The sequence below is a fragment of the Spea bombifrons genome, chromosome 2, assembly GCF_027358695.1.
Source record: "Spea bombifrons isolate aSpeBom1 chromosome 2, aSpeBom1.2.pri, whole genome shotgun sequence".
Classification (NCBI taxonomy): domain Eukaryota; kingdom Metazoa; phylum Chordata; class Amphibia; order Anura; family Pelobatidae; genus Spea; species Spea bombifrons.
This window is the reverse complement of record NC_071088.1, coordinates 20,494,509-21,071,224: the sequence shown is the minus strand read 5'-3', so window position 1 is coordinate 21,071,224 and position 576,716 is coordinate 20,494,509. Positions and strand designations below refer to the sequence as shown.

General features: G+C 39.3%; 7 protein-coding genes, 2 long non-coding RNA genes and 1 other non-coding gene across 13 annotated transcripts; 2 read left to right on the top strand and 8 right to left on the bottom strand.

Moving 5' to 3' along the window:
- Positions 1-635: 635 nt before the first annotated feature.
- Positions 636-707, bottom strand: TRNAC-GCA (transfer RNA cysteine (anticodon GCA)). Its single transcript has one exon. It is a non-coding gene; the product is annotated as a tRNA-Cys (tRNA).
- Positions 708-44,532: 43,825 nt separating this feature from the next.
- FAM222B (family with sequence similarity 222 member B) lies at positions 44,533-72,951 on the bottom strand. 2 transcript variants are annotated; one of them, XM_053457060.1, is made up of 3 exons: positions 72,833-72,951; positions 49,074-49,201; positions 44,533-46,651 (listed from the first exon to the last, which is right to left on the bottom strand). In XM_053457060.1, exons 2-3 carry the CDS (start codon positions 49,153-49,155, stop codon positions 44,766-44,768), a joined length of 1,968 nt encoding a protein of 655 aa, XP_053313035.1. In that variant the 5' UTR covers positions 49,156-49,201; positions 72,833-72,951; the 3' UTR covers positions 44,533-44,765. The 2 variants fall into 2 exon arrangements, with proteins under 2 accessions (XP_053313035.1, XP_053313034.1); XM_053457059.1 differs by lacking the exon at positions 72,833-72,951 and adding an exon at positions 65,826-66,463.
- An 8,077-nt stretch (positions 72,952-81,028) lies between these two features.
- On the top strand, positions 81,029-90,652 carry ERAL1 (Era like 12S mitochondrial rRNA chaperone 1). The gene is made up of 11 exons (XM_053457062.1): positions 81,029-81,157; positions 82,439-82,606; positions 84,741-84,868; positions 86,239-86,316; positions 86,648-86,694; positions 87,357-87,418; positions 88,185-88,297; positions 88,821-89,159; positions 89,718-89,867; positions 90,094-90,174; positions 90,278-90,652. The coding sequence occupies exons 1-11, from the start codon at positions 81,091-81,093 to the stop codon at positions 90,398-90,400; spliced, it is 1,356 nt and encodes a 451-aa protein (XP_053313037.1). The 5' UTR covers positions 81,029-81,090; the 3' UTR covers positions 90,401-90,652.
- Positions 90,653-91,625: 973 nt separating this feature from the next.
- On the bottom strand, positions 91,626-92,845 carry LOC128474679 (uncharacterized). The gene is made up of 2 exons (XR_008346386.1): positions 92,774-92,845; positions 91,626-92,478 (listed from the first exon to the last, which is right to left on the bottom strand). It is a non-coding gene; the product is annotated as an uncharacterized LOC128474679 (long non-coding RNA).
- A 16,133-nt stretch (positions 92,846-108,978) lies between these two features.
- On the bottom strand, positions 108,979-132,356 carry FLOT2 (flotillin 2). 2 transcript variants are annotated; one of them, XM_053457064.1, is made up of 11 exons: positions 132,181-132,356; positions 125,961-126,042; positions 121,051-121,141; positions 114,530-114,653; positions 113,670-113,788; positions 113,046-113,159; positions 112,832-112,951; positions 111,524-111,738; positions 109,850-110,033; positions 109,576-109,725; positions 108,979-109,333 (listed from the first exon to the last, which is right to left on the bottom strand). In XM_053457064.1, the coding sequence occupies exons 1-11, from the start codon at positions 132,227-132,229 to the stop codon at positions 109,295-109,297; spliced, it is 1,287 nt and encodes a 428-aa protein (XP_053313039.1). In that variant the 5' UTR covers positions 132,230-132,356; the 3' UTR covers positions 108,979-109,294. The 2 variants fall into 2 exon arrangements, with proteins under 2 accessions (XP_053313039.1, XP_053313038.1); XM_053457063.1 differs by lacking the exon at positions 121,051-121,141 and adding an exon at positions 117,312-117,402 and having other exon boundaries at positions 132,181-132,355.
- Positions 132,357-143,552: 11,196 nt separating this feature from the next.
- On the bottom strand, positions 143,553-149,357 carry DHRS13 (dehydrogenase/reductase 13). The gene is made up of 6 exons (XM_053457065.1): positions 149,300-149,357; positions 149,014-149,154; positions 147,339-147,457; positions 146,396-146,519; positions 145,875-146,186; positions 143,553-143,982 (listed from the first exon to the last, which is right to left on the bottom strand). The coding sequence occupies exons 2-6, from the start codon at positions 149,138-149,140 to the stop codon at positions 143,720-143,722; spliced, it is 945 nt and encodes a 314-aa protein (XP_053313040.1). The 5' UTR covers positions 149,141-149,154; positions 149,300-149,357; the 3' UTR covers positions 143,553-143,719.
- Positions 149,358-156,747: 7,390 nt separating this feature from the next.
- PHF12 (PHD finger protein 12) lies at positions 156,748-178,587 on the bottom strand. The gene is made up of 15 exons (XM_053457057.1): positions 177,904-178,587; positions 176,749-176,930; positions 168,985-169,057; positions 167,409-167,796; positions 166,248-166,368; positions 165,971-166,103; positions 165,347-165,511; positions 165,082-165,240; positions 163,990-164,740; positions 161,637-161,759; positions 160,999-161,142; positions 159,190-159,291; positions 158,563-158,645; positions 158,054-158,192; positions 156,748-157,576 (listed from the first exon to the last, which is right to left on the bottom strand). The coding sequence occupies exons 1-15, from the start codon at positions 177,955-177,957 to the stop codon at positions 157,236-157,238; spliced, it is 2,958 nt and encodes a 985-aa protein (XP_053313032.1). The 5' UTR covers positions 177,958-178,587; the 3' UTR covers positions 156,748-157,235.
- Positions 178,588-183,533: 4,946 nt separating this feature from the next.
- SEZ6 (seizure related 6 homolog) lies at positions 183,534-417,558 on the bottom strand. 2 transcript variants are annotated; one of them, XM_053457055.1, is made up of 17 exons: positions 417,448-417,558; positions 286,069-286,875; positions 285,620-285,753; positions 242,244-242,436; positions 216,229-216,414; positions 214,460-214,628; positions 214,006-214,172; positions 213,701-213,895; positions 213,128-213,266; positions 207,716-207,912; positions 206,984-207,178; positions 190,835-191,026; positions 190,117-190,311; positions 189,083-189,121; positions 187,012-187,132; positions 185,842-185,956; positions 183,534-184,779 (listed from the first exon to the last, which is right to left on the bottom strand). In XM_053457055.1, exons 1-17 carry the CDS (start codon positions 417,497-417,499, stop codon positions 184,750-184,752), a joined length of 3,126 nt encoding a protein of 1,041 aa, XP_053313030.1. In that variant the 5' UTR covers positions 417,500-417,558; the 3' UTR covers positions 183,534-184,749. The 2 variants fall into 2 exon arrangements, with proteins under 2 accessions (XP_053313030.1, XP_053313031.1); XM_053457056.1 differs by having other exon boundaries at positions 185,854-185,956.
- Positions 384,808-385,610, bottom strand: LOC128474680 (uncharacterized). The gene is made up of 2 exons (XR_008346387.1): positions 385,079-385,610; positions 384,808-385,040 (listed from the first exon to the last, which is right to left on the bottom strand). It is a non-coding gene; the product is annotated as an uncharacterized LOC128474680 (long non-coding RNA).
- A 115,740-nt stretch (positions 417,559-533,298) lies between the features above and the next one.
- Positions 533,299-551,851, top strand: PIPOX (pipecolic acid and sarcosine oxidase). The gene is made up of 8 exons (XM_053457054.1): positions 533,299-533,452; positions 537,841-537,989; positions 546,583-546,796; positions 547,256-547,438; positions 548,245-548,397; positions 548,999-549,157; positions 551,252-551,327; positions 551,411-551,851. Exons 1-8 carry the CDS (start codon positions 533,336-533,338, stop codon positions 551,524-551,526), a joined length of 1,167 nt encoding a protein of 388 aa, XP_053313029.1. The 5' UTR covers positions 533,299-533,335; the 3' UTR covers positions 551,527-551,851.
- Positions 551,852-576,716: the final 24,865 nt, after the last annotated feature.

The following is a 576,716-nucleotide window of genomic DNA, read 5'->3' as shown; positions in this document are numbered from 1 at the left end:
ATGATTGTTTCATTGACAAACTAACTCTTGAAATTAGAAAATATTGTGCATCACAACGTGGAACAAAGTCACTATTGTTGGTTAATGTATGTCACCCTCCCCCACTTTCCTGCCAGTCCATCCTGCCTCCGGCAAGCTGTTTAGTTTGCATACACAGTGACAGAGGAATAGTGCTGTTCTATGTGCTTGCCAGATAAAACACAATGACAAGCAATAATAAAGTCCTTTAAGACATTCTGACGCTATTCTTGGAACCATCCTGGCACCCGGATTTGCTTTACTTTATTAAGTTTGCAAAGTAATTTCAGAATGTGCTCATTCACAAGGGGATTTAATAATGTAAATGTTAATAGTAATAAATATTATAATGGAGTGAGAGTGTTATTCATTGTCTAGTAAAATCAATCAATGGTTTTGGGTGGAAAAATAAATAAATGAACATTTTTTGCAAAGAGTAAGTGGAACTTTTTAGCACACCTGCAACACAACCAAAATGAGAGAGAGATGTATGCAAGTATGTTTTTTTTTTTTTTTTTTATTTAGTGCCAACAGATGACTTGGTGCTTTACTTGTTCAACTTGCTCGATAAGTGTGGTTGTATAAGTACGGCTATTTAATTTATTTAAAAAACTGGAAGGGGGCACCCGGATTTGAACCAGGGACCTCTCGATCTGCAGTCGAATGCTCTACCACTGAGCTATACCCCCAGCACATATGGAAAGGAAATCTACTATGGACTATCCATAGGTCATGTCCCCTATATGGACAGATGTGTGGCTGATCTAGAGGATGGTGGGTGTCGGGAGGTTTTATTGTGAGACAATGTAAAATAATTACCAGGGCTAGTGACTGCAGGCAGAGGATAAGGTTAGTGGATCATTATTTCAAAATCCTTAGAACGGATTATGCGCTTCTTATTTTTTGTGTGAGGTGTCAGATTTCTTTACTGACTAATCTGGGAAGATTATTCTTGGTTTTTTTCCGCCTGGCTGCCGAGTTATAATTTAGCAGCAATATGATTACAATGCATTGGTCAAAATCAGACTGCCATTCATTAAATAACTACAAATCAGAGACACATTATCACTAAGAATAATGTAACATTAAAGAGACTTGCCAGCTGAGACATGTTTTTGGGAGAGGGTTAAACACCAGGCTGATTTTTATGACATATTAAACACTAATGAGTCCGTATTAAAAGATATTCCTTGATTCTTTGTCGATTAACTGTTTTCTAGGAATGCGGAGGACAGCAGGGTTTTCACGGTGCACATTTTACTGCAAGGATTCTAAAAATATAGGTATGTAAGCCATCATGTTCGTACCTGGGGACTAGTGACTTAAAAAAGCCCATATAGATGGTTATAAGTCATATTGTTTTATTAAAAGCATAAATATAACTTGCTTATGATTCATACAATTGACCTTGGGCAAAGAACGTGGGGATTTTCAAAGCCTAAATAAAAGACACACAATTTCTTTCTTTCTTTCTTTCTTTCTTTCTTTCGGCCATATACTGCACAAGAGGTCTAGAACCTCTTATATGCTCCAAATGGTAGTTTAAGGGTTTTTCTTTACCTATACTATTAAAATGCTTTGTCTTCTTTAGTATAAACGCCTTGAACAGAGAGACATGAGCAATAAATTCAGTAGTGGCTTAGCCATGAATATATCGAGAAAACCTCTAAGCTAAGAGAGTATTACAGAAGAGTTACAATGCATGAAATACAGTCTCCCGTTCAAACTCCTACAATCTGTCAGCGTAGTAGAGTGCTACCCTCATCAGTAGAGTGGTAGAGGCTAATACAGTGAATCCACAGGATTCCACGGGATTCGCATGTGGCTATATATATATATATATAATTTTACGGTGTGCAGCTGCATCCTAAAACATCAAAACGTTCACACAAGTGAAGAAAATAAGTGAGACGTGCTATTGATTGGTAGTCCAAGTGTGAATAAGACCCCACCAGCCATAACTGGTGCATATTGCAGAGACTGGAGGGTCAGTATGCTGCAGGCTTCAGGCTTTAGCAGATAAGTAGAGGATCAGGAAAATAATTCACATTTAAGTACCTATTAAGAACTTTAATTAGTATTAATCATTGGTGGGGCAATTTGGGAAAGCCCTTTAAAAAAACCCAGCATTTACACTCTGACTGCTCCTTTTGTGTGCTCCGTTCATTTGTTTCTTCTGCGGTCTCTTCCGCGGTCTCTTTTGGTGGCTGTGTACTGGGCAGGGCATGGAGCACATTTCATCCGCTATATTACTGGGTTGTAGGTGGCTAGACCTCCCCTGCCAGTTAAACTGGAATTCTGAGTTTGGTGGAATGATATGACGGAGACTGCTCACCATCCAGAGAGTTCATTGAAAAACTCATATTCCCCCACAGTGCACAATACACAATGATCAATATCGCAAAACCACCATATCTCAACGGGACCTGTATTTGCCAGTTAGATATATGGGGTATTTGCTAGGATTTCTTTTTGATTGTGGTGGTACAGCTGTCCAGGCGTATTAGAACCGGTGATGGAGTCGGGGAAAGGATTTTCCTTGTTTTTCTACACATTCCATGTGCGGTGGAAGAATAAAACAGCTTTATTCAGAATAGTTTTGTCACTTTAGAACCTCTACGTCTGACTGTGTGACCGTCCCTCTCACAATGGAATGTGCCGTAGGCTGGAAGACAATGGGTTAAACTGCAGCAGCAAAATGATGAGGACAGATCATATTTATACTGAAAGGAAAGCGGGGGCAGTTTAGGGGGAGGAGGAATCTGTGTCCTGGGGGATTCCATGTTTAACGCACTTCAGCTGGGCGGGGGGTCTTACCCAATGCTGAACCAAACTGCTGTGTTTTATTTTCAAATGCACTAATTGGGACTGGCCTTGGGGGTTTCGAGGCAAAGCATTTTGAGCATAGAATATTTAAAATATTGGTACTAATGAACAATCCAGGTCGCTATGCCACAAACTATCACTCCCATGAAGCTCAGCCTGCCGTGAAACATAGCTTGTCACAGATGGCATGCCAAAGCTCGTCTAACCGTGTACCAATATTTGTAAAAAAAATCTCTGCTGTAAGCATGACAAGTGATGGCTGATAGCAAGTGACAGCTCCATGACCCATGCTCCATACCAGACATTGTTGGTCCCTGATGGGGAAGCACAGCTCAAGTAAAACAGATTTTTTATTCAGATTTGCCATTCTGTCCCCGGTTGTCTCACTATAACAATTCATAGAAATATATATAATAGCACAGTCTCTGCAAGCATCACTGATATATGATGTCACATCGTAAGAAGCAGCACTGTCTCTACATAGGGCTACATGATCTGGAGTCCTATTGGGACAGTAGGTCAGTACACGGCACATTAATCTCTTCACTCATTCAATGTCATACCTCCCAAGTGTCCCTCTTTAGGCAAGCGAATCCCGCTTTAGAACTCAGAACCGCTAACCCTCTTTTTTTCATCCAATGGCCTGTATTCTAGGAGCTCATAGTGTTTAGTTAATATGACACAATGTTCTACAACTCTAAAAGTAACAATTATATGTAAGTAAACAACACAGAATTATTATAATATTTTATTTAGAATTTACGCAGCACTTCTTACAAAGTCTTGGTAAAGCCATGTCCCTGCCATCCCATAAAACATGGGCCCCTCTGTGGCTATTTGAAATGTTGGGTTGTATGATGGCAGAACCTATTGCCCTTCTGTACCTCCTATACCTGTCCCCATGTCAGAAGAGACAAGTAAGGGGCATATTGCCCATGAGAACACGCGGTTCATGCACTGTGGGGGTCCTAAAGCAGTCTGTCCCCTCTCAGCTCTGGATACTGTCACAGTTTCCACACATGTAGCACAGTTACATCACTGGTATTTCCAAACACGCTTAAAATGTGTCAACTGTTTTCTAAAACAACTCGCGAGCAAGACTTTTTTTTAAAATGTATAAATGGCATCCTTTGTTCAGCGCCAATAATTGGCCTTAGGAACTTCCACTGTCACATGACATCTGTTCACGGGACGTCATCATAAAGATGCCAGAGTCTCACCTTACATATACGTCTATGGTTGGGATTTTGTGTAAAAGAGAAACAAAAAGGGGAAAGTTCTGGAGACTACACACATAGCAAAGAATAATGTGTTCCTTTGATTAATGAATGCATCAGCCGAATTCAATTGGTGCTTTCAGATAAATGAACAGCTGAATAAGAGAACAGATTGATGACCTAAACAGGAATGCGTACACTCATTATATTGCAATAATGTTTCCTTTTCACTATTGTGTGCAGTTGATGATATCGATATAACAACTGACATGCAGACAGGCCCGGCGGGCCGCTTGGGACAGCACCACACGCTCACCTGATCTGCTGCTGCAGAGGCAGATTGGGTGCCGCAGCATGTGGTCGGATATGTCTGGCCGCACGCTATGTGAGCATAAAAATGTAGCGTTTAGCTGCGTATATCCAACCATTGGCCACGCTTATGTCATCGGGTGGCTGCTGGCCTTACAGTGCCAGGGCTGCCTCTTCATCGGCAGTCTGGAACTGCCTCCAGGCAAAGGTGACCAAATCATGCTTATTCTGCTGTACAGAGCACTGATGAGACCTCACTTGGAGTATTGTGTACAGCACTGGAGGCCGTATCTCGAGAAGGATATAGATATGTTGGAGAAAGTTCAGAGAAGGGCTACGAAAATGGTTCATGGATTACAGGATAAAAGGGTCTTAACCTATATAGCCTGGAAGAAAGACGTGACAGGGGGGATATGATAGAAACATTCAAATACTTAAAGGGAGTCAACATGATAAAGGAATAAAGTTTATATAAAATAAGCAATACTACCTTTACAAGAGGACATAGTCTTAAGCAAGAGGGACAAAGGTTTAAAAGTAACATCAAGAAAATATTACTTTACTGAAAGGGTAGTGGATGCATGGAATAGCCTTCCAGCAGAAGTCGGAGAGATTAATACAGTGAACACATTTAAGCAAGCATGGGGTAGGTATAAGGCTAAGCTTGATATAAGATAAAGCCAGAGACCAAAGAAAGTATTCAGCAGTATTGGGCAGACTAGACGGACTGAATGTTCGGCTCTATGTGCGACTGCCGGTTGAATACTCGCATGTTATGGTCACACACTCTTGCAGCCTGCACACTAGAAAACAGGACCTGCCACAAGAGCGGCAAGCAGCATATATGAAAGGCACAGTTTGCCACATGGCCAATCCAGGCCTTACTGAAATCCAGGATATAGGCCTTTTAAGTTTAGAAATGAAATTGTCAAATGTGGTAAATCAAACAAATGAATAAAAATATAATTCAGATAAAAGGGGCATCAATAAACGACAGATAATTGACACTGATTCCAAGTAACGAGAAAAGGCAACTCGGTGTACATGTACATTGGCATCTATAAACTCACAAAAGGGAATATATTGTTAATTCATACATCCTATAACCAGCAGGGTATCTGATGAATAAATAATTATCCCCCAAACAAAATGGCCAATATGTCAACACTAGATAGGCCTACCAGTGGACATGAGAGCAGGAAAGACCATGGGTCACATTGCACCAGTTTGGCTAACGCATGGGATGGCCACTAATCTCTAAAACCAGTGGCCTACAATCTTTCCTAAAGCTGGCTCACTTGGCTGGTCAACCATCATCAGGAGACAGCCAGCCGCAGAGAGCTATCCTTGATAATGCCTGCTCTAGCCCACCAATTCCCCCCTCTCTCTGCTAGTCATGGCTCATTTGCACCCTACTCTGTTTGTAATCCTAATTTCCTCTGTTTCTTTGCTATTTCCTTTACTGCTGTTTATAAAAGATAAGGCAAGATATTTTTTTAGCAATTTAAAAGTAAATTGTGTCTGCATTTCCGACATCCTATGTTAAATTGCTTTCCTCCGCTCATTGCTTCAGTTGAAGTTATCGTATAGATAGGGAAACTCATAAACTGGCACATTTGTGATAGTTAAGGAAACTCTAAAGCTTATACAAATACATAGAAAGTGACGGTTACCCTAAACAAACCCACTATATATTTTAGATAATGTTGGTGCATTAAGAGAGTCAGATTCAGGGTAACTTTGATCACCATTTCCTGTACATAAAAAGTCCTGGTCACAATGTTCAGATATCACATGCTGTTTACCACAGTCTATCTTAACAGAAGGCCAGTAAAGCAGTACGAAATAGGGTAGATGCCACTGAAACGTGTTTCCACAAAATGTAAATTAAAATAAATAGCAGGCCCAGCAAAAACATTAAGTGAGATGATTTTCCAGACATTTTCCCGCTTTAGCTACGCATTATACGAGCCTAAGTGGGCTGGCACCTTCTCGCACAGGGGCATGTAGAGCAAATGGCCCCCAGTCCCTTCCCCATTATAACTAACACACACAACACTACCACACATACAAATTAAGCCAATCAATCCAACACACAGTCTAACTTTGTACACTTCTAGCCAGCTTGCACATGGTGCTGCTACCATCATAACTGTGTGTTATGTGACACCACTCAGCCTCACCTCTGTGAGCGGGCCAGCCTGAACTGGGTGTTTTGGACAACTAGGACCGGCCAGGAGATGTAATTACCCCCTCTGCCCTCGGGCCAAACTGCCCCTGAGCTCAGCCCTTGTTAATGAATCGTGCCAAGCTGGTGCTTCATAACACATGATGACAAGTTGATGACTTGAATAAAATCTAAAGTATCCAGTCATTAGCATTTATACCATTAATAAGTAATGACATTTCAGAAGAAACATTTATAAATATTGTACCCACAGGCATATCTATATATATATATATATATATGAGCATTGTTTACTCATTTCCTCTCTTTCTGGCTCTCAGATACACTGTTGCATTAGGTGTTATTAAGAAATACTTTGAAAGGGCTCTGCCTCCCTATCACACCTCAGGGTAAGGAGTGCCTGTGTGTTGTGCCAGTGACTTGGTGTTCCTAATGGACACAGGTGGAGAGGAGGCAATTATAATATTGCAGGGTGGATCTAACCACAGGTACCTACACCTAAACTTTGTCCCCACTCTGCACTTACGGTATATGCATTGTGTGACATTCCAACGGAAGGTATTTTAACCCCTCACGTTCTCGGTCTATTTTATTAATATTAAACCAACAGGTGTACTGTAAATGTTTGAATTATCCACAACATTGTCAAAATGCTGGGCTGATGCAGTTTCTATTGGGTGTTTAAATATCATAGAAACGTATTCTTAACTTTTTTAAAGACATTGCCATTTTAAATGAGGCCAGATATTCAGTATCTTTTCCCATCAGTACGGTCAGTTCAAACAATCAATTCTGTAATAATAACAAGGCAACGTGAGCATTTCTGAAGACTGAAGTTGGGGGCCATTTGGATTGCCATGTTGGCGATTTGATTCCTGGATACATCTCATTTTTACATGATCACCACCCATAGTGTTGTGTTGAAGTGTGTGACTATCTTAATGCATATACTGATTGAGTGTTACTTTATATCTAAGGTGTTTTTTTCAGAATCCTCTCAATGCATTTGAACCCCTCCTGCTTCCACATTAGGCTCTCCCGTTGATTTCAATGGGTGCACTTTCCTGTCAGTGATTGGCTGCTCCGCGGATGGTAACGGTAGACAGTGGAGGGGCAATAAGCTGCAATTCCTAAGCTCTAATATTTCAACAAGATAAGTGGCCTTTTCCCCCCAAGTTCAGAAATGCATTCTAAAGTACCTACTGAGTACGTTTGTTTGGATTAATTGCTGATGAGGCTGTTTGGGGTAATAATAATATTGTTCATAATATTGTTAATAATATTTTGTTCATATTTATTATAATTGTATACAATCATTGCAGTAATAATAACCATTGGTTGAAACATCATAACACACTTGTGTTCAGAGTTGGTTAATGTTTTCACCCAAGGCATTTTGCAACTGACACCCCACCCAAGGAAGGTATGAAGTGCAATATGTTTAATAGAGGAAAGAAATATCATAGCCAGCTGGAAATGTATCCATGCGAGTGGATGCTAACCTGTGAATTCAATGCATTTTTTATCATGAATTCTAATTAATCAAATGAGAAGTAAAAATGTAAATGACTGCATATGTGATGTAAATAAACACCTGCGTCTCAAAGCCTTCCCCTCTGTTTGCAGTTTTGCGCCAGACTGAACATAAATGCGGCATTTGTCTTATGCCTGTTCTGTGCAGTATACGTATAACATTTTTATAAATGACAGTGAAATAAAAATGATGAATTCTCTCGGATTATATGACTTGCTTTTCTGAAAAGTCATCAGATTGTACTTAAATAGCAGGTAGCTGGGTTCGCAGAGGAAGGGTGATAAGGGAGGTGGGATAGGGCAATTGACCCTGGTTCTGGTTTAAAGGGGAACACTTACTATTTTTTTATTACTAAATTATTTTTAAATAGCTTCAGGTTTTTTGCATAATATAATATTTTAAAACAGCTGCTCAGACTAAGGAAAGGATTTATGTGTGTAAAAGGGACTTAATTAGCATTTCCATAAACAATCAGCTCAGTGTGGTGTTTGAGCAGAGAAAGTCACCCAAAATATCACAATGACTGACACTAATGGCAGCCTCTAGATGAATTGAGCAAAATAAAATAAAACTAAGTTGTTGTCAATGCTTACTTAAATTTTTGTATAATGCAGTGTTTTATTTCTCCCCTTTAAAGATTTTTGTTTTCCCTGTAATTCCACATACAGCCACCAGGGTGTCTAGAGCATTATGGGCATTTTGAAGAATGTATCCATTGGCTGAATCCTTTCTGTGTTCCTTTAATGGGTATTTATGAATTTCATTGTCTGTTAATTCATTTTGGATGAGACTGGAGACATGTATTTGGCACGTTGTACTCTAAATTTGTTTTGAGCTGCTTTATTACTGGGCCACCTAGCTGGAATTGCAGCCCAGGTTGAATGTTGCCAGCCCTGCCCTGAGGGTTAGCAAGTTGCTGTTGAAAGGAGGTTGGGATTCTAGCTTTCTTCTTTAGGAATTTCTACCAACCTTTTATAACAATTTGGATAAACAGTTGTGTATCCATAGCCCGGGGCAGCTCTAAGCAATATAAGATCTAAAGGAGCCCCATCTCTAAAATACGTGACAAAAATGAAAAAACTAAAGGTACTAAGGAGCAGAATATTTAAGTATGTTAAAGGAAATGATTACAGAGATTAAATTTAATTTAGGAATCTCTCTCTTCTTCCTCACTCTTCTTTTCAGCGATCCTTTAGCCCAATGGGGGGCCTAAGCTGCTGGTTAATCTGCTGATGACAGGGCCACCCTTAAATATGTATTTGATATATGCACACTGCAAGACTTTGGAACTTCATTTTAAGGCAAATCACTTAAAGCATCACACAAAAAGGAAAGTTCTGATTTGATAGAATCCATATAACACCATATATACCATATATTAGCTATAACAGCCAAAATGGTTTACCTAACCTTAGATCAGCAGCAATAAAAAGTGCTAAAAAGCCAATAATAAAAACAGAGATGCAGGTACAGCATGTTGTAAATAAAAAGTTTAATGGATAAGAAGGTAGCTTAGGTGCCAATGGTATGCTATGGACTGCTGAGTATTCATGACCACATTGTTGAAAAAGCTTCAACCCATTGATACGTGGGGCCAGAACTGGATTTACGGTATATTCTATGTGCTCCAAGGCTCAAAGAATGATGGTACCCCACATGGTTACAAATAAACAAGCAAACAAACATTGGAAGCGTGGAACAGACTTGTTGTACTTTCTGCCTGTAGGTTTCACTGTTGTATACGCCACACTAGTCGTATCATCAGAGTACCACTCACATCTTTTTTATGAGTATCATGTGTTTCGCTAAACCTGTTTCATTGCTGTTTATGGATGTGGGAAAGCTTTGTTAGAAGAGGACTGGAGCCCAAAGCCAAGAAGTTAAAAGAGGTCAGTATGCAGAGGGTGTTGAATCTAAATGTAACAGTTTTAGTACACTGAATCCCCCACGCCACCCCCGTCCTGTTAAGTGCCCAGTTTGGGGACGGTGCATGCATAGTTGCCAGCATCTTATGAATCAGGACACTGACCGCTTGAGGACAGTTGGCAGACAGGCGTAAGGTGCTCGACATTTTTAATAGATCCCCCACAGACTCATACTCATAAAGCAAGCATCTGACTGATTTAATTATGTGTCGGATAGACAGCTCTATTCAATATTTGAGATGTCTGGCTCCAGCAATGCTTTTAAAACAAAAGACATTTTATAATGGCCTCATAGAAGGGGCTTGGGTAGAGAATGGATGAAATACATATTTCCTTACATTTATCCACTTTTTTAGGTTTTGTGAAGTCACCAGCGTGATTAATTATTTTTTTCTTTTCTACGATCATAATGGCGCTCCTTACTGCCTCGCAAAACAAAGGGAAATGTATGTATGACCTTGGGAAAAAAATTGCAAAAGTCACTTTTGCCCCAGCTGGTGGAACAAGCTCCTCTGTCTGTAATCTTCAGTAATGTTCAACAACATTACATTAATATATCTTTGGAATAGTGCCAGGAAGCACTTATAGAAGCACTGGGGCTTTAATCCCTTCTTCCCAGCTGTTGCGGCTGTGAGTATTACACATAATTGTCCAGTAACGGGTTAGCCAAAATCTGATAGTGTTCTTGTTTGTGAAGAAGGTGTTAAGGAGAAAACTGTATTGTGTTAGTTTTCAGCAACAACTGTACTTGTAGACAAGACTACATACGCAGTGTTATTATAGGTTTGCAGCGTTATTTATAGATGAAGATGTGTACTGTACTGTGTTATTATAGGGTTATGGTTATTTGTAGAGTTAGCTCTATTACGCTTCTGTGTTGCGTTAGCGTTAGCGTTGCCATTTTGCTAGCTGTATTTAGTGACATGACTTTGGGAACTGCATCTCTTTAGTTTCTCAACTCAAAGCCCAGAGATCAGGCTACTTTCACAACCATCAAAATTGGACAGATGCTATCAGGAAGGAAAGTGAGAGGAACATCTTAATCCTCAATGGACATGACTAGGACAAGGAATGTTTCTTCCGAAAGACAGAACCCTGATGAATACAAAGTCTCGTTGCCATCATGCGTATTGTGTGCATGAATGAAGCTGTACAACAGAAAAGGTCTTTTATATTTCCCACCATTACAGTTTTTTTTATTGTGTGCCAAGTATCTACTGTTTTATACAGTAATGACTGAAACGTAGAATGCCCTTACAGCTGTATCAAGAAGAGTACAAAAAGCAAATGTGCCCCTGTTAGGGCAAATTTATAGGATGTGCAACTCCTGCTATAGAGGCAGGGGATGGCTGGTGCCTTCTGGCTCATGGAGCAGGGAAGCCAAGTGTCCCCCGCCCCATGAACCCCTCCTGTTGTAACATATATATGAACTAGCACACCCATTTGCACGCTCACAGTAATATACATGTACAAATATAGACTGACATACATAATTACACACTTATGCTTATACAAACACACACTCGCTCTGCCTTGCTTTTACCACGTAGACACATGTATTATGAGTCCCCACTGTGCTTAGCAGGCAATAGCCCACCCCTAACTTACTGATAGTTACATATGTAGAAGAGTAAGTAAGCAAGAGTAAAAAAAAGAATAATGGCTCTTATTTAAACCATTAGAAAACTTTATTTCATTTCTACAAACATTATTGTGACTTTTAGGGCTGTAGAGTGGGAAAAAAACATTCTGAGCTCCTAGAAAAAAAGAGACATCATGGGAGGAAAAGGGGACATATGGAATACTTAATACTTAATAATGTGTAAAGAGGTGTATTAAACGTTTGATGATGTGGGACTGGTCACGGTGAGCCCTATGGAGGAAAAAAAGAGAAAAACATTAGTAACAAAACAATAGAATACAACAAAAGAAACGGTGAACGTACCCAGAGCACTGGAAATTATACTAATGGTCCTAAGACTACCCTTTACAGTAAATATAAACACATGGCTGCAATAACCACAGAAGCTTATAAAAATACATTGTGCATTGATATACAGGTAGGGATACACACTATTACACACACTTACACATGTATGCTAACACAAATACGCATAGTAGCACACATTCATGCTAACACACACTTACACATTCACACCAACAAATATACAGACATGCAAGCACAGATACATTTACATATAAACACTACATATAAAATCTACCAACACAAACCTCGAGTTGCAAAACATAAAAAAAAAATCAGTGTCTATTTACGCCTCTCTGGGACAAAAAGCAAACCTTTCAAGCCCAATAAAGACCAAATTACACTAAATTGTAGCCTTTTTTGTCCCACAGAGACATGTTAAATAGACATCTGTGCTATTTAGAGGTGTTGTGTCTCTCTTTTTTGCTTGGTAAATGGTGTGGTGGAGCCAAGAGATAGCTGCACCCTCCTTGGTGATTGGATGGTTTAATTGTGAGTGTTATATATATATATATATATATCAGGGTCTCCTTTTTAGTAATTCTCTGCATAAGTAATACTTTTAATTCATACTCTAAAATGTATTATTTGTATATGGATAGAACTTACGATGTGTCTTGTCCAAAGCAACAAATAGGTTAGAGGTTAAAAAAAGGAGCACATTTCACTGGCTGTGTGCTCTGATGAAGAAGCCACAATAAAGCAATCAATGCCATTAGCATCTATACACTACTAGCAGCAAGCCTAATAAATACTTTTCTTTGTTTTACAGTTGCAGGACTGTCTCTTGAAGGACAACTTCTGAAATCAGACTAGAGGTTAGCGAGTTTCTCTCTTCATGCCCTGCTAATTCAATATAAATAACGATCCTTCTCGATAAGGTTGTGTAAATATTTACCTTAGCTTAAATTTAGAATATCAGCAAATAAAATATAAAAGTGCACATTATTTAAATGTCAAATGCGGTTCACTGTTTAGCAAGAAAGACCAGAATCCTGTCAACAGTGCAGTCTTAAGCACTCTGTGGCAAGGTAGTATAATTCATCCATATCCGGCAAATATCCCCAGGTACAAGTTTCCAGACAGCAATAAAACAGTCTTTGTGAATGTAACCCGGATCTGGATCCTTATCTAGTGACAAATGATTAATTTATCCTACGCTAGAGGAAAAAAAAAATATTAAGACAGTATGAGCTACGGGGTCAAGTTCAATACCAAAGCCTTATATCTATCTCCATCATCTTTTAAAATCAGCCATACACTAAACCTTCTGTTCTTTTAATTTGGGGTGAGTAATCTATGGGACTTGAAAGGGGGGGGGATATAATCTTTAATTATGGGGAAACAGCTTATTGATCCAAGAAGAAATCTGACTGCCATTTTGGGGTCAAGAAGGAATTTTTTCCCTGGTTAGTGCAAAATTGGAAAGAGCCAAACTGGGGGGTTTAGCCTTCTTTTGGATCAACAGCAACAAATGAACAGATATAGGAAAGGCTGAGCTTGATGGACGCATGTCTTTTTTCAGCCTATGTAACTATGTAACTATGAATAAAGCTGGAATTTGCATTTTAAAATCAACTTAAATCTGAAATTACTCTGAAAAAAAGAGGGTAACCCAAAAATACATGTATGAATTAAAAAGAAGAAATGTAAAGAAGAGGCTAAAACGTAACCATTAACTATTGTTATTTAACAAAAAGAGACAGAAAAACGAATATAATAATTATTTTTTACTAGGATTACTGAATGCACATTGGAACATTTTTTTAAAGGTAATGACAATTATTTTATTGAAGGACCCACATTGTATTTCACTTCTAGGGTGTATAGTCACTCAATACTTCATGGTGGTTAAAAGAGATGCACTCGCCTCTTGGCAGCAAACCAGTCCAACCAGAAGCGTGTAAATAATACTCTTCCCCTGGAGATTAACGGTTTTGTTGCCAAAGGGCCATTTTGATGCAAATCAATGTATACCGCACCCATGTGCACAAAGGGATTCAATGTGCATTATAAATCATACTGTATGTTTATAAAACGGCGGAGTGTGGCTTCTTTCAGCTACTGACGGATATTCTCTAATATAAAGAGAGATAAAGAAGAATAATCAAGTATCTCAGAATATAGAACTTGTGGGCTACATGGCATTAAGTTCTGGGTTGCAGCAAGGATGCCAAGTCACTATTAGGAAAGAGTGAGCTCAATTAATAAGGGACACAAATACAGCATTAATATGCTGCAGTGTTGATTTCCCATATGTATCCATTAATTCACCAAGATAATGGAATAATCTTGGAATAATAAGGCTAACTGGATCTTCATTGTAATAGCTGCCCAGAAACTATGATGGCAGACACTGAACTACAGCCACCACCATGCTTTTTATTAAAAAAACATAAACCATGTCAATTAACTGCATGCACGTTGTTTATTTCATGTAAATATTTAATATACAACATCATTAATTTAAATTGAGCAAACATAAAATTGTTCACATTACATGCAAGTAATCACCGGTATTAAACATAGATGGGATACACAAAAGCCATCAATCAGTTACCTAGCAAAGATTTAAAATGCTAGACACGGACAAAACAACTTTGTGAATTACCAGAATCAAAGAAAAAATTATAAAGTGAGGTAAACCACAAATACTCCACATTTTGTTATGTATTTGTACACATCATTGTATTCATTCATACAGTGATTACGGTACTTGTCGCTTGCATGTTCTGTAGTGAACCTCTTCTGGGTTTCCATAAAAAAAAAGGAAACCAAAAGTTGTTAATAATGTAAGTGTTCAATTGGTTTGATAAGGATCTATTGAGTTAGCTGTGGGCAGGTATCCGTGTGTTGCAAAGCACTGAATAGAAATTAGTTCTAGTTTAGTCTAAGAGCTATGTTAGGGTCCCAAGCAAGTCTAAGCAAGCCAACTGATAGAAAAGGGAGCACTTACTCGACATATCTCGAAGCTGATCCTACAGGCTGCTAAGTGCTAAATTGATTAGACAGACTGACTCTGCTTTACAATATGACTATTAAATTACCTTGGCAATTAAGATAAGAAGTTAGTAATTATAATTGTGTTAAAGCAGTCTGAATGAGTTTGGCTTGGCCATTAATAGTGTGTAATAAACACACTAAAGGGGAACTTATTTTAAGGGGGAGTCACTAGGCACAGGGCTGTACAAAGGATTATGTAATTTTGTGACCCATTGAGAGATATTTCTATAAATCAATATTTACAAGTAAAAAAAAAATATTGTGTTTACATAATACAATACATAACCACATGCACGGTTCATATACACATTATTTTGACACATGATGGTGTTAAAAACACTGTTACACATTCATATCCAACAGGAGGGACATCAGAGGAGTAAAGGAGGACGCTTAGGAGGGAAACTGGTCCCTACCAGCCATGCAGGGCTAGAGGATACTGAGATATGACATAATTTCCTAGCTCATTCAGACAGGGTAAAATCAGTAGCAGAAGCATTCCTTTTTTCTTGTACTAGACAACCAGGGACTTTCCTTTAAGTCCCCATTGTATTAAAAAAGTATGCAGTGGGTTTGTAAATTGTTCAGGCAGTATAAATAGCTTAAACCCTTAATGACCAAAGACGTGTCTGGCATGTCATGGCATTAAATAAGCTTAGAAAGCAATTAAAGGTTGCTTGATCTTGAGACACTCAGCAACACCGACATCTGCTCAAGGGACCCTGCGTATACAATATGGCGGCGGATGCCTGATTTAAAAGAGCTTAGGAGGCAATCAAAAATAGCGAGGCATTCAGCGACCCAAAAACCAACCCCAGGATGCACATGTGACCAGAGAGTGGTCACAAGTGCGAAAACCTCCCCACAAAATAAATGACTAGAAAAAGGTTGGTAGTAGAATTAGTGCATGGAAAGTGTTAAAATAACAGCACTTGAGATACTCAGGGGTGTCCGTGTTTCAAAAATATACCGTTTGATGGGGGTAAATTGAACTGATTGGCTTCAAATATGTCATATAGGACATGAGGACAGGGTTTTAAAGTGCTACTTGTACTTATTGCCCTATAATTTGCAAAAAAAACCATTGGGTATTTCTACACTTTTCTAATAAAAGTGAGAAAAGGTGCTTTATTTTATTTTTTAATAGGAAATTAGATGACCTGATCAAAACATTGCTAAACATCTAAATAAAACAATATATAGCTTGTGTGGGTACACTAAATAAGAAGAAACTTACAGCTAAACAGGAGCACAGCAAGAATGTTTAAACAGCCTTGGTCATGAAGGGTACAAAAAAGCTCGGTCCTTAATGAGTTAAATCTCCGGAAATATTTATTATCATGCACTTTGCTTGCTGGCATATTACAGAAATGAATGATACTGGCAACAGTTAGTATTTATAGCTTTTGAAACCTTAATCACAAGGTCATTGGTCATTATATTCTACAATAAAATTTTGCATACCTCCAAACAGTCCTGTTTTTTAAAAGAACAGTTTCAACTTTTGAGCACTGTCCTACTTTTGCAGGCTGTAGGGGTCAGAGGTCCGCTGGAGGATCCTCTGATCTACCCCGATTGGCCCAGGGAGCAGTGAAACACCCTAAAAATTTTAGCACAGACCTCCATTATAGCTCCCACATGGCCACAAGTTGGCTATTTGGGTAAAGCCACTTCTAGGGGTTGTCCCACCCAGACTACTTCTGGGGTCAGCCTTGCCCCCCAACCTCTTGTCACACACCCCGACACAGGTATCACCTGAAATGTTGGGGGTATGAGCTTTGATTTCCATTTCATTCAATCACAGACAAATTACAAGGAAAACACCTACTTATAGCAATTATCTGTGTGCTCTGTTACACCCATTAAAAGGGACACTCCGGCTTCACATGCACTTAATGCGAATGATAACTGATCATTGAACTGATATCAGCAGATCTGCAATTCAGTGGCAGTTCATAAGAAGTAACCTGTATTTAACAGAGCAAATTCCTGGGCGATTAGCCGTTTCCTGGTGTGTTTATCTCTTTATTGTGGGCGTAATTTATTAACCTTTCAATATGGTTTTTCTACTTACAAGTAACTAAGTACTTTGGCATGTTAAAGAAAAACATGTGCAGATCTGGCGTTTTTATCTTTTCATCAAAATTTTAAACACAAAAGCATCTATGAACTTTTTCTGTTGTTATGGCAACATGATTAGTACCCTCTTTGTTTTAAATGGGAAAGTCCAGCACTCATAGCAGATCATCCCTGAAAGGAATGACTGGTAGCCTCCAAACTGACGAGCATAGTCCTCAAAAGCTAAAAATAAAAACTAAAATTAATTTTTCAAAAACCTCTGTGCTATTCTTGAGGGCACCTTAGAAAATAACTGCCTTGGTGCATAAAAGCCAACCATGAAACCACAATGATAGGTATATAAATACATACAAATGTATGAAACATGTTTCAATGATTGGTTAAGCACACATCTCTATATTTGGAAAGTTTCGGGGGAGGGGGGTGATTAAACAGCCTTAATCTATGCCCCTTTGCTGTATTAAAATCAGAACTCTCCTCATTTCCTGTCTCTTCTTCGCACATGCAGCTTCTTTCTTTATCTGCAGAGGATGTGCAGGGGAGGAGGAGAGGAAGCCTCTGTTTATTCAGGGTCTCTTGTGAAGGATTAGCAGTGGGAGAAAGTGATTGGTCTGTGAAACATTTGCCACATTTTCTGGAGTCTTTGGGAAATTGTCCTTCTTCTAGAACCAAATTCCCAGGATGTGGCTTGTTTTGAAAAAAAAATTATAATCTGTTTCCAAATCCAGCTACAGTTTATATTAGTAGGCCAGTCAGCACCAGGCATCCCAGATAGGAGCCTCCATCAAGGGGGCACCAGGCAGCGGCGTATTCTTCTCAAGGGAGACAGGCCGTAAGTGGTGGTGGTTCTTGGTTACTAGGGGCAGATCTCCCTACTGGGATCCATAATACCGCACCCCTCTTTCCTCCAGTGTTTTACAACACAGGCCTGAACTGGCCATCTGGCACACCGGGCAAATGCAAACAGAGCCACACACTCATCTGCTGATCCATTGGCAAATCGGGTCCTGCATCGTGCGGCCAGCGTCTGGATATGCCTGGTTATATGCCACGTGAGCATAAAAACGTAGTGTGCAGCCATCTGATGCACTTACATCATCAGTCAGCCACTGGCCTTAATGTGCAATAGCCACATCTTCATTTTCAGTCTGGCTCTGCTTTGGCCCAAGAAATAGTGTTTAGATAAACCAGCAAGAAAAAGCAGGATATTTTTTTGTAAATTAAATTGTGTAAAATCGTGATGACATAATAATATAAATTAAAAACAAATATGGGGGTACAGAAGAGTATTTTTGCCTGGGGTGCTATGTGGCATAGGTCCAGTCCTGCACATACATTACTGCACTAGTTCTGCACCTCCAAGTACACTAAAGGCAATGATGTGCGAGGTTTGATGTTAGGGACAAAGTATTGCATGTATTATTCCTGTAATTTGATAAAAAGATACATGGTAGAGTAAAAGGGAGCATTTGCATCTCACCCCTCCCCTGCATTTACATTGTACCCAGTAATCTTAATTATCAGATGAACAAGCCTACTCATATTATAGTTAACTTTCTTGACTAGTCATGTAAATGACACATTGTTGCAATTCATATACATATAGTTTATATAATGTATCATATAAACTAAAATGTCATTACAAACTAAAGATTTGATCTCACATTTTTTTGTTGAACCAATTACTGCTAAAATATCTTTTGATCAAATCAAAAGGATTTATCTTTTCCTTCATACATTAGCAGGGCAATTAGAAATGGATGATGTAATGACAAACTAGGAGGCTGAATAATGAGGGTTAATATTCCCACAGCTGGTAACTTAATAATGTTTGACCTCTTTGAGTTTAACCTTGTAACCAATACCTCCATTTGTTGCACTGCTGTAACCGCTTGCAGTATACAATATCATATGTCCTAAATGCATTTTACATACTTCCTTTCTGCTGCTCCCACTTTATTCAACCACAACCGGTTATGTGCTATGCCATAAGATTGAGACACTAAAACAAACAAATAAGGGTTATATTGAGACTTTGGAACATTGCAACCGGCAAAGAACTGTTTTGTCATTTTGTGGAGAAGGCTGTGCCTCTAGGTGTCATCTAACAGTCTTCATGCTCTGCAGATTTCTCTGTAAAGATAAAAACATTTACCAAACTGGTAATTCTATTGACCAAGATCTGCAGTAATTGATTTTAACATTATTTAAGTAAGTTAACCAAGTGTCTTCTTTCAGGCCTTAAGTGATATCTACTGTGACCATAATTGTCAACTATCCTGTTTTTCCTGGGACAGTGCCAGGGATTTGGGCCCTTCGCCCTGCGTCTTCTTTCTTCATTTACCAGGCCTCCCAGAACACTTCTGTAAAATAGCAGAGCCACAGCATGCACCCTGTAGACAGCCTCTCACCTGTTCCCCTATATGGAACAGGGGAGCGGCTGTCCATGGTTGCACCATGGTGCTGCCCTTTTGCCAAAGTTCTCAGAGAACCCAGAATATTGCATATTGTACTGTACACCAAAAGGGCAGAGCTCCGGTCAAAGGGACGACTGAAGAAGAACCAAGAGAAGTAGCAGAACTGTGGAAAAGGAGTGAGTGAGTGAGATTGAAAAAGCAGCGAAATGCAAATGATGACGATGGGAGTTATGCTGTACTGTACCACCCTCAGTGTCTGGCTCAGTATATAGTGATGGGGGTTATCGTGAACCACTCTCAGTGCCTGGCTTATAGGAGTTAAACTGTACCACGTCTTTGTCTGCCTTATTATATAACGATAGGAGTCATGGTTTGTCTGGATTACTATGTAATGGAAGGAGTCATGGTATAAAACCCTCTTTGAATGGATCACTATATAATGATGGGATTCATGCTGTACCACCTTCTGTGTCTGGATCATTATCTAATGATAGTACCCCTTTAGGCTCAGTACATATTGATGGTACTTATACTATACCACCTAAAGGCTCAGTATATAATGATGGTAGTTATGCTGTACCAGTTTCTGGCTTACTATAAAACTATGGTAGTTATGCCCGTTGGACAGAGTGGGTGGAGCTTTGGAGCAGTGGGTGTGGTAAATTGTCAAGTAAGTAATTGGTAGATATGCTTCAAAGTGCATAGTGGCAACTATGGCTAGCATTTACTTTTAAATTTTGGGTAGACTGGTGCACTATAATAACCATATCAAATCTTTGTGGCAAGTCTATCTCAGCTACAGTCTACACCAGATTTTAGTCTCCTCGTGACTTAATTTAAGGAAAAAAATAATAATCTTTCCCGATTACTCAAAAGCATATAGCATAAATCTCGCTGGGAGGAATTCTTCTGTGTTTCGTTTCCACAACACATGTATACAGATCACAGTTTATTCCTCAATCAGCATCTATACAAAAAGCTGCCTGTCAGACTAATATTGTAATTACCTGAGAGGTGTGAGTTTATATGACAGATCAAATACACATGGGCCTCACGACGATCCTTTCTATTAAATACAGTGACAGACAGATGAGAAGAAGCGACAAGGAGATGAAAGCACACAAGGAAAAGAAAAGGATAGACTATGGAGCTTAGAAATGGAATGTGGAACAAAAGGAGGGTTAAGAGCAGTGGAAAATACAGAGAATGCATCATATAAAATTAAGAAAAAAGCGATTAAGACATTATGGAAATCAAAATAAACAGGTGAGATCTGTTTCTCACACATTGTTATATAGAATATATATGAATACACTACCCCTAGGGTGCTCAACCAACAAACATTATATAGATTTTAGACCAACTGCTAGCGACCCATCTTAAACACATTGATATGATAAGCAACCTCTGGGTGTTCCAGACTATCATCCTCAAAAGAATCATGAATCTTTCATATTGCTCTTCACAAGTTTTTTTGTTTAGTTCCACTTTCGGCGGTATTTCATAATTTGTTATCAAATATATTGCTTGACTGGGTCTAGAAGATTAATTTGACTCTTAGTCAAGTCACTGCTGCCTCATGGAATAATAAATAGAGCTGATTATTCCACATGGCACTCTTTGTTCATATCTTTCATGTCTTGGAATTGATTCCTAGAAAGCCAGCGGTATCCTTCCCAGTGAAGAAAGTCTCTGTGACATCATACAGCCTGAAGCCCCCGTTACTGACGTGCTTGTCCGTGACACTGAAGGTCAGTGGGTCAGGGCAAGAAATGAAAGGGCCATTGATGTACAATGGAAAGTGGGTATCTCATTAAATAGCCAAGAGACTGATCAAAGAGAACTATGAATGAAACTAATATTTTTTCTTATATAAACATTACAGCCTTAAGACATTAAACATATAACAAAACTAGAAGTTTGGCGTTTCTAAGTTCTACCGTAAAGAATAAAAAAAAGTGTCACACTTTTTAAAAAAATATATATAGTGAATAAATAAGGTGACAGAAATAAACACAGCTTTTTTTGTCAATAGGTCTTTCGAACTGAACTACCTTGTATCCTGCTGATCAAATCTTATTTTCATCCTTCAGAGAGAAGACTGTGGGGAGGTGAATTTATTTATATGCTTTTATGGCAATAGTTCTCCCGTCATTACTTATTTCTTCGTTGGCCTAGTAGTTATGTTGTCAGTAGATCACCTAGTAATGTGTGCTTAATAGACAGGTGTTGGGTAAATCAGTGCATTGGAACAGTTACCTGAAGTTTTCCATAGGCGTCCTTACTTCCCCAGTTAGCCCAATGTGCACAGAACTGCTATGATTTCCACTGCAACGTGACGTAAAATCTGTTTAAGATGACTTTTAGGAAGAATCAAGTTTTATTAATTTAAACCAACATCATCAAGTTGCCCTCAGCAAGTGAATTTCCAAGTCAATTGACCATAAACCCCAACTGCTCTATTCGTAGGTAAAAATGTGGTTTGGTGTGGCTTGCGATTGTCACTTTTTCCAACCCTATTGGCGTGAAGACTCAAGGAAGGGAATGTATTAATATAATGTTTTCAACATGACCCCAAAATCTTCTATTCCTAAAAAAAATTTTAAGCATGAAATAACAGATTTATATTCAACGTAATCCTTAATAGGGTTTAAAGTTAAAGTGAGTTTACGTAATATCATAAAGTTCCACCTATACGTCTGTTTACCTTTTGATATTCTCTGCTATTGATTCATGACTCAGGACTTATATTCCCTCTGGTTTTGCCGTCACTCTTTAAGGCTTCATAAAACAGGGTTGTGTCAGAGGCACAGCAGGTTCTCTGTTCAATGAGCCTCTTCATGAAAAGAAGCTTTTACTGTTCCTTCATGGGTGTATCACGGAAAATATGTCACCTAACCTCTAATGGTAGTCGACCGGCGGGTTCTCAACCGATGGCTTGTCTTTAGAGAGTAGCTAGCGGTGCACAGTATAGCAACAGTTTGCCCCCAAGAGATTGTAGCTAACAACTCCTGGGGCATTCAAAAATTATACATTCCAGCACCAGCAGCTCCTTACCACCTAGACTTTACCAAAACAATGCTGTGGTATAAAACTGGCGGTGTGATTCACTTTCTAGTTATATATTATTATCTCCTTGTCTCCTTACATTGTCCCCTAGGCACATGTCTTACCCTTGTAGGGGGCATTTTGTTCTAGGGTATATATACATTTCACATGTTGCCAGACAGCTTGTAAAGTGCTGCCCCCTGCAGTGTGTGGGATGTATAACGGAGCAACCGATTCCCTGGGGTGAGGTTATACATCCCAATTTACAAGAACAGGTCAGGATCAAATGAAAGCTATAAGTCTCCTGGAAAATATGGACAATATGGTCACCCTAGATGGCATGTGGCCCCCTGCAGCTTGGTACTTTTAGCCGAGATGTATACCTACCTCTTATTTCACCAGCTGGGTTTTAATGGTTTTACAGATGGCCAGTGATATTCCAATGAAAGCAATCCATTGGTAGTATTTAAATGGTAGTACAAACCTTCTAGGGACACTCCAAACAAGGCATCTTGGATCTTTATGTGTATTTCCCATAATGATCTGGTCATCAGATAAAGCAGAATATGAGCAGACTGGTCCATTTAGAGGGACACTGGAGCCATCAGATGGACCTTCAGCTATATACCATGTAGGAAATGTGTGAGGGAAACATCTCCCTACGGTTCTACTTACCTCCAGTTAGCTCCTCCATTTGCGTGGTTAACACTGTAGGTGCATGCGCAGGAAAGCGCTCCAATTAAAGCAATTTCCTGCCATTGATTGGCTGCTCTAAGCATTCAATCAGCGGCAAGATTTATTTGACCGCAGAGGAGGAGGGCTGCTGCAGATTCGTGCAAATATAGGTACTTCTTCCCCCAAAGCATATGAAGGTACTTACAAAGTATTTTTTTATATGCAAATTTTGGTTAGGGGGCTCCCTGGGGCACGAGAGCGGCTCTTTAGGATTTTGGAGACAGACTAGCTGTCAACAAAAATGTTTGAGATATACCCCAGCTATAGATGTCTACTAGAATAGGGCCTCATACACCGGGCAGAGGAGGACAAAAGGACTGATGACCTTCCTTGTGTGATGTTAACCTGTAAGTGGCAAACAATAGGAATGCCATCCTTTCACTAGTTGGGGGACCAGGGAAGCACAGAAAAAAATCTATAACTGGTTTTTCAGACGGCCAGAGCAGCTGTAGAGCTGTCCTAGTAACCAATTACCGATACACTTTAACCTTTCACCCTTACTCCAAACCCCTTCAACCAAAGCCAATTAAAGCACATGAAGCTGATCAAATCCCTCTGCTATGTCTTCTGCTCTTCCAGGTTGTTTATGCAGCCGTATTAAATGCATGAGCTGTTACTGAAAAAATAAATTGTTTTCATATATTGTGCTGTGGTTTTCTGGCAAGACATTAGCAGCAGATCCTTTAAGTTGCGAGGTGGATGCATCCTGGTGCCATGTGTTCTCCAGGTAAGCAACACACAGGCACCGGCCATCCACGTGATATAAAAGCAAACGTGAATCATCAGACCAGGCAACCATCTTCCATTGCTCCATGGCCCAGTTCATATGCTCACGTGCCCATTGTAGGCGCTTTCAGCAGTGGACAGGGGTCAGCATGGGCACCCTAACTGGTCTGCGGCTACACAGCAACTGTGATGCACTGTGTGTTCTGACACCTTTCTACCAGAACCAGCATTGACTTTTTCAGCCATTTGAGCTACAGTAGCACGTCTGTTGGATTTGACCACATGGGCCATCCTTTGCACCCCCCAACACACACGTGAATCAATGCGCCTTGGCCGCCCACGACCCTGTCGCCCGTTCACCGCTTTCCCTTCGTTGGACCACTTTTGATAAGTACTGTCCACTTCAGACCGGGAACACCCAACAATAGCTGACGTTTTACAGATGGTCTGGCCCAGTCGCCCAGTCTAGCCATCACAATTTTGTAATTGTCAAAGTGGCTCAGATCATTTTTCCTGCTTCTAACATACTTGCAGCCTATTGACAGGCGCCATGATAACAAGATTATTGCTGTTATTCACTTCCCCCCTCAGTGGTCATAATGCTATGGCCGTTATATATGACATGTTTTGACATTTAGATACATATGGATACACACAAGTAGAGCAGGGCACCTCAACACCAGCTTGTTGGGGACACAATTTGTGTTATGTCTGTTTAGAAGCACTCCGTGATCAAGTAGTCAGACCTGCGCTGATGCGGATTCCAAATCCAGTCATATAAGAATTGTAGTTCATGGTTGCTAGAGGAATATATTCTATATATATATATATATATTCTATATATATATTCTATATATATATATATATATATATATATATATATATATATATATATATATATATATATATATATATATATATATATATATATATATATATATCTTTTTTGTGGACAAGGGAGCATTTGCAAAAAGAGTAAATGGGACAAAATTATACAAAATAATACACTCAAAACTCCTATCACTGGCAGCTGTTGATAGACAGTACAAATAAAGCCAGCGGTAATATTACATGGTATGGGACATGTACGCTGATATTTTTATGTGTTTATATAATTTGTGGCGAAGGCTCTCATATATTATCTGTGAATTATACACAGAAGTTAGTTTTGTGAAAAGCCCTTCTATGGGTAGCTTTCAATCCACTTAGGAAGCCTGTTCAAAAAATGTAAAGTATTTTCCATTGAAAAATATCATGTCTGAATAATCCAAAGATATTTGAAATATCTTTTTCATGTCTTAAAACTGTCTACTGTCTTAGTTTAGGCAGTTTATGGGGTTTTGATTTATGGGGTATAGGACAATGGCTCATGAAGAAGTGTGCGTCTTTGGACTTTAAGGTTGGAGCTTTTGCATATACAGAGGTGAATCCCTTTTATAATATTAAATGAGATCTCTGCTTGAATACAGGTGATATTGTATGTCAGGAGATGCGGGAAATATTAAGTCACCACAATGGACTATTTCTAATGGACTGTTAAAGGAGAATTATTTAAAGATTATTGAGTTCTCAGAAATATAAGCTATACAGCAGGGAATTAAAGAAATCAAGGATGTGTTGTGTTAAAGGACTATGAATGAAGTTCTTTTAAGCACCTATTTATAACTATATCTTTCAACAGATCTTTGAAAGTTAATATATGTAAAACTCCAAAAGTACAAAGAAAGAAAGTAAACTTCCAATTAGTTGCTGTGACTAATACTGTAGGGGTCCATCTCCAGGCATCTGATACACAGTGAGTGTGGGGATATGATGCATAAAAGCCAATGAAGGTATGAGGAGCCCTGCATATAATCTAATATCAGCATGAGTCACAAATGGTATTAATCAGTATTCCTCCAGCTAGCGAAATGTCGCAACTCACACATTCCACCCACTCTCACACCTTATATTTAAGTTACACTCCTACTTCGCCCTTTGTGCTTAAGACTGATTGTGCATTCTAAGAAACTTTGTTTGTTCAACTGATCCAACCCACCGTACATACATGGAAGCAGAAACATCCATATTATGCAAGGTTAAACAATATTTCGAACAGGGCACAACAGTAACATCCATCTGTATGCTATGAGATAGTTTCTGATTTAAACTGTCTTTTTTGGATATCACTACAGATGGAGTTAAGGATAATATCTTTCAGGTCTATTCAGTGCAATCTACAGAGATGGAAAAAATATTCACAGCACCAGTACAAGCAGGGCCCGTCTGGGAATGAAAAGCAGCCCCGTAAATACTTGGATACCTGCCCCGTATAATTTATTGCGTGGTTGAGCTCATGTGCCCACATGCCACATCAGGGGCATAACTAGAAACCACAGGGCTCCAGGGCATTCCAACTTCCCAAGAATGTCCCACCTTTGTCCCTAAACATCTTGCCATCTTTGCCCCCAAAGCAGCTTGTCAGTGCCCCCAAGCAGCTTGTCTGTGCCATCTGTACCCCCTAAACAGCCTGCCTGTGCCATATCTGCCCCTCCTATCTGTGCCCCCTAAACAACCTGCCTATACTACCTCTGCCCCCTTAAGCAGCCTGTCTGTGCCATTTCTAACCCTCAAACAACCTGCCTGTGCCACCACTGACCCTAAAACAGCCTGTCCGTGCCACCTCTGACCCTAAAACAGCCTGCCTATGCCACCTCTGCCCCGAAACAGCCTGCATGTGCCACTTCTGCCTCTAAAACAGCCTGTCTGCCACATTTACCCTTTAGCATACAAAGTGCCTTAAGTAATGCAGTCCCTTAGGATGGATATATCTGTGTTACATATTGAAAATATGAACTGGTACCGGTAGTGTAAGTAACCCTTTCACCAACAGGGGGGTGTGTGAACTGCTTAATTGATAATACATTGGCGCCCCCCTCTGGTGCAAAAAAGGCTTTAAATGCTTTCAGAGCATGTTTAACATTTTACTTTACAATATATTCTCTGATATGCTTCAATGCACCACATAGCAATAACGAACACTAATAAGTCTTAATTACCTATTAAAACATTTTGATGGGTCTAACTGGTTGAATTTATTGTAAAATTATGTGTTGTCTTCTTCAACTATATTTAATGAAATCGCCAATAAAGCAGAATAAGAAAATCAGGGCCCTGTAACCCATACAACCACAGCTTTCCCAGGATTGTGTTTGATGTTCAGAAAATCCCTGATTGCTTCTTATACTGCAACATTTATTCATGAAGAATTAATCAAGAAACGGTCTCCTTAAAAGATTTGAAATATTGCTCTATAAAATTAAATTTTCAATAGTAGCTGAGCCTGTAAATGATGTAACTCTCTGCTGGAGTATGGAATATGAGACCTAAGAGGTGGGCTTACTAAAGCTTTTTCTTTGGTGTTTAGTTGCAATTCCATACTTTGCCATCAGGGTGCTTAAACTTACAAGGACACAGAGCAGCACTTACACTCAGATTGGATTGAATGCGTGGTTAATGTGGGCACTTCCCATACAGCCATACGTGAATGCATGCAGAACTTTCACCTGTTCAATAAAGATTCCAGCATCATGCTGTTGCAAAACAAAAAACGGCCACTAGGTGGCAGTAAATATAAAAAGATATATAAAACCAGGTTATACTGCTCATATAATGCTCAAAATAATTTTCTGGAACAGCAAAGCCAACGTCATAGTTATCACTACAATTTTGACATGAAATATAATTATAATAAAAATAATAATAATGTAGCGACTCATAGGTTTCTTCTTCACATGACATCTAAAGAAGTACCTCTTAAGACAAGATCTCAGAGGTCCCAAAGCTTCTGCGACTTTACATCTTTCCTTGTGTTGAGCCAATTAAAATGTATCATTTGAAATTTTTAAAAATTTGGTCTCCTTGGATGAAATATGCACATTCACGGTAAAAATAATATTTATATTTAAAAATAAGTAGATGCCTTAAAAACTATAAACGATACCATTTCTAATTATTTGAGTTGAATGGTAATAAATGTGATGTGTAAAATATTGATATCTTAATGAATTTAACACCTTTGAAAGTATAATATGCTCTTAAGTAATGATATAATATAAATGAAATAAGGAGCATTATTAATATAATGTATTAAGTTTTATATTTTATACTTTGTATGGAATATTTATATGTATGTATGTATGTATGTATGTATTTTGTACGTCTTTATAATAAAATAAAAAAAAAATGTATCATTTGACTACAATAGACCACTATTACATATATAGTGTATTTCTGAGGCTTTGATCCATTTTAAAGTTTCCAAGAAGGCAAATTAACACATATTAATAGTAATATTATGTATATAGATACATTAATAAGAAGGAGAAATGGTTGATTATAGGAAGGAGAGAATAGTGAGGTAGGAAGCTTGTAGATTTTGATGACATTTTCATTAAGTTTTTGCCGTGTTCATTTTCGGGCAACAAATTTCAGTTTCCATCTGTTCGGTTTGGATGAAACTCAGAGACCTTTTTTGATTTAAAATAGACATTCAGAGGACGTTCCCATGCACAAATGGATACACACATTTTTTTTTAAAAAGAAGATCCTTCAGCGTAAGGAAGTAGACAGAGGAGCAGCAGCAGATGTAAGGTATGTGGCCTGGGCAGCTGGCAGATGATGGGCACACACAGCACCTTGGTGCAGGACTGAGTTTCCCCAATATAAGAAAAATCAAAAGAAGTGATCCCGTAGAGTAAGGCAGAAGATAGAGCAGAAGCACTACTTATTATTTCCGTATTTACCCGAATATAGGCCACACTTCCCCCCCCCTATAATTGGGGTTTAGCGCAGGGAATGCGCATGTCCCGGGTGTTTTTTTTTTTTTTTTTCTTTCTCATTTAGCCCTGCTCCGGGCAGCACTGCAGGGGACCTGGATCAACCTCTCCGGCAGCCATGGACGTCGGCGTGATGCGCATATAGACAATCTCTGCTGCCAGCACTTCCCCCAGGCCTTCTCTGTCATAGAAACCCCAGCAGCAGCGGTTATCTAAGCGCAGTGGCGACTCTAGAAACAGTATATAGGGGGGGCACACAAGATACCACAGTCAAACTGGGGGGGCATTAATAATTTCCACCATTAAATCATACCACTGAAAAAACATATATATACATATATATATATATATATATATATATATATATATATATATATATATATATATATATATATATATATATATATATATATATATATATATAGCCAAAAGTAAGGTGCTATGGAATTATACTTTTGTTATTGGACAATACAATACTTGATCATTCAACATGGGAAGCCTGAAGCCACAATTATTAGATCCTGGTGCTGATATATATATATATATATATTAGCCCCTGCTGCCCATATATATTATTAGCCTCAGTTGCCGATATATATAAATATTAGACCCTGCTGCCGATAGCAGGTATAGATCAATACGTTAACACACAAACCAAGCTTTGCATGTATAGCTCAATTGAAATTCACTTGTGATCTCAGCACTGAAGGTATATATCAAATAAACAGAATCAGACATACAAATCCTGTATTTGCAGGTATACAATGGTATATGAAACGTAGCACTGCAGGTATAGATCAAATAAATACATGGAAACAGCATTGCAGGTATTAATCAACTGAACAAGACATACAAACCCTGTATTTGCAGGTACACATAAATAATGTATGGAAACATAGCATAGCACATATGGATCTACAGAATAACACAGAAACCCAGGTTTGCAGGTACAGATCAATTGGAATTCACATAAAAACACAGCATTAAAGGTATAGATAAAACCCCTAAATTACAGGCATAGATCACAGGATGCACACCCCAAAGCCAGCCCTGGCGTCCACACTGCCAGCATAGAACCAGAACAGCACCCAGATAACACACATACGATTTGCCATCTTTGTCCCATATACACCCTGCCTGTGCCATCTCGGTCCCCAAGGCTCAAACATCCTGCTAGTGCCATCTTTGCCCTTCCACAATTATACATCTATGATACACACAAACACATTAACTCATGCTCTCCCTCATTCAGACAATTCATCCATTTTAAGAAACTACGCCCCTTGGAGCTTCAAATGAGGGGCTACATGTATTTCTAGGACAAAAGTTGAGTGCACAAATAATGATGGAATATGTCCCTTTGGCTAGAAAATATGTTTTTTCTATCCATAGCGACATGTTCATTTGTGTCTAGCGCACTCCAGGTTTGTACTAGAAACACATACAGACCCTCATTTGATGCGCCAAGGGGTGTAGTTCTTGCAAATGTGTACTTTTTGTGCCATAATTTAACTTCCTACGTGAGCAGTAATGCCACGTCAAGGCTTCAACCCTAATTACTGATCATTCACTCGCCTTTCATATCTCCATTCACTCGCAGAAGCACACACCATACTTTCCATACATTCACTCACAGAAGCACACACCATTCTTTCCCCTTACTATCCCAAAGAAATGATGGTAAAGGGAGAAAATAAGTTTTGCAGTAAAAATGCAAGGCGCTCCAGCGATGAGATGGTTACTCACGTACCGCACAGGCTAAATGGCTGATTTTATTAATATTTGCAGTTCATCAGGATTTCAAAAATTGCCTCCCTCTACCGTTGGCTAAATTTAACCCCATGATCAAAGGGATCATGGGATTAAAAATTAGTATCGGCCATTTTTAAAAAGGGAATGTGACTTTTTATAGCTATATGATCACTGTGGTAACATTGGCTACCACAGTGATTATTTAGCTAGAATACGTAAACTTAAAGTTAAACTAGTTTATGTATAGATAATTTAATTAGGGGGTCTCTAGGCAATTTTGATCTTTATTTATCTGCCTTTAGAGACCCCCAAATCATTTTTTTTACTTTTTTGGTACATTTTTATTTGTTTTACTTAATATTTTTTATTCTTTTTTCACAATCATTATACCATTGGAAAGGTGAGGCGATTACCTTTCCAATGGTATATGTTGGGGGTCTGTAGCTGCTTAGGTGCCTGAGATACAGGCATCTAAGCAGCATGCCCCCATACCGCTTTAACTGACAATTGTCAGTTATTAATAAAGTTGCGCGGTGACGTCATCGCGTCATTGCGCGTGCCGTCACCGGCCGGATCGGGTGGCCCCGGTGATGCCCTTCAGTGTGAGGGGCAGTTCGCCGGGGTAGGTGGTGATGGGGGTCCACAGACCTCCATCAAGGTAAGATAGTGCTAGTGACGGCATGGTGCCGTCGTTAGCACCTGACTGGGACTGCTAGCGACGGCACCATGCCGTCGTTAGCAGTTAAGGGGACTGTCCTGGGTGGCTCCAAATTCGGCGGGGGGGCAACAGGGGGGGCAAGGAATATCCTAGGGGGGGCAATTGCCCCCCCTTGCCCCCCTGTAGCGACGCCACTGTCTAAGCGTATCGCACAGACGTCCACGGGCTGGCCACGATAGACACCAGAGGGTCTGGGGGTGCATTGGTAAATCTGGGGTGGGAGTGGAAATTCTAGGGGACATAAAGCATTTCAGGGGGGGCAGAGTGGCATATCTGGGAAGCAGAGGGGAATATCTATAAGTAAGATGCATTATGAATTAATTTTTGAATAACATTTTTTAATGTCTTTAAAATAGCACCAAACTTTTTGGCTGCGGCCTATAATCAAGCCAATACGGTATTTATTGTTTTACATAGCACCATTATATTACATAGCGCTGTACAATGGATAGTCAGGACACAACAAGTAGCATATAACATAATGATTTGACTTACAGAGACAACAGGTGAGGAGGGCCCTGCTCAAGCATGCTTACAACCTAAAGGGAGAACCACACTCACTTTGAACATTGAGTGCTTGGTAACCTAATTTGGGCAGAGTGCCTTACAAGAAAGCCATCTGCTCCACCAGGTGTAGGGAGGGCTGTGTTCTCTGGGGGTTGAGTACGTTGCCTGTCACAGAGAAAACCCTCTCGCTTTGGACACTGGAGGGAGAGGCCTGGCCACATAACAGCTTTCTGGTCCCAATAATGTAGAGGGACAGTATTCGATAGTAGCAGTTGCTCATCATAGGTTGACCACCAAGTATCAAGGGCCTCTACCCAAGCGTCTAATGTTTTGGTGGACCTAGTGCTGTTGCTCTGCATCAGTGCACAGTATTAGGAATTGGACACGTGGGTGGTGTATACTGCCACTGTGCTGGGAATTTCCATTTCCAACTCAGGCATCTCTCCTTTGCTTAACTAATATACTCCTATTGTGCTGCATCTCACACACTCCAAGTTTTAAGATTATTTTTAAAGGGCCAACTTGCCTTAGCCCTTGGTTCGCAGACGGTGGCCAGTATGTATCGTAGGAGTGTTCTAATGGCTTCCATGCGACCTATCAGCTCTTCTATCAGTGTTTCAACGTCAATGTATAATCTGTTGCCCGGGAAGCTATCATTTTGTTCCAGAAATCATGCATTTCTTTTATTTAAGGTAGACGAGTAGGAGGTGACCTGGTCCAAAGAGACAGTGCTCCAACTCATTCCTTTAAGACCACCACCACCTGCCCCATTAATGCCCATTCCCCTCTGCCCAATGGGCTGGACACTCCAATGTTCTGCTCAGAGGACATGGAGCTCACGGATCAACTCCATCATGTCCAGGGTGGAGTTGCAGCAGGTGACTATACCCTGATGTCAACAGCGGTGGAGTAGGCCTGCCTTCTCCTGCTCCTCCCTCAGCTGCTTGCTTGCCTTCACAGTCCAGTGAAAAAGTGCCTGGCAGTGCCTGCACTTTTTAATCAGTTTTGACAGGCTATACTGCCTGCCGATCACTACCACTCCCATTTCTACAGCTGTCTGCCTCTAATCCATTACCCTGCACCAGTATCTTCCTAAGAGCTACAAGAATGAGAGATGATGTGTGCTGCTCATCTGAAACCTCAGCATGGAGTAGGAAGGATCTATAACTCTGCTGCCCTTCTGCCCAGGTCTGCCCATCCTGTGACGTCACTTGCCTAAACCAGCTACAGTGGCACTGTCCTCTAAATAGTTGTGCAGCCACTAGTGTGCAATCACACTGGTGGCTGCACAAGGCATGCTGTGCACTAGTGGAGGATAAGTGGATTGTTTGTCACGCAACATCGGATATCTCAGCCTTCGCCTTCAACAATGATGAGACGTAAGACCTGTAATGGGCACTAAGTCCTGCTGAAGGTGATGGGACAGGGGACGCGGTAATGGCGAGCGAGACCCTCTAGCAGCTGCTAGAAGGGCTCCCCCGCAATCTTGGAAAAGGAAGCACTTCCGACAGCTATAAGGTGACCAGTCATGTCAATTGTTTCGACCGCTGCTTTGACATGCCCCTCGGAGCTATCGGAGGCAAATTCCTTTCAAAATAAACTTCATAAGAATCCAGAATCTCAAGTCTAATAACCTGTCCTAAGCTTCTGACTGGGAATATAAAATCCATTTACAGATGTAAACCAGACAATGAAATATCAGAGATGGTTAGCCAGCACATATTTTGCCTTGGCCATGACAAAAACAATGCACCTGGGCCCTGCCAATTATATCTTCCTTCCCCAGATGCTCTTCAAATGTCAGATGTGTCTTTAAGCACCTCTTAACCTTTCCATACAATAATGAGCTCATAAAAAAAACTGTCTCAGCAGCGAAAGTGCAGGAAACCAGATTAATACATTTGGGTTGCAGAAGGGCAAGCATTGTATTTGCAAAACATTTCTGATTCTTCCCTCCTGTCAGAGGATTAATCAAGGCAATCAGGGTTAATGGGGACAGAAGAAATGTCCTGTTTCAGATGACTGTTCCAGGAAAAGCTAGTTACAAAAATATGCTTCTCTGAGTAACATTTACTGTAGTTGCCATAGGCTGCAAAATAGGATAAAAAACATGTCTGCTTGTTATAGCCTCTTTATCGTTAGTTAGCATCCTCACTTTGTACGTATTCTCTCTCTTGTTGCATATCATGTCTTCGCTTCTGCAACAGTTACCACAGCTACTGGGTGACAAACACCATACGATTTATCAAATTGCCCACCTAACTAGCACTACTGATTAAGGCACATTATGGCAGAGGGGCGCAAATCCCAGAAGAATGCACTAATTGAGTATTTTGTATTATTACATCTATAAAAGGTAGTTATTCAAGGACATGCCTTCAGTTTCAGCTAAACGGCTTGCGTGTGGCTCTCATGGACTACTTTGTGTGTTCCTGAGGCTTGTTATTTGTAGCTAGCTAAAGATTAATGGAAAATCATGCATCTGCAACATTTTCATTAGATTAGAGTAATAACACACCCTAACTCAGAACTTTTTAACCACAAAGTACTTTAGAATTCTAGATAATATGTTAGCCCTAAGGTGATATGAATTGTAAACTCAGCCAAATGTGGTGTTTTATTGCAGGAAAACAGCTGTCGTTAACAGAGTTGTATACAAACTGGCCTCTACACCCAACACAATCTAATCACGCTATAACAGTTTAAACTGTTTGCATCGTGCACCTTGAAATAAACATTCTTAACATGTCCTGTATTCTTGAAAATTGTAAACAGAAAAATTGAGGTTAGGGACCAATTTGACATGAAAATTGCCACTTGTCTTTAGTGATACTAAATGTAAGTGGTGTCCAAGAAAATTGCTTCCAAAAAGTAGAGAAACGTTACCAAAAAATCCCTTATTCGATATTTACTGTTATTTTTCAAGATAAAGGCTTAAACGAAAATGTATTTTGCAGTACGATTCGGTTTTGTAATTTGCACGTTTACAGTCTTTAGTCAAAGTTGATACCTCGTAGTGGGGCAAGATAAAAAGAAAAGAAAAAAAAAAAGCATTTTGACCACTTAAGTCCCAAAACCTTTTGTTGCCCCAATAAAAAGGGTATTAATGTCAACTAAAGACTATATGTTCATCATGTGCTACTATGGCTAAAACCATTTTTCTTTTCATTCCTTCAGCAATGCATTTCCAAGTACACAAATCTTATCCCTTTCTCTTCTCCAACCACAACCCTTGCTCCTTAATCCCTGTCTTTTCTTAGAGATCATAACAGGAGCCCAGAAAAGGCTACCGCTGGGCCCTGTCTGCCTTTTTTGAAGAATTTGGTCCAGCCCGCTATAGGTGGTGTTAATGCAGCTGGGTCAGGCAGTTACAAATAGCTGGAGGAAAGCACTTAGATCTATAATTTTTAAAAAAGCATTATTATTAAGAATCAGCTCAGTAGGCTGAACATGGAAGGTCACCTCAAATATCACATGACCAAAAACAATGGCAGCCCCCAGGGCTGCAGATAAAGTAAGTTTATTATCACCAATTCGAGAGTCAGCAGATGATAAAAGGAATGGAGCACTTTAGTTTTGAAGAAAGGCTTATTAATTTAAATCTGTTTAGTTTAGAAACACGGTGCCTCAGAAAGGATATGATAACGTTATATAAATATATTCGGGGCCAATACAAACCATTGTGTGGAAATCTGTTCATAAACAGGACTATGCATAGGACACGTGGTCACGCGTTTAGACTGGAAGAAAGGAGATTTAGACTAAAGCAGAGGAAAGGGTTTTTTACAGTAAGGACCATAAGCATGTGGAATTCTCTGCCTGCAGAGGTAGTTTTATCAGAGTCTGTACAGACGTTTAAACTGCGACTGGATGGATACCTGGATAAACATAATATTCGGGGATATAATCTTTAATTATGGGGAAACAGCTTATTGATCCAAGGAGAAATCTGACTGCCATTTTGGGGTCAAGAAGGAGTTTTTTTCCCTGGTTAGTACAAAATTGGAAAGAGCGAAACCGGGGGTTTTTTTTTGCCTTCTTTTGGATCAACAGCAACAAATTAACAGATATAGGAAAGGCTGAACTTGATGGATGCATGTCTTTTTTCAGCCTATGTAACTATGAGCTGAACATTTCACCTCCCTGATCTTATTATTCTTGAGCAGAGATAACCATAGTGAGTTTTGCCTGGAAATAGGGTTGAAGCTGCTTTGAGAAACACTTATTAAAGGGGGGGGAATCATGGATTTATACATGGTGCGCTTTGACCTCCTTGCAGGAACTCATGGAGATAGTGATAGCAAAGAGCTGAAACAAACACCACCAGTTTACTGAACAACTTATATTAAGAGATGGGTGGACAGGTTAATGCCTATAAGAACAGGCTTTATCAGTGCACCAGCAAAGCAACTTTTGCAGATGAAACTGTAGCTGAGTTGCAGGGGCAAGCGAGAAGGAGCTGGCAGTGCCCAAATCCACCAACACATGTATATCCCTTTAAATGCAAACTGCGTAAATCTGTACCCCAAAAGGCAGCACTCCCAGATGTACAGCACTACAATACCCAAGTCGTAGACCAGAGGGGTAATACTCCAGAGGCTTACATACATTAAGACTGTTAGCTCACGGGTTTTGTTTTTTTACCAACTGGTTTTATACTCTCATATTAATCAAAATTACCGCCAGCCATGTGGTATTATAATTAAGGTTTTGCTCAATGGCTCAATCAGATCTCATACTCTGTATGCTTTTTCTTGTAGTTTAATCAATATTAACCATTCCGATTCAGCTGCTAGCTGGGATACCTGGAATTCCTGGCCTGTTTTTAACCCCCAAACCCAACCACAACGTATTGCATGGTAATTGACAAATGCAATGATACTTTTTAGCATTGAAAGAATAATAGTTACAGTATGTGCACATGGCACACTTGCAGTTATTCAGCAGCTGTAAGAATGTTATTTTGGCATTTATAGATCTCTTTGTTGCTTTCATATTATGAACCAGCAGGTAAACAAATGCAACAATGCCAACATTACACATGTATGGCCTCAAACGCAGGCATAGTATCTATTTTGCTCCAGATGAGACACGGGTCTATGGGCTTTATTTATTAATGGGAGAACATCCTTCATTTCACTAATCATTATGAAGAACCAACCCCAATGAGCTTCTGCTGCAGTAGAACCTTGGTCAGCCCTCTATAATGCATACATTTGCATGATTTCACCAAGGTCTCCTCAGCGGTCATACCAGGGTACTTTTTAAATGAGCCGACTCAAATGACCTGAGATTCTTGAAATATTAACCCTTTATTTGCCCATTGCGAAGATTCTACACAGTGACTTCCCAAATGTCTTAACAGAATGGGTCTAATACAAGTCCTCACGGAAACCTAAAGTTGCCATTATTAAAAGATACACTTAATTCATGCAGGGATATCAGCAATAATATGCTGGTAGTCAAAGCACCAATTATAATTCTTGTATATTATAACAGCGTAGTCCCAGACTGTGCGATCCAGAGAAGCTGCCCCTTCACCCTGATATCCTAGAGAGTTTCCAGGTATGATGCATTATCCATGACCAGCTCACAGACACGTGAACATCTATACCATACATGAGTGTCTAAATTTCAGGGACTTATACAAAATATATAGAGAACCATGTAACTATGCAAAGCTGGAGAGCATTCCCATACTCCATTACAGAACATATTCAGAAATTAAATGTTGCACTTTACAGGGTATTAACCCTATATCACAACTGCGGTGGCATCAGAAGTAAATGAGGCAGTTGGTTAGGGCCTTACCTCACTGCTCTGTGTTAAGAAGAAAACATTGATGCCTGTGTGACCCAACTAATGATATTGTAGAACCATTACACAATTAAGAAACCATGAACAGAAGTCACATATGAATATACTGTTTTTTCATCTTGTAAATAGAAATCTTAGAGCTGCACACTGACCTGACTTAGCAACATTAGAACATTCCCTGATAGCAGTTAATGGCTATAGAACAATGAGAACATGTCAATTGTAAGTATATATTGGTGGCTACCAAATATAATCTATCTAGATATGGTGTCAATACCTTGCCGTTTTAGAGGCCAGACACATGTAATCAATACCCCCAATTTATAAAAGTTTTTTGATAAGGTGTTGGGCACAGGCAGGCATCTCGTCACCTTTGTGTAGGATCAGCTTTCTGTTCCATACCGTATATTAAGACTAACAAATGAAAATGGAACACTGCTAAAAGTCATCCTTCTTACCGACATCCTTCCGTGCTCTATCCAAGGATTTTCTTGTTGGGTAGTTTAACTCCCTCAGATGCTTTTCACTTTGTTTATTAATTGTTTTTATTCATTTGGATACAAGGTGTTTATATGTACGTTGGATCTGGATCAGTGGTAAATTTGAATAGTACCGTATTTGCTCGATTATAAGATGACCCCCCCAAAATCTAAATATTAATTTAGGAAAAAAACAAAACCTGAATATAAGACTACCCTATAGGAAAAAAAGTTTTACTAGTAAATATTAATTCAGGTAAACAATATTTTCATATTTAATAAAAGCTATGATTGAGAAAAATATATATATTTTTTTTATTTCCTTTTTTTTGCCAACCTGCCCCCCCAGTTATGCACATCTGCCCCCAGAAATGCCTTATACCCCCTATTTGCCATTCTGCCCCATGATATGCCTTTTAATCCCCTATATGCCAGTGGCAGAGTGGTATATAGGGGGTTAAAAGGCATTTCTGGAGGATATATTATATATATATATATATATATATATATATATATATATATATATATATATAGCTAACAGCAATCACACTCCTATTAAGCCAAGGCAGCCAGTACATGCTGGAACCTGGGGATGATAGGAGTCTGAGTACAGCCTCCCTATGCCATGCTACCCCCCCCTTACACATGCATACTAACACACACACACACACTCATTCACAAACATTTAAATACTCATTCATTCCATTAATCACACATACATCACAAAAACCCTCCCCCACCCCCTTACCTGAACTGCAGATCTCTCACTCGAAGACTTCTGCAGGGGCCCGGCTGTGCGAGCAACTTCTCTAGCCCCGCCCTCAGAGGAAGGAGGGGGAGGCAGAGTTATGTGACACTCTACTAGCTTCCTGTTGCACGCGACCAAAGCCCGGTAAGCAGCATGGCCCCAGCGGGCATTTTGAGGTCTGATTAGAAGACGACCTCGATTATAAGACGAGGGGTATTTTTCAGAGCATTTGCTCCTAAAAAACCCTGTCTTATAATCGAGCAAATACGGTAATATAAATCATGGTATGAAATGATTTCTTGCAGAATACTGCATGCAACTCATTGTAAACTACAAAACAGTTACCAGATTACATAAAACCATAGAAAAGAGTTAGGCTACCATTTGTAAGTGAGAGGGCAACATTAAACAAAAGAAAATTTAAAAAATTGCACACAAGCCACGTTCACCCCAGCAGCAGGTCAACAAGACGAGAGGCAAGGAGTCCAATGTTTTATTAGAGGAGGCAAATTGTATTTGGATGGTAAAATACAGCTTACAGGATCCAACATAGCAGGATATCACTTTAAAAGTCAGGGCCCAGGCAAGGAATGGAATGAAGAAGAGAAGAATCTGGCTTCTAGGAGGTAACAAGTTTAGGAAATATTGCATGACATGAAAAGCCTCAGGCTCATGTCTGTTATCCAGCGTTGGAAACAGTGGCTACTTATGACACAAGTTAGAAATAATAAATTAGAACTTCATCTTGCTGTTATTTGGCAGAATATAGGCATGTTTACAATTCTTGTGTTTTATTTAAATAAGGCAACACCAGCCAGCACAATGCTTTCAGTCCAAAATATCCTATTGTGCTATGGATGTTCCAATATCACCAGAGTCCACGACAGAGACCAATTAATGTAGAAGATCTCTGACATGGAGAAGCTCACTCAGAACACCTTGGAATAGGCTAAGACAATTAAATAAGGTAACAGCGTTGCTCTATGCAACACAAACATCAGTAAAGAAAATAAAAATGCTAATCATTAAAAAGCACAAATCATTTTAAATTTTCCAGATATGCAGCTTTACAAATAGATATTCTAGACTTGTTTCTCCAACCGTTAATGAATTTACCTATCCACCTAGGACGTCACTTCAAAACTTCTTGTTTAATAAATTTTAGCTTTTTTCCCCTCTAAAGGAAGTTTCTTAAAAATAAAATAAAATAAAAAAGTAGTAGTTTGGGGACTGGCCTTCATTTTCCATTCTTCTTCACTGCACGTGTTACTAAGTTTATATCGTTTATTTTCACATAGTAATGGGGATTGGTGGGTAAAACAGCTGAAAGAAAATGTTAATTGTGAGGCTTCACAAAATAAAAATACATGAGTGAATAAGAGGTTAGGTCCTGTGTACATTGAAGGAAGCTTAATGACTAAATGCAATAACACAGAACAAAGCGGCAATACTAGATTTCAGATTATAAAGTTTCCCACTGTCCGTTTGGTCCAGAAGATTCTAGTTTTCATGGCTGTTGGGTTTACATGCTGATACTCATGTCAGCTGCAGACTGTTTAGATTAGACTTTATAATGTTCCAATGTGTCTAGTCTACACAAGTCTAATATGACTAGACTTATGTTTGGTGACCAACTGAAAATATTCCAACAAAACTGGGAACAGAATGTGGTTGTTAAAATGGTTTCTCCTACTAATCCTATGAGCCAAAAACATGATCTAGTAATGGTGCTTCCATTCCTCTATTAGACATGAAGGTCCACCAAGGACTCAAGGAGTAGCTGGAATTATTCTTTCCATGCGTGCTACTGGAATCAATTAGAAAATATTGAACTTAAGATGATAAATCTGCAAAACAGAAAACCCAAAAACAAACTCTATAGAGGCAAATACTTAAGGCTTTGTCTTTTTCAGAAGGTTGGTGAAGGGCGCAGCCAGTGACGTGGTGGGTTCACTCATACATGTCTACTCAAACCCACACTAACAAGCAACATTCGTACAGAAATATTACACTTAGTTACAGTAGTATAGCATTAACTTTTAGCCAGTGTACATTGAAAGAATTACATTTTCATTTAGAACATTCAACCTCAAACTTCGTTGTGATCATTATATCCAAGTTTCACGAGTAGTAATCAGAATTCATAACGCCGTGCATCAAATGAGATGGAGAACTTCACAGTGCCGGAAAGTCCACAGGGAGTAGTATGCCTTGGAAATAATTAAGGAAGAAAAAAAGAACCCTGAAAAAACTACAGGGCACTCCAGCAGCTAACAAACCGTTAATATGAGGCATTGATCTATATATTAAGGTCCAGAAGGATAACAGCTCTAAAAGCGACATTAAACTGTTATGTCATAGGAGCCCAAACCTTGGAAAGGGCACAAAAAAAATGTCACTATGAGTAGAAAATATTGCATGCTTTAAAAATATAATACGTGAATTAGCGAGAATGGCTTAGAAACGGACGCACCGAGTACGTTCTCCTTAACAAAATACAGTTTAAAATGCCTCTACACACGAACTAGTTTTTTTCACAGTTGACATACTAGCAGCTTTTTTTGTTTGTTTTATTTTCTTTTTTGAAATTATAGCCCCACTTGTTTTCATTAGCATGTTAACCCTTTGGTTCCTGCGGGGCAGAAGCTATAACAGTGCTTCACAGTGTACTTCATGCTCATTTAACTTTTTTCATGAGCTTGGGATTGTGACAAATTAGTAGTTTAGACAAAACAGTTATTTGATCTACAAGAGGGCATGTGGTTTGTGTGAAATAAAAAAAAAAATAAAAAAAAAAAACTACTGAAGGGGAGCCAAGGAATGAGGCCAGCGTTTAATATAAACAAGGGCCATACCACCTTCCATACAAGCGCCAGCAGAGAGAGCTTACACTGGATACACAACATCCAGCGCTGCTGGTGGAATTCTGCATGTATCTGAATATTCTTCTGCGAAGACAGACAGAGTCTGACTGCTTTTAATTGATCCCCAAATCCAGCAAATCAGTAGTCAATTGATTAACACACTGCTGTAAAATACAATGTCAGTTGCACACTAACCACATCAAATGTGTTGAAAAATCCTAACACTGTCTTTGCGGGATATTGGTTTTATACAATGCTTCATATCAATTGGACCTTTCAGTTATGGATGCCTGCATATTTAAAAGATGGTAGGATTTAAGAGAAATGTATGTTGATACGTAGTCTGCACTGTCCCGTTAAGCAGTGCGATGATTAAAAAAAACTGATGACTCCCTGGGATTAATTTGTATGCATCAAGCAACTTTTGGCCTCAACACACAATATGTTCTGTACACAGAGCAATTCTGGAGGGAAAAAAAAAAGTTTGTCACCATAGCAACCAAGGAAGTGGCCAATCAGCAGAATAGCTCTTTAGAGATGATCTTCAAAAATTCTAAATACAGTACTTGGCATTTGGGCCCCTACATGTTTAAACCGGAGCAAGTTCAATATCTTGAGAATAGTCACAGTGTTCAGTTGCATACTTCTACAGAAAAAAAAAGTTCAGAAGTTAAGGAAATACCTAATCTCCTTTCCTATTTCGCGCTACATAAGTAAATAAATTTGGTAAATGATGCCAATGACGGATGTTGATAATGTTAAGAATTTGCAAGAATTACGCACATTTTGCTATTATGTTTATAGCAGAGGGAAGTTATTTTTTCCCAGCCGTTAAATGGGAACTTCCTTGTACCGCTAAGCTTTTGGTAGACAGAACTATTATATTACTGGGACAAGAGAAGAGTTCCTGATTCCATCAGAAAAAATTCTTCAATACTACCAAAGGGGCAGGTCTTCACATTTGTTAAGATGATATATATGCGTTTCAGATGGTGAGGGATCCACTTTAGTACATGAAGACTTGAACTGCTCAATCAATTACAATGTGAAACCAGAAACTTCAAGAAACAATCTTTGGTACCATATTTAAAATGTGTTATCACTGCCTGCTTTGAACAGTAACAACCTATTGATGGAGGAATTCAGTCAAGCCATAAGCGCTACAGAAACTGGAGCACCGACAGGTCCCTGGGAGAAGTCCGACAAAAATAAATTTGGAAAGTGGAGCATAGACTTCAAAAACAAATATATTATATATGTAATGTATGTCCCCTTTAAGAATGCTATTGCCCATTCAGTCATAGTCATATAATTCACTGCAAACTTTCATAAGGGCTGAGAGAGAATAATTTGGAAAAAAGAGGGGACGTGCTAATCTCATCTTTATGTTTAAAATATTTTACCAATGTGGGCGAGTAGACAAGGGGTACGCCACATGGAAATATCTACTCAGTAACAAATAATTTTTTTGGAGGGGGTCAATGAGTATTGGTTAAGTAAGCATTTAACTGCTACGACGGCCCAACTCGGAGTTCAAAACACCCTAAATCAGTTTTCTGGTAGCTTTGAGAGATTTTCAGACAGGTCTTCGGTAAATTAAGATGTGGCCCATAAACGCATGATAATCTTCAGCGACATTTATGGTTAGTTTTGTAGTTCTAAAGCAAGGCTACAAAGCAGGTTGGGAGAAAGCTTGGAGGCTCCAAACAACTAATTGGTCATTGTCAAAAATCTAGTATAAAATAGGAATGAGAGATGCACTGGTCTCATAAAGAAGCAAGGGTTGGTTATATGTCAATATATTCACCTTTAAACATATTGCTACGTCCGCCACTTTTATGTATCAGGGCTAAAAAGTCTCAGGCAGGAAGGAATTCTAGTTAATGATGGCGTACAAAGTTCACCATGTTGTTTGAGGAACAAATAAGTTATCCTCAGCTATGTTCATTCATATATGTGGACAATGTCTCAAAAGACAATAAGCTAATAAACGAAACAAAATCAACAGAACCCCTCGACGGGTAATATGCTTAGGTCTTCGGCACTCGGACAGACAAAGGACACGTATTAAGAAAGAAAAACAAAAGGGGGGTGCGAATGACCATGGCCTGCACAAGAAAGGCTTGGGAATTTCAGAACAAGCATTGCGCAAGGATTTTTGGTCAACCAGAACTTGTATCAGAGAAAAGCAGCAGCATGCAGGCTAATAAATCTCAGACAGCATGCTTTAACAGCAGGTAGCTTCCCTTACAAACCCCATCTAAGGCGGTAACATTTAGGAGCACCTAAAGTTTCTGTAATACCGCATGCAAACTTGTTTTGCTAAAATGTTGTGTATGACCATCCACTGATTTATACAAAATAACATTAAAAAAAAAAACAAAAAAAAACAGCAAGCTTCAGAAATTTCACCAACTTGAGTTCAAGGCATTCAAAGTGTGCCACTTTGGGGGTACAAGTGGGGGTACTATTAACTGCTTGTGTCCTAGACATTCTTGTACACTCAAAGCAAACCGGTATATTTAAGGTGTGCATCTAGTGATAGTCGGTATAAATCAATGCAACTGTTAGTTATTTGATTAAACAGTCTGTCAACAGCAGTATAAAGATACAATCTATAGAACAAAACTCATTGCTTCAGGAAACAGGATGGGTCACGGCCTCGGGTATCTGAATTTTGACTCGTCACTAGCCACCAACAGAATATTAAAGGTGGGCACGTGGGGGGGGCACACACACAAACCACATGGATGAAAAGAGTAACACTTGGGGGTTTAGTGTTCCCATTATAAAAACAAAGCAGCATGTTGAAGCCTTTCAGTGCAGGCAGACCAGTAATCAATTGGATTGCAACCTATTAGAGACACTGATAAGGTTTAACAGGATAAAATAAATTAAATTATAAAGGGACTTGCATAAACTACTCTGAAATATAGCACTGTGTCGCTAGATTTGCATACAATGATCACAACAAGTTAGCCAATTGAGGAGGACACAAGATCCTTGCTAACCATTTAAGACTAAACCCTCTTTTCTGCAAAAAGTGACTGTAGCCTATCTATACCCTGGATGCTGAACATGAATACTTCGACTATCTGCTGATTCAGGGGCTCTGCTCATTTGGGGTCTGTGAATTTTCGCTAGAGGGGCCAAGCCCTGATCTCTGAAGCAGGATTGCTGAAATTCTCCTCCGCTCAGGTAATCCATCGTCTGCATCATGTTGCTCTGGTTAGAAGATCCACCCCCCATAGCTCTATAGTGAGTCCCCCCTGCACAATCCAAGGGTGCACCAGCTGCCTGTGCCCCATGAAAAGGCATAGCAAGGTCTTGGGATCCAGAGCTGTCGCTGTTTGGAGTAGGCAGAATGTTATTCCATAGGGGCTGAAAATAGTGCCCATTTGTGTATGGCAAAGGACCCGGTAATCCGTTCACAGGAGGGGAAGGAGTGGGCTTATCAATAGGGGGCTTTAAGCCAAAAGGCTGGCTCATACACAGTTCCTGTGGATAGGATGCCTGCTTAGCTGAAAATCCTTGGGCAGCCATCTCCCTCTGAGTGAGTTTGCCAACACCAGTTTCTCCACACATCTGCTGTAGATGAGCCAACTGGTGCTGGTTCCATGCCATTGGCTTCATTTCAGCAGGGTATGAAGTAGGCACTCTGCTCATGTTTACCATAGGGACATTACCGGTGGCAGCAGAGGAAATAGCAGCATGGTCTACAGATGTTCCAATACAGGAAGGCATAGGTATGCTGTGAGTGGAGACCCTGGTGCTTGCATTGATAAGCAGGTTGCGACTAATCGGGCTGGGGTTGGCTATCTGTCCCTCACATACTGAGGTAGTGCCTATGCCAGCCCTGGCCTGACAGAACTGGTTTATCTGGTGAACAATGCTTCCCAGGTCTGGTGGTCTGTTCTGCTGCAGAGTGGCAGCCATAGAGAGGGGGATGGTTGAGGTAGACACTGTCACATTCGGAGGGGCGTCTGCATCTGGCATCTTTCTAGCTCCGTGTAAACCTGACTGCAAGAGGTTATTGGCAGGGTGCGGTACAGCCTGATGTGCCACACCAGGAGCATGTTGTAAAGTCGGCTGCTGGGGCATGCTTTGGGAATGCTGTTGCTGCCCCATGTTTTGAGGGTGCTGCAATCCCTGTGTGTGCTGCAGCGCTTGAGACATATTCTGAGAGTGCGGCATGGCCTGCGGAAGGCTCTGTTGGTGCTGCAGAGTCTGTGACATGCTCTGCTGGCGCTGCATTGTCTGTGGAAGGCCCTGGGCATGATGCAGTGCCTGCGGCTGCGGTATGCTCTGGGTATGCTGTGCACCCTGTGTGTGCTGAACACCTTGTGGGTGCTGCAAGGTCTGTGGTTGGGGGATACTCTGCGTGTTTTGCAGACCCTGAGAGTGCTGCAACCCCTGTGGCATGCCCTGAGGGTGCTGCAATGTCTGAGGGTGCTGCAGACCTTGCGGGTGTTGCAGACCAGGCTGCATGCTCTGACTGTGTGCCAAAGTCTGCTGCTGCTGCATACTCTGAGCGTGCTGCATGGCCTGAGCGTGCTGCAGCACTTGCTGGGGGCGAGATAGCCCCTGAGGGTGGTTTAAAGTGCTAGGTGCAACGTATGGAGCTGAGGGGGGATTCATAATAGACTCTGGCAAAAGGCGAGAGCGTGTGCCGTCAAAGTCCTTCAAGACACCTTTGGCTGGAGACTTAACAATGGCCAGAAGTCCTGTCTTTGTGCTGACTTGCAAAGGGTACGGACTGTACCTCTGACCAGACGTATCTAATCCGTTCACGGTGCGGCGAATATGCTTCCGCTGGGGGACCTTAACGCTGTTTGGGAAAATTTTTATTGTCAAGGGATTGTTGGCAACTTTCTTAGCATAAGCATCCAATTCTGCTGGAGTAGGATGCTGGGCAGATCTCATCTTCTGTGTAGTATCCCCTGCCAAAAAATAAAAGGAACACAAATTAGTTAAGCAAGTGGTTGACACGTGAACCCATCACCGCCAACAATATTTTCACGTTTTACATATACAGCACAGATTAGGGGACTAATGCTCGTTCTTTGCATACTCCGTGAGCGTTCTTACATTTTAGTTTGTTGCGTCTATTAGATCCTACTTTATTTCACAAGAAATCTTAGGTAATGTTTATCAAAATGAGTGATGGCTAATGGCCATTACACAATCATTTGATGCTAATAGAGCAACCCATGGTCAATAGAGGTAATGTTACCAGTCAAGAACCTCACTATATAAAAACTGTACAGCTTAACTCACACAACTACATTGGTTCATGGCTTTGCAAAAATGCATAAGAAAATTTAGCTCAATGTATAGCCACAAGGGAAAGGCATGGAACAGCAAAAGGTGGCAAGATAACTGGGAAAAACACCTAAATGAAGGGCTATTTTGAAAAAATATCCATGCAGAAAGTGTCTATTAGAAGCCTACAACTAAATCTTATTTTCAATTCAGCTACCTTGTAAACATACAAAGATGTCCAACACCCTGCAATGTACCAGAGAGATGCTCCAAGTGATTATATATCAGTAGAAAGTAATGAGTGCAGGTATTCAGATAAAACACAATTTCTTAACACTATGAAATGTAAGTTTTGGGCTGCAGCAGCGCATGGACTGATGCACAGAAACCCAAAGAATGTTTCAGGAACTACCATGCATCTAAAATCTCTGCTCAGCCTAATTAGCATATCTCTGCGTAAGCACCACTAACTAAAGACTTAAAAACCCTATTGTCAGCACTCTGTCTTTTCTTTAAGAAGACAATAGTCTTGATAAAACTGTAATTAAGCGAGCCGTTTGGAGAGAATTGGTAATCCTTTCAATGCTGATTAAATGGGGGGGGGGGAGCAAATGTTATCACAGGCTGTATCATGCTCCAAACCACTAGGACAAAAACTCAATCTAAGAAACTAAAATAAAGGACAATAAAGGAAGAGAATTCTCATCCCACTCACTCAGGAAAGGTCAGCCCAATATTCTATATTTAACATAGATCATAGAAAAGGGTCTCTGTATCAAGCATGACAAGTAAAAGAAGGAACGTTTCAGGAAGCATTAAAAAAGGGATTCACATAAACAAACAAAAAAATGCATTGGCTCCCATATACACACAGTGAATATGACTCTACTCCTAACTAATAAATGCCCTCCTCTGACAAAGGCGAAAAAAGCAAAGTGGAAAAAAGCATCCCCAATGAAGTCAATGAGAGAGCTTGCCATGCACGCACACAGGGGTCCGAACAAGCCTGCACCCACCGCTTCCGCCACCTGTTGGTAAGAATATCACATACAGAGAGAAATGTTTGGAAGAATGCGTCGCCGGCACGCAATATGGTACCTCCAAAGTATGCAAGTTAATGTCCGTAGGGCTAGTGGGAAAGCACAAGCATCTCGGGAATGTTCTGAGGCACGCTGTGTGTGCAGAAATCGGGTTATTCCAAAATAACTACAATGCTAAACACAGAAGGCAGTTTTGGGGAGATCATCCTCCTAGATTGTAAACTTGCAACCAGTGCCTCTATTTAATGCTGGGGTTCTCAACCTTCCTAATGCCGCGACCCTTTAATACAGTTCATGTTGTGGTGACCCCCAGCCATAAAATTATGTGATTATATATTGTGAAATGCGTCTTCCAATGGTCTTAGGTGAATCGCTGATCTAATGCATCAGTTTGTCCAAGTCTATCTGTTCTAGTTTTGTCAGACTGAATATATGTATTGTAAAAAGCGCTGTGGGAATTGTTGGCGCTATTTAAATAAAAGTGAATAATCCAACTGTTCATTAAAACTTACCCTTAGGCAATCATTTTTCTTTGCATGAACATTAAAAAAGCCCTTTCTGAAGCAAATAAACTTAGACAAAACCTGTAACACAGATGCACATTTCTGTAAACCGATTCCCACCGACAAAGTATCCACATGTCTTTTACTTTCAATTATAGAATAAGCAAATCTTCCATCTTCTAGTAGGTGGGTAAAAATGCAAACTGCACATTGCGTGGGACACGACTCCAATGATCATTTACTTGACTATTTCTAAGAAAATGATGAATGGCTTCACTAGCCCTTAAAAAAAAAAGTGTATATGTTAAATTAAGGATCCAATAAATCTACCCTGGAAAGGAACAGCACAGCACTAAATTCACACTGTGACAAATGACTGTCATAATTAATGAGCTTGTTGTTTTCATTGAAGCCGTATTTTTGAGACGACAGTCTGTTCTGTTACGCACGTTATACATAAAGATTGAAGCTTGCAATGCCATCTTCGTTCCCCAGTTAATGCTCTACAGCCTTCTCTGAAGAACGTAACGATCTGAGAGCCTCCGGGTTATACTTACATTTCTGAAGTCCAGTGTTCATCTGCGAGTGAGAGAGAAGCTGGAAAGAGAGGTCACCTGGTCCTGGTAGACAGGCCAGCATGGCAAACCGGCACTAACACCGCATGGGGATCCCAGTCCTCCTTGCACTGCACAGGAAAGAGGGAAGACAAAGCGAATGGTGAGATAAGAGGCATCGCAATGCTGCCATAAAGCTTACTAATAGACCTATGTGACTAAATACTGGGTGCCACATATTTGTGAAAGGACATGAATACCAATGGACCATTCATGAAGAACCAATAAAACTAAGAAGTTTCTAGTCAAATAGTAAGACACTTAACAGTCCATAAATCAAGTTTTAAAGGAAATGTAAGTAGAAGAAAAATATAATCAGTTCGGTCAAAGGACACAGAAATAGCAAGGCTAGATAAAAAAAAAAATTATCAGGGGCTGCAAAGTTTTCATGAAACCCAAGGAAGCAGGACTAACTTTTCCAGCTAGTTTTACCTGACCAGGATATGCGGTTTCTATATAAAATCATGTTATTAGGAGTATCCTTATTAGGCCAGTAATATAGATATTAAGTAACATGTTGCAGAATCTTGAAATCTTTTTATTGGACTAACAGTATTTGGACAAGCTTTGGGGAGTCTTCCCTTTATCAAGTCAAACATTTCCAGCCAGCAAAGTAAAAACACAAAAGGTTAAATTCCACAAGTACATGTCGTGCGTTTTTACTTCGCTGGTCAGAAATGCTTTTGACTTGATAAAGGGAAGATTAGTATCCTGGCCATGCCATTGAAACGTCTCTATTTTTACCCTTCTGACAATCTGACAATTGTCTGTTATATTGTTTGCTTATTTTCATACTTTGAAATCTAAACTTACAATTTCCCAAAATAACTACACAACTGCCTCCCCAAATCATCTTGCAAACATAAAATAGTCAAATGGGCATTTGGCTTAATTTCATTTAGTGTTTAGAGAGCTTGATGACCTCTCAACCTTGACACATTGCGGTTGTGTAGCACAGATTGACACTAAGTAAACGGCCGAATGCTTCCTTTTGCCTTCACAAGAAAGAAACGTCTAACACTTCAAGAGGTTTGAAATGAAAGATAAATTGTTTAAACCAAGATCTGCCAAAAAAAAAAAAAAAAAAAAAAAACTGGTCATACATACCGGCATTTGAGGAAAAGCACGTTGTGTCATCAGAAGTAAAAAGGTAATCTACATTACATGTCGGAAGGAAGCGCTTGAGTTTCGGACTGAAAGTAAGAACTACAATTCTTCACAGCCTGCAATAAGCAGTGTTTTCAAAGCCCTCTAAAAAAGGAGCAAAGTCACAATACCAGCTTCCAACCTTCAAAGCTTATCTGAAATACATTAGGAAAGACGTCCTGTGACCTCACCATTTACAATTCAAACAGGCCTTTCAAAAGCCTATGAATACAAATGAAGGGAAAGAATTCCACACGCAAATTTTCCCAGCATCCGCCTATTGGAAATGGCAACTAACACAATTCAGGTCTCTGCTCAAACCCGGTCGCCGCCAGGGAAGCCGAGCCCTGCCGTCATCTGGAGCCACAATCGCTTCAAGCAACATATCAAAGCCTTTAAATAGAAGCAAATAAAGTGCAGAGTAATAACAGGCATCCAAATCAGCGGTTTTTCTGGTTGCTTCATAAAATATAACCAGGTAATGCGTGGCCACCGCAATTATTTTTAACCATATAGCCCTTGGTGCACATGGCTTGGCAAGAGCATCAAATGCATTTCTACCATCAATACAAGTAATCTGCAGAGTAAAAAAGCACCCTTACATAATTCTATGTTTTCCTCAAGAATTATTCCAGTAAACTGTGATATCCCACACAACATACATCCAGACTAAACATTTAAAAACATTTTTTGTTTTTGAAGGAATGATGTATTTTAAGAGAAATTCAACACTAGTGAAAAAATAAAAGACACCACACAGCCTCCCTGCAGGAGATACTGGCAGGGAAAGCGAGCTAGTAGCCCTTTTAGAAGTTTTACTGAAATCCATAGACTGAAGTCACTTCGGCCACTCCGCTGACATTTCGATGAGAAAGCAGCTTTAACGGCTGCTTTATGAGCTTATTAAATATATTTAAAGAGTATAGAACCTGTCGTTAAGAAATAAAAGCTGACAAAATGAAAATATGGTCAAATTGTCATGTCCATTCTAGAGAACTTGTTGGCATCACCTTCTTCGCTGGGCAAGACTTTGGAGAGCTCAAGAACTCCAAATTAAAACGCTTAAGGTGGGAAGCCTTTAAATATTAAACCTGCTATGAAAATGGTGGTTTACAGAGACTAGCCACAAGTTTAAGATACGGATAGAGTTCATAAAATCGCACAACATCAAAGACATCACGCAGCTCTGTAGTAGCGGGTTACTAGCGAACGCAAAGAGATTCAAGAGGGGAGGACAACAAAAACACATGCCTCACAGACATCCCACACAGACTGTCTGGAAGCTTTGCATGCTGATGACAATTGTACACTTCCCTTCACAAAGTGTTCAGAGGCTAATTACGGAGGCACATCAGGTAAGCATAACACCGGCTTCTCCAATTATTTCCAAGATCAAAAAGAATTGCTGTCATTAGCAGCTGTTTCCTCACAGCCTCAAATAAAATAGTCATTCAGTATGATGTATAAAACGTACAGTAAGATCAGAGGAGTCAGACTGTATACAGTATTTTAATATTTCCTTAAAACCCAAATCAAATTTCTCTATTTACAAGGGTCAAGAAATGCACTTTACTGATAAAGAAGCCAGAAAGAGGCGATTATAAGAGGATCAGACTCCCGCACCGCTACAAAAGTGCTGTACATGACACAGAGCACCGAGTATGCAGCAGGATGTTATACACCGACCAAAATCTAAACCCAAGGGTGAATTTACACCGATATCCAATTAAAGTCTGAGGAAGACACCAGAGGTCCCAAAATATTATGCAACTTAAAACGGGTTCCTACGCAGTCCCCGATAAAACAACGCCAACTAAACACTCAACAAACATTAACAAAAGGGAAAAAAATAAACAGATACCTAAAAGAAACAATCATTTTCTCACTAGACTAAAAACAGACAGGACTCCTGCTGCATTGCCAAAATTCCTACGTTACATTCTAGTGCACTACCACCAAGGGCCAAAGGAACATTTTTAATCTTTTCCTTAAATTTTAGTAATTCTCTTTATCCTGTTTATCACCCTCCTCTTCATTCTTCTCACAGGGACCTAATTTACTGCTATAATCGATTACTGTGATCTTTATCTTAGCAGTCTGTTTTTCCTGAACCATACCTTGCCATAGACGTCCGGCTTGGAGTTCTGTTTAGTATTGCGTTTGACTCGGTAGACGTTTCTACTGTTGAAAGCGTGTGCTAAAAAGGACACCCCAGCCACCAAATACACTTTAATGCGAAGAATAACTACATTGTCCCTTTATCTTTTCATGGCGTCCCTTTTTGCAAATGCATGGGGATTCTGTTCCCGCATCATCATCATCATCATCATCATGAGTCCCCTGTGACTTGGCACTCTCCGTATACGCTGTCCAGGAGAAGCGTTTGGCTGAACACTCCTGCTTGCACGAGATATAGCACCACCAGTCAGCTCCAGCAAACTAAACCCTTTGTGCTTCAAGCAGCTAAACACTGACAAGAATCGGACCATGGGGGAGGGCAGCTGCAGAAACAGGGCTGCTGTTTCTTTATCAGGTAAATGCTTTCTATGAATTCTTTCTTCCAAAAAAACAGACAAATACAAGCACTCTGATGTGCATTATTCAGCAGGGCTGTCAGAAACAGTCAACTGTCCCTTTTAATCAAATAATAATAAAAAAAAAAGTTATTTCCATTAACTGCAATACTCATTTTTTAAATTTAACAGTCAACCAGAACTTGAAGAAACTTTACCATATTAGCTATTTAACCCCTTTGTTTTTAAACCAGGCATGAAATCATCCCTGATCAGTGACGACTCTCCAGCCCAAACAGCTCACCTGTTATCGTCCTTGCACCATAATGACCTCTCAAATAAGATGACCCAAATAGGGGTTTGCAAAGCCGATGCTGGAAGAACACAAATCACAGGCGAACAGTTTCGAGAGGTCATTACACAAGCTGATAATTGAAAACCATTTTTAAAATAGGTTTTGGAAGTAGTTCACAAAAGCCTAAAAAAGGAACCAACAATTTTACTGTCTGCTGCATTACAAACCATAATCTCTTCTAAATTGATCTGGCAATAAAAAAATGATTGCACAAAGCTTACAAACATGAAGGATTTGTATTCAAGAGGTAGCTGGTATTTACAGATACTGCAGAATAACCTTCAAAAATATTTAGAGAAAAACCTTGCAGAATTTCACCGGTTTTCCGCCAGGTGGACTAAGGCAGAGGTTTCTGCGCGACAACAAAAACGGGTGATCAGGAAGGGTTAGTGTAAGGATTACCGTCTTCCACTTACAGCACCTTATCTATTGTCTAGATACCAATTCATGATAGTCGTCCAAATAGTCTGCAAAGCAAAAAGTAGGTAGATCTGGGGCCCAAGGGTTCACGTCTTTAAATTGTCAATCTAAATAACCACAAATCAAACAGTCTAGTCATTGGCCATATCATCTTGAACTGAGGTAAACCAAGAAGAGATTAACCCCTTAAGGACAATGAGCAGTCTCTAAACCCATTGAAAACAATGCATTTTGAGCCTGTACATGTACAGGCTTTGTCATTACGGGGTAAAAATAAGGCTGTAAAACTCCAATCCTAGAGGGGCATTAACAGGCCAGGAACAGTTTAATGAAATGTCTATGCTCAAACCGGGAGTTCCAAAAATTGTAGCCCGTCTACTGCTCTTGAGGACAGAAGTTGTGCAACCGTGGGTGAGAAGGTCTGTCATAATTCATTAAAACCAGACATGTAATTATAAAGAGATGCTATCATTCTGGGTGAGCAAACTACATATCAAGGCCTTGTGAGTTTGCGCGTTTTAGAGCAGTCACACTGCAGCCACACACAAAGTAATGCCCCTGACAAGGACCTAAGATAAATAAAAATTATACATCAATTGAAAAAATTGCTAGCTCATTATGGGGGTCGCCGTCATGGCCATCAAGGTGCCAAATCGATGACAGGTGATCTTTCTGGGCTTTACACTTAACAACGACTAAGAAAGAAAGTGAGGAAATCTGCGTTATCTAAGGGTTGTATTCATTTAGGAAGAGCACAATACGCTAACAAGGAGAAAAGCACTATACCACAAAGTCATTTTACATCATTTCCAAAAACCTATTCAAAAGGGTAAAAAAAAGTTTAATTATACACTGCCGAGAGTTTATTGTCCCTAGCATCGTCACATGTTACCAATCAACTGTTATTAAATTCAGTATCCAGTATTACAGGGCCTATGGCACTTTGGGAGGTGGATCAAAGATAAAACTGTCAAGAATGATATTAGGAGGATGACACATGGAACAAAGCTACTCGACAGAATGCTGGCAAATAATTGGAAGTCATGGGCAGTCTAACCAACAGATTCCTTTAAGCACAGAATCCCCTTTCCGCAGGCAAGTTGTAACAATAAGAATGCCAACCCCACACATGCAGCCGTGTCAGTGATGTTTAATTAGCGCACGCTCCACTTTAATTAGATACAAGCTGCTTTACCAAAAGAGCTCCCAACTTCTAGATTCCAATTTGTATCAATGGTCTAAAGAAATCAACCATAGAAAAGATGTCCATCACACAAACAGAAATCCCAGTAAATGCAGGAGAAAATGAAACAAATACATAAATGGTGGCCACAAAGGGAATTATAAAGATTGTCACTTGGTCTCTACCCCCACCTTTTGTAAACGGGCACAGCAGGAGTATAAAAAAAAAATGCAGCAAGATCTTTGTTTTCTGGGTGGTCTCCAAAAACAGCAGTAAGCCCACTCTGGATAGAACCCTACTGACTTAAGACTCTCAAAGGAATGCCGTCAAAACCCAACCCGGTAGGTTACTGCAGGGCACTCTGCAAGAAAAGCACAATGGCTGCTCCCAGTAAAACCAATAGCTAGCCAATGCGTGCAGCAGTTTAACATAACCCACTGAAATGCCTAAGAAATAAATGAATAGCATGTGATAAAAATATATACCTATACTAACGTAAACATCGAAAGCAGAGCTGAAGAACGGAAAAGGAAACTGCAAAAAGCTAAAATCGTACAAGTACAATAATAAAATGCATTATATTATATATATATACACACACATATATAAATATATATATACACATATATATATACACATATATATATATATATATATATATATATATACATACATACATACATACACACACACACCTAGTAAACTCACTGTTCAACTTCAGAGGAACACACAAGGTTGTTGCAAAGGAGACACCAATAATTCAGGAAATACTTTTCTTTGCAGAATCCTAAAAGTTGAGCTGTATCGTGTGCAGCAGATCAGGGACATCACTGTCTTATGCTGGCTAAAGCACATCAATCTTTAATCCAACACGCAGACCGCTTAAAGTTGGAACGGAGTGCTTAAAGTCATCTATAAGGATTTACATCAGTGTGTTTTCCTGTACCTACCGGCTCAGTCATAAAATAGATTATAGGAAGAGCTGGGATCTTTAACCTAAATGTTCACTACATGAATGCATCCTGACCTTGTCACATTGGAGGGCTGGGGGGGAGGGGGAGGCAGGCCAGCAGTGCGTCATTTCATCTTATTAAAACCTATCAAGCTAATATTTTAGCCCAGGGATAACCACAGGCAAGTCAATTTTTTGGAAGTAATTATCGCTGCTATCTGCAATAAAAGTTAATTGGACATAATTGAACTGAAGCCCTAATCTGAACAAAGCACTTGCTGGCAAGAAGCCTTTGCCAGCACTTGAAACTGCTCCCAATAATTTGCAGAGACAAACAAGAACAGATTTGTGTGCTTCTCTCTCACCGCTAACCACGGAGAGTGAGACTGGGTGCTTCACAACTACTTAGCTATCAGCATTCAAAAACAGTCAGTCACGGGGCCCCAACTGGTCCGTAAAACACAAGGGGAAGGTTGCTTCACAGTTGGCTACAAGTCAGAATTAAGTCTTATCAAACCTGCCTGGTAACAAATGGTATAATTAGGAGACTTGTGCAAATGGACCCAAAAAAGCTTGACTAATTTTTGTGTTACAGGTGCATTTGTTTTTGTACTATGAATTTAATTCCCTGCCAATTCAGAAACACCTCATTTACCCTCATGCTTTCTCTCTCTCAGCAGCTTTCTAAATTCTTCCCCAGCTGCTTCTGCGTCCCCGTCTCCTTGCCCTCTGCTTCTACCCATTTGCTGCATTACTCAGGGCACCTGGAGCAGTTCTGTAAAAGGGCGGAGCCTCCACTAATACCCTCCCCCAATTGGAGAAATGGATCTACCCCATTCCTCCAATCAGGAAGGCACAGAGGCACAGTCCTGTTGCAGAAGGACTTCACCAGGCCAGAATAATGGATCCACGGAGAAAGAAGCGTTTATTCCATCCCATGTGGAGAGCCTCTGCCCCATTCTTAGAATCAGGGGAGAGGGTGTACGCAGCGGCTCTGCGCTTTCACAGAAGAACCCGGGAGGGCCGTTTAACAGAGCGGATAGCAGACAAGAAGCAGAGCTGCGAAAAAGGACACAGGGACACAGAGCAGTTGAAGACGGTAGGGAGACATTGAGAGAGTCAATGAAATGCTTACATACAGCACGTAAAATAAGCAAGATAAATGCCTCCCTGGCTCCATCAAGCCCTGATTTACAGTTACTTTGAAAACATCCATTTCAGTTTTGATTCAGACCAAACATTATATGCCCAAGATACTCACATATCCCGAGTGGAAAGAACTAATTTTATAGGTGCTGAAGAATAAAAGCTCACAGAAGCCGTATGTGATTTACAGGAGTAATCAAAATGTTAATTTAAACAGAAATTAGGTTTCACTCGGTTGAATGTGTCTAAACAAAATTCAGGATGCCAGACCCTATATAAATAATGGCTACAAAGAATTTACAGAGGCAAAACAATTGATTGCGCTCCCATGAAGTCCTATTGCGTCAATAACACACTATTTAGACACATCTATAGGTTAGCACAGCACAGAATGCTGCCAAGCATTTCCTGCTCCCAAGAGGGGCCAAAATAGATTTTTTTTCCAGGTGTCAAGATGAAATCAAAACAAATGCGTATTCTTGACAGAAAACTACCGCACTACGGTATTAAAGTTCTATCAGGACTGTCATGTGCTAGATCAGAGGACACAAAGCCATGTTAAATCGTGTGGCAGGAAGGATTGGGGAAGGGGTTCGCATTAATGTTGGCAGACAAACCAGTTCATGTACACGTGTAATAGCATGAGTCTAGAATGAGAGAGAGAGAAATATATTTAAAAGAAAACAAAAAAAACAAGGCAAGCATTTGCTCTGTAAAATTCTGCACTATTGCAGTTATTCATTCAAGGTGCTTTAACATACATCAGCTACTAAAGCAGGAATGGAAGGCAGAATAGAAGAGGTAATACTGCTGTAGGCTACTGTAACCTAAATTACCTTCAAGGCATTACTGTGACTGGCATTTACATTCTAGCTGGTAATGTTTAAAGTTTAGTGGGGGACTGAAGTTATAAAAAGCAGCTCAGCAGTACAGAAAATGCCTAGTACTTACCTGCCGACGCTCACAATTTTAATCATTCAAGAATATACAGAGACCAATAGATTGCAACACCCATATCACTGAACGCTGAAAAAAGTCCCTATTATTTAAGAAACTGAAGCACAGGCACATTTCACGTTGCTAAACAGCACACTCATGGAACAACTGCATTTACAATAAAACTCAAATGGTCTCAATAGAAATTAAACTGTTGTGGCCATGAGACAGCTCAACATTATAGTAAGCATTTTAAGAACGACTGCATGAGTTGTACAGACAACCCAATAACTGCACTGCACTGCACATGGCCAGCTCTTCTGTTAAGGGAGAAGGAACTAGGGTTGGCCCTTCACAGCATTTTCCATCACCCCATAGACAACTCTGGGAGCTCTTGTCTCTGGGGCTCATCGACAGCGAGAGTGGGTGAGCAGTGGCAAGCAGGAGATGTGTTAAACCAAACACTCATGCTCAGAAAGCATTCATTGATATATACACACACACAAACACCAGGGGTTACTGGGTTACATAAGGAAATTACATGTGTGATTATATATTTATTATATATAGACCATCTATAAAAGTACTCAATTCAAATTGGTTGTTGTTGGTGAGGCTGGGACATTACTTCCCCTTTAAGTAAAACCAAGAAAAGAGCTGAAAATACATCTAAAGCAAACAGTTACTAAAATGACACGTCCATATACCCAGACATGGGCTACACATTGACTCACTTTGAATGCCCTGTAACCGGGAAGGCGCATCCACACCAACTGAGTAAATTCATTTACAGTATTCAGTCAGAACAATCAGTAGTCAATTTATTCTCCGAAATACCTTAATCAACCTTGTGTGCTAGGACTGTAAAATCCTACTTTAATCTTAATAAAACAGCATTAAACTGCGCAATGGATTTCCTGTGTTTTGAAGAATATGGATCTCGGATCAATAGTTCACGCTAGAAAAGCTTATAGCTGTTAAGGTTTATTATTATGCGCTACAGAAATGCACAGCTTTGATAAGTCTCATACTAGCAGCATTTTTAATAATAAAAGGCTGACACTGAAATAAGTGTGATTTTTTTTTATTCTCTTCAAGTGTCAATTTAGCACTAAAAATATTACGCCCCATAGAATTAAGGCAACTGCTGCCTCCCGAAACTGCTGGGCAACAGAAGTGGGCAAGCAGACCAAACGCAAAGACAGACGCCACACGAACCCTGATTGAGTAATCACATCAAGACAATAGTATAGGACAGTGATAGCAAATGTTTTTGTGCCCAATTTTCAAAATGAAACCAAGTTGCAGGCCCCAAAGTGCCAACACTGCATGTTGGTGCCAATCCCTGGGGTAGTGTAGCGTTTTCACCGTCCAGAAACAAAGTATTCATATCATACACAGATTCTGTTGATCAATGCAGTAATCTGAATAATCTACGTTATGTAGAACCCTTATTTTCTAGTATTTTAAGAAAAGAGCCGGGAAAAATAAAATAAAACCTTTTTTCTTGCTTAAGCATGATCAGTGTCAATATATGAAACATGACCAAGTATTATTACCTATAGGGTTTTAAGTGCATTTGAAAAGCGATGTGTTTACGGTATTGGGCTTAATACATATTTTGAAGAATAGACAGTTATATCAAGCCATTCACAAGCTATGCTTACTATTTTTTCACTATATAACTACAGACTTCATCTATGTTTATTTATACTTTCATGCATACATTTTTATAGTATACAAGTATAAAATGCAGTCATTGCCCCCCACGGTCCCAACATATAAAGTTTGAGAGCAAACGTGAAATAATCCAAAATCATGTATACATTTTTGCCATCTTCAAATATTAGCATACAAGATTCATTAATGAGTAAAGGTGACAGATTCATACCTAGGACGGCAAAGGAAATTAGTCAAAGCACTCTGTACTCTGCGTACGGTTTCTTTTACAGCTGGCTGAAGATATGAGTGGCTGTAATGGCTAATTTTGACTCAAGATGGCCTTGGGTACCAACTCCTTAAATTGGTATAGAAGCTCTAAATTAAGTTTAGTAAAAAGGCTGAAGTGGTTATTAGGTCAGGTAGGCATAGATGGCAATGTCGTTTTTGTACTGGCGCATGGAAATAGCGCCCAACTTGGATGCGATTTTTAATGAGCCAAGAAACGCCACACAACGTATTTTAGGAAGAAGGGCAAAGGCGCATCACGATGCAAGAACCAAGACTAAATCCAGCGCGGTGACAATTAGGGTGTATTTTTTCTTTGTGACACATTAAATACAATGCTGTCACTTAGTTGGCTAAAACATGTCTTTATAATTAAGAATCTTGTAAATGTTCACACAAGCAAGTTAACAACTACCTTACATTCCACGGTAACATCAAAAATAAAGATAAACTGTCTGTGGCTGCAATAGAATTAGGTTTAAGACGTGCCTTTGGTTTGGGGCAATTCATCAAGGTTACCATCGTTTGCACGGTCATCGCTGTGGATAGCGATTTAGGTAAAACCCAAGGGCAAAACCATCAGAAAGGTTTTTAAAATCTTTAAGTGACGGAAACGTAACTGTGCTTTTATTTTTAAATAAAGTTCCCGATGCTGGCCCTGTATCCTTAACATAAACCGAATTTACTTAAGGGTAAGCCCCACAATAGTTAATGTTCCAATTGTTTAAAATGCTTTTAATTTTCAAACCACCAGCAGAGGTAATAATCCACAAAAAAAAAATCCTTCTGTAGCCATAGACAAATTAAGCAAAAGAAAACTGTGTGATGCACAGAAGTGGAGACGCACTGTAGGTCAGCCTATGAAGCAGCTGTCCGTTCTTGGTTGAGCGCTTCATTCATTTGGGGATTTCTTGGGTTACCAAATGTAAAGGTGAATCCATAGATGGATCGCCTTACTCCCTTGTGCCTGCAGGGATACCAACTGTGCCTCAACGATGAGGCCAAAACATGTCTGGGGTTTGTTTGCTCCCACATGAAGGGGACATTTTTGATTCTGGACTGCCTTCTGGGTAGCATCAGACTCATACGATTGAGATTCTTCCTCCGTAACAGAACAAGACAGCCAAACCTGAGATACTCCCAAGCAGGGTCACACCATAGAACATGCTATGAAGTGGCTGCCCGTTCTTGGTTGAGTGCCTCACGTTTGTTTTGCATAAGTGGGAAAGTAAAGACTATCTTAATAAAAAGAAAAAACTGTTCTTGAGTGTAAATATTGGAGTTACTAGCCACAGTCAGGAGGAATAGCTTACCTTTTAGAGCCTTGTCTCCTTGAACAGAGAGACACTGGGCGCTGCAAAGCCAGGATGGCACCACAATACAAATAAAAATCGGTGCAAATTGTCAAACCCTACAGAAACTGTCCTTTAGCCAGACCTGAACATGTTGTAAAACTCCCCTGTTAGGAGTGCAATCACCTGCACACAGGCTGGGGGCTTTCACATGCTCTTCACCTACTTTCCCCTTGAGGCTGGGCACAGCAAAGCTACACAAACCTCAGAAAGGTATTATACATAAAATTTTACTTTGGCGCTTGAACAAATAAGTTACACACATATATAGATATGCATTTATAATATTGACCTTCCAGAGCCTTGTATAGATGAGCAACCTTACAAAACAAGAAGCTCAAGTGGCAGCGCAATCATGAAAAAAAAATTCCCCAAACCTGAAATGACCAGGATACTTTGTAAAGTAACCATTTACAGATACTTATTCTGAGCTAACCTGTTGTCTGCTTGACCTGAGCTGATTTAGTTAACAAACAGACCTGTACATGACATCCAGAGGATTAAACTGATTGAGATGCAATTTGCTTAGCAACCATTCATTAGACTGGGTTCAGAAACAGGCCAGCAATCATATCCACCTCCTTATCTGCCCTTCGAGGAGATAAGTCACCAACAAGGCCTTTAGCTTCTAGTTCAGCCATAAAAGTAACAACTACCTTCAGGTCTAAAATTTTGTATTACCCACAAACGTGCGTTTGTAGCAAACTACCTTTGGGGGATCAAGGAAACGCAATGGGTTATTACTTAAAAGTAAGGAACTGTGCATGCAATCTGATCCTTGCCATAAAACAGTTTTGGGATGTCTTGGATAGTCTCAGGGTTAACATACAGTTATTAAGGGTTGATGTTCTCCACTCCTAAATCAGTACCTCAGAAAGGCCAGCTATGTCAGTGAACTGAATAAACTGGGTATATGTAGATGCTTGGCATTAGAGGAAAATAAATTAATAATTTGTCAGAAGGCCTTATTCAACTAAGTGTTCTTATTAGAGGTGGGAATACAAATTTAACTCCCTCTTTAATATGGTCCGTCAAGTGGAGCTAGTACTCTTAACACTTCCACTCCCATATATTTCAAGCAACTGGTCAAGCAGTTAAAGAAGCCAACACACACAATGCTAATTTCCATTTCAATGTCATTACAGGGGCCATCTTAAACACAACACATGCATTCAACTATCACCGCTTTGAGCTCTAGATGGGTTAAAAGGTTAAGAAAGCCTTTCTTCTTAACAGACTTCTATGACCAAGCACTGCTCCTTTAAAATGCAAAATATAAGATCGATGGACCAATCTACTAGTAACCTGGTTATCAAACAGCCACCTGCCACCAAAATTTAAGTTCCCGCTGTATTAACAGTTCTGTATTTCGCACACCGTATGCAAGGTAAACCAGAAACCGGTCAACTGCTTCTCAGTTTCTACTGGGACTTTGCAGTCTTAAAGTAGATCTTGAAATGATTTTATATATAAACATTGTTTTAACATTTCCTACGGACGTGGCGTACAGAAGTGACAGCTTTAATGTTATATGCAAGTGTTTCTACATGTTTATGAAAAGACAATGGATTTCAGAACTTACTGAACATCCACACCAGCCACTTCATGTATACATCCTATAGCCCATAAAACACATAGAAGTTAACACCTATTTTACCCAGACACAGCTTTATTGTATATTTCCTTTTTGTCTGTAAAACCAAAGCACATCCAGGCCACTTGACTAATGAGGACTGGAACTCGCCATGCTACAATGTAGATAACGGCTAGGAATTTGCGTGATAAAATCTGGTAGTATCAAGTCAAACAAATACACAATATGGCTGCGGCATCTGGAATCAAGACACATGAACCAACCCCACAGACCATAGAGCGTCTGGTGCCCTAGTACAAGGCTGTTGTGATTAGGAAACCCCTCTTTCTAGAAGATTTAAAATTGGTTTATTCTCTCAAGAGCTCAAAGGAGACTTGTGGTTTCTGCTACCTAACTTCACCATTCATTATAAAGGGTCAACAACAGCAACTTTCTCCAGCAAGAAATGGCTGAGCTGGCCCTGTATAATAATGGGAGAGAAGAACAAAAAAAAACTATGGCTTAATCATATATTATAGAGGGCCAGCCAGACGGCCTTCATAATGGATAGCGAAGAAAAGGGTTTGAAACAACGGTCCCTTTAGAGAACAGACATTGGAGTGGAGGCGCAAGAACATATCCTAAACATTCTTAGTGGTAAAAGTCACTCATGTAAACAGCTGCAATCTTTTATAAATGATAGATTGGAGATGGAAGACATGAGGCAGCTTGAGGAAAAATGGTCTAGTTATATGACGGCATGGCAATCCTCAACTGTAACAAAATGAATGACTCGCCAAAGGAAACTTGGTATAACACAATTAAGTTCACCGTTATTGCCCTATCGCAACAAATTCGTTCATTAGGCATTTTATTTTCTCCAACAGTGCACTCCTGTCACCGGGATCAATGAATCACTCATTAGCAGTCTAAAAGTTCACTAACACAGGAAACCACACAAAAAAAGTGTAAATATATATATATATATATATATATATATATATATATATATATATATATATATATATATATATATATATTCTGAAACAAACACCTGGAAAACAGACAGTTTCTAAACAAGCTACTACTTACTGCAAATATGTGGTTTATCTGTAAATTCTAGAAAAACAACTCAGGTAACGCTAAAAACAGAACAAAAGACTGCACCAGCATATTGATTTTATTGCCATAATTAGCCTCCAGTTACAACGGCCTCAGAGGGATACATCCGACTTGCCGAGTAACCTTAAAATTCCTTTTAATATCCTCCAAAAAGGTCTCCTAATAATTGACATTCAGCCTTTCTGCAGTGCGCGGGGTGAATTAGCAATGCTATTTGCTAATCACCGGAAGATAAACTTCTTCCACATATCTAGTTAGCTAAAAGTTGCTGCAACTGGGCATTTCTATCATAGCAACCCAATTAGCATGCAAGCACCAGCTGGCTGAGAGATGCCAATTTTAGATCTTTATGTTTAAAAGCTAATTAGCTTTCTACCCTCCATTTATATAAAAAAAAACTGGCACTGACCTAATTTAAGAGTAGAAATACAAATAGCTGGATCTATGGTTATTAAAAATATATATAATGGTAATTAGCTGGGAATGTATTGTGAGAACATGAGCAGCAAAGCAAAAAAGTGGTTTGGGAGACATTTATAGTTTAATGGCACCAAAATCAGATATTAAATTTGCAACTTTGTCATAAACTTAGCAATGTATTAATCATGCGGCAGTTTCCGTGGAAACCAAAGAACTGGCATTGCTGATTGCCTTACATGAAGAACTATGCGCCAGAATTGCACACTAAACACCTGGATAGGGTGCAAACTGCTGTATGCATGAACAGGCCTTACAGACAGCACAATTTGGGGTTTAATCAACAGATAAAAGGAATTAGACAATAAATGGGGCAGTTCACAGAACTCATTGCTGCAGCAAGAATCACAGGGGATTATTTGGAGAATTTCGTGGAATCGTACCGACCCAAATAAATCCACAAGCCAAAGAATAACTCAACTGATGCCGGTTAGCGGATACTAAAAATGTGCATTAGTGTTAATAGTACACCCCTGACGTTTGGAGCTCAAAAATATTATTAGACCGAGTGGATTTGTATGTACGCCAGTAGGATAAATTGTATCAATTACTACTGGCAGCTACCCAACAGTTAATTACATGATATATGCCATGAATCAGCCTTTTAAGTACACAAACCGAAGCTAAAGTTTGTTGTGAGCAGTGCGGTTCTAAAGCAGCACACGGTTTATGGTATTTCACAGGCTAGAGTCACAGGTTTTATAAATCCTAGTCACCCTTCAAGCGAAGACAACCTAAATATATGAAAAGAGAAGCCACGGGATAAACTCTTCGTGAAAATGCTCGCTGAGTCCCCAGGCATAGACACCTTCCCACAGAGCCTTAACAGAGAAACCATTTGCACTCTGTACGCATCAATCAGCGGCGGCTCAGGCCCCATCTTTCAGCACATGGCAGAGAACGCGCCGCACAAGCTTTGCCATGGGGGTCCCACTTACATGCGTCAGGCATTTGGCACAAAAACCTGTCTGAATCTCCTCGACCCAGGCTGAAATGTCTACAACTGCATGAAGACTTGGGAGAAAAAATAAAGAAATTGATTTGCTGCCAAGAATAACTGTCGAATATGACAAATTTTACAATTTTCTTCTATGAAGTGGTTCTCAAACTGCACATATGTCTGCCACTATGTTTTGCTTTGAAGACAGCACTACTAAACACTATCAGTGAATTAAGCAGAGGGAGGAAGGGGCACTAACAGCAAACTCATCCATGCTAGAGGGCAATCATTACAATACCCTCAAGGAGCAGATGATGTCTGGTGATAACAGGGTGGTTGCTCCACAAGGAAGTCATGCGATGAGAGGCAAGGAGTACAGGGCCCCTGCTGCAATGTGAAGCCGCTTGGGCCAGGTCTTCCTTCCAGCAGAGGTGAGGTCAGATGACCGGGTTGGGTCTGAAATTCCATCTCAACAGTAATGGATCAGATTCACATCAGCAAAAAAAAATTCACGGCATCAGATCGGTGTCGGAGCCACCCATAGATTAACGGGGAATAATCAAGTCACGACCTCAACGAGATGACCGATTTCTAACTACAATCCGCACCCCTGCAGCCCCCACCAGCCCTTACCAAACAATTCCTATGGTGAGAACACGATTAATGGATGCACCACCGATCACCAGAAACGGAGCTGCAGCTGCCGGTCAACGGGATGCGGGCGCCCGCATATTATGTGCGGCGGCCCGGCCCTGCCCGTCCTCCCCGGCTGTTCGATCTCTAAGCCCCGTCGTGGTGCTGACGGCTGCTGCATGGGGGCTCAGCTCAGCATCCAGGTTCTTTCTTATCCTCTTTGCAAACTCAGCTAGCAGCAGCCTGAGCCTCCCCCTATGCCAGCAGCCGGAAGTAGGGCCCTCCCTCCCCTCCATGATAGACACGCACAGTTAGCCAATCCTCAGTCACCAGGCCACCGGGGCAACCAACCGCCACCACTAGACGCGACCCGAGATGCACAGGATTGGCCCCCTGTGGCAGCGGATGCGGGTCGTGACGTCACCTCTTTGTTACCCGCTACACCAGGCTGGCCATTTAAAGCCTGCGGATGGAGCTCGGGAGGGCCTTGCGGCTAGATACAGTAAGCGTGCTGGGCCCCTGCACCTTGCCCTGCACACACGGCACCCCCCACGCGAATTAACCTCACTGCGACTGAATAAAGGTCACCAGGCTGGCTTCTCTTATGGGGATATCATACGGCAGCACTGTGTCCAAACGGAATGCACAGATTGCCGAACCGCCTGCGAACTCATCACAACTATTTCATGTACCAGAATAGCAAGCGATCACCAGAGGACTAAGCGCAGGACAGACAGCTTCTGGCAAACCCCCGGGCCACGCCCCCTCAAGGATGGCCGAGCATCATGTGAGTCCGTCTACAGCAGGTGGATTTCAATCATCGTGCTCTGCGGGCCAGCGAGGCGGCCTTTATAAATACTTTACACGCGCGATAAATAAAGCCATTTGTTACCCTGGCAAAAGGAGATCTTCACCCACGAACGAAGTGACAAACACTGGGGTCTATTCATTAAAGGGGCATTATGTTTCGGCTCCTTGACATCACTATAGTCAGCAAGGTCCAATGCCAGTGCGCTTCTGCTGCAGGAAGGCTTGGCTGGCCCTGTGTAAAGTATAGTTAGTGGGATTTCTTGGTTATTGAATCATACATTATACCGGGCCAGCTCAGCCCTTTAGGTAGAAGCTTGCAATAATCATAGTGTATAAACCCCAAAGAGTGGCTTGAGGTTTGTTCACACAAATACATCATAAACATGGCGCAGCTATCACAAAGAGCCAACAGATGAACGAATCAAGCCAAGGAAAGCCTGCATTCACATTTAAAAAATGATGTATTCTGAACCAGCAGAAACATTTCTACAAAGAACCGTATCAAGGAAACGCCCCCGTCACAGTTTACATCCATGTAATAAAGGGGGTGCTTCACCTACTGTTTGGCGATTCCCAAACCCATTCCAGAAATATTTTAATCAAGTCAAATTGCTGCATTCATAATTTGTCCTGGGAACATTTGTCATGTGACACAATAACAGGCACTGATAGGGTGTTGCCACAGAAACTGCAAATGCTTCTTAAAATGTCCTGTTTTTAATGGTATTAAACCTTCAGAGGAGAACATAACAACATGATAGATCTGGGGATAAAACCATCAATATTCTGCCCTGAAATCCTCTCCCCATTATAAAAGCTACCAAAACTAGATGGCGACCAAAGGAAAAGTCATCTAACAAAAGAGAAGAACTAGCGTCATCAGGAGGAATAAGAACACAAGGGACAAGAAGACAGCTGTACCTAGTAGCATTCAAGGGGTATTCCTCAAAGTTACATCTGTTCTACAAACACCATTTGGCCTATTTTGTATCGTAAAAGCTAAAACGTGACATTTGGGAAAGAAACAGCCCCATATAAGTTGTTTTCAATAAAAGTAGAGGGTGGATGTTACCATTTGCCCGTTTAGACGGACTGGCCCTTAGTTCCCGGGAGTTTGGTTATTCTCTGTGTCTCCATTGTGGAGAACGAATGTGGGGAATAAGCCACATGCCAGTAAAAACCCAACTGCTTCTTCAGTTAAATTTGCATTTGTACAACACTTCCCCCGACACAGTGGTTAATACAGGACACGGGGGTCCCCATTCCCTAAATACATCACTGCGTTGGACACTCATCTACATTTTGGGTTTGAGGACACTCAAACGAATGTCTACTCATCATAAGGGGGTATTTGCTGAAGGCTGTATACAGACTTTTAGTTTCTCCAATCCTAACTGAAACCACAGCAATCTTTGGTTGTCTAACACAGCGCTGTCCGGCTATATATTAAGGAAGCTTCCATATAACAGAAAATCAATGATGTTATGCCATAGAGCACAGGAGAGTTAAGATCATAAAATATATACATAGATGTACACACTGTATGTAAATGTCTGGTTATAGTCCATGGTCATACCATAAAAAGAGATGTCCTTTTTAGATCTAAAATGGTAACATACGTGGCAATTAATCCTTTGAATTATGTAGCCAACAGGCCATCAGGTGTTTCTTAGAGCAACAGTCCTGCCAAAGATGTGTTCCCAAATTCACGAAAATATAGTATACAACATTTTTCAATAATTTGGAGTTTGTTATAGATTTGCTACCTTCTGTGTTGCAGGGCTTGTCTTGCTACGTCATGTGCCTTAAAAGGTAACATTTCTATTTGAGTACAGAGGTGGTTAAAGAAAATCTCTACTCATGTGAGATTAAGTAAATAAGCAGCCCCATCGGTATTCCTGGATGAAACAGACGTTGGAGAGATCACAACCTATGCGAGGCGGTCCCAGTTTGTTGTAGAATTGGGAGATTTTGCTGCTATTTTTAAACTGCACACATGATTTAATTATCGGCCGATATTCTCATTCATTAGTAATGCAGGGGGTAATTATTTTTAAACTTCACCTATATGAGAAGTGTTACAGAAAATCCATCAATTGGGAACAGATGAGAGAAATAGAGCCCCCCCACCGCGTGAGGAGTAAGAAGGCCCCGGGTACACCATTGCAAGGTTCAGCAAGCGCACACGAGACTGACCTGCCCCTAAAACTGCATGTTTACACAGACATTAATGGAGTTCTTGAAAGGCCTTCACAGACAATCCCTTAATATAGTGTGGCTTTGTTTAGTTGCAAGAAAAATGATTTTCGGGAAAAGTGACCAGCCCATTTCTAAAATACAGATAAATAGAAGCCTCAAAACTCCGTTTTCTAGCATCTATTTATACAGCCGTTTGTTTACAAGAGGGCTGTATACTAAAAGCTCCTAGGAAAGATGGCAGACTTTACAGGCCATATTTATATATTTATTTACATATAACTTAGCTGCGCAGGTTTTAAGAGCCCCAGAATTACAGAAATTGGGTCAGATACATGATGCTGCTCAGAGATTTTATAATCACAAGAAATATTCTCATATCAGTAATTTTATAACCAAATACTGTTTAACTTAAGGGCAATTTTTTTATTATTATTTATTTTTAAATGTGCCACTTGGAAATGACATTCGACAAGCGATGTATTCGGTTAATCCGGCGCAGGACGCAGAATACGCAGCCCATAAAATGAGGCAAGGGGTAGCAAAATACCGTGATTGATCTCCATTTGCAGCAAGAACTGCAGGCTTACAAGGACAATGGGGCAGCCATTTAACATCATAACGCACATTACTTGTCATTAACCGATTAGCTGCGCAAGTATTTCAGATTTAAAGGGGATTGCATTTGTAAACGCATTGCCACCAAGCTTTATACATGTTGAAATAAAAATATACATCTAAAACGCCACTGTAAAGGATTTGAAGGGATCTCATTCAATATATACCGGTACATCCATACAATGATTATACTATATTATGAAGTGGTAAGGGGGAAGAAAATCCCTATGGTAATTGGATACAATAGGTCACAAGCTGCTGTGAAATTCACACACACACCACAGCTGGGAAGTACAGTAGCCCTTTCACATTCCAAATCACTGCGCCATTCAGGACTACAATAGCGAGCAAGAAATTGTATGACAGCCACAGCTGGCAGAGGCAAAAAAGTATATGCGTTTCAGACTGAAAAAACAGCTGACACAGATAAGGAAATATGTTATTAAACATCTGCCAGAGCAAAGCGATCGGAAAATACAAGGAGGAAAAGACTCCTACATCCCTTACACTGGTTCAGAGAAACAATTACCATAGAGAAGGAATTCAGGAACAATCGCTGAAAATAGTTTAACGTCTTAGTACAAAAGTGAGTAAAACAGGTGTATAATTGAAGGTGCTGTTCCACTGAAGGTGCAAAACATCCATAGCACTCTCTTGTAAGTTAAGAAAATAAACCTTAGCATGTTTGTCACTGCACTCATATAAATGGGGGTTCATACAACAAAATGACCCTCCGCTTGTATAGTTTCATTGCTTTATGATTTGCCACTCTCCAAATCCTAAATTTTTCTGTATAGTACAAACATATATAATGATGTTTAAGGAGCACAATGGGCCATTTACGTATTCGAAGCCCACTCAGTGAGTGTATCACGGAGGCCGTTCTCTTTCTATGACTATCCCTATACACCCATGGAGTTACCCTTCCTATTTCTTTAGTTACCGCTGCTCTTTGAAAGCCAAGTAGTTCTGGCTGCCTTTGTAATTGTGGAAGAAGAAAGGAGAGGATTTCAGGACAGCGTTTTGAATAACATGCTACTTACGCCACAGATCCCCGTGGGAACAATTTTCCTTATTTTTAACCCAAATTTCTCGACAATTATACTGACTGTAAAAACACAACCATGAGTAGTTAACTCCCTGTTTTCATACATCGATAGGTGCAATTTGGGGAATGTCTGCAGCCCTGGGCTCTAGTATTAAGTTTAAATCTCTGTAGGTGACGCTGTGCCTTTAAAATGAAAAAAGTGCCACTTTACGATTACAGAGCAGGAATGCATATGAATTAGTACAAAATAAATAAAAAGGGCTTGTATTTTCTCATGAAGCTTCTTGTTCAAAGCCATCGTTATATTTAAACAGAGACTTAATTGTTTCATTAAATCAACATCTTTAGACTTCACGTCTTAGATATGTTGCATCTAGTGTTTACATTCCGGAGGCAAGCCAAATAAAGTTTAGCCCTTTCTTTAGAACACCTTCAATAACTGGGGTTTTACAAGTGATGGGTGCAACTCAAGGACCCCGTCAGTCAGTTCCTGACTTTGGGTCTCAAGCAGCCTGAGATCCAGAACGTAATACAGGTCTACCCTTTACAAAGAGCCGTCCACCAACTCCCAATAAAATAAGCAGATCGACAAACATCTGTTCTATTGGCTAGTCAAAAAACATTACATGCATTCATGACAATAAGGTTCCTCCATGCAATGTGTAACCTATGCCGAAAGTTATCTTACCCTCTAACTCCGTACAGCTTGGATGTAGAATTTTATTCATGCAAACTCACACGTTTTAATCATGTTCAATAAATATTCAGATTGAGCCAGTTAAATACTTCTCTGTAAATGAATAATTGAAACATGATATCCATGGAACTCTGACACTACATTGTAAACGCACTCCAGATCATAAATTCACATAACCATGCTTTAATTATAGGTGACCTGCAGTTACAGTTACAGTTTATGAATTTTGTTTATCAGTCGAAATGCTTTAGAGATCGCTAGTTTAGAAGTTAATCTTATGGATCCACTGTAACAAAGGTTGCCTGAATCTATATACGTCTCTATTCTATAAAGCTATGTAATAGCGTTTACAGAACTAAGTACGTAATATACGGTAATAGTCTATTAGAATTCTATATTCTATTGTTATTATCGAGTTATATATTCTGTGATGGCCAAAATTCCAGGAGTCGACCGCAGCTCTTAATATTTTACTGCCGTCACCTATTTTTAATGAATATACTCATTCCCATCTCTTAATTTCTAAATGTGTAAGGTGCATTGCTATTCATTGCACCATCATATGCTGAACGCTTAGGCACTTAAATCATAAGCCAAAAAACTGGTAGCGTAATTTGGGGGATTGTAAAGTCTCAAACCCAGTGCTATAAAACAGAGGGATTACCTATTGTCAGTAAATAGTTTTCTTGCATGAAACGCAGGACATGCTCAGACCTACACAATGCATCATGCTAACACGAAAAGATGGAGTATTTTCACTTCTCTGTATACCCGTGTTTGGAGAACGTACCCGGGTGACTTGGCACACCTTGGATACACTACAGACCACACAATTAAACTACATGGTCTGATTGAGAATCTCATGCACAAGCTACAGTTACCAGGCAGTATACTCGAGGGGACCCATTCTGTTGCCACTACACAGAAAGACCTATTTTATCTCCAATTTCTCATTAGTATTTTCAGAGCGTCACAAAGGCTACTTGATCCTTTGACCTCCCAAACGAATGACTATGAAACGTCGTAACCCCCTTTACAATATAATAGTCATGTGACTATTTCTAGTCACAAGGTCAGTATTACGGCTGGTTAAGGTGGCCACAAGATTTTTTTCCGCCAGATTGCCAGGAAGATTATAAACTGGTTTGAGCAGCGCTCTCCTTACACTTGTTTGTGGTGAGACCAAGTTGTTAAGTGATGCACTACTCCTGTTCACCCATTGTACAGCGCTACAGAATATGATGGCGCTATATAAATCAATAGCTAACCACAGGTGGACTCTGCTACTTCACAATACTGTCTGTTGGACACGTCCTCGCCAAATTATCTTTATTTAAACCTTTAGGCCCGACCCTACTCAGGGGAAGCCAGGGCTCTGTCTCCATTATATGTCACAAATACCCGGCACTCCAGCCGTGGTATCCTGTATCGTTAAGGGTTCTAACGCGAATTCCGTAAAACCCGAGAATCTCGCTGACTAATTTCACACCCACTGGTATAGGCCTTTTATTTGTGAATAAACGGACCTTACAAGCAATGGAGGTCTCTGGTAAAACGTGGCCGGTCTTTATCTAAAACAGCTGCCTCGCTACCCCGCGTTGATATGAGAATAACCCCGGCCCCCAGCACAGTACTTACTGTCGCTGGAAGAAAACCATGTCTCCAGACCACCGACTCTCCCCTCCTTCCCTTCTGTTGAACGTTTCACCGAAAGTGCGGACCTCTAGCCGCCTACATCCGGGAACTGCCCGAGCGAGGGGTCCTTCCTCCAGGACAGAGCTGTTCGTAGCGCTGCCTGAACTCACAGCGGCGTACGGGAGCTGCAGCCAATGTGATGCTAGATGTGGAGTGGGCGTGGCTCTGCTACCGCTCTCTATAAGATTTAAAGGGAAGAAAGCGACCTCTGAGGTTTAAAAGTGTTTACCTCTCTGCATCCAAATATGCTGCTCTAACACGGATCTAAATGTATGCAGCTGATCCTGGCTCCATATTGTTTTTCTATTTGCTAAGTTTATCAAATATGTCCCCATCACTCCCCAGAACAAGTTCATTTTCTGAAACTATGATGTCACATGTCAAGAGGCAGCCTTTGGGCTGGTAACTAACAGTTGATTACCATTACTGCTGCAGCTTGGACTGCAGAGTTTACTTTATGGATCCCTGGGAAAACACTAAACGGAACAATAGTTACCTCTCCATATAACGCAAATGAAAGTCTCTTGGAAACAGTGGCAACCTTAGGGGAGGGTGGTCTGCCCTGGGGTGCCACTCATCAAAGGGTGTGCCACAATTCCCCCCCAGGAACGGTCCAAAATTGTTCACAAACTGCCAGTCCATGTCGGAAAAGCTGTTTGTTAACAATTTTAGACCAGCCCAGGGAAGCAGGAATGCAGCAGAGTCACATAATGTAAGGTTACGTGACCCTGCGGTAAAACATGTGGCTGTCAGTGCCAGAGAGAAAGCTGTCACCAGTGAGGAAGCTATAAAGTATTTTTGTGTGAACAAGTATGTATGTATGTGTTTATGTGTCAGCATGAATGTGCATGTGTAAATGTTGTGAGCACAGATGTGTATGTGTAATTGTGTGTGTCAGCATGCATGAGTATGTATAATTGTGTGTGAGCATAGATGTTCATGTGTAAGTGTGTGAACATGAGCATGTATGTGTGAGCATGAATGTGTAGGTAAAAAACTATGGGTGAGTCTTTCAATGTCTACAGCTTCTGTCAAAGAAGGACAAACGAAAAATGTATGCATTATATAAATCATATATATATATATATATATATATATATATATATTTACTCACAAAGTCCATTGCATACCATTCCAAATTTCCCAAGCCTGGTGCTAGTAACCAGCAGTTTCCATATACAGCACTTTCATATATATATCCGGCACCAAGACGTTAGCCGCAGATCCTTTAAGTTCTGTAAGTTGTGAGGTGGGGCCTTCGTGGATGCATCCTGGTGCCACCTGTTCTCCAGGTAAGTGACCAGCACGCACCCAGCTATCCACATGTTGTAAAAGAAAACGTGATTCATCAGACCAGGCCACCTTCTTCCATCGCTCCGTGGTGTATTTCTTATGCGCATGTGCCCATTGTAGGAGCTTTTGGCAGTGGGCAGGGGTCAGCATGGGCATCCTGACTGGTCTGCAGCTATGCAGCCCCATATGCAACAAAATGCATTAACTTTTTCATCTGTTGAATTTGACCACACAGGCCAGCCTTCACCCCCACCACGTGCATTACCTGCTCGCCGGTAAGTACACACACATTCACTATATGGACAGAAGTATTGGGACACCTGACCATTACACCAACAGGGACTTTTATGACATCGCATTCTGTATAAATAGACATTGGTATGTAGCTGGTTTCCCCCTCTGCAGCTATAACAACTTCCACTCTTCTGGGAAGGCTTTCCACAAGATTTTGGAGTGTTTCTGTGGCTGTGCCCAGGCATCTAATAGAGTATTTTTGAGGTCAGGCACTGATGTTGGACGAGAAAGCCTGGCTCGTAATCTCCGTTCCAGTTCATCCCAAAAGGGCTCTGTGCGGGTTAGTCAAGTTCTTCCACACCAAACTCATCCAACCGTGTATTTTTGAAGCATTAAGATTTCCCTTCACTTGAAGGGGCCCAACCCCTGAAAAACAGCCACATACATTATTTCTCCTCCACCAAACTTTACAGTTGGCACAATGCAGTCAGGCAGGTAATGTTCTTCCTCTTCCCTTTTGATTCATTATCCTTCTGAGTACGTTATTGATATTTACAATATTGTGAAAACATGTCTTTAAGTTAATATACCTTGTCATGAAAAATATGAAACATGTATTATATTCTATATATTATATTAATGTATATTAAACTCTTCCTCTTTTGTAGTGATGCCAATTCATTTAACCCTATGTAATATGTTTTACAGTATAGATGGATCTGCCTGCCCAGCCTGGCAAACTGCCACCAGTTTAGGTGCTGGTATTTCATAACAATATCAATTACTTGCTTAGATTGACAGACCATCTACATGTTGACAGTGCCATACCCTAATGAGGAACATGTCAAATAGTAGGAGGGGCTATTAAGGAAACTGTACTATGTACTATGAGGGGTCAACCCCAATGAGCTTCTCCTGCTGAGCTGGTTCTGCTTAAAACAGTGGATATGGGGAAGGTTCTCGAAAGTCACCAGCTTTGAAGTTCCTCGGCATTAGCTCGGTTGCTAATTCCTCCTATATCACCATGCAGCCATTTAATCAAATCAGTCCTTGAACACAGTGATTCATTGTATTGGATATGCTTATACTGCAAGACATTCATTACTGCAGTGGTTATTTCAGGTTTTGAGTTTGACATTGCCTTCTATTATTTTTTTCTACTTTGACTTTGGATTCCTATATGGAATGATGATAAAGCCCAGAGATTTCAGTTATAGCTGTAACAATGAACTCTATAATACAAACCAATGTCATGGGCTCCGCCTAAAGAGTGTGGTGTGATTTCTGACATGGGCTGAGTAAATGTTCCTATGAGAACGCTCACACGCATATATTACATAAAAAAGAACTTAAAACCACATAAAAGATTAACAAAAAAAAACAGGGAGCCAGGAATGAACACTTTCAGAAGACGTAGAGTGGTTTTTTTGACATTTCAACACCTTACGCCTCTTTTTTGGCGCAATATAGAAGTATGTAAGGGATCTTGGTGTCTGGGGCAGAGTCAGAGGTCCTGCCCCGTGTTGATATCGCATCCACTTTTGGAAGCTGCACGTAGCGCAGAGGCATAGCCATAAGGCAGCTCAAGCAGGCCCCTCGACTTGCAGCATTGGGAGCAGCTCCCCCTTTTGCCCCATGGTAGTTACAATACTGGCTTATTTAAAGGTGCTGTTCCACTTTGACATTTTTTCCCAACTTTCCAAAATAGTGTATATATATATATATATATATATATATATATATATATATATGTTAAATAAATTTAGTACTTTTTTAAAATAATATAAAAATAATATATAATAATGTCTTGTTCAAAACCTTTTAGTGAGGCCTTCTTAATGTGTTCCCTCTGCACTCCTCTGTTCCACCTGACACTTTCTGACATCACAGAAGGGGTGTTCCCATGAAGGTCTTAACGGGGACTGGGAGTGGCTGTATGAAGTCAGACTGCTGTGATGTTATACATGGAGAAGAGCTTTGGAAGATTGATAGGACTTAACTCCAATAAACCTTTTAATGCAGTTTTTAAGTGACACGGAGGATTGAGAAGTAAAATAAAATGGCAGATTGACTTCTTTTAACTCTCTACATGATGCGGCACTTATCTGTAGATATTTTATGAGACACCCCAGGTGGAACAGCACCTTTAATAGCTGTGCCCTAGCTAATTTAGAAAACTTTACTGGATAATACAATGTACGCAGCAGGCTTTACTTTGTCCTGGGATGAGTCTGAATCCATGGTCTTTTTATAAAAATAAAAGATATATGGATGTAATGATGAATTGTGACCATTCACATAATACAAAACAAAAGCTACAAGAGTGAGCAATACAAAAATCAATTTGCCTTTATGCTTTATTCTTCAACTAAACCTAAGCCTTTTGGCTGTTTCTATCTAATTAATCTTCAATGCCTGACTCATGCTTTGTATTTATCTTAGAATTTAATATGCTGGGGTTTTTAACCCTAAATTTTATAAAGATTGACATAGCCCCCTCAGCTAACATTTGTTTTTCATCAATTAAAAAAAATACAATCACTTCAGTATACAAATTTATGTGTACACTCCTACAGGCACCACCTAATGCACACAAAGGGTCCTATTCACTAAAATGTGTGTTTGGAGGAGAGTTGATCCTACTCATTATGAAGTGCAAACCCAAATGAGTTTCTGACACCCTCACTAAAGAATGCATATGAAATTATTTATATGTTAATAAGCATTCTTCCAAAAAAAAAACATATAATAAAAAAACTAAATACAGGACTTAACTGAGGTACAAGCTGCAGCCCTGCAGCTGCCCTCCATCTCGTGCTTAAAGCGGCCAATCAGTGACAGGAAAGTATTCCCATTGAAATCAATGTGGGTGGTATCCTATCCGCACATGCTTCTACAGACACCTACCTGCAATGTTAGTCATGCCAACGTTAGAGCTAACTGAAGGTAAGTATTTCACATGCATGATGTTGAGGAACACATCTCTGGCACAGAACATTGGCTTACTTACAGGGGCTGCAGCAGTCACAACTGTGTGGGGCCCATCTCTCTAGGTAGCCCAGGACACCCCTGCGACCACTTGTTCCTGTCTCCTTGTGCTGCCTCAACAGTGTATGTGAGCATTAATGTTTATGTATAAGTGTATGTGAGCATGGATGTCTATGTTTGAGTATGTGAGCACGGATGTGGATGTATAAGCGTGTGTGAGCATGGATGTGTGTGTGTGTGTGTTAGTGAGTATGAGGAAGTGTGTTTACATATGTGTCTATTGGAGGGGGCAAGGGGCAATGCGGGCACTGACAAGCTGGAGCCAAGATGGCACAGGCAGGTTGTTTGAGGGCAATGAAAAGCTGCTTGTGGGCACAGGAGGCACTCACAAGCTGTTGGGGCAAAGGAGGTTCTTACAAGCTGTCTGGGGGGGGCACTGTGGGACATGTTGCTTGGTGAAGTTGGGTGGCTATGAGGCAATTTTCTTTATCTGCTTAAACACAATGAATTGATTATTCTTAGAAATGCTATGGAAGTCATCAATCTATTATTATGAGGCGGAAGGTGCTACTAACTTGAGGCGTGCTTGTCTAGTCTATTGGCCTTAAATAACACAGTTAGGATACATCCATGTGGCAAATATGCAGCTGCCTAAAAACATATTATATGAACACTAGAACTTATTTACAATAGAAAACACAATATTTGAAACTTTGGTGTTATAATAATAATAAATGGTGGAAGTCCCATTTAAGCTTTTTTTACTATGTTTTTTTTTAATAATTCAATAAAAATATGCTGGTAGGGTGGTTAACATCATCACTATATTTAAAGCATTTCTTAAAGGGACACTCAAGACACTTAATGCTATTGATAGCTGAGCGGTCCCTTTATATTATAACAGATTCCTTGCAAAATCATGGGGTGATTCCTGTTCAGCAAGTGTTCTATGGGGGGTATTAACGACACCCCTAATGCTTAGAAAGTGTCGCCATTGCATCAAGCAGCAACCGTGTTGCCAAGAAAGGTTCATTTGTTTCTATTATTTTTTCCAGGTTTAATTAATGCATATTAAGGTAATTATAGAGTAATTTAATATGCATTAATTGTTCAGGAGGCTGTTCCAAATTACTAGAACATCAGAAATGTCTGTGAGAAATGCTATGGTAACTGACATTTAATATGCAGCCTGTAATCCTTCATAGGATAGACTTTTGTTTGTACAAACTCTGGCATCTATAGATTTGTGCTTCAGCCCCAGCTGGATGGCAGTTGCTTGGCTACTTCTGTTTGAGACATCCAGCGCTGCTATACTTCTTTTATGCCAATAGAAGGGTTATAACGGTTTGTCTTTAAATGAGATTACCCGATGAAGCTCAATATTTTCAAACCATAATGGCTTTACACTACCCTTCAGCGCGGCTTGAAGGTAGATGCCAGGGAAACCTTGCAAATAGATACTATTGTCCCTTTAATGTTTTCTGATTCCTAAAAGCTGATTAGAAGGACAGTGTTTTGGAGCCGGTATATCTGCAAATTATCTTTCTGTTGGTCTAATCAATTACAGCCTTGATGGGTTGAAGAGAAAAGCTCTGAATGGTGACTATTATTAACAAAGAGTTCTAGCCATTATCTTAGAAGTGAAAGAACAGGGTCACTCCATTTAAATCCACGGCGGTGGCTGCGGGATATAGAACAGGATGAGATGAAAATTATTGTGGAAAATGGATTAGATTAACATTAACCCAGCATGGCAAAAACCCATAGAATTACCATTATTATTAGAGCTAGATGATTCGTACCCTTCACCTTACTGTATGAAATGATTTTAATGTACTTAACAAGAATCATTTAGCAAACAAAATGTTTAATCATATCTAAGTACTTCTCTTAAATCACTTATATATATATATATATAAATATATATATACAGTATGTAAAATCAACAAATACAGTATTGCTTTAGGAATGTCATTGAAATGCAGTCTCCATTTTCTATTAACCATCAGAAAATAAATCCTTAAAAAAAATAAATCCTTTAAAAAAAATTGTGACAGCTTTTTAGGCATTTGCAATATTAAATGTTAGACCACCTGCAGCCAAACTCACTTTCCTTATTCACACCATTTCTTGTTTTTTTGTCCATCAGCCATTGTTATTATAATTTAACAATTTATATAGCTGCATCATATTAACATCGTCTGATTGTCCGTCTTGGTGATTAGGAGTATTTTTTGTTGCACTCAGGGCCGGCCCGACAATGGAGCCGAGTGGGGCAACCGCTCCAGGCTTGTTTTTTTTTTTAAAGCGAAAGAGAGAGAAAGGGGCGCCGAGTGGTTTTCGCTTACCAAGCTGTCAGTAGCCGCCCGGCGCCCCTCTCTCTCTCCTCTGCGGCGAGTCTCCCTATTCGGTCTCGGTGCCGGCTTGTAATGCTGAGTGCCGGAAGATTACCTCATTACAAGCCAGCACCGAGACCGAACAGGGAGACTCGCCGCAGGACTGCTGAAAGGTAAGTACAAGGGGGGGGGTAAGGGTAGATAATGGGGGGGTAGGGGTAGATAATGGGGGGGTAAGGGTAGATAATGGGGGGGTAAGGGTAGATAATGGGGGGTAAGGGTAGATAATGGGGGGGGGTAAGGGTAGATAATGGGGGGGTAAGGGTAGATAATGGGGGGGTAAGGGTAGATAATGGGGGGGTAAGGGTAGATAATGGGGGGGGGCGGGGGGAGAGGAAGGGTAGATAAGGGGGGGGCGGCATTTTAAAATTCGCCCCAGGGGGCATTTTGTCTTGGGCCAGCCCTGGTTGCACTTCATGTAACAGTTAATATTTAAAACTGCATAACAAACGAAGGAAGTCAAGTAAGGGGTTGTTTGATTAGTATTATTGTTCTTACAATCTTATGTAAGAACTCTGAGGATCCCGACGTTATCCGGGACACTTTTGGGTCTGACTTTGTCTCATAAAAATCTCAGATTAAGTTTTTGATTGTAAACTCGTTTCTGTTATTCAAATTGTTATGTTACATACTACTTGTTATGTCCTCTCTACCCATTGTACAGCGCTACGTAATATGATGACACTATATAAAACAAAAACATATAATATTTATATACAAATGATAAGTACATTGTTCAGGGCCACACATGTTGTCCGTAATGAATCAGCGAAGAGAGACAATTTGGACATTTACATACAACTAAATCAAAGCACACCATAAAAGAGTCAGCTTCAGAATAGTGACCCTGAGGGTCTCCCCACCCCCCATGATATTGGTTTAAAAATATATACCTTTTTATGTCAAAACTGAAAACTGCTATTTCTTCAGAAATAAATATTGATATATCAAAAAAATGAGTTTGTTGGGTATCTGACTACTATGTCAGCTACACCCAAACCTTAATATGGGTCATTTTACTATTATTATTTTCTTGAATTTGTGTGGTTTTGCATGGCGAATAGCAGCCCTCCTATTATAAAATATTACCCCTGTTATAAGAACGCATTGCTTACACCTTATGCGGGAAGAGCTGCTTCCTCACACACCGCCAAGTGTCAGCGGAAGCGCTGTCTCTATTGGACCAGTGGGTGGAGCTGAAGGAAGCTCCGTGTAACCTGGCATGCGCTTGGTCTCCGGCAAGATGGCGGCGCCCTTGTAGAGAGGCGTGAGTTGAGAAGTGTTCCGGGAATGTGGTCTGCGGTATCCGTGGCTCTGCGGGCCGGTTCGGTCCAGATACTCGCCAGGCGGCAGCCAGGTTAGTCTGCACTGCCGGGTCTGGTACTAGTATTCAAATTGTGTTAAATTAATGTTGCCTTTCGTTTCTGATGACGATCGGCTTTTGTGTACTAGAACTTTATATTAATTTATTGCTCAGTTAGCATTGGTATAGGGACGCCGACTTAACTCTTTAATCAAGGATATATTCTCTATTAAACTGGTTGCCCAATGCTAGGTGTCATTGTGTGCCGTGCACTTGTCCTGTGTTGCTCCTTAAGCAGGCTAATTATATATCACCATACACTGTCAGATTCAATGCTATTATTATTTATTTTATATAGTGCCATCATATTCTGTAGCGCTGTACAATGGGATATTGTACAGCGCTACAGGTATATGATGGCGCTATATAAAATAAATAGCACTGAATCTGGCAGTGTACCTATGGAAACCTATATATATATATATGTGTGTGTGTATATATATGTGTATATATATATATATATATGTATATATATATGTATATATATGTGTGTGTTTTTTTTAGACTGAGTTAATATTCATAGCTGCCTAGTTTAATACAAGCTGTTCTTCAGTATAGCGTTTCTCTATTATACATATTGTAACCTGACTAGGTAACAGAAATTACATTTGTTTTCTGAAAGGCCCTCACCCCCTCGGTATATTTAAACCGGTATATGGTGTTGTACATACATGTTGATTGCTGACAGAGCCCATCTTGTTGACATTACATAACATATTGATGCGAGGTAGGCGAGCCTCGAATATATGCCATAATTACACAAAAGACGCATTTTCCTTAATTACACCGCTCGTTTTGTGCCGCTAGGGCACCTACGTGCAACTGCAGCGACTCCATCAATGTTCTGACTGAAGGTCATATGAGTTGCGGTCAACAAGAGCTCATCTTCTCTTCCTTTTACTTAAAAATAACTAAAATATGAATGTCTGAATTTCTTTTTAATAAAGTGTGGTTTTACTGACAATATCTGATCCCTGCATGTAAGCAGGGATCAGACAATTCCTACTGCATGGTGTCGTCTGCGTGCGCATAAAGGACTCAAGGTGTTTTTTCTTTTTTTATACACAGATTGATAAATGCATAATAAGTAGTTTCAATGCGTTCTTTATTGATGGGCTGCGCAGGACACTAGAGTGTCTGTTTTATTTCTGGTTTAATGATCTATTTTAGTGAGGCGAAGCTTCCTTTTTAAATCCTAACAAATATTTGTAGCTGTGCTCCTGTATTTCCTCGTACAAAATGCAATACTTTTTCCTGTACCGTCTTCTTTTGCAGTGATTTCCACTCTGCTGAGGAAACAAGCGCTACAAAGAATCAATGTGTTTGTTGCATGTTCATACAGTAAGGACTCTGCCATTGGGCGATTGTTGGGGATAAGTCAAGAACAATCATCGAATGAAAATGTAATCCACAAATATGCACCGCCTGTCCCGTTTGATAAGGGTAAATCCGACGTTCTTTACCAAATATTTAAGTTTTATATGAACAGCCTTAGTATAACATAGATGTGTTAATCTCAGACTTTAGTTGAGCAATGCTTTCATTTTTTCATAATGTAATTTGACTCGAATTCTAATGGGCAATTTTTATATATTTTATATTTAATTACCATTAATTGTTACAGGTGATGGCAAAGGAAAGAAACAGAGTAGCAGGCATGTATAGAAAAGAAGGTGTTTTTTTTTTTTGTTTTTTTTTTCTTTTAACTCACAGCTACTGTAATTCTCTATTTAAAAAAAAAAAAGAAAATTAAAAAAAAAAAATACCTTTTAATCCCTTAAATACCTTTCATGACTTAACGGTAATAACAGTCTAGGTCTTAAAGCAGATGTCTTAAAAAACATGCCTTACATAAAATCCTCATAATATTATATCATCCCTGTTTAAAGAGGAATTTACACCGTAATTTTATTATTGTCCTATGGTTGTGAAGTGTGTGTGTGTGTGTGTGTGTGTGTGTGTGTGTGTGTGTGTGTATATATATATATATACCTGGCCATGATATTCTGCTATTTATGAAGCTAGTTTTCACAGATTGGCCTCATCCAGGAGATAGGAACGTGGCACCTGATTGAGTCACATGTGATGCAGCCTGCAACATAATCATGTTAATACACTGCCCCTATTATTATTTATTGCTGCAAAAAGCATTTTTATTTGCGATTTATACTCTCGATCCACATGTGGCACTTCTAAAATCAGCTGGACTAAACGCAAAACGCTTAACTTGTAGGTAGTTTAAATTTTGTATGCTGTGGCAGTTTCCCTTTAAACACTCTATACTAGTTTAGAACATGCTAGTTATTTTCATTCAGAAGCTTAATAGAATTTGAGTGGGAATGTGGTCTTCTAAGGCCCAGGTTTTGTTGTATTTCATGCTAACTTATGACACTAATTGGAATCTCATGCTGTCTCGAGAGATCCTCAGGATCTGTCACCTTAAAGATTCACCGCAGCCGTCGTACGCACTTTAATGCATATGAACAGGTACTGAAAGAAGAGTGAAAAACCACCAATTACGCACAGGTTATATGTGGCTGAATTTATTAAAAATATGGAAGGGCTGATTCATATCTCTTGAGGCCACAGCACCCAGCATGAAACTAGATGATTCTATTGGTCTACATTAATGCAATCTGATGCGTTGAGATTCTTATCACAGTATTTACACAATATTTTGCCTTTCCATTGTGTACCTTGTATTGAGCAGAGAGTTTTTACATATTGAGATCACCACTGGGATGTTGCAACGTTGGCTACATGGTCTCACAAGACCATAGCCAGCTCACTACTGGTACTATCCCCCCCTTTGTTTTTCCCTTCCTTCTTGCTCGTCTTGCTTTCACCTTTTTCTTGTTCCTCTACCAGTTCTGGAAAGTGACCATTATGTATTTGATTTGAAGGCTGGACAGTTGGTAAAATGGTCAATTTTTCTAATGCGAAAAAAACATGAGATTTAAAAAAATAAATAAAAAAATATATGAACAGGAACACACTAGGGGTGATCATCCCCGGCCTGCTGGGTACATGTGGCTGGACTCTATAATCTTATATCTTCACGAGTATTTGTACTGTGTGTTTGATGGCCGTGAGTGTTGCTTAAGGATTATGTTATTTTTTGGAATGCAAAAGAGGAACTCTTCAGAATAGACTCTAAACACAATGACCCCCCCCCCTCCAGCTCTAGTCCCTTGCCCAAGGCGTTTTGTCCAAACACTGTAAATACTGGTAAATGTGTAATAAATCATTGTTTCCATGCCGGATGCATCTTTGCAGTGTTCGTGTGTCCTTTAGGGCTCTTCTATTGCTATTACTCATTCATTTTGATACTTAACATGTTTCAGAAATCTCGTCATGGGATGCACCTGGAGATTTAGGAAGCTAAATTAAAAATAAGGGAACAGCCCAGTTTTTCCATGTAAAATATTAACACATTGGCTTACTCGTATATATATTTTTTTTATCAGATTAGGTTAAAATCAGATGGAATTCCTATAGAATTAGCAAAAGTTGAATCCTACGTGTTGCCACTTAGATACAAATAGCCTGCTTGTTTTTCCTCTTCCTCTCTCTGCAGCTGAAAGTGAAAGTTTGCTAATACACAAACCAGACCAACCAGAGAACGCAAAAGTCCTAAAAGTTGCAATTTTAGGAGCACCGAATGCGGGAAAATCAACTTTATCCAACAAGCTTCTGGGTAGAAAGGTAGAGCATGGCCTCCCACAATATCAGTCTCTTTACACAACGCAATAGGATTTTTTAAAAATGTTTTGCAGACTGTATAGGAAATGCCATTGCCGTGGATAAGTGAGCTCTTAATTTTTGCTTGCATGGTTTACAGTAGTTTACGTTGAGAAAAGACTTGCGTCCGTCAAGCTGAACCCTTTTACTATTTCTTGTAAACCCGCTTGAGCAGAGTACCCCCCACCTTTTGTTTCTGAGTCCAAATAGTTATGTGATGACTACTAAGTCATGTAAAAAGAAAGTACCCCCTCTTTGAATTCTCTTTTACATATCACGACATAACAATCATCTGCTACGTAGCAGATCTAAAAAATAAGGTAAATGCAACCTCAGACGAACAACACATGACATATTACAATGTGTCATGATTAATTTTTTTTACAAAAATGAAGCCCAGATGGAGAAGCCATGTGTGAAAAACTAAGTTCACCTTATCATTCAATAGCTTGTAGAACCACATTTAGCAGCAATAATTTGAAGTAATCGTTTTGTGTATGACTTTACCACTCTCTCACATCAGAGTTTTGTCCCACTACTCTTCACGATGTTGCTTCAGTTCATTGAGGTTTGCTGGCATTTGTTTACACACAGGTGTGTTAAGGTCCCGCCACAGCATTTCAATTGGGTTGAGGTCTGGAGTTATAGTGAGCTATTGCAACACCTTGATTCTTTTCTCTTTCAGCCATTCTGTTGTAGATTTGCCAGTGTGCTTCAGATCACTGTCCTGTTACATAACCCAGTTGCGGCCAAGCTTTAGCTGTCCTTGCATTTGACTCCAAAATACTTTGGTATACAGAGGAGCTCATGGTCCACTAAATAACTGCAAGGTTCCCAGTTCATGTGGCTGCAAAACAAGCCGAAATCATCACTCCTCCACCAATTTGCTTGACTGCTTGTATGAGGTGTTTGGTTTTCTCCAAACATGGTGCTGTGAATTACGACCAAACCTCTCCACTTTGGCTTTATTTTTGTTGAATAAATCATGATACAGTGTAATTTACCTAATTTTTAGACCTGCTAAGGAACAGATGATTATGTCCTGATATATAAAACAGAATTCAAAGAGGGGGTATGTTTTCACAGAACTCTGTCTTCTTTACCCATTACACTGCACTGCTTAATATATAAATCAGTATGTAATAATCCACTAGCAATCAGTAAATTAATGCGGTGTCCGCACAAATACTGGTGGGTGAATGTCTACCTGAGAGTTTCGGAGTCTGGATTCTCAATGCATACGTTTTTTTTGTTTTTTTTTGGATCGACCTTTCGTATTATCGCATATCTACGGTTAAAGAATTCATCTGTATGTTTGTTTGTATTTACTGCAGGTTTTTCCTGTATCCAAGAAAGTGCACACAACCCGCAGCCAAGCGTTGGGCGTTCTTACAGATGGAGAAACTCAGTTGGTAGGGTTTGTCTGTACCAAGCAAAACAAATACCTTTTATGCATCAATGCAGCTTGTTGCTTGAGCTTTGAGCAGCGTATTTGCACCAACTACATGAAAGAAACCTATACTTATTCACAAAATCTCTTCACATGCAAATTTTTCTGCACGTTCTTTTTGTTATCATGTCTCTTGTACGTTGAGCTCTACAGTTGCTCGCTGGCATTTAGATGTATTCTGTTACCTTCTGATGTATGTCATACTGTCACTTAATTTTTATTCTATTAAATATTACTTCTCGTTTTTTTTTATTCATTACTTGTATGTAATTTCGTTTGTTTTCCAAATGCAGGTAATTCTTGATACGCCCGGCATGGTCAACAATAGGAAAGTAAAAAGGTATGTTCTCTGTTGTCTGACGTGAGTTCATTAATGTGATTTTATGAGCAGTTATTTTCCTAGAGTGCTGACGTGATGACATTTGTACTTCATTTTGGCTCTTGGCAACCTTTGTGTTCCTTGTTGGGGTTAAGCTGTGGTCTTTGTCACCGATCTTGAGAATAATGTCAGTTTTATGACTAATAGAACTTTGCCAAGTTTCTCAGTAAAGTAAATTGAAAGTATAGCGTTCTTTGGTTGCGTTTTACATCCGGAACACTGGTTTGGCTGTTTTTTGTATCTTAAATGATTACCCTTGGTAAAAGCTGAAGCTCCTCCGTGGTGGTAAAACTGTTAAACGATAGCACCTATTTAAACCTAATGTTCATAATCTTTTGCCACTTATTGACTGCTTTGGCCAAACACTTCTTCTGCATGGGAAATGGCTGTGGTGCGGAAAAAGGGGCAAATTCTTCAGAACCCCCTATGCAGTTGCAAGGGGAACACCACGTAAATTGAAAGGCATTTATCATATGCATTAAAGTGCATACGATAGCGGAGTGTCCCTTTTAATGTTTCAAACTCGCCTACGTAATGGTATGAATCATTTAACCAAAGTGTAAAAAGACATGAAGGCTACACTGCAGAAGATAGTTTCTTGATGTTGTACCTTTTTCTTGAAGGCATAATTTGGAGAAGTCCCTACAGAATGACCCCTGGGATTCTATGAAGTCTGCTGATGTTGGTGAGCGTTGCATTCTATTCTATTCTCATGTGTCTTAAAAGGTCTGGAGTCTCTAGAATTGTATCAACACCTAAACAGGGGGCTTCTCTGGAGGCATACAACATCTTTTGGGGGGTTGGCATCATTACCTGTGCGTGGTGGAGAGCTAAAACACATAATAGCATATAATGTCTGGGCACAAGCCAAGACCACCATAAATTTATATTTAAAAAAAAATAAATAAATAATAATAATCGGTTTGATGGGTTAATGCAAGAGGATAACTTGTCAGTATTTCTTTTGTCTGAAAAAACTAGATTAACATTGACTGCCGCTATACTTTTCAGACAGAGACTGGCCTGTTTCTCCTAGGAGCAATACTTTAATCCACTTCATGTACTCCCAGAGATTTCTTTTATACTCAAAGGGACGGTTTACTAGGACTTAATGCATATTAGTGTTCTCTGTGAGGCCATAGCCAGACAGAGGTAGTAAAAAAACCTATGACTACCGGTACCTTGATCTTCAACTTTCCTTCGACTGGCTGCAAATCTTGTGGGTTTTTACTCGGTCCCTGAAGTTGTATTGTTATTATTATCTTAAGACGCTAAATACTCCCATGAGTACAGCTCCTGTTACAATGGCTAGAAGTTGAATGTTTGGCCTTTCCCTGGAAGCAAGAAAGCAAAATAACTACCAGCCCCCGTACTGGAATGGGTGCAGAGATATAAGGCACAAAGCTTTACAGTGTCCCATTTTTACAGCTGTAGTTGCTTTCTTGTTTCAGTGTTGGTTATGGTAGATGTTTCGGATCACTGGACCAGGACGTCTCTTCACTCTGAGGTCCTAAAGTGTTTGTCTCAATATTCTAATATCCCCAGTGTTTTGGTGATGAACAAGGTGAGTTCACGTTCCGCATGTTTCATCAGTCTGGTTGTTAAATTTACATTTGAATCTTAGATCCCTGCTGTATTGGGCCTCGACAGTTTGTAACACAAGCTGAAAGGCGATGGGATGATTTCCATTTTGTGTGTGTGTGTATATGTAATGTATGTATGTGTATATGTAATGTGTGTGTGTGTGTGTGTGTGTGTATATATATATATATATATATATATATATATATATATATATTCTATATCTATCACACCAAATATAAATCATCCAATCGCTTTCTCAGCTTGTCAGTGATATTCACATTATCCATATTCTGTCTGGGTGGCCAAATTCTGCAGAAACCACCCTCCAATGAACAATTGGGGGGGGGGAAACATTACGTCTTATTCTATATCGCATAACACCCTTTTACCTAGAGACAGCGTTGATTGACATGAGAGAGGGAGATGCCTAGCAGTCTTAATGCACGTTTAACTATATTTCCTTTCTCTGGTTAAAACACTTTATTTTCTTCTTTTTTGCACAGGTAGACCTGGTGAAGAAGAAAAGCCTTTTGCTTGATATTACCAACGTATTGACTGAGGGTGTAGTACACAAAAAGAAGGCTGTTGTAAAGCCCTTAGTAAAACCTTCATCACGCCAAGGTCCCAAACCTATGGAGGAGGAAACTTCCACATCTCGGTATGAAGAGCCAGGGATGACTGTGCAGCAGCTGGAGGTGGATAAATCCTCTGATAATGTCATAAATCCAGAGGCTATAAAACAAGCCGCACTCACAGACTGGAAAAGCCGGAAAGGCTGGCCTCATTTTCAAGAGGTTTTTATGCTCTCTGCTATTGATGGCGATGAGGTGGAGACATTGAAGGTAAATTAATTCGGCAACAAGTTGTGCATAAGATGAATTCAGTTTAGATTTTCTGTTTAAAGTATGCAGAGTGAAGTTTATAGCCACTTACCAGTTCATTCAATTTGCTATACATCTTCAGAGCTTTAAGAGGTTTTGATACCATATTTTGCCAATGACTTTTTGGGCACTTGTCATTTATTTGCTTCATAATCCCGGGTGTAACAAAGAACACAAGGGAAGTGTAAAGACCATGTCACAATCACTAGACAATTAGAGGCTTAGATGTAATGTATTTTACCTGGAGGGTTGTAGACAAGTGGAAGGCCAATACAGTGAAAGATGTATGGAATATGCATATGGCTATTGAATCTAAGAGAAGGCCAATGACTGTTAAAGGTCTGAATCTTTAGAACAGGAAAACAAGTAGGGTAAATTGGCTCAAATTCTGTGTTTCTATACCCAAAACTCCAAATTGATCTAATGCCTCTTTTAGGTCTGTTGTAAAGAGCGGGAAATGTCTCTTCTTTACCGTGTACCATGGCGTAGAATACAAATGTTTTCATTGTTTGCTTTCAGAAGTACCTGCTCAGCCTGGCTAAGCCTGGAGAGTGGGAATATCACAGCGATGTAGTTACTACTCAACCCCCCCAAGAAATATGTAACAATATAATAAGGGAAAAATTACTGGAATATTTGCCCCAAGAGATACCATATAACGTGACCCAGGTAAGATCCATGTTTCTTTTTATGGCTCAAATATGACCCATTTCGGAGATTTTGGTAAACATCAACTTTTAAATCTAGGCTGCAATGCTAACTTTGTAACTCACTTGATTTTTTACAAGCCTGACGCACGAGTAATACCTGTCCTGATGATCCTCTATGTTATTAATGGATTCATATAGCGCCATAATATTCTGCATCTATGCTTATTTTAATATTGCAACTACAGGTAACGGATATATGGGAGGAAGGCTCTGGAGGAGAGTTGGTCATCGTACAGACATTGCTTGTTTCAAAAGAGAATCACGTGGTATGTACTTCCTCTCTACTGCTGCTAAGAGTTGTTACCCCTGAACGGGTGAAATGGATGGTATTCTGCATTCTAGGTACATTTTTATTTGTTTTTTGCACAGAAACTTCTTATTGGCCGTGGAGGTCAGCTGATCAGCAAGATCGCCCAGGAAGCTGGACAGGACCTTATGAATATATTTCTCTGTGATGTTCGGTTGCGACTTGCGGTGAAGTTTAAGAAGTGATTTCGTACTTACTCTGTCCTTCCCATGGTAAGGGCAAAAGAAGAACCTGCGTTTCTGAGTTGGCTAAATGATCACAATTACTGTGATTTAGTCAGCAAAGGGACTTTTATTACCTTCAGCAACACCCATCAACCAAGCATCAGCATCCTGCCCTGACACATTGACTGTGTGAGCGTCATACCCTATATGCTAATATACCATTCTTCTGAACTGTCGCCTTTACAAGTTGTACTTTGTTTTATTATGGGTTGTTTTTTTTTTTTTTTTTTTTGTGATCCGCAAAGCAAATAACAAGAACGCTTTATGATTTCCTTACTGTAGCAGATACAATGGGCCAAGTAAAGTACAACTAATGCTGTAGTTACACAGCAAAAATATTCTGTTCGGCTCAGTAATGGATATAAAAAGCAATTGTGTATACGTCGGCAGAATGTCTGAATGCAAAGAGCCATTTTTTTGATACAGTACTGGCAGACGGCAAGGGAAATAATAACCGTAGATTCTTCATTACAAATGCTTTTTTTTTTTTTTATATAGTTTCTTATAGATGCATTTATAATTTGAACTCCCTTCCTAAAATTCCCCTCAGTGTAAGTATTATCTGACAAAGCATAATAAATTGTGTGTTAATATGACAGTTTTGTGTACCTTTTAGATGTCTATAAAAGTTTTCATACATTTAGTTGACAGACGGGGAGTTGTGGGAGCATTGCTTTAAAAAGGATACCTCTTTAATTCATGGACAACCATCCACAGATGCTGCCCGACTAAGCAAGATGGGAATAATCAGCCACAATGCTTAATATGATATGCAAGGTTTTTACAAAGTTTACCTCCCATCATGCTCTTACTGTAGCTTGCTGTGTATGCTTGGATGAATAAGTGGGCAATGTGTCTGTAGTATGGCTTATGTACTAAGGCATAAAAAGTCAGGTAGCACCCCAATATCAAATCCGCTCTGCCCTGTAATGTATATGTTAATCTATAGCGCTATTATTGATTTAAATTGCAGTGTATTATCCATAAAACAATATGTAAAACTAATATATGAAGTTAAAGTACTGAAGCAAGCGCTGTGCTTATTTCAATGAACCCCCTTTGCCTCGTCCCATGTTCATCAAATGTTAATGACAAAAGCACAATACAGGTTTCATAAAACATAATTCAGTAAACGAAAAACATACTTTAGTGCATAGCACTAAGAGTCTATATGATCACTAATAAATATCAGCAATAAATACTTTATTAGTACAACAGTAAATCGTATATAAAGGAAGAGACAGGTTTTTTTTGCATTTGTTACACCCAGCATTGCAAGATGTTCCTCAGGAGGTCTTTTTGGAGAATGTAGAAGCAGCAGTAGAACCCTTACCATTACTAAACTCAGTAATGGTAACGGTTTCACCGCCACTCCACGAGAGATGTCTTGGTGCAGAGGATGCCAAAGATGTTCTGAAGATTTTCTGAATATATACCAATATAACAGGCATTTCCTTTCTTCCATGTAATCCACTATACAATAACAATAATCTGTATTTTTTCATAGCCAGGGATGTGCTCCAGATCTTGGATCTTCATGTGTTTTGAGCTTAAACTTTCCTGAGACTTTCATTTACTGGGAGTTATGTATAAAAGGTAATTCCGGTGCAGAATTTGGGAAGTGGGGCAATCGGCAGGAATATCCTATTGGTTGTTACGATGATAAAACCACAATTTGAATGTTTCACTAGAATTGCTTTGTATACATAAACCTCCAATGTAGTTCTACACTAACCTGCAGCAGCTCTACAATTGAATGCTATGCACATGAAAGGTTAAATAAGAGCATGAATCTGAATAGCTAATGTAAAAGAAATTCAGTCCAAAATACGGTACATGTCCTATTCTGACCAAAAAACGATAGGAGTTATTTGTTCTTCTTATGCGTTTTGTGGATCCTGATGTACATCTGGGTTTGGAATAGTACATCATCTATACTGTAGTGCCTTATAACAAACTTACAGTATATGATGATATCCCACACACAACCCTGACAGTGATGTATGTCTCCATCATAATCCTAATTCCCCATAAGAGACCTATAAATAAAAAGAGTAAATTAAGTCAGACGAACTTAGTGTTCATTGTAAGACATTATAATTCTTGATGCAGGAGTTGGGAACTTCCAGTACCCTCAACCAGTCAACTACCACTTGAGTGTACTGGGAGTTGCAGATAAACTGAATTTGCAGACCCCGCTTCATCAATAAGGCATAACATGTAACAGAAAAATAAAATCATTGTTTTGTAGTTCTTTTCTGCACCCATCCATACATCAGGAAATAAGTTCATATCCTGGAAGAGTTGCAACAGTAGTCCTTCAACATTTCTTACCTTCCAGAGGCTGAGTCCAGCAGGTTCCTATCATCCTACGTTGGTCTCAAAGGAGAAGCTCACGAAACCACATAATCACAAGCTGGTCTCCAAGCTTCTCATTTATAAGGAGCCCGCCTCATTTAAATATTAAGTAACTGCTCCTGTGTACACCGCCCTTTTAGCGATGTCAGCATAGTATGTTATCATTCATCAAGAAATGTGCATGCAGAGGAAACCCAAATGCGGATACTTGGGGCTTACTAACATTTGTTTTAATGTAATATATAACTCTTTGTTTTATGAAGCCCACGGTATCATGTCTTAGTGATTATTCTCAACTTACCCCAGCCCCAAGTATTAGAACAAATTATATCTAGACTGAAACTTATATCACCAAATATAATTGGGAGACTGTACTTCTATTTACAATATTTAAATGGACGACATACACCTGTGAGCTCCGTGTCCTGGAAGCAGCTAAATATTTCATGTGGTTTTCAATGTAGAGATCATGAGTACATGTTACCTGTCCAGTGTAATGATTCTCTGGTTTATGGCTGTTGAACTCCAGTCAAAACAATTCTAGATAAATGCAGTTATCGAGGTAATATTACAAAAAGGTTGCTCAATGTCCACTGATAAAACCACTGAATAACAATTAGGGCTAAGGTAAAAGTCTAGTGATTGAATCCACTGATCAATCCCAAAATGTACAAAATAATACAATAACAATGCTAGTTTTTAGTCTTGATGAGGGCCTTCTATGGCCAAAGCATTAACCTAATGAACATATTTTCTTATGCTACCAAAGTGTGCAAAGGCAGACTATGCATTTATTTACTATATTTCAAGTGATTCTCTTATTATTCACTATTTTACTTAAAATGAGACTCCTCTCAAGGGCTGACAGGCAGAATCCATAACGATACCACCAATATCAAATGCGGGGCTTTGTAAGATGTGTATGACAATACTATTAATATCAATACTGTTCTGAAGTGTTGCTTATATATTACGATTTAATAGCTCATTTATGAGGGGTAGGTTTATTTTCCTTTGCTTGATTCATGTAATTCCTGATGTATATGGAATACATCTAGGGATATCCAGGAGCATTCTTGTCCTCCTGGGTCTTGTCTTGAGGGTTTTGCCTGTGAAAAAAATTGACGGCACAAACAAGAACTAGAAATGCACCGAGGCGTTAAAAAAACATTATAGGTGAGATTTGGATGTTTTAGCGCGTAACGGTAGCAGCTACTTAAACATTGAGTACCTCTTATCCTGCGGGCTTCGGACAAAAATAGTGGAAGGAGTTTTAAACGTTATTATGGGTGCTCTGATACCTCTTTGATGCATTGGGTTTCAAATGAAGAAATTCACAGAAAATCAATGGCTTAACCAGGCTTTTAAATTAGTTAAAAATACTGGAAATGTAAAATTCATAATAGGACCCTAAATAGTGTTTGCTATGAAAACTAATATCTATAACTAGTGAATTGTTTGTGTTTCTTCTTGGATGTGAAAGTGGCTTATCGGCATGATGGTTCATACTTTACAATCCATAAATCCAATGTTTTTTTCTTTCAATGATCGATACGGACATAGATTTTTGTTAATAAATAAATATTTTACAGAAACGGCCGATACGAGACGTTAAAAGCCGAGCAAATGCCCTGCTAGGCTGTCTGACTCTACACTTGGCAGCCGGTGCTTGGTCATCGTGTCTTGCTCAGGGTGGATCTTGCAGACACACCTCACCCGGGGACGTGACTTGAGATAGAGAATGTTGCTGATGTTTTCGTGGCTTATCTGTACGCTCCAGAGAACTTCATTACAGCCCCAGATAATTTAGGCAATGGCATTTTACATTACGGTTTTCACACTAACCCACCATTACATATTAGTTGAAGCATCATTGCAATATTTTTAAAGACAAAACACTTTAAAGTTGCCCCCAAACAAGTACAATATCAATTATTAAGCCGTTGTTCGTGGATACATTTGATATCAGCGTTTACTTAATTTTCCAAGGCTTTAGAACCTCAGGTGTAGCAGTGATATTTTCACCTGCCCCTCCCCCGCCCACTAGACTGTTTTTCCTACCAAAAAGCCAGCTGGATCCAAACCAACTTGATTTTAGAGGCAGAATGTTAGGACCCCAAAATCCTACTAACTAAGATTTATGGGACCCATTAACTTTTACACAAGTATATATGTTTAACTATAAACAAACCAATGAATGCAACACAAGTTTATTTCTTTTATTAGGAAAGATATGGGGGTTTATTGATTAAAGTGGATGTTGGTAGTAGCGCTTGCAGTAGAGCTATGGTTTAACCCTTTCTCAACCACTGACGTATCAGCTTCGTCATGAAAAGCTGTCCATGGAGGACCAATGACATACCGAAATGTCAGCCGGTAATGTGATCACAGGGTCAGGCCACTGCGGATCCCCTGCACATCTGGCTGTAGCAGTGATCACTGCTACAGCCAATCACATGCATGGATACAGTTCTTTGTCGCTGCTCTCGGCCCCTCTGTGATCTTAAGCTGGAGAGAGAAAAAAAACAATAGGAAACAGTGATTCCCTGGGTGTCAACTCCCCATATAACAACTATATAGGAATATAGGGTGGTCATTAAATCAAGTTAATAAATGTATACTTGTTTGGACTCGCTGTGAATAATTTATATACCTTTAAAACTGAATGAATATTTGAAATCCATTTTTTTAATTGTATTTATAAAAAAAAATAACGTGTTGCATATGTGAATATGGTTTTAAAAAAAGCCCTACTTGTCCCCAAAAATATGTAATTTGTGTGGGTAACTAAATGAGAAAGAGGGAAATAACGGTTGACGAAAGACTGCAAATCCACGCAAATTGTGTGTAGAGTAAAAACGCCCTGATCCTTAAAGGGTTAAACTCACTATGCACTATAAATGGGCTACCCTAGTAAGCTTCTACTGGTGGATCCTGTAGCATATAGTTAATCAGAGATTTCACTGATTCAACTACACATTATGCAGGGCCAGCTCTGTTCTTAATGCTGTGGAAACCTGCTAGGATCAGCCCTGCTTAATGCATGCTGAAGTTAGTCGACTGAAACCACGACTGCAAAGTCCCGCTTTATTAAATAAAACTATGGTACTATATATCATACATGAATAGACCCCTAGCCTCGGTTGCCTGGTCCTCCGGCGTACATTCTCCAGCTATGCGAGGATTGTCTCTTGTAAGTAAAAAAATTATTTTTACATGACGAGTAATATTTTAAAAAACCTTTACATATTTGAAGATAAATGTAGGGTGTTAAATTACCTGGAAATCCACTTCTCTCACCTGTATGGGTATAATATATCATTAATTTTGTTTATTTGCAGTGAGCTGAGTGCCGTATTGTACAATGGGGAGCAATGTATACACAAGATACTTCGTCCCTTGTGACTGTCGGGAAGAAATCACGCTATAAACGCATCAACAGATCATAAAACCAAGCTCGATTTCCCCAGAGTAGCAGGTGAAAATGTGGTCAATTTCTTTTGTTTGTTCACGAGCGTCACAATACTGTAGGATGAGTTATTAAACCCCCGGGGATATGTTATCAAGGAGCTTGTGAGGCATCATGTGTGGTTAAAATGATGCTGCCAACAGTTTGCATAAATCGTCAGTTTTTTGAAACACTGCAATATGTTTATCTGCAGCTTGTCTCAAGAGTGGAGCGTCATAAAAATATATTTTCCTCCTTAAGCATAAAATACAGGTTATAACCAACATATAGGCTAGCGATGACAAGAATTTGTTTAATTTTGCATTAATAAATGCAGACCTGGGGGCAGCCATTGTTGTCAGTCATGTGATATTTCAGGTGACTTTCCCTGCTTAAATACCACACTGAGCTGATTCTTTATGGCAATGCTAATGTTCATTCATCAATACAATAGTCAGGCTGGGTAATGGAGGCTGAGCCATTCTATTGTTTACCCCAAAACAGTATGATAAGGATTCAGGGCATTTGTCTAGCAGATTGGCTAGATAACACATAGACATGACTAACACGGAGCTGTCTGGGAAAATCACATTATGCAAAAAATCAGGACAACTTTTTATTTAACAAGACATTACTTTTGACAATGTGTTTTAATCATCCACTGGTAATATATTTTTTTGGTGAGAGCTCTCATTTAATACACTTTTTAGGGAGCTGTTCTAAAAAAAAAAATGTGTTTTTCCTCCATGGCTTTTTTTCTGTGTAAACCAATTCTCGGATAATATTTTGAGGCCAAATATACCGCTGCACCAGAATGGTCAGATGCAACCAGAGCACTGCTTAGGCAGAACTTTGAGGAGTTGCCTTGGCTGATGCCCATTTGAAACTGGCCTGTGGGCTATAGGCGACCACTGTGGCTGCACTTGAGAGCACTGATTGAATTTTTTTAATTAATAGCCTTTGGAACATGGCTACTGTAGCCTGTTGTGGTTTTCCTAGAAGGTGATAATACATTGATGTTGCTGTCACACCATGTCTTGCTGCCATCTCCACAGTGCATGTGCTTGACATATTACATTTTACTTATTGAACTTATTGAAATTCAGTAGCGGTAGAAGATTAACAATAATCATAGTTGACAATATACAAACTTGACAATTTTAAGACATATCAGAACAGAAAGGGGAGGAGGGTCCTGTTCTTGGAAACTTACAATCTATTAGGACATTTAGGGGAATGAGACGAGAAGAGAGGCTGATTAGACAAGGGTGATTTGATTGCAGCGAGGGTCACCTGGAGAGCTCGAAGCTGAGATGTTATGGAGAGATGACCTGTGCCTGACCATTGACCTCAACCTGTCATTAAAATTAGACCAGTTGGTATTCCAGCAAACTAGAGTCTTCTGTAAGAAGCAAACACTCATCTACTGTCATCCCACTCTTCTGTGTTCTGGATTTTTCTTGCATAGGGTGCCCTTGTTTTCAGAAACGTTGACAGTGACTTCTGTTTGATGCTAGAATAGTTCTCTGCAACTGGATTCAATATAAAGGCAAGTTATTATTCAAAAGCAAAATTATAACAATAGCCAAAGTTAATAGGAAAAAAACAACACCCTTTATTATATTGATAACGGAGCTAAAACATTAGTAATAACAATGATCTAATCTGTGCTTATATCTCAAACAAAGCAAGTTTATTTCTGATTTTACCCCATTTATTTTTAAATTTCAAGTACATATAGCCTTTATCTTGGACCCAATAATAAGCATTAATAGTGTCATGATTTAATTTAGAAGTCTGCTCATCTTATTCTTGTGTCTATTGGTCACTGCACAGGCCCTCAGGTGTACAGCTTAGTCACGCATGACTCCAATAACCCTGATTCTGGGATATGGCCACCCCTTGAAGGCAGAGACCGGAGATGCAAAAGTAACTCAGCCTGACATTGCATGGAGCACGGGAGCTGGTAGCACCTATATATGTTTTGGGGTAGCTCCAGGGTGAACTATGTCTCCATGCTCATTCCAGTCTCCACAGGTGGTACCCCATGTCCTCACGTACGTAACCTGGTGCTGGACTACTTCCACGCTCAGCTAAGCCCTGCTCATCGTGTGTGATGTTTTATGAAGATTCACTGCTCTCTCATAACTGCCTCTACACCAGCTCAGTACCGTGGAGGCCACCTTGGATATCTATTCAGAGGGCTGGTTTTGTTCGTCTTGTGGGTTAGAAGACCATTCTAACTTCTTCAAATTATTATGAAAACCACTTTACAGACATATTTCAATAAAAAATCAGAGTCTGATAGCCTTCACTGAGAAGTTGAGTAAAACCAATGAAAGTGTATTTTAAACTACAAACCGTAAACCATGGTTCCATGTCCATGTCACTTTAGAACTTGTTTTCTTTGTCCACAGGCAAGAGTGCTACTCTATGTTTGCATTATATATTACTGACGCCCTGAGACTTTCTGTAAACAGATTTTTGTCATGTTTATGAGGACACGGGCTTCTGGACCATTGGGTGTGTGCTGTATCTGTAGGAGTTCTGATAAGGGAGATGAAGCCTTTATACCAGCCTGATCCTGCCCTGGGACAAGTTCCCAAACTCTTATCAGTCAACAGACAACGATCCTAGAGCTGAACTAGCACATGGGTTCCTTAAAAGGGACAATATTTCTAAATTGCAAATACTGTTTCACTGTATATTATTTACTGAGTATTATCACCTCTATCAGGCCATTTGGCCCATCTAGTTTTCCCCCCCCCATGTTTTTCTATGTTTTTCTACTGGCTGTAAGGCCTCAAACGTTACTAACCCCTCTGGTCTTATCTGAAAAGCCCTAAATACACTCATTGCGTTAACCTCTACTTTTTTTTGATGGAGGGATAGTTCTAGTCTGATACTATATGCAAATATATAAATTTTGCAATAAAACCCACAACCACGTGTATAAATAATAAAATAAACAGGGCAGGTATATGCAGAATAAGTTTTGTAAGAAAGTACTATATGGATATTGGCTGTTATATAAAGGCATGATAAAGTGAAATAAGCCTGTATCTTAAAGGAAAAACCTTCTCTATCATATATTTGAGATAATTGAGGTCATACACTGTATTGAATTTGTATCAATTTATACATTCCTCGCGACTTCTTATAAAATGTAGGTTTCAAACACTAGAATCAAATCAATGTGAGTGGCAGGTCATGCTATTCACAAACCATTATTAATACATGCCAGCCCTCTTCCCTCTTTCAGTGCAGACCAGCATGGGAATAGATAGAGAGCGGCGCAATAAAAAGCACACGTCTCTGCTCCCCTTATATACAACACAATAAAGAGTGACACATTGTGTACACAGGGCATTCACTGCTATACCACGTGTGTTTCTATTAGTTATAGCCCAAAAATATAGTACGCTTCATTTATACCTGTAACCAGCAGCCAGTCTCCATTATTATACCATGCCAGGTGCTGCTTGTCAGGGAAAGCGCAGGGACTCTTCCTAAGATTAGGCTGTTATTAAGCATGAAGCCTTTTAGATGATGTTGGAATCGGGAATAATTGTTAGTAAAAAGAGACACTGACCCAGATGCGTACAATATTCAGGTATTCTGTTGAGTTATAGACTACAAAAATGGAATTAAGGCAAATAACAATGTAGCCTGCACCCCAGACACCACCATCACCCAGGGATTGTATGGTTATTGGGAATATGTGTTGTAAAGCAGGATCTCAAGGCTATGCATAAGAAATCAGACATCGGTTCAGCAAATTGCCTGTACAGCTTACTGGTTATTTGATGAAAGTGTCTATTAATGAGACAGTATACCCAGAAGCTGCAGGTAAACTCTGCAAAGACCATGGCTGCTGGGTTGGCAGAAGCCAGAGCTGGATTTGAATCCCCAATATATATACCATAGACCCAAGTAGAGGTAGAGGTGGATAACTGGAAGAGCCTCCCAGCAGAAGTGGTAAAGGCTAACACAGTGATGGAATTTAAACATGTAAGGGATAGGCTGGGTGAGTTTTGGAAAGAGCAGGAGAATGCTGAATGCTTAGCCGCTGTCAAATGCCATGTTTCTGTGTGTTTGAGAGACGTGTTGCCGCATGTTGTTACACACACTATGCAGCATTTAGGCCATTAAAGTAGCAGAGGTTCAGGAAATTGCCTTTCATGCCACATAAAAAATACTAATATTTTACTATAATCAACATTATAGCCATCTCCAATTCTGAATAATTCACTAAATGTGTGTTGCCTTTCAGTCTCCCCTAAGGCAATATGAAACCAAGAGATGATAAAGGTCGCATTTAATTAGGTCAGGTTTGTGCATGGACTGCAGATGATGAACTAATGAGTAAATGAGAAAACAAAGTGGACAACCTGACAATGTGACCCAAGCTGGATACTAACTTGACTGACGCACATTGCCACCTGCTGGCCCATCATAATAATGCACCTATGTGTTTCAACTAATAGTATGAGTAATATGTCCTATTGTGTGCATTGCTGGACTGGTCGGGATACCGGGAAAGGTACTCAGGTACTCCGCCTCACCTGGGGCCATGCGGATGGCTGGTCTGGGTAGCAGGCGCGCCCACTGACCGATGAGCAGGGCTGGGTAGATCTCCCTCTAACCGGCCCAGCTTTAATGGAGTGCGAAGTCTGTCTGTATGGATGAAAGGATGTATGGACAGATGTGTATACATGTAGTGTATATGTGTGTATATAGGCAGGTGTGTGTATGCTCAGTGTATATGTGTATGTATGGGCAGGGTGTAGGCAGGCAGGAAAGGCGTGCGTAGGAGTAGTGTATATGTGTGTCTGTAGGGACAGTGTATGCTCCACTATTGAGGCACAGAGCTCCCTTTCATAAAACTTTGAAAGGATGTGTGATTTGTGATGGTGTGAACATCCAAAGTTTGCGAAAGTCGTGTGTTGCTTTTCTAAACTCTGGAAAAAAGAGACAGTACTAGGTTTAGCAGACATCAGAAACAGTGTACACAAATCCAGAGAATGTTCACAAATACAGACGCATTTTGCTGTATTTGCAAAAATACATGGCTTGCCTTTTTCAACAAGTATTATGTACATGTTCCTTACAACTATAGCGGGATTTGTGGTTAAAGAGTTTAGAGCAATCTGGTTTTACTTCAATAAACTGCACAGACATGGATCATTGTTATTATAGCGCCATCATATTCCGCAGAGCTGTCCAATGGGATAATCTGATACATCAGGGTTCATCATCAACATCTATATCGGATGACTAGGATTCTTCTGGAATCTCTTTATACTGATTGCTTGTTGCTATTCAGTCTTATCACCCGTCCCTTCGAAAAGGTTAGTGGGGAATCTCCAACAATACTTGATATTATATTTTCTCAATATGAGTTTTGCGGGCATCAAGGATTTTCTTTGCTTCCTCGTCTGAAATTACAGGTCTGGGAGTATTCTAATGCCTGCATATTTCCTTTCTTTTATCGGATCTTGTCTTGCTGCTCTAATAACTTTGTCTCTCAACACATATGAGTGGCAACAGATAATAATGTCTCTGGGGGCATCCACTGGAAAATTTCCCTGGCTTTGACAGTCTATTGTACCTCTCAAAAAATGTTACATTCCTATCCAGTTTGATTTCAAATTCTTTAATAAAATCTGTCAAGTAGGCCTCCACGTTGTCTTGAGTTATGTCCTCATGGACGTTCCTAATTCTCAGGTTATTCCGTCTATGTCTGTCCAATCTTAGACTACAGTTCCTATATCTGTCTCTGTTGTTTTTCCCATGTCCCCCTCTGAGATGCAACCATAAATTCCAGATTTTCTGTCTTTTCTTCATTTGTTTTTAATCTTTGACCCACAGCCATTAGGTCCTTTTGAAAAGCCACCATATTATCCTGACTTCCTGCTGAAACTGGTGTTCGAAACATGCCTTAATATATTTTGCATCTCTTCAGACCTTTATCTTTCTAATTGTGCCTCTAAATCACCCATTACTTGTACTCCTATCTGGAGTCGAACATCTAGTTGTTTCACTTGAGGACCTGTCTGCCTGCGGAGAGAAGAAATTAGACTCGTCTTGTTTTTCCCTCTTTTCTCTCTCCTTCTTATAGGGTACTTTGCCTGATCTCACAGCATGGAGTCGACAGCTAAAGGGGCTGTAGCATTGGTTAAATTCAGACTACATACAAGGAGGTTTTCCTCTTCTATATAAGGTAGCAGACATCTGATCCATGTATCCAGCCTGTCGTATACACAGTGGAGCCAGATAGTGGTGCTGCGACCTTTCACTCAGGGCCCAGCTTCCTCTCAAACTGCTCAGGGCACAAAAGTACCAGCCAACCTCACAGCCATCCCAGACGTCTGCTAGTCCACTTCTGCACCATCTCCTCAGCAGACAAACCCTCGACGCCCTTGCACCAGCCACTCCTGCAGGTCTCCGTTAAGGCACTGCCGCGGATCAGTCAGGAGAGCACTCGCTCATCCCGGCAGGGGGGTTAGCTCAGCTTGATACTCAGGCACGGCGTGCAACATCACGTCCCCATCCCCCCACCTCCTGTATTGGGGTAATGCTTGACAGTGACAAATACCAGGAGTGGTAAGTTCATACCTGAAGTACAATGTGCGTGGGAAAAAAAGACAAAAATACTACTACAAACTCTGATGAAGGCTGGTGACAAAATGTGTACATGGAAAGAGTTAAAATACCAGCATCTGAAATACCCTGGGGTATCAAAAATATATGGTTTAATTGAGTACATTAAATTGGCCAGGCTCAAAGATGTTTGGATCAACAGCAAGAAATAAACAGATATGGGAAAGGCTGAACTTGATGGATGCATGTCTTTTTTCAGCCTATGTAACTATGTCCCAAATAGGGCATGGGCATAGATCACCAAAAGTCAACATAGAAAAATTCTCATGCCCCAAATGTGGCCCTTTTGCCCCAAAACAGTCAAGCAAACCCATAAAATTATATTCATATCAAAATACAATGTGTGTGGCAGGAAAAGAAACCACAAAAGAATGACAAATTTTGACTATGGCTGGTAGTAGAATTAGTGCCTCAAGAGTTAAAATACCAGTATTTGTAATGCCCCCGAGTGTCTAGTTTTTAAACATATATGGTTTGATGGGGTGAATTGAATTGGTTGGCTTCAAAGATATCCCAAATAGGACAATTTTCAACATGTCAAAATTCCAAGTTGAAAAACTGAAATGTGCATGCCCCACATTTGAATTTTTACCCCCCAAACAACCTGACAAACCTATGCATGGGGGGGGGTATTCCTGTACTTAGGAGATGTTGCTGAACACATATTGGGGTGTTTGACAGTGACATATACCAGGAGCTGTAAATTCATACCTGAAGTAAAATGTGTGTGGGGGAATTTAAAAAAAAAAAAAAAAATGCTACTTCAAAGTTTGACAAAAGATTGGTGGTAGAATTAGTACATGGAAATAGTTAAAATGCTAGCATTTGAAATACCCTGGGATGTCTAGTTATATATATATATGGGGTTTGATGGGGTAAATTGCATTGGCCGGCTTCAAAGATGTCCCAAGTAGCACATGGGGAAGAATGACCAGATTTAGAAAAAATGGTTTTGAAATAGCAAAACACTACCACCCCCCCAAAAAAAACATTGGGTATTTATAAACTAAGGACAAATAGTGGAATCTAAAAGCAAGTTTTTTCATTAGCTTTTATAGAGTAAAAGATTGTTCAGGTAAAAGTCAGAAAAATCCATTTTTCCCCCTCCAGTTTCCACCATATTTTATACTTTATAGTAAATTAAAATACAATCGAAATAATGACACATAAAGAAAGCCCTTCTTGTCCTAACAAAACCCCACAACTTGTGTGGGTTCAGTAAATGGGAAAGAAGAAAATTACAGCTAAACACGAGCACCGCAGAAATGTTAAAAACAGCCATTTGTCACGAAGGGTGCAAAAAACAAAATCAACCTTTGTCACGAATAAGTTAATATATATTTAATAATTACATTTGTGATGTGTGCAAGCTGCAAGTTAAAATTTGTTTTTAAATTACTACAAATACAGAAAAATAGATATGGGGGTGTGTGGCTAAGGGAGGGGCATCACCACAAGGAACCTATTTTGTTGCCCGGGGCCCTAGGTAGCAGGGCCGGCCCTGCCATGGAGCAGAGTGGGGCAATTGCCTCAGGCGGCACTTTTGAAGAGGCGGCACATTGCGGCCCCAATAGAGGGGCACCGAGTGGTTTTCACTTATCAAGTTTTCAGTACCCGCTCGGCGCCCCACTCTCTCCCCTCCTCAAGCCCTCTAGCTCGGTCTCGGTGCCGGCCGGCTTGTAATGCTGAGCACTGGAATATGATGTCATTTCCGGCACTCAGCAGTGAAGCAGCGCATACCGCGGCAGAGCAGGGAGACTCTTGCCGCAAGACTGCTGGAAGGTAAGTGAAGTACAAAGGGGGGGGAGAGATTGGGTAGGTTATGAGAAGGTAGGGAGAGGAAGGGTAGATAATGAGCAGTGGCACCAGCCCTGCTAGGTAGCCTCTGCACTCTTCTTAAAGACCACACTCTCTGGCTGCAGTCAGAATAAAATATACACTCGAGATACCCCGTCACACTATTACAGTGGGAGGTAAAGACCCTCTAAAGGTATTTTAGCAAAAAAGTCAGTACTTTCCAAATTAATATTCTAGACTAGCCACTAGCATTCCAAACAGCATTTAATGTGGAACTTAGAGCCACACCACCCTGTATATACACCTTTCATGCCATTGTAACATCACAAAGAATGGCTGCATGTGTGACCTAAACCTTTGTATGCAAAGGCTTGGTCAACAGGACGATTTTAACAGTTTAGTTCTGGTTGCATTTAGGTTACAACCTTACAGTTTCAGTATGTTCTAAAGAGATATATGGTTTATGCCGGCACCACAATAAATGGACAAAAATATGTGGTTATAACTCACTGGGATCTTTATTACACGTATTTGAAAAACTTGCATAGGGTCACAGGAAAAACAAAAACAGCACAAGTCACATGGTGAATGGCGTGCACATTTCTTCACATGCAGATATTGTGAAATTACATAACAGTCATTGTTACAAAGGATATTGGATCTTTTATGTTATACAAGTCTTTCGATATATTTCTGGACAATTCAGGATCCCTGAATATTTTTTTTTTAGGTCGTATACCAGATCACACACTTAATACAGCACACTATTATGTGTCCCAGATAAGGACAGATAATGAGCAGGTAACCGGGAAAAAAACACCTTATAAAATGGTATATAAATATATATAAGATGGAAATATAAAAAATACATTAAATGAAAAAAAGCGTCAGTGTGTTTTGGGGTAGACCATTCACAATAATGCTGTGACATTCTGTTTGGAAGTTAATAGGTCTTCCCAGATTTTCAACATTTATAATGTAACAGTTGCTACATAGTCTTTAATTACAAAATATATTTTGGAACAGAACACAAAATGCTGGAAAATGTTAAGGCACAGCAATATTTGTCTGCAATGAAATGGGTTAAAATAAGCAATAGATATGAGAGAGTCACTATTTTTTCTGCAGAATCCACAACCATTTTGAAATGAGTCAGATTTTATTAATCAATTAACATAGCAAAGTTATGTTATTCAGTATTGCCCCCGCTTCATGGACTGAACACCCTAGAAAGACAATTCATAGCTTTCTACTGACTAGTGAGGGCTAGTCTACCATATTGCTGTCCAGGACTGGCACCGAAGTGTTGTGACCAGTAGCATGCAATAAGAAAGGGGTTGGACAAAATGAACTTAGTGTTGCATGTTTTTTTTGTTTTTTTAATATTGATTAGCTACACATACATTAAAAATATAGCATGAATACAAGTACTATAGCAATATAGTTTATAGGTATATTCACTTTACACAGAACTAATTCTTTATAAACGTTCTAGAATCAGTGGGATTTGTAGGATTAATATATATATATATATATATATATAAAAAGGCATGTTTCCTGCAATATTATCAAGAACGTAACAGTCTGTCTTGGTATTTTTAGTAGTCCACCTTTGTATGGTTACTGCTGGACTGTACTTTGGCACAGACCCAACAAGTTCATGACAAAATTAGTGACTGTATAATCAATGTATTTTCGCTTGTAGTTTCCAAAACATGCAGAACAGATGTTATGCAAAAGAGGCCATCAAACCACAAAAAAGACCACAGAGGCAAAACTTCATGAAGAACGATGAACAGAATGGTTATTATTAAAGTAATAATATATATATATTATATATTTTGAGGGGTATATAGAAACGCTCCACAGTCAGAGGTACTGTCTAGGTCATGACGTCTACGAAAGGCTAGTTACAGAACATCATTACCTATAAATATGATGTCATTAATATTAACTGCAACTTAGTAGTTCATTTTAGTTAACTGCATTTAAACGAAACTCCAAGTAGAATGGAAACCTGTTCATTTAAAATATTCCTTCAAAAAATGAACATAGTATAAAGTTAATCACTAGGGAAGGATTAAGTAATTCATGGTGCTTGCTATGACTGCTATTACCGAAGAAACGCCACACTAGCAGATCTCAACATGTATTACCTTCCTCTAGCTTTGTAACAAAAACAAAATACATACAAGAAATCATAGGTTTCCATGGCTTTATTTTTTTTTTGTTACCTCAACTGACAAAATTGCACATCTTCTGAAATGTAACATTTTTAAAGACTCTACAGTAATAAATCACAAAATAAAATATTTAAAAAGAAAATAAGTTCTCTGCCCCTCTGCTTTGACGCTGCCCTTCAAAGCACGTAGCCTAATTCAGTAGAACACAGGCCATGGCGACAGGAAAGAGTACACAGAGTAAGCGTACTAGTAAGATCACGCGTTACTCTGCAATTAAAGTCGTCACAGTTTAAAATAAAATTCACATATTTCCCAGATACAGGGATGAGCTTAAATGAAAAAACACATGAATCCAAACAATGGGGTTTTGGGCATATAAAAAGCGATTCTGAAGCAAAGCCTGAAAAAAATTATTTTATCATAGTAGACATTGTTGTGCTCCTGCCGATTGTTCATTCCATTGGTTGCTAAGGTTACAGGACAACTTAAACTGCTCCAGAATTACTTCTTATGCAAAGCCACCAATGTGTCCTAGTGCTATACTCCAAATAAAATACACAAGGAATACATGATATGTATTATTGTCGTTCAAACCAGTAAACAATGCCCAAACAAACTAAGCTCATCCAACAGAAAAAACACACACTAACAATCAGCGTTGTAGCGGACCATTTCTTTATGGAGATCCTTTTTTAGCAGTATAAGATTTATATCTATCAGATTTTCACCCAGAGTTGTGATTTCTGTAGTGTACGGAACACACATTTCCTTCATGGGACATCACCTTCCCATAACTTTGCAACAAACAGCAGACGAGTATTTATCTGGCATACTGGACTCGGATTACAACGGCTATAACATATACAGATTCCATGCTGCATAAGTAAAACAAACCATTTACTCTACGGGGGAGACTCTTAAGGCAAGAGACTGTTATAAAGCCATGAAAGCTGTACTGTACTTTTTTTTTATATGTCGGGGGGAGTGCTTGCTAGTAGATCTCTTGCTGCCGTGAAACTAATTATAAGTCATAAGTTAGCTCAGGATCACAAGAAGAGTTGTCTATGGTCCCGGAAATTAGTTATTAGTTGCATTCCTATCAATTCTAAATAAATCTGCCAAAATATTGGTAATGACCTAATAAAAGGAAATGTGTATAAAAAAAAGAAGAAATGGAGACACCATAGAAGTAAATTGTATGGGGGGATTAAGCACCATGTCCATAAAATCTCTGCAGTTTGTAAATCAAAAGCATATTTTTTAAGCATTGGTGCTTAACGTTGGTTTCTTTAATTATAATTGGTGTAGACCCCCCCCCCTCCAAAAAAACAAAAAAATCATGTTTGGGGCACTCAAGGTCGTACATTAAGAAACGAAATAGGGGAAGCACATTTTCCTATTTGTCTATTTACTCAACTAGCAAAGGGCTGACTAACACATCGAATTAGAATGTATATGGTGCTTCTTCCTAACATACTTAAAAACTAAAACAGTAAGAAAAATGATAGGAAATACAATATAACCACAATAATGCCAACCTGACCCAGATGTATCTGAAACAGGAAACCAAGCAGTCCTTCAGCAACGAGGCAGGTGTGCGTAGTAAGGAAAGACCGTCATCACCATAACATTGTCAGAGAGGTTAGGAATGCTTTGCAATTTGTTTTTCACTCCTCAAGTGCGTATCAGATTAAGCCAAAGATAGAAATAAAACACAGTATAAAAATGTGATGTATGAGGGGCATGTTCACACCTGGAAGCTTTGGTGGCAGGACCAGCGCTGGAGAACAAGCTGAAGGCAAAGCGTGTCTTCAGGATACAAGCGTTTTTTAAAGGGTCAGCCATGGACCTACAAGACAGCTAGTAAATTGTAATCTAAGCAACATGAGAAAAACAAAGTCACAAGCACATGCAATTATGTCCTGCACCGTACCCCAAGCCAAGTTCTGGTGGTTAATATTTGGCAATGCACAAGTGTGATTAATGAACATGGAGCTTCCAAACACAACAGCAAACACACTTGAGCTCTCAGGTCAAGTCCAGTGTAGGAACACGTTGGGGACTTTTGCATTTCAAAGTTAAAAGCAGCATTTTGGCAGCTATGACAGCATAAGGAAGGCAGATCAGCTGAAGGCACAGAGGCTGTAACTCCGGCCAAACCAAAATTCTGCCTCACAAATAGATTCCTACCGTGTGAAAAAATGAAATCACAAGAAAATAAAAAAAATGCAGTACATTAGAATTTCTAAATATAAAATTAAAAAAACAAGTGATATGGTGAGTTGTGTGTCTGGTCCTAACATAAGGCACCAGATATTTTAACAGAAATGATTGTATTCTGTATAAAACAGAGTCCCAAAGGCAATTGACTCCAGAGTGCATATGAGGCGAGTGTTGTCCTACTCGTTATGAACAGAGTCCCGTGGCTTTCTGGATCAGTGGTATCTGCAAGAAAACACAAGTGAAAATCTGATTTAATAATACAGAATTATTAAGCAGCACAGAGTTGAACTGAATTCTAAATAATGTCACTTTACATATTGCATACAAATAGTTCCAGATAAATAGAAGATCAAACTCAAGCATTAGTGTAAATCATCATTCTCTCACCAATATAGCAACGTAAGACAGCTATGTACACATCTATGCAAGCCCTGGAACCAAACATGTACCAGACAGAAACTAACCTTGGTCAGATCCACCCCGGTGAGTGCTTGCACAGAAGCCGGGACCTCAGCCAGCAATCGGTTCATTTCCCCAGTAATCTTACTGTTGTCTCCGCTTAGAATAACAATTTCATCCACTTTTGCAAGAGGTGCTGATACTTTGGCAGCAATCTGGAGAATTATATAAGGGGTATGTGAAAATTACAGTACAGTGACAAAACAGAATGAAGTGAGGCGCATATACACCTTTAATTCCAAAAAGGTGGTTTAATTATTATTAATAATGAAACACTACCTGAGGCAGACAATCCAAGACCAGCGCCATTTTGGCAGCTTCCCCGTACTGTTGATAGGCAGCTGCTTTTAACTTCATTTTCTCAGCTTCAGCTTTTCCTATGGCTTCAATCACAGATGCTTCGGCTTCACCTACTTTGCGAATTTTTTCTCCCTCAGCTTGAGCTATGAGCACTTGTTGCACCCTGGAAAAAAAGGAAAAGTCAATGTTTATATATTTAGTGATAAAGTCTCTTTCCCATGTATTCACTATACAAAATGAATTTGCCAAATACACAACTGACAGTTATAAGCAAGTTCCTGTTTCCGAGATTGGCCAGTGGTAACAATACTGGCACGGCTCCAGTTTATCAAACCACAAGCTGGAAACCCTAATCTAGAAGCATGGTCTCCCAGACTGCTGAAATGATCGGCTTGCGCCATAATATAACCACAAAGCAAAAGCACACTTCAAACTCAGATGTGCAGTATGTTCTGAAACACAGCCATTTTAGACTGAGAAGGAATGCTCTTCTTGTAAATATAGGAGATTGCGTAAACTATATTATTACTATGGGGATGCCAGCCATGCTGTGTAATTACAACCAGAATACACAACAGTAAACCGTGAAATTACAGCTAAACGACCCATCTGGTAGTAAAAATGTTGCACAAGGATAGTGAATTTTGAACAGCAGGGAGATAATGAAATGCAACAAATGATTACAATGCCGGATAATGGCGTCATAAAAGCAAAAGTCTTGCAATTAAGCATTACTCCAGGAAGTGGGCACTCAGTAGGGACACACAACAAGTCCTCACATTAACTCGCTCAACTAAAACAGAAGCTTGAACCATGCATGCTGCTGCGTCCAAGAATCATGTTTGAGTGGTTGAGTAATATTGTATGCATTCAGGGTGAGAAAGAGAGGCATGGGTATGGTTGTGTGGTTGAGAGAGGTCAATCTCATACAATGGTTTCCTCTTTGGGAACAATCTAGAGAATGTCCAGAGCTTGGATTAGTTTATTGGCCAATCTAAATCTAAAGGCTTTAGTATTTGACATAAAGAGACAGACATTTCCGTGTTTCTAACACAATAAAGAAAAGCACTACTACAACAAGCAGAAGTGGCAGAGGTTAACACGGTGAAGGAGTTTAAGCATGCATGGGGCAAGGCTATCCTAGATGAGAAAAGGCCAGGGACTAAGGAAAGTATTCAGAATATGGGCAGACTAGATGGGCCGCATGGTTCTTATCTGCCAACACTTTCTGTGTTTCTCTTTTGGAATAAAGAGGATATAGAAACACACAACAGGATACAAATCAGTAACAGTAAGAGTGGCGGCTGATTTGATGAATCAGTCTTTTACTTTCTATATCCCTGCAGCATTATGCAAGGAATAAATGCCACAGGGCACACGTATATGGGAAGCGTATTCCCTCCTGCCAAGACAAGCATCAAGCTGCTATGCCCGAGCAAACATTAGCTAGAATTCACTAGCCAATAAAAGTCAGATGCATTATACATCCAGTTAAATACTTTAGTTAATATGCAACCCACTGCTGTAAAGAACACCTTAAAAAGCAAGCAAACGGGCAACAAATGGTTGCTCACACAGGGCATCTGGATTTTTCATATTGGATTGGTGTTCCAATAAGCCTCAGAAATGTGTTCTGTTATCTGTAAGGCTTACTTCTGTCCCTCAGCAATCTGTTGCATCCTGTAGGCCTCGGCTTCAGCTGGTCTACGGACGGTAGCAATCAGCTCCTTATCTGTACGGACAACCTCCTTCTCCTCGATGTCGATCTGCTTCTTACGCTGCACCACTTCAATCTCAATCTCCTCCTGACGAATCTTCTGCTGTTCTTTAGCTGCTTGCAGTTCGTAAGCCAGCTGGGCCTCTGCTTTCTAAACAAGGGGGAAATAGGTAAAAGCCAATTTTAAGAACCAAAGCCTACCTTAACCAAGAATCATGCAGTTAATCACATACACATCATATAGTATTAAATTCTATATGAGGTGTGCAGATATATGCCCTGCAAGGCTTTGAGTTTCTAATCAAATATGAACCTTTAACAAAGATTCATATTTGATTTCCCATATTGGCCCGAATATAGACCGCACTCCCCCTTAAAGTGGACTTAAGGACTTAAAGTGGGGGCACGGCCTATATTCAGGGTTTAGCGCAGGGATGCGCAATTCATATCGCCCAACGCCCGGGACATGCGGTTGTTGGTTGGTGTTTTTTTTTTTTTTTTCATTTAGCAGGGTTAGGATCCAGATCCCCCACAGCGCTTCGGGGTACCTGGATCCTTCTCTCCGGCAGCTGGTGGATGTCTGGGCGATGCGCTCAGACAACCTCCGCTGCCGGCACTTTCACCGGTGCTTCTCCGTCATAGAAGCCCCGGTGGAAGTACTGGCAGCGTATCTAGGGAGCAGTGGCATTTCTAGGGGGCATAAAGCATATCTTGGGGGCAGAGGGGCATATCTATAAGTAAGGTGCATTATGAATTAAGGGGGACCTTAAAATGTCTATTGGTTTTCTGTTTGTATATAACATATGCTGACTACATAATAGATATCAAAAATATTAAAAATCAAAAATATTAAAATACATGTATTCTTGTGTATTAGATACAATACTGTTTTACCATTCCACTCGTGTATTTTTTCTTTAAAAAATGGCACCAAACTTTTAGGGTGCGGCCTATATTCAAGCCAATACCGTACTTTGATGCAGCTAATTCAACGCTTTTCAGGTGGCAATCAGCACCATCAGGCCGCTATATCTCTGCAGCGCAGTGAAGTATGTAATGCCCCCCCCCACCTGCTTCTTTAGATGTACAGCGAAGGCTGCCTTTCCAGGGCTGCTGTAGGGTAAACGGATGTACATACTATAGCGGCTCCCCACTGCCTTCAACAAAATGCTCAGATCAAATGTGCATAATATGATTTTCAGACTACCTGAAGCAAAACATGTTCCCAGTCAGAGAGCGTTTACCTTTGTGTTTACTTCCTGGCTGAACGCTGCCTTTTGCAGTTCATAGGCCCTCTTGGAGTCAGCCATTTTAGTGTCAGCAAGATATTTCACATCAAGCATTTCTCTCTTGCACAATGCTTCCTGTACGATGAAGGAAAAGATATGATAACACCTCCGTACCTAACATATGCGATCACCATAGCATATTATACAGATTCTGTACTCTATTACATACCCGTATGCCCGCGTCACGCTCTGCTTCAGCCACACCAATGTCAGCATCTCTCTGAACAACAGCCGTTTGCGTCTTCCCGAGGGAGCTCAGATATTCCACCTTGTCGTACACATCCTATGTGAGAACAAACAAAAATAAAAAGTTCAGTACATCTTGATGGTGGTTACCAGTAAGACTCGCATCAGGCTGAAAGTAAATGCTTATTGTATACGATCTTTTACATCTGCCTGTTCTCATTTCTACAGCTGGTTGGCAGACATTATCGAAGCTGCTTCCTATGCTGTAAACGTTTGTGGTTTTCGTAATAAACAGCAAATCCTAAAACAAATCAAGGTGTCCTCTGGTTTAAATTTACTTTTTTTTTTCCTGTGCAGTCTGTCACTTTTTAGGTTACCTTGTGGGGACTCCATGGCTTCTTTTACCTCTTTCACTACATTTTCATACCCTTCAGTCTAAGAAACTCATCTGTAGGATGGCTTATAGAGAAAGGCCATATTTCTGCATAATATGGAAACACCCTCTAAATATATACTTGTGGTCATACTTTTTCTATACAGTTCTTATAGCTGGTAAGGTAGAAGTCAGTCATAATTTCAACTAGTTCTAAAGTATGTTACATTTTACCTTTATGGTAAAGCTTAGGATCTCTATTCCCATCCGACCAACATCAGGAGCTGCCACCTCCCGCACCAGCTTGGCAAACTGATCCCGGTCCTGATAAATCTGCTCCACTGTCAGGGTACCTGCATAAAAGATTTTCAACATTCACATAATATAAAAGGTCTGTACACAAAAAAAAAAAAAACAACTATGTAAATGATCAAAATACATTTTTTTGGTTTGTTTTAAGTGTAAAGAAAATCACAAGGACCTCTCAAAATAAAACGTATTCAAAGCTGTGGATCCACCGAAAACAACAAGAGCCAACATATAGAGCGGATGTTCACATTATGTGCTGCCCTTGGATTGAAATATAGTTTGACTACGTAAGAAGATCTGATAACAAGGACATTTTTTTTTTTTTTTTTTTTAACAAAAACTATAAGCTTGACTCGCGTTTCCTGGTGACGGTTACGAAGGCTGTCAGGGGTAGTAAGGTCAGAGGAAATACTGCACTCACAAAATAAGGTTACATTGCACCAGAGTAAACAACATATAACTCACACATTTGTGAATAAAGCTGCAAACAAACGCGGAATAGGTTTCAAAATGTGTACCGTTCACCTTGTTACTTAACGCAAAGAACATTATTAAAACAAAGTAAAAAGGACCTCTCACATAGTATAGAAGTATAGAAGTATGTTGTATGCTAGAGGATTTCCATCGTATTGAAAGGATTGAGTGTCGTGGTAGATATAATACCCCTTTAAAGCTGCTAAACAATGTGTTAACTGCTTGGTAGGTAAAATCTGATCTGGTGTACAGTTCTAGTAACAGTTTTAAATTTGAGCTCATACAAATATACTATATAATATACTATATACCTAGAATAGACCGCAAATGGCCCTCCAGGGTCTGGAGAACAACATTCTTTATTTCATGGGCATTTTTCCCCAAAAACTGCTCGCAAGCCACAGCCAGGAGTTCTCTCTCTGTCATGATTTTCACCTTGAAAGAAAAAAATTGATTATCGATTAGCTATATCGCAAGATACATCATATTGTAGAGCAAGCATGACAGGACAGCAAGATCATAAATACAGTCAAGCTCACTTATTATTTAAGCAGATATATCACTTTTCCAGACCGTAGTTTACAGGGAAGTGTAATAAACTTAACGGTGCTCACAGGTCAAAAAATATGCAATAAATGTGTATTAGTGAACCACACAGTTTTATTGCATGAATGGGAGCTATACGTTTAACCGGTCAAAGGTTTTGTGCGGTTATTTCTTCCCCTTTGGTGGGGAAAAAAGCTGAAGTTATTTTAATATATGAATAAAACACAAAACATTGCATTCCCAATATATATAACATCATCTCTACAGGAAATTCAAACTTCTAGTCATGGGAATAAATAAAGGAAGATGAGAACTTCCAGTAATCTTACATTTTACCAAAACTGCAGCACTAGAAGCAGAGTATAGACCTGTATAAGGTATAAACCTCTTCAATCATTACGAGGCAATATTGGTCAATTTGTTTGTCTCAATGCATTGGGTTTTCAGTACAAGACACCAGATCCCACTGGTCTCGTTAAGTGGATGCTGGTGAGTGTGGCAGATTAGGAACTGAGCCCCAGGCACCTGGCCATTCTACATCTCCAGGGAACACAGAAGAAACCTAGCTTGTTCCTCCAAACTCTTCCCCACCTATACAGACAGTTGGGTATAACATGATAACTAGACAAAAACAGGCCAGTCAGTAAAGATCTCCCACCAGACTACCAGGGATTGTAAACCCAGACACCTGCCTCCCCTATTAATCAAGTAGACAACATGTGGGTTAACTTTGATCAACACAAAATATCAGCTGCGTACAATAGCCTCCATCATCTGTCACACTCACAGGACCGGCTGTAATAAAACTTTGCATTAACAGAGCACTACATGGACTGGACTTAATTCAACAAGGTCTTCCAAACATACTGTAACTTGTCCTGTATTAAACATTCAGAGACAAGACCATAAATCAGGAAAAAAAAAAAAATGTAAAACAGGTGTACATTTTTTTTTCTTTTTAAGCGGTTTCCATAGTTTTTCAACACCACATTATCCGGAATGCGCTTCCAACTTAATGTTTTTAAAAATGCACATATGGTTATAAGAAAACGGGTCACAATTAGATTTTGTTAATATGTTACTAACTGCACTGAACACAGAGACTTTACAGTGCCATGCAATACTCATCTGTCACATGTAACTTTTTTTTTTTTTTTTTTTTTTTTACATGAAGACATCTCCGTCATTTGGTAATAACTGCTTTCATACAAGCATGCTATCATATAACGTCTGTTACTGCACAAGTCAAGATACACCGATCAGCCATAACATTATGACCACTGATGGGTGAGGTGAATAACACAGATTATCTTGTTATCGTGGCACCTGTCAGTGGGTGGGATATATTAGGCAGCAAGCGAACATTTCGCCCTCAAAGTTGATGTGTTAGAAAAAAAAAAAAAAAAAAAAAAAAAAAAAGGGCAAGCGTAAGGATCTGAGCGACGTGGACAAGAGCCAAATTGTGACGGCTAGAGCATCTCCAAAAATTCAGCTCTTGTTGGGCGTTCCTGGTCTGCAGTGATCAGTACCTATCAAAAGCTGTCAAAGGAAGGAAAAGTGGTGAAGCGGGGTCAGGGTCATGGGCAGCCAAGCCAAGAGGGGGTGGGGGTGAAGGCTTGCCCGTATGGTCAAATCCAACAGACAACCTACTGTAGCTCAAATTGGTGAAAAAAGTTAATACTGGTTCTGATACAAAAGGTGTCAGAACACGCAACGTATCGCAGTTTGTTGCGTATGGGGCTGCGTAGCCGCAGACCAGTAAAGGTGCCCATGCTGACCCCTGTCCACTGCCGAAAGTGCCCACAATGGGCAAATGAGCATAAGAACTGGACCATGGAGCAGTGGAAGAAAGTGGCCTGGCCTGATGAATCACGTTCTTTTACATCACGTGGATGGCCGGCTTATGAGAAGGTAAGCTGGTGGAGGCAGCATGATGCTTTGGGCAATGTTCTGATGGGAAAACACGGGTCCTGCCATTCATGTGGATGTTACTTTGACACATACCACCTAAGCATTGTCACAGACCATGTACACCCTTTAATGGACACAGTATTCCCTGAAGGCATTGGTCTCTTTCAGCAGGATAATGTGCTCTGCCACAAAGCAAAAATGGTTCAGGAATGGTTTGAGGAACATAACAAGTTCAAGGTGTTGACCTGGCCTCCAAATTCCCCAAGTCTCAATCCAATCGAGCATCTGTAAAATGTGCTGGACAAACAAGTCCAATCCATGGAGGCCTCACCTTGCAAGTTACAGGACTTAAAGGATCTGCTGCTAACGTTGTCGTGCCAGATACCATAGCACACCTTCAGAGGTCTAGTGGAGTCCATGCCTCAATGGGCCAGGGCTGTTTTGGCTGCAAAGAGGGAGACCTACCCAATATTAGGCAGGTGGTCATAATGTTATGGCTAATCTGTGTATATTTAGGGCCGCAGCATTCGTGAGCTTGGTGCAGCATTCGTGAGCTTGGTGCAGACCGCCTAGGGATCATGATTACCGTTTCCATGGATACGCATTCCGAAAATGATGTGCTGCAAGTTACTATACCTGTGCCACACCCGTGACAGTTAAAGCTACCCCCTCAGCCGTCTCAACGTCCTCGCACTTGGGTTGTAACGTCATTATTTCTAGGGAAATCCTGCCAAAAAAGGTAACATATTTGCACATTTCCAGGTTTCAAGTACCAGCTTTAAAACATCCCACATACCCCAGGTCAGACCAGAAGTCACATTTCATGCAATGATCAGCTCAGGTCAGTGCTTTTTTTTTTTTTTTTTTTTAATTATTATTAATTAGCAACAAACATTTTCTTCAACGCAGAACTTAAGAATTGAGTATTTCATGTAAAACAGGATCAGTTGGCAATTTATTGTATATACTATACTAACAAACATAAGTTTTATTATTAGTAACCTACAGTTCAAGTAGTGCCTTTGAGGTGAGCGTATATTTTCTGTCTTATCACAAATACATTTCATGAGGTTTACGGAAAGAACCCATCCAAATTGTTTGCATAGGTCATGTTATTTTTTGAAATGCCAATTACGCACTGCCTGGATGATTATTGATGATTAATTATTTCTAAGAGAACGTTGGACATTCAATAGTACTAGGATCTACGCTGCACTAAAATTAGCAAAGGAGGTGGAACGGACTTTCACATTTTTTGTTCAGATTAATTCCAGTTTGCATATAAAATCGGTGATCATTATATCTGCATGGGCCTATGCAAATTCGAGTTGGAAACAACTGAAGAACTCAAAGATATGGGTCCCCAATGCATAGGAGGGTGAATCAGTTTGGCTCCTATGCAGGCTCTCAAAGCCCTCATGAGGAGCATCTTTTGATTCTCTGTGGCCCTCTACCAACTTTTAATGACCAGTGCACAATTAATGGCCAGTACACTACATCTTGTGTATATAAACTATGGACAAAGAATTTATGGATGAGTTTAAGTATTTGATGTGCATTACACTGGTTTATTTAACAATGCTTCTCCCCCTATAAACACACAGAGTTCTTCCTAGCTCCTCCTGAGACTTGGGTGTTAATGCTTGTTAAACAGTCCCCATACTTTATCCAACAGAAGCTAAGCCTTGTATAGCCATAATCATAAACCCAGCTCACGTGCTGACAAAAGGTACATAACCCCCCCCCATCAAAAAAACCCACTTGTTTACGGGATGATTAATACATAAAAAAAACAAACATAGGGGCTATGGATTCAGGATAATGTATAGCTCTAAAACCAACAAGATTTCTTTATGGACATCACTATGCTGTGCCACATTTACCGTATTTGCTCGATTATAAGACGAGGTTTTTTCCAGAGCAAATGCTCTGAAAAATACCCCTCGTCTTATAATCGGGGTCGTCTTCTAATCAGACCCCAAAAAAATGGCTGGGGCCATGCTGCTTACCGGTCGCGAGCATGGTCTCTTCCGTTAGAAGCAGGAGGACAGGAAGCTTGTAGCTTTCTCACAGAACTCTATCTCCCCCTCCCTCCTCTGGGGGCGGGGCCAGAGAAGTTGCTGGTACAGCCGGTCCCCTGCAGAAGTCTTCGAGTGAGAGATCTGCAGTTCAGGTAAGGGGGTGGGGGAGGGTTTTTGGGTAAGTATGTGTGATTAATGTGTGAAGTATGTGTGATTAATGGAATGAATGAGTATTTAAATGTTTGTGAATGTGTGTTTGTGTGTGATAGCATGGATGTGTAAGGGGGGTGGGGGTTGTAGCATGGCATAGGGAGGCTGTAATCCCACTACTATCATCCCCAGTTTCCAGCATGGCCAAGGCAGCCAGTACATGCTGGGTTAAAAGGCATATCATGGGGCTGAGTGGCATATAGGGGGTTAAAATGCATTTCTGGACCTCCAGAAATGCATTTTAACCCCCTATATGCCACTCAGCCCCATGATATGCCTTTTAACCCCCTATATGCCAGAGTGGCATATAGGGGTATAAGGCATATCATGGGGCAGAGTGGCAAATAGGGGGGGTATAAAGCATTTCTGGGGGCAGAGTGGCATAACTGGGGGGGGGCAGGTTGGCAAATAAAAGGAAATTTAAAAAATATATTTACATGAATTAATATTTACTGGTAAAACTTTTTTTCCTATAGGGTCGTCTTATATTCAGGCTTTTTGTTTTTTTCCTAAATTAATATTTTGATTTTGGGGGGTCGTCTTATAATCGGGGTCGTCTTATAATCGAGCAAATACGGTAATTGCAGCTTTTTGGTCAACTTGAAGTCACCTTACCAGATATTTTAAAACCAGTTACAGGAGATTTATATAAACACATATATACACACACACACACACACACACACACACACACACACACACACACACACACACACACACTATCATTTAAATGCTTTTCATTCAAGAACGAGGACATTTGTAAGTTACCCCCAAACCCCTTAACAAGTGTGTGTATTTAACAAGCGTCCAGGATTATATAGATGACTGTGCATCATGCACAGTAAAGATGCACATTATAATGTAATGCGCTGAAAGTATAGCAGCAGGCATGTGTAAACATAAGGGACCTACAAGTTTACATTGCTTGCGTTCTTGTTTACATTCCCTGCTGTTAAAACACATTCATTCATCTTACACATTCTGGACTAAAAGCAGCACGTTGAGTGCAGGCATATTTTTGTGTTTAAATGTATGCCAGTGAGTCTGAGAGTGGCATGTGTTTGAATTTAAGCATTTATCAGCGCGGCCTGGGTGGTTAAGAGGGTTCAGTGTGTTTGTGCCATTTTGGTCAGTTTTCTATTCATTAGAGAAGCACAGAAAGCTGTTGCACAAACATGCGCTATATCACTTCTTCCCTCCAACTGTAGTTCTACATTAATGTGTAATTAATGTTCATTATAAAAGAAAATTACTGCTGCATAAAATCAGATGTCGATGTATCTATAAAGTTTACAGGTATAAAAATACAAAGAAGTCATAACTGAAGAGGAATGGATGTAATTGGAACTAAATTCTAAAAAAGACCAAACAAATAAAATGGCACAACAAAAATACTAACCAGGACTCCAATGAAAAGAGTTATGAATTCTATGTATATTACAATAACTTTTTTTTTTTTTTTTTTTTTTAAAACAAAGGTTGCATTAATTAAAAAGGGAAAAAAAACAAATAAATAAAAAAATACAAGGAAAATAAATCCAGGGCACACCAGAAGTGTATTTGGGAATAACTGGTATATAGTTGCACTGTGTTAGCCAGGGAAAAAATGTCATTCAAAAATGCCTTTAAAGTAATTTTCTTATCTCCTAACTGTAATGCAATCGTTAAAAAGTAGTCAGATCATGTTTTTGCACAATGTTTTAATACAACTAAGGGGGTAAATATGTAAAAATACCACAGATGTTTTGGGAGAACACAGCAGATGAAAATACACCATCATATGCAAACTGGCACCAATATGAAACAATCATTGCTTAAAAATGACTGTTACATTTTTGTAAAGATACACATGATTACAAATCTACTATTGCCATCAGGAAAGACCGTCCCCATAGGTCGCTACTCAGAGAGCTCATGTGTATTACTGATTTATAAAAGCTTCACATTACATTCAAATGTGACTCCTGGTTGAACTGAAGAGAAGGAGTAAAATGGAAGAAAGCCGAAACGAGTTAAACATTGGGTCAAAGATTGTTAAAGAAAAAAGTGTTAGTGAAGATTCCTCTTGCCACTCTAGCTGTAGATACCAGAACAAGGGAAGAAGGAATGGGAAGAGCGGTGTTAGGAAGCTGGTAGTTTATTACCTGTGCAACCCCCGTCACGTACAGAGGTACGCCCTCCGCCGTCTCAATATTCTCGCAGCGACAGAGGATGGTCATAATCTCAAGTGACAGGCTGAGCAGCGTTAGAAAGGGGAAGGGGGACATCAAACACACAAAGTTAAACAGAATCACCATGGAAAATAGCCATGTGTGTAAAGATTCACATTTTAGAGTGTTAGACGTGCAGGATATTCACAAACAGAGAAGGATAGGTACAGCAACCGGGTGAACTGCTCATATATGCTTAGATGATCCCTAGCGTAAGCATAAAGCTGGAAGGACGCATTTGTTTTGCATATTTAAGAGAAGATTGTATTCTTTTGACATTTTGCATTTATTTCTGTCAAATGTTCAAATCCAAGCTGAAAACTGTATTGTGGTTAAATAGAGTTCAAAAGAATAATAAAGCAGAGATAGGGAAAATGTGTCTTTTTACATTTACCAGTTATATGTGAAGTTACATGTGATGCTAAACCATTCACAGAAAACGTGAAAAGAAATTTCTTCCACTGCAGGGATAAACTTCATGAACTGTAGTCAATGTTAATCGACATATTGATTAAAGCCTCAAGGTTGTACGTTTGCGAGGAGGGCTCTCTACACCTAATGTATCAGCTTGTCTTAGTCTGTCAACTCTAGTCTTGTCAGACACCTTGAATTTATGTATTGTATTAAGCGCTGCGTAAATTGTTGGCGCTATATAAATAAAAGATAATAATAATAAAGCTTATCTAGTACGCTGGCGTCCTAAGCTTGTTTCACAGGATTGCATGCCGTTGGCCAAGCGGGATCACTTTGCGAACCAAACAAGGTATAATTAAAAGAGGTATAATTATGAGCTCCCAGGAAAATGAACACAAGATCAGGAGACAGCCGACGAGGGGATTATTTACAGGGTCTCATTTCCAATTGGGTTCAACAAAATTAAATAAAATCATAATAAAAATCAAATTGCAAAAATAATGTTTAAAAGTAAAGAGGCAGGCATGTTTAACAATGTTGTGAAGAGGAAGCCACACTATGCATCAAAGTTAAGTGCTCTGTAAAGACAAAGGGGTGAAAAAAATACAATATCATTGCAGAACCTCTACTATCAGACTTGAAAGGAGTACAATGACAGATTAGACTAGATAACAGAACGATACCAAAACAATAAATTGCTACTCTATTCAGATTGCTATAGATTATTAAAGGGATCAAACATTGCTATAACAACCATGAAACCATAATGTTAGAACAAGTAGGACAGTGGTTCGAAGTAGTCAAGGCCTGTCTTTGTGTCACCTGAGGTGCCTGCAGTCAATATAGAAATGCCAGTGTGTGACAGATGGGCAAAATAGACACTGGCCTGATGAGGTACGTAAATGTGTGGGGGAGTCAAAGGGGCTTTTTGCCTGATGGTCTTCTTGTGTACTCATTTAACTATGCCAGGAAAATTAAAATATTATTATACAGATTTACCAGAGCTGGTCAAAGTGTACCTGTCAATATTTAATTGGACTGTCACGTCTACTTATTTTCCAGTTAGTTATCAGCTGCACTGTCCTTTTGTCTCCAGGCGAAGCAAGTTGTTTACCTCCTGACAGCTACGAGACCGCAGCACCTAGCATCCACATCCCAATCATATACTCATTAGGCTACTCCTGGCACTCTAACCCTATGAGAAAGTTAGGGATGTCAGGAGGAGCAAGGGGTAAGGTCAAGGTAAATAACAATGTCCCTTGTAAAAATGCTAAGCTTAGCTAAGGAAAGGTTTAAACGTTAGTAAATAATTTTCTACTATACCAACAGTTCCTTTAATGCTAAAACATACTGGAGCTTAATCTGACAAGAGATTCTAAAGAATTCAATACTTAACAGACATGAAGTGCAATGTTTCATATAGGTGCCAGCTTGCATAAAATGCTATGAAATAAAATTCCCAGGGGGGGGTTATTTTATGACCCCCCCAACTTTGCTCAATACAGCTTACTAGGGAAGGGAGATAGATCACACTACTTACTTAATGTTGATTCCTTAATTCCTCACATGTAACAGACAGGATTAAGTCAGGGATATCAAGAAAGACAGAAAAAATAAAAGTACGGATATCAGAGATAAAGACAGAAAAAAAGTTCATTGTGAAGACTCCTTTTATTTAATGAAGAGAACACAGCAATGGCCATAAAATCTCTGGCCTCTAGGGGAAAAAAAAATATCCATCCATCATATGTACTTTAATCCCATCAAGACCAGTGCTTTTAAGCTATGGTACCAGGGCAATTTGTGTCTTTGTGGTTTCTTTCTTTAACTGCTATTCCCTCTCTCATTTAGTGTACACACACATACACTCCCTGGACACTTTATTAGGTACACATGTTCAATTGCTTGTTAACACAAATAGCTAATCATCCAATCACATGGCTGCAACTTTAAACGTGACATGGTTGTTGGTGCCAGACAGGCTGGTCTGAGTATTTCAGAAACTGCTGATCTACTGGGATTTTCACGCACAACCATCTCTGGGGTTTACACAGAATGGTCTGAAGAAAATATCCAGCGAGCGGCAGTTGTGTGGAAGAAAACGCCGACTATTGTTGCTGACCATGTCCACCCCAGTGTATGACCACCGCGTAGCCATCTTCTGATGGCTACTTCCAGCGGTATAATGCACCATGGTCATATGGTCTCAAACTGGTTTCTTGAACATGACAATGAGTTCACTTTACTCCAATGGCCTCCACAGTCACCAGATCTCAATTAAATAGAGCACCTTTCGGATGTGGTGGAACAGGAGATTCGCATCATGGGTGTGCAGCAAATAGGTGATGCCATCATGTCCATATGGACCAAAATCTCTGAGGAATGTCTCCAGCAGCTTGTAGAAAGTATGCCACAAAGAATGAAGGCAGTTCTGAAGGCAAACGGGGGGTCCAACACTGTACTAGCAAGGTGTACCTAATAAAGTGGCCAGTGTGTGTATATATTTTATTTTTTCCAGGACAGATAGGTCCTTTCAATCTCAGAGACAGAGTGCAGAGACACATATGCACTACCTTTGTCATCTGACTGTAGCTGTGCCTATGATTGGCTGTGGCATCGATCACATGCACAGAAGCACAGGGGATCAGCTGTAGGTTGACTGCTTTGGTCACGGAGCAGTCTGCTACTGCAGTAACTCTACGACTACAGCGAAGTGAGTCTGTTTTTTGATCACGTATCAGGTACATCATTGATTATCTACAGACATCTTTTTGGTAGAGGTGGGGTGAATGCATCTGACTCCCCCCCGGAATTCCCTCTACGCATTTGCCCTCCTGCATGTGGAAGAATACTGGTATTCTATATATGAGTCATGTTATTGACCTTAGGTCCTTACACTACTATCGGATATAGATGTTTATAAATAAAGTATGGACTGTCTATGTGCGAGTTTCCATATAGCAAAACAGGAACCTATGATGTAAGACAGAACTTGTGGTTTAACCTGTTTATGCTTCAGTAAGGGATATGTTAAATACGCCCCTATAATAATAACTGCTGACTATTAAGAAATGTTTGTTATGTATCAACCCCTTTTTAGATGGGTATAAATATATGTGCTTGTATGCAATAAAAATCAGATCTTATTATACATACACTCCTGTGTGATTTCTCTCTAGCTGCTCGATAAAGATATCTATATAATTTGGAACCCCAAGGTACAGAAGTACTCGGAAATTCTCCAACATCCCAAACCCCAACTTTCAGCATTACAGGAGATGCTAGCTTTCATGAGAGTTTCAGGGGAATGAGACCACCGGCTCGCAAATAAACCAATCCCATTTATTTCTTGGGACCCTGTGGCATGCTGCAGTTTTATAACCAGTAAAGAATTCATACTGAATTACTTTAGCATGCAATATTTGCTGATATAGCGTTGTTAAGGGATACCAACTTGAAAAGTAGCAAATTTGGCAAATATGACACATTTATTGGCAGAGTTGAAAGATATTAAAATGACCAAAACAAAAATTAGTATTCCCTTTTAACAACTAACTTTCCCTGTTTTTAAACGTTATCGTATACATTTAAAATTGAATTCTGCAGTGGAAGAATATTCACAAGTGAAGTTGTTGTTGTGACAAAACTGAGCAGATCATAAAGCTTAGAAGAGAAGTAAACTATTAGAAGTGAAGCAATATGCTGAGCATGCAAAGTTATGTATCATGACCCCTCAGAAGACCTTGGCTTTACTCTTGGTTTTATTATCCACCTTTCTTCCCAAAGCTAAATGTGGAACAGGCCATCGGCTGTAGGATGGCACTACAAAGGTGAATAAAACGCAGGAAAGCAAACATCTGCTGCATTAGATGGAAATGTAGTTTACTTGTGGTGATTAAATCCAATAGAACCCATGTTTAGGTATAATTTTTTACATGCTGTGTTCACTGGCCCTGTCCACACAACGCCTTACCATGCCCACCACAGGTCAGGTGCGTATCTATGACCAGCACATATGGTGCGTTGATGTAAGGGTTAAAGTAACAGAAAGGAATCAATGACTCCGATTTATTTCAAGGTGCCACCTTGCACCGTGAAATCAATGTGTGTAATGACCAGAAGACAATATTCTCACCCTAAATGAAGCAGAAGTGGAAGCTGTACTGAAACAGCCTAAACAAATTAAAAGGTGACAATATGGACAAATCTGCTTCCTGGTTATAGGGATACTTATATTACCACTGACTGGTATGATCTGTATATAAAACAATTATGAAATTGCAATGCTATGTATTTGTGTTAAAACTCATAATACGCTTATGTTTTGTGTTGGATTGTAGCTTTAAAGAGATGTATAGGTCAAACATGCAAAAGGAATGTCCACTATACCTAGTTCTAAAACTAAAAGGTGACTCATACATTTTACTTACCTCTGGGTGTCTGAAATGCACCACCATGCCCAAGCCCATCCTCCATACACATATTGCTTTGTATCAGAGCCACAGCAGCCACCTAAAATTGGAAAGAAAAAATAGACTATTCGTACTGTACAGAAATACTTCCCTAAACCTACAGTACAATGTACCTGAAATCACAAAAATGAAAAAATAAAAACACTCATTTTATTTGAAAAACATTTTACTTACCTATAAAACTAATTTTAAAAAACTGTTAAATAGATTCTACTATTTGTCCTGAGTTTAGAAATACCCAATGTTTTTATGTTTTTTCGCCGAGTTATTGGGCAATAAGTACAAATAGAGTTTCTGCTATTTCAAAACCATTTTTTTTCTCCAAATCTTGTCATTCTGTTCCATGTGTTATTTCGGGTATCTTTGAATCCAGCCAATGCAGTTTATGTTTTGCATTTTTGAAAACCAGACACCCCAAGGTATTTCAAATGATGGTATTTTTACCATTTTTATGGTATGGATTTACAGCTCCCGGTATCCATCACCATCAAACAAGACCCCAATATGTGTTCAGCAATATCTCCCGAGTACAGGAATACCCCAATGCATGGGTTTGTCAGGTTGTTCAGGAGGTAAAATACCACATTTGGGAAGTGCGCACTTTTTACTTTGGAACTTTGACATCCGATCCTACTGCCCCCATGTCCTAAGCGGGCAATCTTTGAAGCCGGCTAATTAAATTTACCCCATTAAAACATGTATTTTTCTTTTTAAACTAGACACCCCAATGTATTTCAAATGCTAGTATTTGCATGCATGAGTTTCTACCACCAACCTTTGCCAAAATGAGTGGTAGTAATTTATTAAACTTCAGGTATTATTTATTGTTTTATATAGCGCCATCAAATTCCATAGCGCTGTACAATAGGTATGGATTCCTGATATATGTCACTGTCACACAACACCCCAACATGTGTTCGGCAACATCTCTTGAGTACAGAGATCTCACCCGTGCCTGTGTTTGGCTGCTTGGGGGCCAAGACGCCACATTTGGTCAGTCTGTGCCTATGCCCTATATTTGGACCCGGCCACTCCAATTTACCCCATCAAACCATTCCTTGGGTATTTGAAATTCTGTTATTTTAACTCTTTCCACATAAGGTTCTGTGGGAAGCGTAGCATTGTCCAAAACGTCTTGTGAAATCTTAATGCTTCAGAATACCTTCACTGGAAGTAAGGGGTCCAACCCCTGAAAAACAGCCCCATACCATTATCTGCCCCTTACAGTCAAGCAGGTAACATTCTCCTGCAATCCACCAGACTGTGATTCTCCCTTCAGACTGCCAAACAGAGAAGCGCGATTCCTCACGCCACAGAACACCTTTCCCCTGCTCCAGAGCGCCGTGGTGGCGGCACTCCACCCGACATTGTACTTGGTGATGTGAGGCTTGTATGCTGCTGCTCGGCCGTGGAAACCCATTCCATGAAGCTTCCGCTGCACTGTTTATATGTTGCTATAAAATGCCAGTGGAAGTTTGGAACGTCCCAGCTATGGAATCAGCAGAGCGTTGGCGTCTTACACACCATGCACCTCAACACTCAGTGACCCCACTCTGACTTATTGCAAAGGTGGCATCATATCGCAGTACCATGCCTGAATTCACGCAGCTCTTCAAGAAGACTCACTTTTTTCACAAATGTTTGTAAATCCAGAGTGCTTGGCTAGGTGCTTCATTTTATACACCTGTGGCAACGAGCCTGCTTAAGACATCTGAAAGCAATAATTAAGCGGTGGGTATATATATACATAGACATTCATGTTAACAATAGGCGCACTCGCAGGACTTCATATTAAACGTACAAAAATATTAATTTAGGTCATATCAACGTTTCGGTCTCCTACACAGAACCTTCACCAGGACGTACCATGAGGTAGGAGACCGAAAAGTCGATATGACACAAATTAATAAACATTTTTGTACTTTAATATGAAGTCCTGCAAGCGCTCCTGTTTACTTTATGGATGTCTAATTGTGGTCGAGTATCAGCATATATATTCTGTTACCAATATCCATTAATTTCATTAATTATCCAAGGTCAAATGTAAAATATTTAAAAATGTCTTGCTTCCATTATATCAGTTCACAATAGGGAAGTACGACCAGATAAACAAGGGGGATTTTCCAAAGCGTACAGGTTTATTACACATGACATTTAGCTCACCAACAGTTATGCAACTGCATTCCTCATAGTCAACAGTAATGTAAGTTAGTAGTGACAAAAAAGAAAATGTTTCATCTCATTTTGTTCCAATAAACTTATTTTACCTCAGGGCTTGACAAATTTGTTTTAAATCTAGGACCCAGCTAAAAAAAGTTAAGAGCCAGGACTTTTTTTGCCCTACACTCACACTTTGCCCCAGCACCTTGCCCTGCACCCACACTCTCACACTTTGCCCCAGCACTCAATCTCGAGTTATTGATTGCTAACACCAATCACAGTCCTGCCCAGACATACCCAGGTTCCAGCATGTACTGGCCGACTTGGCATGATAGGAGTACATGCTGAAACTTGGCTTGCTGCTGACCCCCCCCCCCTTGTGTATTGATGCTGCACATCACTTAGAGCCCCATGTACCATGCCCCTCCCCCCACTTACACAACCATGCTATCACACACACACACACTCATTCATACACCCTCCTTCACACCCTTACCTGCACTGCAGTTCTCTCACACGCAGACTTCCATAGGGGCCCTGCTGCTTCTAACTCTCTGCACTGGGAGGAGGAACAGAGCAGTCATGTCACTCCTCTGGTTTCCTGCTTCCTGTGGCCAGCACAAGAGACGCTGCTTGCACATTGAGAACAACTCACAGCTGAGTAGTGCGGCCCCTGTGGGCATTTTGCCGAATGTGTTTTTCGGCCACCGGTTTGGCTCACAAACACCTAGGCGCCAGGACAAAATTATCATGGCGACCTGGGATTTGTCGAGCCCTGTTTTACCTGCAGACCTGGAGGCGGCCCTTGTTGTCAATTTCCACACACTGAGCGGGTTCTTTTTTGGCATTGCCAATGAGGTCTGTTCATCCACAAACTCTCATTACTCACAATGTCTCATTACGTGGTTTAGACTGAGCCCTTCTAACTCTTTACCATAGGCAGTGTGATACAGAGTTAGGGTGTAAATCGGGCTAAGACTACAACTTTAAGACATTTTTATTTTGATATCAGTAATATTAAAATGGTGGGAGTTCCCCTTTGACTTCTACAAACTCAACAAGTCTGCCGACACACCGCGTTGACACATATATTCTGTCCCGGTTACCACAATGCCTTTCCACACGATTTCCCTCCAACATACCGTATATTCCGGCATATAAGACGACTTTCTAACCCGAGAAAATCTTCTCAAAAGTCGGGGGTCGTCTTATACGCCGGGTATACTTACTTACCGAGCCGGGGATCCCGCACGAAGCCACGAATCTCTAGGGGAGGGGCGAGTGGAGAAGCCGCCTCCCCTGGGCCGGTCTTCAGGGCCACGCCGAGGTAGGTGCAAGATCACGACCTCCCTCTAACTAGCCCAACATTAGGGAGCTCGAGGTCTGGCACTTTAGACCTTGGCTTCCCTGCTCCCTAATCACTACGCGACGGCTATTGATGCTGAGCGCGGGGATGACGTCATGTCCCGGCGCTCGGCATCAATTGCCGGCGCGTAGTGATGAGGGAGCAGTAAAGCAGAGGTCTGAAATGACAGACCTCGCGCTCCCACAACTGGATGGAAGAAAGAAGATAGAAGATGAGAAAGGTAAGAGATGGGGAGAAAGGGGTGTGAGTGCAGTGTATGTATATATGTTGGTGTGAGATGGTCAGTGTATGTGTATATGTGTGTGTGTGTGTAAGAGCAGTGTAGGTATATGGTGTATATACACACACACACCATATATATGTGTGTGTGTGTAAAGGCAGGGGTGTATGGTGAGGGCAGTGTATAAATGTGTATGTATGGACAGGCGTATGTTAGTATGTGTAGATGTGTGTGTGTGTGTGTGTGTAAGGGCAGTGTATGTATGTATATGTCTGTATAACAACCAGCCAATCACCGGTAAAGTACATCGCTTGCCGTGATTGGCTGGTTGTTGTATGCTGGGTAGAGGGGTAGTCTTATTTGGCGAGTATAGCCCAAACTCTATATTTTAACTGGAGAAGTTGGGGGTCGTCTTATGCGCCCAGTCGTCTTATACGCCGGGATAGAAGGTATTTCTCACTGGGGCAATCCATTATGAACATCATCAGCAGCATAGGTTTTAAATGCTAATACCATCAACAGATAAATGGAAACAGAATTCTTGTAATGTGTTTAAATAACAATAATGCAATACTGAGTGGGTACGAGGATAGAAATATTATAAACTAAGGTTTTACTTGGAATTGGAGTAACGGACTTTCTCTAACTTTATGAACATATAATCTCACCCATTTGAATGTCTCTAAAATGCTTTATAAAATGTCTTTCAGCAAGACAAAAAAATAGAGTAGTTCTAAAAAAGTCCGTGAAATATCTATTCATATGACATCTTCAAAAAGACATCAGGTGGTACCTTCATTTACATACAAATCTGTTAAAAGGAAGGCATAGAGAGCGTAACATGTTAGTCAGGTATAAAAGATCTTACGTGAGGACATCCTACAACCCTTCATCATCACCTCCCAGATGCTCCAACACAGGTAACACAATCATCCTTATTTCCACAACTTTGATTCTCCTATGTTTTATTTTTTATTTTTGTGCCTGTATCTTTTATGATGAAGGGTGAGGCTAAAGCGGAAGGTAGCTCTGAAGTTCTACACATGATACTGTGGTAAAACTACATTAAAACGAAAATGACAGCTGTCAAAACCATAATGTGTTATCCAAGCACAGACCAACCTCTCTCTTCTAGACTCATCACACGCACACGTCCATAGGTTTCTTGGAGGGCACAAGCTTCATAAAAAGAGTACCGAGGAGGATGATCATGGTGCATCATGCCCAGGGTCACTAGGTGGCTTGCAGCAGACTGAAACCAGAGGTCTCCCTACAACCCAATACTATTAAACTGCAGTCCCAGCAATCACCTTCCCTCTTGTGAAGTAGTGGGACCTAAAATATATTTTTTATGATAAGTGGGTTACAGGTTTCCTACACAGATACACTATGAATACATCTAAATCAGTATGTGTATTTAGATGTCTCTATAGGGTTTTCAATTTGAGAATGATGAGCAGCTTGTGTATGTATGTTATATATAGACATTTTACTATCTTTGATCTATTAAAAGGCCAATTATGCAGCGCATCTTACAATACCCACAGTGAAACAGTATGACAAAACTAGAACGGTACATTAGGCAAGGGGGGCCCTACTCACATACATGTATAATAATATATTATATATATATTATACATACATACAAACACACACAAACTTACATTGTCCAAGGCTCACCCCTTTTGCTTTGATTTAGTATGAGAAAGAGTTAAATCTATATGCCATGTTGTGTACACAAACCTGCCATTGCATGAGTTTTGTATCCACTGTCCATTAGACCACACCTAACACACATCAGAAGGCTGTCATCTATCGGTGCTACCACAATGCTGTATTACAGCGCTTGCAAAGCGGCACTTAAAGGGTCTTCAAGTATATTTTCCAGATAATAAATATGATTAGTGAACACTGAGCCAGCCCTGCCACTCCCTGCAGATCCTCACTGCTCAGCCTGCACAGCCAGCTGCTAGGGAGCTCCCAAAAATAACTGATGCCCACACACATTTATACATTACATACATATATATACACATACGTTATATATTCTCATTTACAGAACTCGTGATGCAGAAAGCAACACCATGAAACACAAACACACCCCACAAGGATGGCAAACACACACATACGAGTATGTAAACAACCATGATTACAATACACACATAACCATTAACTCTCCATGCAGAATAGGGAAGGTTAATAGATAACACTGCGCAAGGCACGGACCTATAGGCCCTCAATGAGTTAAACGAGCCATTTTCTGCCTGCAGGCATATAGAATTAAAAGTTTCAGTATGTGTTTGCGGGAAACACCATTTACCGCATTACTTGGCGCAACCTGTTTCATAGGGTCAAGAAATAACCGTTTCCGGGAACCCTCACATCCCCTCATGGTGGGCAATGACCCGGAGCCCCCGGTTACCACTCCTCACCTGACACTACCAGGGCTTCGTTGGGCCCTACTGTATGACAGTTCCCCATGCTCGTTGCCGTGGCCTGCTTCAGTGCTTGCTTGCTGTAATAAGTCCGCCACCACCCTCCAGCTCCCCTTCCCCCAAAAAACAATAACAAGCAATCCGGAGACAACGTAGATACAACCAGCACCAGGCGGAGTCCGAATCCTCAATAACCGACCTCCTTCCCCCCAACTGTCTCCACAAACGGGGCGTGTCCTTGATATCAGTTACTACTGGCTGGCTAACGGGGATGGGATAATGAGCGCCATGCAAAGATGAAGTTCAGTGTGGGCGTGGCTTCCAGGATTAACCAATAGAATAAAAAAGGACTGACGCGCTTCAGTTTCTCTCACTGTACCAATGTGTCGTTGGAGAGATTAACCTTTTTCTTGCTGAGAGTACGGTGACCAGATAAAGGTCCCAGCAAACGGTGGCGGGAAGCTCCACACGGTAGTAACCGAGCTTGTGTTTAGGCGGAAACGTGAGGTTTAGGTACGGGGTCGAGGTCGGGAGCAATTATGTTGTGGTTGTCTATCAACAACCACTGGGAGGAGATGCTTGGGGCCAGCCATTTCGTTGAGTACATTTCACGTCATCACCGACGTTGCAATCTCTTTGCCTAATATAATACGAATTCTGGGCGCCTATTGGAGCCTTTAGTTGATTTTGATACTTTTTATTGCGCCATTAAAAAACATGTAACGTTGCAAAAGGACTGTGCAAAAGTTTTAGGCAAGTGTGAAAAATGGACATGTTAATAGTTTATTTATAGCATTTCACAAAATGCAAAGTGAGTGGAAAATCTAAATCAGTGTTTGGTGTCCACCATTTGCCTTCAGAACAGCAGGTCGGTTCTAAACATCAGATGTTGAGATGTGGGGACCATACCATCATTTGATGTCACCCTCCCATAAGTGACAGCTGTCAGAGAGAGTGTCATCCGGAGTTTAAATTATCAATAAAAACGTTTAATTTTTTTAAAAATATTACAACCTGATCACTTATTTGTGACACGATGAGTCACTGATTATTAATTGGTCTCACCGATCAATGCCAGTCGTCTGAATCTGTCACAAGTGATCTACATGGTGATTTTCTTTTTAACCCCTTAAGGACCCATTGAAAACCATGCATTTTGAGCTCGTAGATGTACAGGCTTTGTCATTAAGGGGTTAATTTAATAATATAGATTTCATTTATATATTTTTTTAACCTAGTAAATGCAATGTGACCACTGATTATTGACCCCTTAGGTCACCGATTAATAGCCAGTGACGAAATCAAATAGTCATCCCTATCACAACACTATACAGTAACTGCAACCTTACCCTAACATCTAACCATACCTAACACTATACGCTAACAGGACCCCGGTGCTACCCATTGCAGTCTCCCCTATGCCCTAACCTAAGTGCTAGCAATATTCAGTAAGCTGCTAGGTAAGGTATTTGCATTCTAGTTATTTCTGAGACACTAAAAACACATTTGAAGAATTAGCACCAAACCCAGGGAAGGATCGACTCCAAACATTTTTTTTAAATGCTACAAACCCAGGGAAGGAACTTTAACAAAAACAGTGCCATGTGTAACTTGTTAGATTTAGGTACACTAAATAAGTTAGTGGGAAATCACAGTTGAATAAACTCATAGCAAAAACAAGAACATTGGTCTAGTTGTTTTTGGAAAATATTGTAAAATAAACCTGGACTTTAAGAGGTTAATTTTACATAACAATCCTTGTAATCTAACATCAAAACCAGCCCCCTGATAGCCTTCTATCATATGAATGCTCTCCTGGAAGAGCAGCTGCACTTTAGATATGTCAGAATTAAATAAAATATCATTTAACGCTCAACTTTCAGTGCCAGTGATTGTCAAGTCTGGAGGATAACCTTTTGTTGTTTGAAGATGGAACCCAATGGCAAGGACCCAAAAAGTTGTTCAGGTAGTACCGAAGCGTCACAACAGGAGGAGTAGACATCACAACAAGAGGAGTAGACAAGTCGTAGTTGAGGACAGAACCTAGGTCGAGGCTGGTAGCAGGTAGAGTAGTCAAAAGGATAGCTAAGGTGAGATACCGAGTAATCCGTAATTGGGGAGCAGGAACCAGGAACCTGGGACAGGTGTAATAACGCTAGGATATCTCTGCACAAAGGCTCAATAACCTAGCACTGAATGTAGTGTGCTGAGGGTTCAAATACTTCCTCGTTTCCAGGGCATGCCTCCATCTCCATTGGGGGATAGGAGAAGGAGCCGTGATCTAAAGGCTCCTATAGGATCAGGTGATACTGGAGCGCAGGTGTCGGTATCCCTTTAATAAGATTAAGCGTCTGCCATCTTGGATGGTGTAATGCATGAATCCGCTGGTGGAATGCATGCGTCCACCATCTTGGATAGTGGAACGCATACACTCGCCATCTTGGATGGTGGAACGCACGCGTGTACAGTTCCAGGCTCATCAGGGACCGGCATTGACACAGAGGAGAGGACCCCTGCGTGGGACCTTGAGACAGGTAGAATCCGGTTATGGGGGTCGCAGACCCGAAGACCGCGAAAGTGATGATATACACACACACTTTTGCAATTTTTATTAGGGCTGCTTTCACAGGATGGGTGCTGCTGCCAGAAAAAAATTCAGATTATGTTCTGCAAAGTCTGTAACACACTTCACCATACAATATTTTATTGTATTGGGTTGCAGTGCTGGGGATTTCAAAAAAGAGTTTTTTATTTCTATTAATAGAAGCATGGATTATTTGGAAGCTTGTTAAGATTTGTTATGTTTAAACATGTTTTTTTTCTTCTTTTTCATAGAAACGCCAGACATCACCCATGTTAATATTTCAGTTTACAGCATGATCTAGTACATTATCCTTCAATAAGCAAAAATGTTTCCATATTTTGTGTTTTCCCAAGGGTAGTCATCATCATCGTTAGCACAGTAGAAATGTCCTCAGATTATGTATCATAGGATTGATGGGGTAGGTTTATTCTCTTCTCCAAGGAGCCATATTTACTTCTGCGAAGGTCATCTAAGGAAGGGAGTGTTGTTGTGATGCTCCCTCAAGATTGACAGCTTGCGAGCAGGGCTCTCTCCACCTAATGTATCGGTTTGTCTTAGTCTGTCAATTCTCGTCTTGTTATACCCCTTATATATTGTAAGAAGTGCTGCTTTAATTGCTGGCACTATATAAATAAAAGATAATAATAATAATGCTCTGATTTGACGTGTTTGGCCCAGTGCCTAAAGCTTTTTGTGAGTTTGTTGTCCTTGTCAGTAAATGTGTGTTGGACAGGGCCGGATACAGAATGAAGAATGTAGGCTGCTAATTGTATTTTTAACAGTTCTCCCTTGGTAATGTTTGTAAAATTGTAAAAAATAAATAGGGCAAAAAGACTGCATTGCTCTGCGTGACGAGATGTCCCTGGCTCAGGAGACGCCGAATCTGTTATAAAGGTTTAGAATTAACTGGTATTTTCACTCCAGGAAATAAATGGCTCTGGAATAACCATAGCTATACAGATTAAAATAGCACTCATTCCTTACATTCCATTGGTCCTTGTTTCTTTAAATCCTAATTTGCCTTCTGATATTAATTCCTATAGGAAAATTCTGATTTGTTATTTATTTTGACATATCTGTAATTACTATATAGTTTAATACTCTCAGTCCTGTTGGATTCTTTAAACATTAACCCTTTAATGCCCCATCATGAAGATTCAAGGGTCCAACCCTGAGAGTCCCTAGGTGTGCCCATATGTTTGGCAGATTATTGTAAAACCCGCTTCTGAGACTAATAGCAAATAATTGTAGTAGCGTAATACACACAACCTATTATTCTTTTGCGAACTACACACATATAAAAGCCTTCTATTCAGCATAGTCCTGCTGCTTCTGGCTTAGCTTGGCTAATTATTTAGAAAACAGCAGGACTCGGTGTAAATTGTATAATATTATATAATACAATATTAATGTATAATTCATCATACGCACAGGCGGCTCGTCTCTGGTTATATTCTAAGCTGGAATGTTATTTTCTCTGTACTATTGTGTCTCAAACTGGTTTTCCTAGTTTTTTTGTTGCCTTTTTAGAGAGCTCACAAACAAAGCCACTTGCCCAGTGAGTTTTGGACACTGTTCTTTACGCCTCAGTTATATGTATTTTTTCTGCAGTTCCTGGTTTAGATAAAACAAATATCTATGGTAATCCTTTGAAATATACTGAAATCTATTTGATGGTCACGTGACTCGCACCTTTCATTTCGAAAAAATGAAGTGGCTGGGAAATGGCCAAGAAATAAATGAATAAGAAAAAAACAGATTACTGTTCCTTTAAAGAGATGGCAATTTAAATTGTGATTCTGTTCCGAAAGCACAATATTACACTAAAAGGACATTTGCTTGGCAACCAGGAATTTTATAAACCTTGCTTTCTTTTGTCAGGAATATCTTGACTTGTTTGAGGTTGCCTTAAAATTGGCAACGGCAACTACCGTATATTCCGGCGTATAAGACGACTTTTTAACCCGAGAAAATCTTCTCAAAAGTCGGGGGTCGTCTTATACGCCGGGTATACTTACCGTACTTACCAAGCCGGACTGGAGAATCACGTATCTCTAGGGTAGGGGCGAGCGGAGAAGCTGCCTCCCCTGGGCCGGTCTTCAGGGCCGCGCCGAGGTAGGTGCAAGATCGTGATCTCCCCAACTAGCCCTGATCAGCGGGCGCCCGATGTACAGGGCTGGTTGGGGAGATCACGACCTCCCTCTAACTAGCCCAACATCAGAAGCTCGAGGTCTGGCACTTCAGACCTCGGCTTCCGTGCTCCCTAATCACTACGCGACGGCTATTGATGCCGAGCGCGGGGATGACGTCATGTCCCGGCGCTCGGCATCAATTGCCGGCGCGTAGTGATGAGGGAGCAGTAAAGCAGAGGTCTGAAATGACAGACCTCACGCTCCCCACAACTGGATGGAAGAAAGAAGATGAGAAAGGTAAAAGATGGGGAGAAAGGGGTGTAAGTGTATGTGTCTATATGTTGGTGTGAGATGGTCAGTGTATGTGTATGGTCAGGTGTGTGTTTGTAAGCTGGTGTGTGTGTGTGTATATATATATATATATATATAAAAAAAAATCTCTGCCTGTGTTACAAGAAAAGATGATGATGTATTTCCCCTGTGACCCTTGTCAAGCTATTCCAGGGAGTTTGTATAGACAGCTTGCAAATACCTGGCTACCACCTTTCTGTTAGAGTTTTGATTTCCATGTATCCCTTTTCCCTTACGCTAGTTTGTTAAGTGCGTCCTTTTTTGTATTTTTGAAACGTCATCCCATTTGCTGTATATTGTAAGCATTCCTCTTAGGTCCAACAGCCACACTACTAGCATAGATATAAGATACCCCCAGCCTCTGCAGTGTCTGACACTAATTTCCTGACCTTATCCATTCTTTTCTGTAACAGATCTGTACAGATTCAATTTCTGGTGATTGAAGAAACATATTGTAGCGTAAGCTTCCTATTGCAACACTGACTAGTTTACAAGATTGTAGGATGCATGTTCTTCTGAAACATTTCTGAATTTTACAGTTATAAAGCATTCACTGATTATGCAAGATCCGTTTACGATTTTTATTTTACAATACCTGCAATGAAATGCAATAAGATGGAGGAAATATAGAATAAAACGTGGTGGGAAAGCTCTCTGTTACAAGTTTAGTGTATCATTATCATTATGACCAGGTTTTATGGGAGTGCAACTGGTGTCATGAGAATGGGGGGGCTGCTTAGTCATTATGAACTTGTAGCACCTCCTCAGATAAGATGGAGTAGGGGATCCTGTGCCACAACCTGCCCCATTGAGCTACAGGACTTCACCGTGCTCCGCTGCTCAGTGGGCTGATGAGAGATCAAAGACCTCCCTTGTACACAACCCATTTCCACTACGGAGATCTGAGACACTACACCAGGCCGTGATGCATGTTAGGAAGGTTCGAGGTATGCCTGGGTTGTCAGGGGGCCTGGAACATTAAAGAGCAACAACGATGCTTTAGGTTTAATGTTGCCCTCCTTATAATGGTACTTCACAAATTGGCAAAAAGGTAAAACCAAACAATTTTGAACAAACATAAATTGTCACCCAAGCCTTCTTGCTTGCTTCCTAAATCACGGGAAGACTTGATTTCACAGTTCTTTTCATTTGGTTGGAATAACCGGAAATTCTCAGCTTTGAACCCAGATGCACGTTTTTCTTTGCAGGAGATAAAAGTGGGAGAAAACATCCTTTTCCAAAAGAAAGGCCTGTTTCACCCACATTAAAGACAACTTTAGGAAGATAGCTGCCTCATCCAACGATGGTTTTCAGAGTTGCAGGAAATTCCTGGGTTGTCTATATCAACAATAGCTGCTTCACCAAAAATATGTGTGCTATTATTATCTTTTATTTTTATAGCACCAACAATTTACACAGCGCTTCTTACAATACATACATTCATGACAGAACTAGAACTAACGGACTAAGACAAGCCAATACATTAGGTAGAGTGAAGGATTGTGTGTTTTTCTAAAACCTCAAGCCAACTTTTGCTGGTTGTAAATGTTTTTTTTTTGTATGCCTTTTTCTTCCTGAATACACGTGTGAAGATGCATCTTGCCTTTTACATTATCTATTCGTTTAAGGCCATGCTCTATTGCGCTTGATTATCCACCCGAATACTAAGCCTACAGGTGCTTCTTTCTTTACAGCTATCAGTCGATGATGTCTCTGACTGTGCTCTTTACCTTTAATCAGTTAACTCTAATGCCGGCACTCATCATAAACTGACTTTGGTTTCAGATCTTTACAGTTGTTATTTGCATAGGTTTCAAAGATCTTATTGTATAGTGCTGCAGAATATGATGGCACTATATAAAAACAACAATCCTATCCAACAGCACACATCCTTAGCCACTGCATCTCACAGCCAAGATTTGTTGCTGCCTTGCCAATTTAGTGTTTTCGTTCATACAGTAACCCACTCAGATTCTCTCGGATCAGCAGGAACTACTTCCTATTTCTAAAAACTCCTTTTAGAATTCTCAGTCTCTGATTGCAAGCAATGGCCGGGCTCGGAGAAAAAGCAGCACCTTAAGGGTGGTGGCCACTAAATTACATGCGGGCCACATTATGTTTTTATACTCTGGCAGCATGGTGCCGAAATAACATACATTGTACTATGCCCGTGCGCATATAAAATGACCACATGAAAAATGATCTGATCAATAGCAATGAATGAAATTGGACCTTTCCACTGGTTGCTAGGTGTGACGGCTCAGGGTTAATAAGTGCCGTCTGTGTTTATTGTTGTGTTTTTTTCCCTCTCATGTACTGCCCTTCCCACGGACTTTAACCCTGTACAGCCTGGACACCATCAACCCCACCGGAGCACCTCTTTCATGGAGTTAACCCACGGGGGGGTGGGGTACGAACCAGGGGTGGTTCGGAGAGGGAGCCTCCTACGGATCCCCGGTCGCTGGGGCTGCCAGGAGAGCGGAGATCAGCCGGCGTGGTTGTCGTACGCACGCCGGCTACCTCGCGGTCCGTCCCAGGGAAACTTTGAACCGTTGGCGCTCGGGGTCCCTTCGACCAATCGCGTCGCTTTTTGGATAGGATACCCTCAGAACGCCGAGCTATCCATTGGTACACCAGGATCACCACCGCCCCCTCAGGATCACCCTGAGAACGACAGCTAAAGTTATACTGGCATTGCGGGGGCTCGGTGGCCTAAGCGTGGAGCCGGACTGTCTGAGCAGGGCGGGAAGATGTGGACATGATTTATGGTTTGTTTCTCACCTAACCTATATATAAACCAGTGTGTTTCCCAAATAAAGAGTTCCTGTTTCACCTCAATACGAGTCTCGTCTTGTTATTGAGGTAAGCCTCTGTGCTGCCCTTATCAGGGCGGTAGATCACTGTATTGCTATACTTCCGTATACTACAGTGCCGCCAAGGTTCCCGAAGATCTGTGGTTTCTGCTATCATCACTTATTGCCACCCTGTGTAGCTCAGCTTCGGTTAGCCGCAGAGGCAGAGCAGCTCTGTTGCAGCGCGTCCTCTCTTCTCGCTGTAACGCTGGTTCTGTCTGGCAGTGAAGGGGTTAATCGCTGGTGGCCATGGGGAGGAGGAAGCAACTTTTTGCAGGGTGTACCTAGTCGGGTACAGGTTTTGTCTGTCACACTAGGGTGATCGTCTTTGTACCATAATCACTTTTTATATGTAAGCCCCAAAAGGTATATTTTTGTGTAGCGCTAGTACATAGATTGAACCTAGGCTAGGCAATGTAAGGTTTTTACTATGAACAGCTGGAGGGGCACATGTTATCCAGCCCCAAGGAAATTAACGGTATCAGCTGTTTCTCAACTACATATCAATCTAAGATGCTGAAAAGGCTCAAGGAAAATCATGGAAGAAAAAGTTTGAAGCAGCTGTTGGCCTACACCTGAGCAGCTCTGGGTTTCACTAAACAGTCAAGAATGTTGCAGCCTTGTCCTTATCTGAATCTGCTTTTATTTACATTGCCTGCTAATAAGGTGGCCACACTTCGAGTATTGCAATTATTCTACATATATATAATAAAGTTGGGCTAAGTGTTAAGACTGGTACACTCATTGACTATTAAAGTGTATTATCAGTCTACTAAGTTAATTAACTTTGCTATTTTACAAGACTCCTCTTAACGTTCAGTGTCACCCATACCAGCGAGGTCTCCAGCACATGCATCGGCAAGTTTTCTAAAATCCCACCAATCTTTAACTAGTGTATAGTATGGCAGAGACAAAAAAAAAACCACATTGGTAGTCAGTCATATTAATCTTTAATAAGTCTAAAAACAAGAAGATGATTTTGATAGGTAGGGACTATGCATAAGAAATGGTGTGATTCATTTTTACGTAGGGAAAACAGTACAAAAAAACAAAAAACATTTTTTGAGGAGAAACGGCAAAACCTTTGTAAACTTCCAAACCTACTCTTCAAATGTACATTAAACATGGAGCGAGGGAGTATGGTTACTTGTTTAATATGCTGGGTTTGGAGAGAACACACAGGCACCAGTTAGCCTTTACTCAAGTTAACATTGCCAGTTGTAAAGTGTAAGATAAATCATACTTTCCTCTTTAAAGGGACACAATGGAAAGCACCTGTATAACACTGCACGTATACCATCTTTGTGTGTTCCTTTTTAACGCATTCAAATATCATCCATGCAAGCATTAATTCCAAATTGTTACTAAATATTACAAACACAGTCATAGTATAGAGGTGGGAGAGAGAGGCAGCATGCTACCACGAGGAGTGAAACACCCCAAGGTTAGGGATGTGAAAAATATGGAGAAGTGGTCTGGATGCATCCTCAACCTCTATTAGTGGTAGCAATGGTAGATCATTTTTAGGGGGCAATAAATTTAAATAATAAATAATTTAAAACATATGCAACGCACAATAGCTAGTCACTTTAAAATGAACTAATAGTCCTTTTAATGATTGTATACCCTGAAACATACTCTAATAATTTGATCACATGGCTCTCTTTAGCCTAGATTTGTGTAATGGATTCTGTTTCCAAGATATTCCTGGTTACCTAAAGCCAAGTAACCATTGTACAGTACTTTTTTGTATCCACCATATTTACGCAGCAAAACCCCACTACATACCCAGCTGCCTATCTTTACAGTACACCCGTGATTTTTTTTATCCACCCAAAACTGGAATGATTTGGTAAGCATGTGAAAAAAAAAAACATATTTTAACTTGTTCCCCTGGATAGAAAGGTTCCTGAATATGCTTTACATTTCCTGACAAATAGTAGAAAGCAGAAAGGTAGTGTATTTTGGTGTAGGTGCAAATAGCCGTGACTATTATTGTAGTCATTAGAGGTAGTTATAGTAATTCATGCCCCAGGCTGGTTGAAAAGTGATGTGACATAATTTGCTAAGGGATCTTGTTTAGACAAACAGGTTCTAGCAAACAGTAATGTTTTTGGCAATGCATTTACTTCACTAGTACCTTATAAGCAGTCTAAAAATGATGCCTGAACTTTGGAGAATTTCCAACTTTCTTTTTTTTCTTTTAAAACGGAGGCAGGGCATAATAAGATTAGGCGTTTGGATGATAAAACGTGGAGTGTTTAGTCAAAGGAGAAATCTTTTATTGGATGCAGTGTCACAGAACAGTCCACTGCGGCATATGTGACTTTACATATGTTTTCTGCGTTGGCCCATTAAAAGTATCACCTTCAACTAAATACCCCACTTTTTTTTGGACCAATACCAATGCTGTTATACTGTTTAAAATGAAAGGTCCTCTCCATCAACAAAATGGTTTAGCATCAACTGAAAACAAAGGTAAAAGCATACAGGCCAATACAGCCATAAACTAAAACACATTTCTACGTGTCTTGGTGGTTGGTATCTTTTCAAAAACAGAACCAGCTAAGTTCTTGCTTGCATAGACTGCAGAGAAACATTTGTACTGACCCAACACTAAAAAATACTGGTTCTGGTTCTATGGTCATTTAAAAATAGTATGTGCTAAGCATCCTGTTCTACAACACCTGTTGGCCCACCCAAAACTAATGGCTGAGATGACCATATAGTTGGTGAAGGGATATACAGACAAATTATAACCTGATCTCCTTCACCTAGCACAGGGGCACACTTAGTTCCTACCGCATGTATCGTTACAGTTTTAACTCATTCCACCCACCGATTATGTTTGCAGTGAATCTAATGAGGAATATTTAAGAGTAAATCCAGAGCACTGCATCCTTATGCTGCAGTCTAGAGGACTGCATTGGGAGGCGGGTCCCGTGGGTCTTGCTGGTGTTGCGGGCGGGAGCGGGCGGTCAGGCATTGTACCTGCGGGTCCCGGTAATCCCGCGCAGTCCCGCAAGGCTGCCTTCTCGCTGTCTCTTCTCTTGCTCCGCCCAGGAACAAGGTGGAGTAATGGGAAGTGATGTCACATCACGTGACTCCATTTTGTTCCTGGGCGGAGCAAGACAGGAGACACTGTGAGGGAGCAACTCGAGGGCAGCCTTGTGGGACTGCGTGGGAAATCTGCAATTCAGGTAAGGAGGTGGGCTTGATTGGCCACAAATGTGGCGGGAGCAGGCAGGATTGGCCACAAATGTGATGGGAGCGGGCGGGAGTGGAACACCCACATTGTGGGAGCAGACGGGATTGGGCAAAAAATCAGCGGGAGCGGGATTGAAAAAGCGGTCCCGCGCAGGGCTTTACTGCAGTCCTCTGAAAGAATGTGATTTGCATAGGAAGTTGTATCACTGTACAGGCATTACTTTAAGGAACATAAATTCTCACCCCAGAAAACTCTATTAGCCTTGGTAAAAAATTGATATACTGACAAATAAAGTGATATAAGAAGTTGAATTAGCCCTTGATCTTCAATGAATCGTGCTGAATTGATGGACTGCAACACAAAGACTTCTCATTAACGTTGTTGGATGAAGTCATGTGTGGTCTAACTCTCAGTTGGCTAATCCGGTCAATTCTTCACTGACTTCCCACAGCTTCTTGGCTCTGGCATCATCTCGAGCATGAGGCAGCACCTTCTGCACCCTGCAGTTGTTAAAGTAGCGGCCACTGTACATTTCTATCTCTTCTTGCACGGCACAATAGATGGACGTCTGTGCTCCATCCGTAGGTGTTCTGAGGAAGAGCCAGGCTACTGGAAACAGCAATACTTTTAACCAATGTGGAAGATTGCGTCCCAGATTAGTGAGCACCACTCCTGCAAAATGACATAATCAGAAAAGGAGAGATTCATTGAAAGCCAGCATTCACTCTTACACTTATGAAATCTAGTCACAAGTAGGGTATAAGTCTAAAGCAATACACTGGATATGACTGGAATAACACGGAAGCATATGCTCAGACTGGCCATCACTCTATACTCTATATAAATGTCTGGTCGCAAGCTGCGCGAGAATAACGACCTCTCATTTCCAGCTGCACCTACTTCAATAGCAGTGCCAGGGCCACCTCACCATCCCTAGTCCAATCCAACATGAAGCACATATGTCCACATATATATAATATTATTCCTAAACATGGGCTAGGATTAATACAAAAATGTAAAGTTGGATGAACATGATGGAAATACCCAATGATTATTTGAAGTGAAAGAGAAATTATATTATTTTATATTATTATACGTACTGCAGATGGCTGGGGAATGCACTTAAATATTTCATCATTGATCTATACAACTCACAACAGATTCAGTGTGAAAATAATAATCTTGGAAAGACAAGTGTTCCTTTTAGCTCATTAGAAATTATTTTACTAGTAGTGAATAAATCCTGAATTCATTTAGTGTTAAAGTTTAATGGCAATTTCTGAAATGAAATGGAGTGATCGGGACAGAATCAAGTTCAGAAGTTCAAGAGGGCGCCTCATTTGTCTAACTGGCACAAAATGGAAATAACACAACAAAAGGAACCAACGTTATATTTTGTACTAGTACTCAAAGTGTTAATGTTGAATAATATTACTTTTATTCGTCAACCATAATGTTAAAATATAATTGAAGAAATACATGTTGAGACAATGCAACAAGCAATATTTCTTAAACTGAGAAAATAAATGTAAAAATCTGCATATGTTCCAAAGTTACATGTTTCAATGTTATATTTAACTATATACTACTAACTATATAAAACTTACAAAACTGGTGGCTGACTCGGTTTCCATAACATACTTATACTAACATACATACACACTGAGTGTGTGTGTTAGTATGTGTGTAAGTATGTTAGCATGTGTGCATGTATATGTTACTTTCTGTGTCTATGTTACTAACTATGCGGCCAGTGGGAGCTCTTCTGCTCCCTTGAGGTTGTCACACGATGCCTATGTCTGAGAAATGACATTATATCCCTATATATCAGACTTGGTGTGCAGGGACAGAGGGAGCGCAGCACAGCCAAGAGTGGCAACGGGTTTAGAAGGGCTGCACTGGCATTATCCCCCACAATGTCCACTCCAGCCCACCAGTCGTGATCAATGTGATGAAAAGAAGTCACTCTCAGTATGCCTCAGTGGGACAATTGGTGTTGCAGTGTAACTCTGGAGCTGTAGCTTCTTCTAATTGCAGGTAATTTATTTTATTTTAATTACAATGCACTTAAATTTACATTATTTGTTGGTGAGGTTGCATGGGACACTAATGTCCCAATAAGTGTGGTCCTGCACACGTGCTTTAGTGCTCCAGTTGAAGTTACTTGGAGCTGGGCTGCCACTGAAATCAATGGGAATAGTGACAACCTATTGCTAGCCGAACTATGAAAGGTACCAAGGTGCATCAGCATTGTAAGTAGTGGTTGTCAGAAATGGGATATATTTGGGAAAAGGGGATACCATGTGCCGAAACACCTTTGTCTAGGGGTAAATAGCTTAAATCCACATGCATTTCCATGAGGTTAGGCTAAGTGTGTGTCTCATGAAATCATCTGGGGAGAAATTCCTGCCCATCTGTATTCCTAAAGTGGGGTGGGGGTTCTTTCTTGTACAGGACAATGCATTACAGAACTTGATCTGATAATCTTCTACTAGACTTTTTTGAAAATACACAAAACAGGCAATGAGCAATCGCACGTTCATTCAGTGTATTGGAAGGTTTACCTGGATGGACGGAATAGCACGTGACATCGGTCCCCAGTAATTTGTTAGCTAGCTCCCGGGCAAACAGAACGTTAGCCAGCTTGCTGTCGCAGTACGATTGCAGTGTTTCTTTCCAGCTTTCCGCAGGTGGGTTCAGGTTCTTGAAATCAATTTTTCCGTACTTATACGCTTCTGATGCCAAGACGACAATCCGACTGGGGCTGCTTTGCTTGAGACGGTCCAGAAGCAAGTTGGTCAAGAGGAAGTGGCCCAAGTGATTGACCCCAATCATCAAGTTGAATCCATCTTTAGTTTTTCCTTTGCCTTCGATACCTATAAAAAATAAGCCAATGTTGTGTTATAACAAATAGGTATTTCAAGCAAACTAAAGGTTTAATGCAGGCAGTGCGTCTTTTAATTTATTAGACAGGTCAAATAATTGTTAGCTGCTAAGAATGTAATAGATTGTCCTACTCCACCTTTGTATCCTGCGGTGAAAAGACTGGATTGACCTTTAACTGCAAGCAATCATTGTGCCTTACCTGCATTGTTGATAAGAATATCTAGTCGGGGTTCAGAACTGAGGAAGTTTTTGCAGAATGCTCTAACCGACTCAAGACTGGCCAGGTCAAGTTTCATAAAGAGCACCTCATTGTTCCCAGATATCTAAATCAAAAACATAATCCAATTTAACAGTTTCATAAATCTCCCTGCTGGTATTTATTCCATGACACAGCCACATATCAAAGAGATTCCAAATAGGGGAGGTATGAGTGTAAACGTATGCTGGTGTCACATTTCATTTACAAATGTTTTCTTCCCATAAACATGTACAAGCTATGTATGATCTTTTAACTACCTCCTGATTAAGCACACACACACACATACACACACACATATTAAATGGTTAACCACACCACTTCTTGTTAAATTCCTCCAATAGCGGAGAGGTCCCTTTAGATTTTCATGTGCCCTCTCCTTCCAAATGCATGGAGGGATTCTGGAGTATTTGCCCCTTTCCATGTCCAGAGCTCGTAGGCTTCGGATGGAACACATCTCCAATGTGCTTTATCTACCGCCAGCTACCTCCAGCATTGGCCCAGCAAGGGTCTAATGACACCCCCATGTGCATGCTCAGAAAGCGCTCCCACTTATTTCAAAAGGAGCGCCTTCGTGCGAAGGCTTGCCTGCTATAACCCCCAAAAATTGGTAGATAGAGCTGCAGCTTCTCCTAAAGGCAAATATATATAACAGGTTGCAGAATGCATATTTAAGTATGTCGTTGGTGAGGCTGCATCGGATACCGGAATGTCCCTTTTAAAAATCTTCTCCGAGAGTGATCATATATGTAAACTGCAGCGATTTATTACAAAATTAAGAAAATTGCTAGCTCTTTTAGTGCTTTATAAGGATATGGACTTTATATGCATGACACAATGATAGACATCCAAATATCTGAAAACCATATAGACCATATAAACTTGCCCTTCTTATATCGTATACGGCTGCCTCTGCGGTTTCCTTAACGCGACAAGCCAAGATGACACGGGCTCCGCGTTTGGCCATGTCCAGAGCTGTCATTTTTCCAATTCCTACATTGGCTCCTGTAACACACAAATGGCATAGGGGGAATAAGGCCATAGTCTTCCTCACATTAGAAGGCACAGCACAAGCTCAAAGCCAAATAAATGTTACTTATCTGGGTAACAAAATAATAATATGGTACAAGATACCAGGTTAAATGCTATATTTTAACCAAGGAACTCCCTACTAACTTTAGGAAGCTACTAAACTTATTGGGCAACGCTATGGGGAGAATATACTTTTTCAATGGACTAATGTGTTTTTTTTATACCATACTCATCTTAATAAAGTGCAAAGACACAAGCCTCCTTTATGAAAAATGTATGCTTCTTTACGTCTGCTTGTTGCATTGTTCCAATAGCCCATCTTGCATTATGTACATACACTCATATTGCTGCACATTGTCCACTTTATCTATATACTGTTGGTGGTGAGTATACGTGGAGGGCAGCAGTCATCATCTATAACTCTTAAAAGGCCAATGACAATGTTTTTTTTTAAAAGAATTACCTTTTTGACATTTGACTACCACAATGCATTGATCAAATCCAATTTAAAGAATAATATAATAATATTATCTAAAATAAATATGTGTAAAATGTGACTGTTAAAGGTGTGTATTGAATACTTCTATGCATTGCTGGTACTGGTATACGGTACCATTACAAACAAAGGCATTTTTATAAATTTTACTATTTTTGGAGATTAAATGAAATATGAAATGTCGTAAATATTTGCATAAACTATGCATTGATTAAAATTTCCGGTGATTAGATTGTTTTAATCTACAGCAAAAAATATCTAAAAAATAAATAAAAAATAAGATTTTTCAACTTACAAAACTATTTTAAGATCTTTTGATTCATGCAACGGTTTTAGTGAAAGTGGATATTATATAGAATTAACTACATCTGTATGCAAAATAAAGTACAGTTCTTGTTTACAGACATATCAATTCTCGTCTTGTATATATGTATTGTATTAAGCGCTGCGTAGATTGTTGGCGCTATATAAATAAAAGATAATTATAATATAAATTACTTTTCTAATACAATACAGAGTCTAGACATTTCATAATGGCGCATGCGTGACACAACTACTACTAGAATACTTGTCATAGTCCATAACATCTTATCGTCTAATCTCAATATCCTAGGAGTTACCGTCTATATTATTTTAGTTACTAATCCCAACCTCGATGGCGAACAGAATATCTTGCAAATATCTTGAAGCAAGTTCAACTTAAATGTTCCGATTTATCTCCACTGGGTAAAAAGGCAGGTCATCTTACTTCTTATGTTCTCAGGGGCCAAAGGGCCAGATGACTGACACAGAATGACACAGATGGGTGGAAGGTATTGTGACTTAGTATTAGTATTAGATAGATTGCAAGTCTTCTGGAGCAGTAAAATCTGGTTTAGATCAAAGAGCTTGCAATCTGTTATACAAAAGACCTCCAGAAAATGAATCAAAGCAATAAAAACACTCCTTCTGAAGAAATAAAGTTTAAAATAAAGCTACATAGAGTGTATGTAGAAGAAAGATGTTCATCCCAAATCCAGAGTGCGCCTCTTACCCGTGACTATGACAGTCTTCCCCTTGAGGCTGGTGTCACTCGTGCATCTTCTCCCCCGGATCCAGTTGTAGTAGACCAACACATACACCCCTACCGAGATGCCAAATGCCAGCAGGTAAGTCGCCATGGCTTCTCCCGCCTCTGAAATGTGATCAAAAACCCAGACAGAAGGTGACTGCAAGTTCGGGGCAAACGGGACTCATTATCTAAATGCGGCATGCAAGACTAAAAGGCAAATTCCGTAGGGTTAAATGTCAGTGTAACGCCATATATACATAGCTCTCACACTCAATTCCAGCTCCTGAGCGCCGAGCGATACGCCACCGTCTGCACAGAGCAACTCTCTCTTCCTACTTCTACAGGCACAAGAATCACTATGTGAGAACAGCTACAGAGCATGTACGGCGGCCGGGAGGGGACAAACCTGCTGCTTTTTCATTTTGCTCGGGAGTCGGATTTTTTTAAAACCCCCATCTGTTCTCCGTAATCCAGATCTCTGTAATCTTGTTGCGATTATGTAACTGCTTTTTGTCAGATAACTGATTAAGGTCTTTCAGTAATTCATTATGCATATAGCACTGTTTGCAGTTAAAGGGAAAGTAAATACTTTCTAACACATCTTTATATGGGCTGTGTGTGGCAGCCGAACACATATAGTATATTTTTATCTTCATATAGTAAAGATTAAGATGGCCCAGCACAGTTTTTGCAGGGAGACATGGCGAGGCTGATGTACAGGGTAATATGATATCACATAACGGGGGACTGGGTCAAGCTGAAGTGGAAGAACTCTGAGGGGTATAAATGTATGAGTGTTCTTTTGCTTAACTGAGAGTGATAGTTGAATGGAACAGTCTCCCAACAGAAGTGTTAGAGGTTAACGCAAGGAATTTAAACATGAGAGACCAAGGGCTGATTAAGGTCTGAGTCTTTAAAGTAGGAAAAGCAGACAGACTAAATGGGCCTAATGGTTCTTATCCGCTGTCAAATTCTGTTTCTATAATCATGAAATGTATAATAATATGTATAGCAGGAATAGACAATGTTGTGTAAATAATAGGTCACACTTAAAGGTTTTGGAGGCGTGCTGGTGTCTTTGCTCTTCCTTAAAGACAGGCCTGACTAGTTCTCTTTTATGTAACCTACTCCCCCCCCCCGCTCCTATTTCGTTAAATGTGATCGCTCAGGAGTTATCAGGGATCAGAGAAAGGATAGATAACATTTAGACATTATGCTCTTCCAAAACCTCTGGAAGTTAATGAAGGGGGGTCTGTCACAACTAGTGATGTCCGGATCATGAACGAATCGTTCATTTGATCCGGTTCTTTTTAGTGATCCGGATGAGTCGGTTCACTAGACTGAACGATTCGTTTGTAGCGGTTCAGTCTGTGAATCATCATGCAGCTGTAACCTGATCCTAGAGCTGTGAGTCATCTGCAGAGCACTCTGGGGTCAGGTTACAGCTCATTAATTCTCATAGGAACGATGACTCATAGAGTCAGAGAGTCGTTCAAAGAGTCGAATGATCCGAAGAGTCAAATGAACCGAAGAGTCAAATGAACCGAAGAGTCGAATGAACCGAAGAGTCGAATGAACCGAAGAGTCGAATGAACCGAAGAGTCGAATGAACCGAAGAGTCGAATGATTCGAATCTTACAGGGATCCGGATCTTACAAGGATCCGAATCTTACAGAGATTCGAATCATTCAGAGAATATTACTGATACCATACTTTTATAAATAAATACATTAATAATGTTCACACTGCCCCCAGGATTTAGATTCCCCTGAGTTTGCCCCCTTTACCTATAACTGCACCTACAGTTAACTTTATTAAATTAATTAAATTAACCCTCAGTCATCAGCATAAAATTAACCCTTATACCCCATCAACCATAACTGCCCCTGAAATTAACCGTAAAGATCCCATTAACCATAACGGCCCCTGAAATTAACCCTAAAGACCCCATTAACCATAACGGCCCCTGAAATTAACCCTAAATACTCCATTAACCATAACTACCCCTAAATTAATTGCATGTACTCCAGATAAATTACCTAATAAATTGGTATGGTTGATGGGGTCTTTAGTGTTAATTTGGGGGCAGTTATGCTTAATGGGGTGTTTAAGGATAATTTAGGGGCAGTTATGCTTAATGGGGTCTTTAGTGTTAATTTGGGGGCAGTTATGCTTAATGGGGTGTTTAGGGTTAATTTGGGGGCAGTTATGCTTAACGGGGTGTTTAGGGTTAATTTGGGGGCAGTTATTCTTAACGGGGTGTTTAGGGTTAATTTAGGGGCAGTTATGCTTAATGGGGTGTTTAGGGTTAATTTGGGGCAGTTATGCTTAATGGGGTGTTAAGGGTTAATTTTAGGGGCAGTCATGGTTGATGGTGTGTTAAGGGTTAATTTTAGGGCAGTCATGGTTGATGGGGTGTTTAGGGTTAATTTAATGGTGAGGGTTAATTTAATTAATTTAATAAAGTTAGCTTAAGGTGCAGTTGCAGGTAAAGGGGAATGTAAATCCTGGGGGCAGTGATTATTAATATATTTATTTATAACAGTATGGTGACATTCTCTTAATGATTAGAATGCCAATGAAGGCAGAGAGTCGTTCAAAGATCCGGATCTTACAATGATCCGGATCTTACAATGATCCGGATCTTACAGTGATCCGGATCACTGTAAGATTCGGATCCCTGTAAGATCCGAATCTTTGAACGACTCTCTGTCTTCATTGACATCACTGGAGGCAGGGGGGAGGATTCATAATAAAAGGGGCGGGGCCAATCGTTAGTGTGCCTGCACGGAGTTACTGGAAAACAGTAACTCCGTGCAGACACACTGAGTGATCCGAAGATCCGGATCATGAATCGGATCATTTCAGTGAACGAATCGAAATGATCCGATTCACTTTAATGATCCGAACTTCCCATCACTAGTCACAACAGGGAAGCCACATATACATTATACAGATTTGTACGTATCCGGAATTCAGATTTGTACCTATTTCAATGAAACTTGACAATTTTGTTAATTCATACAAATGTGAAAAACTAACGAAAATGAAGTAAAGAGCTCTGAATTTTTGTTTGCATTTCGTTGATTTTTTTTACTCTCACTCTTATTCGTGTTCTCTCGCGCGCACTCCCTCACTTATAATCTCTCAAGCTCCCTCTCACTGTCTCCCATCTCCTTTCCCACAGCCACCATCATCCTTCTTAGGGTGCTTTTCTCTACTATCTTCCCTTTTAAATGGGCCTCCCGGAGCACCTCTTCAAAAGGGCAGAAGAATCTCCATGAGTTGGGGGGGGGGGTGGCCACATGAGCCTGTTGACTGCCTTATTGTCACACAAAGAACGGCAAGGTGCAGGTTAACTATGAGAATTTAGATACTGGCGGGCTTGGTCAGCTAAAACCAGTTTAGTATTGTCAGGCAGGGAAAATCAGGTGTCTCAGGTGATTGGCTAATCACCTGTGCTTCAGCCCGAGTGCCTTTGCGGCGGGAAAATTTGCGTTGCTGAGACGTTTTAATTTTAAACAAATAGCTGCGTGCAAAGTTTTTTCTTACCTCAGTTTTTAAAATCAAGAAAGCTGTGCTGCACGAGCCTCCCCCCTTTAATATATTCAATTTTGTTGTAGTCCTTAGAAGGGTAAAGGTCGCCTCTGGTTTGAGGTGGACAGAGGCTTGGTGGTAATACAATCTGGCAGATTGTAGCTGGTTATATGTTAAAACAAAAAAAATGTTGGTTGTTATTTGAATTGGTTATTTGTTAATGCCTCTTAAACCCTTTAATAAAGCTATGGCTATTTATTACCAATTATATACAGTGTTTGTGTTTCTTTATTAAGGTGTATTAAGTGTATGTACATGCAATGAACAAAGAAAAAGTACTCAAGAGTGCTAGATCTACCACAGCAGATCAATGCAATGTCAGGTGTTGTATGCCTACATGGAACAGATGAAGCCAGCTCGGTCTAGTTGTGCTACGGTAGTTGATACAAGTAAAGTTTCAGAGAGAGTTGCTCCCTCACAGCGTCTCTTCTCTTGCTCCGCCCAGGAACAAGGCGGAGTCACGGGAAGTGATGTCACATCACATGACTCCATTTTGTTCCTGGGCGGAGCAAGAGAGAGAGAGCAAGAAACAACAGACTCCAAGACTCTTAGATACCGAACTTGGCATCATCCAGACTGGCAGGCTGCAGATGATAATGCTTGACAAAGGTATGAACACTCTTCCAAACAACAGCTTTGCAAATTTGCTCAATAGGAACTCCACCAGCCTCAGCACAAGATGTTGCGACTGCCCCGGGTGGAATGAGCCTTGAGACCAGAGAGAGGTTCTTTATCAGCAACTTTGTAGGCTTCAGAGATAGCGGAGATCAATCATCTAGCAATAGAGGCCCTTGTAACGCTAAGACCCTTTCTTGCTCTGGAAAAGGAAACAAATTCGAAGACCTTCTCCATGGAGCAGTCTTCTGTAGGTAAAAGTTCAAACACCTGCGCACATCCAAGCAATGGAGCCAGCGTTCCTTATCATTCGTAGGGTAAGGACAAAAGACCGGAAGGACAATGTCTTGATGGAGATGAAAAGGCAACACAACCTTAGGAAGAAACTCTGGAGGAGTACGGAGATTGACCCTATCCTCAAAGATCTGGAGATAAGGAGTTAAAATGGAGAGAGACTGGATCTCGGCTGAAGTTAAAGCTATTAACAGAACCAACTTCCAGGTGAGAAACTTGATCGGGATGTCTTTGAGGGGCTCAAAAGGAGAAGTTAGGCTAGATAAAACCAAATTCAGTTCCCAGGAGGGCACCAGAGGCCTCTTGAATGGACAAAGTCTAGAGATGGCTTTCATGAAATGAGAGATCCAAGGGTGCACAGCGAACTGTTCACTTGATAGAGCGCTAAGAGCTGCCACATGGACCTTCAGGGTGGCTAGAGACAGACCTTTATGAGAACCAGCTTGGAGGAAATCTAGGACGTTGCTGATGGAGACATTATCCTGCTGGAGCTGTCTGTTAGCACACCAGAAGAAGGACTTACAGAACTTCTCATACCGGAGGTTGGTAACTTGCTTCCGGCTCTTCATCAGAGCCTCAGCCACCTCTTCGGAGAGACCAGCCTGAATTAATCTCTCCCTCTCAGGAGCCACACTGACAACTTGAAGCGGGATTCGGATGGAGTACAGGCCCTTGATGGAGCAGGTCCGGCTTGTTCCCCAAATTCTTTGGAGGCTCTATAGACAGATGGGTACCAAATCCTTTTGCGCCAGTAGGAAGCTATCAGGATCACCTGGCATCTGCCTATTTTGATCTTCCGGAGAACCCTGGTGACTAGAGGAAGAGGGGGAAAGATGTAAGCCAAATTGAAGTCCCACGCTTGGGAAAAGGCATCCAGAGCTAACGGACGGCCCGCCGATGACAGGGAATAAAACAGTCAGTTTCCTGTTAGCTGCCATAGCCATGAGGTCGATCTGTGGAGTACCTAAGTCTCTCGTGACCTGCAGAAATGTTGCAGTGTTGAAGCTCCATTCTTCTTGAAGGACAGATGTTCTGCTGAGAAAATCTTTAGTAATGTTCTCCTTTCCATGAATGAAAAAGGCCAAAAGGTGGGGGAGATGGAACTCGGCCCACTTCCCGATCTTCTGAAGAAGAGCGCCCAATTTAAGACTCCTCGTGCCGCCTTGCTTGTTCCGGAAAGCCACCACCGTGAGATCGTCCGAAAGAACTCTCACTGATTTTCCCCGTAACCTGGATTTCCAAGAAAAGAGCGCCTTCCAGACTGCACATTGATATGAAGATGACTTTCCTGGTTTGACCAAAAACCTTGTCTGAATTCTTTTTCCAATGTGGCTCCCCAACCGGATAAGCTGGCCTCCGTAGACACTACTGTCCAAACAGGTTCGGTCCAAACCTGTACCAGTATCTGAAACACTGTAGTGGACAGATATGAAGAAGGGCCCCATGCCAGGGCAGGCCTCGTAAACACCTTCATTTCCAGAAGGGGCAAAGAATTTCCTGCCCTATTCGGATAGGCGGAGCCATCTCCTGTGCTACCGGGAGTGACAGGGGAAAATAAAGTACTCACACAGCGAAATGAAACATGTTTGGGTAGCTTGTGATAGCCTTCCTGGTGGTCCTACCTATTCATGCTACATTTAGATATAAGATAATGCCTAGAGAGCATGCAGACTGGGCCACATGGAGGCTTTGGAAGGCCTGTGTCTATTCATCGCAAGAGGTAATCACAGTTTTTGTAGTGGGTACGTAAATGTCTTCTGGGATGTCAATGTTTGGCAATTTATAGGTACTACAACTAGTCAATTTAATCTGATGATGGTTCTCCAGGTTCTCTCAGCTGATCCACTTTTCAGAATGATACAAACAAGATGCCAGTCTTTCTAAAATCTGTAGTTCTGGCCAAAAAAGGTAAAAAAAAAAACCAACACATTAACAGATATCTGAACAACACAACCCTTTCTCTTTCTTGGTGGCAGGATGAGGACAATGGTAGGAAGTACCACTTCCTGAAGTGTATAGACGTTTGGCATAAACTCTGGAAAGACTCTTAGTCGTTCAAATGATGCATTAACAAAACGTTTCAAGACTACAGTAAGCTACAGGTCAGGAGCTATGTGAAGTACTGAAAAAGCCAAGATGAAGCATGATCAAATTATTTCATGACAGTAAGAGTTGCTGCAGAGCTTTGCTCAAAATCTTTCTGAAACTCAGAATACCAGGAAACAGAGCAGTTTAAGGATCCAACAGATGCAAATAACACTGTGTAGAGAATTATTGCCAGCGCTCTGGTGAAACCCAAGTTCTTCAAGATTCTCCTCTCAGATTCCTATAGCAGTTACCTCAGTGATACACTAGCACAGCTTCTAACAGCTCTCACTTTCCCAGAAGGCAATAGAACCTGGCCCAGCATTTTAATCCAATCTCAGAATTAATCTTTGTTCAGAGTCTGGATCAGAATCCTCCTCTCAAATTCTCTAACTAGTATACTACAGTTGAAATGACTGCTCAAGTACTGCTAAACTTTACTTATAATACCTTTACTAAAACATTTAATAATGCTGTCAACTAAGGCTGTTACACCATCCGGTTGCCTTCACTACAATAGATATTTGAATCAAGTTAATATTGGAACAGAGGGTTAGCTCATTAATAAAGTCCCAATACCTGGGACTTTTAATACTTGCCATTTTTTCCGTGACTAATGTGACAGTATCATATCAGAAATGTTTGATCTGTAGGAACTTGAGAAAGTAGAAATAAAACACAAAAAGCTATAGCACACAATCTCAGAAAGAATCATTTTTTATATATATACAGAATACAGGAAAAAAAGTTTTGTAAAATCTAAAACAATACAATTATTTACAATGAAATCTAGCTTGTCCAACCTCCACAAGAAGTGGCAGTGTTACAATAATTAAAAAAAAATATATATATAAAAATAAAAAAAGGAAAAACAAAATAACAGTGACAGACAAGTACGACAAAAGATGTTTTGTTACAACAGACAGGAGCCAAAGGCATCACACGCAGCACTGTACACATTTAAAAATATTAGGAAAGAAAAACAAAGGCAGCCTTCTGTTGTGTATGTACAAAATTATCAATGCTGTTCCTGCTGTCTGGGTGAAGCTAATTTTATTGCAAACATAGTTAAAATGAGAAAGGTTTTTGGGAACCGGTGTTTTTTTATTTCCATTGAAACTGTTTTTTTCAGTTAAATGTTGCAAATTAAGAAGAAATACAATTCTGAGGAAAATAGTTCTATATAGAATGGTCACTGGCACAAAACAGAACAAGTTTGTTGTTGTCTTTATTAATTTACAATGGCATGAAGAAAAAAAAAATTCTAAATGTACTTTTCACGGTCTGCAGAAAGTCTTCCAACTCTTTGATCGTGTCCGGGTAAATCTGCTCTGGGGAGGACTGTGAGTCTTACAATAAAAAAAATATATATTTATATATATTTATAATATATGAAATGTATGATAGAAATATATGTGCAAATGCCCCTAAAAGTTGAGCAAAGGAGAGGGGGGAAAAATTAAAATGTGATGTTTCTTCATATCATGCAAATGTGCAAACTCTTTCTGGCCAAAACAGGGATCCCAGGAGGCCACTGGACATGTTTGCTCTGACGAGTAAAGTTTTAGTTCAGGAAGAGTTTTTTGTCTCGTAAGAGTTCTAGTGTTTGGCTCCTAAGGAACAGAGTTAGATCTTAAGACTGGCACCTGATGAGGTGACTTCACAGACACCTTGTCTTCTAATACCAGGTCTTGTGCCAAGGCATCACTCTCAGCTTTAGGTTGCCTTGTTGCAAAATCTGTGATTGAGAAGAGGAATTGAATGCACCCCAGTTTGATGTAGCTGCCATGATGCAGAAGGGCAGTTCCCTCCCAGCCTGCTCCACTTCCCCCAATGAGGCTAGAACTGCTAGCTTTGCAATTGCACGGTTGCTGATGAGGACCTTGTGCCTTAGAACGCATAACCTCCTCTTCCTTGACAGCCTCTGGCTCTGGGTTTTGGCTTTTACTGCGCTCTAGGGAAAGAAAGAAAAAAATACACTCGTTATAAAAAGGTAGTGAGCGTAAACATGCAACACTAAATGCATCAACCCATCAATGTATGGAATGCTCCTTTAACACTTAAGAACCACATATTTAACACACTGCTAGTCCATCTGCTGACAAATACATATAGCCAGCATAAAGAAAAGAAAGCCAGAGTTTGACTCAATAAAACATTTCTTTCAACGTGACAAGCATCATTTCACCTTGGCAACCTTGCTAGGTGTAAGAAGCATGTGTAATACTACTTAAGCATGCACAGGCTTTTTTATGCTCAATGCATTCCTCCCTAGCCCCAGGGTACATTTGAAAACAACCCGGAAAGGATTTCATGAATTGATGACCACGTTTTCTGTGAATTTCTTACTGGTGCCACGGACCATCGGAGAAATGACAATGTTTTCACAAATATGAAATTAAACTTGAACAAAACTAAGCAAATGACTTACTTATTACGCTTTGAACTTTGGCAACAATACTGCTGGGAGGGGTAGGGGGGACCTTCTCTGAAAAGTCACAGGAATAGAGCACATTGTCAACAGTTGTTCCATGTTCACTGTAATTCAACAGCTCATAATGCTTTGTGTTCTAAAAGGGAGGAGAGAAGAACAATATATAGAACATGAAATACACTGTTACTGTCCAAGTGGCTTCCTTTAATTTTTAAAAAGTAGGAGTGTTTTTAGGGAGGAACAAATTAGATGACCTCATGAGATGTGGTCCGGTCAAGGGCACTAATTACTGATCCAAAGCAGCATCTTATTCCTGGGGGTGTGTCAGAACACATTGTATAGAAGCAGCCCTTCAAGGTTTTCCTGCAATGGGGTGACCAGACACCGTACTCATCCACTTGGTAATTTTTACATCACAGTGTCCCTTTAATATTAAAGTCACTCTTTAACGTCACACTTAAAGCCTCACACTTAGTATAGTAAGGACGATGTGGACATACACTTACTTCATCATAAAAAATACAGGCGTGCTTGCCAGACACATAGTTACAGTGACCGTAGTTTGTAAGGCACACGTCCATGTCTGCTCCTGCAAAGAAAGAGGGGAGAAATATCTGAGCGCATAGGCTTTACTATTTATACTTTTTAGACATCATCCTGATAGGTACAAAGCTATCATCAGATAAATTAGGAAGTTATTTTTATATGACGGGTCCTCCCAAAGCTTTGCAAAGGCTCGGGGAAATAAACATTCCATAAAACATTTTAGAGCCTAGGGGGCTGGATGGACTTCTAACGTCGGCCAGAAGGAAAACAAAAATTACATGACTATTCCTTTAAACATGAATCTCATTAAAACCGTTTATATATATATATTATATATATAATATATAAAGTTCTATTAAGTGACTCACTTATTGTATAAGAAATACAACCTTTGCATTTATATTTGCTATGGGACGAAACATTATGTTCTTGCTTGACTCAAGTTCAATCCAAGGGATCACATTTGTATTAAGATAGTATCTTTTACACAAGATGCACAACTAAAGCCCCACACCAATAACATTGGTCTAGGTACAGACTAGAAGCAAACCCATTTACACTCGAAGAACCTCACCACAAACACCAACCTGTGCCAATATAGAGCGTCCGGTAGCACATATTGACAGGCGCCCCCACACCCATCATTAGAGGGTAGAAAACAGCCCGGGCCTGTACTTCTTTTTTCTGGGCTGTAATAAGATGAAATAGAAAGGTGTTAATAGATGACAGGAAATTATGGACTATTTTAACCCCTTCAATCCCCTATGGACGTACCGGTACATCCAAAAAAAAGCATCCCAAGAATCCCCTATGGACGTACCGGTACGTCCAGCCCTTCTTGCAGCAACAGGGACACATCCCTGCCGCTGCACGGGAGATCAGGCTGTCGTTTGAAACCCGGAAAGCTGTTACATTTTAAACTTTTTACAAGTTTAAAATGCCAGATCGCGCATTCCCTTCCGGGTTGCGTCACAGTTGACGTAACCTGGAAGTTCATCGAGGGACTGGATACCCCCCTGCAGGGGATATCCTGTCCTCCGATGAGGCACAGACGCTGCGATCTCTATGCACGTCTGTGAGGATCTGCATAGAGATCAAAGTGTGATCGGTGCAGGGGGATCGCAGGGAGGGGAGTGAGAAACCATGTCTCTCACCCCCCTCCCGTCCTGAAACGAAAAAAAAAAAAAAAAAAGGTCATTTAAAAAAAATCATTAAAACATAAATAATTAAAAAAATAATAATAAAGTGAGGTAAGTCATGTCATTGTGACATCACTGGCATTAACAACATGTTCAGGAGGTCCCTAAGAGGACCTCTTACCATTTAAAAAAAAATATAGATATATATAAAAAAAAAAAATATAATAAAAAAATCTTACATACCATTGCTCTAGCATAACATCTACCCAGTATAACCCTCCTGCCCCCGTTCACAACCCCCAAACCCGTTAAGCATAAAAATTCTTCAAAAAATGTACACCTTATAGTATGTTCCCAGGTGCTGGGAAAGTATGGAAATTCTATATAAATTAGGTATTTCTGAAATCAGGACACCTGAATTGATAAACTTGGAGGGGATTTTCCTTCACTTTACCTAATTTTGTGAGGATTCAGAGGGAAAATGTAAAAAAAGTTTTTTTTTTTTTCTAATTTTCATTAGTTTTTATTAAATTTCTCATTCTAAATTTTCAGCTAATCATCTAACTATGGTATCAAAAGAAAGCTCCATCTCTCCTTGAAAAAACAATATATAGGTTACATGGGTACACTATTCACAGGAAAAGAGAATAATCGCTGAACCGACATGGGACTTGAGGTACCAAAAGGGATTGAAAGGGTTAAAACTGTGTATAGTGGAAAACAGTTGCTTGCAAATAAAAGTGTTTATCTGCAAACATTCGATTCATCTAGTCTGCCCATTTTTTTCTGATGTAAAGACTGAGCATAATCAGTCCTTGGTCTTGAGCCAGAATAGCTTTATGCCTATAGCATATATACATACTCCCTTACCGTATTAACCTCTACCATTACAGCTGGCAGGCTGTTGGCATTTAAATAAATATGCAATAGGTGAATAAACAATAACCGAAATGTGCACAACAGAACACAGAGGATGACAGAAAGTAATACGAAGGGGCCACAATCCACTGTGGGAAGACGCACAAACATGTATCCAACAAAGATACAAAATTTGAAAGCAGAAATGCAAGCATGCCCATTTTTTCCAGATGTACCCTAATCAGTGGTCTTGTCGTATAATTATGGTAGCATTAAAACTACTCCATACATGTTTCAATGGTGGAAGACTGTTCCTCTTATCTACCTCCTACACAGAGAAGGAAAGCCACCTCACATTACATCTAATCTGCTGACCATCTAGTTTTCTACTCAACTCACCTTCCAAGTGATTGCTTAGGGACGGAGCTGGCTGAGGACGGGCTGCACTTGCTACAGGATGATCTTTGGCTGAAAAGATCTCCTGGATTCTCTGCATGGCCAGGAACTTTACCAGCTTCTCATCCAACAAGTTTATTTGGATTTCTGAAATTAGAACAAAGTGTTGATGGAAACAAAAAGAAGCAAACCCAGATGGTCAGATCACTGTTCTGAACCACTGAAATGAAGCAAGGAGAAACTTTTTGGAAGCTATTTTTTAAGCCACAAAATTACTGTGAGCCCTGTCCAGAACCTCTGCTTTCTTGATGGTCACATCCTAAAACAAAGTTTGATCTACTGATGGTCTGGGTACAGATGTTCGATAAACTGTACTGGAAGTCAATACAATTCCATTCAAAACAGACCAAATCTGGTTAACATATACCATGTACTTTAAGCATATCATTTTTATTCAAAGGGCATTACTAAAAAAGTGAGTTCTGAATTGGTTAGCACTTTTCATCTGCAAATATTTACAAATCAGAAATGCCGTTATATAGTTCCACCCTAAATAATAAAGCTCTTGTATCAGACGTATATGCAAAGCAAATGAGACAGGCGAATGTCCTATGCATTAAAAGATCACAAGCATCACTCACCTCCATTTCCATCCATCAATGTTCTGAGTGAGTTGGTCAGCTCCATCATAGCTGAAGAGTTAACTGTTGAAGGACCAGTTGAAGCACAATCAATAAGTAATGTGCTAGGCCGGACTTTACCATCTATTTAAAAAAAACAAACATAATAAAAACAAATTAGTTCACATGTCAGCAGAAGAAAAGCTATTGAAACTGCGCTGGCATGTCTCTCTTCCATCCAGAAGCAACTAAATTCCAGGAAAGTTCAGTAAACGACCATAAGAGTTTTCAATAGGGTTGAAGAACCAAATCCGAGCAGATGTCAGCAGATCAAATCTAAACACACGTTACATCAGGAGAACTTGACACACAGGACAAACTTTCAGCAAACACTTGTATACATGTAGTGTTGAGTGTATTACAGAAAAACAACTCCATTACTTTATTTTTCATACTAAATGATGGGTCAAATATATAAATATGGTATCCATTGTGTCCCGAAAAAAGCCGGGAGCATTAAATAATAGAATAGATTGATCATCGAGCAAGTTTTTTTTTTTAGACGACATGTCTGAAATCTCGTGACACAAATGGGTTAATAAAGTTACCGGCAGCAATAGAAATGTGGCCAAGACTTGTGGAATTCATTCTGAAAGTCAGACGGTAAGGACTCTCGCCATAGGCTAACCTCTAAAATGGAAGCGTGAGCCTGACACTGTTAACAGAAAGAAATTTGCTCTTGAAATCTAGTTTTCTTCATCCGTAAGGCTGGCAGATCGCAGGGAGAAAGTCTGTCGCTCGGATCTAACAGGTTGCTAACGATTAGCATCACAGTTTAGTCCTGCTAACAATATAATCTAAAGATGGAGGGTAGGCTATAGCTATTATATTCTGGGATACACTGCAAACACCACATGGCTGGAAGGTCTGTTTGATTAACAAAAACATACTATCGGATACATTAATACAGAACAAAGCTAAAATTGCACCATCTGCTGGGGCGTATATGAACCACACAGAGTTTCTCAGAGGGTGGATCTCAGAACGATGGCCAATGTAATAGCCAATTCTTAATTTGTGTGATTGTGAAGTGCCGATGCTTTTTAACACACTTGTTTAGTTGTGTTTCCCTTTGGTAGTGCAATCTTTATTTTATTTGAGTCAGATGACTGTAGGAACTGGGTTTTGTTCCAAGCCGGTCGGTCCTATGATGCCAAACAAACACTACAAGTTGTCAAAACAAATGACAGAAGCTGCGGGTGGAAGAGATGTATCTAAATACAAACACAGATATTGCAGCGGAGTATCTGCCTGCAGAGACAATCTGCTCATACACCAACGGGGAAGGAAAGGATCACGCAAGTACGAGATAAATCCATCTACACTAGTAATAACATTGATGGCTCTTTAAACTCTGAAGCAGAGCCAGACGTGCCATTATTCCATAAACAAGCTGCAGTCTTTTATAGGGTGGGTCGGATATCCTTTAAAGCGAGCCTGTGACTACGTAACAGGTTGGACTTTAAGTCCCATAACTTTTATATTATGCCTTCCAAAGCGTAGAGTAAAAGTTTTCAGCGTTTTATTTTCCAAGATGGTGCTATGGTGAATTGATAGTACCCACAAAAATGTTTTTTGGGCTTTCTTTTGAAACCATATATATTAATGCAAGACATTTTGTATGAGTAAAATTTAATTTTTTTTTACATATCTACAGCCAATTGGACAAAAATAGCCAAGACCTATGAAATTGCTCTGCTTTAGAAACGACCTCATATGCCGGGGATTTACCTCTATTTTGTCAGCATAAAAAGTATATGTATTCCCCAAAAAAGTATACGTTAGTGAAAAGAAGGCAATCCTGGGTATTTTACTAGGGCTATTTTGACACTTCTCAGGCAGTCATTTTACCTCTGTTCTCTTCCTAAATTTGTGACAACTTTTTTTGTGTTTTTTTTTCACACAAATACTGCATGTTGCTTTTTATTTCTTGCCCAGAAAATGTGACTGCAGAAAATAAATAGTATTTTATATTCAGCAGTATCCCAGTTTTTCATGACATATCCCCTACGTCACCGGTCGTTAAGGTATTAAAGATTGTTAGGCAAAAATAAAAATATGTAGAATCTGCTGACTCTCCTTGATTCTTTCAATCCCACCATGTTAAAAAGCTAACTTTCTTCAGTTATGGTATATATTCACCAACTGTTGTGAGTTTTGAAGGAAACCGAGACCCTAAAAGCTCATAAATGCTAAAGACTCCAAAATGTCCCACTCCTGTTACACACAGATCTCTGTGACTAAAACCTGAAACTAGAATACATTTAGTGAATAACCCTCTGACGTCAGCATTTTACCAAGTCACGTCACTCACCTGCAGGTGGCGTTGCTGCGCAAAGCCTGGAGGTACAAGAAGCAGCCGAGGTCACTATGTCTGCTACAGCCTGGGGAGGTGTAAGTGCCCTGGTACCGGATAGAGGGGATCCCACTGGCCTGGCGTCAAGTTGGTTAAGCGAAGGGCCAAATTGTGCTTGAGCAGGTTTCCGTAACAAAGTGCTAGAGAAATCAGGGCTGGTGCAAGAGCTAGGGGGGGTGACAGCAGGCACTGGTAGCCGCTGTGTACATATTGTAGACCCCAATGTATTCTCTGTCTTCACCGCATGGTTCGGGAGTATGGAGGATGTTGGAGGAGTGCCCGATCGAGGGCGTGCTTGTCGCTGAGTCTGTACCGATATAACACTACCTGTTCCTGTCAGACGTTGAGGGTCAGTCAACTGCTCTGTAGCATTAGGGCTAACACTGTAAGCGTGAGGGCCATTTGATTTGGACTCAGTGGCAGCAGGTCCATTTGAGGTGCCACTTGTAGTTGAGAGGCGCGGTTTTCCCACATAAGTAGTTTCTTCCTGTAAAGATGTTGACTGACTGCTATGACATAGCTCTAAAGATGTAGACAAAAGGGGTTTGCCATCAGTGTGCTGGTGAGAATTGGAAACGGAACCATCGGGTGCAATAACCGGTTTGACATCCAACGTGTTAACGTCGTCCGAGATCCAGGACGGAGGCATCTGCTTAGCAGACAAATGTTTCAATATGCTGCACTGGAGTGCAACCACACTACGGAGCCACTGAAAAAGATAAAACTTGGTTAGAGTTAAATGTAATTATGTGTATGTCTCTAACACTACAACATTTCTGTGGGGAAAGCAGGTCTTCTGGCTTGTCTGGTGGATGTAGATAAGTGTTTGATAATGCCTCAGATATATATATATAAATCTACACATATATACCCAATGGTTACAATAAATGAAATTTAGCAAAATTCCTAGTGTTCCTAGTCAGATTTCGTTCTTATTTTTTCTATATTGTGCATAAATGCAAATGTAATTGCCCATTAACATTACTTTGGTTAAGCAAACTATACTTGACGTATCGGGAAGCTTACTTAAAACACTTAAAACCAACTTACCTCTTGTTGCTCTGCTTGGTTAGCTAAGTGCTCAGAGTGCAATAGGTGCTTCTGGGATTCATCTGGGACACCATTACAAATCAATTCCCCATCACGTATTCCTGCAGGAGCCAGTAGCTGCGGAGGGGCCTGGTACTGCGCTTTAATAGCATCAGGAACCTAGAGAGAATTAAAGGGGCAAAGGTTACTTCCAGAGAGAACATACATGTAATAATATATATCTAATAAATAATATTTTCTAATGGCATTAGGATTATCTGCATACCTTAACCGTATGTTTTCTGGCCTGCGGAAGCACCCTTCGGTTGGGTGGGTGTGTTTTGTGGATGCGGTTCAGGAAGTCCAGCTTCACCGCATGTTGCGAAATGCTGTCCTGAAATCGGTCAAACACCTGGCACCGATTACTCAGGGTCATACTCTTCTGGTTCAGCTGCAGTGGGTGAAATATATATATATATACTATTTATGACATATACAATCACACACAAACCCAACATGACATAACTGTAGAAATGTAAAAAAAAAACAATAATAAGCAAAATGTTTACTCCAACAGTTACTTGACACTTTTGGCTCTATTCACTACAGGGAGAGTTCAACTACTTGACTTCGCTTTACATTATGAAGGCCCAATCCCAGTGAGCTTCTGTTGCAGGAAGGAATCACTTTGCAGGCCCTGTATAATGTATAGATAAGTCAGTAAGATTTGTTCTCATGAGTCATCCTTACTGCAGACTTTTGCAAGTCCTGCCCCTTTATAATGAACCATGTCAATCACAACTCTCCAAACAACTGTCCCTTCAGTGAATAGACTCCAAAATCCCTTGCTTACAGACAAATTAAAGTCTAGGCACTGTTCTAAAGAGAAGGCGAGGGAAACACTACTCACCACAATGTGCTCAATATGATTGGGACACATCCAGCGGCCCGCGGGCATGGCAGTGAGGGGTGGATCCAAGCAGTCCATATGAAATAAGAGAGGACAGTAATCACACTGAATAAGAGGTGCCACACGACAGCTCCTAGGAAGAAAGAGGCTACAATGAATCTCACACACACCAATATATATATATATAAAATAAAACATTTGGGGCTATTTGTTTTCATGTCAAGCTAGTATGTGTTTTATGAACACGAAACAAGGCGTCAGATTTTAGTGTTCGTACCGGCTGCAAGTGAAACAGACTTTAGCTGGCAAAGGTACCAAGCCATTGTGGTCCAACTCGTGCTGTGCTTTCTTTACATTCTTTCCGGTCATCTCCTCTTTCCTACGCCGTTTGCTGGTGCCTGTGGAAAAGAAACATCAGGCGAAGGGATTTTTAACTATAAACTTCTCTGCAGACACTAAGGGGGAACATCCATCTTTTTTTTTATCATTACTAGTATCACATTTTCATTAAACAGTTATAGTTTTTGCATAATATGTTTTCAGGCAGCTGTATAGTTAGCCATTTCTTTGGGTTCTAGCTAAGTTATCTTAACCAAATATACCAAACACACTCACTCATCAGTAAACTGCAAACAGTAGAATCGTCAGCCTTTACTACATTAAGGACAGTATGTTTAAAGTCTACAGAGGAACAAACTTCATTAGCATGAGCAGAAAAAGTCACCCAAAACATCACATGACTGATAACAATGGCAGCCTCCATGTGTGCTGATAAACATCATCTATATGCTATGCAACACACCTCTATAGCACGCTGTATTTTACACTCAGAGAAAAATCATTTTTATCCACAGACAACTTTAAACTGCCTTTGAAAATAGCTTAGAAGCCATGACAATCATTTTGAATCTACCCTGTTTGAGGAGGTAAGAGGAGTGGAAGTGGGGTACCCAATAACAGCTTATATTGAGAATATGGCCAAGCTGATGCTAGAATGGATAACAAAACATATACAATTCATCTCAATGTGTTAAGGTAAGCTTATATAAAAGTACCCTATTTATCCATTTGGTGTTCAGACTCAAAGCCTTTCCCCAGTTACAAGTAACATAATTGTATTCAAAGCAACTGTAAATATTTTTCCTCCCGGTATAATGGAGGTTATGCCTAATAAAGGTCTACGGGACACAGCTGAGAAGGTGGTTTTATCATAGCCACCAATTGAATGTTTCTGCCAACTGGATCATTTGGTTGATTGCCATAAGTATAAAAGTTATCCTTTTTACTCTTAACCTGATATGAACAGCCTATCCACACGTCCAAGAACCCATTTAAACACTTTTCCCGGTCAAGAAGGAAAATTTAAAGCAGACTGCCTTAATTCTGGCACTGTCCTCTATTGTGAGGCATATTCGTCACACAGATTCCCGGGACTGACCTGGAAGTGCTGTGGTGCAGGTAAGTTCGTTGGGCAGCTGAAACTGGGTAGGATTCCTCTCCATGGCAGCAGCAATGAGGAGCTGAAAGGGTCTTTTGAGCTGAGAATGTCCATACTCTGCTTCCAGAGAAGGGGGCTCATCGTCTACATCGATCATGTCCTCATCCACATCATTCTGCTCGGAAATGGGAGTATCGGTGCTGGCACTAGATGTAGGGGTGCCAGGACGGCTCACTCTTCTCTCCAGCATCCTGGCTTGTGCAAGAGCCCGGAAGCTGCCAGCAGCACGTTCCGAGAAATCCAAGTCACTGGTTGGCGACACCGTCCTCCTTCCATACTTATCAAACAGGCCATTTACTTGGCCCAGCTCCTTCTTACGCTCTCGTTTCTACAAGAAATAAAAATCCAGCGCTTAGTGTTTGTGTAAATATCAAACTGTATGCTGGGTTACTGCATTAACAAATATGTTACCGTCAACAGGATTGTACCTTCAATATCAAAAGACTGCAAATCTTCAAAATATTTAGGCCAATTAATTGTCACAAAGGAAAAATTGTGTCTTCTGAAAAGAAATTATTTTTCAGCCCTGGAGGACACGTCTTATGCGATACTTGCTCTCAATTGAAAATTTATTTTCAGAAAATCAACATATGAAATAATAAATTGGTATATCTGAAACGTGCAACTCTAAAAAGGAATATCAAGTTTATCGCTAAAGCCAAGCAGGGGTTTCACAAAGGGTAAAAAAACAAAACAACACAGCTTGGGACCTTTAAAGAATAAATCAGAAATTCTCCCTTATGGTATAACCACAACATAACACATTTGCCCAATTATAAGATGACCCTATTATTATACGATTACTTTGAATCTTATCAAAAGGAAGAAAAAGTCAAAAATATAGGATGACCGAATGGGGAAAAACATTTTATACATTATGTACAGTAGTGTGTGGAGGTGGTAATTGAATTCATATAACATGTGTACAAAATCTTGTATACACATCTGCCTGTCAGTTGCTTAGAGAGGAGGGAAACATGTCCCACGATCCTCAGTCAACCTTAAGAGAATCATGGGATATGTAGTATAAAGATGCCCTTATTTAAAGCGGCTCCTCTCCACAACTTGTTAAGAGGAGCAGAGTGATGGGCAGGACTGGGGGAGATTATTACTATGCGTGTCGCATGCCTGCTCGCAGCTCAGCGTTGCAAGTCTTTGAATGCACGTGAGTGCGTATACACGTCCTGGGGCTTATAGTAGGGTTCTGATTCGGCAGAAGTGCTATATCGGAGCGTCTATCCGAGGTTTGAGTAAAAGACAAGGTTGATTTTTCAGAAAAAAGTCTTATAATCAAGCTGATGGGCAACAACTAAGCGCTCCATGCATGGCAGAGTTATTATAGCACACAATATGTAACTTAACGCATTTCATTGCCCTTCTTCATAAAAGCTCCAAGCACGTGCTTTGGATATTCCAGAGAGGGCAAAAGCTAAGATATGCAAGGCATGTATATATTAAAAAAAAAAAATGAAGGATTAATAAAAGGTTTAATAACTTTGCTAGTACAATGACTTACCTTCCTGCGAATGGTGCAGCGGTGACACATCCACTCCCCCGGGGGCAGCATCTCCTCGCTTAAAGGGGGGTTGCTGTAAGAGAAAAGTATATACATGTGAACACAACGTAACAGATAAGGGGAGCAACATTACATTTCTGTCCTTTTCACCAAGGAAGACACATACTACACAGAAAGTTGGAACGAATAATAATCATTACATGCTAAACAAAAGTGAAATGCTTAGTGTTGTTCTAGCAGATTTTAGCTCAGGTTATCAACTTTTCACTGTTATTTTAAACATGGGAAAAGGGTGGGGGACTAATACTCTAATCCCGTTAGGTGACTAATCACTTCAAATAAATGGCACCCCTGATGGCAAACACACATTAAAAACATTGCTTCCTAAAGCCATAAATTGCCATAGAATTATAACAAGTAAGCCTGCAAGTGATTAAAGTTTAGTAGAAAACATTGCTATCCATGTTAGAGAAAACCATTTCCCCCCCAAATACGACTGTTTTCACGTTCTGCATCTGTCGGTGCAAACTTGGCATGTCGTTCAGTGAAGCACAAAAGCCGCACAGCTGAGCCGCGTCCATACCGGCCCGACATCTGTCACAAGTGAATATTTGCATTTCCCCCAAACCAATACAAGTTGCAAATCCATAACCCATGCGCAAGCGTCCTCCAGCCAGTTTGTTTATCACTGGAAACAAAGGCCGCAAAGGCTACGTAACGCTGTGCGCCAAACGTAAGAGGGGGAGCTGCGCAATATATATAATACAGAGAAGCCTTTTCATTGGCTGTGAAAGTAGTTAACCCCTTAAGGACAATGGGCGGTCCCTAAACCCATTGAAAACAATGCATTTTGTCATTAAGGGGTTAATTTTTTTTTTTTTTTTTAATGAAAGGACGTTCCAGAGAAAACATTACTGGTAGTCTAGCATATTCAGAAAACAAACCTTTAAACATTTTAAACCATTCTGGGCTCCACCTATAAGTGCCTGTTTTTTTTTTTTTTTCGTCACATGACAGAGGTTCCTGGCTTATTCTCTTCAATGTTCTTTGGATTTTCTTTTAATGTTAAAGGAAAATATTTATATTTCCACGGGACCTGCCTTTTAATTTTGTTGTGTGTTGTGTTCGAGAACGCACATTAGTTTGGCCACCAAGTGGTTACTTTTCCAGATGACCTTTTTCATAAGCCTTCTAGCCCAGTATTTTTCTCAGATCAAAAAGTAAACAGCAGGGGAATCGTACACGGTCTAAACGCTAGATATTACTGACACCTAAATAAATGTAGTTGATATTTTTCTTTGGACTTATCGACCCCATTTATTAGAGCGTAACCAATACATGAATATTCAAGACACGGTTAGCATTTTGGAAGTGCTTAACATACCCACTAATATCCCCGGAGCCGCATGGCCCGCTGCCAGCCCACGGCCTCCAAACTCAAGTCTATACATGCAACAGAATTCATGAGACGGAGACAATGGCTTCCTTAGTCTACAGAACACAGCCGGGTAGATGGGGACGTGATGGTTGGCCCTGTAGAGCCAGACGACAAGCTGACTGCAACGATAACACTTCCTTGGACCACAGCATTTCCAGGTCATTGCGATTACACAATGCGGACACGAAACCATATAATCCAATATAACCAGAAGACTATTAAAGCTGTAAACTTGAAGCACTGCTAGGACTTAATGGTAATATAAAGGCCTTGGTATGGGATGCACTATTTGTTATACCCTGTTTACAGAGTATGGTGGAATATGTAAGCATCAGATTTAGCCGCACAGTGTCTTATTTGGACATTTAAAATTGCAAATTAGCAAAATGAAAATACAAGTTATGTACAAAAGTGGTGAAATCAACATATCAATCATATGGCTTTATTGCATGATATTTTAGGTAACTTTCCCACATAAAGACTCAGCATGGTGACCAGCCAGCAACAGAGCTAAAAAAATCTGCTAAATTGCCCAAATTTGAATCAGAAGTGCCAGCATTAGCAAGAGAAATACGGCTTTCTGGCCCCCAGTCACCAGTAAGCGGCATTTCATCAAGCTGCTGGGTCCTCAAGCGCAACGGAAACGAAAACTCGCATCCTAATCTCACAGAAGGTCTGAGCGCGGTGCCAAGCATGAAAAGGCAGAGAAAATGTTTCCCAGCTCGATGAATGATTTCGCCTTCTTCGTCTTCTACACAACGTAGACAAGAAACGACGACGAGCAAGTAACAAAATAAATCCAGCATTGGGCAGGACCACCTATACAGCCCTTTTCATTCCGCAGACACGTAAAGAGCCTAAACTAACCCAAAGATTTCCTGCAGAACCGGCAAAAAGTTTCAGTGTTAGAAACTCCATTTTGAATTCTGGCATTCACAGTCCTATCTTACTTGTTTTGAGACATGTTATAAACTTTCTGTCAAGAAAAACTGCAAACATGTCAAAATTAGTAGTAGCATGTGGCACAACACAAGAGATCATAAAAGGCACAGAACGTGTATGAGAATTACCCCCATCCACCCTAAACAGCAAAGACATCAGAACGTTTCGCTTCTGTTAGGATGGGGGAAACCTGGTCTGCACTCAAGGTGCCTGGAAAGTACAAACAAAATGTTCCCGATGTAGAATGTAGTAACCTGGTTTAATGCCACAGAAAACTGATCAGTTGGGTACTTACTAGGTCAGTGAATGAGGAGCTGATGCGACAATGACACCCGCATGACATCATCCGTGTGACAGCACACCATGCCTTCGCTGCGTATTTGTACAGTGAAGCAATTTTGGCAGCAGCTTTGTCTTTACAAAGATGTCCATTAGGTTGCAATATGGAATAACTTGCAAGAGCCATCAGCATGAACACAGAGCCATCACTACATGACTGGGCCCCAATACTCCCTAGAACAACCTGGACAGGGGTGTTCTCATGCACAGAAGCAGTCCGACACGGATGTTCTCATGTTCGACTGTCAAATTAAAAGAAAACAGAAACCGAGGGCCTTGACATTCACTATAAACCAATTGCTACGTAAACGGTTGCTAAGGGCCAATCAACATTATTTCCCAGATCCTACGTGACAACGGACCTTGTAACCATACCAACCAATGTTTATTGGGTATTTCCAAAACCTGTCGAATAGTGAACTGTATATCCATTGAAGCCTACGCAGGATAGACAGATGAGGTTACAAGCAATGTCTATAGTATTGCTATAGCGTGATCCTCACGGAGTTCTCAGCTTGTCGTACGGCCTCCATTCCACCTACAGAGCCATCCTGTTTAGATGGATTAGCTCCTTTGTGTCTGAAGTGATCACTATGATACTTCTACAATACAGGTGCTTTGCGTGTCACTAGAAAACATTTTCAGATAGAAAGCCTGAAAATCAGTATATTTTGTCTGCGTTTTGAGGAGACATGGAACCAACAGGCTTACACATAGTAATTTAGGTTGAAAAAGTTCAGGTTTTGACAAACCTTTGTACATATACTTCCTGCTTTAATTCACAATAAGGCAAAAAAAAAAAAAAAAAAAAAAAGGGAGTCAAGAAGGGGGGGCCCTTCTTGACTCCAAGTAGGAATAATTTGTGTTTTTTTTCCCCAGGAAAAGAAGAAGTGGACAGCAGTTACTTAGAACACGATAGGATAGAAATGATCACTTTAAGATGCAGATGTTAAATTGGTAAGACTAAGACAAACCAATACATTCAGTAAATAACTAGTTCATGGAATTTTTTTCTCTAGATGTTCAGTAAGCACGCTTCATACGCAATATGCCATCAAATGATTAATACAGTAACATACCCCAACATTCTTACAAGATGACATTGTTACTATGGAGCTGCTGAAGATCATCCAGTTGTGATTTAGAATAATCAATTGCTTAGGACGGCCATCTGGGACTCGCTGAGCTGAACATCATTAGAACAGAACGTTTAAAGCTTGTTAGAAGAAACAGGTAGATTCCCGGCGTACCGCACTGATGGGGCAGCCATCACGGTACAAGAGCGACAATTCTCCCTCACATCTCACAAAACAAACTATGCCGAGAGATTTACGCATGCATGTGATTTTTCATAAATAGCAATAAATACGTCTACATTTTGACTTGCTGCAGATGCCTTTGAAAATAATGCACTATGGAAATCTCATATTATTGTGGTGACGATGACATGCAGATCACGGAATGAAGTTAAAGGTCTGCAGCGCTAGCTACAATATGTACACCATCCGCAAAATGGAATCACGTTTACATGAAGCGTATGAAGCAATACAAAGCCAATAATACACAAGACAAGTGAATAGGTAAACTGACTGGATAATGGAGAACGGCAATTTCCTGTATGGAGGGTAATCTTGGCTCTATCCCAAGGAGAGACTCACTGGTGACTCCTGCATTGTCAGGGAGTTTGGTCTCTCGTAGAGAGGCAGGATCTCCACTAATTTTAAGTATTTACCAAGCCAGGGGTCAACAAATATGGTTTGGATCTTACAACCTGGCACCAGGGTTTGTCGAGCCATACACTAACATACATTTACACACTCTAACACCATACAGTAACAGACACACAAACACCTTTTGCTCGAACGCTAGCTTTCTACGCTCAAACAGTATATGCTGACATACAGTATGGCATTAGCATGAGTGTGTAGGAAACAATACATGCTAGCGCCACACCCATACACACGCACAAGCCACCACTATAAATATATAAAAATAGACACCAACACTATGGACACACTGAATTTGGCACCACAATACAGTAGATATACTGACTGGCAAAATAATTTACACACACAACTAGCACTATACATACAGGTATACAACACGGACACGCATACTACATACACACTCACTGAATCCATCACTATATACACACACACACACTACTACCCTGCTCACCTGCCACGTCGCTGCCTATTTGCTGCCATCACAAATCCTGCACACTATGCTTTCTGGATTCATGATGGCAGCCCTCAATTTTAATTCATAACCCCCAAGGAGCTTCAGTGAGAGCCACCAGGGTCTGAGGACGTATGCAGTGTCTCCTGTAAGAAAGGACATGTGAGGATTTATTTTATTCCACATTATTGCAGTGCCTAACAAGGAGAGAAAACGCAGCAAGATAGTACTGCAGACATGACAATAGTGTCATTACAAAAAAAATGTGCATAACTGCTACAACAAAATATGTTTGAGTGATATTTGTAGCAAGTGACCTAACTTTATGCAAAAGCTACTTTATCGACACGTTATGGTACACTGCGGCTTTCTGCCCCAGTTGGGTGCAAAAAAAAAAAAAGAGGCAAACAATTGCAAGGAGCAGAAAACAATAATTTAAAGGGGATACCAAGTTATTACTGGTATTAAATTACATTTGCAGTTTAATTTTTAGAAATATATCCCTTGTACACAAAAGATGTGATAAACATCATAGGAATACCACTAGAGAAACTCCCTCTATTAACCTTGCTCAAAGAAATGGTATGGCCCAGTAAATCTGAAAGGGAAGGCACAGTGCTCGGGATAGGCGAGAACCTGCTGCGTCTCTCATCAGTTCTTTATTTAACAGAACTTTTCAGCAGAAGAGAATATGATCGCATTAGAAGCCACTATGTAGGCTGGGGGAGAAAGTAAAAGAAGCTCAACAGTGATGGAAGAGTATAATAGAGGAGCAAATGGTAGAAATCAAAACTTTTAAAAAAATGTATGCCTTTAAGTTGCTTAGAGGTGGATTAGTAGGTTTCCCAGGAAGGAATACAATGTAATATAAAATACAACATCTTGTTAGCACATCAGAGTGCAGCCATATTTTGTAAAACGTGGATTCTGTGTATACATTTTTATACGTAAATACATAAAAGTCAAACAATAAAGCTACACTAAACCACTTCATGTAAAAGCTGACGGTGAAGTACAAATTAACACATGCTACCGAAGGGCATAAATAACCATATTAAGAACATTAAAAGCAGCCTTGTTACTCTGATAACACTCATGCTTCCAAAAAGGCTGTTGACATCTATAGATCTGTGCAATAATGCTTCCAAAACAGTAAGGTTACAGAAAATTACTCTAATCAGGATTCAAAGCTTTGGCTTCATAGCATTCCAAAATTAGAAAAGACAGCCCTAACCAAATAATAATAAGAAGAGTAAACCTCCGAATGCCCTTCTTACTGGCCGACAGTGACTGTGCTGACTGTGATAATATCTCTATATAACTGCCCTGGAACCAAGAAGCTTCCAGAGGTCAAATGGGGTAACCAGAGTCTCTCTCTGCAGAGATAAATGCAGACTCACCACAATTCTTCCTGCACAAACTACCAGAGTATATTTAGAATATGGTAGACGGTCAACAAAGTTGTAATTCACATAGTATTGTACATTTCCCTAAAATGAAAGCCGTCTTATATACTCCACGATAAGTCACAATATGAACCGGTATCCAGAACACACTGTATACACTGCTATTCCTAACACATTTTAGCAGATTGAGCACAGATCAGTGAAAAACTACATGACTGGACTAAATTGGGCTATCCAACCAGAGCGTAAAGACAATTTAAATAAATGCGGCTTTTATTTACAAAAACGGGAGAATTTAAAACAAAAACTAGGTCCATCAGTAAAGCTAATAATGGAGACCCCAACAATGTTGGCTTTTCCCTCCACTACTCAATCTGTCCCCCAGTGGTATGGTTGCTCCCTACTGAAAACATTAACATATCTGGACTAGAAAACACAAGGCTTTTAATGTGCAAAGTGAGCCAAGTAGCAAACAATCAGCCTTTTACACCGCAGTAAAAGTCTCCCTGCCTTATTTAGCAAGCAGCACCAGCTTTAGCCCAAACCCAAGAGAAAGGGAAAGCTGGGCTTAGTGATTAGGTCCCTACAGCTGGACGCGCAGTTTAAAGAGAGCAAGAAAAACACTGCAAGCCTTGTCCTGATCTGTGTACCAACAGCACATGCGCCTCCATCACTGGCTGATCGGAAACAAACCCGCTTCCGGTGAACTTCCACGGCGTAACAAAGTAACCCAACAGAACGGCAATCATCGCGCCAAGTGCGATCATCAACTGATACATTGTTACATTCACGTACGAGCCGGTCAGGGGCAGAATAAAAGCCGCGGTTACATTAACCCTCAGTGAGGTGTCGGACGGCATCATGCTGCTGTATATCATATTTTGGACAGCATTAAATATACGTTTAGGCAGCTATAAGGGAACACCCCTTTAGCTTATTCACGCAGATCATGTGACCGCAAGCTAAACAAATTCACTGGAGCGGCGACAGGCGATGCATATTTCCCCGAACAAATCACAGGACACCATGAACACGGCCGCCGTGCCCCCTCCCACCGTGCAGCAGCCGATCGAAAGCCCAGGCGCGTCTGACAGTGTTTACAGATAACATGCTTCTTAACGTAAACAATGCCCATCGTACCGAGCAAGCAGTGTTCGCGGGGCTTATATTACACATCGTGTACTAAGGGAGAGGTAAAGGAGGAGTGTTTTTCACATAACTGGCCTTGGTGTAAAGAATGAAGTAGGCACTCCAGTGTGCGGAGAACTGCAGAGAACCATAACCGCTCATACGAAATGCTACGAAAACATAGCCAAACACACGTAGAGGATTCAGCGACATAATGCATCAAGACACAGGGGGAGGTGGGGGACAGACCCTAGTTCTAGGAGTACCTAGAACGTCTGTCTGCAACAGTGAGCAGCAGCGCCCCCCACCGCATGTTACGTGTGTTACACTCACCAGCACTGGAGATGGAAGGCAGCCGGGCAGTGGTCGCAGCACAACAGATCCCCTCCTTCTTTGCAGCTATCACAGCTGTCATGGTTGGTGGCTCTTCCGCTTCTCCGTGGCTCTTTCTCCGGCTTTCTGCTTTTCTTTTCGCCTTCCTCACTTTTTGGGGGTGCCAACAGGGCTTGGATTTGCTGGATGAGGCAAGGGAGGAGGGGGAGAGCATTTAGGATAATGAAAAGCACTGCCCCCGGATCCCTTTCTATACCCTCCTGACATGGACGGCATGACAGACTGTATACACGGTGCCCTCGCACCCTTCTCCCTTACTAGCATTGACACAAGACAGGGGTGACATGCAAAGAAATGCACCGAGCTAAAGCGCCCCCTCCAAGTTACTGTACGGTCTTACTGCGCATGTCAGCGCCGACCCTGTGTTCAGCCCCATCCTTGCCATGTCTGCATAAAGGGATAAGATGGTAACCAACGCTTAATACCGACTGAAGGAATGCGTGTATATTAGCAATACAAAAGCGACCCAGCATTAATCCATTATAGGATCGGACAGATGCATCATTTACATTCACATGCACGACTTAAGCAACAACTCTGATCTCTAGACCCCCCCCCCCATCACCCTGAGCACATTAAAAGACACCATCCTGCATAAGCTTGGTTTCCACGCAGAAAACTCTCAATATGCATTTTAAGGTTTGGTGGAGGATAAACTGACGCTGGAAGGAAACGATATTGAAGCCAGAGCTGTAAAGCTGTGGCCTCCTCCCACCTTTATTGTATCTCCTGGAGGCGAGGACTGCACAACCTTGCCATACACTGACTATGCAGACACACCAAAACATACATATATATCCACACATTCTCTATACTGTATACCACTAGCAAATGTTACCCGCTGGGTACGTGCAGAGGAATGCTTTTCATTAGTGTTCCGGAGGCGTATGTATGACACTGCACACATTCATCTGGCGCAGAAACGGTTAAAACAAAACTTGGTCTTTGTGATTCACATGGGGAGGAACGCACCGTTCACACAGACTGAACGGCAGCGATCTGTGTACACAATGCCTGTCACCCATTTAAAGTTCACATTACAACGATAAAGTGATCTTCCAAAGAACCCGTATTATTCCGGAAACCGCTCCTTACCTCCATTAAACCCCCAGAGGTGTCCAGATCGTACACGATCGTCTTGGTCTCCATGATGGTGCCCCACAGACAATCCAGACAGGAGCAGAGGAACCACCCCGCCCGCGGTATTTAACGTGTTATAGACAACAAATAAAAGATCCTAGGAGGGCAGCTGGACCCTGGGAGGAAATCCGAGGGAATGGAGGTTGACTTCACCTTCCTGGGGATTTACCCCCACTGAGAGGACGTGGGAGTCCAGGGACAGCGGCAACAGCAGAGGAGGCCGAGTAACGGAGACTAAGAGAAGGGGAAAGGAGGGAAATGGTGTCCTAGTGATGCACTGTCTGGCGGCCTCGGGGTCTCCTGCACTCAAACAGAAGAAATCCACGTTCGGCGGGGATAAAAGGACGAAACGTTCCCTGCTCCGAGTATGTGGCGAGGCCTATTACGGGCCTAGCCAACCTGCCGCCGGTTCCTTCTTCTATGATTGCTTCGGACGGCGGATAGCATTAGGGCTCCGGCCATGTCGGGCCCGTTGCTTGCGTGAATGAGGACAGGCCGTGGGGGTGGGAGGGAATGTCGGTGTCTAATTGTGGGGGTTGCTGTTGAGGTCCAGCTCCTTCCGCGGCTGCTTACGTGAGTCTCCCCCTCCCCCAGCGGCGGCCGCGCACTTGGCGCAAAGTGACTGCGCGGGAGACAGCCCTGTGCGCATGCGCACATTGATGAGGCGGGACATCGCGCCGCTACACGGGAGGAGGGAGTTTGGAATGGCTGATTACGTCACAAGCTATGCGCTGCCTATCTTCTTACTAGGGGTATGCAGTGCGTATTCTTAACCTGTCAAAATATCGACGACATAGTGGATGTGGCAAAGAAGACATCAATACTTTTTTTTGGGGGGGTCGAGCCGTTTATCAATGTCTTGTGTCGTATACAATACGTCATTACACACTCTCCTCTTATCATTATACACGCTTTTAAAGTGTGCCTAGTATTTTCTGACTCTATGTTTTGTCTTATTAATGTGCGTTTTTACTTTGTGTTACTGTCAATTGTTATGATATTTTGAAATGGTGATTTACCAACAAATTATCATGCATTTCGTTTTACAGTCTTTTCTTTTCAATTTTAACCTATGGCGCGTATGATATGTGGCGTGTTCGTGGACTAGTCAATAAAGCTGATTGTAAAAAAAAATGTTTTTCTCTGTGCAAGGCCTCAGGCTCTCCTCTCCGGAAGCCTGCGGTGGCACTTCCGCCTAAACCGTTTGTTTTCCTGTGGAGAAATTGTATTTGCTTTGTGGTTTACCTTTGTACCAACATGTAGAAAAAAGTGTTATATAGATGCAATCTAAATTGTAAGTTGATCTGAACGGGGCCCTCCTTACATTTTGTTTATATTGTTATGTCCTGCTTACCATTGTACAGCGCTGCAGTATATGTTGGTGCTGTATAATTAATGAAAAATCTATTTCTTAGAAGTGTGATCACTCTGTTTATGGTCCTGCAAAAAGCCAGAAGGCTTTTTTTATCCGAGCTCAAATTAAATCTCACCAATAAAAGAATAGAAACTTTGTCTTATAAATGATGCTGTTTTGCTGTGTTCCACCGTTCATCATACTGGGACTGTGACAAGCAACTTTGTTATGTAAATGTGGAGTAATCCATGAGTTTACTCAATTCTGCCAGATGGGATAGTTACTTTAATATGAAGTGTTCATAGTTGTGCCTCTCTGGCATCACTCTATGGCCTGTGTTAAGTTGCAGAAATCCTTTTTTTTGTGGGCATTAAATCTTCAAGAATGGCGACGTTGGCCTGTATATTTCATACAAAGCAATTGTTTTTTTCACGGTGGAACAGTGATTCTTGCCTCACAAATACTATGAAACAATACACAGCTATTGTTGCCAAATGTTCTGTTTGTATTCTATGTAACAAAAACAAATGTTGTAGTAAAAGCTACAGTTTCAAGTAAAGCACACTGGGCTTTACAGAGACACCCAGTGGTTAATTGTGGCTATTGCATAATTGAAACAATTACATGGTAATATAGCCCCACTGTACCATAAGAAGATGGTCTTTAATCAAACATGACGAGTCAGCATAGAAAAAAAGATGTACAATAACACAAGCTTTCAGGACTTCAGATGCCTTTTATTCAGATTTGTAAATATAAACTAAAGTGTTTATAAACTGGTAAAAAGTTTCAGTTATAACCCTCCTCACCTGTTGTTTCTGTAAGTCAAATTGTTATGCTATATATGCTACTTGTTATGTCCTGTCTTCCCATTCTACAGCGCTACAGAATATGATGGCGCTATTTAAAACAATAAATAATAATAATCTAGTGTAAGCAGATGGTTCACGAACATTTTGAGTTTGATCATTTTAAATGGCTTTAGACACCTAGCCCTTAATAAATAAAAAGAACTGGGATATGATAATATGAAGACAGACATTAATAGCAATTTTTATTGTCAGCCCACGTTTGTATTGCTGAAAATCTTCAGACATTTTTTGGTCCTTGGCCTTGTCTTAAGTTCAAAGTTAGTCTTGTTTAGCTTCTTTAAATTCCCTCCATCAGCAGATCGGGTTGGCAATTGCCCCCCCCCCCAAGATAGATGGAGGCATGCTCCGGGAGTAGGAATAAAGAGGTAAGTCATGACACCTGGGTATGTTACTGTTTCTGGGCATGTTAGTGTATGTTATTATGTAAATGTGTCTTTGGGTATGTTAGTGGAAGTGTTTCTGGGTATGTATGTGTGTATTTTAGCATGTTAACACATGTCTTATGGGTATGTTAGTGAACACGTGTCTGTCTGGGTATGTTAGTGTGTGTATATGGGTATTTTAGTGTATGAACATGTGTTCTGGGTATTTTAGTGAACATGTGTCTGGGTATGTTTGTGTGTGGGTATTCTATTGTGTGAACATATCTTTGGCTTTGTTAGTATGTATGTGTGTCTGGGTATGTTAGTATGTGTCTTTGGGTATGTATGGTTGTGTTGGTTTGAGTATCTGGGTGCATTTGTGCGGGTGTCTTGGTGTGTGTGTGTGTTAGTAGTGAGTGTGTGTAGCTGAGTGTGTAGCTGTGTTGGTGTGAGTGTCTGGATGTCTGTATCAGGGTGTGTCTTAGTATGAGTGCCCCTCCCAAGGTCAGGCTTTTGATTCCCTCACTCTATTAACCTGTACCACTTCCGCTAGTAGGCTGTTCTGTAATATCCTCTCTCTCTCCGGAGTGTGAGTGTATATGTGTAAGTGCATTCGAGTGTGCATGTAAATGTGTGTATGCTGGTTATGGTGGGGGAGGTTTGGTGGCAAGGTACTGAGGGGGCCACTGTGGTTTATATGCCCCCTGGGTAAGAAAGTGCCAGCCCCCCCAGTCCTGACTTGGCAGCAGGTTTTGCAGGAAAGTTGCAGTTTCCCTACCTACATCACTATGAATTTTGAAGTATCAACACTGGCAGGTTTTTTTTTTCAGGAAGATATAACCTAACAAGTTTACTGGGGTTGCACCTATATAATGTACATTCCTAATGCTGTTTATAGCAATTGGTATAAAATCATCTCTGTGAGGTAGTGTGGCTGTCCATCAGCTGCTAAGCCATCATGCCACGAGTCTCATCCTGCTAAACTGGCTAGGGGACTCCCCATAGCGAATTTGGTACACAGGTCTGGAACTGCTGTTATTTTTATTGTTACTGGCATTCAGATTAAGTTACGTGAAATAAAAGCCTAGTTGGCTTTATGCAGCCCTAAAGTATTACAGTTAGAACGTGTATTTGTCCACCTCATTTATATGCTCTTCACTGTAGAGATTGTGATATTTTTCTGCCGTTCATATTTTGCAAAATCAGTCACCTGTAAGAATGCGTTTAGGTTATTTATAAAAAGTTTGAAAAGTGGTGTTATTACCATGGCAACGAGTGGAGTGGTCCAGTGAGCATCCAAACTGTTTTTTTTCTTAGAGTCAAGAACAGGCATGTCTCTTACGTTCCAGCACCCATTCTTTACAGATAGGCCACTTGTCAAGGGGCTTTAATTTAAATCTTTAAATGTTTCTAAATGTCTTGGTGCACCATATGCCTGCGAATTCATACAGTTTAGGAAATACAAGGCCTAGTGATCGTTTGTTTCAAAATTATGTAAACGTTAAAGCATTCAAACAATCTTTACTCATTAACACTTATAAAAGTTCACAAAGGACACATAATCAACAAAAATAATTTAATTGGCCACCCATCACAAAATCAATTTGTACAACACTTTGTTGTCTGCTTTGTAAGATTTGATGTTTATAAGGAAATATACTCTTCCTCCATGTCACTGTGCTTCTGTCAATTGCCTGGCATACGCGATCTAGGGGCAGTAATAACATTACATTATGCCAACAAAATGTAGAATGGGAAATCACACATTTTTCCAAAGTGAGTTAAAAAACACAGATTAGCTCTCTGTCGGCGTATATTTGAGTTGCGTAGAATTTTCTATGGTTCCATGTGATTTTAAGTATGCATGTATGTATGTATGTATGTATGTATGTAATATTTGCACTTTTGTCATGACACTTACTACAAGGATAAATCAAACCATACAAATTGCAAGACAGTAATGAAGAATAAATGTCCACGTTCCTAATTTTCATACATATATACAAATATTCCTCCTTTTATAAGTAAAAACCTATTACACATCATTTTTATACATTAGATTTATACACGTAGTAAGATTGTCTTCACTAAACAACGTCCCTCACTAATGATACTGTAGACTGATGGTTTGGTCTAAATAGAAGATGATGATTGTATAGGGTTAATGTTCCCCCTGTGGACGGAGGCATCAAGTGAAAACACTGCATTGTAGCAATAAACTTTTAGTCAGAAGCTGGATGAGAAGTGCTTGGACGCTGCAGGTTTTCCCAAAAACTGAATGCTAAAGCATTCATAAATTTGATATAGTACTCCGTTGGGAAAACCAAGTCCTGTGCATTTGCTTTGATACTCGTTAGAAGCCACGTGCAATTTTGAAGTATGGTAAAACCTGCTGTACTGGTGTTAGCAGCGTGTATTTCTTTCGTAGGTTGCAAGGCTATGCATGTACATTAGTTGTGGCACATTTTCTCTTAAGTAAATACGTTAGTGGCAATCAGATTTACATCTCTTTGGATGTTTTAGAATCTGTGGTTTATTTTTATGGGAAACTGCACATTCTTCTGGATTTACCAGTAACTCAGCCCCAAGCATCGATTCATCTAAGACTTTAAAGAGCCATCGCCATCGCTGTACAATATTACTTTTCGTTTAGTGGTTCTATATAATGCACAACACTATATTTTAGTGTTTAAGATCAGTTTGCAGCCTAAGTGCCTTGTGTAGACCATATATTATATAATTTCCTAATAGTATCCAATCTCCCAAACAATGCTACTGAATGTAAAGTTGTACTTTAGTAGAATATCAACAAGGATATAGAATAGTGTTATTTTTCATCCAAATGATATTTAAGGGCATGTTTAGCTAATCTTATATCCCTAACCTCACATAGGCAATATGGATGACTTCAAGCTGAAGGTTAATCATAGAAAATTCAGTATTTTGTTATTTCCCCTTAGGGTATAATAGAAATGCAATGGTAAGTAAAGTGTACCATTGATCAGTACCTGTCTAATACTATGGGCAAGACAAAGAGTAATGATGAATGTGAGTTTCATCTGGATGGGGATTGATTTAGTGTACATTTTATTTTGTACATTTCAAAATGTAGTCAACTATGACCACTCAGGTTCCTAAGAACTATGAATTGCCCCACAATACATCCTTACTTTGGCTATTAAGTAAAACATGCGCTGTCTCCAATAAGGTTTGGGTATATATAGTAAGGATTAAATAATAAGCACTCAGGTATGAATAAAATAAATAAGAGGTCCACTCAACAAACACAGGATTCCAACTTCCATAAACTCATGATCCATTAATTGAGGCTAAATCAGGGGACACTTACAGGGTTGGTGAATTTGAAGGATGTTATTCCACTCAGTCTATGTACCAGTTTCATAATTAATATAGTAAAATGTGCTAATCAGAGGTTCTGATGGCCAGTCTGCAGCTACAAGACTGTTTTTAGAATTCAACTCTGGAGGAAGATAATGGGAGGCGTAGGCCAACAATACTTTAATGCATGGCTAGCCGCCTATGGTTTATATGAATGCACCATCTGCACAGGGTATAAACAAAGATATAAATTCATAGCTACATGTTAACCATAAGAAATACACCTCTAGGGATGCATGAATGTGCATCAGTATCACTAACACACAATGAAAGTTTCTTTTTAATATGTCATAATCTCAAGGTATTAGTTTAATAATGATCCCAATGCGCTATTAAGCTTAACTTCCTTATACTTACCCATACTTTCTGCATGATGTCTGCTGCAGTGTTACACTATTATTCTATTTGTTAATTTACCATAGTTATATCTCATTAATCCCTTTAACATGTGCCCCATAAGTCTCTATACTTCTTAGGAAATAGGATCAGTCTCTTTTTGGAATATACAAGAAGAATCCAGGTTTTGCACAGAATTAGACCATATGACAAAGAATAAAAGAACAGCAGCAGGTACTGGACAAGAGATGGGGATTTCATGTCAAGTCAGTAAGCTCCAGTGCAAGTGAATGTTCTGCCAGCACTGAAAAGTGTCTGTGGCCTTCCTGGGGTAATATGTTCAGATCAGCCACCTGAAGAAGCAAAATGTGTCAGAAGTTGATGATCTTCTTTCTCACACCTTGGAATGAGACGAAGCGGGTCCTTCCCAGTTGTCTCCTACCAAGGCTGAAGCCGACTTTCAAGCTGTACCATCCAGCTAAATGGACACTTCATACTCTCGTGTGTCCTGGAATGAAAATATCAATTTTATCTGACACAAATCCACTTTTTTCCTATGGTATTTTCTTTGTCACTATTATGTTAAATCTGTATTATTTTCACAAAAAAATAAATAAAATGGGTTATTGGAAATTACAGAACAACTTTTGTTTTCAGAACTACTTAAAATGTGACTAAAATATACTTTTGGAATAAGGTTTAAAGTTAGGGGATGTGTTGAGTTTGAGTACTATAAATTATGTAACACACTTAACTTGTTATCAACTCGGACGGACAGTCTCTGGTCATGGAACAACTCTGAACAACTCTGTAACATTGTCCACCTATTTACCTCCCACCCGTATACTTTTTCACATTTAATTTTACAGGAGCATTTGTTCTGTAAAGCCAATATCTGGTAATTTAAAGCTGTTGATATATATATATATATATATATATATATATATATATAACTACATTGCACAAGACCTTGAAGCTTTGGCTAGATTTCCTAGAAAATTAAGAGTATACAGGGTTTTATTATTGTAAAATCAGTCCTGCAGAACAAAGGGGATTATACACTATGTTCAATTGGATTACACAAGCAATTACTTGCTTTGTTCCTTTTTATACGGATTTCGCTTAGCAGTAACTATAGCAAGCGCTTTCAATAAATTTACTGCTGTGAGTAGGTGAGCTTTAGGATGGCCAAATAATTGGAATGGGCGAATACGCTTCTATAATAATATATGCACACTTGCACAGCATACCAGCCAGCTCCCTTCAAGGACAATACAAAGTCCTGGAAAACATACCTTGGCTATGACATGTCGTCATTGATGTCTTGTGACATGAGAGCAGGAGTTTGGGACCTGCCACTAAATGGCAGAAGAAAGTAAGAGGAGTTATTGGTTCTGTTCTAACAGTTCAGGCTAATTCAACAAGCCATAGTATTGCTTTTTACTACTAACGTCAAATACTAAAAAAGTGGATCATTTCCAGGTTTCTTGCTCAGACTGAGGTACCTGAGCTGCAAAGTAATGGATGGCACAATATGTCCAACATACCATAAATATAGTTTGAAACTTACTTGGTCACTTACCCCCGTTTCAAATGTGGGGTTGTCAAATGCTGATTCAACAGTGACTTGATCATAAGGGAGCGAGGATGAAAGAGGAAGACGGAGGGATGATTTTCCTTGAAGTCTGTATAAAATAAGATAAAGAAAGTCTAAGATCACTTGTGGAGGATATCCCCGTGCTAATAAGGTTAAAGCTTAAATAGTTTCTCCGTCAGTGAAATTGACCTCACTGATTTAGCTAAGCTTTATGTGGGGACAGGGTGGATTGGCTCTTGCCCCCTGGTCCAATCTAAAATTCCTCACAAAGAGCCAGTCAGACTTGGACCAGGCCACTCAAGAAGAGTGGGGTCATGTAATATGACCCGACAGCAACAAGGAGGCTGCTCACACAGTGAAAGATAGCTGCTTGTGAAGGGAGGGAGAGTGAGTAAGGGAAAAAGAAGGAGTGAGTATGTTTCAATGGATGTTCACACGAGAATTTGTGTGTTAGCATGAAAATGTGTTTGTAAGTGTTAGAATGAATGTGTTTATATGGGCATGATTGAGTTAGCATGAATGTTTATGTGCAATTGTGTATGTGTGAGAGAGTGTGTGTTAGCATGAATGTGGAAGTGTGTGCGAGAGGGAGTATGTGTTAACATGAGTGCATAAGTGAGTATGTGAATGCATGAGTATCTGCATGAGAGTGTGTGTAAAAATGTACACCAGTCCATATGTTTGTTACTGGAGAGGCAAGCCAGTCTTGATCTTTCCCCTAGACCAGATGGTGCCAAGGCCCACTTATCCCTTTTTAGAAAAGACACCGATGTGCAACTGTAGCCATGACGTACTGCTCTGTGGCTGTAGTTAGTGCTAAAATTTGGGGGTTATTCACTAAAGCAGGCTTTGCAGGAGACTTGCAGTTTGAACTCTTTGACTTCACTGAGCATTATAAATGACAAGCTCCAGGAAGCTTCTCCTGCTATGGCTTCATAATAAATCTGGTGATATTTCTTGAGCGTGACCTCATTACTCAAGGCTTTGTTTCTTCAGACCACCAGTGTTTATGGTACTATGTCAGGTATCAAAGCTTGAGCGTCTACATTAGCAAACAATATTACTGTTTCTTTGTCAACAGTGAGTTTTCTGTGTCAGTAATCAATGTTAATGTATCTGTGTCAGTAGTTAGCATACACTTACTTGGAGAAATATAGGTAAATAGCTGTGATAACGAGAGCCACCATAATAACAGGAACAAAGACAGCCAGCAAGATGTGAGTACCCTCTAGAGGGATGCTTGAAGCAGCCGCCTTTTCCACAGCTGTAAAGATTCAGTGAAAATAAAACAAGTTGTAATCTGTACTTCATTATAAAGTATCATCCTGATTTAATGGAACAACAAAGTCTTAATCCAGGTGGTTTAACTGTAGCCTACAGGTAGTGTATACACAGATGTAAAATATACTATGTTAAACAATAGAACTAAAAGTGATTTTGGTTCAACATTTAAAGAAAATGGTCTTTCTGCGATAAAATTAGTAGCGTTTACCCATTGATTGAATCACTGCGCTGGTTCCAAGTGAGAAGACCACTTTTCCAAGTCACTTCTCTTCTTATACATTACTCGCAATAGAATAGTAGAATATTGTAACAAGCTATTTTATGTAGTTCCATACAATATACAGTATATGGAAAATAGTATTGGTACGTTAGATTGCATTTTAAATACATAGACATCAATATGTAGTTGGCCCCCCTTTGCCTATAATAGCTTCCACTCTTCTGGGAAGGCTTTTCACAAGATTTTGGGGTGTTTCTGTGGGAATTTGTTTCCATTCTTCCAGTGGAGCATTTGTGAGATCAGGCACTGATGTTGGACGAGAAGGCCTGGCTTGCAATGTCTCTTCCAGCTCATCCCAAAGGTGTTCGATGGGTTGAGGTCAGGACTCTGTCAAGTTCTTCTACAATATTTTGGAGAATTTCTGTGGGTATTTTTGCCCATTCATCCAGTGGAGCATTTGTGAGGTTGAGCACTGATGTAGGATGAGAAGGCCTGTTCCAGTTCATCCCAAAGGTGTTCGATGGGGTGGAGGTCAGGGTACTGTGCGGGGCCAGTCAAGTTCTTCCACACCAAACTTATCCAACCATGTCTTTATGGACTTTGCTCTGTGTGCTGGGTCGCATTCATACTAGAAAAGAAAAGGTTCTTGGAAGCATAGCATTGTCTTGGTACACTGAAGGGGACATACCTTTGAGCTTTTTGAACAATGGTATGCTTCAAACTTTGTAGGAACAGTTTGTTAAACGCCCTTTTCTATTGCAGCATGACTGTGCCCAAGAGCACAAAGCAAGGTCTATAAAGCATGGTTGGTACAGAAGAACTTGACTGGCCCTGCACAGTACCCTGACCTCCACCCCATCGAATACCGTTGGGATGAACTGGAACAGGCCTTCTCATCCTACATCAGTGCCCGACCTCACAAATGCTCCCCTGGATGAATGGGCAAAAATACCCACAGAAATTCTCAAAAATCTTGTGGAAAGCCTTCCCAGAAGAGTGGAAGCTGTTATAGCTGCAAACAGAGGCATAACTAGAAACCACAGTGTCCTGTTGCAAAAATTGTCAGGAGGCCCCCAACTTCACTAAGCAACACCGTGCCACATTTGTCCTAAACAGTTTGTGAGTGCCACCTTTGACTCAAACAGCCTGTGGGTGCCTTTGCCCCAATCAGCTTATAAGTGCCATCCTAACCCCCGAACAGCCTGCCTGTGCCATCTTCGCCCACAGCTTTTCAGTGCTGAACAGCTTATCCGTGCTTTCTTTGCCCCAAACACCTGGTCTGTGCCATCACTGCCCCCAGACAACCTGTCTATGCCTTATTTGTCCCTTGCTTCCCCTCCAACATACACTCTGGCACACATATGCCAACTCATGCTAACACACACTCCATCTCACACCAGTTACACAAACATGCTGACACACAAACACAGGTGGGGACCAGATACAAGGCAGAAAGAGCGGGCAAAGGCACAGACAGGGGAATGCATAGAAGGATGTTCAGAACGGGTAGAGGGAGGTCTAGGGGGATAAGGGCAGGGTGAAGAGAGAGAGAGGACTAGGGGGAGAGAGCAGGAGGCACAGAGAGACAGAGAGACTTATTTTTGGCCAACAGATTTTGCTTCCAAAGTCTACTTTGTGCTGAGCACATGTATTACAAACAGTTAAGATACAGAGAGAGTGTCTTCATTCTACCCTAGGCCACTTACTTACCTTCAACACTCTGATCACTATAAAATTCTTTATATGAGGCTGGGGAAAGAGAATAAGAATAGAGAGGTTGTTGAGTATGTTCTTATGACACTGTTTATTTTATTGTGATTACATCATTACTTTTATATATACAACATTATCCCAACACTGAGGTTAAAAGAAAATCAATTGCTCATTCTTCAGCCTCATTCTGGTGATTCTGATCTGATCATTTTGTCATGGAGATGTGTTTTATATGTTAATGAAACCTTTGGGCTTTAGTTTCTCTGTAGTGGATTCCAATGTCACTATACCATTGATCTGTAATGGCTTTTATAAAAGAGATTACTTATATGCACCCAAAATTGTAGTTAATAAATAAATAACAGTGAGTTTTTACCTATGATATGTAATAGTTTTAACCTAGGTTTTGTCAGTAGAATGCATTAGGATTGTTTCTGGCCTCTAACCCTGCTGAGTTCAAGCAAATACAATCCCAGGGACCAATGAACATTTGGAATGCTGATAACCCCTCATTAGGCTGGTATATTATGCTTTAGAAGAACAATTGGAAAGTGACTCTTTTAACTTAATTAACTTTATTTAACTAATATTTTATGTGAGGTATCAACTACCAAATTTAGTCAGAAGGCATATTTTATATGTATAAAAAATAGGTTAAAGAACTTTTGCCATGGTGCAACAGACTAGTAACATGGATTCAACAAAACAAAATAAATTCACTCTCTTGGAAATATATATAGAGAGTTACTCCTGGATTATATAATTTAGCCCGTTATATCGGTTTCAGTTGCAAGTCTTTCTAGACTAGGGATTCTATTTAGCTTAGTATAGTCTTTTTCCTTCTAAATGTCCCCCAGGCATCAAAGACTTCCACAAGCCTTGTCAGGGACACTCATGTACTTATACATACACTGTGCTGAAATTTGGAACAGTATATATCGTTATCACATTATACATTCTGTGTTGTTTTTTGAGTATTGCATAATACTGTATTGCTTCTGTAGCTAACCCTTCATTGTTTTTATGTTTACCTTTGCAGGTGGGTGATGCACTACTCCATTGTGATGGATGTCCTGGTATACATTTTATGCTGTGCTCCCCCATTAACATATATCCGGTCACGCATGAAAACCGTAGAGCCTCCCCGGGCTGGTACATTCTTTTCTCCGGTTCCTGGTGCCCATTTTCTGGTATCCCTGGGTTGACACATGGTTCATATTTCTCTGCTAAACACACAAAGAGTACTATTGTTGGATAATGCCTACTCAATAGCAATATCAGCAAACTCAAAGGGAGGCCATCAATATGGGTTAATTGTTGAAGATCATGTAGATATATCAGCTGCACATAATAATAAACAGGCAATTTATTGAAAGGCAGCCATTCTCTAAAACATTACTAAAATACCGTACATGAAAAATAAAATATACACTACAGCAATGTAGATGGACCATATTTCCTGAAGGTTCCTCAAATGAAGAATCATATAAGAAAGCTGGCGTTTCCTCTACACGTATGTACCATGCAGTTACTCTATGTATCAGATAACCAGATGGTGCCCTGTTTGGCACAACAACAAGCCAGTGATAGGATAACAAACTTGCACACATCTAATAATCAGACACCATCAAGATAGGGGGTACAGCCAGTTCGGGTTGTGTACCAAAAAGCCTTGAGGGCCTCCTAATACATGGGGCCCCCTTGCATGGGCTTTAGAGTTAGACTGGGCACTAAAGCCATCTCACTTACGGACACACTTAGGTGCACGGTCGCTCCATTTCGGTACTCCGGCCTGGCGGTCGTAGCAGGTGATTGTGCTGCTCCCTGTGAGTATGTATCCCTTGTCACAGACATAGCGCACCGTGCTGCCCACCAAGAATTTCGAGTTAGAGAGGATCCTCCGACTGTGAGTCGCGTCACCGGGGTCTGTACATGTAGTCACTAAAGAAAGCACCCATACAAACAAATATTATAAACAAATATAATATACACACTTCTAATTTATGCAATGGCCATATTCAAATCCATCAATATTGCATCTAATGTAGGGTACCTCGATGGGCCACTGTTGACCACTACTTATCAGAGCAATTTGTGGATAAAAGGTGTCTTATTTTTTTCATAAAAAAAGTATATTATTTATATTTGTATCTATTGCTATCTGAGCAGCCATTTTATCATAATGTCTTCAGGATTTGCATGATCCATTAAGGTATTTCTTTTGTTCTGTTTAGTTACTGTCCCTCCTAAATCCATGCTGAAAGGTTCTGCCTCCTTAACAAGGTAGAGGAAGAAATGGGAAATGGAGATCATATGAGAATTTGGACATTAAAAGGCTACTCCTGCCATTATACATACTTTCATGCATATCATAGCTAACTGTCACCTTTACATTAACATTTTTATGTGCAAATACATGGAGGGATTCATCATTATCTCCTCTATGCATCTATCCCCATCCCTTAGCTTCTATTACTTCAGGAGCTGCATTCAGTGCATTCATGCTATAACCAATACCACTCAGTGCTCGGTCACGTGAGGGTTCAGAAAGCATATGGTCAGAAAGCACTTCATTCATTTCCTGATGGTGCTATATAAAACAATAAATAATAATAATAAGTTAAGTTTTTAATATCTATTCTTCATTGGTGGGGCACCAAAAGTACATGCATGCCTATAATTCAGCCCCTGGGTCAAGCAAGTCCCTCGCGTGTCCTGCATGGGGCCAGACCTTTGGGACAGGAAAACATGCTAAAGGCAAAAAAAGGCATTAGGTTTGGAGAGTATCTTTGAGCACAATTCCTCCAAAACAATTACACTAAAACAAAAAACACAGATTAATATAAAGATCTGACAAATACAGGTAACGGGGGGGGGGGTTGATGGACACTGGTACAATATGCAGCTTTGAAATATTAAGACTTGGTCATTCAAAAATATAATGCTGTTGTTCATACAGAATTTTATTTTCAGCGATTTGCCATTGTCTGTTTTAATTTATTCATGAAGTTCTCAGAATATTCAGCAGGGGGCGCTGTCCCCACAGAATCAACATTATCTAGATTAAAGGATTAAAGGTAACGTAACGCAATGAAATACTTAAAAAAAAAAGTATTCTTTTAAATCAGATTGAATGCTTGTTGCCCCCAGCTATATCTTATATATGGTAGGATCTCTTTGTAAAATCAGGACCTTGGGGTCTATTGTATGCTATAACCTGGAATTAAACATTCATTTGGACAGGGGTCTAAATTCTGTATGCTACAACTTGGATGCTACCTCTGTGTGCCATAAATTGGGAGAAGGAGAAAGTCTGTATACAGGGATGATATTTTCAATATATGATTGAAAAGTTGTATGTTTTTGCTGATACCACAACTTTTAAAACTTTTTACACCTGGAATTTAGGGGTATGGTTGTAGCTGTTGGGGTGCGTCCGGTAATCCCAGTCCATGTTTTGGGCTATAAAAGATGAGCCACTGACATGTTAGAGGTGGGTGTATGGGAGGCAGGGTTAGAAGGTCACTTTGTATCGATGATTTCTTTGTAATGAAGAGTCTATCCAATGGTATATTTATCTCAGGTGCTTTGCTAGTCCTGACTCGGGCCTTCAGCCTGCACGGCCTTTTTCCACAGGCACAAAGCATATTTGATTGCATTCTATGGAGGCTGTCCAGACAGATAGTCATTCATGGTGTAAATGGGCCTATTGGGGGGATCAGAGATTTCATTTGTAACTGGCCCATTGAGCAACAGCACACCGGGGGTCCTAATCACACAAGAGGTCAATCTAACTCTCTAGTCAGCCTATGCCATAATACTCACTTATAATCACTAGTTCTATCTATCACCACCCGTGACTTCCAGAATACGAAGCCCAGCTTTGACTACATTCACCAAGGGACCACCCCAGCATCATTGTTTAAGTGTCACCATATTGATGTCAAAAGCTGGACCACTCTTGTGTTTTTCTTTGATGCTAATGAACATTTATTGACACCTAATATGTTTGCTTTATTAACATATTTTTTTGGGCATTTCTTTGACATGTAATGAAGGGTAAGGTTATAGTGAGCGAGCAGAAAGAAGAGTCTCGGCATTATGTATCACACTGAATCTTCAGAGCCAAGTACAGGGAAACAGCAGAGAGACTCATACATCCGGACTTGAGATCAATAATATTTCACTGTATTTGTCTCCGGTGTGCTGTGAACGCTGCTGTTTCATAAGGGTGAAAATTAGGTTTTGTTTGGCAGGATGTCTGAAAGCTACTGAGGTGCAGACGTGTAAGTTTTAAAATAAACAGATTTTTCCAATAAATCTATTATTTTTGGTTAGTCGTCCACCCTTGATACTTATTTCAACGTATGGCATATGATGGCAGACAACATTTTCATGTTCTCTTTTGTTTGTCATTAAAAAAACTAATTGATTAAATTAGTATACAAGTGTTTGTCTACTTGGGAAAAAACAGCATTTCAATTACCATTAATTATCGCAGAATATTTTCCACCATGGACTTTCAGAACGGAGCTGAAGCAAGATAGATGATTAATAAACATCACAGTGCCACTAAAACCTATTACTAAAGTCTGTTGTTAATTACATTGTGTTTTTGTTCAAAATCAATAAAATGTTATTTACAAAAAGCTATTACTGTAAAAACAATGGAGTCGGCAAAAAAATGGGCTAAAGAGCTGAGTTTCTTTACAAAAACGTAACAAATTAATGTTCCTGCTATAGCAAAAACTGAAGAGTTAAAACCTGCAGTTTTCAGAAAATGTATGTGTGAGAAATGTACCATTTTGTACATCAATTAATAATAATAGTAATAATAATAATATACTAACATTTCTCAAACATAAATTATTATACATATGAATAGATGATTCCAATTCTCACAATGAGTTTGTGTGCTCTCAATTGTCATTGTCTATTTTATTTTTTTAGCCACTTTAGTTCAGAAAAATATCTACTTAACTGCTGAGTGCATCTAAAAAAACTCAATTGGACATGAGCTGTACCCAAGCTACCACTAGTGATATAACTGAGTTAAAAACTTTACTCCCTGATGGTATTGCATGATGGATAAGTATCTGGCTGATAAGTATCAGCATTGAAGAGACCATTAACTCTGACCAAATCCCCAAATCAGTTTGCAGACATGCAGCCCCGAACCTCCACCATAATTCACTGTTGCCTGCAAACATAGTTACATAGTTACATAGGCTGAAAAAAGACACGCGTCCATCAAGTTCAGCCTTTCCTATATCTGTTAATTTGTTGCTGTTTGATCCAAAAGAAGGCAAAAACCCCCGGCTTCGCTCTTTCCAATTTTACAGCAAGACAGGAGGCTTCATATTTTGCATAACCTTCTTTACTGAATAACCTCCAGCAGCAAGGGAGTTAACAACCATCATAAAAGACATGACTCTATATCAGTCCCAACATCTAGCAACTCCTCCTCTTTCTTTGCTGCTTGACCTCCAGGTGAGCAATTTCCAATTACAGTCCTTATCTTATTTTAAGATATTCATTGATTTATTATTGTTTTCACATATATAGGTTATTTTCTTTGGGTTAGGCCTTTTCATTTGGTTTCTTTCTATTCTGACCGCTTGTTTTTCAGTTTAGCCTTTTGTTTCATTTCTAATGGTACTGTTTTCTTCGGCTAGGCCTTTTTCCCGTATTTAATTTCCTTATTTATTTTGTTTCCGCTATTTTTATTACCTTTGTGGGTTTTTCCGTTCACCGCGCGGTTGTATTCTCTGCCGCGTAGCTCTCTGCAGTGGCTGCAGAGAGCAGCGGCGGTTTCGCGCGCTTTTTTATTTTAGCTGCGTACCTCGCGGCTCTCCGCTCCTGCTGCGTCACGCGGCGGTTTTCCCTTCTTGGGAGACCCGCCGCGTGTCTTTTCTATTGCGGTGCGGTGCAGTGCACCGCCCGTGAATAGATCTCGGCTGGGTGACGGCTCGCGGAGAGATCAATTAGATTTCTCCGCGGGCGCGTCTCCTGCTCACGGTGTGGTGCCGTTTTCACCGCCTTCGTGTAGCGGCCATCTTCTCTGTCCTGCATTTGGATGCTTACGGCATCCATTTTGTAGGCTTCTGGGCCCTGCTGCACTTGTTATTCTTTATTGCAGGGCCTGTAGGTCGCATTTCACGGCGGTTTTGTGCCGTTTATGTTGATTTTTATTTGCCTTTTTCATTATTTATGTTTTAATTAAAATTGTTAAAAAAAAAAAAAAAAAAAAAAAAAAAAAAATTCTTTTCTATGCAGCCCTGACCTTTGAGTCCTGCCTGAGCACAGTGTGTATCCCTGCTTTATTTGAGGGTAACCCCCTCTATATATATATTGAGGGTAGCCCCCTCTACATTGATTGGCCCTACCCGGGCCCCATGGTTGGTGGTTCCTGAGGGATTCCCTCTCCACCTTTATATTGCCTCTGCTTTCGCCTCAGGGTGAACCCCTGAGCCATTACACGGTGTGGCTGCCTTGTGGGCGAACCCCACTTTTCCCTATTTGTTCATCACTGCCACTCTATCTCACCAAATCCCTTACTTTGTGTTTTCCAGACTACAACTAATATACCTGGAAACATGGCAGATGATTTTGAGACGCCACTACCGGCGGCCCTTCAAGCTTGGCTTCGCTCAGCCCTGACTGCGGCTCTACCAACTGCCTTAGCAGAGACACAATCAGCCCGTCAGACACAGACTGTGTCATCTCTACCGAGGGGCGAGGACTCGGATGCTGAAGACTCTCCAGAACAGGGAGTCTCTCGCAAACGCTCCAGGGGTGATGTCCCCTTATCATCAGGCAAGGGGAAAGCCCCGCTTCAGAAATCCACTGTTGCTCCTTTGTCCATGGCTCCTGATCCTGCCGATTCTCCTACCAGGGACCCGGCGAATGATTTTGAGGTTCTGGACGAATACCAGGCTGGTTCCTCCAGCTTTGAGTCTCCATTTTTTGATTTTGGCCGGGATCCGTCTCCTGACCGCCCTAAAGCTTCCACCTCAGGACCGGACGCACCTTTTGACGTATCAGACGCGCTGGGTTGCCCGCTTTTTGACCCACGGGCTCTTCGTCATCCACGTTCGGCCGAGTGGACTCCGTCCGCCCATATAGCGGAATTTATGCGTTTCTGGCTTAGACGCCCCTTGGATAAGGAGGTTCGCCAGCGTTTACGGTCTGAATGCCCAAGACCCACTTTGCCTGAGAAGGTGTCGAACACCCCAGAGTTCGATCAGTCGTTTATAACATTCCTCTCTGGCACTGGACGTGACCCCAGAAAGGGCATCGAGCAAGGCTTACGGGCGGCACAGGATAAATTGCTGGACACTACCGGCCCAATGGCTCAGGTCTTTCAGATGGCCGACGAGGCCTTGACAGCGGGCACCCCTCCAGGACCTCGGATTTATAATCAACGAGGCCAAGTCGGTCCTCGTCCCTACACAGTCCATCCAGTTCCTTGGATTCACCGTGGATTCTGTTGCGGCAATGCTTCGCTTGCCACGGGACAAGGTTCTGGCTATCAAAAAGGAGATTCGAAAAATTCTTCGATCTCCTTCTGTCTCCCTCAGGTCACTGGCGCGCGTCATAGGTCTTTTATCGGCCTCCATTCAGGCCATATTTCCCGGTCCCTTGCACTATCGGGCTCTTCAGAGGTTGAAGACTCGGCACCTTCGGACGTCGGGTTCCTACGACCTTTTCGTTCCCCTTTCCGACGAAGCGCGGCTGGAGCTTCGCTGGTGGCTCTCCCACATGGACGCCTGGAATGGCCGGGCCATTTTTGGCTCGGCTCCAGATCTCGTCCTAGAATCGGACGCCAGCCTGCTTGGCTGGGGTGCGGTTTGCGACGACACGGCGACAGGGGGTCTCTGGTCAGACGACGAACGCGGTCTTCACATAAATTGTTTAGAACTCATAGCGGGTTCTTTTGCCGTCCGCAGTTTCACCAAGGCGGTCACCCATTGTTCACTTGTCCTCCGTATGGACAATGTGTCCGCGGTCCGGTACATCAACCGGCTTGGGGGCACAAGGTCTCGACTCCTGACGGAGCTCACCAAAGAGCTCTATCAGTATTGTCTGGACAATCACCTGTCCATTCGGGCGGAGTACCTCCCCGGCAAGGACAATTTGGTGGCGGATTGGTTTTCGCGCCATTGGAGGGATGCCAGCGACTGGCGTCTTCTTCGGGGGGTATTTCTGTCCCTGGATCACTCCCGGGGTCCTTTTCACCTGGACCTCTTTGCCTCCAGGATGAACCGCCAGACGGAAGATTTCTTCAGCTGGCTTCCGGACCCTCTCTCCCTGGCGGCGGACGCCTTCCTCCAGACCTGGCCCCCTCTGGGCGCCTATGCATTTCCCCCATTCTCCATGATTCTGCGCACGCTCCACTACCTCTCCAGGCAGGGTGTTACGGTTCTTGTGATCACTCCGTTTTGGAGGACTCAGCCGTGGTTCCCGTTGCTTCTGGAGTTGTCCTGCGAGGACCCTCTTCTCCTCCCCTCCTCTCCGGACCTGATCCTGGACCCGGAGGGGAACCCTCATCCCCTGATTCTTCAGGACCACCTGGCACTTGTGGCTTGGCTGGTTTCAGGGGATCCTGGAATGTGCCGGGCCTATCGGCAGCGGCTAGGGAATTGCTTTGGGGCTCTTGGGCCCCTGGAACTCGGAAGTCCTATCTCCTGGCCTGGGGTGTGTGGTGTCGCTGGTGTTTGGAACACAATTTCGATCCCGTTACGGCTCCTGTTGTAGCTGTACTTAACTTTTTTGCGCACCTTTATTCTCAGGGAAAGTCTTACCGGTCCATTAATTTGTTCCGGTCGGCTATCTCTGCAGCCCACGTTCCCGTTGCTGGTCTCGGCGTCGGTAAGGATCCCTCTGTGTGTCGCCTCCTCCGAGGGATCCGTATTTCTCGCCCCCCTTCGGCGCGCTATTCCGCCTTTTGGGATGTCTCGAGTGTCCTGGACTTCCTTGAGACATGGCCGGATAATTCCTGTTTGTCTTTACGTCAGACGGCTCTGTTGTTATGTCTGGTTTCCTTTCGTCGGGTTTCCGATATCCGGGCTTTTGACGTTGACTCTTTTTCCTTTTCGCCAGTCGGTGTTTCCGTCTCTGTTTCGCGTCGGACTAAGTCTAATTCGGTCTCTGTTTCGTACCCTTACTTCCCCGATAGACCTAGACTTTGCGTTGCTCAGTCTGTTAAGGCTTACCTTTGCGCGTCTCGACCCTTTCGTAGCTCTTCCTCGGGTCCGCTTTTTATTTCCTATGTCCGTCCGTTTCGTCCTGTATCTGCTCCGACTTTGGCCAGGTGGATTAGATGGATCCTTGGCCTGGCTGGAGTTGAGCCTTCGTTTGGGGCTCATTCGGTTCGGGGCGCAGCCGCCTCGGCGGCTTTGTCTCTCGGGAGTTCTCTGGCCGATGTCCTTTCGGCTGCAGATTGGTCCCGGGAGTCCACTTTTCGTACCTTTTATTTTCGCCCTCAACCGCATGCTTCCTGCGCTCTGTTGCGGCGTTAAAATTGCAAAATATGAAGCCTCCTGTCTTGCTGTAAAATTGGGGATTAATCTAGCCTTGGTGCAGTATTAATCTAAATTTTATTAAAGACAGGAGGCGAGTATTTTCCCCCCCTTTCTATGCCCTCCCTATTTGTTTTGGGGGGATATGTCTAGAGTTGTCCCTGCTCCGCTATGTTTTACAGTTCTGTTGGGGATGTCTCTTTTGTGCCTGGTATTGTCACTTTGCTTCTATTTTTCAGGCCGTTCTGCTACTCTTTGAGTATCCCGGATCCAAGGTCCTGTTTACCGGCGGATTTCCTGTTGGTTCTGCGGTTTCTGTTCCTATCTCCGGCTGTTCGGTGGTTTGCCCTTCCTGTTCGGCATCACCGCAAAGAAAGAGGAGGAGTTGCTAGATGTTGGGACTGATATAGAGTCATGTCTGTTTTGATTGGTTCTTTTATGATGGTTGTTAACTCCTTTGCTGCTGGAGGTTATTCAGTAAAGAAGGTTATGCAAAATACTCGCCTCCTGTCTTTAATAAAATTTAGATTAATACTGCACCAAGGCTAGATTAATCCCCAATTTTGCACTAACCAGGGAAAAAAATTCCTTCTTGACCCCAAAATGGCAGTCAGATTTCTCCTTGGATCAATAAGCTGTTTCCCCATAATTAAAGATTATATCCCCGAATATTATGTTTTTCCAGGTATCCATCCAGTTGCAGTTTAAACGTCTGTACAGACTCCGATAAAACTACCTCTGCAGGCAGAGAATTCCACATCCTTACTGTCCTTACTGTAAAAAACCCTTTCCTCTGCTTTAGTCTAAATCTCCTTTCTTCCAGTCTAAATGCATGACCACGTGTCCAATGCATAGTCCTGTTTATGAACAGATTTCCACACAATGGTTTGTATTGGCCCCGAATATATTTATATAATGTTATCATATCCCCTCTGAGGCGACGTTTTTCTAAACTAAACAGATTTAAATTAGTTAACCTTTCTTCATAACTATAGTGCTCACTAACACTTTTTCTTGTACCGCTTTTCAGCCCTTCTGCGAACTTCTGTTACAGCCAAATAGTTCAAAGTTTGACTCATTAGTCCAGAGCACATGCTGCCATTTTCTGCACCCCAGTTCCTATGTTTTTGTGAATCGTTGAGTCGTTTGGCCTTGTTTCCAGGTCGGAGGTATGGCTTTTTGGCTGCAGGTCTTCCATTAAGACCACTTGTGATCAGACATGTCCGAACAGTAGATGGGTGTACCAGGATTCTGCTGTTTTCTGCCAATGCTGAGCTGATGGCACTGCTGGACATCTTCTGATTGCGAAGGGAAGTAAGTATATGTTTTTCACATATTCACAAGTTTCCTTGGCCGACCACTATGGTCTTCAACAATGTCTGTTTCTTTGTGCTTCTTTAAAAGAGCTTGGACAGAACATCTGGAAACCCCTTGAAATTTCTGCCTGGAAGATCCCTGCTGAATCCTTGTGTCTTGTTGCTGTGCTCAGTCTTGATATGGCGTATATCTTTTGACAAACTTGTTAGTGAGTTTGGCTGTTCCTCACCCAGTTTTATTCTTCCTACACAGCTGTTTCTGTTTCAGTTACTCCTATGTGTGCACTCTGGGTGCCAGGGCTGGCCTTTGCGGTGTGAGACCTGTGATCTATGCCTGCATAGTTTCCATTCATAATTTATTTGAGCTATACCTTCAATGCTTAGTTTGCATATCATTTTCAGTTGATCTGTACCTGCAATGTTATGTTTCAATGTGTTATTTTGTATTCTACACTTGTAAACAAAGGGTTTGTATGTCTTATTCAGTTGATCTATACCTGCAACCTGTAACTGTGTGTATGTATGTGACCGTGTGTGTGATAATGTATGTGTGTGTATATGTTACTATGTGTATGAGGTTGTGTGTAAGTAACTGTGTATGTGGTCTGGTATGGGAGGAGATCCATGCACTGGGTGACACCAACCCTAGTGACGCCACTGGTTGCACCCACATTATTTACTGTTTGGCTATTTGTGTTTATAATCAAGTATACTAATTACATGCAAGGGACTTACACAAAAATGAGACATACAATTACATACCCTGCAACGCTCTGGCGTAGAGCTGAGTGAAAAGTTAGATTTTTTTCTGTGAATTTTGTGCAATTTTGCCTTTTTGGTTTTAATAACCGTGGAAAACATTTGCGTCTCTGAAAGTAGTGTGAATATCTGCTTTCTGAGATCATGACGACTTTATTTACTTCCTAAAAAGCTGCATGCATCAGACTAAGATGCCATGGTGTAAATGATGTAACTGGCTGGGGAAACTCAGCGTAAAAACAATTTCCATAAAAGTTTCCAAAAAGTGATATTTTTACCAATGTTTTACTTCAGCCGTGTAGGGGATAAATAGAGTTGACATGAACAAGGCACATAAAAGAACTGTTAAGTTACTAACAGGTAAAAACAAGGGGGGATAATTAATCTGTCTTTAAGAGACGTCTTGATTTGGATCAATCAGCGTCTCCTGATTTCTATAAATAAGCATGAGCGGGAGTCCGTGTTTCGGCAAGCTTGACATCAGTTACACAATGAGATACTGATTTCATCTCAATGTGATGAGAAGGTGACAATAACTAAGGAAGAAAACAGGAAATTGTTTGTGGCTGATGTAAAGACAGTTTGCTCCCCACAACTAGCTGAAAATAGAACATTTAAACAAGGAGTAGCCAGAAAATGCAGACCTCCCACACTGAGCTAAACAGCTTGCTGAGTGTAATGAGAGTTTCTGCCCAACAGCAACAGATATTTTCATTTGATTGTGTACTTAATATAGGTACGAAGGCCCATTTTCATTAAATGGCTCATTACAACTAAAGTTGGACAGAAGCATAATCATTTGAAAGAGCTGGTTCATTAAACCACCATCACAATGGGCTAGAAGGTCTGTGTGTCCTCAAAACAAATATTTTAAGACATAAACCGTGGCACCTGCTCCTTTATGGAGACTATTCTTGCACTAATGTGTGGTTAAGCTGTAAAGATATGTACTCCATTCTCCAATTTAGTGACTGTACTTAATTCTACTTCTTGACTGTTTCCAATATCTCCTTATAGTACAATAAAACTATGATGGTCCCAAACAAGGCAACATAATGCCCCTACGGGTGAATGTTCTTTTGGCATGACTGGGTTTTTTGAGAAATGGGTTTTTAATTGTGCAGATCTTGATAATATTTCTGTTTAATTCACAGATGCTTCTTTATACCCCAATGAATGCAACTCTGCATATATGAACAAAGACATTAAAATCAGAGCTAATGTTAAGGAGGGACACGGTAAGCAAACGGTTCACTTTTTTTTCCCAACGTCATAGACATCTTTGCTAACTTTTCGAAATTGAAATCTTTCTTGCAAAGCTTGGCAAGATATAATCAAGATGGTCAACAGATAATAAGACACAAAACATATTCAAATGATTATACATACCTTTATTACAGTCTGAAAAAATCAAGCAGGGTTTTAAGAATAATCATAGGCTGGTGAGTGGAATGTATGCTAATCTGTAGATCACTAAAATAGACAATGCCACTAGTTACCCTGACAACAGTTTATTATATATATGCAAATATTCTCCAGAGATGAAAGGATACACTGAAAATACTGTTCCAATCAGAGACTGGGGGGACTCTGAACTATATGAATTAATCAGAAAGAGAGCAGAGTTCTCCTTTAGGGACCCAATTAAAATTGGTCCATGCTACCAAGAATAGATATGGCTTTGTGTGCGATTAGGGAGGACAGGAACCCCCAGTTTCATGGGGTGGTTGGCATATATGGGACAACAACTGAACAAAAGCAACTAGGAGTATATAAAAAAGAAAATAATTACAGTCTCTACTGTTCCTATCCTTGCAGTGTTACTCTGCTGTAAATACCTAGGTGCATCAAACGAGAACAGTAATAAGCGCTCATGGATGATTGGGAACTGGCAAAGCACACCATGCGGTGAGGTCCAAAGCACCTTATGATGGGTGCAGGTGGGGCAAATCTGAACAAATGACTTTATGTCATGTTTGAAAGTAGGCCATCAGAAGAGCCTTGATGTTCTTGGTTCCTGGCCCATAGGTAAATTAAATTGAGAAAATAATAAGGTCCATCTGGCTTGATGGAGAAATTTCATTTTCTTTAGGTACTAAAGATGTTTGTGGTCTGTAAATATAATCTGGGGTGCGTCCCTTCCTTCAAGTAAATGGCTCCATTCTTTGAGAATCCAAGGAGTTCCCAATTTCCAACCTAATTTCTCTCATGGGGAACCTGGTTAGTTTTAGAACCACTTCCGTCCCATGCTCCGAGTCATCCACTTCAGTAATACATTTTCGGATAGATATTAAGTCAGGATGGGAAGACAGAGGTGAAAATGACATTTTTAGTTGGGTAAAAGCGTGACTAAGTCCTTTATGGGTTAAAGCAGTGATTGATATCATAGCTTTGATGAAGTCCTTCATTAACCTACAGTATTAATTAGTGAAGCTCCAGAAATTCTATACAGTTTCTATATCATGAGGCAGATGCCAATCAACAACTGTAGACACCTCCATACAGTCCATACACAGACAAGAAACTGATATGACATTGCCCGTTATATTTAGTTTTTCAAATTTACAAAATGTAACTTATGTTACAAATACTTTATCACGGTTTGCTCAATTGGAGCATTATTAAGATCGCAAATGGGAATATGAATATAATTTACTTAATCACAAACAAAAACTTTCACCACTTCTTGCTCCAATAACACAGATTCTCTCCCCTTGATCTTGTCGCCACGGTAATGCTTTACAATGGGATTTAACAATGCCATTTCCTTCTATCAATCTGCTTTTTATTATCTTCTCGCCTTTGTTCTACTTATAAAGTAATTATGATGCTGTCATTAGCCACAGCGTAGAAACTGACAATTAGCAAAGATTGCTGCAAAAACTGCAAATTGAATAAAAGCCTTCTTCAAATAAAAATGGTTATTTTCACTCAATGTAAATCTATTGATGCGTCTGTCTAATTCCACTAAATTGAGCTGTTTATAAGGGACTGTACAACTTTATAAAACGTTATATTTAAAACCTACATATTAAAACCAGTTGAGACACTGTGCCCTAATGTCCCAACTTTAAAATGTAAGCCTTTTTGCAAATATCATGCTGATTTTTCCAATACTTTTACCAATACTTGTTCTAGACCTCCTAGTTACATATGAGACCTAAACTTCTTAAAATCTTGGATCAAATGTTGAATGAGTATGTACATGAACAAAAATCAGTTATTTGAAGTGACAAGACCAATAGTGCTATGTTTGGAGAGGGGTCAACAAGGGCTTTAGTGAAAAGAATATCTTCCCCACTGTGAAGCATGGTGGTGGTTCACTGATGTTTTGGGGGTTGGTGAGCTCTAAAGGCAAAGGGAATCTTGTGAATATTGATGGCAAGATGAATGCAGCGTGTTATCAGAAAATACCGGCAGACAATTTGCATTCTTCGGTATGAAAGCTGCGCATGGGACGTTCCTGGACTTTCCAGCATGGCAGAAGAAGTTGAAGGTTCTGGAGTGGCCATCACAGTCTCCTGACCTTAATATCACCGAGCCACTCTGGGGAGATCTCAAACGTGCGGTTTCATGCAAGACAACCAAAGACTTTGCATGACCTGGAGGCATTTTGCCATGGTGAATGGGCAGCTATAACACCTGCCAGAATTTGGGTCCTCAACTATTACAAAAGACTGCACTTTGTCATTGATGCTAAAGGGGGTAACACACAGTATTAAGAACTAAGGACTTGCGGACTTGTGAACAGGGGCCATTTCATTTTTTTCTTTGTTGCCATGTTTTGTTTTATGATCGTACCGTTCTGTTATAACCTACAAGTTGAATATGAATCCCATAAGAAATAAAAGAAATGTGTTTTGCCTGTTCACTCATGTTTTCTTTAAAAATGGTACGTATATTACTAATTCTCCAAGGGTATGCACAACTGTATATATATATATATATTTTTCAATAATTTGCTTGGATAGATTTTACATCTATCCAAGCCAATAACTGCTGCGCCAATTCCATATATCTCAACAGGCCACTTTTTATAGGGTGTGATTTAAGGCATGGTTGGTAGAGCTTTCACGGAGACTTTGTATGTGACATTGCCAGGATTTATAAAATAATGTATGTATTTGTACAATTTAATGTATAAACAAGTTTTCTGCAGTTTATATATTGTTACTATAAGGCCTGTAAAACACTGATACACTCCTACCCAGCGAACATTATAAGCATGAGGGACATTAAGGGACGAAATAGACTTTTAGCAGAAGGTGTGTGGAGGCCAAAACATTTTAAGAAAATAAAATCAATAAAAAGTTACTATATATTTGTACATGGGATCCTGCTAGGGTAGGCTACACAGTGTGTGGGGTTACATGTGCATTGGGGGCAAACAGACAGCTTTTAGTAAGCAGGAGGGTACGTGGGTGGGGAGAAAGAAGAAATAAAGAAGAAGAAAGAAGAAACTGATCTTAAAGGAAGCAGGGAGAGTTCCTAGGTAGGCCCTCTTTGTATATGGCACAGACTTTGTAAAATGCACAAAAGAATCTCAGTAAAAAAAAAAAGAACTAATTATTATTCCACATGTCCAGACCTTATCTATAAGCAGATAATCTCAGGCAATCAGTTTAATTTATCTGCTGAAAGATTATTAGAGATCTAAATGTAACCTCCTCTGGGTTTTCTAATTGGGATTTTGCTCGTGATGTTCGTTGGTAATTTGGGGGTCCGTGTTCCCCTCCTTGTACAATGTAGCTTTGCGGTACATGCAGACAGAACATGTATACCGAAGTGGAGATGTCTGAGCGAAGAGGAGTGAATGGGGAGTATAATGAAGGCTTAGGTGGGAGGAAGCCACATTTCTAGTTTGATGAGCCCAATTACAGCACTCAGGCAAGCCAATTAGCTAGTAGATTTGTCTTTCATCCCAGCTTTCATTCAAGTCTTGTTTTATCCACAGATGTGTTTATTAAAGATGCTGTTAACTCTTACACGCCAGGTGTCTGTACTACATGTTTTCATGTTCTCGTTAAGGAAGAAAGTGTACCCGTTTCCTGTGATAATTTACACTATTTCTATTTTTAGAATTGGCAGGATTTTGCAGGCTGAGTCCTTGTCCTGCAGATCCTACAATTTAATGCTGGTGCAAGAAACACAAAGAAAGATTAAAGCCAGGTGCTCCTGCGTAACAGTAAGTATTCACGAATACATTTTGGCTACAGCTGAAAATAGGTTCGTAAATTAGACCTTCGAGGAGACCCTTCCATATGGAGCCAGTTATCTCTGCTTGAGTACAGGTGTGTCAATCATTGTGACTAGGCGGTTAACTAGTCGAATTGGGCTTAAATAGTGATATTTTCATTTAAAACTCTGGTATAAGTTACAGTCTGATTGGTTTATGCAATTTTACTTAACATATTAAGAAAGACACAGAATATACTACTATGTTTATTGGTATTTTTTAAATTGTATTATTTGATGTCAAAGCTGCAGATTAAACCTGACCTAAAGGGAAGCATACTTTCTATCAGAATCATGATTGAAGCACTCTTAAAAAAGAAATAGTAGTTTTTTTATATAAAAAAAATGGCGGATGATATTAGAAAAAATTAAGTCAGAGGTCTTCAGACGTTATTACTCTATGTGTGGTTTACCAAGCTTAATGCAATTATATACTACTGAGGGTACCTTTTTCCTGTATCCCCTGCCATTGCTGAGGCATGGAATTGCTATTCCTTTGCTTGGGAAGTAACGTTTTGATCATTAACGTTGGTATTACGGTTCCCTAGGTCATGGCTAGGTAGCCAGCAGTATACTTTTTGAAAGTCTACATTTTGTTGACTAGTGACAGCCTGCAGAGACTCTCTTGGCTGCACTACTGGGATTTTCGCCCTTGATGGGGGATACGTACCAGTAAAAAAACACTTAAGAAGGTGACATCTTGTCCAAAAATACTGTCTGTGCTGTTCTTCCCGTAAAGTGTTAACGGGCCATCAGCAGTGTCTGCTTTATTAGAACACTTACTGCTATTACTAAGTGCTACTTGTAGTGATTTGCACTATACAGTCAGAATTTCAAATGGGGTAAAAGTGATACAATCACCATAGTGACCAGTAGAATGCTCCCGATGATTGCTTCACTTTTACTTCTTTGAACTTGTAGATTTTTTTCTAGTAAAGTATCACAATATCTGTTTGTATGATACCTTTTCATATTTGACAAGTTGGCATTGCTGACAATAATCCCACGTCCAGTGTTTGAAGCAATAACCACACCAAGACCCAAAAATGTACTTATTTATGTCTTACCCCTTTCACAGGCAGGCAGGTCTCCACTCCATGTTAGATCCCACTGACACATGAGGAGCTCTGTGCCTGTAATTTCATATCCGGGATAGCACTGGTAAGTCACCACAGTCCCATGAACAAGCTCAGATTGTGATGTGGTTTTCCAGCCATTGGGGATTTCGGGTAGCTCAGGACATGTGTCATTTCTTGGGACCTCTGTAGACAGAACAAATGCATGTGGGCTATCACTGTGCATACAGATTGATATGGACATAGTTTATGATGACCTTTTGAATAGTTCTACCTGTAACAGATTGTTCTTCGTGGAAACCCAGTGGTTGTTTCACAGGGAGTAATGTTCTAAATTACTATATATTAAACTGTTAATTATATTAAACGATTAAATGCTAAATAACTCATTACATAATAAAACGTAGTTAATTCTCTTTAGTTCGCCTACAGCATTGAAGAAGTGTGCTTTTCTTTATAAGCACTTTAAAGGATTAAATTAAACCTGGACAAATGGAATACTTGATTATGGATGGGGCTGAAGGACTGTAGGTACAGGTAGGTTGCAGACTAGATATACCGATGCTACATTACAGTGATTTACAACCTTTGTATAGTATAAGGACTATTTCATGGACTTAAAAACATGCGGTGATCCACACTGGGAAGGGCTGCGATCATACGTATATCACTCATAAGACCATTGCCCTTGTTTTATATTTATTTTTGAAATTGCACACTTACCAAAAAAGTGGATGATGAAGCCTTGTTGGTAGCCAAAGACGCTGCTGCCAGGGTCTGTTTGGAACTGTATGATGACATCTGCCATGGATGTATAGAGTTTGAAATGACTGTGTGTTCCTGTGTACCGACCCAAGACACGAGCTGTCAAATCATCACCATCATAGAAAGTCAGAACATCGCTCTTGCCAATGTTCAGGCTGTAGGGTATGGGGGAAAAAAAGGGAAAACAAAGAAAGAAACAGAAAACAAAGATGAAGGATCTGGTCTAGGAAGATAAGACAGATCAAAACGAGGGGAACATGAATAAAGAAAACAATACATTGAGATAATCCTGAATTAATTGTGGGTTTGAAGACTTAGGCAATTAACAGCAAACTACTAGAGACAAAACCAATAATTCCCAGAATTTCTCAGAACTAGATAAAAAGAAAGATATACAAAGGAATCAACGGTCAGAGAGTATTCCAGGCAGGGGACATTAAGCTTAGTGTAAAATGTTTTTTTTTGTGTTACCACAAACGATTATCATACATTAGAGAAGATTAATTTGGGGCTTAATTTCCATAAAAAGCTCAGGAACTCTAATAATGTCTGCAAATATTTTTAATGTCTTATTTATTGATATTAATAACTCTCACAAATAATAGATTACAAAAATAGTGATTAAATAACATTTTTACTACATATATGTTAAAAAAAAAAATTTCCACCTTTGACAGCATGTTTAAATACAAAGTAAGTTAATTATTTTAATGTTCTATCTGAAGTATATGAAGGAGAAGACACTCTTTCTTCTAACCCATCATATAAGACATTATAGTGTTACCAATTTTGCTTCTGTAAATGGGGAGAATACTGTAGATTAGTTGCTGATGGAAACTTGATGAAGCTATCAATATAAACATTTGTCAATGTTTAGCAAGTAATCGTTAATTGTGAAAAATGGTGAAAATGCACCTGCGTCAGCAAATTAGCTTGGAATTAAAGACGTGATGTATATTAGGCAGCAGATAAATGATTAGACATCTAGAAATATGATGCTGTAGCAATGCTGACTCAACAGAAGGAAGATTAGAAAGTCTTAAGACTGTCCTGACCCTGGATCAGCAGCAGTCGTTTCATAGTTTTAAATATTATTGCTTACAGGATAGGATAAATATCCCAGAAGGGCAAGTATATATCCCTAATTTCACAAATAAAAGGTGTTTTACAGAATAAAGTGTAGAATCTATGTGAGTAGCTCTCTCCCCCCTGAACTCAAGGCCATTTGAATATTTCCTAAGAGAAACTCATGTGGTACAAAACACCATTAGGCGTTACCAAGAGAAAGTGTCACTGGTGCAATGTCTTAATGCAGCCAATGACATGTTCCCACAGACTGGACAATCCCAATGATCACAATGTACTTTTATACATAACTACCAAACAAACCGATGAGACTGTTTCTAGTGAGATGTCTCCTCGTTGTAGGCCAATGCTTGTCAGCTACGTACCCTGAGATGTTACTGGACTACATTTACCGCAAACTGGTCTTCAGCTGTTATCTTTGTTTGTAGTCATGAGAGTGTGAGATTTAACCCCATATTAATGAATTATCTGCCCCTATAGTCACATGTGTAACAATAACATTTAGGTAGGTTCAAGTTATGGGTCTAAATTGAGTCCAGCGATCTGTCTGAACGCCAGCATCTCTAGTGCTGTAAGAGAGAACCGCAGGGAGATGTATACCACAGTTAAGCCAATTGATCGTTGTGCGTTGTCACTATTTATATCATTTTGCCATGTGTTTTCCAGCTGTCGTCAGTTAAGCATTCTCTTTAGAAGAAACAACACATATTTATTTATATATCCACAGCATTTATTCATATGTAGCGCCCTCATAATGTTACCCACTCAATATTTTTCATTGGGTGCACAATAATTATTGAATGATGGTAAAACTAACAATATTTGTTGGTTTATGCTGTGTTATCTTCAAAGCTTTCAGCGGAAGTAAAATATAATTGGCCTGTTGTATGAGAAATGTAATTAAAAGAATTTTGCTGTGGCAACCCTTGTTTTGCTCTTGTGCACAATGTACAAAGCTGCTATCTAGCCCCTTAAAACCGGCACAGCACATGGAGCATGTCACTATTTGGGATCGGAGCTTTCTGTGCGAGCTGCGATATGGAAGCTGAACATTGGTTTCCGAGTGTGCAGAGCAGAAGATTAATTCCACTGACAGACACTAGTGGAAAAACAGAGCGGGATCGTTTATCACGATCATATGTTTAGAAATGACAACTTCAGGCAGGAGAGAGAAATAGGGAGGTATGCAAATGAAGGAATATTAATTAACCAGCAGAGCAAGAAAGTATATTAATAGTCTCCCATAATCCTTTATTCACAAGCCTCTCTCTTTGGAACACACAGAGTTGCGGAAAGGGAACGTGTGATGAAAATGGTATACAAGTGTATTCAGCCGCTTCCCAAAGTTTAACTCAGCGGCCCCTGTCCTCTACGCTGATATACATCATGTCCCGGCGCTCGGAGCCTGGTAAGGTTGCTATGGAATCTATAGCGTCCTGGGGAGCAGAGAGGTACGGGGGGCCTGATCAACAAATCTTGCATGTCAGCCTCATAAATGTATAATTCTTAGGACTGGTGATTAATTTGTATTATAGTTACACAATATTTCCAAGTGATATTATACAGCATAACTACCTTTTCAGATTATGGGAATTAATATTATACTTTCCATGGCAGGTAACGGGTGGATATAGGGTCACTTTACTACAGGGCACATGGTCCTCTTTAGGATGATGGCCACTCATTGGGACACAAGTTTTTCCGTTTCCCTTTCCTCCCCTAATCCAAGTTTTACCGGGAGCTCAGATTGAGTTTATCACTCATATATAACGGTATTTTACAGCCCTAAATACATAGCTGCAAACTTCCCAGGGTAGGTTACATGGCGCTTTCCCGGGGGAGTAACGTGGTGTGAAAGTGAGTGGAGCACAGATAGCCATGCATGGAGTAGAGCCAGCCACATACAGAAGAGCAAAACGCCACTCTGCTGCTGAAGAAAGAAGAAACTGAAACGGAAAGGGAAGAAATGAAGAAGTCAGTAAGCGATATTGAGGGAAAGCAATGGATGTGGAGCAAGGGAAATAATTAGCTCTTTTGGTTCATTATTTAGGTTTATTGAAATTGCACTTACAGGTACTCAAAACAAAGATAATTTCCTAAATAAATAAGAATTAAAAATAATGCAAATGGGTAAAAAAAGAATTGGTGGTTTCCATTAGCTTAATGTGTATCACAGTCATATATTTCCCTTTATAAATAGGATAAGATAATTGCATCTTTTTCTTCTCTCTGCTGCATTTGTAATTGATGAATCAATTAGTGTTTGGTTGATACACTTTTCTCCTCTCGTATTTTTTAGTTTGAAGTTGTAATTAGCAGGTGTGAAGTTAACAAGGAAAAACTATTTAAAAAACAATGTTACTTAGGTTTTTATGATCGGCCACATAAGCTACGATAATGGCCAGTGGTGTGCCTAAAGGCCAGTCCCGGCCTGGGCCAAATATTATTTACTGCATAATAATAATCCTTTAAAGTTAAAGTAACTTTGTTCCTATTTCTATATATTATTGCCCAAATTTGACAAAGGAACAGGAGTGAAGGTAAACTATAGAAGCAAAGAGGGAAAAAGTGAATGTGGTCTATGAGCAGTTTCTGTATGCATTATGCATTTTGCCCTAAACTTATATGATCTACACAAAAAAGACCGCGGCAGTAGTTATTTCAGCTTTTTTTTGTCTATGAATGCTTTCGTTACCAAAATGTAAGTAACCACTAATAGCATTTTCATCTCCCAATAAGGGTTAGTTAAATTTCTGCAGAATGGATGCATATTTGGGGTTCCTCTCTGGTCCGCAAAAAACCCCCCCAAAACATCATTCATCATCATAACATCAAGTTATAGAAATCATATCTTTTGGTACTGGAGTTTGGAAAGATCATGATGGGTTTATTATTTTTCAGACCAGACGACATCCTGCCAGCATGTAAAATATTGTAGGTGCCCCTTTCAAAAAGCTGATGTGTGGATCTTATTTGCCAAAGAGAGTGCGAGTTTGAGAATGGAGTGACTACATGGCCCAGCCTCCAAATAATTTGTTTTACACGAATGGGGTGAGAGCAGTTACAGAAGTACCAAGAGTTGAGGGGTAATTGCCTTAGCCCTTTGACTAGGAAGCGTAATCCTGCACCTAGTTACTGGTGCAATGGTCAGTATAGTGATATCATTTACAGTATCTAGATCATGGCAGACTGAAGCTGTTGGGGAAGACTAGACAAATACTTGCCCCCAGGCAGGTCCGGATGGAGATTTTTTTTGTTTTATATGGCTTTTTAGCATATCATTTTATGTCATTTATTGCAGTGAGTAGAATCATTTTTTTGCATTAAACTTTTTCTGTTTATGTGTTTGTTGCTGTTCTAAAGTCTGGCTTCTCAGAATTATTGCCGCTTGTTAAGTTGTGTTGATGCGACAGTCTTCATGCTTCATGGCTGTTTAGAATGTTAAACGAGTGATAATTATATAGTTTATGTATTCTCTGTATAATTGTAAAAGGTAAAACATAAATGTAGCAAATCATTACATTTGGATCTCAAAATAAATTTAACATCTATTTTGCTTACCCATCGATGCCAAGGACAGGACTGACAGCTATTGAATGGGCGTAATGAAACTTCTAAGCATGGAACACACAGAAAAATTATGATGGTTCAAATTAGAGTCTCGGGGGCAGACTGGCAGTGAAAAATGTGTTTTTGCCCCGTGTTACTTTAGATTTAGGGCATGTGTTTCTGAAATCACAACTTACGGTTGCACCATGTTTTATTTTTGTGGAAAAGGGGGAACTACTTGTCAAAAAAATATTAGTCACAAGAACATGAATACATTTTACTTTAACTAGGTCTATTTAAAAAAAATAGTATTTAATAAAATAGATAGATATAAAGCAAATGTAATAGTTTTATATGAAAACAGTAGTGATAAACCAAAAAAAGGAATAAATGTACTTAAGTGGGCTAAATTTAAATTCAAAATTATCCTTAATTTTTCTTGAAATGGAAGATGCCTCTTGCAAATCGTTATTCAGCATAATGGAATAGAAAAAAAAGCAGAGAAATACACCATTGTACTTTTCTGTTTTGTTTTTAATTCCATACTGCTGAATACCAATTTCTAAGAGGCATCTTTCATCTCAAGAAATTTTTTGGGTAAATGTAATTTTTGTTTTAAATTTTGCACTGAAGCACACTTTAGTACATGTTTCCCCCCCCCCTAATATATGAAAATGCCTTTGGTTGATTAATAAAAGTATTGGTAAAGATATGTAATAATCTTTCATGACTTACACTTGTATATCAAGTAAGATTCTCTTTTCTTCTTCAACATGAATCCCCCAAATGCAGTCCTGTCCTTTTCCATAAGCTTCAGGCCAGTTGGGTGACAGCACAACTCCTGCTGAGTCTGTGATTTCCCCACTACAAACAGCTGAGAAGATGAGAGTACATTATATCTAAATTACATATGTGCTGGTGCGATCTAGGCTTATATGGCTGCTTTCTTTGGAGAAACCTGGTGGTCATTTCTTCCCATTAACGCTATAGCTCCACAATAATGAGAATCATACGTTGAGGTCTGTATGGAAACTATATGGTATATGATGACACTGGTCAATGGTTTTGTAATTAAAATTTATAGTTAAAAAAATATTTTATGTAAAATTCACCGTTTAACAAATACAGCGGAATAACTAGAATCTACCAGTTGAGATAAAAATGTGTATTTTTTTGGTTATTTGTTACAATTCAGAAAATAAAATGACAAAGCAAGTATGCCATTTTGTCTAGACTGCTAGATATGTATAACTGCTCACCATGCATACATGCTCCCCTTTTGTCTCTTGTTTTTTTATTGTTTCTTACCTCGGCATGCTGGCTCTGTCTCATTCCACTGGGGGTCTGCAGAATCTTGACACTCAATGATAGTAGAACCTTGTTCTAAAGTGTATCCAGCATCACATGTGAACTCCACGACCGTCCCCACAGCAAAGGAAAGGTCACTGCTTGTGAAGTTTCCATACTTCACAAAGGGCTCAAAACAATGTCCTTGTTCATAAGCTGAAGAGATAAAAGCAATCCATTGAAAACGTTGGCTATTTTCAGGAGCTATGTGAAATAAAAAAAAACAGTACAAAGAATATTGGGGCACAAAGACATTTGTCTGTTACCTTGATATCGAAGGGCTACTCCAGTAGAACCCCCACTACTGTCTGTAGTAAACTCAATAAAAAAATGTCGCCCACTGCTGAGCAGGCCCTCAATAGGAAGATATTCCACTTCATATGAGTCGTAGATCGGTGGAGAATCAATGTTATTTCCATCACGGATGATAAGCCTGAAAGTATATGTCATAGATTAAAAATGATGGTCCCAAATACCAAAACTTCACAATACCAAAAAACAGATTTGTTCTCCCTTAACTTTTGCAACAGACATGTTTATATTAAATAGCATTACTGTTCACAACATCAGGTTATTTACATTGTAGCGCTAATAATAATCATAAAATCCATACTCATACCCCTGTGCTCTTACTCTAAGTAAACCTCCCTAAAAATGTCCATACATATTTGTATATGCGTGGAAGAGGGTGAGTAAAGATTTGCTAACGCACATGTTTACCTGTCATCATCCTCTGCCAGGGAAACTTTCTCAAAGTGGAGGTGGAGACGCTGTAGAGGGGAAGCCTCCAACACCCAGTGACAAGTCAGGTTATTGCTGTAATTTCCGGGGAAGTTGGGTGAGACAAGTCGTCCAGTAGTAATGTTTCTGATGAGTCCTCCACAGGCAGCTATATACAATAAGTATTAAATGAAATAATGTAACTGTATGAGTACTTCACATTTAGGAAAATGATTGGATATTATCTGTATTTCTGTTCCTGGTCTTCATACTAAGCTTTAACTAATGCCCCAAATTTACCGTCTTAACCATTAGAGGGTAGTAAAACAAAATGTCAGGTCTCCTCTGCATGTTCAGTTATTGGACTTCCATTCCTTTCCAGCGCTATTATGGAGATCTTTTTTATTAAGAATGGCCAGAACAACCACTTACCCCATTCATGTTATTCACCTCTGGATTCTATATCCACATGGGCTTTTAGAAACAACATGCTTGCAGCCATGCAAAATATTCTGTAACATTCTATTTACTGTGTAGCAGGTCCCCTCAACAAGTCCCCAAATCCCCAGAGGACCAAGTTTTGGAGACCAACTCACATAGTAAAAATCAAGACTCAGGTTCTTCTGTCCTCAAATTGGTGGGAGATTGACTGTAAAAATATACACACTTGAGGAGACTTGAGTACTGGAGCTAGGTAACCATGCTCATTCAGCACTTAAATGGGTTAAAATCCATCTCAAAGGGGACAGCTGAATGGTCAACAGGGGGCTTGGTAAAACGTAGTTGAGGCCAGCTAGTCACAACTTTCTGCTTAGGCCAACTAGAGATGCTTGCAGCTTTGGGATAATTATGAAATAGTGACCCTATATAATATACTGCATTTTCAAGGCAAAATACCTAAATCCATAAAGAACAGAACATTGATGAAGTACAGACATAACATATATTTTAGGGTTGTATAGATTCCCATATATAGTGGCAATTGCACATGATTACAACTTGCCCTATAGAAACATAGAATTTGACAGCAGATAAGAACCATTCAGCCCGTCTAGTCTGCCCATTCGTCCTGACGTAAATGTATAGCAGATTTGCTCTGCCATGCAATACCCGATTAATGTTAGATCTTTTAAAAAGTACATTGTTTTTAAAGCTTGTTATTGAGGATACAGGGTTGGAAAAATCTGTCATCACCAGGAACAATTTTAAAAAATCCAGCTGGTTCTATTAGCAATTCACGTTTTTTGTTCACCTTTGCCAAATACCTTTTATGTGTTATACTAATGATAGAGCGAGCTAAGAACTCCAACGTCGTACTATTCAATATCGCTTAAACATTTCAGAAAAGTATATTGATACGTTTCTTTTAAATAGTTGTCAAGTTTTTCTAAAGGTAAAAAAATGATTTAATAATTTCAAATAAATGTTAAGGACTATAATTTTTTGCTTCGAAATTCAAATGTAAATGACTAAAAGTAACAGGTGAACGAATAGACAGGCACTAGTAGAGCACAGCTAGTAATGCACTATAAAACAATGAGCAGGATCGACGGATTGTTTTAAAAACAGTGCTACATTGCATAGACCATACAAAATAAACGAAACAGATTAATCTGACCCGATACTGCATGTTTTTACTATAAATTTATATCTTTACATACATTTGCATCATTACAATTACCTAAAAGTTATTTTACCCGATTTAATACACTCTAATGACTTGAGTGCGGCCTCTGTATGATTTGGGTCATAATAAACATTGGACTTACGTTCACATTGTGGAGCTCTGTTGTTCCAGAATGGCCTTGTTGCATTGAGACATGTTAGTACATGGGCACCACGAAGCTTGTAGCCTGTATTGCAGTAAAAATATGCCTCTCCTCCTGGATGCAGGCTGGTTACCGACACATCCCCATATACTGGTCTTTGAGGGAACCCACAGCTGAGCAGGTAAGCTGCAAGAACAGAAACAAAACTCAAATCAATTAACTATAGTTTGAGCAGAACTACAATAGATAATAACAACAATGGAAAAGAGGAAATTGATCAGGTCGGTGGTGGTGAAATATAAAGATCGTTATATGGGCCCATGTGACATACATAAAAAATATTCAAATTAAATGTAAAGCATATATATTCAGCTGTAAAATGGGAAAACAAAAAAGTAATCAAAAAGATTATCCTCTCATAATCTAATGCATGTTACTTATACTACAAAAGTATACATACATACATACATGTATACATATTACATTTAGGAAAATATTACCGTATTTGCTCGATTATAAGACGAGGTTTTTTTCAGAGCAAATGCTCTGAAAAATACCCCTCGTCTTCTAATCGGGGTCGTCTTCTAATCAGACCTCAAATAGAGGTCTGATTAGGAGACTAAGATCCAGATCCCCCACACCGCTGCAGGGGACCTGGATCCTCCTGCCCCCCCATCATACACACACTTACCGGTGCTTCCTGCTGTGTTGCCGGGGCAGCGGCTTGACGTCTACGCGATCTGCGTAGACAACGTCCGCTGCAGCCGGAAGGAGGTGTGGCTAGCAGCGGGGGTTGTCTGCGTCCGTCGCGTAGACCTTCCCCGACTGTCAGAGATCAGAGCTCCCCGCACCGGTGCGGGGAACTCTGATCTCTGACAGCCGGGGAAAGTATACGGCGACGGACGCATACAAACCCCCGCTGCCAACTCCACCTCCTTCCGGCTGCAGCAGAAGGCGACGTCAACCTGCTGCCCCGGCTGGAAGCACCGGTAAGAGAGGGCTGAGAGGGGAGAGAGGGGGGAGAGAGGGGTGAGAGAGGGGGGGAGAGAGAGAGAGTGTGTGTGTGTGTGTGTGTGTGTTAGTGAAATGGGGGTATAGGGTGTGTGTGTGTGTGTTAAATGGGGGCATAGGGCATTTCTGGAGTGGCGTTAAGGGGGCATTTAATAGAGCACTCTGCCTCCTGAAATGCCTTATACCTCCCTATATGGCACTCTGCCCCATAATATGCCTTTTAACCCCCTTAATGCCAGAGTGGCATATAGGGGTATAAGGCATTTCTGGAGGCAGAGTGTTCTATACAATGCCTTTTAACTCCCTTAATGCCACTCTGCCTCCTGGAATGCCTTATACCTCCCTATATGCCACTCTGCCCCATAATATGCATTTTAACCCCCTAAATGCCAGAATGGGATATAGGGGTATAAGGCATTTCTGGAGGCAGAGTGGCACATAGGGGGTCAAAAGGCATACCATGGGGCACAGTGGCATATAGAGGGTTAAAAGGCATATCATGGGCCACAGTGCCATATTGGAGTGGCAAGCCTGGGGGCAGATGTGCGTAACTGGGGGACAGGTTGGAAAATACAAGAAATAAAAACAAAAAAATTTTTTTTCTCAATCATAGCTTTTATTAAAAAAAATAGTTTACATGAATTAACATTTACTGGTAAAACTTTTTTCCTTTGGGGTCGTCTTATATTCAGGCTTTTTCTTTTTTTCCTAAGTTAATATTCAGATTTTGGGGGGTCGTCTTATAATCAGGGTCGTCTTATAATCGAGCAAATACGGTATATAATGAAATATTTGGTAATGAGGGTCTTGCTAAGAATGGTTTGTATACATCAGTATATTTGGGAGAAGGTTCCAAAATAAAAAATACATATACATTTATAATTTTACTATCACTCAATGGTGTAGTGATGCCTATTTTGGGGGATCAGCTCCCAATGCATACGTCCCTAGGGTAGGTTTTGGTTTTGAACACCAATGCACACTAGCTGGCTAAGGGAGAAATGCTTAGCTGCCTAAGGGAGAAACATAGAAACACTCTGCAGGAGAAACATTTTCAAAATTGTTTCTATGGTGTTGCTAATACGCTTCCGGCACCCTGTACTAGATAATGTAACAATTAATACATTTTCCAAAACATATCAACAGTGAGTTTGGCAGATATCCAAAATTGCTGCAATTATAATTACACATAGAAGTTTGCTTAGAATTATGTAGTAACAATAGAATACAATGTGCATCGATATTCAGGAAGGAGGATGCCAGTCCATAGGGGCCCTGGTAAGAGAGGATTTAAGTTTATTTAAGCCAGAACAACACTTTGTACACGGTTTCATACATGTGAATACCAGCAGTGTGCGGCATTACAACAATCCAGTGCTAAGGGACAGGAGCTTATTTATAAAAATGAAGGCCTTTCAGAATTTGGCCAACCTGGGGACATTCCTTAATCATACAATATAAACAAAGTTTAAGTGAATAATCCTTGCATTTGCATGAATCCTCTGCAATGAAGTTGCAGCTATATGCTTAATATATTAACTTGTGAATTTACATACACATAGGGGCACATCAATATGCAAAGTAAGATGTATGAGATATGTATCCTGTTCTTCCCTAAAGGGTTAATAATACTACAGCTGTACAATATGGCATCAGGTCTATTTCATCCCTGCTGAACAGTGACAAGAAACAAAAAACCCCAGAAATGAGTATGCTCTTTAAATACCACCCTAGGGTGCCCTGTAATCATTGAACTGTAACTGTTTGGACTGCTTCTGCTGCCACATTTCCTGCCCTCTCTTAAGACACCCCGGTGTGGTTAAGGCATACGGTGGAGCGACGTGATGGGACGCAGCCTGCATGGATTATAACAAGGTGTATATGGCTGCCAGAGGTTCCTGTGCATGAGCTAGAGTGATGAATTAGCTGAAATAAAGTTATAATGCCCCATCTCGATCTTGCGATGGATTTCCTGGGATGAGAGTTTGGCACCACTCATTAACTCACAGCTTGATAAATTAGCCGTGCTGCTTGCCTAATGGGACCCATAAAATATTTCCTCCGGTGTCTGTGCCACTTGTCTCCGAAGCACAACAGATAGCTGTGCGAGAGGGGAGAAAGCTTCCCAGGGAGACGGAGAGGGGTGACGAGTAATTGTGAGATCATTCGTTCACCTGCTTGGCTGTTTATAAGTGATATATCTGTAATTATCATTACTGCCGCTGCAGAGCATGGAGGAGAAGGCTTGTATGAAAATCTGATTACTGTACACGTCCTTCTTGTGGGGGAGACAGGGAGGTGAGGTGTATTATCCCATTACACATGCAATGCTCTGCTCTCCTTCCTTCCCTCATAATAAAAGCAAATTACTTACATTATAAAAGATATCAACTAAACAGCCAGCAGAACTCTTTTTTTTTTTAAAAGGTTGTTCTGAAAATTTGATAATGGGAGTACCTGGTTGGAAAAAAATCATTAATGATTGGATACGGCTTGAGAAGCAGAATTACATTAGGGAAAATATATTTTGTTTTAATTGCTGCAACAGACAAAACATTGGCAGTCTAATTTTTCTACTTGCTAATTAGCATCCACAATTCTTGAATTTTGTGAAGAAGTGGCATCTACGTTTATTATAACATCTAAGTGTATATTATGACATATATTATGACATATATTATGACATCTAAGTGTATATTATGACATATTATGACATCTAAGTGTATATTATGGCATCTAAGTGGTTTCAATGTCAACACACATGGCTCATTCACTTTCCCCAGTCCACCGTAGTGTCCATTCTGTTAGGGATCCTACAGGAGGAGTCACCTTTGGAACAGTTTGATAACATACTATTGGCTACTAGAAGTTCCCTTATTGGATTGTCTTCCCCTACATTGTGTCTTCCATCTCAGGAGGATACCCCTGAGGTCCCAAAAGCTTACGTAACTTTTTTTTTTTATGTTGGCTTGATAAAATGTATCAACTTCAACTAGGCTCAATTCTCTCTTGGGCTACTACTGCTACTTGTGTTGCCTTAAGAAAAAAATTCCTTTAGTGGAACAATATTTGATTCAAATAGGGGAGCTATTTCATTTGAAGATGGTTCTATTTTTTTTAACCACATGGAAAGAAGTAAGCTGTGTATTGTATTGTATTTTACTACAAGCCCTACAGGTAGTACTGCTAGTGCTCTAGAATTCTAGATCTATCTATGACCTGCCTAGCTAAGACCATCATAGCAAAACCTATAGTCATCAGATCTTGTTTGCCACAAGAACAGCGATTGACTTCATATGTGTAGCGAGTAAAACAGGTATGAGGGAGACCATCTAAAACTGAAATGCAGTAGTCAAGACAAAAGATAATGCATGATATGCAACTAAGTGTGTGACTAATTCATGCATATTTATTGTACCTGTGGGGTTTAATTAAGATAACTGTCTTAACTGCTTCTTTAAATAGGTGTAGATCTGGGCAAAAATGATCTGTTCTTTTGCAGGCAAAGTAGAACCAGCAACATGACAACAATTAGTTATATACATGTTGTTGTTTAGCAATTAATCTCTTTTGCACTACAAAAACTGCAATGAATTAATGGCTAACTTAGAAATGCAGAAGTAATTGCTATAATAACTTCTACTATTAAGGAACTCTATCTATGACTATAAATCAGGCATTACTTAGTTCTGCACATTTTCTTTTCTGTTGCAATTATACATGAGACAGTTTGCTTCCTTAATCACAGTTTATCTGACATCACTAGGTCTAGAACGACCATAAAAATGGAAACACATCCAACACAAATATACGCCACAAAACCAGACAATTTCTACCTCACTCTGGTCTTCGTCAAGCCAGGAGCCGGCAAGACCCAGCATTTTGGCCACTGTGTGCTTTATTTATATTGGCGCCATGTACAATAGCTATTTGAAATGATTCGAACCATCCTCTACTTGTAGGGAGTTAACCTATTCGGGAAGGCAATAGAAATAATGTAGGAGACATGGCTCTGCAAAGAGGAACAGTTAATCCATTGGGCAGTAGAAGGTCTGTGCTGTGGACTGGCCCATCAAGCTGCAGCTCATCCACCTTATGGCGTACGTCAGAATTTGCTGCTTCTGAAAATTCTGCCACTAGTTAAAATATTCCAAGCACAATATCATCAGAGACACTTCTGTAAGATAGATACAATTCTTTTGCTTAAAATCTAATTTTGACAATAATGCCACACAATTCAGCGGAGCTGGAGAACAGAGAATACCCACGCAGTAGGTTGCTGTCTTCTTGGGCATCATCACTAATGAGTACCTGATCTCATCATGCACCAGGGGTCCACATGGATTATGCCCCTTAGTAGAACAAGGCCCAAGATAATGCCATATTAATAGGCACAGGTAATGCTGTAAATGCTGTGTAAAATAAATTTTGTTCAAATATCCATCAGCTACAAACCGTATGAATTTTTTTGAACGTTAAATATGCACTGACGTGCAAGCTCTTGACTCAGCTTTTAAGAATCCTTCAAACATCTCAGTGTAGATCACATGCAGGTGTCCTAGATCTGCTTATTATAATAAGTTTCCAGATCCATCCTGCAGACAAAATATGACATTTTTGTCCCTCTATGCACACACAATATACTCAGATGAACCTTGTGCAATTCCACGGATTTGATGAAATGACATATTCAATTCATTTAGTTGTACGGGGATTTTCTGCGGATAAGGATTGTATCGAGGAATCATCCAGATCTGCCATGGGCCGAGAATCAAAAGGATAATTCACACATCTCTGATCATCAGTGACAAATGTGGATTTGTGAGCTTCTGCTTTGCAAACATAACACATTCACGTTTGCTGTATGAACTAGCTGAATGTGTCATATTTACTGATGGTGAAAGTAATGATTAGCCAGTGATGCGAACATCCAAACAGGAATAGCTTGATAACCTTTGCATATGCATACAATAATTCTTGATAACACCCTTTAATATCATACCATTTGTGCATGTACTATTATTGTTTTGTATCTCTCTTTACATTTCAATGTATAAACTCATTTCTGGTCTATAAACAAATATATATATATATATATACTGTGAATTTTATGGGTGTAGAACACTGTGATACACTCATACCCAGCAAACATTTAGAATTTGGGGAAATAAGAGGAAAATCCAGTGACATTGGAGAAACAGAAGGATTTGGAACCAAAAGAGGGACTGTCTCTTCCAAAGAGTGGCGTGTATGAAGATTTTGCGTCAGGTAGGTAGCTTGTTTAAGGCACCATCTCTGGTCAGGAGATGGCAGTAGAGCACAGTGTGCACGGACAATGCCAATGTGTGAAGAAGCTCAGGATAGCTCATTTATTTGGCGGTACTACTTGACCCATGAATCAGTATTAAATTCTTTTACACTTATGCTAAAATCTATTGCGGCAATAATAAATGTGTAACCTATTATTGCGAATGCTTACTACTTCACTATTGTGGTTACTAAAGAAACAGAGTCCTAACGCATTTTAATTGCATGTTTTGATGAAAGAGTCTGCTTAAAATGAATATGTTATACAAATTGGTTGTACCTTTGAAACAGTAAATTAAGCAAATATATACTTAGCCATATATATATATATATATATATATAATTAGCTTCAACAGACCCAAAATATTTTCCAAAGTTATACAATTAGCTTATACGCAAAAGACTAACTTTTATATACGGATATACGGACTTAAAGTATCAATTAGCATACTAACAGTGGATTTTTTTAATAAAATTATCCAATGTAGTCTAACAACGTCATTTTACATTACAGCCCAGGATATATCTTAGCTTTACTTTCAAACATTAGTGTTCAATGACTGAAATGCTGCAGTACATAGTCCACAGTGAATAGAAATGATATATATATATATATATATATATATATATATATATATATATATATATATATATATATATATATAGTAACCATAGTAGAATCCCTTTAGTAAGGCAAACAGGTGGCCTTTCCAGTGTCACAGAGGATAAAGACTAAACTTGTGCACAGCTGCAAAATTTATTTAGACAATATTTCCTTTACATTTTTTTCTGCGTTTGTTGTGGAAAACGCATTTCATTTTCAAAACTTTCAGTTCTGATGAAATTAGGAGTCCTTTTTTGATTCAGAAACTACATTCAGGGACATTCCCAAAGGGAGAGATCCTTGACACCTTATGGACTCACCTTCCACCTACAGCAGCAGCATATCATGAATGGGCCAGAGTGGGCCCTTGACTGGGTTCCAAGCAGGGCTAAGCCTTGTCAGCATTTTTTTAATAAGGCAGGGGAGGGGTTCATCGAGGGTTATTTAAGGGGTGGGCGCCACTAGGTTAGGCGCCATTGTGTTGTCACCTTACCACTCGCTGAAGATCAGCAGCAGCAGTTGTAAGGCATGTGGCCTGGGCAGCCACTGGCAGATGATGGGCACATGCATTTCCTCAATATTTGAAAACGAAAAAGAACCGATCTTCCAGAGTAAGGGAGAAGATAGTAGGAGGACAGTATAAGAGTACTCTTATAGAGTAATACTAACGTAAAACAGAACAAAAATCCTGGTCTCTTAATGGACATGCAGTTATATGATTTGTTGTAGCTCCTTTTATATCCCTTGTATTGTCTACATTTCTGACCTACAGCCTGCCGAAGACAACATTCAGCTTGGATGGGATAAGTCCAGCTAAATGATTAATTAACACAGCAGCTCAAATAATGTGTGGTTGATTGTAGACTCTGCATGCACTACTTAGTAAGGGCTAACATATATTTACATCACATAAATGATCAAGTCACTGGGAAAATGATGTCTAAATTCACTGTTACCCTAGGTGACCTACTGTCAACATGTGTTATTTGGAAACACAAAAAGCATCTTCTAATTAAAGAAGCCCAGGGGCATTAGCATCATCACCTTTGCCGGCCCTCCCTGTCTAGTTCTAGCAGCCACATTTTTACAGATAGATTGATCTATCTTTCTTCACCATGATGGAGTTAATTCACCCAGATAGAAAGCGACCGAGTGGCAGTGCCACACCAAGTGATCAATGATCCTCTTAAACCTTCCTTGTTGGAAGATGCAAGCTAAAAGCTAGGATGTCTCTGCATGTCAATGTGATATATTGATATTTATCCAACCAGGTTAAACACTCAATTGAAAGCAGCCTACGGCTCAATAAACACCATTAGGCGGAAATATCCTTACAAATGCTGTAACAAGGGAACAAGTGGGAACAATCTGTGTGTTTTGTGTGTGTATGTATATATATATATATGTATATATACACACACCGTATTTGCCAGAATATAGGCCGCACCCCCCCACACTTTAAGTCTTAAAAGTGGGGGTGCGGCCTATAATTGGGTGCCGCCTATATTCAAGCCAATACGGTATATATATATATATATATATATATATATATATATATATATATATATACACCTTTAAGAAGCCTGTACAGAGCTCACCAGTCCCTCTTTGGGACTTTTATCAAGGGATAAAATAATCAATGTGTATCTACTGTAAGCACATCTTATCTGTATATCATGGAGAAAATCCTAAATAAAAAAAACAGACTACGTGGGTAGTTTTCATTAAATAATTTAGTTATGGTTAAAGCTGTGACATCTTTATGCCTAATGACGAGACAGCTTCCCACATATGTGGCTATAAATGCCTATGCACCGACATAGCTGGCTTCTTGATCATTCATTTGTCTTTACTGATTGTAATGCGCCCCACTAGCTGATCATTGCCCCATGCTTAAAACATTTCCAAACCAATTTTTACATTTTGAATTTAAAAGAATAAGGAGACAAAATAAACCATCATTAATTGGTAGATATTTGTAACATGGGAGATCCTGGTGATTACAGCTATTGCTGTCCAGGCGTTGATGAATAAAATATAAGCAAGTGCTATTTTTAATTACTCACAATCAGAAAAATGAAGCCAAAGATGGGCCTTATGGAATGTCAACAGATTTAACTGTGGAAGAAGCCTAAAATCTCAAATTTCACAAAATATTTAGGAACTCAATAGTGAGTTAAATGTCGGGTCCAAGAGAAGGAGAAAATGTCAAGTACCACAGCTGGAGAATGTAGTATACAACTTGTGTTGTGGAGTGTTATTAGGAACATGGAAACTAAAGTTGAGGCTAACATAAGAAAGCATTTTGTTCTACACAATTTATTATCGTTTCCTGTAGATATATTGTACATACCTGGTTATTGGGGTGTTTTGTTGCCTTCACAGATATGTGGTCGTATTAGTATTGCTCATGCATCCACTGAATATATGAAATGTTAATGTATAACATTAATATACCTGTCTCTACTTATTGGTGTGTGATAAGGGCAATAATATCCCTGCCTTATAGTGTAATACATTGTGTAGCTAGGGGAGTTAGCTAGTGTTTTAAAAAGTGGCACATAACTCCTCTAACCACCTGAGACAGTAACATGTGCCCTGGTTATGTTACTATGGTCTAAACCAGTATAATCACCAATAGAGATGCAAAAGGCATTGTTCTACTGTATCGACCAGGCACAGGTAATGTTCACATAACAGGAAACAATGTTACCGGGGCTGGTCCAAGACATTGTGATGCCTGGATCCAAGCTAAAGAAGCCTATAATCACAAACCAAGGAGTGCAGCTGATTCAGCTCTCTATCTGTGAGATGGATGAAGGAGATAAGTTTGATCTGGCAATTTTACAAGATCATCAGAGCTGCAGCAGCCAAACCAGTGACAAGAGAATGGCAGATATACACACAAATGGCACAAGAGCAAAAAAGTTCCCAAGAGTCATGCAGCGCAAAGCATGTGAGGTATAAAAGGTTAAATATGTTGATGGATTTAATACATGACCAAGAAATTATCGGATTAAACTTTATGCTGCATCGTGTATTAGTACAGACCTGCAAATAGAAATAGACAGATGTACCTAGGTACAAAGACCATTGCTGTCCAACTGGAAATCATATATATATGGGTTTGTAAAATGGGCCTAGCTTTCAATAGTCCCACACTAGATCAGCCCAGAAGAAGACATTCGTTAATACACAATACTATAATGGCTTGACATTTTAATGCAATACATGATATTTCCTATACCTGTTGGTGGCAGCCCTACCAACCTGACTGGGCACATTTTGTCTGTTGATGACAGCCCTTACATATATCTCCATCATCCATGGATTCCATCACACACGGCAGTATGACTTTGCCGTTCTTAGCAATCTAAGAACACGTAGCAAGCCTCCTGGTCTATCGTATCTATACGATATTTAATAACCAAGTAGAGAAACTGAATAATATGCTGTTGACTCATAATGTATAGTGGCATTTTTTAATCTAAGCCTGGGGCATTGCAGCACCTGGGCCATTTCACCAAGGGCCGATCACCACTTTTGAGCTTGCAGCAGTTCCTATCGGCTGGTTGGGTAGATCAAAGATTTCCCTTGAAACTGGACCAGCTGAACGACGGAGGTCTTTGCAGTCCTATGAGTATCATTTCTGTTAATGCAGAGCATTGGAATAGAAAGTCAAATCCCAGCATCTGCAGAAGGAAGACGTCTGAGTGATGCATCTGGGGGCCTGCCCTGGGTGAGGAGCAGGGCATCAACCTCCATATATAAAATACTTATAACGTGTATGGACTAATAAATCTAAGAACAATTATTAATTGTAACAGACATTTTTATAGGTAAAGGATATCTTTAATGCTACTTGGAAAGAGTGATAAAATGTTCTTTACAAATGCTTACAGGTATATGACATTAGCCCTTTAAAAAGTAAGAGTCACTGGAATGCTTAATGGACAATGTAACTTGGAATGATTCGGTGATAAAGATGTTTTACCCTATTAACCTTTACACACAGCTTCAGTAAAGTAGTGTAATGTTATGTTACATACTGGTGCCAGACACCATAAATTTTCATTTTTTAATGTTGCATTCTGTCAATCAGGTTTACTATACTTTAAAAGTGTTGCCTAACTACAAGTCCATGCACAAATTTGTCCCCCTGGTGCGATTTATATCAGTTGATGCAGCATGCTTTAAAGGAACTTTTAATAAACAGGAAAAATAAAGTAAGTGTAATAAATAACAAGTAGTGGTAAAAAATAATTTTAGTCTAACAAAGCTGGAGACATCAGTACCATAATTTACTTTAGAGATCAGACCAACTGTCACAAAGATTTATGTTTTTATTGTTGTCTTTTAATGAGAAATTATTTACAAAGTGCAAATAAACAATGATAGAAACCCATGGAAACTATATTTGCTGTAGTTAGACCCCAATCTGCTTTCACCCACCTGATGTGCTTGGGCTCGGATGGCCATTTATCAATGTCCTTAGCACCTTTAGGTCTGTGACAAGTATTTTGAATGGTGGTCTATTCGAAGAAGTTTAATAATTTGTCAGTTTAATGAAGGAGTGTGAAGCTGCCAATTCTTGACTGATTTAAAGCATTAATGCTATGTTTTACTGTGCCTGTCGCTCAGACATAGAAGAAATATGTGATAATGATTTCTTAATGTCTAATTTGATGGCCTGTACCTCCTTCTTAATACACCTGTACTTTGTCTATAATATATTGCTCAACTGAAAACTAATTGCATTATTTCTGGGCACCACATGGAGAGGTGGATTTCTAAAACCCTTGAAGCACTCACCCATTGCTTTTGTCTTCTGGGTGGACACTGGGTATCTGCATAGAGTAACAACACCCAAGTGCCAACCACATTTGGACCAGATTGGCTCTAAGACAAGACTTTGTTGCCCTGGTTTGATTTGCCATCCTTTGTTGCTGAACATGCAACATTTCCACTGGGGACATATGTAATAAGACACGGACTTCTAGTTTACCAATTATAGAGATACAAAATGCATTGTTCTACTGCATAAACCAGACACGGGTAATGTTCACATAAAAGGAAACTCACAGCTAGGAGGACTCATTTACTGCTCGTCACAGGACACATCTTGTATCCTTTAACATACTTTTACTGCAATAAAGTTTGTATTTTTTAGAAATTGTTTTTGGGTTATCTGCCATGGTCCATTGACTTGAGGCTGAATGGATACCTCCAAAAAGCTGGAGGAATGGCTACCTGGGGCCCTCTTTTTTCTGGGGAGGTGGCTTTGTGGGGGTATGGTTAGTCAGATGTGCAGGTGGGGCTAGTCCTCCATGGGGCAGGCGTAACTGATGGGGTAGTCGGGGCTAGAGCACATAGGGGTGAGGGAAATGAGCAGGGAGTGGGCAAACACTGCTCACCCTACCAGAAGAAAGAGGAACGTGACCTGTAGACCTAGGAAAGCAGCGTTTCACCCGGAGACTCCGAGTCACACCTGGAGAGTTCCCAGCTACGCTATACATATATACAGTGTACATTGCACAAAAGACGCTCTAAGGGCCACATGGAATAATACGTATATTGCCAATAGACTGACAGGGCTTTCTGAGAAACATTGTTCAGTGCGTGTTAAGTGTTTCCTTGTTAGGCGCTTCAGCGTATTTCAAGTATAACACAAAACAACTTAGTTTTTGGCATATTTTGATTAAATAGCATATTTATTTGACTGTGAGATAAAAATGAAAAATGCATCAATTTTCTATGAAATTGTAAAAGCTGGGTGCAAAATGCAAGTGACTAAATTCTGAATTCAAGCATACATCGTATTTTTTTCTTCAATGCATTTGTAAATATTTAATATATTGCCATAGGTGGTTCATTAATAAATTAGATGTTTTTCTTAAATCAAGGCCTTGTCTAAATATACCGTATTTGTAAACTGTTTTTATTTTCCTGTTTGTATACAATAGACATTTGTGCAATATTGGACCATGACTTGAGTGTTATGAGAAACCAATAAAACGCACCCACAGAAATATATGTAGTAAGACATGGTGTGGACACATGAGGACAGGGCTGTTCTTGGCATTAGTCATTCCAGACAAGGCCTTGGGGTGCCTAAATCACTGGGCAGTTGTTGGACAGTGAGACCCTGTCTAAAGTGACAGCTCCTGGGCCACTCTATAGGGACCCAAAATTGCAGTCCACTCCCATTGTTCCTAATTTCTAGGACTTCTGGATCTTTGCTGGGTGTGAGTTTATCACAATATTCTACAGCCCTAAAAGACACAGTAATATTTAACTAAAACGGCAAGTCAAAGCAGGAAAATAAACAATAATTTTGTAAGTATATGGTGCCATCAAGAATGAGTAATAATAATACGGTAATTTAAATGAGGTGAACCAAAGGTTATTCATACCTGGGATGCCATTTGGCCTATGATCGGCCTTGCTTGAGGACTGAAAGGTGCTGTGCCAAATTGAAAAAACATGTTTAGGTTATAGCACGATGCACTGCTATCTACTCATATACTTTGTTATTTAAATACCACCTGCCCACCATACCTGAAGAGCCACTGTGTGGTTCTCAGCTGTAGAGTCTGTCGTCTTTGGGACAGTCAGGGTGTGTGTAGAGGTAAGGACTGGGCATGGTCTAGGGACGGGACCACCAGGCCACCATACCCAAAGAGCCTCTTTGCAGTGCACAGGTGCTGGGAGGAGGTCACGTGGCAGCTACAATGGGGGTCTGTGCAATAGCACAGTTGTCTGGGACTGTCTTGGAGCTCCCGAGGATCTCCTCAGCTGGCCCATGATCTCCACTGACCGAAAAGACAGGACAGCGGGGCGAGTCAGTGGAACTGTGACCAAAAATCTATACTATCCTGCAAAAACTGGTGCACTTAGTATGCATAAAACATATGAATAAACCCTAATCAACAACCAGAAAGAACACCAATGAATATTGCAAGTGAAAAACCAAGAAGAGTCTAATGAGAGCTTCACGTATGAGTTTAACCCTCACCGGGTAAAAAAAAATAAATTCAGCAGCCAGCTTTCATTCTGGAAACACAATCAAAATGTAACCAGGGACGAGAACCCAGCGCATAAGCACTCAGTGTTCTACACACCGAACAGCTGGAAATGGCCTTACCATGTGCAGCTGCTGTTACTAATGTGAGTATACTGCCAGCTTCAAAGATGCATGCGATGCTTAACCCAATCTATATACAGCGATTTGCTATGTGCCGGGATCCAATGACAAATCTCCCAACTTTGTAGGTAATTATAGTAAATAATCACCTAATTGCTCAGGCCAATTTTATTTCCATTAGCGTCTGCATGCAGAGTGTGCGCATTTAACCTGAGATGGCACATATTAACTTCAGCAGGATTACATTGCTTTCATTTATTTAATTGCCCACAGGTTAGCAGTCTGGAGTTGCAGGTGGGATCTTTGGATCTGATGTCCCGTGAGGTATTCAGATGTCGCCTGGTGTGGCACCCCCGTCTGCTGTCTCATATTTACAGTCAACATAACATTTTCTCTGTAAAAATCAAATCGAGATTACCTGTATCTAATGATGAATCTGCACATAAAACCAGAAAGGATTGCACCCTAAAGGAAAAAGTTCAGGGCAACTATCCTACAGCTTGAAAACTGAATAACAGTGAAAATATATATAGATATGGGTACACAATATGAATACTTAAGTAGCTACTTATGAACTGCTGAAGAAGTACGTGTTTTATGCTTTTAGCTGGCCACAGAGATTTAAAGGTCAACAATATTTTTCTATGTTTTTTTTCTAAGGTCTTAACTTCAACTAAACTTACAGTTTCCAATATCAAAACAAAATCTGTGTTCAAAACAATATATAGTAAAAAATGTTGTGGGGCAATTCTTTGATAAGAGTGTACAGAGAAAGGACACAGCACAGGAATGGTTTATAAATGTTGCATAAATATAGGTTAAAATATTTTACTTGAGAAACAGAGAATTTGAGAGCAGATAAGAACCCTTCAGCCCATCTCGTCTGCTCAGAGATGTAGAGACTCAGACCTTAATAAGTCCTTGGTCTTGTGCTGGATTCAGGATAGCTTTATGTCTATACCATGCATGTTTACATTTCCTTACTGTGTTAGCTTCTACCATTTCTGATAGGAAGCCGTTTCATTGTCGTGGTTGGGTCAGTGGAGCGTAGCGACAGAATGACAAAAAGAAGAGCCTGGGGTTCAAAAGCAGGCAGTGGTTTAATGAAGCAAATGACACCAAGGTAGGACAGGTAACGTAAAAAGCAGAGTCCAGGTGGTAGCCGAGGTCAGGGTAAAAGACAACAAAGTCCAGGAACAAGCCAAGGTCAGAAGACAGGAGGTCAAATGATAAATAGGGACACAAAAGGGACTGTAGCTTCAAGGGAACAACTGGTAGGAGTACACAAGGTAAACCACACAGCATGCAACAAGCAAGCACTGAAGGCATGGTGTTTGGGGCTTTTATAGGAGGTGAAGGAACTACTCCAACTCCTACTCCCCTAGATTGCCGCGGACCCAGGCGGCGACAGAGGGGATGGTGCTGTGCGAGGGGTAGCCGGACGATTCCCGTGAAAGGTAGGAGTATTTAAATGTCATTTGCAGACATATAGGGCTGCAACAACTAATCGATAAAATCGATAATAATCGATAATGAAATTCGTTGGCAACGAATTTCATTATCGATTAGTTGAATCGATTATTATCGATTATAAAATGAGGGTTTTTTCAGAGCAAACGCTCTGAAAAATCCCCCTCATTATATAATCCGTTTAGTCTGACTCACCGTCTCACAGCAGCAGCTCCTACTTACTCCCCCTCCCTGTAATCACTGTGACAACTGGCCCCGCCCCTTCCTTCTCCAGGCCAGAACCACATGGCTGTGACACTCATCTAACTGTAAGTATATGTGTATATATATATATATATATATATATATATATATATATATATATATATATATATATATAATGTGTATGTGTGTGTATATATATATATATATATAAAATGTGTATGTGTGTGTGTATATATATATATATATTATATATATATATATATATATATATATATATATATAATGTGTATATATGTATGTAATATATATATATATTTGGGCTACTGAAAGTTAGGGGAGGTGGGGGTTAATTTAGGGGCAGTTATGGTTAGTGGGGTGTTTAGGGTTAATTTAGGGGCAGTTATGGTTAATTGGGTGTTTAGGGTTAATTTAGGGGCAGTTATGTTAATAGGGTGTTTAGGGTTAATTTAGGAGCAGCTATGGTTAATGGGGTGTTTGGGGTTAATTTGAGGCAGTTGTGGTTAATGGTGTGTTTAGGGTTAATTTAGGGGATGCTGTGGTTGATGGGGTCTTTAGGGTTAATTTAGGGGATGCTGTGGTTAAGGGGGTGTTAAGGGTTAATTTAGGGGCAGTTATGGTTAATGGGGAGTTTAGGGTTAATTTAGGGGAATCTAAATCCTGGGGCAGTGAAGTGACATATCTGGGGGTATAAGGCATATACAGTATATAAGGCATATGTGGGGAGGGCAGTGTGGCATGTCTGGGGAGGACCTAGTGGTGTATCAGGGTGTATAAGGCATATCTGGGGGTAGAGTGGCATATCTGGGGGTAGAGAAGTGGCATGTCTGGGAGGCAGGGTGGCATGTCTGGGGAGGATGGAGTGGGGTATCAGGGGATATAAGGCGTATCAGGCACAGTGGCAGATGTGGGAGGCAGCGTGGAGTGGCATATATGGGAGGCATTGTGGAGTGGCAGATGTGGGAGGCAGCATGGCGTGGCATATGTGGGGAGGGCAGGGTGGCATGTCTGGGGAGGATGGAGTGGTGTTTCAGGGGGTATAAGGCGTATCAGGCACAGTGGCATGTGGGGGGTAGAGTGGCGTGGCAGATGTGGGAGGCAGCGTGGCGTGGCAGATGTGGGAGGCAGCGTGGCGTGGCAGATGTGGGAGGCAGCGTGGAGTGGCAGATGTGGGAGGCAGCGTGGAGTGGCATATGTGGGAGGCAGCGTGGAGTGGCAGATGTGGGAGGCAGCGTGGTGTGGTATATGTGGGAGGCAGCGTGGAGTGCTGTGGTAGGCAGCGTGGCATATGTGGGGGGGCAGCATGGCATGTCTGGGAGGCAGCGTAGCAAGCCTGGGCTCAAATGTGCATATATTGGGGGGCTGGTAGGGAAATAAAGACAAGAAATGTATTATCAAAGTTTTTTTATTCTGCTGTTTGTATTTAACATCATTTGTTTAGTAAATTATTTTAAATGAAAAATTTACATTTTTTTTTATCCGATTAATCGATTAATCGAAAAAATAATCGGCCAACTAATCGATTATTAAAATAATCGTTAGTTGCAGCCCTACAGACATACATAGCACTGTAGTGACCTCACCTAATGAAACATCAGCGTCACCAAACCCCTCATCCTCAGGCCATGCTCCCTCAGTACCCACACACTGACTGGGTCTGAGCACAGGGATATAACATAAATGGGACTGATGGTAAGTGTAAGGGAACAGAAGGGCTAGTGACTAAGAGTGAGCAGAAGCAAATGAAAGCAGAGTTACAAAATTACACATGCACGCTCACACACAATTACACATCCATGCTCACACACACACACACATACATACAGAGATCCATGCTCTCACACACAATTACACATCCATGATCACACACACACACATACATACAGACAGGCCCGGACTGGGACAAAAAATAGGCCCGGGCATTTAAGCCTGAGCAGCCCATATTTATTTATTTATTTATTTATTTATTGTTAAAGCCCACCCTTCATGTACCATCTTTGCATTTAATCATTCAGACAAATCATTAACACATTCATTAATGCAGTCTCACAAATCAAGCAATTCATCCTCACATGAATTCATTAATTGTCATACGCATTCACACAATTCATCCACACATTCATTCATTCTCATACGCATTCACACTACCCTCTCATCATCTTATCTGCCCCTTCTCACTATGTTCCCCCTTTTCACTATGTAACCCCCTTCCCCACTTCTCAATATGTACCGCCTCTATCTATCCCCTCTCCCCCTTTCTCACTATCTAACCCCCCTCTGCCCCTTTTCACTGCACCCCCCTCCCTCACCCTACTTACCTTGTTGCCGGAGCAAGCAGCAACTGCGACCGCGCCTGTGGCAGGGCAGGATTGACTTAGGGGCTGATGGAGCTGCAGCTCCAGGCCCCCACCTTAAAATAGGCCCAGTCAGGACCGGACTGACTGGTCCTATATGGCCGCATTAACGCAGAGCCCCTTAAGCCCGCCGCAACTACCCCCTCCTAACTATCTACCCTCTCCCTCTTTGAAGTTCACTTACCTTTCAGAAGTCCTGTGGTGGGGGTGCAAGGCCTCTGCCTCCCAGCTCTGCCACTGTATGGAACAGTATAGAGTGATGGGAGTTATGATGTACTTTTAGAGCAAAATTAGATCATGAAAAAGACATTGGAAATGGTACAGCATAACACCCATCACTCTCACGCATTTACCAATCCACACATATACCAATCCACACACATACCAATCCACACATATATACACCAATCCACACATATATACACCAATCCACACACATATACCAATCCACACACATATACCAATCCACACACATACACCAATCCACACACATACACCAATCCACTCCACACATATATACCAATCCACACACATACCAATCCACACATATATACACCAATCCACACACATATACCAATCCACACACATATACCAATCCACACACATATACCAATCCACACACATACACCAATCCACACACATACACCAATCCACACACATACCAATCCACACACATATACCAATCCACACACACATACCAATCCACACATATATACCAATCCACACATATATACCAATCCACACACATATACCAATCCACACACACACTAATCCACACACTAATCCACACACACACTAATCCACACACACACTAATCCACACACACACACTAATCCACACACACACACCAATCCACACGTATACCAATCCACACACACATACCAATCCACACACACATACCAATCCACACACATACCAATCCACACACACACACCAATCCACACATATACACCAATCCACACACATATACCAATCCACACACATATACCAATCCACACACATATACCAATCCACACACACACACCAATCCACACACATACACCAATCCACACGTACACCAATCCACACGTATACCAATCCACACACATATACCAATTCACACATATACCAATCCACACACACATACCAATCCACACATATATACCAATCCACACACATACCAATCCACACACATACACCAATCCACACATATACACCAATCCACACACATATACCAATCCACACACATATACCAATCCACACACATATACCAATCCACACACATATACACCAATCCACACACATATACCAATCCACACACACACACCAATCCACACACATACACCAATCCACACGTATACCAATCCACACACATATACCAATTCACACATATACCAATCCACACACACATACCAATCCACACATATATACTAATCCACACATATATACCAATCCACACACATACACCAATCCACACATATACACCAATCTAGGGCTGAAACAACTAATCGATAAAATCGATAATAATCGATTATGAAAATCGTTGGCAACGAATTTCATCATCGATTAATCGGATCGATTTTTATCGATTACAAAAAGAGGTTTTTTTCAGAGCAAATGCTCTGAAAAACCCCTCTCCTTATATAATCCGACCTCAAACAGAGATCGGATTATAACACCGGAATCCAGATCTCCCGCTACGCTGCAGGGGACCTGGATTCCCCTCACTGTCGGCCGGTCTCTCACTTCCGTCTCTCTCCCCCTCCCATCTGCCTCCTCCCCCCTCCCATACATCACTCTGCCTCTCTACCCGGCACCGTTACTGAAGGCACTTTCACTGCAGCTTCATAGAAGCCTCAGTGTAAGTGAAGGTGAGTAACGGAGTCTGTCTGTGCGATGCAAACCCCCACCGGCTGACAGAGAATCATCCTCTCTGATAGCCGGTGAGGGTCTGCATCGCACAGACAGCCTCCGTTACTGCCCTTCACTTACACTGTGGCTTCTACGAAGCTGCAGTGAAAGTGCCTTCAGTAACGGAGCCGGGTAGAGAGGCAGAACGGTGTATGGGAGGGGGGAGGAGTCAGAGGAGTGTATGGGAGCCACTCTCCAATACACCACCTTGGCTCCTCCCCCTCTCATACGCCACTCTGCCTCTCTACCCGGCTCCCTGGTGTCTTGTCAGAAACGGAGGTTCACAGGAGGCAGAGTGGAGTATGGGAGGGGGGAGGAGGCAAAGTGATGTATGGGAGGGGGAGGAGGCAAAGTGATGTATGGGAGGGGGAGGAGCCAAAGTGATGTATGGGAGGGGGAGGAGGCAGAGTGGAGTATGGGAGGAGGCAGAGTAGCGTATGGGAGGGGGAGGAGCCAAAGTGATGTATGGGAGGGGAGGAGGCAGAGTGGTATATGGGAGGGGGAGGAGGCAAAGTGATGTATGGGAGGGGAGGAGGCAGAGTGGTGTATGGGAGGGGGAGGAGGCAGAGTGGAGTATGAGAGGGGGAGGAGCCAGAGTGGTGTATGAGAGGGGGAGGAGCCAGAGTGGTGTATGGGAGGGGGAGGAGCCAGAGTGGTGTATGGGTGAGTTATAGTGGTGTATGGGGGGTATTATGAATTTTTAGGGCATATAGGGGGTATAAGGCATATGGATATTAGGCATATCAGGGGGGCATAAACATATCTGGGGGTAAAAGGTATATCAGGGGGCTCAGTGGCATATAGGGGGTATAAGACATATCGATATTAGGCATATCAGGGGGGCATAAAACAAATCTGGGGGTAAAAGATATATCAGGGGGCTCAGTTGCATATCACTGGCATATAAGGAGTATAAGGCATATCAGGGGGCACAGTGGCATATCAGGGGGCACAGTGGAATCTGGCATATAAGAGGTATAAGGCATATATGGGGCAGAGTGGCAAGCTGGGGGTCAGATGTGCATAACTGGGGGCAGTTTGGTAAATAAAAAATTTAAACAAGGCTTTTTTCTCAGTTTTTATTAAATATGAAAAATAGTTAACATATGAATTAATATTTACTAATAACTTTGTATTAAAACCTAGTTTGAGAAACACCTTGTTTGGGTTCTTGTAGCTTTTATTATTATGTCAGTAAAATAAGAAGGTGAATAGAGAGGCCATTGCAATAAAGAGATGAAAGTGTAAATTGTACGTTTTTTATTGCAATTTTTCTTCAATTTAAAATAATGTATTTTTTTATCCGATTAATCGATTAATCGACAAAATAATCGGCCAACTAATCGATTATTAAAATAATCGTTAGTTGCAGCCCTACACCAATCCACACATATACACCAATCCACACACATATACCAATCCACACACACATACCAATCCACACACATACACCAATCCACACACATACACCAATCCACACATATACACCAATCCACACACACATACCAATCCACATATATACTGATCCACACATATATACTGATCCACACACATACCAATCCACTCTCACTTAATGCTTTCCTACCTTTCCTTTCTTCTTTCAGCTTCTTTTCCTCTTCTTCAGTTCTTCTGTCTTCTTCCTGGTTCAGAGGGCACGGACAGCGGTGGGCGCGGCTTCAGTGTTGTGCGCCGGGATCTGAAAACAAACCCCGGCGCACAACAGCTGTTGCCACGCGGATCACAAGGGAGCGGTATCGGAGGTCTTTAACAGACCTCCGGCTCCCTTGAGTGATTTTAAGCCGGGTTGAACCCGGCTTAAAATCACTCAAGGGAACCGGAGGTCTGTTAAAGACCTCCGATACCGCTCCCTTGAGAGCCTGCTCCTCCAGCGGCGGACATTACTGTCCGTCTCTGGAGGGGTGCCGGGTGCCGCAAGTTGGCACCCCCTGATGAGCGGCCGCCCCCTGGAGTGTGGCGGCCGCCCCCTGGAGTGTGGCGCCCTGTGCGGTCGCACACCCCAAAGGTCGGCCCTGCCTTAAGGGGCCGGGAAGCCCCCACCAGGGCCGTCCTTAGGGGTCTGCGGCCGCACAGGGTTTAAATTAAAACATCGGGGTTTTTTTTTCAACTTTATTTAACATCCTCCATGTTAAATAAAGTAAAAAAAAAAAACCCTGATGTTTTAATTTAAGCCCTGTGCGGCCGCAGACCCGTAAGGCCGGCCTTGGTGGGGACTTCCCGGCCCCTTAGAGTGGCGGACCCGGTCGCAGTTGGTAGGGTAGGGGCCTGGAGCTGCAGCTCCATCAGCCCCTAAGTCAATGCGGCCCTGCCGTGGCCCGGCCCACCGGGCAAGTGCCCGGTGTGCCCGATGGCCAGTCCGGGCCTGCATACAGAGATCCATGCTCACACACACACACACAATTACACATCCATGCTCACACACACACACACACACACATACATACAGAGATCCATGATCACACACACACATACATACAGAGATCCATGCTCACACACACAATTACACATCCATGATCACACACACATACATACAGAGATCCATGCTCACACACACACACACACACACACACATACATACAGAGATCCATGCTCACACACACAATTACACATCCATGATCACACACACATACATACAGAGATCCATGCTCACACACACACACACACACAATTACACATCTATGCACACACACACACACAACTATGTATCCATGCACACACACTTATACATACACATCTATGCGCACATATATATATCCATACAAACCGGACTGGTGCGCTACAAGGAGACAGGAACAAAAGGGTCGCAGGAGTCGCCCGTCGCAATTGGCTACATTGTTCTAGCATTCTCTAAAAATGTGGACAGCTGAGTTACACATTCTTTGTGGGATGCTGCATATGCAGCCTTGTTATGGACCTATCAGGGAACCTTATCTACAACAGATTTGAAAAAAGTTGTTCCCTGGTATTATTACAGAATTTATTCTGCAAACACAAGAAAATGTCTCAAAATGTTTTGCAATTTCTGTTTATGGTTTGCTCTAATGCCAGTTGGAATCGTAGAGTACACTTTTCACAGCAAGAAATTGTATTACTCTATCAATAACTGTAAAATATCTTGTGAACTACATTGTAAGATTGCATTACATATATTACATTTGTTTTTTGTTATTGAATGAAAGTGTATAGGATGCACAGGAGAGTCTAGTCTTGTCAAATAGCTGATTATATCATTAGAAAACATTTTCAACCAGTGAAATAGCCACTGACCACCAAAATCCTAATATGTGTCTATAACTGTCTCCAGCTACTGTCTGTGGTCTCTTTTTTCTCTCTATGCCTTTCTCCCACTCCCACTGACTTTTCTAAATCTAGTACAGATGTGTGTAAATTTAATATATTTATGCAGTATTCAAGGAACATTTGGGGAAGAAATCAATGGGGATTCAAAGCTCCCTAAGCCTTATGAGTTAATCCACTAAGAATTTTTATGTTGGCTGATTTAATTGTCTTACAGTCATGAATGATTCTCTTGACACCTATTACCATAATTGAAGTGAGTGGCAAGGCAGTGTATTTTAGAGTGCATAGTTAGCCAATACATCCAACAAAATAACTACTTTTTAGGCAGCCAGCCGCCTCAAGCTCATTTTTAAAATATATACAAAAATTCATTTTGTGGTTGAAAACAGAGAAAATAATTTTCCAACATCAAAAAAGAAAGAATCAGAATTGTGCTAGAGGCAATGCCAATACTTCTATTCCTAAACACTGTGCATAGAACAAATAGAACAAATGTACAATAGACTCTAATGTCTACTGTTCTAGAGACATCATCCATGAGAGGAGGCATCTAGAACCTGGATCTACATCTTGAAAGTCATATCTTTTGAAGGCCAGTGAGGTGGCAATCTATGGAATTAAGCATCACCAGACTTCATATATTTCCACCTTATGGTGCCAGGGCTGTTAATAACTGCCCTGTTGGTTTATTTGTTTTCACTGAAGAACAAATATACTAACTGTCACTGAGATTACAAACTTCTTTCATAGCCTTCTGTTTCAGGTTAACTCTACCCACGTCTGTGTACACCACTTATCCAGTATTTAGAGGAACGTTCTTTTTTGAGGCTGTGCAAAGTTGGCCGTATCCACATACACTTCATCACCTTCCTCATTGTATAGAAACATATGCTTTTATATCCTTGTATTTTTCCAGAAGCTTGATCATCAATACTTATTGTGGAATTTATTATCAACTCCTTGTGTAGTGTTATTGATTAATATTTCAAATGCATAAAAAAAAGTATTCCAAAGGAAAACATCAGAAAAAAAATAAAAAAAAATAAACAAACCTTACAATCTAATTAATTTCTCTTTAAGTGGTTGTGTATTTACTCTTTAACCTCAACGGTGAGTTATACATGGAGGATATACAGCTACCTTGGTATATTGACATATATGCAAAAAAACTATATATAAAGAATAGTTAATTAGGCTTTCTGGTAAATAGTTTTGACTGTCAGACATTTCAGATAAAAAAAGCTCATTAAATTTGCACACAACCCAACAAAGTGCATCACATAAACACAAACAAAAACTTATTTTCCGTTTAATCTCTCCAAGCAGATGGTAGTTACGAAAGGCTTAATTTGTCTTTGTTTGCAAATATTTCCGTCGTGGGTATTATTTTGGTGGCGCTGCACAAACCCACATGTTCCCTGCAAGATGGCCTGCGAGTTTCACTAGAAGAAGTCATCACCATTATCACCTTCCAGAATTAAATCACACATGGATATCAACAGAAGCAGTTTGCCAGCTTTACAAAAATAGTATAGTGAAACTGTATATATATATTTCTATATTATTTGTGGGTTTTAAATGTATTTTTCAGCTGGAGCACAATAAGATCTGTTTCACAGAAAAGATAATAAAACATTTAATCCCAAGATATTTTAATGTCTTTAAAAGCTTTCTGGTGTAAAAACTAATTCAGATTTGGTCAGGGCATTTACAGTATTTGTTCCTACATGTTTATATGGAAATTGCTCATGTAATAGGGTGTGATGTTGGTGGCATCGGGACACATTGGGAATGTTAGACCAATGAACGTTCCTGATTCTTTCCTGTTCTTGTTTGCACATTTTAGCATGAATAAAAATCCTTTGCTACTTCCTGAATCAGCATGGTCTGGTTGTCCCTTGGGGGCTTTGCCAAATGTGAAGAACCATTTCAGTTGCACTTGCCTTATAGAGATTGAATTGCATTATTGAGATTGAATTTAATTTGGTTTTACCTACGTGCTCCCTGTAGGGAATACCATGACCTTGAGCTCTTTATAAAGAAGGTAAAAGTGTCACAATGCCAGAACCCAGGAGCACACACACCACATGAGTGATTTGTCCTGGTTTAACCTACCCAAGGGTTGAGCCCCAAGATAGGTGACCAGGATGGGTGATCCCCAACATTGTGAAAGCTCTGGTAGAGGCAAATACGTATGGAACTGAGTTGTAGCTAGCAAAACTGGATACCTGCAGATAGCAGATGCCACAGGTTGATGCAGAGAACAGGTAGCCCCAGGATCCCAAGTCAGTTATATGGGACAGGTAGTCATACAGAATTCAGATTTGCCAGAAAACAGTAATGCCAAAACTTCAAGACAATCATAGGACCGCACCAGGGTGTCTGTATGCTACAACTATGGCCATTTCAATTCTGGCAATGAGCCTGACCCATCCCTGTGCGCATCACAAGAGCGTCTCTGATCTGTTCACAACGTAAAGTGACCTCGCAGGAGACGGCTGTTGGGTAAGCGAGCTGTTTACCAGTTAGCCCTTGCTTGGCTGCTGCGAGTGGGTCTCCTGGATGTGACAAAGAGGAGCACAACATTTTTTTAACCCTTTAAACTAATGCATTGAATAGGGGCACATCTCAATTAGAAAGACCTCATTTACAGTCAGTGATCCTTTATTGGAGCAAGCTCTACATAAACTGTTACCTTGAAAATGGAACCGAAAGCTGCCTGGGTTGGTTTGATGCAAACTCTGGTAGTGGATCATGACTTGGTTTGTTGGGCTGCGAATCACCTGACCTCTCATAAGGAATGATTCGTTAGCCAGAATCACAGGCTCCACCCCTTCCAGGTTCTCCACGGTTACCATCTCGCCTTCTGACAAACTGATATTTTGCACCTGTTGAAAGAGTAAATTTGATATTATAACGCCTTGTATTCTCTTTTGAAGTATTCTGTAGAAAACATTTAGCAGCAAGGAAAGGGATACATTATTTGCCACTTCTCATAAAACATTTTTTCCCAAAGAATTTTAATTCTAGTAAATGGTTGGATTAGACCTGACTATATGTTACCGATATGGTTATCATATGGTTCATGGTTACATCTAATTTTCACACGTTGCTATCCACCACTTATTCAGTTGCTCGTATGTGGGATGTATAAACTCACAGAAGGAAATCAATTACTTAATCAAGCTTATACCATAATGCAGGGAAGCGCATGCAAAAAATAGACGTGTTCAAGAAATAATGGCTGGTATGGCAACTATAACCCATCAACAAAGGCAATTATTGGCACTAAATGTAACAGTTTTCCATGTGAATCCTGCGCTATATCATTATTTCACTATTGCCAACCTGAAAAATGTTAAATAAAGTGAAGCAATGCTATATACACTATATAAGTGTGTTGATACTATTTTATATGAGTCAAAAAAGGTATGCTCTATAAAACAACACTTTGGGCAACACAATTACAGGTCACAACAGTGTACATGTATGGTACTCTTAACGGTATACAGGATGACGGGGATTACCATATGCCCCCAAACTGTATGAGGGTGATCAGTCGCAGCACTAAAAATGTGCTGATGATATTATGAGCGAATGGACATAGACATATATCCAATATACACACTTCACATAGATATCCCTTAGATACGTACACTATCCATACAGCACTAAACTACATCATTGATTTGTGATGGATCAGCTTCTCTGTCTATGACTCTGAGTAATGTACAGCTAACCACATCATAACGCTGGACCGCACCAGCTCCCGACTGAAAAATAATCAATCATTTTTTACAACCTCTAAGCCAGTGTCTAAATCAAAAAGTTATACAGTTTAGTAGTAGTGGTAGTTTCCAAATATCTTTTTTTTCACACAATGAAAAGTATGTCGCATATTGATAACATGGATTAGAAAATGCTCAGTTATTGTAGCAGAAGGTTCTGTAGTACACAGTGGCTTCTAGAATGTCTGTTTTATGTCAAAAAAAGGACTGCCTGAAAATGTTATTTCAATGCGATACGTTACAGTTTGCACTTCTTTCAATAATTTCTTATTGAAAAGAAATAAACCCCTTTTCTTCTACCCATATTGTTCCCGTCCAGCAATAGACACAAGAGGTTTTGCTGAAAGCAGTCAGTGCCCCTGGCTTACATCAGCCTCCACTCACTAATGATGGCAGGAATGTGTTTATGCTTTGGCTGTTGTACGTTGTACAGTCTGTATGATGAATGTTTAGCTGACTGCGATCAATATGGGCCTCTGGCTTTCACTATCTTACTGGGCCCTGTGTAGATCAATAACAGACAACCTTTAAAGGGCACATTCCCACCCGGTCTCCTTCAAGTCAAAACGGAGGCCTCCCATGAAGGAAAGGTTGGCCGCTGTGTTTTGCATGGATGTCATCAAATCATTCAAAGTATAATGACAAGACAGGTCTCAAAGATGAGCAAACCAAACATTCGAAGAAGCAACAAAATAGCATGTAAAAGATTTTTAAAGATTTTGTTGCTCTTACTTTGGGTGATATTGATCTTTGTCAGTGAGTGGTTTGTTTCACAAAGACTAACAAAACTTTCAAAGGTTCTAAGGATGAGTCAGGTAAAACAGAGTGTATATTTCTGGAGGAAACAGATGCACAGCTACAGTGTAGAGAGAGAGAGAGATCTGGTTCGTTGGGCTGTGTATATTAAAAGTTAAATGAACGAAGTCACAATTATTACAAACTGTTATATGTTTTAGCTTAAATATATTTATTAAAAGTACCCAGGGCCGGACTGGCAATGGCGAGGCGGCCCTGGCACTTTAAGGCCAGCAGGTGTCTGGAGGAGTAAGTGTGGCCGATGCCTGGGCTTTGTTTTTTTGACCACATAGCGTATATATGTGGGCATATCCAACTGGCGGCTGTACACTACAGTATACCATCTGCCGCTAAAGTCAAATGTCTCGATTTCTGTGCATTGCATATGTTTTGGATATAATATGTTTTAACCCCTTAATGACAAAGCCAGTACATGTACGGGCTCAAAATGCATTGTTTTCAATGGGTTTAGGGACCGCCCATTGTCCTTAAGGGGTTAAATATAGGAGACTATTTTGCTTGGAAGCTGCAATCTGTGTGACACAATAGTAGGAATAGCAAATGAATTAATATACTGTCCTCGTGTTATCCTCTTACAAACATGGCCAGAACAAATTAAATGCCAATAATCCCCAATAATTTAATGCAGAGTAATCATCTAAAGTCTCTGAAAATTAAGTTAAGATTAATGCTCCTGTTAGTACACATATAAAGTATATATACTTTTTTTTCTAATGGGTATTCAATATTGAATTTTATTACATGTTTATTTATAGTGTACTGAACTGCAAAATATTAATATTCAGGCAAAGAAACTTATTTGGTCCTTGGTCATGTCTAAATTAAATAGTCATGTGGCTATACTGTATATATATATATATATATATATATATATATATATATATATATATATATATATAATGCGTCTTCATTTATACAACATGTACTCAGTGCAAAGAGGACGCACAATGGAAGAGATCCCCCTCGTCAGGGTAGGTTAGGGGGGCAGGTGGGGTGCTCTCCAGTCTCTGGCCGAGGGCAGCAACTTCTAAAAATGTACAGCTGTCTTTAAAATGTTAAGTCAACTCTCCAAAACAGGAATCACAACTAACCTTCATTGGAATTTTCCAATTGTAATAGCTACAAAACTTCTCAAACTTGTCAAAACTACCTTTTCTAACCTACAAAACCTCTCATGGTAATAATGAAAATAATAATGCATATTACAGAAGAAAAAAACTATAAAACATAATTGACACATTAGGATTAAATAGATACCAAACTCATCTGAATCCTATTTGAAAATGTCAGTTGCAATAATGGCTTGTCTTTGAGACATAAAATAGATGCTTTTCTCCTAATACCTTTTCAACTATTTTGCAGATTTGTTAAACTTTCTAAAATATTCACGATACATGAAGACATGTTTAAGACTAATTTCAAATAACTAATCTATGTGCACCAAACAAATTAATACTAAACACGCTGTGGTTTTTAATGAACTTCTCCCATTTTGTTTATGCTTCTAAGATAATTTTAATCGGCTTGTGGTGAAAGCAGTACTCTTGGAACTTAGGACCATCTTTCTTGTAATCCAAGGTCTACACAACCCTGTAAGGACTAGGTCTTATAGGTTGTTTTTAATAGGTCCTATAGGTTGTTTGTAATATATGGGCAATAAATCACTCAGTGGATTAATACATTTATAAAGCATTATCCAGGAATGCAGTCAGGAAAAGCCATCCTAGTCCTCCTGCTCACTTCTCTTTTTTCAGTCTTTAACTTGCCTCTTGCAGTGTTTCTTGCACTCATCATAATTGTAATAATAATAACACATGCCACTTATAAAACGCCCCATGTAGAGGTCTACAAAATGTCTCAGTTTACCAATCCTTAGAATGTAAGAGCTCTAATCAGTTGATAGTTAATAATGCCCATACTGAATGGATCCGTCGTTAAGCTCTACAGCAGCTTCTATATGGAACATAGGACAGGAAACTGAGAACATTTTTGCTCAGAGGCATTCGAGTTCTTTTAGATAGTAATTTAGGAAATTCTGAGTTATATCACACCGTTACAACACAATTTCCACAAACACTCCACCCACTTTTTATACATGAGTAGTACAGTAGTATCCCCCTTGCAAATGCATACAGAATCCTCCAGAATCCATTTGCCCATTTACTCACCACCCACCCCAACACATCTCCTGATTGCATTCTGTCAGCAACGTGTTCCGAGTGAAGTAGAAAATCAGAAAGTAGCCGATCGGTGGACAAAACATCAGACCACCAAGAAGGTATTCCGCTGCAGCTTCTACCTAAGGTGAGTATTTTATTCCGTCTTTTCAGGGTAAATGAATGAATATGAAGGAATTTACAAAGTACTTTCATATGCACTTATTGTTCAGAGGGCTGCCTAGGACACTTGAGTTTCCCTTTAATATGAGATTGTTTTTTATGAGAATTTACCACCATTTTAATGTGTAGTAAATATGTGTTTAATCAGTAGTAAATATGTGTTTAAAATGTCTTAATATAACTGTTTGCCAGTTATGTAGGTTAAAGGCACTAAATACTGGATTGAAATCTGAGCTTTTGGAAACTGCAGAAAGCATTGTGGACAACTTTACATGTGCCCTCTGCCGGGCATTTCTACAGTTCATATCTCTCTAGGAATTTGTCAAACTTTGTGAAGAACACCCTGGGAATTGTTGTTCAGAATACATAAATAACTTTGTGTGTTGGCTACTGTGATTGCAAATATGGAAAGCTATGCCAGAAAATGGAATGACCTTGGAGTCTGACAAAATCCCACCAATAATTGTATTTTTCCCCTTCATATAGTGCAAGGAACAAATAGAAAATGACACTGCTGGTATTATTGTTACTTCAAACATTATTTGTAACTTTATGTGTGAAGGAAATGAAAGACAGGGGCTATGGTCCAGTGAAAGAAATCCAGAATTTCAATTCACTTTATTGAACAATGAAAAAATATGACTGTTATCTCATACAAACGATGCAGACGGATATTATTGTGTTCATTCTTATAGATTGAAAAAACCTTGCAGGACTTAACAGACACCAGGTCTGGAATCCTCGCTTTACCGGTACTGAAAAGTCAGAAAGGTATTACAGTTGCTACCTTGCTTGATGCATTTTATCTCCTGCTTTATACTAAATGGAGCTATCCGTAGTGTTGTCCCTAGGTAGCCTATGGTAATGTTTCACTCTTTCCGTATAAATGAGGCCAGCATGGGGTCCCTGGGTATGGTTGAGTTCTGAATAGCTGCCCCTCACTTCCCTGGGAAATGACAGCCCTAATTGTGAAATCATTATGGAGGGCCAGTTTAGCACCTCTCAGAGGAAAGGTTTTACAATTTAGTGAACCCAAATAAGTTTTGCAGGCTAGACCTATCTGTAGACAGTGTAGATGTACTTTATTATAGATCGTAGCTAGAAAGTGTCATAGTCTGTCCCTGTCTTGGCATTCAAACTCCTTTTCTGTTAGAGAACATACTGTCTGACCGCAGTCAATAGCCGTCGTACTTTTTATGGCAGCTGACTGTCGTCAACTCTTACAAATGAGGCAGGCCATGCATTTTTTGCAATGTAGACTGGAAAAGAATACAGATGGTCTGATTTTTGTATCAGGCCCCAAGCCAATTCCTATTGCGTGCCCTAGAATATAAAGCATTGTCCTCTGATCAGCTTTCCCTCATCTCTGATCATTCTAGCCACACTGACAGATCGGCTGCCCTTCGGACAGATGAGTGGTTTATGATGTCACCGGACCACTTCAGGGGAATTATAGCCATGTGAATCACAGCTGCAGCTTCCATAATTTAGCTGATACTTTCTGCCTGTGCAGCCCTCAATGTCAGAAGGTGAAATGCTCTTGATCGATCCTCGTAGCCTCCCATAAAACATACTGAGATGATGCGGGGACAGCACTGACAATTCGTCAGCCTATGGACATGCTATACTTGGAGCTACGCAAAGCTTAACACATATTTTTAGCAAAGGCTCTTCAGCCGGAAGCTTATTCGGGAAAGCTCATGCTGTGAGTCAGTATAATCGGCTTGGGGTAAACAGTGGTACATTCTTCTTGTTTAACTGACAGCTGGTTAAACATCAAGGATTTAGAGTTATTTGTTTGACTGCTGGACAAACAAGAACATGAAACGATTATGTGTCCCAAAACATGGGCAGCTGAAAGACATTAGTTAAGCTTTTGAAGTATAATCTGGAGTTGTGTGAAGTTATAATGTATGTCACCAAAAATATCACCCAATTTAGTGGCGTTCAGTCAGTGACATTAGCAAGCTCAGATATTCAGATATTCAGGTGTGCCCTTATCCAGAGTCCTGAATTTCTAATGCTCCAAGGCTACTGGTCTCCCCTTCTGCATTCACCTAACTAAGCAAGAAATCAGTGAACTTAGAAAACATTGCACAGCGCTGAGGAGTATTATGGATTTATATAAATCAATAAATAATAATCATTTTGTGGAGTTCCCTCTGCCAAGTGAAGCTTCCTTTACAATTGTTGATCTGTATACTAAGTTATGAGCAAGATGTTCAATATTTAGCAATATTTACCATTCCAGGTGTGTGAACTATTATCAAATAATGGTCAACGGGGTTACTTTTGTATACTCAACAAACAAGCAAAACAAGAAGGACAGAGATCCTAGCTCTCTAGAGCTTACATTCTAATGTAAACAAAGAGGTTCAGCTGATACAAAAGGGAATATATTTATCCCATATACATATATATATATATATATATATGTGTGTTTGACATGTGTGTGTGGGGACAGGGCTTGGGGCTAATGATGCTGCACCACCCAGTCATATATTCAACGGGGTGTTCAGGGAGTCGGGTCTGCGGCATCATGCATGGGTTCAAGCCCAGCAGCCCCAAAAAAGCCTCCAGGCTCTCTGGCAATCCCACTGATTTAGCTCCTTGTTAAGCAATATAGTCATGAAACTTGGGGTACTTTGTCGTAGTGGGGGCTAAGCAATATATGGCCATATAGTGTGACAGAATCCCCAATATTTGGATTTATGTTTGCCTGCCCTATTGATCGTTGTACTGTCTCTGGATTATCCTTTTGTCTGTGTCCTTTTTTATTGCATTGCTGGATTTCTGGCCGTTGCCTACCTTGGATTTATTGTTGCCTGGTGCTTGCCATATTGAGCTCTAGACTGACTTTGGCTTATCCTTGGGTAACACTGTGCATCTGTTCACTACCCGCATGGCCTGTCTACTCTACTAGTCACTAGGGTTAGTGGATCTCCTCTATGCGTATATGTCTGCATTTGTTGCGATACCAATCTGGTGCCTGACATAAACTAGGCTTACTATATTGTTAGTTTCACAAGTGCAAAGCCTGGGTATCTTGCATTAATATTCACAAAATGGTCAAATGCAAGTAAACAGAAAAAATATAAAAAACTCAATCTTTAGAATGCTAGTGACTGAAAGTTATTTTGTTTCCCTTTCACTGTGTTTCCCATGGGTCTTAAATTCTCATTTCTCACAATCTCTGTGTTTACAATGTGTGCACTCGAAGCATATTCATTTTCCAGTTGTAAGAAAGGAAACGGCTTTTTGACAATAGGGATCTGGCCTTTAGACGTCTGTCAGTTTTATTTCCCAAACACTGAACCATGCTATCAATTTGCCCTTATTTTGCTTCTTGCTCGATATTAAGAACTTTGGAGGTATAGTTTAACATATGGGGTAAATTGGAAACTTTACAATCACTTTGCTATCGCTGACCATTGACAATGATTGTCTAAATAGTGTCGGGGAAGTTTGATGTGGCCTCCAAGGGAGTTTTTATGGCCTTGAAGAAGTATAAAAATGTTGCTAAGCTTATCACCAATACAAATTTCCTCTTGAAAAGTTTTACAACAATTGTTACAAAAACATCAAGGGTTAGAGTTAGACTTCTGGGTTAAGTAATGCAATAAAATAATAAATGTTAGGATTAGATAAGACTCACCAAGATTGGGATACTTTGCAGTGTGAGTGGGTGAAGAATTAAATGACCATATAGTGTAATGGAATCCCCAATATTCATGCGGGAGATACATGTTTTTTATATCAATCACAATTCACAAGAGATGCTAGCCATAGTATATTATTGCTCTGTACATATTTTAATGCAACTATAACTGAAATGGTATGGTTTGCTCTACTAAGTACCGTATATTCCGGGGTATAAGACGACTGGGCGTATAAGACGACCCCCAACTTTTACAGTCCAAATATAGAGTTTGGACTATACTCGCCGTATAAGACTACCCCTCTACCCAGCGTACAACAACCAGCCAATCACGGCAAGCGATGTACCTTACCGGTGATTTGCTGGTTGATTTGCTGATTTGCTGACATATACATACATGCACTGCCCTTACACACACACATACACACACACACACACACACACACACACACACATATATAATATATATCTATATATATATCTACACATATGCCTGTCCATACATACACATTTATACACTGCCCTCACCACACACCCCTGCCTTTACACACACATGTATATGTATATATATATATATATACACACACACGTATGTATATATATATATACACACACACGTGTGTGTGTGTGTGTATATATATGTATATATATATCTATATATATATATATATATATATATATATATATATATATAGATATATATATACATACATACATATATATATATATATATATATACACACGTGTGTGTGTGTGTGTATGTATATATATTTCTCCCCCCTTTCTCCCCATCTCTTACCTTATCTTCTGTCTTCTGTCTTCCATCCAGTTGTGGGAGCCCGAGGTCTGGCACTTCAGACCTCGGCTTCCCTGCTCCCTCATCACTACGCGCCGGCAATTGATGCCGGGCGCCGGGACATGACGGCATCCCTGCGCTCGGCATCAATAGCCGGCGCATAGTGATTAGAGAGATTGGTGGCTTCGTGGGAACCTCCGGCTTGGTAAGTACCCGGCGTATAAGACGACCCCCCACTTTTAAGAAGATTTTTTGGGGTTAAAAAGTCGTTTTATACGCCGGAATATACGGTAATTATTAGACTTGTGCATTCGTATTCGGGCGAACATGAAAACGAACACGAAGGGTGCGTTTTCGTTGTTCAGCCCGAATACCGAACATACGAACACGGCGGTGGCAAAACGTATACGAAGACGAAGACACACAACATGAAGAATCTTCATGTTCATCTTTGTTTACTAATCTCCCTGGTCCCTTCCCTGTCTAGCCTACCTTATGTACGCAGCATCGCAGGGGTTAACGGGCGCGGAAATCCATAGGTTCGCCGTCAGGAGTTAAAGGACCATGCAAGCGACTCCATTGGTTGCCGGCAGGGGCCTCCTCTGGTATCAACCAATTGTGAATTATTAAATGTGCAAGTGAAGCACCATATATAGCTGTATCTATTTATTATTTGTGCTTTCAGTTAGGCCGTTTATTTCTGCATTAGCTGTTTGAATGAAAGTGTGATTTGTCCTGCAATTCTTACTAATTGAAATTAATGATTACCTTGATGGCTGATACAAATAGTGACCACTGATATAGCCCTAAGTGCATTATTTTGCACCTCAACATTGAACTGTAGTTAACATGCTCTTGACCATTTTTCTAATTTACTTAAATCATTAGCCATTTGGCTTGTTCCCCACCAGGAATGTCTACTCTATCTCAGACCTTTGCATTGGCTGCAAAAAGACATAGCTTACCTTTAATATTAGGCTAGTAAAAACTTTAAACATTAAGACACCCTTTCTTGTGTAAACAAACTTGACTTTTATAACCTTTCATCATAATCAAGTTGATGGATTCCCCTTATTCATTTTGTAGCCCATCTCTATAATTTTTCCAATTTTATAAACCAGTGCCAAGAATTGCAATGCATATTTAAGGTGGTGTTGTATCATTCGCTAACAGAGGCAAAATTAAAATTCCTCCTGTGAGCCAAGAATACATTTTTTAATGCATGACAATATCTTGCTGGCTCTTGCAACAGGTGACTGATATGGAACACTGCTGCCAGAATTATTTTCTATGCTTATTTCTAAGTCATTTAAAGATTTACCCTATTTAAGGTCTGATTTGGACATGTATTTTCCCCAAAATGCACACATTAGCATTTTTCAATGTTAAATCTCATCTGCCACTTGGCTGCCCAGTCTACCAATTTGACCAGCGACCCCTGCAAATATCGAAGTTTGAGACAAGGCTTTCAGAGATATGGTGCCTTCTCTACAAGATGACTTATTACTTTTGTCCAATTGCAGAATTTTCTTAACTTTAACAACTCTCCGAACAATATTTTTAAACCAGTGTTCAGGTACAAGCAATATAGCCCATGCCTATTTCATTCCGTTTCTACCGTAATCTTTTATGTAGAACATAAAAAATGCCTTTTGCAAAATCCAAATAAGTCTCATCCACTCAAACACTCCAATCAATATTTGTGCTCACCTGTTCATAGAATGCAATTTAAAGTCAGTGACACTACCTGCCCTTCACAAAACTGTGCTGACTCCTACTAATTATATTGTTGAACAAAATGTTCATTATGTCCAATAAAGGTACTTGACCTCCCTTGGTTCCAACTTGCATTTGTAATGAGCAAGACACTCAGGGCCTTATTGTGGGTTTTCTCAACTCGCATCAGCATCTATCTTGTAGTCTAGTTGATGTGAATAAATTATTATTTATTGGGAGTGCAAGATTGTGTAAATATACCCCAAATACCGGTTTTCTCATACCTACAGTTTTGAGAATAACCAATTATTACTAATAACTAATGAGAGTAATATGCTGAGATCCTTTACTTAATTGAAAAATTCCCCTTAATTTCCTATTGTACTGTATACGAGTTTTTGTGTACATTTATATGGATTGCTTTAAATATTCAATACATCGTCAGCTCACTTACCCCAATCTACATAGATTCGTGCAGTAGGAGGATTGAAACAATGCTCAAAATGTAAGGTTGTCATGACAACCATGGTAATATGAATATGGTCTATTTGTTAAATCAATGCACTTTTCATTTTAGTAAACTGTCACATAATAAATACTCAAATTTCCAAATGAAGCAGTTTTGTTAAAAAAATAAAAACTTGTATTAAATCAAGCCAAAAACAGTATGAATATGAACTAAATATCGATCCAGAGTGGAGGATGAACCTTTATTATTTACTTTAAACCTTATTATTTGCATCTCGTTGATACTTGGCTTGTGATTTTCAGGGTTTAACAAACTTCAGCTGCATTTGGCGACTGGCGAGGGTGCGTAGGACCATGTCAAAGGTAAAGAGCGCGATATCGCTCTGGATTTCACAGAATGTTTGTAACAGTAAAATCAGAACAATATAAATAAATCATACGTATCCAAACATTGTTCTCTCATCTGTCTTCATCTATATGAGTTTTCTGTCACCGTTCTCTAGCTCTGCATTTTTATCTTTGTACATTAGCCACTTTTATACTTTATCTGTTCTTCGATCGGCCTGTCAATCTTCATTGTAGGAACCATTCATTCTGTAATGTGGTATCTCGAACTGGTCTATTTATTTTCCTCATTCCGTTGCCTACCCTGCATCATCTCTTCATCTATCTTTGTCGTTTACATCTTTCCATTTCTTCCCTCGATATTTTTTTGCATTTCTCACTTTTGTTACAAAAATATTTTTTTATATATATAGCTATCTGTATTTATTTATTGTCACCTACAGAGTGACCTTTTTGACAATGAGCACAGGAGAAGATGGGAGGGGGAGAGGACAATACCATCCCTCCTTTCTTCATTATGGGGAGGTAAAAAAGTGAAGGGCAAATACTCCTGAAAAAGATCAACGTCAGGGGAGCAAGTGACGCTTACAATGCAAGAAATTGGATCAAACTCCACAACACAAAACATTGTATGTACGTAGCTTACGTTTCAACACTTCTTACGGGACAGCAAAATGGTTTGTTAATTACAATTTATGGGCAAAAGGATATTGTACACCTTATATACACACTGTATATACTGTATATATATTGTTTTGTGTAATTCTAAATTCATTTCCTGTGCTGTGTACATTATTGCGAAGTTTGTATTTGTTATGCTCTGTAAATCACTTATACATACCATACATTCTGACCAACATTCTAAAATGAGAGACACCATTGAAACAAGTCTGTCCGACCAGTGAAAGGGACATGAAGCAGGGATAGGTAAAGTTTAAGTACATGGACACTAGTGTCCAGACATTGCCTATGACAAGGCTTGGGAAAGTGATGAGTACCTTTAGTCACATGTCCGTGAAAAAGCCTGAAGGGGGCACCATATGTGTTGAAAAAGTTAATTACTCACTTTGTGTACATTCAATGTAACCTACTACTTTAATAGGTTTACAAGTAAAATATAACATTCAGTGTCTGCTAGCAATAAAACCAAGTAAGCGTTGATACAGATTGTGGTATATATACCCTGAGCGCTGCACTAGGCCTTGCCCCAACTGCCCCATGTCCTCTTCTCTGAGGTGAGAAGATGGTGGTGAGCACCAGGATATGACATCATGTTTGGTCACGGGTACTGCATACTTTTGGAGCCTGTGCCCGCAGCGCACCGGAGAACCCGATCATCCAATAGGCAATCTGCCCTGGGTTTTGTGGCAGAGAGGCTACTGACCCCTTGGACCTGCGGCTTTGGTTCTAGGCCTAGTAAGCCTGTGCCAGAACACACTCAATCCCTATTGCTGCATAAAAATGCTCTACTCTCTGAAGTCATGATCTGTGAACTTTATTAGTTAGTAAATGCTGATGATTCATCTAGCAGATTATAGTCTAATATTAAAACAGCTGCCTAGCCGAAATTATATTTATAGACTTAGATTCCTCATTGGACCATATTTCCCACAGAAATGTGGCGATCTAAGTTTTAAACATATATTCACTCATATCTTTAATAATGGTACAGCTTCCAAAATGTGAAAAAGAAACTGATCAAAGTAAAGAAAAAAATGCAGTATAAAGAATGTGATTTATAAGTGATTTATAAGAGGAAAGAGGATAGGATGAGAAGTACCGATTCTCTTTTTAATGTGCTAGCAGCAGTAAATCATATTTCTGCTAGGAATCATTTAATTTTAGTGCATTTAAAAGGGGTTTAAATCTTCTTGTCCATTTAAGACAGCATCCCACTTACTAAGCAGCCAGCGGCCAAATTTATTTGTGTATTTGTGCTATTTACATAAATTAGAGAGGTAGGGGTGGGAAGGGGTGTTAATGGAGGTGTATAGGAAATTAGAAACGTAACAAATAGATGCACCGGTCAGACGACACGCACTGATTTTATTGGCCATTACATGATAATGGCTCTATAAATGTGACAACCTTTTGAAGTCTGAGTGGCATACTAAGAAGCTATACATTGTGATTTCATGTCCTGTCAATAAGGGCTGATTACTTGTCTCTGCTGCAACAAAGGGTTGTTATTTTTATGGACTAAAATCCCTGAAGACATTGATACAAAGTTCTGCCAGCTTGAATGACCTATAACCAGAAATGAATATTTATATCTGAAGGTGCCATACTGAAAAGCAAGAAAAGATAATGGCATCATTCATTCATAACCATGTAGAAGGCGTTACAAACAACTTTGTATGTGCCGCAAGCCTGGTGGCCTAACTTGGAAAGGGAATAAGCAAATAGCTGCTGAATAAATGTTGTCGACTTAGGGTATAGTAGGACTGCATATTTACTAAATAGTTGAAAAAGTTAGCTGCCTGATGCATGAATGCTGTTGCATTCACACTCCTATCATGCCAAGTCATATGCTGTTAGCAATCACACTCCTATCATGCCAAGTCATATTGCTAATTTTGTTCAATTGTGCGTTACCTACTTTTATTAAAAATGTGAGTTTTTATTATTATTTTTAAAGGTGGGGGTCATTTTCGGCTTTGGCTAAGTGAACCCTGAATGTTTTAATCCTGAATTTGTAGTCGCAAAACTTTCTAGGCCCAGAAATCAGTGAGAGGAAGAGTAAAGGTTTTGTGTCATTTTACTTTATTTTAATCTGCATATTTTATTAAAGGCCATATTTTTTGTCACAGTGAAAAATGAGTGCGGCCCGCGCACGTATACAATTCTGATGAAGTGGCCCACTGCAGAAAAAACTTGGACACCCCTGGCATAGGCCTTGTTTGTTGGAGGTACACATTATCTATTTGAATGGAATCTGAGAATGGTTTTAGGATGGAGCTCTGGCCACAGTAGCCCACAGAATGACCTCCTATTCTGCATTTAGCACTTTGCCCCAAAACTGGTCTTTATAAACCTGGTCCTGTATGCTTTTGGTAAGATTAAGTAAGAATATCTGGAATCCTATTTCGAATATGAATAGCATAGTATATATTTTAACAGTTTTACATTACAAGTTCTCTTAGAATTATAAAGAATGCATATGGAACCCTCTGCAAATATGTAAATGGATTATAGTATGAAAACAACCAATGCTCCAAGTGCTTTATAACCACGATAAAACAGAGCCTTTTTTTGCAAATTGATTTGAAGCTCTCGTGCAAGGCAGGCTAGGTAAATGGGAAGAAAATAATAGTAAATCCTTTGAAGTACATTAAATTAAAGGAAATACAGATAATGTAATTTTAAACAAAGCTAGTAAGTATGAAATAATAATAATACAACATCAATGTACAGATTGTTGAGAGTAATGCACTTATATAGTCAGAGATAGACATAGTTTGTCTATCTGCTTGTCAATAAATGAAAGATTTTTCTTCTCTTTTTCCCAAATTAAAAGAAGTATGCAAACACATTTTAGCATTAGTATTGGTTTTCTATCGGTACCTTACACATAGTTGTTTAGCTGTTGAACTATAACGTCCATGTTTCTCAGCAACACTACGTCCAGCCAAGTGGAGGCTGAGGATAATGAGAGTTATAGTTTAACAGTAGATTCTCCTGGTTTTGGAGGATATGGCAGTACACAAAATTGATATAATATATCTGTATTCATGATAAATAATGGGCTCTATTAAAACGGTAGCTTGATCAGTCCATAAATAGCAACAATATTTCGGTATCACTTGATTCTTAATTTCTGTGTCCAATGTGACAATGATTATTCACCGAAATACAAACTATCATACGCAATATTTTGCTGCCATTTATGTAACAATCTCGTTACATAACGTGCATAAATTGATTTTAGACTTCTTGTAACATTGTTTTTCAGCCATAGAATTACAGCGATAAACATGAATGTGTGTAATAAACATCTGAAAAAACAATTAAGCAATTATAGTAGTGGGTGAGGTGAAGGCAATTTGTTAAAATGCATTTGGTAAATAGAATTGTGGCCTTTATTTCATTATTCTACAGTATAAAGCATCAGCCGAAGCATTAACCTCTATGCTCTTCTCTGCCTGAGAATAGTGGCTCATGTTCGTTTCCACCTCTACAGATGTTTTCTTTCACACGTACCTATGTTCTGCGAAATCCAGAGCCACATTCCTGGATCTCTCTATACGGCAAGTCACAAACAGAGATGTGTAATTAAATGGGTCACTGGCTTAAAAGGAGTGCGCACAGGAATGGCGTGTGTCTGGGAGATGAAGTTTTGACTGCTAATTAAAGGGTGTAATTAAGTAGGAACAAAATAAATTATGTAGCATGGGTAACATCTGTTCTTCCAAAAGGGTTGCCCAGAGACACAGCGTGATAGCAAGGAAGTATAGAGGACAGACTAAGAGGAATAAAGGTAAAATGGAGTGAGGTTACCATACGTTATTCACTCAAATGCTTGTATTTGTATCAAGGAAAGATTGCCTCCTAACGTATGTAGTCTATAAATATATAGGGTTTATACTTATATGTGTCTATCTATCTATCTATCTATCTATCTATCTATCTATCTATCACTGCTTCACTATTAATGGAACCCACAAGAATGATGACGATTTTTTTCCTGCTCTTTCAGTTCGCATGAAATTTGGAAGGCTTGTCACATTCGGAAATTACCGTATTTGCTCGATTAAAGGACGAGGTTTTTTCCAGAGCAAATGCTCTGAAAAATACCCCTCGTCTTATAATCGAGGTCGTCTTCTAATCAGACCTCATTCTGCTTCGGCCGTGCTGCTTACCGCGTCGTGCTGCTTACCGCTATTAGCAGCACGAGAACAGGAAGCTAGCACAGTCCTCACATAACTCTACCTCCCCCCTCCTTCCTCTGGGGGCGGGGCCAGAGAAGTTGCTCGCACAGCCGGCCCCTGCAGAAGTCTGCGAGTGGGAGATCTGCAGTTCAGGTAAGGGGGTGGGGGGTGGGGGGTTTGAGCGTGTTTGTGTATGTGTGATTAATGGAATGAATGAGTATTTAAATGTTTGTGAATGAGTGTGTGTGTGTGTGATAGCATGGATGTGTAAGGGGGGTGGTGGTGGTAGCATGGCATAGGGAGGCTGTAATCACACTACTATCATCCCCAGGTTCCAGCATGTACTGGCTGCCTTGGCTTGATAGGAGTGTGATTGCTGTTAGCAGTATATATATATATATATATATATATATATATATATATATATATATATATATATATATATATATATAAATGCATTTTAACCCCCTATATGCCACTCAGCCCCATGATATGCCTTTTAACCCCCTATATGCCAGAGTGGCATATAGGGGTATAAGGCATATCATGGGGCAGAGGGGCATATAGGGGTTAAAAGGCATATCATGGAGCACAGTGGCATATAGGAGGGTATAAGGCATTTCTGGAGGCAGAGTGGCATATAGAGGGTTAAAAGGCACATCATGGGGCAGAGTGGCAAATAGGGGGGTATAAGGCATTTCTGGGGGCAGAGTGGCAAACCTGGGGGCAGATGTGCATAACTGGGGGGGGCAGGTTGGCAAATAAAAGGAAATAAAAAATATATTTTTCTCAATCATAGCTTTTATTAAATATGAAAATTAGTTTACATGAATTAATATTTACTGGTAAAACTTTTTTCCTATAGGGTAGTCTTATATTCAGGCTTTTTGTTTTTTTTCCTAAATTAATATTTTGATTTGGGGGGGTCGTCTTATAATCAGGGTCGTCTTATAATCGAGCAAATACGGTAATCATGATTTCACAACCTCATTTACTTTCCCATGCTCTCTCATACTCTTACTCATGTACTCTCTCACTCACACTCTCATTCACGTTCTCTCACACTCTCACTCTCTCAGTGTCTCAGTGTCTCCTTCTCCACCGACTGCTTTTGTGTTCCTGTCTCCTCGTCCCACTTCTTCTATTGCCTCTTCATGTTCTTCTGTCTTCTTTCTTTGTCTACGAGGTCTCCTGGGGCAATTCCACAAAAGGACAGAGCCTCCAGGCACACCCTCTTCCTCGATTAGAAGAACAGGGTAAAGGCTGTTCATGTGGCTTCGCCCTTTTGCGGAAGTACTCCGAGAGGCCACAATAATGAAGACGGATTTGCGGAGAAAGACAAGCGCTTCTGCACAATAAAAGACAAGAGAAGGAGCTAAGGGAACGAAGACAGGGGGGCAGAAGCGGTCGGCAGAGAAGGTAGGCAGGCATTAAGAGAGAGTGTGAGTGTATAAATGACAGTGTGAGAGAATGTGAGAGAGCGTGAGTGTGAGTGAAAAAAAAATAACAAATTACAAAATTAAAATTTCAATCTCTCAGCTTTGTATTCATTTGTTTCTCCTTATTTTCAGACATTTGTACAAATTGACATTTCAGTAAAAGTTACATTTCTACGAATCTGAATGCACCAATCTACTGCTTTATCATACTGCCTGTTATGAACAATACAATAGCTAATTGTTAATCACCCAGCCTGAAAGTCTAGGGAAGAATGGACTGCATTATCATTTCCATTAAGAGTCATTTTAGCGTGGTGTTTAAGCAGGGAAAGTCATCCAAAATATCACATGACTGACAACAATGAAAGCTTCCAGGTCTGCATAAAAGAGAGTTTATTGGAGCAAACTGCTTTTTTGTAAATGCTTGAGACTTTTTATCTATGGACCCTGTAATACTATTACAATAGTCCTCCAAACACATTTTCAAGTTACTGTTTTTCTCTTACCAAACTGTATTTCAGCTGGCACCACTGATGAGAAGCCTACTGATCACCTGCTTTAGGTAATGTATTTTGAAATGTAGCCTCTCGTATGTAGTCTTTATATTATTATTAAATATATTGACCCCAGAGAGACACAGTGTATGGATTTCTAAATCATGATTAATAATATATTGATCTTTGTGATTTCGAACTCCATATATTATGAATCATGATTCTAGATCTACTGCATGTAACAAGTGTGGGTGAAGAACTACAAAGAACTTTGCTTCACTCTGGCACCCAATGCCTTTTATGCGGTATATAATGTGTTCATACGGTATTTCATTAAAATAAAGATCTTGGTAATGTCCAGCTGAGAAGTTAAATCAACAGTTTTAATATAATGAAATTTACCAACTTCTGCTGCTGAGTTGTTATTATGTTCCCTCTTTTATCTGTGTAGTAAGTATTGAGGTAAGACTGAGAAGACACAAACGGCTCTGCGTGAAACCTCAAGGAAACTTCATCAAAGGGTTTTATGTTGTATGCGGCAACAATGAGGAAAAACACAAATCTAACTGCATGCTATAAATAAAGCATGATACACGCCAAGTAATTGGAAACACATATACTAGGAATGCATTTGGCTAGTATGTTATAAAGGTATACAATATTGATGTCTGCGTATCCAGTATGTAACTGAGTGGATCCATGTAGTTTTGATCGCACTGTGTAGTAAAAAAAAATAGCAGTTGTTCTCACGTATTCCTTTCCCGCTCAGAAGGGTTAACGGTAGAGTATTTAAGAGAAGAATTGTGACAGTAATTTTGACAATATGAATCTAAGTATCGGATCCTAATTTATTCAAAAAAGAAAATCTGTTGTTGAACTCATCTGCATTTTGGTAATGTCACATTATGTCAGAAGAACATTTCTGTGTTGACTTAACTCAGCATGACCTAATTAGATTCTTCCATCCTCCTTTTTTTTCCCCATATCCACTTCAAGCTCCAGACGGGATGTATTAATATAACCCTTATAGGGATTGATGCTGAGATGTAAGGAGAGGCTATAAAGCAGCGGTACAAATCTACAGACAATTGCATGGTTACAGGTTAATCAAAGAAAATGTAAATATCTAGCAGGACTGCAGCTCTGAAGGACAAGCAAGAAAGAGAGCTCATTCTATTTAAAAGTACGTTGAATTTGCATATGCCACTACACAAAAGGTGTGTTTCTTAAAGGATTGGGTGTTATCCCACATTAGGAAAATGGGGTTAGAACCACATGACTATCTTGGCAATTAGGTTCCACCGAAAACCAAGATCAGCTAGACACAGTAGGCATTTCATACCTGGGAACTCTCCAGGTTTGACCCGGATCTCATTCACATGATTGCAGGGTGAAGCAACGCTTCTCCAGGTTCTCCTGGTCAAGACCCAAATCCTCCTGGTCGTGGGACCGGGGGCCTTGACACGACCTGCTCCCCGGTTTGAAGTGTCCAAAAGAATGGGAGCTATCTCTTAAAAATATATATATACTAACATACCTGGGAACTTCTGGGATTCGGCTACCCGGAGAATTCCCTTGCGGGACACGGCCAGGACTGCCCAGGACCCATCTGAAAGGATGGGGGGCAACACCCATATTTAAGAGATAGCTCCCACTCTTTTGTGCACTTAAAACCCTAGAGCTCACCATCATTAATCCTTCCAATAAACCAGAACAGAGGTCCATCCTCCATTATGTGTAACCACGTTATACTATTTATACTGAATAAAACTAAAAGAAGAAAAAAAAAAGACTAAAAGGAGGCACAGGGAACATTTTTTTGTTATTTTTTTAAGCATTAGTGCTGAGGAATAAAATGACAGGATTGAATACGTAAGTGTTGCCGCTGAGACAGAAGAAAGCAGCCGCTTAACCTTTAATCATAAGCCGTGGGAGAGCTTCGCTCTGTCAAAAAACAAAGCACACATCAGCTTCAACACCTTTCTGTTCCTCCTTTGAAAATTAATTCTACTCTTTCTCCTTGCAACAGACCTGCTTGGTATATTTAATTCGGCAGCTACTAAACTAATCGAGAAGCAAAGTATGACAGCTCAATGCATCACTCTGAACACCTCTGGCTTGTCTTTAGGATTCTTTATAGGGGTAGGAAACGATCTTTGGTGCCGCTTGTTATATATTGTCATTATTCACCGCAAGCAGACTGATACAAGAGGTGAGATCATGGAATGAATCAACCCAAGTCAACCCAGGGCTATATACTGGTCCACCAAAGGAAACAGGAAAGCTGCAACAGACATTTCCATTATCTTTTCACTTTATTCCTGCGCAGAATTACTAGGAGCCTTATTGCCTAGTAGTGAAAATACAAAATCAATGGGGCAAATTTAAGGAATCTAAGGAAACTAGAGAAATATTCTGAAGCGTTGGGACCTAACGTTTATTGTGGGCAGGTATAAAAGTATTTAGGACACTAAAATCCAAAAGATGGAATCCAGACATAATAGCATCATTGTGATGATGTGATTCTGCATGAGAAGAAAGCCACTTGGGAGTTACTGTTTTAAATGATTTAAAGGTTAGCATTCTGTGCAGTGAAGCAGCAGGTTAAGCCAGGAGGATGCCAAGTTATACAGTAAGATGTATCCGAAGATGTGTGAATGCTGCTTTATAGATCACCGGAAAGACCTTATTTGACGTACCATGGCTTTGGAAAGACAGAGACTATTCAACGAGTGGCCTCTAAAATAGGGTGACCGCATTTTATTTCTGCCATTCAGGCACACACTATGAAGCGAATAAGATTACACACGCAGGTATATATATATATATATATATATATATATATATATATACACACACACACACTGATTCACGTATGCAGACCATCACATACACATAAAATACATTTTATATTATGTACCTTATTGGCTCGATTATAGGCCGCACCCTTAAAGTTTGGTGGAATCTCAAGAACTTGGTTAAACTACTGGCTGTCAAGCATGGCCTAATTTGCCGTGGCCCCTACATCTGTTTACCTAAATGTATTGCTAAAACGTCACTGGTTTGTTTCTTACATGCAGATGGAGGTCACAGTAATCATATCCTCAGTATAGACAGAGTATGATATTGAAACACTAATAGCTGTGACATTAAGGATTTTCTGTGGTGTGTAGGACAAGTCATTTTTGTTGAAATCATAGTCATTCTTTGACCCTAGGGAACAAAGAATTCCTTCTAAGGAAGTATAGACGATTACAATTTCATTCTTGCACTGAAATTTCTATTTTATAGTTTTAAATTGAAAAATCTTTTCCAGAACTCCATAATGTTTTTTGAAGCCTTAAACAAAGAGGATCGAGGCAGTGAACTCAAAGCTTTCACACCTATTTAGCTTTTCCATAAATCTCCGGAGCCTTGGAGAGAGATGCCGGGTGCTTTGGTTTGTGCTGCTGAATGTGGTTTTAACCCTTTGATCCACCAGGTCTGGACACCTTATCTTGGTTGGAGTACTGCTTCTCATCCAGGATAAGCTGTGCTCACCTCATCACTTAAGAAAAGCATTCCTACATTATTACAAGAGAAGACTCAAAAGTAAATTATGTCTGTGTTCGTGATCTGCTATACTCAGACTACTGAATCAGACACAATAACTTCATAAACAGACAGAATGGGCTGTATCAGGGAAAGAGAATCTGCTGTTTTCATACAAATTCCAAAATTCACAGCCAGTTTGGGGATCCAACGAAGACTGTACTGTTGTTGCACCTTTTCAAAGGATTGTGTACAGACATTTATTATGGTCTAAGGATGATGGGAATTGTGATCTAACATTATTTGGAATATTTTAGGTGATGGGAGCTACATTCTACTAAGAGTGGAATTTGTAATAGAATGTTTTAGTTCATTCATTCATAATTGGTAATAGGGTCTTTGTCATTTGGAGAAATTGAGGTTTGCTGAAATAAGTCTTTTTGCAAGTCAATATCCCCCCAAGGGACTAGGATTAATCTGCTTTACTAGCCAAGAGGTTCTGTTTCGAAGCTCGGCACTCCAATTCCAAATCATGCTATTGGTGGGCTAAGGTATTCCCTGCTTATTTGTAATGACACTGCTGCCTATGCGTTCAATCTCATTCATTTATGGTGCACTTACTCCATTACAATCTCATTTTCCAACATCCCATCTATCTAATGGGTCGGTTTTCTAGAACAAATGGAGTGGTCAATGTTTTTGAAAGTGTGTCAGCTTAGCATGTACTGTGAATTCACATCTGGCAAGGTGGCTGTATACTGTATGTCAGAATTTTTCATGGGTTATACACAGCCGTAGAACCCCCAGAAAGGAATTCCTACGTGTCTGACAGATGCCCGTACAAATTATTATGTGATCTCCATCTCTACATTAAATTTAAAAAAAAATTACATTGTCAATGCTCATAATATTTTCGAGCACAATTGGGAAAAATATCCCAAAATGGGTATGGTTACAGGTATTTTTGTTGTGTGCAGTTTCAATGTCCCCGAAAAAAAAGATTTACTGCAAGCCTCTATACTCTATTAGTGTATGTCTGAGATGACTGTCATTAAAAAGCTGCTATGTAAATAGAGTAACAAATATCAAAATGGGTGCACTTTAGAGCTTTAGTGGATGAACATGGGTGCACAACCTGCATCACATCGAGAAGAATGGAAAGTAAAAAAGAGATTACGAAGAAGAGGAGATAGGGGTTTTGGAACTAAATATTGAAAGCAGATTGAGCATATGGCTTCTTTTACCAGGGACACATGCAAAAAATGCATAGAGCAATCCAACAATGCTTTTAACACAGTCCTTCGGTACATATTTTCCACATGTATCTCTCAAAATCTTTCCTGCCTAATTTGAAGGCTAGTTTTACACCTAATACATGGGTCCAATTTACAAAAGCTCTTGGTTGAGTAAATGGTTTGTGGGCATCAGAGTCTTGTAACGATATTTTCTTTAGTGGGGCACAGAAACAGAGGAGCGTGGAAAATACAAATGTATTTGTAGGTTTGTATATATCTGAATATTTACAGGTATATATACATTTAAAGTGATTGCAATCTGGAATTTGGGGGGGGGGGGGTATGCAGCCAGTACTGCCCTGGGATGGGAGAGGGTTATAACTATTTGTGAGGGGTCTGGGGGAAGAGGGAGTGGATTTTTTTAACATGAAGACAAACTAAGGAAAGTATTCAGAGGTTGGGCAGACTAGATGGGCCGAATCGTTCTTATCTGCCGTCACTTTCTATGTTTCTAACTTGTCTGGTAGACACTGTCTGTAAAAATCATCAGTCATCAGTGTATATGGGATATTTGGCACCCCAATCCCCCAATTCCTTTATTCAAGTAGCTATGATTGTTTGGATCACAGTTTTCTTTAACTGTACATTTCATAATATAGAGTATATAAACAGCAGAAAATGCATTGACATGAAATTGTGTAAATTAAATACCGGTATATATTTTTTCTTCTAAAAGTCCAACTCTATTACAAAGATAGTGAGTAATTGGTCACAAAGTCACACAGAAAATGAATATTTTCCCTCTTTGGCAATTCAAAATATCGAGACATATGGGGCACAGAAAAGTGACCTGAATTAACATTTTGCCAGCATGCAGAGAGAGATTAAAAAAATATTAAGAGAATCATCTGTGTGTGATATAAAATGATTTAAAATATAAAGTGCTATTTAATGTTCCTAGTAAAACAAATATACATTTTTTGATATTTAATAAAACCATGGTTACGATGTTGTAGAGAATAATTATGTACTCCATACCATAAATGTGTTTTTTTGACTAGAGTGCAGTACTAAATAAATATATTCTATGGTTTCCATTGCGTACGGTGGATGTTCATCTATTTCTGCAGCTCTGAATTCAGTCTGCTTATGTATTACAGTAAGCAAAAGTATTTTGGAGAATATGTATATTTTTCCTCTCCCATTAAATACTATGTAGTAGACAATAAACCTAAAAAATGAACTCTGACCTCTTTATTGTTCAAATGCCAGCAGAATTTTCCAAAAACACAGTGTATCTGAGCTATAGATCTCAAACCAACTGACTGAAGCATTACGTCCAGTCTTTTTCATTGTAGTGAAAAATGCTTATTCTTATCCCAAATCAGTAGAGGGCATATCAGTGTGATACCATTAACGGAACTAGGGTAAAAGGTTCAACCTCAGACACGGTGAGTTACTGTCACAGACTGGATCTATAACACACTTACAGTGCCGGATGCAAAAAGAGAGCAGAATCCTGGAGGTCTCTGTTTTACTTTTTCTTCCTAAGGATGTTTAAATATATTAATTTAGTTATGCTAAAAGCTCTGATGGTTTTTCCCCTGTAAGACCTCAATTAGTCCTCCAGAAAACTTCTACTCTTTATAACAAGTAATAATGTGAGATGGACTTGGTTTATAGACTGCTTTACAAAAGCAATATATGTTAATGTGTTTTTTTAATATAAAACAATAAGAATACATATATTTTTTAATTAGGATGGTATATATTTGCAATATACTGGTATATGATGAACTTAATTCTAGAGACCTCCAGGATGCACAACAATATCAATATTCTGAGTGGTCAAAGAGGGTCATTTTTTGATGGTGTAATTAGAGGCATAGCTGGTGGGCAAATCATTATTGAAGCTTTTTTGTGACTTTGGGGACTATTTCTATAACTAAGTAAAGCGTTTTGAAGAAGAATAGTGTGTTTCGTGCAATATTTTTACTTTTAGTGCTTTTATACACAGATATCCTCAAAATACCTCAAAACAGGGACATCAAGGGTGGAAAGATGAGTTTAATCCTCAGAGAGACTGACCCTCCTAAAAATACACATTTGGAATTATATACCTGCACTGATATATTAAAAAATGGACACCTCATCACACATTGCTGTCTAGAGTTTTGGGGTAGCCTTCTAGTTATTGTAAAACATACTCTCATTATGTTTTTTATATGTGTGAATATTTCATTATTACATTTTATTATGAAATGTAATGTATATTTGTATATATATATATATATATATATATATATATATATATATATATATATATATATATTATGCATTAACAGATTTGACATAAACTGTATTTCTTATAAAATACTCCAAACAATTTAGACATGTTAAACGTATCACTAGAAAGATTTGGCAGTTGTAGACATAAGTACATTTAGATGCTCATCAATGGTAAAAAAAGATATTATAAAACCCTGGACTGGTGGAGCAAGAAGGGGTAATGAGGCAAAAGGAATTATGGATGTACTTAATTTCTAATTTGTAATAACGGTTTACATATAAGTAGGTGAAGTGTAATAGGCAAATGTGTAGACAGGATCAAAGGTGGATGATTGAATTAATTATTCAATCATTGCAAAGAACAGATTTAAAGACATGGTTTATTCAATCGCAGCCTAAGTATACAAATAGGTATACAGGCCTTATGGTCAATTAATATATTTTCACTTGTGAGCTCAATATTTAGATCGCACACCAGACTGCCATTACAAGAATCTTGTTTACTACAACATACTGGATGGAAGAAGATGATTGTATAGATTGGACATGACATAAATTATGTGCAAGATTTGTAAAATGTCCCTACGTTCAATCGCCGGTGCTTAATGCTTAAAAACATACACTTAAAGCATCGTTGTTATGTTCCATCTAGAAAAAAAAACAGGAAGCTGTAACAAATTCTTGTAGGTAAACAAGCCTAAATATAGCCCATTATTCCACTACAGCTGGTCGCCTCATAAAAGCGAGGAGATAAATCCTTAACTCTTGCAGCATGCTCACTCTGTTTGGTAGGCCTCGTATTATACATTTGTATTGTAGGTTCTCAACCTATTGAGAGTGTGCCTTGACGTGGCGGGTGAGCTTAATTATGCTTTGGCCAATTCATATAACCAAAACCTCTCATTTATATTATGTTTATATATTTGTTGCCAACTTTATTAGGGTGAGAAGCGCAGACAGTTTTTTGTATAGATGGGGAAGGCACCAGAGAGATTAGTTGGAGGTATTAATGAAGACGAACACGAAGATTCTTCGTGTTGTATGTCTTTGTGTACATTTTGCCGTCGCCATCTTTGTTTCTTCGGTGTTTGAGCTGAACAACGAAAATGCACACTTCCTGTTCGTTTTCATGTTCGCCCGAATACGAATGCACAAGCCTAGTATAAACACACGGCATATAGATAGAATATATAGAATATTCCCCTGCTGCTTGTCTCTTCTGGAAAATGTAAAAAAAAGTGTGGATGGAAGGTCTTGATCCGCCATAGAAAGATATGGCTTCAGTGCATTATCGGGCTGTCATTCATTACTTTTATTCCAAGTCTAGCCTGGTATTGATTAAACTGCAAATGTGTATTCAGACATCCATGAAAGCTGCTTGTGTCTGCAGTGGGCATTTTTCAATACACATTTCTGAACTTCATTCCATGTGGTTTAGCTATCATTCTTTTATTAATGATGTTATGAACATACAGTATGCCTTACACATAGTGTGATATATGTTTTAAAATGAATGCGAAATGCCCCTGGGAAGTTGCTCAATAGAGTGGCAAAGCCAATATGACAAAACATTGAATGATTAAGAACGGTACAATTTCCTCCTAGCCTTAAAATCAGAGTATGCAAACAAATTCCCAAATAAACGTTAGTTAGTTACCAACGTGCATTTGGCGGAAAAAAACACTAACCGTGCGTATAAAAATACACAGAGGAAATTAAAGGTCCATCATTTTATCATTTAATTTCTATAGTTTTTCCGTTTGACAAATTACTTTGATGTTGTACATGTTGAACTGGATGAACATGTACTCATGGCTTTTAATAGTTCAAAATATGCAGAGTGATTTTAGGTAAAAAAAAAAACATTTTAATGCATATTTTAGACTTCTTTGTATATAATTAATAACTGCTGAATGGTCAGGCTACAATTAATTTGAGCTGTCAAACAAATTATTATTGAATTGTTGAATACAATTTTAGTATGCTGAATATAAGACACCTTTATTTGTGTTCTGAAATCTACACGTGCTATGGTAAAAGTAAGAATAAGTAAGTAAGAAGCATGGGAGCTAGTGGCATAAAACACGAATCAAAGACCAAAGCAGCAAAATCTTCCGCAGCTCAGAGCTGCGTAGAAGGTCAAATAGCACCAAGGACAGGGTCTGTCTTTAAAGTACCGTGGGTCACTTTCTCAGGCTTTCGCTGTTCCTGGCTCCAACGCTGAGTATAATAATCCATTTCTTCACACTCATGTGTGACGGAGAGAGAGCTGACCTAGCACTAATACTTGCTGACAAGAAGGGAAAGCAGGGTTAAACACTGATTCCACCATCTGTACCGCTCAGCCAGCCTGAGATATGAATTATTCGTTTAAAGCTGCAGGTTACAGTCTATTAGTATGCTTCGTAATAAATACAGGCAAAGGTAAGTTTTGCATAAAGATAGCAAAATTAATGGAAATCCTAATTCACGGCCATGTGCAGTAGCAAAAGCGTTACAATAATTATTAGACATGTGCAAATGAAAAAAATTCGACCACATTTTTGGCCTATTCACTTTCAGCAAGAAATTAAATTCCCTGCTCATTCTATTATGGCGGAAAATTTTGGCCCATTTTTAATTTGGAAACAAAATGAATTGCCCTGTGCCTACATTTACTCGCATTCACTCTCTCACACTGTCACTCACTCGAAAAAGATGCAGAAGAAGATGTCTCTGTCCAATGGTCTGGTCTGGTTTATAAGGATTACTAAGGTCTGTCTCCTCTGTTATGTTTTCGGACCATCTTCCCTCCCTCCAATGCTAGCAATTTCCCTCAACATCAGTGGTGCAGTCATCTCCCCGTCCCCTCATTTCCGTCTTGGTGTCACCCTTGACTCATACCTCTCATTCACCTACCATATCGAGTCTGTCTCAAAAAACTGCTGTCTCATCATGGCGCTCCCATTTAATACCCAATGTGTGGGTTCCTGGAGGAGTCACAAAGTGGAGGGCTCGAGTCTCTATTGATAATAAACCCCACTACCTGACCCTACCTATCCAAAAACACAAGAACTCTTCCCAATAATGTATGCGAGTTGGAAACATAAAGTGAAATTTCATCCGCAAAAACAGAAAGCAGACACCCTAACCTCTGTAAATCATAACGCTTTTAATGATCAGGGGATCATCACAGCAACGCACTCCGATTTAGACACATGGACCTTAATTCCACCAGTACACTGCTGATTAAGAAATTAACACATGTTCAATATTTTAATGTGACTTCAATAATGAGATATGTCATTACTTCCCAGCATCTTAAATATGACTTATTAGATTGGACGCTCTGCAGGACCAAAACCCATTGGACCTAGCTAATTCTTCACAGTATGCAAACAGAATATATAAGAATAAAGAATAAATAATTGAATGAATAATTGTCCCTTAGTATTAATTCGTATTAATTGCACACAGTGTTTTAAAAGATTCGCTCAGCATGGAATGGCAAATGTATTGTGTACAGCTAAATCTAAATGCAGCTTTCCCATTTAGCCAACAAAGATGATTTAACAATGGAATGGACTCGAGATGGATGCGGTACGGCATATATTGAAGAGGAATGCATGTACCGTAGGCTAATAGTCAGTGGCGTCGCTACAGGGGGCAAGGGGGGGCAATTGCCCCCCCCTGGGATATTCCTTGCCCCCCCTGTTGCACCCCCCTCGAATTTGGAGTCACCCAGGACAGTCCCGCAATGGGACTTTAACCCCTTGACTGCTAACGACGGCATGGTGCCATCGCTAGCAGTCCCAGTCAGGTGCTAATGACGGCACCATGCCGTCACTAGCACTACCCTACCTTGATGGAGGTCTGTGGACCTCCATCACCACCTACCCCGGCGATCTGCCCCTCAAACTGAAGCGCATCACCGGGGCCGCCCGATCCGGCCGGTGACGTCTCGCGCAATGACGCGATGACGTCACCGCGCAACTTTATTAACAACTGACAATTATCAGTTAAAGAGGTATGGGGGGGGGCATGCTGCTTAGATGCCTGTATCTCAGGCATCTAAGCAGCTACAGACCTCCAACATATACCGTTGGAAAGGTAATTACATCACCTTTCCAACGGTATATAGATTGTAAAAGAATAAAAATATTAAGTAAAAAAAATAAAAATGTAAAAAAAAGTTACAAAAATTATTTAAACATAAAGTAGTTTAACTTAAAAAAATAAAAAAAAAAGTTTAAGTATTCTAGCTAAATGATCACTGTGGTAGCCAATGTTACCACAGTGATCATATAGCTATAAAAAGTCACGTTCCCTTTTTAAAAATGGCCGATACTCATTTTTAATCCCATGATCCCTTTGATCATGGGGTTAAATTTAGGGAGGCAATTTTGGAAATCCTGATGAACTGCAAATATTATTAAAATCAGCCATTTAGCCTGTGCGGTACGTGAGTAACCATCTCATCCCTGGAGCGCCTTGCATTTTTACTGCAAAACTTATTTTTGCTGTAAAAGTGATTTTTTTTCTCCCTTTACCATCATTTCTTTGGGATTGTAAGGGGAAAGAATGGTGTGTGCTTCTGCGAGTGAATGTATGGAAAGTATGATGTGTGCTTCTGTGAATGAATGTTTAAAGTATGGTGTGTGCTTCTGCGAGTGAATGGAGATATGAAAGGCGTGTGAATGATCAGTAATTAGGGTTGAAGCCTTGACGTGGCATTACTGCTCACGTAGGAAGTTAAATTATGGTACAAAAAGTACACATTTGCAAAAACTACACCCCTTGGCGCATCAAATGAGGGGCTGCATGTGTTTCTAGTACAAACCTGGAGTGCGCAGGACACAAATGAACATGTCGCTATGGTTAGAAAAAACATATTTTCTAGCCAAAGCGACATATTCCATCATTATTTGTGCACTCAACTTTTGTCCTAGAAATACATGTAGCCCCTCATTTGAAGCTCCAAGGGGCGTAGTTTCTTAAAATGGATGAATTGTCGGAATGAGGGAGAGCATGAGTTAATGTGTGGATGAATTGTCTGAATGAGGGAGAGCATGAGTTAATATGTGGATGAATTGTCGGAATGAGGGAGAGCATGAGTTAATATGTGGATAAATATGAGTTAATATGAGTTAAATTATTGTGATTAAAGGATTTCAAGGAGTAGTCGTACTAAATTGTGGCTTCAGGCTTCCCATGTTGAATCATCAAGTATTGGCAATATATATATATATACGTGTGTGTGTGTGTGTGTGTTTGTGTGTGTGTGTGTGTGTGTTTTCAGTGGTATGATTTAATGGTGGAAATTATTAATGCCCCCCCAGTTTGACTGTGGTAGCTTGTGTGCCCCCCCTATATATTGTTTCTAGAATCGCCACTGCTAATAGTTCCAATGGCTGCCAATTATAAGCAAAACCGCAGTTCTCACCCTGCTCCGCAAAAAGGGCAAGTAGAAATATCTGCATTATCCTTGGATATTCCACGGATATAGACACGGACAGAGTAATATGTAGAATGGGATGAAGAGCACCGGATCTAATAAACTAAAGCCACTCAAATACAGAGTATTCTGTACATAAACAAAAGCGTATAAAAGATTGCAAAAATATCAGCAGGGTCACCATTAAAAAAGTTTCTAATATACACATGAGCGGGAAGTAGGAAAACCTGAGGACAAATTGGACTGGAAGAGGTAAGTGCCCACATCAACCTTTTCGATGTTATTATTGACTGTATATTTTTCAAATTGTTTCTGTGACCTCATATTGGCAACTTATAGACAATATATATATAGCAAAACAAAACGTGGATACATTATTCACAATTAAAACAATGGGTGATGGTGGGCAGTAAACTATTCATACAGTTTCTTGTTTGGAAATGATAGTCCTCCCTAGTTCTCTAATTAGCAGAATGCATAAATGAACTTGTACATATAGAATAGACTAAAGTCGAGTGCAAATAAATTACTATTATGGGATATATATATATATATATATATATATATATCCAAATGCATGCAAGTACAGTACCCCATTTTCCCCACTTCTTCCGCCGACTGTGTAAGCTGTGGCATGGTAAGGGCTACATATCAATGAAACATGCGCAGTGTTGTTACTCCTATGATAATGGTGTGATGTCCCCTGAACACAGTGTAAAGTGTGTACTGATGCTCTTGTAAAACACAATTATGATGACAGTCTGATCCCCAGAGAAGTGTCAGTGAAGTCAGATAGATTTGTCTACAAGCTCCTAGTCTCCAAATTACAGCATGGTAATAAGCAAAGTGAAAGGGATAGCACCAACGTTTCATTCCTTGGTACAATATACTGGAAGAATCTTAAATTCTAGCTCTGCCTTTACTGCCGGTTACGAGAAAGAAGGTGCAGATAATCTGGAGAAAAAAATAAATGAAAAGTGCCAAAAGTAAAGCTCAAATAAGAATTTAGCACAGATGGGAACATGATTGAGGAGATAGAGAGCAATGTGATTTTCATAAAGGCAGTCTGAAAAATGAGAAAATTGACTAAAAAATATTACCAACCAACACGAGGAATAACAATGTGTTATACGGATAAAACCCTTCCGTGTGTGAAGGAAGAAATGTATTTTGATTTTTGAAAATATATAATTATATATATTTTTTAAATAATATATTGTGAGATATACTTGCTCAGGTATGTTTATCAACTATATATCAAGAATGTGCAAAATAGCATTAGCGGCCCACGTGGACTAGAATTTGGTCATCAAGATGCTGCATTGTTAGCTCCAATGCACTAGTTTTTTGGTAGGAACAGAGATATATGCCTGGTACAAGTGGATTGCATTTTACAGTAGCATGCCCCCACAACTGTCCCAAGCGGGATGTAAAGCCTTTTCCGGCCGCCGGCGCCTACTGAAATAAAAGGGGCTGGCGTGCACGCACTGCGCCGCCCAATGGCCGTGCCTCAGCTCTTCGTCCCACCCCTTTCGTGGGACGAAGTGCTGAGGCACGGCCATCGGGTGGTCCGGTGCGTGCACGCCAGCCCCTTTTATTTCATGAACCCCGGCCTCCACCCTCTGCCCCCACCAGACACCAGGGAGTCAGAAGCAGCGGTAAGTCAGGGAGGGAGTGTCATATTGGGGGCTTTAGGCTTTCTGCCTCCAGAAATGCCTTTTAACCCCCTATATGTCACTCTGCCTCCAGAAATGCCTTTTAACCCCCTATATGCCACTCTGCCTCTAGAAATGCCTTTTAACCCTCTATATGCCACTCTGTCCCATGATATGCCTTTTAACCTCCTATATGCCACAGTAGCTTATAGGGGTATAAGGCATTTCTGGAGGCAGAGTGGCATATAGCGGGTATACTGCTGTGGACTACTCTTTCAATGATGCTCAGCCAACATTATGGTGGACACCTGGCTGGCTGAGAGTCATGGGAATTTTAGTTCACAGCTAGTATCTGCAGCTTTACTGTTGCTGCAGCTCCCATGACGCTCAGCCAGCATCATGGAAGTAGTTTGTCTGGCTGAGCCTTATGGGAATTCAATTCATTGTGTTGGTTATTTTTATTATGCATGACTGTGCTGACAAAAATGAAGCGTGTTATAAGTGGTGATGCAAGCGTGACATTTTAAAGTGCAATGCCTCACCAACGTGTACTTTACTCCCAGGATATAATGTCTTGTATTCCACATTATTTTGTTTTCTTATTGTTCTTAGTTTTGTACTATTACTTGGTTTACGGATTTATTTATTTCTGAATTTATTATTTATTTTTGCTCTCCAGTACACAGCTACCTCATAATGTCCAATGTGCAAGCAGTGTACACGGACCCTAACGATTGTCATCATTTTGTCAGCAATGCTGTATGAAACGTGTGCTAATTTATATATCTATAACTTCTAATCTGTGTCATATGTTATGATGCAATGTTCTTCTAATGTTGTATGGCAATTTTCCAACAATGCTATGCTACAATCTCGAATCTCAATAACATTTTATTTGAAAAAAAAAACTAAAAGTGTCCCTCTTTCACATTTTGAAATGTTGGGAGGTATGCAATAGTAGTATTTGGAAACTGATGCTAAAATGTATGCCTTGGTTGACCTCCTCACCTGAAACCCACACTTTTGATTTACTGACCATTTAGCAGGACCAGATGGAGTTATGGACCCGATTGCCTCCTAACTTAATCATTCATGCTCACCCCCTGTCTTTTTTCTCTTGCGCCTACTTTCTCCTGCTGTCTCTTTTCAGTCTTGAGGTCTACAAAACCTAATTTGAAACAAAGAAAGTATTCCGGTGATGCACAGTGCTACATCAAACCTCTATTTTGCTCTCTCTGCAGGGTCTCCTGTGTGTATTACCCCCTTTCTCTACATGTGGCTGGCTAAAAAATGCTCGTGGAAACCCATGATATTTATGCAAACCATTATATTGTTACCGTTGTATTTTTCTTTTATTACTTATCATTGCACCAATGAAAGGATCCATAGAGATGAATAAAAGTGCACAAGCTGTAAGTCATCTTTAAACGTATGTAATAGGCAACCATTTCACAGCATAATATAGTGTTGAAATTCCAGCTACCTGCCGAATGTGCAGAACCAGCCAGTCATCTCATAATGCAATTAAATCCATCACGGTAAATCAAGAAACATCACTCATGTCTTCTGTAACTAGCAGCAACTCCCTTCTCGCCCATCAGAAAGAACATGCAGAAACAAAGCAACCATAAAACCGGAATAAATAAACTGCTTGGATCTTGATTTTTCATTATTTATGGCATCTTAGCAGGTGCTCAGGGTTAAGAGAAAGGGGTTGTGCCAGGTGGGTTTCACACGTAGAGATGAGTTAGTGCTATCTGAGGCTTTTTACGTGTCCACAGGAGTATTGAACTTTGGATAATCTTGCTCATGGTGCCAAAGACAGTTTCCAGTTATTAACAGCGGACAGATTGGTATTAACACCCAGATTTCAAGGATATTACTCTGACTTTGTATTCTTGTAAAACCCCACAATACGTCATGTATTGTGGGGTTTCACAAGAATGCTAGTGGGAAAAAAAGAGTTTAATCAATTGACTTGCTGGATAATCCCTTCGCCTGCAGCCTGTATCAGCTGCTATCATGGCACACAGCTTAAGGTTCCCCCTCCTTCCTATTCCTGTGTGCTGAACCTGCTTCTTCTTTCTGTTCCTTACACCCACTCAGCTTTCTTTGTCTTCATTCTTTCCATTTTACGCTTGTTCTTTCTTTTTGACTTGGTTCTTTACTTCAATTTGTAAGTATCATCCCCGCGCTGTCATTGTCCTCGTCCTCCTCCCTCCACTAGCGCAGCTGTCTCAGGCTGTCAGGATGTGTTCTGTGCATCCTCGTATTCAGAGATGTTACTTCTCACCTTAGCAAAGGTGCCATGAATACCGAATGAGGCCTCCTTGTGTCTCTTGCTGCCTTCCCTGAGGGAAAATGCTTGCCTGCCTCTTTCACGCCAACATTCAATTCAAGTTCCCATTATGTCGTACATGTAACTGGTAGAGGCTGAGACCTTTTTTATCTTCTGACAAACTGCTGAATTTCTGAAGCTTCATGCAAAGGGACATTTCTTGTCTATTGACATTGGTTGAACATTCTTAAATCTACAACACCATAAACTAAAAAAAAAGTATAGGGTGGATTTCTTTCAACAATGCAATAGGCTCACATATCTGAGAAATCAGCCATATAGAATAAATGTATAAAAGAAATGTGAGAATTTGTCTAATGACAATTAGCCCATATATTTGGTTCTGTATTTGAAAATCCACAGTTTCAGGCAGCAACAGTTAATAAACCTATGTAACTAAATATAAAATAATAAAATAGCATTAATTGATAAGATATAAAATTTGTCTGTGAAAGGCACACACAAATAAAGAAAATGAACAGTACAGCCACACAAATACGTATACAAGGGACGTTCGAAAAGTTTCCACACTTTTTTAGACCCTATTTGTTTCAAAAAGTGCTGTACCTTTTTTCGAACGTCCGTCATACATGTATGAACATCATGACCTGCATGTGTGCTTCTTACTGTTCCAACATCTAGAAGAGGGTGTCTTCCCTAATAGTGAATATACAGGTACAGCTGTTAACCTGTATGTGTCGAGCTATATAATTATAGAGTTTTCCTTCTCTCGCCAGCATTGTTCCTTTCTGCTCAAAGGTACACTGTCAAGAACGCTACGGAACAAGAAGGGGAAAAGATACGCATTGTTGATTAGAACAACACACGACAGCGAGTCTGGCGCCTGCCTAATGCCTGCCTGTCTCTCATTATACATCAAACAAGTTCTTGGGCTGCCAGGTCTAACACTGGTTAAAAACCACTCTTGTGGTTGTCAGAAATCATTAGCACCTTCTAAGATCCTGCAGGACCTCAGCACCAAATTTCTCTTTACATAAAGATCACAGAATTGATAGTTAAGGTTTGCATTGCACTTTTTACAGCATAGAATAAGTGAGTTTTGGTCCTCTCTTTAATAGCCGTATGTTTGTAAAGCTTCGGATAGCATTAGTCACTGGGTCACCCAGCCTTTTAAAGAGTCCACTAGTGACTATAGCTCTGGGCAAACCGCTTTATCTCGCTATTGCCTTCTGGATAAAAAAATGACTTGTGTCCATCTAGCATACATCAGCTCCTCTTTTTCTCTGGACTTTTCATGGGGAAATATCTTGAGGCAAAGTAAATTTGACTTGACTGCAGTTTGTGATGGTATAATCTTCTTCATGGTAATTCATTCACCTGGAGGGTATGAAGCTCTGAAAAGCACAGCAGAGAATTTGTTTTGTATATGAGCAGCTCAACTACGTTATACCGCATTTTTAACTCGGAATCTTTGCCTACAGGTGTAGTGGCTCTTATTTTAAACATCTTTATCTGCCATGGTTGATGGTGAGATCTATAGAATTAAAGGGTTCCTGTTAGTTATGGTAAGTATACTTTCTTACGTCTAATTTTAGGTATTTGCTTTAAGAACAAATAAATGTGTCCTAAAAAGTGATTATTCTAATAAGAAAGTAAACTATGCGGCGGTGCAGGAGGTCAGGGCTGTAAATTCCATGAAGAAGAGAAGCTGTCCAATATGTTAAGCATCCCCTCCCATGTACTGTTATTTTATACTTAAAATTATGCGTTTTTCAAGGTTTCATTTTATACAAAGCAGACCTGAACTCTGAAGCTGAAACAAAACAATTTGCCTTCATAATACTGATCGTAATACATTACTTTACAAAAAAAAGTGCTAGCCTTTTTTTATTACAGAAAATCCATTAGCGAGTGATAGAGTGGTATGTGCTGGGAAAAGCCCAGACCATTCATAAGCACAATTCGCAGAATTCTAACATCGATTTCATTTTAATGAAAGCACAACAGTCAGTACACATCTATCCTCAGGACCGGTGTCTCCAGCTGGAGATTTCAAAACACAAGAACACCAATATGTGATTGAAGAACAGCCAGAGGAATAGCTACACAAATATGGCAGGCTGAGTCTAGATTTGGAACAAACTATCTGGGCACAGGGAATAATGATTTACAAGCAGACGCAATGGAGGCCATGAATTCAGTGGAGAGATTCAATACTTTGCATTAATTTCTTAAAGCGTGTATGTTTTGTTATTTATTTGTTGTATCTGAGTTAATGAAGATATTTGGTAGGACTGCTTCCCCCGAGGGAAGGTAAAATATCTGGCAAAAAGGTATCAAAACGTGGATACCAATTGGATTTCTGTCCTAAAGCTCTCTCCCTTCTCCTCCTCTTTCCTTACAATGGCTACCTGAATCAATCAGCTACAGTCATAATATCTGAAAGAGAACCTAATGGGGGAGAGCTTCATATTGCAGATCCTTAGTACATGAAGTTAACGTGGCTGTTCTCATAGTATACACAAATATTGCATATTGTAACATGTAAGCACCATTACATAGGTTTATTCAGTGTAACAAATTGTAAAAATGGGATTTGGGGAGGAAAAAATATCGTTTAACATGCTTACAGGACAGCAAGGAATAACAATAGTAGATAAGCATGTAAAGCAGTTTAGGGATAAGCTGACTGTTGGTAGTGAGCAATTTTAGATGAGCGTGTTACGGCTACTGTCCATGGTACTGAACAGAAAGTCAGCAATACAGACTCTCATCTACTGTAAATTGGGAAAACGGATGAATTTGAGTAACAAAGATTGGATTTTGAATGTTCCGTTACAGACTAAGCGCTCGCCTCTACTCTTTAGCGGCAAACTGAGTGTTCAGACCTGACAGTTTTCTGTTCTGCCAACTTTTTATCTTTATTATTATTATTACTATTATTATTAATTTAAAGGTAATTAGGGGAGTCTTGAATTATGATAAAATTATACATGTGTTTCAAGATTTGTACAGATTTTTTATGGATGCTTGATAAACCATCTGTTGTAATCAGAAATCCCTTTTTTATGGCAATTTAGGGGTTTGGGGCAGGTAATGCACTTGATATTCACTTAATGTTCATATAAAATATTTGTTAAAAATCTATCTCAGTAGCAGTGTAGGATGTGGTAATTAATTATTGTCTAGCAAGCGACGTGCACATCCCAGGCAATAGTCTGTTATTTGAATCGGGGTATACATAATTAGTTCATGCGGCTGTTTTCTTCTGGTATTGCATTCCTTATTTTATTATTATTATCAAGTGGCAGGTAAAGTTCATGAGGCCTTCCGAAGACGGACTTTTTGTGTTTCTGGACGTTTAGAAATGGGGATTATTGCAGCATAGTTGGTTTTTATGAATGAGCAGGTCTTGGGACATCATACTGACTACGCTTTATTCGTAACACCTATTACCTGGCTTATAATTGTGCTGACCATTCTTGTTTCTTTAGCTAATTTAGCCGGGATTCTTGATAAATGTATAATTATGCTCTAACTGCAATGGGAGTTAGAAGATGTTGAACACTGAAGAGGAGCTACATTTCTACCATAATACATTTCCATTTTTGTTCTTCTGTATGAGACCCCACGGGACAGATTGTAGGTTCTCAAAGGACCCAGAAATGAAGCCAAATTTTAAGGACATGTTTAACAAAAGGGAAATAAAGGATCAGAATCCTATTTCACGTTAGTTTTGTCAGAGGGAATAGAAAGACACTGTTACACAGTTGTAATTATATTATTGCCAACTTGATGATTAGAATGCATGATGATTTGGGTTCTCTTGGTTCTCAACCTACTTAAACTGCTATGCGATGCCAGCCTCTAATCTGCAACATAACTTCATAAATATAACATGGCTACAACATAATGAATTGTAAAAACATTAAACTAAATGAGAAGGTGTGATATATACTGTTAATCTTTCCAAGTTTGAATGTTAATTTGGAATCTGATTGAAACGCACATTTCTTTAGGGTATGAGTAAGTTCTGCAGTTGATGCAATTCAATAATAATGTAGCGGTACGGTGCATATCTCTAGCGGACGGGCATTTACCTCTCCTGTTACAGGGTAGCTGATGCACACGAGAGTACAACAGGAGAACAAAACCAGTATCTATTAATATGGCTGTTCATATTGCATCATGTGATATATCTTTGATAACATAACAGATTTGCTAATTAGACATTTCCATAGGGGAGGACGGACAATAATACTCCAATTATGTCAACAAATGAAACAAAAATATATATTTTGATAAGTGCATGTCCAGAACACCCTCTGATATATATCTATATCAATCTCTTTATCATTTTTTTCAGTGAACATACCTGACCTATTTAAGTACAAGCTTAATTCCTGACTTGATATTGGATCTTCAAATTCTAGTTTAAGATCACATGAATTAAAACGAAATCAACCTATTGGAGGTTATTTATAAATAGCATTTTTGTGCAAAGTTTGAAAAGTGGGTTTACCACCATAGCAGCCAATAGAATGTTCCTGCTCGTGTAAGCCTTCTATTGGTTGATACAGTAGTAAGAGAGATTTTAAAACATATTTAAAAATATATTTAAAAATATTCTTTATAAATAACTCCAAATGTATTGTAATTGTGTATTAGCCAACAGAAGACTTACTGCAGAAGTCCTTACCTAATAGTGAAGTGCTATTATATGCATTTATACCTGGCATGAGTAATAACAAATGTTGTCAATCTAGTACACATTCCTGCCTTTTCGTTTGATCCAAAAGAAAGGAATAAAGTATAAAACAAGGTATTATTTTTGTTGGACAGACAATTTAGCACCAGACAATAAATGCCTGGGTTTCACTCTGGATTTTGTAGTTGCTTTGCGCATGGAGAATAATAGAGTTCTCTTATCTCCCAACTCGAATTATGTTCAACGTTTTATTTGTTGCCTTTAATACACAATAGGAGCTAGGCTAATGTTCATTTGGCACTTGGATGGTTAGACATCGAAGAGGGGGGCAATAATTGTCTCCTATGTACAGGATGAATCGGAGAGTCAGCAACTTAATAAAAGTTAATGTCCTGTGTTACTAACCTGAGAACAAAACAAATGTGTTAATTGAAAGCTTCCAATCAGAAAACGATCCATGTGGCTGGTACTCCCTCCTGCTTAACGTTGCTTTGTTACAAGCTAGAAAAGGCAACAGCTCACTTCCTCTGATTTGGCACATTAAAATTATGGAGATATTTAGGAAGAAAATGTTTTAGATAAACAAAACAACAAAAAAAACTAACAAAACAATCCTCACAGTGGTAGGTTTAACATCAGTTCTGGTGGTTATCCAGTCTTCATTCTCTGGCCCATAATTATAAACCAATTCTATTATAGATACACCTTATGGTGCATACGTCACGCAGAGTGATTCATCAGTGAGACAGCACAAACTATAATTGAAGTTCGAATCAATCAGTATTACTGTGTGAATTGGTGATGAATCACACGTAATGCTTGAGAAACATAAGCGGTTTTGAAGCTCAGAGCCATGGATAAGGAAAAAAAAAACAATCTACTTATAGATTTTAATATAGAAGGGACTTGAAAAGCAAGTTCATATAGGGCCACAATCATGCAAGGGTTTTAGGGTTTTGGTGACTAAACGGGGAACTGGCTAAACAGGGATAGGCTGTTGGAATGGAGCATAGCGGGGGCAACTTTAACAGGTGGCAAATGCCCAGGCTTATCTTAGGGGCCCGGGGCACCTTTCCCTTGGGGCCATTAACAGTGACCATTTCCTGAAGGTCTGTGGAGCTGCCAGCTCATGACTGCCTCGCCTGCTGCTGCGGAGTGTGAAAACCTGGTACCCAGCAGCAGATGGCAAATAAGGAGGCATTTGTGTAGAGGTCTGTGCGGAAGGCTGTTCAGAACTCCACTTTGCAGCTACAGAGGGGTATCATGGGAGAAGCCTGTCTGGGGCTCCTTTGGATATAAAGATGACACTAGAAGCTGAGTGCCGAAAGGACTGAAGCCCATTGGGGTCAGAATGAACTAGAGTGGGCCCTGACAGAGTGCTGAGCAGGGCTAGACTAAGGAGGGAATTGTGGTATTTAGAGCAGGAGTTTTGGTAGGAGGATATTTAAGGTTGGTGGTCACAGGGGTAAGGAGCTATTTTAGTTTAACCTTACCTGGTGCTGTTTGTCCCACCCTCCATCCCCTTATGTGGTTGAGTTTGTGGGGTGGCGTTGCTGCATTAGTCAGTCATGGTCGATAGTGCCAGGTATCCAAGGGGTTAATGTGGTGGTATGATCATTGGTGGTCAGAACCGGTGGGAGGTTCCTTGCAGGGAGTGGTGCATGGAACCTCAGGTCTGGGTTGGAGCATCCGGTTATGTCCCCTCCCAAAATTTGTGTGTGTGGTTAACTTGGCAAGCTAGTTTGGTGGTGATGAAGTCATTGTCTCTGTTAACGCATCTATGTTTATTATTTCAGATTTTACGGGACAATGACTGTTAAATTAAAAAGCTGTGGCCTTTTTTCAAACCCATCTTGTGTGTTGGTGTTTTATTTAATTGAGTAACTGAGCTGAGCCTGGCCCGTGGGTCGAAACTACGTCTGTCATAGGATCATTGCAAGGGTATAGTCAGATTGCTCTGATTTGTTCTAACCTGCTTTCTCACTTGTTTTTGCACATACACGCAGCTCAGCAGTGGGCTAAGGCAAGCGGAAGGAGAACAAAGTTAATCAAATCGTTGCATTGTGGTCCAAAAACCAGACTGAACTGAGGAAAAGATAAATTTAACCAACTTTTCCGTACTGGGAGAAAAAAAGAGAAAACAAAACCCACCAACAAATATTTTCTTTTCTCCAGAGATTATGCTTGACCTGATTTTCGCCCCTTATATAACCCATAATCTTATTCTATTTTTTTCAATAGCGCAATACATACCCACATTTACTTTATTGGAGCCCTGACGTAATAAACGGCATAATTGTATGTTTTCTGTATGTGTGTACCAGTAGACTTCTTGTTTTGAACCTGTCAAGCTTTAATTAAGCTGCTGGGTAGGAACACCTGTTGTATGGAGGTAGGTGCGATGGATTGTTACAGTGACGGCCTAATCCTATCACATGGAGATCTGACACTGAAGGCATTATTCAATGTGACAGAATGTCGGCGGTGCCAACATAAGCCTCTAATTATAAGCTTGCCGTCACAAATGCGCAGTACCAGTTCATTCCCGAGGCTTAATAAAAGATTTTTGTTCACCTAAATGTGTTTTCTTGACGTAAGACTTATATATATTTTTTTTAAAACTAACTCGGAAATAAAAATGTTTGAATTATTTGAATCCACATGAAATCTTCAGCATTACATTGTGCGAATAAGTATAAGTACTCAGTAAAACATTAAAATCATGCATTTTCTATCAATTTGTTTTGTGCTATGCATAGGCAGACTTATTTTTCAAGGGCCAATCAAGGAAACAACATTTGGTTAACTGTCCCCATTTCCCTGCTAATTTAAGTGGTAGATAGCATTTGTTATAGTCACTGGGAGGCATCATGTGCATGCCTGGAAACTTCTGGGCTCCGGCTACCCGGAGCTTTTCATTGTGGGACGCAGCCAGGACTGCACACTGACGTCAGCCGGCGGTCCAGTGACGTCGGTGGGAGTTCCAACTGACGTCAGTGGGAGGTCCTCCTGACATCAGTGGTAGTTTAAAGGTAAAATGGGCGGGGAGTTGGGCGTGTCCGGACCCGGAGGATTCAGGTCTTGAACCGGAGAAGCGGTGCTTCACCCGACAATCTCTGGGTCAAACCCGGAGAGTTCCCAGGTATGATTGATCAGGTGGTAATCATGGGGTGGATGTAAAAGGCCAGATTTACCTTTAAGCAGGTCCCTTATTGTGAAAAACAGTGCCTAGTGGTCTAAGCACACTTGGCTGATTTTAATCACTTTGCAAACTGTATATGCAAGATATAGCTTGAAATCACATTTATAGGGTATGTTGTATGTAATACACCTTTTTATGTATTTTGCTTAAGTATTTGGTTCCAATGGTGTTCTGTCCCCTTACAAATTAAGTTAGACCCCTCTGCTTTACCGATTACAGAACGTGACCATTCCAGTGTCACTAACACTAATACATGCCTCTTATTAATACTATTTAATATCATATTAATTTATCTGTGAAAAAAGTATATTAAAGACAAACCTCTGTTTAACTACATTTTCTTTACCTAACCACGTGCAAACTTTAATCAGAGTCGCACAAGGTTGTTGATCTGATTCCTTTGAGGGCTGGGTGTGCAGGAGGAACACTTGAAGTATCCTTCTGCACCTTTGTCGCCATGGGACATCAGAGAGATCTTCTTGCTTAGAACAGCAGAAATATATTCCATGCTAGAACATTGAAATGTTGATAGGTACAAATAACTCAATAAGGACTGAGTACTGTCTTAGCAGCTGAACTGCCATTCATTGAAACATAGAATTTGACAGTAGATAAGAACCATTTGGCTCATCTAGTTCCATTTTTCTTGATGTTGACCTTGGCCTTGCCTTAAATATAGATTTATCTAATTTTAAATTTAGGTCTATCCCATGCATGTTTAAATTCCCTCACTGTATAAACCTCTGTTGGGAGGCTGTTCCACTTTTCAACCACCCTCTCAGTAAAATAAAACTTACTTACACTACATCTGCAAGCCTCTGACCCTCCAGTTTAAGACCATGACCTCTATGTTCTAACATTTCTCTTCTGAAATAAACTTCCCACCTGTAATTTGATATTTTTGTAAGAGATTTCCCAGTACAGCATGTTTCTCTAAAAACACTTTGCAAATATGATTTCATCAGTGATCTCATCTCAACATACCACTCACCTTAATTTCTACTCCATACCCAGAATATACATGGATAATGTAACTGCAGTCCAAGCCAGAGTTATATAGAGAACCTCTGTGAGATGGTGAAAGGATGGTGCCTTCAGGAACTGTAAAGTTCTTGTTGCAAGGTTCTGTAAAATAAAGAATTATGCCTTCATTAATGTACAACTTTTATTTTTTAAGACTACTCTAAGGTGAGTGGCCCAACATAACAAACATTAGGCTAACTTTATCTGGTGGCAGCTTTTTGCCAGGGTGTAGGGTACGTGTGGTATATCTTTGTAACTGAATATAATCATACACAAACCATTTAGGATATGTTGTTTATCAAACCGTAATTAATACTTCACTTCATCATTTCACTATATATTAAAGGGCTGCATGCATTTATCGCAATGTTTCATCTATAGAGTTTATCTACTTAGAACCCCCTTCCCTTTAGTCACCTGGTGCTAACTCTGTCATAGTCACAGTAGTAGTGATGATGGTGCTGGTTGTAGTTTCCTCTTCCTCCTCATAAGGTGTCACCGATAAGGGCGTATTGGGGTCAGTTATCGTTTTTGTATCTGATCTGTTTTGGTCTAATGGGATGCTGGTTGTGCTCCCACGCAGAACAGAAGTAGCCAAAGTAATTTCATTTTCCCTATACTGTGAAGAACTTGAATGAGCTACAGTTGTGTCGTGGACTGAGGAGGTTTCATCATGGCTCAGTGTTCGGTGGGAATCAGAAAAGGCTTTACTGCTTTCTGTCTGTTGCACACCATGAGAGACAGAGGAGCTGAGAGAGTCTGGGATAGGGGCTGACGTTCCAGTATCTTGTGGGTCACTCATTTCTTTTCCCTTTTCAGTGACCACAGATGTGGTACCCATGATAATCGTGGATGGCGTTAATGACATTGTCGGTGTGGAGGCATCACCATGAAATGTAGGAACATGATCAGGGTGTGCCAGGTTAACCAACGTATCTGAATTTTTTGTTGTGGACATTGTCTTTCTCAAGTCACTGTTATCCTCTGGGATGGTTCTGGTAAAAAAGGGGGGTAGATATCGGAAGTCTTTTTTCATTATAGTCTCATGAAGAATCCCTTCCAAAAGTGGATGATGGTTCAGTAATGTCATTGTTGGTGCAGTGGTGAAAAAGGGCACCTCTCCTTCTCGATCTTCTATAATGGTAGTCGATGTGGGATCCATTTTTGTGTCCCATCTCCTTGTTGCCTTGTTGCCAATGCCATTTGTTTCTGCAGAGAGCAGACCTATAAAAGAAAAGGGGATATAACGGCTTAATTCATTACAATATTAAGTGTTTACTATATACATTTCAACAGACCACAGTGCAAATAACGGTGGTTAAAAAACTATTGTTTAACAGAGCACCTTGCTTACATGAGATATGAAAACATATCAATAGAAAAAAAGACAAAACAGAATGTTCTGATTTACTAAATCCTTACAGGTTTTATGTCAGATTTTGGATTGATCTTTATTTACTTTTACATTAGCTATTGTAACAGTTATGCCCTTTCTGTGCTTCTACTTCTGGCAACTTGGCAAGCCAGAGATCTTTCTGGTCCAATATTTCCTATAAACACCCACTAAAAAAATCTTCTAACCTCATTGAAGCCTAACATAAATGTTTTTTGAATTAGCATGCCCACAAGGGAACTCAAGTCCTAAAGTTTAATATATATATATATATATATATATATATATATATATATATATATATATATATATATATATATATATATAAATATATTTTTTTAATTTATTTTTTTACAGGAAATAGATGTCTAGATAATTACTGGCACAAAAACTTGTAACACAAATGGTACATACAATACATAAAATAAACAGAAAACATAGCTTCCATAGCTTTCCAATGGAAACTTGTGTTATAATATTTTAATAATGTAATGGGAGCTTACGTATTTATTGCGTTAGTAGAATATTTTCCTGCATGCATCTGACAGAAAACACAAAAAACTATTTTTTATATGTGAACTGTTGGTGAACTGTTGATTAATGTCATTTAGTTACCATTTACAATTTTTGGTATCAAGTTTAGTATAACAAAATAATACCAAACGTGATTAACTAATATTATCCTATTTATTTAGCTATTTAGCCAGCTGAAGCTGTAGAAGGATAGGAAAGTTCATCTAGATTTGACCTCAATCAAAGCAAAATGCGAAAAATCTATTTCCAGTGACTGCAAATTAGACAAATAAAAAAACCGACAGAATCAATGTTCTTTCCGTTGCATCTTAGCCAAGTTATATAGTCATCTGAAATTGGCATTTCATTTAATTATTGGAAGATTTGAAGAGATAAGTTCAAGCATTTAATAAGATATTTAGAAGTATAGTACTAAAATTCATAACACACCTAACACACAAACTGCAGAGGGCTCTAACTCCAAACGCTCATAGCAACCTTTTGTAGTGAGTTCTACAAATCCAGGTATGCTGTTGAAACATACGGGCAACTGTAGTCAACAGCAACTGGAAGCAGTGGTACAACCATACACATTACACAACCCTTTGCCTAATGTTTTTTAATAAAGTAGGGAGACCTGTGCCTTCCATTTCCCCTTCCCTACTAGTGTCAGAAAGCATCAGAGAATGATGGAATTGAGACAGCACATGAAGAAAGACTTTTGACGTACGCAGTATACATGGGTTACAATTTCCCCTCAAAGACCACATGTGTTACACGTGTGTTGGTCTCCAGTCTCCACCACTATGACAGTTTTGAAAACAAATGGATAAAATGAATTCATTGGGTGTACTAGTCCTTCTTCTGGACATATTGTGTTCAACTAAATTAAGCATTGTTCTTTGATCAAAAATGCACGTCACATCTGCCCAGTAGGAATTAGATAACTGGGATTACAGAAATAAACTTCATATGGAATGCGCAAATGGGGTCTCCCCTGGACTACTTTAATGTTGACTTGGAGCTGACAAGTAAAATGGGATATTGTGTGGTTGGACAGTAGTAGGGGAAGGAACAAAAGCCTTATCACTAGAACATCATGTGATGTTCAATGTCCTGCTCTCCCACCTTGCAATTCCATATGTGGTTTTGGCAGTTATGTTTCTTTGTTCCCTCTTTCTGTGGTTTCAGAAGGAATTATCAGCCAATGCTTCCCAACTCTGCCGACTAAAGGATCACCCAGAAGAGGATTTATAGTTTGTATTCGTTAAGAACCTAAGCAGTCATGAGTCATTCTCCTACATAAATTTCTAAATATGTTAACATGGAGCAGTCAAGATACATTGATTATTGCTGGAGAGAAAAAAAAAAACAGTTTGCCCATCTAGCCTGACCTTTAACCATTATTTTTACTTATTCATTCTTCAGGAAAAAGTTTGTACATTTGGATACACCACTGTAAATCCAAGCCCGAGCTGCTGTTCACAAGCACAATATGCCAAGTGTCGCTGTACTCTGAAGCAGTCGAAACGTGTTCTTTGGAGGCATAAATCACCCTTCACTGTCTGGAAGTCTGATGCTCTTGGTTTGGCGGATGCCAGGAGAACACTACCTACCAGAATGCATAGGGTCTAATGTAAAGTTTGGTGGAGGAGGGATAATGGTCTGGGGATTTTTTTCAGTTAGTTCCAGTGAAGGGTAATGTTGATGCTACAACATACAAAGACAGTTTAGACAATTGTATGCTTCCAACTTTGTGGCACCAATTCGGGGAAGACCCTTTCCTGTTCCAGACATGGTTTGATGAGTTTGGTGTGGAGAAGCTCTAGTGGCTGCACAGTGGCCTTACCCCAATGAATTGGGATGAATTGAACACCGATAATAATATATTGTTGAACATCACCACAGCTCTGCGAATTCAACAAATTTGGTTTTAAAAATAATGATGTTAATACAACATTGGCTTAGTTATTCTTGGGCAATGGTCCCTGTGCCTCATTGGGTCTGATAAAGCCACACATGTTGGCAGGCGGCAACAATCCCTTTGTATTTCTTAGTCTATAAGTGGCTAGTGCGGACAGTCCACCAACAGCTGCTAGTTTTACCTCCTCTGCAGCAAAATAACAAGAAGTCCCAGTTAACATTTTGCCCAATGGTCAATCCATGATTTGCCCAAGTTGTAATATGTTGGTCTTCATTAGTTGCTCTCTAATTCACTTATCCTCTTTCCTCAAAGCTCCCCAAAAGTTTTTTCCCCAGGATCTTTTATATCAGCATTGCATGGTTTAATCCTAAAGCATCTGAAATTTGCTTTATACTTCCTCCATTATTTCCTATTTCTGCTTTTAATTTTTCAGCTGAGAACAAAAAATGTTTTCTCAGAGATTTTGGAACTCACGGCCTAAACAATGCCATCCTATTGTTCTTTAGCACTCTGGACATATGTTACTTCTGTGCTTGTTCCCCCTCCCTCATGGTTGGGAGTTATATCTGGAATCCTGATTTATATGATGTTGATAATCCTTTAGTTTCAAATGCTTTCACGGCTTAAGATCCAACCACTTTTTCTCTCTTTTTTTAATCTCCTTTGCTAATCACCTGTCTATCATATGTATTATTCTGTTTTTATTTATTTATTATTATATTGTAGATTTAGGTTATCAGAAAATGTATGGTTTTAAGCTGACAGTAGATAGGACTTGAATGTTTATAAAGACCAAACCATTAATATAAAAATAGATTGTAAGCCCTAGAGGCAAGGAGCCTCTACTCGATCTATTACAGTATACGCTCAGGTAACTCAATCTTTCCTCCACAATTTGTTCCAAAGTGCAGCACAATATAATAAGAATATGACCTATAAATAATGTTTATTATCAATAATAGTATATGTATTCTCTATAGAACCACTTATTACTTGTACAAGTGCTTTTTAATTCATGATTGTATAATTGCATAATGCTATGGAACATTGTTTTATTGGAGTCACTATTTTATTGTAACTTAAAATCTGCTATTAGGTAGCGCTGTCCAAGTTTAAGATTAATGTAGATGTGTTTGCCTAAAAATGTAAGTGCCTGACTATTACATTCTTTACAGATTGCCTGTGTTCAAAACATTTTACTCACAATGCCATGAAAAAGAATGGCCATATTTGTTGTTATTACGTTTGGAAGGCGAGCCTTTTCTCCTCTAGCTCAAGCTTTACTGTTTTGTTTTCTTTCCTTGACTTCAGAAAGCTAATATTGGTGGAAATTTTTATCCAGGCTAACCAGAGGTCCGCATTTGTCACGGGATAGTCCCCTGACTGAAACCACTGTGCCATTAAAAGTTTTTAGCATAATCAATGTGATTATAAAATTACTAGCCAACTTTAAATTGGATAGGGCTCCTAAGTAAACGTAGAAACATTGAATATGACAGTAGATAAGATCCATTTGTTCCATCTATTCTGCCCATGTTTCCTGATGGCAAGCTTAGGGGTGTTTTGTTGTATTCGGGTCATTGCCGTGTTAAATGCACCATTTTATGTTCACATGTTGCGTGGCAATGACATTAACAAATCGGCTGTGGCCTTTTTCATCCCACATTTGGTGTCTGTGTTTTATTTGGAGGGTTAATTGGGGATGACATAGCGCGAGAGTCGAGGCTACCCTTGTCAAATCATTCCTTGGTCTTGTCTTAGATTCAGGTTACCTTTATGCCTATCAAATGGCATGTTTAAATCTAGCACAACCTCTAGCACGGTCCCTGTAAAGAACTTAGGATGCTTCTACTACTGGCTGACCCGTGGAGACTACTTTCTCCACTCTACATCAGGGAGATTAAAGTTACTTGTAATGATAACCTCACCTTTATTTGACATCTTAACTATTTTTGCAACTAGTAGATGATCAAGTGCCTATGCTTGTCCAGGGGGCCTATATATCACACCAATGCAAACAATCTTTGTAACATAATGTAATAATAATACTCCTTTTCCCTATGTTCTAAATAATGTAGAGCTTTCCAAACCCCACACATCCGATCCACGTGTTGCTTCTTGCCCTTCTTATTCCCGTTCTGTCTTCTGCTTTCCTCTTTCCCTCTTTTGCTGCCTCTCTTACATGGCATTGCTCATACTGCCAGTTTCCTCTCTGCGCATCTTGGCCCTGGGGGTCAGCGTTATGAGGGCCAACAGTGAGCGCAAGATCAAGCAGCACATTTCATGGCTGATGATGTAAAAGGCAAAGCACCAGTGTCTGGGCAGAGCTAACAAATGTACTCTCCTCGCTTAATAAGAAAGAATTATGTTAAGTAATACCAGCGAGACAGTTTCTGTAAAGCTAATAAATTAAACGCGTCAGCGGGAACCAGAAGGAGGAGGGAGAACGAAAGGGAAGGAGAAAGCCAGGAGACTCAGGCAGTAAATTGCATTTCTTTTGATTGTACTCTTCTGTATATACAGAGTGTAATAACACACTGGGCGCTATAATTAATCTTTGTTTCAAAGGTATTTTATCCCCCCCCCAACAATTCTGCTATAATTACAGTGTACCTTATTAACCTCTTCTCTGCCATTGGTATAGGAAGCCCATAAAATGGGGGTTTATAATTTTTACCCTGCCCCATCATCTTTCATAAAATTCCCATTTGAAGATGGTAGAGCGGCTTCTGTTTCTCTTTCTGCAGGAATAGGGGGTTGATAGGGTATTGTGAGTTGAGGTTGGGGGAACTGGTATCTTTTCCAGCAAGAAACCCGGACTAGAAAATGTGCTTCTCCTTAAAATATAGGATTGGGAGTGTGGAAACAATAAAAAGTCAAGTGTATAGGGTAGTAAAGATGGGTCTCTCAGGGCCAAAGCAAAGGAGGTCACATCAAATATGTTGATGTTAGAATAATTTAAAAGCTAAATCCACAAAGGTAATATCTAAGATTTATATGAGTCTGTCAGTAAAGCTGGGATTTCAGGAGAAGCAGTTACTCCTTGCAAATTTGGGAGCAGGGACTTTAAATCCAGCCTTGAAGGATGAGAATGCTTCAACTGTTATAAAACTTAATTTAAAGAAGAATGATGCATTTCAATCTTCACTCCACTGAACTGGCAGAGAGAGCGGAGGTCCATTTAATTACATAATATAAAACTGAAAAGTACAAAGGGCACAAATTAAATCACAAAAATCTTTAGATGAAAAAAAAGAAAATGAACAGAAGGTCAAGAGTAAAATGTATCCACAGGGAATCCTGATTAAAGGTACCAGTAGAACCTCGGTGGTGCTCCCTGTGCTCCCTTATTATTGGAAACTAGACTGGTTCTAGAAGTGTTTATAAAGTAGATGTGAGTAAAAAAAGATGACTTCAGGACAAGACGCTAACCCTGGGGTGAAATAACCCCTATGATGACTGAGAAACCAAAAAGCCAAAGCCATAGTAGCTTTGATAAACGTTTTTAACGGCACTAAACAGTGTTGAGATCACATTTAACTTTTAATCATATGAAACTGTATAGCAAGTATAGGGAATGCGAGTGTAATGATAGAAGTGCTAATGTAATTATAGGCAGTTGTGTTGTAAATACATTTAGTGCGAGTGTAATGATAGAGAGTTCTGCAGAAGAGAACTGGCACTGAATACTGTTAAAGATCCGTAGACTGATTTTAGGATGAAATAATAGCATAGTGTAACAAAATGAAGTCCTAGTAGGGGAGATGAATAATTCTTGTGTAATGAAATGGAATACTAGTATAGAAGTAATGCTAACAGATTACATTCTAGTATAAAGGTAAATGTTGCTAGTGTGACAGAATCCAACCTGAGCTAGCCTCCCAATACACTTGTCAAATCCTTGGTGGCCGACCGGACCGCATACATACTGATGCCTCTGTGCTAGTGGCAGATTGGGCCCTGCAGTCTCCGGCCCCTGCTGGATAACCATAGCAGGGATACAAAAGTATAATGTACGGCTGCACGTATCCAGTTGATGCCCGCACACGTCATTTGGTGGCCACTGGCTTTAAAGTGCCAGCTTAGTCATTCTCATTGAGGAAATGTAATAGTAGTATAAAAAGTAATGTAATGTAATACTAGTAATAAGTCGGTAATGCTGGCGTAATGAAATGAAGTGCTGGTATAGCAGTAAGTTATGCTAGTCTAACGAGATAGAATGATATTGTTAAACATTATAATGTAATAGAATTAACTAATTGTTAATTACTTACACTTACATACAGTATCCACAGAGGTAATGTGTCCGAACGGAAAGCCGCTGTAAACATGAGATATGCTGCAATAAAAGTACGGAGGGCTACTTCGAAGATAACAGCGCTAATGTAATATTTGAGAATGGTACTGTAGTTTTCAATAAAGAATGCTAAAGCGAAGAAAAATAATTCTTAATAAATCTTAAACGCTGAAATCTTACAGCGCCTGCATATGATGAAAAATCGAGAAAATCCAAGCACACACAGAACACTTGGTGTAACTTGCCATTCTGAGAGACATTTATCCTCAATACTGGTTTCTAAAAGGTGAATCAGACCTATAATGAATTTCCTCCGGGTCCTTACGGAGTTCTAGCGTATCTCCCTGGCCCTTGCGTGCACGGCTTAATGTAGCACACCTATGAAGTGAACTGATAACACTAGCTTAAGATCTAAACCGCGAGGAAACGGTGGCTGTTTAAGCAGAGGCTTACTCATTTTCTCTGCGATATAATGGAGTAGTTTATAACGCAGGTTATGATGGATATTACTGCTACAGTTATGGCTGTGAACGGCTATATCTGATATTTCCTCCTCGTCCAATTATATTTATATGAGCTAAAATATGTTATTGTGGGTTGTTGCTCTTGCAGAATTGCCAAGCTGACAAGTTGCAAATTTTCTGTTTGAGCTAAGAGATCTTGAGCTGCTCTTGAAGTGCTCTGTTGATATTTTTCTGATCATTCATTATTAGGATGTTGTAAAATACAGCAACTTAACCCTTTGGAATTCTGGAGAAGGCATCAGAGTATGTTTTCTCTTACTCCTGCTAATTCTGCCTGGTTCCTAAAGGTAAATAGGATGGAAAAAAGTATAAGATTCACATGCAAGACTTTTACACCATAAACCCAACCAGCAACATACTCTGTAGCTATAGACTGACTATCCTCAAAGCAACCTAGGCTGCTACCCAGCGCTCCTGTCTGTCTGTCTGTCTATCTATCTATCTATCTATCTATCTATCTATCTATCTCTAACCTGATCAGCCATAACATTATGATCACCTGCCTAATATTGTGTAGGTCCCCTCTTTTTGCCACCAAAGCAGCCCTGGCCCGTCGAGGCATGCACTAGACTTCTGAAGGTGTGCTGTGGTATCTGGCACCAAGACTTTGGCAGTAGATCCTTTAAGTCCTATAAATTGTGAGGTGCGGCCTCCATGGATGCATCCAGGTGCTCCTGGTAAGCGACGCACTCGGACATCCACATGATGTAAAAGGAAACATGGTTCATCAAACCAGGCCACCTTCTTCCATTGCTCTGTGGTCCGTTCTTATGCTCACATGGCCATTGTAGGCAGTGGACAGGGGTCAGCATGGGCACCCTGAATGGTCTCACATACGCAAAAAACTGTGATGCACTCTACGTTTTGACACCTTTCTATCAGAACCAGCATTAACTTTTTCAGCAATTTGAGCTACAGTAGCCTGTCTGCTGGATTTGACCACAAGGGCCAGCCTTTGCCCTACACGTGCATCAATGAACCTTGACCGCCCATGACCATGCCGCCGGTTCACTGCTCTTCCTAGTACCGACCTCTGCAGACCGGAACACCCCACAAGAGCTGCAGTTTTGGAGATGTCTGACCCAGTTGTCTAGCCATCACAATTTGGCCCTTGTCAATATCGCTCAGATCCTTACTCTTGCCCTTTTTATTTTACTCAGTGCTGTAATTATACATCTATTATTTATTTTAATGCTCATTATGATTTGAGATTTCCTTTATATTATGATGAATTGGACAAATTGAAATATTCTTTTACAATTTAAGTTAGGATTAGTGTTCCCGGAAAAAAGGGTCTTCCATTTTCCCTTTTTTGTCCTATTTGCATTACGACAGATAACTGACAACCTGTATGTTCCTCAAGGTACGCTTAATAAACACTTTTCTTTCAGTACTTTTTCTTCTTTGTTTAATGTCTAGATAGCAATTTTTGCACTTTTCGAAAGCTAACTGACAAAATGACAGGGTAATGGACATCTTTTTGTAAGAAATGGGTCTGAATGTGTACTGTTCTCCTCCCACATACTTAAATGGTTGGATAATAAAGCAAACCTCAAGCTGAACAACCTTTTCACAACTTATAGATAAAATACCATGTTTTTACTATATAGCATAAATAAATCAGATGAAATCTTTACAAAAAATCTTTAAGCATTATATATATATATATATAGTAACTAATTTCATCCAATCACACTCATATTTGTTTTTCTGGATGACAATGTAGACCCAAGTAATCTTGGTTATTGTTACATATTATATATTATTATAATATTACATATAATTATTACATATTATATATATATTATAATTATAATTTGGCTCTCATCTAACATTTCTCTCCCTTTCATATAAAAATTAAAAGTTCATTGCTTCTTTGGCAGTTGCTTGTAAACTTTGTAGCTGCATTAGTGTCTTATGTCTGGTAACGGCCCTGATGGGCGCTGAGGAAATGTGTCCAGGTCTTCAAAAAGATACAGAAATTGCTTCATTGTGCCTCTATTCATATCTTTTTCCTCTTCTTTTCTTTTCTCATTTTGTTTTGCCGTTTAGTTCTTATTTCTTATTCCTTTTATTTTTTGTTTACATTGAAAATGGGAAAAATAATTTCAGAATGCACTTGTATTAAGATTTTGCATTTCCCTGCCTATTTGCAACTTTGCTAGTGTGCTTTTCCTCCCCGACCTGCTCTATTTCCGTTTCAAATATTCTAAGCAAATAAAAGAAAAATGAAAAATAAACAATATAATTGCTTTATGGAAGGTCTCAATATGCTCATCCCCATAGGCAGGATGTTCCAGTAGCCTACCGTGTGATACTGTATATAAAGATTTTTAAAAAAGGTGCCGGTACTAAGTACCAGCAATACCCCCCATCATGGTTCTAAGCAACAAAAGCCGAAGAAAATGTTTTGTGAAAAAAAATGACACATCAAGGTACATAAGGTATATTGCCATAATTGCTTTGTTTTAAGAAAGCAACACCAATTGGTTGCCTTTATAGAAGTCTAACCATCAGATTTCTCCCATCCAAAAGACAGATAACATATTAGAATGCCAGAGATATAGAAACACACGTCATCAGTCATTGTATAAGCACACAGAACATAATTGCTCCATACCCTTGACACAGGGATGCATTTTCCGCCCTTGCCTAGCTGGAGTGAAGTGCTAGAGGTAGCAAAGCAGAACATTTTGAAAAGTGACACCTGTCGTCAGCTATGCTTACTTGTCATACATTTTAATGAATAATTAAGAGGAGGAGGAAATGAAATGATCCATGGAATTAAGGAGTTGACAGGAACACTCTAAGCTGACCTACCAATGGCCTTCACTGTTTACGGCCTCCAAATTTCCATTTCTTTCTTTTGTAATTGGCTGTCAATTTAATATGTTTTAGGTGAGCAAAACATCTTAATTTTTAATGATGTAAAGATTTTCAGTGCCTGAAGCTCTGAGAATGGATTCTTGCCAAGTCTGACCATTTAATCATGTCACAAACAAATCGAGAGAAATTAAAAGCCCGTTTTAGATGAGAAATTGAAATTAAAGTATCATAATAAGCTCAATTTACCAACCAACTATAAGCACTCTCTGGACATAAAGCTGTTTCTAGGAACATCTTAGCAAATGTGATGATTTATAAAACACAACCTAGATCTGCAGCTGATGTTTAGTGGACATAGTGTTAACTCTGCTTCAAAATAGATCCTGAGCATCCAGACAAATAAATACATTTCAAAAGAATATATATATATATATTGAGATATGCTATATATTATTATTTATTTTGCTATTTAGGTTGGGGAAGATACTTTCCCCTGTACCTACTACCCAGAGGAACTTCCTGCTAGAGCCGTGCGCGGGAGTGTTTTCTTAATCCCACCTGCTCCCGCTGAATTTCTGACCATTACCGCCCGCTCCCGCAACATGTGTGTTCCACTCCCGTCCGCTCCCGCTACATATGTGTCCAATACTGCCCGCTCCCGCAACATAGGTGTCCAATACCGCCCACTCCCGCAAACATCATTCACAAAAAAATCATTCACCCCTTCATATACTCATTCATTCCCTTATTCACAGATACTAATCATTCACAGATACTCATTCATTCCCTCAATCACGCATACTCGTTCATACAAACTCCCCCTTACCTGAACTGCAGATTTCCCGCGCATTCCCGTAAGGCTGCTTTCGCGTTGCTCGCACACAGCGTCTCTTCTCTTGTCCAGCCAGAACAGAGCAGAGTTGTGGGACATGCCGTAAATTCATGTGACTCTGCTGGGTTCCTGGGCGGAACAAGAGAAGAGAAACGCGAAGGCAGCCTTGTGGGAGTGCGCGGGATTACTGGGACCCTCAGGTACATTGTCTCCCGCAACACCTGAAAAACCGCCCACACCCGCAGGTTTTTTGACAGGTCCTTCGTCCTGATGCAGTCCTCTACTTCCTGCAGACTTTCTAGATGGGTGGTTCTTTTTGAGGAAATGAGAATTGAAAATTGAGAAATAAAAAGTATTTTTTTTACATGTTGATAATGATTAGAAATTCATCTGTATATAGCCTTTCTGATAACTTACTTCATACACCATTCTAACTGTGGAATAATACTTTGCCAATAGAGCCTTGGGTAGGCCCATGCCTTTTGTCCCTCACCAGATACCTATTCTCTAAGCACCACCTTTACTCTTTCTGTACCTTCCCTTCATTTTAGCATCTTTCTTTTCACTAACATTTCTGTTACTCTAATTCCTTCTCAGTGTCTTTTTTTGTGAGACATGGTTCACATTAGCAGATGCTTCTTGAAAATAGCAAACTTGAAATATTTGAGTGTTTAATGTCAGTTTTTTTATGTCAAGTAGCTCCAAAATACACCTCCAATCCTATTTATTGGCCTTCAGATTTGCTTATTCCTGACTCCAAATTGCTTTTGTTGAAGTAATTAACCTAAGGGCTCACTTTTTTCAACCCCCACTTGAATGATGTATTCATTATGGACAAGAATAATACAATAATTTGTGTGTTATTAGTTAAAACAGATTGTGGTTGTTCTTTAGCAGAACCTCCAGCACTAGATGTGATTATAAGACATATTGACTGTACACTTGAAATAGTAAGGCCCTCATCTCCTCCGGTACCAGGATGGAACTCATAATGGGAGTTCATGGTAATGTTAATTTTGTATATTATGTTAATCTACTGGTGCTCTGTAAGTGTAATGCAATGTAATGTAAAATGTGCCACTATTAAATTCTAACCAGCGATCTTTGGAAATGTATAACTAAATAACTTGTTTGCAAAAGTTGTAGTTCTACTTTAAATTCCATAGTTTTGTCTACATTAAGCTCCTTGTACATTCTCTGGCTGCTGCCCTCAGTGGGAATCCCATGACAAGATTTACACTGTTCTCGAAGGCTGTTGTTGGAAGAAATACAGTTAATTAAATTGGCTCTGTAGGACAGAAGGAGGAATTATTAAAATAATCTAGCTATGGTAACCATATGGTAACAACTGAAATATGTTCATAAAAAACATTTAAAAGATACAAATAATAAAAAAATCAATTTCTTCCACGTTATTCAGATTTCCTCCTCTTTTTAATGCCCTATAGTTAGGAGACTTCTAAATAATATTCATTCTAGAGTAGTAGTACATTTATATTGGCTCTTAGTTGTTATTGCAAAACATTTGTAAAAATTTAATTTTAGACACAGGTATTATTAAATTAAGTGTATAATTGTCAGCATGCGAGCACACATTATATTACATATATTCAAGTATCTACTGTACAGTATATATGCATATAACTGCAAAATAGATTATTATACTGTTTTAGTGTTATACCATAATTTAAATAGGTAGAGCCCATTTCTAGCTTGAAGAAACCAATATTTCATTTCTCATGTGAAATTATTAAAGGTATTAAAAAGAACATTTGTATTTTTTTTAAGGCAATGAGAAACATACATTCAAAGATCCAAATGAGACAGTATTCAAGCACTTTGTCTGGTGATAATAAGCATGCATGATGTTAATTAAAGAGATGTTATTATGTCATACGGATTATTTTCCAATATGCGTTGTTGTTAGCCAATTAAACCAACATGAAATACTCATACAGACTTCATTGTTACTTAAATCCAAAAGTATTGCAGTATGGAAGGAGAAGAACAGTCTCTGTGGGCCAACCAGAATGTTACTCTGACTTGTATTATATTCATAAAGAGGTTAAAATGCAAAAAGGGAATATTAACAGTAAAAAAAAAGAGAAAAAAATACTAAAATGGAGTGCCTTACCACTCTCACCCATAGAAATAAAAAGGGTTTAAAATAAATACTGCACACTGTGTGAATTATTGCGTAAAAGTCTGTAAGTAATCCATGTAGGCATGCCAATAAAACAAAAATAATATCTTTGTTAAAACTGTCATTCAGAAATTAAAATATTGTAACAGCTACTACAACCCTTTTGCGAGCCATTTAAAATGTTGCATGGGCTTATTTTGTGGTATCTCCTGTTACTGCTATTCTAGATGTTTGTTCTTCACAGCCAAACGTATTTTATATAATATGGTTCAGGTTCTGGTCCTTTTTTGACTTCCGATACAGTTGTTCGAGTTTTGTGGTCCCCCAGCATTCCAGCAGCAGAGAGCAGGCAACTTTCGTTCTGTTATACAAGCCCGACCCAACTGACCACCAATACAGACTCCCAGAAATACATTTATTGCATACTGAATATACTGAATATATACTGAATATATTTACTGAATATTACAAGTTCGATGCACATTTCTGTTGCACTTGTCATTGTTGGCCAAAAATCACTAGAATTAAACAAGACAATAAAATGCCCACAAGAGGTTGGGACAGAAATGATCCAGTCTTAATTGAAATGTTGCCTAAACATTTGATTGCAATATATGCCTTGACATCACACCATGGTTTTCGAGATTAAAATCCTTTTCTCATCGTATGTTATATAAGTATAGTATATAGTTTTGTAGTGTTGTAGTGACGACAGATTTAAGAATTGAAAGCGAGGGGTGTATTAAAGATGAAGCAAAAAAGCAGGCTTTTTGTCCAACCAGCATGAGTTTGCTGCTGCAAACGTACACGTAATCCCCCATAAGTGACACACACACATACTAACATACAAACCGACACACGTATTAACGCACAAACCCATTACATGCTAACACCATAGTGTAACACACACTCCAACACCATACAGTAATGCGTAAACACTATGCACTCACACACACGCTAACACCATGCACACACACCCACTCTCTAATACCAAACACTTACAAGCACACATAATGTGCCACTAGCACCGCTCCCTCTCTCTTATCTCGCTCAAAGCCCTGTTTTCATGCAGCCTGCCCTCTGGGTGAGAGCTGCCATGCTTCTCCTGCAGAGTCACGTAACGTTTGTTGCGTCACCCCACTGGGCGACATGCACACTCTTCAGTGGTCTTAGTGCGCTGCTGTTCAGCTATCTGTTAAAATGTTTTGTGGGAACAAAAAGTTGCTTTGCATGATAGCCCCCAGCTTTGTCAGTGGTCCCTATCCTGTCTCTTTAATTAAATATGATTTCTGGGGACACAGCTAATGGGAGTTTTCCAATCCAAGGCTAAACTGTGCTGCAATTATTGTGTAAAATAAAGAAGAGAAAAACACTTCAGCATTACAGAAATTAAATGCCGCTATTCACCTAAGCAATCAGGGGTTTGTTAGCACCATGATGTGTGTGTGAATATATATATATATATATATATATATATATATGTAGAACTATATTGTACTGGAGAGAGCCTATTGTTACAATGTTTCTCTAGGGCCCTACATAACCATGAACCACCCTGTATGAGCGCCACAATAAATAAGGCTATGGTTTCCTGATAAAAGGGCCAAAAATATATTGTGTTTGAAAAAATAGGTCATCATATTTGTATTATGTAAATCAAGACGAAATATCATCCCCTTTGACAGACAATGAATGTAAAACAAATTCATTTCTGAAATAAAAACAGATCCCTATGTAGTAGAATGAATGGAATGGACGGTTTAACGCAAACACAGAGAGAGCCAAAGTGCATGGGAAAGATTCTTTCTTATTTAACAGGGCAGAATAACTAATAAACAAGCCCATTTTGTATAAGTACATTTTGTATGTTTTGGAAGCACAAACACTGAGCTTTCCAAAACATCTTGCGTATTTATGTATTCTAGTGGACAGTCATTCTGTACCCTTGTTCCTTAGGTATCTTAGTAACATTATGAATCAACAATAGACACATTTATAAATAGCCTTTCTGGGGCAGTGTGCTAAATATGGAGCACTCACCATGGAAACAAAAAGAATGTTCCTACCGATGTTTCAACTTTGCCCCATATGAATCTGCAAAACATAACTTCCCTCAGTTTAAAGCAAATGTTTTCCGTGGTTTTCCAATATAAAATTTCTCTGTGAAAGTTGTGTGTATACTTTCTAATGATTCATGGATAGTTTCATTTCCTTTCAATAATGTAAAATAAAGAATGTCCTCTGACTTCTGCAAGGAGGCTGCCAGTTAACTCAGCAATTGCAGAAAAATGTTTCTTCTGAGATCGCTCCTAGTGAATGTGCAGGGAGAACCATGATGTGCCATAACGTATGAGATGTGTGCTTGGCACCCTCATTGTCATCTCAGCATTAGTGTTTTTATGTTGGTCACTGGACAGGTAGTACCAAAAAAGTATCTTAGCTCCATAAGTGAACCCCGACCAGCGAATAGAATGATCTGCCCCTGGGAATGTGGCAATAGGGCTGTCACCCACTGAAAGACCTACTTGGCTTTGGCCAGAATACAGAGGTTTTCAAATTAAAGTAGTCCTATAGAGGACAATTATAGCTAAATAGCTATCCCTTACGAAAAATTACTGCAGTTTTTCTGAAGTAATACTGCAGTTTTTTGGACATGAAAAAACTGCAATACTGCACTTTTACTGCAGTATTACTGCACATTTACTGCAGTTTTACTGCATTTGTACTTCAAAGTACTGCAGTTTTACTGCAGTTATTTTTGTACGGAAGTACAAATGCAATAAAGCTGCAGTGCATTGAAGTACAACTGTAGGTTTGCAATATAAAAAAAAAAGTGCGGTAAATGTGCAGTAATACTGCAGTACAGTGAAGTACAAATGCAGTAATACTGCAGTAAAAGTGCAGTATTGCAGTTTTTTCATGTCCAAAAAACTGCAGTGTTACTTCAGAAAAACTGCAGTAATTTTTTCGTAAGGGATGATTTAGTTATTTGTGTATTTTATTTGCTTAAAGAAACCTTATAGCCAAACTGTGGCTATAAGTAATGTAATGTATTGCTATTGCTCCCATAAATACTAATAGGCCTGAATCATAATTCTTATTATACTCACTTTTAGACTAAAAGTTTATCCTGAGCCTCCTTGTAGGATTACAAGATTCAAAAAATCTTTCTTGGAAGAACACAGGCCTTCTGAAAGCCACCAGCCTGTGAAAAGCTATTTGCAAGATTCAAATAAAATCCCAAGCACATGCAATGTTTTTTTGGTGTACATATACACTTCCAAGCTTGTACCCACAAACATAGAAATTGAATATTAATTCACAATTAAGAAATAAAAACATGTTTAGAAAGAAAATGCTTTGTTTCAGTGTTCTTGGTATTTTAAACCCCCCTATGCCCAATGTTATTTCCTGTTGGTGTAAGAATGCACATACTATACAATAATAATAATAATAATAATAATAATAATACTATACAATAATGCAGTCCCATGCCCTCTTTTTCCATGTGGACTCTCGTGAATATCAGATGTGGCATTTTAATACATGTAAACAAGGTGCTACACTTTTTGTTTTTTGAATTCCTTATAGCATGGCAGTTATTATTAAAGGCCCTCTGTGTTTCATGTGAAAAGCTGTGTACGAGAAGGTTGGTTTGCAAAAAAAATACACACTTCTAAAACCTGGTTTATGCTTCAAAAAAGAAATATTAAGCCTCAAAACTTAGGGCTCAGCCTCTCAGCCTCAGCCTCAGCTCAGCTCAGCCTCTCTGCTGCCAGTTGGTCTGCAGCTGATTGCCAGCATTCTCCTCTCCCCAGAGGAAGTCAGCAGGTTTAATTCTTGTGCATACTGTTATCGCGCAAGACTTCCATCTTGGGATGTGGCGGTCAGTTGGCGCAGAAGCTAATCGAAAGCCCCTTACATTACAAAAATGTGTTTGGCTCCCGGGGTCCACTTTGACAACCATGAATTCAAGAATTCAAAAGGCTTCTGTTCTTAATAAATCTAAATTTATATCCCTCAGCATGAAGTATGAAACCAAACTATGTAACTGTCTATAGCCCCCAAATTGCAGAGGAAACTTCTAATGGGATAGTTGCAAAACATAAGGAGGTTTTAACCCATTGAGTTAGACCGTTCAAACTTTATGTAGGTTGTCCAAACTCTTCGGACTTAGTTGATCTGATTTTGAAATGATCTACAGGCACACTGACACAGAAAGCTAAGGATGGTGATGGAAGAGTGGGATGGGTCATCTTTAACCCAGGCCACTGACACCTTCATTCCTCCCCATCATTTGCTTTCACAAGTTATATACTTTCAAGGTGCTACACCCATTTTTGATTATGAATATTTTACTGTTGCCCTCCTACAAAGCCTTGTATGAAATGTTGACACCCTAACCATCCATTTTACTTAGTGGTTGCTGTGTGTGCGTACCTGGGAACTGAGTCTCAGTGTTTTTTGTCCGAATCACACGGTGAAGGGGCAGATTCTCAGGATCACACAATTTGGAACTGACTCATTTCTATTCTACTCTATTGTGATCATACATAAATCTAACAATTGGTACTTTTTGCTACCAATATGTTATGACTGATATCCCTGCTAAAATGTAAGTGAGGGTTTCTTTAAATAACGAAAAGTCAAGGTTTCCATGAAGTAACTAACTAGAATCTTCACAACAAGCTTTTAAAGGGTTAATATTTCATGAGTCTCAGGGGCAGCTAATTTAGAAAGTTCCCAGGTATCTACTCGTGTAAAAGCGTTCTCTCGATTGTATTCCCGTACGAAGTGTAGAATATATGTTGCAACTCAACATCACTGTGACATCTGTCAGTTGTCTAACCCCGATCTCAAAAGACAGTTTCTTGTGGATTTTTTCTTTTTTTACTATATCACCAAACTGTACTGTACTGTATCTTCAAAATAATCACTTTGAAGATATTCTCCAAATATTCAAAATGTAATGTGCACCTTAGGTTAGATTCCAATTGCTTCATATATTCAAATTTATTGTTGAGAATGAAAAAGAATGAAAGCACCCTATCAAAAAAATCCTTTCAGTAGTTTGTTCTGGCACATAACACTTCAAGATAGTCAAGGGAAAACAGGGGCCTTGAAAGGTGAAAATGATTCTCAATGAAAGGAAACAAAAGAATTTCTATTCATTCATACATACAAATTTCCAGGTACAGTTTGTTCATTTATCTATAGACCACCACGACTGAAACATTAATTGAATAAGGCTAGGTGTGAATTGTAGTTAAACATTTACTGATAGTTACATATTAGAAGTATGAGGCTAGCCTAAGGTAATGAAAGGATTTCTAAATAATTTCGGGGGCATGTAATACATAGCTGAAACTGTTCACGGATAAAGCACCGCTGTGTATACCTTTATCATACCGATAGAAATAAAAGGACAATCCAATAGTTATGACAACAGACTACTGGTTTCTGGCTCGTGTTGGCCATCTGCCCAAGAGCATCACACACTCTTTTATATCGATGGCAATATTTGAAAGCCCAGCAGTTTCGATCTGTGAAGAAGCTATACAGAGTAGAGTGGAGAGCAATTATTTCTTATGCAGGGGCAGCTGAGTCAAGTAGACATGGTACATCGAAACCCGCTTCTCCACTGCCCAGTGCTCTGTGCCCTGCATGCAACGCTGTTCATCACCTTCCTGGCTCATACACTCTATATGCAACAATATAACAATATATGCAAACACGGACTCAGGCTAATACCATATGCTACACTCACACTGACACTCAAACAATGTAAGCTAGCACAAACACTCTAATATTGTATAAGGACATTCTGTCTGTATGAACAGACCTTGCTCTCCCTTCATTTTGGGCCAGTTACGGGGAAATCCGTGATTACCCCAACTGGCCCTGCTGCTTCAGCTTTCAGTACCCCCCCCTGATTAAGGCACCCTAGGTGGGTGCCTTGTCCACCTGGTACTTAGACTGGCCCCATACCGGGCTGCATACTGCATGAGCATAAAAACGTAGCGTGCTGTCAGGCATATCCAGCCATAGGCCACACTTACTTTATCAAGCAACCTTTGGCCTTAAAGTGCCCAGGCCTTGTCTGGGCCTATATAGTCCTAGATGGTCTTTACTAGTGACAACCGTGCAATTCCAGAGAACAGGATATTAAGGTAGCTGGCTCAACCTCTCACAAGTCGGTGTCTAACACATATATTGCATATTTTTACCTTTAAAGAATATGACAAAAGGTTTATGTTATGAAATAAAGAGTGAAATATGTGATTTGGAAAAAGGATGTATACGCTTTAAGCACTAGTGCTCTATCCTTGCACAGTGCTTGATATCCCACAGTAAAGCTTTGTTGACTCCTACTATGCAACCTATAGAGAGAATCACAGAAGAGCTAATATTGTGATAATAGCTGTTGATGTCCCATCAGAGACTGCAAATAATCTGACTTTTTGTTTGTATTATGTATAAATCCTTGGCGTATTAGCAGCATATCTTTTTCACATAGCAGCCCATTCTATGGAAGTAGTAGAGTAATATGCAATTTTATATCTATTTAGCATCCTGGTGGGAGAAATGGGGCTGAAATTGTTGGTAAGTCCTCTTAGTAATGAACCATTCGATATGGATAACAACCGATACGCTACAGTTTCTAACAGACAATGAAATAACTCATGCAGCAGCACACTAGATTTACGAAAATACTAAATCTTAGTATTAAGATTCTGAAAAACATCTGTTTCCTGGTAGGTAAAAATAGGCATTTTTAAGAACACTATGTAGCGTATTCTGATGCAGGAAAGAGAGATTGCTTGTAAAACCTGGATGCCATAGGCCCAGCATACTTACTTAAGTGGGTTACACCATAGGTTTCTCAAGATTGTAGAACCTGCTAACAGTGTATGATGTTGGATACATTAAAGGATATCTACTAAAACATGTCTATAAACAGATGTTTTACTATTTAAAAGTCTGGGCCTAATAGAATTATAGTGGTTCCGATGTGTGTGTGTATTTCTGACTGCACAAAATGCTTCTTTAACAACCATGAACAAGCTAGTAGATCAGTACATATTATTCAATCTATTGATTTGTGAGAAAAAGGAGACGCAAACTTCATGTAAGTTTTCCTGTGCTTCTATTGTAACCAAGATCTACTATTATAGCACATAATCACATAATATAAAATAAATATGCCATGACGAGAAACAGCTACAGATCAAAAGCATGATGGGAGTTGTTGTCCGAGTTGTGTTGCCCAGATTCTTGGCAGGAATATGGTTGTATATTATTATTATTATTTATTGTTTTATAAAGCGCCATCATGTTTAGAATCTACAAGTTGGCTTGTAAGCGTAGGAGTGAAAAAAATAAATAACAAGCACATTATATTTCAGCTAATAAATACATACTTCACTCCCTCATGACCAATAACGTAAAATATTATTTACTAATCATATTGGTCCCATGAGAAATTCATTCAAACCCAACTAATATTCCCGGTCACTATTGGCATAATCACCCAGCTCATCTGACACATCTTTTTTTATAAGTATACACTTCTTTTAATATCTGGTCTCACGAAGACAACTGACTGTAGCAGTTATTAAATCTCTAAATCTATTATCTTTCCTTCCGGGTGCGACCTTTGAGCTCTCAGCATTAATAATGGAAAATTTCTTTCCAGTTACATTTCACTGTCATGATTTTGCCACTTTGAAATGAGATTAGAAGAGGCAAGAAGAAATGCTGAGATTTTTTTTTTTTGTCCTCATCCCTTTTTTCGAGCGCATACCACCCTCTGTCTCTTGTGTATTTACATTAATAGGAAGCCTTATCACGGCAGCAGAGTCAATAAAAAAGACAAATATGACCATTAAAAAGTCTTAGAGAATGGTCAAGTAAGGTGTTTTAACCCTTTGAGGGTAGGGTATATCCCTGCCAAGGGTTGAAAGGACCATGTTTGTTTAGAAGATCAACCCACCTTTAATTATAGGATTTTTCTGGATATTCCCTGGCATTCAAAGAGTTAAATTAATGGGTGGAAGGGTATTGTTACACCTGAAAAATACAGAGTTTCCTACAAAGGGGGTTAAACAGTCTGCATGCCATTATGTTCCAAAGCTTCGTGCGTGCAAGGAAATAATTTGTTTGTCACATCTTCCCAGACATATCTCAAAGAAAATTCTTGATGTCGAATGAAGAGGAGACTTAGGAAAAGAAGATAATTGAATCAAAAAGCACTGTCACTTTCAAACATGCAGTAATTTCATCCAGCGTTCTCTCTGAAGGCAAAGAATACCACGCACTTACCACCACTAACCTGTCATATGCAATCAGAGCATTTTTTTATAGAGACGGTATGGAAGTTCTCACATATAGAGTCTGCTACACTTAAGGATAGCTAACGTAAATACTATGTCTTTCCATCTACAAAAATTCCAACCCTGGCTCTTACTCCATAAATCATCCTTAATCGTTAAAGATTCAATGTATAAACTCCCAACTCATGTTCTATCTTTAGTTCTCACTGAAATCCTAAATTGTCAGTAAGTAAGGATGTCAACAGTTTGGTTAGCTCATACCCCCCAATATTTCAGGTGTCCAAATCAGGACACCGGTATTAAGGGGTGTAGTGAGAGGCTAAAGGTACAGGACCCCGTTACCTTACAGGAAGAGCCACTTTGTGCTGCTTAGCTTTAGAGCATCACGAGGTGGCCACATGGGAGCAACAATGAAGGTCTGCAACAGCGCAGACGTCCATTGATTTTACAGATTCCTAGGCCATCTCTCCAACAGTACCATGGTCATCCGAGCTGTCCCATGACCTTCACTGCTCACAAAAGTGGGACATCTACAGAGGACAGAAAATCAGTCATGCCCCAATGAAAACCTACAGTGATGAGAGATATGGGTTAAGCAACTACTTAAGGTGCTTAGATGCAACTTTTTGAGCCCAAAATGCACAATAACTTCAGTCTGCTTCACACACCCATGCCTATATTTATCAAACCATAGATTGGTGGCTGCAGTATAATCAGCATACCTGGGAAATCTCCAGGTGAAGCAACGCTCCAGGTCAAGACCAGAATCCTACGGGTCGCGGGGTCTTGACACGCTCCGCTCCCTGCCCATTTTCCCTTTACATGGTGGTGTTTCCCAATGACATCAGCAGGAATGCCCCTGACGTCAGTGCGAACTCCTGGCCGCGTCCAGGGAGCCAGAGTGAAGAAGTTCCCAGGTATGATAATCAGACAAGCAAAGAGCGTAAATGAGTAAGCCTCTGTGTCATAATTTGACATTACCCGTTCAACTGGAGACCATCTGTGTAGCATTCTATGGGTTTCTATATTCATATTACCTGAGAATTTTACAATTTTATTCCGCGGCTTGAAAAAAAATAGCAATTACTTGTGCTCTGATGGTTAAAGAGTTTTCTGAGGTGACAAGCCCATTTTAAATATTGAATGGAACTAATCTAAGGCTTCAATGCAGTGGGTTATGCCCAGTGTCATATTTGCATATTAAAGGGAGTCTGGGAGAGGCAGAATCTAAATATCTGTCATGATTAATTTAGGTGCCCCTCAGAGAACGGGGAAATAGATCAGCTCTGTTTTATTTCTGTTTTATGTAAAATTAAAGAAAAAATTGCGGATGAGCAAATGTGACCCAGCTGCCTCAAAAGTCTGATTCATTTTATAAACAGAGACGGAGATAAGTGTGGATTTTGAACAAGGTCCTGTTTTCCATGTAAAGCGAGGTGCCAGGTTCACTTATTCTCCAATAATATCTGTATTCAGAATGTATAATTATCACAGACGATGATGACTACAACTACCAGCATGTTTGACCAGTCCGATCTAGAATACTGGGTAAAATCTATCCCTAGTTCTCATTGTATGGAATCCCAGAGCAGACCATAACAGGGTTAATGTGCTTAATATCTGCCTACAACCTAATGAGGTGGAATTCTAATGGAAATTGTTAATGCTTCTCCATCGCAGTTTCTTTTTCCCTGCCACAAATTTGCAATCCTTCATTACTCAGGCGCTATTATCTCTAAAGCTATGCAAATAAACCGAATTTGGAGCCATTTAAAGTATTTAGACAAAATTAAAAAAGGGCTTGTGCTGTTCCCAATGAGCCGTAAAAAAGTCTCCTCTGTGTATCATTCTCCACCTCTCACGTGACCCGTCTCCCTTTTCAGTCTGTCTTTCATGCATTCTAAAGAGTTGCCGGCATTGACGCACTTAACTTATGAACGGGCTGACATGAAGTCCCCTCTCACCAGGGGACATGCAAAGCTAGAATGACACAGCTGCCATTTTTATTGAGATGTCATACTAATGACTTGAAGCTAAAACAGAAAATGTATGATTTCAGAACTGCTTTGTGCCTATTGCTAACTTAGCACTTGTTTTCCCAGGAGCGTTTAGTTAACCCCTGACAACCGCAGAATGTATATTAAAAAGTGCAAAAAATAAAAAATAAGAAATTTAAGATTTATAAAACACTCTCTGACCTACAACCCAAATGGTTTAAAATACAAAAGTATGTAAGGGAGAGTTTTGGGCAAACAAAAACCTAAAAACAATGTATTTGGGGGATTATTGTACGTATGGGATGGTGCATAGGTGTCTCCTATAGTAGTCTTCTGCATTATGATGTTAGTTTGACAGAGTTACTATGGAAGCTGGCAAAAAAAAAGCCAGCTGTTTGCAGTAAGAGCATCAGCCGTGATTTGCCTCAGCTCTATAATAAAGTAAACCACGGGGTCCAATAACTGCTGTGTTCCCCGGGACGAAATGGTTAAGAACTACTGCTTTTGGAGGCTAAACCATAAAACTCAATTATCAAGGTCTACTGTACCAAACCCCAAGGCCGCTTGTAGAGGGCACAGATATAGAATGTTTGACTACAACAAAGGAAATATATTGCTTTTCAGACGCTGCAAGAAACAAATCTTTTATTTTGGTTTGCCTTTTTTTTTGCCCCGAGGTAGGTTCATTTTTCTCTATGCTAGCACAGGTTCTGAGTAATTACTCACAGCTTGGGCTTGTATTGCAATTATTCTTGTAATATTCACCCTGTCCTGCACTTAACAGTTAAGGCACCTGCAATTAATAATATCAGAGGTGCCAACAATCTGTGTTCCTGTCTAATCAGAGCACACCCCAAAGACCCCATGTAGGGTGCCATTCTCTGCAGGTGGACATTAAAGGTCAAATAAAGAGACAATTTATACAAAGAAGGGAAGGAAAATGTAGGTTGTATCTATGTATTCAAAATGCTTGATACAAGTTTCAACATTCAGTGGTTTTCTGCTGGTCTTGACTCCCTTTATACCTTCTGCTTCTTTTACTTATATTTTTTGCATTCCCCTCCACCTCCCTTCATATCTCCTGTCACTCAGCTTCGTTTCCAAGTGCTTTCAAATAGGCTGATGGCAAAAAAAGCAAGGTAAAATTATAGAGAACTGCCAGAAGAACAAGAAAAAAAAGACTGCAAGAAATGTGTAATTAAACTGTCTTTAAATGAACATGAAAAGAATAGATGGGGATGAGGTGAGCATAATGAATAAATGGAAAAAAAAGCCCTGCAGAGATAGAAAAAAATGTCAACAAAGCAAATGGCAAATGTGAAAGAAGAGAATGACAAAAATACAAGGTCAAAAAGAGGCGGAAAACCTCAGGATTCGTAGTATGAATCAAGAAAGTTGGAATAATTTTTGGTTCACAACAGCTCAGTAGTCATTGGTGACTTGATCTGGAGGCTCTGGTAACCACATAATCTGGGCTCATGGGCTTCCATGATTTACAAGCTCCCTGCATACTGTCCATACCACCCTCTACTTAATGTATATTGGGGGCTAGCTCCACTCCTTAAGTCTTATACATAAAGAAAAAATCCAGCCATCAGTGACACAAACCATTATAAGGAACAAGGTGAAATCTATCAAACTACATAGGTTGGGATTGGGTTGGCTTCTCTAGAGGTTTAGGTGGCTTACACAGTTGTATAGTGTAATGCATCATCTACTGGAATCAAACAATACAAAAGTGGCCTTGATTAAAATTATTTCATGGATGTAACATTATTATTAAAATTATTATTTGTGCTATACATGAGACCCAATGAACTATAGGCTATTTGGAGTATAGTAATCTCTTTTTGAGATATTAATAGGAGGACAGCTGCCACCAAAGCCTGATTTAAGCCAAGTATTGTTTATTGTCTATGGCGTGTTATATTTTGTGAACATAGATTGTCAGAATGATGAACTGGAATCTCAAAGACGTAGAAACATTAAGGAGATGGTGCTAAGCCATAATATACATCACTGCAATGGAAACTGTCTTGCTGCAGAGCACCCCTTTGCTAGATATGTGCCCAAATCTGAATCAAAGCGATGTATACAATTAAATCCAACTGACCTAATTCTAATTGTGGAATCTGTATATAAGAGTTTTAGTCTATATGTGCAGTACGCAAAAACAAATAAAACACAAAAGCCTTGTAGAAACTAAAATACTTTCACTTTATAATGTTGAGAAACACACCTATATGCTTTATTACTATTATATTTTAAATGTTGTGGTGTAGCGATAAGAGGTCACATAGCCGTTTGTGTTCTAGTGGATAAATTCCGAAAGCATTTTCAGAAGATAAGCAGAAATATAAAAGTTTACTAGCTCAATTTGTACAAGATCTCAATGTCTCCGGGGTTTGTATATTTTTCAGAAATGATTTTCCTTGTTCTGAATCACCAGCTTCCTCTGCAATATGAGGTTTCAGCCAGTTATACGTTAGAAAAAGTGAGGGAAAAAAAAAGCATTTGGGAATATCATTTCATGTATTATGTGACAAACAGTAGTTTTTAGCAATTTTATTCACATTTGCTACAATGACCATTTTTACTCTATAAACAGACATAAGATAAAGAAGAATACCAGCAAATCAGCTATGCACAGAAATCAATCATGATACATACCGAAATTTCAAGTCACAGTAATTCACTAATTGTATCTAGCCAAGACCGATCATCATATTGAAGTTGTAACAGTATTCTGAAGCTCTGCCTTAGGAGAATCTGGGGCAATCGTTGCTGTCAGCAGCCATTGTGAAGAGCACAGAGGACAACAATCTACCTTGAAACAGAACCATCTCTGAAAATACTAAAAAAAATGCCACAAATACAATACTTAATCACAAAGGAGTGCTCTGCAGTTTCCACTAACCAACTTTACAGTGTGTTATAAAAGGTATACCCTGCTCCTACAAGAAGGGCTGAGTTGGCCCTGAAGCACTGATAGCTTGACTAGTAAACTGTGAAAGGTTATGATGTCGTATACAATAATTCAACACAATTTCAAAAAGAAGCAATCTCTCCTCCATTTGCGCTGGCATGAATTGTAATATAGCCTGTCTTCCAGCAACTGCTGTCTAGTGGTTTATTTCAGGAATACCAGCGTTCAAATTGACAACCTATGTGAACAGGTAGAAAACTTACTAAAGTAGAAGTGGATCACCATATTGTGTATAGACACTTTCAAGGTGAGCAAGGAATGAAGGTCGTACTCTTATTATATGATTGATATGAACTGTAGTAAGTATTACAGCATTGCCTAGCATTTTGAGGGTATATCTGCATAAACACAAGGATAACTGTAAGGAGCTAGACATGTGAATGGGACATCTGGTCAACCACCAGATGAAACAACTCTTGAGGTCTCTCGCACCCTTAGTTTCTCCTCTGAGAAGAGCTGAGATGCCCCTTGATACAGAATAGTTGAATTTCAGCCCTATGTCCCCCATGTCTCTAAGGAAATTCATGACTTTATTCAGAAAAAGAACAATAAACCAGGATTTTTAATGGGGCATGAAGATCAAGTTTGCCGTAAAAAGGTTCTACTATTTCTATGATACAATGCAAATAACGAGAACATCATTTTATTATTTGACACTAATTTACTTTCCACCGTCTTTACATGCAATTTATTTCCTTGTAAGACTTTTGATTGTCTGTGTAAAATGCTATGTGGCATAAATAACGTGTTTCCTATATTTAATGCTGAAACTAGCTAAACATTAAGATTTTGAGTCTGTCCCCAGGATAATCTGTGAATTTTGCATCTTTTGATATGAGAAGGGCAAATTGGCTCTGACAGAAGTTAATCAAATAACTGCTCACAATGTATTCATATGTATTAAGCAAGTTAATCACGCAGATTAATTCTTATGGAAAGTTAAGTATTACCGTATTTGCTCGATTATAAGACGACCCCGATTATAAGACGACCCCCCAAAATCTGAATATTAACTTAGGAAAAAAAGAAAAAGCCTGAATATAAGACGACCCTAAAGGAAAAAAGTTTTACCAGTAAATGTTAATTCATGTAAACTATTTTTTTTAATAAAAGCTATGATTGAGAAAAATATTTTTTTTTGTTTTTATTTCTTGTATTTTCCAACCTGTCCCCCAGTTACGCACATCTGCCCCCAGGCTTGCCACACCAATATGGCACTGTGGCCCATGATATGCCTTTTAACCCTCTATATGCCACTGTGCCCCATGGTATGCCTTTTGACCCCCTATGTGCCACTCTGCCTCCAGAAATGCCTTATACCCCTATATCCCATTCTGGCATTTAGGGGGTTAAAATGCATATTATGGGGCAGAGTGGCATATAGGGAGGTATAAGGCATTTCAGGAGGCAGAGTGGCATTAAGGGAGTTAAAAGGCATTATATAGAGCACTCTGCCTCCAGAAATGCCTTATACCCCTATATGCCACTCTGGCATTTAGGGGGTTAAAAGGCATATTATGGGGCAGAGTGGCATATAGGGAGGTATAAGGCATTTCAGGAGGCAGAGTGCACTATTAAATGCCCCCTAAGTGCCAGAGTGGCATATAGGGGTGTAAGGCATTCCAGAAATGCCCTACACACACACACACACACACACACACACACACACACACACTTACTTACTTACTTACCGGTGCTTCCAATTTCCTGCTGTATTGCCGGGGCAGCGGGTTGACGTCTCATTCCGCGGCAGCCGGAAGGAGGTGGAGTTGGCAGCGGGGGTTTGTATGCGTCCGTCGCAAATACCTTCCCCGGCTCTCAGCGATCAGGAACTCTTGAACTCTGATCTCTGACAGTCGGGGAAGGTATTTGCGACGGACGCATACAAACCCCCGCTGCCAACTTCACCTCCGGAAGCACCGGTAAGTGTGTGTGTGTGTGTGTGTGGGGGGGGGGGGGGGGGGTCGACGACAGGAGGATCCAGGTCCCCTGCAGCGGTGCGGGGGATCTGGATCTTAGTCTTCTAATCAGACCTCTATTTGAGGTCTGATTAGAAGACGACCCCGATTATAAGACGAGGGGTATTTTTCAGAGCATTTGCTCTGAAAAAAACCTCGTCTTATAATCGAGCAAATACGGTACTTTCCATCCCTTTTCACCAAATTAGTGTAAAGCTCTGTGTTTGCAGGTCACATTAGACAGCTACAAAATAAGGTTGACTAGCAAGACTATGTACTCCAGAACCTGTAACTACACACTAACATAACAGCATGCATAGAATACCATATATATATATTGTGTGCGAGCAGAATACAGACCATTGTTTTTTTATAACAAAAAAGGAAAAATTGACAAATTAGTAAAACATCTGAAATAAATTCAGAAAATATCTCAACAATCACCAGCAGTAATAAGTAAACAATTAGTGAACTCCACAAACTGTGTGTGTTAGGTCTGATATCAATAATGATCCATAATAATAGTATATAGTATCAGTGACAATAAAAAAGGTAATAATCCCCAAAACAGCCTCCTGGTGCTATATATCCCAGCAATCTGTAAAGTCGCAATACATAAACGTTGGTGTTAAATTCACATGTAGAGCTCCTAAAACTTAGGAGCAAAGATGTATAGCCCAGGGAGGCGCTGGCACCATGGATGAATCTTCTACTTTAGTAGAATAAGAAAGCACTGCAAAATCTTCAATAAGCAAAAAAAATCTTTGTTGGCTGTAAAAACTTCCCTGCAACACTCTAGTCTCTCGTTGAGTGAAAAACATGAAAGTTCTGTGTTCATCGGATATTTCTGGATGTTGACGTCACTATAAAAGTGAGCGATTATGTGAAGAATCTTTATCTCCCATGTTTTCCCATTCAAGGATAAATGGGTGCTGCTAAAAGCAGGGATAAGGGTGAACGTAGCACTTCACGTTTCTATAAGAATCCCTGCTGTGACAATAATCAGAAAGTGCTTACTTAAATTTCACAAAAAAATGTCTGTTGAGCTTTCTTAGTAGAGATAGGAGTTCCCAGACATCCCTAGTCAAAAATATAATAATTTTGGTTTAAAAAGGATTGGAGCCTGTTGTACTGCGCTGCTCTATATGATGACACTCGAGAAATCCCTAAACAATAATCACCAATAGCAAAGTCAGAGTGATAGGCACAAGCACTATATGGAGTTCTAGAATTATGGCATATAGAATGTTCTACCCACAATGCTGTTTTATTACTCAGCCAAAGCTTTTAGGATTATACACTTCTTCACAAGATTAACAATAAAACAGCACGTTGATGCCATATGCCTTCCCTGCTATACATAAAGTGCACTGCGGAGAGTTCAGATCAAAATGATGCTTACTTGTGTTCAGCTGCTCCCCCACATTGCTAGCTCTTTGTCTATAGGGTAGGCTCAGGATAAGAGGGTTTAAAGTTGAAAGTACCATTTCAACCAGCATTAGAATGCATTCCTTCATTACAACTTTCCAAATACATTTCTTTAACCGTTTCATTTGGAGTCACAGTGGATAAGCTGTACAACCTTTATATCTTACATACATATACATATAAAAAAAACAACAGTGCGGCTGCCTTAATAAATTTAATCTGGCGGCATCATAGGCAGTACAGCTGTGCTTGTCTTATGTATTCCCCCTATATGCATTAAAAAGGGTACTGAATATGAAGTAGACATGGGCGTAGGAACCCCTAAAAATCTGGGGGGGATAGCATTTTTTCTGGTAGGGTATACCTGACCATTTCACCAACAGGGACTTTATGACATCACATTATAAATACATAGACATTAATATGAAGTTGGTCCCCCTTTGCCGCTATAACGGCTTTCACTCATCTGGGAACGATTTCCACAAGATTTTGGAGAGTTTCTGTGGGGAATTTTTGCAGCCATGCCTTTATGGGCCTTGTTTTGTACACTGGGGCAGTCATGATGGAATAGAAAAGGACCTTCCCCAAAACCGTTCCCACAAAGTTAGAAGCATAGTGCTGTCCAAAAAGGTATATCACCTACAGCTCATAAAACGTTCTACTGGATGAATGGGAGAAAATTCCCACAGAAACAGAAAAATCTTACAACCACAGATGGACCCCACTGGACACGGCCACAGAGACTACTATGGTGTATTGAAGGATCCATCTAAGACTCCTAACACGTCATGCACACAGGAACATATCCACACACTTAAACACTTGAATAACATACACAAGCACACAATAATACACCCCAAAACATTCCCACCCTAATATACCTAGACACATGCCCACCATAACACACCTGGAAACATACTATCATACCCATAAAAACAGATGTGCACAATAACAAACCCACAAACATACGCTATCACACCCAGACACGCAAACACATCCTTCACTTACTCTGCCTACCCCTAGATTAACTCGTGGTGCTTTGTATTAGTGATGCCCTAGACCAAGTAGCACCCCGAAATATTCTCTTGTGTCCGAATGCTGTGACATACAGTGACACACATACTCATTTTAACCAGAAATAGGCCTGGATTTAACCCTAGGTGCCCCTGAGTTAAACATGTGTTACAGGGAATCATAATCTTCCCTTTAAGTACGACATGCCTGCTCATACACACATATACACTATCCATACACACATATACACTATCCATACACACATATACACTATCCATACACACATATACACTATCCATACACACATATGCACTGCCCTTACGCATGCCTGCCCACAAAAACGCACACATACACTGCAATTGCCTGCACATACACACTTGCCAGTACTCACACATATGCACTACCCTTATACACGCCTGCCCAAACATAAACTGCTCACACACACACACGCCTCCCCATAAATATACACTGCCTTTGCACATACTTACACAGACGTATACACTATAAGACAAATACACTCCTTATATACACACACATATACACTGCCCATACAGACGTACACATATACACTGCCCATACACACGTACACATATACACTGCCCATACACACGTACACATATACACTGCCCATACACACGTACACATATACACTGCCCATACACACGTACACATATACACTGCCCATACACACATACACTGCCCATACACACATACACATATACACTGCCCATACACACGTACACATATACACTGCCCATACACACACATACACATATACACTGCCCATACACACGTACACTGCCCATACACATATACACTGCCCACACACACGTACACATATACACTGCCCATACACATATACACTGCCCATACACACGTACACATATACACTGCCCATACACATATACACTGTCCACACACACGTACACATATACACTGCCCATACACATATACACTGTCTACACACACGTACACATATACACTGCCCATACACACGTACACATATACACTGCCCATACACATATACACTGCCCATACACACGTACACATATACACTGCCCATACACATATACACTGTCCACACACATATACACTGCCCATACACACGTACACATATACACTGCCCATACACATATACACTGTCCACACACACGTACACATATACACTGCCCATACACACGTACACATATACACTGCCCATACACATATACACTGCCCATACACATATACACTGCCCACACACACGTACACATATACACTGCCCATACACACGTACACATATACACTGCCCGTACACATATACACTGCCCATACACATATACACTGCCCATACACACGTACACATATACACTGCCCATACACATATACACTGTTTTGCACATCAGACCGCCCCCTCGTCTTGCACATCAGACCCCCCCTCGTTTTGCACATCAGACCCCCCCTCGTTTTGCACATCAGACCCCCCCTCGTTTTGCACATCAGACCCCCCCCCTCGTTTTGCACATCAGACCCCCCCCTCGTTTTGCACATCAGACCCCCCCTCGTTTTGCACATCAGACCCCCCCCTCGTTTTGCACATCAGACCCCCCCCCCCTCGTTTTGCACATCAGACCCCCCCCCCCTCGTTTTGCACATCAGACCCCCCCCTCGTTTTGCACATCAGACCCCCCCCCTCGTTTTGCACATCAGACCCCCCCCCCTCGTTTTGCACATCAGACCCCCCCCCCTCGTTTTGCACATCAGACCCCCCCCCCTCGTTTTGCACATCTCTTACCTTTCTCTTCTTCTCTTCTGCTTTCTGCTTGCTCTTCCTCCTCCCCTTCTGGTGGTTTGCCGCTCTAGTGCAGTGCAGCTGCGCAGAGCTGTTTCTGCTGAGCGCCGGGGCTGGGATATAAACGTCATATCCCATCGCCCGGCACTCAGTGACAGACAGCACACCGGTAAGTGTTGGACTGGTTAGGGAAATCCCCAACCAGTCCTGCACGCTGCAGCTGCTGATCGGGCAGCTGTGCACCGAGGGCACTGGGGGGGATTGCTCTATTATCGGTCCCCCCCGCATGATTTCCTGGGGGGGATCTGTCCCCCCCGTCCCCCCCGGTTCCTACGCCCGTGGAAGTAGATGCTCAAAAAGTGAACTTTTTGGCAATTGACTGAATTCCATATAGACAGTCTGATTTTATATTATCACAGCATAACCGAATAAACCTTCACAGGCTTATTGCTTTCTTCAAACATAGCAACACTGGTTTTCATGTAAACCTAACCGCTTTCTAACAAATAAACTAAATAATGCAATTTACATATGAATGAAAAATGAACTGGCTGCCTGCAATTCGGTATGGATCTGACTCTCCGGGATATGTTATAAAATGACTGAATTGAACGCTGACACTTTGAGAAGCATATACTTTTGAAAGATGGAGTGTTTTTTTTCCCCCGTTTCATATTGTTCACGCAGCTGAAAGAAACAAGATGAAAAGCCGTGTACCTTATCTCTGGTGGTAACCGAAGGAGCCGAATGGAAGCGTGTATCGAATGGGTTGACTGAACCTGACAGAGATGTGTATAAAAAGTGAACTTTAAAAAAAGATAAAAAATGTCATCCTCAAATAGTTGAAAAAAAAAATTAAAACAAAAAAAGGAATCTTTGTTAACGGAAAATATAAATTGAAGATGAATTGTGTTTTGCGAACAAAGGCAGCAATCAGTAACAGAAAGATTTTGGTTGGTGGAGGTGGATAATTATTAACGGGGGTTATCCAGAGAAATGGATACTTTGTGAGTGTAGATTTATACATAGAGTCAGCATCGTTTATTGAAGACAAATTCGATGAGTGTTTTGCAAATATTACGTTATATGTTTTCTGAAAAATGTTATCCGATGCTTTTTTTTATATTCTATTGCACTTTGTAAAACAGTACTATGTCTTTAAAAATGTCTGGATTTTTAGGCGTTAAATATTTAGAAATACAAAAGTCTGGCTTTGAAGACAAAAGCAGCTTTGGGGGAAATATTGCTTCAACTGTATCACAATAATAACAGCCATTCTTTTCTAGATGGGAGGATAGCAAGCTGTGTTTAAGTGGTAGGTTTGGCCCTGTTGGTATCTACTGCAATTTCATTACTGTGAGAAAAGTAGCTTTGGTAACAACTCACTGAAAAATGTCAAAATGGACTACACAACAACTGTTCGACATTCAGTATTCATGGTCAGACCTGTTTGGTAATCTCTTAAGAAAATAAGTAAAATGTTTTTTAAAAAATGGATTTTCGGGAAATGCTTTGACTTGATAATTGGGGACTATTCACTGAAGAGGGAGTTTGCCGGAGAGCTCAACATTTCAACTCCCTGATATCATTATGCATTAACAGGGGCAATCCCTAGTGAGGTCCTCCTGCAATAAAGGTTGGTCAGGCCCTATATAATGCATAGTTTAAATCAGTCAGGAGGGTTTTAAGAAATCTCCACACGTTAGTTATGCATTATACAGTGCCAACTCAAGCAGGAGCAGCTCCCTGGGGTTTCGCCTTCATAATGCATAGTGAAATCAGGAAAAGTATGACCAACTCTATTGCAAACTCTCTCTCTCTTTAGCGAATAAAACCCCAAAGCATTTACAAAAATGTTCTGGATCAAGATCTGGTAATGCCCTACAGCTGCTTGTCCAGCTTCTGTGACCAACTTGCTGATTGAGCATGATGGTGGCTGTACCAATTAATACAAGTAACCCAACTTACTTGAACATAGTAAAAAGTACTGGGCTGCTTTAATATTGGGGATGTGGGACCTTTTATTGGAGGAAGAACTGAATAGAAAGTGGTTGGAATCAGCTAAACACCAACGTAGAGATCAAATGGTTGCCCTGGAGGTTGTGAAACCACAAGAATTCCGAAGGTATGCTCGTAGTCCTCTACTTAAGCACAAAGGAGTCAATTAGTGTTAATTAGTATCTTACATGGTATAAAACTGGTATAAAACGCAGCTATTTTAAATTTATATCTGCCCCTGAGCGTACGGTATCAGTATAACCATGCAATAAAACTTTAACATGTCCTAACGGTGAACCTTTTCCTTCGCCCAGTCACTTGTCGCTAACAGTGTACTGAATATGAAAATATGTTCCCTGACAAGTAGTTTTTGAATTAACTCCACTCTAAGGTGCCAAAGACAGACTATCCATCATCCCAAGTAGTGTTCGGAATTCATGTTGTACTTCATATCCTGTTTAATGGATTAGGTTAATAACAGGCCTCATAAAACCGGGATGAGATGTGGTGCAGTCATTTTAATAAGAAAATTGCATACAATATGTAAACACTATAACAACAATCATTGTATCCACAAACTCCAATTGTCTCAACATATTTTCTGACATGTTAATACAGTTCTATCAGCATATGGGTGCTTAATATAATTATAAGGGATGGGATGCATTCTTATCTCTATACAAACATAATTGAATATATTAAACCCTTTGAGAGCCGACCATGTTACTCAGGGCCGGACTGGGACTGAAAAGCAGCCCTGGAAAAATTTGGAGACCAGCCCCATATAGTTTACCTCACGGTGAAGCTCTTATACCCACACGCACCCCTTATACACACCCGAGTCACACTATGTGCCATTCTTTTTATCTCATTATTTGTATTAAAATGCCAGAAAGCAAAAGTGTTAAAAGGCCCTAATAAATGAAATACATTACACATAATGGGATCAAAACATTTACTACTGCGAACATTTTTAGATGAAAGAGTTCCATTTTATTCAGTGGAACAAAACACTGATCACATTATTCTTCACGATATTCTGGTAAGAAACTTTTATTTCTTTATTAATTCATGTAGACTATTTTTTTCCATATTTAATAAAAGCTATGATTGAGACATGTAGGGGGTTAAAAGGCATATCATGGGACAGAGTGGCATATAGTGGGTATAAGGCATTCATGGAGGCAGAGTGGCATGAAGGGGGTTAAAAGGCATATCATGGGGCACTCTGCCTCCAGAAAAGCCTTATGCCCCCTATATGCCACTCTGCCTCCCTGATATGCTTTATACCCTCCTATATGCCACTCTGCCCCATAATATGCCTTTTAATCCCCTATATGCCACTCTGCCTCCCTGATATGCCTCAACCCTCCTATATGCCCCTCTGCCCCGTGATATGCCTTTTAACCCCCTTTTTGCCACTCCACCTCCAGATATGCCTTTTGACCCCCTATATGTCACTCTGCATCCAGAAATGCCTTATACCCTATATGCCACTCTGTCCCATGATATGCCTTCTAACCTCCTATATGCCACTCTGCCATATAGGGGGTTAAAAGGCATATCATGGGACAGAGTGGCATATAGGGGGGTATAAGGCATTTCTGGAGGCAGAGTGGCATAAAGGGGGTTAAAAGGCATATCATGGGGCACTCTGTCTACAGAAAAGCCTTATGCCCCCTATATGCCACTCTGCCTCCCCAATATGCTTTATACCCTCCTATATGCCCCTCTGCCCCATAACATCCCTTTTAACTCCCTTTATGCCACTCTGCCTCCAGATATGCCGTTGACCCCCTATATGTCACTCTGCATCCAGAAATGCCTTATACCCCTATATGCCACTCTGGCATATAGGGGGTTAAAAGGCATATCATGGGACAGATTGGCATATAGGGGGGTATAAGGCATTTCTGGAGGCAGAGTGGCATAAAGGGGGTGAAAAGGCATATCATGGGGCACTCTGCCTCCAGAAAAGCCTTATACCCCCCCTATATGCCACTCTGCCTCCCTGATATGCCTCAACCCTCCTATATGCCAATCTGTCCCATGATATGCCTTCTAACCCCCTATATGCCACTCTGCCATATAGGAGGTTAAAAGGCATATCATGGGACATTTTTGTTTACTTTATATGGCAAGCCGATCCAGCTTGCCATATTAAATAAAAAATAATATATGCCACTCTGTCCCATGATATGCCTTCTAACCCCCTATATGCCACTCTGCCATATAGGGGGTTAAAAGGCATATCATGGGACAGAGTGGCATATAGGGGGTATAAGGCATTTCTGGAGGCAGAGTGGCATGAAGGGGGTTAAAAGGCATATCATGGGGCACTCTGCCTCCAGAAAAGCCTTATGCCCCCTATATGCCACTCTGCCTCCCCGATATGCCTTATACCCTCCTATATGCTCCTCTGCCCCATGATATACCTTTTAACCCCCTTTATGCCACTCTGCCTCCAGATATGCCTTTTGACCCCCTATATGTCACTCTGCATCCAGAAATGCCTTATACCCCTATATGCAACTCTGGCATATAGGGGGTTAAAAGGCATATCATGGGACAGACAGGGCCGGACTGGGACTGAAAAGCAGCCCTGGAAAAATTTGGAGACCAGCCCCATATAGTTTACCTCACGGTGAAGCTCTTATACCCACACGCACCCCTTATACACACCCGAGTCACACTATGTGCCATTCTTTTTATCTCATTATTTGTATTAAAATGCCAGAAAGCAAAAGTGTTAAAAGGCCCTAATAAATGAAATACATTACACATAATGGGATCAAAACATTTACTACTGCGAACATTTTTAGATGAAAGAGTTCCATTTTATTCAGTGGAACAAAACACTGATCACATTATTCTTCACGATATTCTGGTAAGAAACTTTTATTTCTTTATTAATTCATGTAGACTATTTTTTTCCATATTTAATAAAAGCTATGATTGAGACATGTAGGGGGTTAAAAGGCATATCATGGGACAGAGTGGCATATAGTGGGTATAAGGCATTCATGGAGGCAGAGTGGCATGAAGGGGGTTAAAAGGCATATCATGGGGCACTCTGCCTCCAGAAAAGCCTTATGCCCCCTATATGCCACTCTGCCTCCCTGATATGCTTTATACCCTCCTATATGCCACTCTGCCCCATAATATGCCTTTTAATCCCCTATATGCCACTCTGCCTCCCTGATATGCCTCAACCCTCCTATATGCCCCTCTGCCCCGTGATATGCCTTTTAACCCCCTTTTTGCCACTCCACCTCCAGATATGCCTTTTGACCCCCTATATGTCACTCTGCATCCAGAAATGCCTTATACCCTATATGCCACTCTGTCCCATGATATGCCTTCTAACCTCCTATATGCCACTCTGCCATATAGGGGGTTAAAAGGCATATCATGGGACAGAGTGGCATATAGGGGGGTATAAGGCATTTCTGGAGGCAGAGTGGCATAAAGGGGGTTAAAAGGCATATCATGGGGCACTCTGTCTACAGAAAAGCCTTATGCCCCCTATATGCCACTCTGCCTCCCCAATATGCTTTATACCCTCCTATATGCCCCTCTGCCCCATAACATCCCTTTTAACTCCCTTTATGCCACTCTGCCTCCAGATATGCCGTTGACCCCCTATATGTCACTCTGCATCCAGAAATGCCTTATACCCCTATATGCCACTCTGGCATATAGGGGGTTAAAAGGCATATCATGGGACAGATTGGCATATAGGGGGGTATAAGGCATTTCTGGAGGCAGAGTGGCATAAAGGGGGTGAAAAGGCATATCATGGGGCACTCTGCCTCCAGAAAAGCCTTATACCCCCCCTATATGCCACTCTGCCTCCCTGATATGCCTCAACCCTCCTATATGCCAATCTGTCCCATGATATGCCTTCTAACCCCCTATATGCCACTCTGCCATATAGGAGGTTAAAAGGCATATCATGGGACATTTTTGTTTACTTTATATGGCAAGCCGATCCAGCTTGCCATATTAAATAAAAAATAATATATGCCACTCTGTCCCATGATATGCCTTCTAACCCCCTATATGCCACTCTGCCATATAGGGGGTTAAAAGGCATATCATGGGACAGAGTGGCATATAGGGGGTATAAGGCATTTCTGGAGGCAGAGTGGCATGAAGGGGGTTAAAAGGCATATCATGGGGCACTCTGCCTCCAGAAAAGCCTTATGCCCCCTATATGCCACTCTGCCTCCCCGATATGCCTTATACCCTCCTATATGCTCCTCTGCCCCATGATATACCTTTTAACCCCCTTTATGCCACTCTGCCTCCAGATATGCCTTTTGACCCCCTATATGTCACTCTGCATCCAGAAATGCCTTATACCCCTATATGCAACTCTGGCATATAGGGGGTTAAAAGGCATATCATGGGACAGAGTGGCATATAGGGGGGTATAAGGCATTTCTGAGGCAGAGTGGCATATAGGGGGACACACTTACATACACACACATGCCGATTTTTTTGTTCTTAACAAATACAAAAAACATACAGTACAAAAAATACATTATTTTACTCACCTTCTACTTCTCTTGACTTCCTGGTAGCTGCACACTGTTCTCCTCTATGCTGACAGCCAGGATGCCACTGACCTGACATCCGGTGCTGCAGCAGTCTGAGCGCGAGGGGGCGGAGCTTCCACCTCACGCTGCTCCCATCACTATGCAGCCATCAGGCTGCTGGGAATGTAATCTAAACGGCCGGTGCGTGCTGATGCCGCCGGCCGGAGCTACTTTAACACTTTTTTATTATTTATATGGTAAGCTGGATCGGCTCGCCATATAAAGTAAAAAAAAAAGTATTAAAGCAGAGGCGGCCGGCGGCATCAGCACCCATCGGCCGTTTAGATTACATTCTCGGCAGTCTGATGGCCGCATAGTGATGGGAGCAGCGTGAGGGGTGAAAGGTCAGTGCGAGGGGGCGGAGCTTTCACCCCTCACACTGCTCCCATCACTAGACGGCCATCGCACGCGGCTGCTGGGTGCTGATGCCGGCCGGCCGCATCAGCACCCAGCGGCCGCTTTGATTAGATTTCGGGCAGCCTGGGGGGCAGCTCAGCGGCTGTCTTCATGGCCGCCCAGCCCCCGGACCTTCCGGCCCACCGGGAAATTTCCCGGTATCCCGGTGGGCCAGTCCGGCCCTGGGGACAGAGTGGCATATAGGGGGGTATAAGGCATTTCTGAGGCAGAGTGGCATATAGGGGGACACACTTACATACACACACATGCCGATTTTTTTGTTCTTAACAAATACAAAAAACATACAGTACAAAAAATACATTATTTTACTCACCTTCTACTTCTCTTGACTTCCTGGTAGCTGCACACTGTTCTCCTCTATGCTGACAGCCAGGATGCCACTGACCTGACATCCGGTGCTGCAGCAGTCTGAGCGCGAGGGGGCGGAGCTTCCACCTCACGCTGCTCCCATCACTATGCAGCCATCAGGCTGCTGGGAATGTAATCTAAACGGCCGGTGCGTGCTGATGCCGCCGGCCGGAGCTACTTTAACACTTTTTTATTATTTATATGGTAAGCTGGATCGGCTCGCCATATAAAGTAAAAAAAAAAGTATTAAAGCAGAGGCGGCCGGCGGCATCAGCACCCATCGGCCGTTTAGATTACATTCTCGGCAGTCTGATGGCCGCATAGTGATGGGAGCAGCGTGAGGGGTGAAAGGTCAGTGCGAGGGGGCGGAGCTTTCACCCCTCACACTGCTCCCATCACTAGACGGCCATCGCACGCGGCTGCTGGGTGCTGATGCCGGCCGGCCGCATCAGCACCCAGCGGCCGCTTTGATTAGATTTCGGGCAGCCTGGGGGGCAGCTCAGCGGCTGTCTTCATGGCCGCCCAGCCCCCGGACCTTCCGGCCCACCGGGAAATTTCCCGGTATCCCGGTGGGCCAGTCCGGCCCTGATGTTACTCATACCTAGTGGTAGCCCCCACAGCACAGTCTACCAAATTTAACCTGTTCAGAGCTCGGATTGCAGTTAAAACTTACCTTGCTTCTGTACAATCTCTCTGATAGATCATGCGACGTTTCAAGAGATCTTTCAGTACCAAACGTAATTATGTTTGAGCCTTGATCAGCAGAGATCCAATGCATTTTTGAATTTAAAAAAAATATAATTTTAATAATTTCATTTTTGCTACGGGGATAAAATGAGAAAGTCACCCATCCGATATCCGATTGGCCAATATTCTCTTTATCAGAAAAGGGGCAAAGTAAGGAAATTATGGACCTGTCCTGCATTGTGCTGAATTATAGGGCGCATCTGGACACCCAAAATGTAAACTTCATACCGCTTCAATATTGTCTACACCATTTTTAGCTTGGTTCAATGTCACATTTTGCATCAGCGAGGTGACTAATGTATAATGTTAGTCACTTGTGCATTATTCAAAGAGGGCCACTACAGTAAAAGCATATAAATGGGTATTAGATCCATGAATTCAGGGTTACCAATGCATTTTCTTCTCGATGATTCACTCAATGATTTTGAAGATTTCAATGCTAAGCTGATCAAATAAGCTTTTTCTCCTATCAGTTTGAGAGTTTTATTTAAATATATTGCATAGCTTTTTTATAGAAATGCCACATTCTCCCCAAGCAGAAAATGCTTCTGTTTTTTGTTAAATTAAGTTAAATTTCTTTAGAAGTATCCTGCATGTACCAGCTTAAACCGCACTGGAAGCAACATAAACATAACATTGAATATGAATTTGTAGCATTTTTCCTTTTAGCAGTGGTTTTGCCATATGGTCATATCTATTTTACTTGCAAGAGCAAAGTACGTGCTATACGTAGCGCTTTTACCTTTTTATGTTTCGTTCACTTTGATACACCAAATGCACAGAGATCATTTTTTTTGTTTATTATCTGATATTTTGAGTGTTTTAAGGGGTATTGCACGCTAGTCTCGGTAGCCGCTGGTGTGCTTCACTGGGCGCTGTGTACCCACAACATTATTTATTTTTTCAAAGGTGGTTGGTGGTTGGTGACTGGTTACACAGAATAATATTGTACTTAATTTGCATATTATTAAAGTGATGACATGTGAATATGGAAACAGGAAGGAGACCATAGTTGTTGCCAATGACAGTAGGGCCTGCATATTAAAACCTAATAAAATATTATGTAGCTGAAAATAATTTTTTTAAAGCCAATTTTAGCTGTGCTGTGCTGTACTGCACATGCAAATATCCCAGTGGGAGTTTTGTAGTATATGGTATATACAATTGGCTGTAGCCAATAATGGTAGTTGATTTCTGTGACTATTAGTCATGGATTCAGATCAATGTGTAAATGGCTTAATGTCACAACACATCACTGGCCAAGCCTGATGAACAATATGGTTTTATCCTGAGAAGAAATGTTAATACGATCATTTTCAATACATGTTTCAGTAGCTGGCATTACACAGAATAGGTCTGAAACTTCAAGGTCTTCTGTGCTCCGTAATGAGCTCATATCCTAGAAGCCTAGGCATTTTCTTGGCAAGGTCAACTAGACTTAGGCCAAGAGCTGCAGTTGAAGGAAGCGGGGGGAGGTAGCTCTATCCTCCTTTTCTAGGGGCAGATTATAGTGTTGGATTTTTGCATTCCTGGTGGGCTGCAGTTCAATTGACAGATAGGGAAACTGGTGTCTAGTGTTACCAGCCCGTTTGCACTAGAGGTCTGTGCTTAACCCATCCAAACCTCCATAGTCCTCCATCAACTCCATGACCTTTGGATGTGGAGTGCCTGGGATATTCACAAAGATATTTAGTGTCAGGAAGAAAAACTCTAAGGTAAGGTAGGCCTAAGGCGGTAGCCATATTAAATATATTGCTACCTATATGACAAATCTCTTGTAGAGAGGCACGTCCTTTTTCAAAGTTCTTAGACAAAATTATAGCAAAGTTGGAATGTTATGTCTTCATAAATATGTTTAAATACACAATTCTGTTGCTATTCATACTTACTGCAGACTTACAAGTTATACCCTGAAGCCATCCATTGTTTAATTTAAAAATTCAATAAACTTTTAATTAGAAGTCAATGTCTGAGAGCAGCCGTGTCACGGCATATTTTTTCCAGCTTTGCAGATGAAATTTTTTGCTGTGATTATTTCTTTATCTACTGCGGAGGTGGCACATTATGAGTCGCCTAAAAAGAAATTAAAACATTGCAGAAGTTCTCTACATCTTTTTATTTACTTCCTCGATAAAGTTAACCGAGATCAACATTCAGAAAGGTCAGTGAACATTATTGGAGATCATCGGAACAAATCATTGTTAACGTTAATGAAACTTGAGAAAAGTTTAAAGGAACAGTCTAGTGAAATGGCCATGAAGGAGCCACCAGTTAAGTCACTGAGCGGTGTTTCTCTTTGAAAGGCTACTCCGATGTCACAGAATCAGAGGCAGTAAAGCCAGCGAAGATACTTCACAATGACACACACTTACTCAAATTTTAAATGATACAATTATTGCTACAGAGAAGACTTTATTAATGAAACAGACTGCCTACCTTGATGCTAAATATGTAAAGTATTCAATTTTTGGGACATATTTGAATGTCATAATACTTAAGGCTTTATAAAAGTGTATGCCACCTCGGTTGCTTTTCTCAGCTTTCTATCCCAAAAAATATCTCTAAGGTCTTGGAAGCTTATGTGACAATATGTCTGTTTCTATGTTGGCCCAATAAAAATGATCACCTTTAATTGAACTATAAGGCTTTATTCATTTCTCTCAACTTGTGAGACCGGATGCAAGTTACCTGGGGAATAGACCACACAGAAAAGGGGGTTTTCAAGCAGGAAAAAGAACAATATAACTAAACACAAAAAAACCCCCCATAATATATGCCAGTATTTGCATTTACCAGTTGCTAGTAAAGTGCTTAATGACTTTACGAATACCCTATGTTAACATAGGTTTTGCTGAAAGCCATCTTGATATCAACTACCTATTGAACCGTTTGGAAAAGATGCCTTATTGCAAAAGTTACGAAAGGTTAACTTGCACCCAGCAGGAGCGGAATTATTTTTTAATGTGATCAATTTATTATGCCATAAAAGTTAATGAGTTTATCCTGAAAGATGCCAAGCCTCCTTTTATGTTTTAATAGGGGTTTAGCACTTATGCAGGAGCTCTACAATGCCTCATTAACCTCCCCCTGTGTCACAAGTTGGAAGGAAGGGAGGGTACACTGTCTGCAACTGTAATGAAAGATGGATATACATTCTCGTCTCCATACCCTAAAGCAATCTGGGATTTGCTACCCCATAATCTTAAAACAAAATGAATTCAAACAAAGGAGCTTTGGCTGCTGTTAAATTTAAATCTGGATGCAATTTCCATTTGTAAATCGGACTTGTAATTTTTCTCCCACTGCTGTGTTGTTAGTTTATGGCCTTGTTTCCATGAAGTGAGATATATTGTGGTGAACATGTGCAAAATCAAATCAAATTATCCTAATGCTGCAGACACGTTTTATAGCACAGAAGATGGCACAGAATAGCGAGGAAGCACAAAATCTGCCTTTATCAAGATAAAAAGTATATGATCTGACTGAGTTTACAGGAAGTAGACCAGTAGTCCATATTGAAATCTGATTATGCAGTGATTAGTGCTCCTTTCCAGTATTAATTAATGTGCATATCTTCTTAATATGTGCCTTATCTTGTCTGCATAAGCTTAAGTGAAGGAGGTAGTATAATATTGTGAATACCCAATGGCTTGTTAATTTTTATCTTGTTGTCCATTTTGGGCAACTGCTTTGTAACCTCAGTTTGCAGGGCATTGTAAAGTCAAACTGTTTCAATGTAATTATAAAATAGATAACAAAGTCACAGCATACCCAGGCCACCAAACACCATTGGTTTGGCTTCCATTGTCGTCATCAGTGATAGCCGAAAAACTTAAAGTTTAGTGAATACACCCTGATTATTCTCATAGTAAACGAAATGCCAGTTAGTATACAGATATTTTTGATTTGATTTAGGACTATAGGTCAGACAGATGCATAAGCATTTTGCTAAATTGCAGTTTATACAGAGCTCTGTCAAGGTTATAATAAGTTTCCTTTGGGATGGACCAAGTGGATTCGACTATTGATATTTTGTTAAACAAACCATCATATTTGGTATTCAATAAAATAATTTCTGGCTCAACTTAGGGTATGAATTTGCTTGCATTCTTCTCATTTGGTTATTTCAAAGGGCGATGTGCAAAGCAATTAAAGCTGCCATCAATAGTTCAACTCGGCTATCCCTGGTCTGTCCACATTCCCCATAGTTGAGCTAAGTTTCTGATTAAAGTGTCAACAAAAAACTATATTCCTTATATACACCAGTATCTCTCAACTTGTCTGGTTTATTTATAGAGAAAAAAGAAAATATTGGATGGACAGTTACATTATTAAGTCATTCCAATACTCTGTATTTGGCATAGGATAAAAACCAAAATAGAGTAATGAAATAATGTTGGTAACGGTATTTGCATTACTGTTGACATGTGGTAGTACACCATATTTATTAATAAAAGTTCTATATTTTGATGCAATTCCTATGCATTTTCATCTAAATGCTGAACATGAAAATCAATACACAGAAGAAAATATTTTATAACTTAAAATTGCTGAAACTATTATGTGTTTAACAAATCATGATTAGTGACGCCTTTTTGGATCTCTGGGATTAATGAGCCATGGAAGTGGCATTAAAATATCACATGGTTACTATGATAAAAGATGAGAGCTCATTAACATTAGGGTCAACCATTCCAAGATATTGTATGTGTACAAATAAAGCATGCAATTCCAGAATCAATTCAAAATAATCAATGAATTTGCTTATCACCCTCCTCCTCTAACTAAAGAGACAGTCCAGCCATTGTATGCACCGTAATGCAGATGATAGCTGAGAGGTCCCTTTAAACTTTCATTGTGTCTCTTTTGCAAATGCATGTGGGGGGTTCTTCAGAAAAGCCCCAAATGCATTTACTCCTTTGTTTGCTGTACAGCTCTTTTCTGTGCAGCAGATGTATTTGAACAAACATCTCCTTGAAAGTGATTTACTCGCTCCAATACTGGCTTGACCAAAGCTGTGGCAAAGGGATCTAAAACTGCTCCCATTGATTTCAATGGCAACACTTTCCTGCCACTGATTGGCGGACCACAGAGAAGGAGGAGGGAAGCTGCAGAGCTGCAGCTTCTACCCCAGGTGCCTTATTTATTTTTGAACATTGTATATTGAAGTAGTCACTGAATACTTCAATATGTATTCCTTTTTTAGTGAGGCTGCCAGGGACAGTAAAGTCGTTTTAAGAATGAACATTACCAACCTTCCTCTTGAAGGACCCCTTTGTCTTTTGTAGTTAAAGCCTCTATTCCTGTAATCCAAAGAATTAAGATTTCTCATTCCATGGGACGAACAATTTTATGTATTGTAGATGAATATAAGCATGCACAGCAATAGAATCATAATTCTTATTATTATTATCACAGAACTCCTTTCATATAAACCAGTTTGGGTTTGTTATTCTTCATAACTCCATTTCACTTTTATTCCTTTTACTTTTTTGTTGATCATTTTACATTTTATTCAACTCAATAATACTTTTATTAACTGGTATTGCAAACTGTACTCTATAATTTAGGTCTAACCAATAATATGTATAGTAGCAAAATTACACTGCCTACCTTAGCATTAATGCCATTTTCTATTCTATCCATGATAATTTTCTTTTCTTTTGAATTTATTTGGCCTTTTAATGCAGCTGAGTCAGAAGTTTAGCTGTAATTCATTTTCCAGCAAACATAATCTTAAAATACACTATATGGGCAAATTACTGGGACACCCCCCCTAATTATTGAGTTTAGGTGTTTTGGCCACACCCATTGCTGACAGGTATATAAAATCAAACCAACTCTATAGACAATCATTGGCAGTATAATGGGTCATAATGAAGAGCTCAGTGACTTTAAACATGGCACTGTCATAGGATGCCACCATTGCCACAAGTCAGTTTTTGGAATTTCATCCCTGCTAGATCTGCCTCACTGTAAGTGCTATTATTGTGAAGTGGAAATGTCTAGTAGCAGCAACACCTCAGCCACAAAGCTGTAGACCACGCACACTCGCACAGCAGGGCTGCCAAATGCTCAGGAGTGTAGCGCATAACAATGATTTGTCCTCTGTATCATCACTCACTACGGAGTTCTAACTGCCTCTTGAAGCAACATCAGCACAAGTGATATTGTCAGGAGCTTGGTGTGGAAGAACTTGACTGGCCGGGACAGAGCCCTGACCTAAACCCAATCGAACACCTTTGGGATGAACTGAAATGAAGGTTGTGAGCCAGGGCTTCTCGTCCAACATCAGTTCCTGACCTCACAAATGCTCTACTAGATGAATGGGCAAAAATTCCCACAGAGACACTCCAAAATCCTGTGGAAAGCCTTCCCAGAAGAGTGGAATAGCTGCGAAGGGGGGACCAACAACATATTAATGTCTATGTATTTAGAGTACAATAGCATAAAAGTCACTGATGGTGTAATGGTCAGGGGTCTCCATACTTTTGTCCATATTGTGTATATAACCCCAAACAGTCCGTAAGTACAACATCCGTATTCTTCCAAAATTCAGTGCCTTATATTTTTAATGTGAAACGGCATTTGCTATTCATTCACCTTTCCTTAAATTAACCAAACCTCTTTGTAATAAATGCACATCTTTATGGAACCAACACATTTAGCTAACAGAAAATAATCTTTTAGATTTTTTCTAGGATCTGGAACAAAGTTTCCTTAATACTTTTTTGTGCTGTTCTGTTTTACCCCATGTTGCTCAATTACCGGTATTTGAGTTGAACTCAATCTCCAAGCCACATCTTTTTCTCAATGGTCACAGACTTTTAAGACTGGAAAAGTTAGTTCAGCTAATCGTGTGACCAATCAATCATAATTGTTGATCGTAGAGTAATGTGTGTGTCATATAATCCTGAAACATTTGTATTTCAACCTGAAGGACTGAAGTTCAATGTTCCTGATCTAAATTCTTCCAAAGACCTCACTCCAGTATATATTGTGGTGGGATAATAGGTGCTTTATACATTTCAAGTATAGACAAATGTTTTTGTTAGTAGACAAAACTAATGTCATAGTACATGTTATAGGCCATAGCTAATACTAAGCTAAGTACTTCACACAGCAATTCCAATAGCCTACACTGACATCAACAAAGAGTCAGTGCCATGCTTGTTTGAAAGGTTCTAGAAAATACAAAGGAAAAAAGGTAAAAGACAGAATACACGTGGTTCCTTGTCCTATAGCTCATCATGCCTTTCCTGATGTCATTTAGAATAAGATTGCCTGTCCACCCAAAGTTTAGGCTCCTGAGTAACTAGTACCATGATGTATAATGGAACGTGACACCCGCTGGGATTATTTTATTACTGGTTTCTAAAAAGATGACTGAGGGTGTTTTTTTTTTATTTTAGGGCAAGTTAAGTAAGGGGGATAAGATTGCGAAATCTAAAAGCAGAATGTCGAAAGGCAGGCTCCTGGCAATATTTCTGCTATTAGCTTGTGCTGCCGTACCCTGGAGATCATCCAAGCTCATTTGGAAGAAATGTACAATGTCATATCTTATATACCCATCCCTATAGGATGCTTTCCCTTCTCTCTACCCACTCATCGCTCTTGGGTTAATATAAAATGAAATCCTCAGACTGATTGCTGGTTTCAGTTGGCTGGTTTGTTTCCTCTTAGCTGCTGCAACGCTCCCCCTGCTGCTAACAGGATGGGCTTCTGTAACGAGATGGAGCTGCTGGATGGGTAGTTTGGAGCAGCAGCAGAATGTGTAAATAAATTGAAATGCTAATAATACAACAGCAGGATAAATTTGCTTCGTGACCTGAGTGACCTCATCAGCACAAGCGCATCCCATTGCATCCTGTCGAGACTGAGGAGAGATGGGGGGGAGAGGGGTGGGGAGAAGAAGGAGGTTACAAACACCCAGCTGGGCAGACGGTGTACGTAAAATGGGATGTGCTACAAATAGGTGACCTCACATTAACACTTCCCCAGACAAACTGAAGAAATACAGCTAGTTTCTAGATTGGGAGAGGGATCCCAGCTTCATCATGTGCTCAATGAATCTGAATGCTCCTCACCTGATCAACGGGAGGAAAAGATTAAAAGAAAACTACACTTTTTATAACTAAATAATTATGATTGCACACCAACATAAAATGACCGTAGTTAGTAGTGAATGGCTAATTAAATGTTGATGTAGCTGCGTGACCCTGAGTAGCTTGGCAATTAGCAACACATTTCATGGCCTGTCCGTCTAGCCCTCAGAGGGTTAATAAGTGTACGATGTTATGTACTGGAACAGCAGTCAAAATACAGTAAAGGTTAATCAGTCATAGAAATTTGCTAGACTTACAGAATCTCCATAGGCAGGAGGCACAGGTTGTAATGCTATATTTGCAATGTGATTGTTTAACAAACGCTTATCTAATATTTTTTATTGGCTGCCTGGTACCCCAGGGTACCAGCTATGCACAGAATTGAAGCGCCTTCCTATCTTATGTTGCATTTTCAATTCATGTACTTTAAATAGAAGCTGTCATCATCATTCTCAAGGTGACTCTGCAAGGGAATTTGGCATTTTAAACACTTTGACTACAGACTGTAGTATTCATATCATTCGATACATGTCTTCTTCTGTATGTCATCAACATTTATCACTACATTCACAAAAAGGACCATTAAAATTCAAGTATTGTTTCCAGAGTGTGGACTTCGGGTGTATTGGAATGCTGATATTATTGGCAGAATAATGGTGATCTCTTTGTAATCATCACTATGACCTTAAGCAATGCCAGGACCACAAAAAGCAGTACCGAGCCACACATGCACAGTGAAGCACCCTGTGACATTGCATTGCAAGTGTAGACATTAATTTTGTTGTAGGTGTTAGCTTGTCACCCCCATAGGACCCAGTGGGTTCCTAATCCTGCTATGACTACAACGCCTGGAAACTGATTTTGGGGCCCTTCACCTGGAGATGGGACTTGTTACAGAAGTTATAGTCCCACAACACATGGGACAATGCAATAACACAGTGGAAAGAAATCATACAGGACACCCTTAGCATGTGGAGAATGGCTGTTTAACCCTATGACTGAAATGCATTAAGACAGACTCAAAGAGGTTAACTGCTAGGCAGATTGTTTTTGTTTGCAAATAATGACATATTGATTTTCTTACAAAGTTTTTTACATTGTCTTGGGATGAAGAGAACAAAAACCAACAACTAAAAAATGTAAAGGAAACTCTCAAATTCTACCGTGATCTCTTCAGAGGCTCTCAAGGGACTCCTTCTGTGAGTTATCTGAAACATTCAAGTCAACAAGTTGTGCTGTCTAGAAATAATGTGAAAACTCAACTTCCATTGCATGAGAAAAAGAGGTCATGGGAGTTGCCTACCTTAACTCTTAATTGTAGTGTGAGCATGAGACTTATGTGAACCACGTAATGTTTTAGCCAAGGTTTCCAGATTTTAGTAAAATATGGATTATTGGTGAAATAGGTAAAGACTTTTCATCAGTTTGGGATATAATAATATGGATACACCTAGTCTAATTTGGCATAGCTACAGCCTGGTGTATTAAGAACCCACCTAGTTCTGATCATGTGCCTAAAGCACCTACTGACATTCAACCATGTCTTTATGGACCTTACTTTGTGCACTGGGGCACAGCACTGGGTCTGGAATAGAAAAGGGCCTTCCCCAAACTGTTCCCACAAAATTAGAAGGATAGCATTGTCCAAAATGCCTTGGTATGCTGGAGGGGACATACATAGACAGTTTGGACAATGCTAGGGTCCCAACCTTATGAGAAGAGTTTCAGGAAGGCCCTTTTCAATTTCAGCTCCAGTGCTGTGCCCCAGTGCACAAAGTAAGGTCCATAAAGACAAGGTTGAATGTCAATAGGCTCTTTAGGCAACATCCTTTTGCTCATTTGGGGCGAAAGTCCCCACCAGGTTATGTCTGCAGAGTTGCGAATGAAGAAACAAGATAGCAGAAGTGTATGTGGCCAGCAGAGAATGGAGGGAAGAAAATTTTCAACTGAACCAAATGTGCAGTAGAGGTCTTCAATGTCTTTTATATAACCAAAACCTTTATATGTGTTAGCTGCAGGCAGTGATATAGATTATTGAGAAATAAATATCCCCATAGAGATATAAATATTGACATTACATTTTGCTCAAAATATATTTTAATGTAACCATTTAAACGTTGTGGTTTTCAGTTTTTTGCACACTTAAGGAAGAATGAAAGAAGGGGATACAAAAAGGAACAGCAAGAGAACATTCTTCAACATTTCAGGAGTCCACATTGTGACATGATCATTGAAGGCATAGCCACAAATCTTGGGATCTGTTTAAACAAAACTCTGGCATATGACATTGAGTAAATATGCTTGTTGGGGAGATCAAAGATATCCTTGCAACTGGCCAATTGTGTGGCGGGACACTGGGGGCTTGATTGCCTAAGAGGTTTTGTACCAGGGGTACTGCTGCCCCCTGAACCATCATAGGTAACTGAAAGAACAATGGGCTTCAAGCGGCCTCAACTTTAGGGACAGGGGATCAACATTTCCCCCTCTCACAGGTATTAACTTAACCTTGAAAGAAAGAAACCCTGGAGTCATAGGCCTAAGGGGAACATGACCCTGCCAGCACTACAGGACGGTGCACATAGTATTAGGGCAGGAAAGGGTTAACTCAGCAAGGGTTAGCACGAGGTGAGAATGCACAGGGAACGAGGGGGAAGTCACAAGGAACGTGACTGTAGGGGGAAGGGGACAGGGCTATAAAGCCCCTCTAAGCACACGTGCAAGGGGCAATTACTGAACACCACAGGAGCAGTTTCCCGCCCGCCCTCCCTCTTTTTGTCTTTTGCTTTGTTTTTTTGTGTTGGCTTTGTGTGTTTTTTCTTTCCCCCTTTCCCTCTTTCTTTTTGCAGGATCCGTTTTCTTTGCTGTGGCGGAGGAGTTCCCTGGAGAAGTTTGAATGATAATGGGAGTGGCAAGTTGATGGTTTTGGTTAGAGGTTAGAGTTAATGCCCTCCCTGTACAGGATTAACCAAAGCGTTAAGGTGGAGCTCCCCTATCCGACCCGCGGTCGCTTGGGCGATTGTGGTATCCGGCGGAAGGGGTAGTGTGAAGCCATTGTTTTGTGTTTAGGTTGGGAACCCTCAGCTGTTTGTACACAGGTGTACAGAAGACTGTATAGTATTTATACAGAAGTTATTATTAAAGTGTTTTTACAATAATTTATAAGATGTTAAATAAAGTTATGTCGAGACATTTGTTAAATAAATGTCTCGGCCTTTTCTAAATCCAATCCTGCTGGTGTCTGTCTCTTATTTCGGGTTTGAGAAATGGGGAACCTCCTGGGTATGGGCAGTGCAAGGGTCAGGACAATGTACACTACAGTTTACTAATGTGACATTTGTATTCCTAATACTACATTGTAAAAATGTAGGATAGTGGCAGTCCCTTTAAATCTGCAAGAAAGTCATCTTCTGTCCTTCTTTACCTGCTTGCTGAGGAAGAAATTAAGCTCCAACGCTGTTTCTTTCTCACTTATTTTTGGACTCATGCATGGAAAATAAATATTTTAATTAGATAATGACAGGGTTATTGTGCCTGTGGACATCAGGCGGAAGGTATAATTAAGCAATTCTTTTCATTTGCATACCGAAAAGCTTCATAGCCAGTAGGGAACACAAACCAATGAAGACTTGTAAATCCTTACAGTAAAAATGTGCGGGTCTGGTATGTACTAGAGAAGGTTTACTAGAGAACATGTATCTCAGAGGCAGGCACAAGGACTCATGATTTGTGGAGAGAGGTTATTGCAGACAAACATTATTAAAAATCAAAAGGGTTGTACATAAAATAAATAAGAAGGATTTACTCAAATCTGATTACAAAAGGGCCAATAAAGTTGGTACCAAATAATATGATAAGATCACATTCACAGCTACACATAGAGTGGATTTTGATAAGGTTTGTGACATTGTAAGATCTAATTTGCCTATTCTTTATGCTGACAGCTCTGCAAAACAAGTCGTTGAACAGGGCTGTAAATTTTCCAGCAGATGATCGCGCACTCTTCAAAATATCCTCTCACCGAGTCTTTTTCATGGTGACGCATCTCAAAATCATACTTGACTTAAGGTAGTTGGCAATCCAAAAAATATGCGTTCGTTATTTACAACTTAAGAGCTCTTCATAGTTATGCTTGCTATGCATATTATTTATTTATTATTTATTATTTACTGTATTATCTAATTAATATTTTCATTTGCCATTTTGATTTGAGTTTGAGTTAGTTGTGTTAATCCTTATGCCCTTTGAAACGTAAACATGCATAAACTTAATACTGCAATTATACCATTAATAGATGTGACATTGTTAGATGTGTGAATTACCGTTTTGGCCCGAATATAGGCCGCACTCCCCCCCCCACTTTAAGTCTTTAAAGTGGGGGTGCGGCCTATATTCGGGGTCTAGCGCCCGACGCCCGGGACATGTAGTTCCGGGCGCTGGGCAGGCAGCAGGGTTAGGATAAAGATCCCCCGCAGCGGTGCAGAGACCTGTATCCTGCTCTCCGATACGCTCAGACAGCCTCCCCTGACAGCACTTTCCACGGGGGGAGTGCCGGCACGGGAAATTGTCTAAGCGCATCGCGCAGACGTTCACCGGCAGCCGCGATGCGCGTAAACAGCCTCCGCTGCCGGAAGTTAGGTGTTTTTTTTTAAGAAAAAAGTTTCTGCCCCCCCCAAGATATGCTGCCACTCTGTCCCGAAGATGTACCCCCCGAGATACGCTGCCACTCTATCCCCCTGAGATATGCTGCCATTCTACCCTCCTAGATATGCTGCCACTCTGTCCCCAAGATGCCCCCCCACCAGACTTACCGGTGAAGACTCCACGGGGTCTTGCGGGGCCGGCAGGAGACATCTACACATAACGCATATTCAATTTCCGGTGCCGGCACTTCCGCCGTGGGAAGTACCAGCAAGGAAGATTGTTCGCGCAGGGAATTTCCACGGGATTGTTAAAGCACATCGTGCAGATGTGCCGGCAGGGGAGGCTGTTTATGCTTGCATCGCCGCTGCCGGCACATCTGCCCGATGTGCTTTAACAATCCCGTGGAAATTCCCGGCAAGGGAGATTTTTAAAGCACATCTTGCAGATGTGCCGGCAGCGGAAGTGCCGGCACCGGAAGTTAAATACGCATTATGCGTAGATGTCCCCCGCCGGCCCCGCAAGACCCTGTGGAGTCTTCACCGGTAAGTCTGATGTGGGGGTGGTACATCTTGGCGAAAGAGTGGCGCATATCTAGGAGGGTAGAATGGCAGCATATCTCGGGGGGATAGAGTGGCAGAACTCTTATGCATGGTCCCACATCTAACCCTACTTTGGCAGATATTGGTTTGGGGATATACCGCTACCAGAACTGCATGTACTTGAGTTATCCCCAAATGACTGATGTACTAGAGAAGGTACTTTCAACTTATGGTGTGTTATATTAGCATACTGTGTATATATACAACTTATGTTGGCTCTATCACTGTACTAATTCAAGCTATAAACTTGTATTATATACACAATGGTCGGACAGATTACTAAGCGCTTATAACATGATATTAGGACTGTTAAAAGATTTGTTTATTCAAAATTTTGTAAGTAAATACCTGTACATTAAAGTTAATGAACTCCTTCCTATTCGGGTTTCAACACCTATCATAGGTTTTAGAAAATTACACATTACAGGGACAATTTTTAACCAATCAGTGATAAAAGGTCTTTCCCCAGCTACATTCGGAGATTGAACATCACTCAGCGGGCTGTATTCAACGTTCGAGATAAATCTATCACAAGTAATTGAATAGTAATCCTTACATAGATACAATGGAAAAACAGATTAAAAACAGAGGTATATTGGCCCGGATTCACTGTATCACTGTGTTTTATCTATTTTTTCCCTTGCAATATACAAGGATTGCTATTTGTGATGGGTATATCTGGCTGCAATGTGCAATATTACACAATATTACACATTCTTACGGTATTCTTGTAGACTTTATACAGGACCAAAAGATTGTTTGGGGAATATCAGGTTATTATTGAAGTACAAAGCATTTTCATATAATTTCAACTTTTTTCAATCCCCTTTTTTTATTCCTAACCAATTCTACAAACACTGAAATAATGATACTTTTCTGCTCCATAAGCACAGTAACAAATACTTAATTAGCTTTAGTTTTGCGAGCTTTACAGGATAAACGTGATGAGTTGGCTTGAAGAACCGGAAAAGAAAAAAAAAAAAACCCCAAAAAACAATTTTACAGCATGATTAATATTAGTGAATTAGGGCATGTCAGCAATTTTGGATCCTGATTACACAGGTTTATTCAGATTCTGTAGCGTTACTGGGGTGTAAATAAATGTATACAAATATAGTCATAAGGGACCATTGAAAAAAGTAATGATCTTTAATTTGTTGGATCAGCTTGTACATATGACTTTAATAAAGATTCTAATTATCATTGTATGGCGTGATCTTTCCAATTTTGCAATATATCCCATTAAAATAAATGACTCAAGTTGTATTACTTTGATGGAAAGATTTATTGAACAGAAGCCTGTGTGATTATGATAATGACATATAACATTTGAAATTGAATAGACTGTCAATTTCAAAGTCAGAGATAAGTGTGCTGGAAAATGGGCTGATTTGCTGAATGAAAGAACCAGTCCCATCCAAACAACTGAGATTCTTTAATGAATTTGGACCTCTTAAAGTCACACGCCCCTCTACTTTTTACATTCCCCTTTCTATATGACACCAAGGATCACAGCATGCTTATTAATTTCTGCCTAAGATTAGTAGATAAAATATGATATGACAAGTCGATACATAAGGTACAAAGGCTGATCTATAACTTACAATCTAAAACAAATGACGATCAGGACGATCAAGGTATAGAAGTAGAAGTGGAAATAGCAAGTGCCATAGGCAGTGAAAGGCAGACTTAAGCAGCAATGTAGCTCTAATGAGTTAATTAAGTATTCAATGGAATAACACAAGAGAGGAGTTTAATAACTCTAAGCTTTTTAAGACATGACTCCTACCAATGCACAATATAGGACTGAAGGGCCAAGGTTACCCAGTGACTTATACAGGCCTAGGGTGGCAGATCTAGTGGGACGGCAGTCCCCCTGCTAAAAAAAACTGGGGGGGGGTCATCCTCTTGGGTGATCAAGACCCTTGATGTCCCTCTCTACAATGGGCCAGTTATAGGAGAGCCTGCTTACGCTATGAAGGCTGTGCTATGACATCATATCCTGGCACACTATTTCTTAAAGGCACGCAGCATCTTTTAATGAATTCAGGATGCTGACTGCCGAGGGGAAGCTGGGGTAAATACACCATTGAGGTTACCATGTCTGTATGTCCTATTAGCATGTACTAAAGATCCTCTAGCAGATTTCACATCTGTCAACTATCTACGAATTGTTCACATTTAATACCAATTTATTCTTAAAAAGCCTAATTCATAAACTATTATGGATTATCCATAACACAACCTATTGTAAGTGGGGGTCTCTGGCAGTGTGAGAGGTGCCAAGGGTATGTTAAAAAAATAGGGAAAAAGCTAGGCTCTTAAGTTTAAGCAACATGTCGTTAAAGTTTATATACCATAAAATGGCAATGGAAGGGGCCTGTCAAACAGTAAAACGCTTCCTTTCTTTATATTGACTCTGAAATGAAGATCTGTGATTTTAATTGGCTCAGCTAATAAATCCTGATGGATAACTTTGCAGGAAACCTACTGAGGCTTTGACATACCCAACTGTTTACACACAAGTTCCTCGCCCACTGAATACTAGAATATTGTTGAATATTTGTTAATCTTAATGGAACCATTACATCAAGTTTAGAACAATAAATGATTAAATGTTATCCAATGATGAGCAGTGTTATTTTTTGATAGGATTCTTGCCTGAATAAGTGAGCTAAAGTTTTAAACTTTAAACATTCAGCGATATACAGTACACATTGGTTAACCTTTAATAATGAGTGTTATTCTAATATTGGTAAAGTAATATATTGTACTTGTCTCTTATATATCCAAGTTTGAAGAACGTATCATTCTTAAGTCATTCGTGACTTGGTTGTCATTATACCCTCCTGAAGCATACTTTATAGAATAAATGTTTAACTTCCTAGTTGCATCTGTTGTTGTGGTAATCAGAAAAAAAGAAATCAGCTAATCATTCTGATATCATCAACTGTGGGGCGCTGGGATGTGCCTTTTAATGCGGTGCAGGCACCGTCCGAAGTTGGGCGGTTGGGCAATGCGAAAGCTGGATGTTGCTGGAAGTAATGTAAGTTTTAATTTACTGAGTAGGTGGTAGATAAACAGAACAGCCTCTCATAATCACTGGCTCCCTATTACCTATTATTATTAAATTTAAATTCCTTCTACAAATATATAAGGCCCTCCATAAAACTGCTCCTCCATACATTTCTGCCCTCATAAAAAAAATACTCTCCTACTCGATCTTTACATTCTTCCCATGGGCTAAGGCTCTCCTCCTCACTTATCATCTTTTCACGTCTACAAGATTTCACTCGAGCTGCTCCATATCTCTGGAATCTACTCCCAAGGAACCTTCAGCTTTCACCCTCCCTCCCGACATTCAAGAAACATCTAAAAACCCACTTCTTCAGAGAAGCTGCACCTTCTCAGCTGCTAGAACTTCCCTGTCACTGATACAACCACCACACTACCTCTCACCCTTTCTCTATGGCTTATGTTTGTCACCCCATTACCTCAAGATTGTAAGCTTGCGAGCCGAGCCTCTCCACCTAATGTAACGGTTTGTAACGGTTTGTAATTCTCCTCTTGTCAGACCCCTTGAATGTATGTATTGTAAGAAGCGCTGCTTAAATTGTTGGCGCTATATAAATAAAAAATAATAATTTAGAAGAGGTAGAGGCTGATACTAGATGGACAGGCAGACTAGATGAACCAAATTGTTCTTATCTGCCGTCAAATTCTATGTTTCTATCTGAAAGTTTTTACAAAGATTGTCAGCTTAGAATAAAATGTGGAAATATAGGAAATATTATGTGACATTTGAGAAGAAGGGTTTTTTTAGTAAAAAGTTCTGACCACTTTGCTTAGTAATAACCACTACTTTATAAACAGGGTATTATGGGCTTTAATCTTTGGTAAATACTGGTATCTTTTATAATGCTCTGAGTGTGCTGGTGATTTGATTTTATATTGTTTATCATCCTTTATCATTTTCTTTTGCTATTTGGTAGTTTAACTTTTTTTTAGGAATTGTATTGGGAGGAAAATCAATATGTATGCCTTCTATTCACATTCTAAAAATGACACATTTTTTTCTGTTTTCACAACAGCCTGTGAGCCATTGCTTTGTGTTTTGGGACTGACATCTGAAACCGGCATTTGCAAAAGAATAGAGAACATTTCAGTTGAAAGATATCTATCGCTTCCCTGAACTTAAACTAACTTTCCAAGAAAATATCTGCTTTTGATAGATTTAATCTAAGGATCATCAAAGATTTAAACTTAATGCAGCTAAGGGCTAAAGTACAGCTAGCTCTCTCTGTAGTGCTTTCATGAGTGGGTGGTAAAAAAAACATATTGCTTTAAAGTCGAAATGAAGCTTAAAGGTATCCTAGATAAGTGCAGCTTTATAAAATAAATGTTATGGTTTCGAAAAGTATCACCTGAAATTAGCGATAAACTAGTTGTAGTACAGAAAAAGGTGAAAAGAGAATGAATTCCAATGATTTGGATTGTGAATGTTTTGTCAGGCAGGACACTCACTTTGAGATCTGGGAGATTTCTAGATCACAAAATCCTTCTAATTGTTTATTATGTTAAATGGAAGTCTATCATTAGGATGAGAATATGATAGATGATTTGGGAGACTCAGATGAATGTCTTAGGGGTATATTGACCCAGGTTACATATTTATTATAGGAGGTTGATCCAACAAGCTGCGTACAGTCTGAACTGGATTTACCTGCAATGGAAGGAAAAATCTATCCCGAGAAGACGAGGTTGAGCCACCTCTGCCCGGATTGTACTTCTCCTATATTCATAAGCCAGTGCCAGCTCGGGTGCTCTGCTTAAGCTAGACCTAAGTTACCTGGCTACATCATTTATGGCACCTTCTTTAGCCATTATGTAGGATACACTATTATTTTATAAGAAGTAAGTCAATAGCTTTTTACAGCAGTTTTTCATTTTACCATTTTTTCAGTTTTTAAAGTTTGATATGACTTCAAAAATTACAACCTTTGTGGTCCAGCCAGAAAAATAGAAATAAGCGAAAGCTTAAAAAAAACCAGGCTCAAATTAAAAAAAATTGGAAGCAAACATCATACTGTAAGCATGTTCATTGATGAATAAATTGTGCATCTTTTTGTACAAGCAAACAATTAGGTATTTAATTAGGTTGGAATTTACAGTAATATTTAATACTCAAGGTATATTTGCAAAGTTACTAACATAAGTTTAAATTTGAATATATAGTCATTATTACCTTTATCTTGCTTTCAAATCTCCCAGAATGCTTTCACTAGACGTTTTTAGAGGTGGGCATACCATTATCGCCACCTAAATTAGTAACTTTAGTGACCAGTTTGTGCTTTTAAATGTTCAGCCATAAGCGCATTACTGAACACACCTCTAGCATTCTTGGGTTAACAGAGATAGGGTATCACAGATACATCTTCTCGCACCGATGCTATTTAATTGTTGGATATTTGAAGCGACTCAAGGGCCAATTTTGGTCTCTGTTGTTCTTCTCCTAAAGATTAATGTTGGAATGCAAATCATGAATTATATTGCACATCACGTTTTAACAACTTTGACTACATCTTGACACATGGTAGCCCATTTGTTTGAGTGCGGCTTGCATTATATTATAAATTACCTGAATCGTGCCAATGCTATTAGATCACTATTTCCCTATGTCATGCTGCATAGCCACAAGGCCTTCTCTTGTCCTTCAGTAAACGGCAATCAGAGAAACAATTCTAAACCTCTAGTAAGTGGTGCCAGCAAGGTTACTGCAATGAGGAACACCAGAAATACTAAAAAATAATAATAATAAAATTATATATATATATATATATATATATATATATATATATATAAAATCTTCCTCTGCGTGCCATGATCTTTCATATTTTCCTTCCCTCCCCATTTTTAATCAACAAAACTTAATCTACAAAGCACAAATACATGAAATAACTGTAATTTATATCATATTTTGACTTGTGCCTATGTTTTAGATATCCCTTACTGGTTTAAGCGTGGACCTGCTTATAACACTGTTGAGTAAATATTTATCAGGAGCATTTTCTTTTTTTCTTGATAAAGAATCACAGATATAGGCGTCCAAATACCGTAAGTTTCACACATGTATCAAATAAAAACAAATAGCTTTTGCGCTGCTCTTTTTTTTTATATACGGCTAAAATATATTGTAACTATTTCAAAGGGACGAGTTAATGTCTATGGCACAGGCACATAATAGGTTAAGTTTACTAAGCATTAGAGCGCAAAGCTTGGTTAATCTAATGTGAGCTGAGCTCTATAGACTTTCACTGGCTCTTCAGTTGCCCAAGAGAGATGTTACAACAAGAAAATTGATGCAGCAGAATTTGTCTCATAAATGCTAAGTGTTTGGATTATGCATTGAAAGGACACCTGGTACATGCTAGCCTGCACGCTAATCTTGATCTTTAAAACTCATTTCCATGTTGTAGAATCTCCCCCCCCCGCCCTAAAATGAAGAACTCCCAGAGGTTTGAAAAAGAACTAAATAATTTGTCTTATATCATTCAAATTGTACAATGAATATTATTTTCTCAGGACAAATGTTAAAAAGAAATCTGTATTGCTCTATGATGTTTATTAATTATTTTAAGTGGCTTCCTGTTAAACAGGGGTTTGTTGTATTAGGATAGTTGTTTATTATTATTATTTATTGATTTATATAGCACCATAATATTCCACAGAGCTGTACAAAGGGGAAATAGGACATAACTAATAGCGTATAACATAACACTTTACAGAAATAAAACGTGACGAGTAGAACTATGCAAATGGACCTAAAACAATTCTGACACATTTTTGTCACTTCTCTTTGTCCACAGATCCATCTGCTTTTTTTCTGTCGTGGTGTAGTACATCTGCAACAGGGCAGATCCTCTCCTTCATTCCTCCAATCAGGGGAGGAACCTTGTTGAGGAAGTATTACACCAGGTCAGAATAATGCCATACGGTTCCACACAGAGATCCCTCTTTGTCCGCATTATTCGACAACTGGGTGGAGTCTAATCAGGGGAGAGGGTGTGCACCGAGGCTCCACCCTGTTGGGGAACTACTACACCAGGCCAGCAGACCACCGGAGAAGGCTGAAGAAAGCAGACAGAAAAAAGAAATAGAGAACAAGAAGTGGAGCGAAGGAAAAAAAAAATGGTCACTCTTATTTGTTAAAATGTAAATTTGTATGAATCCAAATGCACAAGTGAAGTGAGGAGGGTGTTCAAAAAAGATTAAACAAGGTAAAGAAGTATTGCATGAGTGGTGAAAAGAGTGCAAATATTTGAGGTGGTCCAACCACAAAAGTATATCTCAGTGTAAACAGTTATTACATATATTACTAGAGATGTACAGACTGACAGCAGGAGTGAGGCTAGGAAAGGTGAGGGTAGAGGTGAGAATGAGAATTAACTTCTTCTCTGAAGAAGTGAGTTTAAAGGATTTTTTGAAGGACTGGGGAGATTGTCGGATAAGATGGGTTAGGGCATTCCAAATGATAGGGCCAAACCCTTAAGAAGTCTTATTTGTGCATCAGATCCAGGGAGATCTGTGAGTGGACAGTGTAGGTGTGTATTTGGACCTAGGTGAGGGGATTTACTTTGATTTTTAATTGAATCCTGATGGGTACAGGCAGTAAGTGAAGAAACTGAGAGAAGGGAAAGTTGTTGAGCAATGGGTAAGGCGGCAGCAGGTAATGTTCATGCAAAACATTAACTGTGTTTTCATCACATGAACTGTATATGCCTGCAACATTATTGTGAAAACTAAAAATAATGTTAAACACAGACCTTAATGAAGAATTCATATTTTTTAAGACATATGTTACAGAAGGTCAAATAATAATAATAATGGTAACCTCTCACATAAAAAAGTGATGGGTGTAACTATACTGAAATAGTCCCAGAATAAGTCAAAAGAAAATTAGTCAACTATATATACCGTATTGGCTCGGATATAGGCCGCCCCCGTATATAGGCCGCACCCTAAAAGTTTGGTGCTTTTTTAAAGAAAAAGTTTTTTTTCTTTAAAAAAGCACCAAAAAAAACATGCTGCCACTGTCCTCCCCCCCGAGATATGCTGCCACTGTCCTCCCTCCCCGAGATATGCTGCCACTGTCCTCCCTCCCCGAGATACGCTGCCACTGTCCTCCCTCCCCGCGATACGCTGCCGCTGTCCTCCCTCCCCGCGATACGCTGCCGCTGTCCTCCCTCCCCGCAATCCGCTGCGCTCCCTCCCCGAGATCCGCTGCCCTCCCTCCCCGAGATCCGCTGCCCTCCCTCCCCGAGATCCGCTGCCCTCCCTCCCCGAGATCCGCTGCCCTCCCTCCCCGCGATACGCTGCCGCTGTCCTCCCTCCCCGCGATACGCTGCCGCTGTCCTCCCTCCCCGCGATACGCTGCCGCTGTCCTCCCTCCCCGCGATACGCTGCCGCTGTCCTCCTCTGCCCCCCCTCCTCGACTTACCGGAGCAGACTCCCGGGTGTCTTCAGGGCCGGCGAGGGACATCTACGCAATACGCGTATGCAACTTCCGGTACCGTTACCGGAAGTTGCATTTGCTTATTGCGTAAATGTCTCCCGCCGGCCCCGCAAGACACCCGGGAGTCTGCTCCCGTAAGTCGGGGGTGGGCAGAGGTAAAACGCTTAGATAACCTCCCGTGCCGGCACCCCCCCCCCCGTGGGAAGTGCTGGCAGGGGAGGCTGTCTGAGCGTATCGGGGAGAAGGATGCAGGTCCCCTGCACCGCTGCGGGGGATCTGTATCTTAACCCCGCTGCCTGCCCGGCGCCCGGGACTGCATGTCCCGGGCGTCGGGCGCTAGACCCCGAATATAGGCCGCACCCCCACTTTAAAAACTTAAAGTGGGGGAAAAAAGTGCGGCCTATATTCGAGCCAATACGGTATATATAGATAGATATATAGATAGATAGATAGATAGATAGATAGAAAGTGAGAGAGAGAGATCTAGATATATATCTATATCTATATCTATATCTATATATATATATATATATATATATATATATCACTAAAATTAGACATAGAATTACTAGTAAGAAGTGCTATTATTTTTTTTATCTAATAAGGTGCCGTAGGACATCTGATACTTTAAGTACTATTGCTGGCTACATTGTACCAGTACTCAATAAATACACACAGGCTTTATTTCAACAGTCTCAGTATATCTTTAGTTACACAAACAAAGCTACCCTCATAAGGTTCTAATCCACACCATAAACCACCCTGATGGAGAGGACTTAAAATCTACAAAGTTAGAGAAGCTAAGAAATAATCCTTGTCATGCCGCTGTTCCAAAACGGGGAAAGAAAGTGCAGGAAGGTGGAGGGAATACGTTACGAGGGGAGCCCTTTCACAGAAATCAATTTAGTCTCGTAAGGGAAAAAAATTTAGGAAGAAAAAAAAGGCATCGTATAACTTCTAAATCAATACGAAGCTGTGTATAAAGAAATAACATGTTGCACAATAAGCCAGGCAGACAGAGATGTAATGCAGCCATGCCCTGGAGGGGATAGACTGGCTTCTGCGCTGTCTCCGAATGAAAGGCACCCCTAGAAAGGACGTGTCTGCGAAACTGCGAGATCTGGGTTACCTAGGGACGAGCAGAGGGACCTCAAACATGCCATTCACTGTACATAAATTAGGGTGACTATATGGTGCTTTTCACCAAGGTTTCATCTTATAGACTAAACATGGCTAATCATATATCGTAATTCAATCACTGTTGTGGCTATCCAACACCACTTACCCAGTAAAAAAATGTTTTTTAGGTTACACCATTTGAGTCTCAATGGGGTGGACAGTATGGTCGATTGACGTATCAAAGGATAGGGCACAATCCTTTACCAAAGGGTTAATATTGATTTTACAATCATCATCCAGCTGCACACGGAACAAGGGGAGTGGGGCACGGATTAGACCCCCAAATGCAAATTATAATCCTTCACTCCCTCCATCTATCCATCCATGGGGAAGAGTGAAGAGGTGAAGATGAGGGCTTCTTTCTACATATATTTTATTTCTACCTTTCTCTCTCTTATTTTATCTGGACTAGGGGATTATCATGTCGCAGTTGTGTCATTATTTCACTTCTTTCCCATATATTAAAATCAGATAATCAAACAGGGTTTGAGAGACGAGCAACGATATGATCTGTACATGGAATCTATAAAGACATTTACGGGGTATTAGTGCTTAATGGATTAGTGGCCTACAGTCACACTTATTCGTTTTATTCCTGATCTTTGAGAAATTAAAACAATTGACTTAGTCTTTGTTTTCTCTTTGTTGCAGTTTGTATCCTACGCCTTTTACTGAGGCAGTGCCTTTCTCCTTTTTTTTTTCTTTTAAAATGTCATGGTGTCTGTTTCTAAAGGCAGCTATCTGACTTTAAATTATTTTATCTATACAGCAGGCTGCACATACGAGAACAAGGCGAGTAAGACGGGGGCTGGGAGGTAGAAGGTACCCAACAAAGAGAGCCGTTTATAGAAATGTCATTATTAAGAAGAATAAAAGGTTGCACAGCAAAAGGAAATTAGGCCAAAGAATCCATCTGATGTCAACACTTTAAAGCCAGAACACTGTTTCAATTTATAGCTGTACGGGATGGAGTGGGGGGCAGGGAAGGAAGATGTGGGAAACTGGATCGCATTAAGCAACAATGGAATACTATATCCTGAATCTTGCTCTATATTAAGAGGTGTGACTGTAATACATTGTGCTATTTATTTTTTTACATATTTTACGCAAATTAAAAATATTATTAACAAATCCTATTTCTTGAGACATTGAGGAATTTTTATTACAAAGTGAAACAGGAATACAACTGTGCAAAACAGCCCGTGTAGAAGTGTATAAACAATTTTGTAACAACATTTTCTGAAAAATACTCATAATCATCCCATATAAAATGGAAAATCTCATATATATTTGAGATTTCCCCACTGATGTTGACACTGATTGGCTGCCAAAAGCTAACAATGGTGCCCCCCCACAGAGAGGATAGTGAGCTGCAGCTCTGGAGCTGCTGCTTCTCTGTACGGTGAGTGATTTATTTATTTTAAGTTGAAGAATACATATTTCCTGCACGCAAGGAACTTCTTTGTTAGTGAGGCTACATGGGAAACAAAACTGTATTGAGCCAAACCCATTTAATATTTGGGGACATAAATGTAATTTGCTTTTCTTACACAGTTACTGTAGAACCATTAAGTCTTTTTGGTTATAAAAGCTCTGTTATGTTAATTACACAAAGGAACTGCCTATAAAGCATGCGTTTGTTATCAGAAAAACCAAGACATCATATTTTATTAATACCGCTGATAAATAAGTTGGCTGTAATAATTTTCCTCAAATTAGGTTTGTGGTAAGATTGTACAGTAAGTTAATTTGGAATAAAATGTATTGCTGTTTCTCTACTATGTATAGATGCACAGTAGTACACACATACATTTACGCATAACACACACATATACAAATGCCTAAAGCGACACACAAAAGCTTAAGAACACACATGTGATTTCCAGAACCATACTGATGTAAGGGAAACCAAATAATTCTATTTAAAGGCAGCCGTTTCACATGCTTTATCTGATGATAATCAAAAAAGAACATTTCATTTACGGACACAGTATGAAGCAAAGATCTTACACTTTACAGCGAGGGGAAACACTTCCAAATATGAAACAAACCGTTACAGACGCGGAAAAAGAAACAATGCATTCGCAATATTTACTTGAAAATAATAATAAAAAAAGGATAAAATGCCATCTTTGATCTATCCACAGAAAATACCAGTATAGAAAAAACCCGGATTGGGAAAGTCTTTGACGTTCAAAGACACAGCTGACTAGCGGTCTCCGAATGTTAGACGGATTATCTGATGGCCAAACAGCGGTAGCCGTCTCTACAACGTCTGACATCTAAAAGTCTAAGAATGTAATCGCAGAGAACTCGCGGATTCCGCCACCAAAGTCTCTCTCAGGGGTGAAGGTGTTAAGGCAATTTATATCTGCGAGTGTCCGTATTCTCTCTGCGGATTGCAGCAGCTTATCTGCTTCATGCAGCCTCACTGCAGGCCTGGCAAAGCAGTCTTTAGCTCTCCCTCCAAGGACCCTTTGACTCAAGTACCCGGCACTGCCTGTCACGTGAGCAGCTTCAAGGAGCTTGGGGATTTCAGTACGAAGAGAAGCTCTTACACACTTTGTCTAAGGCTGCCTGCTGGAAAACGCTTCCCAACAAGAAAACCTGGTCTTTTTGTTGAAGGACAGCTTGTGCAGTGATTGCGATAGGATTATGCTCGACTGCACTAAAATTAAAGTGAACATGTCCTTTTAACAATACATGTAAATTCCCCTCTTCAAAGGTGCTGTTCCACCTACTCTGCTGAATGTAACACTTTTCTGACTAAATGCATTGGGCCACATTGAGTCGTCTTATTCTTAATTGCTGTCAACGGTGGTTGCAAGTGCAGGGCTTTCAACATAACTACATGTTTGCAGTCATGGAATCTAAATGTCGACCTCAAAAAAAAAGCTACACAGAAGCCAATACAAATACAATTTCACCTAAATAATTCAACGGTGCGCATAGAATATTAGCACATACAGTGTAAAGACTAAAGAAACTTCTAATCTGTAGACACACAGTAGAACCGTAAAACATCCAGCACATGCACCTGCAATTTAGTCAACATTACATGGTTAATTTAACCATTTCAAAGTCCCTTGATATAGTTAACTGAGTATCATTGCTCAATTAAAATAACAACATGAATGTTATCTAACTTAGATATTTAGCATTATAACGCTATATAATCCCATCCTATGTGTGCCATTGGTGTCTTTTTCATGTTAAGTTTGCATGTAACGAGACTTTAAAACTCTTAATGTGCATTGTCAGAAAAACGTATCCTTATGTTGTTTATCTTTAAACCTAATGTAAGAATATGGTTCCCGTTTATATTGGTACTAGTTTCACAAACGTTGAGGTTGTAGATATGTTATCTTTCGAATATTGTTTATTGTACTGGATAAACATTTGTTTGTCTGGAAACGGTATCCTCATGGCTGATACACAAAACAGAAATTCATTTGCGCAAGATGTAAATGTAGTCACCGAAAAGCTTTTTGGATTATTGGGAACTTGACCCCTGGAAGGGTTTATTTTCTGTATCTTCCGATTATGCAGAGTATTCCATACCCTAAGACACCTGTCGTGACATCTGGTCATGTATTCCTCTCTTAATGCTTCTTGATGTATAATGCATTTTTAGGTTTTAAGCTAGGATTTCAATACATGAATATGAAAATTCACAAACTGCTATGGACCCCTGCAGTCTATGTTGTGGGCATATTTCATGTATGCACCCACTTTTAGGTATGTTTGAAACATACACAATTTAGTATGGGTTCATCAGCTCCTTATAAAATATAGGAGATCTTTTCTAAAGTTAAGTTCCTTGTATACCTCTTATAGAGAGCAAGCTTTTAAACTCTTATTACAGTATATTCTTTCTTCTCTTCCCATATAGATCCCCTTGTCCATTGGGGTAACCTTTGTGACTGATTGTAGAAGCACAAAGCTGTTGATTACAACGACTGTATGAAGGCAACTTAGATCTTCTTATCAGATGCAGACGTTTCTACTTTGCCGTTTCAGCATCCTATTCTTTACCCTTTTCCATCCTCTTGTCCCTGGAACAGATGCTTCTCTGATTGCCTCATTTTCAGTATGCCTCTGGTGTTAGCGCATAGGTTAACAAGCTCTGATTGGCAGAGGCACTTGTCTATTAGGCATAACCAAAGTCTGGGAGCTGATTAAACAAGGAATTGCAACCGAGTTTGAGAGGTTTAACCTGTTCTGCACAATAAAGAAGAAGAACCTTGTATGGGTTGTAGTATTTCTGGATTCCCCTGGAGTATATGTACTGTATATTGCATGTGATATTTTCTAAAGAGATATCTTTCATAAGTTCCGAGTGTATAGCATAGGATAGGTCAGCGGCACCTTGCTTTGCCAACGTCGTCGTTCTATGTAAGCCGCTTTAACTTCCTATCGATTATATGTTTGAACAATAGGAAAGCCACACTGGCTGAAAAGATTTGTTTCAATTCGCTGCCCTTTTATTGTAATCACTGTGCTGCCATGGCAACAATTTTGTCACTACTAAAACATGGCACTGCCATGGAAACCACTTTACTGTAGCTTTATTTCTCCAGCGGTTTCAATAAGCATTGAATCATGCCATCTCCACAGATGTGGAGTCGGTTTCGCTCCTACCGCTCTCTGCCACTACACATCTTAGTTAACACAATGAGTGTCTCAATCTATTAGACCATGTATCATAATGCCCGAGACACATGGGAAAAAAAAACATGCTGCTTTCTTTCCCTCAAATCAATCATGACACTCGGAATTTCAAATTAAGAATGTGTACTCCTCCACTGAAGGGAAATATGGATCCTGGAAAAAAAAAAGATCCAAACCCATCAATGTAGATGTTGCCTTCCAAAACAAAGCACAACACTCATGATGTATAAGGATAAAAAATATTTTACTGCAACCTACTGTATAAAAAAACACACAAAATAAAAAAATACAATGAACTATGAAGCTTATTATCTGTGTCACATGACCACATCTAACGTGTTTTTATGCTTATGTGACATTATGTTGTGCCTTGTGGCAAGACGTGCCTCCCATCTCCACAAATGTGTGATATACCAAAATTCACAGCGTACAGAAGACAATTCACATGTTTAACCCCTTCAGTCCCAGGGGTTTTTGGTACCTCGAGTCCCGGAGCAATTTTGCCATTTTTGTGCTATGTCGGTTTAGCGATTATTCTCTTTTCCTGTGAATAGTGTACCCATGTAAGCTATATATTGTTTTTTCTTGGGGATATAGAGCTTTCTCTTGATTAGCTCAACATTTAGAATGAGAAATTTTATAAAAACTAGCGAAAATTAGAAAAAACACCTAGTTTTTTTTAATTTTCCCTCTGAATCCTCCAAATATATCAATTCAGGTGTCCTGATTTCAGAAATACGTAATTTATATAGATTTTCTATACTTTCTCAGCACTTATAGGGAACATACCATAAGGTGTACATTATTTGTAGAATTTTTATGCATATGATTTAGCAGGTTTGGGGGTTGTGAACTGGGGCAGGAGGGTTATACTGGGTAGATGTGTTAGGGCAAAGGGATGTAAGGTTTTTTTTCTTTTTTTATTACTTTTATCTTTTTTATATATTTTTTATTTTTTGTATTTAAAAAATGGTTAGAGGTCCTCTTAGGGGCCTCTTGAACATGTTATTAATGCCAGTGATGTTTTTTTTTTATTATTATTTATTGTATTATTTTGGTGATTTTTTTTTTTTTTTTAAACCATGAAATTTTTTTTTCTCTCACTCCTCCCCGCGATCCCCCTGCACCAATCACACTTATCTCTATGCAAGTCCCCACACACTTGCATAGAGATCACGGATATCCTGTCCTCCGATGACTTTCCGGGTGATGTCAGCAGTGACGCGTCCCAGAAGGGAATGCCCGATTGCGCGATCGGCGTTTAAAAATGTAACAGTTTTCCGGCTTTCGAGACGGAAGTTATTACATCAGATCGGACAGCAGAAAGCCGGCGATGCTGGCTTCTGCTGTCAGGGGTCAGCCCGATCTCCCATGCAACGCAAGAAGGGCAGGACATGCTGGTACGTCCATAGGGGATCCGTAAAAAGGAAGTCAACAACCAAAAATCACATGAACTGAGGGCAATATGGCAGTGCTTGCAGTGACGTTCTCTCCCCTGATTGGAGGATCAGAAGAGGATGTCACTGCAAGCGCCGCCATATTTAACTCAGTTGGCTCTTTCAGTGACGTCCTCTCCCCGGATTGGAAGATCAGGGAGGATGTCACCACAGCACCTCCATTATGGTGGAAGTTGCCGGGTTATGTCCGCAAAGATGTGGATGAAGAAGCAAGATCAAGGATTGAAGATTGAAGATGGTGAGTGTGAGTAACTGTGGACCCATGAATGTGGAATGAAAATTCTGAGCTTTTTAATGTATTTTCTTCCGATTTGTGTGAAGTCTGGCCTAATCTTCGGGGCTTCGTAAGAAACCAAAATTTGCTAAGTTTGCCAATTTTTGCGAATCGGAGTGCAAAAGTCTAATATATATATATATTTATATAGTATATACCGTATTTGCTCCATTATAAGACAAGGTTTATATATTCAAGGTTGTCTTCTAATCAGACCTCAAATAGAGGTCTAACTACAAGACTAAGATCCAGATCCCTCGCAGTGCTGCAGGGGAGCCAGATCCTTCTCTCTGCCAGTGAGCGTCTGTGCGATGCACACAGACAACCTCCGCTGCTGCTGGCACTTCCTCTGGGGCTTCTATGATGGAGCACCGGCATCAAATTACCTTCCGGTGCTCCACCATAGAAGCCCCAGAGGAAGTGCTGGCAGCAGCGGAGGTTGTCTGTGCACATCCCACAGCCGGTGAACGTTTGCAGTTTACGCACAACCACCGCTGCTGCCGGCACTTCCGCCGGGGCTTCTATGGTGGAGCACCAGAAGGTCATGTGATGCAGGCGCTCAGTCATAGAATCCCGGGTGGAAGTACTGGCCAGGAGCAGCAGAGGTCTGCATCGCACAGAGCTCTACCAGGTGCCCACTAGAGTCTGAAGCATGGGTCACAAGTAAAGGGATGCACTGATAAGTCGGGGGGCAAGAGTGGCATGGGGGTTTCAATGGTTTTCTAAGGGCAGGGTGGCATATAGGGGGTTAAAAGCCATATCAGGGAGGCAGAGTGGAATATAGGGAGTTAAAAGGCATATCTGGGGGCAGAGTGGCTTATTAGGGAGGCAGATTGGCATATAAGGGGTATAAGGCATTTATGGGGGGCAGTAATGCATAACTGGGGCAGAGGAAATAAAAACAAAAAATCATATTTTTCAATCAATACATGTGTATTAATATTTACTAGTAAAACTGTTTTCCTATAAGGTAGTCTTATATTCAGGCTTTTTCTTTTTTTCCTAAATTAATATTTACATTTTGTGGGGTCGTCTTATAATTGAGCAAATGCGGTATATATTAGCTAGGATGAAAACATGATTTTTTAACACCACTCTATAGCCGGTAAAAAGTAAATTGGTGATGTAGCACCTCTTGGCCAGAGCATATTGCATTGAATTTTAGATTCAGGGAAGCTACTGTGACAGACGTCTGACACTTATCACTATGTTCTCTGTACAGTGGTTACCAATTTACTGCTGAGCTGCCAACTATCCATCCTAATGGATCTACAGTCTCCTTGCTATGCGGTTCCCGGGTTGCATTCCATGTTGGAAGAAGAGATCATTTTGATTCCTGTACTCTGCAGTACTGTATGTTTTTCCATTTTATAAAAAAACAACCCTGCTTGGAATTAAAAGGAGATAGAATCATGCTGAGCTGAAAACTAGCAAACAAAATCATATTAAAAAAGCCCAGAAAGTAAACATATGTTTGCATAATAGCGTAGTGTGCTATAATCAGTTCTGTCGAATGTCTAGAGGTATTTATATAGTTATTTTAGGGGCTCTGATTTAACGTTATGAAAATGTAACAGAAATTTTACTTATGTTTTGCTTTTCTTTCTGATGTCTGATTATGTTGAATCATATCCAACCCTGCATCATTACGCAATGACACCATTGAAATAATAAAGATCTGAAACAATAATATACCATAAATTGGGTTTTATCATAATATAAAGTTAACGTCTTTAGGGACCCCACGGATCTAAGGAAGAAGAAAACATTAGACCTTGTAGACCTTGCTACAGCACAATTAAGTGAAAAATGCCCTAAATGTCATGCAACCTGTAGGTTTTAGGATTTCTTTTAAAACATTAAAAAGAACTGTTGCATCTCAGGTAAAACCATAATTAAACTTCGATGTAAACCACACCTATTACTCCTATTTCCAAAAGGCATTGTCAGGGCACTTACATTTTTCCTTCATTCTCCATGTTACCTCAGGTATTTTTTTTAAATAACGAAATGAAAAGAATAATGAATGTGAGCATATTAGAATAAGAACATGGGTTGGCGATAATTTGGAGTGTGACAGTTTTCTGTTTAAAGATGCTGTTCCGCTAGCATGTTCATTTTATTGTCTGTCTGACAGTGCTTGCCATATCCCCTGCGCAGTGCAACAAAAATCGTGGCCTGAAAACTTACACGCCAAACATTAAACATAAATTGAATCAATTTTTCTTGCCGTGTACAGGTTTCCTTGTTAATTATAAATTGCACATAGATATGGCACTTAATTGGTTAACTAAAAACATGCGATTTGTTGACTGCCAGTGTATATATACATAATACCCACAGAATACAATGTACTGCTTTCCTATACAGGCATAATAAACATTTATGGGTTGAATAGCTGTAACTCACTCTCGCTATATATACGCCACTCCATGCTCCTGGCTATTCTTTTTATGCTCTTTGATTTGGTGGCCAGCAGGTCCTGACAGCATGTTCCTTTTAATCCTTTTTATGTTTTGTTGAAGTTTCACTTGTTACTTAGTGGTTTATGAATTAACTTAGCTCTTTTATCGGTGCCGTTGTATCATTGTGTTACTTCCTTGTTCTGCTCTTTTTTTTATTGCCATTGTAAAGACCTCCAGGAGATGGAGAACAAGTTTTATTGTTCTACTGACTTACAAAGAACAAGCCTGCAAGACTGAGAAGTATGGCACGAATGTGGCATTATTGTGGGAATGCGTTTTATTGGAACTGGACGGCACGGTTACCCAATAGCTAATAGTAGAGTGACAGATGCCCATTATCTTATTCATTAGACAAAAGCAGCTTACATTATATTGAATGTTTACAGTACTAGAGTTTGAAATGTTAAGAAAGATTTACTGGCTCAGTCAAGTTTTTTTGTCTTAGAGAAAACATATGCAGTAGCCAATAATAGTGTCACTCAGACAAATGCTTTTTTTTAAAGCACCGTTATAACTGTTTTTTTTTTAAAATAAACATCATTAAGCAAACATCACGCTCAAGGAAGAAAGCTGTTAATTTTTCACAACTTGTGGGGAAATACCTGGCACATTTTGCCTTAATGGCTGTAATAAAAGGCGTAGATATATGATTGCCTTCACAGGTGACATATCCCATGCTGAGTGATTAGAAATAATTAACATACTTATGCTTCAATTTTTGGTGAAAAAAGACCATGATGTTCAACCCCACTGTTGATCCAGAAGAAGGCAAAAAATAAAAACAAATTGAAGGGATTTCTGATTGTGCCTCAAAAAGCAGAAAATTACCATGAGAATATAATTTCCCATTGGATAAATACCCTATAACTAATCATTTCCTTATAATCCATTATATCCCTTTATATACTTAACTAAAAAATAATCCAGTCTATAACTGAATCCGATAGCACATCTGTAGGTAGTAAATTCCACATCTTTATTGTTCTAAATGTAAATAACTCTTTGGAAATGAGTTTCTACTGGATTACTGGATCGTTTTGACATAAAGGGTAGTGTGTATTAGGCATCAGATGTTATCTTGAGAATATTTTAGTGCTTGAGGACCAGCTTTTTTCCATACACTGAGCTTTCTTCACAGTCCAAAGCAACATGGGCAGAGCTCACAAAATTTTACCCTAAGATAAAAACAATGAGTTCTCAGAAGTACTGCGGGGAAACCAAGGTAAGTGATCCAGCTAAACACAAGTCACATCTTCAAGACACACAATGACAGAATAAGGGAGTACTGTTAGTGCTTTTGTTGGTCATCTCAGGTTCCTCACTTCCAGAGAAGCTGAACAGAGGAAGGTAATGGCGTACAGACCTAGGGCGGCAGGGTCTGGGGGGGCACAGGCCGCCATGGACCACACCTAGGGCAGTGATCCCAGTAAATACATCAATGCATGAACCTACAGGTGGGCAAAATTTGAAACTGGTACAAAGATCTGGAAGATCTGGCTCAGTCCATGTAACATTCTGATGGGGGAAGCCAACGGTATTAAAATGATCATGGCAAAGCTTAATCACCTTCATTTTGTGCTGTTTTTCTCAGGAAGCATTGGCCTCTCAATAAAGTGGGTGGCCACATTGTCTTCCATATTTACTTAGTATTAACCATAAACATGATGGCTTCCTCCCTCTAATATTTCTATTCTTTACTAAGAATATGGAAATGTCTGCATTATATTACGTCCGTCTGTGCCTTCAAATTCACATGACATGCTGAGGTGGACATGAGAAACAAACATAATAAAAGAGAGGGACATGGGATCCTCCTTTAGGGGCACGTCATGTGGCTATGGTTCCATTTTTGGAGCTATACTCTACATAGTGATCCCTTAGTTTGTGAACGATATCAATATCCATTATAAATAATATTCATATTTTGGCAGCACAAAATACATTGGAAATATTGAGTAGCAGGTAAATTATTAGCTATAACAATAAAGGGAAATGATGTCATGTAGATCTCTTGATTGAGGACTGATACCGGCTGTAGCAGGAATCCAGGGTTGTGGCAAAGTATTTGACCTTGTATTTTTTGTGACTCTCCTTCAGCTGAACAGCCATTTCCTCACAGACTCATGACATGTGTCATTTACGCCCGCTCTTCCAAGCATGGGGGAAATCTTATGATGACAAATGATGGCTGTTACATTAGACGCTGTTTAAAGAGCGTCTGTACGGTGGATCAAATAGACCATCTTTTTACAAATATTGCACATGAAAACTACTGTGTTCTCAGTGGGAAGAAAACATATCAGGTGACCTCAGACTTTAACCCTTTGAGTTTCAGTAGCAGTAACTGAGCACCTCTCAGTGGGATAATTTAGTACACCAATGGCTGATTCTTTAAGACTTCCTCTCTGCGGATGCCGTTCTCGCTGATGAGTGCCTGGATATTTAGTCATACTGCATACGATGGACGCTGTACTGGTTGGGTAAGGGGTTTGACAGGAGGCTTGGGCAAGGGATATGATATGGGGAATATGACAGGGGGATGTAGTAGTGTGGTGTAAAACAGGGCTGAGATGTAATGGTGAATTGTAAAACATCAGCAAGATATAATAGAGGGGGAGAGAAGTAGTTTAATAAAGAAAAATGTAAGGAAGAAGTAAAGAAGGAGTTAATTTTTTTAAAAAATGAGGAAAAGGAAAATTGGGATGAAAGAGAAGTAAAGGAAAAGGTTAATAAATGCATTTGGGTTAAAGAATAAGAGATGGGAAATAATTTCATGAGAATTGTAGGAGAATTTCGGAACAGAGGCCAAAATAGTAAAGCACATATTTCTAATCATTTAGGTACCTAGGTTCCTTGTGCCATAAAAAGGAACATTCTCTGTTACAATGCTTTCAGTTATTTTCTTTTTAACTAAATTGTATTTATTTAATGAGCGGAACATAAATATTTATAGGCAATAACATAATAATACAACAGATAAACCAGCAATTGTAGTTTCAGAAGTTTGCAAATTATGCGTTACTAAATTCCAGGATATATAAGTATGGATATAAGCCTCAGGGCTCATCGAGCAATCTGGAAGGTGTCATGGTTATGCATTAAGATCAATTCTAGTGCAAAGTGATAACAATCATGGAAACACTATAGCAACCAATTCCTGTTATTTGCCCCAGTTTACCCTTTAGAGAGAGCTGATGTGGTCTTTCGTAACTATAAAAGACATCGTCAGGTTTGGTGGGTGAGGCCAAGGCTGTAGCGGTTTCAGGCCAGAGGCTGCCTGATGACAGATATGTGCGCCCTACACTATGTTTTTATGAATATGTGGCTCTGTTGGATGCCAGATGGCCAGTTCTGGCCTGGGTGCGGCTGAAAATTGCAATTTTTGAGTCAATAAGGCCAGTACTTCAAAAATATTACAAGTCAGTTTTACGGAGAAAACCAATACATCAAGTAGATTGTTAATGTTTTAAAAAAAACTATTTTTCATTGAAAAAACTCATATGCGACTTGGAAATACCAAGAAAGATAATTTTTGTTATCACATTACGGAGTTTAGGAGCAAGTGACAAATCACACAACTGCTTTGCACCTCCAGTCGTTCTGCAGACAGTGCAGAAATCGTATAAATACTCTTCTGATGATAATACCTTTAGCTTTCCCCTGCAGCTTTTTTTGGTATTTTTTCTCTAGAAATATCTGTTCTTGTGCTTTCCAGTTGCCATTCAGAAGGAAATGTCAGTATTCCCTGTAAATTCTATAGGGCTTACCTAAATTATCTGCTTCTTAACAGATATCTTCTGAGGATATAAATCTAATTTTACAGTTTGTGTATGTCCTATTGTACTATGATGTCACATATCCTTTAATGTCATACTGTATACTGTTATCATTTAACAAAAGTAAGTGAACAGAAGAAAAATCTAAATCAAATCAATATTTGGTGTGACCACCCTTTTGCCTTCAAAACAGTATAAATTCTTCTAGGTACACTTGTACATATTTTTGTTAAGGAACTCGACATTTAGTTTGTTCCAAACATCTTGTAAAACTAAACACAGTTTTCTGTAGATTTCGGTAGCCTCGGTTGCTTCTCTCTTTTCTTGTAATCCCAGAAAGATTAGATGATGGTGAGATCAGGCCTCTGTGGGGGCCATACTATCACTTCTAGGACTCCTTGTTCTTGTTTACACTGAATGTTTGAGGTCTTTGTCATGCTGCAGGATAAAATTCGGGCCAATCAGATGCCTCCTTGATGGTATTTCACGATGGATAAGTATCTGCCTGTATCTCTCAGCATTAAGGAGTCCATTATTTCTGACCAAGTCCCCAACTACATTTTCAGAAATGCAGCTCATAACTTGCAAGGAACCTCCACCATGCTTCACTGTTGCCTGCAAACACTTATTCTTGTACCATTCTTAAACGAACAAAGCCTTCTGCTACAGCCAATATTTCATTTATTTTGATTGATCAGTCCACAGCACCTCCTGCCATTTTTCGGCGTCGATTTTCCTGTTTTTTGTGAATAGTTGATTTGCGTGGCCTTGTTTTCATCTTGGTGGTATAGCTTTTTGACGTCAAATCTTCCTTGAAGACCACTTCTGACCAGACATGCCCGGCAGTTGAAGGGTGTAGCAGGGTCCCACCATTTTCTGCAAATGCTGAGCTGATGGAAAGTCGTTTGATTGTGAAAGGACGTAAGCATGATGTGTCTTTCATGTGCTGCACTTTGCTGATGCGGTATAACTGCCTTGTGTCTTGTTGTCATGCCTTGGTGTATGAATTTTGACATTAAACTGCTTTTAGCAACCTCACCTTATTTATGAGTTTAGCTGTTCCTCACTCCGTTTTATCCTTGCTACACAGCTGTTTCTGTTTCAGTTAATGATTGTGTTTAAACCTACATATTAAATTGATGCTCATTAGCACCTCTTTGGTATAATTGTTTAATTATACACCTAACTATATGCCTACAAAATGTACCTAGAAGAACTGATGCTGTTTTGAAGGCAATGGATGGTCACATCAAATTTTTGTTAAATGATAAACGTTAACTATTAACATGTCTATTTTTAAAAGCATTGTTTACAGCATTTTTCACACCTGCTTAAAACTTTTGCATAGTACTGTATATATATATATATATATATATATATATAACAAACTCAATTGTAAAACTCATTAGGGAATAGGGAAGGCAATGTATAATCTGCCTTGTCAATCATCTACGCATTATTGCTTTCTACAGTTCCTGAATTGTATAAATTTATGTAATGTACAAAATGGGTTGGATGTAGAGAAAGATAAAATAAAATGTGTTGTGTAACACATATGGGAACTAACAATTATGAGACATTTCACATTTCAACAAATACTTTTATATATACATTGTCTAACGCGAGAGGTGCTAGTAGGGCTAGGCTGACCCAGGAGGCAGGGGCAGGTGGGAAAGTGAAATTGTGGCTGCTCGCTCACACTGCAAGCAGCTACAAGTAAAGGAAAGTAAAGGGTCAGGGGACAGAGACAGTAAGAGAATGAGAGAAAGAGTAAGGGACTAAAGGGAGGAAGGAAGCAGAGAGACAAAAAAATACAAAAGGGGAGCACACCTAAATAACATAAAAAGCATTCAGAACATACCCAATGAATACCATTCAAGAAACAACTATCTAAGGCATAAATATTGGGGATTCCGTCACAATATATGGCCATTTAGTGCTTTGCATGCCACTACGTCAAAGGACCCCTAGTTTGTGAGTCCTATTAAATTTTTTTAATGTTATTTGCTGGGTATGTGCTGAATTCTTGCTTTGTTTTAGGGTAGAGAGGCAGATAAGGAGGGAGAGAGTGAGACAGACAGTAAGGGAGTTAGGGAGGGAGTGACTATGCACGTATGCATATTACAGTGAATGCGTACGTGTGTGTTATGTGTGCATGTATGTAAGTGTGCTAGCATGAGTGTGTAAGTGTGTGCATTAGAGGGTGGGTGTTAGCATGAGTGCATTACTGTGTGTCAGAATGTGTGTTCTAGTGTAAGTGTGTGCAGCATGAGTGTGTATGTTTGTGTGTAAGTATATGTTAGTGCAAGTGTGTGTGTAACTATGTATGCCATTGGTTATGTTAGTTACCGGGGGGAGTTCAGGGGGCCGATGGGACCATTTGGCTTTATCTGACCCATGGGGCAGAAGGTGCCAGCCCTCTCCTGGGTGCTGGGGTGTTTCTGCAGAGATAACGATGTTTTTCAATACCGGCGAAATTGCAGTGGTTTATGCCCTGACAGCCTTACAAACGAATGCATAGTGCAGAGAGAAAATTACTTGCCTTACGTTAGAGCAATACTAATGCTTTTTCTCTGCATACCTATTCACAAAATCACTTTGCTGGAAACTGTTAATTTTAGAAATTACCTTAAAAATGATATTTTTGCCCATTACTGTTTCTTTCCTAGCAGTATTTCAATAAGAGGGAATTACAGACATGCTTTTAGGTTAGTATATGAGTTGGGTAATGAAAAGTAATCAACTGAGTCCCCTCTTCAAACATATTCCACATTGAGACATCCTATTCACGCACAACAGCCTAGAGATTCAAGCTGCAATGTGATTCAAACGCAACAATATTTCAACATTTTAATAAACATTCAAACCGCTACAGGTTAGGGGGTACTTTAAAACTTAATTTACTCAATTGTATTTTCTAGAGTTGTGTCTACAGTTGGTTTGTTTTTACATAAGTGATAAGTTTAATTGAAAAAATTTGTAACTTAGTGGCACCTACTCTAATCTTCTGATATCATATGGACTAAGATGGGCATGAAGAAGCAGCAAAGGAAGCTATTAATGGCCAGCAACAGACTGGAGAGTAGGTGAGGCAACATTTAACTTCTTCACTGGAAGAAATGAGCACTAACTCAGATGCATGTCAAGGAGATCTAAAACATGAGAGTCTATAGGGAAAAGAGAACTCCAAGGAATTTTCATAAGATACATCAGTTTCAATAATTCCATAAATATGTTTCAGCAAATATCTAATGATTTCTATACAATGCACGCCAGTTGGAACCTGTATGGCATTTGCTTACACTCACAAAATATATTCATATATTCTATGCAGTAGAGAAGGGGATATACATCTGGCACAGGGATAAAAGTCCTTCAGGACACATAACTGACCCTGTTCCGCTGTATGCAATAAGTAAAGATTCTAAGAAAGACCCTCAGTCTTAAGTTTGATACAGGGCCGGACTGGCCCACCGGGATACCGGGAAATTTCCCGGTGGGCCGGAAGGTCCGTGGGCTGGGCGGCCATGAAGACAGCCGCTGAGCTGCCCCCCAGGCTGCCCGAAATCTAATCAGCACCCAGCAGCCGTGTGCGATGGCCGTCTAGTGATGGGAGCAGTGTGAGGGGTGAAAGCTCCGCCCCCCTCGCACTGACCTTTCACCCCTCACGCTGCTCCCATCACTATGCGGCCGTCAGATTGCTGGGAATGTAATCTGAACGGCCGATGCGTGCTGATGCCGCCGGCCGGCGCTGCTTTAATACTTTTTTTTTACTTTATATGGCAAGCCGATCCAGCTTACCATATAAATAAAAAAAAAAAGTGTTAAAGTAGCTCCGGCCGGCGGCATCAGCACGCACCGGCCGTTTAGATTACATTCCCAGCAGTCCGATGGCTGCATAGTGATGGGAGCAGCGTGAGGTGGAAGCTCCGCCCCCTCACGCTCAGACTGCTGCAGCACCGGATGTCAGGTCAGTGGCATCCTGGCTGTCAGCATAGAGGAGAACAGTGTGCAGCTACCAGGAGAAGTAGCTCAAGAGAAGTAGAAGGTGAGTAAAATAATGTATTTTTTGTACTATATGTTTTTTGTATTTGTTAAAAACAAAAAAAATCGGCATGTGTGTGTATGTAAGTGTGTCCCCCTATATGCCACTCTGCCTCCAGAAATGCCTTATACCCCCCTATATGCCACTCTGTCCCATGATATGCCTTTTAACCCCCTATATGCCAGAGTTGCATATAGGGGTATAAGGCATTTCTGGATGCAGAGTGACATATAGGGGGTCAAAAGGCATATCTGGAGGCAGAGTGGCATAAAGGGGGTTAAAAGGTATATCATGGGGCAGAGGAGCATATAGGAGGGTATAAAGCATATCGGGGAGGCAGAGTGGCATATAGGGGGCATAAGGCTTTTCTGGAGGCAGAGTGCCCCATGATATGCCTTTTAACCCCCTTCATGCCACTCTGCCTCCAGAAATGCCTTATACCCCCTATATGCCACTCTGTCCCATGATATGTCTTTTAACCCCCTATATGGCAGAGTGGCAAATAGGGGGTTAGAAGGCATATCATGGGACAGAGTGGCATATATTATTTTTTATTTAATATGGCAAGCTGGATCGGCTTGCCATATAAAGTAAACAAAAATGTCCCATGATATGCCTTTTAACCTCCTATATGGCAGAGTGGCATATAGGGGGTTAGAAGGCATATCATGGGACAGAGTGGCATATAGGAGGGTTGAGGCATATCAGGGAGGCAGAGTGGCATATAGGGGGGTATAAGGCTTTTCTGGAGGCAGAGTGCCCCATGATATGCCTTTTCACCCCCTTTATGCCACTCTGCCTCCAGAAATGCCTTATACCCCCCTATATGCCCCTCTGTCCCATGATATGCCTTTTAACCCCCTATATGCCAGAGTGGCATATAGGGGTATAAGGCATTTCTGGATGCAGAGTGACATATAGGGGGTCAACGGCATATCTGGAGGCAGAGTGGCATAAAGGGAGTTAAAAGGGATGTCATGGGGCAGAGGGGCATATAGGAGGGTATAAAGCATATTGGGGAGGCAGAGTGGCATATAGGGGGCATAAGGCTTTTCTGGAGGCAGAGTGCCCCATGATATGCCTTTTAACCCCCTTTATGCCACTCTGCCTCCAGAAATGCCTTATACCCCCCTATATGCCACTCTGTCCCATGATATGCCTTTTAACCCCCTATATGGCAGAGTGGCATATAGGAGGTTAGAAGGCATATCATGGGACAGAGTGGCATATAGGGGTATAAGGCATTTCTGGATGCAGAGTGACATATAGGGGGTCAAAAGGCATATCTGGAGGTGGAGTGGCAAAAAGGGAGTTAAAAGGCATATCACGGGGCAGAGGGGCATATAGGAGGGTTGAGGCATATCAGGGAGGCAGAGTGGCATATGGGGGGTATAAGGCATTTCTGGAGGCAGAGTGACATAGGGAGTAAAAGGCATTTCTGGAGGCAGAGTGGCATATAGGGGATTAAAAGGCATATTATGGGGCAGAGTGGCATATAGGAGGGTATAAAGCATATCAGGGAGGCAGAGTGGCATATAGGGGGCATAAGGCTTTTCTGGAGGCAGAGCGCCCCATGATATGCCTTTTAACCCCCTTCATGCCACTCTGCCTCCATGAATGCCTTATACCCACTATATGCCACTCTGTCCCATGATATGCCTTTTAACCCCCTATATGGCAGAGTGGCATATAGGGGGTTAGAAGGCATATCATGGGACAGAGTGGCATATAGGGGGTATAAGGCATTTCTGGAGGCAGAGTGGCATATAGGGGGTTAGAAGGCATATCAGGGGGCAGAGTGGCAAGCCTGGGGGCAGAGGTGCATAACTCGGGGGTAGGTTGTCAAATGAAAGGAAATAAAAACCAAACATGTCTCAATCATAGCTTTTATTAAATATGGAAAAAAATAGTCTACATGAATTAATAAAGAAATAAAAGTTTCTTACCAGAATATTGTGAAGAATAATGTGATCAGTGTTTTGTTCCACTGAATAAAATGGAACTCTTTCATCTAAAAATGTTCGCAGTAGTAAATGTTTTGATCCCATTATGTGTAATGTATTTCATTTATTAGGGCCTTTTAACACTTTTGCTTTCTGGCATTTTAATACAAATAATGAGATAAAAAGAATGGCACATAGTGTGACTCGGGTGTGTATAAGGGGTGCGTGTGGGTATAAGAGCTTCACCGTGAGATAAACTATATGGGGCTGGTCTCCAAATTTTTCCAGGGCTGCTTTTCAGTCCCAGTCCGGCCCTGGTTTGATAGTAGTTGTAGTTCATAGCAGTTACAGCAAATGAATGTTGTCTTAGAATACCCGTTTTAAATTAAAGTTTGTGTTAATTTCAAACAAATCTAAATTTCATTGCACTTTATAGTCATAACATGATTTCCATTCTATGAAACTGCTAGGCGCATTACAAAAGTCTATTGCCCATCTTAGTATATTTCCAGAGCTGGTTTACATGTCCAACACACATGCATGAGTTCTTCTTCAGACTGCATCTATTTTCTTTTGAGAAAAGTAGAACCAGTTCTATAGACGCTTTTGATCTGGAGTCAGGAGGTCACCTTGGGCCAAGTTATATTGCTGGATTAATCACTCCTTTTTCTCTCTTTCATTTTCAGGTACTCAATTGGAAATTCTCTGTAATTCCCCAGAGGGAAATGTCATTTTCACCTTTCAAAGAGGAAAAAAGAAAAAACTCACAGGCCCAAAACTTCCTACATCAAACATCCAATCATTCATGGAGTGGGCAGGCATTATATATATATGCATTATATATATATATATATATATATATATATATATATATATATATATATACATATTCACACACATAGATAAATATATACATACACATTCACACACACCCTATTCTCTTTACCAGTATGTCTTAACAAATGTCAATGTTATTGCCCGTTATGTATATTGTCAATTTTTATGTTGTTGTTAGTTTTCAAAATGCTGTGGACTCTACTTGCAGTCTAGAAATGAAAATAATAATGAAAATAATAATATTTTTATATTAAAAATATTATTATTATATAAAAGGAAATAATTATTTATTTTAAAACATTAAATATAGGTAATATTAAAAAACAAACAAAAAGAGGAGAACATAATTCTAATGGAAAAGTGGGACTGGAAAGATTTCTTGGTAGGAAAGAAAGGAGGTATAGTGGATGATTATGTTAGTAGATAAAATGAACATGGAATGTTAGAATCTAATGAATACAATGTAAGAGGTTTCTGCTACAGAGTGGGTGGCAGACGATGAAAGCTGATATTTGAGTGACTGTGATCAGTGATGTTGAGGGATGGCAAATGAAAGAAATTTTGATTACACAGAAGTGAAGGGAGCTATGTGTAGAACAAGGGAAATCAGGACAAAAAAGAAAAAACATATACAATCTGAAGAAGAAGAAGAAAGTACAGGGAAAAAATTAAGGAAACTGCTAAGTATGCACACTTAGAATAAGAGAGAGAGAGAGAGCAGGAGTAGATAGGAAAAATCATTATATTATATTCTATTCAGATGGATGTGCTGCTTTAAGAGTTTACAATGAAAATTGTAGTCTGAGTAAACTCAGTACTACAGGCTCATCCACAAAGAGAGCAAGTGATGAAATAGCGTTAACATATAGGAATAGGGGAAAGGTCAAGATTCAATGGACTTGTATAGAACTGTCATTGACTATAAGACTTCTTCGATAATCATGACAATATATTAATCCCTAATTCACATAATTCCCCTCGTTTTATAGGATGTTTGCTCAAAGCACAGGTCTGCAACCACCAGTGAAATCATTGAACATAATTTTTTTATAGTAAGGATGAGAGTTGTAGAACCGCATGGTACACTCTGGGCTTTATTTTGAGTTTTTGCATCCCATTATCATCCAGTAATATATTAGGCTTGACTAGGCACACCAGTCCCCTAACTTGAAACTTCCCAGGGCTGTCTGTCCAGAGCGCCTCCTCCTCTCCTTCTCCTTAGATGCAGCGAGATAAGGCTGTGGCTTCAACAGGGACCGGACTAGTCTCAGACTGTAAAGGGATGGCAAGTGATGAGCAAGTAGGCAGAAAAAAACACCAGCCCAGTGACACTAACCAGGAACCCCTGTAAATTAGCAGCTACCAGCAAGTTCCCCGCTCTGCTAATTGTACCTCTGACCCACTGCAAAGTACCTTGCCATGCTCCTCCTTGACTTGATCCTTTGTCCCCACATGTAAGGAGCACTGGGATGTGGATCTGTGTATGTGTGCAAGTCATAGAGAACTGTGCCGATAGAGCTCCCTTAATTACATCACTGTGTGTGAGACCTGCTCCACATCTCATGGTGGCAACCTTTCTTTTATTTAATGCCCCCCCTTATTTCCTCTGCTCCCTTCTTTAATTACAGCGCATTCGATCCCTCTTTACTTGGTTTTCTTGGTCAGAATAGGGCAAGAGCTTTCTTTCTATCTTTCACTTTGACAAATGTCCATGTCTGCATCCAAAACAAAAAAAAATCAAGCCATCAAATTATTTAATCAATAAATCAATTACTTGAATAAAAATTTAAGTTAAAGATAGACGTGTCCCCCTTCCACATACTCCAATTTATCATGTGGCTTTCTTGTTTTTCTTGATGGCCTTTCATTCCTCCTGTCCCCTCTTCCGGGCACCTCACTTGTAAATCACAAATTGATAGAGTTCAGATCACAAGGTGCAAGACTCTCACAGCATCGTCAAGAGGAATTACTGCTGTCAGCCCTGACAAAAGAGCACCCTTTATTCTGCTCACGCATAGCTTTCACTCCCTCTCTGTTGTCAAACTACCTCGTTATTAAAGTGATGAATTAAAAGCTTGTGTATTTTTTAATCAGAACATGATGAAGGCAGCTGGGAACGGGTTTCTCTCGTATTTTACTTTCTTTCCCTTTTAAAGCTATATTTTTGGCAGAAATTTAATAGCGTTTAGTAGCTGTTGCCTCAACACAATTATTTTGTGGGTCATATTTTATTCTTCACATACAAAGGATAGGAAAAACATTATCAAAGAAATATGGCCTAAGAACGTCTGTTGATACTTATTTATAATTGCACTTTCAGGATATAAGACTGATTTTCCAATGGTTTCGATGTAAAATGTTGCACAGAGAGTTGCTATAAATTGCTCTATTATAGTAAATATTCCTACAGGACTTATCTAAAAACCAATGGACGGTTTTACAACTGTAAAAAAGCCATTGGTTGTCACATATACGATATATATTTATCTATCTCTCTACCCACCTATACAAATAGTCAGCAACCTTTCGCACTGCCCTAGGCCCGACATCATATCCTAGTGCCTTATAGGCCCGCAGCACCTTTTTAATGTAGTTTATGGAAGCTGTGCTCAGTCAGCACGGTCTCCTTGATATAAATGGGCTGGTTGGGAGATCTTTGAGCAGTGGGACACCGTTCTGCCCAAGAGGGTGAGCTGCCACCCTAGGCTTAGGCCTAGTCACTCTAGAACACTGCATATATTTATCTTTCTACCTGTCCAGCCATCTATCTATGTACATAACTACATTTAAGAACAGTGTGGTTTTTAAAATATTATGTATTTTTCTAAATTGCTTTACATATTTAGTGTTTTATAACTATATCATTCTGGTAATACAAGAATTAACAATTATGTTTCTTTAACTGAAATACAATCACTATAAGGGGCTCTAAAAAGATAATCCTTATGTTCTAATGTCACAATTACGGAGTTATGCTTTCCCATGTCAATTTTATGTCAATTTTACGTCACTTTTATCAGTATATTTGTGTGAAAACATTGCAAGTTTTAAATGTTTCCAGTTCTTTGTTTTTTTTAAGGATCTAGGGCTTTTTTAAATGTTGGCAGTGAAAATATTTATTTCCGCATACTATTATCTATCTATCTATCTATCTATCTATCTATCTATCTATCTATCTATATATATATATATATATAGATCTATCTATCTATCGAGATAGATAGATAGATAGATAGATAGATAGATAGATAGATAGATCTCTCTCTCTCTATATATATATATATATATAACTTTTTGCTATCTTATTTTTTTATTCCCTGATCCTTTCCAATTCTCTTACCCTTATCACGATAATCAAAGTCACTAGGCTTGACAATACTTGTGACCTTGGCAGTCACCTTCTGCACTGACTGTACTCTGCGCTTCATTGTCAGCATTAATCTGTCCAATGTGCTTTTAGTGGTAAAATAATAGTGACAAGACAGCGGTAGAGAAACGGTTATATACATTTCTTTATAAAAATGCAATATTAAAAAAAGTTGCCTTCACTGAAAACTTCTACAGGAACACACAGTAGGGTCAATAAGGCCCCCCTTTTAGTGATTCAACACAGTCTGTGATGGTGGCTGTAAGATGATAATGCACTAATGCAGGTTAGTGAACGTGTACATACACCAATGCCAAAGTGTAGTGCTGGACTCATACAAGGAGATGGAGAACAAGGGTCTTCTTTGAGGCAGGGCAAAACTGAACCTCCTCGGGGCCAAGGTGCAATTTTAAATTGTTTCACTTACCCACAAGTACTTTTTTAAGTTTCTTTTGACATTCTAGACTTTCCAAAAAGGAGGTTCTCTATACAAAAGTATCTGACAGTGAGCATTTGCTTTGTATAAAACAAGCAAAATAAGTTCTTGACACAGTAATAAATATATATATATATATATATATATATATATATATATATATAACCCATTTTATACGAGCTAAACAGAATAGACAGTGGTTTACAAAGACACTGATGGATCCAACTGAACAAACCATTTGATGTTGATAAACAGTTTTCTAAAAGTTTAAATTAACAAAACTTTTCCTCATGTATTGCATCTTCATCAAAGTGCAACATAACATTCAAGAACCACTGCTAGACAACTATATCAGGGGTCATCATTATACGGTGAACAGAATAGTATTTATAAAAAAATATATAGGAAGAAAGTCTATTATATTCTGTGGTAGTTGCCTACATGTTTTTCAAAAAAAGTTCAAAGAAATCGTCTCTCTAGAAATGCCATCTAGTTATGGCATTTCATTTCATCTGAGTTTCTTTATGATAAAATTGTATTATAAACCCAAATCATTGGAACACAAGCTTTAAGTAATTCCCACACCGTGGCTCTCCAGAGCTCCATTAAATATCTAAGCTTTAAAATCCAACCTTCTGTCACTCATACACTTATCTCAGGCACACAGAGGACAAAGCTGGCTCTAATTCCTATTTCCAATTTGCACTGTTCAGTTTATTTAGAAAACGGTTACCATTGGTGGGATTAAATTAAAAGAAAAAATGGTATAAAATATCTATTTAATAAAGTCTACATTAAATTAAATGACCATGCTTTTTGAAGCTGACTGAGCAATTTATGTGACAAAGAATATAAAGAAGTGCGAGCGGAGCCCACTAAATCTACCCCAGTGATATCAAATCAAAGCTCTGATCATTATCGGCTAAAAAGGAGGAACAATTTCATTTCTTCTGCTCTCACCTCGTATTCACCTGTTGTGGGCACTGTTAATTATGGAGTGAAGATGAATGTGGTTTGTATATTTCTAGTTATTACAACTCATATATAGACTGTTCTTTATAATCAACATTTATTATATTGCAAAGTGATGTAGTCCAATTAAGCTTCATTTTATTGAGTTAAAACTGAGTTCTTAACAAGAACCTTCGTTGGGGTCGCTGAATGAAAGTTAAACTACAGCTGTTCTTTTTTCCCCTCTAATTTGCACCATTCTGTCCTTCGTTTGTCTTTTTCTTTCTCTCCATCTCTTTTACTCCTCCTCCTATTTCTCTGCTATAAATAGGCCAAATGCTTTTATATCACAATATAATATTATTCTTATTTGTTTTTATTATTGTATCACTTTTCCCCCAATGCAAATGTGGTCTGTTATGTTTTTCTGAAATTCCGAAATGGGTAAATTTACATTATAAAATCAATAATTTATATATTCCCAACCTGCAGAAAAAAATAGACATTTCAAGAGATGAAGATTTCTACAGACTTATGTAAATGTCCATACCCAGGGTCAGACTGGTGATCTTGAGGTGGCCTTGGCAATTTAAGTCCAGTGGCCGCCTGATGATGTAGGTGTGAGCAATGGCTGGATTGGTTTTTTTTTGCTCATGTAGCATGCGGCCGGGCTTATCCAGCAGCTGGCTGCTGCACCCAATCTACCACTGGAGCAGATTAATTGGTTATAAGCCACTGGTGGCCAGCAGGCATTTTCCTGGTGTGCCAGATGGCCGGTCCAGGACTGTCCATACCTGTACATGTATGCATAACTAAATTCCTTTTTTACTTCTCTTCTCTCGTATCAATCACATGCTTTATAAGAGCAATGATATCTAAATCGATATTAATACAGGCAAGAAGTAACATGGTATTGCATTACAGCTGAACACTGGCCAGAAGGTTCCTTGTCCCATTACCAGACCTAAGGACATTTCACCCAAAAGGACTAATGAGGCCATGTAAAGGTAGCTAAATTTAGTAGGCTGTTAATCTTGTTCTCATCTGCTGCGTTTCCCATGAATCTTCTCACTGCCCTTGCACTAGAAATTCTTCTGGTGTCAGAAAGATAATGTATTCGTGCAGCCATTTAAACTTGGCACACCAAGATAAATTGCATGTCTATAGTTATTTCCCAGGTGATGGCTGAACAGAAGTGACAAGCACAATATCTCTCTCTCCTTTTTCATGCACGTACTGAGAAGCGCTGCCGTGACACACACAGGTGCCGGAGAAACCCGTTCCCTAGGGGTAGTGCTATGGGAGCATTTGTCCTCACAACCAAGTCATAGGAGGACCACCTGATCCTCATTTTCAGAGACAAGTGGAACACTTTTTGGTTTTATAGATGTCATTCCTCATAAATCTTTTTTTTGCGTGAGTTGTTTCAAGAATCCATGTTCTTTTGTTTATTTGGAACAGTTTTAAAAAAAAACAAAAAAAAACAGGAATGCCTACATTTATTATCTATCCCGTCAGATGGTAGGCAGAACTGGACAGCTTTTGATGTATTAATCTTTCAGCCCAGTTTAAATACAAAATGAAACAGTACAAGATGTTGGTTTAGTTATTTGATTTCCACTTAAACTAATTAAATCTCTCATTACAAGCATTTAGCCATTTGTTGTAATGTGGTGTTGGAAAGAAGAAATGTGATCTACCTGTCAAGATGACTGGCATGGTAAATGTAGGTATATAATCCCCTTTATATTCAATTTACCACCATCTTAACATAATGTATTGGTTTGTCTTAGTTTGAATGTATGTACTTTAATTGCTGCATAAATTGTAAATGCTTTATAAATTAATTTCATTTAACAAGCATCTCATAATGGCAATTATTTATGGTATCAATTAAATGTTTATTTGGTTAAGAAATAGAATTTAAAACAGTTTTTTACAAAGTCACTTGGTTGCTGCTGGGTGAGTGCTTTTACTTCCTTATAGTCTTAATAAATGGGATTGGAGAATGAACACTGAACTACCAAGGACTTGCAAAGCACGGTTGACCAACAGCCATTGCTTTAAATGTTTAGAAAATGCTGACATAGACAGCTGACACAGACAGCGTTCTGCGATTGAACTTTCTACCATACAGACACACTCCAAAGGGAGAGGCAGCTACCTCACAGTTGTCCAACTTCCATCTCAAAGGCAATTATCTTGCAAAAAATGTGGGGTTTTGTGTGTAAGCCATTATATAAACTCAAAGATTGTTAATGAAAAAGAATAAGTATACTAGTGGCTTTACCAGAACATGTAGCTACCAAGCACATGGAACCAATATGAGAGAATATCATGCACATGAAAACTATTATACTGTTGTAAATCATGGTGTCAAGACACTTCATACGATGCTTTACCAGTATTTGACCATTCAAGACTGCAGTCATTGACATGGCTTATAAGGTGTAGGACACCTATTCCTGCATGGGACATTAATAGTAATTTAGAATACTTCATGTAAATATGAATCAAACTAAAAATGCTAAAACTGAACAAGAAATCACAAATAAAATAGAAATGTAGAGGCAATGTTTTTAAGATAGTTATAGAACAAACAAGATATATTAAGATAAATATTTTAGAGATTAAAAAGAGATAACAGACAGGCAAAACCAGATATGATGGAGGGGGTATGAAAAGAAAAGATGTCTTTTTTTCCAAAGTAAAATGAAGAATCGTAGATCTATAGAAGGAAAAGGCAGCTTATTTTTTATTATTCTCATTTCTTCTGACAGTAAAGCGTCTCATCGTTGAACTGCGAAGCTGCACCAAATGAGATCAGCCAGGGTCATGGAATCCTAGGAAATAGGGTCAGCCAACAAAAAGGAGATAGCTGTGATCAAACATGTAGCAGTGTCTCAGCTAATCAGGCCAAGCAAGAACAGACTGTATATGAAACTATGCCAAGTATAATGATATGTACCGGCAATAGAACCAACTGAGGCAGACAGCAATGAAAAACGTCTTGTGGCCATATTTAACCTACACATTTAAGAGAATAAAAGTGCTGCTGGTGGATAATTACATATGCAACAAAAAACATGCTTCTTAACAAGGTTTTCAAGATATAAATAAATACATACAATTAGACATTTAATTTATAGGGATGTATGAAAAAAAATACCCTCATTATTCAGGTTTCCCTTTGAAAAGTCTAGACATCTGAATGTCAAACAATATCCGTGCCCAGTCATGGAGAGCATCAGGCAGCCTGGTCTGATCGGTAGAGTATTTGTTCCCATCCTGATAGATTCAACGTACTGTTGTGTCTGTCTTGGCTCAAACCTGCCCAGGTGTCATCAGTAGACTGACATATCTCCCTTATCAGAGTATATTCATCTCCTTTAAGTACGCAGCAGCCACACAGGATGCCAAATTTTGACATTTAGTTAACCTGATGAATAACAGGGTAACCATCTTAATAATAATGAAAATGATACATTTTTGGTATTGTACATACTTCTATACTATCCCTAATTCTCTTTCTGACTCAATAGACAACATATGCACAGTGGTCCTTACAAAAAGATTATTATGATCTCCTAAACCATGTATTGTTATTCTGTATCTGTTTAAGCTCCTCCTTATGTTAAACCAATTTGATGAAGGGTAAATGATATAGCACAGGAGGGTGAGTAGTAGATCCACTGTTCAGAATGCCTGCAGGAGAATAAGGGCCGTGTTATCATGAGAAGTGTAGGAGAAGGGCTGAACAGACTGTAGCTGTTAGTGTTAGCACTCAATGCCAGGGTTCAACTGGCGCTGGAATGAGAAAACAGATCAGCAATGGCTTGTTTATTACATGCCACACATACTGCAACTCACATCACTGTTGGTTAGTGAGCACCAGTCACTTATGTTTGAGAGATTATAACCTCAGTTCTTTCTCAGTGCTTTTGTGACAGAGTAAGGTAAGACATATCCATTACCTCCTCCATCACCCATTCACTACGTCCTCTTGTCTTCCTCTGAAAGCTCTAAAATATGTTGAAAATATGTGCAATGTTTTCACCATTGGATCGTTCTCCTCCGTGTAGTTTGTAGTATTTTTTAGCATACTTGGTGCTCTGGTACTATTAGCAGTGTGCAGAGATCCATGCTGTTAGTATACATATTTATTACTCATCGCCGACCCAAAACGCTCTATAAGTGCTGCATAAAAGCAGTGATTGGCCTTCTTCTTTGGTCATTGCATAATATTACAGGCTGTAAAAAAACCCTGTTTGCTCCTTAAAATTCATTACTCATTAAATTCATTACAACCCTACAAAAAGTATGCATAATGCATATCCTGACAGCTGTAACTGGGGCAAAGGAAAAAGATGCATGGTTTAGGGAATCGGAGACAAACCAAGTATAGAACCCTTGAGAAACACAAGTCAAAATGAAAAAAAAGACTTTTTAATTGTTATTGTGTAAAAATAATTTATGATACATTACACATGCACAATTTAATGACACTCACAAGCCTCTTGTGCACGTGCAGAGTGCATACTAATAAGCACATTTCCCCAATGTAGGATACCGGAACAAGAACGTATTGTAAGCGCTCCCCTTATCTACATAGCTAGCACAGAAAGCCTACTGAGACAAGATACAACGCGGAGGGTGATTTAACAGAACTGCATTAAAATGACACTTCCTTAATATAGGAAAACTGGCTTAGCCGCTGACCAAAGAAGGGGCTGACTTGGTTTTAGCCCAGTGCCCGCACTCAATAAACTGTTTTCTAGTACATGCTCGGCCCAAGAAACAATCACAACTACAACTCAATGCTTCCTGTTGAGCATGTGTTGTAAAAATTCAAGTCTACAAGGACTCAGCGATTATGAATTAGTGAGTACAGGTGACTCGCTGATATTTTAGCCGCTGTTACCGACACCGCTACCATGCTCAGCCAGGCATGTTTCATTAAAGTTCACTGTGTCTAAAGACCGGAGGTATGTTTATCGCCTGCACGGAGATGTGTTTAACCAAATCTGCAGAATTCCCACTGCATTTCCGTGGTGGGGGAGGCAGCTGCCCTTTACAGGGATGGGCCATAGTAGCCCCTTTTCTGACTTTGGGGCCTAGTGGCCCCATTACACACATGGGGAAACCCTGGGCATTCAGGTTGTGTGGTTGGTGGGTACTTTTTCTTAAAACGGCCTGAGGGCTTATTTCAAATCCTAAACATCAAAAAGGTAAAATGTTGTGTATCCCCATTGGTGAGGGGACTTTTCCTCCAGAGAACATTCCCTCTCTTTAACACAAAATTCAGCTGAAAGTTAATGCCTCCAGCTCCGTTAGAATTTTTTCTGCTTATACTATTACGTATTGTCTTCCCTTCAAGCTAAGCATATATTTCCAACCGTGTGAATGCGATCCCCAGTTTCAATAGAACCCTTTCATTATGCTTCTTATCTCGCTCCCATGTTCCAACAAAAGCTTCGACACCAGCACACGCAGACCTGAAAAGTGCTTGCCTTTTAACCGGCTTGGAGTTAAGATTTTCAATAGCCCTTCTGAATCCTGTGGTGTTTAAAACAACCCTTAAGGCCACGGCAAGAAAGAAAATACACACCGGGCCTTAGAATGCCACCTTTGGAACCGAAAGAAAGCAGCCATTTTGTCACATGGGAGGAGGTAGCTTATGCATGCACGGGGCTGAGGTACATTTGCTGTGTTTTGCAGCATGTTTGTGACTGCACGCAAACGGTGTGGGTGACAGCCGTACGCTAATAACTTTATCAGAAAAAAACAAAAAGGGTTTATACATCATGCCTAGCCGCCACAAATAAAACAGCACTCATAAAAGCACTCATGCATATAACATCTTATGTACTGCATTTACTGTGTCTTACATTATGTAATACAAATATATCAGAAGGTTTTGCTTCGGCAGCATCACTTATAAAATGTGCACTTTTGTTTTCGCTAGAAATGTAGTAAACCCAAATGAATTGTGAGGAAAGACATCGCGTTCTTTATAAATATAGCTATATAGCTTTCTCTTGCCAATACTTCCAATTTGCCGGAGAGTAGGTTCTCTGTACCGATGGCCGGCAAAATCTGCCTTTTGACGTCGGCCACCTATCCAAGTACCGTCTCTGGCAAATGCTTCCATGCCAGGGAATTTCTGGTAATGGTGACAGATGGGCGATTGCCCTCTGGGTTGCTCTGATTTTTTAATTTTGATGCACAGACTGAAACTTTTTTGTGTTTTACTTGCAGATTTATGCACAGCCACTTTAGGAAGAATTAACAACTTGTCTGGATCAGCTTAGTGCTCCTTAACTGAAGTTTCTACACATTCTCTTTGTGTATAATGTGTTTTTTTACATTATTGGCCTGGACAGTGCATTTAAACACATTGTCTGCCCATGCCCCTGGTTGAGTGGTGCCAGCCCTCCTACCTTGAGGCATACTGTGTGCAAAAAGCAAGCAATGGCTAAAATTAAATTATTATAATAACAAAATAGCTCAAATAATGCAACTTGTAAAAACCATTAATGAACAGCCAGGCACCCCAGGCACCTTTAGATCCGTCCTTTTACCATTTTAGATGTCACTAAGTGTTTCTTCAATTAGCGTTTTTACATAATTTAATTTACAAGCTTTTTTTCCTGCTGTTACACATTATTGTGTACAACATACTCAGCTCCTAGAAAAGAGGGACATAAGAAGGTCAATATTTGGTACCAATAGGGCAATATGTCCCTATTAATGTGGCCTGGGGGCTCCCCATACTTTAGAACTGTCTCTCTAGGAGCAGCATAGCACTGCCTGGTGCCCTCTTAACTCAGGCACCTGGTACTAAAACTGGCAGCGCTTATCCGGAGGTAAAATATTTTGTTTTAAGTAACTGTAACAGGTAAATCACCAACACTTTCTGTTGTTTATGAATGCATGATGAGTTCCTTGTCTCCTTCAATGCACTTACTTTCTGCATTGTGATCTATGTTTTAGGGCAAAAGGGTGAGAGGAACTCACAATGCAGGAGTTTTGTTTTATATCACTTGTTGCAGTAATTTATTAGCAGCTTGGTTTTGAATATATTTAAGATTTATACTTTATGCTGTTTAAATTGTATTGATTTGCTGTTTTAAATAGCAATTATGTTGCGTTCTTTCCTGCCAAAGAGGCTGTATTTCCTTCCCATCAAATAAAAGAAAACCCAAACACGTGCATCTTTTGACCTGTTCCCTGCCTTAGGAAATTAATTTAAAAACAAGCAGGCAGCTATTAATTAACTCCTTCTTCCCTGCAGAGCCACAAAGTTTTGCTTGTTCTCTTTTTTTCCTCCTCATTTTACTAAACTTCTTTCCAAATGGGTGATCCAAATCCCTATGCATGTTGAAATCGTACTTCAAGCTTGATGTCTCTTTTGTTTAGCTAACACTGTGAAGTGGAGTGCACTGAGCGGCGTCTGCAGGCATCACAAAGAGCTGTAATCAGACTCTCGCCGGTGCAATGCCAACACTGGCAATACAATGCCGCTTCAGCATTCCACTACTGGTTAGCAAAGCAAGTTTGCAGAATTGCTTCCTTTATTCTTGCAACACTTGTAAATGTGTATAGCATTTCACACTTTAAATGGGAGTCTTACACTTCGACCAAGATGTTTTTTTTTTGTGTGCAAATTATAGGCTACTATTGGTGGGATAGCTTATAATGACTTCATATGAATCTATGCTATTGCTGAAAAGGGGGGGGTAACATGTGCATATGGTGTATTGAACAACCTCCAGGCGCTATTAGGAGTGGATATGTCCAACATTGACAACTTACTGTCACAGTACCTGCCTCAGAGCCAAGTAGCTTGCATGGGCTAGGTCAATATTGAGCTAAAAATGCTGCTTGTGATTGGGATATACTCTATTTTTCAGGACCACTATTTTCTAGTATGGTTCTGGAATCTATTTACTGGGACATGCAACTATTGAGGCATCTACTTTATTGAATACTCTCCGTCTTTAAATTAGTGTATTTTAAACAATGAAGAGGAAATGTGACATGCTCTAAAAGGTCCATCTCCCACTTTATTGTGTACCAAACTAAGAGAATTTTAGTACCAGGCTTAGGGCTCCCTATTTTATCAATATAATCTGGATCCAACTGTGATAATTAATGAGAAAACATCATTTTTGGTAATACTACATCTCCTATAGCCTACAGAAATTAATAACAAAGTAATTAATTTACTTTCTCTGATAAGTGAATAGATAACTATTTCTGGAGAACCCAGTCCCCCTATCCCTGTCATGTTGTCTTTCTTTTTAGAATATACCTATAACTTTTGTTTTATAATTAGTGTAACTGTTGGTGAAATTTTGTTTTAATGTTTGTTTCAGAGGAGATGTGTGAATCCATCACAACGAGCTAATCTAACAAATTGCCTGACGTTATCTTCCTTCTCCTTAAGCCTGATTAGCAACTTAATAATAGGGAAGAGAGTTTTTAATAAGAGTTCCTCCATTGTTAGAGACTTTTTTCTGGATATATAGTGTAATCTGACATGCAGATATAGACACATAAATGGCTTCTGTGAGAATCATTTACTTAGAGGGCGTAAGCCTATTATCCGGCACAGTACAATGCGGGGATGCAAAACCATGGTAATGTATATAATTAAGACTTAATATGTAAGCACGATGTCAAGACAGGGGTTATTTTGTACAGCTGGCCAGGGCTGAAACCAGTCAAGCTTAAATGTATGTAGTGATGTTTATGGGGTAATAGAGCAAGCTCCCTGCATCAGAGAGAGCTGGCAGCTTTAAACACAGGGGCAAAGGACATTGTCTTAGGACACATATGAAGATGTCATCGAGGAGAAAAAAGTGCACATTACCATTTTCTTTGAAGAATTAGTTGTCTTCTTTGCATAATTGTTCCTCCCTATTAGTTTTTATGCAGTCAGAATACAGAGGGGGATCGGTGGGTACCTGAGGATAGATTGGACCTGGGAATATGTGTTTTTTTTCTTTTGAACCAATATGAATCACCACAAATACCACAGTCTAGAACCGCAGCTTATATCATCATAAGGAGTCAGTCATACCATTATTTCCTTTTTTAAGGATTGTTACTATGTTTGGTTTGTTGATCTCTGTCTCATTTCTAAAGTAGGTTTCCCTGCTGATACCCTGCTGATCTGCCAGTGGCTGCTTAATACTTTCCATCATCAGGAAGCACGGTGGAGTCTCCTGTATTTGCAAAGCCATTGATGCTGTGCATGCAAAACATTCCCTGTTCATTCTCTCCCAAGGCTGGGTACATGACGGAACCCTGCCGTGATCACATCTATGACATTAGTTGCTGAACATGCCATATAATCCAAGGGGATAGGTCAAGCAAAGCAGAGAGGCTGCAATTAAAGGAACAAAAGTATAAATGTATGGTCATGTAATGTAAGGGAGTTTTACTTTACTGAGAGCATGAAAGATAAGTGGAGCAGATTCTCAACGGATTGTGAGCAGGTTAATACAATGAGGACATTTAAAAATGCGTGAGATAGGCATAAAGCTTTGCAGAATAAAAGACAAGATCAACGACTGGATAAGATCTGGGGTCTTAACAACAGGAATAATGGACAGAGTACATGGTTGAATCTGCTGGTAAATGTTTCTATAAAAAAACAACTAAATGACAAATAATAAGCTAGTTATACTGAAATGCAACCACTTAACTGTAATCAGTAATTGTATGAAATAAGGCAGAAAAAACATTGGTTTCTATGAAATGTTCTGTCTTTGATAAATACAGTGCTCCCTTTTGGCCTGATTGTGTCTTTGTTTTATTAAAAACAACATTTAATAGCTTCCTTCTTTTCCTGGTTTGTCTGAAGACTTAGTGTCAGAATCTGCAAGTCTACAGCTTTTGATCTCAATCAGCACCTCTATTCATGGCCGCAAATGCCTCTTTGATTGTGCTTTGTGCTACAGCAACATATTCATTAGCATCTTGATCCTTTAGTCAGGGTCCCGATTTCACAGCATTAACTTAAATGTCAAGGGGCATTGCATTGTAACAGATCATAGATACAGGTAGTGCCATGCTTACATCAACTCGACTTACATCAGTCTGAACGTACACCTCCACCATGATCTCAAATTTAATGGCAGAACAATTTGGCCCATCTAGTCTGCCCATTTTCCTAATGTAAAGATTCAATCCTCAATCAGTTCCTGGTCTCGCCTTAGATTCTCTCATCTATCATTCATGACATGGACATTACATAATGTTGCTTTATACTTATTGTGGTTAATAACCACTTAAAGAAATGCTGCAACCATATTCAGGGTAGGATTTACCACTAAGCATTATAGGAGTCATGGATAATGTGACAGTAACCCCATCATCTTCATACTCAAGCTTAGCCTATTTTGACTAACCTCCAACTCCATATAACCCATTATATATATATTTGTATTCTTTGCTTCTAGGGTACCTGGAGTGTAAATCCAACCTTGCATAAATTCCTTACACCTGAATAACATCAGCACACTGTATTCTTATGGTTATGCCCAATATAACATGGTTGTTATGTTTTATATTAGCCGGTACACTACTGGTCAAAAACAAAACCACAATGATATAATTTCTTTCAAAATATACGTCAGGCTTAGGTTTAACCACTTCAGCTTATATTACTTGTAGCTGAAAGCTGAGCTCATAGGGTTGCAGGTGAATTATTGTGTAATAATTCTTTGCTGGATCATATTTTCTTTTCGATCATTTTCCACATGGGCGAGTGAAGGTTTGTGTGCAAATGTCTCTTTAAAACGAAAGCATTCAATTTATGGTATTTTTTGCTTTTTCAATACTAAGTCCCATCTAGAGTAATCAGTCACAATGGCACAGCCAGCTTTCTGCTCTGGGCGTATAATTAAAGGCGTTTCAATATTTCACTGCAGGTAAACTTTACTACTTTTGAAATGTTTAAAAACAAAGCTGTCGCCGAGAATATGTTATACTTCCTTTGATGCAGGCACAGCATGTTTGTTTTACTTGCATGATCTGTTTGATAAATATTTTTGATATTTTTCTACATTTAAAATGTTTGAAAAGTTAAATATAAATGTACATTTTCTTAAAAAAAAAAAAAATAAACATAAATAAAAAGTCATGTCACATACCTGTTAATTCAACTTAACTGCATAGCTAGCAGCTTCCCCCACAATCCGCAGTGATTCTGTGCCCCTTTCAGGTAGACGGTTCAAAAGCTATTTAGTAGGCTCACATGCTGTTGGCATGGACGAGAGCCACCATGCCAACAGGGCTCTAGCTGTCTGTACATTACAAATACAAAAACGGTATCAACGATAGTTGATTATGCCCAGAACGATCAACTTACATTAATAAAGTTTAAAAGAATAGACATTGTGTAAAACGAAATATGTAAAACTAGTCTTGGTGGACCTTGGATTGCTTGTAAGAGGTTTGTCTGGCAGCTGCTCATAGTGGTACAATGTAAGCGGGCAGGAAGGTCTCCCTTACTTTGCTCCCTCACGTTATGTTGGAGAGGATGGTGTTTAATTTCACCCATGCCTGACCTGGTTCCATCCACTACATGCCTTCTCCACCCTATTACTACACATCTACAGTTATCAACATTTTCCCAACTGATTCCACCCTGACCTGTAGCCATATGGTTCCCAGGTTTGTGGATACAAAGTATTTGTTTTGTATTATCAACTATAGGGAGGTCAGCAAGGAAGTGAAGGACAGAGATCTCACTCACACTAAGAGGTCTATATTAGGAGCTTCACGCTACAAGTGTACCCCTGTAATTTGTCATGTCAGACTTGTAGTCCCAATGAAGAATCATAGATGCCCATTAGAATCTAAGGGCATCAGGGTTTAAATGGAAATTATTAGCATTATAATTATGAATTTTGAATGATTTTTTCAATTGTTCCTGGCTTTAGTAGTATATATGCGCCATCCCACCTACTAACATGAGGGGCAATTTTAGTCACTACCAAGAACTCACACAGGATAATGTTCTGGTGCCTTGGTGGAATCAAAGGTGAACATTGCTTGCAACCTATTCCATAGTGAAGAACGGAACAGCACAACCAGTAGTGCCACGACAACTGCCATTGGTGCCACTGCAAGGCAAGGTTAACCCTTGCAGCAGAAGCCTTACTCCGCCTTGTGCACAAGTGGAGAAGTATATGGTCATTGTCAATGTCGATGACCTGGATTTAGATTATAAACCAGAAGAAAAAAGAGGCAAGTAACACATTGTTCAGTAATTTCTCTGCTATATGTATTGCCCCTTCACCAACATGAATCACTACTACCACCACCGAAAGTTTTTTGGACTAAAGTCTACTAAGGTAAGTAGAAAGCTATCATAAATTGGGATTCTAATGGCAGGAAAAGTCATTGAGAGCTGTTTGCATGTGAAAACACAAATAGCATTTTTATTTGGGAACATGAAAGAGCAGCACACAACAGAAACGTGATGGCTGTGTGGCAGCAAATGCTGCAAAGAATGCTTTCTCTCTCTCTCTCTCTCTCTCTCTCTCTCTCTCTCTATATATATCTATATATATATATATATATATATATACCGTGTATATATTGAACAACATCTGTCTCACATGGGAACTGCTAACTTTACAGTAGTTTTGAAAGCGGCAGAGGGAAATAGAAGGTTGTTACTGAAGAATGCTGCAGAAGAATGTCAAGATCTATGTTGTTATCTTTGTGCAAGACAGGTAATTTTAAATTAGCACAGGGATTGATGTTATCTCAGCAGTGTTGGGAGAGGAAGCTGCCCCCTGAGAGGTATATCTGGATGTTTTTTCCTGGTCTTTGGAAAATAACTCCAGTATTACTCTGGTGTTCTAATTGCAAATCCTCCCCAGGGATGAATATAGTATTATGCATAGCCCATGAGCTTGTGCATTGAGCTTACACTAGTCTGTATATCCAACCTAAGACCTTATTTTGCAGGTGCAAAGAAAATAATTTGAATGGGGATAACTCAAAGAAATGTGATTAAAAATTAAAAATGGTTTAGTAAAAAAAAAAAGAGAGAATATGCAGTGTGTATGGGTTTCAAGGCCAGGGAACCCCTGGGGCTGGCCTGACCTTCTTCTATGTACGAACATGGAGAGAAAAAACACAGAACTTCATCATAATTAATTAAAGATACGATCACGAGAGGTTTCTTCATATGCATTCTGCTAGCACCATCCAATTACCATTACATTCTAAATCAGTTCAATCACAAGATGAAATATGATTTTTCTCAGCTTGCTTGTAGAACATTTTAGGCTTACATTTTAACCTTGTGTTTTTGCAAAATAGCTAATATGTTATCTATATTTTGTAATAAATGTAATGCTCTTTAGTCTTGCATAAATAAGTATTCAAGGGCGGAAGTTTGCAGTAAGCGTGACAGGGCTGTTAGTTCCAAAATGTCTTGGTGTATCTGCATACCTCTGTTCTCCAAGACCAGGAGCTCTACTGCGGGGATACTGGAGGTCAGTGATAACAATGGTGACGATTTTGCTTGTCATTATTGAATGAGGGTGCCGGGATATGACATTTTATTCTAACACACTACGTACAAACGTCACAAAACTATCCAAAAATTATATAAAGACAGAGGAGCGCACAACCTAAAAAGCATAAAAGGCCTAAAAAATCAGATTCCACTGCTAGAATAATAATTACCAATAAGTACATAAAACATTGCAAGAATTCGGCGCATTTCCAGTGAATACCATTCAAAAAACACCTATATAAGGCATAAATATAGGGGAGTGTGTCACAGTATATAGCCATATATTGCTGAACTCATCACTGGCGTTTTATTAATGCTGTGGAGAGAAGGCTTTAAGTTGCCTGAAAGTGTCTTTTGGGTTAAAGTGCGGTCCAACTGATTCAGCTCCTTGGTATGCAATATAGCCATAAAAAATTAAATAGGACTTGACAAACTTGGGGTACTTTGACGTAGTGGTGGGCTAAACAATATATGGCCATATAGTGTGACGGAATCCCCAATATGTATGCCTTGGTGTGCTCGGTTTGGCCAGGAGAACTCCGCGAGAAAGCCCACTGACGTTGGCAGTCCTGGCCAGAGCCCACAAGTTCCCAGGTATGTTTATCACCTACTTAAAAATGTGTTTTTAGCTAAAACACATATTAAAAAAATATTTTTGTAACACAGGGTTAACAGATTTTCTGTAAAGCAGTGTATACTAATGGAAATGGACCCTGCACGGTTGCATTAACATTTCAGTGTCCCAAGTTAAAGGGAACATGGTCATTTTGTTGTTCAAATCCATGATTTGATCATTAAGACAAGTCTAAAAATAAATGTATTATAGTTATATGGATATATATATATATATATTTACAGTATATATATTTTCCCCAGCTGCTTAATAGAGATAAAGAGACTCGTCCCAGTCATAGCGATCCCCTATTTCCCCGCTGATGCTCTCTGCCTTCCTGACATACATAATATCTGAACCCCAGCTCTTCTGTCAGACCGAGTTTCCTCTGCATGTTTCTCTGCTCAGCCATATCATTTTCCCCTGCGGTTAAAATTTTGAACAGTGTGTGGTAAACAACTAGCATTATTTTGGAAATGACAAGAGAAGGAGGCTTAGAAGCTGAGAAACTAAAGTGGTAGCGAGGGAAACTGGACATTTACTGTTCCTTTTATAATCTGGAATTATATACATATGTACAAAAATAAAGGTATATATATAAATATATATTTATATATATATATACGTATATATATATGTATATATATCTGAGCACAGTATTCGCATTCTTTTAATTTCAATGTACTTCTGTCTGTAGAAAAATGCTACAAAATAAGCATAAATGAGTTTATTTTTGTAAATGTTGACGGTGCACAGAGTGTAAATAAAAGGTACAGCTCATATTCCCTAACGGATCACTTTAACTACAACTCATCATTATATTCCCAACATGAGCTGGTTCATCTCACTCCTCTACCGGTAATTCTAGCATCTCCTGTAATGGAGAGACTCGGATATGTGTCATTAAATCAATGCGTCCAAATGCTACATTCATTTCCGGAGCTGACAAGACCCATAAAAGCCATCGAATAACATTTCTACGCCAGGAACTTTGTCATTGTGACTGTCATTGTCACATTGTGGGTTCTTCCAGTACTGAAATAGTCAAACGGCTTTTCCTACATGTGTAAGGAGTTGAAGGGCATGACCACTAAGAAAAACACGGCTGAATTTCATGTCTGATTGTTCCCTATTAGAGACTCAGCTGTGCCATTTGTCACGTGTAGATAGAAGTTATAATAAGCAAGGTCACCTTAAATGTTTTCATTAGGGTATAATTTCATCCATGAAATGTTCAGCGTTAAGGTTAAATGTGTGACCTTATTAAAAGAAAGCACGGCTATGTTTTTTTCCCATCAGCGGCCTTGTTTAGAAACCTTTCTCTTAAATGTAGGTTTTAATACGATTACGCTTCTTCAGGAAAATGTTCTGGAATCTTTTTACGATTTGCATAGCGTTCTATCTTTCCACAAAATGAAACAAAAGGCAGGAACATGTGGTGAGTGACAAGAAGTGATTACTGGATGTCTAGTATGATAAACTGCTGGAGCTCGAACACCGTCTGCCTTTGCTTTACTGACCAAGTTGATGTTTTGTCTCGGATCAGTTCCCCTTCAACATCTCCGCAGAGCAGTTTCGCCTATCTCTCAAGATATTTCTTACTAGAAGGAAGGGGGTGCACAATGTCATTCCATTACAGCACACATTGCCATTATCTCTGTATAGCCTTCCATCTCTAAAATACCTTTTTGTGGCTACAAATAAAGTACTCAATTTGAATATCAGAGATTTATATTTAAAATAAAAATGGGCAAAGCAAGTTTTCAGACATAGAGCTCAGTTGCTTAACGCAAAATGGAGAATTAGTTAAGGGAATCTTGGCCTTTTGACATACCAGATTTCCAACCCTGCTGTGCAGATCGATTTTACTAATGTGAATTTTCTGCAGGGTCGCAAAAGGTTACCAGCCTGGTTATTTTATTGACATCCTGGCAAGGACTGCAGTTGAAGGACATCAGTATGTTTCCATGCAAACCAGATGCAGATTCATGTGTGCTTCAAAGCATGGGTCAGGCTTCAGTGGACATGGTAAGTGGGATGGTAAGCCTACTTTAGACTGAGTGACCTCCCAAAATTCAGAGATCTGATCATTTTTGTTTATGAAACCTTGTCTTATTATTGGTATCATTACGTTTTGATCACATACCTGTAACACTTACAGCATTAAAGGTAGGAACATTAGTTGGAGAACACTAGAGAAACCATGACAGTACTCACCTGCCCCTGACCCTCCAGGGACTGTGACCTTCAGAACTTAGTTGCTATACTCAGAAACCAAGGAACTCAGAGGCAAAACTAAACACAATGCATTAGTCAGAAGAAAGGGTCAAAGCAAGTTGAGAACAAACAAGGTCAACAGACAAGTCAAGGTCAAGTACCAAAATATCAGAAATAATAATAAGGCATGCCCAAAGATATCCAAACAGACTGCTAAACAAGCATGAAAGAAGTATCAGTGTCAGAAAAACCTACGCACCTAGGTTCAAGTCACCTGGTGAAAATGCAACATCATGTCATTTATTCCTTTGAGAAGCACCCAAAAGGAAATTAAACACATACACACCCTCACATGACAACCTGCAAACAAAGAGATATGAAGTAGGGAACGCTCTAGAGCCATGTCAAAATGCGGAAAAGAATCCAACATTGTACATTATCAGATACAGAGAACCCGGGAATGGAAGGCAAGACCAAGATTCCCACAAGGGAAACAAACCCGGCTGCTAAACACAGATTGTCTTTCTGTACATCACAGTCTAGAGGTTGATATAGAAAGGATTTCACTGAATTCCTACCAAAGGCAACTGACAATTTGCTAGTAACAAGGTGATACAACTTGAAGCACAGCACCTTCCAACACTCCATTTACTCGTTAAAGCACAGAACAAGAAAGGATTTGTAATAAATGTATTCCGATATCATCAATTTTTCAGTTGCCTCTAAAAAAATACCCCACACATTTATTTATTGTTTTTTTTGGCTTGGACTTAGAGGACATCAGAAAATTAAGAAACTAAAGAATGCTGTCATTTCTATTTAAGCTACAGACCAGAGAAAATTGAAATCTTCAAGAAAAACTGAAAAAGGTAAACTTTCCAGTATAAATAGCAGCACAACGGGAGTGTGGGTATAATTTTATCAGTACGAGTGCATCATTTCTTCAGTGTTCATAGGAAATTGTGCATCATTAATGGTTAGCTAAAGCACGAAAAATAACTGAAAACAGTATAATAGTTGATAGGTTGAAAGGTTCAATGCAAAATAATTACTTAGAATGCCTAGGATGCAGTGTTGGTAAGAAGCACTGACTGGCCCACCAACTGAGCTGCCCTTACCATTCAGCCGAGCTATTTATTTTATCTGGTATAATACGTTTTTCCCATTGTAATAATCTTTTATCTTTTTACAATCTTTTGGATTAGGATCACTATGCTAACCTAGTACAGTTAAGCAATTGATGAATCGCAATTGTGTTGTGGATGTTTTGTGTGTTGCATTCTTTTATCTTCCTTTTGTATGTTTTGCCCTCCATTAATACCACCTAATTGTGTGCCAAGTTATGAGAATGCCCACGTGCCTTGACTCAGTCACAATGCCTGTCTGGCAAATGATCTATTCAAATTCTAGGTTACCGCTCATATGAATACAGAAAAAAAACCAGTAAACTTTTATTGAAAACAGGAAAAAACAAGATATAGTTAAATACCAGCAGAATCTTTATGTAAATCAGAGAGACATCTTTGTCACTAATGGAGTGGTTTGGTACAATCTAGAGGTAAAACAGAATGTTGAGTCAGTGTTCTGCTTTTCTGAATTGGTATCTTCCTCCCCATCAGAGCGGTCTGAGAAGTGCGGTGGATATAAAATGCACAGGTCCCCCTCAGGAAACACTCGTTAAAATACTGCCATAGGGCAATGAGGCAAGGGAGCAGGGAAATAGCAGTTGGAATTAAAGACAGAAAACAAGCTGACATCTGGAACATCATCCATTGCTGAGGACCATTCTTGGATCAGGAGGAGGAGGAGGGGGCAAACACAAAGGAAGTTATATTTCCCCATCTACTTTTATTATAAACAGACTTATTACAGTCTATGTAGTGAAATCGCTGGTAAACCTATGGTCCTGTAAGGAGTCCCACCCTTAAAACCAGAAACAGAAAAGCCAGTTCATAAAATCTCCGACATAGCTGGCCATTCATTATACTGGCTCCGGTTAGACTCATTTATATGCAAGAGCTGAGTCCAGACATCCGCATGCATACTTGGAGTCTATTGACCACTTTTATAATGGCAGCTTTATCATTGCATTTAATTAATGCTAAAGATGAGGGCACTGAATAATATGCCTGGCAGCTTTTTATTTTTAAAGTGATGCTTTCAGATTTTCACGCTAATAATAACAATGCAGCATTTTTTGGGGGGTTGAATTTTTGAAGCAATCTATGTTTAAAACACCTTTGCAAGGTCATTGGTTCTGAAACCTGTAGAAGGTACATGGGCTGTGTGCCCTTAGTCCATGTCACAGTATAGCTTAAAACTGATGATTTTTTAAAGTTTTTTTAAATATTATATTTAATATATTTTTTAATATTTCCATTTTCATGCCTTGTTGATCAAAATGGACAGACGTGTCCAGTCCTAAGCTGAACATAAAAACAAGTTATCCTGAACTGGCTGCAGAAGAACTCTTAGTGCAGCCACCGACAAAGTTACTTGATAATACACTAACCTATCAACCTCAACCGAGTTAACACTCAACTGACGAACTGACTTTTGAGAGAACAGACCCCTAAGATTCAATAGCTCACCAACATGGTGTGAAGATCGACAAAATACGTATAATTAAATGTTTTCTTCCTGCGACAGCAGACAGTATTATCAGTTGCATTGTACCTACAGAATAGCAAACCGCAGGCAGTCTGCAGAATTTTAAGCAAGCGGTCAGCTTTCCTTGGTTTGCTGAGTCCTGGAAAAACTGGTAAATATTTCAATACAATTCTCATAAGAGACCAATTATGAGAACTGTAGACACAACACAGAACTCAGAAATGATATGTTTAGCTGCTTACATCTGTACTTTAAATTCTAGTGATTCTGGTGCTTAGTTTTTGGTACTTAAGAAGGATGAGCTTACGTAGTTATTGTCAATGAAGGCAACACCGGGCTACTTGGTAGCTATGGTTGGATTCCCAAGAAGTGAGCAAATTACTAGGTTTTATGTCTAGAAATGATTAACTGCTATGTTGGTATTCTCAAAAATACTTAAGAAAATGGAACACATGTGTTTGTATCAATATGCAGAGATCCAACATATGCCAGTTGGCCATTTCCCAATTCGTTGAACTACATACACATATACAGCACTTGGAATTTTAATATAGACTTGTCCACTACTTTAATTGACAATGATACTTTTGAGGCCTTTAAGGGTCTTGATTTCGGAATACTGCACCATTTCCATTTCTTCCCATAATGTTGTTGGACATTTTTGCATCATAAATATTTTCCAAATACCACTTGATGTGAATCACTTGCACATAGCAATGAGGTTAAAACATTTTTATTTGTCTAACATTCCAAAATGAAAGGTGGCGAATTTAAAATTGTGTAGCTTTAATCTCCGATAGTTTAGCTTTACTCGCACGAAGGGGGATTAAAATCCAGAAGTGGGTGGCATTGTATAGAAATGATATTACTGAGGAAAACATTGCATTTTTGAAATATAAATGCTTTTACGGCATTATGTAAATCATACAGGGTGCAGGCCCATTTGGATCTCAGCTCGATACCACTGGCCAAGTTTTTACATGGAGGGATGGCTAATGCTGAGATAATTACGCTGAGGGAACAGCGAGAATCCACAGTTTATCTCTTTTAATACCCCAGTATGTGTTTACAAGCTTTTATCAGACATTGAATTGCGGGGGCCTGTTTTTCTGATGTTCTTTGGATTCTAGCTCTCATTAATATGGCACCAGTGGTACAGTTGATTTTATGCCGCCAGTTCATCCTGTTTTATCTTGTAATTTCTTGAATTTGTGCAGCAAAATTATAGTCATGTTCTGCTCTAAAGCCAAAAGTAATGCAATAAGGTGACAGAGAAGGACATATAATGACTAATCGGGTACTGGGTCTGTATTGGAAGAGTTAAATTAAGCACTAAGTGTTGATTTTAGTCCATATTAAATGTCTGACCCATCTACTAGATAATAGCCCATCTGGAAAAGTTTGCCTTGAGCATGTTCCATGTGCTATACATTTCCAACATACCACACGTTATACACATTTAACCCCCTGTTTCAACTGCCGCACATTTTGAGTGAATGTAATGTACCATTTGATAAAGTGTTTTTGATAAAGTAGTTAATAAACAGTTTATTACAAACAAGTGTATTTAGAGAGATTTATTGATGTGCAAACTGGAATGTTTTGTTTAGGATCAAACCAGTGCTTGATTGATAAAATAGAACACTGCCCATGACTATTGAGAAAACCAAGATCAGAGACGTTACAACTTGGTGTATACAAACATATAACATTTTAGTTACAGAGCAAATGTTCTAGACAAGAAGTCTTTACTTCTACTTTTATATGCAAGATCAGGAGCTCTAAGGGGTTAAGACAAATCGCTATTCTAATCAATTTTTAAGTGCTCCATCCTCAGCTTTAGCACATTCTCCCAGCTTTAGTCTAGATCTGCAATGTAAAGCAGGCATTTCTGTACATGTCAATAAATATATAAATCATTCACTGGCAAATAAGTCAAGTTTGGCATTTCCTGATTGACAAACAATCATGCCTCAATCATTTATCCTAGGTGATGTTGCAGATTAGCAATTTAATCTCTAAAACATGTAATTATTTTATGTTCTAATCCAGTGATTTTTAACTACAGTCTTCAGAAGCCACGTGATCCAATATCGTCATACAGTATTTCACCTGTGTTTCAATCAGCACAGCGAGTTAGTCAGCTTATACCGAGGAGATTTAGGGCTAAATTACACAGAATACTTGATCTGGAGTAATCTTGAGGTCTGGAGCAATACGGTGCTATTTGTAATGATAACATTGTAATTTCTATTGGGTACACAGCAATAACATAATAAATGAACTGTAAATTTCTGCATTGCTAATTTACTATAGGTGTCACAGAAAATTACGGGAATATAGAATAAGAAATATACAGTGTGCAGCACTGAGCTATATACTGCAAATTGATATATAATGTAGATTAGCAGGTATACAGCATAAATCTTTTGAAAAATAATAAGTACAATGTGATTCAGAAAAGGCAAACCAGATGGCCCAGTTGGTTCTTATCTGATGTCAATAGCCATGTATCTATTAGTCAGTGGCTATGTACTAGAAACAGCATAGACAGAAAAAAATAGATAGACAGCACTTAATTTATACTTTAGGTACCAAAAGATCACACGATGAAACATGTCCCTGTCAGGGTTGCCAACATTTCCTCAAAAAAAATATACCAGCCATAGTTGTGGGTCCGTGAGGGTAGAGCCACAAAATGGGCAGAGCCATGCAATGTTGCATGACCCTGACAGTCGTACACCACAACTCACATCATTATAAAGTGAGTCAGACACAGACAGTGGTCCAGCATGACTCCTGTTATTATATAGGGAACCAGACACTTAGGATAGTATAGTATGACCATGAAGTGGTGAGAAATGCATAGGATGGAGTCCAAAGGTGTTTTGGCTACTTTAACCCCCTAACCCCAATGCTTGGGGGGCACGGATACAGGTTGACCCCATGCCTGTCATGGAGTATTTTTTATTAACTTTAAGCTCCCCATCCACTATTCAAGGGAGTATACTACTGGGGATGCGGTGTGTTTATTAACCTCTGTTCCCATTAATAGGGACACCTGTTTATATATGTATATTTAACTTGCATACCCTCGCCTGATAGTCTAAAAAATTTGAAGTTGCTCTCACTCACAAGCAACTTGCATATTAATGATTATGCAACCTCAGTCAGTTACCCTTAACTCAACTGACCACTCAACTTCTTATTGAACAGTCCCAAAAGGGAATGGCTTAACTATACCACTGAACCGCATTAAATAGAGATGGAGCAAGTAATTGAAAGAGTGAAATATTTCTCGTTCTTGTTGTTTGTTATACAAGGAAATGCTTTTGCCTTATTCTTGGCATTCTTTCTTCCTATTGACATGCTTTATCAGCAATGTAGCTTAGCACCTCTGTAATAGGCTTTGCCAATCCCTTTTGTATGTCTCTTCAAAAGACCCCCTGCGTGGCATTTAATTAACTTTATTGATATTTAGAAATTAGGAGGGTAGGGAGATGTAGAAATCATTAACTTACGCAGCAGGAGGGATAACAAACCATATGTAAACACCCTTAACCCATCTACTGCTGCAAGGACCAAAAGTCCCTTAGATATCCAAGCGGCTTAGAGAATAAAAGGGTTAAGTATTCTCTTTAGCGCACAACTTAATATAATTTGAAGTACATGCAGAAGTGATTTAAATTCCAACTGTGGTAGATTTTCTGCAATAAGTAAAAGACTCAAAGCAAGTTGTTTCAGCCTAGGGATTATGTACTTTATCACTGAATATACTTAAATGGGTCCAATTTAACCCTTACTAAATTAAGCATGAAACATGGAAAAATGTTTGATTGGAATTGTTATCTATTATTACTATTTGTCAACGTGTTACTATGCAGAATCTTTAAAGGTGGGTTAGCTGACTAGTGCATGGGGTCTGTTCTGAGAGCAAAATGTATGATGTGTCGCAAGCCAGTTGGGCTCAGCTCCTGGAACTGTGCACAAACCCAATCCAATACATCAGCAACAGATGGAATGTCCTTGCTAGCATCCATTCCAAAATGCTGACTGAGGAGGAGTTTCCGCTGACACATACTCCTCTCTTCATTTGCCTGGATGAGCAAGATGTTGAACTCAAGCCTTGAGCCAATGCCAGCTCGCTCAGCTATAGCTTACTCATGGATGAAGCATAGATCTGTGCAACGCAAGAGGGACCCGATGCCTTTTAGTACTCAAGTGGGCCACTTAAAGTTACCTCTGGTGATATCTGCTGTAATTATTACCAGAAATGTGCAATGTGTTTATCACATCCATGGGTGCATGGAGGGGGGGGCAAGAGGGAGCACCCCCCCCTGAAATTCAAAGAGCCTCACTGGAGCAGAAACAGGGTAGAGAGAAAAGGTAGACTGTTAAGAGCTGGTTAACTAGACACATCTTCCTACATTAACTATGCATTTTTAAGGGCCAGCTCAACCTTTCTTGCAGGAGAAGTTCTCTGCGGAGGGCCCTCCATAATACACAGTGAAATCAGGGAGCTTGAGTGTTTAACATTAACAAAGACTCAGTTTAGTTTTATACCACTGACGCCAACTTGTTTACATTGCATTAATGATATTTGAGAGCAGGAGGAATCCTTATGGAAAGGTATTAGTATACACTGTAAAGGGATAGTTGGTATGTAAGACAGATATAAAATCTTAGATAAAAATGACGCATTTTGTTGTGATTAATGTCTATTAGGAAGAGTATGACAATGGCATTAAAAATGATTTGGTTGAAACATAAAATCACATCTTTAACTATGAAGCGATCACCTACCATAGGGTTAAGGAGAACATTTTAAACTCAGTATAGTGTTCAATTGAGGACCACCTTTGTGATAGTAGAACTAGCCATATTGACAGCCATAGTGCTGTCCATGCAATTCTTATCTTTTTTAATTCTTACAAGAATTATGGTGATAACATTTAGCACATTGCTAGAAAAAAGTTGACTTAAGTAAAGCTGTACTGTGTCTGGTGCTCAGCAAAGTTAATTATTTTGATCATACGCACAAGGTCCAAACTGTATACTTGCAAGACAAATATTGCTTTTTATCTCCTTAATGGGGATAAAGGATCTTAGGAAGCAATCAGCAATCACTCCCGTGATATGAAGGCATTTAGTAACACCAAAAAGAAAACAGAGCGCTATGCAATTGCTTTCCGGAGAAATCACAAGCTCTATATTTGAAGGCCGCGCACTGCTCAGAACCATTGCTAGTAAAAAAGTTCCAAAAAGGTTTGTCCACACTGTCTGAGCTCCCCCTACAAGCTGATCACAGGTACTACAATCAGCAATGCAGGGCAATGGAACCCTGTAAATATAAAATAAAAAACAATATAAAAAAATATTAAAAATGTAAAAAGTTAAAGAATAAATACAAATTTAATAAAATGAAAAAATAATAAAGGCTCCAGTGATGTCACCATTACATCATAAGAGGATCCGTAAAATTCCTAGAAAATGTAAAAAAAATGGCAGGAAAATATAAAAAATTTAAAAATTAAAAAATAGAGGCCTAAACACCTCATGCCCCCCCAACTACAAGTATACATTAAAAATACTTTCTTGCCTCCAAAGTATAAAATTAAGCAAAAAAGTACAGAATCTAAGGGGTCATTTTATGCCCTTATAAAATAGCAAATCCGCTACTTGTACTTATTGCCCTATAACTTGCAAAACATTGAGTATTTCTGAATTCAGGACAAATATCACAATCCATTTAGAAGGTTTTTTCATTAGCTTTTGTAGATGAGTCAAACATGTTGTCAAATAAGAAAAGTTTTTTTGATGTTTAACCATATTGTATTATTTTTTTATGATACATTATATGATGATCAAAATAAATGTATCTAAAGATGCCCTTTTTGTCCTGAAAAAAATATATAATTTGTGTGGGTTCAGTAAATTATAGCTAAACACAAACAATGCAGCCATTGTCACGAAGGGTACAAAATTTGAAAAACAGTCCAGTCACGAAGGGTTTAAGAAAACAGGGCACCCCTGATCTCTCCTCGTTTACGTCACATGAAGAAAACATTCTCATATTTTACATGAATAGCAGAATATAATGTAGCATTAGATAACAGCAAACCTATATACGGCCTCTCTTTATGCTGTGCATTTCTCTGTAACCTCAAACCTTTAAAAAGCGTATATATACAACTTAATGGAGATGTAACAAAGTACTTCCTTTCTAACCATGCAATGAGGTTGATAACAGCACAAAACATCACATGTTTCACAAGCATTAATTTAAGTTATTTTTGTGCATGTTTTTTTTTTATAGTGATTCAGTTGACATTTGAAGACTTGGAACACTTGATGGCCTTTCTCCGATTGGTACAAATATATATTTGGTGCCTGTTTAGAAAGCAAGGGCAAATTTGCATAAGAACACAATTATAATTTGTTCAGTGGTGTTGATATATTGAGAGTTTCTAATAGCAATACAGTCCATTTGTAAAATATAGGCCGAAAATAATTTTAAAACACATGGAAATGCATCCAGACAATTGGACCTCTTGACATCTAAAAGCAATCCATGGCAAGAGGGGTATTGAAATGGAAATTAATGTTTTCAAGGATCTTCACTATGCTATTGTGTTTGTTAGTAATGGCCATGATACAACGCATAACCAGACACAGGAATGTGAACAGGATTTTCATAGCAAACCAGCTGCACACAAGCGGAAGATCACAGTGCCAAGCGTCGGCTGAACTGCGGAAACATGTTCATTTGAGTGATGAATCACTATTCACTATCTGGGAATCTTATGGATAAATCTGGGTTTGGCGGATGCAAGGAGAACGTTACCTACCGGAATACATACTGCCTACTATATAGAAGAAAGAAAGGTCTAGGGCTGATTTTCAGGGTTTGGGCCCCTTAGTTCCAGTGAAGGGTAATGTTAATGCCACAGCATACAAAGACAGTTTACACACCTTTATGCTTTCATCCCCAATGAACTGAAACGCCAATGGAGAGCCAGGCCTTTTCAGCCAACATCAGTACCTGACTTTACAAATACTCTTTTGGATGAATAGGCAACAATTTCCATAGAAACACTTCAAAATCTTGTGGAAAGCATTCCCAAAGAGTGAAAGTTCTTATAGCTGTTTTGTTTACTCTGGGTTCAAGAAATGCTGTTACTGAGACTCTAAATGTCAAACATGTATTCATTTGCCATTCCAATTCATTAAAAAAAAATCCAAAATAAAATCTTTATTTTTAGAGTTATCTGACTCGGTATTGATTATCAGTTTCTTACATTCATAAACAATTATTAAAACATTGTATCTCTATGAAATGTTAGCTTCAGAAACAGAGCTGGGGATTCACAGCTTTCCCGCTGAAAATAATGGGAGTCCAAGATTGAAATTTAGACCGGTACCAACCATTAAAATAATAATAAATGATACGGTATAAATGTAAGTGAAAATGCACTACTTAGAGATGGTCAGTGTGCTAAATGTCCCTATAATCTATGCTTTTTATAATCCCTCCAAAATGCTTCCTGCTGACACCACATGCACCGGTATGGACTAATGCCTGAAAATTGAAGCAAATGACTTTAATGCATAGGTGTAAGAAGTTAATGCTTTAGCTTTCCTACACAATTATATTGATAATAAGACCCCCCGCATGATTTTCCTCTTATGTCTCATACGCCCAAGGAATTTTAAGGAGGTAGAAATACCATATATTAACATTTATGGACTCTTTCTTGTTTTTCAGTCTGGTAAGTTCCCAGCTTCAAACATGCAGGGAAATTCTGAAGGAATTAAGACGGTCTGTAAATATATTTATGGTAATGTATATAGTAAGAAAGAGCTACCATTAGGGGTATCCATAGCATAGAGGGCTGGTCCCAGACTACAATAATCATGGCTTAGCCTTGTGCTTTTTTTGTGTGACTTTGTCAGTCCTTGGTCTTGTCTTAGATTCAGTATAGCTATATGCCTATCCCATGGATGTTTAAATTCCGTCACTGTATTAGCCTTTACCACTTTTGATGGGAGGCTGTTCTATTCATCTACCACCGCTCGTTAATAAAGTAAAGAAAAAAAGAAATACAGCTACTGGAGATTTCATTATAGCAGCGAACACACAGCAGCTCCCCTCTCAGATCTAATTGCTTAGGATTTGTATCTTGGGTTGGATTTTGGCTTCCTGCAATATGTCTCACATACTATACTTTAATCATGTGTTCCCTTTGCCACATGCCATAGTAGGTTTATAGTAATATAAGCAGATGGTTTAGTTTTGGAGAATACAAAATCACAAAATCATGCAGATAAATTATAATGAATGTAGTGATTTCTTTTATTATGACTTCCAGTTGTTGAATCCTCTAGGCAGATGCCTCCTAAAAGTTAGCTGGTTCAAGCCTCTCAGTTTGGAATAATGGAATCCAGCATTGTGTATTTGTAACAAATTAGCTTATTTCATGCCTGGTCTTGCCAGAATGCTTTAAAATGAAATATCAAGGCAGCTGTAAGTGCAAGGTGGCAGTTCTTAATGTTACTTGTGCCATGGGAACATTCTGTCTTCACACCTCCAGAGGTTGATAAACGTGTGCTCTACCTCGTATCTAGAAAATACTGTGGTTCCTGGTTTATTGCTAAAGTTTTGCTGAACCTGAAGTGATTCACTATGGTTTTTTAGGTTAAGAAGGCAAGGTTTACTCTGTCCTCTCATGTCCACCAATTGTGTTTCCTATGGGAGAGGCTCTAACACGTTTTCATTGTACTTTCATGAAGATAAATTAAACCAAATAGTACATTTCTTTTACCATTGTCAAGCTTCTCTTTCACTCTGTTCTGGGAAACCATAAAACCTAATTAATCCTTAGTAGTTTTATAGTTTATAAGTACCACATGACCCTAGCAATGCAGAGATTAAAAATAACTGCCCTTTATATTTAAATACCGTATTTGCTCAATTATAAGACAACCCTGATTATAAGACGACCCCTCAAAATCAAAATATTAATTTAGGAAAAAAACAAAAAGCCTGAATATAAGACTACCCTATAGGAAAAACATTTTACTAGTAAATATTAATGTAAACTATTTTTTCATATTTAATAAAAGCTATGATCCCCAAAAATGCCTTATACCCCCCTATTTGCCTAGCTAACAGCAATCACACTCCTATCAAGCCAAGGCAGTCAGTACATGCTGGAACCTGGGGATGATAGTAGTGTGATTACAGCCTCCCTATGCCATGTTACCACCCCCACCCCCTTACACATCCATGCTATCACACACACTCATTCACAAACATTTAAATACTCATTCATTCCATTAATCACACATACTTCACACATTAATTACAAAAACCCTCCCCCACCCCCTTACCTGAACTGCAGATCCCCCACTCGCAGACTTCTGCTGGGGCCCAGCTGTGCGAGCAACTTCTCTGGCCCCGCCCCCAGAGGAAAGAGGGGGGAGGCAGAGTTATGTGAGGACTGTGCTAGCTTCCTGTTCTCCTGCGACGCTGCTCACGACCATAGCCCGGTAAGCAGCATGGCCCCAGCAGAATGAGGTCTGATTAGAAGACGACCTCGATTATAAGACGAGGGGTATTTTTCAGAGCATTTGCTCTGGAAAATACCTCGTCTTATAATCGAGCAAATACGGTACATTGAAAGCCTGTGGCCAATGCAATGGTAATTCTTATAGTTATATAGATACACAATATGGACAAAAGTAGTTGGTCCCCCTTTTGCAGACATTACAGTCTCCACTCTCCTGGGAAAGCTTTCCACAAGATGGTGGGGTGTTTCTGTGGGAATGTTCCCCTTTCATCCAGTAGAGCATTTGTGAGGTCAGGCACTGATGTTGGACAAGAAGGCTTGGGTCGCAATCTCCAACCATGTCTTTATGGACCTTGCTTTATGTACTGGGGCATAATCATGCTGGAATAAATAAAAGCCTTCCCCAAAAATAGCATTGTCCAAAAATTTGTCTAACTGTGGACTTAGATGAAGATTGTCTCATATTTTAAATGGTAATTCCAAAGAGTCCACTTACCTTTTCCTTGCTACTGTGCGTATATATATATTTTACTGGATAAAATATGAATGTAAATCCAGTTTTCAAAGCTAGATACAGTTTTAAGATGACTCTGGCAAATAGTTCATTTTGCTTTAATCAGTAGTAGAATACAGTGGAAATAGACCAGCATGGGCATCAATCATATCTTGCTATGTCAGTTTTATATATTTTCCAGATCTACATTGTGGGATAAAAAGGGTCTTAGATTAGAGTGACAGTGATGTAAAGGTCAGAAGAAAGTAATATCAATGAAATAAAGATATGACTGAAATGCCATTTTTAACAAGGCTTTGACCTTTGTGCTCATCCCTCAATAAACCAAAATCTTCTTAATAAGTGAGAAAAAAGAAAGAATGATGAAGGCGCTAACAAGAAAAAAAATCTGGAGTTTGATGTAAAATTAAAATGGCTCAGTGATGCCTCTCATGATGCTAATGCTTGTACATAATACAAGGAATATACTGTATGCCTGCTATATCTGGAGTAAAGGTACAATCATGTCTTCTTGCCTAACCAGCAATATTCTTTGCAAAGGACATTTGGGAAGTGCAACATAAACAACATTGACTTCCACAAGGCTGGTGCCTGGGTTCGGACACTTTGCCTACCCCTGTGGCTAATGCACGCCTTTCATTGACACAAGCAATACTTTTCTCAGAAATACAGCTAGTTGGTCCAACAGCAGTCTGCCTACCAGACAGATCTTCTGAGCATGATGCTACATTCATTGGGGACACACGGACACGTTCCAAATGGATTTTCTCCCTGCTTCAGTATTTGTCCTGTTGGAACCTGTCCATTTTAATAGCATGGGATGCTGCTGACAGGGCTAGACTGGACTATTGGGATACTGGGGGGTTTCTCAGTAGGTTTCCTCCCCTGGCGCCGGTCCTGAGGCCAGACATCTATCTACATGTGTGGCCGTGACAAATGAAGCTACAGGAGCCAAATAGATAATTACTCCCACTGCGCGTATGTCAATCAGCGCAGCACCCGATATGACATCATATTCATAAAAGCGAGGCTGCGAGTACAGATGCGAGCACCATTGATGAAAGTTGTGGGCCCATGGCATGCAGGGACTGAGAAAGCTACGAGTGAGGTTAGTGGGTGGGACAGAGAGTATGTATGTATTTTAGAATGAGAACATTTTAACATGTGTGTTAGAACATGAATGTGTAAGTGTATGTGAGCATGAATGTGTAAGTGTTTGTGTGTAAGCATGGATGTGTAAGTGTTTGTGTGTAAGCATGAATGTGTAAGTGTTTGTGTGTAAGCATGAATGTGTAAGTGTTTGCATAAGCATGAATGTGTAAGTGTTTGTGTGTAAGCATGAATGTGTAAGTGTTTGTGTGTAAGCATGGATGTGTAAGTGTTTGTGTGTAAGCATGGATGTGTAAGTGTTTGTGTGTAAGCATGAATGTGTAAGTGTTTGCATAAGCATGAATGTGTAAGTGTTTGTGTGTAAGCATGAATGTGTAAGTGTTTGTGTGTAAGCATGGATGTGTAAGTGTTTGTGTGTAAGCATGAATGTGTAAGTGTTTGTGTGTAAGCATGAATGTGTAAGTGTTTGTGTGTAAGCATGGATGTGTAAGTGTTTGTGTGTAAGCATGGATGTGTAAGTGTTTGTGTGTAAGCATGGATGTGTAAGTGTTTGTGTGTAAGCATGGATGTGTAAGTGTTTGGGGCAAAGATGGCACAGGCAGACTGGGGGACTGACAAGCTGTTTAGCAAAGATGACACAGGGGAGGCAGCAGTTTTTAGTTACACCACTGCTATTAGCACTCAATGAAAGCACAGCTAAAAATGAAGAAGCCACCAGGCAGTGCCAAATTTAGCTGGGCCCACACCCCCTTGCTCCCCTCGTTCTTCTGCCACATTCCGATTGGTTACTTAGGCCATGAATACCTTTATACTCTACTGTACTTGGAGTCATGCTGCTTTAGAATGATTATTAGATTATGTAGACGTAAACGGTCCGGAATGGCCATCTGGCACAACTTCACTCCAGTAGCAGATGGGGTGCTGCAGGGTGCCGCCACCGGCTAGATATATTTGGACACACACTATGCGAGCATAAAAACATAGGGTGTGACGTCTTATATATAAGCTGCCACACTAACATCACTGGTGGCCACTGGCCTTAAAGCAGCACGGCCGCTTCATTGGCCCTAGTCTGGCCCTGGCTATGCATGATTGGTTTTGTAATAAAGTTTTGAAAATAAAGTTTATATTCTGCACAGCTATTTTGTTACGTGCGTCATAACTCTGTACAACCTGTTAAAAGTATTGAACCTTCAGGAAGATTCAATCTTCTCAGGTGACAAGACAGTGCAGTTACTGATTTTTCCCCCCCAAAAGAATTAAGAAAATTGTTTTTCCAATATTGAGGAAATTGGCAGACACTACAGCTACAAACGGAATACAGCAACATATATGAGTTTAATGTAACAGAACTGAAAGAGAAATATTACACACTTTAGAGACACTGAGATAGAGGCGTCTGCACCTGATTCAAAGGGTTTTTTTTTTTAGTTAATGGAGAACTGAGATGATTCAGAGAGAGTAAGGAACGGCAGCTCCACTCCAGACAGAGTATCAAAGAAGCAATTTTCCTGCACTCAGGGAAATGAGCCCTGTCAGACAGAGCCCGTGGAATATTCGATTCTCTACGACATCTCTGAAATCTCAAATAAACCTTTGGAGCGAGAACGGGACTCATGACATATGGCTGGCTTAAGGCTCTCTCTTCCTGTGCAGAGCTGTTCTGATTGCCATATGGTGTTTGAATAATGGCAGAAAAGCACCCAAATAAAAAAAGTCAAGAACAAATACGTAGCTCAAGTGAGCTACCTGCCGTCTAAGAAGTTGTGGCTCTACATGATCAAACGTCACGGAGGATAATGTCACAATCTGCGACAATTGAATACACTCATAAGCACACAAAAAAATTAAAATAAATATCAAAGCTGTGAAAATTCCTTGCTGTGATTAAGATCAGAAAGAACGTGTACATTAATAGCAACGGAACCTATTAAAGATAATGCAAGGCTGTGTTGCAGATGTTAGAGGTTTTCTACAATATAATTGCAAAACATTATATAAAACATTATACAATTAAGGAACCTGTTTCAAGATGTTTATATAAGATCAGAATAACATTTAGGTGACAGTTTATGTAATTGCAAGTGTATTTATGTTAAAATGTGTTATTCGAAAGCAAAAGCCACATTTTGCTATTTTGTTGTTGTGTCAATCCCTCATGATGCCTACGTAGCATGCTGAAGGTAATGAGAGTTGGTATGGACTCGCAACAGCTGGAGGAGCAGGCGTTCAACATATTTGTTCCTCATTAAAAAAAAAACTCTGACTTTTTATATTTATATATATATATATATATATATATATATATGATAGTTAACCACTAATTGATTGGCTGAGCATTGCAGGAGTTGTAGTTAAACATCAAAAACAATTGGAAGTGACACATTTTCTACTTAAGAGGAAAGCAGAATACTTTAAAAAAGATTTTGCTTGGTGTAGATAAAGTGTGTAAAATGTCCAGTAAAGGAGTAGCGGATGTTCTATATAGGAAGAGTCCCTTAACTGCTCTTTACACAATGGTTTTAATGTAGAGACAATGAATTCAGAGGTTACCCACAGCAAGGATGAAGGGCGGATGTGTTCAAGGGATGCTTCACAAGTCATTTTAATAGCCATTCAGGTGAAGGCTTTATGGAAACAATATGGCACAATTCTTTTTTATTGTTAGATTTTATACGAGTTATCTTGTTATTCTGTCATAGGAATTATGGGCAGAAAAGTGCTCTAACATTCAGAACAAATTAACCTCTCTTTGGGTTGTCTCAGCTCACTTAACCAGTGACTGGTAGGGCAACAAGACCATCCTGTGCTAGCGTCTGATCGTATGTTCCATGAACAAATTGAACTGTCTTCCATTTTTAATGGGAATTATCCATCCCCGAACCTGTTTATATGCCTTTTCTGCAGGTACTACATGATATTGCTTCTTTCAATACATATGAGTGATGATCTGTGTACCAATCTGCGTGCAGTTATTATTATTATCTTTTATTTATATAGCACCAACAATTTATGCAACGCTACTAACAATACAATATTCAAGGGGTCTGACAAGACTTGAATTGACAGACTAAGAAAAATACATACATTAGGTGGAGAGCGCTTGGCTCGCACGCTTACAATCTTGATGGAATGGGGTGACAAACATAAGGCACAGAGGAAGGGTGAGAGGTGGTGTGGGGGTATCAGTGATGGGGTGAGAGGTAGTGTGGTGGTCGTGTCAATGATAAGGAAGTTCTAGTAGCTGAGATGGTGCAGCTTCTCTGAAGAAGTGGGTTTTGAGATGTTTCTTGAATGTTGGGAGGGAGGGTGAAAGCTGAATGTTGGGTGGAAGTAGATTCCAGAGATATGGGGCAGCCCGAGTGAAATGTTGTAGATGGGAAAAGGAAGAGGCAATAAGTGAAGAGGAGATCCTTAGCCCACGGGAAAAACATAAGGATCGAGTAGGGAAGCATTTGTTTATAAGGGCGAGGGACTGAATGTGAGGGAAAAAGCAGAGGTTTGAGTCAAGGCATCGGGCCTGGTTAGACAGATAGTCATGTTGTATCAGTTATATGGTATTGATTATAACACCAATTCAGTTTAATTATATTAAATACATTTCAATTTATTTAGGTATAAATTATTATTAGGTATTATATTTCCTCTGGGAGAGTTGATATTTATTCATATTCTTTATCTTTATGACATTTCAGCATAATTTGTTACATAGCAGCAATTAAGTGCAGCTCTACTCCAAGTATCCATGTTCCTTAAAAGCCACAGGACGACAAAACCTCAAATGAAACATTTATCCAATAATGTCCAATGTATCCTTTATGACTCTGGATTACATTGTGGGAACTTGTGGGGCTCTGAAGGAAGGGTTTTTTATTTATAATGATGTTTCATCTCTCTTTAGACAATGTGGTTGTTTTTGTGTTTATTTTTATAAAATACTAAAAAAGTGAGGGAACAGCTCACTGCCTTCTAGGAGCAAACAGCACATTATCACAAAAAACATCATTATTTATCCATTGAAGAAGATGCCCGTGAGGTGACATGTTTTGTACCCCCAGACACATGCTTTGCACCCATAAAAGCAGGAACCAAAGTATGATTATCTTATTAATATCCCATTCATAGTTAATACCAAGTGTAAAAGTCCAGTCTAAGTGTTGCAAGTGGATAGAGAAAGAAGAGAGAACAAGACCAGGCGAGCAAAAGAAGTGGAGCTGCGGAAAAGGAGATAGGGACAAGGGAGCAGTCATCAGGGAAGGTAGGAAGACACAAAGAGAGAGAGTGAATAAGAGTGTGAGAGAGCAAGAGAATGTGAGAGAGCGTGAGAGAGTGAGAGTGTGAGGGAGCATGACAACAAATTTTATTTCAGAATGGAAAAAGCCCTCAGAATTTTGTCCGAACCGAAAGGCCAGGAGACTAAATTTGTTGTCTGGAAATGAATGGGCCAAAAATGAAACAATACACTTGTCTGAATTGTTTTTTGTCCATTTTCACAAGTCTAGGAATCAAAATCACAAGGCAAGCTTGACTGGGTAGTAAAGGGACAGCAATCGGATGAAGTCTGATAGACAAAGGGAACAGCACCCCACACAACTCAAGATCAAATAATTGTTCTGGAGGCCCTGTAACCAGCTGTGATACCTAGATCTGATCCGTTTGACAGGGCTGTTTCATGCTATACATGTCTCTTTTGGGGGATGCCTATAATACATGTAGCTGTGTATATTCCATATACAACTCTAGTCTTTGGGGGTAAGTAAATAGGCATCTATACTCTCACAGCACAACATTTATGGTTGTAAGGATCAAAATAATTTGTATTTTTTATGCTGAGCATAATAGATAAAATGTGACGCTGAGTTTCAGCAGTCTTCCTGCATGTCACCTACTGCATGGGTTTCTTATGAATAGGAGTGGATTAAGAGCTGAACTAAACAAGCATTTGCCCTGGGGCTCCAACCTATCATGGAACCGGACAAAACCACCAGCATCAGTTCATTTGTCAGCTAGTTAGTATTAAAGTTTTAAATCTACATGAAAACGACCTGCAGTTTGTCCTACTTAGCCCTCTTACTACGGAAGATTAAAAAAAGCTGGATTACAATCACCACTGTCCTGAGAATGTTCAAAATGACAGCATAACATCCAAAGGTAACAGGTCACTACTAGAGATGGGTGGCAAAAAAATTAGTTTTTAACCATAAAGTATGATTATGCATTTGTTGAATGACCCAATCGCTACATGAAAACACGTGTCTCAATAAGTGCAACTTGTGCAGCGATGTTTGTTGTTAAACAAGTTGGCTTCTGCCCTGTTTGACATATAATATAATTTTCTGGGGGGTTACTTTTCATTGTGATTCCAGGAGATGGATTTTCAATATTTTGCCCTCTAGTCACAATTATTCATTGTATTCTCACAATTAGATTGTGCCCTATTGTCCCTTTGTACATAGCCTCAGCCCTCAGCTATGTTCTTAACACTCCCACGCACATAAGCTTGCGTTCACATAGTTGAAGGTTATGATGCAGCACTTGACATAGTCACAATACCTCAATTACTATTAGGTACAAAACGCTGATGTTTGCTCTGGACTTGATGACTGCTCGAATAAAAAATAAATAGAACGGAATAATGTAATAAGTAAACTGTTTCATATATATTTGAAAACCGAGAAATATTGGCAGAAAAAGTATAAAAACAGAGTTGATGGGCAAACAAAATCCATTAGATTTAGAATTACGTTTGAAGGATTGGGCTTGTGAAGAACAATATGTTGATTTTCATATTCAAGCGAAAAGATAAAGAGCTTGTCTGGGTGACCTGATAGAAGGTTAATATTATGTCTACCCAGGGACTAATTAGATAAATGAACAGACCACAAACAAAGAACGTTTTCACTAATATGTTTCAGAGGATCTCTAACAGGAGGATGTTCTTTAAAAATCTAGCTCACTGTGAGCAGAAGTGGGCAGCCTCTGGTTTTGAAGCAATTGCGGATTGAGGATTGTATGATGCATCCTACTACCTAAAGATTAACTTCTCCAAGTCTGAGTTTCTGGATATTCCTTCTTTTCCGTTATTTTTAGTTTCTGATACCACTGTCAAAAATTCCACAATCAACCCCACAGCCCAAGTTGGTCTCCATTTATGAAATATGTCTTAATGTGCTCATTCCTCACACAAGATACAATTAAATACTATTTCATTCTCTTTTGATATCCTGTCTGGATCATTGAAACACAAATCCATTTGGAACACCTCTATGTATCTCATCGCTCCTCATCTGCTGCCCCACTGTGTTAGTCTATAATCTGGCTCTCCTTACCCTCCAAAATAAAAATGTAAACACCTGACCCTTGCTTAATTACAAAGCTCTTAAAATCCTGTAATCCTCTATATTTCTTGTCTGCTTCTCCAAGTACGCTTCAAGCTATCGCTCCATCCGTGATTTGCTTTTCTTCTCAACTGTTATGACATCTTCCCACTTGCATATCAAGCATTTTATCTATGTTGTACTTATTCTCTAGAATTCCCTAACTTTTTCCATCAGACTCTGTTGTCTATAAATATGTTTAACGTACATACAATACCATTTCACTTATGCACAATGCATAAAATTGCACCTGTAACATTCACATTATTTCTGACACCATTGATATATAAAGCCCTTTTTCTCATATGAAGCACTTGACTCATTATCCAGATTATTGGGAAGTTTGATAAAGGAGAATGATGATGGATAATTGATGCTAGTGAAAGTGGTTATTTAAAACTGTAAATGAAAAAGGAAAGTTAGAATAGGTTCCAAACTATTTTTATGCGTTACATTATATTTCTGGACAAAACAAAGAAAAAAATCAATATTAAATGAAGATCCTGAATTTAATTGGATTTAAGTAAATATACAGATTCAATTGGCATTTTGCTTTTCAGTACAGCACAGATCGATCTGGAGCTGAAGGTGTTAAGCATGTCTAGAAGAATGTTAGGACATTTGGTTTGTGTGAATAATACCAGGGTGTAGAATTGTTCATTAATATGTTATACTTTTTGTCCGGACTTTCTTTGGTGCTGAGAGTATCAGAATCACACATCCTGCCCAAAGCCTTTATACATTATTTTAAATCCACCTCTCTCATTTGACATAGACCTTCGTCTGTAAGTCTGACGTTCACTCCCATCTAATTAAGATATTTCCTGATAATAGGTGAGTAACAAATGAAACCACCCTATATTATATTGAAATGTAAATGGTTTAACTATGGTTATATGTTACCCTTTGACAAGCATTCTATGGCAAGATTTATATGATCTTTGGGTTCTTTTTTTATCATATATTGCATATTAACTTGAGTAATACAGAAGAAGGGATATGTGTGTTCCATTAGTTGTAACTGCGCACTGATAGTAAAGCTGTAGTAAAATGTCTGCTCAAACCATGAAAGATATTACGAACCATGTGCTCTTCACAAATGAAAGCAAATCAGCATGGTATGTTTAGCTAGTTTAGCCGCTATACTGAAACATCATAAATTCCCTTAGACCATACATAACCCCATTTAAACAGCAGAGCGCTTTCTGGGTTTTGGTTTAATGGAATAACTATCCTAAGGGTTGTCCACTATTTTTCTCATGCTTTTTTACTCTATTTGTTTATGCTATAATATTTAGGTGAATATATCCCTTTGAAAAACCTAGTGTTTGTATGGTGAAGGAAAGGTTAACCTCTCTCTCTTTCTAGTAAACGGAGGCTAATGGCAGGTAATGGTTTTTAAGGAGCAAGATGCTCATGGAGGGGAGTTTAAGGGGAGGTATATTATCTACTTATGCCCTGTATACAAGGATATCTCCTTACAGGGTGTGTGCTGTGCAAACCAACCTCTTGATCTGTGATCTCCTGGGAAATTACAAGCTAGTTGGTTATTCCTTTGTAAACCAAGATGTTGGTATACATCTAGGATTTTACTTACCTGTGTTGAAAACTCATTTACAGACTCCACAGTGAAAAGTTTATTAAAAGTTTCTTTTTGTTAATTTAAGAAATAGTTTTATTAATGTATTTGCATGGAAATGCTTGTTCAGGTGCCTTCAATGGCCCACTCTTGGCCATTCAGCAGTTTCAGCATTTCCCAAAAATGTTTCATAGAAAGCTTGAGCAAAACTTTAATGGACCAACTTCCAAAGTAATTATTATCGCAAAACACAGCTGGCATTCATATTAGAGCTCCCTCTACTGGATGAGTTGAACCTCACAGAGGCTAATTCACAGACTGCAATACTGATCACAGATATGGAATTGCTCTCAGTAGTGCCCTGATAACTTAACTAAACTTAGCCAGTAGACGATTCATTTCACTGTCATACAGCCACTGTGGCATAGAGCTTTTTAAATCAGCTTTCCTAACTGAGTGATTAGAAGGTTTTCCTCTATGGATCCTGAACAGCTCTCCTACCCAGTCATGCAGCGGGTTTTTTATTTTAGCTTAGCTGCTCTTTCTATCCTTATTAGTTCACCCTGTCACTATGCTCATTAGGAGGCCTACAGTCCATCCATCACCATATGCTGCAATGGGCAATATGTAACAAAACAGGCAGAAAGAAAGCTTAGGCTAAGCAATAGCTGGCCATGATTACTTTTTTCTCTCGCTATTGAGCAAGCCAAATGTTCAGTTCAGACTAACAAAATATATCTATTAAGAGAATGTCACCAGAAGGTCTTCATCCACCTCTTTAGAAACCTTGCATCACTCAATGTTCATCAAATAAGTAAAAATAATAATTTCAATCTGGCATTATCAAGATAAGGGTTTTTAGGTAGAAGGTGTTTACAGAGTGCTTGGTTTATTTGTTCTATTTACTGACTTACAGAAACACTTCTACTGTTGATGAAAAATATGAAACCTTTTCTATCCCTGCTATAATATGATACACACTATTAGTCACAATATAAGCAGCAATGACTTGGTTGTTGTAATTGTGTGTCCCTTTGTTTGCATCCTGAACCTACAATATTTCAAGCTATAAAGCACTACTATTCCAATAAGGTCAACTTTAAAAATAGTGTGTTCTGCTCCAAGCTACTGCAACTGGAAAATCTTAATAAGTCTCCATTATCTTCAACATGAAAGCTCCAAGCCAATGTGACATTTTTATTGATGTTTATTTTTCTGGTGGCAATTTTAGTGAATATATATATATATATATATATATATATATATATATATATATATATGGCTTGCATATGAGTATAGCACTCAAAGGGTCAATGGTTGTCCAATCTTTTCCTCTCTTGAAACTTTTTTTTTGTATAATGTATTGGCCCTCTGTATCCACGGTACTATGTATTCCACAAATGTATATAAATTTTCCCCTGTTTGCCAATTGAACAGAGAAATCCAATAACTGCTGGAAAAACAGAACAATGGGCTATTTATCAACAAACGCCAGCATAGCTCTTCATTGGTAAATGAGCTTTTTATGTGAAGAACGGACGATGCATAGGGGCTCATTTATCAAAGTCTCTATTCTTCTGAAATTTGGTATAAAAAGTTGTACCATGTTTAGTAAAAGGTCTTTTATGTAAACTGCCTCAAAAGTGGATCTCAGAAATTACATGAGTATATATATATATATATATATATATTTAATTGTAACTCACTATATTGTTTACGTATAGGCTGATATTAGTTCTGGGGGAGTTAAGTTTAAAGAGAATCATACCCCTGGAATTATTTGTCAGATACCGTATACTGGGAGCTTGTACACTTTAGAATATAAACAGTCTAGAATAATTTGGGGCTTGTAGCAATTTGGAGAATTTCACCTATATGTGTCTATCAAATATATAACTACCACTTTACTAGCATATAATTCTGATTATAATTAATATTGCCCCCAAAACCCACAGGGATTAATTGTATTATGTTAGTATTTTAAAGCCACTTGTGTGTCAGTTTAAAGACAAGGGACACAGATGTGTTTTAGGGGCTTTGAAGCTGTACATAATAAAGTGTTTTATTGTAAGAACTTTAGTGTTCATATTAACTTTCATCCTAAGCATGACTACAGCTAAATGAACTAATGCTTCAGTCTTCTTTTTTTTGTATTACTGTGTACTGTTCATATTTTGAGGCATCATTTGCTTCCAATCTTTTCACATAAGATTTACAATGCGGTGTCACATCAATGTTTAAAAAGATTCTGTGGGAGTTATTACCTCTCAGCTGGTGGAAATGGCTGGCAGTCTGTTATAAGAAGCTTTGTAACTAGCAAGGGTATATTTGGATAAAAACAGAGAGATCATGATTATATTTTTTCAAATGAATATTTGCTTCTGTATTAAATTGTGCAAGCGCAGTTGGAGTTCTGTTATAAATACAACCGTGGCCTTTTTGTCCTTCTTAAAACGGGTTTGAATTCCCAAAAAGAGAAGTTTTATTTAAGTCTCCATGCGGCAACATATTTTCAACTATGAATATAATACTCCAAATTTAGACTAATTAATAGCTAATATAATAATAGTTTACTGCATTATATATTGATTTACGCACATTAGCACTCAAAAGGCTAAGTCAATTCTTCTATTCAATTAACCTAGTTGTCTATGGTTACATTGACCTATCCAAAGTGACGCACTTATATATTAATTTACACTCCTTGGCAAACAAAGGGTTAAGACCAATGTTCTTTTAATGTGAACCCTGCTGTCCATTCTGGAACACATTTTCATGGCAAACCTGACATCCAAAACTCTTTTATATGCAGTGAATGCATATATTTCTTAAAAGCCTTTGATGTAAGTGGCAATGTTTCTTTGTAAAATGAACTTGCTTTACATTGCCATAGGAGATACCTAAAAGTGTGTTAAGTGCTTTGCATTGCTCATAGATGACCAGCTTTTTGGAAACAAACAACTGTCTATGATATAAAAATGTAATCATATTTAAGGAATTCTATCACAGTGGCTTCCTGTTTATTGGTTTAACAAATATACTTTCTGAAAATTGTTTTTGCTCTGTGCTCATAATCAGCTCATCCGGCAGAGAGAGTAATAAATTACACAGAGCTGATACACTGAGTGACAACTGTTTTCTAGCCTTATTACTTTTTAGAAGGACACTAATTTCATACTCGATTTGAAAGATGTTTTTCAAAAAATAGTAAAAAAAATTCCCCCAGTAATAATCTATATTAAATACAAGGTCCAAGGTAAATACAAGGTCCAACCCCAAACAAACTCCATGGGGGTATATATATATATATATATATATATAGTAATATATATAGTTATATATATATATATATATATAGTAATATATATAGTTATATATATATATATACTAATATATATAGTTATATATATATATATATATAGTTCCATAAGTCACTTTTAAAGTCACTGTGCAAGTAATTAAGCCATTTCTAGCCACAGATAAACAAGAGTAATATATATATAGACAATAGAATAGATAATAGATTAGTAATAATCATAACAAAAAAAGCAAACACTCCAACTTTTGCATTCACACTCATGGACACAGCCAATACCCCTTCTACAAATGTCTGTTCCTTCTCAAGGAAAGTATCTCCAAACTTAAAAGCAAGTAAGCTTTAAAGGGAGTGCTTTTCCTTTATTTCATTTTTACAAAAGTTTCCCCATAACCAGATGGTTTCTTGGGAAATCCCAATAACCAGATTTAAAAAAAAATGTTAAAAAAATTACAGGATGTAATATTTCACAAATGAAGTAAATCATGTGCCAATAACTTAATTAATTGTGCACCAGAGTGAGAGCAGAGTTCACTGTTGAAACGAATTGCAGCATAAAATTCTATTATTTCGAGGCAAATGATTAAATGCCATTTCATTTGCAACAAAATGAGATTATCTAAAAAGAAGTAATTATAAAGTACCCCAGGCACTTTACTTTAGAATAGACATATCTATCAAGCTCAGAACCTTCCAATGGAATCCAATTTTTCAGTTTAATAGAAGGGTGACTTATTGAAAAGCATCAGTCAAGGGGATTTATATATAAAAAAACAAACTCTATGAGTAAATAACACACAAAAGGGATAGAGAATCTGGAGTTAAGTGAAAACAAGTAGCTACAAATAAAACAATGGCAGTTATCTGCTGCATTCTCATAGGAACTTGCAGGCATCCTTTGAAGAATTGTAACACATAAGTATGTGATGGGATGACATCTAACTAAAGAAGCATGTTTGAAAACAATGAGAGATTCCAAGGCTGGCTGATTGAACTGAATTCAAGCAGGGACATCAAATGACCAAGAAAGTCCTTACCTTGAGAATGGATGTGCACCACAGATGCTAACATAAAGCACACAGCATACATGTTCTTATGATAATCTCCTTAATGCTGGGAACAGCCTCTTCTTTCTACCTTCTTTGGGGGGTTTTTTCTCCAATACTTTGGAAGCAGAAAGACTGATCAAGCTGTGGAAACGAGCTGCATTGAATGAAGCACCCGGGGGCTGCAAGTGCTTGGTAGAGAAGGGAGGGAGAAGCAATTACCCAAATAAAAAAAAAAAGAGCTGGGGAGGAAAAAAAAGAGCTGGTTGTGGTTGTTGTGAGAGAGGCTGGCAGTTGTTTCTTGGTGTAATTGCAATCAGATGTAGTGAGGAGGAAGCTTACATGTCACTGCTCGAGCTGGGAGAGGATTGCTGCCTCTGGATCAGTCAGCACCTCAAGGAGCGTTCAGCACCACGGACAGCGCCTAGCGTCTACACGAGGAATAACTTTAACCAACGAGGGGCTGAAACGGACAGCTCCTATATCAGCAGCCAATGGGAAACGCAGGACACGGCCACGCCCCTAACCCGTTCACTGTCACAACGTTTAAAGGTGAATGTATTGCTCGATCGGTAGCAAGGGGCATCGCTGCTGCCCGTGCACGCATAGCAGCGCCGAGTATCGCGCCCCCTTATCCTCATTCATGCATGGATTTAGTGTATTCAAGGCACATTATGTTATGCAGAGTTTTACACATATTAATTCGGTAAAAATATATGCATTAAAAATATGATTTCTTGTTAAGTATTCTATGTTAGGATTTTAAAGTATATAGAGAAGTCAAGATTCTTTATCTCAATTAGGGACTGTTTTTTAATGGGATTTAAGAAAAAGTTTATTTCAAATGATGAGAAATGTTAGAACACGAGGTTGTTATACTTTATTGAGAGCGTAGTAGATAAGTGGATGAGTTTCCCAGCTGAAGTGGTAGAGGGTAACACAGTAAGGGAATTTAAATATACGTGAATAGGCGTATAACTATCCTGAATCTAAGATGAGGCCGAATATAGATTAAGGGTTGAGTCTCTAAAAGGGGCAGACTAGATGGGCTGAATAGTTCTTATGCTATGTTTTTCAACATGTATTGGGTTTGCGCTAAAGGTGTTATTGGAAATATTAATTGTTTATTTCCCCAAGCATGAACTTTCTAGCACTTACTGAAATGGTAGAATCATTCTCCTAATAATCACTGTTATTATTGGTTTTTACAAACTATCAATAGGTGCTAAAGTGTCAGGACCATTGGAAGCCCCCACAAGATACAGACGAGCACCCATATCAGAGAAGTTTGATGCACTCATCATAAAACTCAAAGAAATGGTGCTATGTAACTCAATATATAATAACCATTAAGATCTTTAAAAGTCATGGGTTAAATAAAGCATCCAGTGTGATTTGTTGGAAACTATATGTAATGACTGATTATGGACATTTATTTCATTCCGAGCCAAGTAAATATCTTTCCCTGAAAACCCTCAACATTCTTCAAAATCTTTTCTAGTGAATGTTTCCTGGTATGCACTCTCTCTGCTTCTCTCTCAGTGAAACCTCAAGGGATTTCCAAGCTACTCAGTTTAATTAAAATAACTGCATAGTGTTAATTGATATGACAAGAAACATCAACAGGAATATACAATAAAGCAGATACAATTTTGTACACCAGTTGTTGGTCAATGAAATGACACGGAGTGAATTAATATAGAAGCCAGCGTGCAAACTACAAGCACTATATATATATATATATATATATATATATATATATATATATATATTCATATTCATATATTCATAGACATATATTACAGTAGTCTTGTATATACAGTATATATATATATATTTCCTTGATTCATAAGGGGCCCAGGGCCCTCTCGCTTCCCGCGATGTTACAGTGTACAGCTCAGTGGTTGATATATTTGTTCTGTAGTTTAGACTCACAGGATAATGAAGATGGCTTTTGAGCATACAAAGGACAATAAATGACTACTTTGCACTCAATAAATGCCAAGGCTCCAGGCAGCTGCATCAGCACCAAACTGTGCTCGAAAAAAAGCTTAATTATCATTATATTATAGTTAAAAGCTTGTGGCAGTAGTATTTAAAGGAATAATTTCTCGCTCATCAAGCCTCCAGAAGAGGGGGAAAAATATTGTTACTGGGTTATTTTTATGGCGATCAGATAGAAAGCTGTACTTAGTTTTGATGCAAGCTCTACTATATAATCCCAGTACTGTCCATTCACATGGAGCACTTTATTTATTTAATTGAAGCCTCCGTAGGTTTCCTTTAAGCCTTCCGTTGATGTCTAAGTGCTGGCTGCAGTATTTCAGTGTGACAGTGCTGGCTATAAAAAAAACCTGCTAAAGAGAGAAGCTGTTTGCCTCATTTCCTAGGAATTGTAAAATATTGAATCTTCTGGAAATTATGTATCCTCAAGAAACTAACATTAAGACACAAGTAACAGATGCGGTTCTCAGGAAGCACATAATTATAATGAAGATTGTATTTAATAGTGGAAGACTGCTGTCCTGGGTCTCTTCAAATATTTAGAGCTTCTCTATTTTTCCAGCTCAGCTTACTGAGTCAGTGAGTTTTCTGGAACGGTAAAATATATATGTCTTATGTATTTATATATTTGTGCGATTATAAAAAAAAATAACTACCGGTATTTAGCTTAGTGAAATATAACTAGATACTATATATTAATTAATATATTCATTCCACAGGGTGCTATGTAGTAAATATCTACTTACGCCTGGAAACAATTTATTGCATGGGGTACTTTACAGGAGCCCTTTCTTTGCTTGTTGTGGTTGGGCCTTGTATAGCCTAAGTGGCTCAGCCTTCAGTTAACAGGTGATATGTTTGAGTGTTAGCTGTTGGGTTAACAGGAATGGAAATTAAATGATGGTATTTTGGTATAACCTCCCAGCTACTCGAATAGCAGTTTAAAAGGACATTGGTTATGTGATAAGTGTCACATGGAATTCATGATACATCTAATGACCAAGTTAAGAGAGCTCAACCAAGTTATTTGTATACTAAAGACCAGTCTTCAATTATATAATGGGAATCACATATTAAGAGAAGGGTTTCACTTGGACAGCCCTGGAATGAAAAGGTAAGGCCCAGATCATTGCTTTTCTTCATTTTCCAGGAAACAATATGTCAGTGGATGTTTTATTTCACATTTTAGCATGGGGGAGAGATTGTGCAGCCTTTTGACTGGTAAAGTGGATGCTTTCTACACTTGCATTCACTTGGAGAGCATGTGAGAGAGGAACAATGTCCAGCGGGGTGGGGATAGAGTTGATGCACCGCACATCGCACTGATGAATGGGAGGAAGGTCATGCTACATTACCAAGGTATGCATAATGCTGGATAATTGCCGTCTGTGGAGATGACCCACAGTCCTATGAGGCCTCGTTCTATGAAAAGAAGATGGCAACCAACACTGTCTGGAGCATTAAAACCTAAGGTGTAACCTGTATATTTGCTATTTTAGTGATGCAAGATTTCCCCCCACTCTCTGCTCTTTTCTTCTTATGGTCTTCTACCCTCTATTTTTGTTTCTGTCACCTCTCCTTTTCTCTTCTTCTTCTTCCATTCTTTTGTCCTTTATTTTCTTTCTTACCTCCCTTCTCCATCCTTCTCTTTCTCTGCTTTCCCTCCTTTTTCTCTTTTGTCATTTGTTTCTTCTATATCTTCCCTCTCCTCTCTACCCTCTCTTCTCTACCCTCCTTTCATTATTTTTTCTCCTGTCTCTTTTCTTTACTCACTCTCCTCTTTTCCTGCTTGCTCCTCTCTGCTCTGCCCCCTTTTCTCTCATTGCGCCTTTCTATCTCCTCGCTTTACTCTCCTCTTTTGTCTCCTCTCCCCTTTCTCTGGACACAACCTTAGTAAAATTATGAATAATTCCATTAGCTGAATCTTTATTTTCTAACAAAATGTGCATCTACAGCAAAGTAATAGATTTCCACGGTATTTCCTTGTAGATCCGGTGTGTGTTGTAGATGCCAGCAATCAAATGCAGATGATGCCTGGCTGGTGTTACATTTGCTGTTCATGTTCTGCATCACTCACGTTAAGAACAAATGTCCACACTCTGTATACTCTGTATACTCTGTATACTCTGTTACGCACCTCGGAAAGTAAGTAATAGTCAACATGTTAAGACTTTCTCTGTTGAAGCACAACAGGTTCACAAATATCATAGAACATGGCTTAAAAATTCCTCCTGTATGATAGTTTGTCACTAATACAATTAATCTAGGCTTATCACCTTGAAGAAAAGACATCTGCGTTAATCAATACAGGATTAACAGACATGCTGCCTGTAAAGTGTGTCATTGGAGACTCAGTAACACGTTTCAACACCAACCCCCTTTCATTTGTTATGATATAGACAATTTGGGCACATATCTCTCCATTTTATAAAACATGTAGCTAATGTCTGAAAGATCGGGTGCATGCTAGGGGATGTGGAATATTATGTACTGTGTAAAAATGACTTTAACAAATGGAATGTGCATGTTATAACCCACGTTTTAATTTTTGCACCTTGATCACCTTTCATACATAACCACTACTTATAGTGATCAATTCAGATAATGTTTAATGTGCCATTTATATTTTACTTATTCCATTCCTACCTTTCATACTTCTGCCTTATTTTTTGTCAGAGGCCAGTACTGCCAAGCGGCCACCCAGCCTCCAACGACTCTACATCAGTCCCCATCTGCTTATAAGTTTACAGTCCCACGTGCACACACACTCTCACTCCACACACAGAAACGTTCTCACTTACACCCCCCTCCTCTTATCACACCCCCATTCTGCATCACTCACTTTATAATTATAATTTAATGTAACTTGCCTTGGTGCCTTTCTTTCCTTGTGCTTGTGCACTGTTTTAAGCTGCCGTGCTTTCACTACTGATATTGTTGTGTTATTTTACTCTGCTATGTGTCTGCCTTCTAGAGTAGGTTTAGTGTTAGGAGTCATCTTTGGCCGGAAATGCCATTGCTTTATCTGATTTAGTTTTTCTTATTAAAGCATCTAAAAGTGAAAAATAAAATATGTTATGTTTAACAACCCAGGCTTCGGCAGAGGGGGCAACAAACTCCAACTTTTGAATCCTGAAAATTGCCTAATAAAATAATACTCTAATTTTCACTTAAACATAAAGGTAATTGAATTTGAAAACAAATATTTAGGATTTCTCAGTGGGTTAATTACCCTCAACAGTTTAAGCCATAGAATGTATTGGAATACAACCTCGCACAGCGATGACCAAGGTAAAGTGAGCATAATATATATGTATATATGAAATTTGTAAACCGAAATATCTTCAATAATTATATCATCCCAGTGATGGATAAAATATAATGTTTTTATATTATTGTAATATACTTACACAGGTCGTGTAAGGTCTTCTTTAAACAGTATGCCCTCCAGACATCTATATATATATGTGAAAAAGAAAACAGAAATCACAACCTGTCATATAATATTAGAAATTCGGAAATAGTGTCTTCACCCTACTTACTAGAACTCTTAGCACTCGTTAGAGAGAGCTTTTTGCAGCACACCACGTTCCAGTATAAAACAGTACTTTAATATAAATAGCCAGCATAAAATAACAATACTGTGTCTGCTTACAGGAGTCTGCACCCGCTACTAACAAATAACACATTTAATTGTTCCTTGGTTAGATCAGGATGTCTGAACTCTGTTAGCAAATTGGGTACAGCAACTGAGAACTGATGGCACCGAGAAGAAAACTAGAGGACAGTTCTATAATGTTTTATTCTTAAGGGTAGTTTATTATTATTATTTACCTTTTATATCTAAAGGATCATGACTCCCGAACTGCATGATCAACATTCTTTTCCTTCTCCTGGGAAGCTACGCACTTAAATATCATACTATGTATTATTTTTTTGTATGTTTTAGAAAATGAATAGTATCAGCTGTCCACTATCTATTAATGATGGTCCAATAAAAAAAGTGTTTTGCCTTTTAATCAGTGGGGGGGGGGTTTTCTAGTTCTTCATGAAGGAACCATAAGACGTGATTGTGCTTTCTTATCGCTTGAGAATTAAAAGGAACATTCTTTAATGGAAATAACTTGAACTCGTGACATTTCTGCCTATTATATGTTAAATGTAAAGTACTGGCATTTTAATACAATTTCAATTAAATCTAATTAGTTTTTCAAATGTATGTTTGAAGTCTCCATAGTTACCACATCTTTTTGGAATATTTATACCATTAGCGATCATCCAGTTTGACAGCATTCATTGTCATCCATCCCATAATTCCATATGGTAGAAAAAAATATTTCTCTCTTTTGTGTTTGATCCAGTAAATTACATTGGCCTTGATTGGTGAATGATTTATAGGCTATCGACTAAACAATGTGAGTACATATTCTTCTTTAAGATCTTTTGTGTTATCTAAATAAGATCTTTTGTATTATATATTTGAGAGTAGATGTGCTTGTGGTCAGAAGAACACCCTTTTAACATGTAATCACGCGTTTCGCTAAAAACTTTGTTAAAAACAATAATTATAATCATGTGAGCCAAACAAGTAAATAAATAACATTAAATTAACACTAATGCATTCACGTATATACACAGGGACATCCAGTATAATATTTCTGAAACCATATTAACTTGATATCACTTTGTGTTGTATAAATACATGGCTTATGCAATGGCAGCAATACATTCAATTTTCAATGTTATGATATTTTTTATAGCGTACTTTTGACCCGTTGTGAAGGAGGAGTACTGTATCTCTTTGCTATTTTTCCAACTAGGGGTGCCACAGGGGGAAAAAACCCCCAAACTTTAGTATTATTTATGAAAGTAATATTTTATTTTTCTACCTTTAAATAACTTTTAAATGGGTCTTCATTTTGGGTGCGCCCCAGTAAACAATCCGTGGAACCTCAGAAATGATATTGGTTAAAGATGGGTTTTTTTTAACCCTTTAACTAGCACAGGGGAAATATAATATTATCGGAATGCCTTTATCTCCTGGTTTTGTTACATTTCTCTTTGGTTTTAAAATTTCATCTCTCTCTGTCATCGCTCCAGATGAAAAAAGGGTAATCTATTATCACCAATGGGACACCAGATTTGGCCTATAAACATGATCAGAATAAATATTCTGACGGGACATTTAATTTGTGATGAACTCAAACGGCAGCTGAAGCACCAAATCACTAATTGGACTGCAAAGACATTCGTTATTTAAGGAGACAAAATGAGCTTGCCCATACTACATACTATAAGTGTCTTTGTCTCTTGTATTATTCTTGTTTTATTCTATGTTTGCAAGCATATGTTGAAGAATACCTATAGTCTATATTCTACAAATTGTTTACTTCAACTTTTTTGGATGTGCTCTTAATTGTGTCTTTTTGCATCTTTGTTTGATAAACTGCAACCTAAATTGGTGAGTCTAAAATAAGCATTGTTCTATATACATTGTTCTGTATTGTTCTATATACATATATATATATATATATTAAGCTATATATATGTATATATATATATATATATATATATATATATATATATATATATATATATATATATATATTGAACTTTTTATCCAACTAGAACACTGCCATCCACCACAGGTTTCTATTGCTTGAATAAAATAATCTTTGTAAGAGTGTATTCAATGATTTTTTTTCCAGCAAAATATATGAGAATCATTTATTACACTATGTAGGCTGCAAAACTAAGGAATAATCTACAATTAGATCAATATAAAATATCCAGATTAAACTAAAAAGATATATTTCACACTGACAGTGCAGAGAGCATACTAAATAAACAAATGTACTGTCTTCAGGGCTGAATCATCTAGCATTAGTCAAAAAGAATTGCCATTAGAAGAAACAATGCTTTTATATTAGGTAATTTATCGCATTCGTCTAAATGCTGCTGGTTAAAACATTATATCAATGTGCACCGGAGCCACTGGCGTGACTACAGGGGTCGCATCGACCGCAGCTGCGACGGGACCCCTGCAACCCCTTGTTCCTTTCTCCTCGTACCGGTTCAAAATAGTTAAGAAAGGGCCCTTCCAACCTGGATCGGTAAATCAACTTGTCTTCCGTACCTCAGATAAACTATTTAGTAAATCGATGCACTCTTAGGGATTACTGATTGCCAATTTGAAATTTAACTCACTATTTCATGACAACCTAAGTGCTGCCCATCAGTATGTAGAATTCATAGAATTAATATATACCGTACTTGCCCGAATATAGGCCACACTTTTTTTCCCCCACTTTAAGTCTTTAAAGTGGGGGTGCGGCCTATAATTGGGGTTTAGCACAGGGATGCGCCATTCGTATCACCTGACGCTGGGCAGGTGTTTTTTTCTTCTTTTTCATTTAGCCCTGCTGCAGGCAAGCAGCAGGGTTAGTATCCAGATCCCCCGCAGCGCTGCAGGGGACCTGGATCCTCCTCTGCTGCTGCCAGCATTTCTGCCAGACTTCACGCAGATGTTCGCCAGCTGCTATCCCCCTAGACAACAGGGAGTTTGGACCATGGGGGATGCATTGGTAAATCCGAGGGAGCAGAGCAGCATATCTGGGGGGCAGTGTGGCATATCTAGGTAGCAGAGTGGAATATCCAGGAGGCATGTGGCATATCTGGAGAGGAGAGTGGCATATCTGGAGAGGAGAGTGGCATATCTGGAGGGCAGAGTGGCATATCTAGGGGGTAGAGTGGCATATCTAGGGGCAGAGTGGCATATCTGGAGAGCAGAGTGGCATATCTATAAGTAAGGTGCATTACGAATTAAGGGGGGACCTTAAAATGTCCATTGTTTTTTTCCGAAGTTCTGTTTGTATATAACATATCCTGTCAAAAGCAGGACTAACTCCATAATAGATACCAAAATGTTATAATACATGTATTCCTATTTATTAGGTAAAATACTGTTTTACCATACCACTAATGTGAATTTTTTTCTTTAAAAATATTTTTTTCTTTAAAATAGCACAAAACTATAAGGGTGTGGCCTATAATCGTGCCAATACGGTATTAAATGAAGCAAACCTACATAGTGCTACATAGTGCTGGGAAACTTGACCACTACCTGACCACTCATCTCTATAGATTATAATACTGAGGGACAGATTATAACGTGAGAAGAGACTATTACAGTAAGGGAATTATATCATGGACATATGGCTACCTGAATCTAGGATAGATGGGCTGAATGGTTCTTAACTGCTGTCATATACATGCATCTACAGTATGTCTCTTGTACTTTCATCCTTTCATTCCGACACCTCATTTAATTATTAAACCTTTCCATGTGGTCAGATCTGTCTTAAAAAAAACACCAATATATAATTTGTAATCAACGTAAGACATTTTACCTTGAAATTCCAATTTTGCAAAACTCCTATGGTAAAGGCTGGAACTCTGACTCTTACAATCCAGAGAGTAGGTTGAGAGAAGGGCAGCAGGATATTTCAGTGTAATAATCTTGCAAGGAAGACTGGTTGAGAGTCGCAAGGAGTTTAATTCAAAATCTTTACCAAAAAAAAAATCCACTCTAAAAGTAAAACCAGTACTATAGTTAAATATTTCATAACTATTACACATATAACGCAAAGGCATTCATGTGCAGCTGACCTCCCTGCCCTGCACTGTGTGATTAATGTACACATCATCTTGTACTTCTTGCCTTCCATTATTCCATAATACAGCAAACTCTTATAAAAAGTACATTCCAAGCCTAGTTGAATGATCCTTCTACTAGAGCATAAATGCTTTGGACGTTCTCTGTATGCGTATATACATTATTTCTCATCTCATAAGAGATATTCTCAGAGTATGTATGCTGCAGGTAGGCATTAACGTCACGATTGTATGATGTTTTTACACATGCTTGTGTTTAAAGGGACCACTTGATCGCGTTACATGAGGGTAATTGTCAAAGATGCCATGTTTATATGATACAGATAATATAAAATCAGTTAAAGGTTACTGCTAGCACCAAAATAATAATAAATTGGAATTATCAGCCTTTCTGCACAAAAATATTGCATTTTTGCTGCACAAATATTGTACAATATTATATATATATATATATATATATATATATATATATATATATATATATAGATATATATATACACCTTGCACAGTTGTACTAGGTATTTTCTTGTATTAGGTATTTTCCTGTTTTAAAACATAAGAATGTGTTAAACTACTGAAAGCCTTTAAAATATATGTATATTTAGGCATGTATATTTTTGAATGAAAGAAATAAATAGGATGCTTTAGATTTAGACTGGAATATGAAAGCACATAATGTATGTACGTTTGAAAAATACAAATACTTATTACATGGAACATTAACATTAAGTATTTGCTGTTAATCAATTATCACAGATTATACATTACAGTTGGTGGTGGATAATATACACAAAAACTAGTGAAAAGGAACCTACATGTACTTGAAAATTAGTTTGTTGTCTAATATTTCATTGAAATTATAAATCTTTTTTCTTTTGTTGTTAGAATTCTTTTTTATTTAAGATGCAGATAGGCATACAGTAATTGTGAATTATTATCTACATAAAGACCATCAAGATCTGGGCTCTGATATAAAACACCGTAGCATTTTCACATCGCACAGGGTTGAGTACAGGTAAGTGCTATTATTGGAGATGGTACAGTTAGATGATGAAGCCTAAATGTGTCTTGAAGATCACTGACCTGGTTTATTGATCATTAATATTGCATGACCTATTGTAGGGCCTTGTCTAGGGGAGATGAATTGGTACTGGGTAATTATTTCTACTTTGTATCTAGATGCAGGTCATCCGTACCAAAGGACCTTTGCACCATCAGTAATCCAGTATGTATCCAATAAAGCTGTTTTGAAATCATGGATCAAAATCCTGAAAAAGAACATGTATGTGTCAAATTTACACACGGGTCAATGACAGTGACAGTTAGGTGCCGGCCACATGGTAGATAAAAACATGGAGATAAGGGAACGTAAAGGTAAATGTTGGTATACATACAAATTAAACAAGTAGCAAAGGTTATTGACCAATGACCATTATATCAATGGCTGAGGCATGACACAGTTGATTAAATATATGCTTTTGTATAGCCATATTGGCCCAACGGAAGATGGCATCTACCTGATGTATAGGTAAAGGAATATGTCTATATTTACTAATCCAATGGAACATGTGTTAGGAAAGGCCAACTCGCAGCCTCCCCAAAAGACGGCTTTTACAGAACTACATCACCAGCGACGCTCTACTAACCTCTACTAACCTCTACTAACCTCTACTAACAACAACCCTTTATGTTACCTAATTTTGACACTTGATGTGGTATCCACCACTCTAAATAAAAAGTGACTACCACAATCATATTCAAGGTACAGCTTAAAAATGTATTAAAAATTGTGCTGTTTCAAAAAATTGTCATTGTGTACATTGAAATTATAGAACATCACTTTTGCAGCACTACGTAAGGGGACCTTTTCATATCTTTTATACATTTTATCACAATTATTTATTATTTATGTTGAACTCTTGCATTTAAAAACGCCTTCAAATGAATACAATGGTGCTTCATAGTTAATAACTAATACATTCAAATATTTCTTCAAATATTTCTTCTGAGCTGACGTAGAATACTAGATTTCATTTTCCTTTTTTTCTTATGTTTCCTATAATATAATACTTTTGAAAACCAAAAGATTTTCTTTAAAATTATTAACCGAACTCCTTGAAATCCCTTTAGGTTTAACTTATATTTGATCCCTGGATGTAATGGAACATCTCTACAGATAAATCTGGTGGTGTTTCTGTCCCAGAGCAAAAGTGGAGTCAAACTTTGATAAACCCTAATCTCCTCTATATAGAATGTATTATTTTGCCACCAGCACAATGGATTGCTTAGAGATACATTTGTGCTATCAATTTTCTGGCATTACAGATATTCATTGCTCTTGTCACTTTCTTTTTACATTTCGGTTCCTAAGATGACACATAGGGTCTGCCAGATTAGTTTCCCGGTGATGGGAAAAGAAAATTGCCCTAATCAAGGGTATTTTTTTGTAATAAATTCACAGCGGTAGAGACAATGGCTGCTCTGTGAGATGCAGGACCAATTCTGCAGTAATTGCTCTTATAATTCTTTCTTCTTTTTTTTTTTTTTAATACGAGGAACTTGTTCCTACCTTAACAAAAAGACATAAGCAAAGGGTCAAAAAATGATTCATTTTTGCATCTGCTGAGTAAATTGTGATCTGTAAAATGAACGCGTGGATCATGTTTGGAATGCACTTCCAACTTTAATCTGCCTGTTTGTTCGTTGGCACTTATTATATAATTAATGCATTCTGTATTGGTCAGAATTATACTTCATCTCCAGATTTATAGATTATATAATTTAGGGGCACATCCTATGGTAAATTAGGATTTTTCTTTTCTTATACATTTGTCAGTCAACCAAAATGTTACATGAAAAAGAAAAGCGATTATTTTAATTAAATAATATAATTTCCAAAATGAAATACTAATAAGATACATTAATGTAAAGATGTAAAGTTACATGTTAGAGGTGTCTTCTTTATTTTTTGTATGCTTTGGTCATATAGCTACCTTTTTGTCTAGATGGGCCGCACAGAGCCCTGACCTCAGGGCTTTGGGATGAACTGGAAAGGAGATTGTGAGCCAGGCTTTCTCGTCCAACATTTATCCATGCAAACATTTGATCTCTCTTATACTCATAGGCTAGCATCCACATATTGAAAAATGCAAAGAAAAATATAGATTATTAAAACAAGTAGGTGGGAATGTGAAATTCTGCTATTTTAGCAAGAAAACGGAATAAGAGGATTTCTCTTTGCTTGTCACGTGCCTTCAGAACACAATGCCCCACATCTGGTCCACAACAAGAAAATTAAAAAAATAAAACACATCTACTGCTGCTAATGTTCTTCTTAAGCCTGTAATAAGTAACTTTCTGTTATTGTCAGGAACAGCTATTTAATCTTTACGCGCTATTGAAGCAACCATGGAAATATGTGTCATGGAAATAAAAGCAGGAATAGGAGGAATGATGAAGGTGAATAGTAGGGCACTGATGGAAAATGTCACGAGCAGAAAAGTCCCCCACTCTGAAAAGATAAAAAAGTAATAAGTAGTCCGACAATAAGTAGTCATAGACTACATAATCGTTGTTGTCGGCCCTGCATTAGCCGAGAGCTACCCCTTTCATTACTATTTCTGATATCGTGATCAATTGATTTATTGACACATTGATCTTTATGATGTTTGTTCTGTATTGACTTGTCTTTGTACGTTTTTTTTATATTTTTACTTTTTTATATATGTTTAAAATAAAAAAATGAAAAAATAAAAAAGTAGTCATAGACGAATTATAGTAGCTCGAGGTAGCAAGCAAATGAATGGTCAAAGACACCAAATTTACCAAAGTACACAGCTCTGTTTAGTGTTTAGTGGAAGTTGGAAAGAAGACATTTGAGTCGGGTAAGGTCCGACCCTCAGTTTTATTCTCTTGACAAGGTGCACATAGCCAGGTGTTGGGCTCCAGCCCAGCTGAAACGCAAACCTGTTTGCCCAGCTATATGACAATTAATAGGATGCCAGTGACCAAAATATATACCAAGCTAAAGGTCCAGAAGCATTCTGAGAATTATCAGTGCTAAACTGCACAAGGCGTTTTTGAGTAGCCTGTCTTAAGGAACAGGTGGACAGGACAGATTGGCCTGCTGTGAATTTAGTTTGTATGTATACAGTAAATGGATTAATGTCAAAAGAGAGCTAGAACAGCGGGTATGGGCAAGATAAGAAAATATATTATTGAGTTGTAATGGTATCAGAGAAAATTAACTGTTGGGAAGGAATCATTTTCTCAAGACAAAGCCCTATATATATATATATATATATATATATATGTATATATATATATATATATATATATATATATATAGACAATGAATTATTTTTTTTCTGTTGCTATAGCAATAAATCATTTCACTGTCCTTTGTTTATTGTTATATGATTAAAGCCTATAATTAAGTTTTCTCTGAAAGAGATATAAAAAAAAAGTAAAAACTTGGACATTCAAAAGAAATGAGGTTGCTAACTTTATAAACTTTTAAACATTCACCAATGCCCTTTCATGCATATGACAGAGGTTTTTTTACATTTTCATTGTGTCTCCTTTGTAAATGCAAGGGGGCAATGCTGCAAAATTGCTCCATTTGCATTTGCCCTTCTCCCCACCCCCCATCTTTATTCTTTGCAGGATAGGCGTTCGGCAGAACACGTTTTCTGGCATATGGAATACTCCTGGTCAGCTTCAGCACTGGCTCAGTTCTCCTGGCGGGGGTCTAATAAGATCCTAAGTCTCATTAATTTCATGTGGAGAACTTTCTTGAATCTGATTAACTGCTTCAAGGAGGTGGTGCAAAGTATTAGACCATGGAGAGAGTACAGAGCTGCAGCCCTGGAGCTGCAGCTTCTCCATAAGGTAAGTAATACTTTTTTTTGTAGGTTTAATGAATGCAGCTGAAAGTACTTACAGAGTGCTTTCACGTGTTTTCATTGTTCAAGGGCTCTTTGGGAAATTGTGTCCCTTTTTTGAGAAACCAGTGGGGAACATTTGTCAAAGACAGCCTGAATTCTGTATAACTACTCTATACATACTAAAAAGTTCAGTTTTTCAAGAAAAAAATACTATGGCCTAATGATGAATAATTTGATCAACTGTACCCCACTATGATCATTTTACTACCTCTTTGGAAATGTCTTATTTTAGCAGACATCACAAAACTATGTCTCCACTTTAAATGAAAGGCTCTTCTATTGTTAAAATTTCATATAGCATCCCCAGAAATGATAAATGTTTAATGTAAGGTTTTAAAAGCACTATGAAAAAGAAGCATTTTGAAACCAAATTGAACCTTCCAATATTATTATATTCATATTACCTTAATCTCCTTGGTACTTTCTTTTGTACATGCTCTGACTCCTAATGAGTCATCCCTATAAAAGATATCTGCGTATTGAAATGAACATGTACATTAATATTGATTTAATAATAAAAACAGCAAGTCATTTGCTGATTTGTTCTAAGCTTGACTGTGTGCAGGTTTTTACCTTGTTCCAAAACATAAACCATTTTAAAATCTAATCTTTACATGAGCCAGGCGTACTGTAATGCACGTATAGAACAATTATTAAGCGGAAGGCCGCTGTGGTTTCCATGAATACATTAGGAGGTCCCTGCTCCGCAGAGCCTAGAACAAAAATTTGAACAGCTTCATACCGGTAGAATGGGAAACTTTGGATTTCTATAAACTGTTAAAATAAAATGATGCAGGCAGTACAAATTCTTACGTATTTGTTATGCACCTGCAAGCGCGGTGCTCCTCTTCTCTGCCCTCTTTTCGAAGAAGTAGGAGACACCCCGTTTCACAGGCGCTGCAGCAGCAACCGCCGCAGGGAAGAGGGACTTCCACCCCGCAACTGCCACAGCAGCAGCTGCGGAGCCTCCACTGAGAAGGGGGAGACCACACTCCACCTCTCAGCTGCCACAGAAGAGGTCGCTACAGAGGAGGGGGAGACCACTCCATAAGGGGGGAGAGGGGGACCTCGTTCCTCCTTCCTGTGGCAACCAGATCCCAGGGCGAAGCATAGGATTCCACACCCAATTCTTCCGGCCCCTATTTAAACCTTTCAGTTCCAGTGGTCCTTGACCTCTGATGGTCGCCTATGCTCCATAGTGCTTGTCCTCTCCTCAGTGTGTGTTATCCTCTCTCAGACCTTACGTGTTTGACCTTAGCTTGTTTTTTTGTTGACGTTGATTCTTCGGGATCCTGACCTTGGCTCGTTATACGCTGATCCTGATTCCTGACGTCGGCTTGTTTGACCACGATTTTATAACTCTTGGGGTTCTACCTGACTACCTGACGGTGTTTCCAACTGCGCATTATTTTAGAATAGGTTACATATGGTTACATGTTATTTTAAAAAATTTAATTGTTTAAACCTTAGAAATGGTTATATATTATTTTAGAATGAGCAAAAAATGAACACAAGATTTTTTTTCTTTTATCTTGAACCATAGATGAATTTGCTCATATTTCCCATTTTTTTGTTAAATTATCTTCCCACCAAACAGCAATGTATCAGAAAAAAGGATTACATGTAAAAAGCTGTGTCATTTTACGTGGTGCCATTTCTCTCTGTGATGGGATATGTATAAAACTGTATGTATACGAGTTTAAAACACAAGGAGAAGAAAAATAAAATAAGGAACTTATATTTTCACATTATCAGTTTTTGGTTCACAGTGTATAATATGCAATGGATACTGGCAGATCATCTAAACTGATACAAATTTGGTTATCTGTTAATTTAAAATAGGAACACTTTAGTAGCTAGGAGGCAAATTGTGCAAAACCGGCAATTTTGGAGTTTATTTGGGAGTCACCACATTTGAACTATACATTATCATGTGGCAGCCTAGAACTACTAGCTATGTAGCATAAGTTAAACTCTTTTTAACCACTAGTGTGCTTGTGAACAGGGCTGGGGCTAATGAGGCAGACCTGGCACTTTAAGGCCAGCAGCTGTCTAATGACATAAGTGCGACCAATGGCCGGATATGAGAGACCGCACTTTATGTAGCATGGGGGCGAGTATATCCATCCAGAGGCTGCACGTTACATCGCCCGATTCAATATGATATGTGGCGTCGGTCAGTGGACCACGGGTTATTTGCCCAATGTGCCAGATGGCCAGTCCAGGCCTTGGTGTTGCCTTCATGAACTTTAACTAGCATGACACACCACCAGCAACAATTGTGTAAATGAGTAAGTGAATGGGCAACAAGTTCTGCCTTCACTGTTTAACACTGTATGTTTAACTTATTATAAATGTTTAACCTTAGAAATATTAGCAGGACATGATAGCTATGTAATATCTGTAAAGCTGAATAGCTATAATTTAGCTATTTAATCCAATTTAACCATGCCAAGTGACGGGCGTCCCATCCAAAATGATAAAAGAGGACTCAATGGAAAGAGTTGTAGCTGTAATTATCCATGCCAAGGCAGTTTCAGTAATTAAAATACAAGCCATGAAGTACTGAACGGTGGCTTGATTTCAATATGATGAGAAAATCTGGATAGCTATAAACCGTTTGAAAAGAAAAATAATGCTGTGCATTCAGTGCAAATGGCCACATATTATTTTAGAATAACCTAATCAAGAAATGAATAGTATTAAGGTACAAAAACAAGTGTACTTTTACCAAAGATAAGGCTTTTGGTATTATTTTATCTTGAACCAGTGCTAAATCAATCAAGGGACATAGAGTATGATAGTAATGGTCATACTTTTTGTTCTCCCACTTTATGTGTGTACCACTGGGAGCGGCCATGTTAGCTTTATGTTCATACAATTTAGGTTATTATTCATCACCATTGTTATAGTAAATCCTCGTTTTGTTGAGTTACTGTACACCTTTTTGTGGCATCCTGTGTAGAAGTGGGAAAGTGACGGAGAAAATTGAAATCTCAGCCTTTAACTTAAATGAGATATCTCCAAAACAGTTACCGTGATTCTCAAGATTGTAAGCTTGCGAGCAGGGCTCTCTCCACCTGGTCTGTCAATCCTAGTCTTGTTGTACCCCTTGAATGTATGTATTGTAAGAAGTGCTGTGTAATATTGGCGCTATATAAATGAATATATAATAATGATAATAATAATATTAATTGGCAAAAAAAAACAAAACTCATGCTTTAGGTATTTTCATCAAATAAATGTAATTATACTTAAAGCAGTGACATTTTTCCTTTAAATTTGATGTTTGAAAAATATTTTGTTTGGAAGGAGGCTCCAGACAGCCCGCAATAAGCGAGTGAACACGTCAAATAGAATAAAATGTATGTCTTCCCATTCAAGGGTCGGATCTTTTTGCATTTCATGCATATGTATTGCGGCATATACTTTTTGTTCTACTTGTTGTTACAAATATTGTTATCAGATTCAATAATGTTTCAGGGCCCTTTCTGATCAAGTAAATCTCTTACTCTTACTTTTTATTCAGTTTTAGGCTTTTTACTTCATTAGATTATCAGTCTGTGATGGATGAAGCCAAGGATTGAAATCAATATATATTTCATGAAACATGTTATTATATTTTTTGTTCTCTTTTTCATTGCTCCTAATTGGGTTGAAAACTGAAGATAACACTTTAATCTCACACGCAGCTTTATAGCAAGCTCAAACATACACTATGCTTGATAATACATTGATTATTTTAAACAATCCGGTTTGGATGTGATGTCCAGAGGCAGTTAGTGAGATATAGTAACCAAGGGTGATTATTTAAATGCCAGAACATGAAAAGCATCAAATCACAATCGAAAACTGACGAAAGTGATTCTGCAAGAACCAGCAGAATGTAACACAAAGTTATCCCCTTTGGCACATGCTATGATGATTAAGAATAAAAAAAAATCAGTTCAAATACAATTGTCATTGAATTTGCAAAGAGTTGTTGTATTTTCATAAAATTCTGCAAGCGGCGCCCATGTCTATCATAACACTGATTAAATTACAGTTGTTTTCTTTTCTAGATATAAACTTCTAGGGATTTGATATGAAAATAAAATGATTTGGGCCCAGCGGGGACAGTCTATCCTAATGATCTGTCTTTCGGCTGTGGTGGATTAACTGGGAGTCCGTGCATGCAGGGGACAATATTGAGAGCAGCAACAGGAGCACATCCAAATTCGCACTAAAACATACTCTGTCACATCTCCCTCCATCACACCTCCGTGTATTATACCTAATACCATAACATATATAGCCTGGAAGAACGACGTGACGGGGATATGATAGAAACATATGATAAAGGAAGAAAGTTTATTTAAAATGAGAAATACTACCACAACAAGAGGACATAGTCTTAAGCAAGAGGGACAAAGGTTTAACAGTAACATTAGGAAATATGACTTTACTGAAAGGGTAGTGAATGCATGGAGTAGCCTTCCAGTGGAAGTAATAAATGTTAATTCATTGAAGGCGTTGAGGAAAGAGTGGGATGGGCATAACGCTAAGCTAGATATAAGATAAGGCAAGGAAAGTATTCAGAGGTTTCTATGTTACACCTGTGACCCAATTGTACTCCCAACTCTGTGAAGATTGGAGAAAATTGTGGACCGGCTCAGGGGGGCATTTGTACCCTGGGCTATCCTGCCCCTGAGTCCAGACATAACTGCTGCGGAAACCCATAGTAGGTTAGCAAAGTATTTTAACACAGACACCAGTGTCTATAATAAGCATACCTGGGAACTTCTGGGCTCCGGCTACCTGGAGCCTTCCCTTGCAGGACGCGGCCAGGACTGCACACTGACATCCTGCTGACATCGGTGGGCGGTCACACTGATGTCGGTGCGCGGTCCCAATGACATTGGGGCGTTCCCGCTGACAGCAGCGGGAAACACCCCCATTTAAAGGAAATGGGTGAGGAGCGGGGCGTGCCAAGACCCCACTCCCGTGACCCGAATGATTCGGGTCTTGACCCGAAGAACCGGAGGAGCAGCGCTCACCCGGCAATCGCCAGGAGAGTTTCCAGGTATGATAATAAGCCATACTGAAGTCCATAATGCACACAAGTATCTGCCGCAATGTTTTTTTTTGTTGCCTGCTTCTATTGACGATATAAATGTTTCACATATACGCCAGTATAGATTAGATGAATAATCATTTACATTAATGGAAACTGTTTGGGTTACTAAATACGGTAACTTATACACTATTCTAATAGCTATACGCTTTTAAATATTTACAGCAGAACTGAGGGAAATGGTAGCTGAGATTCCATATTTACTTATTGCCACAGCCTTTTATTGTTGTTTCATAAGGGGTTAACCTTCACCATCGACTTGACTGAAATGATATAAAACATTGTACACTGCTTTTTATTTGTAATACACTGAAAAGTTTGTTCACAATTGAACATTAAAAGTCAGGTTTGATATGTTTCACCTTGTTCTGTAAGTGTAACTCTGCCAATTTGAAAAATGGAAGATTTTGCCACTGATGAAACATTTTTATAAATCCCATAAAGATGACCTGATTTCAAGGACTTACGCGCTAGGTTCCTGGTATTGCTCTTTGTAAATCACACACCAACTGGAGATAAACTATTAACCAATTCAACACGCAAGCGTATCCTGCAATCACTAGACAAGGAACAGACAATCGGGGTACGCCTACAAAAATATCAATAGCATGAAACGGAAAAAAATTAAATTGCAAAAAAAATACAAATATACATTTTTACAGTTTTGTCTCTCTCTCCTTCTCTTCTTTTCTCTCTTTGTTCCTCTTCTTTCTCTCCCCCTTTTTCTACTGCTTTCTCTCTACTTTTTCATTCATCCTTTTTTTACAGCAGCAATCACTTTCCCCAAATTTCAAACATTATCAGTTGTATCCAACTCCTAAGCTTATTGGATTCTAACAATTAACATAGCCACCCTAGGGAGTCATCTTAGTTAATGCTACAGAGGTTAGTGTGGGGATTATGTTTACTGCTCAGTGTGCCTTAGGGGCCAGTTAGTCGTGTTTTGACTACTAATTACGTATAGTGATAAAATATTGCTTGCATATTTTCATTATGCTTACTTATGCTTATTGCTAGCAGACTTGGGTTGCATGCCAGCAACTCTTACACGACGCAGCCAGTCAGATATTTTGTGTCCTTTAATGGGATGCTGACTGAGCATAATCTAATTTTTTCTACATATTTCTCCTAGCAAATAGGACATTGACAGAAATATTTACTAACCCATTTTGTAGTTAATTTCATCATGCCTCTATATAGAGCTTTATATATATATATTAAAAAAAACCTCATTAATGTTTATTTATATCACCCAGTCATCCTGCTTGCCAGAGGTGTGCTCCGACAAGTTCCAGTGTCCTTAATTAGCATCTGTCTTTTGCTTTGTGTACATTAATTGAAGTGCAGAGAATATATATCAGAGTTGTGAGTCTTTTTTTGCAAAACAACCAAAAAGAAACTACTTTCCATACTTTTTTGAGCAGAGTGCTATTGCGCTTTAACAGCCAGGATTCCAAAATACTCCCAGACTGAGGTTGTCTAATTTAATAAAACTCAACCACAGTATCCCCACTTTAATGTATATAATAGTTATAATAAAAATGACCCTTTAGGTTACATGGTGCCCTTTTCCCCACACCTCTCTATTGTCCACCCATGAGGTGGTTTTGAATGAACACATCCTCTGAGTAACTAACCTATCTGTTAACCCTCCATAATCTGGCAACCCCCCAATAACAACAGACAACTTTCTTGGATATAAACAGGACAAAGCTTTATTGAACAACAGAAATGTGCACTATGCAGCAAGCAAAAGAATACATGAATAATAAAAAACAAAGATAAAAAAACACATACCAAGCAATATGAGTATGAGTTTGAGCCTACATCGTCCTTGCTGGCCCCCTGTAAAACTTCACAAGAAGAGGGTGCTCACCTCCCCCCAAACAGCTTCCTCCACTGTCCCCAATTATGCTAACCACCAGCTGACCTTAAGCTCGGTGGGCGCTTCCAAGGTCATTGACCATAGCATATCAGAGGTCAGGGGAGGATTGAGCCCAACTTGCCTTCCACAACCCCAGTACGATCTCCGTAACTTACAACAACTCGTTTGACCGACAAGAACACACCAACCGCATGCTGTGACGAGGAAAGAAAACAAATTCTTATTCATTTTTCTTTAAATAAATAAAGTTTACATACACCAATCATACAGCATTCTTCCACATTCATACATGCGCCCTGTCCATTCAGCTATGATACAGAGGGAAGCAAAAATAGGATCATCGTGATTCTCTTTTACCACTTAGCAGCTGAAGTAAGACAATCCCCAAATGTGATCATAAACATAAATCTATCACCCTTCCCAAATCTTACATTTTACAATACGAGCTGGTTGCCAGTTGTTGCTGGTTCGGGAAGCCTTTGTAGAATTGGGACGAACCGTGAATTTTGTTGTCCTCGATATTTTTGGTTTTTTACAAGAATTGCTTAGAAAAACCATATTTATATCAGCAAGATTTTTTGTGATTTTACTGATTGACCAATGCCTTATGCAGGGCTAGCTCAACTATTTTTGCAGAGAAATAAGCCAGGAATTGCCCTTTATAAAAATTTGGGTATTTCAAACTACAACTCCCCTGAAAATTCTTCTTCCAACTCCTGCATTAGTGAAAAAAAACCCTTTGTGTTTTAGCAACCAAAGGCAGATGAGAGGGCCGAGCACTTACTTAATTAAAAATGAGAGGGACTACAGAGAATTTCAGAAATATCCATGTAAGTAATCAACAAAACATGCAATATTCAAACAAACCTAGCTTGGTATTATTTGGCGTGTTAATGGTCCTTTAAACAAAAGTACTTATGACTAACAACCATATTCAATTAAATACAATTATTGTTAATGTTTCTGAATATTCTAGCTAAATCAATTGCCATGCATTGTAGTTATCATCCCACAGAAAGCATGATTTTTCTCTCTTAGTCTTTCAGAATGAATATTTAATATGTATTTCATTCTTCTCATGAGTTCCGACACCAAGCAATCCCCCATAGACAAAATCATATGCCAAAAACATATCTGCATTTTATTTGATTCAAATGGAGCAGCACTTACATAAAAGACAAGTAGTGCATTTGAAAACCAAGTTAATACAGTACATACTAAAATGATTTCTATTCTTATTCTGGACTGCATGACCTTGCTGCCATGCTACATAAACGCAGTTGACTACAATATCTGAATAAGTCAATATCTGAATAAGTCAATATCTGAATAAGTCAATATCTGAATAAGTCAATATCTGAATAAGTCAATATCTGAATAAGTCAATATCTGAATAAGTACGTTTATGACATCTAACCATGAATTCATTAGGTTACACTTTGATGTTTTTTAGAAGTCTGGTCAAACACACAGTGGATAAGTGGCGATGGGGACCATAGCCCCCTTGGCTGCTCTGTTTTGAAGATTTTACTTGAAGTTCCACATCTACATTTACATTGCAGAGGACCAGATTGGGCACATCGAGCAATGTTGCCCTTGGCCATGGTAGCCAAATGTGTTGGGACGCTATATTAGTGAAGTATAGCTTGAACCTAAATAAGGATGATGGCATGGGTGCTTAAAAGAAGGGACAGAATGTGTAATATGACATAAGGTGGAATACAGGGTCACTTTTCCAACAAGGCATGTTAGTTTATGCGGTCTTAACTGGGCACTTTTTTTCATTAATATCCCTGTCCCCTTAATCCCCGGTCCATATTAAGGAATATCCCATTTAGATGTTTTAAAATAATGTTTTTATAGGACTCTTCTCAGGGGGCTCATTGCCCATCCTGTCGCTTTAAACAAGGCTACTATAATTATCGCAAATGGTGCGCAACTGAATTATCTGGTAGTCATGCCACGTATGTACCACCTAATGTCTCCCCCCCCATCATGCACCATAACAGAACAGATGCCAACAATTTTATTTAATACAGTTTTCTTATGACAAAAACTGTTTTGTTTTTATAGCTGTTAATTTCTTTAAGCCACCAAGGCAATTACAGTTAAAACATTCCAGAAATGAATTGTGTGATAATTCAATTCACTTGGCATTGAATGCCTCCTTTCTCCTGCCCGGCTCCGTAGGGGTACAGCTGAACTAGCTTCCCTGCCATTTTTAGTAGATTTTTCTCTTTCTCTGGTGGATGGTGCCAGGCAAAGCAGATCTGCCACATGCTATTGCTACACGGTATTATTTTTAGTGATGGTCATTTACCCTTTGCATTCCAAACTGAAATTCAATTTCATAGACGAAATACGTGTAAGGTAATTGGGTTTGGGGTAGTGAACAAGTTGCAGATGCACGGTTTTGGCAGCAGGGCAGTTTCGGAAAACAAAATGAATCTTTCTGCAGGGTATGCCAGTGGCTCTTGGTTATAACAGTGACACTAATGCAATTCTCCTGATGTGAAGACACCTGTCCCCTTATGTACAAACTCAACCTGCATATTTGACCTGTAATGTCAAAACAGGTCGGTATCAAATACCGCTTACATGGTTTTACAGCCTCTGCTGAGATGGAAGCTGTGGACTGCTTAGTGCATTTTGTGTTAAGAGGTAGCACAAAGAATGGCTTTTAATGGGTAGCATTAGAGTTTCTATTCATTTGTAGACAGAAATAAAGGCTGATGATATAGTTTTCTCAATTCTTGGTGCAACAATGTAATTACAGTGTATACACATTAAATTAATGTTTTATGTTGTAAAATATATTGTAGGACCTTGTAAAATAAATGAGACAATGTACAGTATTACGGGAGGAAGGGATACAGACATGCAGGTAATAATAAAACGATTTCATATCAACAAACACAGAATGCAGCTTTTAAATTATTTTATGTATAGAAGGAAAACAGGTATCCAACCCTACCAGACCCTACGTGGAAAAGTAATTGCCCCCCCTTAGTTACCAAATCAACCCATTAAAATAATGTAATAGATAATTCTGTTCAATTTGACTAGACACATCCAGGAACGATTACTGCCAATAAAACAGAACCTGTCGTGCAAAGTGAAGTCTGCTAAAAGTTCTCAAAAGCAGCACATGATGCCGCAATCCAAAGAAATTCATAAACAAATGAGAAACACAGTTATTGACACAGTCCAGAAAGGGTTGATGACCCCTCAAGACTTTTGTCATAACATTCAACGGACTGAAGAGTGGAACATTTTGGAAGACATGTGTCCTGTTACATCTGGTGTAAAGCTAACACTTAATTGAACAATAAAAACATTATATCAATAGTCAAACATGGTGGTGGGAATGTGATGGTCTAGGTCTGCTTTACTGGACGTGGGCAACTTGCCATATATATGATGGAACCATGAATTCTGGTTTCTACCACAAAATGTTCGGTCATCAGTGGAGTTGGGTTACACACAAGACAATGATCTGAAGCACACAAGCAAGTCCACCCCAGGATGACTTAAAAGAAACAAAATGAAGGTTTTGGAGTGGCCGAGTCAACGTCCTGACTTGAATCTGACTGAGATGCTGTGACATGACCTTGAAAAGGCAGTAAATGTATATTGTCCCGGAATTAAAATATTTTTTCCAAGAAGATTGGGACAAAATTTCCCACAGCAATGTAAAAAAACCTTTCAGTTATCTCAAACATTTGATTGCAGTTGCTGCTGCTGCCAAGGGTAGCACACTCACTTATTCGATTTAGAGAGGGCAATCCTTTTTCACATGGTTTACAAGTCTACCTTCAATGATCATTTAAAAGGAACATTTTATGTTTACTCATGTTGTCCTTGTCTTAAAATTATATTAAAATTAGTAGGACGATCTGGAAAACATGTAAATGTGACAGACAAGCAAAACTCCTTCAACTAATTTTAACATAGTTAAATAGGAAGGGGGAAATACTCACTGTACCTCATGGGATAATTATTTTTGATAACTTGACATGCAGTGTAAGAGAGGACGGTAGCATAATGGAAAGATAGTGGGATATGTTGGGTGAAATAACAGCATGTAGTGAGTTGGAGAGAAAGTGGAGACATGAGGAGTAACGATCTCATGCATCACAGATATTGAGTTTCAGGGACAGAGCAGAAGAAGGTGGAAGAACAAAACTGATGGAAGAGATAAATTGGGAAAAAGGTAGTATATCCAGGGCTGGTGCAAGGATTTTTGTCAATTTAGGCAAAACTTCATTTTGCCACTCCCTAGTTCAATAAATCATAATGCGCTGCTTAAGTCCTTTCTAAGATCACTTATTAATAATGTAATTAAAAACTTGTGAGGTGCAAAGATGAGGAAAAGCAAAATCTTACAGGTTCTGTTGGACGTCTGTTTCACATAACCACTACTCCTTAGTAAAGTAAATCTTCCTTACATTAAATAAGACTTTATTACATTAAATATAAGTACAAATATCAGGGATTCTGTGGACCTTGTGCTTCTGCTGGGAGGTTATTCCACACATCCACCCCCTCAGTAAAGTAAATTGTCCATACATTAAGTAAGACTTTATTACATTAAATAAAAGTACACATTTTAGAGTTTCTGTGGACCTCAATCTTCTTCTGCTGTGAGGCTTTTGCACAAATCCACCACCCCTTTAGTAATGTAAATCTTCCTTACATTGAGTAAGACATTATTACATTAAATAAGAGTACAAATCTCAGGGCTTCTGTGGACTTCAAACTTCTTCTGCTGGAGGTTGTTCCACATGTCCACCACCACACAGTAAAGTAAATCTTTCTTACATTAAGTGAGACTTTATTACATTAAATAAAATGACACATCTCAGGGGTCCTTTGAATCTCAAGATTCTTCTGCTGGAAGGATGTTCCACATATCCAACACCCCCCTGAGTAAAGTAAATCTCCCTTACATTAAGTAAGACTCTATTACATTGAATAAAAGTACACGCTTCTTCTGCTGGAAGACTGTTCCCCATGTTCACCACTTCCTTGGTAAAATTAATCGAGAGGGAGGAAGGGGGTCAGTATATGAGACATTGTCCTGCTGCTAAGAAACAAATGACAGGAGAAAGGGGAGGGATGTGTAGTCAAGGTCGGCGCAACCTATAGGCAAAGTAGGCGCAATGGTGAGAAGATGGTATTCTAAATGGGGTATACTAACATGGTATGTGAATGGGGTAGAGTTGGCGATAAAATAAAAATACGCCCATGTATGACTTTTAAACAATGGTCGGGTTTTCTGTTTATTTACAGAGGTTTAATTGAACAGACACTTAGCTATAAGGATTTGTGAAACAGAAGTTTGCCGTAATCTTTATTCAATGTCGATTCTTGTTGTGAAAGCAAAGAAAATTGCTTATTGTGCTGAGTTTCAAATCAACATATAATGATGTGTCATTTTAACAAAGGCAAACTGGTAAATTGGCATTGATAACAAGCTCTGAATTAAATATTACCCGTTCATTTTCCTCCTTATAAAAGATTTAACTGCGTTGAACAACACTTCTCTCACAGTTACAGTGAATAGAAACCCCTCTAGGTCCCAACTTAAAAGGACATTATATTCTATATTTATGCATTTTTCAGTGCATGTTGAACTCCATTGCATTTATTTTTTTACATAGCAAACACAGCCCCCAAAGTAAATAGGAACTAAATACTAAAGAAAAGTCATTTAAAACATAATTTTTACTGAAATGATGGGCCTAGTGACCATCAAGTGCGTGTAGACTGCAACTGCTTCATAAAATAGCAGGATCCTCGAGCGCAGCCGCCCTGAAGAAGCTAGTTAGCCAAAAGCACGGCGAGCATTTTTCTCTTTATTCATGGTTGGATGGGCAAGCACAATTCACTTTTTTTAGCTTCCCACCATTGTCAGTTTATGACCTATGTATGTTCTCCTGCTTTTAGCTCAGATCTGAGAAAATAATGTTCAGGGCTACACATTACTAGGAATTGTTAGAATATCGCCAAAATACAGAGAATAGTAACAGTAGTAACAGCCTACCGTGTACATCCTTTTTTGGTTCATTTGAATTTCATTTTTTCAGCAGCTGGGTGTTCAGCTCGTTACTCGCAAGTGGCCAGAACAACTCAAAAGGTTGCATTTTCAGAAAGGCTTTAATGTGCGTTTTAGGTTATGAGGTGGGGATGGAATTTTCATTTAAATGGGAGAAGTCATTAGAAAAGCAGTAACAAATCTTACACAAATAATATCTTCCTCATGATTGACTTAGACTCAGATGACCAGACTTGTCTCAAGTGAAGGGTCCTCGCATGCTAACACTCCTATTGGGCCCGATGCAAACTCTTTTTGGGGGGAAACATTTTTCCTCAAATGACATGTTCTCACACTTTAATGCGACCCCTTTGAGTTTTTGTCGTTGTTTTCTTAGCTTCATTTTCTGTATGTACTGGCATATAAAGTTTAAACAGCACACAGGATAGTTGTGGTTTGAACTCACTGGTCCATTTATGCTTTATAAAGGGCCGTCCCATTTGTGAGGTGATTTCATTGAAAAATTCATTAAAGATGGAAGATCATATCATCTCTATATAACGTATAGTGCAATTGGTGAGGTGAAGCTGCAACCGTGTCGGGTTTTATGTATGTTATGTTAATTAGCAATTTATATTCCACCTGTTATTAGCCACTTTGTAGCCACACACTGAGGGTGTTGCAACTTTTAAAACCCCTTGCAATGTAATAGCATTGTATTCATTTTATTAAGGAGGCTATGTGCTTGGGAATAGAGTTAAACCAGAGAGCTTTGTATCTCCTGTTGCATAGAATGATGGGTTACAGTTCTTGGCAATATTAAGGTCATCCAGTTATTTCATTTAATTTCATTCAATTTCATTAGTAGTCCATTTTATACAGATCTCTGAAATATGGGGGGTATGTTATCTATAACTTCTTTGGCCACCATAGCTGTGAAACCTTTGATTCTTATAAGTGAGTAAGACTACTAAGCATTACTGTTTCAATTAACTAGATTACTTGATGGCCAAACTCTCTCACTGTCATGAAACCTGATTGAGGGAACTAAAGTTTGTGGTTCTTTGATTGGTGCCATTAACCACGTGAAGGTGACCAGCGCTAATATGTCCTTTCCGGGAAGTTGTGCAAAAATAAATAGTTCCACAAGCTACACAACTCACCCTATGGTAGGGTACATTAATAAAAGATGGGTACTTGAGGTTACTATAACACGGTGACAATATATACCTTCCAGTGCCATGCGTTGTCTGAGAAATGCCAGCGAAGGGTCCACAAAACATGGATGCTGCTGAATCTTTTGGCTCAGACACAACTGTACTCCAAAGCAGGGTAATTGAATGTACCGACAACTGCTAGGTTCCAGAATCTTACAAACCCAAAGTTTTTGGTACAAAAGATAGGATGACCCAGGAAAGGCACCAGATACAAGACTCACAGTTTGCTGTGCGACTAAGGGATTATTTTTTATTCTGCACAAATTAATTTAAACCGCATCATATCCCCATCATGGATGAGTAGATAATTAAATTCTATATTTACCAAACAGCCTTGTTTTGTTTTAGCTTATTTACAACATATGGCATGGTAAGCTGTCAGTTATATATATATATATATATATATATATATATATATATATACCGGTATATAATGATTAAACAAAGCCTTTATGTTTGTGTGACAGTATCCTGGTATATTTGTCTGTTAGGAGCATCTGAAGTAATAAGTATCCGTGGGTATAATTTTGTCACCCTGGAAACTAAAAGAGTCTCATTATGTGTCTGCTTCATTTTTAACAAGTACATGCATCAATGAACCTACAAAGGTAAATGCATAACTTTGCCCAAATTGACTTTTTCTCAGGGTATCATTTTTATTGATTTTTTTTCCCCTACATGAGGTTCTTTCATACAATTAGAAAGAAAAAAATAGATAACGTTCAAACAAATATATATATATATATATAAGAGAGGAATTTAAAATAAATACTACAAAAAAAAAAAAAAATCATGAGGTGGTGACTTTGTAGAAATGCCGTTCTTTGAAGTTCCCTATAAACACTCTGAAGCGCATGTGGTAATTTATGCCTTGGTGAAGATAATGAACTGAAATGACTTCAAATTTCTATATTAATCTTAGGCAGGAATGGTAATATATTTAATGGTGATAATTGCTTTTTACAGGGCCACACATACCCCTGAGACGAAAGAACAAAAGGACAAGCTGTGTACCTACGTAATGGCGATGACTTTGCCCCTTTAAACTCCTTGTCTCTTCAGCTGGCCACTGGCTACCATTATTTCAGTGCATTTGTAGCTTTGCATACATTGTGGAAAAGCACAGCGGTCAGCAATGCATCAAATGTATAAAAGGTGCATCAGACAGACACAAGGGGTCTACTCATCATGGTATTTTATATGCTCCACATTTCAATAGGGCGAATGTAATCTCTCCGAAGAGCAAGAACACACCATCTGAGTGAAAAAAAGGGTTTTTGATCATTTTCTAATCCAATTTAACCCTGTGACATATCAGGCACATAAATTGATGTTAACTGCCTGTTTTGTTTTCTGTGATGTGCCCTGCACGGCAATTGTCGTTAAGGGGTTAAGTAAAATGTAATGTATTTGTTCACATTCCCCTGGGCCTGGTTATTATTTTTTTTATTAATGTGCAAAAAAAACCATATTGGGGTATGTACCCTGCTTTCAGTAGCGGCACCCGAGGGAGAAGTTAAATGAGAAAAAAGATCCCCAATAACTAAAAAACACCTCCACCTGTTTGCATGCAGTAAAAAGCATTGGAGTCCGTGCAAAATGGGCTCCAATATGCATTTGACATGGAAAGAGTGCTGGAGTGCTCCTTTCATAATATGTCTGCAAATGCATGTTTTTGGAAGCATATTGACTAGATGTGCCCCTCTCTAGCATCAATAATCCTTTTAGTCCTTCTAAAAGACTTTTACTGTTTGTAGCCCATTCTATTCAGTTCTCACAATCCCTGCCCACAATACAGTTACCGAAACACCAACATATTCCAATTTTACTGTTTTGTACTTAAACCAGTGTTCATGTGTGATCGGTCAATCAATTCAGGCAGATTTATAGTCTAATATACTCTGACTGGCAGTGGGTGAGTTATAAAAAAATATTAATTTTAAATCTTTTTACAAAAAATTGCACCCACACAAAGGACAATCTGAATCACGGTGTGTGGGCAAAATACGGTTTTCGGTGCTCAGGTATGCCCAGCTGTGCTCATATGGGGAGATTTTAAAAAAGTCTTTTATGCCGCAACGCTAGAGAAATAAAGTTAATAAAATGTGAGCTAAATGAAAGATAACGGGAGGTTTTCAAAAATGTAATTTAACAATGATGGAGTGTGGCCGTTATTCCCAAAATGTACTACCTGGGCAGGATACTAAAGCAGAACTGTGCCTATATTATGGGTAATACATTATATCACATCCTATATGGCTACCCTTGCCATTAGGCTCAAAAGTACTTTTCCTAAATCTTGTTCCCCAAGAAAACCTGTGGCTGTTTTTTGGAGTTTATTTTTTTTTAGTTTTCCTTTAAACAAGCATACAATAAATTATAATCTTGACTAGACAGCTATGGAGAATACATATGGGCGTCAGGTAGTCACACGCCAATTAAAGCAAATGGTGATGGAACAGTAGTTATTCCCTGGAATGATTTCTAAGGAGAACTGATATAGAAACAAAATATATAAAAAGTTTGGACTATTCGTTTTTTTTGTGCTAAATGAAACATAAATAGGTAAGATGTGCCAATTGGTTCTTACAAAATGTGTTACATTTTACATCACAAGGTTGGAGGTTTTTGGTCTTAATATTTATTCTCCATATCTGCTCAGTAGCTCAGGTATTAGGTTTTCTCATACACAGGTGCTATACATCATATCTGATATATTTCAACCTTTTCCCTACATATAACAGATCATGCAGAAACCATGTCATAAAAATGTCTTTCTGGTGGTAGAGCAGAAGAGGAAATATCTTTGTGTTTTCCTGCTCTGATAGATTCATTGAGTATGTGAAATAGATTCAGACAATTGTCTTAGCGTGTGCCAGTGCTGATCAATGGTGGTCTTAAGGTCAGCGGTGACAAACTCATTACTGCCTGACAACTCCTAAGTGCATGAGAGTTTCGGAAATAACGCTTACATTAAATCACTGGATCCACTTGCTATACATCACAAGTAGTTTTACGGATTATCCATTTCCATTGACCATACCGATGGAGTAATGATAATACAGCATACTGTAAACAGCACCACCAAGGGAGTGTCGCGTTTTACCACTGTATATCTGACTTTTGGAATTTGCATGCATTCAGATAAAACGCATAGGGGCCCCCAGTGTACTTACTTGCCACCCATCAGCACAAGGGGAGAAAATGGCCTGGTCTGATGGGTTTCTGGTGGTGCAGAGTGGGAAAATCTGGGAAGGGACATTAAAATATCAACAAATCACTGCAGAAAAAGGCATGCCTGATCCCTGTAGTCACCAGAGGGCTGGGGTGCTGGATTTTTCTTTCAGCTATCCCTCATCTTTCATCTTCCTAATCTGGTGGCTATTGCTCCCACCGAGCCATCATTTAGACATTTACAAACAGCTCCTTGCTCACTTACTATACTCACTCCTGTGCAAAAGTGCATATGTCCAGTGGGCCTAGTCCCAGCTTTCAGCATCCCATGTTGCAGGTTTCAGACTTCCAAGTTCCAGCATTTCTGGTTCAAGTTCCAGCTTCAGACCCAAAGTTCCTGTAGCTAGTTCTTGGTGAAACCTGCCTCCCCCTCTGGGGATCAGCTAGAGCTTTGTCTGCCACTGGGTTCCTGCTTTGTTCTATTATATGTGTATATGTAATACATAAAATATAAAAAGCCCCTAAGCTCATATATTTAAGACAACTGCAAATAGAAAAAATATGTCATGCTGCCTTTCAACATTTTAGGGATCCAAATCATTATATACCTTTTGGGGGATAGTGCTCAGTTGCTGAGAGCTTTGGTTAGCAGGTATCTGGGTGCTGTGTACTCGCTACACCCAGCTTATCGCACCCATGTACTTTCACTAAATATGGGATAAATATATTTTTAAACTTGCAAAGCTAAAAGGACAGGGAATATTTTGTACCTGACAGCTAAGTTTTGCTGTAATGCTGTTTGAATCAATGACTCCTACTTTGTGAAATATATGTGCATCAAAACTAAGGCTAAAAATGATTCCTGCCGTTGTCAAACATGAGTCTCCGATGAAAAATTGCCTTTAATCATTTATTGATTTGGAGTCTTTAAAAAAGCTGGATGGAATCTTAACTCATTAAGGATAATCACCAGAACAGTGGAAGGAGAAATCTTTTTGTTCATTGCATAAAAGGCAGCCTGTAAAAAGGGAAACATAGAAATGCTTTAATGTTGCTAAATAATCAACTAGTTTTACTGCTAAAGTCTGCTTTAAACCAGCAGATTGTCACCACTGTAAAGTAAAGTCAAATACTTTGCTCTGTGAGTCTCCTCTCAATTGCATACAACTATTCTCTAACACTCAAAAAATGATGGCTTACTGGAGGTTCACAGATTTTTCCAGCCTACTACTGATCGATTATAAATTATTTTTTAGACTTAGTTTGTAGGCCAGTTATTCACATGGCCAATTTTTTCGATCCACATCCAACAATTCTATCCAAAATCTTATGGAAAAGGGCTCACTGCACACTGAATAACACTTGAATAAGTGTTGTATTTCCTTTTTCTATCTTATGAATGTTAAACGAATGGATATTACTGACAAGATTACAACATTTATTTGTTCAATTTATTCAAATGTCTGTTCTCATTCTATAATGTTTAAATAAGGAATGGTCCTACATTGCAGCCATGAAATAAAATAATATAATAATAATACTCGTAATATAAATAACTCTCTATTGTTTATATAATGCCATTACACATAAAATCTCTGCATTGTAGAGGGGAGACTGCCTGCGCCTGCACTCTCTTTAAGTTAATTGCAAGCACTGTTACATTGTTATAACATTTCTGGGTGCCAGAATACAACCTTCTCCCTGCAGCTCTCTGTAGAGCCGGTCAGGGAATCCAGCATGCAACTTGCTTGCTCTTTAAACCTGCCGCTTGGTAACCCTAGTGTCTATATCGATTTCTTACTTACGTTGATAAAATTTGTAATGTGTAAAGAGCAGCTTTAATCTACATAGATTTTGGCACAATTAAATACATTTCTTAAAACTGCATAAAGTTTAGGACATTTTTTGCGCAGATGTGTTCGGTAGGAGAAGGAGGCAAAACTCTTTGATAGCTTGTCCAGAACTCTCCTAACCAAGAACTATTTTAACCAAGGTGCCATTTGCATAAAAAAAATGAGTTATTTATTAATTGAGGTTAATATTATAATGTTGTTGTAACACTAACATACATCTTTAATCCAAGGACCTACTCTTGGCTAATCGTCTAGACCTTTTTGCTGCTTTTGACACTATGGATCACATTCTTTTCCTTCAAAACCTTCACAATTATGGCCTTCATGACACTGCTCTTTCGTAGATCACTTTCTACCTTTTTGATTACACCTTCAGTGTCTCCCTTTCTAGTAACTCTTCCACTCTCTTTCCTCTCTTAGCTGGTGTACCCTATAGCTCAGTTCTAGGACCCCTTCTATTCTCAATTTACACTACCTCCCTTGACAACCTTTTTTCATCCTTTGGCTTTCAGTACTACCTATATGCCAATGACACTCAGATCTAAGTACTGATCTCTCTCCTTCCCTCCTCGTGGGCCTTGCCTCAGTTTCTAATTGGATGTCTACAACATTCCAAAAACTCAGCATCTCCAAAACAAAACTTCTCATCTTAACTCCCTCCAATGCTAACAGTCTTTCGACAGTTTCCCTCAATATCAATGGTGCAATCATCACTCTGTCCCTAATCACTTACTGCCTTGGTGTCACCCTTGAGTTTGACCCCTCATTCCCCCACACATCCAATTTAATAAAAAAACTGCGCCTACACTTTAAAAACATTTTCCCCATTCACCCGTTCTTAATGTAAGATGCAACTAAGTCCTCGTTGCGTCCTGTAAGCTTCAGGATCTGATTCACAATTCTTACTTTTGCTTTCAAAGCTTAATAGAGATTCCTCTACTTACACCTTCTCACTTCAAATACACTCCTACCTGGTCTTTATGGTTATCCGAGGATTTTTGTCTGTCTTCTGCTCTGATTTCTAGTTCTCATGCACAAGATTTCTCAAAGGCTGCCTCATCCACTGGATCAACCTTCCCCACCCTATCCATCTCCCAGATTTCTTGAAGACTCTGTTATTTAGGGAACATTTTGTTGAACTGTTCGATAATTATTTATTATTTTTATTATTTATTTAACTTGTGTTTTCACTGGGTTACAATTGTGTGGCTGTTCCATCGCAAACAGTGGCCCTTTTACTTCTTGTATGATTTACCTTTACTCCTTGCAGATTGTAAGCTTGTTTGAGAAGGACTCTCCTCACCTTTTGTAAAAGGTAAATTGATAGAGTAAAAATTGATAGATAATCTGTGTCACTTTTTGTGTCACATGACTAGTATGCCCTGCAGATTAAGAACAAAGCAAAATTATACTGCATTTAGTATGTGGAACAACATGATTAAGATATATTTGTACTATCCTGGTCTCTCTCTCTGTGTATTTGAAATCCTTTCTTTAAGGTCTTAAGGTTCAAATCTTTAAAGTAATGTATTTTCTCAGCAAAGACTAGATATAGTTAATTTATATACAGTGAAGTAAAATATTCTGCTTAAATATTTGGTGCCTATACTGACTTTTTCTTTACTTGCTCAAAGCCAGCCTTGGGCACCAACACTAAAAAAACTTGGTTCGATGTGCTCTCACTTTTTAATATACACAGAAATGTAGAATTTGATATGCAGGTAAGAAGAATTGTAAAGAATGTAAAGAATTTAACTAGTCCTTTGTCTCGCCTTATATTTGGGATAGCTATACCTATCCCATGCATGGATAAGTTTCCTCAGTGTATTAGTCTCTACCACTCCTACCACTGGGAGGCTGTTCCACTAATATACCACCTTCTTGGTACAATTAAATGTCCATACATTGCATCTAAGCATCTGACCCACTAGTTTTAGTTCATGACCTCATGTTCTAACATTTCTACTCGTTTGAAAGAAACCTCACTCTTGTACTTTGTTAAATCCCTTTATGTATTTCATTTTGTTCTATCACATTTCCCTCCTCCATGTTATACATATTGAGATCTCTTAGTCTTTCCTCATACTTTTTAGCTGGTAAATCATTTGCCATTTTAGGAGTCCTTCTCTGAACTCTCTCGAGAATATGGTTGATGGAGTCTCCAGAGCTCTGAACAATACTCTAACTTAGGTCTGACAAGATATCCGCACAGTGGCAGAACTACCCCTTCTTTCTGCTACAGGGCGTATATTTTGTTGCCCTTCTGTCTGAAAGGTCTATACGTTCCAATGTTGTTAGCGATGGGCAAACTTGCCCTAGACTGGCTTTAGCTGAGTGACTAGCAGAGCTAAAATGCATCAACCGAGCCAGACTCATCTACTAAACTACCAAAAAGGAGGAGGCATTCCAGTCCTTTTGGTTTTCCTGTTTGCACATCTCCATTTTTAACAAGACATTCATTGACCTTGAGTCTGGCCTGAGCCTACACTTGGCTCAACCAGCTATAATTGCACTGCATAAGTAATTTAAAGGCATTCATCCCCAACCGGCAGCCAATTCTTCTCAATACGATCTGACCCTCAATGTCAGAAAGGTGGATAGAGTTATTACAGAGTATTGGAAAGTGCTTATGGCTTCACTAGGGGGTATACTGTAAATATAATTAGGAATGAGACTTTAAAATAATAAATAATCTAATGCCTGGTAGATCCAAGCACGTTCTATACTGATTTATATGTACATTTACATGACTATTAAAATACATTTTTAAGTTGGTACTAATGCACCATTATTCCACAAGTGCAGAAGCATGCGCTTGAAGAAAAGGCAATATTAATATAATTCTCTTTGTAGCAAATGTTGAAATGCACAAGTAGTTTTCACCATGTTCTAAGACTCTTCTAAAGATTGTTCTCCCTAATGAATGCAGCTTTTGAAAGTGCTGAACAAAGAAACGCTCATAAGTCAGGGTTATTCTGAGATGACATGAATAAACAGTGGCACTTATCTTTGCAGAGCAGCATTGATCTGTTAGTAACTAGTTTTATTCAATCCTGTCCATTATTACAATTAATATTGATTTGTATGGCCACCAGCGAGACTAAGTCAGTGGATTCTAGTCTCATAAATTTATTTCTAGATCAATAGATACAAGGCCCACATTGTTTCAGCCCTATACCACCAATGACTGTTAGCCCATCGAAGACTAAATGATGAGAGAAGGTAGTTATTAAACGGAAACAGAATGATTGTACAATTCAGATAATACAAATCAGGTCTAGAAAAATGCATTACCTGAACACATCTAGTTGATAAGTTTAATAACCATATACATTTTTAACCTTATATATATATATATATATATATATATATATATATATATATATATTGCCATTTTTCTGCAATGCAAATTGCAACTTGAGTTTTTGAGAATAGGTAAGTGGTTCCAAGTTACTCAAGTTACCTTCGGATTTTGGCTGAAGACTCAAATTGTTTTTGTCCAAGTCTAGGCGAGAGTATAGATGAGATGCAAGTCTGATGGGGAACACATTCAACAGCCCTGGTTTCAGAGTTTTTTCCCCAGATAAATGCTTAGCCTCTGATAGAATACACTCTTCTTAAAAAATTGTACAGAATCTAGGATTGAGACAGGTGGCCACATGTAAATAGGCTGCTGCCAACCCCTGAGAAACAACATTCTAGAGGTTGCAGCAATAGAGTGATAGTTTCAAGTACTCTTGAAGGGGACTCCAGCAGTGCGAGACAGAATTTGTCTTATACTTTTTGCATATTTTTTATGGAAATCATATTATCATCTAGATTAATTATTTTACAATGTTTCACCATTTCACCACCATTTTAGTGAATTAAAAAATCTATTTGAACTGTACCCTTCATAAGTGCCCGAATGAATGTATCTTCTGATCATCCATGATGAGTATGTGACATACATTCAAAGCATACAAACCTTTGGTTTTTCAAATTCCCTTTTCAACAAATATAGAAAACGAACAAAGTCAGAAAATATTGTACGTGTCTATTGAAATGAAAATAATTGCATGTCTTGGAAAGGGTTAAAATGTTTGTGATATATTCTCACATTAAAGGCCTTTATTCACCAATAAACAATCTGGAGTGAAATTAATATATTCTGGATCTCAAGTAACCTATTATGCGTGTGGTTTAGTGGAAATCACCACTTTGTCTGTCTTGCTGTCCAAATTTGCATTAAAATATTTAATAAGAAGTCATTAACTTGCAAATGCAAGATCTTTTGATCTTCTAGTTTTCTTGAGTACTATTTAATAAAAAATCAAACACTTTTAAAGTGCTTAGCTACTGAATTTCCTTAGTTCCTCATATCTGATTTTTATATAATTATCTGATGCCTATCATAGTTGTGCCAGATAGCTTGGAACTCTCTAGAACAATAGAGCAAATGCACCAGGCGCACACAAAAGGTGTGACTTTAATTGTAAAAGATATTCCTTAAGTGAAACAATATTACTTTGATATTATCCCTGAGAAAAAAACACATAGATTTTAATTGAAAATTCTCATTCTTGTTCTCATTTTTTTTTAGTGAAACATATTTCTGGACTTTCTTTAAAGAAGAAGTATACAAAATATGGTAGCTGTATAATAAAGTATAGTTACTAATCAAAATATGTTATATGATAAATACATAAATACAAAAACAACAGCAACAAATATGAATATTTATGTGTGTGTGTATTTTATATATATATATATATATATATATATATATATATATGTATATGTATGTATGTCACAGTTTGAGGTAACAGAGGATCTCAGGGGTGGATCTGTGCATTGTGGGATTAATCTGCTGAAGTTGTCCAGGTTTGTACTGGGGCATATAAGGTCCATGGCACACAAGTCCAGTCTCCATCTGATCTACCAAACAGTAATCAGGCCTGCTAATCAAGTGGCTATTGCTCCCAACTGCTTCATTAGGTGTTCCCACAGGGGCTCTGTTCTACAGAGCAAGAGTCCCGGCATCCAGAGTTTGCGGGTTCAAACCTCAATTTCCAACGTTATTGGTCCCTATCCAGTGTTCCTGGTTTCAGACCCCAATTGTAGCATTGCTCCATAAGTCATGTCCGACAGGTTTGCGATCATCCAGCATCTTGCCTCTCCTGTTTCCAGCTCTGCTGTTCTTGGTGTACCTTGCCTCCACTCTTGCTTCTGTGCCATCCTATGTATGACTGAGTTTTGTTCCTGCAGCAGTCACCTAGAGCTTTGCCATTGGGATCCAGCTCTGTTCTACAAACATTACACATAGTCAGTCTCTGTCCTCTCTTCTGGATGTCTGGATATGACACCAAAAGGTAGAAGTTAATATGGAGGCTGTGCTGGGTAGACCCAGACTTGCATAGTCCCGGTGATCACCAAAGTATTTTGATAATTTATGTGCCATAGTGCTTGAAATCCAATAACCAGAGAATGGAACATAGTACAGCAAGCAATTCTATAACGGTATACAGTTCCTTGAAATAAATCTGAAGGCACTTGAATTGCAACACACAGTTGGAACAGAGCAATGTGCCACTCTTATTTCAAATGATATATCTACAAACTTCTTCAACTACCGTTTTCAAATTGGATCTGAATAACAGCTATCATTAGGTGAAAATGGATCCAGAATCATGCAGGTGAACTATATTTTCCTTGTGCTATGTTGAGAAGAAACAACTGACTTGTGATCTTTGAGCAGGAGAACTGTTTTAGAATTCTATGATATGCTTTATTTAATCTGACAGATGCATTATATTTTTTGCTGAAAAAAATACCATAAGCGCATAATGAAGCTATAAAATTTTCTTTTTTTCTTAATGTCAATATATTTAGCTGTGTAAAATCTAACTCTGAGCCAATTACATTTTTTTCACTGTATTTTATAGAAATATTTTTCACAGTGTGATATCCAAACAAACCCCAGAAGGATCTTTAGAGGATTTTATTTGCTGGGATAAAATGCTAAACAGTGTATTTAATGACACAACTTTACCTTTTTTCCTGAATATTTAATATATTCTGGTACAAATTAGAATTTATGGTTGCACATACATTTATTATTTATAAGAAAGGCTTCACATTACAGAACTGGCTAAAAAAATCAGTTTATGAACTTCAGATATCGCTCTTGTTGCCAGAGCCACTCTGCCTCCCTGATATGCCTTATACCCCCACCTATATGCCCCTCTGCCCCATCAAAATGCCTTATGCTGATATGCCTTAGACCCCCAATGTGCCACTCTGCCTCTCTGATATGCCTTATACCCCCGACTTACCGATGCATCCCTAGACTTGTCCCCTGTGCTCCAGACTCCCTGTTGTCTAGTGGGGGCAGCCAGTGGGCATCTGCGCGAAGCATGTAGACAACTTCTGCTACTACCCGGGGCTTATATGACAGAGCACAGGCGTGATATGACCTTCCTGTGCTCAGTCATAGAAGAGCCGGGTAGCGACAGAGGTTGTCTGCACGAATTGCACAGACATTCACAGGCTGCCAGAGAGGAGGATCCAGGTCTCCTGCAGCGCTGCGGGGGATCTGGATCTTAGTCCTATAGCCGGACCTCTATTTGAGGTCCAATTATAAGACAACCTTGAATATGACGAGGGGTAAAAAAAACCTTGTCTTATATTCAAGCAAATACGGTTTTATTATTTAATTGGTAGACCAGACAAAAAGTAGACGCTTTCGCTAATGCCGACCAACTGCGCATCTTCTTGTTATCTTTTATCTTCTCTCTTTCATCTTCTCTCGCTTATGTTTTATCTTCTCTCTTCTTTCTTAGTCTGCATTTCCACATAAATAATCTGGCACGAACTTCTGCGAGAATGATGGTGCTTTTGGTAAAAAAATTTTCACCCAATCTTTCAATCGGGGGGGGGGCTTAGACATCAACAAAAGCACAGTAATTTGACCTTAGGGCAAAATGGTGGTGTTTTTGTTGACATCACTGACTGGAAGATTGGTGTGAATATCCGCCAAAATGACAACCCGATGCTCCAAGCGCCGCAATTTTGGGGGACGTTCACTTTAAGGTGCTGCCATTTTGCCAAAAGTTTGCACCGGGTTATATCTGATTGGTTCAAAGGACATCAACAGTGCCACTTTTTTTGCCTTAAAGTGAACTTCCGCAAAAATCACGGTGTCTATGATAAGGTCCTCCCACCCAGTTGGAGGATTGGACAAGAGAACTTCTCAGAAAGCGCCGCCATTTGGGCATAAGTTAGCACCAGATTATGTTTGCGGAGATGTGGACAAAGATAGAAGATGAAAGAGAGAAGACAGAAGATAAAGAACAAGAAGATGCACAAGCGGAAGTGGTCTGCAGAAGTGGAAGTGGTCGGCAGAGAAGGTAGGGAAATATTTAGAGAGCGTGAGAAAGAGAGTGAATGAGAATGAGAGAACGGGAGTGTGAGAGAGTGAATTAGTGTGAGTGAGCGTAAATGTAGATACCAGGAAAATAATTGTGTTCCTGAATTAAAAATCCCCCCCCATTTTCAGCCAAACCGAATGAGCAGGGAACATCATTTGTTGCCCGAAAAGGAAAAGGGCAACAATTTGTTCGATGTACCGTCATTTACTACAGATATCCGGGAAGTAGTAACGCATGTGAAATGAGTACGGGCGTGTATCAGTGAGGCAACAAAGCAAAGCTTTAATTTTTGCTGAAAGTGTCTAGAGTTTGCAGAAGAGTTGTGGTTCTAACTCTCTCACTTCACAAATTTCTCTACCTTGAAGAGTTGAGCTGGGTCCATACAATACATAACTTTATGTTTAAAGAGGAATACACAGATAATATAATGTTTAAAGACTTCGAATGTATCTAACGGATTTAACTATACATTATACAGGGCCAACCAAGTTCTTCCTGCAGCAGAAGCTCACAGGGTTGGACCTTCATAGTGTATAATGAAGTCAAGTAAGTGAAAAACAGCACTCCTGCAAACTCCTTAAGCAGATAAACACCCATATCTGCACCTGTCACTAAGGAATATGTAAATTAAAATGTCCGTTAACATGATCTGTTAATATATAAGCTTGTTTATACATCTCTGTGTATATACTGTATATACGCAAGTTATAATTTCAAAATATAAACTGGAATCAGTCTTAGATTTCTTATACCTAGTGTATAGTTTTCATTTATCTATTGTAGTTTTTTGCATCAAACCTGCTGATCTGGTATAGACTTGCTCTGACTCATATGTTTATAAATATTCATAATGAAAATGCTTCTTAAAAAAACAGCATGAGAGGATTTTCAGGCTCTCATACAACCACAGTTACTAGAGGAAAGCCAGGCAAATAGTAGCCTCATCTGAAAAGAAGTAATTAACTCTGTAATTGGCAGCTAATGTGACCAAATTACTGTTGCTAGGCTCACATATTTTTCATAGGTTTCCAGGGATGAGCAAATCTAAGTGACAGATTTCCAGTCATATGGGGATGTTTACTTCTGCAAGGAGCCATAATCAAACAGCTATTTCCATTAAGAATAAAGGTTCCAATAAGCCATGAAGGTCACACAAGCAAATCAAAGACGCAATAAACTGTGCAGGTCTAATTATTATACATGGGGCTTCACATTTTTCTAAAGACTTTCTACTTGCTTTATAATATTTCTAGTGACTAAGTCACAATAACTCTGAAAAATGTCATTTCTATTATAATTGTAATTTTTTTTCATGATGCTTGGTACAACCATTTAAATTCACATGTGAAATACCTAACAAACTTCACTGAAGGTAGCGTTGGCTTCTTCTTCTCTGAGGTGCAGGGAGCTGTGTTTCGTCATGCCCACCAATTTAAGGCTGTCTGGGGCTAGCTCGCCCCATGACAGATTAGCCTGTCCATGTGTTTGACTAGACCTGCCCCTTCATGAAGCGACGTTCCCGAAAGAGGTAGAACTCTTAGTACACCACCATGGGAAGTTCTAAGATATGCTAAATGGTACAGTGAAGAGAAAAATTCATTGATCCCCTGCTGATTTTGTACGTTTGCCCACTGACAAAGACATGATCAGTCTATAATTTCAATGGTAGGTTTATTTGAACAGTGAGAGACAGAATAACAACAAAAAAATCCAAAATCACACATTTCAAATAAGTTATAAATTGAGTAAAGTAAGTATTTGATCCCCTATCAATCAGCAAGATGTCTGGCTCCCAGGCGTCATTTATACAGATAACGAGCTGAGATTAGTAGACAAGATTGCAGACCTACACAAGGCTGGAATGGGCTACAAGACCATAACCAAGCAGCTTGGTGCGATTATTCTTAATGGAAGAAACACAAAAAAACTGTCAGTCTCCCTCGGTCTGGGGCTCCATGCAAGATCTCATCTCGTGGAGTTTCAATGATCATGAGAACGGTAAGGAATCAGCCCAGAACTACACAGGATGATCTTGTCAATGATCTCAAGGCAGCTGGGACCATAGTCACCAAGAAAACAATTGGTAACACACTGCACCATGAAGGACTGAAATCCTGCAGCGCCCGCAAGGTCCCCCTGCTCATGAAAGCACATGTACAGCCCGTCTGAAGTTTGCCAATGAACATCTGAATGATTCAGAGAAGAACTGGGTGAAAGTGTTGTGGCCTGATGAGACCAAAATCAAGCTATTTGGCATCAATGCAACTCGCCGTGTTTGGAGGAGGAGGAATGCTACCTATGACCCCAAGAACACCAACCCCACCATCAAACATGGAGGTGGAAACATTATGCTTTGGGGGTGTTTTCTGCTAAGGGGACAGGACAACATCACCGCATCAAAGGGACGATGGATGGGGCCATGTACCGTCAAATCTTGAGTGACAACCTCCTTCCCTCAGCCAGGGCATTGAAAATGGGTCATGGATGGGTATTCCAGCATGACAATGACCCAAAACACACGGCCAAGGCAACAAAGGACTGGCTCAAGAAGAAGCACATTAAGGTCCTGGAGTGGCCTAGCCAGACCTTAATCCCAAAGACAATCTGTTGAGGGAGCTGAAGGTTCGAGTTGCCAAATGTCAGCCTCGACACCTTAATGACTTTGAGAGGATCTGCAAAGAGGAGTGGGGCAAAATCCCTCCTGAGATGTGCGCAAACCACCAAGAAACATCTGACCTCTGTGATTGCCAACAAGGGTTTTGCCAGTACTAAGTCATGTTTTGCAAAGGGGTCAAATATTTATTTCACTGAGTAAAATGCAAATCAATTTATAATTTATTTGAAATACGTTATTCTGGATTTTTTTTTGTTATTCTGTCTCTCACTGTTCAAATAAACCTATCATTAAAATTATAGACTGATCATGCCTTTGTCAGTGGGCAAACATACAAAATCATCAGGGGATCAAATAATTTTTCGATTCACTGTACCATTTAGCATATCTTACAACTTCCCATGGTGGTGTACCAAGAGTTCTACCTCTTTCGGGAACGTCGCTTCATGAAGGGGCAGGTCTAGTCAAACACATGGACAGGCTAACCTGTCATGGGGCGACCTAGCCCCAGACAGCCTTAAATTGGTGTATTTACCAAATAAGATAAGGGATATAGAAATCTGCCTTATGTGAATACCAGTAGTAGGAGAATTTACAGTTCCAAGGTTTTGCATAATTCATCCCCATTTAATTATCCCACTTTTGTGGAAAACAGTAGCTTCTCATAGCATCCAAAATTAGGTATTGATAATGCCCTCAAAGCAGGAAACATAGCTATGCTACGGGGAAAGCATTAATTGTATCTATAGTACAGTTTGCTAAATGATTTAGACTGCCATGAGTTGGATATGTTGTTGCGCTGGAAATGGAAGCAGGATATAGAGATTTTATGTCCATGTTAATCTTTACTGCATTCTTTTGACTAGGTGTTTTAGTCACACCCATTGCTAGCAATTGTATAAAATCACATAGGCAAGCCATCTCCATAGATAAACATTGGAAGTAGAATGGGTCATACTGAAGAGCTCAGTGATGCACTATAAAGGTGGAACTGTTTTTTTTGAAAAATGTCTGCCCTGCTAGATCATTCCCAGTCCACTGTAAGTGCTATTATTGTAAAGTGGAAGCATCTAGATGTAAAAACTGCTCAGTCATGAAGCTGTAGACCAGGGGTAGGCAATCTTCTGCTCTCCTGATGTTGTGGACTACATCTCCCATAATGCTCTTACAGTCATAATGCTGTCAAAGCATCAAGGGAAATGTAGTTCACAACATCTGGAGAGCCGCAGATTGCCTACCCCTGCTGTAGACCATGAATAATCACAGAGCAGGGCCGCCGAGCTCTAAAGTGCGTAGTAGACTTGTGCACATGGACCAAAAATGATTTGGACAAATTTTTTGTTTAGTTTTTGGTCCATTCAGAGGTAGAGGCTGTTATAATATTGCAGATGGATCCGCAGAGAAAGAGAGGTGCAGAAATTCATTCTCTATGGTTCCATCTGCATAATGCTGGCTTCTTGAAGCGCTATGTGGCAGCCTCTTCCCCTGTCCTCCAATCGTGGGAGGAGATGTGTGCGGACACTCTGCCCATTTGCACAAGTAAGGTCCATAAAGACATGGTTTGACAAGTTTGGTGTGAAGGAACTCCAGTGGTCTGCACAGTTTCCTGACCTTAACCCCACTGAACACCTATAAAACAGCCATAACATTGTCAAAACTGTTGCCTTGTTTTCTATGGTTCTCTCTCTTTTTACGTTTTGGCTCAATCATTTTTGCGTGGCCAACAAGTTGTAATGAGTGTTGCTTTGCTATACGTTATACTGAGTTATCATAGCTTGGATACACTCGGAGTGTACTTATGAAATGCATGTTTTGCCTGCCTTGTTCTTAGGTCATTTGTGCTGCTCCATTCTGCAAGTTCCTCCTTAAGAATTCCTCTTTCTGTTAGAGACCTGGAGATTATTTTCTATTCTCAGCACATCACCTCAGTGAATTGCCAGCTCTGTTTGTCCGGGGCTGCATATTGCTGGATTCTTTACTTCTCTGAACATTCTCAGGAGACACTGCAGTTCAAAGATCAATGATCCGGTTACCAAGAATAAAGCTGTAGACCCTGGCTGACTGCATTAACAAAGGAAAGTACAGTATGTTCTCCAGAGTCCCACATTCCCATGTACTACAGATAAAAAAAAATAATATCTTCCTTTGTGGTTAAGAAAGACAAATAATCATAATGATGAGAATCCTAAGACCCAAGAGAGGGGATAGTAGGTGTCGTTTCTACAAACGACCATTGAAGTCGCAGTTGTTTAAATGTTAAATGCTTCTGAGGTAAAAGCTTCAATAGATCTGATGATAACTTAAAGCACAAAGCTGTTGTGGTTTCTTGCTTCATTTGGGATGAAGTCCAACCACACTTAACTTCTCCTACAATACGATACAGTTTGGCCCTGTATAATTCATAGCAACGCAACTCAACTGGTAAAAAGATGTTCAATAAATCTCACTATGCATCATATAGGCTCAACCAGGCTCTTCCTAATGAATAGTGAAGTTGGTATATTGAAACATGCTTAGGTGAAAAACACCTTAGGTTGGAAGTTATAAGCTCCTCACTGATCCCAAACGAAGAAATTAATAGAGTTAATATTATGCCTGCTATCCTTTCACTACAGATATTCATTACGATTAGATATTCTACCATGTTATAGATGCTGTTGTGGCAATACCGCCTTTCTGGGTGCCATGGCATGGCAGGTGAGCTTAAATGATTTATCAAACATATCCTATTTGTCAAAATTGTTTCCAAATGTTTTTTTCTTTTAATCAATTCATAAAAATGCAGTTGATCATAATTACGAATATATCCACCATATATAATTACAAATTAACGTATTTTTGCTTAGTGGCTCAGTTCTATCAATAAAACTATTTTACATAAAGCGTTATCAGTGTTTCACATCCTTCTCTTAACATATGTTACAGCTTCTCACTGGTGTCTTTAAAGGCATTGTGTTATTTGTCATTGTGTTTTGTATAGCATCCTCCTGTCACTGTGTTATTCTACAATCCCAGATACAGTACGCCTTGAACTCCGACAACAGGCCACTGAAATACAGCACATCTCTCTTAAACTATGCATAAACATAATGAGTCCGCCGCTATAACATCTGCCAAGAAATTAAAGACGAGCCGTATGGTAATATCTTAGGTCTTTCCATTCGCAGATCTGTAATCAGTTTTTTAGCTAAACATTCTCAACACACACATAAGGACAGCGAGTATATAACAGGATGGTGACGTGACCTCACAGCACACGTAAATACTTGATTCGTGGGATTTTTTATTAAGTGAAGCAGGCTAGCTGGGATCTCTGAATTAGATATGTTCGTTAGGATTTAATTTAACTATTTTATATGCATTGCTGAAATGCCTGTAATATGAACACCTTTTTCTATAATTACAATAAATAGTTTCATCGCTGACAAGGTTCAAGTAAAATTAAATATACATGTAAAATGCTCTCCAGTAAAAGAAATCGGTCATTACTGTTTTTTTACGTAAAATACACCTAATAAACCAAACATAACCTAGTCCATGTGTGATGGGAACGACCTGTACCCCGACTTGGTACACCCTCCAGGTGATCCTTCCTTCTCCCCATGGCTACCGGGAGCACGAAACTTCAACCGTCAGGCAGGGCTAACATTGATGACAACAGGAAACACAGCTCTTCGGAAACCTCGGCAGCACCGTAGTATTCGGAAATATAGCAATACAGTCCTTTACCGCCCTAATAAGGACGGCAACGAGGCTTACCTCAATAAGAAGATGGAACTTGTATTGAAGTAAAACAGGAACTAACTTTATTGGGGAAACATTCACCACCAGCATCCAATAGCCTTTCAATAGACTGGCGGTGAGTTATGACCAGCATGCATCACACCATATGTGGAATGCAATATGCGGATCATATGCAAATTATGCAACCAACACCAATTTACACAATCCTGCTATCAGAACCAAAAATATTGGTCAGAAAGGCAGGAGAAAGGGGGAAACTGTGATCTAGAGACCTCTATCTCTCTCGCTGACTTACACATAAATCCAAGCAAGGAGATCCAGATATTGCCACCTGCTGGAAGTATGTAATGCAATCCAGGCGCCCCCCAAGTCCCAAGTCACGGAGGCTTCCGTGAGACCATTTTCCCAATTCACGGCTGGATTTGAAGCTAAGCTGAGAGAGGCGCCGGATATTATCTGCTGCTCACACACCATGCCCTATCAGTTGTTCTTGTTAAGTGTTATTTACCTTCTGCTTGGAGACAGATTTATTTTCATTAGGGAAACGGAGATGTTTCCAAAGGCAGCTGCAGAGTCGCAAGAATCAAAGCAATTAAAGGTGGACACTGCATGTGGTCATCTTAATATTGTCACGTCTTCTTTCCACAGATAAATATTCATTCTTTTTTATCTCGCCTGTTCTTGTTGGAATGCTCCTTATCATATATTTATATCCATATTTTTGCTGTCCTTTCCTAATAATCAGCTTGTCAAAAATGGTATTTTATTTTTATAATGATTATTGATTTCCATGAAACATCAAGTGATGCTCTTCAAGAGTCTTTGAGGGCCAGATGGGTAGCTATGTGTCATAAAGTGTTAAAATATATTAGACAATAGCAGTATTTTCTAACAATTCAATGCTTTAACCCCGAAATTCAAGGAAAATTATGTAAAAACTGTGATATAGGGCATTACTAAGAATTACCCATTATATGTGGGCAATAGAAACATAAACTTGGTAACCAAATGTATTAAACTATGTTGCACTTCAAAAGCCTTTTTGGTTACATTAGAAATTGAGAACATTGAGCAGTTACCTTCTAATTCTAATCCGTTAGAAAGGGTTCGATGTGATTTATAATACAGTGGCATAATCTTCCACTTTTTCACCTGATATAGAAGAACCCTATTTTTAAATATTTAGGAATCAAATCATACAGGCCAGTGTGATGTCATAGCTGTGAACTTCCCAGTGCGGAATACCAATTGCTGCAGGGCCCAAGTATTTTGGCCGGCTCATATTGATCACAGGGAACACAAAGTGGTGTCCTGATTAGGTCCTGTGACATGTTGCAATCATCCTACCCTACTGACAGGGGGGATGATTGAGACAGATTGCGGGACCCAATCGGATCACCGCTTAGTAAGGGAGCTACAGGCCACAAGGCAGTAGCCAGTGTGATTCTTTTAGCATAGGACAAGACTGTGGGACTGGTGACACTTCCCTTCAGGGTGAAAATTGAAGCAGATTCAGATTTTGTTAGGGGATTTGACATTTGCTTTCAGGGTAATGCCTATACGTAGGGCCTTTTGCTGGTCGTTAGCATCAGTAGGGGATCTTTGGGTTTGGTGTAAGTTTTTGGAGCAGTACAACTTCTGCTTCTATTTCTGCATCTTCCTGTTCTTCATTTTCTACTTTCTCTCTTTTATCTTCTATATTTTTCCTCCGTGATGCAGGCGAGAAAGAAGATAAACGAGAGAACATCAAAGATAAAAGATGAAGAACAAAAAGATGCAGAAGCTGAAGCAGAAGTGGAAGCAGAAGCGGGAGTGGTCGCAGAGAAGTTAGGGAAACATTTAGAGAGTGTGTGTGTGAGAGAGAGAGAGAGAGTGAATGAAAGTGTGAGCGTGTGAGTGAAATGGCCCACAAATTTCACATGAAAATTCAGAGCTTTTAGGTTCATCTTCGCCTACTTAATGGGGGGTCTGGCCTCATTTTCATGGCTTCATACGAATTGCCAAATTTGCCATAATTCTGTAAATTTGCAATTTGTACGAATTCGAATGCACAAGTCTAACATTCATTGATTGGCTTGGCGTGCTGAGTCCGGGGTTTACGGAAGACATTCTGGGGTCTCAACAGGAGAGAATTTAGATCCAGTGGTGGGGGATGCAGGAAACAAGTGCACCCTGAATGTTGTTCATTGGCCACTTTTGTCCCTTCAGCCATTATTCCGGTAAGCCATGGAAGAGGGAATTATCTGGGGAAGGTTAGGACAGTTGATTTAGTTAATTCTATTAAGTTAGGTTTGGCTAGGTCCTGTGTAGTTTTTAAGGGGGTGGTTTTGGTATGGTCTGAGGATGTGTCTAGGCCAGCATGGAGGGAGTTGCCAAACCCTAGGGTGCTAGAGAAAACATAATGTAGCAATTTCAAGATTTGTCACGAGAATCTGTGGGAGAGTTCTCAGACATAAGGCTGGATCTCTTCCATAAAAGGGATGTCATGTAGGATGATGGAGTGCATCTGTCGGCTATCGGTTTAGAGATTTTTAACATTGGTCTGCAGGCAGGTATTGAGAGGGCGCTGGTCTTGGCTGAGTGGCCTGGGACTGAGGTGGCAGAAGAGTCCACCTCTTTTGGCCAGCGTTGAATGGTTTGTATGTTGGAGGCTGCGCCAGCATGGGCTTGGGAGGTGGCTCCAGTGGGACCCACTGGGTCAGAACTTTTCTTTCACTGGGTTTGAACCGCCTGCTAGGCTTCATATCTAGCAGCTGGCAGGTTATTTATTATGTTAGTGTTATATGATTAATCTGGCATGGGGAGTTAATAAATCTGTGGCCAATGCCTTTATCCACGACAATGGCTCTTGTCTTTATTTAAGGTGGGTGAAGGGGTTAGCTTCATACGTTGGAAATTTCTGGCTACTCAGAGCCCCCCTTGCGGGATGCGGCTGGGAGTTCCTGCTGATGTCGCAGGGAGTCCCCCCTATGTTGCAGGACGCAGACTATTTTTAATGGGGAAGAGGTTTGGTAGTGAGTATGCCACAACTCTCCCACGACCCAGAGTTTCCCTTTAGTGAACTGGAGACCTGGCGCTCACTGGAAATAGAGAAGAGCTCCTAAATTTGGCCTTGGGGAGTTGTGTTTTAATGGAGGTGGGACAAGCATCACAAGGGGCAAGGCTATCTATGAGTGGAAGTGGGGCTAGCCCCATATAGATTTCTGTCCACTAAAAGAAGAAAGTACGCTCAGGTGAAACCCAGAGAATTTCTAGTTATGCTCATGGCCTCTGTGGAAGTGAAACCATAAAGATTTCCCATGCAGCCTCAGTGCTAATTTTCTTCAAACACAATTTTATCCAAACCTGTTGGAGAACACAGAAATTATCAATGATTCAGCTGTGTTAAATATGCATGAACAATTTCATTTGTATAGTGCGGATAGACAAAAGAGTGTACAGGGAATAGTAGCACGGTGCAGGAATAAGTAGATCACGCACACATTAAATGATAGGAAGAAATACCGGCCTTGAAGGACAATAACAATAACATATACTATACATTGTATGTTTAGACTGAGTAGAAGATGCGGGTTGGTTTGATATTATATTAGAAGGCTTAAAAAGAAAAAAAACAACAATCTGTAGATCATTCCATTAATTAATCTTAACTGCTTAAGGCCAGGCTGATGACTGTATGCCTTTAAACGCCATGTTGGCTGCTCCCATGCTATATGTAAAGTTGGTAAAAAAATAATAATAATAATAATAATATATATATATGTCGATAAACACACACATACATATGTAATGCATATTAAATATCTGGAGAAATAATAGATTAATCTTAATGATATGTGAGAACATGTATTGCCATTAGAGACAAACTCCCCACTCTGCAGGTAACTTAATATCATTTTTTCTTAATTAGGCAAAATTAATCCAATGAAATAAACAAAAACAGACTAGTAATGCAGATTGACACATTCTTCAGTCTAAATAGGGCAACATGCACCCTTGTGGACAAGTATATTTCTGTAAACATATTCAGATATAATTGCAGACATATATAGCGATTAATTTAGTAAAGTGGTGTACGTTTATTTTTCTCGTAATAATTAGAACAATTTTACACTGCATTTATTAGGGCTCATAATTACTGCTTGCAGAGAACTCTGTTCATACAGAAATTTGTGGTTTAGAAATGATTCTAAAATAGTTTACTTTATGCTAAACCAAGCTAAACATTAGCTTTAAAAGCAATAAGTTAAAGATAATTACCATTGGGAAATGCGTAATGCCTTCCACTATTCCTGTTTCTGGGGTGTGAAAATGTAATATTGAGAAATTGCAGTGGTTTCGGTAAGACTGCACCAGAATGAGACCCGTCATCTCCATAAATCAGACAGGCCATGCGGCATGTTCTTTCTACATTGCAAAGGAGAGAAAACCTCAGGGCCCAAGGCAGCCACCTAAGCTGCCTATATTGTAGGACCAGTCCTGGTTACATGATATAGCTCCGTTGGGATATGATGTCAAGTTAAATATACACCATGCACACTTGAAGCCCGTTTCACCTTACAGCTCACAATATATCTGTAGAACCACCTTGCTAAGTCTCAGAGAACAGACTGGGCTTCTTTACTTTAGCCAGACTTGTCCACTGCATGAAGAATGTCCTTGCATGGTCCCGCTGAAGTGAAGGAATAGTTTAAGTCGACTAAATTCTGGCTCACACTCCTCCACACGTTACAAGCCATGCCAAGCCAGATACTGGGCATGATATGTTGGCACACTCAGCTGTATTGTTAGTGCTGTTTAATACTGAATATAAATTATTTCCAAGTTTATAGGTCAGTTTGCAAATAGTGTTTCTGTAAAAAAGATTGTATAATGTGTAAATAAACTGAAGCACATTGTCACTGTGAATTATTTTAATTTTCAACAAATTACATTATGTTGTAGAGTGAGGGAAAACACATTACAGCATTCTGATAGCTGACCTTAAAAGATTTCTCTTAAGAAAAGGAAATCACTACTTTATTTTACTTGTGGCCCCTATATAAATTGTGCTATTGAGATTTTTCACTGCATCTTTACACTGACAGATTATGACCATCGGGGGCCCCTAGGCACATATATTTTGAGGTCCCTAGTAAAATGCACACACCAACAACAACCAACAAAATGACCTTACATATCAGGTATCTGGTTCTACTCCTCGGATGTGGTGGGAGCTACTGCGCTAGTGGCATGATGTGTCACTAAGTGACCCAACTGAATACCTGCTCCCAGCTACAGTACCTTGGGCAGTGTATCTACTGCTGTATGTGGCCAGTGGCAATGCATAGACCAGAATATCCAGTAGAGCACCAGGAGTCCCAGAGCTGGGGCTTGCTAGGCACATGCCTAGTGTGCCTGATGGATAATCAGCTCTGCTTCCTTAGACTAGACAGCATGAAGAGAGACACAGATGGTGCAAAACTATACTCAATATACCCATTTAATAATTGGTATGTACCTTGGCTCATGCTAAAACATGACCCATGATTTACATCTCACCATTTATGTCACCAGTTTTGGAATCTAGTTTGCATAGACTATAAATGCATTTATCACTGCATTCTGTTACATGTGGTGAATAATTATTGGGGTGCTTTTTTTTTTCGACCGGCGAGATAGATTTTTATGTACAGCACTACAGAATATGATGACGCGATATAAAACCATAAATAACAATTTATATTCTATCCTGTTTCTAAATCCTATGTTACCTAAGTTACCCCAACAGGTTAAAAATGCTGATGAATACATATCATGCAATACTAATGCACTGAAAACAATGTATTTTTATAGGACATAAAAAGAATAATATTATTATTTAATTGTTTGAACTGTCCGTTATTGATAACTTAGCTGCCAGCTGATGCTACCTGTAGTCTCACCACGGAGTCTGTGCATCTCTGACACTTGACACACATTCTAGATATAGTTTCTTCTTCTTGAGAGACAACAGATCTATAAATTCACATCCTGGCACAGCATTCCCGAGAGTCTGCAGGGTGCTGGCAATTTATGTTCATCTTTAATACCTTTAGACCAGGAGGTCTTGAATTCAACATAACAAGGTTTGCAGAACATTGGTATCCAATAAATATTGCTTCAGGTTTAATACCGCTCAGACTGTTATGTACAACTGACCTGACCTAATAAGAACATCTATATTTTGTCTTGTTACTCCGAGCTGCCGGTGATAGATGCCTTCTGCTTTATCATTACATTACTGGAGCACCCTTAATCCATATTTATGCTCTTATCTTCTTTGTTCTTGGATTAGAGGTCCATTTAATGCACAAGTTCTAAGCATTTGCCATCTAAGTAGGGTAGCATGTAGAATGCCAGTAGATGTTCAATAGTCAGATTTAGAGTTTGCCGTAAAGTAAGGATGTGAAGATACTGTTTTGTTATCTTATGGGGAATTTATAGTTGTTATAGGTGCATAGTGGGCATACATTGCCCAAGGCGTAAGGATAAGCAAATCCTTGAGTAACATGTACCTTGCCGGTAAAGTGTCTATTTTATTGTCACTCCCCCATAGTACTGTATATTTTTCTCATCATCTTATTTTCCTTTTGTTTCATTTTCTTTCATCCAGGGGAAAATATTATGTGTTTATTGAATCCCAATATGGAGGAGCCGTACGTACTATAATAGTTTTTCTCATAAAGCATACCAGAAGGTGAGGTACATTGTCATTTTAAAACCACCATTTTTGGCACATATATCCATGGTTGTGGATTTAGTGAAAAATCCCGTGTCACTGAAATCTGTGAAATTGGATTCCATGAAACCGCAGGGTGTGAAGCACATCATTCTTCCATCTATCCCTAGGTGTGTAATCTATGTGAGAAATGAGCATGCCTTTTGCATTGATCTACAACGGTATTATCCATTTTATGTCTATATGTGTAAGCTATTGCTAGAGCTCGGAGGCAAATGTTAATGTGCTGTCAAATAAAAAGTGATGTAGTCCACAGAGCTTTTGATCGGGGTACAATAGCTAAGGATACATTAAGAAAGGAGGTCCCTGCCCGGCATGGCTTACGGTCTAAGTAGTAGTTGGGAGCGGGCAGACATATAGATACAATCAGGGAGTGGGAATAAATGTATTTGTATTATGATATGTGTTCACTATAAGCTAGAAAATAGACCCGGGCTAAAAATTTGCAAAAGTATTCAAATACCCAAGTTGGGCTGTCACAAGAACATGTAAGAAATTAATGATATAATATATGCCACTTATTTTAAGCAAAATAGGCAATCCATTACTCTATACTATACTATATTGCTTACTTAGCACCCTATTCATAGGAAGATAAACATTTAAGAAAAATATATAATTGGAATTAAGCTATTTGGGTTGCTTATCTTTTCATTTCATCGTGCTATATTCTGAATTTCAGGCTTTTGTTATAATTGGACAATAGTGCTATTTTGGTTTTACGTTGCTGTTTTTTGCAAGGTCTATGCCTTCTTGAAACAGGATTGATATCAGACTTGGGTAGTCATGTGATTTAAAATGTTAGCATCTTTTTCTGCTATTTGATATGGATATTTATTTTTCAATCTCAGTCTCTATATATATATAGATATAGATATAGATACTGTACTATACAGCGCAACTTATTGTCATGTCACTGGAAATTGACTGCTGATTCACCCCTTTAACCTACTTTCGGAGATTGGCGTTGATAAGGAAGCGTGCAAGACAGGTCAAAGATGAGTGTCTGAACTTGTAAGAAGATATATTTGTCTTTGCCGCGCACACTGTAGGAGCTGTGAGTTTGACAGCTGTGCACACAGCCACCCATTAAGCCACAATACAGAACATATCACGCTTCGGCAGGGTCATGACATTGCATGTTACATTTACGTTTCCTGCCAATATTAAAATATGTCTTAAACTTAGTTATACTTCATATTGAGAATACATATGACATCGGCAACATTGCTAACTGCTTTATATAAGTTAATACTCTGATTATATTTAGGATACTTAAGAATTGTAATCAGGATCTCACAAAACCAGCAGGAGTGCTTTTCTTTCTAAAAATAGACAGATCCTTGGTGAGGATCAAGGTCTGAATTGAGCAAATCTTGTGTTGATTATCTCTAGATTTACATAAAAATGCATATATTCAAGATTAACCAGAAAGTATATATGAAAAGTAATATAGGAAATTCTAAAGATTCATAACAAATGGAGTTCATGTTCTAGTAAAACTGGATGTGCCTTGGAGCTCCGGCACAGCCTTTGATCTCTCGGAGGAGTAAAGCGATGCGTTGCGTTACTTACTGTCTGACTTTGCCCACCATTCATGGACCTAAAGGGGGGACTGACTGTGGTCTTCCTCCAGAGTCAAATTTACACAGATGGAGAATATTTGGAAGTTGTGTATTTCACAGGAATCAAGTGAATTGAGTTGCCATTCAATAGCAATCCTATCTGCCTAAACATGGAAAGGAAGATTATATCTCTGCTGTTGAACTCAATTTTCTTGCATGTTCCATATTTGAGGGATCCACTTAATTTGCTAATCATGGCATGGTCTATGAATACATTTTGTAGGCATACTGTGCTGTTTTTTTGCTGAGCCAGCATTAAAACTAGAGACAGGGCATATATACCAGACTCACAAGCAATCTAAATGGCCAAACTTTTGCTGAGGAAGAGACACATGCTCTGCCTTTTATATCTACATTATTTGTAACACTCACACCCACCAAATGGTGGACTCTGAGCACAAAGAAATGTGGGATGTCTGGAAGAGTGATTTGGGTATCATATATTTAATATGTAGTCTGTTCCCCCTTTGCAGCTGTTACAGCTTCCACTCTTCTGGGAAGGATTTCCACAATATTTTGGAGTGTTTTTGTGGGAATGTTTGCCCATTCATCCAGTGGAGCGTTTGTGAGGCCAGGTACTGATGTTAGATGAGAAGGCCTGGTTCGCAATCTACACTCCAGTTGATCCCAAAGGTGTTCAATGGTGTTGAGGTCAGGGGTCTGTGGCCAGTCACCAAACTCATCCAACCATGTCTTTATGGACCTTGCTTTGTACACTGGGGCACAGTCATGTTGGAATAGAAAAGGGCCTTCCCCAAACTGTTCCCACAAAGTTGGAAGCGTAGCATTGTCCAAAATGTTTTTGTATGCTGTAGCTGGAAGTAAGGGACTCGACCTTTGAAATACAGCCCCAGACCAACGTTTGCAGTAAGCACTATGCATTCCATTAAGTAGCATTCTCCTGGCATCCAACAAAGACAGATTCTTCCATCAGACTTCTAGATGGTAAAGCTTGATTGATCACTCCAGAGAAAATATTCCACTGGTCCAGAGTCCAGTGTGTGCTTCACAGTTCACACCACTCCAGACGAGGCTTAATTTTGCGCATAGTGATCTCTGGCTTTTGTGGAACAGCTCAGCCCTGGAAACCCATTTCATGAAGCTCCTAACACACAGTGCTTGTGCTTCCAGAGGCAGTTTGGGACTCTGTAGTGAGTGATGATACAGAAGACAGGTGATTTTTAAGCACTATGCTCTTCAGCACTTGGCAGCCCTGTTCTGTGTGTGTGCAAAGTCTACTGCTTACAGTGAAACGGCGCAGATCTAGCAGGGCAGAAATTTCGCTTACTGACTTGTGGCATCCTATGACTATGCTTAAAGTCACTAAGCTCTTCATTGCGACCCGCTCTCCTGCCAATGGTTGTCTATTGGCTGCCTACGTGGTTAATTGTATCCACCTGTCAGCAATGGGCGTCTTGCCTTGGAGCATTATATTTTCAGATTTGAAAGAACCCTATAATTTTTTTATTGTTTATTTCAAATTATAAAACAGTACAGATTCATTTTGCTGTTTGGCCTCACACCAACACATATGTTCAAAAATGAATTTATATTCTTATAATTATAAGATTAAAATTATACAGTAGTTGAGGCGTATGTAAGTATACATTGGGGGGGGCTTGTCAATCACTCAAAAAGGATAAAAACATGTTTTTTAAGTTGCACAATTTACATACTTAACTGTCTCTACTATAATTTATCTAAAGCTTTTCATTATAACCGTAACATGAACGGACTAATATGATAGAAATTTCTACTACATAAAACAAATTGGGATTGGCGTGTAGGTGCTTTTTTTTTACTTTTTCGATTCATTATCTCAATAGGTACAAAACACAGCTTTATGAAGCTTTAGGGAAAAGGAAATCAAATGCTTGATCGCTACAAATCTATTAAGGTTTACATGTAGTCAGAAAATTACATTGTGGAAAAGAGTAATTACATTGATTGCCCAGAGGTAAAGGACTTAATACGTCTTTCTTAATTTAACCATTTACATGCCTGGGTTGCTTGAACTATTCCAAAGAGATGCATGGGTAGGGGCTGAATGTCAAAAAGGAGCCTTTAAGAATGAGATACATTAAGACACATGCTGTTATTAATTAAATGAGAAAGCTGCATTTCTTATATCAGGTTTATTCTACGTGACTTCAAAATATATAGGTACCGTAAGTCAGTGTCTTAAGGTATGTGACAGGCTCAGTGACAAGCAGCTTAATGAGCTTCATATTGTCAGTCAGCGGAGATAGGGCACGGGATAAGTAATGTGTTATCTTTTTCTAAAGAAGCTGGTCCCCTAGCCTCCTAGTAACAAAAGGAGGAAACCGTCTTCCTGAGCAGTATGCCTTGTCCCACAGGACTTTAATGTGTTAGTTTCACAAATAAAAGTGATATGTCACAAAAGTGATTCACATTAATTCTCACTTGGCTCTTACGTGGCCATTTTTCTCATTTCACATGTTGATGACCTTGAAAAATGCTGCATGTGGCAAACCATGTACAAGTGTGGTTTGTAGCAATGAAGTGTGGGCCCTTTGAGCTATTATTATTATTATTATTATCTTATAAAATTTGGAGCCCCTCTGACCAATCCCACACCTGATGTTTCCCTGTCAACACAAGGAAAGCGGCTTTCAATTAATCCACCGGTGAGCAGGAGCTTCTCTTCCCCAACCAAAGCAGATTTCTTAACACTTTCATAACACTTCAAGATTGTAAGCCTGTTTGAACAGAGCCCTCTTCAACTTCTGTGTCTATAAATCCAACTTGCATTGCTTGTTAAATCATGTTTACCTGTTGTACAGCGCTGCGGATTATGGTGCTACATAAGTCAATTAATAATAATAACTCGCGTGTAACCTGTCAGTAAATGCATTTCATAACTGTTATAGAAAAAAATGAAAAAAATAGTAGTAACTTCAAACAAAATATATGTAAAGACATTTAAGCATCTAACATCAATATAATGAATTTGTGCCGGGGCCGACTGGGCCTAAAGATAAAAGGAGTCGTGGGCCACCCACATGGTGCAGCCCAACTGTATTTGGGAGAGGGAGCTCGTATCTCAGTGAGCCGCACATACGAAGCCACTGATGTAAAGCCGAGTAATCTATTCTACTCCGTAGGTTTATACATCTCACATATTGTGGGTAGCCCTTTGCATGTGCTGGTCAACAACATGTGAAATGTATATGTGTCTTATAAATAATGGCATGCTACGCCAAACAAAACAGACGTGTTGGCGACATGGCTTGTGTTCCCAGTCATCATGCTTTGGATAAGAGTCTGTTTGTGTAAACTAGGCTGTGCATAATTATATACTTGGAATCACTATTGTAATTCCCTTATGAGAGTGCAAATATATGTTACAGTATTGTATAATTGGATACAGACATTCTAATATAAACCATGTATTTCTTATGTCTGCCCTTGTAAGAATTGAAAGAGATATTTTAAAATAATTTTAAAAAGGCTGATGATGTATAATTTAGCACAGACCCATTTTGGTGTTTAGTTAATGTACTCTGAAATTGCCTAACTCTTGACCCCGCTATTCTTGTTTTCTGATTAAAATGCAGCTTCTCCATCTTAAAAGCTTCTAGATTTTTATTTGGAAACATCATTTTCAAAGCTAAATTATAAAAAATAAAAAATAAAAAGCCAAAAACATCTTAACCCAATTTTGAAGGCTAGCATTTCTACTGATGTTATAAAATATGGACAGATGAATTAAACACTGATGAGTTGTTTACTGAGCCCCAGGTATAATGGAAAATATCACTTTTAAGGGAGCAAAAGGAGATTTTTTTAAGGTTATTCCTGTGACAAACCAAGATTCCTGATTCTGATATTTACACAAAAACAAAGGTTGGAATTCAGCACTCAGTAGTGAGATGGTGCAGGAGCCAGGGTACCACCAAGTCCTTTGATAAATCCAAAATACAGAAGCAGAGGCTCAGCACTCAAGTGGTAAGGTGAGTTTATTTCACACAGGAACGGGCAAATATTCGTGGAATACGAAGATTTTTTTTCCCCACGAAGACAAACGTGAAGAGTTGGCTGGCGCGCAAGTCTAGTGGATATGCATGTTTATTTGTTTATTCATTTCTTTTGCTAAGTCTTTTTTTAAAACTTATGCCGGTACACGGAGTGTAATTCTACCCATGATGATTATTTTAATTAAAGTCACAATAAAAATATGGTGACAAATTTAACAACTGAATATCTTCATAAAAAATTTAAAAAAGATTTAAAATCATTGTTGAAACACCTTTTAATTTATAGCAAGACTCGTTTTGCTATGATTTGTATAGAAACTCATTTCTATATGATAAATGTACGTGTACAAATGATAAAATATGTGATCCTGTGATACTTGCAGTGTTTCTATCAGGGCAATGCACACATAATGGAGATATCTGTAACATTTCACATGATTCCCTAAGGCTGTATGGCACCATTCAATTGGTTTTATACGTAAGAATAGAGGCACAATCATTTTAAGTTTTTGTTAAACGTCACAAAAAATTGTATTTTTTTTCCAGGCAGTAATTGTGTTATACAAGTCTATACAGAATTTAGTAGCCTGACAAAACTTGGAGACAGAATGATTGAAATTTTTCAGCTGATTGGATTATTCAGTTGGCTGGTATGGTGATAAAGATAATTCCTAAAATTTTGCACCACAATTCGGTTTTTGGCTCTTAATGTATAAGAGCATAAAACAGCTACTTTTAAAAGTACCGGTAGTAGGCATAGCACTAAAAGGACCTGCTCACCTCTTTGAAGATGGAAAAAAAAGAAAATATATATATATATATATAGATATATATAGATATATAGATTTTTTTTCCCATATATAGATATATATATATATATATATATATATATATATATATACTCAAAATATTGTCCCCTTCCTCTTAAGCCTTCTTCTCTTGTTATATATCAGCAAGATTGCCTTAACTGTAGCAGGTACAAAAACCTGGATGTGTTGTATAGTCAGAGACTGAAATTTATAGGAATACATTCAGGTTTTATTTTTAACTTTTTTTTAAGCCTCCCATATAGATGTAACATCAAATTCGTCATTGAATCCAATTGGAAAATGTGTGTACCCATCTGAAAAAATCTAATCAGGTTCTGCTTAATAAACTTTGATACCAAAGGGAAGTTTACAACCACAAGAAGAAAGAAGAGATAAATTATATATAATGCCTATAACTCAACCTACTTAAAACTTTATTACAGTTACTCTTTTTCCATTGCTTTTTTGTTCACGAAATTAGACGTTTCATTTTTACTCCATTTAAGTTACAATGAATACAGTACATTAAAAGTTTGGCAGCACAGTTAATAAAGTTAATGCCGCCATGCACATTTCAACACATTTCCAAAAAAGCACAAAAAGAGTGAAAATGTCACTGGCTGGGAGAATGTTGGCTACTCTTCGTGCTAGCTATAATTAATTTCTGGCACCATTTTCAGCCATATGCAGTTCAACAAGATTTACCTACTGGTTACCGCCGGAGTTTCAGAAAAGACTTGTGTGGGTGGGGATACTACTCATAATACAAGGGACCCTCCTGTTTCCCTTTAATTTCTGATCCCATACATTTAACCTGTTACAAAGAGTTAGGGGTTTCTAGATCCCCATACCATGTCCTGTGTGGTTTTGAGTAGGCAATACTTTAATTGAGTCAAAAAAAACATGCTTTAGTTAAGCGAGTAGTCTGCGTTTCTGATCCTTTAGGTATCTTATTAGTACCTTGAACTTCATTTTTTTCTTTATATTTGTAAATTCATCATTTTACTCACTGTACATTTCAATATGTTCTTGCATCCTATGCATTGGTGCTAGGAGGGCAACAGCATAGAGGCGTTTCAAATCTTTTGCACATAAGCAAGCCCCTTCTGCAGGTATAACAGCTTTCACTCTTCTGGGAAGGCTTTGCACAATATTTTGGAGCATTTCTGTGGGAATTTTTGCACATTTATCCAGTGGATAAGGTCAGGCACTGATGTTGGACAAGAAGTACATATATTTTGTACTTTACACTGTGCGTGGAAGTGGATTTTTAATATTAGTATGAGATAAAAATACATGTGTTGTCTTTTTTTAAGGAAACCCATCAGGGTGTTGCTCCGGTATTGGTGTACCGGACCTGACCAAGCTAAAAGCCTGACCTACCTGCTCTCCCATCCAGGAGTGCATTACGCGACCCTATGGTAGCAGAGACACACCAGCTCCACCAAGCAACCCTACACCACTAGGCCCAGCTGAGTCAGGACCTTGAGAAGAGCTAGCGTGTGTAAGTATGTTACTGTATGTGTGTGTTAGTATATGTGTGTAAGTATATAAACTTCTAATGTATGTGTGGTGTGTGTTTCTGTAGGTATGTCAGAATGTAATTGTGTATGTAAGTATGTTAGTTTATGTGTTTGTAAGTATGTTAGTATGTTAGGGTGTGTGTTAGTATGTTACTGTGTGTGTAAGTACATATGCAAGTATTTTACTGTGTGTATAAGTATGTTACTGTGTGTATGTAGAAGGAGCTTGGGGGCCCCAACTGTTCGTCCCGCAGAGTGAGTAAAGACACAGCAGCCCAGAAGCATGCACAGAGAGTGCTCAGGAGTTAGTGATGTAAGAGGGGCAGTGAGTGTGTTTATATGTGTACTATACGGTTGTGTGTAATATATACATATACATACACACACATATACACTGCTAGTATATGTGTATGTGTGTGTGTATATATATATATATATATATTATATATATAAAAGCCTGCAAAATACTCTTAGCAACAGTGCTAACAGCTTGGCACCCTAGGCATCGCTTGCCTCCTAGCATAATGTATAGGTTTAAAGTGCAGCTTTTTCAATTTTAAAATTTTAAATGAATTGCCTGCTGTGTTCGCATGTTCGATGTTACAACAGGAGGAAAAACACCTTAAAAGTATTCTAATGTAAACAACAACAAAGTAAAATAATAAAAAATGTAGCTACCTCACTCTTTTACCTATAAACGATTGTAAAAGAAAGCACCAGAGCTAAAGTTAGACAAGTCAATGAGGGATTTACGGACTTAAGCAATAAAATAATGAAGGCAACACACGTTATCAAATAATTCCTGTTTTTCTTTTTCTATATTGAACTTAAATGAATGCCATTACCAGACACATTTTCCCTCTAATTGTTCACTGGAGGCAAATACAGTGAGCCCTGTCCCTCCTGCTCATGTTGCTCACGCATGGCCAGCCCTATCTGCCATTTAAAATCTCATGGATATTTATGATCTTCTTTTCTACACGGAATAAACACTGACCGGAATTTTGTACAGTAAATATTGGATACTAATAAAAAATGAATTATTCAAAGGTTTGGAGCATGGAAATAAAAGTTTGTCACTTCCCCCTTGCCTTCCGCATTTAAAATTCAATGGTTGCTGAGGTCAGAAAATTTGCATAGAAAAATTATGTGAAATCTCTGAAAGAGACCAAAATATATGTGTGCATATTGTAATAGTGAGGAGTTTTAAGATGACAATTAAAATGATTTAGTAGACCCAAAACATGTGTATTCAAATATAAGCAAATATAAAAAAAAAAATTATTTTTTCACAAGAGACTTGGGTTTCTTTTCTAATATGAGCCTCAAAATATAATTAAGCAGCTTGGCACACTGTTGAAAGAGTAGCACCATATGTACATCATATTGGGGATTCATTTTGGCCTAAATGTGCTAGTGCATGGGATTAGTGTGAGTTTGCATGTTAGCATGTTAGTCTGTAAGTGTGTGTGTGTGTGTGATACAGGGGCAGGGGCCCTGGTAAACCCTGCACCCAGGCACCATTAACCCTAAGCCCACCAGTGCCCCTGAATATCTATGAATTCCCTGGGAGATGCACAGCTCACCATAAGGCTCAATGGTTTATTATAGGTTTATGGAAGGGACATAGAACAAAGCAAAGAATCAGCACAAAATCAGCAAATACAAACTACAAGAATTATTTGTCCTATTTTAAGAATAAATATCGGAGATGCAATCATACTATATGACCTTCTATTTCCTCGCCCTCTACTATGCCAACGCTCTAAAATCTTTGGGAGTCCGGTTTAATGCTAATATGCCTATATTACTCACAATCTGTGGGGGATCAATGTAATAATATAATAATAATAATATAATAATATAATCATTAAACCATTATCATGCTAATAGTTTTAAACCATTATCATTTAAGAGCCCCACATTATCATGCTGTTTAAAAACCTCTCTGGACACCATTAATGAGGAAATAAAAGTACCTAATGACACCACCATACTTCCCCAGTGAAAATGGCCAGGTTGGCCTTTCAAACTCCTCAATGGGTACCCAGCTCTGATTAGTTATTTTTGAGCCATCATGGCCCTCAGTCCATACCAATTTACTTTAAATGAACTCATACTTTTAAGTCATAAGGAGGAGCCTATGAGGAGCCACAGAACACTTTTACTGTTACGTATGTGAGTTCAACTTTATTTACTGTATCTTTAGCCTAGCCTACATGCCCATTATTGAAATTATGTTGCCAGAAATTGCTCTTTTTCTCCCCTTTTTCACCCATACTTTTTGCTCCCCTACTTACTTTAACACCTGACCAGCATGACCGAATATCCTTACGCTGACAAGGCTATTATATATGTAGAATTAAGCAAGGTTAATCATTTTTCCATATCAGGCCTTTTCAAAACATTTCTTGAAACTGAAAGAGATTTCAGTTTAATTTCAGTTTTGTGTTAAATCTGTAAGTAAAGAAGACTCTGCTCTTGTGAGTTTACAATCTGTTGGTTCCTTTTTTATAGACTTTTATGAATGCTTCACAGAAAGAAAACAATTCAAAATACACTTAAAATACAGAGAAGAAGAAAAAAATGAAAGAAACAATGTTATTCTAGCGATCTGTAATGGTTTAATTATTTAATCAGGCCTTTTTCATTCACCAGTAATCACAGCTGTCAATAAAATATCCAATTTTTAAATCAAGCCGCGTTTGTAAGTCTTTCTACCAAATTTATATAAATTGCATTATGCATTGGAACAAAAATAATACAGATATCCTTTACCACTACATTCAGTGCTGTATTTACCTTCGGCACTGTCCTAGGGTTACCAGTCGCCTCCTTCGTGCCGATGTCCTTACTGCTGAGTACTTTTAAGGACACGCAGGACTGGATAGATATTAAATATGGAGGCTGATCGTTGATCTCCCGTTTAATCAGCCAATTGAACTGTGGCGGTACAGGGAGCCTGATCATCCAAGTGGGGATTGGCTCCCTGTCATGTTACACATGTGTATGTTTCTCAAATTGCAACAAAACAACATGCAGGGGCTTGCGGCACCCATGCGTTCTAACCGTAGGCTCACTCCTGGTAACAGACCTCTGTGGAAGCACTGTTACGTTGTATTTGTCAGTTCCTCTTGTCAAAGGGGAAACATGGCTTCCAGAATACAGTCTTCTCCTATACAGGGGGTCGAGGTATCCTGCTGGCAACCGTAAGAAAATAGACAAGCCAGTCAAATATTGGCTACTTGGCAACCCTACATACACATACGTTGGGTTTCATGTTCTAATCAGCATTTTCTATTATATAGCTTCCTTTCGTGAAATAAACACTAAATTTACGAGTACAACTTATTTCTGAATATTTTGTACAGTCTCAAATTACTAATAATACCATAGTTTTAATAATTTAAATTGAAAATTACCAGTTTGGCCATCTTGATAGCCTCACAATATCCTGGATATGAGAAAAGTCTGCAGAGAGGTGGGTGCTGAACACCCAAAAAACTATGACACAGATGGCAAGCTGGAACTCATGCCTGACCACTGTTAGAGGAGTGTGCATGTTTCATCTGTTTCCATCCAATGTTCCTATGACAAAATGGGCTTTGGTACTCAACAAATAACTATAATATTGGCCTTTGGAGAGAAAAAAACATAATCATTTTATTTATTTTTTATGTAATAGGAGGGATTTTGCCTCTCAGCTTGCCCGAGTCTCTTGTAGAAGCACACAGGAACCAAATATTATGATGAAATACTTGATTGGACCCACATTTGTCATTAACAAAAGAGCCGCCTAGAATTATTACAAAACATTGGATGACTCAATCTGAATCAAGGTTCTCCTGGCTGGGGTCATTAATTTTTTTTCTTTAGTCCTGATTTGGCCACTTATATGTGGAATTATTTTGTCGCATATTTTTCTGCCAAAGTGGGATAGATTATGAAGAAACAGCATTTACACTTTGTATTCAAAGTTTTAAACGCTCCGACTGTGCTGTGTGAATTTCTTGTGATTCTGTATTCTGAGTATTTACTAAAAAACGAGTACATGTGAGTTGGCATAAAATACGAGTTTTTAACTTCCGGATCAACTAATGTCAACTAATGTCAACTAATTTTCACTGACAAAAAAAAAATCACTTTCAACAATGTGAAGGAAACTGTTCTGTTACATTTTTTTTTGCTGTTGTTTTGCTACATTGTTTGCATTAATCGACTAATAAATGAAAAGCTGCCAGAGCACGAGATACTGACCAGCACCAGAACACCAATGTAGCTAATAACATTATTGCCGATGCCATGTGCAGGGGGTATAAGAATGGCAGGACAAGGTTCATTCTTTAGCAGCTCTGTCGGAATGTTTATTCATACACGAGTAAAGCTGTTTGTACTCTCGCTCAAGGGCATTGGCTGAAGCAACAGGATTTTCTTATACTTGTTAGGAACATACAAACAGTGGCATCCCTAGGGTTGGTGTTACCCAATGTGGTAACTCATGTCAGCCCCATGAACCTCCTCCCATACCAGACCACAAAGACACAATCTCATACAAACAGTTACACACAGTCCCTCACGCACACACAGTCACAAACACGCAAGCACTGTCACATACATGCTCGCACAGTTACATAGACACACAGTCACACACATATAATCAGTCACTGCTCCTTGTATGTGGGGGGGGGTAGCCCCTGCTGATGTTGTTCCCCAGCACGGTCTGCACCCGCCGCAGAGCCTAGTGACGCCACTACAAAAGTATATTGCTTTTTTGTTTATTTAAATGTAGATAACCTTACTTTATTTCAAAATCTAACAAACCAGACTGTGACCTTCACCGCCCCTTTTACGTGCATAGCCAAAAGTGACATCAGCAGAAAAAAATATTATTTACTGAATTATACAGCGTCATCATATTCTGCTGCAGTGCACAGTGGGAGTTTATGAGGTTCACATGTAAATTAGACACTTTAAGGGGTTTTCATTACTTTTACACCTAGCACAAATAGGACCTATGTATCCATACTGATCAGGGGATGGGGAGGAGGTATGGTAAGCTTGTGTCATATACTACAGAAGTTTATTTTATTACCCCACCCATTTAGTTAAAAGGTGTCCCAGGGTCCTTGTATTGTTTGTTTATTTATTTATTTATTACATTGGACAGTGGGAGTTTTTTTTCTCTCTTGCCCCAATCACAATATTTGATTTACGATCATGTTCAGTTTTTAGAACTGAGATATCATTTACGTGTAAAGAAAGACATAGTATCACTTAACATGTAAATAAATCAAAGAAAAAAGCAAACACATATCCAGCTTTGTTAAGTGCCACTTGGGAAGCGACTAGTTATGGACGCTCAGGTTTTCTGGGGTTTTGTTTGGTCCGATTTTTTTGTTTGTTTGATTTACAATAAAAACTATTTTGCATCTTCAAATTGATAGGCATATTTTGTAAGTGAAATGATACAAACCCCCAGCAAATCTATTTTAATTCCAGGTTGTAATGCAAGAAAATCGGATAAATGCCAAGGGGGGTGAATACTTTTGCAAATCACTGTATTTCTGAGAGAAATGTTTTCACTTTTACATCATGTTTGTAGTGTTTGTAATTATTTTGCGGTCTTGGTAACCAATTAGTTATAATTTATTTATCTATTTTCATAGCAAACGGAATTCAACATACACACTAGATATACAGTATCAGGACAAAATCAGTCAGCATCAAGGCCAAAGGCTTTACGAGGTGTGGGCTAATGGGGCTGAAGCCCCAAGTGTTGGTGGTCAGCCCTGAATGGGGACTCTGCTGTTGTATACTTAAGCTGCCTGCTCATTCCTCCTTCAGCCCCCTTCCATGATTCTGTGCCCTGCCATGCCACGCTCCCTTCGACCTGGACCTCATCGAATACGAATTATTGTTTATATATATTTAACAGCACCTATCATATGTAATGCATAAAACGGTTAAAGTAATTATAGCTTATTTAGCATATAATATGCCTTTAGATGTAGCTTATGAAGCAAATATGTCTCTGCTAAAGCCTGCTTGTCGTTATTTAAGATGCACATTTTAATTTAGCTGAAAGAATTTGCCAGTGAAGCCCATGAGTCTGTAAGTGGGTAGTTTAGCTTCCAAAGCTTGTTATTGATGGCAACTTTGCAAGATCAGTTCCGTGCGTCCAGCACAGCATTCTGGGAAAGAAAAATGCTTAAAGTTTTCTTGAATATAGCAGTTGGAAGCAGAAAATGTTGCAAAGCTAATGATCCACAAAACAGGGAAATAATTAAAATGGCTGTAGCTAGTTTTTTAGAACATTTTCAGTGGGAAAGTTCAGACAGCTTGCGGTGGCTTTAATTTCTCTCTTCTTAACATTTTTTTAAGTGAGTTCAAAGCAGCCAAGTGGTTCTCATGTGGGAGCCTGCTCAGCATTTTCTGTCTCGTCTTTGCACAACCTTTAGGAACATTTAGGGGATAAAAGGAAAAACGGCGCATTAGGTATGAACAGATTGCAGAAAACGGTTGTGTGTTTTTGATGCCCTTGATATGTGGAGTCTTTAAACACACACATTTGAGCATGTAATGAATTCATTATCATCCTAACCCTTTTTGATTTTATCTTTACTCGTAACCAATGCATTCAGATTTTTAGGCTTATTACAAGACTCACCAGAGATGTGAATCCATTGATTACCTTTTTCCAACATTTTAAGTCAATATGGTTTTCTAAATGAATAATAAACCCAATGTATTAATAGAAGAGTGACAGCTTGAAGACCAACATCTGCCTGATGACGTGAGTGCGGCTGGATATTTTTTTTTTCTGTGCAACCGGGCATATCCAGCTTCTTGTCCCATGCTGGAGCATCCGATCTGCCACCCTAGTGCGGTGCTAATGCCCAGTGGCCCACTGGGCATTTGCCAGGTGTGCCAGATGGCCAGTCCAGGCCTGCTTTTGTTCAATTTACTATTTGCCTTTTGCAGAGGTCAGTGGTTGAATGTTTGTCAGGCAAATGGCATGATCAGAACTACCTTCCATGTACAATGACGTCCAGAACTTGTAACTTGAATGACCCAATAATAAAGAGCCCAAAACATATTTCACACGTGTAAAGTTCGGTGTGTGCTCAACCAATAATTGACATAAAGTCTTCAGATAAAATGTGAATGCTTCCTAAAACCCTTGTTACTCTTAATGCCCTGGAGGTTGTATGTAAAATTACATAAGAGGAATAGCTTCAAGCTGCAGACAAAACTCAAAGGGCAATAGCCCCATTGCACCTGGTCCACAAATGTACTTTGTAGTTGCCAAAGAGATGGCAAACAGCCTGAAAATCAACCCAAATGACCATCTTGTCTAGTCTCCCCAACCTTAAAAATTCCAACTCTTTAAAAATTAAGTAAACCGCAGGTTGGTAAATATGTTTTTGTTGATGTTCTGAATATGCAGAATCATTTTTACAAAATGTGTTGAGATTTATTATGAAACATTCCCTTCCCTTGTGAGGTTAGTGGTGTGTTCCCAATTTTATTCGAATACTATTGCCATTTGTCAGCTGTTTTGGCCAAACACGATCTTTCTTTATCACTAAATGTTGTATAAACCAGAACATTTACGAGCTATGTGTGAATGTGTTAATGTCAAAACGACCTTTGGGAGCAGTATGGAGCAATGTTTTTCCATATCTGTTGTTGTATTTCAAGGTTCAAAAATGTTTATATCTAAGCAAGACATCTAATGTGTTTCAGGGTAGGGAGGTCAAAATGGACTATTTAACAGCTGTTGTCCATCATTTTTCCTGGCATGTAATAAAAGAGCCATTCAACCATAATTTATACAGTATATTCCCTCTGGTTTGATAGATATAGTGTGTACTGTTTAAATGCTACACAAGTTATATTGCCGTATAAATTACATGGCAAAAAGCGACCAGCAGTCTTAAGATTCTGGGGTTTATTTTCTATGGCAACAGTTTGTAGTTTTTGAACTTAGCAACTTTATAATTTGTTATCAAGTGACAGCACTGGTATTAGGACAGTGTTTAACGAGGGGCAAAAGGGGTAGCTTTCCTGGGCTCCCTCATTCCTGGGGGGCCCACAGCAGCTTGAGCGGCAGCAGGGGTCACAACTGCGACCGGGCCCACTGCTTACCTGTGTTTTGTTTGCAGTGTGCAAGCAACATCTCTTGCACCGCCCAGAGGAGGCAGGTACCCAGCGGAGGCATGTTACCTTACGTCATTTAATCTTTCTGCGTTCTAGCTTCCCCTGGGAGGTTTTCAGGGTTCCACCCTGTCTTAACTAATAGGCTGGCCTAGTATATATATGAAGACAAACACGAACATTCTTCACGTTGTGCGTCTTCCTCTTTGTGTATCCGCTGCCATATTTGAACAACGAAAACGCAACATTCGTGTTCTTTTTTCATGCTCTCCCAAATACAAATGCACAAGTAGAAAAAATATATATGCCTTAAACTAAAATAAAATAAATGTTCATATTATATTGTTTGAATGACTATTGTAAAAAAGTACATCAGGAAGAAACTGATAAAACAAACAAAATAGAACTGAGATGAATGGACTGTCTTCTTATAAAGGCAAGCACTGTTAGTGAAACAATATTTGAAAACACTGATAATATATTGGTTTAAATATTCAGTTTTTTGCTTCAAACCATGTTGATATGAATCACAATTAATCTATTAATTATACATGTGATTTGTCGTCTTTGTAACACTCATAAAAGGACTTTTCTACAAGCACAAAACATTTTGATTTTATTATTAAATATGCAGGGAATTCTATTGTATTTTTAGAATTACATAGTAACTAGTCATTTATTTTCAGAATGCGTGCTGTATATCATAAGAGGGGGTGGTAATATCACAGGAATGAAATGTGACAATTCCTGGGCATTCAGTATCCCAGAAGTGAATCAAGTATACAAAGAGCTTTATGAATGTTGAAGGGATTAACGAGACGGATATGAGCCGCTAGATAGTATGCTCTTTGCATAAAGGGATATGGCATTAACCGCTATTCCATAGCACTGCTGTGCATTATCCGTGTACATGTATTGTACAGTACAACTCAAATCAATGCAGAAATCCATTGATCATCGTTATCTATACAACACAAGCTGAGAATGCACTTGTGATGTCCCTCCATACTTACAGAAACAATCATACAGTCACCTATAGAGCTATGGTACACAATGCATATCAAGAACAGTTATAGTGCAAAAGTACTGGAATGACCATAAGCACCAATGAAATGTTTCTGGTGTGTATTCCATGTTTACCTGTGTACCCCGAAATGATACTTATACATTACTCCAAACAGTCCACAATAAATGCAACAAAAACTTACAATTTTAAAGATGGGTAAACGCTCTGGTTCTCAGAGTAAAAGTGCTTCTCTGGGGAAAAAGGGTCTCCCGAACAATCGTACCACCAGTCACAATATGACAAACTAGTCAGGATGCAAGAGAACACATTTTATTGGACTGGGCATGATCCAGGAAACAGGAAAGGATTAACATAATCAACATAATATTATGGCTAGGGGCTTACAGAGACAACATCAGCACCAGACTAATCTCATCACACATACAACATGACGAATGGACAACAGAGGTTAAGGGACTACGGAAATAACGCTTAAAATATAGACTAGACAGCGAGTCATTCTTAATACACATAGAGATGGAAACTAGAGGGTGAAAATACAGCATATTACAATTTAACCACTGCAACTTAATTTAAAATTACAGTTCTAATTATCTTCCTTACATGGGGATCCATCCAGCATCTGTTAGATTATGGACATAGGCTATCATTTAATGCTCCTCTTCACACCCCTCAATATATATATATAAATATATATATATATATATATATATATATATACATATATATATATATATATATATATATATATATATAGCTGGGGACTCTGCCCTCTCAAAAAGATGCTGTGCCAAAATAGGGAGAGCTATGGGTAGCGTGGCCTGGAAAATTCCTAGGTATGCTAATGTAACATATAGCATGTATTTCCCATGGTTGTTTATAAAACCTCTTGCATTTCACACAAGTCGCCAAACATCAAACATCTGCCCACAAGATCTGAGCATATCAGGTTTATTTACGTGTTTAAGACTATAGCACATAAAATAAGTTAGCAGAAGCATCTACTAGAAGCTTATGGTGCAAGCAATAGTGTCTGTGATAGCTGATCACATAGTGCATTTTGGGAGTTTGATAATGTATACAGCGTTTTGTAACTATTGTAGATATCTTTCTGCATTACTGTTCATTAGGTTTTAACAAGGCACAAATCTATGAGGATTCAATTTCTTTATTAAAAAAATATATCGGATACGTCGGATATGCTTAAATATCTGAATGAAGAGACCTCATTATGCTTCATTTTAATTATTGTTTATTACTACATTACTTTTGTATTTCTGCTTGAAGAGCTGGTTAATATAATTCTTTCATCTTGGCTAATTAATCTGCCCTGTAAAATTTGAGGAAACCATCGCTTACCGTTTTCAGAGCATGATGAGGCTTCGCCTAGGAATTTTACCAGTAATTACTCCATCTGAAAATATGTTTGGTGTGTGTTGCTATTTGTGTTAAAATGTGTAGCTTCAAAATGTAAACTATTTTATGAATCATTATATGGGTATTATTTGATTGTGTTGGAAACTCTTCAGCACATATCACATGCATAATGGCAACGGTACATTACAAGCCTCTACTAGGCTCCTAAAGAGATGCTCTGCTCTGAAGGTTGTCCAACTTCCGAAGAAGGCAACAATAAAAACAAGAAAGGTGTATGTAGGGCCAGTAAACATACAGAACATACAGAAAGGACGAGAACACAGGACCAAAAGGAACTCACACAATGTGTGCTTTAGGTATAAAGTAAAAATAGGCAAACTTGATAAAAATGAGACCTTAATTGGTTAACTGAATTGCACAAGGCTGGAAGACTCCAGGACCACTTAGTTTTCTTCTTCAAATGTATATTATTATTATTATTATTATTAAAGATATTTCCTATTTTTACCATAGGACATTCTTACTTCTTTCTAGGTTTTTGATAAATATGAGTGGTCACCAGTATAATAGTTTGCATATTTATTGGCTACATATATATATAAAATGATGCTATTGCCTGTTCCTGGAGGTTTAACAATAGTGTTGTCTTAGTGCATGTGTGTGTAGCCATGTTTGTAGTTTGTATCTATATGCAAGCTTCATGTCAGCCCAGAGATAGTGAAAGGCAAAGGTTTACAATTGTAAATATTCATATTAAATATTAATTTATTAATGAATATTAAATATTACATTTCAATGTTAAATATTTCATTGTTTCTACTACACATTTTCTAGCCAATTATATAGGTAAAAAAATATTCCCTACAAAGCGGCACCTTCTCATTTTTCAATCTGTGGTTAATTATAATGTTGTTAACCACATTTGTTTTGTTATTTTTTTATTAAAATAATCAAACAACATCTCAAAAATGTAGCAATAATTTCAAGTTTTTTAATACTGATTTAAATTTGTTTGAACACAGCTTTAACCATTTCACCATTTTATGAATTGCGTAGTTGAACATGAAAACGCTGACAATAACCAGTTTGTTGTTCTCATTCACATGAGCCTCATTGGCATGTTTGTTGACATGTTTGCAACCAAGTCTGTTAATGACATCAGCTGCGGCAGCAGGGCTTTTTCCCGCTTTTACCGACGACTACAGACTATTCGGAAATGTCTGTGAAACGGATTGATTCCAGTTTCCATGGGTTGGGTAGAAATGGCAGCAGACTTGTATGAAAAAGTAGTCAGATAATCCCTAGTAATTATAAACAAAATAAAAACATAAAGGACCAACAATATTAATATACAACAATATATTCCTTTCTGTAACATCTAGGGTATAAATCATATGGTATATACAGTGCCGTCCACTAATATTTGCACCCTTGGTAAATATGAGCAAAGAAGGCTGTGAAAATTGTCTTCATTGTTTAACCTTTTGATCTTTCCTTCAAAAAGATACTCTGTTCTCATGGATAGCAAACCATTGATAACACAACACAGGTTAATTGAAAAAAATAATAATTATAAATTGTGAAATATATATGTAGCACAATTATTGGCACCCTTTTAGTAAATATTTTGTGCTACTTCCCTGTGCCAAGATAACAGTTCTGAGTCTTCTCCTATAATGCATGACGTGGTTGGAGAATACATAGCAAGGGATCTGAGACCATTTCTCCATACAAAATCTCTCCAGATCCTTCAAAGTTCAAAGCCGACGATGGGGTTCACCCTACAGGTTTTCTATGTGTTTCAAATCAGGGGACTGGGATGGTAGGACCTTGATTTCATGGTCAGTAAAACATTTTTGTGTTGATTTTGATGTATGTTTTGTATAATTGTTCTGCTGGAACTTCCAACTACGGCCCATTTTAAGCTTTCTGGCAGAGTCAGTCAGGTGTTCATTTAATATCTGTTGATATTTTGCAGAGTCTATAATGTTGAAGTATCCTAACAAAGAGTCCAGGTCCTCTGGCAGAAAAACAGCCCCTAAACAGTAAAAAGGCACCATCATATTTAACCGTGAGCATGAGGTACTTTTCCATATGGCTGCCTCTCTGTGTGCGCCAAACCCACCTCTAGCGTTTATTGCCAAAAAGCTCTATTTTGGTTTCATCTGACTATAGAACCCGATCTCATTTGAAGTTAAGGTAGTGTCTGGCAAACTGGCATCGGCAGGGGGGGGGTGACATTTTAAACTTCGCCCCAGGTGGCATTATGTCTTGGGCCGGCGCTGTATATATTTAACATGTTTTCTTTTTTTATATATCAATCTGTGTTGTGTTTGCTATGAGAGTGAACATTTTTCAAAGCTGATATTGGTCATATTTAGCTTGGGCCCCAATACTTTAGTTGAGGGCACTGTACCTATATAAGTCCCCTATATAAATAATAATAGAATAAGGATAAAAGGTCTGTATGCACTTTAATTGGTAGGACATGTTGCTATAAACATACCATTAAATACCCCAATAAATAATAACACGGAAACTTAGGCAACCTACGGATTTCTGCTCCCGTTAACCCCTGCAATGCTGCGGGGGTAACGGGAGCGGAAATTCGTAGGTTCACCGTCAGGGGTTAACTTGGCCGGCAGAGACCACTGGTCTCACTGCTAGAACAGTTAAAGGTCCGTACAAGCGACTTTAGTGGTCGTTCGTACAGACTTTTAACAGTTGTAAAAGGGAGACCAGTGGTCTCTGTGGGTCAAGTTGCTGGGAAAGGATTTTAAAAGTCTTTATGAGCGACCCTATTGTTTGCCAGCAGGGGCTCGTCTGCCATCAACCAATGAAGTACAGGTGTACTTCATTGGTTGATGGCAGAGGAGGCCCCTGCAGGCGACCAATAGAGTTGCTCATACGGACATTTAAACTCCTGGCGCCAAAGCTGCTGCGTAGTCTGTACCGCGTTAACCTCGTATTAACCCCTCATATAAACAACGGAAAAAACGAAGACAGGAACGGGCGAAACAGAAGACAGGAACGGGCGAATATTCGTGGAATACGAAGATTTTTTTTTCTCTGAAGACGAACACGAAGACACCACTGGCGCCCAAGTCTAGTCATTATCCTATTTTGTGGACCTAAAAGTAAAAGGTAAAAGAGATATATGTTTCTCAATTCAGCAACCTGTCTAATAAGCTAGACTTTTGCATACAATTAGGACAGAATCATACTCAGTAAGTAAGTAATTCTGCTCAAATGCATACTCATTTTTAGCAAGAGACATCCCCATTGTTTCCAATGGATACAAGCAAGAATGGAAGAACAATCCACTATTTTGGTCTTGTTTTGTAGAACTCTGTGTGATGAATTGCTACTCCAATGGATTAGCTATTCATCATTAATACTTTTTCAGTCTGTGCGTGCTTGCAAGGAAAATTAACCCAGCTAATCAGTCCTGGTTCAATGCAGACAAAGACCATGGCTAAAGCCTGAATTGTGAAATAATTGACTTATGAACATAAGCCAAATTGATGTTTTTATATGGATACTCCGGAAATCTCTCAAATGGCTTTGCACTAATCAATAATCACTTTTAACATTAAACCCCTAGCTTTTAATTTATGTTTTACTTTCCTAATACGTGAAAATTCCAGCAACAGTTATATGCTTTCAATATTTGGTACATAAATTATATTATGGATTTTTTTTAGAATTTAACTGAATTCGGCTGACACATAATATTAATATATATATATATATATATATATATATATATAATATAATATAATATATATATATATAATATAATATTATATATATATATATATAATATATATAAATTAATTATATATATATATACACATAATGTGATCTACATAACCTCACAATTAGAGACAAACACAATGTGCTTGAGCTATCCATTAAACATTCATAGTACTGGTGGAAAAAGTTAGTAAACTGGTTCCTGGTTAGTGCTGTTGAAAGACAACTATTAGAAACATGGTTCTTGACAATACTGCGTGCCATAATTACATCAGTGCAATGTATTTACATGTAATTGTACATATATTGTGTTAAGTCAATTTAATTCATTCATTCACAATAAATGTAAAACGGCCTAAGAGTTTGTGGATGTTGCAAGTCAAAAAGTGAAATATAAAGTGCTCAGGCCCTCTGGAGAGATAAATTGCTCCAAATATATGCACGTTATACACTTCCCAGTGTCTCGTTGCTGTCACTCCATACCTTTTACATATCGCTTTTAAAAGCCTAGCTTAAATATACTTTAATCCTGCCATTTAGTGCAATTGCTTTTTTACTTTAATCCTGCCATTTTAAGCATCTAAACACTAAAAAGATTAGTTATGCAGTGACAGAATGGGTATACGAATTTTAATCACATTGGAGCTGTAACTCTGATTGAAGATACATCGCCCAACCTCTAGAGCTCTTTGAGCTGCATAGACACGCATCTAATAGTGCTACAAAAAGGCAAAGACAGTTTATACATCTTTGGACTAAAAGTCAATAAACAAAATGGGATAAGTGCAGGCAAAACATGAATAAAGAGTTGTAAATGGAGCTTCCTCAGATTTTTTTTTTCATAAATGGGCTATGTCAGGAGTCAATACTTGGTCCACTTCTCTTTAATTTTGATATAAATGACCTAGAAGTGAGTACTAAAATATCTGTATTTGCAGACAAAATCAAATTGTGTAGAGTTGTAAACCCTGATCAGGACTTTTTTTGTTGGTAGAATGATTACAATAAATTGTGGTACTGGGCAGAAAACTGCCAGGTGGGAAAGATTAAATAACATGGAATGCTTGGCCAAACGGGGGTTATTTACCTTTAAAAAAAAGTACAAGGCCTTTTCAGCGTCATTGGTTTTTTTTTTATATATATATAATATAATTACAATAGGCCATCACCTAGGTTTGGAGGAACAAAGGTTGCATCTTAAGCAGAGAAAGGTATTTTTTACAGTTAATGAGTTTTGGTAAAGTAATTTTTTATAAAATGGTAATTGCATAGATATTTAAAAACGTGGGGCTTATGTGAAACTCAGTAATTTACCAATAGCAATGTGGCATTTAAGTTCTTTATAACATCTGCCTTTTTTGGTTTTATATTTTGTTGCTACATAATGTTCTTATGGAGAAAGCTATGTAACTACAGGAAAATCACAATTTTACCCTCAATACTGTTGTACAGAAACATTTTCATATAAGGAATGGATGGGTCTAGACTGCATGACTATGACTATAAGTTCAATCAGTTTTAGGACCTGAGTTAGACGTTGTCAGTTAGAGCATTGAATAACAAAGATGGATTAACAATGGGGTAAAATGGACTTTATCTCAGGGCACCTGTTGCCAAGGGCCCCCCCCCCACTTCCTGCTTACCTGCTGCTGTGTCATTTATGTATTTGCCTGCACTACATAACAGGAACAGAGTGCTTGTTCTGTTGGTTGGGGGGAGTAGGAGGGTTTGCAAACAAAAGTTTATTTCCTGGGTATGATCAGTGTTGGCATTTGACAGGATCGCCCAGTAAGACGCTCCATTTATAGTCAAATGTCGCATCAATATGAGTGGAAGCTGCATGGCTCTCTGCTTGTAAGAAGAGGCAAGACATTTTTATGGATCCCCAGGAACCAGCCTGCATTTACAGACAGTCTTGGCAGGTAGGAGCTTGTCTATTGAAGTCAGCGCTCCATAGTGTTTTTAGGCAGAGATCTCTGACCTCCCTACTTAGCCCAAGGATAAGTGGAGCTGCTGTCTCCCTGGAACTGCCACCTAGGCATAATCTGTCTAGTTGAATATGTGCTACTGCAGGCATATATATATATATATATATATATATATATATATATATATATACACACACACATACATAGTGATTTTCTGGAGGGGCTTCTTGTTATAATGTTTCCTCCGTGTGGAAGACTGTACTTGGTTCAGTATAATTATTTTTCATGTTTTTTCTGTTTTCTTTCTGTTAGACTTCAGGGAACGTCTCCCTTGCTCTTTGAAAAACGACTTACAGCGTCAGCACCCACGCTGGCCTCCGTTTCATTGGCACAATTGGTTGTGAAAAATAATTGGTCACGTTGAGTTTTTTTACATTTCACAAAAGAGTAACTTTTAATTTAAATTTGAGGGCATTAACTCATTCCTTACATTAGAGCCTAGCCGACCATCACAAAGTCATTTTGAAATAGTTTCAGGGATAATCCTTCCAGCCTCCATGAGAAACTGTTCTCTTGTGCTGTTTTATGCATCATCAAACAACAACCAATCAGAATCCTTTCTGCTATGATGTAGCAGGCAATATAACCCAAGTACACATATCAGCCACAATTCTCCTGCCTCCCCGCATCTCTTATCGCGGGGCACTGGAGCGTTAACGTACTACAAACAAGTTTCGCTAAATGATCAACTCCGACTTCCACTAGAGGAAAATATTCTTTGTGAGTTATTTTCCCTGTAACCTGGAGTTGGCGGAGGAAAGGCATTAATATCCCCTGAGCTGCTGTGATTTTATCCCAGTGAGAAATGAAAGACCTAAAATTCCCCAGCAGGTTAAGCCACTGATGAATTATTATAGGTTATTTCTACCCAGCCAAGATAACAAGCAGCATCTCTGAATTCAATGCAGAGACCTGTGTGTGCAAAGATATGCCTGCAAGCCATATGCTTGTGTGCGTCTGAATAAGGATGTGTAATTATGTTGTATGCCTGTAATGAAAAAGGATTTATTTAGTGTCTGTATAAAATATGGATTGCACATGAGTAATACATTTGTGAGTGTGTTAGGTGCGTCCATAATCAGCATGTAACACGCGGGTGCATTATCCTCCTGTAGAGTAAAGACTGGTGTGCATGTTCAAAATAGCTAAATGATGCAACCACAGAAGATGCATTTCTAGTAAGCAAAGAAACACGCTGGCAGAAAGATAGTGTTAAACGGAGAGCAAAATAAATAGTGCATGGGATTTAGTAAAAAATCCGATTAATCCTTTTCCTTTCTTCCGTGTCATATTTATTAAAACAAAAAAAGGAAACCTAAGAATTCCCTATCTTGGGAACTTAAAAGTTATATCGGTTAAAATGTTCAGTGGCGTTTTGGAAAAAATAAAAGATGTCAGTCTTGAAGGACCAAAAACGTAATTTTATTGGAAAACAAAACTAGTGATTTTTATCAAAAGGCCTCCATTAAAATCCATGGTGTATATCTGTGAGGCTGCTGATAAATAAGAGAGACTCGCAAGGCACCGGGAACAGTTGGCACGTCTGAGAAATATAGAAACTGCTAGCAATTTAAAGATAATCAATCCTCTTACTGGCTACACATTAAATTATGCTGGGGCCAAAATGGTTCTAATGCACACAACTCCCAGTCAAGTCAGCTTGTCTTCTAGAAGTTGATAAAGAGATGCCAGCTAGTGAACAGTTCAGTGGTCCAATGTATCATATAAAGATTGGCTTTCCCATACGGCAGGTCCTGTAATACCTTAATAATATAAATGTAATATATGTAACAGAAGTGTGTGCATTGGTATATTTTATTGCGCCATGAGTTGAACAGGCAATAGTCCAGCTCAGTACGAGATCTCTCAAATCATATGGAAAATGAAAGTAGAGTATTGGACCATTTATTATTGAATTGGAAAATGCGATAATACATTTTTGATTTGATTTTGATACATTTTGATTACTGTATATCAGATATAATTACATTGAAGCAAACGCACAAATATTGAGGCATTTGTAGAATCATTGCTGCCAAGGGAAATGTCAGGTAGGGTTCTGAGTGCATAATGTCACAGTGGAAACAGGACAAGCCTGAGACAACGTGGTGTAATCCTATGGTAGATGAACCCATGTTCAAATATTTTAAATGCCCACTGCTGGTTCTCTCTCCCTAACCCCATTACTCCGAAATCTGACAAAAATGTGTAATGTACCTGTTCCTGGCGTTCCTGTTGGTCTAGCAGGGGAGCAAGGAGCAGTGTGCTCCAGCAGAAGTAGATAGATCTGTGCTATCTCATGCTTGTCTCTAGGCTTTGTGGGATTGATGGTCATATGACATCTACACATGCAACCATTGTCTAGGACAGACAACTGAGTAACAACAAACACAAATGCAATAAAACAGCTGTATTAGGTGTGTCGATATGTTACGTCGGCCTTTTGTTGTAAAACACATGCAGAGAGATGCTATTTGAAATGATGCTCCGCCATATTAGTATTCCAGGCACAGATTGCAGTGTGTACAGGTCTATTTGGTTGATTGGCTGAATAATATGGCAATGCCAGAGGGTATGCAGCATTCATCTTCCATTTGCTGGATGTACAGTCATCAGTGATATTACTCTGCTGAAATAGCAAACAACCTCTGCGCACAGATAATGTATGCATTTTTCTTAATGAGCCCTACAATAAAACTAAATGTAATTTGACTTTATTCATCCATCTGAGTAGATTGTAACTGCCCTGCATCCATTTTATCTTTAACTTATTGTCAACACTCATTTCTTTCCCAGTCATACACTCATGTCATATTTAATTCCAGTGCCCTCTACTTTCAACGCACATTGAGAGAAGCCAAGCAATTCATATCCTTCTGCTCACCACCAGAGATTAGTAATGACATGAAAACAGAGGAGGTAGGGAACGATGGAACAGACATGTTTAAACTGGTCATTCCACAGCTAAGTTCCACTACTGACAACGCCGGCCAATCCATGTGCAGTCTTCTCCAAATGTGCGTAAACACCACCAGCCTACAAGCAATGATGTATTGTTCCAAAGTTTAACCATGGATCCCAGTGACACTGGAGATGGTGGAGAACAAAATTATCAAAGAAGAAGAATGAAGGAATTTGGAAATCTTAGTAGAATACTTTAGGAGTTTTATGGTTAAAACAATACAGCTCCAGCCAGCGATTCCATGTATTTCACCAGAATCCTGAGTGTCACATCAAGAGCTATAGCAGATAGAGTGCTGCAAGGTTACAGGTCAGCCCTGCCACGCACCTCATTTGTCTGTCAGACAACATTAAGGGAGACATGAGAAAGACTCTTGTAGCAGAGTGCTCATTAAATGTTCTGCGTGTGGCACACGGGCACGGCTGCTGCCGATGCAGACTGATTGAAAGAGAAATAAGGGCAGAAAACAGCTTGATGAAAAAGAGAGGGAGGTCAGCGGGGTAGAAACAGGCAGACACAGCAAGAAAAGTCAGAAGACACCAGTTAGAAAAACAGAAGAAGAACAAAAAAATAAGAAAGGGAATTAAAACCATATCAAGATTTTACATTTATACTAATAATAATATTTTTTTATTTATTTCTGTGTATGGTCTGTGTTTTAAAAGAGTACAAAAAAGTAAAGAACTAACCGTAAGAATAATGGATTAATCAACAGAAGAGGAAGCAGACATGAATATGAAGACAATGTTGAAACAATGCAAACATACAGCATATACCATGATATATTCCTAGGCATTGCTTTGAATCCACATTCCCTCCAGGGCAGTGATATAATTGCAGTTAGTGGAGAAGATGTATTAAGGTGTTACAAGAAGGAGAGATTTCACTGAGTTTCTGTATTCCCCCTACAGACGGGGAAAATCTTTTTATAGTTTCTGTAGGAGCATTTTTCTGGCTATGGTAACAAAAACCCATGGTTCAACTTCTATTTTAAGCTTAACATTTTATATATTTATATTTTGTTAAAGGTTGACCTCTTTGAAATAGTGCCCACCTTTGCAACTCAATATATCCTTGTTGAAGCTCTCCTTTCTCTCTCTCCTCTTTCTCTTTATCGCTTCCCTTTCTTTTTGTCTCTCTTTCTTCTGTTTATCTCACCACCCTTTCTCTTTACCTCTTCTTTTCTTTCTCTCGCCCCTTTCTCTTTATTACTCCATGTTCTCATCTTTATTTCTCCTCTTCTTTCTCTTTACCTCTTTACCTACAAATGTATGTAAAGGCAATCAACAAATTCTGAGTTTGTCGCAACACCTTTATGGAAGTATTAATGTATAGTACATCCTAAATTAGTGTGCCAGATTCTGATGCTTATGCATGGTATCTATTTATAATTATACGTTAAGAGCGTGTTTGTTTTAAGAACTTTACCAGAAAGCTAACCAGAGCTCTTCCAAGGAAGTGGCCTTATGGATGAGCATGGAAAAATGGGCAGAGACTCCTTCTCCTGTTGGATTAGAAACTGATCTGGAGACACGAGGAAGCAATGCTTTATCCAAACAGTTCCCAGGTTGCCTCAGATGCTGTCTGGTTGAAATATAATAGAGTATTTAAGATGATTTCAACAGATCAGTGTTATATCAGTACAGAGTATTTATGTATTTCATGATTGCTTAACGTACACATGACATATGCTCAACTTCCCGTAAGTTTATCTGCCTCTATTTATGCTCTGAAACAGTTTGCCAAAAAAGGTCAGTCTCAGCTCCACTGACACTCAGGTACAGGTAACCACCCTCAGCCAAACTAATGCAAACTAAGCCAAGTTGCATGCATCCAAACATACGCTTTCAGCCACACAAAAGACTTTTAGTTCATATATAACACACAGCCACACACTCTTATTCTTAGCAGAACCAATGTGGCATGTTAATCAACAGTTCAGTACTCTTAGATATATTGTCCCCTAGATACCGTCTTTCTCAATAAAGTTGTTTATGGGAATATCTAACACAGAAAATACAGGTTTTTGGGTCTATCCACTGCAATGACCAATATGTTACATACAACAAACACACCCTGCAAACCCTGGTTAAGAACACCATTCTCAACTATAAACATTAGGATTTGGTTACACTGCATGACCATGTACTGCTTAGCCCACCACCTGATCAAGGTACCCATTAAGAGTCTACAGTAAACGGTTAAAAAAATCTGACAAATTCTGCAGGCTTGTAAAACAATAGTGAAAACACTTTTTTCCAAACCCAAATAGTTTTCTGAATCTATATCAAATTTAAGGATAAACACATTGTAATTTCCATACAATAATGTAATAAATATTATAAAATAAAAATTAAGGGATGTTACCCTTAAAAAATAGATTGTCAGGATGCTAGTACATAGAATATTTTAAACAAAATATTCTGCGCCCTTTTTATTCTTAGATCAGTAGATGTTACTAAGTAACTACAAATATATATATAGTATATTATTTTCATTATATGTATTATATATATTATTATTATTCTTTTGATGCAAACATTCTATGCCTTCATTTCCAGAAACACAATATATGTGTTAATACGTAGAACACAGTCCACAGAGACAATAGACTGAAAGTCTCACTGCAGATAAGATCTGGGACACCACAGTGTGAGGCGCAAACCAAAGCTGTTACTCTAATTTGCAAGAACAAAAACATCCTTATTAGTTATAAAATGGCTGTGTGACGGGCTCAAAGCAAAACCATTCCATCAGTAAAGCCAGCTATGTCAACAGAGGCAGCTTTCTGGAGATGTACACACAAGCTTCTGCGAACCTTCACATGTATTATTCATTCCCACCAATCAAAGGGACTTTTTGTGCGTTCAAACGAAGAAGCTAAATTCCGTGGATAAAATTGGAGCTGGCTGGTTTCTCTCCACTGTTGTGTAAAAAGAAGAGAGTTTTAAAACCACTATGTCAGTTAAAAAAAAGAAAAAGAAAAGAAACAGTCAAAGAGAAATTATTATGCCAACATTCCCTTTTTACCAATATTTTCCTTTCGCTTTTATTCCTTCCAGCTGCAGTGCTGGAGAAAATGGAATTTTTAACAGCATTAAAAAAGGGCTTTGGGAACACGATTTGTCAAAGGCTGTGTCAAACCAGTAACCGTCCTCCAGCTCTTTAACCTCTTGAGGGCCAGAAGATTTGGAACATACTATGTTTAGACCTCTCAGGGGTTTAATAAAAGCCAAACTAAATACATATGGCCTTTACTAGTGGAGTGAATGACATTTTGAGAAAATGGTGTAAAGTGTATGAAAAATATATATGATCTTATAGAGATGGCGAGGGAGTATAATGAAAGGGTGGCATTTGGGATGAGCATGCATGGTTGAGTGGCGAGGGAGTAGAAGACAGAAGCCAAGGATCTGCATAAACCCCTACCATCCCCCTTTTAAGGAATGAACCATGGAAGGCACTTTCTAACCCTGGTAGGTATAGCAATGCCTTCTCTCTTTATAGTGGCCCATCTATAATCCTTTGGTTGTCAGAAGGATGCTCGGGGCTTTACAGACCTTTATAGAACCGAACCCATAGGGTTTAAAGCTATTTTCAGGAATCTGATGACAGCTTTCTACTCCTGGATTAGGGTAACGTGAAAGTTAAAAAAGGGTGCAAAAAAGAGAGTAAATAGTTTTAAAAGGAAGTAGAAATTAGAGTAGGTTAAAAGGCAAAAAAGACAGTATGGTAATATATAGGAGAACGTGGGATGAGATGGTTAAATTAACTCTTGGTTAGTTCAATGGTATTCTACAGTAGTTCCCACCTAGGCTTTAAAGGAGAGTCTTTCAATATCAGTGATTCTAAACAGTGGTGTAACCTGAGTCTTCAGGGATCCCCAAGGATTCCTGGCATAGAAGTGAATCATTATAAATTGGCCTAATCTGCTGTTAACGACATCTGTAATTTTCTATTTTATTACTACGCGTACCCTTGGTGCTTATTAATATACCACCAGCTCATAGTTTGAGTACAATTGCATATATATATATACTATATAACAAAAAATATGTGGACACCCATCCTAATTGTTGGGTTCAGGTGTTCCAGCCAAACCCATTGCTGAGAGGTGTATAAAATCAAACACATAGGCAGCCATCTCCATGGACAAACATTGGCAATAGAATGGGTCATAATAAAGAGCTCAGTGACATACAAATTACCTGCCCTCTATATTATCACTCACTAAAGAGTTCTAAATTCTGTTTGAAACTTCCAAAATGTCAAGTTTGGAAAAGGGAGTTGTTCCATTTTGTGCCCTGTAACTCCCAAAACCCCCAAAAATGCATGCGGGGTATGTGGTGAGTTTTATAGCAGTTGCGTGTAATCTGTGCAAACAAACAGTTTGGTGAAAAAAGCAAAGAAAAATTACATAGCAGCTTCCTTTTCCAGGGATTTGGGACCAATCCCATTTGGGATTTGGGATTTTGAGCTGCTGAGACATAGGCTTCACAAAATAAAATTTAAAAATTTCATTTCGTGTCCTGTAACTTCCAAAAAACAATTAAAAAAAAAAACTATGAATGTTAAGTTTTTCCAACTTCAAATACACTTACATTAATGTATTTTTGGGGTATTTTGATCAACTGAACCATTTTCAAAGTAAAATATTAGAAAACTGTGTGTTTTTTCAAAATCCTTCATTATTTTAATGTATTATTCATGATAAATTTTGGACTTTACATCTAAAAGTGTATCAAAAGAAAGCTCTATCTGTCCTTGAAAAAATAAAAAAAGGAGAATAATGATTAAGGAAACAGTGTAAAAATGGTTTTGGGGCACAAAGAGCTTAAAGCTACATCAGATTAAGATATTAAGCCAATTGTATGCTTTCAACTTTTGTTAAGCAGTTAGTGGCACCACAAAGCAAGGTCCATAAAGACATAGTTTGAGGAGTTTGGTGTGGATGAAACCAAGTGGCCAGCACAGACCCCTTATCTTAACCTTATTCAACACCTTTGGTATGTCTATCTTAGCTCAATCTACTAGACAAACACCCTGACTAGTTATCATACTGTAGATTGAACAATAGAATGGCTCCCCTTAGCGATGCAGGACATACTATTACGTCCAGTAGTTATCTTACTTTTTTTGTCTCTGTTTTTTTTTACCACCAACTTTGGAAAATGTTGGTGTGGAAACAACTGGTTAAAACATGCTTATTTGTCCCTATTTGTTTTCCAGTTTTCTCGAATATAGTCAATATAGTGATTGATTACATTAATATTTGGTACCTCTATACTGCTTAAAATGCTTCAAATGTGAGTCTGGTTATATCCAGGAAATGTTTAATGAAGATAAAGCTTTGGTTCTGTATTTGCACATATTCTGTTTTTTTCATTTTTTCAAAACTATTTCTTTTCATACTAAATTGTAAGATATCTAAATGAGAATATTTTAGAAATCCCTTGTTGTCCTGGGAAAAAACAAACAAACAATATATGCTTTGTGTGGGTGCAATACGTGAGAGAGGTGGGAAATTACAACAAGAGCAAAACCACTGAGAACCCTTGCATCCTCAAGAGTAGACCTTAATGTCCTTAAGGGGTTAAAGACCCAGTCAGACTCTCTGACTCTTGAAGGAGAAGACTTCATTAGCATTGTCATAAAGAATATGCTTTGTGATGCAAAATATCACATTACTGATAACAATGACAGCCTGTAGGTCTGCAGATAAAGGAAGATTATTGAAATTAAATAAGATACAAACAAGGCATGTCTGTAGGATGTATACAGCATTATATTTAATGCTCAAGGAGAAACATAGATTTTTCCATAGGGCTTCGCCATTAAGTGTTAATTTTCTCCGGGATTGAAGTCAATAAATACAATCTACATTAAAAATCCTTCGTTTTCAAATTAACTGCACACATAGGAATCTGGCAGAAGAACTGTGAAACAACATATTTTAAAGGAAATGCTGTAACTAAATGTCATTTCTAGTAGAGCTGTTAACACAAAAGATATATTTTGCAGATAATTTGTTTACATTCACATGTTGTATGTCTTTACAACTTTCCAGGTCACCCCATATGTAAATAATAATAATAATAATAATCATAATAAACACCAATACCCACAAGGAATTTGCTTCTTCATAATGGTATCCTAACATCCTGCATTTCATCTTTTATTGAGCAATAGGAATCTACTTATTCCAACTCTATCCACAAACAGGAGTTATGTTCTGTTAACGTATTCATTTTTTATGAACCCTGCTGCAACATTTAATGCACCACACGTACAACTAACAGCTCAATATGCATAGTAACTTGGATAGCTTCCTGGACTAAATCATTCTACCTTCACCACCAAACTGGCTGCAAAATACTTTATAGCTGTATAAATTTAAACAAAAAGAGCAACCGAGTATCGTCTGTGTGCACTCTGATGACATGCGTCCCCTTATTTATACAAAGTGCAAGCCCAAAACAGTTGCTCATAAAGGTTTGTGAGGAGAAGCGACAACTACACAGCATGGGGCGGGTGCAGGATTTATTGGAAACAATTTTCCCTTTGCATTTCCACCTCCTACACACTCTAATCATTCCTTTATTTCACTGCCATATTAGAGGAGTTCTGCCTTCTGCCTGCAATTCTTCAATTTCTGGCTGTTGGGTTTTAAGCTGATCTATATAAAAGAAGCAATCTCTTCCTACCTATATTTCGTTAATTTATTTCCTGTACCGAGATTACATACTTTAGAAATCAGTCTTAGTCTGTTGTTTATTATAAGAAAGGGATGTTGGTGTGATGGTTGTCTACCTAGATCGTTTTATTTTTTAGTCATTTTGAGGGTTATGTACAGTCAGGGCCCGGATTAAGAGCACCATAGGCCTGGTGCTGATGATTTTGGTGGGCCTTTTTACAGAAATAAATAAAATTGACAGAATCTAAACTCCTCTGCATCTGTGTGTACTGGATAAAGATGACATCAGTGCTCGGCAGATAGTATATGATAGAATCTTATGTGATGGGATTGGGAGTACATCGGTACACTAAAAAAGTCATCACACGCGGGATGCCTGAAGCCACAATTTAGTGCCATTATCTTTTTGAATAAAATATGCAGATTGAAATAGAGTAAATAAGTCGCTTCTTGGATCTAAGATACACGAGATCTCCTGGTCCGATCACGCCATGGTTGAGATTTCCCTGGTCGGCCTTCTCCCGCCGAACTTGCGACCGTTCTGGCGACTCAACGATTCCCTGCTTCTCGACCCTGCTGTTCGTGAGACCATCACCCAATCCCTTGCTACCTACTTTGAGGAGAACCTGACTCCGGATGTTACCCTCGGCACTACCTGGGATGCCCACAAGGCTGTTCTCCGGGGCCAATTCCTGGCTCTGAACTCAGCCAAGAGGAAGCAACATCTTTCTCAGATGGAGGACCTTGGGGCCACCCTTTCCAGACTTCAAGCGGAGCACAAGCGTTCCGGGGACGCTCGTCTTCTGCGGGAGATAGTTTCCACCAGGGGCCAGCTTAACCTCTTGCTTTCATCTGACACTACCAGGGCGCTTCTCCGCACTAAACAGCGGTTTTTTGAGAAGGCGAATAAACCAGACACTATGTTGGCAAGGAGGCTCCAGAACCTCATACGCTCCCGGACTATACGTCATATAAAGACTACATCGGGCAGCCTGACCTCTGACCCTGGAGTGATTGCGGATCGGTTTGCGGAGTACTACTCTCACCTATACGACGGCAAGAAGGCGGCCCCTGAGGTTTCGCTTTCGTCTGGCCTGCAACAGTTTCTCTTTGAGTGTAAGTTGCCTTCGCTTGCTCCTTCGGCCCTAGCTAACCTGAATGCCCTTATTACGGTGGATGAGGTCTCTGCGGCCCTTAAGTGTTTTAAGAATTCGAAGGCTCCGGGTCCCGATGGCTTTACCGCTAAATATTATAAATCTTTCGCTGCCTGCCTTCTTCCGCATCTGGCCACATTATTTAATACGTTCCTCAAGGGGGAGGCGTGCCCTTCTGTAGACATGCAGAGAGCCAAGATAGTTATGATCCCCAAGGAAGGCAAGGACCCCTCGCTCTGTTCCAGTTATAGACCCATCTCCCTTATTAATATTGATTTGAAGCTTTTTGCCAAGATACTCGTCCTCCGGTTAAACAAGGTCTTGCCCGCTCTGGTCCATCCTGACCAGGTGGGATTTGTCCCGGGGAGGGAGGCCCCGGATAATATTAGGCGCTCTTTGAACCTGGTCCACTCGTGTCGGAGACTCGGGTCACCAATGATGCTCCTGTCTCTGGACGCGGAAAAGGCCTTCGACCGAGTGGACTGGGGGTATTTGTGGTCGGTCTTGCGGGCCTTTGGCTTTTCCGGGGCTTTTTTGCGAGGTGCGCAGGCTTTATATACGCTCCCTTCTGCCGTGGTGGATATTGGCACGTTCCGCTCCCGGTCTTTTGCAATTAAGGGGGGTACCCGCCAGGGCTGTCCCCTCTCGCCATTGTTATTTGCACTGGCCATTGAGCCGTTAGCTCAGGCCATCCGTCTGCACCCGGATATTAAGGGTCTTACTGTGGGTGGTCGGGACTACAAACTTAGCTTGTTTGCAGACGATGTCCTGCTCTCTTTGACGTCCCCCCTCACGTCCCTGCCTAATTTGTATCAATTGCTTGGACGGTTCGGGAAGCTTTCGGGTTACAAAATCAATTCCGATAAATGCGAAGCCCTCAATGTTAGTCTTCCCTCCCCTACGGTTAAGCTCCTCTCCCTTAATTTTGATTTTAAATGGCGGCCTTTCTCCCTGCGGTCTTTGGGCATTAATATCACCCCCTCTCATCACCAGATGTATGCGGCCAACTACCTGCCGCTAATTCAGACCCTAAAGCGCGATCTTGCCACTTGGTCCACCTACGCTTTATCGTTTATGGGGCGGATCTATGCGGTGAAAATGAATTTGTTGCCCAAGTTGTTGTATCTTTTTCGTTCCATCTCCTTGCCGATCCTTCGGAAAGATATTGCGGGCCTTCAGGGGGCTATTGAGAGGTTTGTTTGGCAGGGCCGGAGGAGCAGGCTTGCTAGATCGACCCTATATAGGTCGAAGAAGGCTGGAGGGCTATCCACTCCCCTCCTTTATGAATACTATGTTGCGGCTCAGTTGGCCATGCTTTTGTCCCTCTCGGTGCGCCCCTCCCCTGCGCGCTGGGTTCAGCTGGAGTCTGATCTCTCCTCTGGGGCGAATCTCCGATGGCTTATGTGGCTCCCTGCCCTGGATAAAAGCAGGATATCTGACAGCCCTACCCTCCTACATTCGTTCTCTCTCTGGTACCGGGTTCGTCGCAAATATAAGCTCATGGACAATGGTTCTAGATTGCAACCGGTGTTCCAGAATCAAGATTTCCCGGCAGGTCTTCAGATTCGTCCGTTCCAGTGGTGGGTTGATAAGGGTTTGGTTACAGTGGGAGATCTGCTCCTCAACGGTCGGCCCTACTCCTTCCAGCAACTAGTCTCATTGCACGACATGCCTATGTCTGAAACTTTTCGATACCGCCAGATTTCTCATTTTCTCCTTCAGTTCCTCAAGCGTTTTCCGGATTACGTTGCTACCTTTTATGAACACTTGTGCGCGCGTCCCCATAGAATCGGTGGTGCGATATCACTTCTGTACAACCACGCTTTGGGGGTGAAGTACTCGTCCTCGCCTTCTTTTGAAAGCCAATGGGAGACCGATTTGGATCAAGCTCTCGACTCCTCTGATTGGGGGGAGATTTATGAGAACATTTGGAAAGTCACCGCCTGCACTCTTGTGCAGGAGAACTGCTTTAAGGTGTTGTCTCGCTGGCATCTCACCCCTTCACGCCTGCACCGTATGTTCCCGACGCATTCCCCTCTCTGTTTTCGTGGCTGTGACGAGGTGGGGACCCCGCTGCATATTTGGTGGGCCTGCCCCAAGCTTGTGCCGATATGGGCCCATTTCTTCAGTTTGCTGAGCGATGCTCTTGGGGAATCCCTCCGACCCGAGCCTTGGTCGGCTCTTCTCTGTAGATGCTATCCTTCGGATACTCTGTCTAAACCAGCGCATCATCTTATATTTCGAGTCTGTACGGCGGTCCGTCTCGCTATTGCCCAAGTGTGGAAATCTGGCACTCCTGAGCTGCACGTCGTTGAAGCTAAAATTTGGCATATGCTGAAGATGGAAAAGATCACGGCTTACCTGCATGACAGGTCCCACATTTTCTTTCTCACCTGGGGCCCGTGGATGGAGAAATTTGGGATGTCACCAGCAACGGTTTCGTGGATCTGACCTGTGGCTGCTACCTGTTGTTCGGCTGGCTGAGGCTCTGAGGTTTCTGAGAGTTCTATCTCTTTTTTTTTTTTTTTTTTTTTTTTTTTTCTCTTCTCTCTTTCTTTCTTTTTTCTCCCCCTCTCCTTTTTCCGGTGCTTATCTTTGGTCTTCTGGCTTTATCTCTTTTCTTTTCTCTGCATTTCTCTCTGGAGATGATTTTCGATACTTACACCTATTCCAGACTCACCGGCGCTGTTATTATGTGCGCTCAATGTGTGCCTTCGTCCTTTGGGCGTTGTGCCATGGGCCTATTATTAGGGTACATTCTGTTTACGTTATCTCCTGTTTCGCGCTCATTGGCGTTGTCGTGATGTGTACACTGTACCTGTGATGTGGTGTTTTGTCTGTATTTGAGTTTATTTGGAAGTCCTCTTTTCTATTGACAAAATAAAAATTACTTCTCAAAAAAAAAAAAAAAAAAAGAAATAGAGTAAATAACACAAAGCCTTTACTTTTCCTCTCTCTGATTTCTAGGCCTAGAAAGTTTGGTCCTCTGAAGTGACTTCAAATTCTGGAGGGTGTTTAGACATTAATGGCTGTGTGTTGAGTTATTTTTAAGGGAACAGCAAATGTACACTGTTATACAGGCCGTACACTCACTACTTTACATTGTAGCAGAGTGTCATTTCTTAAGCGTTGTCACATGAAAAGATATAATAAAATATTTTACAAAAATGTGAGGGGTGTACTCACTTTTGTGAGATACTGTATATATATATACCCTCCACAATCCAAGGTGTCAGTGATAATGCTATATGTCACGTTTTCCAAGGCGAAAGACCACTTGATGCATGATAGCTGGACTGTTGGACAATGAAGTATTCCTCTTGAGACCAAAATGTATTTTTCCACCATTCAACCAGTTCCCCCATAGGTTCAAATGGCCGTGGGACTTGCTGATTACCCCCTATCCAATGAGGTATATATAAAATGAACGCATGATGCCACTGAACATAAATAATACAATTCTGTACATTCCCATTTCCACAAGTTTCATCAAGTGTGATATTAAAAATTTAAAACAGCTTAAGTTTGTTGCCCTCCACAGCTCAGGTATCACTGTACACCACGGGATATTCTGAACCTTAATTAAAGTCAAGGACGGCCAGATGAACTAGTTGTTTACTTGATAAACTCGGCCTTAAATGATGAGAAAAGTTCCATTGAGATGTGTGCATCTGTACTGGGAATACATTAGATCAAGATAGGATTTAAGCAAACAATCTCTCTTGAATAGCTAGCAGAAACATACCACCATACACAATGTTAATCTATACTACTTTCTATGCAGTTCTACTAACAGTTCTACAATTTCTACTACTAAGAGTCTTCTGTGCCCCCTCAATGCCTTTCTGTGGTACGCCTTTACAGCCATTCTTCCTATGTCACGTAAGAGGTGCCAGGAACCCTACTGTAGAAGTAGGCACCTACTGCTCAAAAGATGTCAGCTGATAAGAACCCACTATGCCACTGTGACTCCTTCCTCCATGAAGTAACCATTCACAGTGTCTGCGATAGCCATAACGTAACAGCCCCATGGTGGCCCTAACGGAGCTAATCATAAATTATTGTCAATGAAGACAGAAGAACCGCAGGTATTTTCCTTAAATGTGTTTTTATTTCCTTTGCCAAAGCAGTTCCTGGTCCCTTTTTCAAAGAATCAGCAAAGCAAAAAACTCGCTTTGTGTCACAAAAGCGGATGTAGCAATATACCGTATAAAGAATATGGATTTATCGCGTAAAAAAAGTACTGTTTTGTCTGGGGCATTAAGACAGCAGGATGACAAATAACCCCATTCGAGAATGGATGTGTCTGCCAATACTATTTTCTTCTATTTCTGACCATTTTCTTTATCAGGCAAAATGAGCAAATAATATGGGCCGAGAAAGAAGCTTTTAACACATACATGTTAATCAAAAATGTACCTGAATTTCCACCTATTTGTCAGTTCGCCGGTATTATCTGTTGCCATGGCAATTCCTGTTGTTTTAATGAGTGTTAATGGCTGTGGCTACTTTGCTTAACCTAAAAGAAGCTGAGTTTTAGATTTAAGCTCCTTAATGAAAGAGTAAAGTAGGCGTTTTCTAATATCAGTTACATTAGCTATTTGTCTGAACCCAGATGCAGCTGTGTTTCTCCAATATTCGACAAATAAAAGCAATTAATGTGAATATGAAAAGTTCCTAAAGGGTTAAAAATATGGGTGCTTGCATGAAGCATGATTTTCTTAAATGCTGTGTTTTTTATTCTGTATTAACTCAGCATACAGATACCAGGGCAGCATATACAGTACAGAGGCAGTTTACATAGATTAAACTTGTGCACGAGGACCATAAATGATTTCTGACAAATTTTTGTTTTTGTTTTTGTGTTCATTCTTTTTCAGACAACATATTTCATTTCCTGCCCTTTCGGTTCGGACAAAACTTTGGAGAACTAATGTTGCCCTAAAATATAATAGAATCCTCAGAATCCTTCAGGTTATGTTACGATTATATCATATTTTAGTATTTTTTTATTTTGCTGTAGGTAATCTGTTTTATCCTGGCCATGATTGATTTTGATGCGTTTGACTTTGCTAAGCAGGACCTGTTACATTTATCGGATTCATGAATGCTTAAGGGTACCCACTTTCAAATGTAACCACATTTTCTGGAAACATTGCCAAAATGGTTATCATGGCTCGTTTAAGCCTGTTCACCCCCACAAAAGTAACATCTTCTTAGCAACCGTCCCAGAAAAGGTGTGAGACGGAGAGATGGCTCAGCTATTGGAGGTAAACAAATTAATAAATCCTAACCAAATTTTGGAGGTTTCGTAATTTGTCTTGTTTTGTTTCCTTGGGGGCCATCTTCATTATCTGAGAATCATACAAATGTGCAAAATTTGTTAAAAATTCAGACAAATCCAAATGAACAAATAAGATCTTATGTGTTGTGACACGTGGGCTTCTTGCCAACCTCAGGCAACAAGAACAAAAGGAAACTTTTATGAGCAAATTTTCTGTACAAATATATCCTCAGAAGCCAGGAAGAATCTAGAGTTGCCCCCAGATTTTACTAATAATCAACAATAACACTGTTAGCATCATGTGCACAGTGTATTTATGCAATCTGAGGCAGAACAATATTTATACTGTATCCTCATTCAGAAGCAAAAGTTACTTTTTGATACCACAGTTTGATGATTGATACGGGCAAAAGAGTTTAATTTAATTTTGTGTTTTATTTCAATTTTTTGTGGTGAATCAAATCACATTTTTCACTTTAAATGGCTGTCTATTTCAAAGTTGAGATTTGTGTATGCATGCATCACAATCTAGTAATAAGATAAAATGGATAAAAAAAGATGTTTATCTATTTGTTTTCACAGTTCATTTACATTTTAGCCATGGTTTGGATGGAAATTGGCTTTTCTGTTTTTGTAGAAACCATTTATTCAGTTATTTAATGTACTGTACCTAATGTGCCCTGGCATATATTCATACCAATTTAGTGCATGCATTTTTTCAAGTACCCCACACCTAATTGGATGTCTTGGAACCCATGTCTCTAAAACTAAAATAATACATTATTTGACCTTAAAGTGAATCTGTCACTTTTCCAAACCCTACATTTCACAGTTTAGCACAGTTTAGCACAATTAATACGCTTATGTGCAGAATAACCACACTAATTGACAAAACACAAACAGAAGCTAGTATATAGGTAGTGTAAATAATGTAATTGAAATAAGATACAACTGTATAGGTGATAGTTCCCCATTAATTCAAATGGATTTATTATAATTCCTCAGTACATCAGAATCAACATATTGCCATAATCAAGAACAATACATACTTGATAACACAGCACATAATATACATACTTAGAGAGGTACTTTGTCCTACACTGCTTTTAGCTGACAGATTCTTCTGTTATTTGTGTCGCTGACAGGTTTTGTGGTGCTCTGAGTTTTTGGAGGGGTGGGAAGAACTCCAGATGCCAACACAAGAATGTATCTGATTTCTGAGCGCAGTGTTCATTGAGTCTGGTTCTTCATTTTCAGATACATTTTGTCATTTCTTCTCCCCATGGGCTTTTGAGTTGAGGTCGGAGTATGAACACTTGGAAAAACAAAGTATTTTGCAATATCGTATAACAAACTATTATCAGAGACAAAGTCCAATTTGGTAGAAAGTCTCAAGCAATGCATTGTGACATGTTGGGTTTATCAGATCATTTCTAAAAATGCTTGTGGCTCCGTGATAATGCCAACAAACTAACATAAGTATAATAGATGTGATATAATACACAACACTAGAGGACTTTCTAAGTTAAGTGGTTATTTCACAATGTGATGTTTCTATTGTTATAATACCTATGCAATGGTTTCATTTCCATCCTAATACATCAATGCAACTCCGTCAGAGTCCAGCCTCTAAGGAGGCCACCTTTGAGTCAGATGAAAGCAGACATAATGAGTTTCCCACCTGAATTACAGTAATACATATCTCCAAAGTGTTCCTCTTTAGGAGGGTGAGTCCCTCTTCGAGACCCAAATACCTCTGTCACTCTATCCTCTCCTGGTGTCCCTATTTTCCAGAAGCTCAGGGTGCTTGTAAGTACTCATCCATTATGTCCTATTATTCTCCTTAGAATGCCTTATAATGCTATCAATGGTCGCAACAGCAACATTTTTGTCCATTTGAATTGTTGGAAGATATGTTGCTGCTAATAAATAATTAAAGAATACTCTTTTACTACTTGTTATGTCCTGTCTACCCATTGTACAGCACTATGGAATACAATGGCGCTATATAAAAAATAAATAATAATGATGAGCCAAACTTTCATTTTATTATCAGAAGCAGTGTCTATTCACTTCACAGTTGGGTACTTTTCACCAGTAGTGTACTAGTAGCCCGATGTTCTGCTTTAGCCATGACTGTGCTGTCAGTGGTACTTATTCCCACTGCAAACCACATACACGGTGTCACTTTAAGGCCAACATGAGCACAGCTCAAGAGAAAAGTAAGTAGGTTACATAGAAGACACCTTGGTAGGAACCATAAAATAAGGCATTGAATGGTTGTCATGATGTCAGTTAAGATGCAACCTATAGGAATTCTTAAATCCTGTAATCCAAGTCTTTCCAGGTAGCTTTCCATGCCAAGGTTGGCATTACAGGGTACAGAGCAGGTACTATGGGTGGTTATAGTGTAAGCAGCACTGCTGGTTGCAGAAGAAGTACCACTAATGCTTACAATATCAACGACAAAATAGTACCACTGGGACACCATGTTTTACAGAACACGTATTCTGTTGACAAGAATGGGTTCAACTAGTTGCTACTCAATAATTCTACCTTACTAGTTTTATAAATAACACAAAATGCAGCATTAATGCTACTAATGCTAGTAGTCTAAATGCTATGGAGTGCCTGAGATGTAAAACTGACACTGCTCATATCCAATTATAAAGATTAGTTAGTTAGTTAAAGGTCAAGAATTTTCTTCTGACGCAGACGGCCTATTTAATGAAAATATATCACTGTCCTCCCCAGCGTCTCCCTTACTTAGCAACAGTGAGCTATTAGGTTCTGGGGGAGAATGGATTAGGAGAAGGTAAAAGAGGCGCTCCCAATGCCTCTGCATTGATGCACAGGAAGACAGCAGCAGCCAACAGTAAACTCAACACCGCTCAGTGTGCAGAAACAGGCTAAATGATTTGCTTAATTTTATTTGCAGGACCCGTTGTTTTGTATTATTAGCAACAATTAGGGTAGAGTTGAAAAAAAGATGGTTAGGTAGCGCTCAAATCTTGTAGCATAATAACAACCAACAAGTTTATTGAGCAGAGCCACTTGAAACACAGATGTGGACGTACTGATAAATAGGTCTGTATGCCCTGAAACGTCTGTCATTTTAGCAGTGATGGGTGACAAGCAGTAATGTGAAGTACATATCCAGAGCAGCTGCATCCACCAGGCAACGTATTACACCTGTCAAGCAAATAGGATGTAAGTGCACATTAATAAAAAGCAAATTATGGGATCTATATACAGTGATTAGATGTTTCATTGAAAATGCATGGTGATGTTGAATAAAATGCATCTACACGCACACACATATGCATTGCCATATTACCCTGAGTTCAACAGTGCTTACAGTGAGTCTTCACCACTGATCGGAGGATTAGGGAGAGGATCTCACCCGAAGCGCCACAATTTTGGCAGAAGTTCCTGCCAGGTTATGTCTGAGGAGATGCGGACAAAGAAAGAAGACTGAAGATGGAAGAGAAGGGAGAAGATTAAAGATGAGGAAGATGCAGAAGATGCAGAAGATGCAGAAGTGGTTGGCAGAAGCACAAGTTGAGCATGAGAGAGAGTGAATAAGAATGAGAGTGTGAGAGTGTGTGAGAGTGTGAGAGAGTGTGAGAGAGTGTGTGAGAGTGTGTGAGAGAGTGTGAGAGTGTGTGAGAGTGTGTGAGAGAGTGTGAGAGAGTGTGAGAGAGTGTGAGAGTGTGTGAGTTAATGTGGACCATGTATTTCGGAAGGAAATTCAGAGCTGTTTTTTTTGTCCAATTCATGGGGGGTCTGGCTGCATTTTGGTGGCTTCGTACGAAATGCAAAATTTACCAAAATGTGGGACATTTACAATTGTTACGTATCCGAATGCACAAGTCTTTTTTTAAGCTATGTCATTTATTTAACAAAAGATCTATAATTGCAATGGCTAATCACTTATACGATAAGGGAGGTATATAGAATCAGTTATTGAGTTACACCTTAGTGGGTTAATTACCCATTGTATAAGAAGCCTGTTAGATCACATTGTTAGTTCTGCTTCTATTTATTCTACCTCACACATCACATGGGTTAACAAGTTATGACGTGAAGTACATCGAGACAGTATATGACCATGCATTCATTAAAAATTAAAGGCACGTTTTACTATACATTCATTCAATAATATAACATCTTACCCGTATTTTTGAGCATACAGAAGCAGATGAGGGATCGTTGGTCCCGCTGCCAATACGCCCAGCTGAATCCTATCTGTTACATTCTCCGATGTGTCAGGTAGTGACATAGAAAGGTGTTTAATTACATTATCCATATGAGTGATAATGTAATGCGATTATAAATAATGCATCAGGACACACCTTTAAATTGAAAATCTGAAGAAGTAACAGCATCATTTTCGTTATGTTATGAAAAAGGCGAATTTGTCAGTAAGTATAACTATATTACAACACATTCTTACAAATCTACAAAGCCAGAAACAGATAACAGTGTACACGATACACAAGATTTCAGACCAGGGCCTTCCCTAGGCAAAGATCCCAAATGAGCAAACCTATAATGAAGGAAATTAAACCTTGTGGGGTCTCTCCATTTGACAGTGGGTCCCTGAAAATATAATGGCTAAACTGCAATGTCATGCACACCAACAACATTTTGCCAATGTTAGTGTCCTTATCCTAATTTTTCAGGTTTTGTCCGCATCTTGTCCATGCGTAGCCTACAAAGCATTTTAGAACACCATGGCCATCTCATTTCAAAGTTGAAGGCTCCATTAGCCACCTGAAATGTAAATCTGATGTAGAATTTAGCCGCAGGTCATGGTACACTTCAGATAAGTAGTACCTCTTGCACCCAGTGGTGCATTAGTGCATGTTTATTATCGTACATTTGGAATTTGGCTGGAACGGTGTATGATTATTGATGATGGCTACTTGGCAACAAATAGTCACACAGTAATAATAGTGCACACATAAGTAATTAATTGCCGTCCTTTATTCAACTGTTCCCCGACCCATCAATGTATATTTCACAAGTGTATATTAAATAATTCCATCAGTCCATTCACAACGATCAAGTCTACACAAGTTACTTTACTTTTCTGAAAGACATTTTTGTTTTGGGGGAGATGTGGCTGGGGGGAGGACTTTACTAAAACTTTGTGCCCTATCATTAGGTTTTTCTAAGACGTTTGGAAGATATAGAGACGAATAGTTTCACAGTTTCATTTGCACATGCAGTATTGTGACTTTTAGGGCTACAGAACACAGGGCCGGCCTTAGGGGTGTGCGACCTGTGCGACCTGTGCGACCGCACAGGGCGCCATGGTTGCAGGGGCACCTGCCCGGGACTTAACTTAAAACATCGTTTTTTTAAAAAAAAACTTTATTTAACATCATTCATGTTAAATAAAGTTTTTAAAAAAACACGATGCTTTAATCTAAGTCTCGGGCAGGGGCGCAGAGCGGTTGCTCGTGAAGTTCTCAGCAACCGCTCGGCGCCCCTTACTCTCCGATGCCTCCCGCTCTCACCGCAGGACTCCGGCAACAAGGTAAATGGGGGGGGTGTTAGTAGTTTAAAGGGGCAGAGGGTGGGGGTGTAGTTTGAAGGGGCGGGGGGTGTAGTTTGGAAGGGCAGAGGGGGGGTGTAGTTTGAAGGGGCAGAGGGGGGGTGTAGTTTGAAGGGGCAGAGGGGGGCTGTAGTTTGAAGGGGCATGGGGGTAGTTTGAAGGGGCAGGGGGGGTAGTTTGAAGGGGCAGAGGGGAGGGGTAGTTTGAAGGGGCAGAGAGGACGGGTAGTTTGAAGGGGCAGAGAGGGGGGGTAGTGAGGGGGGGCACCAGAGGAATAGTCCGCACAGGGCGCCACAACGCCTAAGGCTCTGAGAGTACACATTTATACACTGACACCATGAAAACATTCTCAACTCCTAAAAAAAGAAGGTCATCAGGGGAGATAAGAGGGACAGAGGCTTCTGGATGCTAAACAGGGACTCTTCCTCCCAAAGATGGAAGCTTGGTAGTCCACCAACCTTTAGTAAACTAATGAAATCACAATTTTTAGATTTATGTTTGTCAGTCAAGTTCATCAGCCTCTGATCGTGTTAGCGCTATGCAGAGAAAGGAATTGTCAGAAGAAAAGACTATACAATTTTATTATAGTAAGTTAACAACATATCAAGCACGTAGTTATTGAGGCTAATTTGTTTGTAAATCAAAATTTAGTCAAGCTTGTTTCCATGGGAACTTTAGCCAAATGCGCATTTTTTCCAGTACCCACCTTACAAAAAGGGCCCTTTATTTTAATAAATCTACATTTACGCATCTGGCCCTCCATTTTTAGATTATGACCTCTTGTTCTAACATTTATTCATCCTGAAAGCCACCTAAAAATCCCTTACTCTGTTCTAGCTGACATCATGGCTTCTGCGATTGAACCTGGTCGTTCAGTAGAACAGGTGCAGTTCAGATGCTTACCTCGCACTCTCCTAGGACATTTCTCCTGTTTATGTTTACACGGATAGCACATTGTATATATGTTCCCTGGTTTATAAAGTAGGTGCAGACATTTGCACCTGTCTGCTGTATTACCCAGTGCCAAGTTACCCAGTGCAGTCAGTCCGCAGCTCGGAAAATGCCAAGTGTGTCAGTCTGAGCTGGTCAAGTTGAAGATGGAGTCACGGAGTAACAGCTATAGGCCTTTTTTACTTATTAACCCCAATCTTGGTATAAACCAGCAGATACAAACATTAGGATCTATCCAACAGTGATAGATGTGAACTGTTTCCCTTTTCTGATAAAAGTTGTATAAGGGCTGTACTACTGACATATACCTTTGTTTTGTTTAGGACTGTAAGCTACTTCATGTTTAGAAAGCTGCATATGCGCTCGGCACGTGAATGCCGCATCTCTACAGGTAACTTTTACTAAAATTACAGAGAAAGACAAAGAGGTAAAAATGTGTGAGACAAGTTCAACTTATGTTAATGCTACTTTAACTTGCCAGCAATTGGAAGGTTAATGAGACATAATTGTTAAGTAGTAAACTATATTCCAGTTGATATATATATATATATATATGCAAATTAAGCTTTTAATATATTTTTGCCATGCAAACGCCTGCATTCTACAATCTACCGTATTTTTCGCTCCATAAGACGCAGTTTTTTTCCTCCCAAAGTAGGATGAAAAATCAGCCGCGTCTTATGGAGCGAAGATGCAGGCAGGGAGGGGGGGGGGCAACGATATACCGTATTTATCGGCGTATAACACGCACTTTTTTAACTAAAATCAGGAGCTTAAACCCTACCTGCGTGTTATACGCCGATAAATCCGGGGTCGCAACTGAGGCAGGCGGCGGCGGCGGCCGCCAGCAGAGGAGTCCTGGATTTCTGCCAGTCAGGGGGGCCCAAGGGGTGCCGAGCGGTTGCTGAAGACAACCGCTCGGCAACTCTCGGGCCCCCCTGCCTGACAGATATACAGGAATCCTTTGCTGGTGGCCGCCGCCGCCGCCGCCGCCGCCGCCGCCGCCTGCCTCAGCGCTTCAACTCCTGTGTTGGAAGCGTTTGTCTCGGGTGCCGGCGCTTTACGCTGACGTCAGACGCCGGCGCTCAGCAGTGAAGCGCCGGCACCCGAGACAAACGCCTCACGCTTCCAACACAGGAGTTTAAGGTAAGTGACCGGGGCGGGGGGGGGAGATCCTGAGAAGGGGGGGTTAGGGAGTTAGAGGGGAGATACTGAGAAGGGGGGGTTAGGGAGTTAGAGGGGAGATACTGAGAAGGGGGGTTAGGGAGGGAGGTCTTACTGTGTGTGTGTGTGTGTCTTACTGTGTTTGTGTGTGTGTGTCTTACTGTGTGTGTGTGTGTGTGTCTTACTGTGTGTGTGTGTCTTACTGTGTGTGTGTGTGTGTGTGTGTGTCTTACTGTGTGTGTGTGTGTGTCTTACTGTGTGTGTGTATCTTACTGTGTGTGTGTGTATCTTACTGTGTCTGTGTGTGTCTCACTGTGTCTGTGTGTGTCTCACTGTGTCTGTGTGTGTCTTACTGTGTCTGTGTGTGTCTTACTGTGTTCATAGCTTATTCAGTTATTGTAATAAATATTTTAGCCCATTTTTTAGCTCAAAATATTTTTTCCTTTTTTTTCTCCTCTAAAATCTAGGTGCGTCTTATCAGCAGGTGCGTCTTATAGAGCGAAAAATACGGTACTCAACACAAGATAAAATGGTAATTAGTTCCCTAGTGATGATTGCAACTCCCTATCAACTGTCCCACCAAACTACGCTGAACACCTTCAGTATCTCCATTACATTATAAGGTTTCTAGCAGCATGGAACGTGCTATTTTCTGACATTTTTGGAAATGAGTGAAAGCTTTTGCCCAGCTTTAGCATTGGACTTTGGGTCTTGATAGATTTTAGGGTCAAGTCCCTATGTTTCCTCTTTGAATGGTGCCTAATGATATAAATGATCTCAAGCTGACCCGTTCATTTCAGCTGGCACAATGTTTAATGCCATTGACACACAAGCCCATCTATTGAGTTCCCTGCTGGCCCAATGGCCCTCAGGTCTCATGTAAAAATCTGCACATATTAACATGTCAACATTGTTCCAGTATTCAATATCTTATGTGAATATAGTTGTTTTTAGAGCAATGTTATTAGCGATTCTATTGCTAATTAATTTTCACCACAACCGCTCAATGAAATTTCACCGTATACTATGACATTATACAAGCTGTGCCATTAATAATGTACCCCATGAGAACATGTGGAATCTTACAATGACCACTTTGTGAGTTCATTTGCATATAATTTGTCCCCGTGGGGTCATATCGCTTGTACCGTTCATGCAGCTGGTGGAAGCTATTAAGCCGCGATAAGATATTCAGGTACACTGCAGAGAGCTCATTCTAGGTTACCGTGTAATTTCTAATTTCACCCTATTCTTCATGCCACATCTGAGTTCCAGGATTGTTTTTCGATCTATAAATCCAAGACACATGCAATTTATCTGTTATGGACACTTTGATTTCTTTCTTCCTCTTTCCCAGCCACAAAAAAAAGTCATGAAGCAACTTTTATAAATGCATTGAAAACATTAAGGTCTTGGGATATAAATCTAGGCTGGATCTTTATAGTATTTCCTTCCCAGCTCATTAAAAAGGGTACATTTTATGAAGTAATAATTTATATCCCTTTTTATCACATTTTCTGTACTCTTTTGTCCTCCTCCCAAAGTGACTTGTTTACAGACTTGTTCAGTATGTGATTTCTTACTTTCTGTTTCTTCTCTGAAAGCTTTCTACCCCCAAGATGAATAATCCACGATTCAGTATTAGGAAATTGGCACATGCATGGTCCCTTTAAATGCATAACAGGCAAGGAAGAAGTGCACTGAAAGGGTTTTTCATCACTTTTCATCACTTTTTTTCACCACTTTTACCAACCAGACCTGACATGGTTTGTACAAGAGGTAAATTTCAGATCACATAACTATAATACCTCCTAATTTTCTTGGACAGTTCAGCCCCAGGCATGCCAAGCCGTCATTAAATGACCAGTGAAATGGATACAAGTCTGCACTTGCAGTCTGAGTAGATTATCAAGCCAAAAATCATATTCAAAAATAGAAAAATTATGATACTAGCAAGAAGATAATTAAATTGCTTGCTCAATTAACGCCTTTTAGTGAAGTGATATATGAAAAGAGGCTGAAAAAAACCTTTCTGTGCATTTTTACTATTATTGTTTTCTTGCTGTGTGTTGTGATTGTCTTTGGTTATTATATAGCGAAATGGGCCACTATTTGTAGCCCACTACTATGGGCTGCCAGGGCTAATTGTTTATGCCGGATGTATATATTTCTATTTCATGTGTCTCATTGTGGCAAGCAGAATAAAACTGGCTGCCACAAGGTAAATTTTTAGTCCCACTCAGCAGTTCCTGCCTTCATCCTTAACTATGCTATTTTATTAGATGTGTGATACTACACAGGAGATGGGGAGTGGGAACACAATATGTTTGCCTAAATAACGCTAGCACGTTGTGCGGTGGCTGTCCTCCCGCAGATAACTAATTACCTCCCACAGGATGTGCCTCTCTCCAGGGTGCTGAATCCATGCTACCTGCTCGTGTTCTCTTGGCTGCATCTGTTTCGTCTTTGGGTGTACAGACCATAATAGAAGCAAATTGTTATGCTGGAATGTAAGTTATACAAGCAAAAGCTAATTGGAGAGTCAGTCTACACATAATGTGTTTTTTTTAACTTCTTTCATGTTCTACATTTTAAAGTTAACTATACTGAATACACATATTTAATTATGTTTACTGGTTAAAAGATGCAATATGTGTCTTAGAAAGCCACCATGTAGCTATCACAACGAGGATAAAACCAAGCAAAGAATAAACACACAGCGGCAAATACATTATACAAATGCTCTTTATAAACAACCATCTCAAGGATAAATATTAGGGATTTTATCACGCTATATGTTGCTTAGTGCACCACCACGTCAAAGTACCCCAATATTGGTGAGTCTTCTCTAATCCTAACATGGCCTTAATATTAGAACTAACCCACTGAGACACTCTTGCAATTAAAAGTCCTTTCTGTACATCAGTAAGAATAGGCACCTGTGTGGTTGGAACAGTAAGCAATGCGATCATATTAGGATTAGATAGGACTATTGCTTTTGTTCTGATCCCAAATCTCACCCAGCTAATGTGGGTCATGCTTTCTCCTTACCTATGTGAAGTATTCTGGTTTAAGTATTGAGATAGGAAATAATTTGCGCACTGATGTTCTCAAGAGCCCTTTTGAGGTTTAGATAGAAACATACTATGAAAACTAACAAAGAAAGGTGAAAGAGAAAGTGGAGTTTTATTTACCTGGACTCAGCAAAGGGCAGGGTGTGTAGACTTTGGGTGGCTCATCTGACCCTTTGCTATATATTCTTAAAGCTCACAATCGTCAATAATTGCCAATTGGAATTAGAATCATCTCTTTCACTAATATAAAAACAGACAAGTATTTTCATCATGCCATTTCCATTGATTTTATTGCGACCAGGGGCTTCCTTTTCAAATGTATGATTACATATAAAGCCATCCTTTCTGTAAATTATAGAATGCAGAAAGTATGAGTTATTGCTTTGAATGTGTGCTCAGTCAGAGGCACTGCTGTATTCGGGACTAGCACAGGCACATCACAACATGATGTGGTGCAAATTCTGAGCTCCCCTTTTAGTGTAGGTTTTATTAGATTGCACATCACACAAATCACTGTCTCATTACGAATACAAATCCCTAATCTCTTCCTCCGTAAATGTGTCATGTTTGAAATTTCACAAACGCTCCTTTGAAGAGATACCAGGCTGGGTGATTTGCGTGTCCAGGCTTATTCTTTCAAACAGAAATGAGATTCACTGTTAGAATGCAGGTATATTGCTGCAGATGGATTCTGGAACTGTTGTTAATGTTTCTACACATCAACTAACAGGATGAGACAAGAGTAATGCGGCATCATCACTTTGCAAATAAAATGGAACAAAAATGGCGGAAGAATACTAATGTGTTAGTACTGGATATATAGAACCTAACTGTGTGTCGTAAAAAGTTAAGTCCCAAGTGAGCTAATCTTACTTTAGTCTGGTTTACTATGTAACCAAACTGAAACATCAGCCACTAGACCTATCTGTCCGGTCAATAAAAAATACCCTGTCTTTATAAAATGTCCTCAAGCTACCAGCCAACAGGTAAGATTAAGGGTCTATGGAGCATCCATTTTAAGACCTTATGTTTCAGCTCGAGTGAGATAGTATACTGAAAAATAATACAAATAGCGGGGAGCATCCAGTTGGCCATGGTTTCTGGCCTTGGCCCAATTATTTTTCCAGTAGTAGATACACTTGACCTTTTCCAAAAGGCAAAAATGTGGTTGCCCTTCATACATATTTATATGGTAACCTGCATAGTATTCCTTTGTTAAAATGCACTGTCCAGGTGTAATATATAAGCACCATATCTCAACAATGTTATTAGTTGATCTGTGTTGATTTAAATATATCATGTGGCTATATAAATTTAAAAAAAATATAAACAGACTTGAACTGTACTTACTTGATTAAAAAAGAACACTGTGTCCAACCATTGTTAATCATACCGTCTCACATGGTTTGGACACAGTCCTTACAATATTAACACCAGCTGGATATTTTGTTTCGTATCATATTAATTTTGTAGGAAGGTGTTCATTGTAGGGGAAAGTGGTCATCAGGAAATACATATTTACTGTATGTACCATGAAACAGTCATGTATTGAACAGCTGTAGGGCACTGCCGGCAGAGTAGTAGAGAAATTCACAAATGGGGCAAGAGCCTATCCAGCATGCACCTATTGTATGTTCATGGCCCACGTGGGTCACCTCTCTCCCTCATCTCGCTCGTCTGTTGATCTATAAGCACTTGATTTCTGCTCTTGGTCTAAATCAGGAAATACACTTGGTTGCTACAATTAAAAACCGGTTTAGTCCTTTATTTAAACTGAAATGCACTGTGACGCGATGAAACGATACAGCATGTAGGCTGTGGATGGAACAGCACAAACATTGACCTTAGACGTCCCTCTGGTACTAAACAGTTTGTGACACATGTTCTAAAGAAGCTACAGACATAATGAAAACAAATATATATTCCATCAAAATGTGAAGTCTTCATTTGCTGTTATATAACTTGTCCACAGAGCACACTATGGCTTAGTAGTAATGGTCTCCAAAACGCAAAGAATGGGCTCTACTCAGGGGGTTAAGCAACTGATATGGTATACCACAATAATCACTTGGCTAAGCACGTGAGAACAGTCCCAGGAGCCAATATATGTATATATATATATATATATATATATATATATATTGTATATATTTTATACAAATGTATCCAATCCAACCTTTTTTGAAGAAAGCAGGACACAATGAATGGAGATTCAACCATCGATGTGTAAAGATGTAACCAACTCGCCATAACAGCAAAGGATGCAAAAAATGAAGTTATGTAAAGGTTGTTTACCCCGTGATAATTAAGGTGGGCAGATAACATCTATATAAGGTTTATGAAATGAAGATATCTGCTTGATCTGGGTACTTGTGGATGTTTCCAAAAGTAGCTGCAACATTTTTTCACACTATTTTATGTTTCAATGGTGCCCAATCATCAGGCTATACATATTAGTACTATTAGAAAACTTAATGAGAGCAAACTGGGTTTATCGATACTATTAACTAAACAGTTAATGTCAAAAGCATGTAAAATATGTAAAAGAATGATTTTTCTGCATTTCAAAAGTAAATACTACATTTAGAAATGATATTGTGCAAAATACACATAATCCCTTCAAAGCGAAATACACATAATCCCTTCGTATTTACTAAAGTGTATTATTCTTAACATTTAAATGACCAGAGAAATTGATTGCATTATAAAGCCCGCAAAAATAGAAAAAAATATGATACTCACAAAAAGATAATTTAGGGAACAAGCAACCTTAAAGCTGTCTCTAAAGCTAAAACGCTACTCATTCAACTTGAGGGAAAGGAATAGGGGACGTTTTAAAATTCCTTTAATTTGTTCACATAGATTTTAATGTCATGCCTAGAACAAGATGACCACAAATGCCACACAGAGACTTTTCAGATGACATGAATCATAATGGTGCCCCCAAGTTTCCCCAAAAAAGGACTAACTTTAACACTCCGTTTATGTGTAAAGCCTATTGGTTGCACCCCGGCAGAAAATATAAATATATATATAGCGAGAGTGAGTTCATATATATATATATATTCTTTAGCAAGTCACGCTTTAAATTGAAATACAATTGTCTATTCAGATATTAGGAAATGCTGCCAAAAAAGAGATGTGCCAGCATAACACCAAGCTATATATTAAATTGTCTATTAAATAGTGCTAACATAACTTTTCCATAAAACACATCACTGGATATTTATTGCTTGAAAATATTATGTATAAAGTCACATAAATTATAAATACACACACAGAGATTTCATTTTGAACTGTTATATTTTCCATAAGGATAGTTAATTTTTTATTCCTGTCAAAATGCATTGAACTCAGAGGTGACTGTGTGCTAATAAGTATAACTGGGTGGTTGGCAGTAATAGTTTCAAATGCAAATAATGCACAAAGCAGCATGATAGATTATTTTCTCTTCAGCTGTATATAAATTGCTAATTAGAAATAACCTTATATGAAATTTGACTTAATATTTCGGGCTAAATGTACTGGATATACAGCACCTGTATATTCTGTGTGTCGTAAAAAGTTACTGTGTGACGTAAAAAGTTACTGCCAAGTCCCAAGTGAGCTAATCTTACTTTAGTCTGGTTGAATATTTAACCAAACTGAAACATCAGCCACTAGACCTATCTGCCCGGTCAATAAAAAATACCCTGTCTATATAAAATGTCCTCAAGCTACCAGCCAACAGGTAAGATTAAGGGTCTATGGAGCATCCATTTTTATACCTTATGTTTCAGCTCGAGTGAGATAGTATACTGAAAAATAAAACAAATAGCGGAGAGCATCCAGTTGGCCATGGTTTCTGGCCTTGGCCCAATTATTTTTCCAGTAGTAGGTACACTTGACCTTTGGTTGAATTTGGTTGCCCTTCATACATAACCAGTATTATATGGTAACCTGCATAGTATTCCTTTGTTAAAATGCACTGTCCAAGTGTAATATATAAGCGCCATATCCCAACAATGTTTTCAGTCGATCTGTGTTGATTTAAATATATCATGTATTATGCAGTGGCTATATAAATTAAAAAGAAGAATTTCTACTTGGTCTCCAGTGTTGAAAAGCCACAGTAAAGGAGAAATTTGTAAGGGGTAAGGAGTGGGAGATAAAAGTCAAACATGATTACCCAGGAGGGGAAGCACCAAAAGAAATATATTTGAAACTACTTGATATAGAAATATACATGAAATGGTAGCTCAGCTGAATTGAAGGCCCTAAGAGATTTTAAGACTTTATTCTCGGCTATATCCACTATGTCTGTTTTATCTTAGGCCTCTGTTTGTTGGACCTCACTGATGTTTTTTTCCAAGTGCCTTCTAGGTCCCAGAATGCAATGCAATCATGCAAAGTACTTCTTAGTTTTCTTTGTTCTGCTAAGCATCACTGATTGCTGCATATTCATGGAAACGTAAATAGAGGGTTACTGATGGTTTACTGTAATTCATACTGACTTACATGGGATTCCACAAATTTGCTCCTTATGCCAGTAGAGGCCAACACACCTCTTACCTGCCTGTGTTTAGTGTCGGACAGAGGGGAAGAGTAACACTGGGTTATAAAATAACCTGACTCATTTCATAGGAAGGAACTATTTTATCACTCATACTTAAAGTAATAGCTATGTAAAATATTTTTACAGAACATTTAATGTCAAACACCAAAGTCCCACCTTAGCCCTTCCATTCCTAAAGTGTATTTGGAAGCCTGCCTCACTTCTATTTATAATTATGATACGGGTTCAAACCTGCTTGCCATGAAGAAAGCATTGGAAGGACACTAAGCCTTGATATGCTGGCTGTCAATAGTGGCATTACTTCTGTTTTCATCCTGCTAAAATCTAGGGGTCATTTCTTTCACAAAGCCCAGAAGGGGCACAAAATACCGTACATGATGCTGCATTTGTCACAAATCAGTTGGTAGAATTTCGCCCTTGCTAGATCTGCCACCGTTTACTAGAAATGCTATTATTGTGAAGTAGGAGTGTCCAGGAATAACAACAGCTCCACCACAAAGTGGTAGACCACATACACTCTGAGTGGGGCCACTGAGCGCCGAAGAGCGTAATGCATAAAAATCACCAGCCCTCTGCAGCATCACTCATGCAAAGTTCTAAACTGTCTAAGTAAGCAACATCAGCACTAGTGTTGTGTGTTAGGAACTTTTTGAAATGGGTTTCCATGGCCAAGCAGCTGCACACAAGCCAAAGATCACTATGTGCATTTCCAAGCGTTGGCTAGAGTGGTGTAAAGTACACTGCCACTGGACTCTGGAGAAATGGAAACATGTTCTCTCAAATGATGAATCAATCTGGAAGTCTGATGTAATTTCTTACTGGTGGAGGAGGGATAATGTATGGGGCTTGTTTTCAGGGTTTAGGCTAGTCCCTTTGGGTCCAGTGAATGGTAATTTTAATGCTACAGCATACAAAGACATTTTAGACAATTGTACGCTTCCAACAACATGGTGCCAGTTTGGGGAAAGCTCTTTCTTGTCCCGGCATGACTGTACCCCTGTGGGTTTGATGATTTTGGTGTGGAGGATACTGCACAGAGCCCTCATTGAACATCTTTGGGATAAATTGGAATGCCATTTGCAACTCAGGCCCTCTCATTCAACATCAGTGCCAGCTCATTGAAATGCTCTTTTGGCTGAATGGACACACATTCCCACAGATAAATGCTAAAACCTTGTGGGAAAGTTGTTGAATTGCTGGCTGTATGTGGCTGGAATTTATAAGAGAAAAGAGGACTTGTAAAGAAGTTGATTATAGAGCAAAGTGGAACTTCACATAAGCAAAACAAAATATGCATCTGTATTGTATTGTTCCACCTAATAATGCATTCAGAGTTTCCATAGCAACAAAACATGTTTTGAACAATTAATATTTCCAAAGTCAATAATAGTAAACTAAACCACTATATCAATCTTGTGTATGGTATTATCCTAGCCATGGGTGCTCAACAAATGTTTGCCTGATGGTCAAAGAGAGCTGTGCCAATTGGCGGTATTCACACTCAGTCTGAAAACTGAGCTAATTTAAATTCCAGTCACAGCAGGGATGAAGGTAACAATAATGTGCTAATCCAATGTACAAAACAAGAACTGGAAAAAAGCACAAAGTTTCACAATGACCTTCCAAGTGTCTCCCTTTGGGCCCCAAATCCCTTTGTTTGCCCTGTCTCTGATGTTCTTCTTCTCAGAATGGTTGTTGGGTATGAGAATATTACAGTGTTCTATAGCCCCATGTGTCACAATAATAGTAAATAAATGTTTGTTAATTGCTGTGAAATGTATACATTAAACTGTGTTAATAAAATACACAATCATTGAACGTCTTACTCAACTACAGAAATAACGGTCACAAAATCATATAAAAACTCTTTGTAAAGTCTCACCCTTTGTCACAGCTCTTAACTAAGGCCCTGTGGATTTCCACTGGAATATGAAGCTTCAATTAGCATTTATTTGGTTGGGTATTGTTATTCTAATTCTGTGTCCAAGCAATATAACAAAGCAGCGGGGAAAAAAACAAGCAAGGTACCGGTTGTATAGCAACAGGCATTAGTAGGTAAAATAGAGAGTGGTTATTCCACACTACATATATCTCACCTAGAGTACTATGTACACATGGGAGGGCTGGTACCTTCTGGCCTGGGTGGCAGGTAAACCCAAGTGGCCACATTGGCCCCTTGACCTCCCCCAGTAACTAACATACACTAATGCACTCATTCTAACATAAACACTTACACCCACACACTCATACTAACATACCCTTACACACTCATGCTAATACAACCTAAGGTGAACTTCCATCAAAATGGCGGAGCTTTGATGACGCCCTCTTACTGAAAGACAGTAAAAGTAACCTTCATAGAGCCTTAACCTTAAACTTATTAGATACCTTTGGGATTAATTGGAACGCCAGATGTGAGCCAACCAACATCAGTGCCTTATCTCAACTGTGCTCTTTTGGCTGAATGGGCACAATTTCCTACAGAAATGGTTTTGGATTGGGATGCCCAGCAAGCTTATATAGGTGCCAAGTGTCTGCATACTTTTGGCCATATAATGTATTTAAATATGAATGCATTCATTGCACATCACAGGTACCTGTAACATTTAGTGAATTTTGACAAAAAATAGCTATAGTATTCTCTATACATTAACATGATTTCATGTGACAGATATCCATTGTACATTTAAATGTGTAAAAGGCATTGCTATATATGTACGGTGCCAACAACAGTGCTTTGCCCGCTGCACCATTAGAATTAAAGTCCTGCTTGTAAGGGTAGAGAGAGAGAAATTGGCACATGAACTTGATGTGATATATGCCATAAATCTTAGCTGTTCTTAACTAAACTTTAAAACAAAATGTCTCTGAAACAATTACTACTGGTAGTGTTAATGAATTCATATTTTGGGGCTATAAACCCTGTAGAGCATTACAGATCTCGGCGGACTAGTTTGCCAATGATCAGTCCCTAGAAGGTATCACTTAATCAGGGTGTTATCTACTGATAATCCTGTCTATATTTCACTACAGTTTCCTGGATTTACTGGTTACTGAATTCCTGTAATGGTTTATCATCGATCAAGTAGTGTTGACTCACTTCACAGGCCGCAGGCTACTAAAAGGTAATTAAAAGGGGAACAGTATAAATTGCTATATTTTCTGCTTATTCTTGGTACTGTCCTACTGGAGGATACGACACTTTAACAAATCTTTTCTTGAATATTCTTCTCAAGTAAGGTTATCACTGAACAAGATTAAAGTGCTAAATAATTCAGCATGCCTTTGCACAACAAGCGTGTACCAGATGCTAGGTGTACTAGGTAGATTAACAATGGAGAACATTCAATTATCTCAGAAATGTCTGATGTTGGCCATGAAACAGGCATCTTTTTAGAAGATTAGTTCTGAGTCTTGATGATTAGCACTAGAACCAATACCTTTCCGTTGTACAAAAATGAGGACAATGAGGAGCCAGGATGGTGTATAATCCATTCATGAGTACTGCTATGTAGATACCTCTTTCTGTTTGGAGGCCATGGCAGGAAAGGAATATGGAGACTCATCTGACAAGGTTCTGTGCACCTTAGTATTAAAAGAGAGAGTTTATCAGTTAGGCCTCTGAAACATATCAGGCGGCCAGTGTCCCAAACAGATGGCACTAGCTGGTCCATTTTACCGTTGTGTATATAGTACTGACACATTTCTAACTCCAATTTCCTGGATTAGAAAAAGAAAGGTTAATAGAGGATCTCATCAGCCAAACATTTGTGACATGATGATTTAGGAAAATCAGCATGTCATAATAGTTAGCTCAAAAAGATCTGTTCTTCGCATCATGACGTATTTTTCAGTTTTTGTTCTTTATCTTCATATGAATAATGACATCTTATTGGCATTCTTCCAGTCCATTGAAACTGAAAAATATAATGAAGTCCCCTAAGAATGAAACTGAAGGTCTGCCAATTGCCACATTAGGTTCCTGGACAATGCTATTTATACCACAAGTGATGTTAAACTTATTGTTCTGTAAGGTTGCTTTCTTGATTCATACATTAATAATGACAACGCATTGGCTTCTATTCAGCCCCCTATTATTGAGAGTAAGATTGTGGCATCAAGGTCTAGCTGTTGAGGGATTCTAGTGTCTAGTGGTCAATTTAGCCATTTCCAATGTAGGTATGCTTTATCTGCTTTATAGTCATGCATCTACCTTTTTTGTTCTACCAGGTAATCAGCATTTTGCACTATTTAAAGCAGCCAATCAGAGACAGGAAGGTTTTCCCAATAAAAACAATGGGAGCATTTTTCATGGATGCACACCGCTTTATTGTTAGATCCGCCGTAAACCCACACCGAGCCATTGCTGGGGATAATTGGTAGCAAGTTTGTCATATGTCAGCAGAAATGTTTGGCCAAACATATTTCTTGCAAAGAAAATAGCTGGGGGTGGGGAAATTCAAATTCATATTGGGGGGTTCTGCAGAATTCCCTCATGCATATGAAGGGGGGGCAACATGTAAAATTAAAGGAAACTTATAGCTAGTAAAACAAGTTAGTAAGTTATGTGTATAGTTAGTTATGTGTATAGTAAGTTATATGTAAAGTAAGTTATGTGTATAGTAAATTATGTGTAAAGTAAGTTATATGTAAAGTAAGTTATGTGTATAGTAAGTTATATGTAAAGTAAGTTATGTGTATAGTAAGTTATATGTAAAGTAAGTTATGTGTATAGTAAATTATGTGTAAAGTAAGTTATATGTAAAGTAAGTTATGTGTATAGTAAGTTATATGTAAAGTAAGTTATGTGTATAGTAAGTTATGTGTAAAGTAAGTTATATGTAAGGTAAGTTATATGTAAAGTAAGTTATGTGTATAGTAAGTTATGTGTATAGTAAATTATGTGTAAAGTAAGTTATATGTAAAGTAAGTTATGTGTATAGTAAGTTATATGTAAAGTAAGTTATGTGTATAGTAAGTTATGTGTATAGTAAGTTATGTGCATAGTAAGTTATGTGTAAGTAAACCATAACAGATTTGTCACTTTAGTTTAATGAAGGTTTAATCATATAAAAGCACACAGGAACTTGCAAAGAAGTGTTTTAAGTTTATGTGGCAACAATCTATCAGTACCTGTTTTGTATAACAATTAATGACAATTAAATGAAACATTTTGAATGAGGCAAAACTTTCCATGATTAAATAATTATTTATAGGATGGTCCCGGGTATAAAAAAGTACTTGGAATTATGTTTCTAATGCTGCATTTATTTACAAAAGTGATAAACGGCAGCGTTGGTGGACGTCACCTTTAAGGATACCAACCCAATGTATTGTATCTTGTATGCAGAGAGATTAGAGATTTTATTTGCGGGTAACTTAGCATTCTACAGGGTCAACTTAGTCTTTCTTATTTGAGAAGCTCCTAGGTTTTGGCTTCTCATAATGAGATGTTTTGTCACATTTCATCTCTCAATTTACTAAAACCAAACCAGAGGCACACATATTGTACTGAGATGAATTTAGCAGCCTCTATATTCAGATACTGAAGTTCATTTAAGTTAACGCAGCTATAAATTTGTGCCTTGAATGCTGCCGTGACACGGAAAAGCCTTTTGCATGATGAAGCTGATTGCAAGGCGATGGAAGGGTTACAGGAGAACATTTGCTGAGCTATGTATGACATTTGTACTTTTAGTGTGAGTCCCTCCTGCTGGTGGAGCTTCTATAAAAGCCTTTGCAGAAGCCTCCTCCTCCTGTTCTGTGTTCAGACAAGAAGCTTGTCACCATGGCTCTTTCCAGCAGCTCAAAGTATGATTGCATTGTGATAGGGGCTGGAATTCAGGGATCATTCACAGCCTACCATTTAGCTAAAAGCGGAAAGAAGACCCTGCTGCTAGAACAGGTAAATGGAGAACGCAGGAGCAGGCACTAGGGGATTTTCCTTAATAGCAAATGCACTCTGCATGATTGAAAAACATCATGTTCTTTTTAAGAATATTGGAAATGGCTCTTGCAGGGGAAGGGAATGCATTGTCTTTATATAGCAGATATAGGTTCAATCTCGGTGAAGTATGGCAACTGTATACTTAAGTGGCTCTCACGTTACTGTGGGGTAATAAAGACTATTTTGCTCATTGCTATGCCGGGGTTAGATTTAATGTTGCCCACTAAAACAGCCATTAGAGAAGAAAAATAACTGCCAGATCTTCACGTACGGATAAGAGTGTAATTTAAAGTTTGTCCCATCTAGCAAAAGGCACCTTCTGCTGTGCAGCCCTTACAACAAACCTCACAGGCTGCCTCTGCTATCATTAGCCATACCTGCCAAACAAAAATAAATAAATGGGAAAGGTGCGCATGTATGTATTAACCCCTTCTCCACCAGCCAATACATGTAGGAGTGTTATAATGCCCAAGTGGGGGCAACTCCAATGATCCTCCTCGTCAACTAAAATGTAAGAGACTATATAAATTGCAGAACAGGCCAAACATGCCTAATACCCAATGCCCTGGGTCCCCTGATGGCAGATAAGAACAATCTCCTTTACTGTATTAACCTCTGCCACTTCTGCTAGAAGGCTATTCCATGCATCCTCTACCCTTTCAGTAAAGTAATATTTCCTGATATTACTTTTAAACCTTTGTTGTGGTAGTATTTCTTCTCTTAAATGTTTCTGTCATAACCCCCTGTCACTATTTCTTCCAGGCTATATTTATTAAGATCTGCTAACCTTCCCTGGTTTATTTTAACATGCAATCCATGAACAAGCTATATATGTATCCAACATATATACTGTTACAGTTTAATACGTGATACAGATACATATTGTAGCAATAGCGCCCATATCTACATGCTAATTGCAGTGATGGGGATGGTCTGTACCCACGTGGAACATGGTGGAAGGTATGGGGGTTCTATACATTATATATTTATGGTTATCTTTCAATATTTAAAGTGTTTTGTGTCTATGTGTCATTATTTGGATTTTTACAAGGATATTCCATATACATGTTTTAAATAATAGGAGAAAAGAAATAATATAAAACAACAATTCTGATATTGTGTAATATACCCACTTGTTTCAACTTGAACTTCGACCTAGTGTTAGCTGGCGTTTGGTAACCCTTAGTCCTCAGGACAATTAGACTTTATTCAGATTTAGTAATAATGGCTGACTTATTGAATAGATGATTAAGCAGTCAGAAATGTAAGGTACCATAAAACCCTTTGAATTGAGGTTAAAAAATAATGGTGCAAAATGTCCTTGTACCTCACTGTCAATATGGCTGCCATGGCCTTTTACCAACTTTCCCATCTAGCCTCAGCTTCTTTAGCAGCTAGCCTTTAAATCTCTATATAATGCCATCAGAGAGGGCTTCCATATGCAATAAGTACAAGATAGGCACATAGGCCACCGTGCAAGGATTACAAATTTGGGGACATTTCTGGAAAATACTATATAAAACATATTTTTGTGTATTTCACCTCACGAAATATCAAACATAATTAGTGGTCTCCGTTTGAGTAGATGCCGTCTTTTATGTACAACCCAGCATTCTCTGTAACTTAAAGCAATGCATTGTATTATGCCTCCAGGTAACACAGCTGATTCCAGCAAAACACATTTTACTTGTTAATCCTTTAAAATACTGCTTACAAAGTATGCAGAATTGAATTTGTATTAACTGTACCAAAGTTTAATTAAAAAAAAGGTTTTTAATAAAATGTATGTTAAATATTTTCTTGTAGAGCTTTGATGTTAATTATATGCCACATCCCACAAATATGGTATGTTAGTGAAACATGCGTTTTGGACAGCTTTTGCCATTTGGAAATAACATTTGTTGTCACGCACGCCCTCTCACACTCTCAATCACTCTTTTTTTCACACTCTCGCACCCTTCACCCAGACCGCTTCCGCGTCCCTGTCTCCTTTTGCGCAGCTTTGCTTCTTTTTCTTGTTCTTCTGACTTCTTTCAACATCCGCTTCTCCCTGGTATCAGCTCCGTTAAGAAGGCCTCCTGGACCTCCACCAAACTGTTCCCATACGTTGGAAGCATAGCATTGTCTAAAATGTCTCGGTATGCTGAAACATTAAGATTTCCCTTCACTGGAAGTAAGAGGCCCAAGCCCTGAAAAACAGCCTCATTTCGTTATCAGTCTTTTACAGTTGGCGTAAGGCAGGTAACGTTCTCCTGGCATCCGCCAAACCCTGATTGAAACGTGAATTCAATAATTAAGATGTGTGTCCCAATACTTCTGTCCATATAGTGTATGATGAGTAGAGATGCGTATTTCTTTGGTTAACATGGCAGAACTTGTAAACTAGATTCGGTCCGTGCCAAAATTGTACCAAAGCCAAAAAGTATTCACGCCATAGTCCTACAATGTGATATTTTTATTTGACGTTTTTGTGGGTCTACCTTTTTTCCCCTTATTTTACTTGTGGCTCTACATTAAGCCATGGGGGGTATGTAAAGTAAAGGTAAACTGGACACACATCTGATAAATGCTTATTGCACAGAACTGGAGCACCTTTCCAAAGTGCTGGCTTCCACTTGCTGTCACCGTTCACGTCAGGAGCAAAGTGTACTTTTTTGGCACAGTTGGCACTCTGTCCCTGGAGACCAGCTTCTGCGGTGCAGACCAGGGACAAGACAGCAAGTGGAAGTCACCAAGGTAAGTCAAGGGACATTTAATTTCAAACTGCTAAGAAAGCAAGTCTCCAATCTTTACAAAATGTATTTAAAAGGGAATTCCTACTATTTCTTTTTTTATCAATAGCATCAAAAATATTGAGCTGTTTACTTTTTTTTTTTTTTTTAAGTACTAGCTGTTGTAAAATAAACTAATTTCACACAGCCTGATGTCAGTCATTTGTATGTGTTTTAGCTGTGTTATTTTAGCCCAATCTACTAGACAAAGACCTAGCGGGGCATGTCAGGACCCCACTTCTGCAACCCGGTTGTAAAACCGGAGAAGCAACGTTTCTGCCGCAGTTCTCTAGGCCAAACCTGGAGATTTCCCAGGTATGATTGGACTGTGTGAATGGTGATATATAATCAGATCTAATCTCTAGTTATACTTATTTTATTTCACAAATCTTAGCTTGATTTGGGAACTTCAGTGAACTCTTGAGAAGGAGACAGCTATATACCGTATTGGCTTGGATATAGGCCGCCCCCGTATATAGGCCGCACCCTAAAAGTTTGGTGCTTTTTTAAAGAAAAAGTTTTTTTTTCAACCGGAAGTTGTATACGTGTATTGCGTAGATGTCTTCCGCCGGCCCCGCAAGACACCCGGGAGTCTGCTCTGGTAAGTCGGGGGGGGGGGTGTAAAATGCATCGTGCGGACGTTCGGACGATGCGCTTAGACAACCTCCCGTGCCGGCACTCCCCCCGTGGGAAGTTCCGGCAGGGGAGGCTGTCTGAGCGTATCAGACAGTAGGATACAGGTCCCCTGCACCGCTACGGGGGATCTGTATCCTAACCCCGCTGCCTGCCCGGCGCCCGGGACTGCATGTCCCGGGCGTCGGGCGCTAGACCCCGAATATAGGCCGCACCCCCACTTTAAAGACTTAAAGTGGGGGGGGGAAGCGCGGCCTATATTCGGGCCAATACGGTAGTTACATAGTTACATAAGGTTGAGAAAAGACCTAAGTCCATCAAGTTCAACCCTTTTACCTAACCTTCCTACTCTTGATCCAAAAGAAGGCAAAAAAACCCTAATTAAGCTACTTTGAATTCTGCCATTATAGCCCTGGATGTCATGCCTTTCTAAAAATATCCAGACCCCTTTTGAAGGCATCTAATGTATTTGATAACCTCCCTTGGCAGTGAATTCCATAACTTTATAGTCCTTACTGTAAATGAACAGGTCACTGAAGAGCTCTTTATATTGGCCCTGCATATATTTATATAAAGTTATCAAATAACCTCTAAGACGCTGTTTTTCCAGTGTATATAATTTTAACTTTTTTAGTAACTAGAATCTCCCAATCCCCTTATTAATTTTGTAGCCCTCCTTTGCACTTTTTCTAGTTCCATGATGTCCTTTTTAAGGACTGGTGCCCAGAATTGTACCGCATATTCAAGGTGAGGTCTTACCATTGATCAATACCTCTTTTTATGCATGCCAAAACATTATTGGCCCTCACAGCGGCTTGCTGGCACTGCGTACTGTTGTCAAGTCTATTGTCTACCATTATTCCTAAGTCCTTCTCATTGGTAGTTTTCCTTTTAAAAAGGAGTTATTCTTTCTCTATTTAACCATTGTTTTTTCAAATTTAGTTTCCCCTGCCTCACTCCAGAGGAAGCTCTCATGGGCAGACACGCATTATCCGCAGAGCATACCCAGAAGATTTCTACACCGACATGATGGAGGAGTGCTACCAGCTTTGGGCAGAAGTGGAGAGAGAATCAGAGACCAAGCTGTACAGGTGAAGAAGCATAACCCATTCGTTTATAGGATAATACTGATAATGCAACACTTGTTTGTTCCAAAGAAGTGCTAGAAACATTCAGACCACGGGGCAAGTCTAGCAGGCTGACATAGTAATAAAGTTGCACAAAATTTTTCCGGCAAAAAAAATAAAAAAACACCTACTAGCCCTGTCCAACCCCCAATCATCAATAGTGAATACACTGAAAGGCCATAATCCCAGCAGAGAGAGTTACCTCCAGTCAACGTGTAATTTATGTTTACGAAGCTAGATACTCTAGAGTCACTTGTGGTTCTTTATGAATCTGCAAATAAAGTAGTGGCTTAAAACCTTTACATTAGAGCAGCCTAACAGGCAAATGCCCCCTTCAGTCCTCTTGCTAGTCCTCCCCTGAAAGGCATTGTGCCAGACTAATATGATAATATGATAACATGATTAAAAAATAATGACACAGTTGTTATATAATATATCAACGTATATCCAATTAGTGTGTATATACACTGATCAGCCATAACATTATGATCACCCTCCTAATATTGTGAAGGTCCCTTTTTTGCAGCCAGAACAGCCCTGACCCATCGAGGCATGGACTGCACTAGACCTCTGAAGGTGCGTTGTGGTATACAGCACCAAGACGTTGGCAGCAAATCCTTTAAGTCCTGTAAGTTGCGAAGTTTGGGGCTCCATGGATGCATCCTGGTGCCATGTGCATCAATGAGCCTTGGTCGCCCATGACCTTGCTGCTTTTCATTCCTTGGACCACTTGGTACTGACCACTGCTGACCGGGAACACCCCACAAGAGCTGCAATTTTTAGCCATCACAATTTGGCCCTTGTCAAAGTCGCTCAGATCCTTACTTTTGCCCATTTTTTCCTGCTTCTAACTCATCAACTTTGGGGACGAAACGTTCACTTGCTGCCTAATACATCCCACCACTGACAGGTGCCATGATAACAAGATTATCAGTGTCATTCACTTCACTTGTCAGTGGTCATAATGTTATGGCTTATCGGTGTAAATATAGGTGGTATGTGTCTTCCTTAACATCGGGTCCTCAACTTTCATCTTGATGTTGCTGTCAGTTGGCATCACTATATCTATCACCACCGCTGTCCTCTGGTCCTTGTCTACTAAGACACATGAACCTAGTAAATGCCAGTTGTTAGTGTAGAAATAAACATGCACATCTTTGTTAAAGTCACTTTTATCGATCTCTGGACTTATAAAGATGCATTAATGTTAATCCAGCCTTGATTACAAATCACAAGTTGACACCTTTACTAAAGCTGTGTGTCCTTTTCACTACTCAATATGCTAAACTGAGATGTGAATGTACAGATAAAACATTCTACAGATTTTAAGAATTAAAGAACCTCTTCTTTTTCATGTTACACAATAAGATTATTTGTTTTACACACTAGATTTAATTTCACATTGGATTTAAATTTAGTCAGAAGACTGAGCTTTGATCTAGGTACAGCACTGAATAATCTTAACCTTTAACCTTAATTCACAATATATAGATAGCAAGTGTGAGATGGCTTCCATGTGGACAGAGTTCCCAAATCCCAACTGTACAAAAAATGGCCTGTAGCACAGCATATTAGTGACAACGCCTCTGCGCACTGCAGCCATGGTGCCATCCACCACCACATCAGTTTGGCACAAATGTTTACATTAGGACATATCCTCAAAAAGGTTTACACCATAGTGTTGAAGAGGTTAAAAACACATAAGGTGTTCTGTTCCAGCATAGAAATTGATTAAAGTAATTAAAGATGTTTTGCACTCCAGAAATGAATTAATTACACACAAGGGCATTTTGCACACATGAAAGAATTCCACTTTAGCACGGAGGCCACCGATACACACATACCCATACGCTTTGCACTCTACCACTGAGGTTAACTACAAACAAATAAAAGTTGCACTTCAGCACTGAAGAGGTTAACTACACACATAGAAGGTCTGCACCCCTGCATTGATTGTTGTCAATGTATTGAGGTTGTCTACACACATGCACGTGAGCAGAAAAGGCAGGGATTACTTATTCTTGTGCTGCCTGAACATTCATTGGTTAGGATTGCTTAACTTTTACACTTACTATACAAATTGCACACATTTGTGCATGTTATGTATGTATTTATGTATGTGTTGGAGTGAGTGTATAGGTGTTAGTGTATGGTCTTGGAGAGTGTATGTGTGTTAATGTATGTGCATATGTGTAATTTTATGATGGTAAAATGAGTGGGTGTGCTAATGTGTGCAAATGTATGCTGTTATCCTGAGTATATTCTATGATGTTAGAGTGTGCCTGTGTTAGTGAATGGTGTTAGCATGTGTATGAGTATTTGGTGTTAGTATGTGTGTGGATATGGTTGTTGATATGCATGAGTGTATGCTGTTATCATGCATATATGTAGATGTTCATTTATGGTGTTAGCATTAGTGTGTGTGTGTGTCAGCATATGTTGTTTAAGATTGTGAATGGTGTTAGCATGAGTGGGTGTTCCAGGCATCCACAGTAGGGAGAAGGGCTACTTATGACAGGATATGTCACTGCATGTGTGTGTAAGTATTTGGTGTTATCACGAGCATGGGTGTTAGTATTTTGTGTCAGCATGTGCTAGTAATATTTTTGAGCACATTCTCTTAGTATGTGTGTGCACATGTTGCTGTATGGTGTTAGCATGAGTGTATGAGTCATATGGTGTTAGAATGTACAGTAGTATATGGTGTTAGCGTGATCTGGTATCAGCATGTGTCAGTGCTAGGGTTACTGATGTGAAGGATGTGATATAGTGTGTTTATATATATATATATATATATATATATATATAGTGCATGGTGTTAGAGTAGCTAGGTGTCAGAGCAAGTTTGCCTGTTAGTATGTCCGTACATTTTCGTTATTAAGGAGGTGCCAAAGAAATACTGCACCCAGGCATCACTAACCTAGGTTCACGGCTGTTTAATAGCCACAACATTCATAGGGCTAGCAAAAGCCAGGAAAGATGGGGTCTTTTTCCCCTAGGTCTTATTTGTACTTATGGGGTACTTCCAAAAGAAGCTTTTTTCAGTGTTTATATATAAGGTTGTAAGCCTTGTTTATACCCTGATCAGATCATTTCTGTGTTCCATTTATGAGCTTTCTTTGTAGCCCTTTTACTTAATATGCATTTTGTGTTCTATTATATCTGTATTGTGCACTGTGCATCTTGGCCAAGTCTTTGCCGTTGACAAACCTGCCACAGCCACATGCCATTCCTGTCTGTGTCATTCCTGTTATTCCATTGGGCCTTTACTTCTTATTAACCCACCCAGAACACACCAGAAGTTCTACATGGAACACAATGATCTGCACAAACCCAACAGGGGTGAGTCTCAGGAGGAGCCAGCAAAACAGGAATTTGCTGAAGCAAAAAAGTAAAGGACAGCAGGCTCATCGGACGGCCGTAAAACATCATTCTTTATTTAAGCAAATAGCCATAAGGCAACCTAAGATTTCTCAACTGGCAGTACAGACATCTACACAGCATGGTACCTGATGACTATGATTAGGTGCTTGCCGCACAAAATGCATTATTGGGTAGCTATTGGGTGCTATGCTGTGTACATGTCTGTAATGCTGATTGAGAAATTTTAGGATGCCTTATCGCTATTTCCATAAACAAAGAAGGATTTTTTTACTGCCATCCAGTGAGTCTGCTGTCCTTTACTTATTAACTCGCCCTCTAATATGAGAACAGTTCTCGATAAAGAGAGGGTTAACCTTGAATCCTCACAAATCATTGTCTCCATTACAGAGGCTTATGCCTGCATAGCCCCTCAGCTGCATTATATCAAATATAACTACAGAATGGATCTGCCCCTTCTGTTGTTTCCAAGGCACTCCGTGCCCTTTCAGATCCATGGAAGGTGACAGAGGCACACAGTTGGATTGATCTGCAGTAATGGGCCATGTGAGATAATTATTTTGAGGCACTGAGGGTTTCACATAAAGGACAGAGGACCCATGGAGCCTATCGTTAGATATTAATTATTCTAATACTGTCATCCTCTCACATTCAAATTAACTTCCTTCTTTTTCTATTAATTATCTCAGTTGGTTTCCAGAGCTCTCAGAAAGCACATGCCCTTTTGTTTGGTTTGCACGTGATTCTTCCATCAATATCTGTCTGTAGCGCTTGGTTTCCAAAGAACGATATATATATCACATGCCTGTATCTTGGTACACACAGGGGATACCTAGCAATCCTACTCAGAGAATGACTCCTTCACATCCACCCGTGACCTTCAGCTCCTCCTGATATGCCCACGGCATCTTGTACAGTGATTTACAAATATCTAGATTGAAGAACTGTCATCCCGGCTGCATCTTTGGAGGCAAATGTTTCTAAGAATGTGTCCTACTTATTGAGTGCTTTAAAAGTGATTATACAAATTGATTTTAATTTTCTTTGCTTATACTGATTACCCATTTCGTTGTGAAATAATTCACTTGTTTTCTGGGCTGGAAAAATATTGATGTTTTATTCTCGACAAGTCTTCTTTTTGAAAAAAATATCTGCTAATAAAAATAAGGCACAATCAATACCACTTTACAGCGTATCCTCAGTTAGGCATCAACCCAAGCGGCCTTTAGCTAGTGTTTGCTACATTTATTATGAATAGATAACAGCTAGACCTCAAGGCCTTTTCAGGCACTGAATGATGATATACACTACCATGTAAAAGTTTGGGGTCACTTAGAAATGCCATTGTTTTTAAAAGAAAAGCATTGAAAATAAAAATAACATGAAAGTGATCTGAAGTACATTGTAGATGCTGTTAATGTTGTAAATGACTATTGGAAACGGCTGATTTTTAATGGAATATCTTTATAGGCGTACAGAAGCCCATTATAAGCACCCATCACTCCTGTGCTTCGTTTTGTTTGATAATTTAAGTTTACCATTACATAAGTTATGGTGGGTAAAAGGTGATGGATACCCTTCCACTTAAATTTAAGGGGTAGTAGAAGTATTATTAAACACTCATCTACATACACCAGAAGGCTTGCTTTTCCCTCAGAAATCTCATGGTGCTTTCACAACCACAAGGGATTCTGGGTAGGCGCATGCAAACAAAGTTAACAATTATCACCTTTGATAATTGTTGATAAATTTCTAGGAATCCATGTATAAAGTGGATATAGAGGCAAAGGTGATAATTGTTAACCTTGTTTGCATGCGCCTACCCAGAATCCCTTGTGGTTGTGGCAGCACCATGAGATTTCTGAGGGAAAAGCAAGCCTTCTGGCTTGTCTGGTGTCTGGAGATGAGTGTTTAATAATACTTCTACTACTATAATTTAAGTTTAAAACGCAAATTGAAAGCCTCTTGCTATTCTGTTACAGCTAGAAGAGTCCTTGTTTTCTGTGACAACAGCTAAGTTATGCCATATAGGCACAGAATAGGCAAAAGATAAATTTAAAAACTATATTTATTGCTTAAAAAACTGCTTTGTCACAAAAAATGAATATTAAAAATTATTATTATTTATTGTTTGATAGCTCTGTCATATTCTGTAGCGCTGTATAATGGGTAGACAGGACATAACAAGTAGTATGTAACATAACAATTTGACTTACAGAGACAACAGGTGAGGAGGGCCCTGCTCAAAAATCTGTATACTGATAATAAAGGATTGGATATACAGTTCTAGTTTATCAGGGTAATCGAGCCCCAGAAGAAGGAGCAGCACAAAGATGTATGATAAATACATTATTGGTGCTGCTGTTCACTACAAAGAGACACTGAAGTTTAAGATTCCTAAGGGCTTTCATCAGTGCAAGGCCCTTAAACACATATACTTAATGCAACAGAGAAGCGGAATACAGACTACTACATAAAATAAAATATTGGTTATTTGTAGCGTCTCCCCACTGTGCAGCGCATGCTACGTTTAATCTAGAAAGTATGTGTGTTTTGTGGAGAGCTGGGAGTAGGGGGCAGTTTTTGCTTTTTTTTTTCTTCTTATGTTTGAATGCGACTATGGGGCTTATAAATGAAGTTTAAGAAGTGGTGTTGTGCATTATGTTCATTTTTTGTATTGGACTGGCATTTGTTTGCTTGGAATTAAATCTAAGTCAGTGATGGCAACATCCAGTTGTTCTTAGTAGTAGAACAAACCCAACAGTCTGATCTGTATCAGTAAAAAAGCAACACTATGACCAATTAGTTTCCTTTCTTGGATACCTCCATAAAATCCACTTTTCTAAATGGGGAGAGGTCAGAATTCAAGGATAATTCTGTTTATTTTTTGTATTTAGTAATAATATGGCTGTAAAACAGTTTTCATTGGTTCCACACTGTCAGACTTTTAGGAAGTTTAAATCTCATCATCTGTTTAAATGACACGTCTTTATTTTGTCAATTTTATTTAATGATTCCAAATCATTTGAATTGCCCAAATCTTAGAAAGAATGTGTTATAAAACATTACATATTTTATGAAGTCATTAATTCCAGCCTTGCTTTATAGGTTATATCCCTGTATTTGTTATGTTTTTTTACCCCAATACATAAAAGGTTCTAAAGCAATAATGGAATTCAAGTTTGAGACCCCTGTCGATGTTTATTTTGTTTATTTGCCTCATGTTACATTATAAATGCCCTTTATCCCTTTGGGTACAGTTTATGAACGGGAATAAGCATTGATGAGTATAATGTTCCCTTGAAAAATATTTTACATTGCTAAATTTGTTATAGAATGTGCTATGGCCACATACATTGTACATACTGTATATAGGGGCTCTCCTAGTCATGAGGAGTTCCAGGATCCCTAACTGTTCTCAAGTGCCTTATTCAATCCAATGGAGCTCCGGACAGACTGTGAGATGTATATTTTCACTGTTTGGGTTAGTGGAGAGTCTCTCTGGTTTAGAATTTAGTATCTGAGACGAGCTGAGAGAAGACTAGCTTAATATGTAGTTTCAATACCTTTGTAGCTGCTTCTTTTGTCTTCCTGTTACATTACTGTGAAGGTGTAAGAAAAGACGTGGTGGTCCTATGCTGAAGGCCTGACTATAGTTTGAAGTTCTTGCCAGCAGCCTTCTCTTGGAATGTTATAAGGCTGTATTGTTCCTTTAAACATATGCTGTATACATGCATATCCCCTAATATTACAAATACCAAATGATATGAAACAGCCGGAGAAATGCAGGATCAGGAGGACGTGGAACCCAACCAGACCCAGATCCGTAAATCAGAGTTATTGCCGACTACTTCTAGGCAGAGATAAATCCCTGCATTCAACTAGATGATTGAACAAGGGCCATCTTCTGGAGGAGTCATACATTCACGGGCAAGTGCAGCAAAACCCTATTGCTATTAAATAACATTGAATAACACAATCACATTAACAGTGATATAATACTGACAATATAAACATCCGAGCAGTAAACTTTAAATAATAAAACACTTAAACTGCACATTAAACTAAACTGAGCTTTAAATGCAATCTTTTATTGAGAAACTGAAACTAACACAAAATAGGTATCTCTGCAATAAGGCTAAACGTTTATTGTGTCCCATTCTCTCACTTTTCCATGATATGATATATGGTTTGGATTTATCCTATAGCAATGCATATATCTGTTCAAAATAATCCATATGATCTGGCAGTAAATACATAACGGATTGCTTTCTATGGTTATATTTGTCCAAACAGTATTTGTGTATCTCAGTAGGGATGTAAATGGAAGCTGTTAGGCTATGATTATAAAGTCACAAAAAGCATGTTCATTCGTCCTTGATCAGTAACCAAATGGTCCCTTACCAATGGCCAGTACTGTGGTGTGCTTCTGTGGATATGTAGGGGGTTTATCTGCCAGGGATATCGCTGTATTATTATAGTTACTAAGTTCTCGTAAAGGGTGCCTAATATATTCCAGGAAACTTCCTCAAAATTCCACTATTAAATTGAAAATCTGAACCAGAACCTGCATGTTTTCTCTCTCATATAAGAATTTCCCAGTGAAGGGCAATTTCACCTTTATGATAAAAGCGTTTGGAAGAACCCTTTGACCATAATTCATTTCCGAGCTGCCAATCACTCTCTCACTATGGCGGAATATAGCGCCACAATTTCACTAAACAGGATGTGCTATCTTCCCTAACAATACATCTATTTTAAGACACTTGAAAGATATCAAGCAATAAAACACTAAGATCCCAGTGGACCTCACAAAGCAACTTCCCAGGAAAGACAAAATCTTAACCCCTTAGACACAGTCATTCTTTATTTTCTTAACTGGAAATAAATCAGAAAAGAAGAATGAGAAACTTGAAGAATTATATATTCTTTGTGCTGGGAAATGGCAAATTTTCTATTATAATGATACGAGTTAAACATAATGATATGTCCTCTGAGGTTATGAATACATTACTGAAAAAGGGAACTAATTAGCATATGTGGTTCCTGTCTAACACAGCTCTCTTAAGTTCGTATGCCATTGACATTGTGGCGTTCTCATGGTCACCTTCTCAGATTTCAGCATTTTGTTAAAATAAAATACCGTATTTACATTTACTGTTTATTTTCTCTACAGAAAAACAGGACTTTTGGTCCTGGCCAATGCTGGTAATCATGCGTTTGAAGTCGTCTGTGAAAACATGAAACAAAGACAGATACCATGGGAATCTCTGAGTCAGGCAACATTTAAAATGAGGTATCCTGGATTTTCTATAAAGCCTGGAGAAGAGGTCTGCAATGATATCAATGGTGGGGTCTTGTATGCTGACAAGTCACTGAGGGCTGTACAGGTAATGTGCACCTGTGTACACTTTCAAAGTAACCACAATAGCCTTTTGTCTTATGGAACATGTTTTCCACAAATCAACCTAAATGAACCCCAGCACCCATGATTTTTATGCTGCCCACGTAAAGTGCCGCATTAGGCCTAGTTGGTCTAGGCCAAGATACAGCCCTAGTTATATACCCGGTATCCATACTCAGAAACTCCAGCCTGACAACTCATTACCGGGCTCCATGGAAGCCTTTAATCTATAGATGTGGAAGCAGTACTCTGCCCGATAAAAGGCTTAAACTTTTTCCATCCTTCTTGCAGCCATCTACCTCCTCACTAGACTATTACAGTGTCTCCTGCCTGTATCAGCCTCTTGGCCTCCATATATAATGGAAGGATGAGATTTATAAGCCAATGTAACTGGGATGCTCCCAGTATTGTTTCTACCTTTGCAATATATATTTTTATCTTAAAGGGCCTTTTCCAACTCATGGGAGGGGTCATTCATGACGGTGAGAAGGTGACACACATTGAGCCTGGTCCAGTGGTTATTGTGTCAACCACCTCCAGTACGTATGAAGCAGAGAAACTTGTAATTACAGTAGGACCATGGGCCAAGAAAGTCCTTAGTCCCCTTGGACTTCAACTCCCCCTAAAGGTAAGTAAAGGTTTATTACCTAACCTGTATTTTGCCAGCTACACTAAAGAAAAATACTTTCCCTGTTAATTAGAATCCTATGGAAACAGTAACATGTCCAATTATTTTTTACTAGGAGTGGTAACAGCCCTAAAGGTTAGAGAATCAATTCACAAAGCCTTATTTCTATAAAAGAATAATGATAATAAAACTTCACTTCAACTAGGAAGCATACAATTAGAACCTACATTCGTATTTGATTTACCGTGCGAGTCTGTTAAACAGAATTACAGTTAAAAGGTTCCCCGGGGCAACATGTATCATTGCAATGTGTTTGTGAATTTGCTGTCACCCGAGAGGTTAAACCACTGGCCGGATTCTCAGCTACTATACCTAAGAATATCTCCTACAAATAACACATCACAGAAACTTCTGAAATACATTTTCTTTAAAAATTGAGGTATAGCATAGGGTGTTATAATGTGTTGTGCTAAGGTGCTAAAAACACACTTTTCTACGTCAATTCATTTTCCTCTTTCCATCTGCAGGTTTACGCATTTGCTCATTGTGAGCAGTAATTATCAGATTATTTGGCAAATGTTAATTGAATTGAGTATGTGCCCCAAAAAAACACTACAGGGACTTAGGTTATACTCCTGCACATTGCAGGCTTTAATTATGTGAGCCTTGGGTAAGGTTGCCACAGTGGAACACATTGTAATGCGGTGACTTGGAAGTTCATATTACATTTTAACTATAATATTATATGACATTGGAATTGATGTTTACATATAAAAATGCGATTTGTCACATTTGATGTCTTCCAGACACTGAGGATTAATGTATGTTACTGGAGAGAGAAGAATCCTGGGGATTCTGGAATCCTTCAGAATTTACCATGTTTCCTGGGTATGCAGTTAAATGGAGATCAACGTGACGTTTATGGTCTACAGTCGCAGGAGTATCCAGGGCTAATCAAGGTGAACATCAATTAGTGGATTGGGGCAGTCACTTAATACCCAAGAAAAATCTATTTACAATTTTGTTTGTTTTGTTGGGGCTCTTACTGCAACTTCATAAGATTTAACAATGTTGGCACATTTTGTTAAAATTCATACAAATCCAAATGCACAAGTCTAACTTGGTTAAACAATACCACGTGCATTTCTAACAATACGGAAATGAAAATACTCTTCTGTGATTTAACCAACAAAAATACACATAATCAGGCAAAACAAAGAATACATTTAACAACATTGTCACATTCAAACTTAGTATTTGTTTGTACACACATATACATTTTGACACAACTGTTTCTTCAGGGATTTTTCACAGCATTTAATGTATAAAGTCTTCCTGCCTTCCCAGACCCCCTTCTAATGTCCCTGAAGCCCATTTTACCTCTGCATTACCCGTGTCCTCCTCGCAGATTTAATTTAATGTATACAGCCCATTGCCTTCTATAGGTTTGCTCTGTGACCAATCCATTTTTGCCTACCCTTTTGCAGAGTAATATTTATGAGGACCTGGATTCTCTTATTTTTTTTCTTTTGTGATATCATCTTCTGTCTTACAATTCAGATTTGTTATCATCATGGAAATGAGGCAGAACCTGAAGAGCGTGACCTTCAAGTTAAAGACCCCAAAATCCCTGACATCCAGATACTTCGCAGCTTCATCAGCAATTATCTTCCTGGTTTGCATCCTGAACCTGTCGTAGTAGAGCAATGCATGTACACGGTGAGCATGTGTGTACGGTATGACGAGGGGAAGAGAGTACGTAAGTGTAAGAACAAGTTTTAATAAAGAAAATACGTAGCAAAAGTGCAATCAGGGAAAACTCGGAAGAACAATGAATTATGCTATTGTAGCTTTTGGAAGATAGGTGTGGAAAAGAATGAAAAGGGTTCCGTTACATACAGTACAGTACAGTGAAAAAGTATTTGTCACCTTCCCTATTTATTCTTAATATTAGACAAACATAAACCATGTAAACACAAAACGCAGTTTTTTAAATAATGATTTCATGTATAGATAGAAAAAAAAGATATCCAACCCTACCTGGTCCTGTGTGAATTAAAAATATTTCAATGACAATTGGATACAATTTAGAAACAGATGAGAAACAAAGTCATTGACATTTATCAGTCTGGAAAGGGTAACAAAAGCTCTAGGACTCCAGCGAGCCACTGTGAGAGCTATTATCTACTAATTGATATTAAGGACCCACACAACTATTAAAAGTGAAACTTTTTAGAAGACATGGGCCCTTTTACATCTATTGTGAAGAGCTAACACAGAATTCCACAATACGATCACACCAACAATCAAACATGATGGTGGTAGTGTGATGGGGCGTAAAAGACTCATTGTCATTTATCGGAAACATTTGATTGCAGTTGATGCCACCAAGAGTGGCACAAGCAGTCATTAGTTTTAGGTTGTAGGTTTGTATTAACTCTCCACCTTCAATAAATAAAATGATCATGCAAATGCTGCATTTTGTGTTTACTCATGTTGTCTTTGTCTTATATTAAAATTTGTTGGAGGATCTGAAATATATAAGTTTGAAATCAGAAAGGGGCACTGTCTCATATTTAAAATGCCAACTCCCATTCAGCAGAAGAATAGTTATGTGTAATATAAAAATGCCTTAGAGGGATATTATTATTATTATTATTATTATTATTATGTAATCATTCTATTAATTGTTCATTATCTAAACGGTAATTGAATAACTTTTAGACACAGATTACAGATATCTGGAGCAGGGTGAAAACTGAAACTTTGTTCCTGGAAGAGCAGTGGTGTATAAGCCATTAGCCATGCTCAGTATGCCGCAGTGCTTTAATGGATAACCCGTCTGCTGGACAGCCAACAGCTACGTAGCAATGGTCACTCTGGGCAGTGGGCACTCAGTGGGGTAAAGTAGTTCAGGGGGTCAGGAATTGCTTTGGTAACAAAATATGCTGTCTTCTGTGGTTACTCGCACATGAACAAAGATGGCCACAGATGTAGGCAGGAACGGTTTCCTGAAACTTGCTCTTTAGCTATATGACCTGTGACGGAGACCCATACGCCGACTGAGTAGCTCCGCGGTAGAGATCTTCCTTGCCGATTAAATTGCTCAAGGGATTAACCCTTTGTGATCACCCAAGCACTAGTAGAGGCAGTGTAGGGCGCATACAGAACTAGGTTTATTGGTAACAACACAGATATTTATAGATACAAACATAATTAAAAACATAATTCCATCAACTACTAGACACAGAGTCACTATTTTGGGGTGATCCAGAGGGAGTGGCATCAATCCCAGGGTACCGATGGAGAGCTCAGGGTCCAAGGATGTTATGTTCTAAAAAACGACTTGATCCATCAAGCGACACCACTGGGAACGTTAGCCGGGCCAGAGTTCCAGACCTGCGGCTGGGTAAACCCTGGTTCTTAGTATGGGTAATTAAACCAGGTTTCCCAAATGAGCTCCTTCTGCATAACCAAAATCTTTCTAAAACCTCTTAAGAAGGAGAGCCGTAAAACTTGAATAAATGTAGTTTTCTTTTAGCAGAAAAGAAGTGCACATAGATCAAGTGATTTAAAAAAAGAAATAAAAAGGCTGGCTATTACAAACATTGTTCAAATACACATGCTTTTAATAATAGTAGTGTCCCCGTAATACGTCTGCCCTTATGAGTATTTATTTTCAAATGCAGTGTGTTTTATTTTTATTGCAGAAGTAACGTGTAGGATCACGATAAGTAAAAGTGAAGGGTGTTGGGCAGAATGTACAAGTTTTTTTTAGCCACACTAATTATCAATTTCTGTTTTCGACTTTAGAGCACCCCTGATACAAACTTTATACTGGATCATCACCCACTTCACAAAAATATTGTCATTGGCGCAGGGTTTTCAGGTGAGAAAGAAAAATGTTGTAAACATACTTGGACTCTCGTCACAGCAGTAATGCAATTCTGTTTCTCTACCTTTTTGTAACAGGTCATGGATTTAAGTTATCCCCTGTGGTGGGAAAGATCTTGAGTGAGCTCTGCATTGGCACAAAGTCAACCTACGATCTCAAGCCATTCCAAATAGCTCGTTTCCAAAACCAGTAAAAATCAGTTTTGTAACAGAAAAATCGCAGAGATGGAAAAAATATACCAAGAAATTTAACTGTCAATTTCAAAATGTCTCTATGTCGGATACAACTGTTTTGTTCAGGCAACTGTGACAAGGTCCTTTAAATGGTCCATTTGTCTTATTTTCAGAATTGCCAGTTGACATCTATTTCATACTCTAAACATAGGGCTACCCGTATATCTGCTGTGTGTTTTGTTCAATAAAAGAAGCATGCTAACAACATTTACCAAAGGTACTTTATTATTGATGATCCTAATCATCTCACAAAGTGAACCTTAACCCATTAAAACCTTAATGACATCTCCTGCTATAATTTAAAAACTGTCCCAAAAACTATAAAATCATGCCGACCTTCCCAGTGCTGTAAGTCTTGCACGATCAAGCAATAATTCCACTATGAATGGATGCCTTGCATTCTCAATCAACGGGATGTTCCATTCAAGTAAAGTAAGTGCTGCTGATCAGTCAGAGAACGAATAAGAGGCTTAGAAAAGTTAAAAAATAAAAAAAAATGTTCAAAAAAATAAAAAGTGAAAAAAAAAATGGAAAAAAATAACTGTCGGATCCCTGCTGTCATGCTGTCAAAAATCAGCCTTTTGGATTTCTCATGCACTCGCTTTTGTGGATTCCAACTACCTTCACTACCTAGCTGGTGGGCTCATTCCCAAATAAGACATAGGCCTTACTAAATAAAAGTTGAATATTTCAAGTTTGAAAAAGGGTATAGGGGTGTTCCATGTTGTGCCCCGTAACGTCCCAAAGCATTAAAAATTATTTAAAAAAACCTATGCATGTTGGGGGGTTTCAAGTTCAAGACTTACATTAAAAATTAATGTTTCATAAAATGTCACTATTATAATAACGTCTTACTAAATGTTGGACTATACACCTAAAAATTGTATCAAAAGAAAGTTCTATACCCACACAAATTCATATAATTTGTGTGGGTGCACTAAAAATGAAAAAAAGAATCATGGTTAAGGAAACAGTGTACGAATGCTGTCCCAGTCCCAGGTTTTTGGGCACAAAAGACCTCCAGTAAAGAAGGGGTTAACTGTGGTTCTGCAAACCAATAGGTAAGCACATTCACTAGAAACCCCCATACATCTTCATTCGGTTGCCTAAAACACCAGCTTCTGCAATAATTTAAAGTAAAATATATTCTTAATAAGCAATAACTAGCTGCCAGAGTCCCACTTTTATGTAAAACAAAGTAATTGTAATGACTATAGCACCACTGGTATAATTCTAAAGTGTGTATAAAATGCATTATTTCAACAGAACAAAAACACTCAATTTTTCATTTGGGAGTTATGTGGGCATAAACAATGAACATAGTGATGTTAGTCTATGAAACGATCTTAAAGGCATACTCTAATGCCCCATACAGCCCAAGTAAGTGCTTTAATATGCATTCTGCAACCTGTACTACTCACCTTTAGGAGATGCTGCCCAGCAGATCAATTTTCCACCAGTTTTGATTGTTTAAAGCACCCAACCTGTGGCCAGAAAGTGATCCAATTGAAAGTAGCTGTTTCTGCGTATTTGTGTGGAGGGTCTCGCTAGATCCCCTGGAATGAGTATAGTGCAGGAGATCTGTTCCACTGTAATGCGTGTGTTGCTGTAATGTGTTAATGTTTGAGGAAACGATGTACTTGGTGTTAGCATGTGTGTCTGGGTGTCAGCATATGAGGTCATGGTGAGTTTGTGTGTATGGCGTTGGAGTGTCTGGGGTGAGCCTCCGGTTAGTGGCTCCTGGGAGGGGGAGAGGATGAGCAGGAGAAAGAATGTGTAAGTGTACGGTGGTAGACTGAGTGGGTGTTAAAGCAAGTCTACATGTTAGTATGTATGTGCATTCATTATAGGGGGGGACTTGAGGAAATACTGCACCCAGACACTACTAACCCTAGGCTAGCCCCTGTTCCTATAAGGTGTGCTTATGGGAGAATCTTTGGGCAGAGTGGTAGGTGGAGAAAATGGTGGGAGAGTGAGATGGGGTGGGATGATGGGAGAGTGAGATGGGGTGGGATGATGGGAGAGTGGGATGGGGTGGGATGATGGGAGAGTGAGATGGGGTGGGATGATGGGAGAGTGGGATGGGGTGGGATGATGGGAGAGTGGGATGGGGTGGGATGATGGGAGGGGTATGGGGTCCCAGGCATTAAGCATGTACCAGGCTCCAAGATTCCTGATAGTGGCCCTGCTCCCAGCTATCATATATATTACAATAAGTATCATTGGTTAAGTAGAAGAAGAGTTGCTAAATGGACAGTTCCGTCATTTTTACATAGTTTTAAAAGTGGCATATTTGTCATGGGTTCTAGCTTTGCTGTTTTAGCTCAATCTACTAGACAAACACACAAACTCATTATCACATTGCCTCATGGTAAACAAAAGAATGGCACAATCTTAATTACCCAGAGGGACTCTAACTTATTCAAGTCTATGGAGCAAAAGACTTCATTAGATGAATGAGACTTCATTAGCATTGCCATAGTGAATGAATGAACAAGAAGAATTGTATACTGTATATGATGCTGTAGTTACCTCTGCATAGCGGGTTTTTCAGCATATATTTAATGCTCCTATTGTGAAATGTAGCACTGTGGGTTTGGTTACCATTTGGGGTGATAAAATTCCAAAACGGCGTTTACGCAATTTTGTTCAAAGGTAATTTTTTCTTTAATCATTCAAATAAGACATAACATTTTATTAATGAGACACCAAGTCCCAGACCCAAATAGCTTTTCATCACAAAGCAAATGAATTCATATTGTTAATCTTCTACAATAAAGCATTACTTCCCATCTGCAGCCACTACGGACTGTTAACAGGTCAGGTTTAATAATGCCCCTAGCACTATGCACCGATGGGTTAATTAATGGTTCAATCAATTAAACAATCACATCTGTGCTCAGATACGGCTAGCCACAAAAGCGTGACTCTTAGTTCCTCGTATGGATCCACAGGTGCTGGTATCAAATATATTACAACATACACTGAACACCATCTTTCATAAGTTACAGTAGAGATATGATCGTGAGAAATCATCCCTAGATGGTCTTTCTAAATCCCAATCATTTGTAATCCCAGTTGATGAATAAATCTCGTAAATTAATCTCCAATTAACATACTGCAGCTCATACATTTCCTCTTCCCAAATTCTGTTTTCAGTGGAGCTTCCCAGATGTATACAGTTCTTTTTACATGCAGAGAGATATTAAATCCACATCTTCCAGCTCAGCTTCATGCATTTTATTTATGAGACATAGATCAAGCTCTGAAGATAAACCTATATCTCACATTTTAGCAAAATAGATAGCGTTTCAGCCACATGTAGAGAATTCCCATTGCCACCTATTAATTATACATAGCAGCTGTGTAAAAACAATGACAGCCAAGTGCATGTTTACGAAAAAGAGCTTCTCTTTTGGTGTTTCCTACATTTTTTTTCTCTTTTTGTACCCCTTAACCTCCCTTTATTTGACACCAACCTGCATTTCTTATTACACATTTCCTAGAGGTATCCTACACTGGGGATTGATCACTAGAATAGCCCTATTCTATACCGTGACTTTCTCTTGCGGATTTCACGAGCTAGTCACACTGCAAATGTTCTGATTTCACGCATTGTAAGAAGATGAAAAGAAGCAAATTCCTAATGAAAACGATCATGTACAGCCTTACGCGTTCCTGTGAGGGTTATTTGCTCTGACTAATGTCTGGAAATAGACAAAACAGTACGTCTTGTAAAATTACACACATAACAAAATGATTTTCCGTTATATGAGTGCTCAAGGTTACTGCATACACATAGATCAGGTTGAGAATATGGCATTAAACAAGATAATGGTTAATTAAAAGTTGTCGTTTTGGCAACTACTATAAACAGGGGTTTCGGAGGAATGAAAACGATCCTGAATAAGAGATTAAAGCAGACAGAGAAAGGAACAACCTGAAGATAGATATAGCGGATAATAATAATCTGGAGAGCTGGAAGACTGGAGTAGAGCAGACAAACACAGACATCGGCATTGACATTTCACAGCAAGAAAATGCTTTACACAAAAGAAAGCAAGTATAAAACGGTAAAGAGCCTTTAGAAGCCAAGTAGACAGAGACAAGCTGACATTGTTCGTACCCACACCTAGATATGTCGACAACGTCTGACCAGGAAATTACCTATTTATCAAAACACGCACATGGTAAATACAACCGAGATCAGACACATCTTACAGATGGATCTTTGGCACCCATCATGACAACCATGGAGTAGAAACTTAATACATATTTTGCATATTTTTCCATGTTTTTTCCCAATGTTCTTGGTGCATCTTGACATGGGCCAGCTGTCATGATCCCCCTTTCCTATAGGTCCAGGGGGCCCCCTTTACTTTACATCTCAGTAACGCTGTAGGGGCATAGGGGTTTATTATCAACGTAAGAGTTCCAGCCACCAGATCTACTGACCAACTGTTAACTAGATCCATATGATTCAACTCTTCAACCTCAGTAGCACATTACATAGAAATGAATTGCTATTTTCATAAAAAGCAGTTTAAATGGATGTATATGTATACAGATATGTGATGTTATACATCTGGGTAAGGTGATTATCAACGAAGGAACGGGAGTGTGGCTGACATGGATATGCATGTCATTTGGTGGGAAATATTGTGTGCATTATGCAGCTGAGCGTGATATCTGTGGTTGTTTCAGTCTGTGTCATCATGGCAGAGAGTTATTAAGAGGTTGTGGGGTATGATGGTGGGGGTAGAGTATTTATCAAGGGGGGATTGAAGTACTGCAGGAAATATCAGACACGAGTGCGCTATGTAGTTTCCTAGCTAAATGTAATTAATGTTTCACATTGAAAAAAATAAACAAAACACAAAAAAACAATATCAACAATAATGCAAGTGACAGCGGCTCATCGACAAGCTGTCAAACGCCAACTTTTACATTTCAAGGCAGTCACACATCAAGGTTTGCAATGAGCTGTGGGCACAGATAAAAGAATCTGATTGGAATTAAGGAACATGGGGAAAAAAATTACCTTGAAACACCTTCTGGGTATTAGAATTTGTCACGCCAAGCAGTAAGTAATAGTGGCGTGCTGGTAAATGTCAGCGGAAAGAAAAACGGATAAGAGGATTGCCAAAAGTCTTCCTTGGAAAAAAAAATGAGTGACTGATTCAGTAGAGACAATGTGGAACTGTTATATTAATAAAACAGTTATTTTAAGAAAACTGTTACTGTGTAATGATTGCAGGTTGATGATTGCAGTCAGGGCTGAACTGGGAATAAAAGCCAGCCTTGGAAATAATTGAACACAACCCAACATGTTATGGTGCCATTAATGTGCAGCACATATTTGTGGGGTGCTAAATTGTTTTATGTTAAGGCCCTCCTTATTAAACACCCCACCACCACTATCATACTCCTGGAGCGGGGAGAACAGTGGTGTCCCCAGGCCGAGTTTCGGCTCCAGGATTTTAAAGGTCAGTACGAGTGACTCTATTGGTCGCCAGCAGGGGACTCGTCTGCCATCAACCAATGAAGAGCAGGTGCACTTCATTGGTTGATGGCAGAGGAAGCCACTGCTGGCGACCAATAGAGTTGCTGGTACTAACCTTTAAAATCCTGGAGCCAAAGCTACTGCGTAGGTCATACCGTATTAACGCCTTCTTAAAAAAACAGCAAAAAACAAAGAACAAAAAGAACACGAAGAATGTACACGAATATTCTCACAAACCGAACACAGGAACGGGCGAATATACGTGGAATATGAAGATGTTTTCCCCCACGGAGAGGAACACAAAGAGTTGGCCGGCGCCCAAGTCTATTAGAAAGCATGTGTTGTGTTTATTTGGTAGCTCTGCAGATAAACTCCCCTGATGTTAATTATACTTTGTAAGGATGCTAGTGACGAACAATGGAGATGATTTTAAGATTTCAGAACAGGAAATTGACTATTTTGCAGGTTTAGTTACCTCTTGTCACAATAGTCACCGTAAAACTCAAATATCTCCAGAAAGTTTATACTGACTGGAAACCAAAAGTACAAGAAATAATAATATTATAATTAATAATAAAAATATAACGCTAAAAGATGTAAAGGTGAGTCCAAGACACAACTTGTATTTTCATTGTACTTCTAAAAATGTTAAAGCTAATATAAATGAATTATTAACATACTACTGGAAAATGTTTGTTAAAAAAAATGAAAGCATTGCCTTATTGTGACCTCTTTCTTGTCCATAATGGGAACATAGTATAGGATGTTTATTCACTTTAAACGTGGCTGAAAAGGTTATGTTTATATTAAAGTCAATATAGTAAAATATAAAATAGTGGCACAACGCAGTACTGTTATCAATTATAAATGTTCAGCTTAGATTAGGGATTTACAGAATTTGCTTGAACATAGAAGAGGAAATAGGACTGCATCTGAAAGAACACATTTGTCTTTAATATTTAATTCTGAAATACAGCATGTTTCAGTATTCCCCTCTAATCTCAAAAACTGAAGAGTGACCTTCACCAAGTCCCACCATACTCCTTGCATTCTGTCTGTCCTGTTTCACTTTTAGATTACAAGTTATATCTGGACCAGAATACTCAAAGCATACAGGCATCTGGAACAGAGGTGCCCGATTACCTGCCCTCATATCCTAGGTGTTGGTTCTAGCTATTTCTTTTACCCTACACCACAATATGTAACGTTACACAACCAGGGTATCAACAGACATGGGTTTTCATGGTCATTCGAACACTTTGCTAGTCGCTGCTCAGGACCTCATTAATAATGAGAAGTCTTTATGTATAGATACTATTTCATTGTGCTACATTCTAAGTCATTTAATTGTGGATCCTTTTGCTTGCAAAGGAATCCGAGTTCAACAATAATATTTAAATGATACAGGAATTTCTTCTTTGAGGTCTCTAGGGATGTCCCATATGGCTTCTGACACCTCAGTTGCTGAAGGTTGCTTGCTGTTCTTCAAATCCTCCAAGATCTTTTCCAATGACCTGGAGCATTGCACAAAATCTCTTGCTTCAAATTTGTAGAACTCCACACATTTATATTTAATGAGCAACCATAAGCAGTGACCTGTTAATAAGCTATAAGCAGTCTGGGAACAAGTTGGAGAGAAGCTAAAAGCAGGAAAACTCTGAAGCGACTGTTGCTTAGGCAGGGGGTTGTAAAACCCAGCAGCTTTCTCTTGACCTTGGAAGATAATCAGATTGAAGCCAATGGAGGGCCGTAGGAACTGATCTTGATGTTCCCACACCTCCAGTTCTGGCTGGCTCTGCTAAAACTTATACAACAGCCCACCATTAAGCAAATGGCAGCCGTGTCTGCATTAGTAAGGCTTTAATAATTAAGGTGGCAGGGCACCAGGCTTCTTTCCTATACTCATTCACTTTAGCATATTTATTAAGCTTCATAAATGATTCACGCAGTGGCCCTGCTCGTGTCTCTCCTACCTTCTTCCCCGACAAACGGAAAAATGAAGTCTAGCAGCTTCTCCAGGAAACATGTTTCAGCTTGCCTGATATACAGCCAAAGGAGGAAAAGGAGAAAGGGCAAAAATAGCAAGTCTACTATATTTAATGTGCATAAACAAGGCTGGAAATATTTCACTGAGCAGGGAAAATAAATTATTCCTCTAATCAGTGTTATATGGTGAGAGTAGCATTGTAGTTTAATTGTCAAAAAGTGCCTAAGGGTTGATTGATAGATAGACAGAAAGACAGATAGATGATAGATAATTAGATATAGAAAGATCGTTAATAGATAATTAGATATAGACAAATAGTCTATATGAAGTTTCCTACACCACAGATTCTTGACTTGTAAGAGATCTGTTTGGTTGAACACAACTCCTGTTTGCTACTGCGCACTTATGGTATACTCACCGCCAACCCGTTCCCACTCCAGCAGTGTTCCCTCTGCGTGCACATAGCATTTTTAGAGAGCGCACATGTCCAAAAATTGTGCGCACAACAGTTTACTTTATGTGGAGCGGATATTGTGCGCACAAAATTTTGGCTCTAGGAAAATTTTTGCACAAGAGAAATTTTCTGCGCACGCCACCTAAGAAAAATTAGATGGAACATTCCACTCCAGCACCCCCAATCCCTGTGTATAGGTGTGAGCGCATGCACAGATGATGCAGTGGTAACCAGTAAACAGTGAGAACACTCACAAAATGCACACTCTGTCACAATGAACAATAAGAATACAGGACTATTATAAAAATAGTATTTTATGCTCATATTTTATGTAATACTCTTTGACTTTTACAAACCAAGATACTATGGCCACTAGAATCACCAGAGTCACTGAATGACCAGTGGTGTATTTAGGTTTTGTGCCCTAGGCCTAACTTAACTCACGCACCCCCTAAACTAAATTTGCCACACCCCTCCCCCCCTCCCTGCCCACATGTCTTCCACCCCTTCCTATGTAAACTCCACCCTTTCCTCTTCTTGTCCCACCCCCTCTTTTTTAGGTTCCATCATTTCCTCTTTGAGCGCCACCTCTTTATCTGTGTTTATTAAACATGGATACTGAATGTCTAGATTTTGTTGTTTTGTGTACCATTTCAAATGGTACATTTAATAATCTGTAAAATTAAGAATGTAAATTCAACCTTTTTCACCAACATCAGCCATCCATGTCAACTATACTAGAAGGATCACAGATGCTCAAATTGGTTTAATTTGCATGTGGCAGGCCCAGTCGCAGTTGCAACCCCTGGGACTGCGGTTGCTGTGGGCTCAAGGTGCAGGAATGACTGGGCCCGAAGTGGTCTTCATGGAAGAATTGCAGCCAAAAAGCCATACCTCCGACATGACCAATCAACTCAACTATTCACAAAAAAAAACAGAAAATGAGGGGCATAAAAATAGCAGCAGGTGTTCTGGAGGCAAACTTTGAAATGTTGGCTGTAGCAGAAGGCAATTTGTTCAAGGGTTGGAGAGCGGTACAAGAATGAGTGTTTGCAGGCAACAGTTATGCATGGTGGTGGTTCCTTGGAAGTCTGGGGCTGCATTTCTGGAATGTTGAGAATTACAGGCAGATACTTATCCATCATGCAATACCATCTTGGAGGCATTTGATTGGCCCCAATTTCTGCAGCATGACAGTGACCCCAGACATACAGCCAAAGTCATTAAGAACTATCTACAAAAGATGTTTGAAACAACTTACCTGCCGAGTTTCTTAAGAAAAACTGTGTGCAAATGTACCTGGGGGAATTGATGCTGTTTTGAAGGCAAAGGGTGGCCACCCTTTTGTTCACTCACTTTGCATGTCAGTAAGTGATAAAAACAAACTATTATCATGCCTATTTTTGAAAGCATTCTTACTTTACAATATTTTTTCACACCTGTATAAAACTTTTTCACAGTGCTGTGTGTATTTCAGTACTTTGATTAATTTTGTGAACAGAACACAAATGTAATTCTTAACTGATATGAACCCGTTTCCTTTCCAGAATTTTATTAACAACATTACAAATCTATTCTGCCCCTACAAAAGACAAGAAAAGACAGTATTTTCTTCTTATAGAAAATACAAAGAAAAGAGGTGGCAGAGACTTCAATAAAATTACAGAAAAGATAATCAATATACTTTAAGTTTCATCTCTGCTGCTTGTTTGACATCAACCTGAATCTTTTTCTAAATTGGATCCCTAGGGAGTATTTAAACTGATGTGGATTCAACAACCACGAGTAGAAAAATTCATTTAAACTCATGACCTCCTGAACGTAATGGGCCTGAAATGTTTCAAGCTGTCATTACCACCACCAAGGTTTGCTGGATAAAAATGTGACTAGAATAGTAAGAATATCCACCCCAAAATCCCTTAGTCAGTATTATCTTGTCTATGGTTTTTGGGCAGAATACTTTCATACCTCCCACATAATCTCATTGAGGAGAGTCAGAAACACTTTAACCCCAATGTTTTCGCTTTTCTTTCCTATCATCGGAAACATATGCAGGGAAGAGAGAAAGACAGAATTGAGAAAATTGAGATGAGAGACAAGTGTGACACATACACAAACATACACTCATTCTAACACACACAGGCACACCTCACTTACCATGGGTGATACCACAGCCCATCTTCAATGCAGATTGCACCAAACAAATACATATATACTGCACTTGGTTTGTGTTTTGTATATTTTTTTTTCTTCTACATTTGAAAAAAAATCAAGATTTACAAATTAAAATTGTTTGTTATTACATATTTTTATCGTTTGATAGTATGTTCCATAGCACTACAAAAGTGAGGAGATATAACAATATACAATATTAAAAACAACATGAACAAAAATACTGAGAAGAAAGCCATGTCCTTTTAAGCTTATACACTCAGGGGTTGAGGGGAATAAGAAAGAAGGGTAACAAATTGGTTTGTTCTTTTATTAGAATATTTACTTCAGTAGTCATCAGTTTATTAAGTAAACTTTAAAACATTTGGTAAAGCCCTGGCCTACCTTGCTATGCATTGAAAAGCAAAAGTTATTTGAAACATTGCTAAACATTTTTTTTGTGCTGGGCATATTTTCATGAAACACAGTGTTGGCCCGTTCTGATATGTATGGAATAGGATTTGCCGGTACCATTACTCTGATAGTTTACTATAATAAATGTATACCACTGTGTACAATATGTCAAGTATCTCAGCAGATGGCGGCCATTAAATTCAAGTTGTTATCCTTCTGTAGGTCATCACTTTAATAGCACGCATATTCCATACACCATTCCCTTTAACTCACTGTGGTATCTGTTGGCAGAAATCACTGGTATCCTCAGGCTGATCCTAGGCCTGCAGATATATATATCTGGTCCAGGGGCCGGCTAAGCGGCAATTGGGGCTGTGATGATGTCTATGCGGCCCGACGGCCACCTAACGTGGGCCAGAAGCTTGCTGTACAAGGAAACTCTTTTTCATCCAGACTCCTGATTTCCCTTGGCTTGAAAAGAGTTTCCCTGCACAGACATATTGTTATCTTCAAAGTTCAATGAGGATATATAGAATAACACATAGTAAATATCACCGACAATATACATACAGGTGTGGGCTAGTATAGTAACTTAGGCTGGGCCACTATTAATTGTGATACAGAAGCTAATTACTAGGATCAGGATATATATATATGTGATAATTTGCGATAACATGCTTCATGTAAGTTGGACTAAAAAGAAGAAGCTCTTGATACAGTGAGCACATGAACATGTACACTTGATAGCGGAGAAGTAAAAATGGGTTCCATCAAAATTACTATTACATACGTTATATGTATACTGTATGTATTATTGTCTATAATATTTCACTGCAGAAGGTTCCTTATCTCATACGTTGTAACAAAAAAATGTTTTAACCTAGTAGTGTCATCTTATAATGAATCACCTTTTTGGAACACATATAGTCCGCACTCAGTTATTGGAAACACCCTTAAATCTCATTTACAGTAAGTTTTGACTACATGCTACACATTAGTTTTGTGATGAATAAATGTTCATATATAGTTTGTAATCTGGCCACTATAGTAATTAATAAATACATTTTAATGTGAAACATGCACTGCCAGTGATTTATTCAATAACTAAAGGAAATAAAAAAGGTTGAAATGCCCAAGTGTTTTACATACTGTAGCCACAGATAAAACCGCAAAGTTCTTGGCAGTAAAACAGCAGCCTGGAATATGGCCAGATGGTAGTCAACATTCTTTTGTATTATATTCAGATTTCTAATTTTTAACAAACACTTATTAAATGATCATGCTTTAATGATCTTTATGATTGAGCCAGTAATAAAAGCATCACAAAATAATATCAAGCAGTCTCTCTATATAGAACACATCAGGAAAAGGTTTCTCTAGAAATGTTTTCTGCACTTCTCAAATGGTCCACAAACATGTAAAACGTCTGTTCATCCATTAAGTCCTGTAGCACTTCCCCAAATATTTTTGGACTTGGCCCACTTTGTCTCTTTGGCTCCTGTTCCTAACATTTACTAACAATCTGTTTTCTTCCTTTTGTATTCTGTTAATGAAATAAGAAGACAAATACAGACCTAAAGTATCTAATTATAAGTATCCATGCAGCCTGTTGGTGTTTATTTTAATATAAAAAAATCCCTCCTACCATATGATGCATTACCTACCCGAGTTACCTACAACTCGAAAATCCAAAAAGTAATCTTTATTTGACAAATTTAGAAACACAAAGTGGACCAGACACAGTGCAGATAAAGACATTCCTAACTTCCAGTATGTGTGCATGAATTACATAGAGTGGGGATGGATGATGATAAATAATGTCTCAGTCAATATGGTAAACATAAGTAAGACATGAAGAGTGTTGCTGTAATGGATCTATTTGCCGTTCTTTAATCTATATGTTATTAAGGGTGATAAAAGCAAGGCGTGAAGAGCAGATATGCATTTTGAAACATATATGATTAAACAGGCATAACACCTTTCCTGAAGAACAGCAGAAATAGTTATGATAAATCTGGAATACATCTTCATTTTATATTCTATTACAGTCAGAAGCAATGAACCAGCACTACAATACCAATTTAAAGGTATTTGCCTAAGGCCATTAGATCATCGTTTTCAGAGAAAGTAAAATCCCACAAGGATCCAGCTGAAGGTGTATTATTCAATATTCCTGCTATTTTTCAAGCACATTCGCTATGTTTTAAGAATCCCTATGGCAGGCACAGACACATATTCTGACACACATTTATGGGTGACATAATTACCTTTCTGTGTAATATATACTACCAGAACCATCTGTAATATTTAACCATCCATATGGAGTATATATATATATATATATATATATATATATATAATCTGTATACCTGCTCTCAAAATAACACATGTCAGTTAAGATAAGAGATTTACATCAATCATACAAGTTTATCACCAGCTTGGGATCATCTGAATAAGTTGCAAAACACAAAATTAATTTAGGGTATCGTTTTTGGTTGAAAACTACATTGGGTTTGTTGCTGGTATAAAGCGGGAAATAAATCATTCAATGATAAACAACAAGATATTTTTGGGGAAAAGTCAACGAACCAGTATACATACATGGGAACTTTCTAAATGAGCTGTCCTTGAAACTCTTTAAATATTAACCCTGTAATAGCTCATTGTGGAGATTATATGTAGTGGCTTGCCACATGTTTTAACCAAATGGTTCTGACGCCAGTCCTCAAGGAAACCTTGACTTGCCATTACTTGAAAGATACACTTAATTGTGGTTGGACCAAAAACCCAGAGACTCAGAGGCAACCCCTACCAGTTTGTAGGTATGCCAGTATATACAAAGGACATACAAAAAAGAGCCATGCATTAAGCCAGCAGTGTTGTAAGCAGAAGTACTGTGACACAATAGGCACCCAGATTAAAATAAATCTCAAGATTTAAGTACATTTTAGATTTAGAAGAATGTGTTTAATTTGGCCTCCACTGCCGGACCATCCGCCGGGGCTTCTATGGTGGAGCAATGGCGTGACATAACCTTCCGGTGCTCCACCATAGAAGAAGAGTGGGATATCAGGGGGGGCATAGTGGCACTTCTAGGGGGCACAAAGCATATCTGGGGGGCAGATGGGCATTTCTAGTGGGCAGGTGGGCGTTTCTAGTGGGCATAAAGCATGTCTGCGGGGCAGGTGGGCATTTCTAGGGGGGCATAAAACATATCTGGGGGTCAGAGTAGCATATCTGGGGCATAAAGCATATCAGGTGCAGAGTGGCATATCTGGGGGCATAAAGCATATCAGGTGCAGAGTGGCATATCAGGGGTTATAAAGCATATCAGGGGGCAGAGGGGCATATCTGTAAGTAAGGTGCATTATGAATTAGGGGGGAACCTTAAAATGGCTATTGGTTTTCTGTCTGTATATAACATATGCTGACAAACTGATAGATACCAAAAATGTTAAAATACATGTATTCCTGTTCATTAGATAAAATACTGTTTTACCATTCCACTAATGTGTATTTTTTCTTTAAAAATATCTTTAAAATAGCACCAAACTTTAAGGGCGCGGCCTATATGCTGGTGCGGCCTATATTCGAGCCAATACGGTATATTTACTGGTTATTTAGGTATCTAAATGTCAGTAGGGGTAATGCATATTTTCCTGAGCTTGCCGAAGGGTTTTAATAGGATTTTAATGAGCGTGAGGGTCTTTTCGAATGAAAACTTTTATTCCTAGCATTCAGTGAACTCATTAATCTGCTAAGGTATAATTGGGGGGGTTAATGATATCTCTTTGAGCCCTAGGGGTTTTTCCTGAAAGGAAAATATGATGCTTAGCTTTGAGCGAACGCATCCTTTTCTGTGGTATTATTGCATCATAAGGTGGCAGCAGCAAATATAAATGGTTTGAAGAGGAGAGAGATAGTGAAGTCCCGTCTTGCTGATAGAGATCTGGCACCAATCTGGGCTTCTTAACAGATGGCTCGTGAATAATCAGAGAGAACCTCTGAGCCGCTGCACCTGTTCTCTGGGAGCTAAAAGACAGAAGGTGGGGAAATATAGAAAAGAAATAAGGAAAAAGAGGAAAAAGAGAGGAGATTATACGAGGAAATCCTAACGGTGTATTTGCAAGATTGGCTAGGAGTGTAACTGAATGGCGCATGGAGAGTAAAGTAGAGATGTGATGTCTAACTATGAGATTCAAAGCAAAATACCTGTGTTCTCCCCGAAATATATTATAAATGATGGAAACACATCTTGTACTTCCTGCTGCAATTTGCTGTGAGGTGGTAGTGGTTTGTATATGCACAGTCAGTATTACAGACATATTGGGGGTTTATTCACTAAACCATGGGTTCACGGTGCATAATGGAGGACCACGCCAAAGTTTATCATGTGAAACGGCTGCCGCACGTAATGTATGGCGTAAATCTGTGGCTAATTTAAATTTTAAGAGAAATAAGGGGGACTTAGGATGGCAGGAGTCACGAGATAGGAGGTGCGGAAAATGTACATACAGTGTATATTAGGTTAATTTATAAAGTGTTTGTGCATGGTGTGATCATTCCTAAATCTTTCATAAAAAAGGAAGACAGCAGGTATAGAGTGCGCTACTTCACAGAGATCCTCCAGTTATGTGTTTAATCAAAAGGAAATCTGCAGGTACAAGTATCTGCTAAAGTATAAGCCGAAAAAGATAAAAGGAGGTGGTGTGTTATTCATAAAGTAACCATTTGAGTGCTGGAATGTGGTGGAATGCACAAATTGCATTAGCCGATTTACAGTAGCTGTTTGTGGTTAGCACCCGTGTATGATATGAGGGTTGACTCGAATAGTCCTACATCTGGGAACAAAGGGGTTAATGGGTCTATTTTTGCCTGGCTTTTTATATTCTATGGCTGGGTTGCCACAGCAAAAGTGCTACCATCAATCAGAGCTACAGCAGTGTGTCCAGTGTAATAACCTCTGCAGATTGGGGGATGCATGGACTTGCGGTGGTTGTATTTATTAACCATTTCTACTGCTGGAAGTAATGTAGAATGGTCTTCGATATTCCTCAATATTAACGAAGAATGAACTGGTGATCGGGAAGAAAATATTCCAAATATAGCAGTTTGCAATGGAACTGCTCAAATGTTTCGGTCTTAACCGTGTCCCATTGTACAGCACTGCAGAATATGATAGCGCCATAGAAATCAATAAATAATCTGTTGAAGTTGATGAGATGGATACACATAAGCATGTACTTTCAGAATATGCTGAAATATTAACAGTTCAATAAAAGTCGATATAAATGGTTATGTTTATTTAGACACGTCCTATGTCTTCTTAATTGAAGAAGCAAATGGTATATCAACACACAGAATTCTAGATTCAGTGCAGTTCTTGGATGTAATCAGCTGTAACTCTGTAATAACCTAGACTTTTCCATCAGCTCAGTCATGTGCTGCACTACAGAACATAAACATGCCACGGAAAACACGTTAATAGCAAAACATTTCAGAGACGAGAACTTTACTCAGATTTCATCTCACTGTATATATTATCAGAGAATCCAGCACAGGATTAGCAGGATTGTTGTCTTAAAGGGGAACTCTCACAATTTTTTATTTTTTTTAATACTAATTTAATAAAAAAAATATAAAGATATAGAGTAATTTTCTGTTTCAACTACTGTTTCCAAAAATATATACATGTGTGTGTATGGCATTTAATATGTATGTGCTACCTAGGGCTATCTTAAAGACTGGGGAAAGGAGAAGCTTCCCAGGGCCTTAGGGACCACGCCGTGGGTCACCTGTATGTTATTTAGTCACTGTAGTTGTGATTTACTCTTCTAGTTTACTCTTCTGCACATTAACACAGAGAGGCCTAAGAGGGGTTATTCCCCTACAGTCCACTAGGGGGTGTCCAATTTTCCAAGAACAACTACTTGCATGGTCCTTGGGGATTATTCACTAAAGATAGAGTTGTCAGCTGAGTTTGCGGGAGAATTGTGATTTTAACTCATGCTTTGGTATTCATTATGAAGGACCATCGCTTGCACGTTTTTCCACCAAGAAGGACTGAGCATAATTCAATGTGCGGAGAAACTTTAAAGAACCTTCAACAACTAATGATACATCATACAGAGCCAACCAAGCTCATCCTGTAGCAGAAGCTTGCTGTAGCTGGCTTCTTATAACATATAGTGAAGCCAAGGAACACACCTACCCTCAAACCTCCAAGACAACTCTCCATTAAGAGAATAGGCCCCATTGTCTTTTTGACCCAAATGCTTTTAAATGTCTAACTTAATTTAATGCAACTCTGCACTGGTAGTTTTTATCATAGAAAATAATTAGTCCTTGGTCTTGTCTTATATTCAGGATAGCATTATGCCTATGCATGTTCAAATTGTATTAGCTACAAGTACTTCTCCTAGGGGGCTGTTTTACTTATCTACTACTCTTTGAGTAAAAGAGAAGTAGCAGGAAACCTCAGGTACATCAGTAGACTACAGCTCTCATTATAATCAACCATCATTCCAGCTGGCTTTGGTCAATCAGAGCTGAAACGGTTGGGCTGTCCAAGATTTTCTGTCTTCCTTATACTGCTTTAAAGAGACGGAAATACGCGAACATTAAGGGTTTCCCTGATTCTGAAGCACTCAGGCTTGCACCTTGATGAGAAGGTCTCGAAATTGTAATACGCTTGGAACAAGCCCAGTGTTCTACTCCTGAGGGACGCGAGTTTCTCAGAAAACAGCAGTGCATATCAGATGAAAACATTTGCATTCAGGAACGTAAACATCTAACAATTAGCTAAAAACAGCATTTTCACGTTGACAGCTCCACAGAGGCATTCAGCAGCAGCAGCAGAGAAAGAGTCTCTCAAATAAATACAGATAAAAGCACTAAAAAAGAAACCATCGGAAATAATCCCGGTCGATCGTATGTGCGTCATGCCAGGGTGGCTGATTGTGGATCTATTGTAATAGTTACCTGGAGGCATTAGAATGCAGATATACAGGTCATTATTCTTACGGCCCGTAACCCTGATACATTATGTAACTTTGTGTTCTGGGAAGTTGGCCGGCTGGTATTTTTATAAGGATGTTGACTGCATTTTAATATGTGACACGATAACGACCCCAACTACTACTGATCGCAAGGAGCGGCAAAAGATGTTGGTGCTATAAATAAAATAATTGTATGAACCTTCCTCTCTTTCTAGTGATTTCCTAAAAAAAAAAAAACAACATATATAACATATTCCTAGAAATTCTCCACACAATACATTTTATAATGGAAATAATTCCGGTTTCTCTTGGCTTTCTTCATGAATTCATCTATTTATTTGTTAGGAGGGCCTTTGTTAAAGCCCTGATTAAACGGCCAGCAATCCTGTGGGCATCTTTTGCAACCACCAAGGATGCCCTCAAGCTGCCAACGAGGTGGTGGTTTGGGAACACGTGCCTTTGCACCGGCAGATATGATGTTATATCATGGAATCCACCGCCAGGCAGCTCGCAGGGTGTGAAGGAAGAAACACTAGCGGGCATCACACACCGCAGCAGGTACTACCGGGCCGGGAGGCACGAAAGACAGACCTGGTTATATGTCTGGTTTTGTACATTTCCGTAATGACGTTTGATATGTTGTATATGATGTGAGATCGTTTTTGTTGCTTTTTGTTACTGAGAAGTACTCTGGAGTCTATGACCAGCAAGCACCCTATCCATATTTTGGGATTTCTACTGGTAACTAAGAGCGGGTAACTAAGGCTTACTTCTGATTTACTAAAAAGCCTCTGTAGAGTATGAATGTCATTTCTAAACCATTAAAGAGAACCATAACATCCCTGAGCCTTTGCTGTGGTTCTATAGCAGAACTCTTTACACACCTACCTGGGTTTATAAACAAAGGTGAGCTGCATTAAGCTAAATATTATCTCACCTCATTAACTGGGTCTTAGACAGGGCCACCATGATCCTCCTTAAGGGAGAAATGCACTGGGTGGCCCTTGATAATTCAGTTAATGTGGTCGTACCACATCTTTCATCTCAGCTCACTGGTGAACGAAAGTCATTTTTCAGCCAGTGTAACAATCTATCCAAGTACAGATCTCTCTATGTATTCTGTCTGATCTGTTGACGAATGTTCTGTTTTGGCACAGATCACATTTACTCCATCTGTCACTATTTACAGTTTCGGAAAATGCCAATGGGTTTGTTTAGCATGGTTTGTTGTATTATCAAGCCTCACTGATTTAACACTCATATTTGCTATTAAATATTTGAGATGAATACCTTTAATAAATCTTTAAACCACTCCCCATTTTTGAGTTTCTGGCTTTCGTGCCCCACTAGATGTTTCTCCCGGTTTACTTGCAGTACAGGTTTTTAAGAATGACACCAGCTATGTAAGGCTTGGTACTTTCATGGTTGGGAGCACATACATCATGCATTGCCCCAGCATTGTGTGCTCTCTCAGACACAAGCGCCCAGGTAGTAAGGTGCGATAACCCTTTCTGATGCTCCTTGTCAAATGCCATGGATAAAACATAGCAAGAAAATTACTGGTTTAAAGAGATTACCAAAACACTCAAACAAAGGACCCCAACATCTGTTGTGAGTTCTATGAAATATCAGCATTTTTTTTGAAGGGTCATGTCTACTCCAGCAACCAACACTGGGTATAAGATACATGGTACGTAGATACATTTTTTTTAGCTGGATAAAATGACCATTTTTCACATTAAAACTGTGCCTAAGCATTCAAGAAACATTACATTGTTTCTATCTCCCTTGGTTGTGTGATGAGGTTGGAAGGAATTTGCCGCTCTAAACCTTATTAAGGAGCAGAACTAATGTTACAACAAAGAGTGTGAGCTTCATTGAAAATTGGAATTCAGAAAAATGCCAGGATGCTCCTGCAAATGGAGCAATAAATAGAAGCGGAAAAGGAAACTGTTTTTTGTATACACTTTTATAAGCAGTTGCGAAAGATTACAATATTAGATATGGTTTAAGGCTTGAGAAAGAAATTAATATTTGACTATCCCCCTCCATAATAAATGTTTTGGATAATGCATTCCCAGGACAGCGTATTAACTCAATAAAAGTACCTGTGTTAGTGCCAAAGTTTATGACTTCTGAGGCTGTGTAAAACATAGTAACTTCCAAAAGAATCTTTTTGCTGTCCAAGCTTTATTATTAGGTGTACCCAATAAAAGTATGGACTAGTGGCATCTTGTGGCAGGACCAGTATTGTATATTCATCTTCCTTACAAAATCTGGTTAAACCCATTAACAAGAGTCAGAAACAGAAAAGAGATATATTAATGTGGAAAATTAACCTAAGAAAATTAAAGATATATTTCCCTATTTCCTACACAAAGTAGGTTTTAGTATATAACCAATTGCTTATTTAAACCAGTAACAGGCCAATGGTGCTCTAGAAGGTAAGAATGTACACCTTGGTGCTAAATATACCGGCAAGCTGCATACATCTGGGTATGACCATTGGCCCCACCACACTGAGAGGGGGAGAGGCCCCTACCTTAACCCCTTGGCTGCTAAGCCATTTCACACCCTGGTGCTAAGCTAGTTTTCGGCATTTTGGTGCATCTCACGTTTAAACGTGTTTCAAGTAAATTTCTTGGGAATAAACTATACAAACCATATATTGTTTTTTTTCAGCACACCCAGCAGATTCCAAATATACCATTTTTATATGTGTATGTCTCATTAGGTTTGCAAAATACAACCAAAAATGGGAAAAAAAGTGTAATTTTTCACTTCCAACTCAATAAAAACTAGTTTGTAATGTTATTTTTCTAAACTCTAATATCAAAACCTGTGTTGCTAAATATTTGTAGTAGGTAACCGGTCTAAAATAAACAGACATTGAGAACAGTAGACTGTGTTTTTCTAATATTTTATTGCTAAAAGTTAAATTTATTAGACTATCACAAAAGACATCTTTAAATTTAATGCATGGCTGCATCAATTAAACAGCTCTAGCTGCCCGGGATGTTAAAATATGCCAACAAAACTATATATTTTTAGAAACTACACCCCCAGCCGCAGCAAATGAGGTGTTATTTGTATTTGTATCACAAATCTGACTTGCACAACAAATAAGTGAATATCACACAAATAAAAATAAAAAATAAATAAAATTAAAAGCGACAAGTTCATTTATGTCTTCCTCACTCCAGGTTTGTCCTAGAAACACATGCAGCCCCTCGTTTGATGCGCCAAGGGGTGTAGTTTCTGAAAATATATACTTTATGTACCATAATTTAACTTCCCAGCTGTCTAGAGCTGTCTAAATGCAGCCATCACCCCTAAATGTTTTAAGACAATTTTTTAACAAGATTCTCCAATCTGCCATATCTGAAGTTAAGGTGGTCTAGACATCTGGGAAGTTAAATTAGGGTACATAAAGTACACATTTCAAGAAACTACACCCCTTGGAGCTTCAAATGAGGGGTTACATGTATTTCTAGGACAAAAGTTAAGTTCACAGATAATGATGGAATATGTCACTTTGGCTAGAAAATATGTTTTTTCTAACCATAGCGACATGTTCATTTGTGTCTTGCGCACTCCAGGTTTGTCCTAGAAACACACGCAGCCCCTCATTTGATGCGCCGAGGGGTGTAGTTTTTGAAAATATGTACTTTTTGTGCCATAATTTAACTTCTTACGTGAGCAGTAATTCCACGTCAAGGCTTCAACCCTAATTACTGACCATTCACACGCTTTTCATATCTCCATTCACTCGCAGAAGCACACACCATACTTTCCATACATTCACTCGCAGAAGCACACACCATTCTTTCCCCTAACAATCCCAAAGAGATGATCGTAAAGGGAGAAAAAAATCACTTTTACAGCAAAAATAAGTTTTGCAGTAAAAATGCAAGGGGCTCCAGGGATGACATGGTTAACTTACGTACTACAGGCTATACGGCTGATTTTTGCAGTTCATCTGGATTTCAAAAATTGCCTTCCTCTACCATTGGCTAAATTTAACCCCATGATCAAAGGGATCATGGGGTTAAAATTTAGTATCGGCCATTTTTAAAAAGGGAATGTGACTTTTTATAGCTGTATGATCACTGTGGTAACATTGGCTACCACAGTGATCATTTAGCTAGAATACTTAAACTTTTTTTTTTTTTTTTAAGTTAAACCAGTTTATGTTTAGATAATTTAATTTGGGGGTCTCTAGGCAATTTTGATCTTTATTTATCTGCCTTTAGAGACCCCCAAATCAGTTTTTTTACTTTTTTTGTACATTTTTATTTTTTTAACATAATATTTTTTATTCTTTTTTTACAAGCATTATACCGTTGGAAAGGTGAGGCGATTACCTTTCCAACGGTATATGTTGGGGGTATGTAGCTGCTCAGATGCCTGAGATACAGGCATCTAAGCAGCATCCCCCCATACCGTGAAAACTGACAATTGTCAGTTTTCAATAAAGTTGCGCGGTGACGTCATCGCGTCATTACGCGCGACGTCACCGGCCGGATCGGGTGGTCCCAGTGATGCCCTTCAAAATGAGGGGCAGATCGCCGGGGTAGGTGGTGATGGGGGTCCACAGACCCCCATCAAGGTAGGAGAGTGCTAGCAACGGCATGGTGCCGTCGTTAGCACCTGACTGGGACTGCTAGCGACGGCACCATGCCGTCGTTAGCAGTCAAGGGGTACGCCCAGTCGGGACCGGACTGACTGGGCCTATGCGGCCTCATTAACGCAGGGCATAAGGGGCACCTGCCCCTTAAGCCCGCCGCAACTGCGACCGGGTCTGCCACTCTAAGGGGCCGGGAAGCCCCCACTAGGGCCGGCCTTACGGGTGTGCGGCCGCACAGGGTTTAAATTAAAACATCGGGAGGTTTTTTGTTGTTACTTTATTTAACATCCTCCATGTTAAATAAAGTTTTTGTTAACTTTATTTAACATGGAGGATGTTAAATAAAGTTAAAAAAAAAACAACCTATGTTTTAATTTAAGCCCTGTGTGGCCGCAGACCCCTAAGGCCGGCCCTGGTGGGGGCTTTCCGGCCCATTAGAGTGGCGGACCCGGTCGCAGTTGCGGTGGGCTTAAGGGTCCCTACGTTAATGCGGCCGTAGAGGCCGCATAGGCCCAGTCAGTCCTGACTGGGCCTATTTTAAGGTAGGGGCCTGGAGCTGCAGCTCCATCGGTCCCCAAGTCAATCTGGCCCTGCCGCGGGCCCGGTCGCAGTTGCTGCTTGCTCCGGCAACAAGGTAAGTAGGGTGAGGTAGGGGGTGCAGTGAGAAGGGGCAGATAGGGGTTAGATAGTGAGAAATGGGGAGAGGGGATAGATAGTATAGAGGGGGTACATATTGAGAAGTGGGGAAGGAGGTACATAGTGAAAAGGGGGAACATAGTGAGAAAGGGCAGATAAGATGGGGAGAGGGGGAATGCATATGAGAATGAATGAATAAATGTGTGGATGAATTGTGTGAATGCGTATGACAATTAATGAATTCATGTGTGGATGAATTGCTTGAATGATTTGTGAGACTGCATTAATGAATGTGTTAATGATTTGTGTGAATGAGTGAGTAAATGCAAAGATGGTACATAAAGGGTGGGCTTTAACAATAAATAAATAAAAATGGGCTGCTCAGGCTTAAATGCCCGGGCCTATTTTTTGTCCCAGTCCGGGCCTGTTTGTAACTATGTTAGTATGTTACTGTGTGTTAATATGTCTGTAAAAAAAAAAATAAATAAAAAAAAATAAAAAAACACAAAACAAAAAAAACTGGCTCCTAAATCCAAACCAAATTTCTCAACACATTAATACATGGGAGATAACATCACAACAGAGACATTATTTCATTTTATAAAAAGTCTTGTTTACAATTAATTATATTTCTGTGCTCTTGTGTGTAAATTTTAGGGGACATCTGCCGGTATGTGTAGTTTTTATAACATTTCTTCATTTATTTATTTTTTACTTGTTATGCAGATATATAATTATTTTGCACCACACAACAAGGGACACAATGGGTGTTATGTATAAAAAGTAATTCTGAAACAAAGTTTCAAATTATGAATAGCTAAATTACACAACGCTTTAAGAGAACATGAAATCATTATCTTGTGTACCAAGCATTAATAAAGGAATGGTTGTGTGATAGGTCTAATTAAGTACTTAATACATAGATATTAAGGGGTATCTTCAGTGTTTGGCACATGTTCTGAAATAATACAATTGACACCTGGGTACTGTGTATAAATGGGGCAATAACACTGCATTTTCAGCCACAGTGAGAAAAATGGAAAGACAGGCATGCCAGCATTTCACATTTCCAATGTGGATTCCTTTTTTTGTATGGATGCCCAGACATCAATAGATGCGGAACAGAATTATTATAATTACCGTATTGGCTCGAATATAGGCCGCACTTTTTTCCCCCACTTTAAGTTTTTAAAGTGGGGGTGCGGCCTATATTCGGGCTCTAGCGCCCGACGCCCGGGACATGCAGTCCCGGGCGCCGGGCAGGCAGCGGGGTTAAGATACAGATCCCCCGCAGCGGTGCAGGGGACCTGCATCCTTCTCCCCGATACGCTCAGACAGCCTCCCCTGCCAGCACTTCCCACGGGGGGGGGGGCCGGCACGGGAGGCTATCTAAGCGTTTTACCTCTGCCCACCCCCGACTTACCGGAGCAGACTCCCGGGTGTCTTGCGGGGCCGGCGGGAGACATTTACGCAATACGCGCATGCAACTTCCGGTACCGGAAGTTGCATACGCGTATTGCGTAGATGTCCCTCGCCGGCCCCGCAAGATACCCGGGAGTCTGCTCCGGTAAGTCGAGGAGGGGGGGGGCAGAGGAGGACAGCGGCAGCGTATCGCGGGGAGGGAGGACAGCGGCAGCGTATCGCGGGGAGGGAGGACAGCGGCAGCGTATCGCGGGGAGGGAGGACAGCGGCAGCGTATCGCGGGGAGGGAGGACAGCGGCAGCGGATCTCGGGGAGGGAGGACAGCGGCAGCGTATCGCGGGGAGGGAGGACAGCGGCAGCGTATCGCGGGGAGGGAGGACAGCGGCAGCGTATCGCGGGGAGGGAGGACAGCGGCAGCATATCGCGGGGAGGGAGGACAGCGGCAGCGTATCGCGGGGAGGGAGGACAGCGGCAGCATATCGGGGGGGGACAGAGTGGCAGCATGTTTTTTTTTGGTGCTTTTTTAAAGAAAAAAAACTTTTTCTTTAAAAAAGCACCAAACTTTTAGGGTGCGGCCTATATACGGGGGCGGCCTATATCCGAGCCAATACGGTATTATCAGAAAGCCAGGATGGAGGTTGACTGCCTCTTCTTTCCTTTTGTGATGTTCCTTTTTTCCTGGGAGCTCAGTGTTCCACACATGAGTCACTAAATATAAACTAGCAGAAACTGTAATTATACATTAAATTATACATTTTACTCCTAAATGCCTAAATTCTGTTACATAAATCACTACCAATAGGTCACAAAATCAGATAAAATGTGACCCTCCTTTGCTTTTTTTTTTTTTTTTTATTAATCACATCAAAGATTAGTTTTCAAATAAATTGTACCATTTTCTTTTGTAAAAGTAATACCTTTTGCATCATATATGGAAACTGTGTTTGTATGTTAGCCC

What these genes read in the sequence shown, in the direction of transcription:
- PHF12 (XM_053457057.1), bottom strand. Translation starts at nt 177,957, where the DNA reads ATGGAGACCAAGACGATCGTGTACGATCTGGACACCTCTGGGGGTTTA. An exon ending in ATTGATGGATGGAAATGGAG is followed by an intron (nt 161,143 to 161,636) that starts GTGAGTGATGCT and finishes TTCTAATTTCAG; the next exon opens with AAATCCAAATAAACTTGTTG. An exon ending in CAAAGTTCAAAGCGTAATAA is followed by an intron (nt 157,577 to 158,053) that starts GTAAGTCATTTG and finishes TTCTTTCCCTAG; the next exon opens with AGCGCAGTAAAAGCCAAAAC.
- SEZ6 (XM_053457055.1), bottom strand. Translation starts at nt 417,499, where the DNA reads ATGTATGCTGTGTGCTTTATGTTAGCATCTGTGGTGCACATCCATTCT. An exon ending in CTGGCAGAGGATGATGACAG is followed by an intron (nt 214,173 to 214,459) that starts GTAAACATGTGC and finishes ATATACTTTCAG; the next exon opens with GCTTATCATCCGTGATGGAA. An exon ending in GACAGAGCCAGCATGCCGAG is followed by an intron (nt 213,267 to 213,700) that starts GTAAGAAACAAT and finishes TCATCTTCTCAG; the next exon opens with CTGTTTGTAGTGGGGAAATC.
- PIPOX (XM_053457054.1), top strand. Translation starts at nt 533,336, where the DNA reads ATGGCTCTTTCCAGCAGCTCAAAGTATGATTGCATTGTGATAGGGGCT. An exon ending in AGACCCTGCTGCTAGAACAG is followed by an intron (nt 533,453 to 537,840) that starts GTAAATGGAGAA and finishes TTTCAAATTTAG; the next exon opens with TTTCCCCTGCCTCACTCCAG. An exon ending in GACTTCAACTCCCCCTAAAG is followed by an intron (nt 547,439 to 548,244) that starts GTAAGTAAAGGT and finishes GATGTCTTCCAG; the next exon opens with ACACTGAGGATTAATGTATG.
- ERAL1 (XM_053457062.1), top strand. Translation starts at nt 81,091, where the DNA reads ATGTGGTCTGCGGTATCCGTGGCTCTGCGGGCCGGTTCGGTCCAGATA. An exon ending in ACTCGCCAGGCGGCAGCCAG is followed by an intron (nt 81,158 to 82,438) that starts GTTAGTCTGCAC and finishes CTTCTTTTGCAG; the next exon opens with TGATTTCCACTCTGCTGAGG. An exon ending in ACAAGCTTCTGGGTAGAAAG is followed by an intron (nt 84,869 to 86,238) that starts GTAGAGCATGGC and finishes TATTTACTGCAG; the next exon opens with GTTTTTCCTGTATCCAAGAA.
- FLOT2 (XM_053457064.1), bottom strand. Translation starts at nt 132,229, where the DNA reads ATGGGGAACTGTCATACAGTAGGGCCCAACGAAGCCCTGGTAGTGTCA. An exon ending in CGAAGCCCTGGTAGTGTCAG is followed by an intron (nt 126,043 to 132,180) that starts GTGAGGAGTGGT and finishes TTCCAATTTTAG; the next exon opens with GTGGCTGCTGTGGCTCTGAT. An exon ending in TCTTGGATTGTCTGCCTCAG is followed by an intron (nt 109,726 to 109,849) that starts GTAGTGTTTCAT and finishes ATAATTCTCCAG; the next exon opens with ATTGCTGCCAAAGTATCAGC.
- DHRS13 (XM_053457065.1), bottom strand. Translation starts at nt 149,140, where the DNA reads ATGGCGACTTACCTGCTGGCATTTGGCATCTCGGTAGGGGTGTATGTG. An exon ending in GAAGACTGTCATAGTCACGG is followed by an intron (nt 147,458 to 149,013) that starts GTAAGAGGCGCA and finishes TGTGTGTTACAG; the next exon opens with GAGCCAATGTAGGAATTGGA. An exon ending in TATTCTTATCAACAATGCAG is followed by an intron (nt 146,187 to 146,395) that starts GTAAGGCACAAT and finishes TATTTTTTATAG; the next exon opens with GTATCGAAGGCAAAGGAAAA.
- FAM222B (XM_053457060.1), bottom strand. Translation starts at nt 49,155, where the DNA reads ATGCTGGCCTGTCTACCAGGACCAGGTGACCTCTCTTTCCAGCTTCTC. An exon ending in GAACACTGGACTTCAGAAAT is followed by an intron (nt 46,652 to 49,073) that starts GTAAGTATAACC and finishes ATTTTTTGGCAG; the next exon opens with GGGATACTACACAGAAGATG.